The sequence below is a fragment of the Crotalus tigris genome, unplaced genomic scaffold (genome assembly GCF_016545835.1).
Source record: "Crotalus tigris isolate CLP2741 ecotype Arizona unplaced genomic scaffold, ASM1654583v1 scf7180000024448.655566, whole genome shotgun sequence".
NCBI lineage: Eukaryota > Metazoa > Chordata > Lepidosauria > Squamata > Viperidae > Crotalus > Crotalus tigris.
The window spans coordinates 32,845-609,560 of NW_024100617.1; the positions used below are offsets into that span (position 1 = coordinate 32,845).

General features: G+C 41.8%; 3 protein-coding genes across 19 annotated transcripts; all 3 read right to left on the minus strand.

Moving 5' to 3' along the window:
- Nucleotides 1-700: 700 nt before the first annotated feature.
- On the minus strand, nucleotides 701-111,924 carry SUN3 (Sad1 and UNC84 domain containing 3). Of its 8 annotated transcripts, none has more exons than XM_039332118.1 (13): nucleotides 110,960-111,919; nucleotides 74,949-75,080; nucleotides 65,210-65,277; nucleotides 48,386-48,476; nucleotides 46,131-46,186; nucleotides 21,362-21,444; nucleotides 20,228-20,256; nucleotides 19,449-19,620; nucleotides 13,175-13,259; nucleotides 10,168-10,283; nucleotides 4,564-4,731; nucleotides 2,942-3,034; nucleotides 701-1,015 (listed from the first exon to the last, which is right to left on the minus strand). In XM_039332118.1, the coding sequence occupies exons 2-13, from the start codon at nucleotides 75,053-75,055 to the stop codon at nucleotides 866-868; spliced, it is 1,218 nt and encodes a 405-aa protein (XP_039188052.1). In that variant the 5' UTR covers nucleotides 75,056-75,080; nucleotides 110,960-111,919; the 3' UTR covers nucleotides 701-865. The 8 variants fall into 8 exon arrangements, with proteins under 8 accessions (XP_039188052.1, XP_039188051.1, XP_039188055.1 ...); XM_039332117.1 differs by having other exon boundaries at nucleotides 65,210-65,307; nucleotides 110,960-111,918; XM_039332123.1 differs by having other exon boundaries at nucleotides 936-1,015; nucleotides 2,995-3,034; nucleotides 65,210-65,307; nucleotides 110,960-111,918.
- Nucleotides 111,925-156,244: 44,320 nt separating this feature from the next.
- UPP1 (uridine phosphorylase 1) lies at nucleotides 156,245-172,680 on the minus strand. 4 transcript variants are annotated; one of them, XM_039332125.1, is made up of 8 exons: nucleotides 172,536-172,680; nucleotides 171,871-171,939; nucleotides 171,380-171,497; nucleotides 166,335-166,493; nucleotides 158,410-158,524; nucleotides 158,121-158,330; nucleotides 157,056-157,202; nucleotides 156,245-156,633 (listed from the first exon to the last, which is right to left on the minus strand). In XM_039332125.1, the coding sequence occupies exons 2-8, from the start codon at nucleotides 171,921-171,923 to the stop codon at nucleotides 156,494-156,496; spliced, it is 942 nt and encodes a 313-aa protein (XP_039188059.1). In that variant the 5' UTR covers nucleotides 171,924-171,939; nucleotides 172,536-172,680; the 3' UTR covers nucleotides 156,245-156,493. The 4 variants fall into 4 exon arrangements, with proteins under 4 accessions (XP_039188059.1, XP_039188060.1, XP_039188061.1 ...); XM_039332126.1 differs by lacking the exon at nucleotides 171,871-171,939 and having other exon boundaries at nucleotides 172,536-172,678; XM_039332127.1 differs by lacking the exons at nucleotides 171,871-171,939; nucleotides 172,536-172,680 and adding an exon at nucleotides 171,763-171,860.
- Nucleotides 172,681-213,835: 41,155 nt separating this feature from the next.
- CUNH7orf57 (chromosome unknown C7orf57 homolog) lies at nucleotides 213,836-479,094 on the minus strand. Of its 7 annotated transcripts, none has more exons than XM_039332109.1 (10): nucleotides 478,826-479,094; nucleotides 477,867-477,923; nucleotides 403,565-403,762; nucleotides 401,175-401,283; nucleotides 400,846-401,002; nucleotides 322,455-322,502; nucleotides 270,337-270,437; nucleotides 222,074-222,189; nucleotides 220,107-220,124; nucleotides 213,836-214,426 (listed from the first exon to the last, which is right to left on the minus strand). In XM_039332109.1, exons 1-10 carry the CDS (start codon nucleotides 479,004-479,006, stop codon nucleotides 214,380-214,382), a joined length of 1,032 nt encoding a protein of 343 aa, XP_039188043.1. In that variant the 5' UTR covers nucleotides 479,007-479,094; the 3' UTR covers nucleotides 213,836-214,379. The 7 variants fall into 7 exon arrangements, with proteins under 7 accessions (XP_039188043.1, XP_039188040.1, XP_039188042.1 ...); XM_039332106.1 differs by having other exon boundaries at nucleotides 219,974-220,124; XM_039332108.1 differs by lacking the exon at nucleotides 477,867-477,923 and having other exon boundaries at nucleotides 219,974-220,124.
- Nucleotides 479,095-576,716: the final 97,622 nt, after the last annotated feature.

The following is a 576,716-nucleotide window of genomic DNA, read 5'->3' on the forward strand; positions in this document are numbered from 1 at the left end:
CAATGGTAGACATCCTCCAGAGCGTCTTTTCGACCCTCTAAGGGTCTACCGGCAGGGGAAACTCGATCAGCTCGACCGCACTGCCGCAAACCGGAACCAGAAGCCCCAAGTTCTGTTTTCTTACGATAAGGTTTTGGCCCTGACAATAAGTCTCGGGCCACAGAGAAATTTAATTTATTTTCTTCCTATCTGGTAATGTTTTCATATATTTTTCTCCCTGAAGCCATCAATAGTCACAAATATTTAAAATTGTTTATTATATCTATGCTACAGGTAGTTCTCAACTTACTATCGTGTTCATTTAAAATGACAATAAAGCTATTCTATTCTGTTCTATTCTATTCTACATCTATTCATGTAGTAGCTATCTGAACGTACAATTTTCAATTATGTTGAAAAAAGCAACATAACCATTTTTCACATGATCATTGCAGCATCTCCATGGTCACATAATTCAGATTTGGACACTTGGCAATTGGCTCATATTTATGATGGCAATTGGCTCATATTTATGATGTGATTACCTTTTGCGAGCTTCTGACAATCAAAGTCAACGGGGAAACTAGATGTACTTAACAACCGTGTTACTAACTTAACAATTGCAGCAATTCACTTAATAGCTGTGGCAAGAAAGGTCATAACATAGTGCAAAATTCACTTAACAAATGCCTTTCTTAGGAATAGGAAATTTAGGCTCAATTGTGATCATAAGTCGAGAGCTACCTATATTTCATAATAGAAATAGAAATACTATTATGAAATAATATAAGAATAGATCAGCTTCCTAGAATGCATTTTTCCATTTTAGTTATAGAATGAGAAGCTTGGGAAAATTACAATAACTTGTCATTGGACTGCTATCATTTCATCTTTTATTAGCATGATCATCTACAGAATTCTTAGATGAACTTGGATCGCCATGCACTCTAAGCCGATAAATGCAAGTATACTTAGGATGACCCCAGTTGTTTATCACTTTCAGCTTTATGTATCTCATTAATTCAGAAGATTCATTCTGAAAAAGAGAGAAATTTTTAATTCTGCCATTGCTTAATTAATGTGATTAAAAGTTATTACAGATAATATATTTTTCTTGCAATATGTCTGGTCTGCATAGAATGCTAACATAAAAATAGCATATGTAGGAATATTCACAACTTGCCTCAAGCACATTCTGTGGCCACATAATTGGAAGGAATAACAGTCATGACTTTATTTTAAAAGATTCTTGGTTTAATGCAGCTGATTTAACCAACTATAAAAAATCACTAGAATAAACAAAATGCATTTAGCATATAAAAGCCAGGATTCTTTCTGAAGTTATTTACTTTGCAGATTCTTATTTTAAATTAACAATTCCTGATTCGCATTAAAACAATATTTATTTATTTCAATTATTTTTATATCATTGTCCCTTCCCAACTCCATCATCATCATCATCATCATCATCACATTATTATTATTATGGATCATCGCACAGTCAGCCAGATGTTCAGACTGGATTTGGCATTTTGTCTACCTATCGAGTCCTTATTATTATTTGCTAAATTGATCATTTTGCAACTATTCAAAATGAAAATGGACCCTCAAAATGTACTTATGACCCAGTCCTGGAGTTCCGACAGCTGACCCACCCCATGGTCAGATGGCAGCATTTTGGGAACTCAGAAACTTGCCTACATCTATAGCTATTGCTACTTCCTGCTGTCACATGATCACAATTCACATTTTTACAGAAAACTGGCATTTACATCTGGTTTCTGGCAAAAATCACCTATAGCAAACAATGGGTTCATCTAACTATGGTGTTTAATAACCATGGTGTTTGTTTAATGACTGCTACAAAACAGGTTGTAAAAATTGGGTCAGTCATGTGTGATGACCTGTTTTATGATTACTCGACAGTGTAGTAAAATAAAACATTAGAACCAAAACAATACACAGAATGTGCACTCGTCCCCTGAATTTTTTCAGGAAAATCATTGTTTAGATTAAAGACCATGAGTGTGGCTACTGTTCTGACCTTAGGATAGAGCAGTGGTTCTCAACCTTTCTAATGCGGTGACTCCATAATACAGTTCCCCATGTTGTGGTGACCCCCAACCACTTACACATCACCGGGTGCCAGGGGCGTGGCCAAAGAAAAGGGGGAAAAAATGGCGGACAGCCTTGTTTGGAGACCCCGTGAAATGGTCGTTCGACCCCAAATGGGGTCCCGACCCACAGGTTGAGAACCACTGGGATAGAGCTATTCCATAATTCAGGAACTGCAACAAAATAATGTGTCTACAAATCCTTGCCCCCAATCTCTCCAAATGGAGGACTTTTAACAAATGGAGGTACTAATGATGGCATGCATTAAATGATTTGTTTCCATAAGGAAGATGATCCCAAAGCTTCCTAAGAACCAAAATCATATAGGCCAGGCATGTCAAACTCACGGGCCATGGACCACATCCGGCCTGCACAGGCCATGCCTATCCCGGCACTGCAAAGGTGAAAACCACCTGATATGTCACCATATGGCCCGCATTGTGATTGGGCTTTCCACCCAATATAGGCATTTATGGGTAATAAATCAATCAAATCACTTAGTGCAAGCCATCATTAGTACCCCCAAATGTTATGTGGTTATAGTGATTCTCATCTGCCAATAAATAAGAACCTGCCAAAGTAAAGTTCTAATAATTCCTTCTTCTGCCAGGCAAAAAAGAGGGATATGCTCAAGTGTGGCATTTCATGTAGGCATCTCACTATTCATTCCTTTAGCACTAGATCAGGATTTAATGTCAAGAGGAATTAACCTAGAGATTCTTTTTTTTAATTTTATGGAAAATCATGATGATTATATAGTTATGCTAACTGTATGGATTATTATAACTGTCCCCTTGATCAATAGCAATGTTTATTAAAATTGTGTGGAAATTTCTCTTCTACATACTTTCAACTGGAATGTTTGAATTAAGAATCCTTCCATGTCATATGTAAACTGACCCAAGAAAGTTCCTTGTTTCTCCTCTTCTGCTTTTAGTCCCTTTTGGAAGAAAGGATTTATTACCAACAATCATGACCTCATAGAATATTCCATAAAAGTAGAAGAAAGACAAAGATTTTAACCATTTTGGAATCCAATCTGACATATGTAGCTAGTCAAATTGTGGAGAAGCATTTTTAAGTCATTAATATGAGACTGTTCATGGCTTACTGGATATTTATTAAAGATCCACTGATATCCTAATTAAAGAATCAATTATTTACCTGTAGAGTTATCATAAACTTAATACTCAGAAATACAAAGCAAAAAATTATTATTTTTAGTTCACATATTTCAGCAATATACATAGTTCTGGTTAATCATTTTTATCCTGAAAAATGCCAATATAGGATGAACATTTATACAGTGCCTTTGAAAGACTAATTTAGTCTGAAATACATTGGAATACAGTATGTGTGTTTATGTATCTATATGTACAGAGGTGTGCACACATACAAAGTTTCTCTTCAATGACCTTGGACGTTTCCATTATATTTTGTGCCATCCACACATTAGCTTTGATAATTACATTTGACTGTAATTAAATAATATAAAGTGATAGCTTTGTTTTGTCAATTTTTATTTCAGAAAGCACTGTAAGACTTACTCTAATTAATGAATTAAGGCAATTTAAAATAGAAAGTTAAATCTAATTTGTTCTCCTTCATCTCCCATTATTAACTTTGTGCAATGCTCAAGAAACCTTTCTTTTTTATAGTTAGGTGGCAAGAAGCAGTAGAACTAAATCATTACTGTAATATGCTACATGCACTCCATGCCAAAGCTGTAAGTTACTTCCTGAGTGATTTCATATAAAGTTAAACAGGATGAAGGAACTCAAGCTTTCAAAGGACTATATTTCAGCAAGAGGGGATAAATTAATATTCCATAGTACTTGAGGGCAGGATGAGAAGTAATGGGTAGAAACTCGTTAGAAAGAAATCCAACCTGGGATCTTTCAACTCTTATGATTCTATGATTGTGTCTATGATTGTCAAAATCTTTGAATATAAAAGACTTCATGCAAAATGTGCTTTTGTATTAGTTGTTTGGGTTTGCCACTGCCATTTGTAAAACATGAGCTATAGTTTAGTATGTTGTATGAAGCTAATCAGTTGTATCTAACCAACAATCACAGTGAAGAAACTATAATTATAACAAAATATTCAGAAATTGTTTCAACTAATCAGTTACAGTATTGGTAAAATCGAGATTGTTAATGTGAAAATTGTTTTTTCATTAGTCTAATGACATAATAAATGAATGTAAAATAAAATATGTATACCATATTGGGATATAAAATTGGGGCATTGGGTTATAAAATATATTGGGACATTGGGATATAAAAGCATATTGTGATGTAAAAAATATTCAGTGAAATGATCTTAATACAATCATCCTCTTGGTAGTTGACCCAATCTGACCTAGAGAGGAATCTTTCAATCCTAAAACAATAACAATCATAGAAATGCAAGTTGCAAGTTAATTTTTACTTAAATTTAGTAAATAAATTAGACCATGATGCTTACATAAATAGCAAAATCTTTGGGAGCACTAGAGATCTTGTCTGTGGGGGAGACTTTCTTAGATATATGTTGTATTGTAACAGCCCTTGGAATAATTTCTTTAGCTAATCTGATAACAGTTTCAGCTTGACTTCCAGGAAAAGACCAGCAATTTCCAAGGTGATAACTGGGCTTAAAGAGAATAAAGAGAAAATTCTGAATAATTTAAGTATTCTACTGTATAAATCCTATAACTCAGTCAATTAAAGAGGATTTAATGAGTAGAGTAGAGTAGAGTAGAGTAGAATAGAATAGAACAGAACAGAACAGAACAGAACAGAATAGAATAGAATCTGGAAGTCCAGTTCCCTGCTCAAGCAGGAGAACCTATACCATCTCAGACAAGTGACTGTCCAATCTCTTCTTAAAAACCTCCAGTGATGGAGCACCCATGATTTCTGAAGGCAAGCTGTTCCACTGGTTAATTGTCCTCACTGTTAGGAACTTTCTCCTTAATTCCAGGTTGCTTCTCTCTTTCATCAGTTTCCAATCATTGTTTCTTGTCCTGCCCTCTGGTGCTTTGGAGATTAATTTGACCCCCCCCCCTCTTCTTTGTGGCCGCCTCTCAAATATTGGAATACTGCTATTATGTCACCCCTATTTCTTCTTTTCTTTAGACTAGCCCATGGGTCGGCAATCTGTGGCTCTTTGAGCCTTGTCCTGCAACTCCCAGCCTGCCATTTGTAGAGAGAAAGACAGAGACAGAGAGGCACTTGTGCTTCCCTGCTTCTCCCTCTCTCTCTCTGCGTGTGTAAAAAAGAGAGTGGCCTCACGCTGTTTCGATGAGCTGACAAGCTTATTGGGCAGGGCTCCTCCCTTTGCTGTGTCTCTGCAGGAAGCAGGAAGGGCAGGAGAAAGCCAGCCCAATAACGTGTGTCAGCTTGTTGGAGAAGAGCCTGAAGCCAGCTTGCCAGGTGAGCAGAAGATCGGAGAGAGGGAGAGAGAGGGGGGAGAGAGAGGGAGAGAGGAAAGAAAGAGGGGGAGAAAGAAAGAAAGAGAGGGAGAGCAAGGGAGAAAGTGAGGGAGAGACAGGGGGAGAAAAAAGAGAGAGGGAGAGAAAAGAGAGAGAGAGAGAAAGACTGAGGGAGGGAGAGGAAAGAGAGAAAGAGGGAGACTAAAGAGAGCGGGAGAGAAAGAGAGGGAGAGAGACAGGGAGAGAAAAGAGAAAAAGAGAGAGGAAAGAGAGAAAGAGAAAGAGAGGGAGAGGAAAGAGAGAGAGAGGAAAGAGAAAGAGAGAGGGAGAGTAATGAGAGAGAAAGAGAGAGCGAAGGAGACTAAAGAGAAAGGAAGAGAAAGAGAGGGAGAGAGAGAGAGGAGAGAGAGAGAGAACTCATGCACAGCAGCCTCTATTTCTTTTTAATTGAACTTTTCAATCAATGTCCCCATCCTTTGTGTGCGCGCGCATGCGTGCACAAGTTTTGCAACTCCCAGTGTTTTGTTTTCTCTGGGAAATGGGTCCAAGTGGCTCTTTGAGTGTTTAAGGTTGCAGACCCCTGGACTAGCCAGATCCAAGTCCAGCAGTTGTTCTTCATATTTTTTTGATCATCTTAGTTCCTCTTCTCTGAACTTTTTCAAAGGTTTCAACATCTTTTTTGTAATATGGTGACCAAAATTGGTTACTAATATTTCGTGTATCTTGATTCTATGCCTCTGTTTATACAACCCCAGATTGTATTAACTTTTTTGGCTGTAGCTGCACATTGCTGGCTCATAGTCAAGTGATCGTCCACTAAGACTCCAAGGTCCCTCTCACAGTTACTGTTTTTGAGCCAGATCTCACCTAATCTGAGCTTATATCTTTGATTTTTCCTGCCTAAATGTAAAACTTTGCTTTTCTCCACATTAAAACTCATTTTGTTGGATAGGGTCCATTGTTCCAGTTTGTCAAGATCTTTTTGAATCCTGAGCTTGTCTTCTGGGGTGTTGGTTATTCCTGCCAGTTTAGTATCATCTGCAAATATGATGGGTTACCCTTCTATTCCTTCATCTAAGACATTGATGAAGATATTGAAGAGTACTGGGCCTAACATGGAACCTTGTGGTACTCCACTGCTTACGTCTCTCCATGTGGATGTAGTACCATTGAGGACTATTCGTTGAGTACGGTTTGTCAGCCAGCTACAAATCCATCAGTTGGCTATTCCACCTTTTCCTAGCTTACCAAGCAGTAGATAGTCATCTACTTTGTCGAATGACTTACTGAAATCTAAGTATACTATGTCCACAGCGTTTTCTGATCTACTAATTTAGTCAATTTATCAATGAATGAAATAAGATTGGTTTGGCATGGTCTGTTTTTAACAAACCTGTTTATTTGTTTCTAGATGTTCACAGATCTGTTTTTTGATTATTTTTTCCAGTATCTTCCCAGGTATTGAGGTTAGGCTGATTGGTCTGTAGTTTCCTGGATCTGTTTTTTTCCCCTTTCTTGAAGATGGGAACCACATCAGCCTTTTTCCAATCCTCAGGTACTTCCCCAGTGCTCCACAATTTTTGAAAAACATGGTGCGATGGTTCTGGGATAATATCTGCCAGTTCCTTCAGAACTCTGGAATGTAATCTGTCAGGTCCTGGTGATTTCTATTTGTCAAGGTCAGATAGGTGTTCTCTTACCATTTTCTTGCTTATTTTATTTTAATTTTTGTTTCCAGTTTGTCTTTCGCAGTATTTTTTTTTTTTTTGGTATGTCGTACTGTAATTTCTTTTTGTGTGGAGACTAATGCAAAGAATGAGTTAAGCAGCTCTGCTTTCTCCCTATTGCTTCTTACCATTTTCTCTCTGTGGTGAACTTAGATTCCTTGACTTTTTTCTTGTTATTAATCTGTTGAAAGAAACTTTTTTTATTATCCTTGATTTCTGTTGCAAGTCTTTGTTCATTCTGGACCTTTGCTTTCCTGACTTCGTCTTTGCATATTCTGGCTGTCTGCTGATAATCAGCCTTAGTTATGTGTCCCTCTTTTCATTTTCTGCATTTGTCCATTTTATCTTTCAGTTTGTCTAAGAAATCTTTGTGCAGCCATGCTGGTTTCTTCTTGTTTTTCTTTTTCAGTGGTTTTCTGATGGACTGGGCTTTTATTATAGCATTTTTCAGAGTTTCCCATGCTTCTTGAATTATTTTCCTTTTAGGATTTTTATCCATGGAATCTTTTCTAGGTTCTTTCAGAGTTTGTTAAAATCAGCTCTTCTGAAGTTTAAGACATTGGTTGAATTATTTTCTATTGCTTGCATTATATTGTTTGCATTATACTGAATTCCAGTATGATGTGGTCACTTTCACCCAAGGTTCTGGTAACTTCAACTCCCTGTATCACTTCTTGTCTATTAGTAAGAATTGGGTCCAGTATAGCTTTACTTCTAGTTCCCTCCTCTACCTTTTGAATGACAAAATTGTCAGTGCGCTTAGTTAGGAATCTGTTTGATCTCCCGCTTGCTGCAGAGTTTGTCTCCCATCTGAAATCTCCCATTACTACCGTGGTATGCTTCCAACATACATTTGTTAACTGGTTGACAAAGAGTCCATTTCTTCTGATTGGTTGGGTGGCCTGTAGTATACCCCTATGGCAATGTCACTTATTTTTCTTTTTATATTGACCCATAAGTATTCTGGAGGGCTTTTATCTTTGATCATGTGCATTTCTGTAAATATGTAGTGTTTTCTTACATATAGTGCAAGTCCCTCTTCTCTTTTTGTAGTTCTGTTTCTTTTGAACAATTTGTATCCATCCATCAGTCCATTCCAGTCATGGGTTTCATCCCACCAGCTTTCTGTAATGCCAATTATGTCATATCTACCCTCATGTACTATTGTTTCTAGTTCATCCTGTTTGTTCTCCAACTTTGAACATTAATATATAAATATTTAAGACTTTTATGTTTGTCCATGGGTATGTTTCCTGGATCTTCTGATTGTTGTTTGGTTTTTTTCTTTTTTCTCATCACTCCCTACCTCTTTGTTTGATTTGTTTTTTGGGGATTTATGATTGGTTTTGTTTTCTAATGGTTGGTCACCCTTCCCTCTCAATTTTAGTTTAAAGGTCTTCTTTTTTTATTTTTTATTTTTCAGTTTTTTATTAAGTACAAAGAAAAAAGGATTAAAAACATTGAACATGTTAAATCGTCTTTGACTGACATCTCAGTCCATATTGTACATTAATTACATATAATATATCTATATACAACTATACATTTCTGGCTCTATCTCAACTTATCTCTTTACTGTGACCTCCATTTTTTTCCCCTCCATCTATAAAATTTATTCCATATTCGATAAAATTCTGTTTCTTCCTGATTTTTTAATCTTTTAGTTATCCTATCTAGTTCTGCGCAATACATAATTTTCTTTATTAGTTCTTTCCCACTCGGTACTTCCATTGCTTTCCACTTTTGAGCAAATAGTCTCCTTGCTGCTGTAACCACGTGATAATTAAATATGTGTCCTCTTTATTTACATTTTTCTCTAGTATTCCTAATAGTAATGTCTCAGGTTTGTATTGAATGTTTTGCCTAGTCATTTCTATTGCCCATTCCCAGACCATATGCCAGTACACCTGTGCTTCTCTACATGTCCACCATACATGAAAAAAGGTGCCCTTTTATTTTTTACATTTCCAACACATAGATGGATATCCGTTATACATTTTGGCTAATCTGGCTGGAGGGAGATGGCATCTGTAAACCATCTTATACAGGTTTTCTTTATATGATGTTGCCACTGTAATTTTGTTATTTCGCTCCCATACTTGCTGCCATTGATCCATATTTATATTATATCCTAGATCTATTGCCCATGTCACCATTGTTTCTTTAACCTGTTCCTCATATAGTTTATATTCCAACAGGTATTTATAAATATTTTGTTTTTTCTCTGGGCCTAGCAGTATTTTATCTAACCCCGTATCTTGTCTGTTAATTCCCCATTCTTGCTTATCCTTCATGTATCTTGCTTGTATCTGGAGATAAGACCACCACTCCATGTCTACTGTCATTCACACCACCCGGTCTATTGCTGTTCGCAGCACCCAGTCTATGGCCATTCGCAGTTCCTGATCTACTGTCGTTTGCAGCACCTGATCTACTGTCTTCATTTTGGTTTCTATAGTTTAAGCTTCTGTTTAATTAATGTTTATTATATGAGGGGGTTTTTTTGAACATCAGTTGGAACACTTTAGTGTTAGCTTTAGTTCAGGCAAATCAGAAACTTCCAAGAACCCAATCAAGACTCATTTCTTTAAACTAATCAACTAGAATCCATGCCATATGCTAAATAAATAAACTAGAATCAAGCACAAACTAAGAATCAAGAACTTGCACTCCAAAAATGGCAATCGGGATGGGCCAGAAAGAACCAATCAGAAAGCAGCTTGCCTAAAAGCCAATCTGAATTCAAGACATGTAGCTATAAAGATTGGAGCCCAAGCAGTTGCCTTTGGTTTGAATAGCATATCACTTTGCCTCTGAAGATTCTAGCCACAGTTGCCAGTAAAATCTCAAGGAATCTGTTCTCTAACTTACAGTCACTGAAGTCTGAAGCCCAGCACTATCTTCCAAATACTTTATCTTTACTTATACCTGAAGAATTACATCTGGTGGTTTCACGAAAGGGAATATAATGAGTGACATCCAGGAATAGTTTCCATCAGGATAGTGGTAGCTTCTAGTGGTTCTGGACTGAACAATAGTGGCACCTAGAATTACATTGTATTACAATAAAATATCTCATCATTTATCTATTTTAATGGATACAAAAAATGCAATTTTTTAATACAAAAAAATCCAGGCATATAAGACTAATGCAATTTATTAGCAGAGAGTGCAGATAATATAATTTCTTTTACAGTTTATGTACAACAAACAATTAGTAAACTCCTCCAATACAAAATATTGGGGATGGGAGATTTCTGTCATCAATGAAGAATAACAGAGAATGTACACTAGTGAATAAGTCATTTGCAATGTATATTTATATTTATCCAGATCTTTAAAAGCCACATTTGGGGTGATTTTGTTATTATTGTTGCTTAGTTTATTATTGCAGAGATAAGTCTACCATGCATTTTAAATGCGACCAGATGACATAAAATTATTAGCTGCATCTAAAATACATCTACCTTGGAATTTAATCTGAGTGAAATGTTATGGCTGCGTAAAATAGAAAAAAGAGAAATGTTTAATGGGCTACAGTTCTCTTATGTCTGTCATGTTTGAAGCTCTAGGCCACGGGTCGCCAACCCACAACTCCAGAGCCGCATGTGGCTCTTTGAGCCTTCTCCTGCGGTTCCCAGCCTCCTCTGCCATTTGCAGAGAGAGAGAGACAGAGACACAGAGAGAGAGATGTTCCCTTCTCTCTCTCTCTCTCTCTCTCTCTCTCTCTCTCTCTCTCTCTCTCTCTCTCCTCCCTCCCTCCCTCCCTCACTCACTCCTCTGTGTATAAAAAAGAGAGTGGCCTCACCCTGTTCTCCAATGAGCTGACAAGCTTATTGGGCAGGGCTCCTGCCTTGGCTGTGTCTCTGCAGGAAGTAGGAAGCAGGAAGCAAGAAGGGCAGGAAAAAACCAGCCCAATAAGAATGTGTGTCAGCTTGTTGGAGAACAGCTTGAAGCCAGCTTGCCAGGTGAGCAGAAGATCAGAGAGAGAAATAGAGGGGGGAGAAAGAAAGAAAGAGAAGAGGGAGAGAGAGAGAAAGAGAGAAAAAGAGAGAGAAAAGAAAGAAAGAGGGGGGAGAGGAAAGAGAGAGAAAGAGAGGGAGAGGAAGAGGAAAGAGAGTGAGCGAGAGAGAGAGGGAGAGAGGGAGAGAAAAGAGAAAAAGAGAGGAAAGAGAGAAAGAGAGAGAGAGAGAGAGAAAAGAGAGAAAGAGGGGGGAGAGGAGAGAGAGAGAGAACTCATGCACAGCAGCCTCTATTTCTTTTTAATTAAACTTTTCAATGAAGTTTTTCCCCCTCCCCTTTGTGCGCACATGCATGGACATACAAGTTTTGCAGCTCCCAGTGTTTTCTTTTCCCTGGGAAACGAGTCCAACTGGGTCTTTGAGTATTTAAGGTTGCAGACCTCTGCTCTAGGGTATTCCTAAAGCTCATTCTTTTAGGAATAAATCTAAAAAGACAGTGGCTGTGAATATTTTCTGATAAGCATTTAGTAAGAAAGCTGGAAACTTTTCTATCAATTTTCAACTATGCTTGCACAATTTCATAGTGAACCTCTTAGAACTTGCATATTAAAATATGTGCAAAATGCTTTTGAAGACTTTTCAGATATTGTACTTGATATTGATACTAATAAACTATATTATTAAAAGTAATAGCATAATGATTACATGAAATACTTTGACATTTTTTTAACAGCTGAAATACACATTATAGTTTATACTAATTAAAGCTGTATGATAAATGAATAGTAGGGATTTCCAAAATCTAATTATGTAATACATTATTAAAATAGTATAATGATTACATGAAATACTTGACATTTGTTTTAATTTAACAACTGAAATACACATAATATTTTATATAATTAAAACTGTACTATATATGAATAGTAGGGATTTCCAAAATCTAATTATGTAGTTTGGAGAGGGCTGTGTCCTGAGTCCATTATTGTTCACCTTGATGACCCACAAAGCTGTGCCAAATCTGCTAGGAATCATATTGTGAAGTATGCAGATGACACGGCAGTGGTGGGACTTATCCAAGATGACAATGAAGATGCTTATAGGGAGGAGGTGAAGGCTCTGGTGGATTGGTATAATAAAAGTAACCTGGTTCTAAATGTTAATAAAACAAAGGAGATCATTGTAGATTTTAGAAAGAGCCAGCATAGTCATATTCCACTCAGTATCAAGTATGCAGCTGTAGAGGTGGTCAACAGTATTAAGTATCTGGGGGAGCAGATAACTAACAATCTTACTTGGTCTCTCCACACGTCATCCATAGTGAAGCATACAATGCATTTGCATTTCCTGTGTTGGATGAGGAGTTCACATCTTTCTCCTTCTATCTTGGCCACTTTTTACAGAGGCACGATTTAAAGCATTTTAACAAACTGCATCACTGTCTGGATTGGTGGCACCAGTGCCTCAGACAGAAAGTCCATACAGAGAATGGTAAGGACAGCCGAGATCATAGGAAGCTCACTTCCTGATATTCAGGATGCTGCTTATAAACCCTATGTGCTTAGAGCTCAAAGCATTGTTAGAGACCCCACACACCCACTTTACAATCTGTTTCTCCTTCCTCTCGGAGGAGGTTTTGAAGTATTTCCAGCAGGACTACCAGATTCTGCAATAGCTTCGTTCCCTATCCCACCCATCTGGTAAACTTGCAAGATTCGTTTTTCTTGCCATGCACATGTATACATAACCTGAACTAGGCTGTTGTTTCTCTGTGTCATATAATATATGTAAGTATATGTATAATTCTGTATTTATTTTTTGTCCTATTTATGTAGTGTATATTGTAGGGTGATCCTTTGAGAGTTGTATGCAATGAAGTGTCAGTTTAATGTATGCCGATTAGTGTACATTCAAAGTGACAATAAAGTTATTATTCTATTATTCTATTCTATTCTAATAGCTGCTGCAAATACCTGCAGATTGGAGTGCATAATCTGTCATCTGAACAACATCTTCATCCAACTTTTGTTCTAATTTTTTAAGAATTATTTCAATATTCTGTCATGGATAAAAGGTAAAATTACAATTCATACATTTAATACATCTATAAGTTTGGGAAAATTTAGAAAAGGAGCCAGAAATGATTTAAAAAATTAAACCCGAACATTACTGCAACTTTCCAGAAATATTGAATCACATACATCACTTATGATATGAATTGCCACTCCACAAGTGGCACAAGTAATAAAAAGTGATACACAAATACAGAATAGAAAAGTCTATAAATCATGCCTTCAGTCTACTTGACTTCACTGTGCTGTTGCCAGTAAAGTTGCCAGTTTGAGCTGGAAGACTAACTAAAAGAACATGAACAAAATTACTAGCATGCCAGGATTTGATTTGGTGAATTTAGTCATATTGATTTGGCATAAATATGATTTCTATCTGTGCTGGTCAGAGTATATAGCCATCTGGTCAAAGTGTATAGCTAACTTAGGAATTAAGAACTGTGTGTAGAGCAAGTAGCATTTTAAGGGTTAAAATGCTGTCCCCTTAAGGGATGGTCTTCTGGGAAATGTAGTCTTAGTTGTTACCTGATTATATCTGTGTTAGGATTGACCACTGGGAGGGTTTTGTGTTTTTATTATGGGATATCTTGTTTACTTGTGTCAGTCTATTATCTCTCCATGAATCCTAGCCATGAGGGTTGGGAGCTCTGTTACAATGGAGAAATCTATTATCCTTTTACCTATGTGATGGGTCCAGATTACAATCTGCATTTCAGAAGAACCTCTGCAATAACTGTGAGTTAATGTTTTGAAGATACCTGATAATAAAATAATTGCATGATTCATCTGTCGAGTTATCTGCCTGTTTCAACTGAAATCCAGCAATCTTTTTGCTTGAGCCAGGACAGTAAAAAGATATTATGTGTTTCTCTCTTTGCTTAAAGTAAAAAAGAATCTATCTTTTTCTATCTGCCTAAAGGAAAAAGGATTGAAACCTTCTCTTGCATTTATCTACCTTTGATCTCCGCCTGCATGCCTTGCTCTGCCTGCAAGAGATTAAAAAGAGAAACAAATCTTCATCTAAAGTGAAAGTCTCCTCCTGCATACCTTTCCTTGCTTGCATGTGTAAAGAGATGTATGTGTGTTGAAATTGCTCTGCCTAGCTAGGTTGAAAAGATCACTTCCCCATCTAAAAAAACTCAGCATTTCAAACTGAAAAAGAACTGTGTCTGTGTATAGCTAACAGCCCAACCCCCTTTGCTGGGATCACTTCTCAGCCTGCTTGTAAACCAAAGCAATCAGTTGCTAAGAGACAGGTAAATTTGCATGAGATCGCTATCTACCAAATGTGTAAGCTGAACACCTCCTGCAAATCTCTTCCCTTGGAATGCAGGCACAGGGAACAATAAAGGCCAGCCTATTTGATTAAGTGAAGCCGGCCACTCAGATGTTCCTTTGACTATTGCTTGAAGGAAAATAGCAAACTGAGCTCCTTTTTTAGTGCAAACTTCTACGTTCTCACTTGAAATCTTGAGTCAGGAATGCAAGCCTTAGAGTTCTATAAACAGACACCCAGAACTTTGTAGCTCATTAAAAGGGATCAGATTGCAACCAGTCTTTTCTAAGTGTAGTCTAGGTGGCCAATCGGCAAACAAAGGCCTGAATTTAAGCTGTCTGTAAACAACACATCCTAGTGGCCTAGACGCAGCACCCTTTGGTGGCTAACCTGCAAATAACAGGCTTGTATTTATGCTACCTGCAGACAGTGCGCCCTGATGGTCAAAGAGTGAATTTTACTGAAGTCTTTACCCACGCAAACAGCGCATCCTGGTGGTCAAAGAGCAAAATTCACTGAACCCATTCAAAACATCTAGGAAAACTTCTGAGTCTTCCCTAGTCATGGCAGAATCTTCTAATGGGCCAGAAAACCCAGTCCAACCAACTAACCTTGACTTGTATGCAGAACTTGATATCCAAAATTTGGAAAAGGCAGAAATGTCTTAGAAACCTTATGACTTGAGACATCAAAGAAAGCCCACCGAAGCCAAATGGTCAAGCCTGCTGGAGAAGTGGAGTGGCCTCTATGATCATCATGAGGAATACTGGGAGAAGCTGCAGGGATTCTGTGATGTGTCCAAAGATAAGCTTTCCCCCAGGCACATTCATTCTTTGGAAGAGGATATGGACAGGTTTTCCTACATTGTACAGACTATGTACAGACTATGAATGCCGCCTCATAGACATCCAAATTCAACATCCAAAAGGGAAATGCAACACCTCAAGCTGATAAACAGAGAGTGTGAAAAGCTGCTACAAAGCAGTAAGGAGTCTCTCCAAACTGGACTTCAAGAGAAAGACACACTGAGTAAGAGGGCTGAGTCTGAAGTATCCCATCGTTTGCATGCACCATCCCAGCGATCACATGGGGCTCCCTCTCATGCCTCTAAGAAAGCCGCATCCTTTCATCATAACTCACAACGGTCCAAGGTGTGTTCCAGCGTGTCACAACAACCTTCCATCTCAGGCGCCTCCTGTCACTCCAAAGCATCTTCTCGTCATAGCCATTTCTCCCGAATCTACAGGGCAGAGAGCCTGGCTGCTCAAGCTGCACAAGCATGAATCGATGCCGTGGCGGCAACAGCAGTTTTACGTGTGGCAAAGGCAGAGCAACTGCAAAAGGAAGAAATGGCTAAACAAAAAGAAGAAATGGCTAAACAAAAGGAAGAAATGGCTATAGCTCAGGCCAGGCTTGAGTTTCTACAACAAAAAAGGAAGGCAGCAAGAAAAACAGCAAGGGCTGCAGTTTTACAGGCAGAGGCCAAAGGTGTTGCCTTCATGCCCAACCTTGAAGGTCCAGAAAGTAGAAGCTCGCACAGCCATATCAAGACCTATATGGACAACCAGAATGCGCTACTCTGAAGAAAATCACCAGCCATCTCTGGCATATGCTCCTGCTCTTGGGAGCAATGCATATGAGGATCAACGAATCGTGCTCCTAATGACTCAACACCATACTACCTCTGACTGACTACACCCCCTATACCAGGGGTAGGCAACCTTGGCTCTTTTAGGACTCGTGGATTTCAATTCCCAGAATTCCTGAGCCAGCATGGCTCAGCTTGGAAACCTTTCCCTTTCCCCCCAGCATGGCTGGCTCAGGAATTCTGGGAGTTGAAGTCCACAAGTCATAAAAGAGCCAAGGTTGCCTACCCCTGCCCTATACAGCACCAATGTATCCTCCAACATCCTGGAGAAGAAAGTTGGATTTGGGAGAGTACGAGGTCTGCTTCAAATGCTGTGAGCCTACAGAACACGTGGCCAAAGCTTTTGCAACTAAGGTGAAGTGTCATGTAGGCAAGATTGACAAACACCCGGGAGCCCTGCATCCAGACTCTGAGCAGCTACAACAAGCAACTTCTATTCCTCCTCTGACCAAGGATCCTCAGCATGGCTCCAAAGTCCACCCAGAGGCGATCGCGAGTGTCAACTGCATGTCAGTATGTAGCGACTCGCCATTTCCAAGTGAACTCCCAAGTGAAGAAACGCCTTTCACAATATCAACGTGCACTGTTCCCCAGAGCACGGTGGGGAGGAAAGTCACCAGACTCTACATAGAATTGTTAGATGGGAGTTCACAGTTCCTACTGCCGCCATTGCTAGAATGGGATGCCTTACCAGATGATTGCAGTCAAATTCCAACACCAGAGGTAGCACACACCATACCTCACCTGGCACTCATGGTGGATCACTTCCCTGCCCTAGATCCTGAAGCCGAAATCCTGCTTCTGTGGGGAGTAGATGCCCCTGACACCTTTGCCTAACATGAAATGGTCAGCAGCCCAACAGGCCCCCCAATTGCCTTTAAGATGGAACTTGGATGGGTCATCTCAGGAATGGTCTATGTTAACTGGCTACAAACTCCAACCCAGGGGAATATCTCAACGACCTCCATTCTTAGTAATGGGAGAGCATCCCACCTGAAACCATGCCAAGAACACTTAACGCTTTCGACAACCAAACCTGTTTTGGGAGCAACAGTGTTTCAGACCAGCAAAAATCACAATGACTTAGCCTTGTCGATAGAGGACAAAGAATTTCTGCAGCTATGCATGCTCTCCCAGAGCACTACAAACTAGGACAAGCCGCTTATGCTAGAAAAGAAGCAAGACTGGGAGACATGGTGTCCATCCCTAAGTTTTCTCCAAAGCATCCGCGTGCAACACATGTATGTCTCCATCTCACCAGTTGCCGTTCAAAAGAAAGAATTGCATGTCTTCTCAGATGCATCAGTGAAGGTGATAGCAGCTGTAGGATACATCAGAGTCTATGGCGGGGAGAGCCATATTTATGTCAGTTTCGCTATGGGAAAGGCGAAACTAGCACAACAAGGTCAAACTGTACCGAAGTTGGAACTTTGTGGTCTGTATTGGCTGTAGAACTTGCAGACCTGATAACGAAAATGATAGACCTTAAGCTACGATCCACCACCTTCTACACGAACAGCAAGGTGGTGTTGGGCTACATCCACAACCAAAGCAGATGCTTCTATGTCTATGTAAGCAACAGAGTAGAAAGGATTAGAAGATCTTCAAGTCCTGAGCAATGGCAGTATGTGCCAACAGATCAGAACCCTGCGGACCAAGCTACATGGTCCATTCTTGCATCACAGTTGGCAGAACTGATCTGGCTAAAGGGTCCTGAGTTCTTGTCTCATCCAGACAGCCTGATGTCACAGAGACCAGAACACTATGCGCTTCTATACCCAGATCAAGATGACCACGTTCGACCTCAGGTACCCAGCAAATTGCTAAGAAAGGACAAGAAAACAACCGTCCAGACCATCTGCTTCTAGACAATGGTCAAGGAGACAGAGAAACCGCCCTCTAACCATTTCCTAGAACCAGCCCGCTTTGAATGCTCCTCCAAGCGGAGACCCCTCATATTGGGCATAGCAGTGATTGTCCTATTCACATGTCTTAGCATCCAAGGAACTAACTTCGTAGGAGCCTGCAAAGAACTACAGATTAATGAAGTGCCATGACCCAGTAACTGACAAATACCTAAAAGCCCAAAATTGTGTATGGACATTCAATCCTCCCCATGCATCCTACATGGGAGGAGAATGGGAACACATGATTGGCATAGCCCGCAAAATCCTGGACTCTATGTTCAATGCTTGGCCTTTGGTTCCAGTTTCCTCGGATCCTGAAAATCCAACTATCCTCAGCCCAGCCACCTTGCTAATCCAGAAGACAGGCAACTGGTCAGCACCATTAGGAAACTTTGTTCCCAAAGATATGTATAAACAGCAATGGAGACAAGTTCAACAGCTCGCCAACAACTTCTGGAAGTGCTGGAAGCAAGAATACTTGTCTACTCTACAGGATCGCTGCAAATGGAAGACCAAAGAGCCTAACCTAGAAGAAGGAGACCTTGTCTTGCTGAGAGACAAGGACGCACATTGGAACTCGTGGCCTATAGGACTTATGCATCAAGTTCTACCCAGCTCTGATAGACTAGTTCGCCAAGTTGAAGTCCAAACCATGAAGCCATTTGAGTCATGTTGTGATTCAAAAACTCTTGTTAAGAGGCTTTACACCAGACCGGTCACCGACTTGGTACTGCTGATGAGGAAGACTGAACTTGAAGATTGAATCACGAGTTTTGTATTTACCTCATAATTGCATTGTTTTGATGCTATGTTTTTGCTTATTCTAGTTAATAGTTAATTAATAGTGGAAATTGTATAATTCCAGGTGGGGAGTGTGCTGGTCAGAGTATATAGCTAGCTTAGGAATTAAGAACTGTGTGTAGAGCAAGTAGCATTTTAAGGTTAAAATGCTGTCCCCTTAAGGGATGGCCTTCTGGGAAATGTAATTTTAGTTGTTACCTTATTATATCTGTGTTAGGATTGGCCACTGGGAGGGTCTTTTATTACAGGATATCCTGTTTACATGCCAGTCTATTAGCTTTCTATGAATTTTAGCCACAAGGGTTGGGAGCTCCGTAAAATGGAGAAATCTATTATCCTATTACCTATGCAATGGGTCCCAATTACAATCTGCATTCCAGAGGAATTTCTACAGTAATTGTAAGTTATTGACTTGAGGATGCCTGGAATAAAGTAATTTTGTATGATTCATCTGTGGAGTTAATTCTGCCTGTTTCAAGTGAAATCCAGCAATCTCCTTTGCTTGAGTCAGGAAACTATCAATAAAATCTTACGAAGATCTCTTACCCATCTTCTAATGCCTTTGCTTGCATATCCTTCTAATATTTGACTAACTGTATTATAGACAATATTGTTTATAGTCAGTTTTAGATCTTGAAGTTGCATTTGCAACTTTTGTTTCTGCTCCTTCGGAAATTGGATTTCAAGTGCCTTTGATTGTAAAATGTGATTAGCTTTCCTAGAAAAAATAACAAAGGGAAATGATAACACAGTATTGTTCTCCATATCTTTCACTAAGTCCATTTCAAAAACTACAAAATACAGTAATGACAATCCTGAAAATTTAGAAAACACATTTCATCCATATATTGCATTGATATGACTGCATTATGAGAAGAATGACTAATCTTGATCCATGCCTTAACATAGTATTCATTAAACATTGTTCATTGACTAACTTGAATTGAGCTAAAGAGGAACAAATAAGTTGTGCTTTATTTCATGTTTTGTTATACAATTATAATCCCAGAAACACAAAGCTGTTATACAATTAAACAGGCAGGTTAGAGCAGGCAGGTTCAGTCAGTGGAAACATGCCAATGATACATGAAGCCATCCATTAAGCAGTACCACAATAGCATTGTCATACTGAAGGATAAGGCAGAAAGGGAGGAAATGATTTAACCAAAGACACTTACTTAACCATTGTTACAATGATTTTCTAATAATCATTGCATTGGTAGGGGGCTAACTATGACCAATTGTCATTCTTGGTTAGTATGTAAAAGTGTTTTTTGTTTGTACTTGCAAACTATCAGCATAAAATAATTCAGATGTTTTCTTACTTCAAGGATTTCAGGTTTTTGGTTCCACCCTATACATCAAGGAAAAAATAATTCCAAATTAAAATGTGCATATTGTTCATTTTAAACTGCAGGTAGGACATATAATTTGAGATGAGTTTCTCATACTTCTTGTTACATCAAAGCAAAATCCTATGAACAGGGCTACTTAAATAGCTTGGGAGCAACTCCACTACATAATTGTTTAGGTTTATTATAGAGAGAGGTGGACCAACTTTAATAGAATATAAACATTTTAATTATGTTGGAGAGCATAAGTACTAATTGCATTCAAAGTGGTAGCAAATACATTCAGTCCTTTACCAAGACATAAAGTTTTCAAGCTGAGTTCAGCTCCTCATCAAACTTTGGTCACATGGAACTGGTTTGCCATTGCCTTCTTGTGGGACACTTTATGACTTTACAGTTCAGCATACAGGCCAGAGATTCCCTAGAAGCAATCCTTCCAAGTACTTAGATGCCTTGACCTTCCTAATTACCAGGATCAGCTAATAGATCTTTTTTCTGATACTCAACATTTTAATCAAGGGTTCAGACATTCTTACAATGCAAAATTATGATTCATGCCAATGTAGACCAGATGTAACCTCCACCCAACACGCTGAATGTTTTCAAAGTTGCTCTAAAAAAGAAAATCCCAAATGTTAGTTGATATAGAAATAAGCAGTTAATTTAATCTTTTAAATAGGATCGATTATCCCTATATGATTTTAGCATTTGTAGTACCCAGAGTTGGTAATATGATTGGTAGGTCTCTGAGGGCTGAAAAAAATCAGCTGTTGAAGTTCACCCTATGTGAGCCAATCTAATAGTGAAGGTACCAGATTAGGAGCAGGAAAATCTAGGTATGAAAGCCAAATGGGTGACTCTGGGACAATCATTCTCTCTCAGCTCTAGGAACACAGCAAGATCAAACCACTTTTGGGAACTACTGCTAAGAATCTTCTTCAGGTAGCTACTAGGAATCAATCTTATTCAAAAGAAAAAGAAAAATACACTATGAGAATTGCAATTAATTCTTGTTATAGATAACTATAATGCATACAATACTGTACACATTTTGGATCTGCTGGTAACAAAGATTGCTGAATAATCAATTCAATAATAGGAAATCACCTGGATGAGATCACAAATAGAACAATCTTTCCACTCATCTCCAGACAGCCAGTTTCCATCAAGCAGTCCCAGGTAAGTAGCACCTATTTAAAAAAATTAAGCTTTTTATTTTAAAAAAGTTGATTTCAATTTTCCTCTGCAACAAATTAACTTTGGCATCATGTATACCTATTTCAGCTGAAATCTAAAATGGATAGGTTATCTAATTTGTCATATTGTTTGATCAATATTTTTAACATTTTTTTCCAGATATAACCACTCATAATAAAGATCCCAATCAAAAGCCAAAGACTTGGTACAGATTCAACTGGCTATGGTAAAAGAATTAAAGTTATCTAAGGGCATATGCTTCTTCACTGAAGTCTTGCCTTCAGAGAATAAAATGTCTCTATTCTGCATGAACTGCAGCTGAAATGATCAGTTAATATATTTTAGTTCTACAGATCATCAGGAGACAGTACACAAACACTTTAACTCTTATTGGGATTTAGCAAATGTACAAAATCAGATTTCCCCCCCATTCGAACCCTCTATCTCTGACATGTCAAACATGGTTCTGTCTGGCCCATGGACCTACTTTGGAAACAGCAAAGGACTGGCCCACGGCACCTCGGCCTGGCCCAGGCTGACTGAGCACTGATCTACAACTTGGTGCCAGCTATCAAAGCTAGAACATGCTCAGCATCCCTGGAACCAGCAACAAGTGCCCCCACCCTTTCCCCTGGGCGAGCAGGTGGAGTCTGGCATCTTTGCTGGCTGTCTTGCCCCACAGGCTTACTTCAGCCCAGATGCTGGTGCTGGTCATTTCCTGTGTGCACACCCAAGGGATGGGGCAGAGGCAGCAGGGCAGTTCCTCGCTGGTTCCAGAGTTGCTCCATGGATCTAAGGCTGAGCACATTCTGGCTTTGATGGACTCAACCAGGTTGTAGATCAGTGTCACCTCCCCACCAGCACCTCCATGGGCCACTCGCTGACTTAGCCTGACAGCCATGAGGCTTCCCTTTAACTGGGACCAGTCCTGCCTGCCCACATGGGATAGCGATGGCCAGTGGCAGCATGGACACTGGCAGCACTGACAATCTCTCCCTCTTCCTTTTTTCCCCAAGTTTTTTTTTATTAATTTTCCAATATTACATTTACATATTTGAAAAGTAGCATGGTGGTTGAGCGCAGTAATTCCATTACATTTAAATATCATCAGTACAAATCTCAAAATATTACAACAACTAATTCCCTCTCTTTCCCCCATAAAATCCACTGTCATATTCAGATCAATACAGTTCTTATTCTATCAATCAAACAAAAAATTCCTTTCTAGTATTCAACAATAATCTTCAGTCTATACATATCTTAATTAATTTGACATTCCATCTTTTAGACAATAACCTAATAAATTTTTCTTAACTTTAATTTCCCATTGATATTTAAATTTAACATTTAATCTTTATCATTTCCAGATTTTAAATGATCCCAATTTCTCAGTCTCCTATATCTCATATTTATGGCTAATAATTTTTTTCTTTTCTTCCTTCTACTTCTTTCCTTTATTCCTTTCCAGAAAAAGAGAAAAAAAATTAAAAAAAATTAAACCATCAGCATTTGTACCACAAACCAATATACAAATTTAATTATTAGTATTTATACTTCTAAGTTTTACTTAACCTGTGTCTCAACTCATAACAATATCTTAAACTCAAATCTTAGTTATCTGTAAACATTCAAACTTTTAGCAAATCATGACCTGGTGGTTAATTTTCTCTTAATATTTTAATTTAACGTTTAATATTTATTTATTCTTTTCAAATTTTAATTAAGCACAATTCCTTTATCACAATTCCTTATACAATCTAATATTTAAAATATAGATCTTATATATAAATTCTACCATATATCTTAACCAACTAATAAAACAATATAATATTCTTATTTCAATATTTATATTTCTAGATTTTATAAAACCAATTTTTTTTATCTCAAATCATTACAATATCTTATATTCAGAATACATATTCTATCCATTTAGATATATTCTATTTTGGATCTCATCTATAAATCAAAACCCTAATCCCTTTCAGTCTTATTCTAGCTTTTTTCCTCTGCCAAATCATCTTTCGTATCTTCACTTTTAAATCATCAAAAAGATCTCCTTGTATTGTTGTGGCTATTGTTTGATATTGATAAGGGCATTCAGCTGCTGTTTTTTTAAGAAGGCTAGCTGATTTAGCAAGTCATCTCTTTGTTTTTCCAATTTGATGCAGTTGTCCCAAAGTATTTATCTTCTATTTCATCTGTTTTTCTTTTTTTATGTTCAAATTCCTTCTGGTTTATAAGAAAAGTCCTTTCTTTGTTCTCTATTATCAGTTTCTTTTTTGTGTTTTCCACTGTCTGTATTTGTTGAGTATCTAAGTATTCTGTCATAGCATGTGTTTGTTGTTTCACTTTCTCTATAGAATTCTGTATAGAAGATTCTTTGGTTGAAGTCATAGTTTGAGTTTGAAGAGTTTGGATAATTGCTTTTAACATATAAAGAATTTGTTCCTGTACTTCCTCTGTAGAAAAAATCCATTCCTGTTCTTCTTCCATTGTAGTGTATTAAACTTAAAAAAAACTTACAATCAGAAAGTCCACCACATAAGGAGCTGAGTTGAGTTTGTTGCAGATGGAGCTTCAAGGTTGCTTTATAGCTTATCTATTTTCAAGGCTGTCAATAAGTCTCTCTTAAAGAACAGCAGGTTACAGTCTCAAATTTAGCCAGCAAGTGTCATCTCAGAGTTAGTTAGATCTTTTCAGTTTTCTTTCCCACCTCTATTTTAAGGGGCAGAATAAGAAACCAAATCTTCAATAGTAGTTAGAGTAAAAATTAGGGAAGAAAAAGAAAAATAGAAAGTAGAAAGTTATAAGTCTTATAATCCACCAGTTTTAGAAAATAGAATTCCAATTAGGATCCCAGTATTTTTCCAATGTCTTAAACTCCCGAGTGATTGATAGCTGCTGTTTCTGGAGGGAGGGCTAAAATCCCCCTTCCCTCACCACAGGGGGGAAAGTACTTCAATAGCTTATGCAGGTAATTAATTAATTAGAATGTCAGAGAGGCAGGTCTCACCCAATGCTTTCCACACTGCTTTGAAGTTGCCAGATGTTAATGTGACTTCGACTGTTAGCAGCCTAGGGACGAGCCATATTTCTATGGCCGGTCCTTTTGTCTGCCGGTTTAGAGGAATTGTCAGATCTAAGAGGAGAGTTGCTGCTCTCCTGCAATCCAGCAAAAGCCCCTCCTTGCTGATCGCTTCTTCGGGGCGATTTTCAGCCCTTTTCAGGGGCCCCCAGCGATGCAAAACTGAACAGGGGAGAGAGAGCAAATCTCCCAGCCGTCCATGGCAGCTGCGTAATGAAACCAGAAGTCCAATCTCTCCCCCTTCCATCACCCTTTCCTGAGTATGGAGAAAGGAAAGAGATGAGAAAAGGAAGGAAGGAAGGAAGATGCCTCAGTTCACATAGTGCTTCAATCCTGAATCCATTGAGACTTGGGCTCAAAAGCAATTTTGTGTTCTCTTTTGTTACAGACAGGACTTTATTGGCAATCCAAGTTAACATTGGTATTCTTGAATTGTGAACTCTTAGGAAAGTATTCCCTCCTTGTGTGTTGCAAACAGCTTATTTCCAGTGGGGAAAACAGGACAAAGCAGAGTGGGGGATAATATTTTCCTTTGTTATATTTCCAGTCTGAATTAGAACATGGCAAGGTCCCTGTAGGAGAGCTCTTTTAAGGATTATGTATTAATAGAAAAGCAACTAACGTACCTCTGTTCCTAAACGCTAAAGCTGTTGCACAAAAAAGCAGGAGTTCTGATCAACTATCACAGTCACCATTTTGACAGTTTTGCTGTACTCCCCACTAAATGCAAGCATGGGATAAACTGAGTCTTGCTTGTTCTCAGTCTTTTAAGTGGCCACAGACTACTAGCAAAAGTGGCATTTGATCACAAGGCAAAAAGGCATTGAGAAATGTTTCCCCAGGGCTTCCGATTTGCGATTGTGGCATTGGCAGATGTGTGGGGCAATTGCTCTCTCCACCATCCAGTTTTCTCCTGCCGGGGGGCCCTGAAAAGAGTCGGAAGTTGCTCTGTAGGGGCGATGAGCAAGAAGAGGACCTCTGAGTGATCATGGAAGAGTGGCAACCCTCCCGTTTGATCCAGGGCTGCTCTTCAAACTGACGGGGAAAAGATCAGCCATCAACATGGCCCATCACCAAGCTGCTAACAGCCGAGGCCAAATCTACTAACAAGCACCTTTAAAGCAATGCGGAAGAATTGGGTGAGATCTTACCTTCTCTGTACCCTAAGTAATTTCCTGTAAAACACTTCTTGAAATTTCTTCCCCCTGTGAGGAGAGAGGGAAGGGAACTTCTTCCTCCCACCCTCTACAATGGTGGCAGCTGATCACCCAGGGAAAACAAAGCCTTGAAAAGTACAACTTAATATAATTGGATTTACATCTTTTTGCAATTGGAGGACCCAAAAAGTTCCTATTCTTACTAGGACATGCTATTTTATTCTATCTACAAAAAAGAAGTTAAATCAGACAAGAAACTAGCTTGCGATCAGAAAAGGACTTTATATGCTATTGGAGACATCTTGTGGCGAAATTTGGTACAGCAATCTATTATCTTTCACAAAGAGACTTGCTTACAGCCCAGATCTGACCTTGTTATTATCAATGAGAGATTCAAAGCTGAGAGAGCAGCTGGGCAGTGAAATTGGTCTCTAGGAACTGTGCAGGTGAACACTTACTGACTCTTGTTTAATAAATAGCCTTCACTAGAAAGACCATCTACAACTATGCCAGAAATGTAAGAGGGTCAGCAAAAAATCTTGGCTATTCTAAAATCCATACTTGAAACTATTCTTACAGCCAATGAGACAATGAGATCCAATCTGAAAGACCAAGGTACCAGCCCAGATGTACAAAGCAAAACCTTGATTGCAACTAAAGAACTAACAATCCAAAAAACAACAGAAGTGGAGGAAGTGAATAACAAGATAAAGGGCTTTAAAGATCAACAAGTACAGTTCACCCAAAATATAGACAATGAAACAACTTCAAAAATGGAAATGACTTTCTGCACAAACCAGAAGAAATCTGAGAAAGAAGAAGACCAGATCAAATTGAAGACAACTATACCAAAGCAAACATGGGAATTTGGGCCATCAGGGCGACAACTTAATGATTATAAATGGGCCAGTTCTTTCAGAAAATTGGCAACTAGATGGCCTCCTTCAATTCAAGTAACATACACAAGAATGAAGGGAGATCCATTTGATGATTTAAAAGCATTGGTATGGAAGCCTGGTCGGCAAAAGAAAAAAGCTAGAATTAGGTTGAAAAACTGGGTTTTTTTGATTTATTAGAGAGGATCCTGAATTGTCAACCGGTAGGCTAAAGGGAGATCTTGAGACAAGGGGAAATTTGACTATTGGATTTAAAATAGGTGGAAAATATTAAAAAATTAGGGATTAATTTGTTTAATATTGAGGACTTAGACTCACAAGGGAAATGAAAATTAAGTATTAAGAAATAGGTTTGAACTATTGACTAGCTCAGACAATATAGATGATCGACTTGAGCCAACAAAGGATACTCTATTATCAAGGTGGTGATGTACTAGGGTGAGAAATAGAAAATGTTTATGAAATAGAATAAGAATATATTTAAATAAGTAATATGTGTATTTTGGATAATATAATTTTTGTGAAGTGAGATAAAGAAAATTTGGGCTACCCGAAAACCAAATACTATGGAGACTAAAGGTCAAATTGGAGTATTGCAATTAAAAATTAGGTAAAACTTAAGAAGGGGCGTTGTCTTACCTGAATGTCTTTTCTCAGTGCGGAGATGGAGAATCCACCAATGGGTTTTCACTGTCTGCCTGCTCTTGAGTAGCCAAACTTGACACGCCCCTTCTTGCTAGGAGATCCAGTCTTGATGAGGACGAAAGTGGCTGAAGGTGGATGAGGTATTGGCTCTCAAACCCTTAAATTTGGCCTAGCTGACCTAAAGGGTGGGTGTGGATTCTCCATCTCTGTACTGAGAAAAGGCGTTCAGGTAAGACAACACCCCTTCTCTAGTACAGGAGATGGAGAATCCACCAATGGGACATACCAAAGCCTCACTGTCCCGATGGGTGGGAAACAGATGAGGCCGGAATAGTGTCCCCAGAGACCATCTGCTGAAGGACCCTCCGACCAATGGAGGCGTTCATCGCAGCAAAGTGGTCGATCCTGTAATGGCGGACAAACAGGGAGGGCAAGGACCATGTCACAGCCCTGCAAATCTCCTCAATGTATGCCTGAGTGGCCCATGCCACCGAGGTCGCAGCAATGTGAGTGGAATGAGTAGTAAGATGAATTGGAGTCGGCAGGGAAGAGTACTGGTACGCCTCCGCCCTGATCCATCTGCCAATAGTACCAGTGGAAATCTTCTGTCCCTGAGAAACCGGACGGAAGGAAACAAATAGGGCCTCGGGCCTACGAAAAGGCTCTGTGTGCTTCATGTAATGCCATAGTGCCCTGCGGACATCCAGTGTGTACCACTGCCGCTCCAAGTCATGGGAAGGAATGGGGCAAAAATTTTGGCAAGATGACTTCCTGTGCTCTATGGAAGACCGAGTTTACCTTGGACACCAAGGTGGGGTCCAGGCGAAGCGCCATCCCATCACCGTGAAAGATACAAAGGTCATTTCTGACTGAGACAGCAGCCAGCTCAGAGATACATCTGGCTGATTGACGGCGATCAAGAACGCAAGCGTAAGAGACAGGTTCCGCAATGGAACAGTAGCTATGGACTCAAAAGGTGTCTTTGTTAGCGCGCGAAGGACAAGAGGCAATTCCCAAGAGGGGTACCTGTGTACCACGGGAGGCCTGGTGTTGCACGCACCCTTGATGAAGGCTCGTATTCTGGCGTGGTGAGCTAAGGGGACTGAATCAGCACAAGTGAGTAATGTTGACAGGGTCGCCACCTGCCTGCGACTAGTCGCAGGGGCCAGGCCGCTGTCCAGACCGTCCAGAAGATAATCTACGATCTGAGGAATGGTCAAGTTATAGATATCTAGTTGTCGCCTTTTACATCAATGGCAAAAATTCTTCCAAGTAGAATCATGTGATTGGTCGCTGGGCGATGAGAGGCTTGAATCACAGTCATTGCCCGCAATGAGAATAGCTTTGTGTCCTGATGTTGCGCTCAGGCGCAAACATTCAATTGCAGCCACTGAGGGTCCGGGTGTTGGAGGACCCCTTAGTGCAAGGACACCTGATGTAGAGGAATCTCCCTCGAGGGAGACCAGGAGGGATTCATCAGATCGACAATCCAGGGTCTCTGTGATCCGTATGAGGCCACGAGGCTCACTCCCACCTGTTCCTGGAGCAGTTTGCGGAAGGTCGCCGGAATGAGCAGGAAGGGAGGGAAGGTATACAAGAAAACCTGCAGCCACGGAATCCACAGGGCAAGAATTCCCTCCGCTCCGTACAAGGCCATGCGGCTCGCTTCTGCCTGCTCCTGGAGCAGTTTACGAAAGGTTGCCGGAGTGAGCAGGAAGGGAGGGAAGGCCTACAGGAAAACCAGCAGCCATGGACTTGGACTTGGTGTCCCCCTGCCGGTTCACATGGGCCTTGGACGCCACTTTGACCGTGAGGACCCGTATCTGCCAGTCCCTGATCCAGAGCTAGAATAGGCAAAGATCTGAATTGATGGTCCTGAGCTCCAGCCAATTGCTGTTGTGTCTCAAGTCTGCGCAGAACCAATGGCCCTGTGCAGGTTGAGACCGTAAAAGGGCACCCCAACCGAATGGATGTGCGACCGTCGTGATGGTGGTGTGGTCCGGCTCCTTAAAAGGTGACCCCTTGGACACCACTTGTGAGAACCACCCTCGTAGATGCCTGAGGGTGAGGATTGGGAGCCTGACCTGGTGGTCAGATGCACTGGCATTTGCTCGTTGGAATGACCGGAGGAACCATTAAAGCTCCTGCAAGTTGAGTCTGGCCCAAGGAACTATGGCTATGTCAGAGCTAATCCTCCTAGAAACTGGAAGATTCAGACCGGTGAAACTGTGCGGCCCTTGTACACCTGACAAGCCAGAACCCTGCTGCTGACCAATCCTGCTGCAGTTTGTGTGTCTATGATGGCTTTTCTGGAAATTGACCGAGAACCCGCACTGTTGTAGGACCTTAATAGTTAGTAGCAGGTCCGACTGAGCTGCCCGGAAGGACGACGCTTGGTCAAGATTCCGTCCAATCAACACTGGACGCGTACCAGTACCTTCAGTATGTGGGAAGCCAGTACAGCTGGGATCTTGATGAATATCCTGGGAGCCAAAGAGAGGCCAAACCGATGGGCCTTGTACCTGATGTGCCTGCTCCTGTAAAAGAACCTGAGGAACTGCCAGTGAGCTGGAAGGATGGGAATGTGGAGATATGCCTCCATGAGGTCTATTGACGCCAGAGAGTCTCCTTGACTGATGCCGTCCAGGATGGATTGAAGTGATTGCATCATGCATGTGATGTAATGAACCAGACCCTTGAGGTCCAGAATTGCTCTCCATCCTCCTAAGGATGGGAAATCACAGAAAAGATGGAGTAGAATCCCCTTCCCATGTGATTCGGACATACCGGCTTTATGGCCTGACCCTCTAGAAGATGTTGAACGGCTTCCTGCATGAGTCTCTGTGTGAGTGGATTCCAGGAAATGGGATAAGAGATGAAGCGGTCCGGGGTGCTGGTTAGGAACCCCAGGGACAGACCAAACCAGATGGTTTGTAGGGCTCAGGCATCCCTGGATGTGAGTTCCCACTGATGGAAGAAGTGGATCAGCCTTCCCCCGATGGGAAGTGCAGTGAAAGAGTCTCTTGGACCCCTTATAGGGGAGATCTGCCCCTCAAAATGACCCCTTAGATTGGTTCTGTTACCGATGCCAAAAAAAAACGGTCTGTCATACGGACGGACATATGGCCTGTCCTGCTTGGGTGTGTATGAACTGGAGGGCTGAGTGGCAGTTGAACTTGCTGCCAGCCGAGGAGAATGCCTGTGGACGTATGGAGCGGGACGTTTGTCAGACTGTCTATTCAAGTGAGCCATGGCCTTCTGCTTGTCCTTGTTTTTCACCAGGTATGGGACCAGGGACTCCTCAAAAAGACTATAGCCCAGATATGAAGCAGTCACCAGATGCCATTTTGCTTTGGCATTAGCCTGCCAGTGTTGCAGCCACAGCGTCCTTCTGGCTGTGATGTTGTCTGCAAGGGACCTAGGTGCAAAGGTGGCTGACTGAAACGTCGTGTCTGCAGCATTAGTTCCTGGTGAGTTCGAATGTCCTCAGCAGGGATTCTGGCCTGAAGTTAACAAAGCCAACATAAGGCGGTCTGCACAAAAAAAGGGCCGCGCAAGTGGCTGTTTTAATTGCCCATGCTGCTGATTGATGGGTCTTCCAAAAGGTGAGGTCCCGTTTTCTGTCATCCACTTTAAGTGCCTCCACCATGTCCCTAGTGGCCGCCTTCTGGGATACCAGAGGGATCCAGGTTTCGTCTACCTTGGGAACCTCACGGGTCTCGATGAGATCTGTGGAAGTGCTAAAAAACCGTTTATCAGTCTCACTTACTGAAAGAAGGGAGGAAGGGGAGGCCCACTGTTTTTTGATTTAAGAAAAATAGGGGGACATGGAACGTGATGTTGTGCTGCCACCGTTGCAACAAATATCGGATTTGGACTGGAATTCGATGTTGCCTGTGGCAGAGGGAACTGATCAGGCCCTATGTTTGCTGTTGATGTGGCATGCGAAGAAGAGGAAGAGACAGAGTTGGAATGAAGGGGGGAGTTCAGGGGAAGGTTCCTCCTCCTCTGATAGGTTAATTTTCGGCTGCTCCTCACTCTGCGGTGGTGAGAATCTGCTCATGGAGGAGTGTGCAGGAGAGGTGGGTTCCTGAAGTATAGGGAACTGCATAGGAGGGACATAAGGTGGCATGCCCAACACAGAAGACCCCTGCCCGGATAGATGGAAAGACCGTTCTATTAGCGTGCGGTCCACAACTTTAGATGGCAGGGCCTCAAGGCGGCCGTCAGAGAAAATGTCTCCAATGTTTGCTCCCCTGAGGCCTGCAGCCGTTGTCTTGAAGGTGGCCCCTTGAGCTGAACCCGAGATGGTAGTTGTGTGTTGTGTAATTTCAGGTGGGGAACTAAGTGCCATGGATGTCCCTGTGAGGGACCATACGCCCTGGAACGAGGTTGAAAAACCTAAAGGAAGGTCAAATTCTGAGGCCACCAATCGATCCTTCTTCCAATCCGGTCTGTCTCTGCGCTCTGGAGAACTCCTTCTCCAGAGCCTGGTGCCTACGGCTGACTTGCTTTTCCACCAACTTGGAAGGCTTCTTGAATGCCATCTTGGCCTTAGTTTTGGACTTGCCTGCCGCCTCCTGTTCAGAGGATTTATGGCAGCCATAACTGGACGGACAGACAGTGCCCCTTGGTGAGGCAACATGGAGTCCTCCATCCAAGTTGAGCAGTCTCAGGGAATCTGAGATGACGCTCTTGCAGACAAGCCGTTGGCAGGAGCGAAATTGGAACAAGTAACAAGACTGTTCCCCTGACCACCCGACCAGCAAAAAAATTCTCTCTGGGCTTCGGTCACGGCAATTGGGTCAGATGCAGACAGCACATTTGAGGCCACTTTCTGGGCTCCGCCTGGAGGCTTTAGGTGGCCAGGCAAGGTGCACCAGCAAAAAAAGGTCTCAATGAGGGGCACAGAGGGCCTGAGATGAGGCCTGGCAGAGGCAATGTGAATTCAAAATGGCAATTCCAAAACAAGGTGGTGGCCTGAGAATTGGGCCTAGGCAGTTAATTATTGGCTGTAAATAACGTTCCAGTTGATAAAACCTAATGTAGTCACTGTGTAGGGCTAGAATGGTTTCTCAGCTATGCTGAAATTAATAGCCTGAAGGTCTGTTGGACATGCCATGTAATGTGCTGAGGCCTTGGTTAATTATTTGGCTGATGGCAATGCACGGCCGACCGCGCAGCATGCCCAAAATGGCGGCCATGGCATATTCTCTTAAGGCTTCCTGAGATTGATTAGGGGACTGCTGTGAAAGCCCTGTCTCGAAAAGCAGGACCCTGATACAGTAGTTTTGCTTCAGAAACTGATTGCAACAGCAAGGAAACCTCCGTTTGAATTCTGGGCTCGTTGGCCATCCAAAATGGTGGCCGCAACTTTTGGGCTGTTTGAAATGGCCTCCGGAGGCTTGGCAAAGTAATATTACTCTGTGGGGGAAAGCTGGCTGCAATGAAAAGCACTGTGCAGAGAACACAGGGCTCCAATAAAACCTTTGCAGAAGCTGATAGCCAAAGTGAAGGAAAAACCTCCGATTTCTGAGTTCATGGGCCATCCAAAATGGCGGCCGCGACTTTCAGTCGTTGAAAACGGCCTCCGAAGGTATCGAGGACTCGGGGGAAAGCTCTGGGGCTGATAGTGGCTGCAGAGGGGAATTGGAAAAAATTGTCCTCTCCCTCCCCAGAGTTCTTGGAAAAAACCAGAGAAGTGCATTCCCCCCCCCCCATGTCCAGAAGCCTCAAATCAGCCAATTAGAGGCTGCGCTGAGTCCAGTGTCTTGGGGAAAATTTTGGAGAAATTAACCTTCTTTGAGAGAGAATTACTAATTAGGAAATATAAATTTTAAAAGTAAGAAGAATCCAACAATGGTATCTGACCTGCTAATTGAATTGAAGATCTTTAAACCTGAGAACCAACTTTGATACATCTTCAAGAGCTTAAGATCAAATCAAGACTGGATCTCCTAGCAACAGGGGGCATGTCAAGTTTGGCTACTTGGTCTCAAGAGCAGGCAGACAGTGAAAACCCATTGGTGGATTCTCCATCTCCTGTACTGGAGAACAGGATATGGTTTGTTTATGAAGATCTATTAAGATACGTATAAGCAAAAATGTATTGATAAATGTGAGAATGAAGTTTTCACTGACTTTGATATAATTAGAAATATACTAGCTTAAACACAATATAGTAAATGTTAAGGGAAACAGAGAAGAAATATTTGATCATGTAACCTGAGATATGTACTAAAGATGTTGTTATTGAACTACTGATTTACCCAATCACCATGTTGCTTTTTAAATACTCAAATGTAAAACTGGAAAACCAATAAAATAGTATAAAAAAGAGAGAGAAATATTTCCCCTTTGCATTTGAGCATCCAATAAGGGACAGGAAAGGAAAAAAGGAAAGAGGAAAGATAAACAAAAAGAAGGAAAGAGGGGAAGGAAGAAGAAAGAAAGGAGAATGAAGAGGGAAGGAAAAAAAGAAAAGGAAGGAAGGAAGGAGGGAGGGAGGGAGGGAAGGAAGGAAGGAAGGAAGGAAGGAAGGGAGGAAGGAAGGAAGGAAGGAATGAATTCTGGAACAAAGGGAAATTGTTTAGTCTAACTGTTGCTTTCTTGCTTTTTGAAATTGGCTTTTGCACCAGAGAAATTTCATGCAAATGTGGGAAACATGTACATGGATGGGATATACTGAAGGAGGGAATAAGGGAGTGTACATGAATGATTGATGTCTTCTTTATTGGCTAACAAAGTTTATAAAGCAATGCTACCAACTTTCTAAGGTGTGGCACTTCTGGATGTAACTCCACCGCATTCTAGATTGTTGGTCACCCAGCTGCTTAATTTGATCAAATAAGGTGCTGCTTGATCAAGAAGTCTCTGCTTGGGTTATTTGATTAGATTAATATAGAAGGGAATCGGAGGAAATAAGACCTACAAGGTTGAGGGGGACTGGGCTCAAGAACCAGCCGGCAGACAGCCCAACTGGCTGTAGGCAGATGGAGCAGAGGGATGGGACACGGGTATGCGCACGCACACCCAGGTGTGGAAGGAAACTGGAGGAAAGGGGATTAACAGGGACAGACAGTGGAAGGCGAGAATTCCTGGCAGACAAACAGGATAGAAAGGAGGAGAGCGATAATGGAAAGACTTTTGGAGCACTGGATCTGAACATGCAGCCTGGAACAAGTATGAGGGAGCGGTTAGAAAGTATACCTATGGCAACAGCACTGGGAGGGAGGAGATTGACAAGGATGGGAGGGGGAAAGAGTGTAGAACTGAAGTGTAAAAAAGAGGCGGGACAATTAAGGCAATTACAGTCAGCCAGGAGGGATGGCCCTATCACACGAGCAATGAGTAAGCAGTTAGGCTAGCAAGGTCTACAAAAAGAAATCCCCACTTCCTAAGTTTCATTCTGAGGACGCTGGCAGTGGACCAGCTAAAACTAAGTTGTTTTTTTAATATTGTAAATAGTTGCTTTTATTGTTTTTAAAATCCTTTTAACAATAAACAGTTGATTTATACCTCTCCTGCAGATTAAGGATTGTGTTATTGAGCATATATATATAATCTTTATATATCTATATATATCTATATCTATTTAACTATATCTATCTATCTATCTATCTATCTATCTCTATCTCTATCTATCTATCTATCTATCTATCTATCTATCTATCTATCTATTTTCAGCACATTAACTCAGAATACCTCATTAATATTTTTTTCTTTTGTGAAACTACACTGAAAAATAAGTTTTTTTATATTTTTATGAATGTTGATTCTGGAATAGCAAAAGGACTGAGCTAAGGGGGAAAATCAGCTGATTTGAAACCTGCCCAGCTCTTAAGAGCACTAAATTAATCTGATTAGGACATGAAGTGATAGAATTGCAGATAAAGTGTTGGAATATTCATGAACAGGAAGAATCATGTGGTAACTCAGTCAGCCAATGGGAAGAAAGTGCTACTGAGTCTGTGAAAAATATTATTGAGTTAGGAGCTGGATTTCCAGTCTCAAGTTTTCTCTCTGGTCTGTCTCTGTAAGAAGTCTTCATTAAGCTATGTTGCTGTAAAGAAGAATGGTATTGTAAATATTTTTATATAAATATAAAGTTATTTGAATCAGCTAAATGCAGTCAACTGTGAGAGCTTCTGATTTATTTTTCACCAATAGAGAAATTAAAATTCTCTAACAGGTTATGGGCCCAGAGCTTACTGCATTGTAATTTAAAGCTGGAAGAAATTGCCTGTGTTTAGAAAGTATAAGAACAAGGCAGAATTAGCAGAATGGCTGCAATGGAATTTAAGGAAAGCTGTGTGCCTTGTTTGGGCCAGAAGAATTACATTGTGTGGGCTGCAAAAATGAAATGTTTGCTGAAAGCTAAAGAGCTGTGGTATATTGTAGAAAATCCACCACAAGTGTTTGCAGCAGTTGATCAGAGCATGATAGAGCAATGGCTTATCTTATCTTGAATTTAGATGATGAACAATTTCTAAATGTTGCAAATTTAAAGATTGCAAAGGAAATTTGGTTGAAGTTGACAGCTGTGCACGTGAATGTTTCTGCATGCAATATAGTGCAATTGTCAAGAAAACTTTACAGGGCCTGTTTGCAACCAGGTGAATCTGTGGAACAGCATTTAAATAAAATGCAAAGTTTATTTTTGGACTTAGAACAACGTGGGATTAAATTCCCTGAGTCCCAGAAGGTTTTATTGGTGTTGAACAGTTTAGATAAAACCTGGGACACAGTTTCTGCAATATTTGAGTGCAAAGAAGAGCAAGACTTAAAGTTTGAGGCTTTAAAGGCATGTTTGCTTAATGAAGAAGAAAAACGCCATTTTAGAAGCAGCCACGAGGAAGAGAAATTCCTGAGGAGGGGGTCCAGACTGCAAGTCTCCAGAGAAGAAACAAGCAGATCAGACCAGGAGCGACTTACAACAAAGGAGAGATTTTGCAAGCAGAGAGCTGCTCGGTGGGAAAAGACTTGCTACATTTGTGGAGCAAACAACCATCTGCAAAGGAACTATTTGCAGAGGAACAATTTGCAGAAAAAGACATTTGTGCAAGGAAAAAGGACTGTTTTGCAAAAGGAACATTTTGGTGTTGCAAAAGTTTGCTATAGCAACAACAGAGACAAGTGGCTAATAGACAGTGGGGCAAGTCAAAGGCATTCCCAGTTAGTAAATGTAGCACAAGACAAACAAAAAAAGTTCTAGAGCTGGTCCATGCAGATCTGTTGGGACCTATGCAAGCCAGTTTGGGAGGAGCAAAATATGCACTGGTAATTGTTGATGATTATAGCAGGTATTCATTTTGCTATTTGCTTAGAGCAAAGACAGAGGTGCTACAACAATTCAAACAGTGGGTAAGTTTTGTAGAGAGAAGGTACAGACAACAAGTGTGTCAGTTGCAAACTGACAGAGGTACTGAATTTATGTCAGCTAAATTCCAACAATGGTTGGGGCAGTTGGGGATAAGACACAGACGTACAAATCCTTACACAGCAGCAGAGAATGGTGTAGCTGAAAGAAAGAAAGATTCATTATTAGAAGATTCTGGTATGAGCAGGTCATATTGGGTAGAAGCCATATTGACTGCTAATTATATAGTTAACAGGCTGTGGAGTTCCTCCATTAATAACACTCCATATGCCATTCTATAAGGGAGAAAGCCATCACTGGCACATTTGAGAATTTTTGGAAGTACTGCATGGGTACATATTCCAAAAGCAATCAAAAGAAAGGGACAGCAAAAGGCAAGAAAGCTCAGGTTTGTGGGCTATGAGCCAGGGTCAAAAGGATATCGCTTTAGCGATGGAAGTAAAAGAATTATAATTTCAAGGTCTGCTAATTTTGCAGAACAAAACTGGGACAGAATTAATGCAAATTCTGGGTATGTCTCACTTAATGATGGTGATCTATTTAATGACAATTACTCATCTAATGATAAAAAATGATGATTGAAGATGTCAATGTTCAGGGAGGAAAAGTTGAACAAGACATGAAACCAGAAAGACTTGAGACACAGGAGCAGTTAATACCACATAGGTCAGAGTGATGTAACAAAGGAATTCCACCTGATAGATATTCTGCTAGCAAGGTAAAGGTTTGCAATGTGTGGTATGAGCCAAGAAGTTATAAAGAGGTGTTGGCATTACCAAAAGCTGAACAAGAAAAATGGAAGGAGGCCATGGATAAAGAGATGAAATCCATAGGAGATCATGAAGTATTTAAATCAGTGACTTTGCCACAGGGAACCAAAGCTGTGGGTTGTAAATGGGTATATAAGAAAAAGGTATTGCCAAATAATGATATACAGTATAAGGCCAGGTTAGTGGCACAAGGTTTTTCACAATTAAAGAATATGCACTATGATGAAGTATTTGCGCCAACTGTGAAAAGTGAGAGTATAAGATTAGCACTGGCGTTGGCAGCGGCATATAAGCATAAAATCTGGCACTTTGATATCACAACTGCATTCCTCAATGCTAAGTTAGAGGAAGAAATTTATATGATCCAAGCACCAGGATATGAAATTGCAAAACCTAACATGGTATATAAATTAAACAAGGCTATTTATGGGCTGAAGCAGTCAGCCAGAAACTGGAATATCTTTCAGATACTGCTTTAAAGGATCTTGGATTTAAAAGTTGCAAAGCTGATAATTGTATATATACTGGACAGTTACAAGGAGGGAATTGTCTACTGTTATCATTTGTGGATGATCTTTGCTTCATCGCAAAGGATGCATCACAAGTCAAAGAATTTGCTGATAAATTAGGAAAGAAATTTGAATTAAAGAATTCGGGAGAAATAAAAAATTATCTTCGTGTAGAGATACAGAAAAATGAAAAAGGTGGTTATATTCTCAGTCAAAGGAGAAAAATTGAGCAGTTATTGGAGAAATATAATATGAAGGATTGCAATACTGCTCCCATACCCATGAGTGTGGATTTTTATAATAGTTTAAGTGCGGACAAAGGTGAAACCTGTGATCAAGAGATATATCACTCAGCAATAGGGAGTTTGTTATAGCTATCTCAGTGGTCCAGACCAGACATAGCTTGCGCAGTAAGCATTTTGAGTCATTTTACTGCTGCACCTACAAAGTTACATTGGATGGGTGTAAAAAGGATTCTCAGATATTTAAAGGGAATATAAATTTGGGTCTTCAAATACAGATTATTGAGGAATTGAAATTAAAGTGTTATGTCGATAGTGACTATGCAAATGACATAAACACAAGGAAATCAAATTCTGGGATTATAATATTGTTTGGAGGGACTCTGATTGGATGGAAGTCCAGAAAACAAACAACTGTTGTTATTTCAACAGTGGAAGCAGAGTTTATTGCTTTATCTGAATTGTGTTCTGAAGTAACATGGTATGTACAGTTGTTGCAAGATTTAAATATTAATGTAAAAGAATCTGTAAAGGTATTTGAAGACAATGCTGCCTGTATAAAAATGGCAACTGGTGACAGGGTGAAGAACAGAAGTAAACATGTGGACATTAAGTATTGTAATGTCAGGGAAGCTGTAAAAGGAAAATTGATTAGTTTACATCATTGTTCTTCTGAGGATAATTTGGCAGACATGATGACTAAACCATTGGGTAATGTTCACTATGGAAAATGTGTTAAGTCAGTAGGTCTGATGTCTCTTCCTGTCATGAAGGGAGGAGTGTTGGAATATTCATGAACAGGAAGAGTCATGTGGTAACTCAGTCAGCCAATGGAAAGAAAGTGCTACTGAGTCTGTGAAAAAGATTATTGAGTTAGGAGCTGGATTTCCAGTCTCAAGTTTTGTCTAGGGTTTGTCTCTGTAAGGAGTCTTCATTAAGCTATGTTGCTGTAAAGAAGAATGGTATTATAAATATTTTTATATAAATATAAAGTTATTTGAATCAGCTAAATGCAGTCAACTGTGAGAGCTTCTGATTTATTTTTCACCAATAGAGAAATTAAAATTCTCTAACATAAAGGTTCAGCCTGATTGTTTATGGATGGACATAGCAAAGTTGATAAGAAAGAGATGTAGTGGATGTTGGATGGGGAGAAGAGAATGTTAGTGGAAGCTGGGGGAGGGATTCCCTCCCTGTAGTTAACTGAATTTGTTAATAAGGAGAGACTTATGGATAGTTTTGGAAGTTGGAAAGAAAGATTAATAGCAAAAGGGAAAAGGTTATTCACGTAAAGTTGAGAGAAGAGAACACACATGGGAGGCTTAAATGGGGCAGGCAGGTACAAAGGAAATGAATGTTGAAAGGGAAAGGAGTTATGTGTTTTGTTTTTGGCTGATCTTGTGGAATAGTACACAATGGCTGGACAGGTTATAACATCTAGTGGTGGGGCCATTTCAATACAGGCCTCAACTCTGGAAAAATTTGCCTTGTCCTGTTTGAAATGATGTATGGCAGTGTTTCCCAAACTTGACAATTTAAGGCATGTGGACTTCAACTCCCAGAATTCCACAGCCAGCGTTGCTGGCTGTGGAATTCTGGAAGTTGAAGTCCTCATGCCTTAAAATTGTCAAGTTTGGGAAACCCTGATGTATGGGAGGCTTTTGTTACACGAAGATTCAAGAATGTCAATGAAGAAGAGAAGAATGTTACTCAGTATTTGCATAATCTGGTGCAGGTTTTGTTTTCTATTACAGTACAGGCCCAGGCTGCCCTACCACCTGTCTCTGACCATTGTTCCTGGAGAGTGTGTTCAGGTGAAAGAACTGTCACCTATAAGTACCAATCCTGAGCGGTCCCAACCATGCCAAGTCTTCTTGATTTCAACTGCATTGAGAGTGAATCAAGGCATGAGCCCATGGAAAGTCCCATCATTCCCTCTCCAGTGACAAGCTCTGCAGCTGGACTGAAAAGTAAAATTTTGAACTGCTTCGCCTGTTGAACTGTTTCCATCTAACTAGGAGAAAAACTTCAATGGACTGGACTACCCTGGAACTTGGGTTTGTAATATCTAGACTGTGTATTGCTACATTTTTGTTGCTGCTGTTTCCCTCACACCTTTCTTCAGACCATAGGCCAAATATTTAAAGGAACAAAAGGGAGTTGTGTTTATAATAAGATTATGTATTCACTTGCAAAGTGGGGGATAAGGTCATTTGTTATGCTTCTGTCAATACAGTAAAGCCCTACCAACAACTTCAAATCTAGACATATGGAAGGATGCACAGACTATAGCATGAGACTTATGGCACTTATGGATAGTGCCAGAGTCTCCTTTGATGCATGTTAAACCTATTGACTATAATCAAGCTAAATGGACTAAATATGGAGACAGGCTTACTCATTTAACACAAACTACATCCTACCCAACCTAGCACAATCAAAGGAAAATTCAATATAATTAAAGGAGTCAGCACTTCTCAGTGCAACGTTGATTCCTGCAACTCGGTGTGCTTTGAGATAACCAGACCAGCAGACTTCTCAGCATCATTTGGACCAGCTATTGATTGAATTGGACACAAATATGGGTTCAGTTTGACACTATTATACCACCATCCCAGAACATTTCCGAGTTTTTTATTCTTTTTATGATGAACTGGAAACCACAATTGAAATGCCCCAGTATCAAAGAATTTTTTTATTGATCTGGCCCAAAAGGATTGCTTCATCTCTAAATATGATTGTTATATATGTGTAGGTACTAACATGGGTGAATAATGGCTTGGGAAGCACGTGAAATAAATTTTACTGCCCTGACTAGTCAAAATCTCACTGGAAAAGCCACAAATAGACCCAACATGTGGACTCTGACCACTTCCATAGTGGGAAGCCTCTGTTTTAAAAACAGAAGGTTCTGGTAAAAACCTTGGGGAGACTTAGGTGTGAACATCTCTTGTAGGTGAGCACCTCAGTATCCTTTTGGTGGATTACCACTGATTCCGCCTAACCCCAAACTCCCATGGCAAACATTCCCCAACTGTCTATGGACCAATCTAACAGATGCCACCTTCAACTGAACTGCCCCAGGTGGACCTACTACTTGGCAAGAAGATGGAATTTATAAATTATAGGACTCTTGTTTATATGTTTAACAGAATTGTTAAGCTGCAGGTTGTATTATAAATAATTACAAATCAGGGGCATTTAGAATAATATAATGCTGTTTTGCTTCTCTATAGCAAGGCTTTTCAACCTTTTCAGATTGTACCACTTTTAGGATATGACAATATTTGAGTACCACCAGTGTTTAGCAAGATGTGAAAAACTTGATGACTAAAAAAGGGGGGGGGGGATTTTAGGTTTTACTGATTAGATTCATTTGTTGTTATAGAAATGGCTAGTTTATAATATTACAGAAAAGTAAAAAATTGAGGTTCAATGTTAATGCTTCCTTCTACTGCAACAGAGGAAGTCTGTTCTTTTTCCCTTCTCCTCCTCACTTTCCCCCCTTTTCCCTTCCCACTGTGCCCTACTATTTGTTTTTGTATTTTTGTATTTTATTCTATAATCTAATAAAATATTACAAACTAGAAAAAAAGAAAAAAACTACCAGTTTTAACTTCTTCAGTGGCTATTCTTTTGCTGAATCACTTTCCCTTTGTATTGACAAATGTATGATGAATTTATCCATGTTTATTAATATGCACCACTACCAGCTAGTTCAGGGGTCTTCAAACCTGGCACTTATAAGACTTGTGGACTTCAACTCCCAGAATTCCTTAGCCTTCATGGCTAGTTGAGGAATTCTGGGAGTTGAAGTCCACAGGTCTTAAAGTTGCTAAGTTTGTACTCTCCCTTCTGAGCTCTTCTACAGTAAGAATGCACCCTCCAATCCCTTCCCTGTACCCTTAAAGACAAAGGAATCAAGTGCAAAGCAAGAAAGGCTCACAAAATAAGACTCCGTTCCCCCCTCCCCTTTAAGCTGCCTGAGGCGCTGTCAGGTGTCATAATGTTGTAATCCTAGATTGAAAGGCTCCTGCAATTGTGAACAGCTTTAGCTTTAAATTAAGCCTATTTACCTTCAAAGAAAACTTTCTAAAAGTCATAGACAGACTCAATTAAAGGGGGTAAAACTAATTTCATTTTTTTAAAGGGATTAAACCTTTCCTGTTATCTTTTTTCCCTTCCCCCACCCAAACCACCTCCTTTTATAGCCTCTCCTCTCCTCCCCCCCTTTTCTTTAGTTCACCTCCAGCTCTGAGCTGCTTCGGAAACACCAATCAGCTGGAGCCCTGCTGGCTCCTGTAGCTTTTGCTCAGTCCAGACAGTCATGCATAATTGGTTAAAATAACACTACAAAATTAAAGGAGGGTATGGCTTTCCTTTTACATGCTGCTGCCTGTGTGTGTGGAGGAAATACACCCAGCTTCTTCAGAAACCTGGACAGCTGCCATGGACACAAGCTGGTTTGGAGAGATCTTTGGTGATTGGCGAAGGGAAAATTTTCTGGTTATGTTAGCATTTATAGAGGGTTTTTTTTTTGGTTTTGCCATCTTTGATTCCTGTTATCCAAACAACAGTTACTTTTACCATCTTGGGGATGAAGATCATAGCATCCTCTGTAAGTAGTGATAAATCCCGTAAGCCAGCAAAGGTCCTGATTATCACCGCAATAACAAAGGAATATACAGTACGTCATTGGTCACCAAGTAACAGAAAGCATTCTGTTACAAAAATTAAAAGGGGGTAATATTTGGGAGTATATATTACAGCTTCTAATATTAAATTGTATAAAAATAATTATGAGACATTATGGGTAAAAGTGCAAAAGGATTTAAATGATTGGAAAAAATTACAGTTATCTTTGCTGGAGAGAATCTCAGTGGTTAAAATGAATGTTCTTCCAAAGTTTCTTTTTTTGTTTCAAATGATACCTATCTTGAAAAAAGATGCCAACTTGGAGGAATGGCAGAAGGGTATTAACAAGTTTATTTGGGCAGGGAAAAAACCAAGAGTTAAGTTTAAGATTATACAAGATGCTCAGGAAAGAAGAGGACTTAAGGCGCCTAATTTAAAATTGTATTATGATGCAGTGGCTTTAACATTGATTAGAGATTGGCTTAACTTAACAAATAAAAATATACCCCTTCTTGAAGGATAGGATTTATTATATGGATGGCATGCATATTTAATTTATAATAAAAAGTAGATCAGGTTTTTAAATCTCATATTTTAAGAAACTCTTCATTACGTGTCTGGAAGAAGTATTATTATAAGTTAAACAATAAAATTCCAATATGGGGGATTCCTGGACATGTGATAGAGAGGGTATTTAGGGATGTGAATATGGATAGGATTTCTTCTAAGGAAATACTTAGTTTGGTAGGGAAGGATTGGCAATTAAAATCTTTAGCTGAGTTGAAGCAAGAAAATATTGTACACTTTTGGTTTCAGTATAATCAATTGTCAGTCAGGTGGAGTTTAGATCAAAAGGTTGGTATTACTTTAGATGACGTGAATCTGGTAAAACTGATTAAAGATCAAAATCGAGCCCATATAAAGAGAATTTATAATGTTTTAATAGAATTGGATTCTGAAACGGAGTTAAAGATTGTATGGTAAAATGGGCACAAAATATTCAAGAGCCAGTTCTATTGGACACATGGGAGACAATTTGGGTTAGAAATGTAAAATTTAAGAGAAAATTTTTATAAAATGTTTTATAGGTGGCATTTGGATCCTCAAAAGTTATCCTGTATGTATCCTAATTTACAGCCCAAATGTTGGAGATGTGGAAGCTTAGATGCAACTTATTTTCATATTTGGTGGACGTGTAGAAATATAAAAGCTTTTTGGATTAAGATTTGGTGGAACATTCAAAAGATTTTTAAGAGAAAGATAAAGTTTACGTCACAATTATTTTTGTTAGGTGTTATTGCAGATTTTGATGTTAAAGAGATTAATTTGATGTTGAATCTTATAACAGCAGCAAGATTATTGGTGGGGCAATATTGGAAGAAAGATTCTTTGCCTACTATGGAAGAATGGATACTCAAGGTGTCTAATTTAGCAGAAATGGCAAAGATTTCCACTTATTTGAAGGACTATTCACAAGAAAGATATATTTAGGTTTGGAGACGATGGATAGATTATATTCAGAATAAATATGAGACTAAAAAGTATTATCTAGCTTATGAGTAAATCTTAGATTATTACTAACAGTTTAATATGGTAGAATTTATATTACTCTTAGTTTTATGGTTTAATTACATTATTATTTTTGTATTTAATTTGTTAATATTTACTTTGAAAAGGAGTTAAAGCATGTTATGGATTTGACTGTTTGTATAGTTAGGCAATGTTCGTTAGATTATGATTGTTTATTTGTAACCCTGTAATCAGCTCTGGGAAGTGGGGGAGGGGGAGGGAGGAGGGATTTGGGATATATATTGTATAAAAATTTTAAAACTTTTAATAAAAAAAATTAAAGGGGGGAATGAAGGGTTCTGGAACAAAGGGAAATTGTTTAGTCTAACTGTTGCTTTCTTGCTTTTTGTAATTGGCTTTTGCACCAGAGAAATTTCATGTAAGTATGGGAAACATGTACATGGATGAGATATACTGAAGGAGGGAATAAGGGAGTGTACATGAATGATTGATGTCTTCTTTATGATGTAACGGCTCTGTTGTCTGATTTTCATTGGCTAACAAAGTTTATAAAGCAATGCTACCAAATTTCTAAGATGTTGCACTTCTGGATGTAACTCTGCCAGCATTCTAGATTGATTGTTGGCCACCCAGCTGCTTAATTTGATCAAACAAAGTGCTCCTTGATCAAGAAGTCTCTGCTTGGGTTATCTGATTAGATTGATATGATATCTCAAGTTTAAGTAAGGGACTGGGACAGGAAGGAAGGAAGGAAGGAAGGAAGGAAGGAAGGAAGGAAGGAAGGAAGGAAGGAAGGAAGGAAGGAAGGAAGGAAGGAAGGAAGGAAGATTATAATGAGAGGGAGGAAGGGTCTAAGGGAAGTCCTGCCTTAGCACTTGGCCACGAGCAGGCTTACTGCCCTTTCACCATCCCCTTGTCTTCTCCTCTTCTCTCCTGGTGGTCTCCAATCCTATTGCTGAGGATGCTTTGGTTACAAAGCCAGGTCTCCTCGCAGGGAGAGGGAGTGGGCCTTCCTCTGACCCACACATTTTGCCCTCCCACACACAGCATGAGCAAATATACATAAATTTCATATATATGTGGGAAAGGTAATGGAAAAGAAGGAACTTTTTATCATTTTTGGTGGACTTGTGACAAAGCAAATAAATATTGAGGTTAGATTCACTTTTTAATTTAAAAGATTCCTAACATGAATATAAAATCAAAACCAGAGATTTTTCTTTTAGGATTATTACAACAAATGTGGAACTTTGTTATATGCTGACTGCAGGGAGAATTCTTTATGCAGAAACAATGGAAAGATACAACAATCCCAACAATAGAAGAACAGATGCAAAAATTGATGGAGTTAGCAGAGATGGCTAACTGCTGTAATTAAAAAGAATATATCCAGTTTTGTTTCTATTTGGAAACTGCTTCTAGACTTTGTGCTCAATACAGAAAAAAAATAAAATTCTGATTTTGGGATTTATTGATCAGATAAATTTGTTGTTGTAGAAATAAATAATATATATTAAGTATGTAAAAGTAAAAAGTTGAGTCTGTATTTCATTATTTTTATTCTACTGCATTGAAAAATGTTGGAAGTTAAGGCTTTTCTTGCTTCTCTTTTCTCTTTTTCAACATTTCTCTTTTCACCTCTTTTCCCTCCCCCATTTTGCCATTATCTTTGTGTCATTTATATTGTGATAATGATATGATGATATGGTATCTTGTAATATAATAAATATGAAATAACATATGATATTATATATTATTTGATTTATGATATTATATATTAAATATAATACAATATAAATCTGAATATAAGACAACATAATTATATGTTTACCAAAAAGCAACAGGAATAGGGTCACCCAAGCAATAATTTTCTGAGTACAGCTCCCACTAAAAACAACAGAAAACAACAACAAAAATCAAGAATTAATCTCACAATATTTTAGTCTCAAATCCTTAAAATCCCATTCTGATATTCTACATTAATCTTCTGTTTGCTTAATTGTTTCTCTAGGATAGAGTTTCCAAAATAAAAAGATTCAAGAGATTATTAAAAGTAGTCCTCAACCTACGATCACAATTGACCCCCAAATTTGCATTGCTAAGTTAGACATTTAAGTGAATTTTGCCCCATTTTACAATCTTTCTTGCCACAGTTGTTAAATAAATCACTACAGTTGTCAAGTTAGTAATACGGTTGTTCAGTGAATCTTGTTTCCCTATTGATTTTGCTTGTCAGAAGCTTGCAAAAGGTGATCACATGACCACAGATTTCTGCAGCCGATATAAATATAAGCCGGTTGTCAAGCATCCAAAATTTAATCTTGTGACCAAGGGGATGCTGCAATGGTCATATGAAAATTGGTCATCAATTTTTTTCAGTGTCATTGTAACTTTGAATGGTCACTAAACAAATTGTTTTAAGTCGAGGACTACCTGTACATAAACAGGTGGCTGCAAGGATCACTGATATCTATGTATAGATCTGCTGCTCTGCCTTTCTGCATCGCTGGAAAACTGCTAAAAAGAAAATCAAAAATTCTCATTCTATTGTATGTGGCTTTATATTAATTTTAAATGAGAAACAGTTCAGTTACTGAAATTTTATAACTCATGTCCATCCTCTGAATAAATCTTGGTAAAGAGACTCTGATAATTATAGTACATTTGGAAAGAATCACTGCTAACTTGCAGTGATTCTGGGTACAAAAATATATTTGCTGTTTTCTAGTGATTATCTAGATTTTTTTCTGACCTGCATCTGCTTTATTTTAAAAATCTGGCTGTATATGTTCATGAAGATGTGTGCCACCATCTTTGTGCCAAGTGCTAACTAAGAAAAAGGGAATCCTGAATTTTTTAGAGCACTATTTCCCAATTGTGGCAATTTCCTGAATTTCAGCTCCTGAAATTCCTCAATCCAAAGGTTTGTCCAAGAGCAAATTTCTTGTGCAAAGCAATAGATACTGGGCAACTAGGCTTCATTGGGCTTTCTTTGTAATGGACAACTATGTAACTATATTAATATTTTAAATGGCTCAATTGACTAACACAATATTACTAATACTAGGATCTCCAATTGGGTACCTTTTTGGTTGTAGGTATCATCTTCTTACTTCACTTTTTACATTCCAAAATATAATTTCAAAACAGTATAAAAAAGTAAATTGTTATGCTAAAAGCAAAGCTCAGTCTCCATAATCTTTTTCCCTTGGATTCCATACAGAAGTTTACAGGTATTCTTACTTTTTTAAGTGACTTGCAGTGGCCCAATGCTTTCTTTGTATATATGTATTTCCTTACTTTCTTATACATATGTATTTCAGGAAGATCTGAAGAACATTAACTTCAAATGGAAGAATGCAGAGAGTGTAGCTGCACACTGAAAACTGTGAAGCACACTTGTAGCTCAATGTGCTTAGCATAGGATGTGATATAACATGTACTTCCTGCCACAGCAGTCATTTTCTTTGAATATTCATGACTCACAAATTGTTCAGTGCAGCCAGTTGGACCAGAAATGTTCAGCACCTATGTATTAGAGTAGCTATCCAGCATAAGATTTGGCTTGCTTGAAAGCATCTGTTAACACAAGGATAATGGTGGACACCAATGGAAACTTTCCTCTAATACAAAAAGCAAATCCCAATTCCTGTCCATACAAAAGGCCTTTCCTTACTAACAGGTGATAGCCATCCATTATCTTTAACTGAGAAAAAAATTGTGACTATTCACTTATAGTGATAACGGTAAATGTTTAGTCTTATTTGCTTAGAAAATGATACTATATGTTTCAAAGAAACAAGCAGTTATTTCCTTCCAAGCACCAAATGGCAACAGAATACAAATAAATATTATCCTTAAATTACATTCAGATTTATTCTAGATAGTGTTTTTTATTAATATTAAAAGAAAAATGCAAATTAGTTCTGAAATTATTACTGATATGATTTTTGGATTTCAAGTAGTAGAGGGTGAAAACAGGACTTGAAAAATAGCATGATTGCTAACAAATACAAATTAAAAAAATTTAAAACCATTGGAGAGTCATAATTCATTCTTCAAAACAAAATTCTTGATCTACTTTACCTTGATATAACGCAGAAGAGTTTTTTCATTAAGCAGAATGGAGTTATTAGACTTAGAACTATCAAATTATAGATCAGTCTGAGCATACTTTCTGGAAAAATACATAGAAGGATACAATCAAAATACAATATATGATTAGAATGACCTCAAAATAGATAAAAGTTTCATGCACTCTATGGGTATAATTATTAAACAAGTTGTATTTTGTATTTTCTAATTGAACAACTACAGTACTCTCAGTCAATCCAAAATGCTAATAAACCTCAAACCTGAATATTTAATAAAGTATAAGTGAAGTTTTGGTTTAGGAGAATATCTATGTATGCACAATTATTGGGCAATTATTAGTGTGCAGAATTATCATGCAACTAAATGAAAAATGAAAATTTGTCTATCTCACTCATTTATTTGCATCTATTAAAGTGAGAATAATAAATAAACAATTCAAAATATACAAATAATTTCTGACATTTCAAAAAAAAATCAATGACCAGTATAGCCACCCTTCTTTTCAATAACAATCATAAGCCTTCCATTCATGGAGTCAAAGGGCCTGGAGCAAATCATCTAACAAAGAGAACCAGTGGCTATGAGAAATTGGTGGTAGCAGAATCTGTGAAGGGGAGAAACACAGCAGCAGAATCAATGGAGGGGCAATCGTACCAGCAGCAGAGATGGGCAGCACAGTAGCAGCAGAGGCACATCGAGTTAGAGAGCTCTGCTCTCTAAAGCTGAGTGGCTGGCTGAGCAGAGCAGACCAGACAGCAGAGCTGAGCCAACTGGAAAGGCCTGACCAGAGCAGAGACAAGGCCAAAAAGACCCAAGAACCAAAAGACAGAACGGAATTGCAGAGAAAACGACTGCAGGCCACGGCCTGCAATGGAAGTGGAGGCAACAATTAAGTTTGAGGAAGGGAGGAAAGACCCCAGTAGAAAATTAAAAATAAATACAAGACAGAAAAATAAAAGATAAATAAATAGTCAACTAATAAGGACAAGAGTGGAACATTAGAAATCGATGAAAATACGATTAATAAAGAGGCAAATTTTAACAAAACAAATCTTAAATAATAAGGTAGGGAAAAATTGGAGCTCAAAAACTTTTTAAAAATAAAGGGAAGAAAAGGATAAATAAAACTAATATAATAGTAAGAAAGTTAAATAAATAACAAGGTAGAAAAAGAAGCACATTTCTTTCTCTTGGAAGTTTTGGCTGGTGACTATTTATTTCAACTAGACAACAAATCCCACATATGCAATATATGTTCCATGTAGGTGCTTATGCCCAAAGAACACCCAAATTATACATGTATTAAATGTAAACTATGCAAACTACTATCATGTTTCCCCAAAAATAAAACCTAGTCTCATTTTTTTTGCCTCCAAAAGAGGCACCAGGTCTTATTTTCAGGGGGGTCTTTTCCACTCACCTTGTGGTGGTAGCACTGGCAACCCCACCCAGCCAGCCCACTTCTGCAGCCAAAGGAACAGTTTCATTCTGCAGCTGAGAATGGAGTTAAGGCCTGCATTTCACTATCAAAGGCCTTTCCAGAAGGCCTGTACAGCCAAGAACTGAGCTATGGATTGAATCCATAGCTCAGTTATCGGTTGCACAGGCCTTTTGGAAAGGCCTCTGATTGTGAAATGCAGGCCCAAGTTCCATTCTCAGCTGCACAATGAAGCAGCTACTTCTGTTGCAGAAGAAATGGGCCGGCAAGGCAAGTATTGATCCATTGGAGGCCTGGCTGCAATGGTAAGTTCTATCCCAGCCCTAGCTGGGTTTTTAGGTATGCGCCTCACTCCAAAACTAGGAATTATTTTGGGGGAAGGGCTTATATTACACCCACCCCCCAAAATCAAGCTAGGTCTTACTTTCAGGGAAACATGATAGAAGAAAAAGTAGGGATCTAGAGGCAACTCTAGCTAAACTCCAACCTACGAAAAAAAGCTATACCCAAACCAAAACAAACAATGGACAAATAACTCCCAGAGGATTTGATCCTACTGATAAACCCTTGAAGGAAGACAAAAAGAGGTATGTCACACATAGAAGGAAACACAATCATCAAAGGAAGAAGCAGCATACATCTAACAAATCCCTACTGCCCAATCTAACCCAACCAGAAGCAGCCCCATTAAAACTGAGCAATTGATTTTTCCCCCAGATGGAAATACACAGACCCACAACCTTCCCCTCAAAGAAAACAGGCAGACACCTAGCAAAGAAACAACATCAAATATCCCTAAAAAAGATCAACAAACACCTGAGACAAACAAAAAAGCACCTCAGACTGCACCCCCCCCCAAAAAAAGTGAATTCTGGTGATAGGAGGTTCTATTCTCAAAAGAACAGAATCAGCCATCTGCGGACCGGACATACAATCCAGGCAGGTATGTTGTCTCCCTGGAACAAAAATCAAATACGTGACTGAGAACCTCACCAAAATAATTAGGCCCACATATTACTACCCTCTCCTACTCCTTCACATTGGGATGAATCACACAACAAAGAACCTAAGCACAATACTGAGAGACTATAAGCAACTAGGCAATAAAATTAAGGAGATAAGAGCACAAGTAATGTTCTCATCAGTACTCCCAACGAAAGGCCAACACTCATTGAGGCGAAAAAGGAATTCTAGAAATAAACCAGTGGCCAAAAGATTGGTGTCACCAAGAAAACTTGGAATAAGACTGGCCCAACTCATTAGAAGGGCTTTAAACTCAAATTGAGAGGTAAGGGTGACCAATCATTAGAATCTCACACAAAACCAATCATAAATCCTAAGAAAACAAATCAAACAAAGAAGTAGGGAGTGATGCGAAAAAAGAAAAAAATCAAACAACAATCAGGAGATCCAGGAAACATACCTGTAGACAGACATAAAACTCTTAAATCTTTATATGCTAATGCTCAAAGCTTGGGGGAAAAATAGGGTGAACTAGAAGCAATAGTACATGAGGGTGGGTATGATATAATTGGCATTACTGGTGGGATGAAGCCCATGACTGGAATGGACTGATGGATGGATACAAATTGTTCAAAAGAAACAACTACAAAAAGAGAAGGAATTGCACTATATATAAGAGAATACTACAGAAATGCACATGTTCAAAGATAAAAGCCCTCCAGAATCCTTATCGGTCAATATAAAAAGAAAAAAAGTGACATTGCAATAGAGGTATACTATAGGCCAGGGCTTTTCAAGTGGTACTTTGCCACTTGGCAGGAGGTACGCGACTGCTAGAAAGTGTAGCAGGGGAGAGGAATGAGCCTAAGCAGCCTGAGGGAGAGGCAGCTGCAGCTGCATGACTGTCTGGACTGGGCAAAAGCTCCAGGAGCCAGCAGGGCTCCAGCTGTTTCCAGAAGCAGCTCAGAACTGGAGGTGAACTAAAGAAAAGGGGGGGAGGAAAGGAGAGGCTATAAAAGGAGGTGGTTTGGGTGGGGGAAGGGAAAAAAAGACAACAGGAAAGGTTTAATCCCTTTAAAAAAATGAAATTAATTTTACCCCCTTTAATTGAGTCTGTCTATGGCTTTTAGAAAGTTTTCTTTGAAGGTAAATAGGCTTAATTTAAAGCTAAAGCTGTTCACAACTGCCAGAGCCTTTCAATCTAGGATTGCAACATTGTGACACCTGACACCGCCTGAAGCAGTTTAAAGGGGGGAAATGGAGACTTATTTTGTGAGCCTTTCTTGCTTTGCACTTGATACCTGTGTCTTTAAGGGTACAGGGAAGGGATTGGGGGGGGGGTGCATTCTTACTATAGAAGAACTCAGAAGGGAGAGAGAAAGAAGGGCTGACCAGCTACCTAAGGAGTCTACAAACTTAGCAACTTTAAGACCTGTGGACTTCAACTCCCAGAATTCCTCAACCAACCATGAAGGCTGAGAAATTCTGGGAGTTGAAGTCCACAAGTCTTATAAATGCCAGGTTTGAAGACCCCTGAACTAGCTGGTAATGGTGCATATTAATAAACATGGATAAATTCATCATACATTTGTCACTGCAAAGAGAAAGTGATTCAGCAAAGGAACAGCCCCCGAAGAAATTAAAACTGGTACTTTTTTTCTTTTTTTCCTAGTTTGTAATATTTTATTAGATTATAAAATAAAATAGAAAAATACAAAAGCAAATAGTAGGACATAGTGGGAGCTGCAAGGCTGTCAGGGCTCAGCAGAAGTGCCAGGATCAGCACTTCTTTGGGGCTGTCAGGGCTCAGTGGAAGCACCAGGATCAGCGCCAGGCTCCAGCTGGAGCTCGGCGCTGATCCTGGTGCTTCTGAGCCCAGAAGAAGCGCCGATCAGCTGGAATGTTGCAGCATCTCCAGGGTCTTGTGATTTACATTCAGATGCTTGGCAACTGATTCATATTTGTGACGGTCACAATGTCCCAGGATCATATGAAGTGACCAAAACCTGCTGCAACCACCCAGCAGATGGGGGAGAATAAAAACCAAACATCCCCCCTACCCCACCCCCACTGCCAATCCTCAACAGAAATGCTCACAACAATGAAAACCTTGGATAGAAGGAAGACCACGGCCAGGTGGGCAGGCAGGTGTCTTGCTCGGCTGTGGCTTGGGGAGCGCTTTTTTCAGTATCATTGTAACTTCAAACAGTCACTAAGCGAACTGTTGTAAGTCATCAAGTTTTTGACAGCTTGCTAGGCGACTGGTGGTACTCGGATATTGCCATATCCTAAAAGTGGTACAATGGGTGAAAAGGTTGAAAAGCCCTGCCATAGGCCACCCTACCAATTAGAAAAAATAAATGAACTTTTTGCCAACCAGTTAACAAATGTACGTAGGAAGCATACACAGTAGTAATGGGAGACTTCAACTATCCAGATATCAACTGAGGGACAAACTCTGCAGTAAGTGGGAGATCAAACAGATTCCTAACCAACCTAGTTGACAACTTTGTCACACAAAATGTGGAGGAGGGGACTAGAAGTAAAGCTATACTGGACCTAATTCTTACTAATAGAGAAGAAGTGATAGAGGCAGTTGAAATTGCCAGAACCTTGGGTGAAAGTGACCACATCATACTGGAATTCAATATAATGCAAACAACAAACAATAGAAAATAATCCAACCTGTATCTTAAACTTAATACTTAAACAATACTTAAACAACAAATGAACTCTGAAGATAGAAGACGAACAAGTGAAAGAAACAATGATAATATGGGCAAAAAAAATTGAATATAATATAGAATTAGAGACATCTCTGGGCAAGAAACTATAAACTGACAATGGCTATTTCGTATAAAGAAAATTGATATAAAATGTTCTATAGATGGCATCTTCAACCTGTTATATAGCAGAAGACAAGCTCAGGATTCAAAAAGATCTTGACAAACTGGAACAATGGGCCCTATCCAACAAAATGAGTTTTAATATGGAGAAAAGCAAAGTTTTACATTTAGGTAGGAAAAGTACAGATTAGGTGAGACCTGGCTCAAAAACAATGTGAGAAGGACCTTGGAGTACTAGTGGACGAACACTTGACTATGAGCCAAGCAATCTGCAGCAGCAGCCAAAAAAGCTAATACAATTATGGGTTGCATAAACAAACACATATGTTAGGGACTGTCTCTTGGTTTGTTAGGGTGTTTCCTATAGAACCTTTTGATGAGTCTGTCTGCTTTCACGTCGTTAGCTTTCACCCAAGTGGCTTCAGACAGCGAGTATCCCTTCCATTGTATTAGGTACTGCAATTTCCCTTTAAAAATTCTACAATCAAGAATACGCTTTACTTCATAGTAAATCTGACCCGCTACCATGAGGGGTCCGGGTGCCTTCTTAGAGAAAAGTCTTAAAGTAGAGCCCCGAAAAGATTTCAATAAGCTCCAATGGAAGACAAGGTGAACTCTCCCTAAAAGCCTAGGGAGTTTTAATTCTACTGTGACTGGGTTAATAATCTTTATGATGGGGAAAAGCCCCAAGAATTTCGGTCCTAATTTCTTGCTGGGTAATTTGAGGTGTAAATATTTAGTCAACAGATAAACCTTTTCCCCAACTTGGAATGTTCTTTGAGGAGCCCTCTTTTTATCTGCTTGCTTTTTATAGGTCTCGGAAGTCTTTTTTAAAGCAGTTTTCATGGCTCTCCAAACTTTTTCCCATCCCCTCACCCATTGATCAAGTGTTTGAGAAGCGAAGAGTGCTTGAGGGTATTCAGGTATTGGGCTGAACTCTTTTCCTATGGCTATTCTGAAAGGCATGAAGCCGATGTTGCTGTGAACAGAGTTATTGTAAGCCACCTCTGCAAAAGAGAGGAGGTCGGTCCAATTGGTTTGTCGGTAGGAAACATGGCATCTGAGATATTGCTCCACCATCTTGTTAGCGGATTCTATGGCCCCATTAGTAGATGGGTGAAAAGAAGATGATAGACCAGTGATGGTGAACCTTTTAGAGACTGAGTGCCCAAAACCTGGCTCCACTCTGTCCTGCCCCCACCACGCCTGCCGGCAGGGCCACTCACCATCTCCAGGGTCCCCCACAGATCACCCAGGCAGCCAGCAGCACCATTGCGGCCACACCCTCTGTCCGCATCCCGCAGCATCAACTGTGTGCGATGGGGTGTGAGGGCAGAGTCTTATCTACGCTGTCTTTGGGGACTGCCATTCAATTACAGCTTTCACTTTAGCTGGGTCCATTGTAATGCCTTCATTGGAAATTCTATAGCCAAGATAATCTAATCGGGTCTGGTGAAATTCACATTTTGACAGTTTGACATAAAGCTTGGCATTCAATAGTTTCTTTAATACTTCTCTCACCAGCTTTATATGATCAGTAATATTCATGCTGTATATCAGAATGTCATCAAGATACACTAGAACCCTTTCATATAAATGATCGTGTAGGACCTCATTAAACAACTGCATGAGTACGGCTGTGGCCTCCTGTAGCCCAAATGAATTTGAACTGATTGCTTCCCCTGGGCAGTTGAAGGCAGTCTTCCACTCATTTCCCTCCTTTATCCTCACCTGGTAATATGCCTCTCTCAGGTCTAACTTAGTGAAGACACTCCCCTTAGCCAGGTGGATTAGTAAGTCCTTTAGGAGGGGGAGGGGGTATTTATTTTCCACACTCACTGCCTTCAGAGATTTATAACCAATGCAGGGACGAAGAGACCCATCTTTTTTTTCTTTAAACAATACAGGGATTCCCACAGCAGACTTGGCCCATTCAATGAATCCCCTCAATGGGTTTTTATCCACGTATCACTGCATCTCCTCCATTTCGAGGGGGGACATAGCGTACATTCTCGGGCATGGGAGTTTGGTTCCCAGCAACAATTCGATGGAGCAATCATTGGGTTGGTGAGGGGGTAGAGCATTGCATTACTGGGGATGAGTGCCTCGCCTGGTAGCGGTGAGGCAGCCACATGTGCTTGCTCGTTGGGTGGGCTAAAGTTTCCTATACTGTCCATTGAATCAATGAGTGGTTTGGGCCCTATAGGTAGCCTCACAGTTCTCATTCCTTTCTCCCACCAGATAAATGGCTTCCATTTGTCCAACCAGGCTAATCCTAGGATCACAGCCTCAGTCATTTTTGGAACCACCAGGAAGCAAATAAACTCCCAGTGCTCACCTATTTCTAAGCGTAGGGGCTCAGTTAATTGCGTGACTAAAGTCCCTCCCATCAGGGAGCCATCAGCTTGCTCAAACCTCATGGGTTTGGAGAGCAGTTTTGCTTGTATGCCCATGTTCATTGCAAATGGCAAGCTAATGATGCACCTAGAGCATCCAGAATCAACTAGCACTTCTAAATCTACCTGTGCCCCTGTGCCCCTGACTTAGGGATTATGAGTTTGGCAGGTAGTGAGAAAGGTGGGATGTGTTGACTCACCATTGGGTTGTTCTCTCCTCCGTTGTCGCTGTCAAAAGAGGGTAGGGCGGGGTGGATCCAGCCTAGGTGCCGACATCCTCCTGTGTGGGGGATGTGATGTGAGCAACAGGTTCCTATGTGATCCAGTTGGATTTCTCTCTCATTGGCTGCTGGGCAGGTTTCTTTCTCACTGCTGGTCCCGGTCTAATCTGCTGCTGGGGGTAGGGGACTGGGCAATTTGCTGCTCAATGTCCCTGCTGTCCACATCAGAAGCACTTGATTGGCAGGACTGCAGGTAGTCTGGGACTTTCAGCAGCTGCAGCAGTTGGAGGTTTTCGGAGTGGTGGTTGCCATTTGGATTGCTCTGGCCTTGACTCGGCTTCTGGTGGGGCTTCTTATAGCAGGCAAGCTGAACATCTAGTCTTACCGCTGTCTGGTACCACTCTTGCAGTTGATCAGGTACTGCTCGATAGATACATGCCTGAGAGAGGTGATTGTCTAATCCTTCTTTGAAGTGATGGATTAGGGACTGCTCAGGCCACCTCTCTCTCCAACTGGCTATCTTGCAAAACTCTCGTATGTACTCCAGAGTAGGCCTGCCAGCTTGCTTTATCTTATGGATTTGTTCTTCTGCTTTGAGGGCAATGGATGGGTACTCAAATCTTGTTCTCAGTCCTAGGAAAAAAAGAGATGGTGGTCTTCCAATTTGGGGGCTTGCTCGTTATATAAATTATTCAGCCATTCCCTCTAAGCTGGATGCAATCATGTTGACCACAGTGGCTGGGTCCAGGTAGAGATAGGAACAGCAGTTCAAATGAGAGTGCACTTGGTTGAGAAAAAAAAATGAGCTTCTCTGGGTCCCCATCGAAGGTTGCTCTGAAAGGTGGACAATCAATGGCTGCTGGGCCCCCCACTGTGGCTGTTGCACCTCTGGTTGCTGCTGGCCCTACCATGGCAGCTGCCACATTCCCAGTGTTTGTATGTTTGGGGCCTGTTGCCACCCCTTTGCTATTGCTGCAGTACTGGCAGCTGTGGCATCCCGAGTTTCCATAAGTCTCCCAATGGTTGCTGCCTGGGTGGGGGCTACTGCTGTTCTCCCTGCTGCTGGTCAGCAGGGAGCTGTGGCATCCTCAGTTGCTCTAGGCCCCGCAATGGTTGCTGCCTGGGTGGGGGCTGTTGCCATCCCCCCTGCTGTTGGTCTACAGGAAGCTGTGGCATCCTCAATTGCTGTAGGCCCCCCTGTGGCCTTGGAGGGGATTACTGGATCCCCATCATTTGCTGGCCCCTCAGTGGTTGCTGTACGTTCAGGGGCGGTGACCAACCCCCTTGCTGTGGCCTTCCTCCCACTGGTTGCTGGTCTCCTGGCATCTGCATCACCCCAAGTTGTTGCAAGGCCTCTATTAGCTGCTGCAAGCTCAGGGGCTGTGACCATCCCAACTGCTGTTGCCTTTGCAGAGACTGCTGACCTCCCACCTGTGGGGGCTGCCATATTCCCCATTGCTGCAGGGGGCCCAGGCTGGGTGATCGATATGCATGCCAGTCTGGGGATTGGCTGTCCCAGCGACTGCTCGCGTCCTCATCTCATCGGTGGTGGTTGGAGCTTTAGGAGAGGCGGCGACTGGAGCTATCTCTCTCTGTGGGGCTGGAGGTCCTGGTAGGGGGCTTCAGGGGCAGGAAGACTGCCTGATCTGTGAAGGAGGGGCTGCCTCATTGATCATCCTGATCGCAGGCATGTGGGGAACAGGAAGGTTGTTCTCTGCTTCTCATCTCTAGCTCCTCGAACTTTTCCACCAACTTCTCCACTGACTGACTACAAGGTGTGGACAGATATTTCCACTCACCCGAGTCCTCAGTGGCAAATGATTTGGTAGTTCTCCACTGATCTGGGGAATGCAATATGCAGGAATCCCTTTGTGGTAGCTCAATCTTGTCTGCCTTTGAAGCCCTTGAGGGTGGCAAGGCCGTCTTGAGTGGTCTGGAGTCTCCACTGGACTGGGTCCATTCTGATGACCAGATGAGCTGTCCTTGCAGCTTGGGTTTTGCGCCCACCTGGGAGGCTTGAAAAAACTCCTTCTCCACCAGCATGCTGGCTGTCGCTTTCCCCACTGGGGTAGCAGCTGCTGCCAGGGTGCTGGCTTCAGGCGTTTTCTCTTTCTCCATGCTGAAATCTTCCCCGAATCTTTGTCAGCTTGTCCCTCGATTCTAGGGACAGTGACTGGGGCTCGGGACCCCTAGATAGTTAGGAAAGTTGGAGATTTTGGTTTAATGTCATGGTTCCAACAGATGAAACTCTTCAAAGAACTTTGAGCCATTGTTTACCTTACATTTGCTCATACATAGGCAAAGCCAAAATCTGAATTTCCATCCCCTGAGCCCATAGTATCAAAGCACAATTCCCTTCTCTAATTAACAGTCATAAATCACATTCTCCAATTAGTTTGAAGTGCAGGCTTTCCCTCCAGTTCGTCAACCCGCCATTTCTTATCATCTCTTATTTCAAAAAACCTTGGTTCTCACACTAGTTACAATATTGTTATGTCTAACTAAACTCCCATGCACATTCGTCCTTCTCCCCCCTGTACCATCTAATTTTAACTTTAATTCTAAGAGTAAAACATAAGAAGGAAAATGGCTGCATCTCCATATGTTGTCAAAGCAAGAACATCCAATGTTAGCAGCGTTGACACATATATCTAAGGCTGATTATCAGCAGACAGCCGTAACATGCAAAGATGAAGTCAGGAAAGCAAAAGCTCAGAATGAACAAAGACTTGCAACAAAACTCAAAGATAATACAGAAGTTTCTTTCAACATATTAATAACAAGAAAAAAGTCAAGGAAACTAGGTCCACTAAAGAGAGAAGATGACAAGGAAGTAACAAACCATAGGGAAAAAGCAGAGCTGCTTAACTCATTGTTTGCATCAGTCTTCACACAAAAAGAAATTTTAGCCCAACATACCAAAAAAAAAACTACTGTAAAAGACAAACTAGAAAGAAAAATTAAAATAAGCAAGAAAATGGTAAGAGAAGACCTATCTGACTTGACGAATATAAATCACTGGGACCTGACAGATTATATCCCAGAGTTCTGAAGGAGCTGGCAAAGATAATCAAAAAGAGATCTGCCAACAACTAGAATCAAACAAAGTTATGACTTGTAGCCAGCATGGGTTTGTTAATAACAAATCATGCCAAACCAATCTTATTTCATTCTTTAATAAAGTGACTAAATTAGTAGACCAGCGAAATGATGTGGAAATCATGGGCACACCTTGACTGAAGGTTTTTAAGAAGAGACTGGGCAGTTACTTATCTGAAATGGTATAGGTTCTCCTGTTTGAGCAGGGGGCTGGACTAGAAGACCTCCAAGATTCTATTCTATTCTATTCTATTCTATTCTATTCTATTCTATTCTATTCTATTCTATTCTATTCTATTCTATTCTATTCTAAATTATTTTCAAGTTTACTCAGGTAACGAGGTTTAAACCAGAAATGTCAGTTTTTTGATCTGTTGACAATTAATGTTTTGTGCAGCAGCAACCACAGCCTCCCAGACACTGTACACAGAGATGCACTGTTTTCCTTCAATATAAATCTCCCATTTAAGAAGGGCCCACAAGTTCTCAATAGGATTTAGGTCAGGTGAGGAAGGAGGCCATGTCATTATTCTTTCATCTTTAAGGCCTTTACTGGCTAGCCATGCAATGGAGTAGTTTGATGCATGCAATGGAGCATTGTCCTGCATAAAAATCATGGTCTTCTTGAAAGATGCAGATTTTTTTCCTGTACCACTACTTAAAGAAAGTGTCTTCTAAAAACTGGCAGTAGGTTTGGGAGTTGATTTTGAGTCCACCTTCAATCCAAAAGGGTCCAACTAGCTCATGTTTAATAATACCATCCCATACCAGTATCCCACTTCCACCTTGCTGGTGTCTGAGTTGAAGTGAAGCTCTATGCCCATTACTGATCCAGCCATCCGGCCCATCAAGAGTTACTCTCATCTCATCAGTCCATAAAACCTTTGAAAAATCTGTCTTCAGATAGTTCTTGGCCCAGTCTTGCTGTTTCAACTTATGTGTCTTGTTCAGTGATGGTCAGGTTTCAGCCTTCCTTACCTTGGCCATTTCTCTAAGCACTGAACACCTTGTACCTCTGGACACTCCAGGTAGTTTGCAATTCTGGAATATAACAGCCCTGGAGGATAATGGGCTCCTGGTAGCTTCATGTTTGATTCTTCTCAAATTTTTGGCAATTAATGTGTGCTTTTTTTCTTGCGACCTGTTGACTATTTTCAACAAAACATTTGATGGTTGTATGTTCATGCCCCAATATCTTAGCAATTTCAAGAGTGCTGCATCCTTCTGAAAGACTTTTTACAATTTTTGACTTTTCAGAGTTAGTTAAATCTCTTTTTTGACCCAAAGATATTTTTTTTAATACAAGTTTTATTAATTTTTCAAATGTTTACATCCAAGTACTTAGGAAGCAGTGTGGTGATAGAGTAGTCAATAGTCCAATTACAAAATCATTCATATATATCTCAGGTTACATCAATAAAGGTTCCTCTATTTCCCACAAATATTATATTCATATTAATAGATTTCTAGCTAAAGCTCAATCAATCAATCAATATATTTGTGAATAACATTTTGGTTATACATATCCAAATCCTGTTTTTAGATTTCATTTAATTCCAATTAGCTTATTCCAATTTAGCCTTTTATAACCAATGTTTAAGCTTCGGATAATCTTAATTTCCCTCATTTCATTATAAGATAATTAACGTAACTTAAATACACATATTATTCCAGAATCTATCTTCTTACTTTATTGACAGATATATTCTGTTTCTCATCCTAGTAACTCCTCATTTAGTAACAAAATATCATTCATTGTCACAAATCTATTTCCATATAACAATTAAAGTTAAAATCTAACCGATAGTTTTAATTCCCATTATAAATCTAAATCCTAAATATTAAAGCAATCACTGTCTCTAAAAAGCTGCTTAACCCATTAGGTGGATTTCTAAATCCCATTTTTAAATCTAACTCTGGCTTTCTTTCTGTGCCAGGCAGGTTTCCATGCCAGTGCCTTTAATACATCAGATGTGTCTCCCTTCATTCCCACACCTGTTGTTTGAATCAAGGGAGAACATCCAGTTATCAGTCTTTCAAAAGAACTATCCCCTTTGTAGTTATTAGAGTGTTGACCTAATAGCTCAAATTTCAATGTTTGGTTTGAAATGTTTATCATCAGTTCAGTCTGGTCCTCTTCTTTTTCTTGCAGTTTCGTCTGAGTAAAATAAAAGGTCATATCCAGTGTTGTAATTGTTGTTTGGTTATCTAAATTGTCTAAGTTCTCAATGTAGCATATTTGTTGATCAATTCCTGTTGCTTTTGGAGTTACAGGTACTATAATTAAAATCAGTGTTTGAATATCAAAGTTCTCAGTAGATTGTACGTGTTGTTGTATAAAATCCTCTTTGATGTTATATTGTTCCTCTTCTGTTATTTTTTGGCTTGTAGGTTGATTGGTTTAAGTCTGGGGTTCAATTTGTAGTTTTGTGAAAATGTCCTTGGCTTTCACTCCTAAGTTCATTAGCTCAGTAGCTTCAAGGATTTTTTCAAGGATAAGTTTATAATTAAGTTGTCGATAGGGTTCCTCGATTTCCATGGTGATTAGAAATGGTCCTTTAGTGAAGGCTATGTTTAGTGAGAGTCAGCCATTGTCCATCTCCACACTTTGTAAAAATAATTGTCACCACCCAGCTGTTTCCACTTCTTAACTTTTTTGATAATATGAGGGGCAAATCAAGGGAGTCAACAGGAACAATTGAAAAAAATTTCAGTTGCTATGCCAGGTTTCATCACAAGATGTCCCCAGCAGATCACAAAATCTTTTCCCAGATGCCAAATAGCTTTTTATTCAGTTAAAAACCAGAAAAAACAAATATTTTCCAAAGTTAATAGTTAAAGAAGATGTTAAGTCTTTATAATAGGAAGTTTTGGGACCCCAAGGTATCCACAAAGCAAAAATCCAGTTATTTAGTTGTTAAGGTTAGTTGTTCTTTTCTTTTCTTTTGTTTCCAAAATTTAAATTCCCAAGTATGCAAACGCTGCTGTATTGAGAGCGGGGAAGAAAGTTTCAAAGAGCTTTCACAGGAAGGAGGTTAGGGAAATAGAAAGGTAAAGAAGAGTCTCACCCAAATCCTCAATGGTGCTTCATTGTGCTTAGTTGTTATTTTGGCTTTTGGCTGGTGTAACTTGATGATCGGCTATGTTAATGGCTGATCTTTTCTTTGTCTGTCCTGAGGAACTGCCTCAGATCGAAAGGAAGGGCTGCTGCCCTTCCGCAATCTAGTGAGGGTCATTCCCAATGGAAGTCGCCCCTCCAAGGTGACTTTCGACCCTTTCCAGAATCTTCCGACGAAGGGAAACCAAATGGCGGAGAGAGGACTCTCCCGGCCTGTCCAAAGGCGTTGCGATCCAGAACCGGAAGCCCAAAGATACTTTTTCATGAGGCAACTGGACTTTCTTGTTTTTCTTTGAAGACATTTTTAATAACAACAACAACAACAACAACAACAACAATAATAATCATAATAATAAAGTTGGAAGGGACCTTGGAGGTCACCGAGTCCAATCCCCTGCTCAGGCAGGAAACCCTACACCATTTTGGACAAATGGTTGTCCAGTCTCTTCTTAAAAACTTCCAGTGTTGGAGCATTCATTGCTTCTGGAAGCTGGTTGTTCCACGGTTAATTGTTTTAATTGTCAGGAAGTTTCTCCTTATTCTAGGTTGCTTCTCACCTTGATTAGTTTCCATCCGTTGCTTCTTGTCCTGAAGCTTCTTCAGCTCTGAGAGCTGAGAAAGCTGAAGAAACTTCTTGGATGAGAAACGAAACATCTTCAAAGAAAAACAAGAAAGTCCAGTTGCCTCATGAAAAAACATCCTTGAGATAACTATGACCTGGATGACTGAGAATCTCCATAGACTCTTTTTTGGCTCCTTTTGCCTGAGGAAAAGAAGCTGCCTAATAATTATGCACACCTTGATATAGGCTGTTGATCTCCTTAGGTCATACCCTCCCTCATTACACAAATACACATTACCTGATTTCTTATATCCATTAAGCATTCAAGTTTATACAGCTTGGAGGTGAAAAATATGCATGAAAATGATGATATGGTCAAAATATTAATTTGCCTAATAATTGTGCACACAGTGTAGTTATTTTTTTCTTTAATTATTTCGTCAGATTTATTTGATGTACAAAGTTTCTTTGCTAAAGCACAATAACTGGCAAGTTTTGAAGAAAAAGTATTTTATTTATTTGTTTAGAAAAAAAATTGGATGCCCATCTTAAACAGCTCTGGATAGCTTACAAGCAATACACAATAGAAAACAATATGATAAAATTCCTATAAACCAAATAAAAGATATAACTAAAATAATTGTAATACAATAGCTAAGGCACCACATAACTAGCTCATAACATTAGAACACACATTCAGCTTGTCTACATCTTTAGTTCTGGATGAGATTGTGCTACCCCAGAGAGATCTGGTATGAAATCTGCACTCTATAACTCACCTGTCTGTCATCTTACGTATAGACTACTGCAATTCATTCTAAATGGGTCTACCCTTTAAAAGAATCCAGAACTTCAGCTGGCTGGTAGTTTGCTTCCAAATCCAGTTCAACATGTTGGTCATCACCTTTAAAGCCATCATGGTATAAGTCCAGCCTATTGGAGAAATCAGCTCAAACCAATGGGATTACCCCCTCCTTCCCCATGTGTCGGCAGAAGGGGCATGCTACAAAATTCCTTGACAGCCAAGGAATTTCAGCTGAAGAATAACCTTAACTGCCATGGCTCCCACCCTTTGGAACATCTTCCCCCGAGATCAGATTCAATCCTATTCTTTTGACCTTCCAAAAGGTCTTGATGACATGGTTATACCAACTAGCCTGGGATCCTAATGGGTGTGTGACACTTTGGAGATGGCTAATGGAATAGAGAACACCACACTTCCTGTGTTCACTTTGCTCCCTCTATCGCCATCCTTCTTAGTTTTATTTTAATTGAATCTTTAAATTAAAGATCTTTATTTATTGGGTTTTTTTATTCTACATTGATTCAGTGCTTATGAACCACCTAGAGTCACTTTGGGCGAGATTAGTGGCATACTAGTTTGATAAACAAACTAACTAAATCCATTGCTTTAACTTTATAACAAAGTACTTCTTTAACATATATTAATTAAAACTCAACAATGTTTTTTCACTAGATTGTTTACAGAATTAAAAAAATAAGGCAATCTATTCTAGAAGCAGTCACAAGCCGTTTCCTGTCAATGATTCAACAGAATAATCTATTGAACAGAACTTGCTATTTGAAAACATTCTGTGAAAGACATGTGGCCCACATGGTAGTCATAGGCCACATGCTGCCACTGCTGATACTAGGAGTCGGTCATATCTCTCATAAGCTTTAAAGATGTCTGTACTCTGGCCTTTAAAGAGTACAGAGTATAGTACTATAAAGTGTATAGTACTCATATAATACAACAACAACAATAAAATCAGCCAAATGTGGAAGAAAAATAACCAACAAAAGACAATCAAAGATATAGGATCTGCCACTACCATTTTCACAATATATGTCAATGCTTATGGATAAGACTTGGAGCATGGTAATGTGGCCCAGTTTTTTGGAAGGCCAAACATAATTCTTGATCATTCCTACAGAATATTTCAAATTATAGCATAAATGCAGATGTTATTTAAATTGGCTTAGCAATTTTGTTATTGTTCTTTTGTCTTTTTTAACTGATAAATAAAACATTTTTGTCAAAGTTAATTCAACCCTTGTTTATGTTCATAAATCTACTTGAAGTGGATTAATGAATTTCAACAAATTAGTTCCATTAGTTTGAGTGAATCCAATCTTAGGTAAAAAGGCTGGATCCAAATTATAACTTACTTTTAGCTGGGCATGGAAATTGTGCATTTTTTCGATTATGACTGAAGAGAGGATGGCTGTCCGTACAGCTGCAAGATAATTTTTGTTTTTGACGTAGACTATGGAATGAAGAAAGCTTTATATTGCAAAAGAATATAAAAGCATAAGATTTTCCAGATTAATCAGACTGAAAAAAAAATCTACTCAACATTTGGGGCCTGACCACGTACAATAGCTCATGAAGCATCTAAAATTACATAAAGATTATTATCAGTTATTGCTTGTCTTTAGTTTCTATCTTTCAAAAATACTGCTTTTATACATGGGAGATGTAACAAACCCAGAATTACATCCAAGAAAATATCACTGAATGAATACACAGATACCTCCTGTTGAAAGTCTATATTACCAGATATTTAAGTTCATTCCTGCATATGGTTCAGTCTCATGCCTAAATTCTAGTGTAGACTGAAATCAGAACATATATGATTAAACTACCCAATTAACAGATTTTTCAGTTTGATTTTTTCCTTTAACAATTATCTTACCTCCTTAGCAATATATTATTTAAATGAAATCTTTACTTCTTTTCTTTTTTGTAATATCTGATAAAAGTTAAGGGCTTTGCTGTACTATGAAGATTCAAGATTTAAAGAAATTACTTTCCCAAAGTATACTTAGATATTCAGATTCCTCTGCTTAAAGTACATCGCAAATTGTTTTAGAGATTATTACTAATGTTTCTCTACAATAACTAGGTATCAAGTAGAATCACTAGATATCTTAGTAACTTTCAGTAGCATCACCAACAGTACATTTTTGGATTATCTGAAATACTATAGAATAGGTTCTGATTCTTAGTCAATCTCTCAAATAGCCATGCCTGCAGACTACATTCCAACACTGAGTATCTACATCTGGAGTCCTCAAACTGATCATCACATCAACCCCTTCATGAAGTTTCAGATTGTTCATCTTCCCCAAACACTGTAGTCAAATACTTTAATAAATATGACTTTAATAGTACAGTGAATAACAACAAAACAACAATAAGGGGCGTTTTCTTACCTGAACGCCCTTTCTCAGCATGATGATGTAGAATCCACCAGATGGGTTATTTCAGCCTTCCTGCTCAGATAGACTAGGTCCGAACTTTGGCCACGCCTCCCTCAGGGTGTGTCTTCCCAGTTTTGACGAGGCGAAGCATTTCTGACGAAGTCCGGCGCAATGGCTCCAATTATCAGGATAACTGCCTAGATTGCCTTACGGGAGGGTGTAGATTCTACATCATCATGCTGAGAAAAGGCGTTCAGGTAAGACAACGCCCCTTCTCCAGCATGATGAGTGTAGAATCCACCGGATGGGACATACCAAAGCCGCTCATGTCCCTACTGGAGGGGAAGTCTAGGCTTGTGTCCCCTGCGAAGAAACAACCTGTTGTAGGACCCGTCTGCCAAATGCGGTGTCCGCCGCTGCAAACCTATCTATCCTATAATGCCTGACAAATACTGAAGGGGAGGACCACGTCGCTTCCCTACAAATCTCCTCGACCGAAGCCTGTGTGGACCAAGCAGCAGATGCAGCAGCGCTGCGTGTGGAGTGAGATGTAATGTGTGCAGGAACTGGAAGATACTGAGAAAGATAGGCCCGAGCAATGCATGCCCTTATCCACCTATTAATGGTTGAAGAGGAAAACTCCTGACCCATGGCAGAGAGTTGAAAGGACACGAACAAGGCCTCTGACCTGCGAAAGGCTGAGGTTCGCTTGACATAGTGACACAGAGCCCTGCGTATGTCCAATTTATGCCACTGTCGTTCTAGACTATGAGAAGGATTCGGACAAAAATTTGGAAGAACTAGGTCTTGGGACCTGTGAAACAAGGTATTAACCTTTGGAATGAAGGCAGGGTCCAATCTGAGGACCACCCTATCCTTGAAGAAGGTACACAAATCACTCCTAACTGAAAGTGCAGCCAATTCCGATATTCTCCTAGCCGAAGTTATGGCTACCAGGAATGCCACCTTCAAAGACAGAAAATGAAGAGAACAAGAACTGAGGGGTTCAAACGGAGGAGAGATCAGAGCCTGCAACACCTTAGGTAGGTCCCAAGATGGATAGCGATGTACCATGGGTGGTCTAGTGCTAGCCGCCCCTTTAAGGAAAGCACTAACTGCCGGATGTTGCAACAAAGGAACCAAGTTGTCACAGGTAAGGACTGTTGACAGGGCCGCTACCTGCCTGCGGATGGTACTGGGTAATAAACCCTTGTTCATACCTTCCAGCAGATAATCCAAAATATTGGGAATTGTGACCGAGAGTGGCCTGAGATTTTGTTCATTGCACCACGTGCAGAAGTTTCTCCATGTGGCATCATAAATCCTATTAGTCGAGGGGCACCTGGAGGCTTGAATCACCAAGATCACCCCGGATGAATAGGTTTGCCTAGCTAAACTTTCCTGCTCAAGTGCCAAGCGGCTAACTGGAGCCACTGTGGGTCTGGATGTTGAAGGTTCTCTTGGCTGAGAGCCACTTGATCTGGGGGAATCCTCCACGGTGGTGAGAGCGATAGATCCATAAGGTCAGCAAACCACGGACACCTTGGTCAAAGTCGAGCAATCAAGATTACCTCCTCCCTTTCCTGAATCAGTTTGCAGATGGTTGCCTGTAACAATGGAAGGGGGGAAATGCATACAGTAGGTCCCCCGGCCACTGGCACCAGAGGGCATCTGTTCCCTCCACTCCCTGTGTCGGGAACCTGGAGAAGAACCTGGGAAGTTGAGTGTTTGACGGGGAGGCAAAGAGATCCAGATGTGGACGACCAAACCTAATCAAGATGTCCCTGAACAGTACCGGGTCCAGTCGCCACTCCGAGTGGTCCACTGTGACCCTGCTCAGGGAATCTGCTTGTCAATTCGCCTCCCCTGAAATGTGTTCCGCCCTGATGGACTCCAGGTTAGACTCTGCCCACAGACCTAGATCCAATGCCTCCTGCATGAGCAACCAGGACCGGGTCCCTCCCTGCTTGTTGACGTGAGCTTTGGCTGCCACGTTGTCCGTCAGGACTAGGACGTGCTGTCATGTCACTAGGGAGGAAAACTGTTGGAGTGTATGGCCCTGAGTTCAAGCCAATTTATATTGTGAGATAGGTCCGACCAGGACCATTGTCCCTGGGCCAAATAAGTTTGAATATGGGCACCCCAACCAAACAGACTGGCGTCTGTGGTCAAGGTGAGCTTGAGGAGCTCCTTGAAGATGGTCCCCTTGTTCATTGCGGATGAAGCCCACCATAGGAGGGATAACAAAGTGTGATGGGGAACCCTGACCCTTCTGTTGGAGGAACTGAGGTTCTGTTTCTGAAAAGGAAGGAGGAACCATTGAAGGCATCTTGAGTGAAGCCTGGCCCACGGAACGATCCCCATGCAAGAAACCATCTTTCCCAAGAGTTGGGACAGCTGTACCAGGGGCACTACTTTGCCCCTCTGAATCTGATATACCAGTTTTCGTATGCTGACCCGACGTTCTTGTGAAAGATAGACCTTGCAAAGGTCTGAATCTATGATCGCCCCAAGATGTAGGAGGCGCTTTGTGGGGATCGTGTGACTCTTCTTGAAGTTCACTGAGAACCCGTGAGCCTGAAGTGTATGTATTGTGACTTCCAGGTTTGACTGGGCCGACTGGAAGGAGCTGGACTGAACTAAAATGTTGTCTAGATAGCATTGCACACACACCGGCCTCAGCCTGAGGTTAGCCACCAAAACTGCCAAAATTTTGGTTGAAACCCTTGGAGCTGAAGATAGACCAAAGGAGTCTATCTTCTGTATTGGTAATGCCAGTCTGCGTAATAAAACCGCAGAGGAACCTGCGATGTTCTGGGAGTATCGGAATGTGTAAGTTAGATCTATGGAGGAGAGGAAATCCCCTTTCCTGATACTGGCGAGAATGGACTTTAGGGTCTGCATCTTGAACCTCCTGTAGGTTAAGAAGTAATTCAGACCCTTTAAGTCCAGTATCCCCCTCCATCCTCCTGAGGCTTTGGGGACCACAAACAGAATGGAATAAAACCCCTTTCCTTCCTGATCCCGTGGTACTGGTTCTATGGCCTTGATGTCTAATAGATGGGAGATGGCCGTGGCTACCAATTTTGCTTTGGTTGTGTTTCTTGACACCGGACACTGAATGAAGCGGTCTGGAGGAGGAGAGTAGAACTGCAGGGTGAGACCGTAGACGGTTTCCCTTACCCAAGAGTCTGTGGTGGTCGTCTCCCAAATGTCGCTGAACAGCGCCAAACGACCCCCGATGGGAGAGTCCAACTTGGCGTCACTTGGACCGCCTATACGGGTGACCACCTGATCACCGGAAGGGGCTTTTAGATTGGAATCGGCCCTTGGCTCCCACGTTCTGGCGGTCCTGCGGATGATCCTGTCTGGGGGGAAAAGGATCGTGAGCCTCTTGACCAATCCCAGGACTGCCCTGCCTGAAAGAACTGTCTCCACTCCCAGGAACTGCTGGGACAGAAGGCCTGCCTAAGGAACTCCTGTTGGGGCCACTTATCAGGCCGTTTGGAGGGATGTGCCAGAATCTTACGTTTATCCTTGCTCTCAATAATGTGCAGTTCAAGGATTGGCCCGGACAGCTGTGTACCACTATATTTGGACGTGGAAAAGTGCCACTTTGACTTCAAATCCGTTCTCCACTGTTTCAGCCACAGTAGCCTACGAGTGGCAACCATAGCTACAATGGATCTGGCAGAGTACCTGGTCGAATGGAGAGAAGCGTCTGCCACATACTAGTTTTCCTAGTGTCTGATGTGTCCGAACCTGATCCGGTGGAACAAGTGTCTGAAGTTCGTGAAGCCACATGATCGATGCCCTGGCGAAGAAAGAGGATGAAGTCGCGGCCTTTATCACCTATGCCGAAGCCTGGTGCGCTCGGCAGAGAGAGAGTTCAAACTTCTTTTCCTCCGCTTTCAGGGCCTCAGCCATATCCCCTGGAATAGCAGATGTGGAAAACAAAGAAGTCAGAGGAGTATCAACTGAAGGTACCTCCAAGAGGGATGCAAAGGAAGAAGACACATTGAATAGTTTCTTCTCTGTATTATTAGGAGAAGGCAGAGCGGCCAGGGATGACCACTGTTTCTCCACTGTAGTACGGAAAACCTGTGGACAGGGAATCTGTTTGTCCTCCACCACCTGTTCCGCAAACAAAGGGTTAGATTCGTGACTGGCGGAGGTAGAAGGTTTCTCCTCCTGTACCGAAGTGAGGTTAACGGTGGTAACGGCCTTCAGCAGTAGAGACCTGAAAAGAGAAGGGTCAAAAAGCCCTGAAGTTGGCACCTGTTCTGGCGCTGCCTCATCCTCTGACATGGGCATGTCAGCTATCTCCAGGTCATCAGACCCCTCTTCCTCTAGTTGGAAAGAAGTCTTGGAAACACCTGAACCAGGGACTGTGGTACATTCCTCTCGAGAAGGAGGTATAGAAGGAGGTGATGGTGGTTGAAAAGTCCGTTGTCCCCTAGAAGACATGAATTGCATAAATGCATTGTGCATGAAGGACTGAAACTCAGCTGACCACCTATCCCCTTGTTCCACATGACTAGCACCAGACTCAGCTGGAATAAACATGGCCTCAGGGCCATGATGAGAAGATGACAATGAGGAGCAAGGGGGACCAGCCTGCACAATTTTCCCCTGAGGAGACCAAGTCCTTGGAACATCATGAGAAGGTGCAGATGGAGGCTCAGATGCAGGAGTATCCAATGGAGTGGGGGGGAACCACTTCAGCTTCACTGGACCTGAGCCTTTGGGTTTTGGAAAATTCCCTTTCCAGTGCCAAATATCTCCTCGAGGCCTCTCGCTCAGCTGACTTTGAGGGCTCTTTGGTAGAGATGTGTTTTGTTTTGGCCTTTTTCTTTCCCCCCATGTCCAAATCAGTAGATCCACACTTTGCTTGTGTGGGGAGAATACCAGAGCCCTGGGATGCCTGGGGCGAGGAACTGACTGCCATTGCAGTCTAGATAATCCGAGTAGGAGATATCCAGGAGTGGGGGGAACCCAAACACGCAGATCTAGTTGACAGAAATGGAAAACTGATCCTCGCTCTGCACAACAGCAACAGCAAGGACAGCCAGACAGCTCCCTAGAACTGCCTGCCTAGGCCTGTGACAAATGCCACACACTAATTGTAACAGGTGGAGTAAATAAATTCCCCTTCACACAACTCACCCCAGAAGATGAGGATATGTGCTAGAGCACAATGAGTAGTTAGAATAATAACACACAATACTGATCAGGAATCAGCTCTGTGTCTGATGAACACTGAAAACTGCCCCCCGGTGAAAGGATTGACAAGGCAGACCTGTGGCAATAACAAAGCAGGCTTCAATTCTCTTGTGAGGAACACGAAATCCCTCAAAATGGCTTCCGTGCTCAAAGACACACTCAAAATGGCCGTTGATGACCCCCTTCAATATGGCGACCGCCTGCAGAACACGCGGTTAAAATGGCGGCTGTGCCTGTCTAGTTCCTCCCAAGGAAAACGAGCACACCAAAGAGGGGAATAGAAGGGAATTGAAACCCCCTGCCAGAAACAGACTTTAAGCCAGTCAATCTAAGCAAAGCAATTTCCCCTTGAAAACACTTGCTGTTAGGCACTCTGCCTCCGCTGCAATGCAAATCCTGAAGCCCAGAAAAGCCCTGTGCCGACGAAGCTGAGAAAGAAGCCTCTGAATTTTCTGAGTCTCTGAGGACTCCAATTGCCAAAAGCCAGCTGGTCGGCTGGTCCGCTGCTCCGCTGATTGCCGATTAGGAGCTGAAAAGCCCCTGTTTGATAAATGGCCTGCAGCTTTCTCCACAGGAGCCTGTTGGGCTCGAGGCCAGAAGGCCTGATTCGAATTTCGACCTCAGTTTTGTGAAGATAGTTCCAAATGAAAAAACCAACACAATCTAAATATATACTAATGATTTTAAAGCCAATTAGATTCAATTAGATTCAATTAGAAAGCAAATTAACCTAGCCTAGCTAAGGAGCTGAAAAAACTGCGCCCTGTCTGAGCCTGAGACTAAGTCAAAACTGGGAAGACACACGCTGAGGGAGGCGTGGCCAAAATTCTGACCTAGTCTATCTCATCAGGAAGGCTGAAATAACCCATCCGGTGTATTCTATAATCATGCTGGAGAATGGATAGGTGCATTGAATCTTAGAGGTCAATACTGACCACTTCAAGGAAGTCTGATCTTCATAGAGGTGCTGGAGGAGCGTATCTGTAAACCTTGCATTAGAATGCAATTAATACATTAACAATATTGAAATCTATTTTTCTGTACTATTCATCATGAAATGGCTATGCTTTTTTAATGGCTATCTACATACAATAATGGATTGATTGATAAGTAATACATTGACGCTAAATATAAACAAGACAGGGATGTTTGTGATTAGCTGTTCAAATCCTGGAAATGTGATCTAGCTACAAATACAGTAAGTGGTTCAGCGGTTAAAATGCTGGGCTTGTTGGCTGGAAAATCGGCAGTTCAGGTTCAAGATCTGAGTACCATGTGATGGGGTAAGCTCTCATCTTTGCCCCAGCTCCAACTATAATGTGAGTAGAAGAATAAGTAACACCTTGGTGATAAAGTAACAGTGCTCCATAATGTCATGCTGACCACATGACCATTGAAATGTCTTCAGATAGCATTGGCTCAATGGCCTTGAAACGGAGATGAGCACTGCTCCCTATATTCAACTAGCAGAATAAAATCTGCAGGGACTCTATAGGTACAGTATGGACTTAAAGTCCTCTAAACGTAACAGATACTTATGTAATCATTTTCTATTTTAATTTCTATTTGTTGCATATCACAATGGCTGGTTTCACACATATTACTAAGACATTAAATCAAAACAATTCATACTATTTATTGTTTGTTAAGAAGTGTTTATGGATTTAATTCTCTTTTCATTGGTTGTCAGAGATGAAGTGTCAGGGAGAGGTAGTTTGCATTCTAGCCTATTGAAAACTTCACAAGGTACATTGGTATCACTCTTCATCTCAAAGTTTCATTTCAAAATCTTAAGAGACCTTCCTATCTCTTCTGTACATTTTTCATATAAAATTATTATATTATACCATGGATATCTTTATATAAGATGTTCCATTTAATTTGTTTAAAACAACCAGCATCTATACATACCCACTGAATAATTATATTGATGTAGATTCTTGAATGAGTCCATGTTTCAGCACATTGAATTGAACAAAGCAGCTATTGCAATATTCTTTTCAAAACTGATTTAGAAAACTGAATATATAATAATGGAGTTGGAAGGTACATTGAAGGTCTTCTAGTCCAAACCTCTACTCAAGCAAGAGGCCAAATATCATTCTGGACAGATGGCTGTCCAACCTCTTATTAAAAACCTCTAGCAACTTTTGGAGACAAGCCATTCCGCTGATTAATTTTTCTTTCAGGAAATTTTTCCTTAGTTCTAGATTGGATCTCTCCTTGATAGGTTTCCATCTGTTACTTCTTTTTTTTTAATTACTTTAGAGAATAGGTTGAGACCCTCTTCTGTTATAGTCCCTCAGATGTATAAATAGTTTTAGTTGGTGTATATTTAAATTGCTGTTTGCACTAGGATGGATAACTATAGTGGGTAAGGAGAAAAACATTACTCAGAAAATTAAATTACCAAATTGAGATTTCGGTAGTGCACCTATTTGACAAACTATGGTGAATGCAGATTGTTAAACTCATTTTGTGCTATCCTAAGAGTTTAGAAAAATAAAACTCTCACTTAAGATGCTTTTTAGTTGTCATTCCAAAAAGCTTTCTTTAGAAAAGCAATGATAATAAGACCAATCTGGTAGACTTGTGGTGAAATAATACATTTTTGTTTAAAAGGAAAGAAGGAGACAAAAGGGTGTGTTCACCTTTGTACAATTAAAAGAAAAATTTAATTTATATAAGAAAAGCCATGGTTTTGAATTTGCTTCAAGTGAATTTGAAATTGCACTGTGTGCTAATAATGAAACAAGAAGAGATTGTCTGAAAATCAAAACAGTTAATCAATGGAATAGCTTGCCTCCTGGAGTAATTAGTAATAATAAAATTACTATCAGAAAATGTATCATTGGTATTCATGCCCCCCAAATTGTTAAAGATGTATAATGGAATTTCAAATATATTCTGGTAATGCAACTGTAAAGACTACTTTTAATCATCTATAATGGACTGCATCAAAACAAAGAAATATTGGGATAAGATTTTTATCTTAATTCAGAAATATCTTAAAATAAATGTAAAACAAAAACAAGAAGTTTTCCTTTTAGTTTGATGAAAAGCTTGAAAGAAAATTCAGAACATTATTACTATATAAGTTGACAGTGGTGAGAATCTTACAGTATATGCAACTAAGATAGAAGGCTACATTAATTGTCACACTAGAGAAGGGATGGCAAAGGGTGCCGAGTTGTAGCTGTAACATTTTTTATACTGCACTGTAAAAAGTAAAAAGTCCTTTCTTTATCTTTCTCAATTTTTATTTTTATTTTATCTTATAAATGTTAATAAAAATGCAATAAAAATTCTTACTGTGTTGTCAGAATCATTATTTACTAAATTGTGATGAAAATGCAACTTCACTGAACATTCTCAGTCTTTTTTAATGAAATCATATAGCATATTTAAGACAGGAAAGAATATTTCATCCTATATATTAAACAGCACATCAGTTTTAAAATAAAATGGAAATAAAGCATACCTCTCTAAAACTTGTGTGTCAGTATCCAGGCTGACATTGCTACAGCTTGCTTCATTAGAATCTTGTATTGAATAAACACCTGTTGAAAGTTTTTTGTTTCCATCCATAGTTTGATTTAATTAATACTTGACTCTGAAATAAATTAGCATTTAAAAGAAACATAAACATGAATTGCAGCATTAAAACATAATAAACTAAATACAACATGTTTTTTATACGGGGAAACATCCCAAATCCATAGGATATAAAAGTCAATCATGTGCATTATTAAAAACAAAGCTGTTCATTAAAGTAAGTCAAATATGAGTTACCTAGAATTTAAATTTTGCAATATCTTCTTTTCTACAATAGACTATATCATACTTAATCTGCTTAGAAATTCATTTGTTCTAATGTAGGAGTTTTTCTGGATTTTGTACTAAGATTTCAGTTAATGCAACGTGTATACATATTTAACAGAATCATAAAGTATTTAAAAATGGGCTGTTATGCAGTCAATCTCTAACCTTTATAATAGTACATGAATATTTTCATCCAATTTTCACTATTTTTAAATAAATTCTTGTAAATGAATTGTTGAGTCAAAAAATATTACACTAAAAAGATTGTTATAATTTTAGTCATCCTGTTTCCTTCTCTCAAGTGGCAGGAAGTCCCATGGAGCAACCTTATACAAAGTTTGTTTCTTTGCAAAGTAAAAATAATGCAGGCTTAAGGAAATTTGATGTTTACTACCCAACATACAATTACATTTGTGGAAAGAGTCACAAATTTTCTATGACAGAAATACTTTTCTCAAATGCAAATATAATCCATTGAGACCTCAATTTTAACAAGCATCTTCATGAAAAATCTTACACAAAATACATATTTATAATACATAAAGTAAACAAGGATATGCTTAGCAATATGCAAGGGTCCTTTTGTAGATTTCAGTTCGTCATTCAATACCATCATTCCAGATATTCTTCTCACTAAACTAAATCAGCTAGCCGTGCCTGACCACACCTATAAGTGGATCATAAGCTTTCTAAAAGACAGGAAGCAGCAAGTGAAGCTAGGCAAAAATCACATCAGATACTTGTACAATTAGCAGACCCCCCCCCCCAGGGCTGTATGCTCTCTCCACTTCTCTTATCTCTATATATCAATGACTGCATCTCAAATGATCCCTCTTGTTAAGTTTGGTGCTCGGTGAAGCATCAATGAGGCAGCAGGTGAACAAACAACTCTTTATTTCAGGTTTAAGCAGAAGCCTGAATAACTGCCACTCCACCCCTATTTATACACTCAGCAACTAAGCGGCAGCCAATAGGATTCAAGTATTAGTTCCCGCTTTTAACACAAGTAATTAGCATGTAGACAGAAAGTCTGGCTCTTAACTGACAGTCTTATGACTGGTTTTTTCAACATTTCCAAGTAATTCACCAGAATACATTACACCCCTTCCCCCTAGATAGTTCATAAGGACATTTGTTGAACATATTCCAAATACATTGGTGGCCTTTTCGCCCGTTCCGAATGCCTCGGAACTGCTGGAGGCCCCCAATCTTGGCTTGGAAGACTGGGGACCCATCCGTCATGGGTAGACTTGAGTCTGTGTGGCTGGGCTGTACTGGTTGGCCCAAGCCAGTGTCCACAGGTGGAACAGAGTCTACCAGTCCTGAAAATGGAGCCGTCTGCTGGCATTGCCCATTGGTTGCAGTATCAATGGTTGGGACTGACTCACCAGACGCTTGAGTCTCGTCCCTTTGTCAGAGAGCTCCACCGTCGTTGGCAGCATCTGATGCACTACTTCACTCGTGCTGCTCCTGAGTTTGACTGTACTAGAGTCATGAGTTATTGGCTGGGTTGCTATCCTCCAATGTGCCGGCGTAGCATGTGACCGTTTTTCAGGACCACTTCATAGGAAAGTGGCTCAGTCACCTTACAAACCATAGCTACCACCCACAATGCCCCTTGTCTATAGTTCCTCACCCAGACTGGGTCACCAATTTGCAAGTGCTGTGGTGCCTTTGGCTGTGTTGCCTGTGAGGCAACTCTATCTGGATGTAAGTGATCCAGCTTTGTGATCAAATGCCTGCCCCATCTTAATTCTGCTTTTGCCCATGGAAGTGCATGGGGTTGTGCGTTGGCAGAGTAGGAAATCTGCCAGTCTGTGTTGCCAATTACCAGTTACTATCCTCTTCAAGGATTCTTTAGTTGTGCAAACTATGCGCTCTGCTTGGCCGTTTGAAGCCGGGTGAAAAGGGGCTGATGTGGCATGTCTGATCATATTAGCCCTTAAAAAGGAATGAAATCTGAAGCAGTAAATTGAGCCCTATTGTCTGAGATAATCATGTCAGGTAAGCCAGGTATGGCAAAGATTCTGTGCAGCTCTTGGATGGTCCTGGCAGTAGTGATAGTGAGGACAGGTGCGACCTCTAACCACTTGGAGTGACTGTCCACCACAATAAGGGAGAGTTGTCCCTGGAAAGGCTCTGCATAATCGATGTGGATCCTGGACCAAGGGGTGTGTGTGGTTTCCCATTGGTGGACTGAGGCATGGGCATCTCTGGCCTAGATTTCTGGCAAATGTGGCAGCTGTGTACCTGAGCCTCAATATCTTTGTCCAGCCCAGGCCACTAAAGGTAGCTTCACATGAGTGCCTTCATCCGAACAATTCCCGGATGTCCCTCCTGCAGAGACTCCAAGACTCTAGTCATCAGTGAGTTTGGGACTACAACCCAACTCTCCATAAGATGCACCCCCTGTGAGCTGACAACTCGTCCTTCCTCCTACTGAAAGTCTGGAAGTTAGGCCCCGGACTAGTTTCTGGCCACTCTGTGAGCACCCAGTTTAACATGTGGCTTGGCATCTTGTCTGAAGCTGTCTTGCAGCCACATCCCCTGCATTAAGGGGAGACTCAAGCAGATCCTGGATAGCCAGGATGCGTGTGGCTGCAGCGGGGTCGGGCTCTAAATGCAGCAATGGTAGTCTGCTAAATCCGTCTGCATGACCCATTTCCCTACCTGGTTTATGAATCAAACTGAAATTATATGCTGACAGGAATATTGACCACCTCAACATCCTAGGAGATATGTTCTGGGGTGTTTGCTTGTTCGTTGTGAACAACCGCCGGAGTGGCTTGTGATCTGTGAAGACCATGAAGGGCCTACCATATAGATAGTCATGAAACTTCTTGATCCCTGCCACTATGGCCAAGGCCTCTTTATCTATTTGAGCGTAATTACGCTCTGCAGAGGACAAGGTCCTCAAGTAATAGGCTATTGGAACTTGCCTTCCATCAGCAATTAAATGATTCAACACAGCCTCAACCCCATACGGTGACGCATCACAAGCGATGCAGACAGGCAGCTTTTCGTTAAAATGCATCAAAATGGAGTTTGAAAACAGCAGTGATTTGACTGCTGAGAAGCTCCTGTCATGGACACTGGTCCACTTCCACTGTGCATGTTTGTCCAAGACCCGGTATAACAGCTCTGTCACTGCGGCTTTGTGAGGTAGGAAGGCGTGATAAAAATTGAGCACTCCTAGAAATGCTTGGAGGTCCCCCTTTGATTTTGGACTGGGAGCCTGCTGAATTGCTTTGAGCTTGGGTTTAGAAGAATGAATGCCTTGGGCATCTATATGGAACCTGAGGAACTCAGCTGAAGCTACCCCAATCTTACATTTCTCCCACTTCAACTTCAGCCCTGCTTCGCGGAAGTGCTGAAGGACGGCCTTGAGCCATTTTGCCAATTTTTTGACTGATTCCCAAGCTATGAGGACATCATCGAAATATGGGCACACATCTGGAATACCCTTGAGTGTGTGCTCCATCACTCCCTGGAAGAGGCCTGGGGCAACACTGACTCCGAATTGTAGGTGCTTAACCTTCAAAGCTCCCCTGTAAGTAACTATGGTTTGAGCTTCCGCCATGGCATCATCCACTGGCAGTTGCTGATAGGCTTGAGCCAAATGTAACTTGGCAAAGATGCGACCTCCCTGTAATGGTGCCAAAATGTGGCTGACTACAGGCACCGGATATGCGTGTTGTTGGAGTGCTCTATTGATAGTGCACTTGTAATCTGCGCATATTTGCACTTGGCCTTAAGTGGCATAACTATGGGGGTTTCCCATTGACTGCTATCAACTGGCTGCAGGATGTCTTGCTGCACCAGCTTGTTCAGCTCTGCATCGATCTTCTGCTTGAGGGCGAAGGGAACTCTATGCAGCTTGATCCTTATTGGAGTTATGGCAGAATCAAGCTGAAGAGCTATGGGAGGACCCTTATATTTCCCTAAGTGAGGGCTAAAAACATCAGCAAACTGCCACTAAGTCCACTGCTTGTGTGTTGTTTATTCCAGTTACATTGATTCCCAATTTATCAAACCAATCAAGCCCAATGAGGCTTGTGCGGTTGATTGCACCCTGAGTGTAGCTTCCCCTTGACTATTGCTCGGGAGTTTTGGAAATCCATTAAGATGAAGTTCGATAGCTTGTACTTACCTCTTTTGCCACTGCGACTACAAATGTGTTTGAAAGTCCCCTGGGAAATTATGAATAATGCAGACCCCATATCTAGTTCCATGTTCCATGAACAAACAACTCTTTATTTAAGGTTTAAACAGAAATCTGAATAACTGCTGCTCCACTCAGCAACTAAGTGGCGGCCAATAGGATTCAAGTATTAGTTCCTGCTTTTAACACAAGTAATTAGCATGAAGACAAAAAGTCTGGCTCTTAACTGACAGAGTCTTATGACCATTTTTTCAACATTTCCAAGTATTTTGCCTTAATACATTACTCCTCTGTTAAAGTACTCAAGTTTGCAGATGATACAACAGTGACTGGCCTCATTCGAGACAATAATGAATCGGCATACAGATGGGAGGTTGAACAACTAGCCTTATGGTGTGGCCAGAACAATCCTGAACTGAATACACTCAAAACTGTAGAAATGACAGCAGACTTTAGGAGAAACCCTACTATTCTACAACCTCTTACAATACTAGACAACATACAGTAGTAGTAAAAATTGTGGAAACCTTTTGGGAAAAGTGCATTTTTGAGGTTTGATGGCTAATAACAACACTTTTTTTGGAGTAGTACCATAAAATTATATATCAATGAAAAGATAATTTAATCAAGAATGTAATGCAACAAAGTTTCTTCAATTATCTGTACTGTATTCTATGAAACGTTATAGCCAAATAACCAGAAAAGGGAAGCACAACTTGCTTAGGTTGATATCAGGTAGCTTTCCTTCATCTGATTGTAGCCAATGAGCATGAGTATTTAGAGAACCAATCAGGTGTCATCTTATTTTGGCAATGAGCCAATCAGATCACAGTAGGATTCAGTTATTGATGTCATGTATTGAGTGGAGGACATTTGTCAGTGTGTTATGTGATCGCTATCAAGTTGGTTGGGGTTTTTTTTTCTTTCATTTAGTAAGCTTATAAAACGTAATAAAATTAAAGTAATGGTGCAAAGAGCTGACTAGTCACCCAGAAAGCAATGTAAAATAGCATTATTAAGTGAACAAGACTACAGTTATAAACAAATTAGAAGAAAAAATGGTGGAAACTTAACCAAAGGTGCATTTCTACTGTACACTTTTCCCAAAAGTTTCCACAGTTTTGGCCACTACTATAGTATCAACAGTAGAGACCTTCAAGTTTCTGGGTTCTATAATATCTCAAGATTTAAAATGGACACCTAACATCAAAAATGTAATCAAAAAAGCACAACAAAGAATGTTCTTCCCGTGCCAACTCAGAAAGCTCAGACTGCTCAAGGAGCTGCTGATACAGTTCTACAAAGGAATTATTGAGTCTGTCATTTGCACCTGTCTGGTTTAGAACTGCAAACAAACAACACAGACACAGACTTCAACAAATAGTTAGAACTGCAGAAAAAACAATTGCAACCAGCCTGCCGTCCATTGAGGACCTGTATACTGCACGAGCAAAAAAGAGGGCGGTGAAAATATCTACAGACCCCTCACATCATAGACATAAACTATTTCAACTTCTTCCCTCAAGATGACGCTATAGGGCAGTGATGGCGAACCTTTTAGAGACTGAGTACCCAAACTGCAACCCAAAATCCACTTATGTATCACTGGATGCCAGGTGGGTGTGGTCCACTGGGTGGATGTGACACACTGGATGGGTGTGGCTATGGTGAGCATGGCCAGGGTGGGCGTGGATGACAGGCAATTAATATATGTCGCAAAAATTGAGCTATGCATAAAAAAAAGAATGATACTTAATGCAGAAACTGGTAATCAGATCACAAAACCACATCTACTTCTTTGAGAGATACCACATGATTTTCCCATTTGCCCACTGGATGCAAAATAGACATGGAGGACTAATGGCCTTTTGGACAATAAATCTGATGAGTAGCTCACTATAGAAGAAACTCACTACAATTAGTCTTCGACTTACAATAGTTCATATAGTGACCCTTGAAACTTACAACTGCACTAAAAATAAAAACAACTTACCATTTTTCACACTTACAACCATTGCAGCATCCCAGGGTTACATGATCAAAATTCAGACACTCATCATATTTATTACAGTTGCAGTGTCCCGGGGTCATGGGATCCCCTTTTGTGATCTACTGACAAGCAAAGTAAATGGGGAAGCCAGATTCACTTAACAACCAGGTTACTAACTTAACAACTGCAGTGATTTACTTAACAGCTGTGGCAAGAAAGGACATAAAATGGGGCAAAATTCACTTAATAGCTGTCTCGCTTACCAACAGAGATTTTGGGCTCAACTGTGGTGATAAATAGAGGATTATCTGTACAATTTTTTTTTACAAAAACTAGTTGCTCACTGATAACCAGAAGGCCTGATGAACCAGCCATACAAATGGCAGGTCTTCCTCCACCAAGTCCAATTGCTATCCAGTTTTTCCCAACTTGGATTCTTCCTTCCAGATTTGCTGGGTAGAGAATTCTAGGACTCATCATCCAAGCTCATTTCTTATACTCTTATATCCTTCAAGTAATTATAAACTTTTGTGCTCAGTTTCTAGTGATATATGTGGTTTTATATATATATATATATATATATATATATATATATATATATATATATATATATATATATATAATTTGCGCCCGGCTCCTAGATCCTGTCACGGGTCCCAGCCAGCCAATCTGCGCTTTAGTCGTGGCTTGTATGTCATTACCTGCATTTTCCTTACTTTTCCTGCTTGTATGTGTGTTACTGCCCATTCCCCCCTCCCCGTATGACTGTAACCCAGAGGGATTCTTTCCTTCTTTTTTTGATCACTCGTAAACTCTACCTCCCTAAGCTGTTCTCTCTTCCCACACTCCTCCCTGGGATGCTTCCCCTCAATACACTTCCCTCCACCTTCTCCCCCTCTTTGTCTGTCATTTGCATTCCCGTTGTCATCCTTCTTACCGCGGAGCTTTGCTCTAAGTATCTCACCTTGGTTCCTACTCTCCAGTCCCTCTCCCTCATCGGAACACTTATCAACCCCACGGCTGCTATCCCCTCCAACGTTTACTTTCCCCCTTTCACCACTCATATTGGCAATCCTTCCTAAGGTGTTAAGGGGGTCAGTCCTTAATCTCCACTGCTTCAACCAGGTTGCTGGCACGGGATGTACAGTCGGGTACGTCTGCTCCGTCATCTTCTCAAGCTGGTTCCTCTCCTCTTCCCCACGTGGGGGGTTCGGCTGAGCTCTCGGTCCATTAGTTGTCTCTTCATTACTGTCCATCAATTTCCTAATTCCTCTGGAGCGCGTGCACACCCCCAAGGTGTGTGGGGGTCATCCAGTCCTTGATTCCCTCCCCTTTGCATATGCCTGGGGACTGTTGTTCCTCACGGGGGATGTTTGTCGCTCCACAGTCTCCCTGTTCTCCAGGGGTATCCACATGCTTCCGAGGCAAAGACAGAGGTGGGGTGGTGGTAGGGGTTGCAGTGGGGATGGCGGTGGTGGAGGGGTCCCTGAGATGTTGATTGGATTGCGTCTGGGTGCGTGTATGAGGCATCGTCCCTTCTAAGTGCCTCGTGTGGGATAGGGAAGCATCTGGTTCGTTGGAAGTTAGACCTTTACTGTTAATAGGTTTCCTTGTCCGTTGCGAGCGCGTGCCTATTCTCGTAGTCGGGAGGTTTTCCAGCTGTTGGGTATTCTTTTCCTGGACATTCCTGGGTTGTTGTAGCGGGGGGCTCATCTCACCCATAGTTTCTCTCTTTAGGGAGCATGGTACGACACTAGATTGTTTCCATCGGGATGGTCCACCATGCATATCCCATGCCCTCAGTGTTACATGTGCTGGGCATAGGTCTACATGTTGATTAATGGACTCTCCATCCAAAAGCCAGGCTTCCTTGAGTAACCGGCCCCCTTTTGTATTATCACTGGCAATCACCCGCACATTGTCAAAATCAAATTTGTGTCTGGATTCTGCCATGTGCGTCCAGATTTGGGAATACTGTTCCCTTCTTTTTACGGCCAGCCTGTGCTCATGGATCCTAGTCTTAACTTTTTGAAGTCTCTCCCACGTAATTGCTAGGGCAATCCCTGCAATTGATCTTATATATGATCCCTGATTTGTCTGAAGTGGGAAGTGGATCCTTAGGTCTCATAATCTTAGACCGTAATGTTTGGTTAGGTTTGTGTGCCACCCTCACATTGTAGGGCATCAACAACCTAGCTGTGGCCTCCGAAACATTACTGATATAAGGGAGGGTGACACGGGCCATCTGTGGTGGTAGTTCTTCCATCTGTGAACTATTTGGTGATCTGGATAGCATACAATGGTGCTTGATAAATTTCGTTGGGTAGCAGAGGCCATGGAGCAGCTGAAGAAAGATGATGCCATCCTCATATTGCCGGCAGATAAAGGGAGGGCCATGGTGGTCATGGATAGGGTGCAATATACCAGCAAAGTGTTGGAATTACTTAAGGATACAACAGCCTATAAGATCATGGATGGGGACCCTATGATTGCCCTTAAGAACCGCATCAATAAAACACTTAACATCCTCAAACGTAACAAGAGATTAAGCGATGACATCCTCAGGAAACTACGCCCTAGTGATTCAGCGATAGCCAGATTTTATGGGTTACCCAAGATTCACAAGGAGGGTGTCCCCCTGCATCCCACTGTGTCGTTTAGGGACATCCCAATCTCAAGCTTGGCCAAATGGCTGAGTGATCGCATCAGCCATTTGGTCGATGACAGTGTCATCACAGTAAGGTCGGCAGAGCAGTTCCTGGACAGAATTAGAACCCTAGGAATAAAGGAGGATGAGGTGATGGTGTCTTTTGACGTCATCTCCCTCTTCGCCTCTATCCCACAGGGTTTAGCTGTCACAGTAATAAGAGATCTCCTTGAACAAAAGGGTCCAGGACAGCAACAGGACTCCCTTCAACTGGCAGACCTTGTGAATCTGTTGGAGATATGCCTAAAAACATATTTTACATTTCAGGGCACTACTTTTGAGCAGGTCAAGGGCACCCCCATGGATCCCTGATCTCGAGCGTCATAGTGGAGGCTGTGTTGCAACAGTTGGAGCACATAGCGATGACCCGGTATTGTCCTAAATTCTGGGCCTGCTACGTGGATGACACATTCGTGGTCATCAAAAAGAGCCGAAAAGCTGACTTTGTGAGCATACTCAATTCAGTGTATGTGGATATATAGTTTACAGAGGAGAAAGAACAACAGGGCAGATTGGCTTTTTTGGACGTTTTGGTCCATCGCCAACCGAATGGAACCCTGAAGACTAAGGTTCACCATAAACCCACACATACTGATAGGATTTTACATCATGACAGCAACTATCCTGTAGCTCACAAAGCCAGCTGTATTAGAACACTGTTTAAGAGAACAGACTCCCACTGCAATACAGCTAGAGCTAAAACAGGAAAGGAAACACCTTTTCCAGGTTTCCAGACGCAATGGCTACCCAACGAAATTTATCAAGCGCCATAGTATGTTATCCAGACCCCCAAATAGTTCACAGACGGAAGAACTACCACCACAGACAGCCCATGTCACCCTTCCTTATATCAGTAATGTTTTGGAGGCCACAGCTAGGTTGTTGGCACCCTACAATGTGAGGGTGGCACACAAACCTAACCAAACATTACAGTTTAAGATTATGAGACCTAACGATCTACTCCCCACTGCAGAAAAATCAGGGATCATATATAAGATCGATTGCAGGGATTGCCCTAGCAATTACGTGGGAGAGACTTCAAAAAGTTAAGACTAGAATCCATGAGCACAGGCTGGCCGTAAAAAGAGGGGAACAGTATTCCCAAATCTGGACGCACATGGCAGAATTCGGACACAAATTTGATTTTGACAATGTGCGGGTGATTGCCAGTGATAATACAAAAGGGGGCTGGTTACTCAAGGAAACCTGGCTTTCGGATGGAGAGCCCATTAATTGACATGTAGACCTATGCCCGGCACATGTAACACTGAGGGCATGGGATACGCATGGTGGACCATCCCGATGGAAACAATCTAGTGTCGTACCATGCTCCCTAAAGAGAGAAACTATGGGTGAGATGAGCCCCCCGCTATAACAACCCAGGAATGTCCAGGAAAAGAATACCCAACAGCTAGAAAACTTCCCGACTATGAGAGTAGGCATGCGCTTGCAACGGACAAGGAAACCTATTAACATTAAAGGTCTAACTTCTAACGAACCAGATGCTTCCCTATCCCACATGAGGCACTTAGAAGGGATGACACCTCATAACGCAATCCAATCAACATCTGAGGGACCCTCCACCACCCCCACCCCTACCGCCACCCCTACCACCACCCACACCTCTGTCTTTGCCTCAGAAGCATATGGATACCTCCGGAGAACAGGGAGACGGCAAAGCGACAAACATCCCCCGTGAGGAACAACAGCCCCCAAGCGTATGCAAAGAGAAGGGAATCAAGGACTGGATGACCCCCCACACACACCTTGGGGGTGTGCACGCGCTCCAGAGGAATTAGGAAATTGGCTGACAGTAATGAAGATACGACTAATGGACCGAGAGCTCAGCCGAACCCCCCACGTGGGGAAGAGGAGAGGAACCAGCTTGAGAAGATGACGGAGCAGACGTACCCGAATGTACATGCCGTGCAGGCGACCTGGTCATGGCAGCGGAGATTAAGGGCTGATCCCCTTAACACCTTAGGAAGTGTTGCCAATATGAGTGGTGAAAGGGGGAAAGTAAACATTGGAGGGGATAGCAGCCGTGAGGTTGATAAGTGTTCCGATGAGGGAGAGGGACTGGAGAATAGGAACCAAGGCGAGATACTTAGAGCAAAGCTCCACGGTAGGAAGGATCACAACGGGAATGCAAATGACAGACAAAGAGGGGGAGAAGGTGGAGGGAAGTGTATTAAGGGGAAGCGTCCCAGGGAGGAGTGTGGGAAGAGAGAACAGCTTAGGGAGGTAGAGTTTACGAGTGATCAAAAAAGAAAGGCAAAGAATACCTCTTGGTTATGGTCATACGAGGAGGGGGGAATAGGCAGTAACACACACACAGGCTGGAAACCTAAGGAAAATGCAGGTAATGACATACAAGCCATGACTAAAGCGCAGATTGGCCGGCTGGGACCCGTGACAGGATCTAGGAGCCGGGCGCAAACGGCATCTCACCTATAAAAGAGCTTCCCCATCGACTAGAATGTACCCTGACGATGTTGGCAGTTGCCAAAGAAAGCTTGGTGTTTTATTGAATTAAAACTTTTGTAGTTTTGTAAAATTTCCTGGTGCTCATGCTTTTTAACTGTTTAATAAATATATATTTAAATATATAATACTGGTAAAAATGTGACTCCCGGGCATAATTATTAGTAAAATAAATAAAACACGGTCACTGGGAGGGTTTGAAGTAAGAATACTTTACTAAAAATATACTTTACTTATGCTAAAAAGTTGCCAAGCTTTCGTTGGGGGAAACTCCCCAACATCGTCAGGGCTAAAAAGGCCGTTTCAACAAAGGTGGTTTAAGTAGGTTCAAGTAACGTCTGCCCACGGCTTTTAGACCACGTCACTGGTCCTAATTGACCAGCTGATGATCGAGATGTGTCTGTAACGTTTTGTTCTTTTCTCCGAATTCCCTTCCCTATCCTTCCGCTGTTGGTTTCCGGAGGCGTTAGTAACCTTGCATCTCCTCCTCTTCCGATGATGCTGATACCTGTCATATCGGAGGGAGGGTTCAATCTAATGTTTTCCTGTGTCTTACTATGGGGATGGGGCTCCACCAACTGTAGGTTAATGCCCCTTTCTTGTTGCATACTTCTCTCCTCTTTTGCCATATCAACAGTTCTTATCTGGGTATAATGTATTTCAACGTCCATGTCTTTATCTCCCCCCCCAGTCTTCTTTGTGTCTGTGCTCTTTCGTTGTTTAATATTCAAACCGGATCCCTCCCATTCCTGTCAGTGCGGGGTCGTTAATGTTTAGGCATGTTCTCCGCTCCTGTTGCTTTTTCTTTTACTAATCGAGCGGGTTGTCATTCCATGTTTTCTCTCCCCTCTCCCTGTGGGACGTTCCTCCTCATCGTTATGGGTGATCACAAGCTCCTTTAGATGTTCCGGCTCCACTGTTGCCACTTCTTCCCTTGTTGGGAGATGCGAGCTTCACATAATATTGTTGGGAGGTACATAGATTCTCCACATCGGGAGCCCTCTCCCTTCCTCCGTACGTGGGGGGTTCGCAGTCCATGTTCCCGCATCCACTTGCTGCGGTGGGGGGTTCGTGCGTGGGGGGTTCGCAGTCCGTGTTCCCGCATCCGCTTGCTGCAGTGGGAAATTCTCTCGCCGCACGAACTGGCGCTGGTCACATGGTAGAGGAGTGTTGGTGGTGTGGTTGTTCCCACCCACATGTAAACGCTCCTGACAGCGGGGGTGGGGGTACAGTTCCTTGTCCGTAGCACCGTGGGTGTTGACTCAATCGTTTACGGTGTAGTGAATGATGATTTGAATCCCATTTCTGCAGTGCTTGTTGCGCTGGATGCAAGTCGATATGGCGATTGATTGAGCTATCATTTGAGAACCAGGCCTCTTTCAGTAGCCGGCCTCCCTTCGTGGCATCACTACCTACGATACGAGTGTTAATAAAGTCAAATTGATGGCCCTCCTGCACCATGTGCATCCAAAATTGTGAATGCTGCTCACCTCGTTTTATGGCCAGTTGATGTTCATGAAGATGAGTCTTCAGGAGTTTGGCTCTTTCCCCTACATAGTTGCCTTGGCAGTTCCTACAGTTGATTTTATAGACAACAGATGATTTCTCCATAGGAGGTAGGGGGTCTTTTGGGCGCATGACTTTAGACCATAGGGTTTGATTCAGTTTGTGAGCCACCTCTATTCCATGGGAGGCCAGTAATCTGGCCGTGGCCTCTGAAATATTGTTAATATATGGGAGGGAGATGCGTGTTTTTTGCAAGGGGGGGTTCTTCTCCACGTTGATTGGCTTGGGAATGAATTGCTGCGCTATGCCATTTGATGAATCTTAATGGATAACCATTATAACGGCATATGCGAAAGAGATGTCTCCTCTCTTCATTCTTATACTCATCCGTACTGCAGTGGGATGAACGAGCCAAAAAACAACAACAGACCTCCAACGCAAGATGGACGCTATACATAAGTTTCAATATAACAGTTTTACTAATGGGTTAGTATGTAATCTCTCTTCAAAATCTTTAACCAACTCACAACTCACCCTACTGCAGCGTGATATTAATCATAACCTTATGGACGCCCACCCTTTAGACTTTGTAGCTGCACTAGAGCCTATCATGTTTCACATGGCGACAGATGAAGACACCAGGAGTTCCATAAGACAACAGATCACAGGGCTACTCGCTAGCCATAGGTACCAACATACCCTGTCTAGGGAAGAAACTGAAGCTCTTATACTACTTAAAAGAGACGATACCATCGTCATACTTCCCGCAGATAAAGGCAGAGTGACTGTTATTATGGATAGAGAGCTATATACAACCAAAGCACTAGAACTCCTGAGCGATAGGTCAGCCTATAGAGTAATTAAGAAAGACCCCACGGTAACACTCAAAAACAAAATTAATAAATTATTATACAGCTTTAAGCGCAGTAAGAAGATTGGGGACGATACCTTGAGGAGGATACGCCCTTGTGACATGGCTCTTGCCTGTTTCTACAGACTACCGAAAATTCACAAGGGAGGTATCCCCCTTCGCCCCATTGTAATCATTTAGGGGCACCCCCATCTCGGGACTAGCCAAATGGCTTAGTACCCGTATTAATCATCTTGTAGATGGGAGTAGCACGATGGTCAGATCTGCGGAAGAGTTTCTAACCAGAATCAAGACTCTCAGAGTGGATGATGATGAGACGATGGTGTCATTTGACGTCACCTCTCTCTTCACCTCCATTCCCCAGGACTTAGCCATCTCAGTCCTGAGAGAACGATTGGTGTGTATGGGAGGAAGACACCATCAGGACTCCCTGCAGACAGAGGACCTCGTGGTTCTTATAGAAATATGCCTCCAAACTTATTTTACATTTCAGGGTTCCATCTATGAACAGGTAAAGGGAACTCCAATGGGCTCCCCCATCTCTAGTATTGTGGCTGAGGTGGTCCTTCAACAACTCGAACATAAGGCTATGGCTTTATACCAACCCAAGTTTTGGGTGAGGTACGTGGATGACACGTTCGCTGTTGTCAAAAAACAACATGTGGCTGCTTTTATGGGAATATTGAATTCCATCTACTCTGATATAAAATTTACCATGGAAGAGGAAAAACATAATACCCTCGCTTTTTTGGATGTATCTATCCACCGCCAACTGGATGGATCCCTACATACAAAAGTATTCCATAAATCGACCCACACGGACAGGATCCTCCATTATCAGAGTAACCACCCAGTTTCACATAAAATCAGCTGCATTAAAACGTTATTTAAGCACGTTGACTCCCACTGCAGTATGGATGAGTATAAGAATGAAGAGAGGAGACATCTCTTTCGCATATGCCATTATAATGGTTATCCATTAAGATTCATCAAATGGCATAGCGCAGCAATTCATTCCCGAGCCAATCAACGTGGAGAAGAACCCCCCTTGCAAAAAACACGCATCTCCCTCCCATATCTTAACAATATTTCAGAGGCCACGGCCAGATTACTGGCCCCCCATGGAATAGAGGTGGCTCACAAACTGAATCAAACTCTACGGTCTAAAGTCATGCACCCAAAAGACCCCCTACCTCCTATGGAGAAATCATCTGTTGTCTATAAAATCAACTGTAGGAACTGCCAAGGCAACTATGTAGGGGAAAGAGCCAAACTCCTGAAGACTCGTCTTCATGAACATCAACTGGCCATAAAACGAGGCGAGCAGCATTCACAACTTTGGATGCACATGGCGCAGGAGGGCCATCAATTTGACTTTATTAACACTCGTATCGTAGGTAGTGATGCCACGAAGGGAGGCTGGCTATTGAAAGAGACCTGGTTCTCAAATGATAGCTCAATCAATCGCCATATCGACTTGCATCCAGCGCAACAAGCACTGCAGAAATGGGATTCAAATCATCATTCACTACACCGTAAACGATTGAGTCAACACCCACGGCGCTACAGACAAGGAACTGTACCCCCACCCCCGCTGTCAGGAGCGTTTGCATGAGGGTGGGAACAACCACACCACCAACACTCCTCTACCATGTGACCAGCGCCAGTTCGTGCGGTGAGAGAATTTCCCACCGCAGCAAGTGGATGCGGGAACACGGACTGAGAACCCCCCATGCACGAACCCCCCACTGCAGCAAGCGGACGCGGGAACACGGACTGCAAACCCCCCATGTACGGAGGAAGGAAGGGAGAGGGCTCCCGATGTAGATGATCTACGTACTTCCCAACAATATCACGTGAAGCTCGCATCTCCCCACGACGGAAGAAGTGGCAACAGTGGAGCCGGAACATCTAAAGGATCCAACGATAAAATTCCAGAGCTTCTGATCGCCCATAACGATGAGGAGGAACGTCCCACAGGGAGAGGGGAGAGAAAACATGGAATGACAACCCGCTCGATTAGTAAAAGAAAAAGCAACAGGAGCAGAGAACATGCCCAAACATTAACGACCCCCCACCGACAGGAATGGGAAGAATCCGGTTTGAATATTAAACAACGAAAGGACATGGACACAAAGAAGACTGGGGTGGGAGATAAAGACACGGTCGTTGAAATACACTATACCCAGATAAGAACTGTTGATATGGCAAAAGAGAAGTATGCAACAAGAAAGAGGCATTAACCTACAGTTGGTGGAGCCCCATCCCCATAGTAAGACACAGGAAAACATTAGATTGAACCCTCCCTCCGATATGACAGGTATCAGCACCATCGGAAGAGGAGGAGATGCAAGGTTACTAACGCCTCCGGAAACCAACAGCGGAAGGATAGGGAAGGGAATTCGGAAAAAAGAACAAAACGTTACAGACACATCTTGATCATCAGCTGGTCAATTAGGACCAGTGACGCGGTCTAAAAGCCGTGGGCAGACGTTACTTGAACCTACTTAAACCACCTTTGTTGAAACGGCCTTTTTAGCCCTGACGATGTTGGGGAGTTTCCCCCAATGAAAGCTTGGCAACTTTTTAGCATAAGTAAAGTATATTTTTAGTAAAGTATTCTTACTTCAAACCCTCCCGGTGACGGTGTTTTATTTGTTTTACTAATAATTATGCCCAGGAGTCGCATTTTTACCAGTATCCTGAAGATGACGAATGGGACTTCGTCGAAACGTCGCCAAGACACTTCCAATTTTACGTGGGAGAAAACCCAAATAACCAAAGACCTACATATATATATATATAATATAATATAATATATTAAACAGTTAACAAGCATGAGCACCAGGAAATTTTACAAAACTTGTAAAACTCGTGTTTTATTTGTTTTACTAATATATATATATATATATATATATATATATATATATATATATATATATATATATATATATACATACACATATACACATATACACATATACACACACACGTATATATACATACACACACACGCACACACATATGTATACCTATACATAGATATACATGCATACATACTGTGTGTGTGTCACATATGTATACCTATACGTACACCTATATACACCTATACATATACATGAATACATACTGTGTATGTGTGTGTGTGTATGTACATATCTGTCTGTCTCTATATGTGTCTGTCTGTGTCTCTCTGTGTGTGTGTGTGTGTGTGTGTGCGCGCACACATATCAGTGTGTCTTGACTAGGGTTCAGTTAGTCTAGGAAGGAAGGAAGGTTGTTTGTGTAGCATTTGTGAAATGTATTACTTTGGCCTGAGGTGAAACTATCTGAATCCATATAAAATGTACAATGCATTGCACTGTGCTTCATATTCCAATGACATGGTATGTATACAAGTTATCAAAAATGTTATTGTCTTTAGAAAATGGGAAGAAATAGGTGAAAATTACAAAAGCTACAGCAGTATCTGATGAAAAACACACATAAACATGCAGGCATTTTTTTGTTGTTGTTGTTGTTGACAATACATGGTTTTTATATGTTGAAAAAATATGTGCAGTAAGGGCAGTTACCCATCAATCCTTGTAAATGGTTCTATGTGTCTTCCTGAATCTCCGATAGAACGACAAATGTTTCCATGCATGATAAAAATAAAGCATATGTGTGCTTGCTTATGCATGCACACACTTTGTGACAATAAGGTCTGAGCCTGCATAAATGGTTGACAACCTATTGTCATTTGTGTACAAATAGAGGTATGAAAAGGGAACTGATGAGGAATGAAATAGGATGAAAAGAACAGAAGTGCAGAAAGGAAATTTGATGATAAATGAAAAGAAGGGAGGTTGAGGAAAGAGGGATACATTTAAGGTAATGTGGCATTCACAAAAGAGGAAATGTTATGGAGATAATTTTGCGAACGCTATGGAGATACAGCATGTTAAAAAAATGGAAGAAGGCTATGTTGGGATAGAAAGAGTAAAAAAAAGGATATACATACTCAGTGCTTTTTATGTAAGAAAAAAGATGCCGGATCTCAGTCAGCCTCCCCCCACCTCGGCCAGGCCATTCCTTCCACTTCTGAGCCGGACTGATATGCTATGGCGGATGGGTTGGGCAGGGTAGGCTCAGTCCCCCTCCGCTGTTTCAGAGCCGGGGGGGCAGTGAATGGCTCCGCTGCTACTGTGCACTGCTGGAGGGACTTTCTTTAAGCTTCGTCCCTCAGATCACCTGCCTGGCCGCAGCCACCACCTCTTTGTCCTCCACCAACTCTCCCGTGGCTTGTGCCATAACTGACACAACCCTCCCCCACCACCTCCCGCTGCCAGTCCTTTGTCACCTGTCTCATGGAGAACAGAGAACAGAGCAGCTGTGCGCAGGGATGCAGAGCAGAGAACAGCACTTGCTTACTGCCCTGCATTGCCCCACGTTTCCCTTCTCCCTTCTGGAAACCTCAGCCCCATTTCCTGCTGCTTCTCCTCCTGGCATAACTCCTGCCTCTTCCCAAAACCATTTCTTTGCTAACCTGCTTTCCAGCTCTGGTGTGTTTCTCTTCTGCTGCAAGGAAACAGAGTTTTTGGGACTAAAAAAAGTTCAGTCAGACCTTTCAACTCCTTGTGAGGCCTTTTTTTTTCTTCACAAGAAGTTGGAAAGTCTGACTGAACATTTTAGTTCCACAAACTCCATTGAAAACTCTGCTGGAATGCCACCTCTTTTTCAGCAAACGGTACGGCCACTGTTTGGAAGCCCAGTGCAACCAAGATGAGTGTTTTCCACACCGATAGGCAAAAAAAGGTCCAATAGACCTCTGTTGTTTTCTTGCTGAAACAACGGCTCGCAATGGTATCCAGCAGTACCAGGTCTAGTTCAACTTTACAGACAGGGCAACCTGAAGCAATTTTGCACTAAAATAATTGGAAGGCTGACTTGCTGGCGAGGTGGACATCAGGTTACAGCATTGCTTTCCACCTTCATTCACACACCCTCATGGAGATCCCCCGGCCTTCCGCCCACCTGAACTTCGGTCATGCTGGTGCGATTGTTACAGCCCAGCCCTTAGCACCAGCTGCCCTTTGATCAGCAGGGGAAGCCCCGAAGAAGTGCCCTGCCAGGAGCATTAAATCAACCCAGCATCAGGAGGAGACAGGGCTGTGTGCCTCACTGCGTCAACTCCCTTTGAATCGCCCACAGAGACCTGGCTTCCATGGCTCCCCTTCCCGGATCCTCCCAGCCCCGGCAGTTCTACCTTCCCCAGTTTCACTCTCTCCAGTGACCGTGCTACTTCTCCACCATCCAGCCAGGATCTGCCCAGCTCTTGCAGCTGCTCTGACTCCCAATGCAGCGAGAGAAAGAGAGCAAGAACGCTGGCGCACGTAGAGAGGGGGAAAGGAGCAGCCCGGCCCCACCTCCCTTGGGATGATGGTGCGTGTCCCCACAGGGATGGCTGTGTGCTGCCTGTGGCACGTGTGCCATAGGTTTGCCACCATGGCTATAAGGCATTGCACATCAGAATGACTAGACCACAGGTCGGCAACCTACGGCTCCAGAGCCACATGCGGCTCTTTGAGCCTTCCCCTGTGGCTCCAAGCCTCCTCTGCCATTTGCAGAGAAAGACAAAGACAGAGACAGGCAATTGCGCTTCCCTGCTTCTCTCTCTCTCTCTCTCTCTCTCTCTCTCTCTCTCTCTCTGTGTGTGTGTGTGTGTGTGTGTAAAAGAGAGTGCACTCACAGTGTTCTCCGAGGAGCTGAAAAACCTATTGGGCAGAGCTCCTCCCTTTGCTGTGTCTCTGCAGGAAGCAGGAAGGGCAGGAGAGACCTAGCTAGCCCAGCTCTGCTGACTCAGGAATTCTGGGAGTTGAAGTCCATGAGTCATAAAAGAGCCGAGGTTGCCTTCCCCTGAGCTTGTTGGAGAACAGTTTGAAGCCAGCTTGCCAGGTGAGCAGCAGATAGGAGAGAGGGAGAGAGTGGGAGAGAAAGAGAGAGAGAAAGAGAGAGGGGGGAAGAAGAGAGAGAAAGAGAGAAAGAAAGAGAGTGGGGGAAGAGGACTGGGCAGATAGAGAGAGAGGGAGGGAGAGAGAGAGAGATAGAGAGATAGAGACCCTTTTGACATCTAAAATGAAGATAACACTGCATATATCCTTTTTTACCTGCATATATCCTTTTTTACACACACACACATACATACACACACACACACACACACACACACACACCTATAATAAAGGTAAAAAAGGATGTATGCAGTGTTATCTTCATTTTAGATATCAAAAGGGTTTTGCGGCTCCCGGTGTTTTGTTTTCCGTGGGAAACAGGTCCAAGTGGCTCATTGAGTGTTTTAGGTTCCCTACCCCTGGACTAGACATAAGGAGTTTATTTCCCCATGCTGTCACTGCTTAACAACTAATTCCTACAACACTGTTGAAATACTAATAAAGCTGTATTACTATGATACTCCTCATCTTTCCTATTACCTATCCTTATCTTATGACTATAAGTATTGCTTTTACCTTACAATTTATATTGTTTTTTGTACCCTAGTATGATTTATGTTGTTTGCTTAGCTAGTACTCTATGACTATCACTAAATGTTGCATCTTATGATTTATGATGAAGTGTTGTATTTCACAATTTATGATGAATGTATTTTATGTTGTACATGATCATGATTACCACTATTACTTCTATGTACACTGAGAACTTATGCACCAGAAACAAATTCCTTGTGTGTCCAACCACACTTGGCCAATAAAGAATTCTATTCTATTCCATTCCATTCCATTCTATTTTTAAAGTAGCTGGGTCACTTTTAAAATAAATACTTTATAAAACTTAAATTTCCAACTTTATATTGACCCAATTTAGTTTTCTAATTCTTAATTTTAATTCTCAGCTCCTACTGGCTATGTAGATATAGATATTCAATCAAAGAGAATATTAATAGCTTAGAGTTGAACTGTGCAGTCCTTGGTGCCCTCTGAGCATGGTTGTTTTCTTGCAAATGTTTCATTACCCACCCTAGGTAGTATCATCAGTGCTAATGAAGAGTGGGTTCATTCTCATGTTAATTCTATTGGCTAGCCCTCTTAGTATTGGTGAGAGTAGTCTTGTTGAGTTTCCAGCTCCTGCTGTTGTTTCTGAGTTTCCAGTAGTTCCAGATTCTTCAGTTCCTAAGCATCTTGTGAATCCAGTTTCCTTTATTCCTGAGAGATTTTGGGTTCCAGTTTTTCTGTTCCAGATTTGATTCCAGTTTCTTTTACAGGGAGAAGACCTTGTCTCGCTGAGAGACAAGAACGCATACCAGAACTATTGGCCCATGGGACTTGCGCACCGGGCCCACCCAGTTGATGAACTACTTTGCCAAGCTGACGTCCAGTTTGTGAAGCCACGTGAGTCAGGTTGTGACTCAAACACTCTTATACCAGGCTGACCACCAATTTGGTCCCGTTGCTGACGAAGACTGAACTAGAAGATCAAACCTCAAACAATATATTGTGTTTATGCATTGTTTGATGTAACACTTGTGTAAGGACCCACCTCACTTTGCATCTTAAGAAGACAGAACTCTTGGAATAATTCTTCCAATAGGCATCCTTCATTAAGAGAAAATGGTTGCAGGCGTTCTAGACAGAACTTGGGGTCCAAGCTCTCCCATTCAAGGTTTTAAGAGGTACCCCAGTAGCCCCACCCAATCACCCCCTTCTTCCAGCGACAGTCTCAGGCATTATACTCCCACCCCCTTTTCCTTACTGTCGGCTGGATGGAGACTTCAGAGAAAACTACATGAAAAGTAATAGCCCCATTGTTATGGTTAATCCTTTTGGTGATACACACATCCAGTTCCTTTCTTCAGAGAAAACTACATGAAAGGTAATAGCCCCATTGTTATGGTTAGTCCTTTTGGTAATACACACATCCAGTTCCTTTCTTCAGAGAAAACTACATGAAAGGTAATAGCCCCCTTTGTTATGGTTAGTCCTTTTGGTGATACACACATCCACTTCCTTTGAAGTGTACCGAAGAAAGTGAGGGCCATAAAACCCCTTTGTTCATCCCCTTCCCTTCATCGTATGACAGAATCCATAGAAGGCAGAAATGGGGTTTTCTATAATTGATATCTAGAGATGAAATATAATTGGATTCTGACATCCTGTCCCCTCAAAAATAAGACAGATCCACCTGAAAGAAAACAAAACAGGTATAAAAGTTAGTCAAGCTTGTTAGGATATTCTGTGTGAAACTTCTTTAATAGCTTCGGGGCTCTGACATGACGTTTATGGACCCACTCATTTTGTGAGGGAGGGAGGTGTTTCCAGGCAACCAGGTACTGAGTCGCTCTATGATATCTCTTAGAGTCAAGGATTTTCTTTATTTCGAAGTGTTGTTCGCCCTCCACCATGATTGGAGGTGGGGTGAGGGATTTTTGGCCATAGAGGTGACTGACGCTCTCTTTTCAGCAAGCTGCAATGAAAAATTGGGTGTATTTGCCTGAGATTTTGGGTAATTCTAATTCTACTGTTACTGAGTTTATGATTCTTTTAATTGGAAAAGGCCCTATATATTTTGGTCCAAGTTTTTTACAGGGCTGTAGGGACTTTAGGTATTTTGTAGATAAGTACACCATTTCTCCTATAATGAATGGTGTAGGCTCAACCCTTTTTTTATCGGCTTGTGCTTTGTATGCCTGCCTAGCTTCATCTAGTGCTTTTCTAACTATTGGCCAAGTGTCTTGTAATTGTTCCATCCATTCTTTCAGTGATGGGATCGTTGGTTTGTTTGGGGTTAATTCTGGCATGCGGTTGAACCTTTGACCGTTGGCTATTTGAAAAGGAGTGTAGCCTGTGCTGGAGTGGACTGCATTATTGTAGGCAACTTCTGCAAAAGGCGGTAAGTCCGTCCAATCATTTTGCTGGAAATTCAAAAAACATCTCAAATATTGCTCAAGTACTGAATGACAACCTTCTGTTTGTCCATCCCCTTGTGGATGATGGCTAGATATCAGTCCCTGAGTGATATCTAGCCATTTATTCCTTAAGAGGAATAAAAATTCCTTCCAAAATGCAGACATAAATTGCACTACCCTATCAGAAATGATGCGTTGGGGTGCCCCGTGCAATCTGTAAATGTGCTGGACGAAAGGTTTTGCTAAGGCTTTTGGAGTGGGAATCTTTTGGCAAGGGATAAAATGCACCTGTTTGGAAAACAAGTCCGTGACCGTCCAGACAACAGTATTCCCTTTGCTTTCTGGCAATTCCACTATAAAATCCATGGCTATTTCCCTCCAGGGGGCTGAGGAATTTGCCACTGTTTGTAATAGTCCTGGTGATTTCCCTTGCAACCTCTTTGCAGTAGCACATATTGGGCAGCTGGCTACATAACTTCCTATGTCCTTTTTTATTGATGGCCACCAAAATTGACATTTAATTAAGTGTAAAGTTTTTACAAATCCAAAATGCCCTGCTGATTTTGGGTCATGGCAAAGCTGCATGAATGTGACTCTTTGGGTTGTTGGTATATATAATTTTTCCCCTACCCATGGCAACCCATCTCTCATTGTGCACACATTTTTGTTTTTCTGGAACCATTCATCTGTTTCCATACTTTTTCGGAATTCAATTCCAGTTTGGCTGTCCAGTTGTGGTTTTAATTTAGCTTGGGTTCTTGTGGTTACTGGTGCTGCCAGTTGTGACTCTGCCATCATTGGTTTAGAGTCTGTGGTTCATGCGCTGTTATATTGGGGCATGCGAGATAGAGCATCTGCCAGGAAGTTCTTTCTCCCTGGTAAATGTTTGAGCTTAAATTGGAACTGGTGAAAATGCTGGGACCAGCGGGCTTGTTTGGGATTGAGTTTCCTGGGTGCTTTCAGGCTTCCAAATTTTTGTGATCAGTCCACACCTGGAAGGGGATTTTGTTGCTTTTCAGAACTGTCGCCACGTGAGTAATGCCCAACGTATCCCGTATGCCTCCTTCTCCCATACGGGCCAGCGCTGTTCTGTTTCTGTGAGTTTCTTGGATATATATGCACAGGGTTGCAATACTCCATCATCATTTTCTTGTAATAGAACAGCCCCCACTGCCAGATCACTTGCATCTGCCTGTATTATGAAGGGCTCGTCCATGTCTGGGTGCCTTAGTACTAGTTCAGCAGAAAAAAGTCTCTTTAGTCTCTCAAACGCTGCTTGGCACTCCATTGTCCATGTTAGTGACTGGCTAGGTTTTACTGAGGATGCTCCCTTCGTTTTTAGTAAGTTAGTGAGGGGCAAGACTATCTGGGCAAATGAGGGGATGAATTGGCGGTAAAAGTTTGCAAAGCCCAGGAAACTTTGTAGTTGCTTTCTTGTGCGGGGTGGTGCCCAATCTAATACTGCTCTGGCCTTTTCTGGGTCCATTTCAATGCCCTGGGGGGATATGCGATAACCTAGGTAGTTTATCGTTTCCTGGTGGAATTTGCATTTTTAGAGTTTGGCATATAGGTGGGCGGCTCGCGGTTTTTTTAAAACCACTCTGACAAGGTTGACATGTTCCTCTTTTGTTTCAGTAAAGATAAGAATGTCGTCCAAGTAAACAAGGACCCCCTTAAACAGGTGCTCCCTTAGAACGTCATTGATTAATTGCATAAAGACTGCAGGGCCCCCTTGTAATCCAAATGGCAAGACTTTGAATTGATAGCACCCTGTGGGGCAGTTAAATGCGGTCTTCCATTTGTCCCCTTTCTTAATTCTCACAAGATATTAAGCTTCCCTTAGGTCTAGTTTAGAAATTTTTTTCCCTTTTGAGAGGTGTGACAGCATGTCTTTCATGAGAGGCAGAGGGTATAGGTTGCTTTCACTGATTGTATTCAGGGCCCTATAATCCACACATAAGTGTAAAGAGCCATCCTTCTTCTCTCTAAAGAGGACCAGGGCAGCCACTTTCGGCTTCGCTGGCTCAATGAAACCTGTCTCTAGGTTTTTTTTAATGAATCTTTCCATTTCCTCCTTCTCCTTTGGGCTCATGGAGTATAATCTGGGCTTCGGGAGTTTTGCCCCAGGCTCGAATTCAATGGTACAGTCTGTGAGTCGATGGGGGAGGAGTTCATCCGCCCTGTCCTCACTGAAAACTTCAGCAAGGTCTCTGTATTTTTCTGGTATTTCTGTTAGTCCCTTTTCCTCTCCCATGGATGCTTTTTCTATTCTTGATTCTGGTAGCCCCCCTTGGGATTTTAAGTCCATAGGGTCCCCCTTCGGGAATTTGATTTCTGTCGTCCTCCAATTTACCCAGGGGTTCTATTTTTTTAACCATTCCATCCCTAGGATCATTGGGCATTCCATGCCTGGGGTCACCACAAACGTTATGTCCTCCTCATGTTTGCCCAGGGAGAGGGGTATTGGTAGAGTGGCTAGGGTAGCTGGCACTCCCCCCCCCCTGCTATGAATCCATCTAACTGGCCAAATGAGATTGGTTGTTCCAGTCTCCTCGACGGAATGCCCAGATTACCCACTAGTGTCGGGCTAATGAGGCAGCGGGTGCAGCCAGAGTCTATTAAGGCTTTCACCTTCACGGCTTCGGGTATGGGGGGAATTAATATAATCACTGTCTTGAGGATTGGTGCGATGCGTCCACTTACCAGGGGTTCACCCTCCAAGCTGTCATCTGAGGCATCCACCGGCTCAGCAGTGTAGGCTGGAGTTCTTTCTCCCTGATGAGCAGAGGTGGGGAGTTCCACAATTTCCATCATTCTCATGGCAGTTTCTTTTGGCTTAGTTGAAGACTTTCCGGATTTGCTGATTGGGGATCTCTCTTGGTTGTGCTGGGGGGCTTTGGAGCGGCATTCTACAGCTTGATGCCCTTCTCTTCCGCACTTGAAACACCCCATTTGCTTCTTGGCTGTAGCCAATAGTTTCACTGGTTCGTGTGTCAACTCAGGCGGGGAGCGGCTCCATTGTTTTCCTCAGTGGTGTCTCTTCAATATGTCGATCTCTCCTTCCTCTGCCAAGATGTACCATTCCTCAAGTTGGTGTGGGTCCCGTCGGGGCAGGCAAACATCATAGAGGTCATAATTTAGTCCGTCTTTGAAATGGCTAAGGAGGATGTCTTCTGGCCAGTTCAGTTTGCTGGTAATGGCCCGGAATTCTTCTGTATATTCAGCCACTGGGCGTTTGCCTTGCCTCATCGTTTTTATCTTTTTGCGGGCTTTGCGATCAGCCAGGGCATCTTCAAATCGTCTTCTCAGAGAGGATATGAAACGGTTGAAGTCGCTGAGTTCTGGGGCATTGGAGTTGTGCAAGTTCACCCCCCAGTCTGCAGCCGGTCCATTCAGGGCAGATTGCACGATCTGGATGCGGGCTTTGTCGCTGGGGATGTCCCGCCCATATTCCTCCATGTAGCTGAGGACTTGGGTTAGGAAAAACCACAAGTATGTTGGCTCCCCTTTGAATTTCACCTCCAACGGTGGACATCTTGGAATGGATCACTGCCTCCGTTATTGGTGGTAGTGTCTTCTGTCCAGATCGCCATTTGTGATTCCGTAGGGGGTGGGGACTACTGGATCAGCAGATGTCCCCGGGGTTGCAGGTTCCACTTCCCCCTCGGTGTCTCTCCCTTTGCGGCTCCAGGAGCTGGGGCGGCCATAGGGCTCAGGATTCTCCTCTCCTAGGGAGCTGAGAGTTCTCTTCATCAGGTCAATAGCTTTCTCTAGGATCCAGTTTGAGTACGGTGCCCAGCTTTCTCCCTCTTCATTTGCGTGCAGGGATTTCTCCATCTCCTGCTTCCATTCTGGTTGCTTGGTCCCCCGTCTCAGAGTCACCTTTCTTGATTCCTTTCCCCACTCACTTTTCTTTCCAACGCCCATTGACCAGCGGGGCTTGTGGTCCCGTGTCTCCACTACTTCTTCTCCTGAGGAATCTCTCGGATCCCAATATCCGGCAAGGTTCCAGTTGGGTCAGCGGCTCTCTTTCCAGGGATTTTCCCCCTTTCTTGCTCCATTGTCTGACATGGTAAATTTTTGCAAAATCCCCCGGCAAGGGTTTCCCTTCCAGGTGGATTAATTTTGCAAGTCCTGTCTAATGTAAGGACCCACCCAGTTTGCATCTTAAGAAGACAGAACTCTTGGAATAATTCTTCCAACAGGCATCCTTCATTAAGAGAAAATGGTTGCAGACGTTCTAGACAGGACTTGGGGTCCAAGCTCTCCCATTCAAGTTTTTAAGGGGTTCCCCAGTAGCCCCACCCAATCACCCCCTTCTTCCAACAACAGTCTCAAGCATTATCCTCCCACCCCCTTTTCCTTACTGCCAGCTGGATGGAGACTTCAGAGAAAACTACATGAAAGTAATAGCCCCATTGTTATGGCTAGTCCTTTTGGTGATACACACATCCAGTTCCTTTCGTCAGAGAAAACTACATGAAAGGTAATAGCCCCATTGTTATGGTTAGTCCTTTTGGTGATACACACATCCAGTTCCTTTGAAGTGTACCGAAGGAAGTGAGGGCCATAAAGCCCCTTTGTTCACCCCCTTCCTTTCATCGTATGACAGAATCCATAGAAGGCAGAAATGGGGTTTTCTATAATTGATAACTAGAGATGAAATATAATTGGATTCTGACAACTTGCTTATTTTTGTTATAATTGTGCATGTTTTATATTTACCCTAGCCGGAACTCGGATGGGCCATAGGAGGGACGGTTTGTGTTGATCAACCACAAACCCCAACCCAGGTGAGCATCTCAAAAATCTCCATTCCCAGTAATGGAACAGCACCTCACCTAAAACCACACCTAGAACACTGCATGCTTGTGACAACCAAACCTGTTTTGGAAGCAACAGTGTCCCAGACAAGCAAGAATTACAACAATTTAGCTTTGTCCATAGAAAACAAACAAGACAAACAATATCTGCAGCTACGCGCGTTCTCCTTGAACACCTAACACTGTGATAAGCCGTGTCTGCCAGAACACAAACAAGACTGGGAGTCATGGAGTGTACTCCCAAGATGTCTCCAGAGTATGCAAGTGCAGTGCACGTATGCCTCCAGCTCATCCGCCATCGTACAAAAGAAAGAATTGTACGCTTCTTCAGATGTGTCAATGAAGACAAATGCAGCCTTAAGATGCGTCACAATCTACAGCGGGGAGAGCCACACTTATGTCGTCTTATTTGCAACCATAAGATACATCAGAGTCTACAGCAGGGAGAACTGCAGTCTCGATGTCTTCTTTGGAAAAGCGAGACTAACAATACAAGAAGGCCACACCATACCAAGGTTAGAGCTATGTGGTATCACTTTGGCTGTAAAGCTTACCAACTTGACAGTGAAGACGTTGTGCCTTGAACTACAGTCTACCACCCTCTATGCAGACAGCAAGGTGATGTCAAGCTACATCTGCAAGCAAAGCAGACATTTCTACGTCTATGTAGGCAACAGAGTGAAAAGGATTGAAACATCTTTAAGCCTTGAACAATGGCAACATGTGCCAACAGATAAGAACTTTGTGAACCAAGTGAAGTGGCCCAACCTTGCCACACAGTTAACAGAATTGATCTGGCTAGAAAGTCCTGAGTTCTTGACCTGTCCAAACAGACAGATGCCACAGAGACCAAAACGCTACGTACTTCCAGCTCCAGATCAATGTGCCAACCTTCAACCTCAGGCACCCAGTAAATTTCAACCAAACCACTTCAAACCTGCTGCTAAGAGGAGACATCTGAGATTAGGCATAGTTTTGATCATCTTGATCACTTGTCTTAGCATGCCAAGAATTAGCCTTGTAGGAACCTGCAAGGACTTACTGACCATTAAAGATATTCATCATGATCCAGTGACTGACAAATGTCTGAAGGCCAAAAATTGTTTTCCCCATGCATCTCACATGGGCGAAGCGTGCATAGGCGAAGCGTGGGAGCACGTGATTGGTGCACCCCATAAAATTAAAGACTCTATGTCGTTAAAGACACCTACACTCACACATGAAGTCCTCACTACCCTGATGACAACAGTAGCAGCCCTCTTCAGTACTCCATCAGTGGTTCCAGACCCTTCGGTTCTTGAGTATCCTGAGTCTTCTGCAGCTGCTGTTGTTCCTGATTCTTCAGTTCCAGCTGTTGTTCCTGATTCTTCAGTTCCAGCTGTTGATCCTGATTCTTCAGTTCCTGCTGATGCTGCTGATTCTTCAGCTCCAGCTGTTCCTGTTTTTCCAGGTTCTTCATTTCCTTAGTATCCTGTGAATCCAATTTACTTTGTTCCTGAGAAATTTTGGGTTCCAGTTTTTCTGTTCCAGATTTGGTTCCAGTTTCCTTTACAGGAAGAAGACTTTATCTCGCTGAGAAACAAGAACGCATGCCAGAACTATTGACTCATGGGACTTGCGCACCGGGTCCCACCCAGTGATGAACTAGTTTGCCAAGCTGAGGTCCAGTTCGTGAAGCCACGTGAGTCAGGTCGTGACTCAAAGACTCTTGTGCCGGGCGGATCACCGATTTGGTCCCATTGCTGACGAAGACTGAACCAGAAGTTCAAACCTCAAACTATGTTTTGTGTTTAGGCATTGTTTGATGTAACACTTGCTTATTTTTGTTATAATTGTGTATGTTTTTATTTTTACTTTATAGTTATGCATGTTTCATACCATGTTTTACCTAGTTAGTCACAATTAGTTAACAATGAGTATTGCATGCCTTAATGCTATGTTTTTTGCTATTTCAGTTAGTTAGTAGTGGAAATGAAAATTTCCAAGCGGGGAGTGTTCTGGATCGTATAACTCTATATAACCTTAACTAGAAGCATGTATCTGTATGTTAGAATATCTGGCATATATTGGGTTAAGTGCTGTCTCCTTAAGAGATGGATTATGGGAAATGTAGTTTAGCTAGTCAGTCATTCCATGTTAATGGGTCAGTGGGAGGAGTTTCTAAAGGGCATTGGGAGACTTCTTTATCTAAAGAAGAGCATGGGCCATCAGATGTCACCCGATGACCCTGTTCTGCTATAAAGATGGTATGGAAAGAGCATCATTCTTTCACCTATAGGAATGGACAGAGATGTATTATCGGAGGCCACCATCATGAATGCAAGTAATCTTTCTAATTAAATATGTTTTTGTTATGAAACCATTTCTATTGAGTTTATCTATCTAATCTGATTTATGAAGCGTTTTAACTCAGTAACAGAATAAGGCTGTTGTTTAGTGTTAGCTGTTTAGCAGTTTCTTGATTGGAGTATTGTTTGCTTCTTGATTGTAGACCTAATGTTAATCTTGGTGTTAATCTCTGTTTATCTGGATGTTGCTTACTGGTGAAGAAGTGTTTTGATATTTTTGTTTTCTTTTTGGCTTTTTGATTGTCTCTTTTGAATGGTATGTAGATGTTGCTTATCTCTTTGTGCCAGCTGATTTGTCAGAGTGGCAGGCTTCCAGGAATTCTCTGGCATTTTTGGTGTTGGCTTTGTCTAGAATGGTCAGAGTTTCCCAGTTAAAATTATGGTTAAGTCTATGTGTTCTGAAATTTAAAAGTTTTCATCATGTTTTCCGACTGATAGTTGATGTTCATGGATGGGCTCTCCTAGTCTTCTGCCTGCTTATCCTACACCACAGGTCGGCAACCTGCGGCTCCGGAGCCGCATGCGGCTCTTTGAGCCTTCCCCTGTGGCTCCCAGCCTCCTCTGCCTTTGCAGAGAGAGACAGAGACAGAGAGAGGCAATTGCACTTCCCTGCTCTCTGTGTGTGTGTGTGTGTGTGTGTGTGTGTGTGTGTGTGTGTGTGTGTGTGTGTGTGTGTGTGTATGTGTAAAAGAGAGTGCACTCACAGTGTTCTCCGAGGAGCTGAAAAGCTTTCTGGGCGGAGCTCCTCCCTTTGCTGCGTCTCTGAAGGAAGCAGGAAGGGCAGGAGAGAGCTAGCTAGCCCAGCTAGGCTGACTCAGGAATTCTGGGAGTTGAAGTCCATGAGTCATAAAAGAGACGAGGTTGCCTACCCGGAGGTTGTTGGACAACAGCTTGAAGCTTGCCAGGTGAGCAGCAGATAGGAGGGGGGGGGAGAAAGAGAGAGAGAGAAAGAGAGAGAGAGGGAGAGAGAGAGTGGGGGAAGAGGAGTGGCAGACCAAGGGCAGATAGAGAGGGAGGGAGAGAGAGAGACCCTTTTGACATCTAAAATGAAGATAACACTGCATATATCCTTTTTTTACCTGTGTGTGTATGTAATTTTATTCTCTTAAAGCATTCTCTTGGTGATCATTGTTTTAATAGTATGGATATTCCCAAGAGTCATATTTTTACTTTTATTTTTAATGTGTATATGTGTGTGTGTGTGTGTGTGTGTGTGTGTGTATATATATATACATATACACATACACACACACACATACACACACCTATAATAAAGGTTAGAAAGGATATATGCAGTGTTATCTTCATTTTAGATATCAAAAGGGTTTTGCGGCTCCCAGTGTTTTGTTTTTGGTGGGAAACGGGTCCAAGTGGCTCTTTGAGTGTTTTGGGTTGCCTACCCCTGTCCTACACAGTAGTTGCTACAGTCCTTACACTGTATATTATAGATGACTCCTGTTTTTTCTTCTAAGTTTTCTGAATCTTTTTATTTACTTAGAGTGCTTTGGAGGGCTTTAATTGGTTTGTGTGCTATGATGGTGCTATGTGGTTGTAATAGTCTGTTGATGATTTTTGCAATGTCTTTGATGTGTGACAATGATATTCTTTTCAGAGCTTGTGTTTATTATGCTCTATTGGGTTGAGTGGCCAAGCATCTTTTGTTGAAGTTGCATGGATATCCATTTTGTTGGAAGATGCTGTATAGACAATCTGTTTCCTTTTTCTGATATTGCTGCAGTGTGTTTCTGCTCATCTAAACAGTATTTTTGCACAGCTTTTTTTGTAGGACATTGGGTTGTTACTTTGGTAATGGAGCACTTGGCTGGAGGGGTGGTTTTACATTAGACCTGTGTTTTTAACTTGCCTTCATTGCCTTGGCTGATAAAGATATCCAGGAAAGATAGTGTCTTATGGTTTCCTTCTTCCCTTGTGAATTTTATTCCTTTGAAAATGTTGTTGATGGTTTCATGTGTGTTCTTTATTTGGTCCTTTGTATTATGAGAAAGATGTCATCTACATACACGATCCATACTTTGGGCTGTATGTATGGGAGTGCTTTGGATTCTAGGCACTGCAGTACAGTCTCTGCTATTAGTCCTCAATGCAGTGATTCCATGGGTGGTCATTTGATTTTTTGATATATTTGTACATTGAACTAAAAGTAGGTGGTTAGGCAAATGTTGATAAGATCTATGATTCTGAGTATTTCAAACTTAGTATACTTGATTAGGTCGCATGTGCTGTGATGTAGTGCTGTCATGGATTCTTTGGCTAATTCTGGGTTTAGGGATATAAAATGTGACATTAAATGAAATCATCATTTCTTTGATTCTTTGGAGGCACTGTAGTGTTGATGAAGTATTTGTTTCCACTGTGAGGTATCCAAGTTTTTTGTCAATTCTGGGAGGATGAATCTACTATATTTCATTCACCATTGGTCTTCTTTAATGATTTGATCTTTCTTGGTAAGATCACTGAGAGCTCTCTTGATCTTGTTTATTTTTTGTATTGGATTGTTGTTCACTGGGATTTAATTTCTTTCTCTTCTAATAATTCTTTTGCACTTTGTATATATTGTGATCTGTCCATGATAACAGTGGTTCAGTAAGATAATATTTAGTCTTTATTTTGATTTTTGAAGGCTGCTCTGCCCCCTGCTTTGAGTTGGAATAAGTCTTATAGGAAGATATGTCTCCCACAGGTACAAGGTGAGAAATGGGGGAATAATCACTTTATATAAAGTTCAACCATATTAGGTTTGGAATGTGTTCTCTCATTGTCTAGCATAATTTGAGTCATAAAGCATCTAAAAGCATGCCTAGCAACAGTACAATTTCTATGTAACAATACATAACATTCCATAATATTCTTAGCATGATCTTATTAATGACTAATTGAATATTCAAGGGTTAGGTTTTCAGCATAAGGAGTTTTCAGATTATTAAAGTTTTCAGTAAATTTCTGGGTAATTTCTATCTTTGGCTGCTTTCAACTTGTTCTTATCAAAGTTTCATATAACTTCCAACCAGTTCTTATTAGAATTTAATATTCTTTCAAAGAAACTAGACATATTAATCAAAGGCACTCCTTATTACTACAATTACTCATTGAGGACCCACCTCTTGTTCCCATCAATACAATACCCTACATGACAATCATCAGATTTTTCCTCCAGTCAAGATGGCTTTTAAAAATGTCAGTGAGAATGACACATGAATTAAGAAGCAATTTGTCCAAGAGGCTGTTAGCATTAGTTCCATCTCTACAGCAAAGAAATTCATTTTCATCACTTCGGTGGGATTTTCTAATTTACAATCAAATTAAGTGAAATATTTCACAATGGGAGGAAGAATAAAGTAAGATGAAAGGTTTAACCACTCTCCATAATCAAAAGATGGGAAATGAAATTGTATAGTACGCTCACTGGTCCAAATATTGGTATGCTCCACCTATTAAAGAAGCATTTAAAAGTTATCTTAGATAATTTTGGAAATAATTTATTTAAATCCATTCTTTGAACTTCTATCATTGCAACATTTGTAATAGTATCACTCCAGAAGCTAGGTACAAGATTGACTCAGCCTTTCATCCTTCTGAGGTCAGTAAAATAATATCTGGGAGACAATAATGTGTACATTAACACATTTTTTTTATTATTTTACACACACAAACACACATCTCTGCCAGTCTCTCTTGCTGTAAAGGCAAGGATTAGGGCCATCTGTTTAGTTTGGCAGCAACCCTAAGATAAGGCTGCAAAAGCGGTCAAAGAATCCAGCAACTGTTATAAGTGATATCATACTTAATCTAGAGTTCCAGCCATTCCTCCCTTGCCTCCAAATGCTAAAAACTTTTAAGCCAGACATGTCAAACGCAAGGCCCACGGGCCGCATCTGGCCTGCAAAGTGGTTTCATGTGGCTTGTGAAACCATCCTGGAAACAGTGAGGGAACGGCCCCCACTGCTTTGGCCCCAGCCCAGGCTGTCCGGGAGCCAATGTACAATTTTGTGGTGAAATGCATTCAGTCTTAGCTCTACAAGGCCGTCTGGAAACAGTGAGGGACTGGCCTGGGTGTGTGCTGGGGAGGTGTCACCCTTCATGAAGAATGAAGATATGCACCATCGCCTGGAAGTGACCAGCAAATATTTCACATATCTGGTTTGAGGGGTACTGGGGGAAGGGTTCCGGCAGGCAGGGGGGGCGCTCTCCTCACAGCAATGAGAGGCTAAGCTGGGCGATGTGAATCCAAAAAGTATGATGCCACCCAGCCTGCCCAGTTTTGGCAGGCAGCAGGGCGGTCTCCTCACACGCCAAGAATTGAGTCAGGTGGCACGAATCTGATGATAAGTGCAATGCTGCCTAGCTCCCAGCCTGCCTGGTTTCAGCAGGCAGCAAGATGCAAAGCTGGCGAGCTTTGCACTGCCCGGCTCAACTTCTCAGTGCTGTGAGGAGAGCACCCCACTGCCTGCTGAAACCGGGCAGGCTGGGGGCTGGGCGGCATCACACTTCTCTTCAGATTCATGCCGCCCAGCTCAGCTTCTCGGCACTATGAGGAGAGCACCCCGCTGCCTGCCAAAACTGGGCAGGCTATGGGCTGGGTGGTGTCGTTCTTCTCTTCGGATTCATGCCGCCTAGCTCAGCCTCTTAATGCTGTGAGGAGAGCACCCCGCTGCCTGCTGAAACTGGGCAGGCAGGGGGCTGGGTGGCGTCGTGCTTCTTTTTGGATTTGTGAACTGAAAGCCTCTTGGAGCTGTGAGGAGAGCACCCCGCTGCCTGCCGAAACCGGACAGGCTGGGGGCTGGGTGGCATCGCACTTCTCTTTGGATTCGCGCCTCCTGGCTCAGCCTCTTGACACTGTGAGGAGAGCACCTCGCTGTTTGCCAAAACCGGGCAGACTGGGGGCTGGGTGGCATTGCGCAGGTAACATTGATTTTCACACTGCTCATGGCGTCCCATTCTTCCAGAGCCCACCAAGTCAGATATGTGAAGTAGATGAGGACCATGTGCTGGCCGCTTCCAGGTGATGGTGTATTTCTTCATTACTAACGAAGGGTGACACCTCTCCAGCTCAAATATTTTCCCACCACTTTGTTCTTAGGAAGAAAGGGAGGGAGGAAAGAAGGAGGGAGGGAAGGAAGGAAAGGGAGGGTCTGAGGGACATGCTGCCTTAGTCCTGCCCTGCTGTCCTTTCACCCCTCCTTCTGACCTATCCTGGGGGTCTGCCATCCTATTACTAAGGAAGCTTTGGACACAAAGCTGGGTCTCCTCCCATGGAGAGGGAATGGGCCTCCCTAATACCCATCATGAGCAACCTGGCTAAGTAGAGCAAGCACAGCAGTAGCAGCCTTCAGGAGGAGGTAAGTGCAGTGGGACGCCCCCTTAGGGAAGTGGGGCTGGGCTTGGTGTCATGGGTGCTCAAGGGCTGGGCTGGGCATTTCACCTCTGCTGCCCAGGGCTCTGAGCAGCCCGCAGCACCATCCAGCCCTCCCCATGGTCTGATAGGAACAGTGAGGGTCCTCCAATGGACCATGCCTTGGCATTTGCCCCAGTCCCACTCCCTTCTGCCAGAAATCCTCAGATCTGTTCCATTCCCGCCCAGGCCCCCAGAGGCACCCTTGACACAAACAATGTAGAGGTAGGTGACCAGCCCAGCCAGTAGGCCTTGCCTATCCTGGCCACACCCAGCAGCCCCCTGCAGGGCAACCAATGCTGATGCAGCCCTCAATGAAATTGAGTTTGACACCCCTGCTTTAAGCGCTTAGGAAAAAAAAGATTGTAAAATTAGAGTTATGCTAAAGAGCCAAGAGAGGGCAACTCAATGAACCTTGACCTCCATACAGTGGTCTGAGGGGAGGGAGGAAGGACAACATGCCTCACCTCGCGGGGCTGATAAGCACCCACCACCGCTTCTTTGGTCAAGCAGCCAGCAATCACCGGCGTTGGTCTCCCTTTCGATTGGCTGAAGGGAGGCAATTAGGGCCGCCTCTCTCTAATCTCCGCATTTTTCTCTCCGCGCGCTCCAGAGCAACAGCCAGCGAGAAGCTAGTGAACAGTGGCGGCAGCGTGCGGCGGAATGTTTTCTGTTGCTATAGGAGCAGGGATTGTTGTTAGGCTTGTTGAAGACCGCCGCCCCCTCCTCTTCGCTGATGCGACTCGTTTCACTTCGAACTTTCCAGCCAGCGAGAAGGCACCGAGCGCGGGAGGTTCTGTCACCTCTTCCCCGACCTCAGGCGCGACCAAGGACACGGACGACGGTAATGGCGGTGGATGGCGGTGTTGGGCGTGTCAGCGAATGCGTTTGCCTCCAGTAATCCTTGGTACACTTTTTGCTGGTCAGATGATAATCATAATTCACAATAAAGCTTACATATACAGTACAGCTTTCTCATTATTTTGTCACATGTGGGAGCCCGCCCTTTCGGGGTCAGGAAAAGCGTTCATTTTTTCCTCACATGCTTGCGAGGTAGGCAACCTGGCCTTCTGAGAATGCCTAACGCTAAAAACATTGGGTCGGAAGTGATTCTGATGTTAAATAATACGAGGAGAGGATTTTCTTTTACAGAAATAATACTGGTGAGAGTTGATGAGATAAAAACGGAGAACTTTAGAGATGGTGGGGTTTTTTGTGTCTTTTTTCTCTCCGCACCCCTACTTCTTTTACTTTTTATCTGGGAAAATATTAGTGCGTAAGATTTTATTGATATATGAAATCAGTGGGTGAGATGTTGAATATCTGCTTTATCATCTACTACAAGCAAAACTCCATTTCTGTTTCCTGCCTTCCATCTGTAGGAGACTGTTGTGGTGTGCGAATAACGATCCCAAGGATGAAAGTGAGATGATTGTGCCGTGCTGCCCATTCTAGTATTTGGGCATTAAAGTTCCATCCAAATACTGGATTCTGGCTGATTATTACCCACTTAGAAAGAAGTCTAACTAGAATCACCAATAAGTCTTTAGTTCAGTATTGAAAAGAAAATTGGAGTAAATTGCTGAGGTACATACCAGAAGAGAATCTAATGGCTTTAAAGGAAAAAAAACTGTATTTATCCCCATAGGACAGACAACATATGATGTTTGATGAAATGCAAAATGTTTAATTTAAACTTTTTGCACTGCACAGATACGAGGAATACAAATAAAGAGTCCTGTTCACTCACAAATGGAAACACACCATGTGGCAATTACACTGTTTATACTCCTGTGATTTTTTTTTTTAAAGGAAAGACTGAATTGTAACCCTTTATCCTAGGATAGCTTATATTTAAAATTAATGTTAATATTGTTACGGTAAGATATACAGTATTGAGTAAAATATACTCAATAAACTGAACATTTCAGATCCCAGTTTACACTTTTGTTAATCCAAAGGGAATAGTAATGTACAGAAAATGATAGTTCTAGTAATAGATTTCTATGAAGGTTCCGTGTGGAAAGACTTAAAGAGATATAAAATCTTTACAAAATTTGAAGCCTTTATTTTTTTTTCTTTTGCTTTTACTAGGGAGTTAGGAATGAAAAGTTAATATTGTTATCATAAGATACGTGCAATACTTATCAGGTTAAGTATATTTCCTGTTATTGTTTTACTTGTATTTAAATTTTTATTATTTTATTTATGACATAATAAACATTCCATTATAGGTTTTCTCAGCAATAAAGCATACCCTGTAATACAGCTCTGAAGTGGATTTACATAAAAATGCTTTTGTTTTGAATAAAAGAGAAAGAAAGCTTATGAAGAATGGCTTAAAAGTTGTAGTGTTAATATTAGGAAGAATTCTGTTGAGTACTGGTGCTCATGAAAGAGGTAATATCTGGTAAGTTACAACATATCCCAAAGCTGTAGAAATATGTATATATTTATTTGAAAGCCATGTGAAATGAGAAAAAAAATGGAATATTTTAAAAGACAATTTCTCCTTCAATGTAAACGACCTTTGGATAAAACCCCTTTTTCGTTGAAGGGAAAAATTACTATTTATAATGTAGATGTCAGAATCCAATTATATTTCCAAGAGTTCTGTCTTCTTAAGATGCAAAGTGGAGTGGGTCCTTACAGTAATAGGGTATAGATTAATTATATGTTTGTTCAAATACAAATATTCTTACATTATCAAGTCTTGTTTTCTCTGGGTGTCCTCTGATATTGGTGACAATAACTCTTAAAGAAATGAAAAATGGACAAAATTGGAATAACAGTGAAGATTTTGATACAGAAATTGGATTGTGGCTGTGTGAAAACAATACATAGAGCTACTAATTGCTCTTCCTTATGTTAGAGTTTCCCACATTCCCAGATGAAATACTTTCCAAAGTACAGCAGAAAATGAAAAGCAACAAATCCAAAACAAAATTGCTTAAAATTCTCTGTCGAATAAGACAGTAATCTCTGCAAGAAAAAATGTACCTCAAATTTAAATGTCACAAATATATTGTTTTAAAGTCTATTCTCTTATTTTATATATTTCCATAAATACAAAAAATCATACCATACCTTTGAAGTATAGTTTAACCATCTTGCCTTAAAATTAATCCACAAGGAGAAAAATTCATGAAAATTTTTCATGAAATAATTTTTTTTTGTTCCTTTCCCCCAACCTTAATTCATCATAGCGTAATATATCTATCTAATTCTAGCATAGAAGTATCTTGGTACTCAGTTTTTTTGAAACTCATTGAATTTGGTATTCAATACAAAAGCTAGAACTTGTCGATGTTGGCTGCCATGACTCAATACATTATTCCTTATGGAAAAAAATTGTTTGATACATAGTTTTTGGTACTTATTGTGCTTCCCAGAACCAATTAACAATGAGTATCAAGATACCACTGTATTTCTTTTTCTGACAGAATTACTGATATCTGTATGCCAACCTTTAAAATACACATTATCAAGGCAGCTTATAAGTAGAACATAGATTAACCACTAGAGCAGGAGTGTCAAACTCACGTCACGTGACATGTGACATATCATGACTTTTTTGCCATTGCCGGCAATGGGGTGGACACAGTTTCACTATGACACATGCGGCCCGCAGGCCGATAGTTTGACACCCCTGCACTAGAGCAAACCAGCTCTTTTATAAAATATATTATCACTTTTATTCACTGCAGTCAACCAAGACTTTCCTCATACATGATGCTGATGCCCTGCCTTAAAAGGCTGAATCAACCTTGAATTGATGAGAATTGAACTGCTGAACTACTGGCACCCGGCAGTCAGCAGAAATAGCCTGCAGTATTACATTCTACTAATTTTTATAGTGTGGTGACCAAAACTGGTTGCAGTATTCTAGGTGTGGTCTTACTAAGGCTTTATAAAGTGGTATTAGTATCTCACGTGATCTTGATTTAATCCTTGAATTAATGCAATTTAGGATTGCATTGGCTTTTTTGGCTGCTGCCACACACTGTTGGCTCATATTTAATTGTCCACTAAGACTCTCTCTCATAGTAACTGTTATTAAGCCTGGTTTCATCCAATCTGTATGTGTACTTTGGTTTTTCTTGAATAACTATAAGACTTTACTTTTCTCTACGCTGAATTTCATTTTGTTAGATAGGGCCCAGTGTTGAAGTCTGTCAAGATCCATCTGGATCTTGAGCCCATCATCTAGGGTGTTGGCTATTCCTGCCATTTAGTATCATCTGCAAATTTGATAATACCCTCATCTAAGTTAATGACACTCATAGAAGATGGTAGAGGACAGGAAGGCCTGGAGGAACGTTGTCCATGGGGTCATGATGGATCGGACACGACTTTGCAACTAACAACAACGAGAGGAGAGGAGTAGAGTTGAGTAGAATAGAATCTGGAAGGGATCTTGGAGGTCTTCTAGTCCAGCTCCCTGCTCAAGCAGAAGTGATGACTGATGCAGAAAATGAGTTAAGCAGCTCTGCTTTCCCCCTACTGCCTGTTACTTCCTTGCCATCTTCTCTCTTTAATGGACCTTCAATTTCCTTGACTTTTTTTGTTATTAATATGTTGAAAAAAACTTTTTTTATTGTACCGTTTGTCAGCCATTACAAATCCATCTGATAGTGATGCTATCTATCTCACTTTTTTCTAGCTTACCAGGAAGTAGGTTGTGATCTACTTTGTCAAATACCTTGCTGAAGTCTAAGTATACTATCGCAACAACTCAGCAAGGCTGTTGATACAGTAATCGAATGAATTGATTTTCCTCCAATGCCTGCTACTTGCCAACACCTGCTCCACTTTGTCATAGTCTTTAACTTTGAACTAAGGATGTTTATTTTCTTATTCCTGTAAAAACCTCTTCCAGCATTCTACTTCTATGAATTCTATGGCTACAATGATTTAGCTGGGCTTTTGACAGCACTAGTCCAATCAATGAGATTTATGTGTCACTTCTGAAACCTTCTAGACCAGCTTATTTAACTCAATGAACCAGAGCATGGTCTCCAATTCTGACTGGAGACTAATAGATTGTGTTCCTGTGTCATGGTTCCGGTAGATGAGACCATTTAAAAGAACTTCAAGTATTTCTTCCTTAAAGAACATTTTTATTTGGCTACAACATAACGGCACATACAAGGCTGAATCCAAGACTAAATTCCCCTCCCCGGGGTTACAAAGTTGCAAGTTTCATTTCCCACCATAAACTGCTGTCATAAATCACATTCACCAATTGTTTGAAAATGTGGGCGCTCCTCCCAGTTGCTCCAGCCCGCCAAAATGTTATCATCAATTACTCTGGTTCCCATACATGTGACATACATGTGAAACTACACAAGCCCCCTCCTTCTAACTAAATATGTGGCAATGAAGACAAAATGAAAATGGCTTCAGTTTGATTTGTCATGGCATTAACATTCAACTCCCCTTAACAGAAAGGGGAAGCCCTGCAAATCAAACAAAAATAACAGTTAAGAATCCCCTCTCGGTTTACTTGGATGTTTATCACAGAATTTGCATATCAGTCTGTCAGCTTTCACATCCATACTTTTCACCCAGATGGATTCTGACAATGGATATCCCTTCCACTGCACTAAATATTTTCCCTTGTATAATCTAGCATCAAGAATATACTTTACTTTGTAATGAGTCTCTCCAGCCAAAAGGGAGCCAGGTGTTTTCTTGGGAGGGGATTTCAGAGTCGACTCCTAAAAGGCTTTAACAGACTGCAGCGAAATACTGGATAGATCTTTCCTAAAAGATAATAATAATAATAATAATAATAGTAAAGTTGGAAGGGACCTTGGAGGTCATCTAGTCCAACCCCCTGCTCGAGCAGGAAACCCTACACCATTTCGGACAAATGGTTGTCCAGTCTCTTCTTAAAAACCTCCAGTGTTGGAGCATTTACTGCTTCTGGAGGCAAGCTGTTCCACTGATTAATTGTTCTCACTGTCAGGAAGTTTCTCCTTAGTTCTAGGTTGCTTCTCTCCTTGATTAGTTTCCACCCGTTGCTTCTTGTCCTGCCTTCAGGTGCTTTGGAAAATAGCTTAATTCCCTCTTCTTTATGGCAGCCCCTGAGATATTGGAATACTGCTATCATGTCCCCCCTTGTCCTTCTCTTCGTTAAACTAGACATACCCAATTCTCGCAACCGTTCCTTATATGTTTTAGCCTCCAGTCCCCTAATCATCTTTGTTGCTCTTCTCTGTACTCTTTCTAGAGTCTCAACATCTTTTTTACATCGTGGTGACCAAAACTGGATGCAGTATTCCAAGTGTGGCCTTACCAAGGCATTGAAGAGTGGTATTAATATTTCGCGTGATCTTGATTCTATCCCTCTGTTAATGCAGCCTAGTACTGTGTTGGCCTTTTTGGCAGCTGCCGCACACTGCTGGCTCATATTTAAGTGATTGTCTACTAGGACTCCGAGGTCCCTCTCACAGTTACTACTATTGAGCATGGTGCCACCTATGCTGTACTTGTGCATTTGGTTTTTCTTGCCTAAATGTAGAACCTTGCTTTTTTCACCATTGAATTTCATTTTGTTAGTTAGTGCCCAGTGTTCAAGTCTGTCCAGATCCTTCTGTATCTGAAGCCTGTCTTCTGGAGTGTTGGCTATTCCTGCCAGCTTGGTGTCATCTGCAAATTTGATGAGTTCCCCATCTATCCCTTCATCCAAATCGTTGATGAAGATGTTGAAGAGTACTGGGCCCAGAACAGAGCCCTGGGGCACCCCACTACACACTTCCCTCCATATAGATGCAGTTCCATTGAGGACCACTCGCTGAGTACGGCCGGTCAGCCAGCTACGGATCCATCTGGTGGTGGTTCTGTCTACCCCACATTTTTCTATCTTGTCAAGTAGTAGGTTGTGATCTACTTTATCAAATGCCTTACTGAAGTCCAAGTAAATTATGTCCACAGCATTCCTCTGATCCACTAATTTTGTCACTTGGTCAAAGAATGCAATAAGATTTGTCTGGCATGATCTATTTTTGACAAACCCATGTTGGCTTTTAGTAATGACTTTGTTTGCCTCTAGGTGTTCGTTGATTCGTTGTTTGATTATATTTTCCAGGATCTTCCCAGGTATTGAGGTCAGGCTGATAGGTCTGTAATTTCCTGGATCCATTTTTTTTCCTTTTTTGAGGATGGGAACTACATCAGCTCTTTTCCAGTCCTCTGGTAGTTCCCCTGTGTTCCAGGATCTTTGAAAAATATAGTTCAGTGGCTCCGATATCACATCTGCCAGTTCCTTGAGAACTCTGGGGTGTAATCCATCTGGTCCTGGCGATTTGAACTCATCTAGGCTGGACAGGTGCTCCCTAACCATTTTCTTGCCTATCTTAACTTGTGTTTCTGTTTTGTTTTTTATGGCACTATTTTTGATAGGTTGGTCTGTTTTTTCCCTTTGTGTAAAGACAGATGCAAAAAATGAGTTAAATAGTTCTGCTTTCTCCAGGTTGCTTGTCACCTTCTTGCCACTTCCACCCACTAGTGGACCAATCATTTCTCTCACTTTTTTCTTGTTTTTTACATGTTGAAAGAAGCTTTTTTTGTTATTTTTGACTTTGGTCGCAAGCCTTAGTTCATTTTGAGCCTTGGCTTTCTTGAGGGAGTTTTAATTCTACAGTAACTGGGTTTAAAATCCGCACTATGGAAAATGGTCCCAGGTATTTCAGACCCAATTTGTTGCTAGGTAACTTAAGTCTGAGATACTTTGTAGAAAGATAACCCCCCCCTCCATGAGGAATGACTTCTGGGGCACTCTTTTCTTATCAGCTTGCTTTTTGTAAACCTCTGAGGCTTTTGTCAAAGCTTTCTTTGTATTGTCCCAAGCACCCCTCCAAGCAGACAACCATTGATCTAACGTTTGAGAAGTAGAGGGTTCTTAGGGGTATTCAGACATCAGAATAAAATCCTTTCCAGTAGCTATCTTAAATGGTGTAAGTCCGGTGCTGCTGTGTGCAGTATTGTTATACGCCACTTCAGCGAAAGGGAGGAAATTTGTCTGCTGGTAATTCACATAGCATTTAAGATATTGCTCCACCATTGCTTTCGCTTTTTCAGCCACCCCATTCGTAGAAGGATGAAAAGGCGATGGCAGTCCTTGTGTAGAACCAATCAGTTTGAGGAAATCTCTCCAGATTCTGGGCGTAAATTGAACTCCCCTGTCAGAAATTATCCATTTTGGTGCACTGTGTAACTGATAAACATGCCCGAGAAACAATTTGGCTAGTTTCTGGGCAGGGGGGAAGCCTGACCATGTTATGAAGTAAGCTTGCTTTGAAAAAAGATCAGTCACAGTTCATATTACCGTATTTCCTCTGCTCTCAGGTAATTTAACAATAAAATCCATAGTGATCTCTTCCCCTGGCTGAGAAGAATCTGCAACAGGCTGTAACAGCCCAGGAGGCTTTCCTGTGATCCTCTTCATGGTAGCACAGATTGCACAACTTTTTACATAGTTCTCCACATCTTTCTTTAAGCCTGGCCACCAAAATTGCTTCCAAATTAAGTGTAATGTCTTTAAATAATCAAAGTGATCAACTTGCTTAACATCATGGCTATGTTGGTGCACTTGGAGCCTGAGCGGTTTCAGGCAAATATAATTTCCCCCCTTTCCAAGCCAATCCATCCCTATGAGTCAGAATGGCTTGATTTGTCTTGAACCATTGATCATTTTGTAGTTCTTGTTTTAATTTCTCTATTAATGGGTCACTTGGATTAGGTGACCTCAGGTGTTGTTGTTTTCCAGGGTTGATTTGAGAAATAACTTGTGATGATGGCATAATAAGGTTTATGATTTATTCGTGTTGGCTTTTATATTGGGGTAACCTAGAGAGAACGTCAGCCAAAATTCCTCCCCCCCCTCCCCGGTATATATTTCAGGGTAGAGTTAAAGTGGTTAAAATATTATGCCTAGCAAACATGTTTAGGAGAAAGTGCTTCCGGGTTCTTGCAATCAGTCCAAACCTCAAAAGGCACCTTGTTCCCCTCTAGAAAATGACACCAAGTCAATAAAGCCCATCAGATTACAAAAGCTTCTTTCTCCCAAACAGCCCATCTCCATTCTGTGTCAGTGAGGTTTTGTTTGAAGTGTAAGCGCAGGATTGTAATTCTCCTTTCAGGTTTCTTTCTAATAGGATTGCCCCTACAGCCATCGCTGGCATCAGCTTGAATGATAAACTGCTCTTCAGGATGAGGGTGTTTGAGAACTGGTTTGGTGGCAAACAATCTGTTATGGTTCCGGCTAATGAAACACTTCAAAAAACTTCCAGGCATTGATTTTCCTAAAAGTCATTTAATGTTACAAAATGTCGGCACAGGCATAACGAAGGTATGCCAAGATCTAAATTCTGTTCCCCTGAGCAATTAAATTATCAGCATGTTCCCTCCCTAAATTAGCTGTCATATATCACATTATCCAATTAGTGTGAAGGTCAAAGGTTTCCTTCCTCTCTCTTTCCCGGGCTTTTCCCTCCACCCTCTTCTGCTCTGCATTAACTCTAAAAATACCAGACAGTTCTACATATTGTCAAAGCAAGAATATACAGTATTTGCAGCGTTGACACAATCTTTTTAAGTTCTCAAAAGCAGACTGGCATTCTAACGACCAGCATAGGGGTTCGCCTGGTCATAGTTTACCCCCATCTTTGCCAGTTTTTAATAGTTCAATGATGGACAAAGCAATCTCAGCAAATGAGGGGATAAATTGGCAGTAGAAATTAGCAAATTCTTGAAACCTCTGAAGTTGTTTTCGAGTTTGTGGGGGCTGCCATTCGATTACAGCTTTCACTTTAGTTGGGTCCATCTCTATTTCTTCGCTGGAGATTTTGTAACCTAGATAATCCAAACGTGCCTGATGGAATTCACATTTTGAGAATTTTGCATAGAGTTTTGGGTTCAGCAGTTTTTTGAGCACTTCTCGTACTAAAATCGTATGTTCTTCTATAGTCTCTGTATAGATTAAGATGTCATCAAGATAAACCAAAACCCTTTTATATAAATGATCATGCAGCACCTGGTTGACCAGCTGCATGAATACAGCAGGAGCTCCCTGTAATCCAAAACGCATGACTTTAAACTGATTGCTTCCCAGGGGACTGTTAAAAGCATTCATCTCCTTTTCTTATTCTCATGCGATAATACCGTGTTTTCCCGAAAGTAAGAAACTGCCTTACTTTCTTTTGGGCTGTGAAGTAAGCACAGTGTTTTACTTTCAGGGAGAGCTTACTTTTTGCTGATAGCACCAGTAGGCCATGAGCACACGGGAGTGGGGCAGGGCCTGTGCATGGGGTGGAAAAGCAACGCAGTGGCACTAGCATGGTGGCAGACCAGTTGCTTCCCTTCCCATGCCAGACACCTGCCGAAGTTGCGCAGGGTAACATTGCCGCACCCGTGCTCGCACCTGCCTAGGTGCCCTCGCCTCCCCCAAGTGTTTTTTTTACTAACCTGCCTTTTAGCTGCATTCTGTTTCTCTATTCACTTCTCAGCCTTCGCCGCATATTTGTGGGACTATCGGAAAAAAAAAGTTCCATCAGACTTTCTAACTTCTCGCGAGATCTCAAGAAGTTAAAAAGTCTGGTGGAATTTTTTTTATGATAGTCCCACAAACACGCGGCGAAGGCTGAGAAGCAAATGGAGAAACACAGGTTAGTAAAAAAAAACACTTGGGGGAGGAGAGGAGAGGGCATCTGGGCGGGGCGGGCGCAGCAACGGTCTAATTTGGTAAATACTTTCGCCAGGTGGGCTAACATGTCCTTCATTGAAGAGAGAGCATACATATTTTCCATGCTGACTGTGCTCAGATCTTTAAAATCAACGCAGAGTCTAAGGCAGTGGTGGTGAACCTTTTAGAGACCGAGTGCCCAAACTGCAACCCAAAACCCACTTATGTATTGCCAAGTCCTGGATGGGCATGGCCCACTGGGTGGGCATGGCTACCGTGGTCATGACAGACTGGGTGGGCATGGCCAGGGTGGGCATGGCAGCTTGATGTAGGGGAGGGATGCCTGTGAGTGCCGGGCAGGGTTGGGGGAGATCCAAGGGGTCTCTGGCAGGTGTGGCAGTGGGTAGGAAAGCATCTTGCTTAGCTGATAGCTTGGGGGGGAAGGGGGCAGCTACAACCCGTCCCAAACACTGCGGTCTCACGAAAGCAGGATGAAAACTCCAAAAAGTGACAAGGAAAAAAAAGTTAAAACAGAAGAATGTCTCACAATGGTTTTCTTTCCTGGGGGAGGTGGGGGGACATGGGAGACTCCTGAGCCCTGTAGCTCTTCTGAGGAGGGGAGGAGGAGAGTGGGGAGGGGCTGTGCTAGGATTGAGGCTCCTTGTGCCTTTTGCTGCCTGCCTGTGCTCTTCTGCCACAGATGCTGTGGCTCTGCTTGCCTGGCAGGGGATGCACATGGGGCTGCTGTCTCACTTGCTGTGCTGGGGCTAGGCTGAACTGGGCTGGGCGTGGAGCCTTCTCACCACTTCTTCCCCCGTGGACATTGGGAACGCCCACCTGGCCTATCCCTGGTCCCGGGGCAGCTGCTGCTGTCTGGCACTTTCCAACCTCTCACCTTTGGGCTCCCTTGGCCTCTCCCCCAGGCTGGGGCTGGTCAGATCCCCCCTGTGGGCACTGTTGCACCTGTCCCTGGCCAGCCCTGCTCCTCCATCCTCCTCCTTCTGAAGGCAGACTGCGGCTTACCAAGCCGGGCGACACCTCTCATTGCATATCATCCTCAGGTGGAGGAGTCGAGCAGCCACAGCTCTCGCTCCCCTCCGGCCTCCATCTGCCTGAGGCCTGAACTTGGCATGCCCAACTGGCCAGCAACAGGCTGGATAGCGCAGGATGGCAGCAGCTGCCCCAGGATGAGGGGTAGGTGGGGTGAGCTCTCCCAATATCTGCAGGGGAAGAAGCAGCATGGAGACTCCCTGCCCAGTCCAGCTCAGCTCTGGCATGGCACGGAAAGTCAGACCCAACATGCCACCAGCTTTAACTTTGAGTCCAGTATATACATGCATCGGACCCAACCCTCGCAAAGCGCCCTTCTCCCACTGCCCTGACCTAGTTTCTTACTTCTGCCCGGCTTGTTCCATGGCCTCATAGCAGCAGCATTGGGCAGCAGACGGCAAACGGGGCTTACTGAGAATCAAGCCACGTTTGTCACTGCCGCCGCCCTTGGAACTGGCGATCAGCAGGGCCCCAGCACAGGAGGACTCGGGGGCACCATTGTCTAGCCCTATGAAGCCCACCTTCTTCTCGCCCAAGCTGCCCGGATACATGCCCCTGTTGCACGACTTCTGCAGTGGCAGTGAGCAGAGGCTAATTGTGGGCTCAGAGTGGGTGCGAGTGGAGCAGCTATGCAGGGCAGAGGCATTGCCCAGGACCAGAACAGAGCTGGGTGGCAACTGCGGCACGGAGGCCGATCTTAGGCGCAAGTGGTACAGTTGCACAGGGCAGAGGCTCTGCCTGGGGCCGGAGCAGTGCAGTGGCATGGCAGCAGCAAAGTCAGGCAGGGTGGCGGTGGCAGCAGCGACAGCTGAGTCATTTTGGCCAAAGTGGCGGTGGTGGCAGCACGGAGGAGTCGAGGAGTGGCACCCGCAATATGCCCGGCCTCCCCTCTGCCTGCTTTGTGCAGCTCCTTCTGGGCCCCCCGCGCCTGCCATTAACCCTCCCGCCACCATGCAGGGTAAGGTTGCCACCCCCATCCCCGCCCAGATGCCCTCACCTCCCCCAAGCATTATTTTTACTAACCTGCCTTTCAGCTGCATTCCGTTTCTCCATTCGCTTATCAGCCTTTGCCACGTGTTTGTGGGACTATCGGTAAAAGAAAAAGTTCCATCAGACTTTCTAACTTCTTGCGAGATCTTGCGAGAAGTTAGAAAGTCTCATGGAACTTTTTTTTGTCCCACAAACACATAGCAAAGGCTGAAAAGCAAATGGAGAAATGGAATGCAGTTGAAAGGCAGGTTAGTAAAAAAAAAACCCTTGGGGGAGGCGAGGACATATGGGTGGGGGTGGCAAGCTTACCCTGCTTGGCTTCGGCAGGTGTCTGGTGGGAGGGAAGCTACAAGCCTTGCCCGAACCCCTCACATGAGCACTCTGTTTCCACCGCTCACCCCACCCCCTACGGAATGTTTTTCTCAGTTCCAATACGTCACTTCCTCCACCACTGTGTGGGACTGAAAATAAAGTTCAATCAATCAATTCCAACTTTGCGAGAACTTTTTTTCCCCGCGAGAAGATAAAATTCATTGATTGAACCTTTTTTTTTGCACATGGCGACAGGCCTAGGACTGGGGCGATGGCATGCGTGCCCACAGAGAGGGCTCTGTGTGCCACCTGTGGCATACGTGCCCTAGGTTCACCACCATGGTTCTAAGGGATCCAGCTTTTTTTCCTTAAATAATGCGGGTGAGGCCACTTTGGATTTTGCAGATACAATGAAGCCTCTTGCCAAATTTTTATCTATGTACTCTCGCAGTTCATTTACCTCTAGAGGGGTCATTGTATACATCTTTGGTTTTGGCAATTTGGTTCCTGGCAGGATCTCAATAGACAATCAGTGGTTCTATGGGGCGGTAGGACGTCCCATCTCACTGAATATTTCAGCTAAGTCTTGGTATTCGCTGGGAATGAGAGGCACTCCTGGCAGAGGGTCTACTGCTGTCCTTAGAGTTTTGGATGGCTGCATTGAGATTCTCCTGGTGGCACCAGAGGGGTTGGGGGGTGACGATCCTATGGGTAATCTCAGGGTTCTCATCCCCTTCTCCCACCATATTAGAGGTGTCTAGCCAAGCTAATCCCCAAATCATTGTCTCAGTAATTTTTGGGGCCATCATGAATCAAATAAACTCCCAATGTTCCCCCACGTCTAATCATACAGGCTCCATTAGGTGGGTGGCTAAAACTCCACCCATTAAGGATCCACCTGCCTGTTTGAATCTCATGGGGGATGAAAGCTTTGCACTGTTGCCTAATTTGAAGAAAGTAGTGAGATTGATCGGGCATCGTGAGCACCCAGAGTCTACTAATACATGTAAGTCCATTCGGGTGCCTGTCTTAGGGACTATGATCTTAGCGGAGAGGGAAAAAGGTGGAAGAGGTTGACTCACCATCGTGTCATTTTCTCCCTCTTCATCGCTGTCATATGGAGCAGGTGAAGTGGCAGCTTCAGTCAGGGCCTCGGCCTTCTCTCGAGTAGGGGAGGTGACTTGAGTGCCTTGCTCCTGGTTAATCCAGTCGATTTTTCTCTGGTAGGCTGCGAGCTTCCTTTTTGTTTCTCTGGTGTAATTGAAACACTTTTTTGCTCAGGAAAGGAACTGAACAAACAGCAGCTCAGTGGCCCGACTGGCCACATTGAAAACACTTATTGATGGTCCAGTTGATGTCCTTCGAGTCCCAATTGTTCCAGATGGTGGGGTTAATTGGGGGAGTTGATGTCTTATCGGGTCAGATCTTGGCCCAGGTCCAGGAATTGGTGGCTTTTTGTAGCAGTTCAGCTCAATGTCTAAATTCAGAGTTAAGCGATATCACTCTTGGAGTTGGTCAGGGATCCCCCTGTAAATGCATGCCTGGAATAGGTCTGGGTCCAGACCGTTCTTGAAATGACGAATCAGTGATCGTTCAGGCCACTGCACAATTCTGCCAGCTACTCTTTGGAATTCACGCACATATTCCTTCGGTGGCTGACTCCTCTGCTTCACTTCATGAATGTCCTTCTCAGCTTGCAGTGCTATGGAACCATCTCTGAATCTGGCTCTTAACCCCTAGATATATTGTAGTCTCATAGCTCAGGTGCTTGTTCATTGTACAAGCTGTTCAACCATTCCACTGCCTCCCCCTCTAGGTTTGCTGCTATCACGTTGACCATAACGGCATGGTCTGGATAGACATTGGCATTCCTGCTCATATGGGAGTGTACTTGATTAAAAAAGAAAGTTAATTTCTCAGGGTCGCCATCGAATGTAGGCTTGAAAGGAAGGGCTGCTACAGGTCATTGCCAATCTAAAAGAACCTGTAGCAATCCATACTGTTGCAATTGATCCTGTGGGAGTCCCACTGCTCAATCAGCTCTTGGCAGGGGTCCTGGACTGGTGTAGCACCAGTGACGTCTGGGACTGAGTCATCGGGGTTGGTGTTCAGGACTAAGTCTGTAACGACAATGGTCCGGGCTAGCCTGGTACTGATATCTATCTGGACTAGCCCAATGTGGATATCAGGGCTATCTGGGTATCGGTGGTGATTAGGGCTTGTTCTGTGTTGATAGCATTCAGGGCTGGTCTGGCATGGGTATTGTCAAGGCTCGCATAGCGTCGGTACCAATCAGGACTGACATACTACTGTCGATGATCAGGAATAGCATAGCATTGACGGCAATCAGGGCTGGCCAGCCACTGCTGATGGTCGGGCTATCATGCCGCTGATGGCAATTGGGCTTCGCCTCTGCACTGGACTCGAAGTTAAAGCTGGTGGCTTTGGTCATGGGGAGGCAGCTTGGGCCGAATCTATGGGACTGGGACTTCGCCTGGATTCAGGATGGTCTAGGGGGCGTCTGTCATCCCATTCACTGGAAAGTAACTGATGGGTGACCTGCTCCTTTCCTCCCAACTCCAGTCCTTCACACTTCCCTTTTAACCACTCAGTGGACTGGCTGTGGATTGCAGTCAGATATTTCCACTCACTGATTCATCCCAAGGTGCCAGTTGCTTGGCCCCTCTTCGATCTGGAGAGCGCGGTTCGTAGGAAGCAGTTAGTGGAAATTCAGCTTCCATGTTCTTTGCTAAACTCCTCTTCGCTTCAGCCACCTCTGTATGCCAAGTGTCACCAATAGATAGGACTCCCTCCAATAGTAATAATGGCTCCAACTGGATCTCATGCTCCTTTGGTCTCATGACGATTGCCGGAGTCACCGAAGTCACACTCTCTATCAGAGCAATGGTCAGTACCCTAACCATTGATGTGGTTGCTGTAGCTTTAAGGCTAGTAATAGGCTCTTCTTTTTTCTCCATCACAGAATCTTCCCTGAGTCTTTGTTATTCCCCCAAGGCTTCAGATAGGCAGCCGGAGTTCAGGACCTCGAGATATTAGAATAGTTTGGAGTCTTGGATTAATGTCATGGTTCCGATAGATGAGACCTTTTAAAAGAACTTCAAGGCAAGCATTTCTTCCTTAAAGAACATTTTTATTTGGCTACAATATAATGGCACATACAAGGGTGAACCCAAGACTAAATTCCCCTCCCCTTGGTTACAAAGTTGCAAGTTTCTTTTCCCACCCCAATTGCTGCCATAAATCACATTCACCAATTGTTTGAAAATGCGGGCATTCGTCCCAGCTACTCCAGCCTGCCAAAATGTTATCAGCAATGACCTCGATTCCCATACATGTGAAATGTTTTGGCTAATTGAAAACTACACAAGCCCCCTCCTTCTTCTAACTAAATATGTGGCAACGAAGACAAAATGAAAATGGCTTTAATTTGGTTTGTCACAGCGTTGACATCCTGAGCCAAGATCCTGAGCATTTCCTTCAAATGACAGCCGCCCTTCTACCAGAAGGAACTTTGTGTATAAAGACCATTTAAAGCAATAAACAATGTTGAGACCCCAGTAAAACCTGCAGTCATCTACCAATCATCCCATGCCAGTGTCAGGTCCCAGTAACTAAAAAAAGCTATGTCTTCACTATTTTTGTAGCTGATTGTATCATTTACACTGGAAAAGCTTCTACAGGATTAGTTTATCAGGATAAAAAGTTTCCTGTGATTGAATGAAAAACTAAGTCTGACTTTATTTGGCATGGGTTGCAATCCGCTCACATCTGTCCAGACTTTGCTTTCTCTATTGAAAGAAAGGGCAAAGTAGATGCTTCAGATATGAAAGGTCAAGGATTTGTAATGGAGGAGGGACGGCACTGATCTCTATAGACTATCTTGCTTTCCCATCAAGGGGCTGGTACGTATAACATCCATTATTTCAGAAGTTCACTGCATTATTTTGGATGAGTCCCTCTCTCTCAGCCCCATCTATCTCAAAATGTTGTTGTGGAAAGGGCATATTGATTGCATCTGCTGTCATGGCAAGTCACAATATGAAGGTCAGACCAATGTTGTTGAGTACTACACCAAAGTTGTTGAAACTACAGTAAAGTTGTTGAGCACTATTTTAGGCATCACGGGTATTTCTGACTTAGAAGTAAGATGTTCTGTGGAAAAAGAAAAACTGACAAAATATTTTTTCCATTTATGAAAGCATCCACATGTTTCACCTCATAATAAATAGGATGTTTTAACTAGGGCAGTAGTGGCAAACCTATGGCATGCGTGCTGCTGATGGCACACAGAGCCCTAGAGGGATGCAGGGCAGGGTTGTTACCCTCCCCTTCCCCTCTCCATGCACGCCTGACTAGTCGGAGCTGGACCGGGCAAGGAAACCAAATCCAGCAGCGCTCTCGGTCTCTTTCTCTGCATCGGGAGTCTGGGAGCAGCTGTGAGAGCTGGGCAGGGAGAGGGGAACCTATAAAAGGAGCAGGTTTTGCTAGGGGAGAGAGAGAGAGAGAGAGAGAGAGAGAGAGAGAGAGAGAGAGAGAGAGCGTGTGGTCTTTGGAAGCAACGGTGCAGTCGGGATAGTGAGCAAGCGGCGTGAGTTTGGAGAAAGGGCAAGCGAGCTAGCAAAGCAACATGAGTTTGGACTTTGGAGAAAGGGCGAGCGAGGAAAGTAGTACACGTGTGTTTGGACTTTGGGAAGGCGAGCAAGGGAAGCAACGGGAGTTTGGACTTTGGGAAGGTGACCAGGATGAGTGAGGGAAGTATCACAAGTGAGTTTGGACTTTGGGAAGGTGACCAGGGCAAGCAAGGGAAGCAGCGGGAGTTTGGACTTTGGAGAAATGGTGAAAGAAGTGTGAATGAGCGAAGCAGAAAACGCTTGGAGGAAATGCTAGAGAAGGCTGAATGAGCAAAGCAGAAAGTGCTTGGAGGAAATGTGAGAGAAGGTTGAATTAGCGAAGCAGAAAGCGCTTGGAGAAAATGCAAAAGAAGGCTGAATGAACGAAGCAGAAAGCATTTGGAAAAAGGAGATCTGCAAATGGCTCATCTCACACCTGTGGGGGATGCCACGAATGGCATGGGAGTCCACGTTACCTGCGCTATGCTGCCCAGACCCCAGCCTGGTTTCGGCAGAAGCAGCACGTTCTCACTGCACGGAGTGGCTGGGCTGGGCAAGGTGAACCAGCAACATGCCGAACCTGCCTGGTTGTGCGCAGAGGCAGCAGCGAGCCCATGCGCCTGGCATCTGGTGTCCCAGATGATTGTTTTGCAACACAGGCTGACCACATTCTGAGTGCTTCCCTTTCACCAAGGATGCCAGGCTCATGTGCTCACCACCTCTGTGCACGCCCAGACAGGGTTAGCATGTCGCCGATTTACCTCGCCTAGCCCAGCCACCCCGTGTGGTGAGGAAACCGTGCCGCTGGCTGCTGAAACCAGGCTGGGGTCTATGGACTCTCATGCTGCTCGCGGCATCCCCTCCATCGAAGTCCACGGGTGTGTGAAGTGGACGAGAGCTGATTTCCATCAGGGGATGCCTGTTTTTCTCCCTTCCTCATTACAAATCTTCCCGCCACTCTGCTCTCATGGCTGTGCGGCTCTTGTCCAGCAATTTACAGTGGCCTTTCAAGCCAGGGTCATCGGCAGCACAGTCATCAGCCACGCTGGCAGTCTGTCTCCCTCCCCTTGTCCCTTTCTGGGCACAGAGGGAAGGAGGGAGGAAGGAAGGAGCAGACAATGGGAGGGAGGGAGAGAACGAAGGGACAATGAGAGGGAGGGAAGGAAGGGAATGGAATGGACAATGGGAGGGAGGGAGAGAAGGGACAATGAGAGGAAAGGAAGAAAGTGACAATGAGAGGAAAGGAAGGAAAAGAAAGAAGGGACAATGAGAGGGAGGGAAGGTGCTCACCACAGTCCCACCCACTCCACCAGAGACCCACGGATCCCCCCCAAAGCCCCACCCGCACCCCCAAAGGCGCCCCGCAACCTGAGTGATGTTGAGCTGGCTATGTCCCCCAGCCATTGACTTCACTTGTCAAAAAGTTGCAAAAGGTGATCACATGACCCTGGAACACTGACCATCATAAGTATGAATCAGTTGCCAAGCATCCAAATGTAAATCACATGACCCTGGGAATGCTGCAACAGTCAAGTGTGAAAAATGATCATAAATCACTTTTTTCAGTGCAGTTGTAACTTCGAATAGTCACTGTGAATTGTTGTAAGTCGAGGACTACCTATACTTTATCACTTTTTTCCTTTTTTTGTCAAGTTTGTGACATCTTGCTAGATGACTGGTGGTACTCAAATACTGCAGCCATGCCCACTCAACAGGCCATGCCCACCCAGCAAATCACACCCACTCTGTGGGCCATGCCCACCTGGCACCCGGCAATAAATAAGTGAGTTTTGCATTGCAGTTTGGGCACTCGGTGTCTAAAAGGTTCTCCATCATTGAACTAGGGTGTATGTAAGGACCCACCTCAGCTAACCACCCAAGAAAGCAGAATTCTTGAAACAGGCATTGTCTCAAAAGGAAACTTTTATTACCAGTTAGTGACAGTAGGGAAGTCAAGACAAGATCTGGGGAAAATCCCGCTTAAACAATATAGTTAAACTAGCAATATTTCTCCTCCCACCAGAGTCATGATGTCCATTTGAAGTCCAGCCAATCCACAGGTGGCATGATGTGTGGGTAATTGGCACAGTTGGCGCATCTCAAGGCCTTCTCCAATTTTGTTTCTCCAGAACCGTCTCCCTGATAAGGGAGATACATTCCTTTCTCCAGCAGGATGGCTGTAGAGTCCAATGGTTGGGTTCTATGACAGCCTTCCTGCCCAGCAGACTGGGTAAAAACTTTGGCCACACCCTTCCCTTGGGCGTGACCTCAGTTTTGACTCAGTCTCGAAGCCCGTTAGCAGCTAAAAATTCAGCTCCTGACAAAAGCATTTCTATTACCTAAAGCCCCCTCTCTCTCTTTACAAATTTGATTAGCAAGCTTACAGGGAGGCAGGTTTCCCTTCTTCCTTCAGCCTTGGCTCGGGGCTCCGAGCAGCTGACGGATCGCTGTTCAGTGGAAGCGTCGTCTCAGAGGTGGTGAGAGTATCTATATATATATATATCCGAGGGAAGCTGCGAGAGGCAGCGGAGAAGCGCCGCTGACCTATATTTACTAGGATCAGCTGGGGCGCGCGAAACCGGAGCCGCCAGACAGCGGGAGCTGCGTCGCCGGCATCAGGGAGATTCTCAGCCAAAGGCAACGAGGCTATTGTGCGAGCACTAGATTCCCTGGGGAAGAGCGGTCTACGCCCGGGGGGCTCGTTAAAACAACTATAAAACTACCCTCTGCCGTCCCAAAGCCTCCCCTGCCGGTGGAGCGTCCGTTGGGCCCAAAACCGCCATTTTGAGCGGCGGAGCAGCCGTTGGAGCTAGATCTGCCATCTTGAGCCTCGTGGTTCTCCTTGGCAGTGAGGGGAAGGCGTGGCTTCCACCAAGTCTCCATCTTGGGGTTTTTCCCTTGTTCACATAGCCTCCATTTTAGGTGGCCATATTCTGGAAGGTCTCCACAGAAGACAGAGTGAGAGAGAAGGAGAGGAGAGAGTTTATTAGCACACCCAGTGGACTGTCTTTACAGCCACATAGTGGGGAACTTATATTTACAACTCCATCAAACCATTGCCCTCTAATCCGGGCCATTACATTTGCCATCGGTGAAGGAGAGGGAGGAAATAAATTTGTTCCACTGTTCCTCAGAGTGACCTTTAGTCACTGCCCACAGGACCCTCCTGACAAGGGACCTGTCTGTCCAGCCATTGTTTTTCTTCTGTGCAGAATAAGCCTTGCAGGCTTGATTCATCTGCAACCGATCTGCGTACAATTTATTCCCCACCCCAGGTATTGCCTACTCGGGATACCTGGTCACAATGGCAAACAATGTCTCACATTCAGCTATGCAGGGCCCCCAATTGCCCCCCCCCACAACAACAACAAAAACGCAGATCCTCAGAACCTGAGGGGGGGGAGAAGAAGGCTAAAACAAAGCACCTGATCCAAAGGGGTCCATCCAAAACAGCTGAGCGAGAGGCATCGAGGAGACATTTGGCTCTAAAAAGACAATTTGCCAGGGCCCAGAAAACCAATGCCAATGGGACAAGCGTGGTTTCCGCTGTCCCATTGGTGGCCTCTAATACAGAACCTACTTCCCAGGAAGTTCTCAGGACTTGGTCTCCTCCGGGGGAAACTGAACAGTTGGACTCCTCCCGATCCTCTTCACCTGCATCTTCACCAGACCATACTCCCACTGTGGCTGCGTCCACGGACAGACCTCAGGAGAACATATGGTCTGCCCAATTTCAGGCATTCATGCAGGATGCCTTTTCCCAGTTTATGGCTTCTAAGGGCCAAGTAGCCTTTCAACCATCCCTTAAGGGACGAAGCAAGGCTCCGGCTACAAACATTTCTGAAACTTCCTCTCAAATAGGAAAGGGAGAATTACTAGACCTAGACATGTCTGATATGCCTCTCTCGGAGGACGAGGGGACCGCTCCTGAGCAGGCAACAAGCTCTGGCCTCTTTGACCCAGCTCTTCTAAAATCACTTCTGATAAAGGCAGTCTCTATGGTCAATTTGACCTCAGTTCAGGAGGAAAATCCTTCTACTTGCCAAGAAGGTGCCACAGGACAAGTACATTCCTTGTCCTGAGGTTTTCCGCACCACGGTAGAGGAGCAATGGGTTTCCCTAGCAACACCACCAGCACCTAACAGCGTGGAAAGGAAACTATTCAATGTTTCTCCTTCCTTTTCGGGCATGTTAGATGTCCCTGCAATAGATAGTCCCTTGATCTCATTATTCTCTACTTCTGCGATTCCAGGGAACATGGCGGAGGCCTTGAAACCAGAGGAAAAGAAATTTGAGCACTCCCTCCATCGTTCCCACATGGCCGCAGCCTGGGCGGCCAAGGCGGCAACTTCATCATCATTCTTCGCCAGAGCATGTATCATGTGGCTGCGCGAGCTACAAACCACTGTACCTCCAGATCAGGTCAGAGCTCACCAAACTTTGGCCAAGATACTGGCGGCATCACAATTCATGGCGGACGCCTCACTTCACACAACCATGTATGTGGCAAGATTGATTGCGGCCACAGTAGCCTCTCATAGATTACTGTGGCTCAAAAATTGGAAGACAGATCTGAAGGCCAAGTGGCGTCTTTCGACGTCCAAGTACAGTGGGTCACATTTGTTTGGATCCATTCTGGATTCACATGTAAGCGAGAGTAGGGACAAAAGGAAAATTCTAGTTCATCCATCAAAGAAATTAGACAGGAGAAGCAGTCAGGAATTCTGGAGGCAAAGTTTCCGCCCAGGCAACTCCTGGGACTGGGCACAGCCCTTTCGATCAGGGCAATCCTGGGATTGATCTAGAGGCTCACGATCCGGCTATTCAAGACAGGATCGTTCCCAGGATCGCCCAAACAGGGGAGCCAGAGGCCAGTTTCAGTCCAGGCGTCCCTTTAGAGGATCGGGAGGCCGACCCTTTAAACGCGCCAAGTGACGCCAGACAGGACACACCCATAGGAGGTCGGTTAGGGAATTTCATCGAAGTCTGGGAACAGACCACTACCGATGCCTGGGTCTTGGAGACAATCAGGCATGGCCTGACCTTAGACTTTTGTTCTCCCCCACCAAAACGATTCATCAGATGTCCCATCTCCAGAAAGGCACACAAGGCAAGGTTGGTAACCTCGGCCATAGCACACCTCCTGTCAATTCAGGCCATAGAGGAGACACCAAAAGGAGAGGAAGGAAGAGGATTTTATTCCATCCTCTTTGTAATCCCAAAGACATCAGGAGGGTGGAGAGCAATATTGGACCTAAAGGGCCTGAATTATTACGTAACTTACAGGAGGTTCAAAATGCAGTCCCTGAAATCCATCCTAGCCAGTGTCAGGAAGGGCGACCTCCTGTCCTCAATAGACCTCACGGAGGCGTACCTGCATATCCCCATCCACCCCAAATACCACAAATTCCTCAGATTTACCTACGCACACCGGCATTACCAATACAGGGCTCTGCCCTTCGGTCTATCCTCAGCCCCAAGGGTATTTACCAAAATTCTAGCAGTAATAGCGGCCCATCTCAGGTTGATGCCGGTGCGTGTACAGTTTTATCTAGACGACATCTTGATTCAGTCCAGCTCGCATGAGCAAGCAAAATTAGACCTCCAGACCATAATCCGCGTTCTACAAGAACACGGATTCTCAGTCAATGTAGAAAAGAGCCATCTCACTCCCTCAAGGAAGCTACAGCACCTGGGAGCGGTGATAGACTCGTCCCAGTGCAGGGTATATCTTTCCCAGGAGCGTCGAAGCAGCATCTCCAAGCTGGCTCATCAAATTCGGAAAGACAAGAGAGTACCTTTGATACAGCTCTCGAAGCTCCCAGGAAAGATGATATCTTGCATGGGCATAGTCCCATGGGCAAGACTCCACTCAAGGGAGTTGCAGTGGTTCCTCCTCCCCTATCAGAGGAGGAGCCTCGGTACCTCCAGCAGGAGGGTCTTGGTACCAAGATATGTGCTGAAATCACTGAATTGTTGGATATCCCCCATGATGCTCAAGGGGAGTATATTCAGGGAGCCAAACCAGATCACGCTCACGACAGACGTGAGCCTATTCGGATGGGGAGCCCATCTCGGAACTCAGATAGCGCAGGGCCAGTGGAATCAGGAGGACGTCTCTCACAACATCAATTGGCTGGAGCTTCGGGCCATTCACCTGGCTCTACCTCAATTCTCCCACATAGTAACGAGGAGACACGTTCTTGTTCTAATAGACAACGTAGGAGCCAAGGCCCATGTCAACAAGGAGGGAGGAACACGATCCTCGGAACTAATGCAGGAGGCATCAGCTCTGGCTCGGTGGGCAGAAGCAAATGTGAGTTCCATCAGAGCGGAACACATCTCAGGGGAGACAAATATCCAGGCAGACTCCCTGAGCAGAGCCAAGGTGGATCATTCGGAATGGCGGCTGGATCTGGCTCTGTTCGAGGAGATCTCCCGGAGGTTAGGACAACCACATCTGGACCTATTTGCCACTCCAAAGAACATTCAACTCCCCAGGTTCTTCTCCAGATTCCCGACTCCAGGATCGGAGGGAACGGACGCTCTCAGGTGTCGGTGGCCGGCGCAACTCCTGTATGCCTTTCCACCACTGCCATTAATACCGGCAACCATACGCAAGTTGATCCTGGAAGGTGCAGAAGTAATCTTGATTGCTCCAAATTGGCCAAGGCGCCCGTGGTTTGCCGACCTCGTGGATCTTTCAATATCACCCCCATGGAGGATTCCCCCGGACCGAGTAATACTCAATCAGGGCAAACTTTTACATCCAGATCCTCAGTGGCTACAACTAGCCGCTTGGCATTTGAGCAGCAAAGTTTAGCCAAACAATCCTATTCCTCAGGGGTGATATCGATCATACAAGCATCAAGACGACCTTCGACAAACAGGATCTACGATGCTACGTGGAAAGGTTTTTGCAGGTGGTGCGTCCTACTTCACCTAGATCCAACCTCAGTATCTATTCCCAATATTCTAGATTACCTATTGGAAGGACTTAATAAGGGCCTATCAGTCAACACTATTCGTAGACAGGTATCGGCCCTCTCAACTGTACTTTCCTATGACAACTTAACCTCTCTAGCGCAACATCCAATGATTAGCGCCTTTTGGAAAGGTGCGGCCAATACTAAACCTCCTGTTATACACAGGTACCCATCTTGGAACTTGCCCAAAGTTCTTCAAGCCTTGACATCAGCACCCTTTGAGCCTCTTGATTCATGTTCTCTTTATCACCTATCGTTAAAGGTAGCTTTTCTAGTGGTATTACTTCAGCAAGAAGAATTTCAGAACTAGCAGCACTGTCAGTGAGGAAGGATCTCTGCACCTTCTTCAAGGACAAGGTCGTTCTTAGACCAGACCCTGCATTCATTCCAAAGGTGAACAGCATCTTCCACAGATCTCAGGAACTGATTCTTCCTGATTTCTGCCCAAAACCCAGACATAGACTAGAACATAGATGGCACAAGCTGGATGTACATAGAGTGTTGTGTTTCTACGTAAAGCGCACTTCGTCTTTCCGTAAGACGGAAGCATTATTTGTTTCCTTCCAACCATCAACTATGGGAAAGAAGGTGTCATCTTCTACCATAGGTAGGTGGATCAGAGCCTGTATAGCCCAAGCCTACGTCTCACAGGCACTACCGGTGCCCCCACACGTGACTGCCCATTCAACACGCAGCACAGCCACATCGGCTGCGTGGTCCACACAAGCATCGGTGGAAGAGATTTGCAAGGCCGCAACTTGGTCTTCTCCCTCCGTATTCATTAGGCATTACCGTTTAGACTCCTTTGCTGCAGCGGATGCTGCCTTTGGTTGAAGAGTGCTACAGCAAGTTGTATCTGCTCAGGATTCAGTGGCCTAGACACTCCCTCCCAGGGGGACATGAGGGCTTTGGTATGTCCCAACCATTGGACTCTACAGCCATCCTGCTGGAGAAGGGGGCGTTGTCTTACCTGAACGCCTTTTCTCAGCAGGATGATGTAGAGTCCAAGCCCCCCCCCCCAGGTATTAGGTCTAGGCAGGTATTGGACAAGGAGCTACCGTATCGAATCCAACAAACAGTTCTCGCCTAAGTCAAAACTGAGGTCACGCCCAAGGGAAGGGTGTGGCCAAAGTTTTTACCCAGTCTGCCGGGCAGGAAGGCTGTCATAGAATCCAACCATTGGACTCTACATCATCCTGCTGAGAAAAGGCGTTCAGGTAAGACAACGCCCCTTCTCAAGTGGGTAGAGGCGGGAGAGGAAAAATAGAAAGGCAAAGTTATCCCAAGCGAAAGCAAATTCCCCCTTCCCCCCAGTAGAATGGCAGGCCCCAAAACAAAAGCACTGTCAGAATCCAATCATATTTCATCTTTAATTATCAAATATAGAAACTCCCAATTCTGCCTCCTTTGGATTCTGCCATAAGAGGGAGAGAAGGGGGAGAACAAAGGGGCTTTATGGCCCTCACTTCCTTCAGTACACTTCAAAGAGCTGAATGCTGAATGTGTGTTTATTGTAACATCAAAGCGTTAGCACTAGAGAACCTTATCATAACAAAGCAGGGTACTTGCCTTTCATGTAGTTACCTGAAGTCTCCATTCAGACGGAAGAAAGAAGAAAGGGGGTGGAATTGTGATACTTGAAACTATCACTGGAAGGGGGGTTGATTGGGTGGGACTACTGGGGAACCCCTTAAAACCTTGAATGGAAGAGCTTGAACCCCAAGTCCTGTCTAGCATGCCTGCAACCATTTTCTCTTAATAAAGGATTCCTGTTGGAAGAATTATTCCAAGAGTTCTGTCTTCTTAAGATGCAAAGTGGGGTGGGTCCTTACATTAGACAGGACTTGCAAAATTAATCCACCTGGAAGGAAGACCCTTGCCGGGGGATTTTGCAAAAATTTACCATGTCAGACAATGGAGCAAGAGAGGGGGAAAACTCCCTGGAAAGAGAGCCGCTGACCCAGTTGGAACCTTGCCAGATGTTGGGATCCGAGAGGCCAGATTCCTCAGGAGAAGAAGTGGTGGAGACACAGGACCACAAGCCTCGCTGGTCGATGGGCGTTGGAAAGAAAAGTGAGTGGGGAAAGGAATCAAGAAAGGTGACCCTGAGACGGGGGACCAAGCAACCAGAATGGAAGCAGGAGATGGAGAAATCCCTGCACGCAAGTGAAGAGGGAGGAAGCTGGGCACCGTACTCAGACTGGATCCTAGAGAAAGCTATTGACCTGATGAAGAGAACTCTCAGCTCCCTAGGAGAGGAGAATACTGAACCCTACGGCCGCCCCAGTTCCTGGAGCCGCAAAGGGAGAGACACCGAGGGGGACATGGAACCTGCAACCCCAGGGACATCTACTGATCCAGGAGCTCCCACCCCCTACCGGACCACAGATGGCAATCTGGACGGAAGGCACTACCACCCACAACAGAGGCACCGATCCATTCCAAGACGTCCACCGTTGGAAGTGAAATTCAAAGGGGAGCCAACACGCTTGGGGTTTTTCCTAACCCAAGTCCTCAGCTACATGGAGGAATATGGGCAGGATATTCCCAGCGACAAAGCCCGCATCCGGATCGTGCAATCTGCCCTGGATGGACCAGCTGTGGATTGGGTAGTGAACTTGCATGACTCCAATGCCCCAGAACTCAGTAACTTCAACCGTTTCATGTCCTCTTTGAGAAGACGATTTGAAGACCCCCTGGCTGATCGCAAAGCCCGTGAAAGAATAACAACGATGAGGCAGGGCAAACGCCCAGTGGCTGAGTATACACAAGAATTCCGGGCCATTGCCAGCAAACTGAATTGGCCAGAAGACATCCTCCTTGGCCATTTCAAAGACGGACTAAACTATGATCTATATGATGCTTGCCTGCCCCGAGGGGACCCACATCGACTTGAGGAATGGTACGTCTTGGCAGAGGAAGCAGAGATCGACATATTGAAGAGGCACCGCCGAGGAAAACAATGGAGCCGCCCCCCGCCTGAGCTGACACACCAACCGGTGAAATCATCGGATACAGCCAAGAAGCAAATGGGATGTTTCAAGTGCGGAAGAGAAGGGCATCGAGCTGTAGAATGCCGCTCAAAGGCCCCCCAGCACAACCCAGACAGATCCCCAATCAACAAACCCGGAAAGTATTCAGCTAAGCCAAAAGAAACGGCCATGAGAATGATGGAAATTGCAGAAACCCCCACCTCTGCTCACCAAGGGGAAAGGACTCCAGCCTACACCACAGGGCCGGTGGATGCCTCAGATGACAGCTCGGAGGGCGAACCCCTGGTAAGTGGATGCATCACACCCATCTTCAAAACAGTGACTATATTAATCCCCCCCATGCCCGAAGCTGTGAAGGTGAAAGCCTTAATAGACTCTGGCTGTACCCGCTGCCTCATTAGCCCAACACTAGTGGGGAATCTGGGCATCCCTATCCAGGAGACTGGAACAACCAATCTCATTTGGCCAGCTAGATGGATCCATAGCAGGGGGGGTGCCAGCTACCCTAGCCACTTTGCCAATACATCTCTCCCTGGGCAACCATGAAGAGGACTTAACGTTTGTGGTGACCCCAGGTATGGAATGCCCAATGATTCTAGGGATGGAATGGTTGAAAAAATGGAACCCCTGGGTAAATTGGAGGACGACAGAAATCAAATTCCCGAAGGGGGACCCTATGGACTTAAAACCCCAAGGGAGGCTACCAGAATCAAGAATAGAAAAAGCATCCATAGGAGAGGAAAAAAGATTAACAGAAATACCAGAGGAATATAGGGACCTTGCTGAAGTCTTCAGTGAGGAGAGGGCGAATGAGCTTCCCCCCCACCGACCCACAGACTGTACCATTGAATTCAAGCCTGGGGCAAAACTCCCGAAGCCCAGATTATACTCCATGAGCCCAAAGGAGAAGGAGGAAATGGAAAGATTTATAAAAAAAAACCTGGAGAGAGGTTTCATTGAGCCAGCCAAGCCTAAAGTGGCTGCCCCGGTCCTTTTTAGAGAGAAGAAGGATGGCTCTTTACGTTTATGCGTGGATTATAGGGCCCTGAATACAATCAGTGAAAGCAACCTATACCCGCTGCCCCTCATGAAAGACATGCTGTCACACCTATCGAAAGGGAAAATTTTTCTAAACTAGACTTAAGGGAAGCTTACTATCGAGTGAGAATCAAGGAAGGGGACGAATGGAAGACTGCATTTAACTGCCCCATGGGGTGCTATCAATTCAAAGTCTTGCCATTTGGATTACAAGGGGGCCCTGCAGTCTTTATGCAATTAATCAATGACGTTCTAAGGGAGCACCTGTTTAAGGGGGTCCTTGTTTACTTGGACGACATTCTTATCTTTACTGAAACAAAAGAAGAACACGTCAAACTTGTCAGAGCGGTTTTAAAGAAGCTGCGAGCCGCTCACCTATATGCCAAACTCTCAAAATGCGAATTCCACCAGGAAAGGATAGACTACCTAGGCTATCGCATATCCCCACAGGGCATTGAAATGGACCCAGAGAAGGTCAAAGCAGTACTAAATTGGGCACCACCCCGCACAAGAAAGCAACTACAAAGTTTCCTGGGCTTTGCAAACTTTTACCGCCAATTCATCCCCTCATTTGCCCAGATAGCCTTGCCCCTCACTAACTTACTAAAAACGAAGGGAGCATCCTCAGTAAAACCTAGCCAGCCACTAACATGGACAATGGAGTGCCAAGCAGCGTTTGAGAGACTAAAGAGACTTTTTTCTGCCGAACCAATACTAAGGCACCCAGACATGGACAAGCCCTTCGTAATACAGGCAGATGCAAGTGATGTGGCAGTGGGGGCTGTGCTATTACAAGAAAATGATGATGCAGTATTGCAACCCTGTGCATATACATCCAAGAAACTCACGGAAACAGAACAGCGCTGGCCCGTATGGGAGAAGGAGGCTTATGGGATACGTTGGGCATTACTCACATGGCGACAGTTCCTGGAAGGCAACAAAATCCCCTTCCAGGTGTGGACTGATCACAAAAATTTAGAAGCCCTGAAAACTTCCAGGAAACTCAATCCCAAACAAGCCCGCTGGTCCCAGCATTTTCACCAATTCCAATTTAAGCTCAAACATTTACCAGGAAGAAAGAACTTCCTGGCAGATGCTCTATCTCGCATGCCCCAATATAACAGCGCACGAACCACAGACTCTAGACCAATAATGGCAGAGTCACAACTGGCAGCACCAGTAACCACAAGAACCCAAGCCAAAATAAAACCACAACTGGACAGCCAAACTGGGATTGAATTCAGAAAAAGCTTGGAAACAGATGAATGGTTCCAGAAAAACAAAAATGTGTGCACAATGAGAGACGGGTTGCCTTGGGTAGGGGAAAAGTTATATATACCAACAACTCAAAGAGTAACTTTCATGCACCTTTGCCATGACACAAAATCAGCAGGGCATTTTGGATTTGTAAAAACTTTACATTTAATTAAACGGCAATTTTGGTGGCCATCCATGAAAAAGGACATTGAAAGTTATATAGCCAGTTGTCCAAAATGTGCCACGGCAAAGAGGTTGCAAGGGAAAGTGCCAGGACTATTGCAAACAGTGGCAAGTCCCTCAGCCCCCTGGAGAGAAATAGCCATGGATTTTATAGTGGAATTGCCAGAAAGCAATGGGAATACTGTGGTCTGGACGGTCACGGACTTGTTTTCCAAACAGGTGCACTTTATCCCTTGCCAAAAGATTCCCACTGCAAAAGCCTTAGCAAAACTTTTCATCCAACACATTTACAGATTGCATGGGGCACCCCAACGCATCATCTCTGACAGGGGGGTGCAATTTACGTCTGCATTTTGGAAGGAATTTTTATCCCTCTTAGGAACCACTCAGGGACTGACATCTAGCCACCACCCTCAAGGAAATGGGGGGGCTGAAAAAATGAACTCCGTACTTAAGCAATATTTAAGATGTTTTCTTAGTTTCCAGCAGACCGAGTGGGCGGACTTACTCCCTTTTGCAGAAGTTGCCTACAATAATGCAGTCCACTCCAGCACAGGTTACACTCCTTTTCAAATAGCCACCGGTCAAAGTTTCAACCCCATGCCAGAATTAACCCCAAACGAACCAACGATCCCCTCGCTGAAAGAATGGATGGAGAAATTACAAAACACCTGGCCAATAGTCAGAAAAGCACTAGATGAAGCTAGGCAGGCATATAAAACACAAGCCGATAAAAAAAGGGTTGAGCCTACACCATTCATTATAGGAGAAATGGTGTACTTATCTACAAAATACCTAAAGTCCCTACAGCCCTGTAAAAAACTTGGACCAAAATATATAGGACCTTTTCCAATTAAAAGAATCATAAATCCAGTAACAGTAGAATTAGAATTACCCAAAAATCTCAGGCAAATACACCCAATTTTTCATTGCAGCTTGCTGAAAAGAGAGCATCAGTCACCTCTACGGCCAAAAATCCCCCCCCACCACCTCCAATCATGGTGGAGGGTGAACAACACTTCGAAATAAAGGAAGTCCTTGACTCTAGGAGATATCATGGAGCAACTCAGTACCTAGTTGCCTGGAAACACCTCCCTCCCTCACAAAATGAGTGGGTCCATAAACGTCATGTCAGAGCCCCGAAGCTATTGAAGAAGTTTCACACAGAGTATCCTAACAAGCCTAACTAAATTTTATACTTGTGTTTTCTTTCAGGTGGATCTCTCTTATTTTTAAGAGGGGCCGGATGTCAGAATCCAATCATATTTCATCTTTAATTATCAAATATAGAAACTCCCAATTCTGCCTTCTTTGGATTCTGCCATAAGAGGGAGAGAAGGGGGAGAACAAAGGGGCTTTATGGCCCTCACTTCCTTCAGTACACTTCAAAGAGCTGAATGCTGAATGTGTGTTTATTGTAACATCAAAGCGTTAGCACTAGAGAACCTTATCATAACAAAGCAGGATACTTGCCTTTCATGTAGTTACCTGAAGTCTCCATTCAGACGGAAGAAAGAAGAAAGGGGGTGGAATTGTGATACTTGAAACTATCACTGGAAGGGGGGTTGATTGGGTGGGACTACTGGGGAACCCCTTAAAACCTTGAATGGAAGAGCTTGAACCCCAAGTCCTGTCTAGCATGCCTGCAACCATTTTCTCTTAATAAAGGATTCCTGTTGGAAGAATTATTCCAAGAGTTCTGTCTTCTTAAGATGCAAAGTGGGGTGGGTCCTTACAAGCACATATGCAGGGAAAAGAATAAGGATTTGGGGACATGACAGTGTAATAATATGGAAATGGTTTTTCTTAAGAGTTTAAAACTGAAAGTTCTAGTGGAAAGATAGGTAAGAACTTCAAAATCTCACAGTGCATTTAATCAATTTGCAGAATGTATTATCCCAGTATATTGCACTAAATTTTCTAAACTGTTGGGAAGTTCCCATTAACATTTTATTTGATTGATAAAGAAAGAAATATAAACCTAAGCTTAAAATCTTTACCTGGATGTTAAACCTGTCCAGAAAAAAATCTTGTTTGAGTTAGAAAATAAATGTAGTCAATACATACAACTTTTTAAAACATCTATTTATTTAAAACATGTATTTGTTACTTTCAGCCACAGTTCTTAGACCTGCCTAAATCATAACATAAAAATAAAGTTCAAGTAATAGAACAACAGGAAATTAAAATGCCACTGTAAAATGATCATTACAGTAAAAGTTATAAAAACATAAATCAAGTTTTCTCTGCTATTTAAATGTAAAATCAAGTCTATACCAGACCAATCTCTTGAAAACTTTTATAGAGTTGGATTTTGCAAGAAAATAAATTGGGCCAATTTGCATACAAAGTATACAGCAAAGGATGAACATTTGCATTAGATAAAATCATGTACTTTAGTCTCCAATAAAGAGACTATAACCTGGATCCAATAACCTCAGCAAGTTTCCTCTTCCTCTTCTTTTGTTCACTTTCCCTTCAGAAGAAAGGGAAAGTGAAAAGTAAAATGGCGATTGTCTTTCTTGCCTGATTTGCATTACAAAGTAAAACCTGGATACAGATTAACTCTTTAAACACAGAAGTAAGAATTTGGTTTTTATTCTTTCCTCTCTTTTTTTCTCTGTTTTCTTTTTCTCTAAGAATATTTAAAAGAACTGCCCTTTTTTTTTTCTTCAATAAGAATCTTTCTTCTTGGAACTTAAGAAAATGGCTTCAAAACATCTGTCTCCCGCCCCTATGGTTCCTATTTCTTCTCCAATGCCTCAGCCTGCATCTCAGAAACCAAAATCACCTCCACCTTCTCCTCCTCCTCCTGCAATTTCTCTTAATGATTTACAGGATGCTTTAAAACAGCATGCCTTGGATATTAAGGAGGAGGTAAAAGATCTTATAATTGCAGAGAGGGCTAATACAGAAGAATTATTGGAGAAAAAGAACAAACAAGTAAGAGACCATATACTTCTGGCCTTTCAGGGCTTAGCCCTGCACATAGAGAGGATTGATGACCAGATGGAAAAGATTACTGATAATGCAGAAAGGATGGAATCTAGAATGCAGGAGGTAGAGAACAAGATAGAAATTACACAGGATGAACAAATCATTTCATAATACAGAGAGATGGAACACGCATTGCGTATCAGAGGCCTGAGAGAGAACCCTCAGGTGGACTTAAAGATGCTTATTGTGAAAGATATTGCTCCTAATATTGACTGGCGGCCTGAAATAATTGAGAATGAGTTAGAAAAATTTTTTAGAGTTAATTCATGGGTTGCTAGACAGAGAAATTTACCAAGAGATGTGGTCATTTATTTTTCCAGAAGATCTATTCGTAATGAAATTATACAGGCTTTTTATAAACAAAAGTTTCAAATTGCTGATCAAGATGTGATAATTTTAAAAGAGATACCTCCAAAAATTTTAAGAGCCAGAAAAGATTTTACTTTCTTGTCTGATGAGTTAAAACGTCGTCAAATTCAGTTCAGATGGGAGATTCCAAGAGGAATAATAGTAAATTATGAAGGGATACGTCATAGATTAACTACTGTTTCCAAAGCAAGAGATTTTTATCAGTCTATCTTAAAAGTAAGATTGTCACCACCCCCACAAATAAGGATAAAGGAAGAGCCTCTTAGGGCAGGAGCCTCATCAATGATGGTTATGGAACAAGCTGCACAGAATTTTGACATAAAAGAGCAAAGGATGACACGAGCTGCCCATAAACGTAAAGAAAAAGAGCAGTTGCAGAAGAGTGGTGAAAGTTTGGTTGTTACAGAGCCTGTGGGAGGGGCAAGACCCAGATCTTCGACAGCAGATCTGCAGGCCATGCTTCAGAGGCTCCAGGCCAGTGGAGATGGTCAGGTTTCTGACCTGGAATGTTAATGGCTTAAATGTGCCACAGAAACGAAGAAAGATTTTTCATTATTTGAAACAACATAATAATGATTTGATATGTTTGCAGGAGACTCATATAACTTTAAAGGATGCTAAATTCTTGATGAATTCCCGTCTGGGCTCACATTTTATTGCTCCAGCCCCTGGGAAAAAGGGGAGTGGTAATTTATGTGAAGAAAACTTTTTCAGCTAAACTAATTGAGGCTGACTCTGAAGAAAGATATCTTTTTGTGGAATTATTATTACAAGGCTGAAAAGTTCTTATTGTTGGACTATATGCTCCCAATCAACAACAGAAACAATTTTATAAATTACTGCATGGCAAGATATCTCAGTTGGATTATAAATCGGTAATTTTGATGGGTGACTGGACTGGGGTTTTAGACCCAACTATAGACAAACGAAGTTCCTGTAAAACTTTTATTCAAACTAAACTACCTATGACTTTCTTTGATTTGAAGGAAGAATTGGAGCTTATTGATATTTGGGGAGAAAGAAACACAAGTGATAGAGATTTTACATTTTATTCTGATAGACACCAGTCATTTTCAAGGATTGATTTTTTTTTTGATTACTAGTGACTTCCTCCCTAGAGTGAGGAAGGTGAAAATTTTTCCCAGAACATTGTCAGACCATAGTCCGGTGTGGATGGAGTTATATTCGGAAGATGGGAATAGAAGATCTTGGAGACTGAATGAGAACTTATTTAACCGGGAGGAGTTTGTACAAAAGTGTAAAGAACATTTAAAGGACTTTTTTGCTATAAATATGAATAAGGGGACATCGATGTCTATGGTGTGGGATGCTAGTAAAGTATATATGAGGGGAATTTTGATTCAATTGAATAAAGTCTTTAGGGAAAAAGGGTTACAAAGATGTAGAGAAATAGAAGAAGAGATTAAATCAAAAGAACAAGAGTTGGTTCTTAACCCTACTGATAATAATTTAAAGGTATCCATAAAGATGCTTAAGGAACAATTTAATATGTTGATGGCAGATCAGGTGGCTACCAATCTGTCGTATATGAGACATAATACTTTTTGCAACACGAATAAGCCTGGGAGGTGGTTGGCTTATCAGTTACAAAAGAAACAGAAAGCTAGAATCATAGAGAAAGTAAAATATAAAGGTACTGAGGTCTTTCAGCAAGATCTGATTAGAAAAAGCTTTTTGGACTTTTACACAAAATTATATTCAAGTGATAATATAAGGGGTTTGCATATAGATAAATATTTACAATCAGTACATTTTCCTAGACTTTCAGAGGAACAACAAAATGGGATGAATAGTTTAATTACTGTGGAGGAAATTGGTTTAGCTATTAAGCAGTTAAAGGTTGGAAAGTCTCCTGGAACAGATGGATTGACTTCTAGGTATTATAAGATCTTACTTGAGCCATTAAAGGAACTCTTTAATAGTATTTTGTTGGGTACACAAGTTCCTCCTTCTTGGAAAAGAGCTTTTATATCATTGATTCCGAAGGAAGATCAGGATCTTACAGAGCCTAAGAATTATAGGCCAATTTCATTATTGAATGTTGATTATAAGATCTTTACAAAAATTTTGGCAAATAGATTAATGCAGGTTATGAAAGACTTGATTCATAGTGATCAAGCAGGATTTATAACAGGGAGATACATGAAATATAATGTTAGACAAATTATTAATTTAATTGAGTACTTGGATAAGAATAATCAGATTCCTGTGGCTTTTATCTTTTTGGAAGCTGATCAATTGGACTGGCAATTTTTACTTTCTTTGGTAGAGGAAATGAATTTTGGGGATAATTTCTTACATGCACTTAAAGCTATATATCAGCAGCAATCTGCACAAATTGTTGTAAATGGGGGATTGACTGAGAATTTTAATATTCAAAAAGGGACAAGACAAGGATGTCCATTATCCCCATTGTTATTTGTTTTAACATTGGAGATTTTATTGATTCAGATTCGGGAATCAAAGTTAAAGATAAGGATAAGGAAGAATGAGTATAAATTGCGGGCATTTGCGGATGATTTGGTTTTAATTTTGAAACAACCGAATCAGGCGATTGATGGTTTGTTAGAATTTATAACACAGTATGGGAATGTTTTAAAGTTAATAATTATAAGACTAAGATATTATCTAAGAATATGCCAGTTAAAGATAGGGAAAGTTTGATTAAAGCCACAGGTTTCCAGATGGTAAAAAAGGTTAAATATTTGGGAGTATATTTAACTGCTTCAAATGGAAAATTGTATAAGAACAATTATGAACCACTATGGGCAAAAGTCCAAAAGGATTTAAGAGATTGGAAAAAATTGCAATTGTCATTGTTGGGGAGAATTTCAGCTGTAAAAATGAATGTTCTACCAAAGTTTCTTTTTTTGTTTCAGATGATACCTATTCTTAAAAAAGAGGCAAATTTGGAGGAATGGCAAAAGGGTATCAATAATTTTATATGGGCCGGGAAGAAACCAAGGGTTAAATTTAAGATATTACAGGATGCTCGAGAAAGAGGGGGACTTAAGGCACCTAATTTGAAATTATATTATGATGCAGCCGCCCTAACTTGGTTAAGTGATTGGCTTAATTTAACAAATATGGATATTCTTTTTTTGGAAGGTTGGGATTTAATATATGGTTGGCATGCATATTTAATTTTTAATAAGAAAGTTGATCGGACTTTTAAATCACATATTTTGAGGAATGCCTTACTTCGTGTTTGGAAGAAGTATTATTATAGATTAAATTATAAAATACCTATCTGGGGGATTCCCAGACATGCAATTGAGGGAACTTCTAAAGGGACAAATTTTGACAAAATCTAGTACAAAGAATTGTTAATTCGTTCTGGTTCGAATTGGCATTTGAAATCCCTAGATGTATTAAGGCAGGAAAATATCCTACAATCATGGTTTCAATATTTACAAATAATGGATAGATGGACTGTAGACAAGAAAGAGGGAATAACACTAGAAGATAGACAATTGGTTATTCAGATTAAAAACCAAAGTCCGGCTCATATAAAAAGAATATACAATGTTTTATTAGAGTTAGATTCGGAAACAGAATTGGTTAAAGACTGTATGATTAAATGGGCTCAGAATATACAGGAGCCGATCTCATTGGATTTATGGGAGACAATTTGGATAAGAAATGTTAAATTTACACAAGCTCAAAATTTGAGAGAAAATTTTTATAAAATGTTCTATAGATGGCACTTAGATCCTAAAAAATTATCTTGTATGTATTCCAATATACAGCCCAAATGTTGGAGATGTGGCAATAATGATGCGACATACTTTCATATTTGGTGGAATTGTAAAAAAGTAAAGGCTTTTTGGATTATGATTTGGTGGAACATTCAAAAGATTTTTAGAAAAAAGATAAAGTTTACTCCTCAACTATTTTTACTTGGTATTTTTGTTGACTTAAATGAAAAAGAAACTACTTTGATGTTGAATTTATTAACTGCAGCAAGGTTACTAGTAGGTTTATATTGGAAGAAAGATTCCTTGCCTACTTTAGAAGAATGGATATTTAAAGTATCTAGTTTTGCAGAAATGGCAAAAATTTCTGCTTATTTAAAGGATCATACACAAGAAAGATATATTACTGTATGGGGAAGGTGGATAGATTATATTCAGAAAAAGTATGGAATTAAAAAGTTTCATTTATTTTATGAATGAATTTTAAATATTATAGAGAATTGTTTTATAGGTTATGGAGTTAAAGGTTAATTATGATTTTTTTTCCTTTTTTTCTTTTCTTTTTTTTTCTTTTTTCTTAATTATAATTTTTTTTATTATTATTAACCCTGTATTCTGCTCTGGGAAGTGAAAGGAGGGGGGTTGGGGGTGGGAGCGAGGGTAGGGGTTTTTTTGTTTGTTTCTTTTTTTGTTTTTTTTTCTTCTACTTTAAAATGTTATTGTATTTTTATAAATGATTGTATGTTTAAAAAATAATTTTTTTTAATAATAATAAAAAAAACATCTTAGAAATCACCTATAAACTACTAAAACCACATGGAATCAAAGTAGAACACAAGCCAGCTAAAGCCCTTCAAAACATCCTAAGACCCAGAAGAAAAAAAAACAAAAACAGGTGTCATCTACAACAGGGCTTTTTAGCCTTAGTAATAGTAATAGTAGTAAAGTTGGAAGGGACCTTGGAGGTCATCTAGTCCAACCCCCTGCTCAGGCAGGAAACCCTACCCCATTTCGGACAAATGGCTGTCCAGTCTCTTCTTAAAAACTTCCAGTGTTGGAGCATTTACTGCTTCTGGAGGCAGGCTGTTCCACTGATTAATTGTTCTCACTGTCAGGAAGTTTCTCCTTAGTTCTAGGTTGCTTCTCTCCTTGATTAGTTTCCACCCGTTGCTTCTTGTCCTGCCTTCAGGTGCTTTGGAAAATAGCTTAATTCCCTCTTCTTTATGGCAGCCCCTGAGATATTGGAATACTGCTATCATGTCCCCCCTTGTCCTTCTCTTCGTTAAACTAGACATACCCAATTCTAGCAACCGTTCCTTATATGTTTTAGCCTCCAGTCCCCTAATCATCTTTGTTGCTCTTCTCTGTACTCTTTCTAGAGTCTCAACATCTTTTTTACATCGTGGTGACCAAAACTGGATGCAGTATTCCAAGTGTGGCCTTACCAAGGCATTGAAGAGTGGTATTAATACTTCACGTGATCTTGATTCTATCCCTCTGTTAATGCAGCCTAGCACTGTGTTGGCCTTTTTGGCAGCTGCAGCACACTGCTGGCTCATATTTAAGTGATTGTCTACTAGGACTCCGAGGTCCCTCTCACAGTTACTACTATTGAGCATGGTGCCACCTATGCTGTACTTGTGCATTTGGTTTTTCTTGCCTAAATGTAGAACCTTGCTTTTTCACCATTGAATTTCATTTTGTTAGTTAGTGCCCAGTGTTCAAGTCTGTCCAGATCCTTCTGTATCTGAAGCCTGTCTTCTGGAGTGTTGGCTATTCCTGCCAGCTTGGTGTCGTCTGCAAATTTGATGAGTTCCCCATCTATCCCTTTATCCAAATCGTTGATGAAGATGTTGAAGAGTACTGGGCCCAGAACAGAGCCCTGGGGCACCCCACTACACACTTCCAACCACTTTTAGGACATGACAATGTTTGAGTACCACCAGTGCTTAGCAAGGTGTCAAAAACTTGATGACTAAAAAGGGGGGGGTTGGGTTTTACTGATTAGATTCATTTGTTGTTATAGAAAGGGCTAGTTAATAATATTATGGAAAAGTAAAAAGTTGAGGTTCAATGTTAATGCTTTCTTCTACTGCAACAGATGAAGTCTGTTCTTTTTCCCTTCTCCCCCTTACTTTTTCCTCCCCACTGTATCCTACTACTTGCTTTTGTATTTTTGTGTTTTATTTTATAATCTAATAAAATGTTACAAACTGTAGAAAAAAATAAAAAGTACCAATTTTAATTTCTTCAGTGGCTGTTCGTTTGCTGAATCACTTTCTCTTTGTACTAACAAATGTATGATGAATTTATCCATGTTTATTAATATGCACCACTACCAGCTACCGGTAGCTCAGGGATCTTCAAACTTGGCACTTTAAGACTTGAGGATTTCCAGCTCCCAGAATTCCTTAACCATCATGGCTGGTAGAGGAATTCTGGGAGTTGAAGTCCACAGGTCTTAAAGTTGCTAAGTTTGTAGACCCCTGAGCTAGCTGGTTGGCCCTTCTTACTCTCTCCCTCTCTTCTTCCTCCCTGCCTTCTAAGCTCTCTTTCCACAATATAGTAAGAATGCACCCCCCAATCCCTCCACTGTACCCTTAAAGATACAGGAATTAAGCATAAAGCAAGAAAGGCTCACAAAAGCCACCCAGAATAGAAATACTAAACTCGGGTTTTTTCTTTAAACTGCCTCAGGCATGTCTTAGTTTAAACAATGTAGCAAAGAGGCTCCAGTGATAACCTTAAATTAAGCCTGTTTACCTAAAAAGAAAACTTGCTAAAAACCATAGACAGACTCAAGATAAGGGGGTAAAACTAATTACATTTCTTTAAAGGGATTAAACCTATGGAAGCCAATACTTTGGACTCATTGCTAGCTTTTGTGAAACAGACTAAAATATTTCAAATAACCAAAGCACACAAACCGAGCCTCTGAATTACAAAATGCTGTAAAAACTGTATAAAAATCCTTATGGTAATCCATTCAAGCTGCCAGTTGACCAGGAACCCACTGGCTTCTGAAATAAACTCACCTTCTTTCTGACATGCTTGTCTCCCGGCTTTTCATTTCATCAGTGCTGATTGCATTCTCCTGGCTGGAGAAAACGAACCAGGGGACCTTTTCTTCCAGCAACAGCTGCTGCTTCTTCCCTGTCTCTTTTTCCTCCCTGCCTGCTGAGCTTTCCCTCCACAGCTTCTTATCCACCCCCTTCTCTTTCCTGTTGTCTTTTTTCCTCTTTCCCACCAAAACCACCTCCTTTTATATCCTCTCCTCCCCCTTTTTCTCTTCAGTTCACTTCCAGCTCCGCGTTGCTTCCAGAAGCGCCAATCAGCTAGAGCCAATCAGCTGGAGCCCTGCCAGAGCTCCTGGGGCTTCTGCCGAGCACCTACAGTCCCGCAGCTCCAGCTGCCTTTCCCTCAGGCTTGGGTCGCTTTGGCTCATTCCCCTCCCCTGCTACACTTTTCTAGGATGGTTGCGTACCACCTGCCATGTGCCAAAGCACCATAGGTGATACGCATACCACTGGTTGAAAAGCCCTGATCTACAACAGGCTGAGGAATTCTGGGAACTGAAGTCCACAAGTCATAAAACGGCCATGTTTGAAGATCCCTGATCTACAACATACAGTGTAATAACCACTACTTAGGAAAACAGGCAGAAGACTGGCAAAATGCATCCATGAATACCAACTAGCAGTCAGAAAACATAATGAAAACTCTTTAATTTCACAACATATGAACAGACTTGACCATAGTTTCAACTGGAAAACTGACCATCCTAGACCAAGCCAAGTCCAAAAATTCTAGGGAATTTCTAGAAGCCTGGCACTGACAAATTAGCTATCAAGACACATAGACACAAGCAAGATCTATATACTATGCAAGAGATAATCATCACACCAAAAATGAAACAAAACACCAAAGTACCTCCCCCCAGCAATCAGCACCTAGATGAGCACAGATTAACTCCAAGATTAAACTCAGACCAACAATCAAATAAACATTACCCCAATCAAGGAACTGCCAAACCAGCCCAACCAAAGAACAAGTACCCCCAGCAATACTGACAGGGCAAACCATTAGAATATAAATTGAGAGCAAACCCCACTCCTTACTAGCACTGATGATGTTATCTTCTGGTAGTTTGGGTAATGAAACATCTGCAAGAAAACAACTAAGCTCTGAACACCAAGAACCAAACTGAAGACAAGCAGCAATTTCAAATGCAAATGGAACTTTTTAATTTTGTAACACATTTATTTAAAAATAATTATTTTTAAATTAAATAATTGTAAACTGACTTATAAATGGAATGTTTGAATCAGATTCATACCAGTCAATGCTTGCTAGGAGCATTCTGTGTGTTACGTGTATGTTCTGTTACTCATCACTTTTCTGTATGACTAGCAAAAACAGAAGGGGTAGAGCTTCATTATTCAAATTTATAAAAGACCCAACTTTTCAGACATTTCCTTTTTGTCATATATTTTATATATTGGAGATTTTTATATATTTTATATACAGAGTAAGTATAAGTATATTCTTCATGATTATCCAGTCAGACAGTTATTTTGATGCATATTTTAGTGCAGTGGTTCTCAACCTGTGGGTCGGGACCCCATTTGGAGTCGAACGACCATTTCATGGGGGTCGCCAAACAACACAGTCCGCCATTTTTTTCCCCTTTTCCTTAGCTGTGCTACTCCCTTTTATTCTATTGGCTTTTGAAAGCCAATAGAATAGACTCTCTTGAATAGAATCTAACTCTATTGGCTTTCAAAAGCCAATAGGAATTGTCCAGGCTGTCTCTGCCCTGCTGAGCCTGTCAAAAGTCCCATTCTGCAAACCGTGCTGCACCAGTTGAGTAATCCTCGACTTACGACTGGTTGAGTAGTCCTCGACTTACGACCGGTTGGGGGGTCGCGGCATTAAAAAGGTTAAGAACCACTGTTTTTTTTATTGAAAAAATTTTTAAATTTTACAAAACAAATCCCCTCCCCAGACCCCCCACCCTCCCTTACCCTCCCCCACTTCACCAAACCTCCCAAACCCTCCCCCAACCTTCCCAGAGTTGAGTACAGGCTTAATTAAAATTTTCCAGAAAAAGAAAAGAAAAACTTGAAACATATAAATCCTAAACAAATCTGGATACCTTAAATTAAATACTCTAAACATTTTCTAATACAATTATAATGTTATCCATCATTCTATATAAACTCCCTCCAAAACACAAATTTAAACATTACTTTGTTTAAACATCTATACCTACAATATAAAATCTAATATAAATCATAGGCAAATCTGAATACATTTAATTAAACAAATTATACTCCCTCCAAAGCACAAATTTAAACATTACTTAAAACTTAAAACATTAAAATCCCCTTATACGCATTAAAATCTTACCAATAACAAATTCCATCTTAAAAATAATAATAATAATAATAATTTTAAAAAAGGGTAAAATTGCTGTCTGAAGAAATGGAAAATGGGAAATCTCAGTCTGAGGGGTTCAACAAGCTGAGAGGAAGGGGCGGAGGACAACTTGTGCAACATATAATAGTAAAGAAAAAGACCAACAGAAGAAGGAGTTTAAGGAATCTTCACATGTATTGGCTTCTGAGCCGGCGGGAGAGTCAGGATTTATAATTTCGGAGCAACCTTTAAGGGCAGATCTCAAAGCATTTCTTTTGAGCCTTATGGATAAGAGAGACTGATAAGGATGGAGATCGAATGAAAATTTTATATGGACAATCGAGACTGATAAGGACTGTGTTTTTTGTGGATGGTATTGGTAAAGATTTAAATGTTTAATGTGTCTATTGTGGATGGAATTTATTATTGGTAAAGATTTAAATGTGTATAAGGGAATTTTAATGTTTTAAGTTTTAAGTAATGTTTAAAGTTGTGTTTTGGAGGGAGTTTATAAAGAATGATGGATAATAATATACGTATGATAAGGTTTGGAGTATATTATAATGTGTTCAATGTTTGGGTTTTTTTTTTAAGAACCACTGTTTTAATGTAACATTTATGTTCAATGTTTTCTTGAAGAATTGATTGCAAAGTATATGACATTTCCTTTCCTTTTAGTCTCAAAACAATGTGGTAAAGCTGATTGGGTAGAAAGAAGATGACACCTAGTCCTAAAGCATTCACTGAGGTCCAAGGTGAAAGTACAACATTTCAAAACTGCAATGTATGGTCTATCCTAGAATGGGTTAAAGTTGAGCATGCATTTGAATATCAGTCTTGTAATCACTTATCATATTTTAACTACATAACAATCAATTTCTTATTTTTTGGAATTGAAAAATAAAAAAGGACCTATAAAGCACAATCTTATGCAATCCAGTGTCCAAATAAGTATGAAACTGTTTACAGTCTTAAGACTGTAAGCCATTAAAAATATAATGGACTAATGACTGCCATGGATTTAATAAATTTTGTCAGCTTCCAAGCTTAATTTACCTAATGCTTTGGGCAGAAATTTTAAGTAGCACTAGAACTTCGCTTTAATAATAAATTTTTATCTTGGAAAATAATACTGAGTTAATTAAAAACATTTTCTAATGTGTGTGTGTGTGTGTGTGTATACAAACACATATATATACATATGCACATACATAGAGTGCAAAAAAGAGAGGGTGGAACAGTTAAGGCAGTCACAGGCAATCAGGAAGAGTGGCCCTGTCACGAGGGCAATGAGTAGGCAATTGGATCAGCAAGGGGATAAAAAGAACTTCCCACCCCCTAAGCCCCACTCTGAGGACGCTGGCAGACGACCAGCAAAAGCTAAGTTGTTTTAATCTTGTATATAACTGTTTTTTATTGTTTTAAATGTTGTTTTAACAATAAATAACTGGAGTATACTCTTCCCGGAGATCGAAGATTGCATCATTGAACAAATATGCCCGGGATTCGTATTTTTATAACCATTAAGGACATGCACATACATATATAAGTGCTGTTAATTGGGATATGTGCATGTACGTGCATGCATACATACATACATACATACATACATATATATTGTCCCTAACTACCTTAAAAATACAAATCTCGTGTATGTTCGTATTAACAGTAGAAAGACAATGACCTCCAGGATAATGTAAAAAACAACTGTTTATTAGCTAAGCATTTGTTGGTTCCTTGCCGACGTCATTAGAGTAAAACCCAGAGATTTGAAAGTCTGCTTATAAAGCTGGCTGTTTCAGCGCTCTGCTCATCGAGCGCGTCACCGCCCGGTCTACCTGCCCCGGTCGGTCGTATTCTCTCTAGTCGCATCGCATCTGCTTGTGTCCTTCTAGATTCCAGTGCCTCCTCTCCTCCCATTGTTGCCTCCCCTTCCTGCTCCGTTCGTAGCTGGGTGTTTATTGTTGTTAAAGCACACTCCGGTTTATCTTGTATTGTGGCTCTCATCTGGTATTGTATATTTGCATATGGTAATGTTCCTCCCATTGTATGTGTCACCCTATTATCACTTGGCTCTTGAGTGAACTGTATTGATATTTTCTTCTTTGCACTTGTTGTAATTCCTTGCTGTCGCATGAGCAGGCAACTTTGATCTTGTCTATCTCCCTCCCTCCTATGCTTGGGTGGCACTCTTTGTACTCATTGTGAGTTCTTGCGTTGCTGCTCATATTTTTTAAGTGCCTGGTAAGCCAACAGTAAGTCTATATGGCGGTTAATTGAATATTTGTTTGATAGCCAAACCTCTAAGTAATCGGCCATCATTGGAAGTGTCCTGGGCAATGGCCTCTGCTCCTGCAAGATCAAATGAGTGGTTGTTGCTGGCCATATGGGTCCACACCTGTGAATGTTGCTTGTGTCATCTAGTGGCCAATTTATGCTCATGGAACCTGGTCTTGAGCCGTTTGGTCGTCTCCCCGATGTAATTGCAGTGGCAAATGTTACATTTAACTCTATAAAGCACTGATGATCTTTCTTCATTGGGTAATGGCTCAAACCCTATGTGTGAAGATAATGCACCCCATTACCATATGCAAATATACAATACCAGATGAGAGCCACAAGATAAGATAAAACAGAGGGTGATTTGACAACAACAATAAACACCCAGATATGAGCAGAGCAGGAAGGGGAGGCAATAACGGGAGGAGAGGAGGCACTGGAATCTAGAAGGCCGCAGGCAGATGTGACGCAACTAGAGAGAATACGACTGACCGGGCTGGGTAGACCAGTGACGCGCTTGATGAGCAGAGCGCTGAAACAGCCAGCTTTATAAGCAGACTTTCAAATTTCTGGTTTTTTACTCTGATGACGTCGGCAGGAGACTGACGAAAGCTTAGCTAATAAACAATAGTTTTTTACATTTATCCTGGAGGTCGTTGTCTTTCTATTGTTAATACATACATACATACATACATGCATGCATATGCATATCATATACATACATTCATATATATATATATATATATATATATATATATATATATATATATATATATATATCTGTGTGTGTGTGTGTGTGTGTGTGTGTGTGTGTGTGTGTGTGTGTGTGTGTGTGTAGGGTTTTTTTTGTCATAGAACACCCAGAACGGAGTTCCGGCACTTTTTTTTTTTTTAATTACAAAAAAAGCACTGTGTGTGTTTATATATATGCATGCATGCATACATACATACATACATACATACACATGTATATTCAAAAATAGTTCAATTCTTCTTAAAGGAGAAATAGGATTGTAAGGTATGATACTGAGTAAACATTTTTAACAGGAATTCAAATAAAAGGAAAGGTTCCAGGAAATATATAGTACAGAAAGTCACTTTTTCACCAGATGGTTTTTAATCAGATGTCCCACCAGCTTCTGTGGTCTTGTCTGATACTCCTTCAAAACATCATGAGGTGTAGAGATCTGATCTCCTTCAAGTCGGTTCAGTAATGTTACACATACTACAGCACCTAACATTTACAAAACAATATCAATGATATTTTCTCCCCAAATTATTGAAAAATAATAATTTAATAATTTATAAAAATAATAACAATAATTTCACAAATACTGTGAAAAATATGTTACTTTCTTAGTTTTATAACTTGGAGACGAAGTAAACCATTTAAGGGAGATGTAATTCAGATGACAATAGTAGAGATTAGAATAAAACACAGTCTCTAGTACCCTTGTTAGTAGGCCTTGTGACAGAAGATGAGGAGCTGGAAAGCAACATCAATACTAAATCAGATTGCCTTCTTTGATACTGGTCCTCCCCTACCTCAAGATACCGGTATTACAATTAGTCTATTACTCCTACATAAATTAAAAACCCTTCAGTATGTTAGAATTAAAGCTAGTGGATTAAATAACATTATATACATGCAGTTACCTTTGAGGCCACTAAGACTGCACATAGCTGCAAAAACAGAAGATTCCATCTCAATATTTCTCACTCCAGTCTTGTGAGCTTCCTTCAAATATTGCAATTTCTCTTCTTCAGTATATGTGCAGATGGCACCATCAAGGCGAGCTTGACCTACAAATGCATGACATGTCATTAAAGATGTAAAAATACACATTTTTGCAATAAGATCCTGATCAGATGACTAAAGGTCCACTAAAGATTCCCTGGGGAGAAGGAGGGCATTAATTGCAGGGGAAAACAAGGCCAGATCAAGATAATAAATGTATCTGAAATTATTCAGCCAGGAAGATTAAAATTGTACAGATGATTTGTATGTGTATTATGAATAGATATCTATTCTAGTGACTTTTAAGCTATAGTAAATCCTAAACAAAGCATATTTGGCAGTTCTGGACTGCTATTTTTTTTTATTCACACATTTGTCACAATTTCTACCCTTTTCCTGAAGAATTTACACTTAGTTTCCTCTCAGGATTTATTTTTTGACCCAGGATTTATTCTTTGATTCAACTTTCTGTGCTACTTTTAGACTAATGAGCACAACAAAGAGCTCCATGCTGACTTCTGCATTCACAAAACTAACTAACTTCCTCCCTCCCTCCCTCCCTCCCTTCCTTCTTTCTGTCCAAATGTTGAACTTGTGGCATCCATGCAATTAAGAGAAGACATTTTAAATTCAAGCAATGCACTGTTGCCTGTCATCAAAATAGAAAATTAAAAATAACAAATCAGCTTAAATAGATTTAAAAAGGATCACTTGATCAGAACCAAGTAAATATTACTGTGAGGTAAACCATCTTGGATTTTAAAATATATTTGGATGAAATTCTAAAAAAATAGCTAAATTCCATTCTTTTCCCATTTTTCATGCAAAAGCAGTCAATTACATCTGGAGTTTACATATGCATTTTTCTTCATGCTTGTTTATTTTGTATGTAAAGTTAAGAAAAGTATGTTTTACTTCATCATCTGCTTATTCAGACTGAAATTTTGTTTGCTATATACAAGATAGTATTCAACTACTCTTACCTTCGTAGAAATCCAGAGTGCACAATGTGTTTCCAATAACTGTGTTGAACTGATCAAGTTCCTTGGCACACTCCATAAGGTCTTCAGTTAGTTTTTCATCTAAGTATGTACTACGAATGACAGACTTCCCCAAAATAATCTGTTCAAACTGTGGCTTAAAGGTAGCATCTACAGCTTGCTTTGTGATCACCACGGAGCCTGGTGTCAAACCTACATTATAAATATAATTTGTATTTGATGATAATATAAATCAATCATGTTTACTTTAATGAAATAACCATAGAAATACCTATTCCACCAGATGTGCCAATACGAATAATGGTTACATTGCAGCATTTGGCATGATACAGTAGCTTGATGAGTTCATGCAACATGATGGCAATTGAAGGGATTCCCATTCCATGCTGAAATTTAAAAATGGGAGGGGGAGGAATACTATGAATATTTATATCACTTCACATGTTCTATTTATGTATGAATGAATATGAATATTAACAGAGAAGTAAAACAGCATGACAGATTATTCTTCATTACTTATAGAACCTGAACATTTTTGCTGAATAAAGAATAATATATTTATCCTGAACCTCTTAACAAAGCACTCTGAATAGCAGGGCTCCCAGCCTTCTTGTCTGGCATTGACTGAAGGGCTTGCAAGGTAGGTGGATTTGTGTGCTAAAGCAGGCCAGACTTGAACCTTTTGACAAGTAATTTTTTAAATAATATTTTATTATTTTTCTAATTTTACAATTAAACATTTAAAAAGCAACATGGTGACTGGGTAATCAATAATTTGACAAGTAATTTGATGGACATAGTCATTCACCTCCTTGGGTCTCCTTGCTGTTTTCTCTTCTTATGATATGGGGCAGTGGCCCCCTACCTTTTGGGCACCAGGAACCGGTTTCATGGAGAGAGGATTTTCTGTGGACCGGAGGGAGTGTGGTTTTGTGTGCTGCCTGCATACTGCAGATGAGGCTTCACTTGTTTGTGTGGTCCAGTTTTTGACATGCCGTAGGCCGGTGTCAGTCCATGGACCAGGGGTTGGGGATTCCGATATAGGGTGTCTTGCTTGACCAGGAGATTGGACTAAAAGACCCCTTCCAAATCTATTATCTATGCTCTTCTGAAACCAACATTGAATAAAACACTGCTTGCTTCTCCCAGACATCAACCAACTCTTTTATATCTGTTCCTTCTTTTATTTATTTCTTGGAACATAATTCATCTCCAAACCATATCAGCATTTCAACTGATTGGTTCAAAATATGTCTGGAATCCAAAATTTCTCCTTTTTTTTTTTTTGTAACTGTATTGTGTCCAGAAATATCTACACCTGTTGCATGTCCTATCCATTCATTTATTTTCAACAGCATTTTCTAATCTCATAAAAAAAGCAGATATTCTCAATTTCTCCAGCACTGGAGATGGAGAATCCACCAATGGGTTTAGACTGTATTCCTGCCCAATCAGATCAAGTCAGCCAAAGTTGCCACGCCCGTCCTGGACCATAGAGATTCCAGTCTTGACTTGATCTCGCCCAGAACAGACATGCAATGTATGGCTCTTAGGCAGGTACAGTTTTATTGGTGGATTTTCCATTCCCAGTTTGCTAAATGGTGCTGTGTTCAGCACAGAATTTGGATTTTTCACAGCATTTTAAGCTCCATTCAGGAGCAGTCTAAATTCACAATTCCTGTCTGGGGATGGGGGGGGGACAGAAATTGAGTTTCCAAGGAAGGGGATCCTTCCTTACCCCCTCCTTCTCCCCACCTTGAGAAAAAGATTTTCTCAGTTCCTAATTTTGCTGTGTTCATCTGGGGACTAATGGCTGTTAGTCCTCAACTAATTCCAAATTGGCCTTATTTCTACCGGAGCTTGCGGCTGCAGCTCCGTTGACTGCATACGAACTAGTGAGGGAAGTTTTTGTGGCGATGCAACCAGGATTGTTCTAGAGAATCCCACCGGCTAATCTTTCTTTCGAGCTGCGGCTGCTCCTCCGGTGTATATTTGAGTTTGTTGTCTTTTGCCTCAATTGATTCGGGGCTTGCGATTGTTCCTCTTGCGGGCGGCAGCGCACCGCGCGCCAAACGGCTACCACCAATCAGCTGTTAGGCGGCTGATCGGAGGGCCGGGAATACTCTGTTTACTGTTTTCCTCTCGTTTTTCTCTTGCTTAATTGCTGGTCTGAGACGAGGATTTTCCCAGAGCAAGGGAGCACTTCATTCTGTGCCAGTCTTTCTCTGCCCCCCAAAACAGGAGCTTCTCAATCAAGGGAGGTATATCCCCCTTCTCCAGCACGACCGCCATCTTGGACCATGTGGTCCTCAACCCGAATTCGCTCTATTGTTCAAGCAAATGCTGGAGGAAGGGGCTCCTTCCTCCTCAAAATAGGTCTTTTTTTTAAAAGGGGGGGTTTGCTTGAAGGAGGTGAACTGAGTTAGGCAGTCTGGGGAGAGTAGATTCAAGGCCCACCATCAAAAAGCAGGCCGCCATTTTGGGGACAGCCGCCATATTGTTAGCCAGTGGGCCCACCTCTTACCTTGAGGCCTGATACTTCCAGGTGCTTAACTCCTTCAAAACACAGTTTGCAATCTGATTCTTGGTTCACTTGAGCATTATTTAATTCAGGAACTCTCATGCAATCATTATATGCCTCAATAAAATTGCAGGCATACTACCTTTACACACTAAAGTTATGGTCCCTTTCAGGCCTGATGTCTCTGCCCTCGCCCTGCTCATACCAGACTCAGCGTGATTTGCGCTTCCAGACTTATCTGGATTCCAGGCGTTATTTATCATGCGCCTGTTCTTATCCACAACGTCCCTGGCTGGATTCCAGGCATCCCCTATCGTGTGCCTGTTCTTATCCACAACAACCCTAGCTGGATTCCAGGCATCCCCTGTCGTGCGTCTGTTCTTATCCATGCAACAGTTATAGCTGGGTTCCAGGTGTCCCCAATAGTGCACCTGTTCTTATCCACGCTACTGAGTTACCTGGGTTCCAGGCACTCCCAATAGTGTGTCTGTCCTTACCCAGTGTGTAATACTCTCTGGTACCAGGGATACCCCATCATGTTTCTGTACTATCAGAGAATGGAGGATTCTATCCCTTTCTCAAAGGGCATTTTGCCGACTTCATCAGCTCTAACGAATCCTAATTCATCTGGTCTGGAGGGCGCTGAGAGGACTGCGGTCAAGACCAAGGTCAGATCTACCACCAAGATCTCCAAGAGAGCTGAAAAGCAGGCCAGCCGGAGACACCAAGCCCTAGAAAAGGAATTTTCAAGGGCACAGGAAATAGCCAGATTAGAAACCTCTCAGGCTGAGGGGTCAACCTTTGACCTATCCCTGGGATCCCCATCTTCTGCCCTGGGAATATGGACAATGGGGGAACCTTTACATTTCCCTGCACAGTGTGGGACAGGCAGAATTCTCCCTACTCCCCAACCCACGACTACACAGGGTCATCATGGGACCCCCGAGGCTCCCTTCACTCCTACTGCGGCCGGGGTCTGGCCTGATATGCCTCTTCTTCTCCCTACGGAGGGCCGTCTGGCCTTGTTGATTGCGCAAGCGGTAGACCGCGCTCTTGAGGCCAGAGCACAAGCTCCTAGACCAGTGGCCGTCGCTCCCTACCCATCAACCGGTTTCTGAAACCGGTTACGCTTCTTCTTTCCCGTCCGGGTCCACATGTTCTGAGAGCTCATCCCTTCGCGAATACGACATTGAACAGGGGTTCCCAAGGTCGGAGGAGGAGGAACCTCTTCCAGAAGCTACCTCATTCAGCGGCCTCTTAAATCCTTTCTTGTCACTCTGCTCCGCAAGGCTACCTCCAGGGCCCACCTTGGGCCTGAGTTTTCCTCAACAGCAACCACTGTTTCCCCAGATTAGGAGATGGACCAAAGTTTCACCAAACTGGTGGCAGCAACACTGCATCCCATGTCCCCCCATGTTCCTGGATGCGGTACGAAAACAGTGGACATCTCCGGCCTCCCTTCCTCTCCCAGGTGGTACTGATAAAAGATTATACAACATGGCCAAGGCCTGGAAGAGGCCCTAGAAGTGCCCACGGTGGACGAGCTATTCAGTCCCTAGCATCTCCCACTCCCGGACAGGTATCTGAGGTCCTCAAAGATGAGGACCGTAAGTACAAACATGCCTATCGCAGAATGCATCAAGCGGCTGCATGGGCTATTAAGGGGCCACTTGTGCATTTTTCTTTAGTAGATCTGCCCTTTGCTGGTTCAGGCAGCTCCAGGTCCGTATTCCAGCGGAGGATACCCGCAACTACCAGGATCTTAGCAAGATGGTGGCAGTCCCCGAGTATGCATCATAGGCCACCCCTCCAAACCACCAGATTTCCTCCAGATCTATGGTGTCCAGCATTAATGGTCGCCGTATGCTATGGTTGAAGCACTAGCAAGCCAATGCCAAGTCTAAGAGGAGTCTATCAGCAGCCCCATATAAGGAAGGGAAATTGTTTAGGGACATGTTGAACTCTTGTCTCACAAAGAATGATAAGCGCAAAGCCCTTAATCACCTCCATAGGAAATCAGACAAATGGCCGAATTATTACCCGCAAAGGCAGTTCTGTCGTGCAGGGGCTAGGTATAACTATACTCATCCCATCCGTTCCTCTCCAGCCAGGTAAGACAGACAGGAGAGACAGCCTGACAGACAGGCAGCCAGGCCTAGACAGCAGTTTCAGGGCATGCAGCCCTTTCGCGGAACGGCCGACTACCCAGCCGTTTCAGATAACTCTCCAGCGGTCTCCCCCCATGGGGGCAGACTCTCTCTCTCTTTGTCCACCAGTGGGAGGCCTTCACCACAGTTGTGTGGGTACTAAACACCATACGTCATGGCCTGTTATAGAGTTCATTTCCATCCCCCCACCCAAATTATACGGACCGCAGAACCGGTGCTGGCGGACCAGAGAGGTCAGAGATTTTCTTCCATCCTCTTTGGGGTGCCAAAGATGTCAAAGGGATGGAGAGCCTCTTTTAGATATCAAAGGCTTGAATTTTCATCTTACATAACGCAATTCAAGATGCAAACGCTCCGCTCCATCTTGAGAACTGTAAACAAAGGGGACTTCCTGACGTCTATCGTTCTCACAGAGGTGTACCTACATGTCCCCTTCTCTCTGTCTTATCGCCGTTCTTCTACGGTTCGTGTACAGAGGGTGCCACTGTCCATACAGGGCACTCCCATTTGGCCTACAATCGGCTCCCAGGGTATTCACCAAGACCCTGGCGGTTCTGGCAGCTCATTTAAGGAGGGTACTGATCAGAGTCCAGTGTTACCTGGACGACATATTAATCCAGTCGTCGTCAACCCAGTCCACATTACGGATCTCGTACTGGTAGTGAGATTGCTCCAGGATCACGGGTTCTCGGTAAACTTTCCCAAGATTCATATGGTTCCCACAACAAGACTGTTACACCTCAGGACCACCATAGGCATGATGGAGTGCTGGGTGTATTTATCCCAGGAGCGACGAGACAGCATAGGGGAGTGCAGGGGATGGACGGTAATGTTGGTCAGTCTCTCCCAATTGTTAGGGAGGAGGCTCTCGGCCATAGTGATCGTCCCGTGGTCCAGGCTCCACTCTAGAGAACTGCAATGGTTCAGGCTCCCTTTCCACTGGCGGAATCTCAGTGCCTCCCAACGAAGGACGAGACTTCCACCCCAGGTTGGTGCTCCTTCACATGGTGGCTATCTCTCACCATGCCCAGAGGGTCAGGCTTCAAGGAGCCAGATAGCATAGTTCTATCGACTGATGCCAGCCTGTTCGGCTGGGGAGCACATCTTCGATCACAGTGGACACAGAGTAGTTGGTCCTGCTCAGACTTTGGATACAACATAAATTATGGGTCATACATCTAGCCCTCCACCATCTTCTCAGCCTGGTTACAAGGTGTCACATACTGGTTCTCACGGACAACGCGGCTGCCAAGGCCAATGTAAACTGACAAGGGGGCACCCGATCTCGAATCCTTTTGACCGAGTCCATCTTACTGGGATCCTGGGCAGAACACAATCTGACCTCTACCAGGGCCGATCATATTTTGGGGCAGGCGTACACTCTGGCCAATTTCTGAGCAGGACAACGGTAGATCACTCGGAATGACACCTCCACTCGAGGGTCTTCAGAGATATCTCTCACCGTTTCAGCCTTCCATTTTTGGACCTCTTTATGTCCCGGCCAACACTCAGTTGCCCCTGTTCTCCTCCCGATTCCTATCTCCAGGGGCGGATCAGACAGATGCTCTCGGGAGCCATGACTGCAGGGTCTATTTTAAGCCTTCCCCCCTCTCCCTCTCCTCCCAGCGGCCATACCCAAGCTTCTTCGGAAGCAAGCGGAGGCTCTTCTGGTGGCTCCTTGTTGGTCAAGGAGGCCTTAGTACGCTGATCTGGAAGCCTTACAGATCCTTGGTGGATTACTCCGGAACAGGTCTCTCTCAGCAAGGGGCTATTCTCCATCCGGACCCCAATGGCTCCAGTTAGCCATCTGGCGCTTGAGCGCTCGATCCTGACATGGGAGTTTTGCTCACCAGGGATCATTACTGCAATCCAGGCCTCTTGTCGCCTTTCCACAAACCGCATTTATGAGGCCACATGGAAGAGCTTTTAATCATGGTGCTAAGGTCAACATTTGTCACTTGCAGAACTCATGGTTCCCCATATCCTGGACTACCTGTTAATCTAGAGAAGGGTTTGGCCCCAAACATTTTGCGCAAACAGATAACTGCTCTTTCCACAGTCCTCACCTGTGTCTCCGGGAGGGTCATTGGAACATCACACATTACTCCGCTCATTCCTTATAGGGACTGCTAACATCAATCCCTGTACTGCACTCAGGTACCCATCATGGGAATTACCGGGTCCCTCGGTCTCTTACAAAGTCACCCTTGAGCCCCTAAGACATGTGACATTCGTTTTCTGTCCCACACGTGGCATTCCAGGGGGCAATCATGTCGGCACAATGTATTTTTTTGACTTGGCAACACTCTTAACCCCGGATGACCCGTGCAGTTTCCACTGGGATCAGGTGGTCCTTCGACTCAGCCCTACTTTCATCCCGAAGGTCAGTTCTCTTTTCCATAGATCCCCGGTAATGGTGCTGCCGGACTTTTGCCCTATCCCATCGCATGCTCTAGAACAGCAATGACATAGTTTGGGAGTCCACAGGGCACTGCGGTACTACATTTCGCGGACAGCAGCGTTCCGCAAATCAGTGGTCCTCTCTGCATCCTTATATTCTTACTTTAGGGGTCGGAAGGTGTCCTCTTCCACAATTGGCAGATGAATTAGGGCGTGTATTGCCGGGGCGTATACAGCTGGATCATTGCTGGTTCTGCGACGGGTTACAGCCCACTCCACAAGGAGTGTAGCTACTTCTGCGACCTGGGTCACCCAGGCGTCCATTGAGGACATTTGCAGGGTAGCCACATGGATTTCACCCTCTCCTTTCATAAGGCACTATAAAATTGATAGGTTTGCCTCGGCAGAGGCTTCCTTCGGTAGGAGGGTTCTACAACAGGTCATATTTCAAAGTGCCACACCGGACCAGTCTATTTCCCACCCTCAGGGACAGTAGGCTTTGGTATGTCCCATTGGTGGATTCTCCATCTCCAGTGCTGGAGAAGGAGCGTTGTCTTACCTGAACGCCTTTTCTCAGCACGGAGATGGAGAATCCACTCCCACCCTTGTAGGTCATCTAGGCCTAGGGTTAGTTTTAGTTTAGTGAGCCACAATGTCTTGCTGTCAGGCCATGGCTATGCTCGTGTCAAGACTGGGATCTCTATGGTCCAGGACGGGCATGGCAACTTTGGCTGACTTGATTTGATTGGGCAGGAATACAGTCTAAACCCATTGGTGGATTCTCCATCTCCGTGCTGAGAAAAGGCGTTCAGGTAAGACAGTGCCCCTTTCAGGCCTTCCTTTGGGGCATATAGTCATTAAATATATATTCAGACATATTTATAACTGATTATTAAGTTACAAATATTAAACTCATTAAAAATTAACTTTTCTCAAAAAGAAAATTAATGCTCTTACTAAAGGAGGAATGTTGGAGAATGTAAAAGCTTGCATACTTATATAAAACATTCTAATTAGTCAAAATAAAAGCAAATGTTTAAGATCTATGTATCTTTTTAATATATTTTTGCATATATATTTTGTTTTTAAAATGTATATTATACTTACACTGACTGACAGTACAGGTCCTGCTTTGTACATTGCATACCGATCTGTTCCAGCACATATATTGGGATAGTCATAACCAGGGTGACCAATTTCAAGCAGTTCAGCAATATAGGTAGTAAACGTTTTCATCCGTGAAGGACTTCCTCCAACACATACAAACTAAGCAGAATTAAATAAAACACATTCTTAGAAAAATATACACTTTTAATTGCACTAATATTAAAAATGATGGTTTCAAAATCTACCTGAACTAAAATGATTTCTAGATGTTACCCCACTATGCAGAATTATTAATGTCCTAGTGTTTACTATAGGAAAATATTATCTATGATTAGAATAAACACTTGGTCAATAAATTTTTACAAAGCTAATTGCAAAAGGCATAAATTTTAGATGGTTAATCCCAGAAGAGATTTTAATTAACTGGAATATTACAAGATATCAATTGGATTCAATCTGGAAAGCAGAAGACTTTGATGAAAGAAACCGAGCATTCTCAGATGAAGGAGTGCAACATTGGCAAGAGGAGAGAAAGGAACAGAAACAAATGGAAGAAACAACTGAAGAAGTAATATACAAACAGGAGAACAGAAAGAGAAATCTGAGCAAGAGAGTGAAGGAACTGCCACAGATCAGAGGATCACAAGATCGACTCTAGACCTAAATATAAATAACTGAAATGGAGAAAGAAAATGGATTTTTTTCAGTGAATATAAATGGACTAAAATCCCCATCAAAAAGGAACAAAACTTTTAGAAAACTACAGAAATTAAATATAATTTGTTTGCAAGAGACACATATAAAAAACAATATTATAAGCTATTGGAATACCCAAAAATTGGGAAACTTTATCATGCATCAGCAGAAAAAAAGAGGTGTTGCTGTATATATTAAAGAGACCATAGATTCTAAAATGATTTACTCAGATGAAGGAGGAAGAATTATGATGGTAGAAATATATTTAAACCAAAAACAAACATTGTTAGTAATAATCTACGCACCAAATAATAACCAGAGAGAATTCTACTGAAATCTCAATAGAAAAATAATAGAAATGGAGTACCAAAATATTTGTTTAGTAGGAGACTTCAATGCGATAGTAGATGGGACAATAGACTATAAAAGCAGTAAAACAGGAAAAACTGGAAGAAGAAGACTACCTAAGACTTTTTTAATATGATAAAAGAAATTGGAGTACAAGATGTTTGGAGGGAAATTAATCCAGGAAAACTTCAATATACTTTTTATTCAAACAGTCAAAAATCCTGGTCCAGAATTGATATGATTTGGATGACATCTGAATTGAGGACAAATATGCAGGAAATTGAGATAGAATCAGGTACATGGGCAGACCGTAACCCTTTAAAAGTGATGTGGAAAGGAATACAAAAAAAATTAAGATGGACTTTGAACCAATCTATATTAAAAGTAAGAGAATTTGTAGAACTAGCAAAAAAGAAATGGAGTTTTTCTTTAAAGAAAATAAAAGAAGATACAACATTACAAAATGTATGGGACACAGCTAAAGCACATTCTAGAGGTATAGCTATAACATACACGGCAAAGAAAAACAACAGAAAAGACAGGATTATGTACTATTAAAAGAAAAAATTGGAAAACTAGAATCAGAACTGCAAATGAACCTGCAGAAGAAGACTTTGAAAAGAGAAATAGAAACAACTAAATCTGTTGAATTCAGAAAAAATGGCACAACAGATAAAAAGAGCAAAACATATTTTTTTTTGAAAATAGGAAACACAAAGTTGTCTGATGAAGCTATCCCAAGTGATTTATTATTGGGCATGATTATTTTCATTCTGTAAGACAGTGATGGCGAACCATTTAGAGACCGAGTGCCCAAAAACTGGCCCTGCCTCCGCTCCACCCCCCTGCCCGCCCCCGCTCTGCCTCCCCATTCCCTGCCCCGCCTGCCCACAGGACCATGCACCGCCTCCAGGGTCTGCCGCAGATCGCCCAGGCAGCCTAGCAGTGCTATGGTGGCCACACTGCTGCGCCCTGCAACATCAACTGCATGATGGAATGTAAGGGCAGAATCTTGTCTACGCTGCCTGGCTGCCATGTCCTTCGTTGCGCTGCTCTGGGCCATGCTTGAGGGCGAGTCTCCTTCAGGGGGACTGCTGGAGAGGAAGCGGCCGTGGGGGGAGGTAGGGCTGGGGCAACGGCACATGTGCCCAGAGAGGGTTCCGAATGCCGCCTCTGGCACCCGTGCCATAGGTTCGCCACCACTGCTCTAACAACACTACATAGCAAAATTCAACAGTATATATGTAGCTGATTTGATTTTCCATTGAGCATATTCATAAATAATTTTGAAGATTATTACTATATCTCCCCATTAATACCTTGAAAGCAGGCTAGAAAGATATAATAATGTGACAGAGGCATTTGGAAATAATAACTGATAGATGCAGAAGTTTACTGTATAGTAGTTCTCCACTTACAAACTTAAAGAAGCCTGTCAATTGCAGTTGCAAGTCATAATAGTTATTAAGAGAGGCACCTATGTGATCTCACTTAAAAATCTCGATCCCTGCTTTCCCCAGTGCAGCTATTAAGCTGCAGATTATTAAGCAGAGCACAAGTTGCCTCGGGATGAGGGAGGCCTAGCACAGGCCCATGCTCACACAGAGGCAGCACTCCAGCTCACACATAGCTTGCCCCAGGTCTCCCAAGCCCTTGTGCACCCACTGAGGCACCCTTTGCTCTACTTTTGACTCTTTATGGTTGCTGCAGGCTTTGGGTGACTGATCAGTCAACTTTTCTTCCACAAGCAGCATTATGCTGCATGGCCTTCCTACATAATTGAAGTCGTGTGGCTCCATCCTGGAAGCAGGCACCACATTTAGGAGCTTAATTTATTGCAAATGAATTCATATTCACTGCGAAGGAACGCTGTAAGGAACGCTGTAAGGAGCAGCAGCTGCTTCCAGAAGATCTATAATGAAAGGTAAGTCACTGGTAAGAGGAGAAAGAAGGAGGATATAGGACACAATAAAGTGGGAATCAGCTGTGAGGAGCTAGTGGAGTATGATGTGAGGGAGATAAATGGCGAGCTGCTGTAGCATCCCTGTGATCAGTCATAAGGGTGGGTGGATTGCCAAGGGATTGCTGTAACAGCGGGAATTTTAAATCCTTTTCAAGGATCCATCATAACTTCAAACTGTCTCCAAATGACCAGTAATAATTTGAGAACTGCATATAATGAGGGATCCATTTTAATTGGCTGCACATCATTTAGAACAGGGCTTTTCAACCTTTTCACCAATTGTACCACTTTTAGAATATGGCAACATTTGAGTACCACCAGTCATCTAGCAAGGTGTCAAAAACTTGACCTCGACTTACAACAGTTCACTTAGTGACTGCAGTTACAATGGCACTGAAAAAAGCGAGTTATGACCATTGCAGCATCCCAAGGGTCATAAAATGGGGCAAAGCTCATTTAACAAATTTCTCTTCCCCCCTTTTATATCCAAGTTCCCTCCCTCCCTCCTTCCCTAACTCCTTCCTTCGTTCCTCCCTCCCTCCTGCCCTTCCTCCCTCCCTCCCCTTTTTTTAAACTGCCAGAGGCTCCGGGAAGAGGTGGCAACAGGCAGGCAGTGGTGGGCAAAGGATCCCCCTCCCCCGTCATTGCCTCTGCGTGGCTTGGCTCAGCTTACCTCTCCCAGACCTGCACACTTACGTCTCCCAGATCTGCATCCAGGTGACCGGCCTTCTTCTGGGCTCAGCAGACGCACCGGGATCAGTGCCATTTTCCAGCTGATCGGCGTTTCTTCTGGGCTCCGAAGACGTGCCAGGATCAGTGCTGCTTTCCAGCTGATCGGCGTTTCTTCTGGGCTCAGCAGATGCACCAGGATCAGTACCACTTTTCAGCTGATCGGCACTTCTGGGCTCAGAAGCGCCAGGATCAGTGTTGCTTTCCAGCTGATTGGTGCTACCTCTGGGCTCAGCAGACGCACCGGGATCGGCAGCAAACTCCAGCTGGAGCCTGACACTGATCCTAGCACTTCCACTGAGCCCTGACAACCCCAAAGATCAATTGGAAAGCAGCACTGATCCCAGTGCGTCTGCTGAGCCCAGAAGTGCCGATCACCTGGAAAGCAGCACTGATCCTAGTGCTTCCGCTGAGCCCTGACAGCCCTGAAGTGCCGATCAGCTGGAAAGTGGCGCTGATCCTGGCGCTTCTGCTGAGCCGACAGCCCTGAAGAAGCAACGATCTGCTGAAACGGCGCTGATCCTGGTGCTTCCGCTGAGCCCTGACAGCCCTGCAGCTCCAGCCGTCTCTCGGTCAGGCTTGTGTGGTGCTGTATTGGTTCAGCTCATTCCCTTCCCCCGCTACCACTTTTCTAGGATGGTTGCGTACCACCTGCCAAGTGCCAATGTACCACAAGTGGTACGCATACCACCGGTTGAAAAGCCCTGATTTAGAACATCTTTCAAAGCATTTTGAAATGAGGCTACTGGCCTCCAGGAAGAAAGGGAACAACCTCATTAAAAAATTAAGTAATGTCTACTTTTCCAAGATAATTTCTGCTAACTTAACATAGTCATCGGTGAGAGATAAGAGAGTTCCAGTTTACCAATAATTGATGACCATGCTATCTTCACCTTGCTCATCTGGTGGCATACTTATCACTTGGTGAACACAGAAATAGTATAGTTGGGACAAAGGGCCAAACTTTAATTAAGTCTTTAAAGTACCAAATACAGGAATATGGTATCTATAAATCTCTAAATTCTTGGAGAAAGTGTTTTTTTCTCTTTATCTCTTGGTGAGACTACTTCTTTGATAGACTGGTTGGTGGGATATAAAATATGAGTAGTTGAGAAAGACTAGCCTCCTCCCCTCGCTACTATTTTTCTGGCTCCAGGTTATTTGGCTTTTAAGTAGATTCTGCAAATTTTATCTCAACCCATGTCTAATATAGTAGCACAAGAAAAAAGACTCTCATAGGACTTAACTGCAGAATGAAAAAGGAAAACAATTACTTTCATTTACTGTCTAGAGCCATTTTCTTTCTTACCTTTATATCTCCAAATAAGGCAGGAAAATCATGAGTACTAGTCCCAAGGGCAAAATGATACAAGACGTCATCTTTCATTTTCTTAAGGTATGGATTAGGGACACAAACTCTGGCATCTCTATCAATAAACAATTAAATAGATTAGTAATCTCAAATCTTCAACCAAGGTAGTGTAATATCTAAATTAGTACATTTCTTCTTGAAAATTTTGATTTCATTATGATATCATAAATACAGTGCATTTTTGTATGATCAACTTCCTTATGGACTATGCTGAGACACTGAACAGATTTACTCAGTGTTAAATGGAATTGCCGATTCAAAATCAATAAATAAGAATATTGCTGTAATAAACACAGTGGTAATTGTTATACATTACACACCTATTTTAGAACATCCGTTTCTATGATGGATGATAGATAGATAGACAGAGATATTTGTTCCCTCCCATCCCTTATTTTTGAGGTATTGTTTCTAAGAGTAATTCTTACTCTGCACATTGCTTGTCTTCTGTCTTTTGCTTCAGAGCATTGTTAGTAGCCATTCTATTTCCTCAGACTCTGAGTGGGAAAGAATGGAAACGGAAAGTTGCATCAAACATTGCACAAATTATGCAAATAAGGAACCGGTTTCTGGAAATACACGTTCTCAGTATACATTTTGTTGCGATGCACATTTACCCAGCATTTTCCCAGAAACCACATAAAATCACGGTCTCAGTTAATGCAACAGAATTGAGCAACACAGCGCTTCCTGTACGTCGACACCTCATGTTGGTTTCCCAGTCTAGTTTTTATCCCCTCTCACTTCGTCCTAAGCGGATTGGCTTATTTTGGGTAGGGTGCAGACCAAACGGGGAGAGAGAAACAGTCCTACAAGTCGGACAGATCCGCGGCTTCACAATAGCAGCCCAATTGGGGGGCCGGGCGGCCGGCGGGGCGACATCATAACGGGCATCCGTGGTGGGCACGGGATCTCGCTCTGTTCTCTCTCGCCGCCGACATGGCAAAAGCAGAAGGCTCGGGAAAAAGTGCGACGACTAGAAAGGAGAGTCTTTTACTTTCCTACAAAATGTCTCCAGAGACCCTCGACGAAGCAGCCCGCCCGCCCGGCCATCCCACCCTTCTTTCGCTGGCCCTCCTCTCAGCATCCTTACCTGAGAAAGCCTAAAAAGAAGTGAAAGAGGCAGGCCGCTGGCCAGCAGAAAGCAACGAGGCAGGTGCGCGTGCGCACGCCTTTCTAAGCTGTGGAAAAGCGAGGAAAGTTACAGGCGGCTGAAGGTTAGTTACAGAGCGGCTGTGATTGTGTCCTGTTGAGCAAGCTGGAAAGTTCCTGCTCTATTCAATGTCGTCGTTGATGCAACGAATCTTACAAAACAAAGCCATAGAAAGCGTTTTCTTCCCTGCCGGATTTCCTTCTTAGTCATCCTAGACAGGTTCAGTTGAGGAGACCTGCAACTAGTATTAATGACCTTGTCGCTTTGTTTTAGGAGGCTTCTGATCTTTTAACAGTGGGGAAAAAAAACAAAGCTGTGTGAATTTGGACCTGCTTCACCTTTTTGAGAAAAAAAAAACATTTTTTCACCATGCTATTGATCATTTTGGTGATAGCTTTTTGTGGCTGGCCTGCTACATCATGCTCTAACTTGTTATTTCTTTCATCATACTTGTGGAACAAGCCACATTGAATGGAATCATATGCAGCAGTACAAAAACATCAGCTAAACTGCATCAACCTCCATATAGCAAAATCTTCTATTATTTAGTTTAAGTACATACCTATATATTTTAATGATATTACATGAAATAACATCAGAGAATCAACCACAATACCCAAACAGAAATAGGTCAGTCTTATCAAAATACAAGAGACTTTGGGCCAATTCAAAGAAGTGTTTGAATCAAATCAGCAACCAGCCACTAAAAAAAGTCCCCAATGCAGTGGTGGGATTCAGCCAGTTCACATCACTTCTGCAGACCCGGTAGCTAATTTTTTGTTGCCCAGGCATAGAATGGAAATCCGGAAGTGTCATCCACACAAAGAACTGGTTGTTCGTATATTTGAATCCCACCACTGCCCCAATGAAGTATCCACAAGTTCTGAAGGCAAGCTGTTCCACTAGTTAATTGTTCTCATATCAGAAAAGTTTTCCTTAGTGCTAGATTGCTTTTCTTCTTGATTAATTTCTATCCATTGTTTCTTGTCTTGCTCTCTGGTGATTTGGAAAATAAATTAATTCCTGTTCTTTGTGGCAGCCCCTCAAATATTGGCACACTGCTATCATATCACCCCTAGTCCTTTTTTTCACTAGATTAGACATAACCAATTCTTGAAACTATTCTTCATATGTTTTAGCCCAGTGACGGCAAACCTTTTAGAGACTGAGTGCCCAAACTGCAACCCCAAACCCACTTATGCATCATCGAGTGCCGGGTGGGTTTGGCCCATTGGCTGGGTGTGGCCCATTCGCTAGGTATGGCCCATTGGCTGGGCGTGGCTGCGGTGGTAACGGCAGACTGGATTGGACTAAAACAGTCGTTCTCAACCTGTGGGTCGGGATCCCATTTGGGGTTGAACGACCATTTCATGGGGGTCGCCAAACAACGCTGTCCACCATTTTCCCCCCTTTTCCTTAGCTGTGCTACTCCCTTTTATTCTATTGGCTTTTGAAAGCCAATAGAATAGACTCTCTTGAATAGAGTCTAATTCTATTGGCCTTCAAAAGCCACTAGGAATTGTCCAGGCTGTCTCTGCCCTGCTGAGCCCGCCAAAAGTCCCATTCTGCAAACGGTGCTGCACCAGTTGAGTAGTCCTCGACTTACGACCGGTTGAGTAGTCCTTGACTTACGACCGGTTGGGGGGTCGTGGCATTACAAAGGTTGAGAACCACTGGACTGAAAAGTTCAATCAATGAATCCCAACTTTCCAAGATCTTTTTTTTTTCCCTCGAGAAGTTGAAATTGACTGATTGAGCCTTTTTTTTTTTTTTTTTTTTGCACACGGCGGTGGAGGCCTAAAGTAAAAAGGTTTTATAAAACCCAGCTGAAGGCCTAGGATTGGGGCAACGGCACGCGTGCCCACAGAGAGGGCTCTGAGTGCCACCTCTGGCATCCGTGCCATAGGTTCGCCACCACTGTTTTAGCCTCTAGCCCAGTGTTTCTCAACCTTGACAATTTTAAGGCATGTGGACTTCAACTCCCAGAATTCCACAGCCAGCATTGCTGGCTGTGGAATTCTGGGAGTTGAAGTCCACATGCCTTAAAATTGTCAAGGTTGAGAAACACTGCTCTAGCCCCCAACCAATCATGCTCCAGTTCCATGACAAAAAGAAGTATCTTTGGAAGCACCACAAAATGTTTTAAAGCTTGTGTATCACTTGTTCAGAAAGATGGGGAAAATGTTACAAGATAATAGATAATCTATAAAAGAATATCTCTTGCATGTACATTAGAGATCTCTGGACTATGCTAAATTGTGAGTGTACTTATAAAAGTATTTGTTTGTTTGTTTGTTTAATTTGTTTGCCACCCATCTTATCACAAGATTATATACTTATAAACTATTTCTAATATCAAATATGTGATATGGTTTAATGGTACATTTGCAGAACAGGAACTCCCTTAATAAATTATTCTGTTTTTGCAACTTAAATGTGTAGAATAGTTAGTATGGATGAACAAAAGACATGATGTGTAAAGTTGTATATTTCTGTGAATTATGCTTAAGAAATTCAGATATTCACTTCAGATATTTCAGAAAATTCACTTAAAAAGAGGTCATATCAGAAAATCTGAAATTACACATACCACACAAAATACATTAGAGATCAACTAACCAAGAAAAATAATTTGATACTGAATCTCCTGTAATTCAAAGGATAAGGAAAAATTCTATTACATAAATAGTATGCAAATTACAATCAAATGAAAATCAATAGTATTATTAAAATGATTATGGGACTTCTTTATACAACTTACATAGTATAAGATTAACTTAGAGGAAGGATGTGTTGTTGTAATGATTTTAGCATTTAATTTTCTAGCTAGCAAGTTAGGGAAGTCAGTAACTTCATCCTCATCATATGATTTAGGCATTTAGAGCATATGTGAAGAGTGCAAGAGTTCATGTGCAAGAGAGGGAATTCATAGAATCATAGCCTGGAAAGAGATCTTGGAAGTCTTCTAGTGACTAGTCCAAAGCAGGAGACCTTATTCCATCCTGGTCAAATGGTTGTCCAATCTATTTCTGAAAACCTCCATTGATGGAGCATTGACAACTTCAGGAACAAGCTATTCCACTGATTAATAATTCTCACTACCAGAATATTTCTCTTCTAGGTTGGGTCCCTCTTTAACAAGCTTCCACCAATTACGTCTTGTTCTTGCCTCCTCAACTATTCATCATAATATTTAGTCTCCATACCCTTTATCATCTTTGTTGCTCTTCTCTGCACACTTTCTAGGGTCTCAGCATCATTTTTCATGATGACCAGAACTGGAGGTATGTGGCCTCACTAGTGTATAAAGCAGTATTATTGTTACATATATGTTATATGATAGGAATATATTACAAATATGATACACAATGTATAATATATATCAGAATAAGTCATGAATATAGTGGGCCTACAATATAACCATATTTAGCCTTTTCATGAACCCACTGGAAAACTTATGTTGCTGGAATGTGTGTATCACTGATAACACAAGATCTTGGATATGTGTACAAGTGAATTATTGCTGATGATACCAATTGGAACATTAGTGGGTGCAAGGAATGCAATGGATTGCATTTTTTCATGGAATCATGGAATAGGGAGTAAGAATATGAAATTCCTGATGTGACCAGGGTATGATGTACCACACACATGAATTCACAGTAAACAACTGGTTATAAAGAATAGACTGGAATGAAGCCAGACCCTGACATGCAAGATGATTTTTGTTGGAGCAGGGGATGCCATGAGTCTGTAATTAGGAACCTAGATCTATCTCACAATTATTATTGTTGAACCAAGTACTACCTGAGTTCAAACCCAATAATCTTCCTTTAAATTCTACATATGTACACAAAACATGTACCCAAAGGGACATTTCGGCTAATTGAGACAATTTCATCAAAAAAATGTATTAATGTAAATAAGTGATGGTGTTCAAATTTACCTATCTCTGTTCTTCATTGTGGCATTTTTCAAATATTTTTATTGCTGGACTAATTTCTTCTGCTAGTGCAATTTCCCATTCTAGAATACTATTGATCTAGTGACAATTATGCATTCATTTTCTAGTGTTTTGTAAGAACAATTCTGGCTACTAATTTCAACCTTTCAAGGTATGCCATACTTGGACACCAAAGACATGAATACTAAAACTATTTTTAGGGTTGTAACAAAATCTGACAGCTATGAATGTGCCTCCCCTCTCCCTTCCTTACTTGTAAACATAACAAGGGAGGATCAAGTCTGAATGGCTTTCTCAAATTGCATTTTTGTTTTCAGCTCAGATTTCTCTTGTCTGATAGTTGCTTTGCCTGTGGCTCCTTCAATTCACTACATCTGAAAAGAGAAATGGAACATTTTATGCAATATGATTTATTTGTTGTAGGAAATAAATAATTCTGTTCTACAGGTAATCCCCAAGTTACCAGTGTTTACTTAACATTCGTTCAAAATTATGCAATAAGTGCCCCCTAGTTTTCATGAGCAAGTCCCAAAATTATGAATGTTGCAGCACCAGGGCAGTTGTTCACCCTTAGGAATGAACAACTGCAGAGACTCTGCAACATTCACCCTATTCCCCCGCTCCCTACAACTGCCATGCCGGATACAGTCACCTTGCAAAAAGTGTCTCCTCTCTGCTGCTATTTCTTTTCGTTTGAGGGAGAGGAGCGTCAGCTTGGAAATGCTTTTCGCACCGACAATGGAAGCTCCTAGGTGCTGTAATATAGCGTGCATTCAAAAGAGATCATGGCCCACAGAAGCTTCCATTCTCGGGGGGGGGGGGGTGTTGTTTGCTTCATTTGCATGCCTATGGGGCAACATAAAGTTGGAGTCAGCTGGGTACAGGAACCAAAGCTGTTTCTGGCCTGGGTGTGCTGAGGGCATAAACAAAGCATTCAACTGAGCAGGGAGGCATTGTGGAGCATGACCCCTTGCACCTGCATCCAAGCCGCCGGTGGCAGCCACCTGAGTAGCCATGATACCTCCTCCCCAGCCAGCCACTTACCCCACCCAATCTACTCCTTGCATGACCAGCTGGCTGGCACAAATCCTGACCACTCTTCTTCAAATAGTGCCCAAGTCATTGATGATGAAGTTTCCCCCCTGAAAAGAAAGAGGCCCCAAAACTGGTGCCATGTGAGCACAGCCCATGCCGCTGATCTGCTGGCTGCTTCAGGTTCAGGAAGGAGGGGCACCAAGCTTCTGACTGCTGAACTACACTCCCAGCCCAGAAGACAACTCAGGGTCCTGCACAAAAACCAGAAAAATCACATCAGTGAGTCCATGAAATTGCCTGAAAGAAGTCATAGAGTCCACCTCATCCCCAAAGAGGGTGGGGGAACTCTGACTGACCCTGGGGTCAGCCCATTGAAAAACAAGTTGGACTATGACAATAATCCCTTAGTAAGTCACCTGGGTCAACCCAGTGACCATCCCTATAGAACTGGTGATTCAATCCTCAGGGCAAAAGTGGAGCCTAGTAGCCCTACTGGACTTGGGGTGCACCAGATGCTCTGATCAAGAAACTGGGCATGAGACTCAAACAGCTTAAAGTTCCCATAGCTTTTTGCCAGCTGCATGGCTCAGTGGCAGGGGGCAGCAACGTTTGTTACCGAACTAATAGAGATGAGGATGGGGGCATACACAGAGATCTTGAGCTTCATCATAGTCCCTGGAATGGAAAGACCCTTTGTATTAGGACAATCTTGGCTTCAGAAATGGAACCTTTGTGAACTGGAGGAAGGGCTGCTAAAAATCCGGCTTTCTGGCCGTGAAGGGGAAGGGGAAAAGAGCCATCAAAAATCTGCTCTAAAGCTGCAGCAGGTGAAACCAAAAAGGGAGGTGGGAGTAGCCATCAAAGATTGACTGAGTGATCCTCGGATCCCCAAAGAGTACTGGGACTTATGGGACATCTTCAGTGAGAATGGGTCAGATGTGGTCCCACCCCACCAGCCAGCTAACTGGGCCATAGAAATGCTACCTGGGGCCTAACTATCCAAACCTAAACTGTATTCTATGACCCCTAGGGAATTGGAGGAATTGCAGACTTTTATAGACAAAAACCTGAAGCATGGATTCATCCAGACTGCCAGACTGAGGGTGGCTGCCCTGGTATTGTATAAGGAGAAGAAGCACAAATCCCTTCATCTATGCATTGACTATCATGGACTTAAGCTATGTGGGTGGAAAATGTTTATCTATTTCCCCTCATGAAGAACATGCTGGTCCAGTTGGCCAAAGGAAAGGTCTTCACCAAGTTGGATTTGCAGAGCTGTACTACTGAGTGAGAATCAAAGCAGAGAATGAGTGAAAAACAGCTTTCAATTGCCCCTTGGGATGCTTCCAGTTCTGGGCCCTCCCTTTTGGAATGCAAGGAGCCCCTGCTGTGTTTATGCAGCTAATAAACGAAGTACTGCATGAACACCTGTATAAGGGAATGTTAGTTTACCTGGTAACATTTTAATCTATACTGAGACCATGGCAGCACACATAAAACTAATCAGCTGTGCTTAAAAAATTTTGACTGGCCAAACTATACGCCAAGCTGTCCAAATGTGAATTTCACCAGGGTAAAATCGACTATCTGGGCTACCACACCTCCCATGAGGGGATAGAGATGGACCCTGAAAATGTGCAGGCAGTACTACAGTAGGCTCCTCCCTGCACTCATAAGCAATACAAAGCTTCCTGGGATTTGCGAGCAGCACTTTGAAGTCAAAGATGTTTGGAACTCTTGCATATGTCAGGGAATAATTCAGTATTTGATAGCCTGGAAAAACTTTCCCCCCTCAGAAATTGAATGGGTCAACTCCCAACATATTAAGGCCCTCAAACCAGTGGTGGGATTAGCATCAGTTCGGCACCTCTTTAGCATAAATCAAAGCTTTTACAACAGAGCTGGAGGCAAACTCAAACTACTCTGGCAACAGAGTCCATGGAATGCAGTGGTGGGATTCAGCCGGTTCACATCACTTCAGCAGAACCGACAACTAATTTTTTGTTGCCCAGGCCCAGAACAGACTTCCGGAAGTGGCATCCACACAGAGAACCAGTTGTTCACACATTTGAATCCCACCACTTTGTTAGCGGGCCTTGGGATCACAAATGGAGATAGAATCAATCAAGTGGTTGATTTGATTTTATCGCTGCTGCCATGTGGGAAGTGGGCAAGGGTTTTATGTGGTTTTCTATTTTATGTGAATTTTTTTAATATTATGAGCCATTTGGAGTCACCTGTATGTGAGTTGGATGGCCAGATAAATTGTTTTAATACGTAAATAAAATACCAAATCAGTATAAAATATGGATTATATTTTCTAAAATCAAAATAGAAGTCATTACATTTAATTATCTATTTATTGGGAGATAAACTCTGTCAAGTAGAGTGTCTCCAAGAAATCCCTTATTTGCCTTGTTAATAGTTTTTTTTAATGAAAAACTGAAAAAAAAACAAAATTAGTTACTTTCACAATTTTAATTTAAGTTAATGTACTAGCAAAGACTTAATGAGTAACAAGCAACAAGATTTAAAAGAAAAGTGATTATATCAACCTGGAATTCTTAATATTAAGGAAATCTAAAATTGAGAATATTCAAATACATGACTTGCACTTCAGGAAACAAGATTTCAGTATATCTATTATTAGTGGTAGTATATGACAGGAAGACATAATGGGAAAAGTAATTAATGAGTGGAGATTTCTAAAAGAACAACAACAACAAAAACAGAATTAAAGACACAACCACAAACAATTCCAGCGAGGAAAAAAATGAACAGCAAAACAAACTTGTTTCTTAAATCCAGTTTTCCCCATCATTGTTTCTGAGCAAATCTGAATGAACCTTATCTTTATTTCAATTTTAATATTTCTCTGAATGTTATACATTAAATACAGCTACTGATAAAATAGCAAAGGGTACAATATTATATCTTATAATATTTTTATTTTATATATATACTGCTTTTAAGATTACTCATAATTAATAAAAATAAAGCTAATAAAAATAAAAAGTTAAAACGTTTAATTAAATCACTATTAATTAGCTTAAAGTAGAAGCATCTTCAGCATTAACTGTGCATAAAAAGGGCCTTTTGTGGAGTTATCTTGACATTTTTAAAAAACAAACCCTCTCTCCTCCCTGAAACTGGTGACTCAACCGATGAAGAGAATGAAGAGAAAATTGGTACTAAGATGTGATGTGCAGTAATTCTTCAGCCTACAATTGTTTTCATTTGTGTGTCTTGTTGTAAGTCAGAAAGCTTTGAAATAGCTCCATCATTAAAACTGGATAAGAGTTAAAAACTGAAACATGCCAGACAAACCTTAATGTCTTTTTTGACAGAGATTAAATTAGTGGATAAGGGAAACGCTATGGACATAATTTGCTTAGATTTTAGTAAGGCATTTGATAAAGTAGAGCACAGCCTACTTCTTGGCAATATAGAACAATGTGGGATAGACAGCTCAAACACCAGATGGATTTGCAACTGGCTGACCAACTGCACTCAGTAGATAGTCCTCAGAGGCATAGGATCTCCTGCAAAGGGCAGGTGGTTGACTAGTCACTAGAAGATCTCCAAGGTCCCTTCCAATCTTATTATTCTATGTTCTGTGTTACTAAAAGATCTCTATTCTATGTTGATAAGAGGTTGTTTGTCCAGATGAATACCATTCTACTTATTTTTGATCAGGTTGCACTTCCTCTAAAGCAGGGCTTTTCTACCAGTGGTACGGGTACCACCTGTGGTACATTGGCATCTAGCAGGTGGTATGCGACCATCCTAGAAAAGTGGTAGCGGGGGAGGGGAATGAGCTGAACCGGTGGCAGCACCGCACAAGCCTGAGCGAGAGATAGCTGGAGCTGCAGGGCTATCAGGGCTCAGCAGAAGCACCAGGATCAGCGCTTCTTCGGGTCTGTCAGGGCTCAGCAGAAGCGCCAGGATCAGTACTTCTTTGGGACTGTCAGGGCTCAGCTGGAGCTTGGCGCTGATCCTGGTGCTTCCACTGAGCCCAGAAGAAGCGCCGATCAGCTGGAATGTTGCAGCATCTCCAGAGTCTTGTGATTTACATTCAGATGCTTGGCAACTGATTCATATTTATGACGGTCACAGTGTCCCAGGGTCATGTGAAGTGACCAAAACCTGCTGCAACCACCTAGGGGGGAATAAAAACCAAACACTCCCCCACCCCACCCCCGCTGCCAATCCTCAACAGAAATGCTCACAACAATGAAAACCTCGGACAGGAGGAAGAGCGCCGCCGGGCTGGCAGGCAGGCATCTTGCTCAGCTGTGCCTTGGGGGGCACTTTTTTTCAGTGCCATTGTAACTTCAAATAGTCAGTAAGCGAACTGTTGTAAGTCGAGGACTACCTGTACTTTATCACTTTTTTCCTTTTTTGGGGGGGTCATCAAGTTTTTGACACCTTGCTAGATGACTGATGGTACTTGGATATTGCCATATCCTAAAAGTGGTACAATGGGTGAAAAGGTTGAAAAGCCCTGCTCTAAAAGACCAAGTTTACACCTTGCAAACTCTTCTACAATCTCAATTTATCAAGATCCATGGAGAAAGTTATAAATTTAAGATCAACAGAAGGTTACTGCTATCTGGCTTGTTCATTATCACCTGAACTGAGATTCATCAAATGTAATAATGATATAATCAATTGTGTTTGTGCCCATTCTCCAATAAGTGCATTTAGTTTAAAATGATTCTCCATTTAGAATATGCATTTCAGTATTATATCAACTGAGATATATAGACAATACAATTAGAAATAGTTTTGATATGCTAGTAAGGTATTCCTTAACAAATAGATCCTGTCCTTAGATCCCAGTTCAATTTTAGAGGCGCTTATAATTAAAATGTTATATGGAAAATTCTATAAATAGAATACATTATTCTAATTTTGACAGTAGTAGTAGGCAATCAATCAATCAATTTTTATTATGATCAAAGACGAGCATAAGAAAGGTAAATAAAAAACACAAAATACACAAAAAGATAAAAAAAAAATTATATAAAAATCTAAAAAGTAAAAAAATCTTTAAAAATCTAAAAAAAATAAAAACAATAAATAGGTATTAAAAAGAAAGATGATCAATTTATATTACAAAACATTCTATAATAGTCTTGATAGGCAGACATTAATTATGGGAAATAAGGAGCTGCATTCTGCGTAAACAAACAAGCAGATAAATATGTTGAGAATCACAGAGTATACTGCTATCGCATAATATCTATCCAAATTTGAAGCAAGCCACTGAACATCACCATAGTACAAATCTACACACCAACTATAGACTCAAATGATGATGACTTTGAACTTTTTTACAATGAGCTTCAATGTGCTCTCAAGCAAATACCAAGAAAGGATCTTTTATATATTATGGGCGATTTCAATGCAAAGGTAGGCCAAGGAGACATTGCAAGCAGAATGGGGCAATAAGTTACAGCTACCTTGCCCTGGCTGCTTCACCCTGCACCCCACCAGCCAACCCACAGCAGGTGTCACTCCCTGGCACCCCTCCCTTGTCATCCTCCCTTACTGCCTCATTCCAGCCAATTCGCAGCCCAGGACAATTAGATGCATGGGCTAGTCCCAAAATACAGATGCTGGGGATCTGTGACAAGACCCATAGGGATTGCAACTACTGCCACTCTGCCAGGATGGAGGGGCATTGGCAGGCTCAGCTTGCAAAGTAGTGTACCTGTTCTCCCTGCCATGTCCCACTCTTGGTAGATCTTAGATTTAAACATCCCTCAGTTTTCCTCTTCCCCTTTTGCTTTATGTCTCTTTCCTCTTTCAATGCAATTGACTTTGGGGAATATGGATCTGGATCTAATTTGGGGCCTAGAAGGTCTTAACTCTAACCCATCCACAGGAGGGTAATTGGGGGGCAGTCTGTGTTGGCACATCAGCTGCATTCTCACAATCTTCACCCCATCTCAGCCACAAGGAGGGAAGAAGAGTCTCTCTCTGTCCTCCTGGTCAGAATGTGGGGAGGGGGGGGGAGGAGACCACACAGAAATTGAGGTTGCTATAGGCTTCCTCCCACCTCTCTTGTCCTCGACCCATTTCCCAAAATCATAGCTGGAGACTCAGTATCTTTCTTCCCACATCCCACCACAAGCATTGAGGTTTCCTCTCAGCCCCTCCTCCCACACCCAGCTCCCTCCTTACTGGGGGACTCCTTTACCCCTTCATGCCCAAGCCCAGCTGGGGGGCCAGGGAGGGGCAACCACAATGGATTGGCTGAGGTAAGGGGGCTGGGGTGAAGCATCCAGGGTGAGGTGACTGTGTCCAATTGTGCTAGACCCATTGAAAGGTTAGTAGGCAAATTTGGACTATCTGAATGGAATAAAGCTGGCAATTATGTAGTGCAATTTTGCCAGGAAAATCATCTCAGCATAATGAAATGTGGTTTATACAACACAAGCAATGTTGACACATGGACAACACCAAATGGATATTGAAATCAGATAGGCTTCACTTTATATCAACAACACTGAAACAGTTGCATCTGTTACTTCCTGCTGCTGACTGTATAGCTCAGATCATTAGATATTAGTGGCTAAACTGAATCTCAAACCATGCAGAGTGAAAAAAGGTAACATCCCCCCAAAATTAAATGTGAACATCTCATCTATGTATGCCACAGAAATTAAGAATATGTTTGAGCCACCGAATTTAGAAGGGGAAGACCCAAATGAACAGTGATGATCCAAGGTAACATCATGGAAATTGCTGGGAAGTATGTGTCATGCCCAAAACCAAAGAAAACAAACAAATGGCTATCTGATCAAAATAGCTGATCAATGAAGGGAGGCCAAAGCCAAAGGTAATAAGGATTAAATTAAAAAGCTGAATGCAATTTTCCAATGTGAAGCCAGGAAAAACAAAAATAGGCAGTGAGAGGAGCACACTATGTCAATGTCTGGAAGAAGCTAATAGGAAGGCACATACTAAGATCATGTTGCCATAGTGGAAATGTTGCAATCAAGCTTTTCAGCACCACAAGGAACTCTTAAAGACCACAACAGGAATGTACTAAGTGACCAGCACAAGTTCAAGAACAGATGGAAAGATTATACAGAAGGACTCTATAGCAGTTTCACTTACCATTAAGATGACAATAATGATAGCTCAATTAATAAAGAACCAATCTTTGAAAGAAGTAGAATGAGCCCCAGGTATTGATGGAATACCAGTGGAATTACTAAGACCAGTGCCAATTAACTTCATCACTTTCCTATGAGATATGGATTACATATCAATGGCATCAGGACTGGAAAAGATCTGTTTTTATCCTATAGGTAAAGAAAGACGATGCCAGATACTGCTCTAACTATTACACAATTGCATTCATTTTTCATGCAAGCAAGATTCTGACAAAAACCATTAAATAGAGGCTATAGAATTTCAACATCAAGAGTTATCCGATGTACAAGCTAGCTTTAAAAAGAAGCACAGCACTGGAGATTATATTGCCAGTATTAGATGGTTATGTAAAAGACATATGAATATCAAAAGGATCTTTATATATGCTTTATTGATTACAGAAAAGCTTTTGACTGTGTAGAACACAATAAGCTATGGGTGACTCTGCAGAATCTTGGTGTCCCAGCCCATTTAATCAGACTCATCAGATCACTGTAGACTGATGAGGCCATAATAAGAACACTTTATGGCAGGGGTGTCAAACTTGCAACATCATGTGACCTGTCTTCATGTATCGCAACTTTTTTTCCATTGCCAGCAATGAGGTGGTGTTCTATCCCAGCCTATAACCGTCCTTGTTAAAGGCACCAAACCCCTGTTGATAAAATAGGCTAGAGACTTTAAAACAAAACAAACCCCTTTTAATATGGGTAACAAACCTGCCAAATAGTCCAAAACACAAACAGCAAAACTCAATCCAAATGAAGGAAATAGTCCACAGGAAACACAATGCAAACAGAAGAGTAGTCACAAGCAAGACGAACAGACCAGGATACAAAGAAGTACTTTGCAAACGGTTGCCTTCAGCAACCAGCACCGCCCACACCTCTTTTTATACAGCAGTCCCAAGGCGTTGCCTCTCAGTGCCTTTTCCTTTTACCCTGGAGTGCCGTATTGACTGCTGCTGATTTACTCTCACTAATTAACAATGTGTGTGTGCATCAATTAGCATGTCCATCAGGTGTGAGTCCTCCGAGTCTGACTCATTCTCCTCACACAGCTGAGCTTCATCAGGAACACAACTGGAGGGCCCAGGCTCTGCATCAAACCGTGATTCCTGTAATTCATCAGAGCCTCCCTCTGCCTCTGATGGCCCTTCAAATGCCTCCTCCACCTCCTCCTCAGAGTCCTCAGACTCAGCTGTTGGGAGCACAGGCTGGCATAGAATCACAACACTATCCCGCACCACAGGGGCCTTCCCCCGGGTCTGCCAATCCAGATGTGGTCGGGATGGGAATTGTTCATGAAAGGCGGTCACCAAGGCAGGAGCATGAATGGTGGTCGCATCCTCCCAGGTGAACTCCTCCGGTCCATAGCCTTTCCATTCAATCAGGTACTGGAACCGACCTTTCACCCAACGGGAGTCCCAAATGCTGGCAACCTCGTACTCGGGGGCACTGTCTCCATCACATTGTTTCAGTGGGGGAGGTTCAGCTTGGCGGAGTGGACACCCGGTTGCTCAGGGACCAACACAGAATGGTGGAAGACCGAATGTACCTGCATGGAACATGGCAGAGTTAAGCGATAGGCAACCAGATTGATGACAGCCTCGATTGGGAATGGTCCTAATATCGGTGGTCTAATTTCTTGGCTGGCCGGGTTAACGGTAGGTTCCTGGTGGACAGCCATATCAGATCTCCCACCGTTAGTGGAGGCGTATCCCGTCTCGACCGATCAGCAAACCTTTTGTAGTCAGCCTTGGCCTTCTCCAACTGTCACTGCACCAATCGATGGATCGCCTGTAACTCTGCCAGGTAGTCATTCGCTGGTGGTTCCAGTGCATCTAGTGGGGAAAGATGGAAAAACTGAGGGTGATAGCCCACATTGGATAAGAATGGTGTCATCTGCATGGAAGTGTGCTGTGAGTTATTGAATGCAAACTCAGCCACTGCCAGATAGTCCACCCAATTGTTCTGCTGCTGATTGACATAGCAGTGCAGATATTGTTCCAGGATTTTAATGACCTTCTCAGTCCCTCCGTCAGTTTGGGGATGATGTGCGGACGAGAGGCAGATCTTGACATTCAACACCTGCATCAACCCCTGCCAGAAATGGGCTGTGAACTGGGCCCCTCTATCGTACACGACCCTATCAGGAAGACCATGCAGCCGGAACACTTGCTGGATGAACATGCGACCGGTGGTGTGGGCAGACGGCATGCCACGGCATGGAATGAAATGTGCCATCTTGGTCAGCATGTCCACCACCACAAACACCATCGTGAATCCAGAAGACGGGGGTAAGTCCGTCAGAAAGTCCATGGACACAGCTCCTCAGGGTCTTTTGGGTGTCCGCAAGGGCTGCAGTAGTCCAGGTGGGGCCCCTGTTGCTGACTTGGCCTGCCTACATAAGATTCAAGATGAGACGTAGATCTGAACGTCAGGTCGGATTCGGGGCCACCAGAAGTTCAGGGTCTTGAACAGGCCAAAATGCCCCACCGCCGGATTGTCGTGACATTGGCTGAGGATGAGTCTCCTGAGCGGGCCTCCAAGAACATAGAGCCAATCACGATAGTGGAGGAGTCCATCCGTGACTGTCCATGGGGAAATAGGCCCCACCTCCTCCTTTCGCTGAGCCACCCACCCATCCTGCTGCTGGGCCTCCCGAATCCGAGCCCGTACATCTATGGGCTCCTGCACTGCAGCAGAAGACTCAGTAGGCACTGGCCTGGGGAGAAGCTTGTCTTCTGTTCTGGAATATTCGGGCTTTCTGGACAGAGCATCCGCTCTTTGATTGTGACCACTGGGTATGTACGTCACCTGGAAACTGAACCTCGCAAAGAAGAGAGACCTCTGGATCTGGCGTTGGTTCAATTTCCGAGCAGTCTGCAGGCTTTCTAAATTCTTATGGTCCGTCCAGACCTCGATTTGTTGATGCGACCCTTCCAGATGATGCCTCCAGGCCTCAAACGCCATTTTAATGGCCAATAGCTCCTTCTCCCAGATGGTATAGTTGCGCTCCACCGGATTCAATTTCCGTGAATAGTACGTGCAAGGGAAGAGGGCACCACCGGGCATTGTCGCCTGGAGTAACACCGCCCCGATGGCAATGTTGGAGGCATCCGCCTCCACAACAAATGGCCGTTGAGGGTCAGGATGCTTCAGGTTGGGCTCGTTCATGAAGGCTTCCTTCAAAGCCTGGAAAGCCCGTTGTTCTGGAGCGTCCCACTGGAACTGAGTCTTTTTCTGCAGGAGCCGAGTAAGGGGGGCTGTCATGGTAGCAAACCCGGGAATGAAAGTCTGATAATAGTTGGCGAACCCAAGAAGTCACTGGACATCCTTCACACAACGTGGGGGTTGCCAACTCTGCAGAGACTCAACCTTACTCGGCTCCATGGCGATGCCCTCAGGAGAAATGTGGTGACCCAGGAACTCAATAATTGTCTGGTAGAACTGGCACTTCTCTAGTTTAGTATATAGCCAATGCTCTCGGAACCGCTGCAGGACTTGACGGAGATGCTGATGGTGCACCTCTTGCGATGGGGAATAGATCAGGATGTCATCCAGTAGATAACAACAAACTGATCTAACAAGTCCTGGAAAATGTCATTCATAAAGTGCTGGAACACAGCAGGGGCATTGGTCAAGCCAAATAGCATCGCTGTGTATGCAAAGTGCCCGTAACGAGTACCAAACACCGTCTTCCACTCATCACCCGACCAAACTCTGACAAGGTTATAAGCTCCACGCAAGTCCAGTTTTGTGAAGATCTTTGCCTCACAGAGTCAGTCCAAGAGTTCGGGGATGAGGGGCAGTGGATATCAGTTATGCACTGTGATGGCATTTAATTTCCTATAATCACAGCAAAGCCGCAATTCACCGGACTTCTTCTTGACAAAGAGTACAGGTGCAGATACTGGCGAGGACGAGGGCCGAATAAAACCCCAAGCCAAATTCTTGTCCAAAAAGTCCCACAATGCGGCCAACTCAGGGTCCGACATGGAATACAAATGCCCCACTGGGAGAGGCGCATCAGGGATTATGTTAATGGGGCAGCCTCAATCTCGGTGAACACATCAGCATAATCTGCCAATTCCGAGGGTAAGGAAACCCCCTTGGGCCCCTCTACCTGACCTGCACAGATGTGGGTGTGGTCCATGTGCTGCAAGCTTGGAAAGGTGACCAAGTTCTGTGACCAAAAAATCTGTGGGTCATGTGCCTGGAGCCATGTCATTCCCAACACCATGGGGAAATGCAGGTCTGATGTGATATAAAACTGAATGGCCTCCTCATGTGTACTGATGGCCATACATAGTGGTTGTGTGGCGGCCTTCATTGGTCCAGACAGAAGCACTCGACCATCAATGGTCTCCACTAACATCGGCTGATCCACTGGGCATTGGGGAAATTGCCCATTTAGCCACAAATACTGCATCCATAAAGTTCATAGTGACTCCAGAGTCAATCAACACATGGACGGGAATCCCCTTGGGCAACCTAAGAAGAATCAGGCCTGCCTCCAAGATCGAATGCTTTGGGGGTCCGTGGGTAGCATCTGAAGGGGGTGGCTCGGAGTTATGAGATGCCCGACCCAAAAGGCCTTTCAGGTCGGGCGTGGGCCATTTCCCAACAGAGGAACCAATGGCAGTCTCGGAACCAGCTCCGTCACAAACACCCCTCATCACTTCTTGGGGCAGAAAGCGACCAAATGCCCAGGGTCCCCACAGTAAAAACACAACCTCCCTGAACATCGCCTGTTCATCTCTGCCACCGATAGATGAGGTCTAGCAGCACCTAACTCCATTGGCTCCTCCCTCTGCACCGGGGTCGCACTCACAATGGGGGCCATATGGGTCTCTGGGGTGGCACGACGACTCCTTTGCTGCTGCAGCCGGGCATCGATCCACAGACAGAGATGAATGAGCCCATTAAGGTCCGGGGGAACATCAACACGGGCCAGCTCATCCAACATCTCCTCCGACAAGCCATCTTGGAAAGCGTTCACGAGCGCAGCGTCATTCCAGGCTGAATCCTGGCTAAGCAGCTGAAATTTGCTGATATAGCCCTGAAGGGGGCGTCGGCCTTTTCTCAGAGCTTTCAAATGCCGGGTAGCTGTCTGGGTCTTGATGGGGTCCTCATACATCAACTGCATGTAATCACAAAACCCCACAAAGTTGTCCATCAATGGACTAGATTGGGCTAGCAAGGGTGTGCCCCAACGAGCTGCAGAATCAGAGAGCAGGCTTATCATAAACCCCACTATATCCCGGTCAGTGGGGAAATCATCTGCTTTCACACTGATATACAGGTGGCATTGTCCCATGAAAACAGGAAACATGTCCGGGTTGCCATCAAATTTGTCTGGCCTCACCACTTGGCATTTTCTCCTGGGTGGTAGTGGAACAGCAGGAACCTGGGCAGATAGCTAAGCAACTTGGGGAGATAACAAAGCTAGCTGCTGGGCAAGCTGGGCGTTCTCAGCACGTATCTACTTCATGATAGTAGAGGGTGAGGCTGAAGACAAACTGTTCTATCCCATCCTATAGCTGTCCTTGTTAAACACACAAGAACCAAACCCATTGATAAAATAGGCTGGAGACTTTAAAACAAAACAAACCCCTTTTAATATGGGTAACAAACCTGCCAAATAGTCCAAAACACAAACAGCAAAACTCAATCCAAATGAAGGAAATAGTCCACAGGAAACACAATGCAAACAGAAGAGTAGTTACAAGCAAGACGAACAGACCAGGATCCAAAGAAGTACTTTGAAAATGGTTGCCTTCAGCAACCAGCACCACCCACACCTCCTCTTTTTATATAGCAGTCCCAAGGCAGTGCCTCTCAGTGCCTTCTCCTTTTACCCTGGATTTTTCGTATTGACTGCTGCTGATTTACTCTCGCTAATTAACAATGTATGCATGCATCAGTTAGCATGTCCATCAGGTGTGAGTGCTCAGAGTCTGACTCATTCTCCTCACACAGCTGAGCTTCATCAGGAACATGACTGGAGGGCCAGGCTCTGCATCAAACTGTGAGTCCTGTAATTCATCAGAGCCTCCCTCTGCCCCTGATGACCCTTCAAATGCCTCCTCCACCTCCTCCTCAGATTCCTCAGACTCAGCTGTTGGGAGCACAGGCTGGCACGGAATCACAACAGGTGGGTACAGTTTTAGCATGATGCATCTGGCCCATGAGCCAGCAGTTTGACACCCCTGCTTTATGGCAACATACATTGGTTCAGAATCAGTAAGGGAGTTAAACAGGAATTTATTTTATCACATTTTTATTCAATCTGTATGCTGAAGTGATCGCGTGGAAATTAGATCTGGAACTGCCTGATGTTGGAGAATGAAGGAAAACAATAAATAATTTGAGATACACAGATACAACACTATTGGCTGAAAATAAAGAAGACTGGAAAAATGATCTGGAAAATCAAAGATAAAGTGAAAAAAGTAGAATTGAATTTTAACATCAAGAAAACAAAGATAATGACAAGAGCCACGGATAGACATGAGATGTTTAAAATCAACAAGGAGGAAATTGAATTAGTTTGAGAACTTATATTCCTTGGATCCAAAATTGTTTATGATGGCAATTCTACTCTGAAATCAAATGAAGGTCACCCTGCAATGGCTAACATGAATAAGATCTGGAAAATCAGAGATATTGATATAAATACAAAAAGCAGGCTGGTTAGAACAAAAGTCCTCCCTATAATGATATATGGATGTGAGAGCTGGATGCTAAGAATGGTTGATCAGAGAAAAATTGACACCTTTGAACTGTGCTACAGGTGTAAATTATGGACAGCCAGAGTAACTGACAGAGAGGTGTTAAATCATATAAAACCAGATACATCACAGGAAGTTAGAATCATAAAAATATGTCTGATTTATTTTGGCCATGTCATGCCTTCAAGTTCATTGGAGAAGTCAATGATATTAGGAAGGATTAGTGGAATAAGACGAAGTGGCAAGAAAAGAACATGCTGGCATAGTAACATCAAATCTGATACAAAGTTGAATATCTAACAATTGAAAGAAGCTGTGCTTGACAGAGTAGCATGGACAGCACTCGTTAAAAAATCTCTAAGAGTCAGACATAACTAAAAGGTTAAAACAACAACAATAATTGTGGGAATACTGGCAGGAAGAAAATTAATGTAATAGGCCTGTTCCAATTGGTCACATGCTGGAAAGGAATGAACAGCATGTATATAAATATCATGCCCAGCCTCCCAGTGGGCTTCTCTTTTGACTGATTTGTGTTGTACCTATGAAAAGTATGTCTTCTGCCATTTAAGTTTCCTGTGTTAACTTTACATTGTATTTGAACAAGAAATATGCAAATGTCATATTCTTTAATTGCTTTTGAAAACAAAGACCCCAAAACACTTTGTCATAAACAAGGTCTACAAAGCCCAAGGAGGGGGAAAAGTGTCATTCTAAATAAGCAATAGCAATAGCAGCTAAGACATATATCATTTCATAATGCTCTACAGCACTATCTAAGTGGTTTACAAAGTCAGCATATTGCTCGCAACAATCTGAGTCCTCATTTTACCAACCTCAGAAAAATGAAAGGCTGAGTCAACCTTAAGCCAGTGTCAGAATCCAATTATATTTCATCTCTAGTTATTGACTATGGAAAACCCCATTTCTGCCCTCTCTGGATTCTGTCATATGATGAAGGGGAAGGGGGGTGAACAAAGGGGTTTTATATCCCTCACTTCCTTCAGTACAACTTCAAAGGGATTGAATGTGGATACCACAAAAAGGACTAAATCATAACAATGGGGCCATCAAATTTCATCTACTCCTCTCTGAAGTCTCCCTTCCACCAGCAGTGAGGAAAAAGGGGGTGGAAATGTAACACCTGGGATTGTCGCTAGAAAGATGGTGGGGTGGGGCTGCTAGGGACCTCTTAAAACCTTGAACCATAGGGCTTGGGCCCCAGGTCCTGTCTAGAATGCCTACAACCATTTTCTCTTAATAAAGGATGCCTGTTGGAAGAAATATTCCAAGAGTTCTGTCTTCTTAAGATGCAAAGTGGGGTGGGTCCTTACATTAGACAGGATCTGCAGAATTAGTCCACCTGGAAGGGAGAACCTTGCCGGGGGACTTTGCAAAAATTACCATGGCAGATCGCGGAGCAAGGAAGGGAGAAAACTCCCCGGAAAAGGAGCCGCTACCCCAACTGAAATCCTGCCAGATGTCGGGATCTGACCGGTCAGATTCCACAGGAGAAGAGGTGGTGGATACATGGGACCACAAACCTCAGTGGTCAATGGGCATTGGAAAGAAAGGCGAGTGGGAAAAGAAATCAAGAAAGGTGACCCTGAAACAGGGAGCCAATCAACCAGAATGGAAGCAGGAGATGGAGAAATCCCTGCAAGCAAGTGAAGAGGAAGGGAACTGGGCACCGGGCTGGATCCTAGAGAAAGCTATTGACCTGATGAAGAGAACTCTCAGCTCCCTAGGAGAGGAGAATTCTGAGCCCTACGGCCACCCCAGCTCCTGGAGCCGCAACTGGAGAGACACCGAGGGGGAAATGGAACCTGCAGCCCCAGGGACATCTGCTGATCCAGTAGTCCCCATTCCCTGCTGACCCACATATGGCGATCTGGATGGAAGACACTACCACTGACAATGAAGGCACTGGTCCATTCAAAAACTCCCGCCACTGGACGTGAAATTCAAGGAGGAGCCAACATGCTTGGGGTTTTTCCTAATCCAAGTGCTCAGCTACATGGAGGAATATGGGCAGAACATCCCCGGTGAAAAAGCCTGTATCCAGATTGTGCAATCTGCCCTGGACAGGCCGGCTGCAGATTGGATGGTGAACTTGCACAACTCCAATGCCCCAGAGCTCAATGACTTCAACTGTTTCATGTCCTCTCTGAGAAGGTGATTTGAGGACCCCCTGGCTGATCGCAAAGCCCGCGAAAGGATAAAAACGATGAGGCAAGGCAAACGCCTGGTAGCCGAATATACGCAAGAATTCCGGGCCATTGCCAGCAAACTGAACTGGTCAGAAAACATCCTCCTTAGCCATTTCAAAGATGGACTAAATTATGACCTATATGACGCTTGCCTGCCCCGAAAGGACCCACACCAACTTGAGGAACGGTACATCTTGGCAGAGATCGACATATTGAAGAGGCAGCGCCGAGGAAAACAATGGAGCCGCTCCCCGCCTGAGTTGACACGCGAACCAGTGAAACCATCGGCTATGGCCAAGAAGCAAATGGGGTGTTTCAAGTGCAGGAGAGAAGGGTATTGGGCTGTAGAATGCTGCTCAAAAGCCCCCCAGCACAACCCAGACAGATGACCGGCCAGCAAATCTGGAAAGTCTCCAGCTAAGCCAAAAGAACCTGCCATGAGAATGATGGAGACTGTGGAATCCCCCACCTCTGCTCATCAGGGGGAAAGAACTCCAGTCTACACTGCAGGGCTGGTGGACACCTCAGATGACAGCTCGAAGGGCAAACCCCTGGTAAGTGGATGCATTGCACCCATCCTCAAGACAGCGACTATATTAATTCCCTCCATGTCTGAAGCCATGAAGGTGAATGCCTTAATAGACTCTGGCTGCACCCACTGTCTCATTAGCCCGGCGCTAGTGGGGAATCTGGGCATTCCGTCGAGGAGACTGGAACAACCAATCTCATTTGGCCAGTTAGATGGATCCATAGCAGGGGGGGAGTGCCAGCTACCCTAGCCACTTTACCAGTACACCTCTCCCTGGGCAAATATGAGGAAGATATAACGTTTGTGGTGACCCCAGGCATGGAATGCCCAATGATCCTAGGGATGGAATGATTAAAAAAATAGAATCCCTGGGTGAATTGGGAGATGGCAGAAATCAAATTCCCGAAGGGGGACCCTATGGACTTAAAATCCCAAGGGGGGCTACCAGAATCAAGAACAGAAAAAGCATCCATGGGAGAGGAAAATGGACTACCAGAAATACCAGGGGAATACAGAGACCTTGCTGAAGTTTTCAGTGAGGAGAGGGCAAATGAGCTCCCCCTCACTGACCCACAGACTGTGCCATTGAATTCAAGCCTGGGGCAAAACTCCTGAAGCCCAGATTAAACTCCATGAGCCCAAAGGAGAAGGAGGAAATGGAAAGATTCATAAAGAAAAACCTAGAAATGGGGTTCATTGAGCCAGCCAAGCCTAAAGTGGCTGCCCCGGTCCTCTTTAGAGAGAAGAAGGACGGCTCTTTACGCTTATTCATGGATTATACGGCCCTGAATAAAATCAGTGAAAGCAACCTATACCCTCTGCCCCTCATGAAGGACATGTTGTCACACCTCTCGAAAGGGAATATTTTTTCTAAACTAGACCTAAGGGAAGCTTACTATTGCATGAGAATTAAGGAAGGGGATAAATGGAAGACCATATTTAACCGCCCTATGCTACCAATTCAAAGTCTTGCCATTTGGATTACAAGGGAGCCCCACAGTATTTATGCAATTAATCAATGATGTTCTAAGAGAGCACCTATTTAAGGGGGTCCTTGTTTACTTGGACAACATTCTTATCTTCACCAAATCAAAAGAGGAACTTATCAACCTAGTCAAAGCGGTTTTAAAGAAATTGTGAGCCGCCCACCTATATGCCAATCTCTCGAAATGTGAATTCCACCAGGAAAGGATAGACTACCTAGGTTATCGCATATCCCCCCAGTTGCAAGGGAAATCGCCCAGACTGTTACAAACAGTGGCAAATCCCTCAGCCCCTTGGAGGGAAATAGCCATGGATTTTATAGTGGAATTACCAGAAAGCAATGGGAATACTGTTATCTTGACGGTCACAGACTTGTTTTCCAAACAGGTGCACTTTATCCCTTGCCAAAGATTCCCACCGCAAAAGCCTTAGCAAAACTTTTCATACAGCATATTTACAGATTGCATGGGGCACTCCAACGCATCATCTCTGATAGGGGAGTGCAATTTACCTCTGCATTTTGGAAGGAATTTTTATCCCTCTTAGCGACCACTCAGGCACTGACATCTAGCCATCATCCACAAGGGGATGGAAAAACAGAACGGTGTCACTCAGTACTTGAGCAATATTTAAGATGCTTTCTTAATTTCCAACAGTCCAACTGGACGGACCTACTCCCTTTCCCAGATGTTGCCTACAATAATGCAGTCCACTCCAGCAAAGGTTACACTCCTTTTCATATAGCCACCGGTCAAAGTTTCAGCCCCATGCCAGAATTAATCCCAAATGAACCTGAGATCCGATCACTGAAAGAATGGATGGAACAATAAAAAAACACCTGACCAATAGTTAGAAAAGCACTAGATAAAGCTAGGCCGGCATACAAAGCACAAGCCAATAAAAAAGAGTTGAGCCTACACCATTCATTATAGGAGAAATGGTGTACTTATCTACAAAATACCTAAAGTCCCTACAACCCTGTAAAAAACTTGAACCAAAATATATAGGGCCTTTTCCAATTAAAAGAATCATAAACCCAGTAACAGTAGAATTAGAATTACCCAAAAATCTCAGGCAAATAACCCCAATTTTTCACTGCAGCCAAAAATCCCCCCACCAACACCTCCAATCATGGTGGAGGACAAACAACACTTTGAAATAAAGGAAATCCTAGACTTTAGGAGATATCATGGAGTGACTCAGTACATAGTTGCATGGAAACACCTCCCTGCCTCACAAAATGAGTGGGTCCATAAGCGTCATGTCAGAGCCCCGAAGCTATTAAAGAAGTTTCACACAGAGTATCCTAACAAGCCTGACTAACTTTTATACCTGTTTGTTTTCTTTCAGGTGGATCTATCTTATTTTTAAGGGGGTAGGATGTCAGAATCCAATTATATTTCATCTCTAGTTATCGACTATGGAAAACCCCATTTCTGCCCTCTCTGGATTCTGTCATATGAGGAAGGGGAAGGTTGGTGAACAAAGGGGTTTTATGGCCCTCACTTCCTTCGGTACAACTTCAAAGGGATTGAATGTGGATACCACCAAATGGACTAATTCATAACAACGGGGCCATCAGCTTTTATCTATTCCTCTCTGAAGTCTCCCTTCCCCCTGCAGTGAGGAAAAAGGGGGTGGAAATGTAATACCTGGGATTGTCGCTGGAAAGATGGTGGGGTGGGGTGGGGCTGCTGGGGACCCCTTAAAACCTTGAACCATAGGGCTTGGGCCCCAGGTCCTGTCTAGAACGCCTGCAACCATTTTCTCTTAATAAAGGATGCCTGTTGGAAGAAATATTCCAAGAGTCCTGTCTTCTTAAGATGCAAAGTGGGGTAGGTCCTTACAGCCATTCTGGATCGAACTCCTAGCAGTCAGCAGAATTAGGCTGCAATACTGCATTCTAAGTATCATGGCTTTTAGTAGACTTCTCCCTGGTTTGATCCTCCTTTTAGCATGAGATTCAATCTAGATCTAAGGAGAAATTTCTTGACAGTGAGAACAATTAGGGAGAGGTTTGCTCCAAAAGATGTGGCTGCTACATCACTGGAGATTTTTAAGAAGAGACTGGAATGTCATCTGTCTAGAATGGTGTAGGATCTCCTGCCATGGGCATGGGATTGGAATAGAAGACCTCCAAGGTCCCTTCCAATCCTATTATTCTGTATTCTAGTTTCTGTGCAGAAGAGATCTCTTAAGCATACAATGCAGCAGAGGATTTTATAGGTGGTGAATTCCATACTTCAAATAGTATGTTACAGGAACTACTGCCAGGCTTGCACTTTAGGCAACAAAAATACTCATTAATAATGACTATGAACATTTTGAATCAAATTATAGTCTCAATTATTTATTTAATGATTATTAGGTTAATGGTTATAATTAAGAAATTTAGGACTTCCGGTGGTGACGGCCGAACCAATGGCGGCTTTTTTTAGCCATCCGCCCTGGGATATGTCAAAGCCTGCTGAGACAGCGAGCAATAACTGTCTCGTGGCTTGGAATCTCTCTCCCCGGGAGAAGAGGAGGAGGTGAACTTTCCTCAGATAGTGATAGAGCTCCCCGAGACCCCAAAGCTTTTTTTTTGGTGGCCGGGGGGTGAGAGCTCCTATGGAGTCTGAGGTGTTCTCCACATTCCAGGATGCCTTTGCCCTGATTTTTTTTTCAGGACAAAGCTAGACGCTGCTTCCACATCTGCACTTAAAATGAATCTGTGAGTAAAATTTAAAGCTGACCAGGAGAGATTAAAATGGTGATTATTTTGAGACTTTAACTCTGGAAAAGAATTTATCTTCTCCTTTTTTCAATTAAGAGTGGTGAAATATGGTGCTGAGATGTTGATTCTTTGAGTGAAAGGACCGGAACTTCTATTTGGTACAATGTAACAGATTTTGTATTTATATAAAATGCAAGAATCTTCTTTTTTCTGTTAAGGGGGCTTTTGTCTTTTTTCCTTCCCTCTTTTTTTCTTTTTCTTTTGGTATTTGTTGATTTTATAAGATCTTAGCAGACTTTTTAACGTGGTTTTAAAAATAAAATGGCTTCAAAGCATCTTGGAGCTTCTGTTGTTTCTAAAGCCTCAATCTTCCCAGTAATGCAGACAGCTCAGCAAGCTAAGTTTAAGGTACCATCACCTTCTCCATCGTCATCAGCATGTACATTTAAAGATCTACAGGATGCCTTGGGAAATATGGCACGACAAATTAAAGAAGAGATGGAGGAATTCTTTGAAAATAAAATCAGGGAAATGAGAGAGGACATAGTGTTTGCGTTTCAAAAGTTCATTGGTCACATAGAGTGTCTGGATGATTGTATTGATGATGCTGTGGAAAATTTTGAAAAACTGGAAGATTGAATTGACAAAGTAGAAAATAAGGTGGAAATAATACAAGATGAAATTACTATGTTACAATATAGCGACATGGAATTTGCTTTAAGAATAAGGGGAATGAAGGAAAACATTCAAGAGGATTTGAGACAAGTGGTGGTGAAAGATATAGCTTTCATTTTGGGGGCTGAGCCTGAATAAATACTGAGACAGACGGAAAAAGTTTTTAGGGTTAATTCAAGGGTTGCGAGGCAGAGGAATTTGCCATGAGATGTGTTTATTTATTTTTCTAGGAGATCACTTTGTAATGAAATTTTACAGGCTTTTTATAAGCAGAGATTTCAAATTGCAGCTCAAGTTGTTATAATTTTAAAAGAAATACCTTCAAAAATTCTTAGAAAAAGAAAGGATTTTGCTTTTTTGGCTGATGACCTCAAAAAACAACATGTCCGGTTCAGATGGGAGATACCGGCTGGAATAGTGGTAAATTATGCAGGGATATATTATAGACTTAATACAATTTCAAAGGCGAAAGATTTTTACACTTCTGTTTTGAAGGCGGGCTCTCCATCATCTTCACGACCTGAGATAACAGAAGAAAAGTTAGAAGAACAGCCGGTTGAAGGTGCTATGTTATTGGATGTAGGAGACATACAGGCTGAACCTCTGCAGCAGTCTCTTGTGAGAGAAGATTTTTTAAAGAAACCAAGAATGACTCATGCAGCCTATAGACGTAAAGAAAAAGAACAGCAGAAGGCGGATGTTGGAATAAAGAAAAGGAAATGATGAACTTTTTTAGTAGTTTTTTGAGATAGATGATGTTTAATATGTAGATTCGTGTAATATGTAGATGTAGAGAAAAAGAACAATAAATGTTAGTTTAGCTGGTAGTTTGATTTAGTATGTTTTAAAGGAATAGTGAATGACTTGTGTAGTATGTAGATGTAAAGAAAAAGAATAATAGAAGGTGTTGATTTAGTGGAAAAGTTTAAATATTTGGGAGTATATATTATAATTTTTTTAATTTAAAGTGTATAAAAATAATTATGAGATATTATGGGTAAAGGGGTAAAATAATTTAAATTCTAATGTTGGTGAGAATTTTAGTGATTAAGATGAATGGTTTCCTAAAACTTTTTAAGTAGGAGAGTATTAATAGATTTACTTAAGGGTGGGGGAAAAAAAGCAAAGAGCCAAGTTTATCGAATGTAAGTTTGTTGATTGGGTTATATTGGAGGAAAAATCTTGTGTTTATTATGGTTTTATTTTTAAATTTGCTTAAATTTGTTTTGTATTTGAGTTAAAGCACATTATTGATTTTGTTATTTGTATAGTTGGATAAGTTTATTTAGAATTTACTTGTTTATTTGTAACCCTGTAACCAGCTCTGGGAAGTGAGGGGGGGAGGGAGGGAAGGGGTTATTCTAGGGGGGAATATTGTTAAAAACTTGTATAAAACTTTTCAATTAAAAAAAAAGAAATTTAGTTTAAGGACTTATTTTGCACAACAACTGTTGAAGGAAAATCTTCATCAGGATTCAGTCCAAACCGGGAATAAGCAACATGGCCACTGCTTTAGAAAGAAGGTTGTAGTTTATTGAAGAGGAGAGCCAGACAGAAAGATAGCTCTGGAAGAAAAGAGAGACCACATGTAGTACTGAGTGGGTTTTATACCCTCTTGGGCTTTTGTTTGGAGTTGTTTCCTGTTCCTGTTTGAGGCTTTGTATTTCCTGTGTCATGTACTTTGACCTGAGTCTGAGTGTGCCTTTTTGACATCTGTGGGTTAATCCTATTATGCCGTCCTAAATTTGGGTGGGGTATGTAGATTTTAGGTGTCTTTGTCTTCCTAAGCTTCTAGCTGGAGGGCTCCAACCTTACATCTGCATTTCTATAGAGCTGGTTTCTGCTTGGGGGAGGGAGAGTTGGGGCTATTAAGAAAAACTGGCATGCTTTTCTGCCTTTAAGATCCTTTGAGGAAATATAATATTCTGCCCTTTTAATATTTCCTTCTTGCGGGGGGCTGACTTCCCACAAATCCCCCCTTTGTGCCATAAGAGTGTGGATAACACACTTTTACTGGCACAAAATTAAAATTGTTCTGGTCAAGGAGACTTGATAGACAAGCTTTTAAAGCAGTGGTTCTCAACCTTTTTAATGCTGCAACCCCAACCAGTCGTAAGTCAACGACTACCCAACCAGTCGTAAGTCGAGGACTACCCAACCGGTCATAAGTCGAGGACTTTCCCTGCCTGGGAGCACCGCACATGCGTGGTGCCGCCCCCTGCGCCGGCCGAGGCGTAGCTGGCAAGCGGCAGAGACGACGCAGGCCAACCACCGGCTGAGCTACCAGCTGGCCCAACTCAAGGAGGTAAGGCACTCACCGGGCCCCATGCGCACCAGCAACCCTCCTTGTGCCCGCCGGCCTCCCACCTCCCACCCCTGGCCCTCTTTTACTTACATTTTTAGTAGTTGCTCAGCGGGGGGTGGGGGGGTGGAAGCTTCCAGACAGCTCACCTTCGCTGCAGACAACTTGCAGCACTGTTTGCAGAATGGGACTTTTGGCAGGCTCAGCAGGGCAGAGACAGCCTGGACAATTCCTATTGGCTTTTGAAAGCCAATAGAATTAGACTCTATTCAAGAGAGTCTATTCTATTGGCTTTCAAAAGCCAATAAAATAAAAGGGAGTAGCACAGCTAAGGAAAAGAGGGGGAAATGGCGGACTGCGTTGTTTGGTGACCCCCGTGAAATGGTCGTTTGACCCCAAATGGGGTCCCGACCCACAGGTTGAGAACCACTGTTTTAAACTGTTAATGCAAAGAGTAGAGGCAGCAGAAACAGATCCTTGCAGTGGCTCCCAAAAGGGGAGTTTCCAAAGGTCTAAAAGTCAGGGCAATAGTTTTGTTAAATGGAAAAGAAATTTATAGTTTCCAATATTTTCTGCCAATTATTTTCAAATGTTGGATGTCACTTTGAGCTTCCAGTTAGGTTTGCACATTCCCCAAAACTCCTTACAGCCATGTTTTGCCTCAATACATAACCACTGGCTGCCCATTTTCAAGGTTTGTTTCCTGCCTTAGCTCTTAGTTCAGTGCATCCAGGTTTGTGGTGTCCAATTGAGGTTAGCCAGTGTGCAAGCTAGTCTATTATTGTTTTTTTAAATTGCACATAGTGAACCCTAGGATTGACACTCTGATTCCACCAGTGCAACATATTAAGGGCTTAGGTTTGGAGATCTCTTTCCTGCTACCTCCTCAGTGAAGGCATATGAATTGCAAATTGCCTGAGGGGGCCAAATTCCCTCCCCCTTGGAATTTGCAGCAAGTTGTGCATGCAAAGCTTTGGTGCCACAAAGCAAAAATCAGTCTGGGGAGCTTTACTAAAGGTAGGTGAAAGGGATAGACTCAGTGTGGTTATGAATAGTTTGTGTGCGTGTGTGTGTATGCAGCTACTAATACAAAACAGGCAATACAAATATTCGGCACAAATTTTCCTCCCACCAGACAGAAATCCAAGGTGTTCAGGACTTGTTGTGCCAACTATTCCCAAATGCCATCCCTCGATAAATACATTCAACTGCTTAATTACAACACAAATGGGGCAAGAAAGAAAACCTTACAATGAGTTTCTGCCCTCCCCCCCCCCATAGTCTTCCCAGTTGTCTTCTGAGACTTCACGTGAGGGTCAATGGCTCCAGGACTCCTTCCTTCCTTTGCAGCTTTCACAGGCATCTGGGGGAATGGCAGGACTTGGGAAGCCTGATCCACTCTGGTTGCATGGTGGCTTTTAGTGGATGGCTGAATCAAACCCAATTCCATGGCTCAAATGAATGAAGGTTCTCCTCTGGGTCAATGTGGTCTGCTTCCAAAAGGTTGTGGGGGTCATCTATGCAGGGCTGAAAGTTATGAGAACAAGATCTCCTCCCTCCTTTCTGGTGGACTCTCCCAGGAGAGGCAGACAAAGGTATGGAAAAGAGAGGATAAGAAAAGGACAAGTAGAATTGGGCGGGGGATGAGGACAAAAGAGAGGCTGGATTCTGGTAAGAAAACAACAAAATGAAAGGTCTCACTTCTGAACTGAACATTTGCAACATATTAGAGAGGACTTAAGGACTTGCAACTTGAAAATGCTGGGCAGCTTGAAAACACTGAAAGCTCCACATAATTTTAAAAGCCTAATATTTTAAGGTGTTCAATTTAGAAGGGGCAGGAGTATCACTTTTAACATTTATTCTAAAATAGACCATATTAGTTTAGAGATTTAAAAATGTTTTTATGTTCTAGGATTAATTTCATAGTAGTTTCACTGATTAGTGATAGGATAAGGAAAGTACCTTAAGAAGAAGATAATTTCCCTACACAAGCAAACTTGAGCTCATGAATTGTTGTAGCTAGACATACCTCATATTTCAGGAAAAGGATAGACAGATAAAAATCATTTACAACACATACAGTAAATGCAAGAGTGAAACTTTTCCAGCAGATAAATTTAAAACATTCCCTCCTGGTAACTTTGAGCTGTTCTTAAGAGTACAGAGAAAGGGAAAACATGCCCAACGCATTTATTTTCACCCTGTTTGCTGTCCAAATGAAAAAGGTGAGAATATATAATTTGGTGGCTTATTTTAAGCAGAATTTCTAGCAGAATTTTAAAATTATTTTCTCTTTGGATTAGAAACAATTAACAGTTAACCTTTATCCCCCACACAAAGACTTTGACACACATATACACACACTATTTCTATATTTTAATTTCCTTTTAAGTACCTTTATTTAACCAAATTGGTTTCCCAGCAAAGCCCTGAGCAAAACCCATTCTTCACAAATTTATCTTGCTTGCTTCCTTTTCATACAGGTTAGGACAGGTACTCACCTCTCATCCCACGCCTTGAGCAAATCTCTAACGGGTAATCTAGACTTGACCCTCGAACTACAGCTTCCCATGTTCCCTTTATGATATGGGATTCAAATTGGCTTAATCAGTTTCTAGTGGCACTTGCCAGCCACACTTAGAGACATTATCCCTGTTGCCCCACCATCAGTTTGCGGGCACACACACACACAAAAAAGATGCCCAGGAGGACTCTGGTTCCCTTACAGAGTACGGGATCCTCCTAAAAGGGAACTTCCCACCATCACTTTTCAGACCAAAAAGGGGCCTGGGGAAGACCTGCCACCCTCGGCTCAGACAGGTATGGGAGCCTCCTTCTTCTTCATCCGCTGTCAGTTTTCAGACTCAGGAGGAGTCTAGGAAAACCTCTGCTTTGTGCAGTAGTATGGGCCCTCCTGCAGATGGGCTTTGTTTACAAGGCCTTACCAGATGGTTGCCCAAATCCAATTCTCTCATTCACTCATTCCATTCCATTTTCACACAGCCTCTCCCTTTTCCCTAACAAAAGGTCTTGCATTCTGGCCAAACCCCCATGCTTTCCAGGGTCTGCCACGTGAACAGATCCTTTCTGTGGTTAGGAAAGGCCAGAGGGAACAATATTCAACTGTGATTGGGGAAAGGGTCTTCTCACTCACACAGAGAGACATACACACATTTCTCTCACTCCCCTGGGCTTTAAAATTAAAATTTAGAGGTATCCACCTTCTTTCCAAAGCAGCCCTTAAGCTCAAACCCAAAACACCCTTTACTACCCTGGCTCCACATGGGCAGGGCCTGGGAAACCAATTCACCGACACAAGGGGTCTGCTGCCGGCAAGATGGGGCTTACCAGTCTCAGTGTCAGAATCCAATTATATTTCATCTTTAGTTATCAAATATAGAAAACCCCAATTCTGCCTTCTCTGGATTCTGCCATAAGAGGGAGAGAAGGGGGAGAACAAAGGGGCTTTATGGCCCTCACTTCCTTCAGTATATTTCTAAGGAACTGAATGTGTGTATTGCAACTTCAAAAAGTTTGAATGGGGTTAGCACCAAAAGGTCTTATCATAACAAAGGAGGCTATTTACTTTTCATGTAGTTTATCTGAAGTCTCCATCCAGACAGAAGAAAGGAAAAAGGGGTGGGATTGTGATGCCTGAAACTGTCACTGGAAGAGGGGGGGTGATTGGGTGGGACTACTGGGAAACCCCTTAAAACCTCGAATGGGAGAGCTTGAACCCCAAGTCCTGTCTAGAACGCCTGCAACCATTTTCTCTTAATAAAGGATCCCTGTTGGAAGAATTATTCCAAGAGTTCTGTCTTCTTAAGATGCAAAGAGGGGTGGGTCCTTACATTAGGCAGGACTTGCAAAATTAATCCACCTGGATTTTGCCAGGGGATTTTGCAAAAATTTACCATGTCAGACAATGGAGCAAGAGAGGGGGAAAACTCCCTGGAAAGAGAGCCGCTGACCAAATTGGAACATTGTCAGATGTTGGGATCCAAGAGGTCGGATTCCTCAGGAGAAGAAGTGGTGGAGACACGGGACCACAAGCCTCGCTGGTCAATGGGCGTTGGAAAGAAAAGTGAGTGGGGAAAGGAATCAAGAAAGGTGACCTTGAGACGGGGGACCACGCAACCAGAATGGAAGCAGGAGATGGAGAAGTCCCTGCATGTGAAGAGGGAGAAAGCTGGGCACCGTACTCAGACTGGATCCTAGAGAAAGCTATTGACCTGATGAAGAGAACTCTCAGCTCCCTAAGAGAGGAGAATCCTGAGCCCTACGGCCGCCCCAGCTCCTGAAGCTGCAAAGGGAGAGACACCGAGGGGGACCTGGAACCTGCAACCCCGGGGACATCTAGTGATCCAGTAGTCCCCACCCCCTACCGGACCACAGATGGCAATCTGGACGGAAGACACTACCACCAACAACAGAGGTACCAATCCATTCGAAGACGTCCACCGTTGGAGGTGAAATTCAAAGGGGAGCCAACACGCTTGGGGTTTTTTCTAACCCAAGTCCTCAGCTACATGGAGGAATACGGGCAGGACATTCCCAGCGACAAAGCCCGCATCTGGATCGTGCAATCTGCTTGGATGGACCGGCTGCAGATTGGGTGGTGAACTTGCATGACTCCAATGCCCCAGAACTCAGTAACTTCAACCGTTTCATGTCCTCTTTGAGAAGACGATTTGAAGCCCCCTGGCTGATCGCAAAGCCCATGAAAGGATAAAAATGATGAGGCAAAGCAAATGCCCGGTGGCTGAATATACACAAGAATTCTGGGACATTGCCAGCAAACTGAATTGGCCAGGAGACATGCTCCTTAGCCATTTCAAAGACGGACTAAATTATGATCTATATGACGCTTGCCTGCCCCGAGGGGACCCACACCAACTTGAGGAATGGTACATCTTGGCAGAGGAAGCAGAGATCGACATATTGAAGAGGCACCGCCGAGGAAAACAATGGAGCCACCCCCCGCCTGATCTAACACACGAACCGGTGAAATCATGGGCTACAGCCAATAAGCAAATGGGGTGTTTCAAGTGTGGAAAAGAAGGGCATCGAGCTGTAGAATGCCGCTCCAAAGCCCCCCAGCACAACCCAGACAGATCCCCAATCAACAAATCCGGAAAGTCTTCAGCTAAGCCAAAAGAAACGGCCATGAGAATGATGGAAATTGCAGAACCCCCCACTTCTGCTCACCAAGGGGAAAGAACTCCAGCCTACACCACAGGGCCGGTGGATACCTCAGATGACAGCTCGGAGGGCGAACCCCTGGTAAGTGGACACATCACACCCATCCTCAAGACAGTGACTATATTAATCCCCCCCATGCCCGAAGCTGTGAAGGTGAAAGCCTTAATAGACTCTGGCTGCACCCGCTGCCTCATTAGCCCAACACTAGTGGGGAATCTGGGCATCCCATCCAGGAGACTGGAACAACCAATCTCATTTGGCCAGTTAGATGGATCCATAGCAGGGGGGGTGCCAGCTACCCTAGCCACTCTACCAATACACCTCTCCCTGGGCAAACATGAAGAGGACATAACGTTTGTGGTGACCCCAGGTATGGAATGCCCAATGATTCTAGGGATGGAATGGTTGAAAAAATGGAACCCCTGGGTAAATTGGAGGATGACAGAAATCAAATTCCCGAAGGGGGACCCTATGGACTTAAAATCCCAAGGGGGGCTACCAGAATCAAGAATAGAAAAAGCATCCATAGGAGAGGAAAAAAGATTAACAGAAATACCAGAGGAATATAGAGACCTTGCTGAAGTTTTCAGTGAGGAGAGGGCAAATGAGCTCCCCCCCCCACCGACCCACAGACTGTACCATTGAATTCAAGCCTGGGGCAAAACTCCCAAAGCCCAGATTATACTCCATGAGCCCAAATGAGAAGGAGGAAATGGAAAGATTCATTTAAAAAAACCTAGAGCCAGCCAACCCTAAAGTGGCTGCCCCGATCCTTTTTAGAGAGAAGAAGGACGGCTCTTTACGCTTATGCATGGATTATAGGGCCCTGAATACAATCAGTGAAAGCAACCTATACCCTCTGCCCCTCATGAAAGACATGCTGTCACACCTATCGAAAGGGAAATTTTTTTCTAAACTAGACCTAAGAGAAGCTTACTATTGCATGAGAATCAAGGAAGGGGACGAATGGAAGACTGCATTTAACTGCCCCATGGGGTGCTATCAATTCAAAGTCTTGCCATTTGGATTACAAGGGGGCCTCGCAGTCTTTATGCAATTAATCACTGACGTTCTAAGGGAGCACCTGTTTAAGGGGATCCTGGTTTACTTGGACGACATTCTTATCTTCACCGAAACAAAAGAGGAACATGTCAACCTTGTCAGAGCGGTTTTAAAGAAGCTGCGAGCCGCCCACCTATATGCCAAACTCTCAAAATGCGAATTCCACCAGAAAAGGATAGACTACCTAGGTTATCGCATATCCCCCCAGGGCATTGAAATGGACCCAGAGAAGGTCAAAGCAGTATTAGATTGGGCACCACCCCGCACAAGAAAGCAACTACAAAGTTTCCTGGGCTTTGCAAACTTTTACCGCCAATTCATCCCCTCATTTGCCCAGATAGCCTTGCCCCTCACTAACTTACTAAAAACGAAGGGAGCATCCTCAGTAAAACCTAGCCAGCCACTAACATGGACAATGGAGTGCCAAGCAGCATTTGAGAGACTAAAGAGACTTTTTTCTGCCGAATCAGTACTAAGGCACCCAGACATGGACAAGCCCTTCGTAATACAGGTAGATGCAAGTGATGTGGCAGTGGGGGCTGTTCTATTACAAGAAAACAATGAAGGGGTATTGCAACCCTGTGCATATACATCCAAGAAACTCACGGAAACAGAACAGCGCTGGCCCGTATGGGAGAAGGAGGCTTATGGGATACGTTGGGCATTACTCACGTGGCAACAGTTCCTGGAAGGCAACAAAATTCCCTTCCAGGTGTGGACTGATCACAAAAATTTGGAAGCCCTGAAAACGTCCAGAAAACTCAATCCCAAACAAGCCTGCTGGTCCCAGCATTTTCACCAGTTCCAATTTAAGCTCAAACATTTACCAGGGAGAAAGAACTTCCTTGTATCTCGCATGCCTCAATATAACAGCGCACAAACCACAGACTCTAAACCAATAATGGCAGAGTCACAACTGGCAGCACCAGTAACCACAAGAACCCAAGCCAAATTAAAACCACAACTGGACAGCCAAACTGGAATTGAATTCAGAAAAAATTGGAAACAGATGGATGGTTCCAGAAAAACAAAAATGTGTGCACAATGAGAGACGGGTTGCCTTGTGTAGGGGAAAAATTGTATATACCAACAACTCAAAGAGTCACTTTCATGCAGCTTTGCCATGACACAAAATCAGCAGGGCATTTTGGATTTGTAAAAACTTTACATTTAATTAAACGGCAATTTTGGTGGCCATCCATAAAAAAGGACATCGAAAGTTATATAGCCAGTTTTCCAAAATGTGCCACGGCAAAGAGGTTGCAAGGGAAATTGCCAGGACTATTGCAAACAGTGGCAAGTCCCTCAGTCCCCTGGAGAGAAATAGCCATGGATTTTATAGTGGAATTGCCAGAAAGCAATGGGAATACTGTGGTCTGGACGGTCACAGACTTGTTTTCCAAACAGGTGCATTTTATCCCTTGCCAAAAGATTCCCACTGCAAAAGCCTTAGCAAAACTTTTCATCCAACACATTTACAGATTGCATGGGGCACCCCAATGCATCATCTCTGACAGGGGGGTGCAATTTACGTCTGCATTTTGGAAGGAATTTTTATCCCTCTTAGGAACCACTCAGGGACTGACATCTAGCCACCACCCTCAAGGAAATGGGGGGGCTGAAAAAATGAACTCCGTACTTAAGCAATATTTAAGATGTTTTCTTAGTTTCCAGCAGACCGAGTGGGCGGACTTACTCCCCTTTGCAGAAGTTGCCTACAATAATGCAGTCCACTCCAGCACAGGTTACACTCCTTTTCAGATAGCCACCGGTCAAAGTTTCAACCCCATGCCAGAGTTAACCCTAAACGAACCAACGATCCCTTCACTAAAAGAATGGATGGAAAAGCTACAAAACACCTGGCCAATAGTTAGAAAAGCACTAGATGAAGCTAGGCAGGCATAGAAAGCACAAGCCGATAAAAAAAGGGTTGAGCCTACACCATTCATTATAGGAGAAATGGTGTACTTATCTACAAAATACCTAAAGTATTTTGTAGATAAGTGGGGTGGGTCCTTACACTCAGTCCATTGGAGAAGCTAGCTTGGGGTCCCTTTGTGGTTGCCAAATTGTTTTTATTATTATTATTATTAACCAACAAGACAAAACAGAACAAAGCAAAACATAACACACATACACACAATATATATATACTCCTCCCTTTTTTTACAGCAATTACGTAATGGTAATCTAATATTTACATTTCCCCTTATTCTTCTTTAAATATTTGTCCTTATAGCCCCATTATTTCTTATTCACATTTTTCTTCCTTCATGTTCTACTTCTTACTAAGAATAATTCATATTATTATTATTATACATTATTGTACACATATTTTCACTTTTGACCTTTCCATATTTATTCTCCTCTATTATTTCTAGTCTCCAACCAGACATACACCTTGTTCCATACTATATAATACTTTGTGTCTTCCTTTTCTTTTATCTCTTTTGTTAATTTGTCCATTTCAGCACAGTCCAGGATTTTTCTTATTACTTCTTCCTCTGATGGTATATTCTCATTTTTCCAGCACTGTGCATATGCTATTCTTGCCGCCGTTATTATATGTAAAATTAAGTACCATATTTCTTTACTATATTTTCTATTTAAAATACCCAACAAAAAGATCTCTGGTTTCCAGTCTACAGGTTGGTCTATTATTTCTTGGATCCATTTTCTTATAGTATTTTTTTTGTAACTGGGCATGTCCACCATAGATGATAATATGTTCCATGTACTTTTTTACATTTCCAACATGTTGGCGAATTATTCTGGAACATCTTAGCAAGCTTTGCAGGTGGAAGATGCCATCTGTAAAACATTTTCAACTGGTTTTCTTTGAATGCCGCCGACATAGTCAATTTTATATTTATTTCCCATATTTTTCCCATTTCTCTAACTCTATATTAGATCCGAAATTTTTTGCCCATCTAATCATTGTGTCTTTGACAACCTCTTCTTCCATTTTATATCTCAATAGGTATTTGTATAAATTGCTAATTAATTTTATTTCTGTTCCATGTATAATTTTATCCAATTCTTGTGGCTCTTTTTGGATTTCATATAATTTTTTGTCCTCTGTATATTTAGATTGAATTTGTGTAAATGTCCATCAATCAATCTCTCTGCCAATGTCTTGTTCCAATTCTTGTTTTGTTTTCAAATTTCCCTGTTCATTTACTAATTCCTTGTATCTAATTATCTTATTTATATCCAATAGGTTTGGGTATTTCAGAGCTTCTGTTGGGGATAACCACATTGGAATTTTTGTATAATGTTTTTGTTTTATTTTTTCCCAAGTCTGTAGCAATGCATTCCTTACTATGTGTCTTTAAAAATATCTGTGTATTTTATTTTTTTGATCCCATTGGAATGCATGCCACCCTGCTTGCAAATCATGTCCTTCTATTGTTAAGACTCTAGTATTTTTCAAATCCATCCAATCTTTTAGCCAAGTTAAGCTTGATGCTTGGTAGTATATTTCCCACTCTGGTAACGCCAATCCCCCTTTATCTTTCGTGTCTTGCAAGAGTTTTAATTTAATCCTGGGTTTTTTCCTTTGCCATATAAATTTAGTGATCAATTTATTTAATTCTTGAAAGAATGTTTTCCCTAATTTTATTGGAATAGCCTGGAACAGAAATAATATTTTTGGCAATACATTCATTTTGACCATAGCAGTCCTCCTTAAAAATGAAATTTGCAAATTTTCCCAATTTTCTAAATCTTTTGTTATCTGGTGTAGTATTTTATCATAATTGTCCTCCTTAATCGAGGAGCATTTCGCTGTAAGCCAGATCCCTAAGTATTTTATTTTCTTGGTTATACTAACCTTTGTTTTATCTTCCAATTCCCTTTCTTGTGCCTTTGTTATTAATTTGGATTTATTCCTATTAATCTTAAGTCCGGCTACCTCACCAAATTCTTCTATTTTTTGAATCAATTTAAAGCCGGTTTCTAATGGATCTTCCAAAATAAATACCAAGTCATCAGCAGAGGCCTGGACCTTATATTCTTCTTTTTTAATTTTTAAACCCTTTATTTCTTGGTCCTCTCTGATTTTTGTAAGAAGTATTTCTAGTGATAAAATAAATAGAAGAGGAGAAAGTGGGCATCCTTGTCTTACTCCTTTGGTTACATCAATTTTTTCTGTCAGTTCCTCATTTATAATTACCCTGATTGTTTAGTATATATTTTCTCAACCATCTTTCCAAATTTTGTCCCAAAATGCATATAGTACAATTGTGTTATAATAAAATTCCAATTCAAATTATCAAATGCCTTCTGGGCATCAAGAAAAACCAGCGTAGATTGTCTTTCAGGATGAACTTCGTAAAATTCTAACGTATTCAGTATTATCCTCGTGTTATTTTTTATTTGTCGTCCTGGTAAAAATCCATTTTGATCTGGGTGAATATAATTATTCAAAATTTTCTTTATCCTTTCTGCTATTATTGTTGTAAATGTCTTATAATCTGTATTCAGTAAAGAAATCGGTCTATAATTTTGAATTTGTTGTAGGTCTGAGTCTTCGTTAGGAATGAGGGTGATGATTGCTTCAGTCCAAGTTGTCGGTATCTTCGCCTCTTCCAACACCTCATTGTAAATCTCCAACATTATCCATTATAGTGACTCTTGTGTATTTTTATAAAACTCGACCGGAATTCCATCTGGGCCTGGTGATTTGTTGTTGTTTTTTTTCAATGGTATTTCCAATTCTATTGCAGTTATTGGTCTATTCAACATTTCCTTTTGTTCTTCAGTAATTTTACGAATAGAACGTATATTGTTTGTCTGATCTGTGTGTCTCTCTCCATATATCCTGAAGATTGAGTTCTGTTACCATGTCAAAGAATGATTTTGGTAATATATTTTTCTTCTTTTTATTCTTTTTACTACTCTTATTTGGTAGTTGCCAAATTGTTGAAGGAAAAGTCTTCATCAGTGTTCAGTCCAAGCCAAGAATAAGCAACATGGCTACTGCTTTAGAAAGAAGTTTGTAGTTTATTGAAGAGGAGAGATAGTCCAAAAGATGGCTCTGGAAGAAAAGAGAGACCACATGTAGTAGGGAGTGGGTTTTATACCCTCTTGGGCTTTTGTTTGGAGTTGTTTCCTATTCCTGTTTGAGGCTTTGTATTTCCTGTGTCATGTACTTTGACCTGAGTCTGAGTGTGCCCCTTTGGCATCTGTGGGTTAATCCTATTATATCCTGTCCTAGAGTTTGGGTGGGGTATGTAGATTTTAGGTGTCTTTGTCTTCCTAAGCTTCTAGCTGGAGGGCTCCAACCTTACTGAATGGATTATTTACTTCTGCATTTCTACAGAACTGGTTTCTGCTTGGGGGAGGAAGACTTGGGGCTATTACGAAAAACTGGGCATGTTTTTCTGCCTCTTTAAGATCCTTTGAGGAATCATATTTCATCTTTAATTATCTAATATAGAAACTCCCAATTCTGCCTTCTTTGGATTCTGCCATAAGAGGGAGAGAAGGGGGAGAACAAAGGGGCTTTATGGCCCTCACTTCCTTCAGTACACTTCAAAGAGCTGAATGCTGAATGTGTGTTTATTGTAACATCAAAGCGTTAGCACTAGAGGACCTTATCATAACAAAGCAGGGTATTTGCCTTTCATGTAGTTACCTGAAGTCTCCATCCAGACGGAAGAAAGAAGAAAGGGGGTGGAATTGTGATACTTGAAACTATCACTGGAAGGGGGGTTGATTGGGTGGGACTACTGGGGAACCCCTTAAAACCTTGAATGGGAGAGCTTGAACCCCAAGTCCTGTCTAGCATGCCTGCAACCATTTTCTCTTAATAAAGGATTCCTGTTGGAAGAATTATTCCAAGAGTTCTGTCTTCTTAAGATGCAAAGTGGGGTGGGTCCTTACAATTCTGCCCTTTTAATATTTCTTTCTTGGGGGGGGGCTGACTTCCCACACAACAATAAGGCTTTTCTTTTTAACTAATCCAGTACTTTGCTCTTATCTCTTTCCAAATGTCTATGAATTTCCCAAATCACTCCATATGCATTTGGAACCATCTAAATAGTCCTGATCCTGTTGAGTTTCTAAGACCAGATAAGTCCAGCAGATGCTGCCAGAAGTGGTTTACAAAACCTGATATGCTTTAGCATATCATATAATTTTTTTTGAATAAAATACAGCTGAAAGGGACTTTGGAGTCTTGAGTCCAGCCCCCCACTTAAGCAGGAGAATGTATACCATCTCAGACAAGAAGACAGTCTCTTCTTAAAAACCTCCATTGATGAAGCACCCACGATTTCTAAGACAAGCTGTTCCACTGGTTAATAGTCCTCACTGTTAGGAAGTTTCTCCTTAATTCCAGGTTGCTTCTCTCTTTGATCAGTTTCCAACCATTGTTTCTTGTCCTACCTTCTGGTGCTTTGGAGAATAATTTGACCCCCTTTTCTTTTGGCAGCCTCTCAAATACTGGAATACTGCTGTCATGTCACTCATTTCTTCTTTTCTTTAGACTAGCCAAACCCAAGTCCTGCAGACGTTTTATATCCATCTTCTTTAAAATTAAATGGAAACTGTCATTAGATCTTGTATTTCTTAACACATTTGTTTGAAGGCCCAAATTTTTTTAAATAACATTGTATTATTACTCAAAAGAGCCATAAATAAAGGACAGTTATTTCCAATTTCTAATGATGTTTATTCAAATAGAATCCAAGTATTTGTATAAGTTTATATGTAAAGAATAAAGCAGAACAAAATACAAATGGTGTTTAAAACTATCAATACAATCCAATATTCTGAAAAATAATTTCAGTGTCAGTATCTACCAACATTCAATTTATTACATAGAAAATGAAAATAACTAGCTTTTACTTGGAAAAAGATACAAAAATAAAAAGTCAGCAGTGTAAAGTTCAAGCTGGTCTCATTCTTGTATTCCCCTATACTATTTTCAGTAGTTCAATTCAAAGTATAGCTTATATTAACAGTGTCTTATGACTGTAGGGATACTCATCAGCTCTCAAGCAACAGGTGTGGCTTTAGAAGAGACTAGGTGAGTCTTAGTAATAGTTGGTTTATGAGATAACCATAGAAGCCTATTATAGTTGGTTAGTAGATTACTATTGGAGCCTGCTTCCTAAGCTGTATAATAGTTTCCTGCATACAGTGCTGTTTGGAAGTAGCAACAGAATTGTGACAATTCTGTGAAGTACCAGCTTTTACTCAATTTCTGTTTGTGTCAATTCTGGCTGGGATGTTTCTGAATCTGCAAATGAAAATGAGAAGAAAGTTAGGAATCTCAGCAAGACACAGTATTTCTGATTTACAAAAGAAAAAAAGTATATAGGGGAGGGAGGGGAAACAGAAGGGCTTCACTATTTTATAATGAATAATAAAAACTAGGATATCACTTCTTTAAACAAGACAATGACTGCCAATTTTTGTTTTACTTGGCAATATTGAAAATTATAAATAATATTAAATTTAACTTGCCAGGAGTTCTTGAAATATTATATAAAATATTGCACATGAAAAGATTTTGAATAACTATGATTCAATACAAATTAAACATATTAATTTCATTCCCAAAATATTCAAAGTGCTTTTACAAAATATGTAGGATTTTAGAACAGATTAAACTTGGAATGTCATGGACATATGAAATGTAAAAGTACTTACTACAATTCATTTACTATTTACTACTGGAAAACATATAAACTAATATCAGCTGAAAGACTGAGCTTTTTAAAAAGTAGATGCAGATATATTTTTCTGCATATTAAATCTATCAATAACTACCTGACATAACTGACCCTTCTGGCAACTACTGCTGTTAGTAGTATAGTCAATGGCACCTAGCATTAAAATATCCTCAGATCCATCCATTAATAAAAGATGGATTATGAATATATTTGAAGTTTAGATTATGTGGGAGACAAAAATCAAGAAACCAAGCAATCCCAGTTTTGAAATATTGATTACACTATATGACATATGGGAAAACTTTTATTTAAAGTTATTACAGAACATGGGGGCTTTCTAGACAAAATTTTGATTTCAGATATTTATTTTAAATTAAACTTTAAGCAACTGCAGATATGGCCCTGTAATCTCAAGAGATTATCTTTTTCCATTTTTAGTGCATCATTTAATATTAACCATGAGTGTTTTATAGCTCATGCCACAACCACACCAAATTTTAAGAGGGCCACTAATAGGTACAATACTTCTCTAAACTGGTTTACAACTCTGAAATGCTTTTCCTTGACAGAATAATCAACATTGCTTTTAAGTATTTTTTGCTTGTAAAATATGATGGTTTGGGCTACTTTAAATGCCTGTGAAAATGGAAATTATTTTTGGAAATGTTCAGCTATATTTTTCAGAAAGAAGATATTGTTAGGTTATTTTCTTTTTATCATGTTTTGATGTATTATTGTGCCTGTCAAGACATCTAACAATAGAATATAAATTAATTATTTACATAAATAAATGTCTTAATGAGAAAAACATTTAAAGCATCTAGGTGAATTTTCTAATTAACTTTCTAATATTATGAACATATGACATTTCTCGGACTTAGTTTTCTTTCTTTTTTTAAAAAAGTTTTTATTTTTCATTTATCAATTACATAAACAAAAAAGAAAAAATTTCACATTTGACAAAATAAAATAAATACACCTAGATGTTGCTTGCCCACTCCCCCAAACTGCATCCGCCCTAACACTCTCCCTTACTTCCCTCCTCTTTCTCACCTCCCCTCACCTCTCTCTCCCCTCCCCCTCTCCTCTCACCGTCCTACTTCCTCCCTAACCTTTCTCCTCCACTCTCATCCCTCTTCGGATACAGTGCTGGGGAAATGCCCAAGCAACATCTCTCTCATAAGTTGTCCCATCTATTATCTTACTTTAATCCTATTGTCTAACCTACTTTCCCACCCACCCCCAACCCCCCCTCCCCCCACTTCCCAGAGCTTGGCACAGGGTTTTCAAACATATTGAACAAAATCTACTTAACTTTAACTAATACAAACTGAATCTAACTAAACCTATCCAACTATACAAATAACAAAATCAATAACTTACTTTAATTCAGATACGAAACAAATTTAAACAACAAATTCAAACAAATTAAAAAATTTAAACCAAAAATTATTCATAATCAACTATAAAAATCAAATACAAAGCAAATTAAACAATTCCAAATTTAAACCAAAAATTATTCATAATCAAAACAATACTTTTAATCATATCTACTCTAATCATAATTTATCCATTAAATCCCATATTTATTCTTCATATAATTTATCCACTTTCTCCACCCCGAGATGTATATTTCTTTTAAACAATATAAACTCCCAAATATTAAATCATTAAATTAAAACCTATCAAGTCTTCTCCCAAACAGAGATCATAATTTTAAATTTTTAAACTTTTTCCCCCTAAATAACAAAGATTTAACAAAACTCTTTATAATTCCCCCCCCCAAAAGCTAGCTAGCCGGCTGATGTCCAACTTTTCCTTCTATTGTCTAGTGCGTAGAAAATGGCGGAGAACCCTCCTTTATTTTACTTCTGAAAGCTGCACGAGTCATACTCAATTTCTTTAATGAATCTTCTGTTAAGGAGGACTGCTGCAAAAGTTCAGCCTGCATATCTTCTTCAATCGGCTGCTCTTCCAACTTTTCTTCTGATGTCTCAGCTGTGGGTAATGAAGAGCCCGCCTTTATTTTGCTTCTGAAAGCTACATGAGTCATACTCAATTTCTTTAATGAATCTTCTGTCAAGAAAGATTGTTGCAGAGGTTTAACCTGTATATCTTCTTCAATCTGTTGCTCTTCCAACTTTTCTTCTAATATCTCAGCTGTGGGTAATGAAGAGCCCGCCTTCAAAACAAAAGTGTAAAAATCTTTCACTTTTGAAATTGTATCAAGTCTATAATGTATCCCTGCATAATTCACTGCTATTCCAACCGGTATTTCCCATCTGAACCGGACCTGTCGCCTCTTAAGCTCATCAGCCAGAAAAACAAAATGTTTTCTTACTTTAAGAATTCTTGAAGGTAATTCTTTCAAAAGTATAACATCCTGAGCTGCAATTTGAAATCTCTGCTTATAAAAGGCTTGTAAAATTTTGTTACGAAGTGATCTACTAGAAAAATAAATAACCACATCTTGTGGCAGATTCCTCTGCCTCGCAACCCTTGAATTAACCCTAAAAACTTTTTCCGTCTCGCTCAATATTTCTTCAGGCTCAGATTTCAAAATAAAAGCTATGTCCTTTATGACCACTTGTCTCAAATCCTCTTGAATGTTTTCCTGCATTCCCCTTATTCTTAAAGCAAACTCCATACTTCTGTATTGTAACATAGTAATTTCATCCTGAATTATTTCCACCTTATTTTCTCTTTTATCCACTTGATCTTCCAATTTTTCAGAACTTTCTACAGCAACATCAATACGCTGATCCAGACGTTCTATATGATCAACAAACTTCTGAAACACAGACACTATATTTTCTCTCAGTTTCCTAAATTTATTTTCAATAATTTCACCTATCTCTTTTTCAATCCGTCGTACACTATCTTCCAAAGCGTCCTGTAAGTCTTTAGATAAAACTGCTGGTAAAGCTGAAAAAAGTGGTGGAAATTTAGATTCGACTTGCTGGGCTATCTGCATTACCGAAGAGGAAATCGAGGCTTTAGAAACAAAAGCTCCGAGATGCTTTGAAGCCATCTTGTCACTTATATAAAAAAGAAAAAACTCTTTAAAATCTTATAAAACCTTCAACAGTTAGCAGAGAGAGAGAGAAAAAAAAGAGAGACAAAAGGAGGGGAAAAAAGACAAAAGCCCCCTATATTAAAAAAAAAAAAAAGAAAATTCTTATATCTTGTAAAAGCTGTTACACTGTTTCAAATTGAAGTTCCGGTCCTTTCACATCTCAGCACCATTTTTCACCCCTCTCAAATAAGAAGAAAGAGAAGATGAAATCTTTTCCAGAGTTAAAGTCTCAGAATAATCACCAATATAATCTCCCTGGTCAGCTCTGTCTGCTTTAAATTTTACTCACAAGTTCATTTTGAAAGCAGATGTGAAAGCAGCATCTAGCTTTGCTCTAAAAAAAAAATTAGAGCAAAGGCATCCTGGAATGTGGAGAACGCCTCAGACTCCGTGGGAGCTCTCACCCTCTGACCTCCAAAGAAAAAAAACTTTGGGGTCTCTCAGGGAGCTCTACCACTATCCGAGGGAAGCTCACCTCCTCCCCTTCGCCCGGGGATAGAGATTTCAAGCCGCGAGAAGGCTGTTGCTCGCTGTCTCAGCTGGCTTTGACACATTCCAGGGCGGACGGCTGAAAAAAGCCGCCATCAGCACCGCCGTCACCACCCTTCCTCCGGACTTAGTTTTCTTAAAATAATGTAAATACAGCCTTCACATACTTACTATTAAGTATTAAAGACCTATTTAGCCAGAAATTATTTCTTTTTTTTTTTTGTCCATCCATCTTTGCTAAAACAATCATACTGAATTCAGTGGGAAGTGTGCAGTCTTGCAATTTGAGGAGGCAGATATGAAAAAAGAGTTATTTTTAGGCACTTAGTTTAATTCTCCAAGGAAGAAGCTGGAACGTACAGGCAGTTCTTGACTTATGACCATAACTGAGCCCAACATTTCTGCTGTTAAGCAAGACAGTTAAGTGGTTTTGCCCCATTTTACAACCCTTCTTGCCACAGTTGTTTAGTGAATCATTAATTAGTAACACGGTTGTAAAATGAATCTGGCTTTACCATTGAATTTGCTTGTCAAAAGGTTGAGAAAGCTGATCTTATGTCCCTGGGACACAGCAACCTTCATAAATATGAACCAGTTGCCAAGCATCCAAATTTTGATCACCTGACCATGGGAATGCTGCAGTTGTAAGTATGAAAAACGGTCGTAAGTCACTTTTTTCACTGCTGTTGTAACTTCAAACAATCACTAAACAAACGATTATAAGCCAAAGACTACCCGTAGTTAAAAGAACAAGAGTTGTTCTGACATATAAGAGTTTAATATTTAAGTCTAATTTCCTTTCAAAAACATTCCGTTTTATTTCCAGTATATCATTAATTCATTGGATGCAGGGTTTTTAAATAATCATTTTAATCAGTAATTTCTTTTTCTTTTACAACAGAATACAAATACAGCCCATGGAGTTATTGTATAGGTCTATGTCTGTGCCATTCTTTACAGATACCTCATTAAAAAAAAAAGAATGAACTTCCCTATCATAAGAATTAAATTCTATTTTGAATGTGATGAATGTTACCTGAATTCAGATAGTTGGTTTAGAACCAATATAAGTTGTAGAAATTTCATTTTGCATGCTGCATAACTAACAGCTATTTTGCATTAAATTCATGCATTTTAAAAATTAGTCTGCAAAATCATTCAGGAAAAGTAAACAAGAGCCTTCATATATACTAACCTCCAATTTATTCTGTTTTGAACTGAAGCTATTATGTATAAAGTACATGCAAAATTACTATTTATTTATTTTTTGTCAATTCAAGGCCTAATTTTGTCAACAAGGCCCAATTATTTCCCATTATAAGAAGAAACTTTACTGAATATTCTTGTACTTTCAGAAATGCATTGAGGAGGAATGCATCATTCAATATTTGATTAACATTAAAAATATCTGTATTAACCATATGTCTAAAGGTACTTTTCCCAATTATTAAATTCTCTTCTAATAGAAAAAAAAACAGCAAAATAGAATTCTTATATTTGGCTAGATCAGAAATGCGCTGTTGGGATATGATCTTGGGTGGCATACATTCTGAGCTTGAAGAGTGACTTCTTAGGCTGGGCACCCATTTCAAGTCCAGATTGAGATTTAGATTTTCTTTTGTATGACAATGTATGTTTCCTAGCTTTCTGCCTCTTTTCTATTTTCTTCTGATACTCACTTGGAGGAAGGAGAGAATCTGCAAGAAATAATGGAAAAGGAATTCTTTACTTAAAATGCATTCTGAATATAAAGAGATGGGAAATCTATCATCCTCCAAAAGCTGTTGAATTGCAATCTTGTCCCATGGATAATAGAAATTCATCTGGAGGGCTATAGGTTCTGTTTCTAAGTTAGAATTCAGCCAATATGTTTTAACAATTGTCCAAAGTGCTTGCTTAAAACAAAGTGACTACAAAAGATGTTCAGATCTATATTAAACATTTAAATGGATATAAATTTGGTTCTATAAAAACAATTAAGATTACGCATTCAAAACTGTACTTTGCAAAACTTACAAAGGACTACTTAAGCATCTGTGCCTGAATTCACAAAACAATTATCTGTGTGTAGTAAATGTGTGTGCACATATAATAGACTTTATCCATAGTCACTCATTCCCTAGTCACTTTGATTATGCTATTATAATGCGTTCTACATGGGGCTGATTTTGAAGTGCATTTGGAAAGTACATCTGATTCAGAATACAATGGCTCAAGTAGTTATGGGCACTCCTTGTTGCACCATTGTAATACATTATTTTTGGAACTGTACTGATTATTGATTGTACATTAAATGTAATTCTAGATAGTGGTTACCACTGTCAAAGCCCTATATCAGGGGTGTCAAACTTGCAATGTCATGTAACGTGTCACGACATATCGTGACTTTTTTTTCCATTGCCAGCAATGGGGTGGGTGCAGTTTCACCATGATGCATCCGGCCCGCAGGCCGGCAGTTTGACACTCCTGGCCTATATGGTTCATGGCTTGGATATTTACAGAATTATCTTCTTCCAAAACATCTGTTCACCCAATATTGTCAAACAAGACAAACTCTCTCCATGCCCTTTGCTCAGATAATGCCATCTACAAATGCTACCATAGTATGCCTTCTCTATTGTTCATCCACTTGTTTGGAACAGCAGTCTTTCAGACCTTCAAATGGCCCATTCCCTGTTGGTGTTTAAAAAGGATCTTATTTGTCCCTAAAAAAAATGGACATAATTTCAGTGGTGAGGGTATATAAAGTATGGTCTACAATTATCCGTAGGGTCTTATACTGTGATTTTATGGCTTTAATTTGTTAACTATATCATATTTTGTTTTAATCTGAGATATGGAAAGGGAGCCAAATACTACTTCTTCTATGCAGTTGGAGTGGACTATAAACTGCATAAAATAAACCAACAAACAATTATGTGCAGACAACTGCAAGAGCTTTTCACAGAGTGTGACAGTTTTATTGCTTGTACAAAAGGTATTGGGCATGCACCAATATGCCTTATAAAATATCATCTTTAATGCTTTGCAAAATCTTAAAAGCTGCTACTTTTCTGAACATTTCTTCAGATATATTTAAATATTAATTATATTATAAAATGAATGTTCCACCAGAATATAATCTACAGATATATTATGCCATAATTTTAAATATTTTAAAGTAGAATAACTTTGATAATGGCAGTTGCCGCAAAATAATGCTAATGATTTCTTCTTTACAATGAAGATGTTCTGTTGTTTTTATAATCAGGATAGAACTGAATGCTTTACTCTTTGAAAGCATATTTCATTGAAAAGAATTGGACTTCCTTAAAAAACAGTTAATGGAATCACACTAAGTTTTAACTATAGATTGCTGAATAAGCGATAATTGACAGAATTTACACAAGGTAAACTGTAAACCATAATTCATATAAATAATGGCTGAGTTTATAAAATATTAATTTTTGAAAAAAGAAAATACAGCTGCCATATTGTGATGTGTGAATTCAAGTCTGATTAGTTACAGAATGTGAATAAATATACTTTATTTACTTATGACCCACAAATATTTAAAACAGGCTTGTAAATTAGAGCAGGGATTATTAAGCAAACTTTTAAGCATTAAAAATGATGTAGTATTTTAAAAATTTTTTTAACACATTACCATTAGGTTCGGTATTTTTTTTCTCCCACTGATCACGTTGCTGAAGCCATTCATCACCATAACCACTGCTAATCAGTTTGCTGAAGTTTATAGGTTCATTTTTTTTATGAGCAGGCCTTCATAGAAAATAAATAATTAAATGTTAAATTAAAACTAGGTCTAATAAATTTTTCATAGTAATAATTATGAGCAAACATTAATTGTATAAAAAGAAAAGAAAAATTGAATACCTATTTCCCTATTATGGATAACAATAAAAGTAAATAATTTGAGAAAACATTCCATTATTGAAGGCCCAATAATTAGCGGAACTGAAAAATAAAATGTCAAATTATTTCACAGAAGTTTTCCCAAGTAGGTAAATTCAGCAACAGAGGTATCATTATGTGTAAACATCTATTTTGTGGTTTGTATGTACATTTTCTTTGTAACATGCAGATTATTACACCTCATGTTTTACTTCTTTCCTTTAGTTGTTTAATTATCAGTTATTCTGTGAAATTTATTTCTAAAATTGTATCAAAAATTCTTCTAATCCAAAGATATGTAATTAGCAGTACAGTTCTTTGGACAAATGACAAAAAACAATACTTGTACACATCCTATTATTGTATATATTGTTGATTACACCATCCCTTTCAGTAGTGAAGGGGAAAAAAAACTGTTAGAAGTTCAAAGAACCCAGCTACAATTAACGTAAGTAAGGATAGTTCTTGACTTATCACCATGATGGAGCCTGCCCATTACGATCATAAGTTGTGACAGTTATAAAAGGATCATCATGTAACTGACCCAATTTTACAGACTTTTTTGTGGCAGTCATTAAGCAAATTACTATAGTTGTTAAGTGAACCCACGGTTGTTAAGCGAACTCACTTTGCTATGGGGCATTTTTGCTGAAAACCAAAAATAAATGCTGGCTTTCACCAAAAAGCCAGAAATTGCAGTCATGTAACTGCAGGACACTGCAAACAGCCATAAATGCAGATGGGTTGCCAAGTGCCTGCAATGTAAAAATGTGATCACACCTCTCCCAGCCATCATAAATTTGGAACTAGGCTGCAAGTGCCTTTTGGGGTGGGGCGTCCACTACAATGTCAGAGCTAAGTGACCAGTTGTAATCATGTGCACAGTCAAACTCCTCAAAATAGCAACAATCAGATTTTTATGTATATTGATTTTGTCATTTTTGTTTAACATAATTAATATCCACAAGTATCAAAAATAAACTAATGTACTCATGAAATGGATGTTTTAAATATTGTTTTAAAATATGCAATAGTGAAAAATTAGGGAAGCAAATTAAAGCATAGCAGGCATTAACATTTCATATCTGATCAATTATATATGCCCAGGGAATCCTCAGTTAATATTCTCTCATTCAGCAGCAAGTTAGTAGTAACAGAATCATACAGTTATAAATCTGAATCAGGAAGGCTGCAAGGGAATATTTATTTGCATCAACTCTGTGAAATTATTGTGAGGGCAAACTTACATCTGTAGTTTGAAAGCAGCAATAATTCATCTTTGATATTACCAATGTTACCAAGATTATTCTATCCTTGATAAGTGCTTGTGTGATTGCAGTTTTATTTTAGAATGTCTGGCTTTGCTCAGTGCAACACTTGTTTTGCAGTTGTCTTTTGTTTTACTCTTTTTAAATTTGGATACTATCCTATTTTAAGCTGACTAATAGTTTACATGGACAGATTACTTATCTAAAGTTTTTAGTCTGTACTCTTTAGGCTGAAATTAAGTGTCTGACTCAACCTGTGTGTTCTTTTGAGTTGCCTCACTATCAGCCCTCTCTATCACAAAGACCCTGCAGGAGAAGAGCAGTATGGACAACTATTGGATCTGGCAAAGTGAAACCTGTGGAACATAAACACAAAGCTTTTGATGTGTCTCTGCCTAATAGATACAGGACTCTTACTGAACTTAATGCCACTAAAGTGGCAGGTTCAGCTATTTGTGATGAAGATGATGACTCAACTGAGCATGGCACTGTGGTCTGTGAGGAAGATGTTTTGCATCATGGAAGGTATGAATCAGGTATTGCAAAGTCATGTGAGGTGAACAAGGAATCTAGAAAGAAGAAGCCACTTTCTGGTTGGTGACTCAGTAGTAAGAGGTGTCAATTTAGGAAAGGATGTAGAGGTTTTGAACAATGTGAGATGTTTGCCTGATCCTACTGACAGCAGAGAAAAGAGACACATTGTCAAAAATTCTAGTAAGGATTGTGATGTTGAAGTTGTTGTGCATCTTAGCACTAATAATTTATCCAAAAGATTTCCAAAACCTGTGGCGGGAACTTAGCAGGATAGGTTGTAGTCTTACTTTTTCAGAGGTATTGTCAAAATCCAGTTATATTTCATTTCTATCTATTTTCTCTGATATAAAACCAATTCTTACTCTCTCCTAGATTCTGTCATACTACTAAGGGGGAGGGGGTATGCATGGGGTTTTTATTATTTTCATTTCCTCTATTCACTACAAAGTAACCTTTTGTTGATTTGCTTCGGATCTGCTAACCATAACAATGTAGCCATTTGCCTTTCATCCTATGTTCCTCTGAATTTCTCCTCCTTTACTGGCCAGCCAGAGAAAGGGGGGGAGATGCAGCATCTGGCATCTGTTGAATGATTGAGCCAACAGAGCTGGATTGATATTATCTCTCCTGGAGTTGACACCTAGAAATCTGCCCACCTGGAAGAACTACGGGGTGGGGGGGCTGCTTAAGGATATTTTAAAACATCGAATTGTAAGGGAATCCCTCAGCTACTGTCTATCATGCCCGCTATCAGTTTCTTTTAATAAAAGTTCCTGTTGGAAGAGACTGTTTCCAAGAGTTCTGCTTTCTTAAGATGTGGATTGAAGTGGGTCCTTACATTAGACAGGATCTGCAGTAATAATCAACCTGGAAGGGAGAACCTTGCTGGGGGACTTTGCAAAAAATACAATGTCAGATGAAGAGACAGGGAAGGGAGAAACTCCCATGGAGAGGGAGCCTTCCCCCTGACCGAAAACTTGCCAGCTATCGGGATCTGAAATGTCATACTCCTCAGGAGAAGAGGTGGTGGAGACGCATAACCACAAACCTTGGTGGTCAATGGGCGTTGGAAAGAAAGGCAAGTGGGAAAAGAGATCAAGAAATTTGACCCTGAGATGGAGAAATCCCTGCACATGAGCGAAGAGGAAGGAAGTTGGGCATAGCATTCAAATTGGATCCTAGAGAAAGCTATCGACCTATGAAAAGAACCCTCAGCTCCCTAGGGGAGAATTCTGAGCCCCGCGGCCGCACCAGCACCTGGAGCTGCAGCTGGAGGGACACTGAGGGGGAATTGAAACCTGCAGTCCCAGGGACATCCAGTGACCCAGTAGTGACCACTTCAGCAGCCCCCACCCTCCGCTGACTCGCAGATGGTAATCCGGATGGAAGACAATACCACTGAGGACAAAGGCACCGATCCATTCAAAGACTCCCACCGCTGGACACAGAATTCAAAGGGGAGCCGACACGTTTGGGTTTTTCATAACCCAAGTCCTCAGCTACATGGAGGAATACGGGCGGCACATCCCTAGCGACGAAGCCCATATACATATCGTGCAATCTGCCATGGATGCGCCGGCCGCAGATTGGGTGGTGAATTTGCACGATTCAGATGCCCCAGAGTTCAACGACGTCAACCGGTTCATGTCCTCCCTGAGAAGGCGATTTGAGGACCCCCTGGCTGATTGCAAAACCCATGAAAGAATCAAAACAGTGAGGCAACGCAGACGAATATACGCAAGAATTCCGAATATATGCAAGAATTCCGGGCCATTGCTAGCAAACTGAACTGGCCAGAAGACATCCTCCTTAGCCATTTCAAAGACGGCCTAAATTACAACCTGTATGATGCTAACCTGCTCCAAGGGGATCCATACCAACTCAACGAGTGATACATCCTGGCAGAGGAAGCAGAGATCGACCTATTGAAGAGGCACTGCCGAGGAAAACCATGGGGCCGCTTGCTGCCTGAGCCAACGCCCGAGCCAGCGAAGCCACCGGCTACAGCCAAGAAGCCAACAGGCTGTTTCAAATGCGGGAGAGAGGGGCATCAGGCTGTAGAATGCTGCTCGAAAGCCCCCCCAGCACAACCCAGACAGATCACCGGCCAGTAAATCCGGGAAGTCCCCAGCTAAGCCAAAAGAACTGCCGTGAGAGTCATAGAGGCTTTAAAACCCCCAACCTCTGCCCAACCTGGGAAAGGGACTCCAACCTGCACCACAGGGCCGGTGGATGCCTCAGATGACAGCTCGGAAGATGAACCCCTGGTAAGTGGACCCATTGCACCCATCCTCAAGACAGTGAATATATTAGCTCCCTCCATGCCTGAAGCTGTCAAAGTGAAAGCCTTAATAGACTCTGGCTGCACCCGCTGCCTCATTTGCCCGATGCTAGTGGGGAATCTGGGCATTCCAGTGAGGAGGCTAGAACAATCAATCTAATTTGGCCAGTCAGATGGGTCCATAGCAGGGGGGTGCCAGCTACCCTAGCCACTTATCCCTGGGAAACCATGAGGAAGATATAACATTCATAGTGACCCCAGGCATGGAATGCCCAATGATCCTAGGGCTGGAATGGTTAAAAAAATGGAATCCCTGGGTAAATTGGGGGACGGCAGAAATCAATTTCCCAAAGGGGGACCCTATGGACCTAAAACCCCAAGGAGTCTTAGCAAAATTAAAAATGGAAAAAGCATCCATGGGAGAAGAAAAGAGGCTGCCCAAAATACCCAAGGAATACAGAGATCTTATTGAAGTTTTCAGTGAGGAGAGGGTGGATGAGCTCCCCCCACCACCAGCCCATGGAATATGCCATAGAATTTAAGTCCGGGGCAAAATTCACAAAGCCCAGACTATATTCCATGAGCCCGAAGGAGAAGGAGGAAATGGAAAGATTCATAAAGAAAAACTAGAAAGGGGGTTCATTGAAACTGCCAAGCCTAAAGTGGCCGTCCCGGTCTTCTTTAGAGAGAAGAAGGACGGCTCTTTACGCTTAAGTGTGAATTACCGCCTATTGAATACAATCAGTGAAAGCAACCTATACCCCCCACCCATCATGAAGAACATGTTATCACACCTATTGAAAAGAAGAATTTTTACTAAACTAGATCTAAGGGAAGCATATTACCATGTTAGAATTAGGAAAGGGGATGAATGGAAAACCGCATTTAATTGCCCAATGGGGTGCTACCAATTCAAAGTTTTGCCATTTGGATTACAAGGGAGTCCCGCAGTATTTATACAATTAATCAACAAGGTACCAAGGGAACACCTATTTAAGGGGGTCCTGGTTTATTTAGACATCATCCTTATCTTCACTGAATCAAAAAAGGAACATGTCAACCTAGTCAGAGCGGTTTTAAAGAAACTAACTGAAACGGAACAGCGCTGGCCTGTGTGGGAGAAAGAGGCATACGGTATACGTTGGTCATTACTTACATGGCGCCTTGAAGGGAATAAAATCCCTTTTCTGGTGCAGACAGACCACAAAAACATGGAAGCCTTGAAAACGTCCAGGAAGCTCAACCCCAAGCAAGCCTGCTGGTCCCAGCATTTTCACCAATTCCACTTTACGCTCAAACATTTGCTGGGGGGAAAGAACTTCTCGCATGCCCCAATAAAACAGGATGCGAGCTACCGACTCTAAACCAATGATAGTAGAATCAAAACTGGCAGCGCCAGTAACCACCAGAGCCCAAGCTAAATTAAAACCGCAGCTGGGTAGTGAAATCGGAATTGAATTCCGAAAAAGATTGGAAACAGATGAATGGTTTCAGAAAAATAAACACGTGTGCACAATGAAAGACGGACTGCCTTGGGTGGGGGAAAAGTTATATATACCAACCACCCAAAGAGTCACATTCATGCAACTTTGCCATGGCACAAAATCAGTGGGGCATTTTGGATTTGTAAAAACAGTACACTTAATTAAATGGCAATTTTGGTGGCCATCCATGAAAAAGGACATAGAAAGTTACATGGCCAGCTGCCCAATGTGCGCAACTGCAAAGAAGTTGCAAGGGCAATTGCCCGGACTGTTACACACAGTGGCAAATCCCTCAGCCCTCTGGAGAGAAATAGCCATAGATTTTATAGTGGAATTACCAGAAAGCAATGGAAATACTGTCATCTGGACAGTCACAGACTTGTTTTGCAAACAGGTGCACTTTATCCCTTGCCAAAAGATTCCCACCGCAAAAGCCTTAGTGAAACTTTTCATGCAGCATATTTACAGATTGCACGGGGCACCCCAATGCATCATATCTGATAGGGGATTGCAATTTAGATCTGCATTTTGGAAGGAATTTTTATCCCTTTTAGGGACCACTCAGGGACTGACATCTAGTCATCAACATCAGGGTTATGGTCAATCAGAGAAATCTAACTCAGTACTTGAGCAATATTTAAGATACTTTATTAATTTCCAGCAGTCGTATTGGATGGACCTACTCTTTTTTGCAGAAGTTGCCTACAATAATGCAGTCCACTTCAGCACAGGTTACACTTCTTTTCAAATAGCTACCGGTAAAAGTTTCAACCCCATGCCAGAACTAATCCCAAACAAACCGGCAATCCCATCACTGAAAGAATGGATAGAAAAATTACAAAACACCTGGACAATAGTTAGAAAAGCACTAGACAAAGCTAGGCAAGCATAGAAAGCACAAGCAGATAAAAAAAGAGTTGAACCCACACCATTCATTATAGGAGAAATGGTATAATTGTCTACAAAATCCCTACAACCCTGTAAAAAACTTGGACCAAAATATATAGAACTTTTTCCAATTAAAAGAATCATAAACCCAGTAACAGTAGAATTAGAATTACCCAAAAATCTCAGCAAATACACTCAATTTTTCACTGCAGTTTGCTGAAAAGAGAACAACAGTCATCCTTACAGCCAAGTTGTCTCATCTAGGCTGTTGATTGAACCCCTTCATCTAAATCAGTGGGACACTCTGCCATGGTTAGGACAGGTTCAGTACTCTTCCCAGGTATTTTGAAGCAAATTTGATGAACTTCTCTCTTTGACCACTAGGGGTCGCTACTTGCAGATCAGCTACTGGGGTGCTGTCTGTGAGCAGAGGCGCCACTCGGTGCGTTCTCCTGCATTTGTGAGTATTTCAGCACAATTCACCCTTTCACCATTGGGGGTCACTTCCTGCGGGTCAGTTACCAGGGTGCCCTTCCTTCGAGGTTCACCCTTTGTCCACTAGAGGGTTTCTCTGTGCATGATTAAAGGCTTGCATGTAATTCCTCCTTTAACCACTACGTGGCATCTGAAGAGAGGCCAGCCAAAATTCTTCTTATTACCACGTTACCTCTAGTGACCACTGACAGAATGCTGAGCTTCCACTAGCTCGCACAAACTCCCACCTGGTTGTTAGGTCACAAGCTGGAACTTCTGGGTCATCAGCTTTGTGATAATAAGCAAGGTTAATTGCTGCCTCTTCTTCTCCTTAATTTGCCCTCAGGCTGGAACTTCTGGGTCGTCAGCTTGAGTGAGTGATTACTTTAGGTGAAGTTCACTCTGTGCCCTCTAGGGGGTGTTGGAAGCGTGGGATGAATTTAAGTAACTTGCTTTTTTACTATCAGATTCACTCTGCATAGTTAGTAATGCGTGAAGTACCTTCTTTCCCTTCTAGGGGGTGCTCTTAACTTGGCTTGGTATAAGCTATGTGCTGAATTAATTATCAAGTTGTTGTAATCCAGCATGGAAATTGCGGAAAGATGTCATGTGTGTATTGGCCACCAGGGGATGCTACTGCATTGCTATTGGAGCCTCTGAACACTTTCTTTCCATTGACATAGTTGAAATTCCTAGCATTCCAAAGGGAGGGGGAGTTTAGCTTCTTTCACCAGTGCTGTGGCTGTGTGAAGAGGTTAATTACTTAATTGCTCTTCTTAGTAACACCCTTTGGCTTGGTTGCTAAGGGAAAGCAGCATTTGGTTGAGAGTTAATTGCCTGCCTCTGGCTTCTGGGGATAGAAAGATTTCTCGCAACTGAATAACACTTTCTCTAGTGTTAAACAAAAGCATCAGAGGTTTGCTAAACTTTGAGTCTCACATGCTAATGACAAAGTTCTTCTTCAAGGCTTACTGAAACAGTTATAATACGCACAGCTCTTTTGCATTTTAGTAACCCAGATGCTAAACTTTGTCTTTGCTTTCCAAGCAAACGGAAATAGGTTCACAGACAATCTTTTGAAACAATCCTCTCATTGCCCTAAGCTGTTTGAAGAAAGGAGGAGGGGGGTGACTCAGCTTTTACATGCAGGGAATCCTTACAATGAGGTGCGATCGGCAGGAACGTTTGAAGAAGCTCAATTGCATCCAACAATTTCTCTGATTCATAAGATAATCTTTACATGCAACAGCCTAGCGAACTAATTTGATAGCATTTCAGAACAAGTGTATTTTGTATTTCTCTACTTTGGCTGCTAGCAAGCTTCAAGGCAGTCACTTATAACATCAGTTATAGGCAGCTAACAGGCATAGGAAACTTCTTGCAGATTTAAAGGAGATCAGCAACACAATGCATCCGTCAGAAATGCTTAGGGGAGAAAGATACCACCCAAATCACTCCTTTGAAACACTGGTTGACAAAGGCTGCATTAATGCAGATGGATGCTTTAAGGAACAACACTGAGGTTGAAGCCAATCTGAGGATGATTCAAATCACTGGTGCAGATGATTGAAGGAATTAGTCTCATCAAATTACTTTTGCGTTTATAAAGCTGATAGAAAGAAGAGCATATCTTCTCACTATTCTGACCCAGCCAGTCAAGGAGAAATGCTGGAAACAGCCAACTTTGACCTGTACACAGAGGTTGAAGCTCAAGCCTCAGTGAAGCCAAAGAGTCTCAGGGTCCCTATGACATGAGGCAACAAAGAAAGCTTACAGAAGCAATGCACTCACATCTTATGGAAAGATGGGATTCGAACTACAAGCGCCATGAAAGATTCTGGGAGAGCGTACACAAACTCTACCAAGGGCCTAAGGAGGAACTCTCCCCTGAACATGCACGCATAGTGGAAGGAGATAAGGAAAACGCTCTTGGGCAATGGATGGACTCCGAACAGTTCCTCAACTATATTCAGGAACAATTAGGAGACCTAACTATTGATAGAAAGATGCAAAGCCTCAAGCTAAAAAACATGGAATGTAAGAAGTTTCTAGAGAGCCCATAATGCCTCCCAGAGCCCAAGCCTTGCCCGAGAGACAGACCAGCCAAGAGGGCTGAGTTTGAAATCTCCCGCCATTCGCAAACACCATCCCAACGATTACATGTGGCTCCATCTCACATCTCTGGAAAGGCCTCATCCTTTCGCCATATATCCAAGGCGCATTCCAGCGTGTCACAACAATCTCACATCACAGGCGCTTCCCACCATTCAAAGGCATCCTCTTGCCAGAGCCAAGCATGTCGAGCCTCAGGGGCAAAGAGCATTGCTGCCTGTCTCAAGGAAGCATGAATCAATACCACAAGGGCTGAAGCTGCTGCACAAACAGCAGTAGAGACAAGCAGCAAAGAGAAGAATTGGCAAAAGTGGAGACTGCAGCAGCCCAAACTATAGCAGAAGCTCAAGCCAACTTTAAGATTTCCCAGCGCCAACAAGAAGCAAAAGAGGCAGCTGCAATACAAGCGGCTTTCTAGAGAAAGCTGGAAGAAGCTACATCTGTGCCCAGGTTGGAAGGGTCAGGAAAGAAAAGCCCTCATAACCGTATGCAAGCCTACGTTGATGACCAGAGCGCGTTTCAACATGAGCAGGCAGAAGCACTGCGGCTACCCAAAAGTCCCCCAAGAACAAGTAGACAGGAAGGTTCCTCATCTGTGCCACTGGGAGTTAACCCCAGCAAGAACTTTTCTGAAGAAAAATGCCAGCCCTCTGTGCCACATTTCCCTGCTCTTGGAAACAATGTCTATGAGGTTCAACAAGAAGGCATCAATCATGCTCCACACAACCTCAATATTGAACCAGCCCAGCCTGACGGCAAACCCTGCACTGCACCATTGGATTCCCCAATACCCCAGGGAAGAAAGTTAGACTTAGGAGAGTACGAGGCTGGTTTCAAATGCAATGAGTCTCAGGAAGACACAGCCCAAGCTGATGAAGCTGAGGGGAAGTATCAATCAAGCAAGAGTGACAAACACTCAGAAGTCCTGCATCCAGACCCTGGACAGCTACAACGAGCAGCTTCTACTCCTCCTTCAACCAAGGAGCCACATGGCTCTGAAGAGTGCCCAGAGGCACCCGTCAAGATCAACTGCACTTTAATGGTGCAATGAACCACCATTCCTCAGCGAACCCCCAAGCAAAGAAATATGCTCTGTGTCACAGAGCACAGCGGAGAGGAAAGCCACGTTCTGTGTCAACCAGCTCCCCCCAATTGCCTTATGGTTCCTAACTCCCAAAGCAGAAAATTTGGCTCCGTTGAGAATAGACGCCCCTGACACCTTTGCCTACCACGGAATGGTCAGAGGCCCAACAAGCTTCTCAACTGCCTTTAAGATGGAATCTGAATGGGTCATCCCAGGAACGGTTTGTGTTGATTAACCACAAACCCCAACCCAGGTGAGCATCCCAAAAATCTCCATTCCCAGTAATGGAACAGTACCTCACCTAAAACCATACCTAGAACACTGTATGCTTGTGTTTTGGAAGCAACAGTGTTCTAGACCGGTAAGAATTACAACAACTTAGCCTTGTCCATAAAGGACAAACAACGTCTGCAGCTATGCGTGTTCTCCCTGAACTCCACACACTGGGACAAGCCGCGTCTGCCAGAACAGAAACAAAACTGGGAGTCATGGAGTGTACTCCCAAGATGTCTCCAAAGTATGCAAGTGCAGCGCACATATGTCTCCAGCTCACCCGCCACCGTACAAAAGAAAGAATTATACGCTTCCTCAGATGTGTCAAATAAGACAAATGCAGCCTTAAGATGCGTCACAGTCTACAGCGGGGAGAGCCACACTTACATCATCTTGATTGCAACCATAAGATACATCAGAGTCTACAGCGGGGAGACTTCTTTGGAAAAGCAAGACTAACAATACAACAAGGCCACACCATACCAAGGTTAGAACTATGTGGTACCACTTTGGCTGTAAAGCTCACCAACTTGACAGCGAAGATGTTGTGCCTTGAACTACAGTCTACCACCTTCTTCGCAGACAGCAAAGTGATGTCAAGCTACATCTACAAACAAAGCAGACACTTCTACATCTATGTAGGCAACAGAGTAGAAAAGATCGAAACATCTTTAAATCCTGAACAATAGCAACATGTGCCAAAAGATAAGAACCCTGTGAACCAAATTGAGTGGCCCAACCTAGCCCACAGAATTGATCTGGCTAAAAAATCCTGAGTTCTTGACTTATCCAAACCGACAGATGCCACAGAGAACAAAATGCTATATACTTCCAGCTCCAAATCAATGAGCCAGACTTCAATCTCAGGCACCCAGTGAATTTCAACCAATCAGCTTCTAACCCGCAGCTAAGCGGAGACACCTGAGATTGGGCATAGTTTTGATCATCTTGATCACTTAGCATCCCAAGAATTAGCCTTGTAGGAGCCTGGAAGGACTTACAGACTATTGAAGATATTTGTCATGATCCAGTGCATCTCACATGGGCGAAGCGTGGGAGCACATGATTGGTGCACCCCACAAAATCAAAGACTCTTATGTCGATAAAGACACCCACACCCACACATGAAGTCTTCACTACCCTGATGACAACAGCAGCAGCCATCTTTAATACTCCATCGGTGGTTCCAGATCCTTCGGTTCTTGAGTATCCTGAGTCTCCAGCTCCTGCTGTTCCTGACTCTCCAGCTTCTGCTGATGTTCCTGAGTCTTCTGTCCCTGATTTTCCAGCTGATGCTCCTGATTCTTCAGTTCCTGCTGTTGTTCCTGATTTTTCAGTTCCAGCTGATGTTACTGATTCTTCAGTTCCAGCTGAAGTTCCTGAATTTCCAGCGCCTGCTGTTGTTCCTGAGTTTCCAGATGTTCCTGATTCTCCAGCTCCAGCTGTTCCTGTTTTTCCAGGTTCTTCAGCTCCTGAGTTCCCTGTTCCAGGTTCTTCGGTTCCTAAGTATCCTGAGTCTTCTGTTCCTGATTCTCCAGATCCAGCCGTTCCTGTGTTTCCAGGTTCTTTGGTTCCTGAGTTTCCTGTGAATCCAGTCTCTTTTGTTCCTGAGAAGTTTTGGTTCCAGTCTTTCTGTTTCAGATTTAGTTCCAGTTTCTTTTACAGGAAGAAGACCTTGTCTCGCTGAGAGACAAGAACGCATACCAGAACTATTGGCCAATGGGACTTGCGCACCAGGCCCACCCAGTTGATGAACTAGTTTGCCAAGCTGAGGTCCAGATCGTGAAGCCACGTGAATCAGGTCATGACTCAAAGATTCTTATACCAGGCTGAACTCCAATTTGGTCCCGTTGCTGCCAAAGACTGAACCAGAAGACCGAACCTCAAACTATGTATTTGTGTTCACGCATTGTTTGATGTAACATTTGCTTATTTCTGTTACAATTGTGCATGTTTTTATATTTATCTTATAGTTATGCATGTTTTGTTAACTGTAAGGACCCACCCCACTTTGCATCTTAAGAAGACAGAACTCTTGGAATAATTCTTCCAACAGGAATCCTTTATTAAGAAGAAGTGGTTGCAGGCGTGCTAGACAGGACTTGGGGTCCAAGCTTTCCCATTCAAGGTTTTAAGGGGTTCCCCAGCAGTCCCACCCAATCACCCCCCCTTCCAGTGATAGTTTCAGGCATCATAAACCCACCCCTTTGCTCCTTTCTTCCGTCTGTATGGAGACTTCAGATAAACTACATGAAAGGTAATTAGTTCTCTTTGTCATGGTAAGGTTCTTTGATGCTAGTTACATTCAAAGTCTCTCTTTGATGTTGCAATAAACACATTCAATTCCTTAGAAGTATACTGAAGGAAGTGAGGGCCATAAAGCCCCTTTGTTCTCCCCCTTCTCTCCCTCTTATGGCAGAATCCAGAGAAGGCAGAATTGGGGTTTTCTATATTTGATAACTAAAGATGAAATATAATTGGATTCTGACATCCGGCCCCTCTAAAAATAAGAGAGATCCACCTGAAGGAAAACAAAACAGGTATAAAACTTAGTCAAGCTTGTTAGGATACTCTGTGTGAAACTTCTTCAATAGCTTCGGGGCTCTGACATGACGTTTATGGACCCACTCGTTTTGTGAGGGAGGGAGGTGTTTCCAGGCAACTAGGTACTGAGTTGCTCCATGATATCTTCTAGAATCAAGGATTTCTTTTATTTCAAAGTGTTGTTCATCCTCTACCATGATTGGAGGTGGTGGGGGGGGGATTTTTGGCCGTAGAGGTGACTGATGCTCTCTTTTCAGCAAGCTGCAATGAAAAATTGGGTGTATTTGCCTGAGATTTTTGGGTAATTCTAATTCTACTGTTACTGGATTTATGATTCTTTTAATTGGAAAAGGTCCTATATAATTTGGTCCAAGTTTTTTACAGGGCTGTAGGGACTTTAGGTATTTTGTAGATAAGTACACCATTTCTCCTATAATGAATGGTGTAGGCTCAACCCTTTTTTTATCGGCTTGTGTTTTGTATGCCTGCCTAGCTTCATCTAGTGCTGTTCTGACTATTGGCCAGGTGTTTTGTAGTTTCTCCATCCATTCTTTCAGCGAAGGGATCGTTGGTTCGTTTGGGGTTAATTCTGGCATGGGGTTGAAACTTTGACCGGTGGCTATTTGAAAAGGAGTGTAACCTGTGCTGGAGTGGACTGCATTATTGTAGGCAACTTCTGCCAAAGGGAGTAAGTCCGCCCACTCGGTCTGCTGGAAACTAAGAAAACATCTTAAATATTGCTTAAGTACGGAGTTCATTTTTTCAGCCCCCCCATTTCCTTGAGGGTGGTGGCTAGATGTCAGTCCCTGAGTGGTTCCTAAGAGGGATAAAAATTCCTTCCACAATGCAGACGTAAATTGCACCCCCCTGTCAGAGATGATGCGTTGGGGTGCCCCATGCAATCTGTAAATGTGTTGGATGAAAAGTTTTGCTAAGGCTTTTGCAGTGGGAATCTTTTGGCAAGGGATAAAATGCACCTGTTTGGAAAACAATTCCGTGACCGTCCAGACCACAGTATTCCCATTGCTTTCTGGCAATTCCACTATAAACTCCATGGCTATTTCTCTCCAGGGGGCTGAGGGACTTGCCACTGTTTGCAATAGTCCTGGCAATTTCCCTTGCAACCTCTTTGCCGTGGCACATTTTGGACAACTGGCTATATAACTTTCAATGTCCTTTTTCATGGATGGCCACCAAAATTGCCATTTAATTAAATGTAAAGTTTTTACAAATCCAAAATGCCCTGATGATTTTGTGTCATGGCAAAGGTGCATGAAAGTTACTCTTTGAGTTGTTGGTATATATAACTTTTCCCCTACCCAAGGCAACCCGTCTCTCATTGTGCACATATTTTTGTTTTTCTGGAACCATTCATCTGTTTCCAAACTTTTTCTGAATTCAATTCCAGTTTGGCTGTCCAGTTGTGGTTTTATTTTGGCTTGGGGTCTTGTGGTTACTGGTGCTGCCAGTTGTGACTCTGCCATTATTGGCCTAGAGTCTGTGGTTCGTGCGCTGTTGTATTGGGGCATGCGAGATAGTGCATCTGCCAGGAAGTTCTTTCTTCCTGGTAAATGTTTGAGCTTAAATTGGAACTGGTGAAAATGCTGGGACCAGCGGACTTGTTTGGGATTGAGTTTCCTGGAAGTTTTCAGGGCTTCTAAGTTTTTGTGATCAGTCCACACCTGGAAGGGGATTTTGTTGCCTTCCAGGAACTGTCGCCACGTGAGTAAGGCCCAACGTATCCCATAAGCCTCCTTCTCCCATACGGGCCAGCGCTGTTCTGTTTCCGTGAGTTTCTTGGATGTATATGCACAGGGTTGCACTACTGCATCATCATTTTCTTGTAATAGCACAGCCCCCACTGCCACATCACTTGCATCTGCCTGTATTATGAAGGGCTTGTCCATGTCTGGGTGCCTTAGTATTGGTTCGGCAGAAAAAAGTCTCTTTAGTCTCTCAAACGCTGCTTGGCACTCCAGTGTCCATGTTAGTGGCTGGCTAGGTTTTACTGAGGATGCTCCCTTCATTTTTAGTAAGTTAGTGAGGGGCAAGGCTATCTGGGCAAATGAGGGGATGAATTGGCGGTAAAAGTTTGCAAAGCCAGGAAACTTTGTAGTTGCTTTCTTGTGCGGGGTGGCGCCCAATCTAATACTGCTTTGACCTTCTCTGGGTCCATTTCAATGCCCTGTGGGGATATGCAATAGCCTAGGTAGTCTATCCTTTTCTGGTGGAATTTGCATTTTGAGAGTTTGGCATATAGGTGAGCGGCTCGCAGCTTCTTTAAAACCGCTCTGACAAGGTTGACGTGTTCCTCTTTTGTTTCAGTAAAGATAAGAATGTCGTCCAAGTAAACAAGGACCCCCTTAAACAGGTGCTCCCTTAGAACGTCATTGATTAATTGCATAAAGACTGCAGGGACCCCTTGTAATCCAAATGGCAAGACTTTGAATTGATAGCACCCCATGGGGCAGTTAAATGCAGTCTTCCATTTGTCCCCTTCCTTAATTCTCACGCGATAGTAAGCTTCACTTAGGTCTAGTTTAGAAAAAATTTTCTCTTTCGATAGGTGTGACAGCATGTCTTTCATGAGGGGCAGAGGGTATAGGTTGCTTTCACTGATTGTATTCAGGGCTCTATAATCCACGCATAAACGTAAGGAGCCATCCTTCTTCTCTCTAAAAAGGACTGGGGCAGCCACTTTAGGCTTGGCTGGCTCAATGAAACCTCTCTCTAGGTTTTTTAAATAAATCTTTCCATTTCCTCCTTCTCCTTTGGGCTCATGGAGTATAATCTGGGCTTCGGGAGTTTTGCCCCAGGCTTGAATTCAATGGTACAGTCTGTGGGTCGGTGGGAGGGAGCTCATTTGCCCTCTCCTCACTGAAAACTTCAGCAAGGTCTCTATATTCCTCTGGTATTTCTGTTAATCTTTTTTCCTCTCCTATGGATGCTTTTTCTATTTTTGATTCTGGTAGCCTCCCTTGGGGTTTTAAGTCCATAGGGTCCCCCTTCGGGAATTTGATTTCTGTCGTCCTCCAATTTACCCAGGGGTTCCATTTTTTTCAACCATTCCATCCCTAGAATCATTGGGCATTCCATGCCTGGGGTCACCACAAACGTTATGTCCTCTTCATGTTTGCCCAGGGAGAGGTGTATTGGTAGAGTGGCTAGGGTAGCTGGCACCCCCCCTGCTATGGATCCATCTAAATGGCCAAATGAGATTGGTTGTTCCAGTCTCCTGGATGGGATGCCCAGATTCCCCACTAGTGTTGGGCTAATGAGGCAGCGGGTGCAGCCAGAGTCTATTAAGGCTTTCATCTTCACATCTTCGGGCATGGGGGGGATTAATATAGTCACTGTTTTGAAGATGGGTGTGATGCATCCACTTACCAGGGGTTTGCCCTCCGAGCTGTCATCTGAGGCATCCACCGGCCCTGTGGTGTAGGCTGGAGTTCTTTCCCCTTGGTGAGCAGGAGTGGGGGGTTCTGCAATTTCCATCATTCTCATGGCCGTTTCTTTTGGCTTAACTGAAGACTTTCCGGATTTGTTGATTGGGGATCTGTCTGGGTTGGGCTGGGGGGCCTTTGAGCGGCATTCTACAGCTCGATGCCCTTCTCTTCCGCACTTGAAACACCCCATTTGCTTCTTGGCTGTAGCCGATGATTTCACCGGTTCGTGTGTCAGCTCAGGTGGGGGGCGGCTCCATTGTTTTCCTCGGCGGTGCCTCTTCAATATGTCGATCTCTGCTTCCTCTGCCAAGACGTACCATTCCTCAAGTTGGTGTGGGTCCCCTCGGGGCAGGCAAGCATCATATAGATCATAGTTTAGTCCGTCTTTGAAATGGCTAAGGAGGATGTCTTCTGGCCAATTCAGTTTGCTGGCAATGGCCCGGAATTCTTGTGTATATTCAGCCACCGGGCGTTTGCCTTGCCTCATCGTTTTTATCCTTTCATGGGCTTTGTGATCAGCCAGGGGGTCTTCAAATCGTCTTCTCAAAGAGGACATGAAACGGTTGAAGTTACTGAGCTCTGGGGCATTGGAGTCATGCAAGTTCACCACCCAATCTGCAGCCGGACCATCCAGGGCAGATTGCACGATCCGGATGCGGGCTTTGTCGCTGGGAATGTCCTGCCCGTATTCCTCCATATAGCTGAGGACTTGGGTTAGGAAAAACCCCAAGTGTGTTGGCTCCCCTTTGAATTTCACCTCCAATGGTGGACGTCTTGGAATGGATCAGTGCCTCCGTTGTTGGTGGTAATGTCTTCCGTCCAGGTTGCCATCTGTGGTCCGGTAGGGGGTGGGGGCTACTGGATCAGTAGATGTCCCCGGGATTGCAGGTTCCACGTCCCCCTCGGTGTCTCTCCCTTTGCGGCTCCAGGAGCTGGGGCGGCCGTAGGGCTCAGGATTCTCCCCTCCTAGGGAGCTGAGAGTTCTCTTCATCAGGTCAATAGCTTTCTCTAGGATCCAGTCTGAGTACGGTGCCCAGCTTCCTCCCTCTTCACTTGCGTGCAGGGATTTCTCCATCTCCTGCTTCCATTCTGGTTGCTTGGTCCCCCATCTCAGGGTCACCTTTCTTGATTCCTTTCCCCACTCACTTTTCTTTCCAACGCCCATTGACCAGCGAGGCTTGTGGTCCCATGTCTCCACCACTTTTCTCCTGAGGAATCTGACCTCTCGGATCCCAACATCTGGCAAGGTTCCAATTGGGTCAGCAGCTCTCTTTCCAGGGAGTTTTCCCCCTTTCTTGCTCCATTGTCTGACATGGTAATTTTTTGCAAAATCCCCCGGCAAGGGTATCCCTTCCAGGTGGATTAATTTTGCAAGTCCTGTCTAATGTAAGGACCCACCCCACTTTGCATCTTAAGAAGACAGAACTCTTGGAATAATTCTTCCAACAGGAATCCTTTATTAAGAAGTGGTTGCAGGCGTGCTAGACAGGACTTGGGGTCCAAGCTTTCCCATTCAAGGTTTTAAGGGGTTCCCCAGCAGTCCCACCCAATCACCCCCCTTCCAGTGATAGTTTCAGGCATCATAATCCCACCCCTTTGCTCCTTTCTTCCGTCTGTATGGAGACTTCAGATAAACTACGTGAAAGGTAATTAGTTCTCTTTGTCATGGTAAGGTTCTTTGATGCTAGTTACATTCAAAGTCTCTCTTTGATGTTGCACTACACATTCAATTCCTTAGAAGTATACTGAAGGAAGTGAGGGCCATAAAGCCCCTTTGTTCTCCCCCTTCTCTCCCTCTTATGGCAGAATCCAGAGAAGGCAGAATTGGGGTTTTCTATATTTGATGATTAAAGATGAAATATAATTGGATTCTGACAGTTACCATATTTGCCTATTTAGTCACTAGTTAACCAACAATAAGTATTGCATGCCTTAATGCTATGTTTTTTGCTATTTTAGTTAGTCAGTAGTGGAAATGTAAATTTCCAAGCAGGGAGTGTTCTGGATCGTATAACTCTATGTAACTCTGACTAGAGCATGTATCTATATGTTAGAATATCTGGCATTTATTGGGTTAAGTGCTGTTTCCTTAAGAGATGGTTTATGGGAAATGTAGTTTTAGCTAGTCAGTCATCCCATGTTAATGGGTCAGTGGGAGGAGTTTCTAAGGGCATTGGGAGACTTCCTGGATACAAGCTAGATTGGAATGTCTTTGTCTAAAGAGAAGCATGGGCCATAGGATGTCACACGATGACCCTGTTCCGCTATAAAGATGGTATGGAAAGAGCATTATCTTCTCACCTATGGGAATGAACAGAGATGTATTGTCCAGGAGAAGCAACCAGCATAAATGCAAGTAATCTCTCTGAATAAATATATTTTTGTTATGAAATTATTCCTATTGAGTTTAACTATCTGACCTGGGTTTACAACGCAATTTAATTCTGGATCAGAATAGACATTTTAAAACATTAAATTGTAAGGGAATCCCTCAGATCCTGTCTATCATGCCTGCTATCAGTTTCTTTTAATAAAAGTTCCTGTTGGAAGAGACCATTTCCAAGAGTTCTGCTTTCTTAAGATGTGGATTGAAGTGGGTCCTTACAGGTATTATCTATATATAAGGAGCAAAATGGAAAAGACGTTCAATATGTGGCTAAAAGAGTGGTGTCAGGTCCCCAAATCCTTATTATTTTTCCTATATATGTGCTCTTGTTTGGAGCCTGCCCTTCTGTTGGGAGGAGTAGGATTTGCTTTTGTTTGGAATAACTTTCGCTTTCTACTTTTCCTCTCCCGCCCCTATCCACTTGAGAAAAGAACGTGTCTCCCTTATCAGGGAGACAGCTATGGAGAAATGAAACTGGAGAAGACCTTGAGATGCGCACCAACTGTGCAAGTTACCCAAATATCATGCCACCTGTGGATTGGCTGGATTTCAAATGGACACTATGACTTTGGTGGAAGGAGGCTAGTTATCTATATCGTTTAAGCGGGATTTTACCCAGATCTCGCCTTGACTTGCCTACTGTCACTAACCTGTAATAAAAATTCCTTTTGAGACAATACCTGTTTCAAGAGTTCTGCTTTCTTAGGTGGTTAGCTGAGGTGGGTCCTTACATAAGGCAAGATCTGCATAGTACTCAACCTGGAGAGGCTGTTGCTCTGCAGGGGGAGTCCCAACTGAATTCCACATGGAGGAGTTCCAGGCAGAGAAATGGCCCGAAGATCTCCTTTGTCTGAAACCCAAAGAAAGCCTCTCCAGGGATCTGGAAGAAGCTGAGCCTTCTGGTGAAGAAGATCGAATCAAATGGTCACTCAGGGTCGGGAAAAAAGAAGGATGAAAAGAAAAAGCCCCAAAGGTCACCCTTACTCAAGGTGGAGGGAAGAAAAAGGTGAAGAAGAAAAATCCAGATCCTGCTTCTCCTGATAAAGATAGAGAAAAGGGAGAATCGAAATTGGAAACGATGGAAGTAGTGATGGAGTATGTGAAAAAAACCCTTGACGAATTCAAGGTGCAGCTGAAAGAATGCCCTGAATCAGAGGGTGAGTCAGAGGAAGAGGAATTAGAAATCCAAGAACTGGCAATGGCTGGAGCCCAGGAGGCAGCACCATGACAAGGCCATCCATCTCAAGGAATCAAAGGCAGGTGAAACCGATTCCAATTGGAGTGAAGTTTGATAATCTGAAGCAATTGGGGTATTTCCTGGCATCACCTACATGCAAATCTATGGGAGAACACTGCCTACCAATGTAGAAAATGTCCAGGTAATTACCCTACCTTTGGGAGGTGGAGTAGCTGACTGGATGGTAACCCTATTGTATAATGCCTGTGTGGTTCGGGGAGCCCTGGGACTGCTATACGATTGGCGCCTGCTAGCTGAGGAAGTAGAGATAAATCAATGCAAGAACCTACACTGCCCAGTGAACCAAGCTTCAGATTGCAGTCAGAGAAGCGAGGGGAGACCGCTTGAGTTTCACCTGCCCTGCCTCGCACCACTGCCTGCTTCAAATGTGGTAAAGAAGAACATCGTGCCATGGATTGCCACAGCAAGACACCTGCCAAGAAAAAAGTTTGTCAACCGGCTAGAAGACCTCCAAGAGCCTCACTGCACCCCAGGGAGACTGCAATGAGATCCAATGAAGTTGTAGAGCTCCTCCATGGCTGCAATCAGAGGATTGAGCTCCGACTCCATGCTACAATGACCCAGAAGGGACAGAAAGTGGCTATGAAAATGACCCATTGGTGAGTGGGCCAGTTGACCCCATAATAGTGCCTCTAGAACTTTCCATACCCAGCACTGGGAGAACAGTAAAATTAGGTGCCTTGCAGGACTCAGAGTGCACCCGATGCATGATGAGCCCAGAATTAGTGGGGAAAATGGGAATACCACACAGGTGGCTAAAAACTCCAATTATCTTTTGCCAATTGCTCGGTTGCAGGGAAATGCCTACCAGTTTTGCCACCAGACCTTTACAGATTGACCTGGGGGACCATGCAGAGACTCTAGCATTTGTGGCCCCAAGAATGGAGTGGCCACTATTTTTGGGACTGGCTTGGCTAAAGAAGTGGAACCCCATGATCAACTGGAGGGAAGGATGGCTAAAATTCCCACAGGGGAAGCCCTGCCCATCTCTAAAGAAAACGGCGAGAGATGTGGATTACACCATGATTTTGCCTTCACCCTTAATGAGTCAGACTTGCAAAGCCTCCCAATGGAATACCGAGATTTGGCCGAGGCATTCAGCAAACAGAGAGCAGATGAACTCCCTCCTCATTGGCCCACTGACTGTGCTATTGAAATCATTCCAGAGGCAAAACTGCCAAAGCTAAAAGTGTACTCTATGACTTCCAGGGAGTTAGACGAACTGGGAAAGTTTATCAAAAGGATTTTATAGAGCCAGCTAAACCTCAGATAGCAGTCCCTGTATTATTCAGAAACAAGAAAGATAGCTCTCTTTGTCTGTGTGTAGATTATAGAAATCTGAATGCTGTATGCATGGAAAACATGTACCCACTACCTTTAATGAAAGACATGTTAGCGTACTTGTCAAAAGGGAAAAAAAATTCCAAGCTAGACTGGAGAGAAGCTTATTACTGCATATGAATAAAGAAAGGGGATGAATGGAAAACTGCCTTCAACTGCCCATTGGGTTGCTTCCAATTTAAAGTTCTCCCTTTTGGACTCCCTGCAGTATTCATGCAATTGATCAGCAAAGTTCTGCATGAGCACCTGTATAAAAGGGTTTTGGTTTACCTGGATGATATCCTTATTTACAGCGAAACCAAAGATGAATATGTTAAGCTAGTCAGAGCAGTATAAAAAAAGCTACGCTCTGCCAAACTGTACACCAAACTGTCAAAGTGTGAATTCCACAAGGATTGTATTGATTACTTGGGCTATCGTATATCAAACAAAGGGGTAGAGATGGACCCAGTAAAAATGAGAGTAGTCTTAGACTTTGCTTCCCCCAAAACCAAGAAACAACTCCAAAGTTTCTTAGGATTTGAAAACTTTTACAGACAATTTATCCCATCTTTTGCACAGATTACCCACCCAATCACAAACTTTTAAAAACCAGAGGGGGGATAAGCCAAAGCCCAGTCAACCATTAAAATAGACAGGAGAATATCAAGCAGCTTTTGAGAAACTTAAAGAAACTTTTTTCGTGGAGCCAGTTTTGAAACATCCAGATCCAGAATAGCCATTTATAATTCAAGCTGATGCCAGTGATGTGGCTACAGGAGTGGTTTTACTACAGAGAAATAAAGAAGGACAGTTGCAACCTTGTGCTGACATCTCTAGGAAATTATCAGAGACTGAGCAGAGGTGGCCACCTTGGGAGAAGGAGGCCTATGCTGTACTATGGGCTCTCCTCACTTGGAGGCATTTCCTGGAAGGGAGTAAAATACCGTTTCAATTATGGACTGATCATAAGAACCTTGAAGCAATGAAAACTCCCAGGAAACTCTCGCCCAAACAGGCAAGATAACCACACAGGTTATGTAGAAAGGAAACACAGGGCCACCCACAAAGGACTCAAATGTTTATACACCAATGCACAAAGTATGAACAGCAAACAGGGTGAACTAGAAATTCAGGTTAATGAGGGCAGATACGATATTGTTGCCATTACGGAAACATGGTGGGATGAAACTCACACATGGAACACACAGCTAGAGGGATTTAAATTATTTAAAAGAAACAGACCAAATAAAAGAGGAGGTGGAGTTGCTCTCTATATAAGAAATAACTACATCTTCACAGAAATAGAGTACAACAATGATAAAAACTGTCTTGAATGCATTTGGGTCAATATAAAAGGGGGGGGGAATGACATTGCCATAGGTGTATACTACAGACCACCCAACCAAACAGAGGAAATAGATGAACTTTTTGCTAGTCAGCTAACTAAGGTATGTAGGAAGCACATCACAATAGTAATGGGGGACTTTAACTACCCTGACATCAACTGGGAGACAAACTCCGCACCAAGTGGAAGATCAAACAGGTTCCTGGCAAACCTAGCAGACAACTTTGTCTCCCAAAAAGTAGAGAATGGAACTAGGGGATTAGCCATTTTGGATCTAATTCTCACTAACAGAGATGAAATGATAGACGGTGTTGGAGCCATAGGAACCCTGGGAGGAAGTGATCATGCAATATTAGAATTCAACATTATAGAAGCACAACCAATAGAACACAGTCAAACTAGAGTCTTGGACTTCAAGAGAGCTAATTTCAATAAACTTAGAGAGGGCTTGGGAAGGATTCCATGGATGAGAATCCTCAAGGGGAAAACAACTCAAGAAGCTTGGGAAATTTTGAAAAATGAGATAATAAAAGCACAGTCTAGCACAATACCAACAAAGAGGAAAAATAACAGCTCTCAAAAGAAACCAGCATGGCTGCATAAAGAACTCTCTGACAAATTGAAAGATAAAAAGGACAAGTATAGAAAGTGGAAAGAGGGGAACATAACTAAGTCAGAATATCAGCAAATAGCCCGAGCCTGCAAAGATGAAGTGAAGAAAGCCAAGGCTCAAAATGAACTGAGGCTTGCGACCAAAGTCAAAAATAACAAAAAAAGCTTCTTTCAACATGTAAAAAACAAGAAAAAAGTGAAGGAAATGATTGGTCCATTAGTGGGTGGAAGTGGCAAGAAGGTGACAAGCAACAGGGAGAAAGCAGAACTATTTAACTCATTTTTTGCATCTGTCTTTACACAAAGGGAAAAAACAGACCAACCTATCAAAAATAGTGCCACAAAAAACAAAACAGAAACACAAGTTAAGATAGGCAAGAAAATCGTTAGTGAGCACCTGTCCAGCCTAGATGAGTTCAAATCGCCAGGACCAGACGGATTACACCCCAGAGTTCTCAAGGAACTGGCAGATGTGATATCGGAGCCACTGAACTATATTTTTCAAAGATCCTGGAACACAGGGGAACTACCAGAGGACTGGAAAAGAGCTGATGTAGTTCCCATCCTCAAAAAAGGAAAAAAAATGGATCCAGGAAATTACAGACCTATCAGCCTGACCTCAATACCTGGGAAGATCCTGGAAAAGATAATCAAACAACGAATCAACGAACACCTAGAGGCAAACAAAGTCATTACTAAAAGCCAACATGGGTTTGTCAAAAATAGATCATGCCAGACAAATCTTATTGCATTCTTTGACCAAGTGACAAAATTAGTGGATCAGAGGAATGCTGTGGACATAATTTACTTGGACTTCAGTAAGGCATTTGATAAAGTAGATCACAACCTACTACTTGACAAGATAGAAAAATGTGGGGTAGACAGAACCACCACCAGATGGATCCGTAGCTGGCTGACCGGCCGTACTCAGCGAGTGGTCCTCAATGGAACTGCATCTATATGGAGGGAAGTGTGTAGTGGGGTGCCCCAGGGCTCTGTTCTGGGCCCAGTACTCTTCAACATCTTCATCAACGATTTGGATGAAGGGATAGATGGGGAACTCATCAAATTTGCAGATGACACCAAGCTGGCAGGAATAGCCAACACTCCAGAAGACAGGCTTCAGATACAGAAGGATCTGGACAGACTTGAACACTGGGCACTAACTAACAAAATGAAATTCAATGGTGAAAAAAGCAAGGTTCTACATTTAGGCAAGAAAAACCAAATGCACAAGTACAGCATAGGTGGCACCATGCTCAATAGTAGTAACTGTGAGAGGGACCTCGGAGTCCTAGTAGACAATCACTTAAATATGAGCCAGCAGTGTGCTGCAGCTGCCAAAAAGGCCAACACAGTGCTAGGCTGCATTAACAGAGGGATAGAATCAAGATCACGTGAAGTATTAATACCACTCGTCAATGCCTTGGTAAGGCCACACTTGGAATACTGCATCCAGTTTGGTCACCACGATGTAAAAAAGATGTTGAGACTCTAGAAAGAGTACAGAGAAGAGCAACAAAGATGATTAGGGGACTGGAGGCTAAAACATATAAGGAACGGTTGCTAGAATTGGGTATGTCTAGTTTAACGAAGAGAAGGACAAGGGGGGACATGATAGCAGTATTCCAATATCTCAGGGGCTGCCATAAAGAAGAGGGAATTAAGCTATTTTCCAAAGCACCTGAAGGCAGGACAAGAAGCAACGGGTGGAAACTAATCAAGGAGAGAAGCAACCTAGAACTAAGGAGAAACTTCCTGACAGTGAGAACAATTAATCAGTGGAACAGCCTGCCTCCAGAAGCAGTAAATGCTCCAACACTGGAAGTTTTTAAGAAGAGACTGGACAGCCATTTGTCCGAAATGGTGTAGGGTTTCCTGCCCGAGCAGGGGGTTGGACTAGATGACCTCCAAGGTCCCTTCCAACTTTACTACTATTACTATTACTAAGATGGTCCCAACATTTTCATTGTTTTGATTTCACTATCCATTTCCTCCCTGGGGGAAAGAAATTTTTGGCAGATGCATTGTCCAGACTACCACAATATAACAGCAAGAAAGCAGAAGTGACTAAATTAGTAACCCCTGTAACCAATAGGCCCCAATCAAAATCTGTGGTTCCTGTCAGAAAGACTTTGTTGCAGGATTTTAAAATTGTGTTAGAAATTGATGAGTGGTTTTGAAACCATAATAACCTGTGTGTGTGAAAAGGTGGATTAGCCTGGATTGGAGAAAAACTTTATGTCCCAGCAGCCTTATGACTTAAAGTAATGCAAGCAGGGCATGACTCGAAAACTGCTGGACATTTTGGATTTGTACAAACCTTACATCTCCTTAAGAGGCAATTTTGGTGGCCTGCATTGAAAAAAGACATAGAAAGCTATGTAGTCAGCTGCCCCACATACACAGCAGCTAAACAGCAGCAAGGGAAAACTTCAGGACTGCTTCAACCGGTAGCAAGTCTGTCAGCACGCTGGAGAGAGCTCTCTATGGATTTTATTGTGGAACTGCCTGAAAATGCTGGAAACACTGTAATTTGGGTCATAATGGATTTGTTCTCTAGACAAGATCATTTCATTCCATGCCCTAAGATCCCAACTGCAAAGACTTTAGCTAAACTCTTTGTGCAAAATGTATATCGATTTCATGGGATCCCACAACACATAATTTCAGTTGGAGGGGTTCAATTCACCTCAAAGTTCTGGAAAGCTTTTCTGGACTTAATGGGTTTTAGTCAAGGGTTGTCATCTTCCAATCATCCTCAATTGAATGGGGGGATAGAGAGACTGAACTCAGTTCTAGAACAATACCTGAGATGTTTTATTAATTATCAGGACAATTGGTCCGACCTGTTACTATATGCTGAAGTTGCTTATAATAATGCTGTACACTCCAGTACAGGTTTCACTCCATTTCAAGTAGTTAATGGTCAAACGTTCGTGGTCATGCCTGAACTCCCTATCAAAGAACCTGAAATCCCCTCCTTGCAGGAATGGATTATACAGTTATAGAATACCTGGCCAGCAGTCAGGAAAGCTCTGGATGAAGCCAGGGAAGCCTATAAGACTCAAGCCGATAAACAGAGGGTGGAACAAAAATCATATAAAGTTGGAGACAGGGTATATCTCTCCACTAAGTATTTGCAATCTTTACAATCTTCAAAGAAATTAGGCCCTAAATTTGTAGGACCTTTCCCTGTCAAATGCATCATCAACCTTGGGACAGTTGAATTGTACTTGCCAAAGAACCTATGGAAAATCCACCCTCCACTGCAGCTTACTCAGATAGGAAGTTACTTCTAACCTTAGGCCTCTGCAACTTTCACTTTCTACTTTTCTTCTCCCGCCCCTATCCACTTGAGAAAAGAACGTGTCTCCCTTATCAGGGAGACAGCTATGGAGAAACAAAACTGGAGAAGACCTTGAGATGTGCACCAACTGTGCCAGTTACCCAAACATCATGCCACCTGTGGATTAGCTGGATTTCAAATGGACACTATGACTTTGATGGGAGGAGGAAGATTGCTAGTTTAAATATACCATTTAAGCGGGATTTTCCCCAGATCTCGCCTTGACTTCCCTACTGTCACTAACCCCTAATAAAAATTCCTTTTGAGACAATGCCTGTTGCAAGAGTTCTGCTTTCTTGGGTGGTTAGCTGAATTGGGGTCCTTACAAGTGGGGTAAAGTAGAAAGTTTTGGTTATGTTAATCATGATCTTTGAAGTTGGTCTGATGAAAACCTATCCAAAAGAAATGGTTTTCATCCATCACAGAAAGAGACTGAGTTACTTTGTACTAAATTCAGGAGTTTTCTGGAGAAACATTTAAACTGAACAATGGGAACAGAGAATTAATTGGTACAGCACATATCAGTCCCCAGTAATCTAAAATTAATAGGATTGTCAGTGTTTCTATCATAAATGTTTGTGTGGTTCAAGAATATTATGGTTGATGTTAAGAAAAACCAAACTTTTCACAGTGTGTGCCGTATCATGGGCACTATTTAAACAGGAAGAAGGGGAATTCAGATACAAAACAGGTTGTGTAGAAAATAAACACAAGGTCAGTCAAAAAGGATTCAAATGCCTATACATCAATGCATAAAGTATGAGGAATAAACAGGATGAATTGGAAATCCATTGGGGGCAGATATGATATTGTCGCCATTATGGAAACTTGGTGGATGAATGAAACCTATGAATGAAATATACACCTAAAAGGGTTTAAGTTGTTTAAAAGAAACAGACATAATACAAGAAAAGGTGGAATTGTGCTATACATAAGAAATAACTATATCTCTACAGAAATGCAGCAAAATAATGATGAAAACCATTTTGAATGCATTTGGGTCAATATAAAAAGAAAAAAGAATGAGATTGCCATAGCTGTATACTATAGATCACAGCTTTTCAACCGGTGGTACGCATTCCACCTGTGGTACATTGGCACCTGGCAAGTGATACGCAGCCCTGCCCAGCTCAGCCCAAGGTAGCAGGAGAGGGAATGAGCCAAAGCAGTGCTGCGCAGGACTTGCCCTGAGACATTCTTCAGGAGCTGCAGGGCTGCTTGGGGTGAGGCAAAGGCCCCAGGATCAGCACTTCCGGCACACCCGGAAAAGAAAGGAGGAGGAGGGGGGCGGAGAAAGGAAGGGATATAAAAGGAGGCAGTTTGGGTGGGAGAGGGGGAGAAAAAAGAAACACAGCCTTGGGAGGAGGAGGAAGAGTCAGCTGGAGCTGCATTGAAGAGAAAAGGAGGAGGAGGAGGAGGGAGAGAGAGAAGAGAGGACAAAAACCAGGCTGGGTGCGCACACAGGTGGCAGCGACATACAGGTAAGAAACGAAGCTCATGGCTGTGTTGTTTGGATGATCTATAGCAGCGCTTTTCAACCTTTTCATCCACTGTACCACTTTTAGGATATGGCAATATCCGAGTACCACCAGTTGCCTAGCAAGGTGTCAAAAACTTGATGACTGAAAGAAAAAAAAGAAAAAAGTATAAAGTACTGGTAGTCCTTAAGTTACAACAATTCACTTAGTGACTGTTTGAAGTTACAATATCACTGAAAAAAGTGACATGATCATTTTTCACACTTATGACTTTTGTAGCATCCCCAGGGTTATGTGATTTACATTCGGAAACTTGGCAACTGATTCATACTTATGATGGTCATGCTGTCCGAGGATCATGTGATCACCTTTTGCAACATTTTGACAAGCAAAGTCAATGGCTGGGGGGGGGCATGGCCATCTCAACATCACTCAGGTTGCGGGGCACCTGTGGTGGTGCGGGCAGGACTGTGGGGGGATCCATGGGTCTCTGGTAGAGGGGGGTAGGACTGGGTTGGGTGCCTTCCCTCCCTCCCATTGTCCCTTCCTTCCTTCCTTCCTTCCCTCCCTCTTTGTTCCTCCCTCCCTCCCTTCCTTCCCTCCCTCCCTCCCTCTCAGCAGAAATAGAGATGTAGGAAGCACTTCACAATAGTAATGGGGGACTTTAAATATCCTGACATCATCTGGGAGTCAAACTCTGCATCCAGTGGAAGATCAGATTCCTGACAAACCTAGCAGTAAACTCTGTCTCCCAAAGAGCAGAGAAGGGAATTAGGGCAGCCATACTGGACTTAATTCTCAGATATGAAATGATAGATGGTGTTGAAGATATAGGAACCTTGGTGGGGGGATGACCGTGCAATACTGGAATTTAATATTATGGAAGCACAAGCAATAGAAGAAAGTCAAATTAGAACCTTGGACTTTAAGAATGCTAATTTCAATAATTTTAAGAGAGCTTGGGAAGGATTCCATGGACAAGAAATCTCAAGGGGAAAATAACCCAAGAAGCTTGGGAAATTTTGAAAACTTTAAAAAGTGAGATTATAAAAGCCAGTCTAGCACAATTCCAATGAACGAGAAAAAATAAATAAAAAGATCTCAAAATAAGCTGGCTGCACAAAGAACTCTCTGATAAACTGAAAGACAAAAAAGGTAAGTATAAAAAAGGGGAAAGGGGCACTGTAAGAATCCAATTATATTTCATCTCTAGTTATCAACTATAGAAAACCCCATTTCTGCCTTCTCTGGATTCTGTCATATGATGAAAGGAAGGGGGTGAAAAAAGGGGCTTTATGGCCCTCATTTCCTTCAGTACACTTCAAAGGGACTGGATGTGGATATCACTAAAAGGACTAACCATAACAATGGGGCTATTACATTTCATGTACTCCTCTCTGAAGTCTCCCTCCAGCCGGCAGTAAGGAAAAGGGGGTGGGAATGTAATGCCTGAGACTGTCTCTGGAAGAAGGGGGTGATTGGGTGGGGCTACTGGGGAACCCCTTAAAACCTTGAATGGGAGAGCTTGGACCCCAAGTCCTGTCTAGAACGCCTGCAACCATTTTCTCTTAATAAAGGATGCCAGTTGGAAGAATTATTCCAAGAGTTCTGTCTTCTTAAGATGCAAAGTGGGGTGGGTCCTTACATTAGACAGGACTTGCAAAATTAATTCACCTGGAAGGGAGATCCTTGCCGGGGGATTTTTGCAAAAAATTACCATGTGAGACAATGGAGCAAGAAAGGGGGAAATTTCCCCGGAAAGGGAGCCGCTGCCCCGACTGAAACCATGCCGGATATCGGGATCTGAGAGGTCACATTCCTCAGGAGAAGTAGTGGTGGAGACATGTGACCACAAGCCTTGCTGGTCAATGGGCGTTGGAAAGAAAGGTGAGTGGGAAAAGAAATCAAGAAAGGTGACCCTGAGATGGGGGGGCCAAGCAATCAAAATGGAAGCAGGAGATGGAGAAATCCCTCCACGCAAGTGAAGAGGGAGAGAGCTGGGCTCTGTACTCGGACTGGATCCTAGAGAAAGCTATTAACCTGATGAGGAGAACTCTCAGCTCTCTAGGAGAGGAGAATCCTGAGCCCTACGGCCGCCCCAGCTCCTGGAGCCGCAAAGGGAGAGACACCGAGGGGGAAGTGGAACCTGCAGCCCCAGGGACATTTGCTGATCCAGTAGTCCCCTCTCCCTGCCGAACCACAGATGGCGATCTGGACGGAAGACACTACCATCAACAACGGAGGCACCAATCTATTCCAAGACATCCACCACTGGAGATGAAATTCACAGGGGAGCCAACACGCTTGGGGTTTTTCCTAACCCAAGTCCTCAGCTACATGGAGGAATACGGGCGGGACATCCCCAGCGACAAAGCCCTCATCCGGATCGTGCAATCTGCCCTGAACGGACCGGCTGCAGATTGGTTGGTGAACTTGCACGACTCCAATGCCCCAGACCTCAACGACTTCAACCGTTTCATGTCCTCTCTGAGAAGACGATTTGAAGACCCCCTGGCTGATCGCAAAGCCTGCAAAAGGATAAAAACGATGAGGCAAGGCAAACGCCCAGTGGCTGAATATACACAAGAATTCCGGGCCATTGCCAGCAAACTGAATTGGCCAGAAGACATCCTCCTTAGCCATTTCAAAGATGGATTAAATTATGACCTATATGACGCTTGCCTGCCCCGAGGGGACCCACACCAACTTGAGGAATGGTACGTCTTGGCAGAGGAGGCAGAGATCGACATATTGAAGAGACACCGCCAAGGAAAACAATGGAGCCGCTCCCCGCCTGAATTGACACACAAACCAGTGAAACCATTCACCGAAACAAAAGAGGAACATGACTACCTAGTAAGCGGTTTCAAAGAAACTGCGAGCCGCCCATCTATATGCCAAACTCTCGAAATGCGAATTCCACCAGGAAAGGATAGTCTACCTAGGTTATCGCATATCCCCACAGGGCATTGAAATGGACCCAGAGAAGGTCAGAGCAGTATTAGAATGGGCATCACCTTGCACGAACTGACTAAAAACAAAGGGAGCATCCTTAGTAAAACCTAGCCAGCCACTAACATGGACAATGGAGTACGAAGCAGCATTTGAGAGATCAAAGAGACTTTTCTCTGCCGAACCAGTACTGAGGCACCCAGACATGGATAAGCCTTTCGTAATACAGGTGGATGCAAGTGATGTGGCAGTGGGGGTTGTACTATTACAAGAAAATGATAAAGGGGTATTGCAACCCTGTGCATACACATCCAAGAAACTCACAGAAATGGAACAGCGCTGGCCCGTATTGGAGAAAGAGGCATACGAGATATGTTGGTCATTACTCACATGGCACCAGTTCCTTGAAGGCAACAAAATCCCCTTCCAGGTGTGGACTGACCACAAAAATATAGAAGCCCTGAAAACACCCAGGAAGCTCAAACCCAAGCAAGCCCGCTGGTCCCAGCATTTTCACCAGTTCCAATTTATGCTCAAGCATTTGCTGGGGGGGGGAGAGAACTGCCCCAATATAACAGCACGCGAGCCACAGACTCTAAACCAATGATGGCAGAGTCACAACTGGCAGCACCAGTAACCACCAGAACCCAAGCTAAATTAAAACCACAATTGGATAGCCAAACTGGAATTGAATTCCGGAAAAGTTTGGAAACAGATGAATGGTTCCAGAAAAACAAAAATGTGTGCACAATGAGAGACGGGTTGCCTTGGGTAGGGGGAAAGTTATATATATCAACAACCCAAAGAGTCACATTCATGCAGCTTTGCCATGACACAAAATCAGCAGGGCATTTTGGATTTGTAAAAACATTACACTTAATTAAACGGCAATTTTGGTGGCCATCAATAAAAAAAGACATAGAAAGCTATGTGGTCAGCTGCCCAAAATGTGCAACTGCAAATAGGTTGCAAGGGAAATCGCCAGGACTATTACAAACAGTGGCAAATCCCTCAGCCCCCTGGAGGGAAATAGCCATGGATTTTATAGTGGAATTGCCAGAAAGCAATAGGAATACTGTTGTCTGGACGGTCATGGACTTGTTTTTCAAACAGGTGCACTTTATCCCTTGCCAAAAGATTCCCACCGCAAATGCCTTAGTGAAACTTTTCGTCCAGCACATTAACAGATTGCATGGGGCACCCCAACGCATCATCTCTGATAGGGGAGTGCAATTTACATCTGCATTTTGGAAGGAAGTTTTATCCCTTTTAGGAACCACTCAGGGACTGACATCTAGCCATCACCCACAAGGGGATGGACAAACAGAACGTTGTCACTCAGTACTTGAGCAATATTTGAGATGTTTTCTTAATTTCCAACAGACCGATTGGACGGACTTACTCCCTTTTGCAAAGGGACTGGATGTGGATATCACCAAAAGGACTAACCATAACAATGGGGCTATTACATTTCATGTACTTCTCTCTGAAGTCTCCCCCCAGCCGGCAGTACAGAAAAGGGGGTGGGAATGTAATGCCTGAGACTGTCGCTGGAAGAAGGGGGTGATTGGGTGGGGCTACTGGGGAACCCCTTAAAACCTTGAATGGGAGAGCTTGGACCCCAAGTCCTGTCTAGAATGCCTGCAACCATTTTCTCTTAATAAAGGATGCCTGTTGGAAGAATTATCCCAAGATAATTGAATCCCCCCTCAAAAATATCTTACCTAAATGGTTTTCCCTATTTCAAATAGTACCTATAAAAACAGAAAAATGTTTTGACAACTTAAATACACTGATCTGGAAAAATTTATCTGGCAAGGAAGAAAGCTAGAGTTAGATTAAAGAAAATGGAGGACTTGACCTATTGGAGGGAGACCTATACTACCAAACTCCCAAGAGTTCTGTCTTCTTAAGATGCAAAGTGGGGTGGGTCCTTACAGGCACATAACATAAGGCAGCATATATAAGCAAATAGTCCAAACCTGCAAAGATGAAGTCAGGAAAGCTAAGATGCAAAGTGAACTAAGGCTTGCAATAAAAGTTAAAAATAATAAAAAAAACTTGATTCAACACATAAAACAAAGTTAAGAAAATGATTGGTCCATCAATGGGAGAAAATGGCATGGTGATGAATAGCAGAATAAAAGCAGAAGTGCTTAACTTATTTTTTTTGTATCTGTCTTTACACACACACAAAAAAAATAGTCCAACCTATCAAAAAAAGGACAAATCCTGTAAAATGCAGGACAGAAATGAAAGAAAATGATAAGAGAACGCCTATTCATTCTAAATGAGCAGAACCTGATAAATTATGCCCCAAGATTCTGAAAGAACTAGTAGATGTTATCTGAGAACCACTGAACCATATCTTTCAGAGATCCGGGAGCACCAGGGAGCTATCAGATGACTGGAAAAATTCACAACTAGAAAACCTTCAGAAAACAACTATAAAGGAATTCAGAAAATAGAAGACAAATCAGAGGAAACTGATCCAAAGATGAAAGATATAAGGAAGAAAATCATAGGCTGGTGCAGACAAAGAGAAACCTGGAAGACTCAGCAATAATACTGAAAATGGAAAAGGCATCCCATCCCTCAAGGTTTCAAAACATATCTGAAGATAAGGAAGAAGACTTTATAGAATGGATTATAGAGCTTTTAGGAGAAATTTTAGAAATTGAGAAACAAGAAATGAAAAGAGAAGCTGAGGGAGAAGGAAAGTTGTAGTTTTTCAATAAATATAAATGGGTTGAATCCCCCCTCAAAAATATCTTACCTAAATGGTTTTCCCTATTTCAAATAGTACCTATAAAAACAGAAAAATGTTTTGACGACTTAAATACACTGATCTGGAAAAATTTATCTGGCAAGGAAGAAAGCTAGAGTTAGATTAAAGAAAATGGAGGACTTGACCTATTGGAGGGAGACCTATACTACCAAACAGATGCTTGAACACGGCTAAAAGAAATAGATAACCCTTAGACACAAAAAGATCATTATACTTAGAACATGTGATTTACAATTAGGATGGTATACTTTTTTATGGTATGGGAAATATGAAAATATCGGGATGGCTTTTAACAAGATAAGCTTTTGCCTACTTAATCAATGTTGAGAAAATTGTAAATACAATTGAGATATGAGTTGGCTAGAAAAGATGTCATAAATTGGAAATATTTTTATTAGGTATAATATTAGAAAAATATGATGATTAAATATATACTTAATATTGCATGGATGGATAGTAGTAAGAGTTGTATTTGTTTAGTGCTGGAAAAATGAAAAATGAAGAAACACCTGAAGAAGAGATAATCAAGAAAACATTGGACTGTGTAAAAATGGACAGATCGATATTGAAGGATAAAGAAAAAGAAGACATAGAATAATTTCAAATATGAGATGTAGTTTATCACTGGCTGGAAAAAAGGGGTAGAGATTAGGAATTTAATATGTATTATTAAGTAAAAAATGGACTCAGACAACATGCTGTTTATTAAGCATTTAGGATATGTAAAAATAGAAAATTAATAAAAGATTAACACATCATGCCAAACAAATCTTATTTTATTCTTTGAGAAAGTGACTAAATTAGTAGATCAATGAAATGCTGTGGACATAGTATACTTAAATTTCAGTAAAGCATTTGATAAAGTAGACCACAACCTACTTCTTGGCAAGCTAGCAGAATGTGGGATAGACAGCACCACCACCAAGTGGATTTATAACTGGCTGACAAATCATACTCAATGTGTAGTCCTCAACAGAACTACATTGACGTGGAGGAAAGTAAGCAGTGGGGTACCCCAAAGTTCTGTTTTAGGTCCGGTACTCTTCAATATCTTCATAAATGATCTAGATGAGGGAACTCATCATATCTGCAGATGACACTAAGCTGGCAGGAATAGCCAACTCCCAAGAAGACAAGCTCAAGATCCAAAAATATCTTGACAGACTTGAATGCTGGCCTCTATCTAACAAAATGAAATCCAACATAGATAAAAAAGTAAGATTTTACATTTAAGCAAGAAAAACCAACTGTATAGGTATAGACTAACTGAAACATGGCTTAATGCCAGTAACTGTGAGAGTGATCTTGGAATCTAGTGGACAATCACTTAGATATGAGCCAACAGTATGTGTCAGCAGCCAAAAAAGCCAATGCAAACCTAGGCTGAATTAATAGAGGGGCAGAATCAAGATCATGTAAAGTTATAGTACTGCTTTACAAAGCCTTAGTCAGATCACATTTGGACTACTGCATCCAGTTCTGGTCACCACAATATAAAAAAAGACACTCTGGAAAGAGTGCAGAGAAAAGTAACCAAAATAATTAGGGGGAATTAAGGCTAAAATATATGAAGAATGATTACAGGAATGAGGTATGTCTACTCTAATGAAAAGAAGGACTGTATTCTGGAATGTATAGCTCCATGGACCGTATAGCTCTATGTAACCCTAACTAGAGAGCAGGTATCACAGCATGTTAGAATATCTGGCAGTTATTGGGTTAAATGCTAGGTATGTTGATGGGTCAGTGGGAGGAGTCTCAAAAGGTCATTGGGAGACTTCCTGGACACAAGCCAGGGGGGATGTCTTTGTCTACAAGAAGCATGGGCCATCGAAAGTCACACAACTTATTTATTTATTTATTTATTTATTTATTTATTTATTTATTTATTTATTTATTTATGAGATTTATACACCGCTTTAAGTGCAAGCACTCTCTAAGCGGTGTACACCAGTAAGCAATGTATATGTATATTTACATTGCTCCCAACAATCTGGGTCCTCATTTTACCTACCCCGGAAGGATGGAAGGCTGAGTCAACCTTGAGCCGGTGAGATTTGAACCGCTGACCTGCTGAACACAGTCAGCTAAAGTCGCCTGCAGTACTGCACTCTAACTGCTGCACTACCTTGGCTCTTAATGAGCTTGAGTTGTTATAAAGATGATATGAAAGAGAGCACCATACTTTTACCTAAAGAAATGGTCTGAAGAAATGGACAAAGATGTATTTTCCAGGAGTATCAACCACAGCATGAATGCAAGTAATCTTTTTGATTAAAATATATTTTTGTTTATTATGAGATTGTTTCTTTTGAGTTATCTATCTGACTTGATTTAGAGAAGGCGTTTTTATATCAGAGTCAGAATAGTAAAAGTATGTTCAGAATTCATATCAACTTTGTGAAAGCAAATAGTAAATTGATAAAGATTAATTCTCCTCTCAAAGCTGCAACAGTTTGAAGAAAGAGAGTAAATTTGTTAGCCTTTTCTCTACATTAACCCTTCAGGAAGTAAAGCAGATATTTTCTTGCAAGTAGTAATTCGATGTGGCTAATCTCCTTCAATTGCCTGCAAAAGTAATCTCTGGGATCAGTCTCCCACTAAAGCCTACAAGCAAAGCCAGTGTGTTTGTGTAAAGGACAGCGTTTCAAGGTGTGATTCAGATGCATTGTTTTGTTATTCGCTGTTAACTCTGCAAGCAGCCACTGCATGACCAAGTTTATCTGCATACTGACAAGCCTCTGCTGGATACTTTTGCTAAATTACCTTTGGATCTGTTCACAAGCTAACATTTATAGCGAAGAGAGTAGAAAAGGAAAAATCTACACTCTTGTTTCTTGCATGTAAAGTTTGGATTCTAACACCAAAAGGAGCTTGGGCTTTATCCCCCTCCTTTCTTTGCCAGTGAATTACACAGCCTGAAACAAAGAACTGTTTAATGACTGCCTCTAAAGTTCAGATAAAAGGCTTGGAAAGGTGATACCCCTTCCCCTCGTTATATTCTATGTTTGCAAGGCAGCCAAAGGCAGGCAATTAACTCTTCGCTGCCTTCAAAGGGGAAGCCTCTCTCTCTCAGCCTGCCTAATGCAAATCAAGGATTTGAAATTTAAGCGTTTAGAAATATGTTGAGTTTTATGCTTGAAGAGTAACAAAGCAACAACAAATTTGTTTCTTCTTCATGAGTTTGCTAGCCGAGAAAGGCTGATTGCCCTTTGCAAAGCCGTTCTCCCCTTCAGGCCCATTTGTTGCTATAGAGATACAGCACTGGTGGAAAAGCTAAGCTCCCCCCTCCTTAGGAATGCTTGGAATTTCAGCCAATGTTATGGGATAAGGAGGAATCTGGTTACAGAGGCAGAACCAACCCCAATAGCATTGCAAAAGCACCCCCTGGTGGTCAACTTATTCATGACACCCTTATGCAATTTTTTTTTGCCCTTTGGAATCTAAAGCTGAGTTACAACATCTATCAATTAATTCAGCACACAACAGAGGGAAAGAAGGTACTTCACTGCACGCATCACTAACTACGCAGAGTAAATCTGTTAGTTAAAGTGCAAGTTACTTAAATTTATCCCAAGCTACCAACACCCCGTAGGGGGCACAGAGGGAACTTACCAAAAGTACTCACTCACCAAAGCGAAGCCAAGTTGTTCCAACCTTGCTTATTATCACAAGCTGATGACCCAGAGTTCCAGCCTGCAACTTAACGGTCGCCAGGTGGGAGTTTGTATCTCTACATTCTCTCAGTGGTCACTAGCAGTAACGTGGTAATAGGAAGAATTTGGCTGGCCTTTCTTCAGATGCCCCCTAGTGATTAAAGGAGGAACTACACGCAAGCCTTTAACCACACCAGAGAAGGCCCTCTAGTGGACAAAGGGTGAACCTCGAAAAAAAAGCACCCTGGTAACTGACCCGCAGCAAGTGACCCCTAGTGGTGAAGGGATGAACTGCACTGAAGTACCCACAAATGCAGGAGAATGCACCCAGTGGCATCTCCACCCACAGACAGCACCTCTGAAGCTGATCTACAAGTAGCGACCCCTAGTGGTCAAAGAGAGAAGTTCTTCAAATTCGCTTCAAAATAGCTAAGAAGAACACTGAACCTACCCTAGCCATGGCAGAGTGTCCCACTGGTCTAGCAGAAGGGGTTCAACCAACCAGCCTAGTTGAGATACACCAACCAGCCGGCCAAGGAAAAATGCTGCCAACAGCCAACCTTGACCTGCACACAGAGGCTGAAGCTCAAGCCTCAACAAAGCCAAAAATGTCTCAGGGTCAATACAATCTAAGACAACAAAGAAAGCTCATGGCAGCAATGCACTCACATCTGACGGAGAAATGGGACACGTCTACAAACAACATGAAAGACACTGGAAGAAACTACTCCAACTCTACCAAGAGCCTCAGGAGGAGATTTCCCCTGAAAAGGCGAGTGAATTGGAAGAAGATAAAGAAGATGCCCTTGAGCAATGGAGGAGCTCTGAACGGCAACTCAAGGACATTCAAGAACAATTAAGAGACTCAGCTATCGATAGGGAGATGCAAAGCCTCAAGCTACTAAACAAGGAATGTAAGAAGTTTCTAGAGAGCTCACAGGGTTCCCCACAGCCAGAGCCTTGCCAGAGAGGCCGGTTGACAGGGCCAAGTCCGAAGTTTCCCGCTCCTCACACGCGCCATCCCAACGATCGCATGCAGCTCCATCCCATGTGTCTGGAAAGGCCTCATCTTTTCGCCACATGTCCAAGGCACATTCCAGCGTGTCCCAACAATTGCATGTCACAGGACCCTCCTGCCATTCAAAGGCATCTTCTCGCCAAAGCCATGCATCTCGAGCCTCAGGGGCAGAGAGCATTGCCGCCCATCTCAGGGAAGCACAGATCAATACCACAATGGCTGACATTGCTGCACAAGCAGCAGTAGATGACAAGCTACATAGAGAAGACTTGGCCAAAGCTCAGGCCAACTTTAAGATTTTCCAGTGATAACAGAGAGCAAAAGAGGCAGCCGCAATAGAAGCGATCCTGCAGAGAGAATTGGAAGATGCCATATCAACGCCCAAGTTGGAAAGACTAGGGAGGGAAAGTTCTCACAGCCTTGTACAGGCCTACGTGGACAACCAAAGCGCATTCCAGAATGCACAGGTGAGAGTGCCACAGCCAGCCACAAGCCTCCCAAGACCGAGTAGATGAACAGAGGAATCTCAACGACCACATGCACCGGTCAGCCACAGAGTTGATGTCGCGACACCTAAGTCACGAGATCTTCCCACCGTTGCTGTCCCATTGAACCCATTGAACCACACCCTTGATGACAACCAGATGGGACCACCAGCAATGGCAACGACTATACAGCAGGGAGTGCCACAAGATCTTTCCACCATTGTTACCCCACAGAACCCGCCGAACCATACCACTAATGGCAACCGGATGGATCCACCTGCAGCGCCAACAGCCCTACAGCAGAACCAGCCATCGCTCAGGGAAGAGGTTGAAAGAGTTCGAGCCACACTAGAGTCCCTGCTGCACCAACAGGAGGCAGCGTCCCAAGGAAATACTACCAGTCCCGACTACAGAGGACAGCTTCGAGCATCAGCTGTGCCAGCCTACCAGGGAGCTAGCTACACTCTTACCAGAAATAAAGACCCTCCAACATGTAAGCAAGCAGGAGCCTGGGCTCCCTCAGCTCAATGCCAGAGCAGAGGAGTTCAGACCAAGCCAACAAGGTCCCTTGCACGTGACATGGCAAAATACCCTCAGCCAACAATACACCAAAGGAACTTACCAGCCAGCCATGGTGCACGCCCCCACTCCCGGAAGGGATGCAACACCTCCACCAAACTACAGCCCACACATGGGATCAATGTATCCCCAATGTACATTGGAAGAAGGTTAGACTTGGCAGCCAGAGGTGTACAAAGATTCTCCGACAAACCTGGAAGAGACTACTTGTTGTGGAAACACATCTTCAAGCGCGCCATTAACGAAGAAAGGGCTGGGCCAGACGAGGAACTTGTCCAGCTGACAGCATGGCTAAGCCCAGAATCTGTAAACACTGTGAACGACATCTTCACATCCCATTTGGGCAACCCCGGCATCGGCCTTGCAGAGACTTGGGTTGCACTTGACGAGGACTATGGTGATCCCTCAGTGACGGAGTCCTCGCTTCTGGATCGCATTCTCAATTTCCCCAACATAAGAATCAACGACCATCAACAGCTGAAGACTTTCTCATCACTCATTACTCGACTACGGTCAGCACAACAGGATTCTACCTTGCTGGGATTAGCTTGCCTCAACCTGCTTAGAATACAAACTCCTATCATCCAAAAACTACCACAGTTGATATGTGAACAATGGATCGAGTTTTCTCAAACTTACGGGGAAGACAACCAAAACAAAATCCCCCCCCCTTTGCGGTTCTTGCTAAATTTATCAGCAAGAAGGCTAAACTCCACAATGACCCCCGGTACCTTCCCATCAGAGAAGCACACTATCCGACGACCGGGCGAAGCAGTCACAGCCCTGATGTAACCAAGTGATCTGTCCAAGCTACGGATAGAACCACCCCTTCAGTGTATAAAACAGACATCACGCCTCCCCCAAAGAAGTCTCCAGATGAACGAATACCGAGAAGCGTTCTTTTGAATCCTCATCCAACTACAAAAGGCCTGATTTGCCCAATGCACAAGTCTTCTCACTCTCTAAACGATTGCAGAGAATTTAGGAAAAAATCCCTAGATGACCGAAAGACTCAAAGACTCAAAGAGAATAGGATATGTTTCAAATGCTGTGACTCTATGGATCACACGGCCAAAGACTGCACAGTTAAGGTGAAATGCCACCTGTGTGACAGTGACAAGCACCCAGCAGCCTTACGCCTAGAACCTAAGACACTGTCCAAGGAGTCATGACAAGCAACTAGCTCTACACCAGACCAATCACCGATCTAGTCCTGTTGCTAAAGAAGACTGGCTTGGAAAATTGAACCTCTTCAGTTACAGCTGTTGTTTGTGATTCTTCAGTTCTGGCTGTTCCCGAGTTTCCAGATGTTCCTGTTCCTGATTCTTCAGCCCCAGTGTTCCTGTGTTTCCAGATCCAGCTGTTCATGTTTTTCCAGGTTCTTCAGTTCCTGAGTATCCTGTGAATCCAGTTCCCTTCATTCCTGAGAAACTTTCAGTTCCAGTTTTTCTGTTCCAGATTTGGTTCCAGTTTCCTTCACAGGAAGAAGACCTTGTCTCGCTGGGAGACAAGACTGCATACCAGAACTATTGGCCCATGGGACTTGCGCACTGGGCCCACCCACTTGATGAACTAGTTTGCCCAGCTGAGGTCCAGATCGTTAAGCCACGTGAGTCAAGTCGTGACTCAAAGACACTTGTACCAGGCTGATCATCGATTTGTTCCCGTTGCTGATAAAGACTGAACCAGAAGATCAAACCTCAAATTATGTATTGTCTTATGCATTGTTTGATGTAACACTTGCTTTTTTGCATAATTATGCATGTTTTATATTTACCAATAGTTACGCATGTTTGATACCAAGTTTTTACCTATTTAGTCACAAGTTAGTTAACAATGAGTATTGCATGCCTTGATGCTATGTTTTTGCTATTTCAGTTAGTTAGTAGTGGAAATATAAATTTCCAAGCGGGGAGTATTCTGGAACATATAGCTCCATGGACCATATAGCTCTATGTAACCCTAACTAGAGAGTAGGTATCAGCATGTTAGAATATCTGGCAGTTATTGGGTTAAATGCTAGGTATGTTGATGGGTCAGTGGGAGGAGTCTCAAAAGGTAATTGGGAGACTTCCTGGACACAAGCCAGGGGGAATATCTTTGTCTACAAGAAGCATGGGCCATCGAAAGTCACACAATGAGCTTGAGTTGTTATAAGATGGTATGGAAGAGAGCATAATACTTTTACCTAAAGAAATGGTCTGGACAAAGATGTATTTTCCAGGAGTATCAACCACAGCATGAATGCAAATAATCTTTTTGATTAAAATATATTTTTGTTTATTATGAGATTGTTTCTCTTGAGTTATCTATCTGACTTGATTTAGAGAAGGCGTTTTTATATCAGAGTAAGAATAGACAGGGAGTGACATGAGAGCACTGTTCTTACCATTGGAAGGGCTTCTACAAAGATAAGGGGGTCAAATTATTTTCTAAAGGACTGAAAGTCAAGACAAGAAGCAATAGTTGGAAACCAATCAAGGAGAGAAGCAATCTAGGCTTAAAGAAAATTTTATAAAGGTGACAGCAATCAACTACAGGTAGTCTTCAAGTTACAAATGTAATGGAGCCTGCCCATTCTATTTGTAATTTGAGAATTCTTGGGAGTGAATCTCGTACTTCAGACAAGATCACTCCCTGCTCATTAACACACACACGGCTTGTTAAATGCACATGAGGTATCCCATGGGGAAAGCCATGGAGGGCCTAGTGATAGAACAGGCCCCCAAGGCCTCCCCGATCCACAAAGATACCTCATGCTTCCCCCTCCCTTCCTGCTGCACTGGACTCACTTATCTTGAAAAGATCCGTCTTCTCTCTGTTGCGGTTTCGGCCTTTGAGGAAGAGGAGAGTTGATGGAAGCTCCTGGGTGACTGTAATATCACGCGGGTTCAGGCACTCATCCTCTTTTGCAGAGAATGGGAGCCTGAACTCTCATGGTGTTTGTTCCCACCCACAACTCCTTTCCACCACTGCCAGAACAATTTTTTCCAGGACGGAGACCTTGGGGAAACTGGAAGCTCCATCTGCATGCAAATGGATGCTTAGAAACAGAGAGAAACACTCCATTGCTCAAACACCTCACTGGCAGCCACGCGGAGCTTCCAGTCTGTCAGGTTTCTGTTTGGATAAAAAGTGTTTCAGCACCAGAGAGCACTTCAAAATGCAGCCAATTCCTGTGTTTTGAAGCACTTCATAAGCTCTGAAACATTTTTTATCTGAAAAGAGACCTAACGGAGACTGGAAGCTCTGTAGGGCTGCCAATGCGTGCTTAGAAATGGAGAAGAAAGCTCCGTTTCCCAAAAGTCCCATTCCAGGCATACGGAGCTTGCAGTCTCTGTCAGGTTTCCGTTTGGATAAAAAGTGTTTCAGAGTCTATAGAGTGCTTCAAAACGCAGCCAATCCCTGCATTTTGGAGCGCTTCATAGGTGTTGAAACACTTTTTATCCAAATAGAGACTTAACAGACTGCAAGCTCGATATACCTGGAATGGGGCATGTGGGAAATGGAGCCTTCTGCTCTGCTCTGTTTCTAAGTGTACATTGGTAGCCACGCAGAGCTTCCAGTCTCCCCAAGGTCTCCATTCAGATAAAAAGTGTTTCAGTGCCTATGGGGTGCTTCAAAACTCAAGCCACTGGTGCCAACAGCCACCTGAGCAGCCATGATCCTCTCTCTCCAGCCATCCAGCCACCTCACATCAGTTGGCAAGCCAACTGGCCCAAATCCTGACCGCTCTTCTCCTTGTCGACCTTCTCACTCAAGCGGTAGTAGCAACTTGAGTTTCTCAGTGCGTCTGAGTGGAAGAAAGCAGAGACGCAGCAGCAGGATTTCTCTCAAGAAGACCCGGGTGCGCTGCTTGCTCGCATGCACTGGACTTACTGAGAGCAATCCTGCTGCTGTGTCTCTACTTTTTTCCACTCGGACAGAGCCAAGAAACCCAAGTTCTGGCAGTGTTTGCGGCAGCGATCTGAGTAGCCATGATCCCTTCTCCCCAGCCATCCAGCCACCCTGCCCAGCTTATTCATTACCTGCCAGGCCTCTCTACTTAAGCAGTGGCAGCAGCTTGACTTTTTCAGCTCCATCCGAGTGGAAATTAGAGGCACAGCAGCAGGATTGCTCCCAATATGGCTGGCACACACGAATGCACATGGGTCTTCTTGAGAGCAATCCTTCTGCTGCATTTCTGCTTTTTATCGTTTGGACAGAGCTGAGAAACTCAAGCCGCTGCTGCCACTTGAGTGGGGAGGACAATATGGAGAAGAGTGGTCAGGATTTGTACCAGCAGGCCAATCAGACAAGAAGTAGGTCAGGTGGGATGATTGGCTGGCTGGGGAGGGGGGAACCATGGCTGCTTAGGGGGTACTCCCATTGCTAGAAGTTGCTTGGATGCAGGTACAAGGGGCCTGGTTCCGCAATGCCTGCCTGCTCAACTGAAGGCTTCATTTTTGCCCTCAAACTAAGTCCAGTGCATGTGAATGAGCAGCACCCCCAGCAATGGATGGCATTGGTTCCTGTGCCCAGCCAACTTCGATTACACACCATGCCTCATCGGCATGCAAAGGAAACAAACAATCCCCCCCCCCTAGAATGGAAACTTATGGAGGCTATGATGTCTTTTGCAGAGAATTTGTGTTTGGAGTGATATTACGGCACCCAGGAGGTTCCATTGTCGGCGCGAAAAGCATTTTCAAGTCGACTCTCCTCTCTCTCAAAGGAAAAATAACCGTGGCAGAGAGGAGATAGATTTTGCAAGTTAAGTATATCCGGCATGGCAGGAAAAGAGAGGGAAGCAATTGTGGGGAGTGGAGGGGGAAATAGGGTGAATGTTGCAGAGCCTCTGAGGTTGTTCGTAAGGGCGAACAACTGCTATGGTGCTGCAGCATTCATGATTTTGGGACTTGCTCATAAATACTAGGGGTCACTTGTTGCATAACTTCAAATGAGTATTAAGTGAATGCTTATAACTTAGGGATTACCTGTAATAGAATAGTTTGCATTCAGAAGTTGTGGGTGCTCCATCACTTAAGGCTTTCAAACCATTGTCTGAAATGGTATAGGGTCTCCTACTCAGGCAGAAGTTTGACCTAGAAGACCTCCAAGGTCCGATCCACTCTATTATTCTATGTTGTATGTTCTATTCTCCAAAGCATCTGAAAGCAGTATAAGGAGCAATGGATAGAAACTAATCAAGCAGCTAACCAAGTTAGTACTGAGGAGAAATTTCCTGACAGAACAATTAATCAGTAGTCCAGCACTGGAGGTTTTTAATAAGAGATTGGAAAACCCTTTGCCTGGAATGCTATAAGACCATGGTGGCGAACCTATGGCACATGCGCCATAGGCAGTATGCAGAGCTGTCCCTGTTGGCATGTGCGCCATTGCCACAGAGGGACACAGGGCTGGGCTGTTCCCCTCCCCCTCTCCGCACATGCAGAGTCTGGGAACAGCTGCAAGAGTGGGCAGGGAGAGGCTATAAAAGGAGCAAGTTTTGGCAGGAGCAGCATTTGGTGCAGACAGTACAGTGAGTGAGCATCAGCAACCAGTGGTGAGTTTCAGAGGTGGTGGTGGCGGCAGCAGCGGCAATGTTTGGGAGATGGCTCATTCAGGGACCGGGGAGAAGTTGGCTGCTCAGCCCCATACGCAGCAATGGCAGTGACAGTGGCCCGGGCAGGCTCCAATAAGCCAGTCAGGGCCAAGGAGTCAGCCAGCCAGTGAGAGCAGGGTTGGGTGGGTGGGGGATCAGGATCTGGCCCCTTTTACCTCATCCAGGGGCCGGGGAGAAGTTGGCTGCCAGCCTCATGCATGGCAATGGCAGAAGCAGCAGCGGAGGCCTAGGCAAGTTCTGGTAAGCCAGGCAGGGCTGAGGAGCCAGCCAGCCAGCCAGCCAGCCAGCGAGAGCAGGGTTGGGTGGGTGGATTGGGATCTGGCCCCTTTTACCTCGTCCAGGGGCTGGGGAGAAGTTAGCTGCCCAGCCTCATGCACGGCAATGGTGGCGGCGGTGGCAGCAGCAGCGGCAGCCTGGGCAGGCTCTGGTAAGCCAGGCAAGAGGAGCCAGCTAGCCAGCATACGAGAGCAGGGTTATGGGGGGGGGGAAATTGGGATCTGACCCCTTTTACCTCGTCCAGGTGCTGAGGAGAATGGTGGCAGCAGCAGGCTCTGGGAAGCCAGGTAGGGCTGAGGAGCTAGTCAGCCAGCAAGTGAGAGCAGGGCTGGGTGGAGGGGATTGGGCTCTGGCCCCTTTTACCTCATCCAGGGACCGGGGAGAAGTTAGCTGCCCAGTCTCATGCACGGCAATGATAGTGGTGGCCCAGGCGGGCGCTGATTAAGCCAGGCAGAGCTGAGCAGGGCCAAGCACTTCCCTACCTGCATCTGGGATGCCATCTTGCAAGTGCTGAAGGGCTATGACTGGAGCCTGGTGCCCATGCCAGTGTGGGGCCACGGGGCGCTGAAGGCCAAGCCACATGTCAAGCGGCCCATGAACGCCTTCATGGTCTGGGTGCAGGCAGCGTGCAGGCTGACCAGTACCCGCACCTGCACAATGCCGAGCTCAGCAAGATGCTGGGGAAGCTCTGAAGGTGAGTGGGCCGGTGCAGAGCCCACGCGAGACATGGCAGTGGCAGACATGGGGGGGGGTGTCGGTCGGTCTGTCTCCCATGCGGTCAACCCCCTTCCCAGGCTCGTGCATGATGCAAACGATGGCTTCTCTGACTCGGGGGATCAACCAGTCAGTTGCGTTTGGATGCCGGAGCCCCCAAGGGCTTGCGGTTGGTGCGGCTGGGTGCTGGTCCTTCCGCCACTGCGTGGGGACTTTCTCCATCCAAAGCTATGAGGTTTGAGAATCAGAGCTAACCGACCGGCTGCCTTTGGACTGATTTTCCAGTGTCATTGCCAGTGAGCAGGCTGGGGGTATGGTTGGCTGTGGATGATGGGAGCTCTTTCCTCCAGTTGTTGGGAAAACCGTGTGTCAGGCTAGACCGGGAGATTTTTAAGCCCGGGGGGGGGAGGGCTCCTGGGCTCAGTAAGCGGAAGTGGCATACCAGCCGCTCAGATGCGGCGTTTGGTTTAAGTTGTTGAGATGATCGACTGACCTGGGCGTGTTTGGACCTTTTTCCCGACTAAGCTGCCTTGAAAATTGACTCGACTTTCATCGGTTTCTGTCTGCAGGCAATTCCTGTCTTGTTGTGTTTTCAGTTTGATGAAGGAGGGAAGCTGCGTTGGAAGGGTTGAAAAATCAGGAGCACCCTAATTTTAAGTGGACATCCATGTTCAGGAGGGATCAGACTGGAATGGGGTTATGTAGTCCCAAACATATGGGTATATGCAAAACCTAGCTCTTATGGAGGTGTTTCCAAACATTAGCTTATAACAGGGATCTTCAAACTTGGCCCTTTTATGACTTGTGGACTTCAACTCCCAGAATTCCTCAGCCAGCATTCCTTCCTTCCTTTGAAACAAATACCCCCCCCCAATTCTCCTGTTCCTGCCTTCTAAATTAAAACAAGAGAAAGCCAAGTTTTTTCTTTTGTGGTCTTTACATATTTAAACTGCAGCTAAAAGGAAGTGTGGAAGAAAACCATCGCGAGACACTCTTCTGTTTTAACTTTTTTTCCTTGTCACTTTTTGGAGTTTTCATCCTGCTTTCATGATAGGGCAGCATTTGGGAGGGGGTGTAGCTGCCCCCTCCCCCAAGCCATCAGCTGAACAAGATGCTGTCTGCCCACACTCTTCCCCCCATCCAAGTCTTTCGTTGTCATAAGCATTTCTGTTCAGAATTGGCAGAGGGGGCTGTTTGGTTTTTATTCCCCTCCCATCTATTGGGTGGTTGAAGCAGGTTTTGGTGTCTTCTGTTGTACACACGAAGCACGTTTGTTTTTGCTTAAACCCTCTTCCTCCACCTCCTCTTCACTGGAGCAGCCCTTTGTCTGCAATGAGCCCCTGCCTCCGGCCCCTCGCCTTGCCCCTTGGCAATGGCACCCCCGCCCTGCCCCCTCCCTCACCTCGACTCACCCTGCAGGATGAGTCTGCTGCCCACTGCCCCACCCACCAGAGACACCCTGGATCTCCTACCATCCTGTGACCCTCACAGGCATCCCTCGCCACGAGCAACATTGAGGTGACCACGCTCACCCACTCTGCCATGACTACCATAGCCATGCCCATCCAGTGGGCCACACCCACACAGTGGGCCACACTCACCCAGCAGGTCATGTCCATCCAGCGGGCCACGCCCACTCGTGATAGATAAGTAGGTTTGGGGTTGCAGTTTGGGCACTCAAAAAGGTTTGCCATCACTGCTATAGGATTTCCTGCCTTAGCAGGGGGTTGGACTTCCAAGATTCCTTCCAACTCTATTATTTTTTTATTCTTTTTATAGGAATTGGCATTGCAAATTACTTACATTGGAGGAAAATAAAGTCGGTTTCCTCCATGGAATTCTTTAGAGATGACAGCTTGCTGAGTTCTGTGTGGGTATCTTGGTGTAATAGCAGGAAGTTTTATCTGTGTAAAAAGAAAATGATTTCAGTAGTTCACATATTATTATTATATCCAACTTAAGAAACAGCTAAAAAAAAAAAGTAGTTACAAGAGTTAAGCAGTAGATTTCATCATAGAAAATAAGGTGTCAACGCTGCTAACATTGGATGTTTTTGCTTTGACAATAGTTAGAGATGCAACCATTTTCTGTTTTACTTTTAAAGTTAGATGACACTGGGGGGGGATGTGCATGAGAGTTTAGATAGACATAATAATACTGGACTAGTGTGTGAAATAAGAGCCGAGGTGCACAGCAGTTAGAGTGCAGTACTGCAGGCCATTTTAGTTGACTGTGTTCAGCAGGTCAGCGGTTCAAATCTCACCGGCTCAAGGTTGACTCAGCCTTCCATCCTTCCAGGGTAGGTAAAATGAGGATCCAGATTGTTGGGGGCAATGTAAATATATATGTATATATATATATATATATATATATATATATATATATATATATATATATATATATATATATATAAACATTGCTTACTGGTGTACACCACTTAGAGACTGTTTGCACTTAAAGCGGTATATAAGTCTCATAAATAAATAAATAAATGATAAGACTGGAGGGAGAGCCTGCATTTCAAATTAATTGGAGAATGTGATTTATGACTGTTAAATTGGAGGAGGGAATTGTGTTTTGATACTATGTGCTCAGGGAAGGAGAATCCAGTTTTTGCCTTCGACCGTGTTAGCGCCAATGCTATGCTTCTCAAATAAAGATTCTTTAAAGGTAAACAATGCCTCGAAGTTCTTTAAAGAGTTTCATCTGTCGGAACCATGACATTAAGCCCAAAACTCCAACTATCTAGGGGTCCCAAGCCCCAGTCACTGTCCCTAGAATCGAAGAATAAGCTGACAAAGATTCAGGGAAGTTCTCAGCATGGAGAAAGAGAAAACACCTGAAACCAGCATCGCAGCAGCAGCTGCTATCCCAGATGGGGGAGCGACAGCCAGTGCACCGGAGAAGGAGCTTTTTCAGGCCTCCCGGCTAGGGGCAAAGCACAAGCTGCAAGGACAGCTGATTAATTGTCGGAATTGACACAATCCAGTGGAGGCTCCAGATGCCTCAAGACAGCCCTGCCACCCTCAAGTGCTTCAAATGCAGACCAGGTTGAGGCACCACAAAGTGATTCCCACATGTCGCATTCTCCAGACCGGTGGAGAACTACAAAATTGTCTGCCGCTGAGGACTCATGTGAGTGGAAGTAGCTGTCTGCAGCTCGTAGTCAATCAGTGGAGAGGTTTGTGGAAAGATTCAAGGAACTAGAGATGAGAAGCGGACAGCGACCTTCCCGTTCCCCGTGGATGATCGACGAGACAGCTACCAACTCCTGCCAAGGGGATCCCCCAACCGCCCCTTCACAGATTAGGTACCCTTTCTGTCCTCAAAGCCCCCTACCAGGGCCTCTAGTCCCACAGGGAAGGACAGCTCCAGCCATCGTCCCTCCCAAAGCCCAGATCGCAGTTGACGAGATAACAGCCTGGGCCACCACCAGGACAACCAATCCCTGGACCAACGTGCTTATCTACTACCCAGCCCAGGCCCCATACAGCAATGGGGAAATCCATAGCCCCCACAGATGAGAGGCCAGCATTAATTAAATTAATTAATTAAATTAAGGGGATCCAGCAACAACCCCTTCCTGGACCGCAGAGGGGTCAACAGCAACTAAGGATGCCACAGTTCCCTGCAGACTAACAGCAGGGGAGAGGGCAATAGGCCCCACCCAGGCAGCAACCATTGGGGGGCCTACAGCAACTGAGGATGCCACAGTTCCCTGCAGACCAGTAACAGGGGGATGGCAACAGCCCGCACCCAGGCAGCAAAGACTGGGAGACCTACGGCAACTCGGGATGCCACAGCTGCCGGCAATGCAGCAACAGCCAGGGGGGTGGCAACAGCCCCCAAAAGTGCAGCCACTGGGGATGCGGCAGCTGCTGGGGGCACAACAGCCACAGTGGGGAGGCCAGCAATAATTGATTTCACCACCTTTAAGAGAAACCTTCAATGGGGACCCAGAGAAGCTGATTTTTTTCCTCAACCAAGTGTGCTCTTATTTGAACTGCTGTGCCTATCTCTATCCGGACCTAGCCACTATGGTCGACATGACTGCATCCAGCTTAGATGGAGAGGCATCTGAATGGCTGAACATTTATATAATGATCAAGGCCCTGAATTGGAGGACCACCATCTCTTCCTCCTAGGAATGAGAGCAAGGTTCGAGGACCCATCCATTGCCCTCAAAACAGAAGAACAAATCCATAAGGTAAAGCAAGCCAGCAGGCCTGCACTGGAATACGTACAAGAGTTTTGCAAGATAGCCAGTCAGATAGAGAGGTGGCCTGAGCAATCTCTAGTCCATCATTTCAAAGAGGGATTAGCCAAACCTCCAAAAACCTCCAACTGCTGCAGCTACTGAAAGTCCCAGGCCACCTGCAGGCCTAATGATCAAGTGTTTCCGAAGCAGACAGCAGGGACATCATGCCATTTGCCATGAAAATGGGTATACAAGCAAAGCTGCTCTCCAAACCCATGAGGCTTAAGCAAGCCGAAGTTTCCCTGATGGGAGGGACTTTAGTTACACAATTAACTAAGCTCCTATGCTTAAAAATAGGTGAGTACTGGGAGATTATTCGCTTCTTGGTGGCTCCAAAAACAACTGAGGCTGTGATCCTAGGATTAGTCTAGTTGGACAAATGGAAGCTGTTTATCTGATGGGAGAAAGGAATGGAAACTGTGAGGCTATCTATAAAGCCCAAGCCTCCCCCATTGATTCAATGGATGTTACAGGAAACTTTATCCCACCCAACGAGCGAGCGCACATGGCTACCTCACCGCCACCAGGTGAGCCACTCATCCCCAGCGAGTACCAGGACTTAGCGGAAGCATTTAATGAGAAAGAATGCGATCCCCACACCAACCCAATGATTGCTCTGTCAGACTGTTGCTGGGAGCCAAACTCTCACGACCAAGAATGTATGCTATGCCCCCCCTCGAAATGGAGGAGATGCAGTGATAGGTGGACAAAAACCTAGTGAGGGGATTCATTGAACAGGCCAAATCTGCTGTGGGAGCCCCTGTGTTGTTTAAAGAAAAAAAGGATGGGTCTCTTTGTCTTTACATTGATTATAAAGATCTCAACATGGTAAGTGTGGAAAATAAATACCCCCTCCCCCTCCTGAAGGACTTACTAACCCATCTGGCTAAGGAGAGTCTCTTCACTAAATTAGACCTGAGAGAGGCATATTACCGGGTGAGGATAAAGGAGGGAGATGAGTGGAAGGCTGCTTTCAACTCTCCCATGTGGAGCTATCAATTGAAAATCATGGCATTTGGTCTATAGGGGGCCCCAGCCGCATTCATGCAGCTGATTAATGAGGTCCTACATGATCATTTATACAAAGGGGTTCTGGTGTATCTTGATGACATCCTGATATACAGCACGAATATGAATGATCATGTAAAACTACTGAGAGAAGTGTTAAAGAAACAATTGAATGCCAAGCTCTACGTCAAATTGTCAAACTGCGAGTTTCACCAGACCCAATTAGATTATCTTGGTTATAGAAATGGACCTGACCAAAGTGAAAGCCGTAATTGAATGGCAGCCACCCAAAGACTCGCAAATAGCTCCAGCGCTTCCTAGGTTTCGCCAACTTCTACCGTCAATTCAGCCCCTCCTTTGCCGAGATTGCCCTACCCCTTACAGAATTACTCAAAACAGGCAAAGGAGGAGGGAAGTCACAACCGGGCCAACCACTAGCATGGACTATGAGCTGTCAAACCTCTTTAAAAAGTCTATTTGCTGTTGAACCGGTTCTAAAGCACTCCTGCCTAGGGGAGCTCCTTATAATTCAAGCCAATGCCAGAAACGTGGCCGTCAGAGCTGTATTACTGCAAAAGAACCAAAGTGGGACCTTACAGCCCTGCACCTACACCTCGAAAAAATTCACTGAGAGCGAGAGGAGGTGGGCAATATAAGAAAAGGAGGCTTTCACAATCCCCTGGGCTCTATTAAACTGGAGGCACTACCTTGAAGTATGAGCTGGTCACAAAACTCTAGAAGCACTGAAAACTCCCTGCAAATTGTCCCTGAAACAAGTGTCATGGGCACAGTATAACCATATTAACTTCATTCTAAAATACATACTGGGAGGGAAAAACCTCCTAGCTGATGTTCTATCCAGATTGCCCCAGTACAAAAGCCAGCAGGAAGAGGTTAATGAGGCAATTATCTCCAATCCACAAACTGCTGCTCAACTCACATCTTGCAGAGCCCCCTAATACTGATGACCCTGTGGCAAAATAAAATAAAATAAAATAAAACAAGAGCTCCTCACCAATCAATGGTTCAAAGACAATCAAACCTCCCTAACTTGCAGGGATGGCTTGGCTTACAAGGGAGGAAAGTTATACTTGCCAGAAACCCTCCATCTTAATGCTCTCCAACATGGCCATGATGTAAAACAGGTGGGACACTTTGGATATTTAAAAACTCAACATCTTATCCACCAGCAATTCTAGTGGCCAGGATTAAAACGGGACGTGGAAAATTATGTTCGGAATTGTGTGCCACCATGAAAAGAATTCCAGGGAAACCCCATGGGTTATTGCAGCCAGTGGCAGACCCTTCTCAACCATGGGAAGAAATCGCTATGGATTTCATAGTAGACCTAACTGAAAGTAGAGGAAATACTGTCATCTGGACTGTGGTAGATCTATTTTCAAAGCAGGCTCACTTCATCGCCTGCAAAGGACTCCCATCTGGCCAACTGACTAAATTGTTCTTGAAGCATATATACCGGCTGCATGGTGCCCCTCAAAGAATAATTTTGGACAGGGGGGTGCATTTCACAGCTAAGCTTTGGAGGAGCTTTCTTAAATTAATCGGATCATCTCAAAGTCTATCATCTGCTTTTCATCCATCTACTAATGGAGCCACTGAAGTTGCTAACAAGATGGTGGAGCAATATCTCAGATGCCATGTTTCCCACCAGCAAACCAACTGGACCGACCTCCTCCCTTTCGCAGAGGTGGCTTACAATAACTCTGTTCACAGCAGGACCGGCTTTACGCCTTTTAGAGTAGCCACAGGAAAAGAGTTCAGCCTAATATCTGAATACCCCCAGGCACTCTCTGCTTCTCAGACACTTGATCAATGGGTGAGGAGGTGGGCAGAAGTCTGGAAAGCCATGAAGACTGCTTTGAAAAAAACTTCTGAGACCTACAAAAAGCAGGCAAATAAAAAAAGGGCTCCTCAAAGAACATTCCAAGTTGAGGAAAAGGTTTAACTGTCGACTAAATATTTATGCCTCAAATTACCCAGTAAGAAATTAGGACCAAAATTCTTGGGGCCTTTCCCCATTGTAAAGATCATTACCTCAGTCACTATAAAATTAAAACTCCCTAGACGTTTAGGGAGAGTTCACCCTGTCTTCCATTGCAGCTTGCTGAAACCTTTTCAATGTTCCATTTTAAGACCTCCCCCTAAGAAGGCACTTCGGAACCCTCATGGTGGCAGGTCAGTAAAGCATATTCTTGATTCTAGAATTTTTAAAGGGAAAGTGCAGTATTTAATACAATGGAAGGGATATTCACTGTCTGAAGCCACTTGGGTGAAGTCTAGCGATGTGAAAACTAACAGACTCATTAAAAGGTTCTATAGGAAACACCCTAATAAACCAAGAGGCAATCTCTAACATGTGCTTTTGTTTATATTACAGGATCTGTCCTTTTTTTATTATTAAAAGTTTTAAAGATTTTATACAATATATGTCTCAAATCCCTCCCACCCACCCCCTTCCCCACTTCCCAGAGCTGATTACAGGGTTACAAATAAACAATCATAATCTAACTAACATTACCCAACTATACAAACAATCAAATCCATAACATACTTTAACTCCTTTTCAAAATAAATATTAACAAATTAAAAATGAAAATAATAGTATAATTAAATCATAATACTAAAACTAATATAAACTCAACCATATCAAACTATTAATAATAATCTAAAATTTACTCATAAGCTAGATAATACTTTTTAGTCTCATATTTATTCTGAATATAATCTATCCATCTTCTCCAAACTGAGATATATCTTTCTTGTGAATAGTCCTTGAAATGTGGAAATTTTTGCCATTTCTGCTAAATTAGACACCTTGAGTATCCATTCTTCCATAGTAGGCAAAGAATCTTTCTTCCAATATTGCCCCACCAATAATCTTGCAGCTGTTATAAGATTCAACATCAAATTAATTTCTTTAACATCAAAAGGATCTGTCCTTTTTGTAAGGGGGCCCCAGATGTCAACACTGCTAACATGGGATGTTTTGCTTTGACAACAGTTAGAGATGCAACCATTTTCTTCTTATGTTTTACTTTTAGAGTTAGATGATACTGCAGGGGTGGGGGGAGGAATGTGCATGAGAATTTAGATAGACATAATACTGGACTAAAGTGTGAACCAAGGTTAATGAAATAAGAGATGATAAGAATTGGCAGGCTGGAGAACCGGAGGTAGAGCCTGCATTTCAAATTAATTGGAGAATGTGGTTTATGACGGTTAACTGGAGGAGGGAATTGTGCTTATACTATGTGCTCAGGGAAGGGGAATCCAGTTTTTGGCTTCGATGCTATGCTTCTCAAATAAAGATTCTTTAAGATAAACAATGCCTCAAAGTTCTTAAAAGAGTTTCATCTGTTGGAACCATGACATAAGGAGCTTCTTTGGGAGCCAATTTCCCTGGAAGATATTTCTTATATATATATATAACCCGATAGTAGTCTTCTTCTTACTAATACATATTTGGTGTTACATAGTACATATTATGTTCCTTTCTTTCTAATTCGTTTTTCTAGTCAGTGATAAAAAATGTCCCGTGTTCTAAAGTATACTGAATCTTCTTTCTCTTTTATCTTCAGTGTCAATCTATCCATTTCTGCACAATCTAAAATTTTCTTAATTAATTCTTCCTTCTTGGTAGATTTTCATTTTTCCAATATTGAGCAAATACTATTCTTGCTGCAGTTAATACATGTAAAATTAAATATATACATTCTTTCTCATGGTTTCCTATTATGCCTAACAAAAACAATTCTGACTTAAAGTCTATGTGTTTTTTAGTCATTTTCTCTAACCATATGTATATTTTTGACCAAAATCTTTTAGCTTTAGGGCATGTCCATCACATATGATAGTAAGTACCTGGTTTTTGTTTACATTTCCACCACTTATTACACATATTTTAAAAACATTTTTGCTAATCTCACTGGTGTTAAATGCCATCTATAAAACATTCTGTATAGGTTTTCTTTACAGGTCACCGCTTTCATCATTTTAGAGTTTCTTTCCTATAAGCTTTGCCAATTTTCTAATTCTATATTATAGCCAAAGTTCTTTGCCCATATTATCATCGTTTCTTTTACTTGTTCCTCTTCCATCTTTAAGCTTAACAAATGTTTGTAAAGTTTTTAAATCAATTTTTCATCTGTTTTCAGCAATATCTGGTCAATTTCTGTCTGTTCTTTGTAAAATCCCGTTCTTTTAACATCTTTTTCATATCTCATTTGAATTTGCAAATATGGCCACCATGATAAATCAATACCCTGTTCTTCTAAATCTTGCCTATATTTCAGTTTCCCTTCATTGTCTAGAATATCTTTTGTAGATCACAACTTTTTCATAATTAATCAAGTTTGGGTAGGCAAACGCCTCCATTGTTGAAAGCCATCTAGGTATTTTAATATAATTTTTCGCTTTTATTTTTTCCCCATTCTAAAATAAGTGCATTTCTTATATAATGATTTTGAAAATATCTATGTATGCACGCCATCCAAGTTGTAGGTCAATGGTAGCGAACCTATGGTGCTAGAGGCAGCACTCAGAGCCCTCTCTGTGGGAACACGCACTGTCACCCCAGTCCTAGGCCTTCAGCTGGGTTTTATAAAACCTTTTCGCTTTAAGCCTCCGCCACCGGGTGCAGAAAAAAAAAGGTTCAATCACTCAATTTCAACTTCTCGTGGGGAAAAAAAAATCTTGCAATGTTGGAATTGATTGTTTGAACCTTTTAGTCCCGCCCAGTCTGCTGTTACCACCACAGCCATGCCCACCCAATGGGCCATGCCCACCCAATTGGCCACACCCAGCCAATGAGCCACACCCACCCAGCACTCGATGATGCATAAGTGGGGTTTGGGTTGCAGTCTCTAAAAGGTTCGCCATCACTGATTGTAGGTCATGCCCCTCTAGGTATAATAGTCTGTTGTCTCTAAGCATTATCCACTCTTTTATTGATGTTAATACAGTTGCTTGGTAATATAGCTTCCAGTCTGCAGTCCAAATCCTCCATTTTCTTTCGCTTCTTGCACCATTTTCAGTCTGGCTTTTTTTCCTTGCCAAATAAATTTCAGTATTATTGTACTAAGTTCATCAAAAAAAGTTTTTCCCAATCTTATAGGTATTGTTTGAAATAAAAAGAATATTTTTGGTAAGATATTCATTTTCACTGTTGCTATTCTCCCCAGTATCAAAAGTGGGAGGTTTTTCCATTTTTCCAGGTCTAATTTTATTTGTTTTCTTTTATTGTTGCACATCTTGCTGTTAAATAAATTCCCCAATATTTAACTTTTTTAACTATTTGAAGGTTTGTTTTTTTTGCTAGTTGATTTTTTTGTTTTCTGTAAGATTTTTAGTTAACATTTTAGTCTTTTCTCTATTTATTTTCAACCCTGCCATTTCTCCAAATTCTTCTATTTTCTTCATAAGCTTGACACTTGTTTCAAGCGGTTCTTCTAATATAAAAACCAAGTCATCTGCAAATGCTTGTAATTTATATTTTTCAGCTTTTATCTGTAGTCATTTAATTTCTATATCTTACCTGATGTTTTTATTCAATACTTCCAGCGTTAATATAAATAATAATGGGGGTAAAGAACATCCCTGTCTTGTGCCTTTTTTAATGTTAAATATTTCTGTAAAATCTCCCATTTACAATTACTTTAGCTATTTGTTTATAATAAATTGTTTTGATTACATTTATAAAGTTTTCTCCAAAGTCCATTTCCTCTAGTTGCTTGAAAAAAATTTGCCAATTTACATTGTCAAACCCTTCTATGCATCTAGAAATATTAATGCCATCTGTTTCCCTCGGTGAATTTCATAGTACTCCAAAACATCTAGAATCATTCTTAAGTTATTTTTTATTTGTCTTTTAGGTAAAAAACCATTTTGGTCTGTATGTATAAATTCAGTCAGAAATTTCTTTAGTCTTTCTGCTATTACTGAGACACTAATTTTATAATCTACATTTAATAACAATATTGGTCTATAATTTTTTACTTGCGACAAGTCAGAATCTTCTTTAGGTATTTAAGTAATGTTAGCTTCTGTCCATGTATTTGGTATTTTAGCCTCCAATAGTATTTCATTACACAGTTTTTCATTATTGGGCTTAATATATCTTGCAAGGATTTATAAAGCTCTGCAGCTAGTCCATCTGGGCCCGGGATCTTGTCATATTTTTGCCTTATTATGGCCTCTGTTATCCCCATCATTGATATTTTTCCATTTAATATATTTTGAATATTCTCTGGAATTTTTGGTAGATCTCCTTTTTTTAAGTACTGCTGTATTTTTTCTTTTGAAGTTTCCTCTGTATCATAAAGTGTCTCATAAAAATCTTTAATGATTTTTTTTAATTGTGTCATTTTGAAACTGTAATTTACCTTTTGAATCTTGCAACTTGTTTATCAATTTTTTCTCTTTTTCTTTTTTCAACTTATATGCTAACCATCTCCTCAGTTTACCGGCATTTTCAAAGAAGTTCTGTTTAGCCCTTTTGATTCATTGAGCCATTATTTCCGCATCTACTAGGTGTCAGAATCCAATTATATTTCATTTCTAGCTACCTACTCTGGAAAAAAACCATTTCTTACTCTCTGTGGATTCTGTCATACCACGAAAGGGGAGGAGGATAAGCAAGGGGATTTTATGGCTCTCACTTCCTTCATTAAACTACAAAGGACTGGATGTTGATTCTCATCAAGAGGACTGATCATAACAATATGGCCATTGCCTTTCATCTAATCTCTCTGAAGTCTCTCTTTTGCTGGCAGTGAGTGAAAAGGGGGGGGGGAGAATAATGCAATGCCTGGGATCTGGGAAAAGATGAGGATGAGTGATCGTCGCCCAGATGAACTGTGGGATAGGGCTGCTTGGGAAAATTTTAAAACATTGAAGGATGGGAGAGAATTCCACAGATCCTGTCTAGAATGCCTGCAATCATTTTCTCTTAATAAAGATGCCTGTTGGAAGAGATATTCCAAGAGTTCTGTCTTTTTTTTTTTTTTTAATTGAAAATTTTTAAATTTTTACAAAAACAAATCCCCTTCCCATACCCCCCCCAACCCTACCTCACCCCCCTCCTCCCCAACCTCCCAAACCCTCCCCTGAACTTCCCAGAGCTAAGTACAGGCTTAATTAAGAAAAAAAACTTAAAACACTTTTAAAACCTAAACAAATTTAAATACAATCATCATTCTATATAAACTCCCTCCAAAAACGCAAATTTAAACATTACTTGCTTTGAATATCTATGCCTATAATATAAAATCTAATTTCTCCCTCTTTCTTTATCCTAATACAAAAAAATAAACATATAAACCTTTGTTATACCATTAAAACTAAATACTCTTAGAAAACTTAAAATAAATACATATTTCCTTCAATCTTCATAATCTTCTCACCTATCCAAAAAAAAAAAACTTAAAAATCCTAAACAAATCTAAACAAATTATTTTCTCTTAAAAATATTAATAATAATATTTAAAAACTTGAAACACTTTTAAATCCTAAACAAGTCTAAATACAATCATCATTCTATATAGACTTCCTCCAAAAACACAGATTTAAACATTACTTTCTTTCCTAAACAAATCTAGACATTTAATTAAACAAATTATTTTCTCTTAGAAATATTAATAATAATATTTAAAAACCAAATTTAAGCATTACTTGAAACTTAAACAAGTTATACTCCCTTCGAAACACAAATTTATTAGAATCCCCTCACTGAAATAAACAAATTGTAATCCCTTCAAAACACAAGTTTAAACAATATTATCATTAAAGGTTTAAAACTTAAAGCTGAAATATATTATTATCCCAAAACACATGTTTAGACATTACATAAGACATTTTCCAAAAACGATATAAGTTTTACTTCTCCCACAATCTCAATAGTAAACTTCTTGTCTAAAGTTCTCATTCAATGTCCATAATTTTCTGTCCAATAACCAGTTACATCCACTATAAACACAAACTTCTTATCTAAAATTTTCATTCAATATCCATAATCTTCTGTCTAATAGCCAGTTGCATCTACTATAAGCACAATCCATATCAGTCTCTCTTGCCCGCAAGCATCGAAAAGAATGCGTGGAATTCTGCCCTTGAAGATCGCTCCAAAGAGTTTGTAAGTCCTGGTTGACCCCCAAGCTCAGGAATCAGTACCTGTGAAACTTCCTCAACCTCCTTCTTCTGTTGGTCTTTCTCTTTACATTTATATGTTTTCCCAATTTCCATTTCTGAAGATTGCTCCAAAGACTTTGTAGGTCTAACTTCCGAAGCCAATACAGGTAAGGATTCCTTAAATTCCTCCTTGTGTTGATCTTTACAATTGTAAGTTATACAAGTTATCCTCTGCCCGTTCCTCTCTTGTTGATGCCCCTCAAACTGAGATTTCCCAATTTCCATTTCAGGCAGCAATTCCACCCTTGAAGATTGCTCCAAAGACTTTGTAGGTCCAACATCTCCCAGAGATTCAGAGACCACTGAATATGAAACTTCCTTAACCTTCTTCTGTTGCTGCTTTTCTTTGGAATTATGTGCTACACAAGTTGTCTTCTGCTCCTCGATCTGGACTTGTTGAGACCTAATAGATGGCGATGCACATACCCCCAGGACCGAAGTATAAAAATCTTTTGCTTGAGAAACAGTATTAAGTCTATAACATGTCCCCAGGTAGTTCACCACCATTCCAGTCGGAACATCCCATCTAAATAGAATTTTTCTCTTTTTAAGTTCATTTGCTAGAAAAGCAAACTCCTTTCTTCTTCTTAAAATTTTAGATGGGATCTCCTTAAAAATTATAACATCTTGTGAAGCAATTTGAAATCTCTTCTTATAATAGGCTTGCACAATTTCATTGCGTAAAGATCTTTTACCAAAGTAAATTACCACATCTCTTGGCAGATTCTTCTGTGCTGCCACCACAGAGTTAACCCTAAATAATTTTTCAATTTCACTAAGTATTCCCTCTTTTTCTTTATTCAAAATCAATGCAAAGTCCTTTGCAACCATCTCTTTCAAATCTCCTTGCAAAGACTCTTCCAGGCCTCTGATTCTTAAGGCATATTCCATTTGTCCATATTGAAGCATAAGAATCTCATTTTCCATTTCTTTTTCCATACTTTCAATTTTCCCCTCCATTATGTCCACTTTTTCATCTACCTCTTCCACATGGGAGTTCACCTTTTCAAGAACAGAAGCAACTCCTTCTAAAGCCAAAACAAAATCTTGTCTCAAGATCTTATTATTTTCCTCTAAAATCTTTTTCATTTCTGCCCTAATTTGAATTATAACATCTCCCATCATGTTTTGCAAATCCTTCATAGTTATTAGCTGACCCCCAGAAGAGGGTGAAACTGTTGATTTAGAAGCTGTAGAAATCCCTGGACGCTTTGGAGCCATCTTAAAGAAAAACCTTTAGCCCTTCTTAAAAAATTATAAAAAGTCCTTCAAAAATCATAACTCCCTCCAAAGAAGGTCATTATAATAAAAAGAAAAAAGGGAAAAAGAAAAAAAGGAAGAGAAAAAGAATTAAAAAAAAGCTTTACTCCTTCTTAAAAATTGCAAAAAATTAAACAGAAAAAAGTCCTTCAAAAAAGGGTCATTACAATAAAAAGAAGGGAGAAAAAAAAATAATAATTAAATAGAAAAAGTCCGTTCCAAAAAAAATACTTAGAGATACCAAAAACAACCATTCCAATCATAAGAAAATAAAAAGGGAAAGAGAAAGGAAAGAAAGAGAAACACCAAAAAGCCTGCCGGTCAGCATTCTAACTTCAGAAAAAAAAACACCGAGAGATTTGCCGATCGCCATTTTACTTTCCCTTTCAACAAAGAAAAAAAAATAAAAAGAGAGAATAAAAATAGAAGCAAGTCTTAAAACTTAAAATCCAAATAAATCAAAGAAAGGAAAAACTAAATCCTCTACTCAGCTCTGTCCGTTTATAAAAAAAAACTCACCAGTTCTCTTTAAGCACGGAGGTGTTTGCAGCGGCTCGTTTTGTCCCTGAGGACAAAAACAGCTGGGAAGCGGAGACAAGTCTGAACTCCGTGGGAGCACTCCTTTCACCCCCCCCAAAAAAAATTTGGGGGGTGCAAAAGAGGCTCTACCACTATTCAGACACTCTCTACCCCCCCTTTGCCCGGGAGGGGGATTTTGAACCGCTGAACAGCTGATGTCTGCTGTTCATAGAGGTTCTTACACTTACCCAGGAGAGACGGCTACAAAGTAGCCGCCATCGCGCGCGCAAAATCCACCGGAAGTTAGAGTTCTGTCTTCTTAAGATGTAAAGTGAGGTGGGTCCTTATATTAGACAGGATCTGCAAAATTAGTCCACGTGGAAGGGAGAACCTTGCCGGGGGACTTTGCAAAAATTACCATGTCAGACAACGGAGCAGGAAAGGGAGGAAGCCCCCCAGAGAGGGAGCCACTGCCCGACTGAAAACCTGCCAGATGTCGGGATCTGAGAGGTCAGATTTATCAAGAGAAGAGATGGTGGAGACACGTAACCACAAACCTCGGTGGTCAATGGGCGTTGGAAAGAAAGGTGAGTGGGAAAAGAAATCAAGAAAGGTGACCCTGAGATGGGGGGCCAACCAACCAGAATGGAAACAGGAGATGGGGAAATCCCTGTACACAAGCAAAGAGGAAGGAAGCTGCTGGGCACCGCACTTGAGCTGGATCCTACAGAAAGCTATCGACCTGATGAAGAGAACCCTCAGCTCCATAGGAGAGGAGAATTCTGAGCCCTACAGCCACACCAGCTCCTGGAGCCGCAACTGGAGAGACACCGAGGGGGAAGTGGAACCTGCAGCCATGGAGACATCCGCTAATCCAGTAGTCCCCACTCCCTGCCGACCTGCAGATGGCGATCTGGATGGAAGACAATACTACCGACAACGAAGGCACCGATCCATTCAAAGACTCCCGCTGCTGGATGTGAGATTCAAGGGGGAGCTGATATGCTTGGGGTTTTTCCTAATCCAAGTCCTCAGCTACATGGAGGAATATGGGAGGCACATCCTCAGCAACAAAGCCCATATCCAGATCATGCAATCTGCTCTGGACGGGCCGGCCGCAGATTGGATGGTGAAATTGGATGACTTGAATGCCCTAGAGCTCAACAACTTCAACCGTTTCATGTCCTCTCTGAGAAGGTGATTTGAGGACCCCCTGGTTGATCGCAAAGCCCGTGAAAGGATAAAAATGATGAGGCAAAGCAAACGCCCGATAGCCAAATATACGCAAGAATTCCAGGCCATTGCTAGCAAACTGAACTAGCCGGAAGACATCCTCCTTAGCCATTTCAAAGACCTATATGACGCTTGCCTGCCCCGAGGGGACCCACACCAACTCGATGAATGGTACGTCCTGGCAGAGGAAGCAGAGATCGATATATTGAAGAGGCACCGCCGAGGAAAACAATGGAGCCGCTCCTCACCTGAGTTGACACGTGAACCATCGGCTATGGCCAAGAAGCAAATGGGATGTTTCAAGTGCAGGAGAGAGGGGCATCGAGCTGTAGAATGCCGCTCAAAAGCCTCCCACCGCAACCCAGACAGACCACTGGCCAGCAAATCCGGGAAGTTTCCAGCTAAGCCAAAAGAACCTGCCATGAGAGTGATGGAGACTGTGGAATCCCCTACCTCTGCTTATCAGGGGGAAAGAACTCCAGCCTACACCGCAGGGTTGGTGGATGCCTCAGACAACAGCTCGGAGGGTGAACCTCTGGTAAGTGGACCCATTGCATCCATCCTCAAGACAGTGACTATATTAATTCCTCCCATGCCCGAAGCTGTCAAGGTGAAAGCCTTAATAGACTCTGGCTGCACCTGCTGCCTCATTAGTCTGACATTAGTGGGAAATCTGGGCATTCCGTCGAGGAGACTGGAACAACCAATCTCATTTCTCCAGTTAGATGGGTCCATAGCAGAGGGGGTGCCAGTTACCATAGCCACTTTACCAATCCACCTCTCCCTGGGCAAACATGAGTAAGACATAAAGTTTGTAGTGACCCCAGGCGTGGAATGCCCAGTGATCCTAGATCTGGAATGGTTAAAGAAATGGAACCCCTGGGTGAATTGGAGGATGGCAGAAATCAATTTCCCGAAAGGGGAACCTGTGAATTTAAAACCACAAGGGGATCTACCAAAGTTAAGAATGGAAAAAGCATCCATGGGAGAGGAAAAGGGGCTACCAGAAATACCAGAGGAATACAGAGACCTTGCTGAGGTTTTCAGTGAGGAGAGGGCGGATGAACTTTCCCCCCACCAACCCAAAGACTATGCCATAGAATTCAAGCCCGGAGCAAAACTCCCAAAGCCCAGATTATACTCCATGAGCCCAAAGGAGAAGGAGGAAATGGAAAGATTCATAAAGAAAAACCTAGAAAGGGGGTTCATTGAACCTGCCCCACCTAAAGTGGCTGCCCCGGTCCTCTTTAGAGAGAAGAAGGACGGCTCTTTCCGCTTATGCGTGGATTATAGGCTCCTAAATATAATCAGTGAAAGCAACCTATACCCCCTACCCCTCATGAAGGATATGTTATCACACCTATTAAAAGGAATTTTTTTTACTAAACTAGATCTAAGGGAAGCGTACTATCACATGAGAATTAAGGAAGGGGATGAATGGAAGACCGCATTTAACTGCCCCATGGGGTGCTACCAATTCAAAGTCTTGCCATTTGGATTACAAAGGGGGCCCACAGTATTTATGCAACTAATCAATGACGTATTAATGGAGCGCCTATTTAAGGGGGTCCTGGTTTACTTAGACAACATTCTTATCTTCACCAAAACAAAAGAGGAACAAGTCAACCTAGTCAGAGCGGTTTTAAAGAAACTGCGAGCCGCCCACCTATATGCCAAACTATCGAAATGTGAATTCCACCAGGAAAGGATAGACTACCTAGGTTATCACATATCCCCACAGGGCATTGAAATGGACCCAGAAAAGGTCAGAGCAATATTAGAATGGGCACCACCTCACACAAGAAAGTGACTGCAAAGTTTCCAGGGTTTCGCCCTGCCCCTCATAAACTTACTAAAAATGAAGGGAGCATCCTCAGTAAAGCCTAGCCAGCCACTAAAATGGACAATGGAATGCCAAGCAGCATTTGAGAGATTAAAGAGACTCTTTTCTGGCAAACCAATACTGAGGCACCCAGACATGGATAAGCTCTTTGTAATACAGGCGGATGCAAGTGATGTGGCAGTGGGATCTGTACTATTACAACAAAACGATGAAGGGGTATTGCAACCCTGTGCATATACATCCAAGAAACTCACTGAAATGGAACAGCGCTGGCCTGTGTGGGAGAAAGAGGCATATGGGATATGTTGTCATTATTCACGTGGCGCCAGTTCCTTGAAGGCAATAAAATCCCTTTTCAGGTGTGGACTGATCACAAAAATTTGGAAGCCTTGAAAGCACCCAGGAAACTCAACCCCAAGCAAGCCTGCTGGTTCCAGCATTTTCACCAACTCCACTTTATGCTCAAGCATTTGCCGGGGGGGAAGAACTTCCTGGCAGATGCACTATCTCGCATGCCCCAATATAACAGCACGCAAGCCACTGACTCTAAACCGATGATGGTAGAATCACAACTGGCAGCGCCAGTAACCATCAGAGCCCAAGCTAAATTAAACCACAGCTGGGTAGCCAAACCAGAATTGAATTCCAGAAAAGATTGGAAACAGATGAATGGTTCTAGAAAAATAAACACATATGCACAATGAAAGACGGGTTGCCTTGGGTGGGGGAAAAGTTATATATACCAACCACCCAAAGAGTCACATTCATGCAGCTTTGCCACGACACAAAATCAGCAGGGCATTTTGGATTTGTAAAAACATTACACTTAATTAAATGGCAATTTTGGTGGCCATCCATGGAAAAGGACATAGAAAGTTACGTGGCCAGCTGCCCAAAGTGTGCAACTGCAAAGAGGTTGCAAGGGAAATCGCCCAGATTGTTACAAACAGTGGCAAATCCCTCAGCCCCCTGGAGGGAAATAGCCATGGATTTTATAGTGGAATTACCAGAAAGCAATGGGAATATTGTCGTCTGGACAGTCATGGACTTGTTTTGCAAACAGGTGCACTTTATCCCTTGCCAAAAGATTCCCATTGCAAAAGCCTTAGCGAAACTTTTCGTGCAGCATATTTAGAGATTGCAGGGGTACCCCAATGCTTCATATCTGATAGGGGAGTGTAATTTAGGTCTGCATTTTGGAAGGAATTTTTATCCCTTTTAGGGACTGACATCTAGCCATCATCCTCAGGGGAATGGACAAGCGGAAAATTCGAACTTAGTACTTGAGCAATATTTAAGAAGGTTTACTAATTTCCAACAGTCTGATTGGATGGACCTACTCCCCTTCGCAGAAGTGGCCTAAAATAATGCAGTCCACTCCTACACTCCTTTTCAAATAGCTACCAGTCAAAGTTTCAACCCCATGCCAGAACTAACCCCAAACGAACCGGCGATCCCATCACTGAAAGAATGGATGGAACAATTGCAAAACACCTGGCCAATAGTTAGAAAAGCACTAGATGAAGCTAGGCAGGCATACAAAGCACAAGCCGATAAAAAAAGGGTTGAGCCTGCACCATTCATTATAGGAGAAATGGTGTACTTATCTACAAAATACCTAAAATCCCTACAACCCTGTAAAAAACTTGGATCAAAATATATAGGGCCTTTTCCAATTAAAGGAATCACAAACCCAGTAACATCTTAGGCAAATACACCCAATTTTTTTACTGCAGTTTGCTGAAAAGAGAACATCAGTCACCTTTACGGCCAAAAATCCCCACCACCACCATCTCCAATCATGGTGGAAGGCAAACAACATTTCGAGATAAAGGAAATCCTAGATTCTAGAAGATATCAAGGGGGAACTCAATACCTAGTAGCATGGAAACACCTCCCTGCCTCACAAAACGAGTGGGTCCATAAACGTCATGTCAGAGCCCCGAAGCTATTAAAGAAGTTTCATACAGAGTATCCTAACAAGCCAGACTAACTTTTATACCTGTTTTATTTTCTTTACAGGTGGATCTCTCTTATTTTTAAGGGGGGCAGGATGTCAGAATCCAATTATATTTCATTTCTAGCTACCTATTCTGGAAAAAAACCATTTCTTACTCTCTCTGGATTCTGTCATACTATGAAAGGGGAGGAGGATAAGCAAGGGGGTTGCTTATGGCCGTAGCCTTTCATCTAATCTCTCTGAAGTTTCACTTTTGCTGGCAGTGAGGGAAAAGGAGGGAATAATGCAATGCCTGGGGTCTGGGAAAAGATGAGGATGAGTGATCGTCGCCTGGAAGAACTGTGGGGTGGGGCTGCTTGGGAACATTTTAAAACATTGAAGGATGGGACACAATTCCCCAGATCCTGTCTAGAATGCCTGCAATCATTTTCTCTTAATAAAGATGCCTGTTGGAAGAAATGTTCCAAGAGTTCTGTCTTCTTAAGATGTAAAGTTAGGTTGGTCCTTACATTAGGTTTAGTTTATATTTTATTATTTCCATTTGCTTTTTAAGTGTTTTCTTTTCTGGGTCTGTTTGTAGTTCTAATTCTAATTTCCTAAATTCTTCCTTCAACTTCAACTGTTGTTGTTTTCTTTCTTTTTAGCAGTATAAGCTATAGCCAGCCCTCTAAAATATGCTTTAGCTGTATCCCACATATTTTGAAGTGATGTCTCTTCTTTCTTTTTTTTTTAAAAAAAGTCCATTTCCTTTGTCGCTAGTTGTATAAATCTTTTTCTTTCAATATAGATTTATTCAGGGACCATCTTAGGTTTTTTTGGCTCTTCTCCAGGTCATCTTTATTGGATTATGATCCACCCAGATATTAGTTTCTATCTCTATTTCTTGATCATCGTGCTAAGTTCAGAGGATATCGATATCATATTGATTCTAGACCATGATTTGTGTCTATTTGAATAAAATGTATATTGCAATTTTGTTGGATTTTTCTCTCTCCAAATTTCTTGAATACAAATTTCATCTGTCATTTTAGAAAAAAAATTAGGTAATATTTTTCTTCCTTTCATCCCTGTTTTAGTGCTTTTATAGTCCAAAGTTCCATCTACTATTGCATTAAAGTCTCTCATTATACAAAAATTTTGATATTCAAATTCTAATATTTTTTATGTAATTTTTGATAAAATTCTTCTTGTTTATCATTTGGTGCATATATTGCTACCATTAGTATCTGTTTTTGGCCCATCATTATTTCCACCATTAATATTCTTCCCTCTTCATCCGCATAAATTTGTTTAGGGTTCATTGTTTCTTTAATATGTAGAGCAATTCCTTTTTTCTTTTGTTGTGCTAATGCAAAATGGGGTTTACCAATTTTCAGTTGTTCTAACAATTTATAGTGTTGTATCTTAAAACCAAAGGGCCTACCACAGTTATCTAAACCAAAATAACAAGGCAGAAAAGCAAGCACAGGCAAAAAAAAAAAAAAGGACAGAAAAATATGCATAATTACCCAGAACTGAGTAACCAGAAACAAAGCTAATAGCAAAACACATCCACCAACCAAAAGAAGGGCCTTCAAACAACACACTCATGAAAAAGATGACTGACACTATTGTGGTATGCAATACATGCTCCATGTATTCGCTCATGTCCAAAGAACTCCAAATTACACATGCATTAAATGCAAACTATGTGAACTGCTGCAGGAAAAAGTAAGGATCACAGATGCAACTCTAGCCAAACCTCAACCTACAAAAGAAAGCTCTACTCAAACAGAACCAATTAATGAATAAATAACTCCCAAAGGATCTGACTTTACTGATCCCCAGAGGAAGACAAATGTCACCAAAAAAAGGAAACACAATACTTAAAGAAAGAAGCAGCATACAACCAACAAATCCCTACTGCCTAATCCAACCCAACCAGAAGCAACCCCACTAAAACTGAGCAATTAATTTCTCCCCCTAGATGGAAACACGCAGACCTACAACCTTCCTCTAAAAAAAGATACAGACACCTAGCAAAGAAACAACTTCAAATATCCCTAAAAATATCACTTCAAACATCCCTAAAAAAGTCATGTTAACAAACACACCAGAGGTAAACAGTCAAGCATTCCAGACTGCAGCCCCCCCCCCAAAGAAGGCTACTGCTGGTAATAGGAGATTCTATCCTCAAACGCATGGAATCATTCATCTGAAGACTGGACATACAATCTAGGGAGGTATGTTGTTTCCTTGGATCAAAAATCAAAGATGTGGCTGAGAACCTAGCCAAATTAGGCCTACAGACTACTATCCCTTCCTCCTCCTCCATATTGGGATGAATGACACAACAAACAACCTGAGAACAATAATGAAAGACTACACATAGCTAGGCAATAAAGTTAAGAAGCTAGGACGACAAACAGTGTTCTCATCAGTACTCCCAACAAAAGGCCAACACCACTGAGGGAAAGAGGAATTCTAGAACTAAGCCATTGGCTAAAGGGTTGGTGTTGCCAAGAAAACTTTGGACTACATTTCCTTCATGAAGGACTCTTGGCAAGGGATGGGCTGCATCTCATGAAAACAAGGAAAAATGTACTCGGAAAAAGATTGGCCCAATTCATTAGGAGGGCTTTAAACTTAAACTGAGGGGAGAGGGTGACCAATCTACAGAATCTCTAGAACCCAAAACCAATAATAAATCACAAGAAAACAAATCAAACAACGAGGTGTGCAGAGATGAGAAAAAAGGAAAATGTAAGCAACATTCAGGAGATGCAGGAAACATACCCACGGACAGGCATAAAAGCTTTAAATGCTTATATACAAATGCTCAAAGTTTGGGGAACAAACAAGACAAACTAGAAGCAATAGTACACAAGGGAGGGTATGAACATAGTTGGCATTACAGAAACCTGGTAGGACGAAACCCATGAATGGAATGAACTGATAGATAGCTATAAATTGTTCAAAACAAACATGTCTACAGAAAGAGGAGGGGGACTTGCACTTTATGTAAGAGAACACTACATATCTACAGAAATGCACACAATCAAAGACAAAATCTCTCCAGAATGCATATAGGTCAATATAAAAGAGAAAAAAAGTAGCATTGCCATAGGTGTATATTACAGGTGAACCAACAAATCAGAAGAAATAGATGAACTCTATGCTAATCAGTTAATAAATGTATGTAGGAAGCATACTATATGTAAGGACCCACCCCACTTTGCATCTTAAGAAGACAGAACTCTTGGAATAATTCTTCCAACAGGCATCCTTTATTAAGAGAAAATGGTTGCAGGCATTCTAGACAGGACTTGGGGTCCAAGCTCTCCCATTCAAGGCTTTAAGGGGTTCCCCAGTAGCCCCACCCAATCACCCCCTTCTTCCAGCAACAGTCTCAGGCATTACACTCCCACCCCCTTTTCCTTACTGCCGGCTGGATGGAGACTTCAGAGAGAACTACATGAAGGTAATAGCCCCATTGTTATGGTTAGTCCTTTTGGTGATACACGCATCCAGTTCCTTTCTTCAGATAAAACTACATGAAAGGTAATAGCCTTATTGTTATGGTTAGTTCTTTTGGTGATACACACATCCAGTTCCTTTGAAGTGTACCAAAGGAAGTGAGGGCCATAAAGCCCCTTTGTTCACCCCCTTCCCTTCATTGTATGACAGAATCCATAGAAGGCAGAAATGGGGTTTTCTATAATTGATAACTAGAGATGAAATATAATTGGATTCTGACATCCTGCCCCCTCAAAAATACGACAGATCCACCTGAAAGAAAACAAAACAGGTATAAAAGTTAGTCAGGTTTGTTAGGTTATTCTGTGTGAAACTTCTTTAATAGCTTTGGGGCTCTGACATGACGTTTATGGACCCACTCGTTTTGGGAGGGAGGGAGGTGTTTCCAGGCAACTAGATACTGAGTCGCTCCATGATATCTCCTAGAGTCAAGGATTTCCTTTATTTCGAAGTGTTGTTCGCCCTCCACCATGATTGGAGGTGGGGGGGGATTTTTGGCCATAGAGGTGACTGACGCTCTCTTTTCAGCAAGCTGCAATGAAAAATTGGGTGTATTTGCCTGAGATTTTGGGGTAATTCTAATTCTACTGTTATTGGGTTTATGATTCTTTTAATTGGAAAAGGCCCTATATATTTTGGTCCAAGTTTTTTACAGGGCTGTAGGGACTTTAGGTATTTTGTAGATAAGTACACCATTTCTCCTATAATGAATGGTGTAGGCTCAACCCTTTTTTTATCGGCTTGTGCTTTGTATGCCTGCCTAGCTTCATCTAGTTCTTTTCTAACTATTGGCCAGGTGTCTTGTAATTGTTCCATCCATTCTTTCAGTGATGGGATCGTTGGTTTGTTTGGGGTTAATTCTGGCATGGGGTTGAAACTTTGACCGTTGGCTATTTGAAAAGGATTCTGACACTATAGTAGTAATGGGAGACTTCAACTATCCAGATATCAACCAGGAGACAAACTCTGCAACAAGCGGAAAATCAAACAGATTCCTAACCAATTTAGCCAACAACTTTGTCATCCAAAAGGTGAAGAAGGGAACTAAACATTAAGCTATACTGGACTTAATGATAGAGGGAGTTGAAGTTGCCAGAACCTTGGGTGAAATTGACCCTGTCATACTGGAATTTAATATAATGCAAACACTAGCAAAAGAAAACAATCCAACCAGTGTCTTAAACTTCAAAAGAGCTGACACAGAGAAAGATCCCATGGATGAAAATCCTAAAGGGGAAAACAACTCAAGAAACATGGGAAACTCTGAAAAATGTGATCATAAAAGTCCAAACTAGCACAATACCACTGGAAAAAAAACAAGAAATTCAAGAAGAAACCAATATGGTTGCACAAAGATCTGTCTAACAAATTAAAAGACCAAAAGGGCAAATACAAAAAATGGAAAGAAGCGCACATCACCAAATCTGATTATCAGCAGATAGCCAGAACATGAAAAAAAGAAGTCAAGACAACAAAGGCTCAGAACAAAGATTCACAACAGAAATCAAGGACAACAAAAATGTTTCTTCCAACATATTAACAGCAAGAAAAAAGTCAAAGAAACTGTAGGCCCACTAAAGAGAGAAGATGGCAAGGAAATTACAATCAACAGGGAGAAAGCAGAGCTGTTTAACTCATACTTTGCATCAGTCTTCACACAAAAAGAAACTATAGCCCAACACACACACACAAAAAACACTGCAAAAGACACACTAAGAGAAAAAAATTAAAATAACCAAGATAATGGTAAGAGAACTCCTACACGACCTTGACAAGCATAAATCACCTAGACCCGACATATTACATCCCAGAGTTCTGAAAGAGCTGGCAGATGCTATCTCAGAACCACTGCACCACATCTTTCATAAATCGTGGAGCAACGAGGAAATATCCGAGGATTGGAAGAGGGCTGATGTTGTCCCCATCTTCAAGAAAGGGGGAAAAAAACAGATTCGGGAAACTACAGATCAATGAGTTTAACATCAATACCTGGGAAGATCTTAGAAAAGATAATCAAAGAAAGGTCTGTGAACAACTAGAAGAAAACAAAGTCATAACTAGTAGCCACATGGGTTTGTTAAAAATAGATCATGTCAAACCAATCTCATATCATTCTTCGATAAAATGACTAAACTAGTAGGCCAGAGAAATGCAGTGGACATAGTATACTTAGATTTCAGTAAGGCATTTGACAAAGTAGACCACAACCTACTAATTGACAAGCTAGAAAAAGGTGGAGTAGACCACATCACCACCAGATAGATCTGTAGCTGGCTGGCAAACTGTACTCAACGAGTAGTCCTCAACAGCACTATATCCACATGGAGAGAAGTAAGCATGGGGTACCATAAAGTTCCGTCTTAGGCCCAGTACTCTTCAACATCTTCATAAATGATTTAGACAAGAGAATTGAAGGGGAACTCATCAAATTTGCAGATGACACCAAACTGTCAGGAATAGCCAACACCACAAAAGACAAACTCAGGATCCAAAAAGATCAATGGGCCCTATCCAACAAAATGAGTTTCAATGTGGAGAAAAGCAAAGTTTTATATTTAAGCAGGAAAAGCCAAAAGCACGAATACAGATTGGGCGAGATCCGGCTTAAAAGCAGAAACTGTGAAAGGGACCTTGGAGTCCTAGTGGACGATCACTTGACTATGAGCCAGCAGTGTGCAGCAGCAAGCAAAAAAGCTAATACAATCCTGGTTTGTATAAACAGAGGCATAGAATCAAGATCATGCAAAGTACTAGTACTGCTTTACAAAGCCCTAGTAAGACCATACCTGGAATACTGCAGCCGATTTGGGTCACCATACAACAAAAAAGATGTTGAGAGTTTAGAAAAAATGCAAAGAAGAGCAACTAAGATGATCAAAGGCCTGGAAGCTAAAACATAGGACGGTTGCGGGACTTGGGTTTGGCTAGTCTAAAGAAAAAAAGAAATAGGGGAGACATAATAGCAGTGTTTCAGTATTTGAGGGGCTGCCACAAGGCAGAAAGGGTCAGGCTGTTCATCAGAGCACCTGAGAGAAAAACAAGAAACAATGGTTGGAAACTGATCAAGGAGAGAAGCAACCTGGATTGAAGGAGGAACTTCCTGACAGTGAGGACAATCAACCAGTGGAACAATTTACCCCCAGAAATCGTGGGTGCCCCATCACTGGAGATCTTTAAGAAAAGACTTAGACAATCACCTGTCTGAGATGGCATAGGTTCTCCTGCTCAAGCAGGGGGCTGGACTAGAAGACCTCCAAGGTCCCTTCCAGCTCTATTCAATTATTATGTGTTTCCCGGAGGCAAATTATATCTATTTTTAATTTTTGTAGTCATGGGAAAAAAATTCCTTTCTGAGGGGAAGTTCAGTCCGTTTATATTCATTGAAAGGATCCCATTTTCCTTCTCCATCTCTTTCAATTATATTTAGGTCTTGATCTTCTAGTCGATCTTATCTGTCTCTGTTCTCTTGGTCTTGCCCCTTCTGTATTTGTATTTTTAGTTTCTTCTTCTCTTGGTTTGGCTGCTCCTTCTATTGTCATCTCTTCCTGTCTCTTTGTTTCTCTCACTGTATCAGATTCAAAGTCACCCCCTTCTATGAACATTTTATGGTTGTCATAGAATTCCATTGCTTTAAGTGGCATATCCAGTCTGTATCTTTTTGTATCCCAATAAATTAAAATTAAAAACCACCGCTTCTATTCAAGAGGGAGGAGTAAAAAAAATCCCCCTCCCTTTAGTTTTGGGGATTTCTTGCTTTTAGGGAATTTTTCCAAAACAGGTTTTACAATTGTAGAAAGATAAGGAAGATAATCTGATCCAGATCAGCTGTTTTGCTATCACTTAGTTGTAGTTGTTTCTCCCGGCGGATAGCAGCTGCTGGCTGGCAGCATGGGTGCGGTCAGCCTTTCTTCCTGCCAGTCCCAGGGACTTCCTTGGATCAAGCTAGTCGGCTAATGCCAATCCGCAATCTACAAGGATTCACCCTTTGGCCCGTCACCTCTACTGGGCGACTTTCGGTCCTTTCGGACCCCCCAGCAGGTAGAATTCAGGCATAGGAAACGGAGCCTTGTTTCTCTGCATCCGTGTTACTGCAACGTCACAACCAGAAGTCCCTGGAAGATATTTCTACCATACTGCATGCAAATAGTTAAATGGAGCTAACATTTATAACTGATAAGGTTTGGACTGTGACAATTTTTTTCAAGCAAATAGTATTATTTCAAGACTATGGGGGGAGGGGGAGACTTTTAGCACATACATTTTGGAGTATTTTCTATTCTGCCACTGCTTTTATCTATTTTGCCAATCCTTCCACTCCAGTTTGCTCTCTTTGGGGTCCTACCATGGAGTCCTATTAATGGACTAGCCAGGTTTTTTTCATAAAAGCTGATAATATTCTTTTGGATCCTTCTTCAATATCTTAAGTAATCCAAATATCCTTACTATAGTTCAACTGAGGAAGGAAAATGGTAGACTCATAATTCATAAAACAAAAATAGAACTACAAAGCTAAGCAAATACAGAATTTTTGACCAATTCTGGGAAAAAGAAAGGAAAAAGGAACCTTTTTTTAATGTCAGTTTGTTTAGGTCAGTTGCAAAATAACATGTGATTTTAGTACTTAATGCTAAAGTAATTAAGATTTTGCTTTGTATTTAACATAGATTTTTCCTAAATTAAAATTTGGACCACATAATAGGGATTGGATTTAAACTTATTCTTAGGGGAAATGTGTTATCTAATATGCTTGCATATTAGTCATACCAACTGACAAAAATAACTGGGTTACATATCATGCTACAACAGATATGTCAAACACAAAGCCCACAGGCCGGATCTGGCCCGAGAGGGGCCAGATTTGGCCCACCGGGGCTGTCCCAGAAATAGCAAGGGATCATTTCTGTGGCTCCCGCTGTCACAGCCCTGACCCACCCTGGGCGCCCTGGTGCACGCATAGGAAACAGCAAGCGCTCAGAAGCTGGTGGTGTGCAGCAGCAGTTGCAGCTCATTTACGTCAGCCTGTCCCACTCCTCCTAGCCTAACCCCGTCATGCCTGGCCATGCCCCACTTTTCTGGGCTTTTCATCGCCCAGCTCTGCTTTGCCACCCCGTGCCACGTCTTTCCTCGCTTGGGCCATGGTGTTCTGTAAGCCTAGCATGCCCAGCCTGTGGGATGAAAGGCACGGAGATGTGAGTGTGGGGTGGCACAAGCCAAGCATCGGCCGGCTCCCAGTTGCCCTCTCCGCCATGTGATAGGGCTGGAGAGGGGAACGCAGCAGTCATGCAGGGCTGTAGCCTGGAACTGCTGGTGGCCAGCAATGTGAAACTCTGTGGTGGCTGGAGAGAAAGGGTGAGAAGGAGGAGAAAGCAGGAAGGGTTTCTCTCTCTCTCTCTCTCTGTGTGTGTGTGTGTGTGTGTGAGAGAGAGAGAGAGAGAGAGAGGGAGGAAGGAAGGGAATAGGAGGAGGAGTAAGCCAAGGTGTTACAAAAAAGGGAAGCTTCCACCTTTCTCCCCCGTTCTCTTTTTTTAACCTCCTCCTGCTCCATTCAGGTGCAGTTGGAGGAAAAAGACAAGAAGGGGAAGAAAGCAGGGTGTGTGTGTGTGTGTGTGTGTGTGTGTGTGTATGTGTATGTGTGAGAGAGAGAGACAGAGAGAGATAGAGACAGAGACAGAGAGACAGAGACAGCACGGAAGCAAAAGTGTGGAGAATGGGGAGCATTGCAGAGTAAGCAAACTTAAAAAGGGGGGATCTCTCTCTCCCTGTCTCTCACACACATACACATGTACTGCGTCAGGAAGGTGATGTGCAGGCAGGCGAGAGAGCAAACTCGCAGATTGACTTTGTGGTCTATTCTTGCCTCCTCCCATCCCTAAAATCCAGCCAATAATAGAACTCTTTGAATTGAATGGGAAATTAAGAGGAATTGGTGTGAGTTGAAATTAAAAGATCGAGTCAACTCCCCCTCCAATTATTTTGTCAGAGACGTGGAAAGTGTTTCTTGCTCCTACTTCCCCACATCTGCTCTTTTATAATTTAATCCAGCCTTACCCAAACTAATATCTTTTGGGTGTCATGCACCACAGTTCCCATCATCCTGTGGCTATGTTGGCTAGAAATGCAATGTCTTATTTTCTCTGCAGTATGTGTCTAGGACAGTGGTGGTGAACCTATGGCATACGTGCCAGAGGCGACACTCAGAGCCCTCTCTGTGGGCACAAGCGCCATGCCCCGGAAATGGCAACCATCCCTCTTCAACCAGCCACCCACTAACTTGGCAAGGTTCCATATGGCCGGATGCATCCCAGCACGGCTGGTTTCCTTTCCCCCCGTCCCATCCCTCCTGGCCTCGCATGCTCTCCTTTTCCCAGGAACGATCCACTGCATCGCTTCGTCAACTGTCAGCAGGCCATTCAGCTCAGAGGCGGCTTCTCTGAATTGCTGGCAGTGGGCTACGGAGCCCCAGAGTGTGCCGGTCAGGGGCTGGCAGGCTATGGCTGCTGAAGGATACTGTTGGTGCTCACTAGCCTCTGGGTGCGGGGGCCGATGGTGTCAGGCAGCAGCCACACCGACCCCTGCCTCACCTTATGGCAATAGCACCCTTGCCCTGCCTCGCCTCACCCCGGAGGACGAGCCTCCTGCCCACTGCCCCACCTGCCAAAGACCCCCTGGATCTCCCCCAACCCTGCCCCCACAGGTGTCCCTCGCCACAAGTAACATTGAGATGACCACACCCACCTTGGCCACACCCACCCAGTCTGCCATGACCACAGTCACACCCACCCTGTGGGCCATGCCCACCTGGCACCCAGTGATAAATAAGTGGGTTTTGGGTTGCAGTTTGGGCACTTGGTCTCTAAAAGATTTGCCATCACTGGTCTAGGAGTTAGAAGGTCTGTGGGATTTAGATGTATTTAAACATTTGTTTCTTCTGTGTAATTTATTAAATCAACATCTAATTTGAAATTAAAAGTTTCTATCAGAATCCAGTTATATTTCCTTTCTATCAATCTCCTCTGATCTAAAATCAAATCTCACCTTTCCCTGGATTCTGCCACACTCCCAAGGGGGAGGCGGGGTATGCATGTGGGTTTATTGCTTTGACTTCCTTTATTCGCTACAATGTAATCTTTTGTTTACTGACTCCGTGTCTGCTATCCATTACAATGTAACAAATTGCCCCCTGTATTATGCATCTCTCTGAACCTACTTCTCCCTAACTGGGCAGCTAGGAAAAGTGGGGGGGGGGGGAAGAAGTACAAATCTCTGGGACCTGGCTTATCTCTCCGTTCTCAAAAGAGGTGTGAAGAGCTGTGGAACATCACACTACAAACAGAGCAGGATTGATGTTATCTCCCCTCTCCCACGATGGACCTAACACCTGGGGATTGGCTGGTCTGAATCATCCGGATGAACCATAGAGTGGGGTTTGCTTAGGAACACTTTAAGTAATCGATCTGTAAAGAAATCCCTCAGATCCTGTCTATTATGCCTGCTATCAACTACTCTTAATAAAAGTTCCTGTTGGAAGAAATTGTTTCCAAGAGTTCTGCTTTCTTAAGATGTGGGATTCAAGTCGGTCCTTACATTAGATAGGCTCTGCAGTAATAGTCAATCAGGAAGGAAGAAATTTACTGGGGGATTTTGCAAAAATTACAATGTGGGACGACGAGGCAGAAAAGGAAGAACACCCCATGGAAAAGGAGCCTTCCCCCATATTGGGATCCTGCCAGCTGTCAGGGTCTGAATTGTCATACTCCTCAGGAGAAGTGATGGAGGTGTGCGACCATAAACCTTGGTGGTCAATGGCGGTGGAAAGAAAGTCAAGTGGGAAAAGAGATCGAGGAAGGTGACCATGAGACAGGGCAGCCACCAACCCAAATGGAAGCAAGAGATGGAGAAATCCTTGCAGGTTAGCAAAGAGGAAGGAAGTTGGGCACAACACTCAAACTGGATCCTAGAGAAAGCTATTGGCCTGATGAAAAGAACACTCGGCTCTCTAGGGGAAGAAAAACCTGAGTCCCACCTGGAACTGCTGCTGGAGAGACGTGAAGGGGAATTGGAACCAGTAGTCCCAGGGACGTCCGCTGAACCAACAGCTACCACTTCAGCAGTCCACACTCCCCCCAACCCGCAGGTGGCGATCAGGATGGGAGACAATACCGCTGGCGATGAAGGCATCAATCCATTCAAAGATTCCTACCACTGGAAGAAATTCAGGGGGGAATCACCACGCTTGGGGTTCTTCCTGTCTATTCCTGTCTATTCTTCTTCCAAGTCCTCAGCTACATGGAAGAATACAGGCAGGACATCCCCAGCGACAAAGCCCATATCCATATTGTACAATCCACTCTGGACGGACTGGCCGCAGACTGAATGGTGAACCTGCATGATTCCAATGCCCCAAAGCTCAACGACTTCAACCATTTCATGTCCTCTCTGAGAAGGCGATTCGAGGACCCCCTGGCTGATCGCAAAGCCTGCAAGAGAATCAAAACAGTGCGGCAGGGCAGAAGCCTGGTAGCCAAATATACACAAGAATTACAGACCATTGTCAGCAAGCTGAACTGGCCGGAAGACATCCTCCTTAGCCATTTCAAAGACAGCCTAAATTACAACCTGTATAGATGCTTGCCTGCCTCGAGGGGACCCATGGCAACTCGATGAATGGTATAGCCTGGCAGAGGAAGCAGAGATCTACCTACTGAAGAGGCACTGCTGAGGAAAACCATGGGGCTGCTTGCCTCCTGAGCCGACGTGTGAGCCAGCGAAGCCACCGGCCAAGAAGTCAACGGGCTGTTTCAAATGCGGGAGGGGCATCGCACCATAGAATGCCGCTCGAAAGCCCCTCAGCACAACCCAGACTGATCACCTGCCAGGAAATCAGGGAAGTCCCAGCCAAGCCAAAAGAACTCGCCATGAGAGTGATAGAGGCTGTGGAGTCCCCAACACCTGCCAAACGTGGGGAGGGAACTCCAGCCTACACTGCAGGACCAGTGGACACCTCGGACCTCGGACGACAGCTCGGAGGGCGAACCCCTGGTAATTGGACCCATTGCACCCATCCTTAAGACAGTGACTATATTAGTACCCTCCATGCCCAAAGCTGTCAAAGTGAAATCCTTAATAGACTCTGGCTGCACCCGCTGCCTCAATAACCTGACGCTAGTGGGAAACATGCGCATTCTGGTGAGGAGGCAGAAACAACCAATCTCATTTGGCAGTTAGATGGGTCCATAGTGTGTGGGGGGTGCCAACTACCCTAGCCACTTTACCAGTCCACCTATCCCTGGAGAACCATGAGGAAGACATAACGTTTGTAGTGACCCAGGCATGGAATGCCCAGTGATCCTAGGTCTGGAATGGTTAAAGAAATGGAACCCCTGGGTAAATTGGAGGATGGCAGAAATCAATTTCCCGAAGAGGGATCCTACGGACTTAAAAACCCAAGGAGTCCTACCAAATTTAGGAATGGAGAAAGCATTAATGGGAGAAGAAAAGGGGCTACCCAAAATACCAGAGGAATACCAAGACCTTGCTGAAGTTTTCAGTGAGGAGTGGGCGGATGAGCTTCCTTCCTCACTGACCCACGGATTGTGCCATAGAATTCAAGCCCGGGGCAAAACTCACAAAGCCCAGACTATATTCTATGAGCCCTAAAGAGAAGGAGGAGATGGAAAGATTCATAAATAAAAACCTAGAAAGGGGATTTATCGAACCTGCCAAACCTAAGGTATCATTCCCAGTCCTCTTTAGAGAGAAGAAAGACGGTACTTTGCACTTATGTGTGGAATACTGCGCCCTGAAGGCAATCAGTGAAAGTAACCTATACCCCTGACTCCTCATGAAGGACATGTTGTCCCACCTATTAAAAGGAAGAATTTTCACTAAACTAGATTTAAGTGAAGCGTATTACCACATTAGAATTAAGGAAGGGGATGATTGGAAAACCGCATTTAATTGCCTAATAGGATGCTACCAATTCAAAGTTTTGCCATTTGGACTACAAGGGCCCCCCACAATTAATCAATGAGGCACTAAGGGAGCATCTATTTAAGGGGGTTATGGTTTACCTTCATCAAATCCAAAGAGGAACATGTCAGCCTAGTCAGAGCACTTTAAAGAAACTGCGATCTGCCCACCTATATGCCAAATTATCAAAATGCGAATTTTACCAGGAAAGAATAGACTACCTGGGTTATCGCATATCTCCACAGGGCATTGAAATGGACCCCGAGAAGGTCAGAGCAGTACTAGAATGGGCACCACCTCACACGAGGAAGCAATTGCAAAGTTTCCTGGGCTTCGCAAACTTTTACGGCAATTCATCTCTTCGTTCATCCAAATAGCCCTGCCCCTCACGAGCTTACTAAAAACAAAGGGAGAATCCTCAGTGAAACCTAGCCAGCCACTAAAATGGACAATGGAATGCCAAGCAGCATTCAAAAGATTAAAGAGACTGAGGCATCCAGACACGGATAAACCTTTTGTAATACAAGCGGACACAAGTGATGTGGCAGTGGGGGTGTACTATTACAAGAAAACGATGAATGGGTATTGCAACCCTGTGCGTATATGTCCAAGAAACTCACCGAAACAGAACAGTGCTGGGCTGTGTGGCAAAAAGGGGCATACAGGGTTCGTTGGTCATTACCTACATCGCACCAGTTCCTTGAAGGAAATAAAATCCCTTTTCAGGTTTGGACACCAAGGAAGTTCACTCCCAAGCAAGCCTGCTGGTCCCAGCATTTTCACCAATTCTGTTTCATGCTCAAGCACTGCCTGGGGGGGAGAACCTCTTGGCAGATGCACTGTCTCATATGCCCCAATATAACAGCATGCGAGCCACCAATTCTAAACTACTTATGCCAGAACCACAACTGGCAGCACCAGTAACCAACAGAGCCCAAGCTAAATTAAAGCTGCAGCTGGGTAGCCAAACTGGAATCGAATTCCGGAAAACTTTGGAAACAGATGAATGGTTCCAGAAAAATAGACATGTGTGCATAATCAAGGACGGACTGCCATGTGTGGGGGAAAAGTTATATATACCAACCACCCAGAAGGTCACTTTCATGCAGCTATGCCATGACACAAAATCAGCAGGGCATATTGGATTTGTAAAAACATTACATTTAATTAAAAGGCAATTTTGATGACCGTCCATGAAAAAGGACATAGAAAGTTACGTGGCCAGCTGCCCAACATGCACAACTGCTAAGAGGTTGCAAGGGAAATTGCCCGGACTGTTACAACCAGTGGCGAATCCCTCAGCCCCCTGGAAAGAAATAGCCATGGATTTTATAGTAAAAGTATCAGAAAGCAACTGAAACACTGGATGGTTACAGACTTGTTTTCCAAACAGGTGCACTTTATCCCTTGCCAAAATATTCCCACAGCAAAAACCTTAGCAAAATTATTCATGCAGCACATTTACAGACTGCATGGGGCACCCCAACATATCATATCTGATAGGGGAGTGCAATTTACCTCAGAACTTTGGAAGGAATTTTTATCCCTCTTAGGAACCCTCGATGACTATCATCGAGTCATCATCCTCAGTGTAACGGCCAATCAGAACGCTCAAACTCAGTACTTGAGCAATATTTAAGATGCTTTATTAATTTCCCAGCAAATCATCTGGAGATTATTCCTAAACTGTGGGGAAAGATAGAACAGTATGGAGAAATGGTGGGATTAAAAATAAATAGAGAAAAAACTAAGGTAATAGTTAAGAATCTTACAGATAAGCAAAAAAAAATGAATGTCAGAAACAACAGAGGTACAGATAGTGAAAAAGGTTAAATATTTGGGTATATACCAATCAGCCAAATGCTCAACAATAAAAGAAGATAACTATATAAAGCTCCTGAAACAAATAAAATTAGACTTGGAAAAGTGGAAGAATTTGCAACTGTCAATGCTAGGAAGAATTGCTACAGTCAAAATGAATATATTGCCAAAGATTTTATTTTTATTTCAAACAATTCTGATAAAACTTGAGAAAAAAATCTTTCAAGATTTAAATTAATTAATTTAGAAGTTTGTTTGTCAAGGAAAAAAGCTAGAATAAAGATGAAAACATTACAAGACGCTAAGGAAAATGGAGGTTTTGGGTTACCTGTGTGGGCTTTGTACTATCAAGCATCTGTATTAACATAGATAAAGGAATGGATAACTCTTAGAAACAAAAGGTTGTTATATCTGGAGGGACATGATTTACAATTAGGGTGGTATGCTTTTTTGTGGTATAGGAAAAATAAGATTCATAAGTATTTTCAAAACCACTATATAAGAAATGCTTTGTTAACAGTATGGGAAAAAATTAAAACTAAAATATGTAAAAATTCCAGAGTGGCTATCAACGATGGAAGCTTTTTTACATCCAAACTTGGCAGACTTTGAAAAAATTTGGACATATAGAGATATTCTAAATACTAATGGGACTTTAAGATCGAGACAAGAATTGGAAAATCAGGGTATCAACCTGTCGTGGTGGGCACATCTACAGATGCAAAATAGATATGAAAAAGACATGAAAATGTATGGGTTTTATAAAGAACAAACTGTATTTGATAAGATATTATTAACTTCTGATGAGAAATTAATTAAGAAAACGTATATGTTTTTGTTAATTTTGGAGATGGAAAGTGAACAAGTTAAAGAAACAATGACAAGGTGGGGGGAAAACTTTAGTTATAACATAGAACTAGAAAAATGGCAAAAATTATGGGAGAGAAACTATAAACTGACAATGTCAACCTCATATAAAGAAAATTTATATAAAATGTTTTATAGATGGCACTTGCCACCAGCAAGATTAGCAAAAATGTTTAAAAATATGTCAGATAGATGTTGGAAATGTAAACATAATTTAGGCACGTATTATCGTATTTGGTGGACATATGGTAAAGCAAAGGCTTATTGGAAAAAGATACATGTTTGGTTAGAACAGCAGTTCTCAACCTATGGGTCGCAACCCCATTTGGGGTCGATCGACCATTTTACAGGGGTCGCCAACAATGCGATCCGCCATTTCCCCCCCTCAGGGGGCGGCGCCGCTCATGCGCGCCATACATGGGGGCGCCGCCACGCATGCACACCGCACATGGGGCGGTGCCACGCATGCGTGCTGCGCATGGGGCGGTGGCGCGCATGTGCTCCACGCATGCGCAGCACGTTCGTGTGACGGGGGTCGCCGTCACACAAACGTTGAGAAACGCTGGGTTAGAAAAAATGTTGGTAGAACATGTGGAATTTAAACCTGAACTTTTTTTACTAGGTATAATGCCAGAAAAGACTAATAAACAAAGTTTATATTTGGCTTTACATGTCATAACAGCAGCAAGAATAGTCTTTGTGCAATATTGGAAAAATGAAGCAGTACCATCAGAGGAAGAGAAAAACTAATAAAATTCTTATAAAAAATAATAATTTCCAGCAAACAAATTGGATGGACCTACTCCCTTTCACAGAAGTTGCCTACAATAACGCAGTCCACTCCAGCACAGCCTACACTCTTTTTCAAATAGCCACCGGTCAAAGTTTCAACCCTATGCCAGAACTAATCCCAAATGAACCAGCAATCCCATCAATGAAAGAATGGATAGCACAATTACAAAACACCTGGCCAGTCATTAGGAAAACGTTAGACAAAGCTAGGCAAGCTCACAAAGTACAAGCAGATAAAAAGAGAGTCGAACCCATACCATCCATTTTAGGAGAAATGGTATATATGTCTACAAAATACCTAAAATCCCTACAGCCCTGTAAAAAAACTTGGCCCAAAATATATAGGACCTTTTCCATTTAAAAGAATCATAACAGTAGAATTAGAACTACCCAAAAGCCTCAGGCAAATACACCCAATTTTTCACTGCAACTTGCTGAAAAGAGAACAACAGTCACCCTTACGGCCAAAAATTCCCCCCACCACCCCCAATCACAGTTGAAGGAGAACAACACTTCAAGATAAAAGAAATCCTAGATTCTAGGAAGTATCATGGGGCAATACCTAGTAGCATGGAAATACCTTCCCTCCTCACAAAATGAGTGGGTCTATAATAGTCATGTCAGAGCATCGAAACTGCTAAAGAAGTTTCATACAGAATATCCCAACAAAGCAGACTAACCTCTATATCTGTTTTGTTTCTCTACAGGTGGATCTCTCTTATTTTTAAGAGGGGCAGGATGTCAGAATCCATTTATATTTCATCTCTATCTATCTGCTCTGATCTAAAACCAAATCTCACCTTTTCCTGAATTCTGCCATACTCCCAAGGGGGAGGGGAGATATGCCTGTGGGATTATGACTTTTACTTCCTCTATTCCCTACAATGTAACCTTTTCTTTATTCCCGCTGGGTCTGCTGGCCATTACAATGTAACAAATTGCCTCCTACACTATGCATCTCTCTGAAGTTTCTTCTCCCTAACCTGGCAGTTAGAAAAAAAAAGGGGGGGGGATACAAACATCCAGAACCTGGCTTATTTCTCCAGTCTCAAAGGGAGGTGGGAAGAACTGTGGAACATCGTACTACAAACGGAGCCAGACCGAAGTTGGCCGGTCTGAACTGTCCGGATGAACTGTGGGGTGGGGTTTGCTTAGGGTCCCTTTAAACTATCGATCTATAAAGAATCCTTCGAATCTTATCTATTATGCCTGCTATCAACTACTCTTAATAAAAGTTCCTGTTGGAAGAAATTGTTTCTAAGAGTTCTGCTTTCTTCAGATGTGGGACTGAAGTGGGTCCTTACAATTATACAGCAATACTAAAGTAATCAAATAGGTAAGCAATACATTTGTAACAATTTAAATTTATTTATTCTACCCAGAGTTTATTCTTTATTAGAATTTGAAACTAATGAGTTAACTTTTGTTTAAAGTAAATTATGATTATGCATAGATTCATGCTGGAAACAACAAAGATTGTGTTAACGAAGTTTAACAAAACTGTATTTTTTTAGAAGAATTTGTTCTAATTTTATTAGCCCTGTCTCAATAGCTGTTAAATGATTCTCTAAAATACTTCATTTGATTCATTTTTATTTTTATTTTAGCAAGTCTAAAGAGGATGGCTCTAAGGAGCAAGATAATCAGACCAAGGCTATAACTATTATCCCATGTCAGGATTTGGATGACTTGGAATATACCCTTGGCTGTCATGGTGGTCATGAATTCCCGAGCCATCTCAGATCCCATTCGCAGAGAAGGCAGATTAAAATCTCCCAGAATCATAAGCCTGGAGCACTGCCAATCCTGAGAATGAGTTGAGCAACTCAGGCAAGGATGTTGCTTCACACCAGGGACGCTAGTACAGAAGCAACAATCTCTGGTACTGATAAAAAGAATAGAGTCTCAAATTCAGCAACTGGCAGAAAAGTGACACTCCTGGAAGACACTCTCCACATAATCCAGAACCTGGCTGAACACATTTCCAAAAGGGGAACACATACTACCCCCCAGACCTAGCTGTTGTTGTTGTTAATTGCGAAGTTGTGTCCGACCCATCGCGACCCCATGGACAACAAGCCATCTCATTCTCTGTCGTCCCCTTCTTCTATTGCCCTCAATCTTTCCCAGCATTAGGCTCTTCTCCAGTGAATCCTTCCTTCTCATTAGGTGGCCAAAGTACTTGAGTTTCAACTTCAGGATCTGGCCTTCTAAAGAGCAGTCGGGGTTGATCTCTTCCAGGACTGACCGGTTTGAACGCCTTGCAGTCCAAGGGACTCGCAGGAGTCTTCTCCAGCACCATAGTTCAAAGGCCTCAATTCTTTTGCGCTCAGCCTTTCTTATGGTCCAACTTTCACAGCCATACATTGCAACTGGGAAAACCCTGGCCTGGACTATACGCACTTTTGTTGGCAGGGTGATGTCTCTGCTTTTTAGTATGCTGTCTAGATTTGCCATAGTTTTCCTCCCCAGGAGCAAGCGTCTTTTAATTTCTTGGCTGCAGTTCCCATCTGAGGTGGTCTTGGAGCCCAGAAAAATAAAATCGGTCACTACCTCCATTTCTTCCCCATCTATTTGCCAGGAATTGAGAGGGCCGGATGCCATGATTTTGGTTTTCTTAATGTTGAGTTTCAAGCCAACTTTTGCACTCTCCTTCTTCACCCGCATCAAGAGGCTCTTTAGTTCCTCTTCACTTTCTGCCATTAGAGTGGTATCATCTGCATATATTAGGTTGTTGATATTTCTCCCGGCAATCTTAATTCCAACTTTTGATTCATCTAGCCCTGCCTTTCTCATGATGTGCTCTGCATATAAGTTGAATAGGCAGGGCGACAGTATACAGCCTTGCCGGACTCCTTTTCCAATTTTGAACCAATCAGTGGTTCCGTGTTCGGTTCTCACTGTTGCTTCTTGACCCGCATATATGTTTCTCAAGAGACAAATGAGATGGTCTGGTACTCCCATCTCTTTAAGAACTTGCCACAATTTGTTGTGATCCACACAATCAAAGGCTTTAGCATAGTCAATGAAGCAGAAGTAGATGTTTTTCTGGAACTCCCTAGCTTTCTCCATGATCCAGCGTATGTTGGCAATTTGATCTCTAGTTCCTCTGCCTCTTCGAAATCCTGCCTGTACTTCTGTTAGTTCTCGATCCACATACTGCTGGAGTCTAGCTTGTAGGATTTTAAGCATAACTTTACTAGCATGTGAAATGAGTGCAATGGTGTGATAGTTTGAACATTCTTTGGCATTGCCTTTCTTTGGAATTGGAATGTAAACTGACCTTTTCCAATCCTGTGGCCACTGTTGAGTTTTCCAAATTTGCTGGCAAATTGAGTGTAGCACTTTTACTGCATCTTCTTTTAAGATTTTGAGTAGCTCAGCTGGAATACTGTCACTTCCACTAGCTTTGTTGTTGATCAGATTTTCTAAGGCCCATTCCACTTCACATTCTAGGATGTCTGGTTCGAGGTCAATGACCATCTCATTGTGGTTATCTGGGATGTTAAGCTCATTCTTGTATAGTTCTTCTGTGTAGTTTTGCCATCTCTTCTTAATCTCTTCTGCCTCTGTTAGGTCTCTGCCCTTTTGGTCCTTTATCATGCCCATCTTTGCATGAAACGTTCCCTTCATATCTCCAATTTTCTTGAAGAGATCTCTGGTCCTCCCTGTTCTGTTGTTTTCTTCTATTTCTTTGCACTGTTCATTTAAGAAGGCATTCTTATCTCTTCTAGCTACTCTCTGGAATTCTGCATTCAATTGGGTGTATCTTTCTCTTTCTCCTTTGCCTTTCGCTTCCCTTCTTTCCTCAGCTATTTGCAAAGCTTCCTGAGACAGCCATTTTGCTTTCTTGCATTTCTTTTTCTTTGGGATGGTTTTAGTTGCTACCTCTTGTACAATGTTGCGAACTTCCATCCATAGTTCTTCAGGCACTCTGTCTATCAGATCTAATTCCTTAAATCTATTTGTCACCTCTACTGTATATTCATCAGGAATATGATTTAGTTCATACCTGAGTGGCCTAGTGCTTTTCCCTACTTTTTTCAATTTAAGCCTAAATTTTGCAACGAGAAGCTCATGATCTGAGCCACAGTCAGCTCCTGGTCTTGTTTTTACTGACTGTATAGAGCTTCTCCATCTTTGGCTGCAGAGTACATAGTCAATCTGATTTCTATGTTGACCGTCTGGTGATGTCCATGTGTAGAGCCGTCTCTTGGGTTGTTGGAAAAGAGTGTTTGTTATGACCATCGTATTCTCTTGACAAAATTCTATTAGCCTGTGCCCTGCTTCATTTTGTTCTCCAAGGCCAAACTTGCCTGTTATTCCGGTTATCTTTTGGCTTCCTACCTTAGCATTCCAGTCCCCCATGATGATAAGGACATCATTTTTTGGTGTTAATTCTATAAGGTGCTGTAGGGCTTCATAGAACCGGTCAATTTCATCCTCTTCAGCACCAGTGGTTGGGGCATAGATTTGGACTACTGTGATATTGAATGGTTTGCCTTGGATTCGAATTGAGATCATTCTGTCATTTTGGGGATTGTATCCCAGTATTGCTTTTCCTATTCTTTTATTGACTATGAAGGCTACTCCATTTCTTCTGAGGGATTCTTGCCCACAGTAGTATACCTGATGGTCATCTGAGTTAAATTCACCCATTCCTGTCCATTTTAGTTCGCTGATTCCTAAGATGTCGATGTTCATTCTTGTCATCTCTTTTTTGACTACGTCTAGCTTGCCTTGATTCATGGATCTTACATTCCAGGTTCCTATGGAGAAAAAATCTTTACAGCATCGGACTTTCCTTTCACCACCAGATATATCCACAGCTGAGCGTCCTTTCAGCTTTGGCCCAGTCGCTTCATTCTTTCTGGCGCTACTAGTACTAGCCCTCTGCTCTTCCCCAGTACCATATTGGACACCTTCCGACCTGAGGGGCTCATCTTCCAGTGTCATATCTTTTTTCCTTTTAGTACTGTCCATGGGGTTTTCATGGCAAAGATACTGGAGTGGTTTGCCATTTCCTTCTCCAGTGGATCACATTTTGTCAAAACTCTCTGCTATAACCTGTCCGTCTTGGGTGGCCCTGCACGGCATAGCTTATAGCTTCATTGAGTTACGCAAGCCCCTTCGCCACGACAAGGCAGTAATCCATAAAGGGGCAGACCTAGCTAGATCTCAATAATTCACATCAGGTTGGCTTTCTCATCCATGATTAAATCATAAATAAAAAAGGCTTTATTACAGACTGCTTCTATAAGAAAAGAATCCATAGCAATCTGCAGGAAATAACCCTCCTCTACTGCTAGTCTTTCTCAATTCAACGTGTTGCCCCCCTCCAACATTCCCAAGGGGACAATCCAGAAGTCTTTCAAGTCCTAGGCTGAATTGCCTAGGATTTGGCAAACTACATGCTATATTGTCTTCTCTGGATAAACCATCACATCAAATTGCCACCATTTCTTTTTTTTTATTATTGAAAATTTTTTATTTTTTTAAACATACAATCATTTATAAAAATACAATAAAATTTTAAAGTAGAAACCCCCCCTTACCCTCCCTCCCACCCCAACCCCCTTCCCTTCACTTCCCAGAGCAGAATACAGGGTTAATAAATAAAAAATTATAATAATTAAGAAAAAAGAAAAAAAAGAAAAGAAAAAAGAGAAAAAAGTATCATAATTAACCTTTAACACCATGACCTATAAAACAATTCTCTATAATATTTAAAATTCATTCATAAAATAAATGAAACTTTTTAATTCCATACTTTTTCTGAATATAATCTATCCACCTTCCCCATACAATAATATATCTTTCTTGTGTATGATCCTTTAAATAAGCAGAAATTTTTGCCATTTCTGCAAAACTAGATACTTTAAATATCCATTCTTCTAAAGTAGGCAAGGAATCTTTCTTCCAATATAAACCTACTAGTAACCTTGCTGCAGTTAATAAATTCAACATCAAAGTAGTTTCTTTTTCATTTAAGTCAACAAAAATACCAAGTAAAAATAGTTGAGGAGTAAACTTTATCTTTTTTCTAAAAATCTTTTGAATGTTCCACCAAATCATAATCCAAAAAGCCTTTACTTTTTTACAATTCCACCAGATGTCAGAATCCAATTATATTTCATCTTTAATCATCAAATATAGGAAGCCCCAATTGTGCCTTCTCTGGATTCTGCCATAAGAGGGAGAGAAGGGGGAGAACAAAGGGGCTTTATGGCCCTCACTTCCTTCAGTATACTTCTAAGGATTTGAATGTGTTTATTGCAACCTCAAAGAGTTTGAATGTAAATAGCACCAAAGAACCTTACCATGACAAAGAAGCTATTTACCTTTCATGTAGTTTATCTGAAGTCTCCATTCAGACGGAAGAGAGGATCAAAGGGGTGGAATTGTGATGCCTGAAACTATCACTGGAAGGGGGGGGTGATTGGGTGAGACTGCTGGGGAACCCCTTAAAACCTTGAATGGGAGAGCTTGGACCCCAAGTCCTGTCTAGCATGCCTGCAACCACTTCTTCTTAATAAGGGATTCCTGTTGGAAGAATTATTCCAAGAGTTCTGTCTTCTTAAGATGCAAAGTGGGGTGGGTCCTTACACCAAATATGAAAGTATGTCACATCATTATTGCCACATCTCCAACATTTGGGCTGTATATTGGAATACATACAAGATAATTTTTTAGGATCTAAGTGCCATCTATAGAACATTTTATAAAAATTTTCTCTCAAATTTTGAGCTTGTGTGAATTTAACATTTCTTATCCAAATTGTCTCCCATAAATCCAATGAGATCGGCTCCTGTATATTCTGAGCCCATTTAATCATACAGTCTTTAACCAATTCTGTTTCCGAATCTAACTCTAATAAAACATTGTATATTCTTTTTATATGAGCCGGACTTTGGTTTTTAATCTGAATAACCAATTGTCTATCTTCTAGTGTTATTCCCTCTTTCTTGTCTACAGTCCATCTATCCATTATTTGTAAATATTGAAACCATGACTGTAGAATATTTTGCTGCCTTAGTACATCTAGGGATTTCAAATGCCAATTCAAATCAGAGCGAATTAACAATTCTTTATACGAGATTTTGTCAAAATTTGTCCCCTTAGAAGTTCCCTCAATTGCATGTCTGGGAATCCCCCAGATAGGTATTTTATAATTTAATCTATAATAATACAAACACGAAGTAAAGCATTCCTCAAAATATGTGATTTAAAAGTCCGATCAACTTTCTTATTAAAAATTAAATATGCATGCCAACCATATATTAAATCCCAACCTTCCAAAAAAAGAATATCCATATTTGTTAAATTAAGCCAATCACTTAACCAAGTTAGGGCGGCTGCATCATAATATAATTTCAAATTAGGTGCCTTAAGTCCCCCTCTTTCTCGAGCATCCTGTAATATCTTAAATTTAACCCTTGGTTTCTTCCCGGCCCATATAAAATTATTGATACTCTTTTGCCATTCCTCCAAATTTGCCTCTTTTTTTTTTAAGAATAGGTATCATCTGGACTTCCGGTGGATTTTGCGTGCGTGATGGCGGCTACTTTGTAGCCGTCCTCCTGGGTAAGTGTAAGAACCGCTATGAACAGCAGATATCAGCTGTTCAGCGGTTCAAAATCCCCCTCCCGGGCAAAGGGGGGGGGTAGAGAGTGTCTGAATAGTGGTAGAGCCTCTTTCGCACCCCCCAAGTTTTTTTTTTTGGGGGGGTGAAAGGAGTGCTCCCACGGAGTTCAGACTTGTCTCCGCTTCCCAGCTGTTTTTGTCCTCAGGGACAAAACGAGCCGCCGCAAACACCTCCGTGCTTAAAGAGAACTGGTGAGTTTTTTTTTTTTAAATGGACAGAGCTGAGTAGAGGATTTAGTTTTTGCTTTCTTTGACTTATTTGGATTTTAAGTTTTAAGATTTGTTTCTATTTTTATTCTCTCTTTTTATTTTTTTTCTTTGTTGAAAGGGAAAGTAAAATGGCGATCGGCAAACTCCTCGGTGTTTTTTTTTCTGGAAGTTAGAATGCTGACCGGCAGGCTTTTTGGTGTTTTTCTTTCTTTCCTTTCCCTTTCTCTTTTTATTTCCTTATGATTGGAATGGTTGTTTTTGGTATCTCTAAGTATTTTTTTTGGAACGGACTTTTTTTATTTAATTATTTTTTTTTTCCCCTTCTCCCTTTTTTTTCCTTTGAACTCCCCCTTTTTTTTTTATTGTAATGACCCTTTTTTGAAGGACTTTTTTTCTGTTTAATTTTTTGTAATTTTTAAGAAGGAGTAAAACTTTTTTTTAATTCTTTTTCTCTTCTTTTTTTTCCCTTTTTTCTTTTTATTATAATGACCTTCTTTGGAGGGAGTTATATTTTTGAAGGAATTTTTATAATTGCTTAAGAAGGACTAAAGGTTTTTCTTTAAGATGGCTCCAAAGCGTCCAGGGATTTCTACAGTTTCTAAATCAACAGTTTCACCCTCTTCTGGGGGTCAGCTAATAACTATGAAGGACTTGCAAGACATGATGGGAGATGTTATAATTCAAATTAGGGCAGAAATGAAAAAGATTTTAGAGGAAAACAATAAGATCTTGAGACAAGATTTTGTTTTGGCTTTAGAAGGTGTTGCTTCTGTTCTTGAAAAGGTGAACTCCCATGTGGAAGAGGTAGATGAAAAAGTGGACATAATGGAGGGGAAAATTGAAAGTATGGAAAAAGAAATGGAAAATGAGATTCTTATGCTTCAATATGGACAAATGGAATATGCCTTAAGAATTAGAGGCCTGGGAGAGTCTTTGCAAGGAGATCTGAAAGAGATGGTTGCAAAGGACTTTGCATTGATTTTGAATAAAGAAAAAGAGGGAATACTTAATGAAATTGAAAAATTATTTAGGGTTAACTCTGTGGTGGCAGCACAGAAGAATCTGCCAAGAGATGTGGTAATTTACTTTGGTAAAAGATCTTTACGCAATGAAATTGTGCAAGCCTATTATAAGAAGAGATTTCAAATTGCTTCACAAGATGTTATAATTTTTAAAGAGATCCCATCTAAAATTTTAAGAAGAAGAAAGGAGTTTGCTTTTTTAGCAAATGAACTTAAAAAGAGAAAAATTTCATTCAGATGGGATGTTCCGATTGGAATGGTGGTGAATTACCTGGGGACATGTTATAGACTTAATACTGTTTCTCAAGCAAAAGATTTTTATACTTCGGTCCTGGGGGTATGTGCATCGCCATCAATTAAGTTTAAAGCTTTGGAAGAAAAGAATGTAGAATCACAGTTTGAAGAGCCTATATTTATGAAAACTGGAGAATCTTTGTGTGAGAGGCCTCAACAAGTCCAGGTTGAGGAGCAGAAGACAACTTGTGTAGTATATAATCCCAAAGAAAAGCAGCAACAGAAGAAGGTTAAGGAAGTTTCATATTTAGTGGTTTCTGAATCTCTGGGAGATGTTAGACCTACAAAGTCTTTGGAGCAATCTTTAAGGGTGGAATTGTTGCCTGAAATGGAAACTGGGAAATCTCAGTCTGAGGGGCATCAACAAGAGAGGAACGGGCAGAGGATAACTTGTACAACTTACAATTGTAAAGATCAATACAAGGAGGAATTTAAGGAACCCTTATTGGCTTCGGAGTCGATGGGAGATTCAGGAATTTTGGAGCAGTCTCCTAAGGCAGAACTTGCAGCATTTCTTACGAGTTTGATACAAGAATGGAGAAGGGAAATGGAAGAATGGAAGAATGGAGAATGGAAAAAACTGGAATGTGAATAATTAATAATATTAATATAATTGAGATTGATAAGGATGTAGTTTTTTACGGATGGAATTAGTTATTGGTGAAGATTGAAATGTTTAATGTGTTTATTAACTTTGTTGTTTTAAGTTTTGAACCTTTAATGATAATATTGTTTAAATTTGTGTTTTGAAGGGATTATAATTTGCTTATTTTAGTGAGTGGATTCTAATATTTTAAATTTTAAAAATTTGTGGTTTTGGAGGGAGTTTATATAGAGTGATGATTGTATTTAGATTTGTTTAGGATTTAAAAGTGTTTTTAGTTTTTAAATATTATTATTAATATTTTTAAGACAAAATAATTTGTTTAATTAAATGTGCTTAGATTTGTTTAGGACTTATAGGTTTTTTAAGTTTTTGTTTTTTGTTTTTTTTTTTTTCTTTTTGGATAGGAGAGAAGATTATGAAGATTGAAGGAAATATGTACTTACTTTAAGTTCTTTAAGAGTATTTAGCTTTAATGGTATAACAAAGATTTGTATGTTTATTTTTTCGTTTTAGGATAAAGAAAGAGGGAGAAATTAGATTTTATATTATAGATATAGATATTCAAAGAAAGTAATGTTTAAATTTGTGTTTTTGGAGGGAGCTTATATAGAATGATGATTGTATTTAAATTTGTTTAGGTTTTAAAAGTGTTTTAAGTTTTTTTTTTTTTTTTAATTAAGCCTGTACTCAGCTCTGGGAAGTCCAGGGGAGGGTTTGGGAGGTTGGGAAGGGGGGGGGGGTGAGGTAGGGGGGGGTATGGGAAGGGGATTTGTTTTTGTAAAATGTAAAAATTTTCAATAAAAAAAAAAAAAAAGAATAGGTATCATCTGAAACAAAAAAAGAAACTTTGGTAGAACATTCATTTTTACGGCTGAAATTCTCCCCAACAATGACAATTGCAATTTTTTCCAATCTCTTAAATCCTTTTGGACTTTTGCCCATAGTGGTTCATAATTGTTCTTATACAATTTTCCATTTGAATCAGTTAGATATACTCCCAAATATTTAACCTTTTTTACTATCTAAAAACCTGTGGCTTTAATCAAAATTTCCCTATCTTTAACTGACATATTCTTAGATAATATCTTAGTCTTATAATTATTAACTTTAAAACCAGAAACATTCCCATACTGTGTTATAAATTCTAATAAACCATCAATCGCCTGATTCGGTTGTTCCAAAATTAAAACCAAATCATCCGCAAATGCCCGCAATTTATACTCATTCTTCCTTATCTTTACACCCTTAATTAACTTTGATTCCCGAATCTGAATCAATAAAATTTCCAATGTTAAAACAAATAACAATGGGGATAATGGACATTCTTGTCTTGTCCCTTTTTGAATATTAAAATTCTCAATCAATCCCCCATTTACAACAATTTGTGCAGATTGCTGCTGATATACACTTTTAAGTGCATGTAAGAAATTATCCCCAAAATTCATTTTCTCTACCAAAGAAAATAAAAATTGCCAGTCCAATTGATCAAAAGCTTTTTCAGCGTCCAAAAAGATAAAAGCCACAGGAATCTGATTATTCTTATCCAAGTACTCAATTAAATTAATAATTTGTCTAACATTATGTTTCATGTATCTCCCTGTTATAAATCCTGCTTGATCACTATGAATCAAGTCTTTCATAACCTGCATTAGTCTATTTGCCAAAATTTTTGTAAAGATCTTATAATCAACATTCAATAATGAAATTGGCCTATAATTCTTAGGCTCTGTAAGATCCTGATCTTCCTTCGGAATCAGTGATATAAAAGCTCTTTTCCAAGAAGGAGGAACTTGCATACCCAACAAAATACTATTAAAGAGTTCCTTTAATGGCTCTATCATTTCTTCAGATAAGATCTTATAATACCTAGAAGTCAGTCCATCTGTTCCAGGAGACTTTCCAACCTTTAACTGCTTAATAGCTAAACCAATTTCCTCCACAGTAATTAAAATATTCATCCCATTTTGTTGTTCCTCTGAAAGTATAGGAAAATGTACTGATTGTAAATATTTATCTATATCCAAACCCCTTATATTATCACTTGAATATAATTTTGTGTAAAAGTCCAAAAAGCTTTTTCTAATCAGATCTTGCTGAAAGACCTCAGTACCTTTATATTTTACTTTCTCTATGATTCTAGCTTTCTGTTTCTTTTGTAATTGATAAGCCAACCACCTCCCAGGCTTATTCGCATTGCAAAAAGTATTATGTCTCATATACAACAGATTGGTAGCCACCTGATCTGCCGTCAACATATTAAATTGTTCCTTAAGCATCTTTATGGATACCTTTAAATTATTATCAGTAGGGTTAAGAACCAACTGTTGTTCTTTTGATTTAATCTCTTCTTCTATTTCTCTACGTCTTTGTAGCCCTTTTTCCCTAAAAACTTTATTCAATTGAATCAGAATTCCCCTCATATATGCTTTGCTAGCATCCCACACCACAGACATCGATGTCCCCTTATTCATATTTATAGCAAAAAAGTCCTTTAAATGTTCTTTACACTTTTGTACAAACTCCTCCCGATTAAATAAGTTCTCATTCAGTCTCCAAGACCTTCTATTCCCATCTTCCGAATATAACTCCATCCACACAGGACTATGATCTGACAATGTTCTGGGAAAAATTTTCACCTTCCTCACTCTAGGGAGGAAGTCACTAGTAATCAAAAAAAAATCAATCCTTGAAAATGACTGCTGTCTATCAGAATAAAAAGTAAAGTCTCTATCACTTGTGTTCCTTTCTCGCCAAATATCAATAAGCTCCAGTTCTTCCTTCAAGTCAAAGAAAGTCACAGGTAGTTTAGTTTGAATGAAAGTTTTAGAGGAACTTCTTTTGTCTATAGTTGGGTCTAAAACCCCATTCCAGTCACCCATCAAAATTACCGATTTATAATCCAACTGAGATATCTTACCATGCAGCAATTTATAAAATTGTTTCTGTTGTTGATTGGGAGCATATAGTCCAACAATAAGAACTTTTCGGCCTTGTAATAATAATTCCACAAAAAGATATCTTCCTTCAGAGTCAGCCTCAATTAGTTTAGCTGAAAAAGTTTTCTTCACATAAATTACCACTCCCCCTTTTTTCCCAGGGGCTGGAGCAATAAAATGTGAGCCCAGACGGGAATTCATCAAGAATTTAGAATCCTTTAAGGTTATATGAGTCTCCTGTAAACATATCAAATCATTATTATGTTGTTTCAAATAATGGAAAATCTTTCTTCATTTCTGTGGCACATTTAAGCCATTAACATTCCAGGTCAGAAACCTGACCATCTCCATGCCTCTGGAGCATGGCCTGCAGATCTGCTGGCGAAGATCTTTTTGGTCTTGCCCCTCCCACAGGCTCTGTAGCAACCAAACTTTCATCACTCTTCTGCAACTGCTCTTTTTCTTTATGTTTATGGGCAGCTCGTGTCATCCTTTGCTCTTTTATGTCAGAATTCTGTGCAGCTTGTTCCATAACCATCATTGATGAGGCTCCTGCCATAAGAGGCTCTTCCGTTATCCTTATTTGTGGAGGTGGTGACAATCTTACTTTTAAGATAGACTGGTAAAAATCTCTTGCTTTGGAAACAGTAGTTAATCTGTGACGTATCCCTTCATAATTTACTATTATTCCTCTTGGAATCTCCCATCTGAACTGAATTTGACGATGTTTTAGCTCATCAGACAAGAAAGTAAAATCTTTTCTGGCTCTTAAAATTTTTGGAGGTATCTCTTTTAAAATTATCACATCTTGATCAGCAATTTGAAACTTTTGTTTGTAAAAAGCCTGTATAATTTCATTACGAAAATTGCCACCATTTCTAATGCCAGTGGCATTGTCAGGATTGTCTCAACATGATGCACATTGACCAAACAGTACCAATAGGAAAAATGGCATCTGGCATCACTGGTATCAACACCTGCACCCCCACTAGACACCTTCAGCACCTTAATGACCAATCACCCAAGCTACACCAGTCTGACAAGCTTTCTTCTCATTGCAAACAGCCTCAGCAAAACTCCCACTGCTTATATAGATTTACAAGAGCAAGAGGTGTGCATTAGCTCTGCACCTTCATACCAAACAGCCCAAGAAGAAATACTAGGTACATAGCCCAGCTCATTTAGCTTGGAGTCCAGTCCAATTTGTTAATTGCAAAATGAGTAAAAAAAAAAAGGCTAGGTAAATGCAGAATCTATCTAACTAACCAATTAACCACATAGTTCAATCTGCCCTTAACATACATACATCCTTTGAAACATACTAATGTGAACAGACCCTACAACACACATTCACCACTTACCACCACCCACTCCTTAGACTCATATTTCCCCTGGTGACTTAATGCTGTTTTGCAGGGATTCTGTGGAATTCTGTGGTTGGATCCTAGCAGTGATTAATTCTTCTTTGAAAGAAGGGGTTATTGTACAAGCATCCTTAAGGAGGCTTTGTTTGCCCCTCCTTAAGAAACTATCACTGTATTGAACCTCTGTTTTTTTAGGAATGATGTTGGAAATGGTGGTTGCATAGCAGCTTCAATGGTCCTTAAATGAGGCAGCTTATTTGGATCTCTTTCAATAACGATTCAGCCTGGACATGGAACAGAGATGGCACTGGTTACATTTTTAGAACATCTTTGATGGAAGTGGAAGCAGGACAGGGGTAGTGCATCCATCCTTGATCTTTTTGACCTCTCTGCAACCTTTGGATACCATCAACCATAGTATCTGGATTGGCTTCATGGGTTGGGAGTGAATCTAGTGGGAATATTGCACTGGTTCACTTCCTTTTTGCAGAGTTTTACCAATCAATGTTAACTGAGAGAAAGAAATCCTGTCCTCAGGGTTCCTTACGGTTTGATATCTTTCTACTCTTATTGAACAACTACCGGAAGCTACAGAGGGAGTTCATCCATTGACATGGAGTAGGATAAGTTGATGATACTCAGTTATGTAGCTCTGTCATTAGTGATGTAGTAGATGTCTTATCCTAGCGCCTGGAAACTGTAGGGGTTTGGATGGGGAACAACAGATTTCAGTGAAATCTAGCAAGATTCTTTAGTTCTGTAGTACTGGATGGGATGGCATTGCTCAAACAGACCATAGTGTGCAATCTGAGGTCCTTCTAGACATGACTCCTGTTCAAGGAGCAAGTGGCAGTTGTGGCTGGGGACAGGGGCTTTTCACAACTTCATGTTTTTGCCAATACATTGCTTCCTAGAACATAAGGTTCTGTTCATAATCACTCATGCCCTGGTCATCTTCAGAATGGATTACCGTAATGTGCTCTACATGGGATTGTCCAGTGATGGGATTCAAATATGTGAGCAACCGGTTCTCTGTGTGGATGCCGTTTCTGGAAGTCCATTCTGGGCCTGGGCAACAAAAAATTAACTTTTGGTTCTGCCGAAGTGGTGCGAACTGGCTGAATCCCACCACTGGGACTGTCCCTGAAGAACATCTCAAAGCTTCAACTGATGCAGAATGTGAGTCTGCAGTCAGTTGGGTGCTCCTAGGACAGAATACATTATACCTCTGTTCTGTCAGCTGCATTGGTTGCAGTTTGTTTCTTGGTACAAGTGAAAATGTTGGTTTTGATCTTTAAAGCCCTACATTTGAGGGACTGCCTCTTCCCTGTTATATCTAACCACCCACCTGGTCAGTAAGAGAGATATGCTCTGTGAGTCCCCAAAGGAGCTCTATCTGGTGGAACCAGGCAATATGTCTTTTCTGCTGTGAACCCAGCAAAACCCTTGAAACATCTTTCATCCTGAGGCGAGGTTAACACCATCTCTGTCAATCTTCCAGAAAGCCCCCTAAAACATGTTTTTTTTCACAAGCTTTGGGGATCCCAAGGACAGCTTGCAAGATGGTTGTATGAAATTGATGTTTGTTCTCCCACTTTCTTGGGTTTTGTTTATTTTATATGTTTACTTTATTTATTATTGTTTTTAGATAGTTATTGAGTTTTTCACTGTTGTGTTGCATACTACCCAGAGTCCGTTTGTGAACTTGGTGACTATATAACAATGCTTTTAAAAAGTCAAAATGTGATTTAGTAAACTCACCTCTTCTTTTTTTTTTTTTTTTTATTGAAAGTTTTATAAATTTTACAAAAAAGGAAAAATAATACAAAACAAGAGGCAACATATACAGAAAAATAAAACTAAACAATACATATATTAAATAAAAAAAAAAAACCCCATCCCCCAGCCCTCCCAAAAAAAAAAAAAAAACCCTCCCTTCCCCCCCCCCCTGAGCTTCCCAGAGCAGAATATAGGCTTAAAAAATAAAAATAAAAATTAAATTAAAAACTTTATATTTATATATATAAAAAAATTATCTATAATATATATGAAAATAAAACTTATGAAAAAACTATATAATATTTTTGTATACCCAATCTAAATTGTATAAATTTTATCCATTTATCCCAAACAGCAAAAAACTTCTCTTGCGTTTGTTGCTTTAAGAAAGCCGAAATCTTTGCCATTTCTGCCAGATAAGCTACTTTAAGAAACCATTCCTGCAATGTAGGCAAAGATTCCTTCTTCCAGTATTGTCCTACTAACAGCCTAGCGGCTGTGATCAAGTTTAACATCAATACAACCTCCTTTGTATCACAATCTGTAACAATACCTAACAAAAATAATTGCGGAGTAAATTTTACCCTCCTTCTAAAAATTCTCTGGATATTCCACCATATTTTAATCCAAAATGCTTTTATCTCTCTGCATGACCACCAAATATGATAATAGGAAGCCTCCTTATAACCACATCTCCAACATTTGGGTTGCACGTCAGGATACATATAAGACATTTGTTGTGGATCAAGGTGCCATCTATAAAACATTTTATAAAAATTCTCCCTTATTTTATAAAAATTCTCCCTTAACTCACCTCTTCTTTCACACTGCTTGGAGAGCCCTCAACCTGTACGCTATTTTCCTGAAGGGAAAATATTTGTACAGTTAAAATTAAGGTGGTCACATTATGTAATCTGTAATAAAAATATGCTAATATTTGTGTAACCATTGAATAAAGTCAAGGCAGTACTTACATATTCTCAAATAATAAATTATTAATACCTAAACAATATAATTCTTGAAACAAAATGTGTTAATATTATTGATAGCAAAAGTGCTTTATTAAAACATGTGAAAGAATAAATTTAATTATTATTCCAAAAGAATTAATTTAATTTAATTGACAAGAGTTTCTATTCAAACAATATATAACAAATCCTCATACTGTACACTGGGGTATGCAGTAGATCCAGAGTGGGAAAGATGCCTTATTTCTGGCAGAAGCACAGATAGACATGAACCTTTTAAAAAAGATTTTCAGACTCCAAAATAAACACAATTTTGATATACATTCACAATTTAGATATATATTTCAGCAACTGAAAAGAAAATTAATCCATAATGTATTAAATAACCTAATCTAGATTCCCCTAAGACCTACATGTTTTTAACTAATCTGGTTGGAACCTACTGGGATTACAGTGTTTTTACATTATGAAACTTCCTTGACGGTCTACATCACTGCTGGGATTTAAATATGTGAACAACCGGTTCTCTGGGTGGATGCTGCTTCCGGAATCCATTCTGGGCCTGGGCAAGCTGCCGGTTCTGCCGAAGTGGTGCAAACTGGCTGAATCCCACCACTGGTCTGCATCAAATTCATTTTCCACAACTAAACAACACAGTGTTTTAAACTACTTAAAAAAATACTGATAAGTCCCAAGTATGTAGATATATTCACAATACTTTAAATGGACAAAATGAAAAACAATTTCAAAATCCAGACAAAAGTGAAATTTAAGCTTTTGGAATATTATAGTAATTAATTCTCAAGATTAGCCATACCAGTTGGAAGAGTCAGTAATAATGTGTATGTGTAGAAAAACAACATATATTCTTTTTTTTTGTAATATATTTTATTGATTTTTTTAAAAAATCACTTAATAGTGTGTTGCCTGGGTTACATTTGTAAAACAATTATTAACAATTGATTTCTATAATCTATAATCCACATAATGGTTTTAGTTGATTTCCTCTTTTCCCAAAATATCCTCTTTTGCAAATATTGAGTTAATACAGTTCTTATTGTTTTGATAGATAACAATTAAATATATAATTTTTCCCAATATTCCTAAAAATAATAATCACATCTATATAATATTTCTTTTCTATCCAATCATTCTGGTTGCCGTATCATAGATCCTGTTACAGTCCTTATTTTAATTTGTTTCTCCCACCAAATTCTAGATATTCTTACTGGTTAAGATTTTCTCAAAAATTAATTACATTTAAAAATTTAACTCTATTTTTCCATATGAACCATCTCACACTTTTACATTTCTTAAGGAATAGATAAAATAATGAAAAAAAGAAAGGAGAGCAAGAGTAAAGAAACATAAAAAATAACATACTACATATCCCTCCTAAACTAATATACCTATATTTCCTAAATTTCTTATTCTTTTTAACTGTAATTAAAAATGTTTAATCTTTAAACATTCCATTTAATACATCTAGTCATCTAGTCCTTTAACTCTTATTCAAAACATTTTAATCCATTATAATTTTTTTAAATTCAATCACATTTAAGTATCTAAAACATTTCCTTTATCTAAATCATTTCAACTTTTTTTTACTTATATCAAGAAAGAGAACAAAAAAGGCAAAAAAGCATACTATATTATTTAGGGAATTCATCCCTCTTAGAATGACATATATATTCCAAAACTTTTCTATTTCTTTAACCATAATCAAACAAATGTTTCTTTTTTATGTATTTTCTCTTGTAAGTCCCAACATCTATTTTCTTGGTTTCCACTTTAGTCTTTTTCCTTTGCCCAATATCTTTCTTAATCAATGTATTTTGCTGAATCAAAGTGTTTCTGTATGTTCGAAAATGTTGCTATAGATATAAAAAGTAAATCAAGTGAAATGTCTTTGTACAGGGCTTCTGCCTTTCCATGTTTGTTGAAAATCTTTTTTTTCCTCCGATTCCCTTACCATTTCCTTTCTCTCCAATGTTCCTGACATCTGTACAGTCCATTTTATCTAATCTGTTTTCTTGTCCTCAGATTTATTTTGTGGTCTTAAGGAATAAGTTGTTTTTTCCAATTCTTGTGAATTTTTTTCTACTAGCATTAAATCATGTTTCTTTGTTTTGTTAAGCTCCATCTTTAAGTCTCCATTCTCAATTCTATATCCATTCTATATCTGGGACACTATACATCCTCTTCACAACCTGTTTTCCTTGTTATCTTCTGGGAGGAGACTTCGTGGTATCCATAGCAGAACATCCAGATTCAGCCATAGTTTCATCCCATACAGCATTAAACTTGTGAACTCTCAAGCTTCCTCCTTCTGTTATATATTCAAGATGGACAGTATTTAATATTTATTTGCTACGTATATGTAGGGATGTTGGAATATTCATGAGCAGGAAGAGTCATGTGGTAACTCAGTCAGCCAATGTGAAGAAAGTGCTACTGAGTCTGTGCAAAAAGAGTATTGAGTTAGGAGCTGGATTTCCAGTCTCAGGTTTGTCTCTATATCTCTCTGTAAGAAGTCTTCAATTGAGCTATGTTGCTGTAAAGAAGAATGTATGGTATTGTAAATATTTTGATATAAATATAAAGAAGTTATTTTGAATCAGCTAAATGCAGTCAACTGAGAGTTTTTGATTTATTTTTTCACCAACAGAGAAATTAAAATTCTCTAAAGATTATGGGCCCAGAGCTTACTAAGGACTGCATTGTAATTTAAAGCTGGAAGAAATTGCCTGTGTTTAGAAAGTATAAAAACAAGGCAGAATTAGCAGAATGGCTGCAATGGAATTTAGGGAAACCTCTGTGCCTTGTTTGGGCCAGAAGAATTACATTATATGGGCTGCAAAAATCGAATGTTTGCTCAAAGGAAAAGAGCTGTGGTATATTGTAGAAAATCCACCACAAGTATTTGCAGCTGCTGATCAGAAAAGTCATGATCAAGCAATGGCTTATCTCATCTTGAATTTAGATGATGAACAATTTCTAAATGTTGCAAATTTAAAGACTGCAAAGGAGATTTGGTTGAAGTTAAGAGCTGTGCACATGAATGTTTCTATGTGCAATATAGTGCAATTGTCAAGAAAACTTTACAGGGCCTGTTTGCAACCAGGTGAATCTGTGGAACAGCATTTAAATAAAATGCAAAGTTTATTTTTTGACTTAGAACAACGTGGGAATAAATTTCCTGAGTCCCAGAAGGTTTTATTGGTGTTGAACAGTTTAGATAAAACCTGGGACACAGTTTCTGCCATATCTGAATGTAAAGAAGAGCAAGTTTGAGGCTTTAAAGACATGTTTGCTTAATGAACAAGAAAAGCGCCATTTTAGAACAGCCACAAGGAGGTGAAATTCCTGAGGAGGGGGTCCAGACTGCAAGTCTCCGAAGAAGAAACATTTTGCAGGCAGAGAGCTAAGCAAGAAAAGAATTGCTACATTTGTGGAGCAAGCAACCATCTGAAAAGGAACTGTTTGCAAAGGAACAATTTGCAGCAAAGGACATTTGTGCAACCAAAAAGGACTAATTTGCAAAAGGAGCATTTTGGTGTTGCAAAAGTTTGCTATAGCAACAATAGAGACAAGTGGATAATAGATAGTGGGGCAAGTCAAACAATTGTTCATGACTCTGAATTATTTTGCAGGTTTGTTCCAGTAGCACAAGAAGCTGTGGCTTTGGCAAATGGTCAGAAAGCAAAAGTCATTGGAAAAGGCGATGTAAAAATTCCATATTTGGAATCAAAGTTTACCAATATGCTTTGTGTACTTGAGATGGAACATAATTTGTTAAGTGTGTCTAATTTAGACAAACAAGGTTTTGAGGTCATTTTTGTAAATGGGAAGTGTCTCATCAAAAGGAATGGGAATATTTGTGCAGAAGGCATAAAGGAAGATAATCTATTTGTATTGCAGGGACAAAAGGTTCAATGTTCCCATATATTTAAGAATGTTGCAGAGCATGATTCATGTGTTCACCTTCTACATAGAAGACTTGGCCATGCAAGCTTTAAAGTTTTGCAGCAAATGCAAGATTTTGCAGAAGGGCTAAATTTGAAGGGATGCAAAACATATTTGGACTGTGCAGTATGCAAAGCATCGAAGTCAAAGGTATTCCCAGTTAGTAAATGTAGCACAAGACAGACAAAAAGAGTTCTAGAGCTGGTCCATGCAGATCTGGTGGGACCTATGCAAGCCAGTTTGGGAGGAGCAAAATATGCACTGTTAATTGTTGATGATTATAGCAGGTATAGTTTTTGCTACTTGCTTAGAGCAAAGACAGAGGTGCTACAACAATTCAACAAGTGTGTCAGTTGCAAACTGACAGAGGTACTGAATTTATGTCAACTAAATTCCAACAATGGTTGGGGCAGTTGGGGATAAGACACAGACATACAAATCCTTACACAGCAGCAGAGAACGGTGTAGCTGAAAGAAGGAATGGTGTTTTGCAAACAATGAAAGATTCATTATTAGAAGATTCTGGTATGAGCAGGTCATATTGGGGAGAAGCCATATTGACTGCCAATTATATATAACAGGCTGTGGAGTTCCTCCATTAATAATACTCCATATGCCATTCTATATGGGAGAAAGCCATCACTGGCACATTTGAGAATTTTTGGAAGTACTGCATGGGTACATATTCTGAAAGCAATCAGAAGAAAGGGACAGCAAAAGGCAAGAAAGCTCAGGTTTGTGGGCTATGAGCCAGGGTCAAAAGGATATCGCTTTAGCAATGGAAGTAAAAGAATTGTAATTTCAAGGTCTGCTAATTTTGCAGAACAAAATTGGGACAGAATTAATGCAAATTCTGGGTATGTCTCACTTAATGATGGTGATCTATTTAATGACAATAACTCATCTAATGATAAAAAAAATGATTATTGAAGATGTCAATGTTCAGGGAGGAGAGGCTGAACAAGACATAAAGCCAGATAGACTTGAGACACAGGAGCAGTTAATACCACGTAGGTCAGAGCAATGTAATAAAGGAATTCCACCTGACAGGTATTCTGCCAGCAAGATAAAGGTTTGCAATGTGTGGTATGAGCCAAGAAGTTATAAAGAGGTGTTGGCATTACCAAAAGCTGAACAAGAAAGATGGAAGGAGGCCATGGATAAAAAGATGAAATCCATGGGAGACCATGAAGTATTTAAATCAGTGACTTTGCCACCGGGAACCAAAGCTGTGGGTTGTAAGTGGGTATATAAGAAAAAGATATTGCCAAATAGGTATGTACAGTTGTTGCAAGATTTAAATATTATTATTAAAAAAATTTTATTTTCCATTTATTCATACAAAATACAATTAACCATTGGTACCGCCTGCCCATTCCCCCCAGGCTGCATCCACCCTCTCTAAACCTTCCCTACTTCCCTCCTCTTTCTCTCCTCCTCTCCTACTCTCTTCCCGTCCCCTTCTCCTCTAACCATCCTACTTCCTCCCTACTCCTTCCTCCCCTCTCATCCCTCTCACACACATGAACACAGCATAGGGGAAATGCCCAAGCATTTACCATGACTATATTATCATTACCCACCCACTCACCCACCCACCCACCCTCAACTTTCCCCCCCATCGCTTCCCAGAGCAGAGTACAGGGTTATTAATAAGAAGATTAACAATAAAAGAAAAAAGAAAGAAAGAAAGAAAAAAAAACAAAAACACCATCATACTTAACCTTTACCTCCCCTTAAATTAAGACATATAAACAAATCTCTACAACAGTTACTATAAAATTTACCCATAAAATAAATGAAACTTTATAGTCCCATATTTTTTCTGAATATAATCTATCCATCTTCTCCATACAACAATGTATCTTTCTTGTGTATGATCCTTCAAATAAGCAGAAATTTTTGCCATTTCTGCAAAGTTAGAAACTTTAAATATCCATTCTTCTAAAGTAGGCAACGAGTCCTTCTTCTAATAGAGCCTACTAATACCCTTGCTGCAGTTAATAAATTCAACATTAAAGTAGTTTCTTTGTCATTTAAATCCACAAAGATACCCAATAGGAATAATTGAGGGGTGAACTTTATCTTCCTTCTAAAAATCTTTTGAATGTTCCACCAAATCATAATCCCAAAAGCCTTTACCTTTTTACAATTCCACCAAACATGAAAATATGTCGCATCCATATTACCACATCTCCAACATTTGGGTTATAAATTTGGATACATACAAGATAATTTTTTAGGATCTAAATGCCATCTGTAAAACATTTTATAAAAATTTTCCCTCAAACTTTGAGCTTGTGTAAATTTAACACTTCTAATCCAAATTGTCTCCCATAAGTCCAATGGGATCGGATCCTGGATATTCTGAGCCCATTTAATCATACAGTCTTTAACCAATTCTGTTTCAGTCTAATTTTATTAAAGCATTGTAAATTCTTTTTATATGGGCCTGACTCTGATCTTTAATCTGAATAACCAGATTTCCATCTTCTAGTGTTATTCCTTCTTTCTTATCTACAGTCCACCTGTCCACTATTTGTAAATATTGAAACCATGACTGTAGAATATTTTCTTGCCTTAATACATCTAGAGATTTTAAATGCCAATCTGAACCTGACCAAATTAATAATTCTTTATACGAAATTTTATCAAAGTTCATCCCCTTAGAAATCCCCTCAATCGCATGTCTAGGAATCCCCCAGATAGGTATTTTATAGTTTAACCTATAATAATACTTTTTACAAACTCGAAGTAAGGCACTCCTCAAAATATGTGATTTGAAAGCCCGGTCCACTTTCTTATTAAAAATTAAATATACATGCCAACCATACATTAAATCCCACCATTCAAGAACAAGAATATCCTTATTTGTTAAATTAAGCCAATCACTTATCCAAGTTAAGGCGGCTGTATCATAGTATAATTTCAAGTTAGATGCTTTAAGTCCTCCTCTTTCTCGGGCATCTTGCAAAATCTTAAACTTAACCCTTGGTTTTTTCCCAGCCCAAATGAATTTATTGATACCCTTCTGCCATTCCTCCAAATTTACATCTGTTTTTAAAATAGGTATCATCTGAAACAAGAAAAGAAACTTTGGTAGAACATTCATTTTTATAGCTGAAATTCTCCCCAACAGTGACAATTGCAATTTTTTTCAGTCATTTAAATCCTTTTGCACTTTTGCCCATAGTAATTCATAATTATTTTTATACAATTTTCCATTTGAGGCAGTTAAATATACTCCCAGATATTTAACCTTTTTTACCATCTGAAAACCTGTGGCTTTAACCAAACTTTCCTTGTCATTGGCTAACATATTCTTAGATAATATCTTAGTCTTATGGTTATTGACTTTAAAACCAGAAAATTTTCCATACTGTGTTATAAGTTCTAATAGACAATCAACCGCTCTAATTGGTTGTTCCAAAATCAAAACCAAATCATCCGCAAAAGCCCGTAATTTATACTCATTTTTTCTTATCTTTATGCCCTTGATTACCGTTGATTCTCGAATCTGGATCAACAAAATCTCCAATGTTAAAACAAATAACAATGGAGATAATGGACATCCTTGTCTTGTCCCTTTTTCAATATTAAAAGTCTCAGTCAATCCCCCATTAACAACAATTTGATCCGATTGTTGCTGATATACACCTTTAAGTGCATGTAAAAAATTATCCCCAAAATTCATTTTCTCTACCAGTGAGAATAAGAATTGCCAATCTAATTGATCAAAGGCTTTTTCAGCATCCAAAAATATAAAAGCCACAGGAATCTGGTTGTTCTTATCCAAATACTCAATTAAGTTAACAATTTGTCTAACATTATATTTCATGTATCGTCCTGTTATGAATCCTGATTGATCACTGTGAATCAAATCCTTCATAACCTGCATTAATCTATTTGCCAAAATTTTTGTAAAAATCTTGTAATCTACATTTAATAATGATATTGACCTATAATTCTTGATCCTCCTTCGGAATCAATGATATAAACGCTCTTTTCCAAGAAGGAGGAACTTGTGCTCCCAGCAAGATACTATTAAAAAGCTCCTTTAATGGCTCCAACATTTCTTCATATAAATTTTTATAATACGTCGATGTCAATCCATCTGTTCCTGAAGACTTTCCCACCTTTAACTGCTTGATAGTTAAACCAATTTCCTCCACAGTAATTAAACAATTAATCCCATTTTGCTGTTCCTCAGAAAGTTTAGGAAAATGTACTGATTGTAAATATTTATCTATATCCACTCCCTTTATATTATCACTTGAGTATAGTTTTGTGTAAAAATCTAAAAAACTCTTTTTAATCAAATTTTGCTGAAAAACCTCAGTACCTTTATATTTTACTTTCTCTATAATCCTAGCCTTCTGTTTCTTTCGTAACTGATAAGCCAACCACCTCCCAGGCTTATTCGCATTACAAAAAGTATTATGTCTCATATAACACAAATTGGTAGCCACCTGATCTGCCATCAACATATTAAATTGTTCCCTAAGCATCTTTATAGAAACCTTTAAGTTATTATCAGTTGGTTAAGAGCAAGCGCTTCTTCTTTTATTTTAATCTCATCTTCTATTTCTCTACATCTTTGTATCCTTTTATCCCTAGAAACTTTATTTAAATCAATTAAAATTCCCCTCATATACGCCTTACTGGCGTCCCAGACCATGGGCATCGATGTACCCTTATTCATATTTATAGCAAAAAACTCCTTTAAATACTCTTTACATTTTTGTACAAACTCTCCCCGGGTAAACAAATTCTCATTCAGTCTCCAAGGCCTTCTGTTCCCATCCTCCATCCACACAGGACTATGGTCTGAAAGGGTCCTGGGAAAGATTTTTACCTTTTTCACCCTAGAAAGAAAATTACTAGTAATCAAAAAGAAGTCAATCCTTGAAAATGACTGGTGTCTATCCGAATAGAAGGTAAAATCTCTATCACTTGTGTTCCTTTCTCGCCAAATGTCAATAAGTTCCAACTCTTCTTTCAAATCAAGAAAAGGTTTTGGGTAATTTAGTTTGAATGAAATTTTTTGAAGAGCTCTTTTTATCTATAGTTATATCTAAAACTCCATTCTAGTCACCCATCAAAATTACAGATTTATAATCCAACTGGGGTATCTTCCCATGCAAAAGCTTATAAAATTGCTTCTGTTGTTGATTAGGGGCATATAATCCAACAATAAGAACTTTCTTGCCTTGTAACAGTAGTTCCACAAAGACATATCTTCCTTCAAGATCAACCTCAATTAATTTAGCCAATAAATTTTTCTTCACATAAATTACAACACCCCCTTTTTTCCCTGGAGCTATAAAATGTGATCCCAAACGAGAATTTGTCAGATATTTTGACTCTTTTGAAGTTATATGAGTCTCTTGCAAACATATCAAGTCATTATTATGTTGTTTCAAATAATAGAAGACCTTTCTCCGTTTCTGAGGTGAGTTTAAGCCATATACATTCCAGGTCAGCCTTTGAAGCATAGCCTGAAGATCAACTGTCGAAGATCTTTTAGGTCTTGCCCCTCTCACAGGCTCTGTAGTAACCATTCCTTCTACTTTATCGCCACTCTTCTGCTGTTGCTCTTTTTCTTTGTGTTTATGGGCAGCTCGTGTCACCCCTTGATCTTTTATCTCAAGATTCTGTACAGGCAACACCGCTTGTTCCATGACCATCAATGAGGAAGCTCCTGCCATAACGGGCTCTTCAATTATCCTTGTTTGTGGAGGTTAAGATGGTCTTGCCTTTAGGATGGAGTGATAGAAATCTCTTGCCTTTAAAACTGTAGTTAATCTGTAACGTATTCCATCATAATTCACTACTATTCCTCTTGGAATCTCCCATCTGAACTGGATTTGACGACGTTTTAACTCATCAGACAGAAAAGTAAAATCTTTTCTACTTCTTAAAATTTTTGGAGGTATTTCTTTTAAAATTATCACATCCTGAGCTGCAATCTGAAACCTCTTTTTATAAAAAGCCTGTATAATTTCATTACGAATAGATCTTCTGGAAAAGTAGATAACCACATCTCTTGGTAAATTTCTCTGTCTGGCAACCCGTGAGTTGACTCTGAAGATTTTTTCTATCTCATTCCCAACCGCTTCTGGTCTCCATCTAAGATTAAAAGCAATATCTCTAACAATAAGCATCTTCAAATCTTCCTGGGAATTTTCTTTCAATCCTCGGATATGCAATGCGAACTCCCTTTCTCTGTATTGTGAAATAGTTTGTTCATCCTGTGTAACTTCTATCTTATTCTCCACTTCCTCCATTCTAAATTCCAGTTTTGCTGCATTTTCAGTAATCTCTTCCATTTTATCGTCAATCCTTTCAATATGCAGGGCAAAACCAGAAAATGCAAATAGTATGTCTTCTCTGACTTGCTTGTTCTTTTTCTCCAATAATTCTTCTGTAATAGCCCTCTCTGCAATTATAAGATCTTTTACCTCCTCTTTAATATCCAAAGCAATCATTTTTAAAGCCTTTTGTAAGTCTTTGAGAGAGATTTCAGGAGGAGGAGAGGGTGGGGGTGATTTTGGTTTAGACTGAGAAGCAGGCTGAGTCATTGGGGAGGAGATGGAAACTTTAGGGACAGAGACCAAACGTTTTGAAGCTATTCTGTTAAGTTCAACGGAGCAAAATTCTTGCCTCTATAATATCACAGTTCTTTAAATAATAATAAAAAAAGAAAGGGGAAAAAAAGAAAGAGGAACAAAATTCTTGCCTCTATATTTAAAACGTGAACTTTTAACTTTGTTACAAAGTCAAACAAGAAAGACAGTCGCCATTTTGCCTTTCACTTTCCCTTTCTTCAAAAGGGAAAGTAAACAAAAAAGGGGGGGAGATGCTTGCAGGAGTTAAAGTCACAATCAATCTTAAACCCGCTTTCTCCTGGTCTTCTCCGTCTGCATTTGAATACTCACAAGCCTCCCAAAAAAGCAGATGTGGAAGCGGCGCCTTGCTTCATCCCAGAACTTCAGGACAAAGATGTCCTGGAGTGCGGAGTTGGCTCAGGCTCCGAGGGAGCTCTACCCTCTGATCCCCGAAATTATGGGGATCCAGGGGAGCTCTTATCTCTGAGCAGCTCTTCTCTTCCTTTTCTCCCAGGGAAGAGATTCAAGCCGCGGGACAGCTGATTGTCAATGTCCCGCGGCTTTTACACAACCCAGGAACAGGCTGCTTTGTGAAAAGCAGCCATCGTAGCTGCTTGATCCACAGGAAGTCCCAAGATTTAAATATTAATGTAAAAGAATTTGTAAAGCTTTTTGAAGACAATGCTGCCTGTATAAAAATGGCAACTGGTGACAGGGTGAAGAACAAAAGTAAACATTTAGACATTAAGTATTGTAATGTCAGGGAAGCTGTAAAAGGAAAATTAATTAGTTTACATCATTGTTCTTCTGAGGATAATTTGGCAGACATGATGACTAAACCATTGGGTAGTGTTCACTATGGAGAATGTGTTAAGTCAATAGGTCTGATGTCTCTTCCTGTCATGAAGGGAGGAGTGTTGGAATATTCATGAATATTCATGTGGTAACTCAGTCAGCCAATGTGAAGAAAGTGCTACTGAGTCTGTGCAAAAAGAGTATTGAGTTAGGAGCTGGAATTCCAGTCTCAGGTTTGTCTCTGTATCTCTCTGTAAGAAGTCTTCAATTGAGCTATGTTGCTGTAAAGAAGAACCTATGGTATTGTAAATATTTTGATATAAATATAAAGAAGTTATTTTGAATCAGCTAAATGCAGTCAACTGTGAGAGCTTCTGATTTATTTTTTTCACCAATAGAGAAATTAAAATTCTCTAACAAGGGATGTGTGTCTGTACATATGTTGTTCATAGTATGTTTACGTGTGTGTCATGTATGTATTTCACTTTGAGAGTGGGCAACTAAATTTCATTTTTGATATGTGTCATTGTGTCCACAGTAAAAAAATGTCAATAAAGGTTATCTTATCTATCTGTTTTATTTGCTCCTTCTCTGTTGTTTTCTGGGAATTTTTTTGTTGTAGAGTTAACTTAGAAATAGATTGATTTATATTTTCAAAGTTATTTTGGATTTCTTTGTGATTTAAAATCATTGTTGTTTGAATTAGTTGCAGTTTACTATATATCTCCTCCTATGAAAAATTTATGTTTTCTTGATATGTTCTTTTTACATGTCTCTGATCCATGATGCCCAGAATTTGAATTTTTCTCTTCCTTTCTTTTCTCAGCAAATAGCTTTAGAATCCCAATTAAATATATATTTGTAATCCAAATAGTTCAAAAAAGGTTTTTTCCCATGAAATTTATCATTCTCTCTTTGTCTACAGCCCAGTTCTTTGTTGTTAAAACTTTGAAGGTCACAAACACAGATTAGCTTTTCCCAGATTTTGCCAAGTCTTATATTAAGGTATAGCTATCATAGTCTTAATCCACCACTAGGTGTCAGCAACTATTTATTTTTCAATTTCCAAAATAAACAGTTATCTTTAAAATGAGAGTCTTAACCATTCAAACAATTTTAGATTTATCCAGATTTAAGTTTTAAATTTCAGGTTTTATATTTATTTCAGTTCCATATATGTGGTTCCTCCATAAAAAGATTAATTCGCCACTTCCGTTAGTATAAGGGCGGGGTGGAAATCCCCCTCCTTCCATTTTGGAGGTGTTTTGCTTCTTGGGGATCTTTTCCAGGAAATTAAATATAGAATAATAGAAAAGAGAAAATCGAATTCCTCATCCAGTTTCAAGTACGCTGTTCACAGTTGTGCTGGTTAGTGCTTTTGGACTTCGGTGGCTAGTAGCTTGGGCTGGTCGATGCAATATGGCCAGCGTTTCTCCTGTCGGGTTAGAAGTCTTTCCCCAAATCGAACGGAACGGCCGCCACCATTCCAGAATTGCTAGAGCACTCTTCTTTCTTTGTTGCCTCTCTGGGGTGACTTAGACCTATTTAGGGTCCCCAGGCAGGGCAAAATTAGCCATGGGGGTGTGGAGAATCCGCAAGCCTGCAACTGGTCACTACCACACAAAACCAAAAGTCTCTTGAACAACATATATTCTAACCACATGTTAATTTAATTATGTTTAAATACAGAAATTGTAAACATAAATTATAGCATTTAGAGTTCTAGATATTATAGTTAGATTACACTAGATCAGGGTTTTTCAACCTTTTCACCCATTGTACCACTTTTAGGATATGGCAACATTCGAGTACCACCAGTTGCCTAACCAAGTGTCAAAAACTTGACCCCCCCCCCCCAAAAAAATGATAAAATACAGGTAGTCCTCAACTTACAACAGCTCACTTAGTGACTGTTTGAAGTTACAACGGCATTGAAAAAAGTGCCCCTCAAGCCATAGCCGAGCAAGACATCTGCCTGCCCACCTGGCAGCGCTCTTCCTCCTGTCCGAGGTTTTCATTGTTGTGATCATTTCTATTGAGGATTGGCAGCAGGGGGTGGGAGGGTGTTTGGTTTTTATTCCCCCCGTCTGCTGGGTGGTTGCAGCAGGTTGTAGTCACTTCACATGACCCTGGGACAGTGTGACTGTCAAAATATGAATCAGTTGCCAAGCATCTGAATGTAAATCACAAGAACCTGGAGATGCTGCAACATTCCAGCTGATCGGCGCTTCTTCTGGGCTCAACGGAAGCGTCAGGATCAGTGCCGAGCTCCAGCTGGAGCCTGGCACTGATCCTGGTGCTTCCACTGAGCCCTAACAGCCCTGAAGAAGTGCCGATCAGCTGGAAAGCAGCACTGATTCTGGTGTTTCCTCTGAGCCCTGATAGCCCTGCAGCTCCAGCCATCTCTCCCTCAGGCTTGTGTGGTGCTGCCACTGGTTCAGCTCATTCCCCTCCTCCGCTACCAATTTTCTAGGATGGTCGCGTACCACCTGCCAGGTGCCAATGTATCACAGGTGGTATCCGTACCACTGGTTGAAAAGCCCTGCGCTAGATTACTTCCACAATATGTAAATGGAACCTGTTAATGAGCTTATTCACATGATGTACTAAACCAAGTTGTGATTGGTTTATAGTTAGTTCTTGACTTACAAGTGTAATTGAGCCCAGAATTATGATCATAAATTGTTGGGCTTGTTAAGCAGGTCACTATATGACTCTATGCAATTTTATGATCTGTTTTGTATCAATTGTTAAGCAACTGCAGTGGTCATTAAGCAAATCCATTTTAGCCAATGGACATTTTGAAGGATTCTGTAACTGGAACAAAAAGATATTGTTTAGCTTAACTATTGCTATCTCGTTTTTGTAGTCAGAATTTGCGTCAGGGACAAATTTCATGCAAGCATGGGAAATATGTACATGGATGGGATGTACTGAAGAAGGGAATAAGGGAGTGTACAGGAATGATTGATGTCTTCTTTATGATGTAATGGCTCTGTTGTCTGATTTTCATTGGCTAACAAAGTTTATAAAGCAATGCTACTGGTCGTCGGGCATAACAGACCTACAGTTTACTGTGGAGGCTCCAGCGAGGCCGGCGGTGCAGAAGGTAGTTTGGCGGCGCCGCTGAAGGGCGGGAGGGAGCTACCAGGTCCCCCACTCAGCCATGAAGCAACCAGGTGAAGCCTGCCAGACAAGACACCGTGACCAAACAGGAGCGATACAGCGCGGTGATGCTGCGAGGCAAAGGTGGCAGCAGACCTGGAGCTGCAATCCAATACACCTCGCCAGCAAGAACAAGACAGCATCAAAGGTAACAGTGGCCTGAACGCCCCTGGGCCAATCTCCTTGGCTCGCTGCATTCTCCTTCCCCGTCTTGCACAGCATCTGCCTTCTCACACCGGCCTGCCTTTGCGCAGGCCGAACAGGAGGGCCTGCTGAACACTCACATATCAAAAACTAAAGGAGGGGGAGGGGCTGGGCTTAATCACTGACAGTTGGAAGGGTAGAAATGAGGAAATTTGTGGGGAAGGTGGATGGTGGGAGATTCTCACATATGGTCAGATTTGAAATTATAGTTTGTAATGGTCTTTAGTTTGGAGCGAGTGTGAACTGGCTGTACTCTCTGCCGTAAAAGAGTCATCTGCTTTCCTTCTATCCATCCTGAGTTACTCCTTGAGTCTCCCTGCCATAAAGGAGCCATCTGTTTTCCTTCTATCCATCCTGAATTACTCCTTGAGTCTCCCGCATTTTTTTGATCTTTAAACTTATTCAAAAATACCATCCTTGTTATATCCGGATTATGCCTAAGGAAAGTTTATAACTTTAGCTTTAAGTTTGGATCCTGGCAGTTTTGCATTGCAATACTGTTTATCAATTGCACAGTAAAATTATTTGAAACCAATATTTTGTGCTATTCTAATGCACAACTGCACAAATATGCATGTAATCTCTGAGTAGGCTATCACATCCGGGCTACAAAAAATTGGTTAAAGCATTCGTGTTTGCTGATATTTATTTCCTTTTAAAAACTGGTTTGATTCTTCCATTTATTGTTTAAACTGGTTTAATACTTCCATTTATTTCCTTTTATTCCCTTAAAACTGATTTAATTGTTGTTTATTTCTGATCCACGAAACCTATAACCTCCATGCCATTAGTTTGATTCTTCCATTTGTTGCCATTTATTCTCTTAAAACTGATTTAATTGTTGTTTATTTCTGATCCATGAAACCTATAACCTCCATGCCATTTCTCACTTTTTTTATTCCTTTCTGCTTTGCTTTTTATTCCCTCTCTTTCATGTATTTTCTTTCATCTTCACTGAAAGAAAATCCCTCCAGATCCCCACTATAATCTATGGTTCAAATGAAAGCAGTCTGTTCTTATTTATTATTTACTAACTTTCTGTAAATCTTGGCCTCACATTTAAAGGCAGGGTAAACATGCATTAAAATACATGCAGCGGCGGCACAGCATTAATGGCGGCTGGGGCTGTCTTTCTTGTCTCAGCGGGCTGCCCTGCCTCGTAGGCAGTAGCAATAGTGTCTGAAGCTGCCTCAGCTGGCCGCTGGTCTCAGCAAGCCCCAATGAGGCAGCTTTCACACTCACCGGCTGCCCAGCCTTGTGGCAGCAGTGAAGGGGGGGTGTGCATCGCCAGAGTGTGAAAAATGGTCTTAAGTCACTTTTTAAAGTGCCGTTGTCACTTCAAACCGTCACTAAGTGAACTGTTGTAAGGTGAGGACTACTGTACTTTATCACTTTTTTCCTTTTTTTGGGTCATCAAGTTTACATCAAGTTTTTGGCACCATGCTAGGTGACTGGAAAAGCTCTTTAACACTACCTGGATTGCCGCTGCTTTCTTGCAGGTATGTGGAATGGCGTGGGACCCACAGGATTTGCAAAGTTAGGTGAGGAAGTTGGTTACAGCTTTTTAGGAAAGATAAAATAGATAACCAAGAATGCTTTATTGACAACTTCCGGTGGCGACAGCTGCGCCGATGGCGGCTTTTTTCAGCCATCCGCCTTGGGATGTGTCAAAGCCAGCTGAGACAGCGAACAACAGCTGTCTTGTCTCTCCCCGGGCGAAGGGGAGGAGGTGAGCTTTCCTCAGATAGTGGTAGAACTCCCCGAGACCCCAAAGTTTTCTTTTTGTTGGTTGGAGGATGAGAGCTCCTACAGAGTCTGAGGTGTTCTCCACATTCCAGGATGCCTTTGCCCTGATTTTTATCCAGGGCAAAGCTAAATGCTGCTTCCACATCTGCGCTTAAAATGAATTTGTGAGTAAAATTTAAAGCAGACAGAGCTGACCAGGAGAGATTAAAATGGTGATTATTTCGAGACGTTAACTCTGGAAAAGAATTTATCTTTTCCTTTTTTTTTTCAATTAAGAGTGGTGAAAAATGGCACTGAGATGTTGATTCTTTGAGTGAAAGGACCGGAACTTCTATTTGAAACAATGCAACAGATTTTGTATTTATATAAAATGCAGGAATTTTTTTTTCTTTTAAGGGGGCTTTTGTCTTTTTTCCTCCCCCTTTTTGGGTATTTGTTGATTTTATAAGATTTTAGGTAGACTTTTTAACAAGCGATCTTAAAAATAAAATGGCTTCAAAGTGTCTCGGAGCTTCTATTGTTTCTAAAGCCTTGATCTTCCCGGTAATGCAGACAGTTCAGCAAGCTAAGTTTAAGTTACCACCAACTTCTCTATCGTTACCAGCATTAATACATTAATACATTAAACATTAATACATTTACAGGAGGCTTTGGGAAATAAGGCAAGACAGATTAAAGAAAAGATGGAGGAATTTCTTGAAAATACAATTAGGGAACTGAGAGAGGATATTGTGTCTGTGTTTCAAATGTTTGCTGGTAATATAGATCTAATGGATGATCGTATTGATGATGTTGTGGAAAATTTTGAAAAACTGGAAGATTGAATTGATAAAGTAGAAAATAAGGTGGAAATAATACTGGATGAAATTACTATGTTACAATATAGAGACATGGAATTTGCTTTAAGAATAAAGGGAATGAAGGAAAACACACAAGAGGATTTGAGATAATTGGTGGTAAAAGATATAGTTTTCACTTTGGGGGCTGAGCCTGAAGAAATACTGAGAGAGATGGAAAAAGTCTTTAGGGTTAATTCAAGGGTTGCGAGGCAGAGGAATTTGCCACGAGACATGGTTATTTATTTTTCTAGAAGATCACTTCGTAATGAAATTTTACAGGCATTTTATAAGCAGAGATTTCAAATTGCAACTCAAGATGTTATAATTTTAAAAGAAATACCTTCAAAAATTCTTAGAAAAAGAAAGGATTTTGCTTTTTTGGCTGATGAGCTCAAAAAATGACAGGTCCGGTTCAGATGAGAGATATTGGCTGGAATAGCGGTGAATTATGCGGGGATATATCATAGACTTAACACAATTTCAAAGGCGAAAGATTTTTACACTTCTGTTTTGAAGGTGGGCTCTCCATCATCTTTACGACCTGAGATTACAGAAGAAAAATCGGAAGGGCAGCCAGTTGAAGGTGCTATGTTATTGGATGTAGGAGACATACAGGCTGAACCTCTGCAGCAGTCCCTTGTGACAGAAGATATTTTAAAGAAACTGAGAATGACTCGTGCAGTCTATAGATGTAAAGTAAAAGAACAGCAGAAGGCAAATGTTGGAATAAAGAAAAGGAAATGATGAACTTTTGTAGTAGTTTTTTGAGATAGAAGATGTTTTACAAGAATACTGAATGATTTGTGTAATATGTAGAAGTAAAGAAAAAGAACAATAAATAGTATGTTTTAAAGGAATAGTGAATGATTTGTGTAGTATGTAGATGTAAAGAAAAATAATAATAGAAGGTGACGATTTAATGGAAAAGTTTAAATATTTGGGAGTATATATATTATAAAAAATTTTAATTTAAAGTGTATAAAAATAATTATGAGATATTATGGGTAAACGTGTAAAAGAAATTCTAATGATCTCTGTTGGTGAGAATTTTAGTGATTAAGATGGTTTGTTGAAATTTCTTAAGCAGGAGGGTATTAATAGATTTACTTAGGGGTGGGAAAAAAAGCAAATAGCCAAGTTTATTGAATGTAAGTTTGTTGGTTGGGTTATATTGGAAGGAAAAGTTTGTGTTTATTATGGATGAATGATTGTTTAAAAGAAATATACACCTCAGTGAGGAGAAGATGGATAAATTACATGAAGAGTAAATAGAGTTTGGTATGGGATTAAAAAGTATTATTTAGATTATGAATAATTTTTAGTTTTTTAATTTGGAATTGCTTATATTGATATTTTTGTTTTTTTGTTTTTATATACCGTAAATGCCAGCGTATAAGACAATTTTCGTCTTATACGCTGAGTCGTCTTATACGCCGGAAATACTGGTAGTTTCCGGCGTATAAGACGATGTTCTAGGAATGTGGCCCGGCTATAAAGACGGGGGTTGTCTTATATGCCGGGTCGCCTTGTACGCCGGCATTTACGGTATATATATATATTATTTGCTTAAATTTGTTTTGCATTTGAGTTAAAGTACATTATTGATTTTGTTATTTGTATAGTTGGATAACTTTATTTAGAATTTGTTTATTTATTTGTAACCCTGTAACCAGCTGTGGGAAGTGAGGGGGGAAAGGGAGGGAGGGGGTTATTTTAGGGGGGGATATTGTTAAAAACTTGTATAAAACTTTTCAATAAAAAAAGAATGCTTTATTGACCACTCTTTGTCCAGATTTTATATCAGTTGCATCTGCTAATACAGGCGTTCTGCTTCAGATTTCTCTGCTATTTTCAGTATCTGATAAAATGAATGAGTTCTTTTCCAACAACCTATAAAATCCAAGACACTGCTTTCATTGTTTAATTCCCCCCTCCTAGATTGTTGATTCAGGGAATATCCATTTCTTTAGTGTTAACTAATTGTGTTAGTTATTTAGAGATAGATTTGTATTGGTTGCATCATTTTTTAAAAAATGTTGTGTTTTTTAGACTCCAAGTGTTGTACACCTACCCAAAAATGGCTACAGCCCAAAAAACAAAAACAGGTAGCGGAAGATTATTCCAAGAGGTCTGGACACAGTCATTTGGAGTGATTGAACGCAGTGGGAAAGCATTATGTGTTATATGCAACGAAAGTGTTGTATGTCGCACATCAAGTGTCAGACGGCACTTTGAAACCAACAACAAAAATGTTGCTGAGCTTAGTGATAATGAAACAAAAGAGTTTATTGAAGGGAAATTGAAGAGCTATCATTCCCAGCATCTTAGGTTTTCCAACTATCTTTCCAGAACAAATAATCTGACAGCTGCCAGTTTTAAAATTTCACTGTGCCTAGCAAAACATGGTAAGCCCTTCTCTGATGGGGATATTTTCAAAATGGCTATGATGTCTGCAAATGATTCTATTTTTCAAGATTTCCAAGACAAGGATAAAATTATTCAACGCATCTCTGAGATACCAGTGAGCAGAAACACCATTAAAGATAGAGTACAGCGCATGGTACGTGATGTTAGTCAGCAGCTCACCACTGACTTACAAAAGGCAGCCTGTTACTCTATGTGCATGGATGAAAGCACAGATATCAATAACCATGCAAGGCTGGCAGTAATTTTGTGTTATGCTGTTGGTGACACCATGAGAGAGGAGCTGCTGAAACTGATGTCTTTGCCTGAAAGAACACAAGGTGTAGATATCTACAATGCTGTGAAGGAAGCTTTTTTGTCACAAAACATAAGACCAGAAAAGGTGGTTTCAATTACAAGTGATGGAGCACCTTCTATGGTGGGGGCAACATCTAGTTTCATACAGTTGTTTCTTCAAGAAACAAAACATAAAGTAATTCAATTCTACTGCATCATTCACCAGGAAGCTCTTTGTGCCAAGGAAAGCAACAAAAAATTTGACAATGACCTCAAAGACATCACAAAAATAGTGAATTACATCATGGCTTGTGCTCTTAATTGTCGGTAGTTTCAAGTACTACTTGAGGAGGTTCAGGCACAGTATGATTGTTTGTTTATGTATAACAATATCTGGTGGCTGAGCACAGGATGAGTCCTGGAGAGATTTGTGGCCTACTTGGATGAAATTCACTGTTTATGGATGAAAAAGGGCAAGAATATCCACAGCTCACTGATATGGCCTGGCTTACCAACCTCATGTTTTTTACAGACTTTACACGCCACTTTCAGTCTGCTCAACAAACAATTACAAGGTGCAGGGAAAACAGCAGAAAGGATGTTTTGTGACATCAAAACATTTGAGAGAAAACTGGAGATTTTTGAAAGAAATCTTGAAAGTGGGCGGCTGAAATATTTTCCTACTTTAAAAGTTCATTTAGAAAATTCTACATCATTTGCAGACAATCCTACAAGCCATCAGGAAATTTACATAGAATTTTCTGGCATTGTAGCAGCTGCAAAGGTAAATTTTAGTAACAGATTTTCACAGTTCCGTAAGATGGAGACAACCCTGTGTTTTCTTCTCCAGATAAAGCCAAATTTGAAGAACTTGATCTTTCCTACTTAGAGTGGTTAGATTTAGGAAATCTAGAAATGGAGCTACTGTAATTTCAGGAAAATACTATCTGGAAAAATAAATTCTGTGACTTGCGTGAAACACTAGAGAAGATGGAAAGGATGACAAAGAACAGCACAGTTAGTGCTGAGAACGAAATCCTCAAAGTGTGGAATTTTCTGCTAGATAATTTTAAATCCATGAAAGCACTTGACATTGCTTTCTTACTTTGTTTGGATCATCTTATGCCTGTGAGCAGCTGTTTTCAGCTTTGTATTAAATAAAATCTGACACTAGAAGCAGACTAAGAGATGACCTGAGTGCTGCATGTGTTGCTCTCAAAATTACAGACTATGAGCCAAGGGTAGATAAGTTATCAGCAGGCATACAACAGCAAAAATTACATTAATTCTTTAAAAGCATGCCACAGGGTGTAATAAGTTGGGGGCTTGTAGTCACTGAGTTTGGGGGGGCACGGAGGGAGGCTCAGCCAATCTCACTGTTTACATGTTATACTTTGATAATAAAGGTTCATTCAAATGCAAACGTTTCCTTTTCAATAAAAATTTGTTTGTATCATTGAAAGCTCGGTTTTTGGGAGATGGAGTGAGTGGGGGATTTTTACTTTTTGCCTCATTTTGCTCTTTTAAAAAGAATGCCCCCCAATGCCCCCCTGCATAGCCAGAAGCCTTGTGCCATCCCCATTCTCCTGCTGCATTCCCCCAGCCCTTCTTTCCCTTCCTTTGAAACAATCCCCCAATCCTCACATTCCTTCCTTCTGAATTAAAACGAGAGAAAACCAAGTTTTTTTCTTTTGTGGTCTTTACATTTTTAGCCTGCAGCTAGAAGGAAGTGGGAAAGAAAACCATCACGAGACATTCTTCTGTTTTAACTTTTTTTTTCCTTGTTGCTTTTTGAAGTTTTTAGCCTGCTTTCATGAGAGGGCAGCATTGGGGAGGGGGTGTAGTTACCCTTCACCAAGCCATCAGCTGAGCAAGACGCCTGCCTGCCTATGCTCTTCCCCTGTCCAAGGCTTTCATTGAGGATTGGCGGGGGGAAGCTGTTTGGTTTTTAATTCCCCTCCCGTCTGCTGGGTGGTTGCAGCAGCTTTTGGTCTCTTCTGTCATGCATTGAGGTTACCCACAAAGCACGTTTATTTTGGGGGGGGATCCCCACTCTGGTTGCTAAGCTTGCTTAAATCTTCCACTTCCTCCTCACCGGAGCCCTCCTTTGTCTGCAACCTGCCCTAGCCCCTGCCTCACCTGCCTTGCCCCGCGGCAATGACACCTCTTCCCTGCCCCCCTCCCTTGCCTTACTTCACCATGCAGGACGAGCCTCCTACCCACTGCCTCATCCGCCAGAGAATGCCTGGATCGCCCCCAATCCTGCCTGGCCCCCACAGGCATCTCTCCGTAGGAGCAACATTGAGGTGGCCACGCCCACTCGGTCATGCCCATCCAGTGACCACACCCACTTGGTCATGCCCACTTGGTGGCCACACCCACTTGGTGGCCACACCCACTTGGTCACACCTATTTGGTGGCCACGCCCCCGGCACCCAGTGAAATATAAGTGGGTTTCAGATTGCAGTTTGAACACTTGGTCTCTAAAAGATTTGCCACACTGATATAGGGTATCCAAATTACAATGTAGCACTCCTTTTTATCTGCAATCAGTAGCTATGTTTTTGTTAACTTATTTTAATTCAGTCTTCACACAGCTATTATCCCTGCAGGAAAATAGATGTTTCATGTGGAGTCAGTACATTCAATACTAGGCATCACTATGCAAAAGCCATTTTTCTGAGAGACAGGGAATACAACAGGAACAGAAAATGCATCATAGGAACAATAGAGATGAATCATAAAGTAGCAATATGACACAGGAAACAAATACAATGGAGATGAATGATAGAGCTGCATATAAGGCAAACATAATACCCATAACATCTTCCCCTTTTCATGTTAACCAAACAACATTATAAAATTTTGGATGAGAACCAGTAACAATACTTCCTGTAGGTTGTGGTATGTATTAAGCAATTCAAAGGATCTGTTATAAAGAAACGGTTAACTGATTGCTTTATTTGAATGATAGAATGTCTGTCTTTATAACTTTAAGCCTCTTGTTTTAGGCGGGAATGAGTACTTTAAACTGATTGGCTGCCGCCTAGTGGTGGTCTGTATAAATATAAGTCAGGCAGCTGCTAGAACTTGCTTCTGTGAGAACCTACTAAAGAGCTGTTAATTCTACACTGTGTCTTCAATGCCTCGCTGTTCCCACTACATAACAGTGGCAACGAAGGTGGGATTATGCTACTAAGAAGAAGAGAGCTAAGTCACTAAAGGGTAAGACCAGGCATCAGTGCCCTGGTTGGAACAGCGTTCCCACCTTCTACCTGCCAGTACGCAAACACTGGAGGTATCACCTTCCTAAGGGACCCATCCCTAGGAAACTCACAGAAGCCCTAGCAGCATAAGGCATTGGAAATGCCAAAACAGCCAAACCATGGCCAAAGTTGTCAAGCTTTCAGAGTTTGACATAACGCACCCCGAACGATGGAGTTCGTACATCTCAAGAGTAGAAAACTACTTCAGAGTGAACCAGGTCAGAGAAGATAACTTAAAAGCTGCAACCTTGTTGTGCGTGTGTGGCCAAGCCACCTTTGATATAGCAGAGAACTTAGTTGTTCCCTTGGAGTCAGTCACTTTAGTTGACTTAAAATGTAGACTCAAGGAGCACTTTGAACCATGTCTGTCCATTATCACATACAGACATGCATTCAAGACAAGAGAGCAGCAGCCAGGTGAAACCATTGCTGAATTCGTGGCCGCCCTATGCCAAGCGTCCCGGTTCTGCGAATTTCCCGATCTAGATGACAGGCTCTGGGACCGACTAGTGTGTGTCCTGAAAAGCAGGGACTTATAACAGAGACTGTTCACTAAAGAGACCCTGACATTCCAGGACGCACTGAAAGAAGTGATGGCAGAAGAGGATGCAGGTGGAGTTGTCAAGGCTTTACATCCCTCAAAAAATTTCCCCAGCCAGACTGCTGTGCATCATGAAGAGTCAGAGAGAACAAAAAACCCAGACGTTGACATTGAGATTGACCGGGTGCAAAAGATCCCAGAAAGAAGGCAGCGGCCACTTGACAAGGCAGTTCCCTTTCCTAGCTGTCTTGGCTGTGGTGGATGACACCAGCACTCAGAATGCCAGTTCCATACAGTTGTGTGCTGAGCATGTGGCAAAAAAGGCCACATCACTACCGTCTATAAAGGTCGCCAGAGGGAATCGCCACATGAAGAATTCCTCAGGAAGGTAATGGGGCCCTGGGGCAGAACAGAGTAGGATTTTGCTCCGGAAGAAGGAGCATCCTCAGAACTGGAGCCCCTCGCCCCCTAAAAGAAAATCTTAGACTAAAAGTCAAGCTGCAAGGAGTTCCATGCACCATGGAACTGGACACTGGATCAGCTGTGTCTATAATCTCTTATAAGACTTTTAACTTCATCTGCAGAAATGGCGGAAAACGAGTCAGACTCAAGCCACCAGACTTAGTCTTAGTCTTGACAGATTTTCAAAACTCCCGCTTAGTGGTTAAAGGAGAAGCTACAATAAAAGTGACATTCAAAGAGTTTGAGGGTTCCCTCAGTGTCGTGGTGGTAGAAGGCCAATGAATAAGTGTGATCGGCTTAGACTAGTTTGATGCCCTGGGCATACATGTGACTGGCATTAACAGTTGTCTGCCAGGAGTTTGTGGACGTATTCAGTCCCACCTCAGGGAAGTACAAAGGAGCACCAATTGCTCTCCAACTTGATCCAACCGTAGCCTCAATCAGAGTAAAGCCTCATAGAGTGCCTTTTGCCCTTAAGCCCAAGATTGATGCAGAGCTAGATAAGCTTGTTTAACAGGGAGTCTTGCAACCCATTGACAGGTGTGTGTGGAAAACCCCCATAGTTACACCTGTCAAGCCTAATGGAGAGGTGCGCATTTGCGCTGATTATAAGTGCACTATTAATAAGGCACTGCAGCAGCATGCGTATTCAGTACCTGTAGTTAGCCACATTCTGGCATCTTTACAAGGAGGTCGCTTATTTGCAAAGCTGCACCTGGCACAGGCTTATTAGCAACTACCTGTGGATGATGCCTCTGCTGAGGCTCAAACAATAGGTACCCCTAGAGAGGCATTCAAGGTTCAATGCCTGCAGTTTGGGGTCAGTGTAGCCCCAGGGCTCTTTCAGAGTGTGATGGAATGATGTTAAAAAACATTCCAGGGGTGTGCTCTTACTGCGATGATGTTTTAATCGCTGGGAAATCAGAGGAGATACTTGCAGAACATTTAAGGGCTGTACTTCAGTGCTTCCGCAAAGCAGAGCTGAAGCTAAAAAGGAAAAAATGTCAAATTGGAGTCAACTCCACAGAATTCTTAGATTTCCGGATCGATGCTGCCAGAATACACCCAGCTGATTCAAAGCTCAAAGCTATTTTATAGGCTCCCAGACCAAAGTCAAAGGGAGAATTGCAGGCATTCCTTGGGCTACTTAACTTTTATCATGCCTTTCTACCTCATAAACCTGCATTAGCAGAGCCTCTACACAGGCTCTTAGATAAAGGGGCACCATGGCAATGGACTAGCGCCCACAAAAACAGTTTCAAAGCAGTCAAATCACTGCTGTCATTAAACTCTGTGTTAACTCATTTTAACGAAAAGCTGCCTATCAGCATTGCATGTGATGCATCTCCGTACGGAATAGAAGCTGTGCTGAGCCATTTAATGGCCAACGGGAGGCAAGCTCCCATAGCTTATTATTCAAGGACACTGTCACTGGTAGAACGCAACTACGCCCAAATAGATAAAGAGGCACTGGCCATCATGACTGGCATCAAAATATTTCATGATTTCCTTCATAGTCACTTATTCACAGTCTTCACCAACCATAAGCCACTACTTGGTCTGTCCTTGACAGACAAACAAACTCCTCAGATCCTATCTCCAAGGATGCTGAGACAGTCCATATTTCTTGCCGCTTATAGTTACAGTCTAATTCACAAAACGGGCAGGGAAATGGGCCACGCTGATGCCCCTGCCAAACTCAGAGCCAGATGTAAGGAATCACTTCAATCCACATCTTAAGAAAGCAGAACTCTTGGAAGCAATCTCTTCCAACAGGAACTTTTATTAAGAGAAATTGATAGCAGGCATGATAGACAAGATCTGAGGGATTTCCTTACAAATTGATATTTTAAAGTGTCCCTAAGTAAGCCCCACCCTGAAGTTCTTCCGTGCAATTCAGACCGGTAGATTTCTAGGTGTTAAATCCAGGAAAGATAACATCAATCCGGCTCCGTTGTGTATGATCATTCAACAGCTCCTCACACCTTATTTTGATGATGGAGAAATAAACCAGATCCCAGAGGGCTGTATCTTTTCACCCCCCTTTTCCTAGCTGGCTGGTAAGAAGAAGTTCAGAGGGATAAAGGATAAGAGGCATCCCCCTTACCCCAGGAAAGGGTAAGAATTGGTTTTAGATCAGAGAAGACAGACAGAAAGGAAATATAACTGGATTCTGACACCAGACCCCGCACCTGCTGCATGCATGCTGTCAATTCAGGACTTGCCAGAATCTCCCCTTCATGCAGGGATGTGTCTGCTGAGACAGCCTCCGACAAAACTCTCAGCAGAGTTTTGAACTGGGTGCTGAGGGGGTGGCTAGGAATCAGTCCTGGAACAGAGTTTCAGAGCTTTATTACAAGACAGGATGAGCTGTCTGCACACAAGGGATGTATTCTATGAGGGAGCAGGGTTGTAGTCCCACACACGCTCAGGGAAAGAGAATCTCTGCATAAGGGTCATCCTGGAATAATCAGGATGAAGGCACTCGCGAGAAGCTACCTGTGGTGGCCAGGGTTGGATAAAGATATTGAGGCTCAAGTTAAAGGATGCCAGATTTGCCAACAGTCCAGACCTGAAATGCCTCAAGCCCCAGTACATCGCTGGGAAACTATGCAAACTCCTTGGTCTAGAATTCACATAGACTACGCAGGACCCTTCCAAGGATAGGTGTTCCTCATTGCAGTGGACAGACACTCAAAGTGGCTTGAGGTAGCACCTGTCCCTTCTATGACTATTGCCAGGACACTCCAGGAAGTGCACAGAATCTTCTCCACACATAGCTTACCCGATGTAATCATATGATTATAGAATGTGTCATGCTAAAACTGCACCCACCTGTTGTGATTCCATGCCAGCCTGTGCTCCCAACAGCTGAGTGAGGAATCTGAGGAGGAGGTGGAGGAGGCATTGGGAGGGCCATCAGGATCAGAGGGAGGCTCTGATGAATTACAAGACTCATGGTTTGATGAAGAGCCTGGGCCCTCCAGTCGTGTTCCGGATGAAGCTCAGCTGTGTGGGAGAATGAGTCAGACTTGGAGGATTCACACCTGATGGACATGATTGATGGTCATAGACACAGGCAATTAGCTAGGGCAGATCAGTAGCAATCAATATGACAACTCCAGGAGAGGAAGAGAAGGCACTGAGAAGCCACGCCTTGGGATTGCTTTATAAAAAGGGAAGGTGTGGGCGGTGCTGGTTGCTGAAGGAAACTGTTTGTAAAGAACTTCCAAGGATCATGGTCTGTTTTGTTTTGTGAATTTCTTGTTTAAACTTCTGCTCTGTTTGCTTTTGTAACCAATTATCTGTTAGGAAAGTATTCTGTAGTTTTGTTTTGGAGAAAAACTTATCAGGACTGTTTTGAAAATAAAAAGAGATTGGTTTTCCCAGCCTACTATTTAAGAGGGGTTTGTTCTTGTGTTGTAACAAGGACGGACATAGGCTGGGACAGAGCAGTTTGCCTTCAGCCTAACCCCCTACTATTATGGAGCAGCTATGTGCTGAGAATGCCCAGCTCTCCCAACAGCTGGCTTTGTTATCAGCCCAAGTGGCTCAGCTCCAAGCACATATCCCTGCTGCTCCACCACCCAGGAGAAAATGCCAAGTTGCGATGCCAGAAAAATTTGATGGCAATCCAGACATGTTTCCTGTTTTCATGGGACAATGCCAGCTATTTATCAGTGTAAGAGCAGCTGATTTCCCCACTGACCGGGATAAAGTGGGGTTTATGATAAGCCTGCTCTCTGGTGCTGCAACTTGTTAGGGCACACTCCTGCTAGCCCAACCTAATCCATTGGTGGACAGCTTTGTGGGGTTTTGTGATTACACGCGGATGATGTACAAGGACCCCATCAAGACCCAGACAGCTACCCGACACTTGAAAGCTCTGAGGCAGGGCCAACACCCCCTATAGGGCTATATCAGCGAATTTCGGCTGCTTAGCCAGGATTCAGCCTGGAATGAGGCTGCGTTTGTGGATGCTTTCCAGGATGGATTGTCAGAGGAGATGTTGGATGAGCTGGCCCGTGTTGATGTTCCCCCAGACTTCAATGGGCTCATTCATCTCTGTCTGCAGATTGACACTTGGCTGCAGCAGCAGCGAAGGAATCACCGTGTCACCCCAGAGACCTGTGCTTCCCCTGTTGTGTGGGAGACCCCAGTCCAGAGGGAGGAGCCAATGGAGTTAGCTGCTGCCAGACCTTGCCTATCAGTGGCAGAGATGAACAGGCGATGTTCGGGGGGATAGTATTTTTACTGTGGGGACCCTGGGCATTTGGCCGCTTTCTGCCCCAAGAAGCGACGAAGGGCATCTGTGACCGAGCCTGCCCCAAGACTGCCACCTGCTCCTCTGTCTGGAAACGGCCCAAGCCCGACCTGAAGGGCATTTTGGGTTGGGCATCCTGCAACACAGAGCGACACCCTTCAGATGCTGCCCACGGACCCCCACGGCATCTGATATTGGAGGCGCGCCTGATTCTCCCCAGGTTGCCCAAGGAGATTCCAGTCCATGCGTTGATTGACTCTGGTGCCACTACGAACTTTATGGACACAGCATTTGTGGCCAAATGGGCGATTCCCCAATGCCCAGTGGAACCGTCGATGTTAGTGGAGACCACTGAAGGTTGACTCCTCCTGTCTGGGCCAATTAAGGCTGCCACACAACCGTTATGTATGGCCATCAGTTCACATGAGGAGGCCATCCAGTTCTATATCACATCAGACCTGAATTTCCCCATGGTCTTGGGATTGGCGTGGCTCCGGGTGCATGACCCACAGATTTATTGGTCACAGAACTTGGTCATCTTCCCAAGCTTACAGTGCGTGGACCACACCTGCCAAATCTGTGCCAATCAGGTAGAGGGGCCCATGTGGGTCTCCTTACCCTCCAAACTGGCGGATTATACTGATGTTTTCAGCGAGACTGAGGTGGATCAATTGCCCCCGCACAGGCCCTATGACTGCCCCATTGACTTAGTCCCTGACATGCCTCTCCCAATCGGGCGTTTGTATTCCATGTCAGACACCAAGTTGGCCACGTTGCGGGACTTTTTCAACAAGAATTTGGCTTGGGGTTTTATTCAGCCCTCGTCCTCGCCAGTGTCTGCACCTGTGCTTTTTGTCAAGAAGAAGTCTGGTGAATTGCGGCTTTGCTGTGATTACAGGAAATTAAATGTCATCACGTTGTGCAACCGATACCCGCTGCCCCTCATCCCCAAACTCTTGGACCGGCTCCAGGAGGCAAAGATCTTCACGAAACTGGACTTATATGGAGCTTACAACATTGTCAGAGTTCGGTCGGGTGATGAGTGGAAGATGGAGTTTGGTATTCGGTACAGGCACTTTGAGTACACGGTGATGCCATTTGGCCTGACCAATGCCCCTGCTGTGTTTCAGCATTTTATGAACAACATTTTCCGGGACTTGTTAGATCAGTTTGTCGTGATTTACTTGGACAACATTCTGATCTACTCCCCGTCGTGAGAGGTTCACCATCAGCATCTCTGTCAGCGGCTTCGAGAACATCGGCTGTATGCCAAACTGGAGAAGTGCCAGTTCTACCAGATGACTATCGAGTTCCTGGATTACCGCATTTTTCCTGAGGGCATCGCCACGGAGCCGAGTAAGGCTGAGTCTCTGCAGAGCGGGCAACCCCCATGTCATGTAAAGGATGTCCAGCGACTTCTTGGGTTTGTCAACTATTATCGGACTTTCATCCCCGGGTTTGTTACCATGACAGCCCCCCTTACTCGGCTCCTGCAGAAAAAGACTCGGTTTCAGTGGGATGCTCCAGAACAACGGGCTTTCCGGGCTTTGAAGGAAGCCTTCATGAAGGAGCCCTTCCTGAAGCATCCTGACCCACAACGGCTATTTGTCGTGGAGGTGGATGCCTCCGACATTGCCATTGGGGTAGTATTACTCCAGGCGACGATGCTCGCCGGTGCCCTCTTCCCTTGCGCGTACTATTCACAGAAATTGAATCCAGCGGAGCGCAACTATACCATCTGGGAGAAGGAGCCATTAAAGTGGCGTTCGAGCCCTGGAGGCATTATCTGGAAGGGACGCGACATCAAATTGAGGTCCAGACGGACCATTTGGAAAGCCTGCAGACTGCTCAGAAATTGAACCAACGCCAGATCCGATGGTCTCTCTTTTTTGCGAAGATCAATTTCCGTGTAACATACATACCCAGTGATCACAACCAAAGAGTGGATGCTCTGTCCAGGAAGTCCGAATATTCCCGAGAAGACAAGCTTCTGCCCGGGACAGTGTTCACCATCAAGTCTTTTGCTGCAGTGCAGGAGCCAATAGATGTACAGGCTTGGATTCGGGAGGCCCAGCAGCAGGATGGGGGTGGCTCAGCAAAAGGAGGAGGTGGGACCCAATTCCCCATGGACAGTCACAGATGGACTCCTCCACTATCGTGACTGGCTCTATGTTCTGGGAGGGACGCTCAGGGGACTCATCCTCAATCAGTGTCATGACAATCTGGTGGTGGGGCATTTTGGCCTGTTCAAGACTCTGAATTTGGTCTCCCATACCTTCTGATGGCCCCGAGTCTGACACAACGTCCAGGCCTACATCACATCCTGTATCCCATGTAGACAGGCCAAGTCAGCGATGGGGGCCCCACCCGGACTACTGCAGCCCTTGCCAACAATTAAAAGACCCTGGGAGGCTGTGTCCATAGACTTTCTGATGGACTTACCCCCCCCTTCTGGATTCATGACAGTGTTTGTGGTGGTGGATATGCTGACCAAGATGGCACATTTCATCCCATGCTGTGGCTTGCCATCTGCCCGCGCCACCGGTCGTATGTTCATCCAGCAGGTGTTCCGGCTGCACGGCCTTCCTGATAGAGTCGTGTCTGATAGAGGGGCTCAGTTCACAGCTCATTTATGGCAGGGGTTGATGCAGGCATTGGATGTAAAGATCTGCTTCTCGTCCGCACATCATCTCCAAACTGACGGAGGGACCGAGAAGGTCATCGGGATCCTCAAGCAATATCTGTGCTGCTATGTGAATCAGCAGCAGAACAATTGGTCAGACTATCTGGTGGTAGCTGAGTTCGCGTTCAATAATTCGCAGCACACCTCCACGCAGATGACACCGTTCTTAGCCAATGTGGGATATCACCCCTGGTTTTTCCCTCTTTCCCTGCTAGACTCACCGGTACCAACAGCGAATGACTACATGGCAGAGTTACAGGCGATCCATCGATTGGTGCAGCGTTAGAGAAGGCCAAGACCGACTACAAAAGGTTTGCTGATCGGTTGAGGTGGGATACGACTCCACTAATGGTGGGAGATTGGGTATGGCTGTCCACCAGGAACCTACCGTCAACCCGGCCAGCCAAGAAATTAGACCACTGATATTTAGGACTGTTCACAATTGAGGCTGTCATCAATCCGGTCACCTATCGCTTAACTGTGCCACATTCCCTATGGGTACATCCGGTCTTTCACCAGTCTCTGTTGGTCCACTTCGCTAAGCCGAACCTCCTCCACCAGAACAACGTGATGGAGTCAGTGCTCCTGAGTATGAGGTTATCACCATTCAGGACTCCCATTGGGTGAAAGGTCACTTTCAGTACCTGATTGAATGGAAAGGTTACGGACTGGAGGAATTCACTTGGGAGGATGTGACCACCGTTCATGCTCCTGCCTTAGTGATCGCCTTTCATGACGCAGGCAATTAGCTAGAGCAGATCAGCAGCAGTCAATACGACAGCTCCAGGGGAGAAGGAGAAGGTATTGAGAAGCCATGCCTTGGGACTGCTTTATAAAAAGGGAAAGTGTGGGCGGTGCTGGTTGCTGAAGGTAACCGTTTGTAAAAAACTTCCAAGGATCCTGGTCTGTTTTGTTTTGTGAATTTCTTGTTTAAACTTCTGCTCTGTTTGCTTTTGTAACCAATTACCTGTTAGGAAAGTATTCTGTGTTTTTGTTTTGGAGAAAAACTTATCAGGACTGTTTTGAAAATAAAAAGAGGTTGGTTTTCCCAGCCTACTGTTTAAGAGGGGTTTGTTCTTGTGATGTAACAAGGATGGACATAGGCTGGGACAGAACAAGACCAATCAAAGGAGACCGGTCTACCCAGCCAGCAAAGACAAACAGGGACTGGTCTACCTGGCCAGCAAAGACAAACAAAGACTGGTCTACCTGGACAGGCAAAGCGAACAGAGACTGGTCTATCTGACCAAAGCGGTCAAAAAGACTCTGGTCTACCCAGCCAATCGAGGGTAGACCAGGAGCCTCAGGCAGAAATGAGGCGATGGAAACGATCACAGAAACCACCTACTTATCTAAATGAATATGTACCGTTTATGGATATGTATTAATTTAGGGGGAAGGGATGTTATGTATTAAGCAATTCAAAGGATCTGTTATAAAGAAATGGTTAACTGATTGCTTTGTTTGAATGATAGACTGTCTGTCTATATAACTTTTAAGTCTGTTGTTTTAGGTGGGAATGATACTTTAAACTGATTGGCCGCCACCAAGTGGCGGTCTGTATAAATATAAGTCAGGCACTTGCTAGAGCTTGCTTCTGTGAGAACCTAATAATGAGCTGTTAATTCTAGTCTGTGTCTTCAATGCCTTGCTGTTCCCACTAATAACAGGTTGAGTCTGTTGGGTGGTTGTGAACATCTGTCACTATGAGTGAAGACTGGCCCTCTTTGTACTAAGAGTTTTTCCGACCTTGCTGAGGTTGCTGAGCTCTTTTCACCATTTATTGGGATGTTCTGTGTTTGACTGCTGTCAGGTATATCGGCTCGCTCAGGACTATTATTAGCATTGGTCTGTAACATCAATACTGTCCATTTCCTATTGTCAGTGGATAAGTGCGGCCTGGTAATACCAGGTGAGGTGGGCCTATCCACTGGATAGGGAGAGTCAGGCTGTGAGTCAGGCTGCTCAGCCATATGCAGATCCACACAATTGCAATGATAGAGGGTTCCATCAATGTCCACTAGATACTATAGGAGCATAGTGCCACCTGCTGTAAACAGATACCCATTTTTCAGCAACCTGTTCGATCCTCAGGTAGCAGTTTCATTTGGACTCGTCCTGCAATATTCGATTCTGGCAAATCTCTGGCTGATTTGTCATATCTTGCTTTAAGCTGTAACTTTTCTGGGACACCTTGTATCACAGAAGGCTCAAGCAACTTATTTGTCACTAGTAAAGAAGTCTTTAGTCTCCTTGACATCAGTCTCTGTGCAGGACTACTGTTCATGCCCTCAGTTGGAGTATTTCTCCAATGTAGAATTGCCTTCCATGGGTCTTTACCATCACTTTGCGCTTTCTTGCATAAACTCTTAGCAATCTTCACAGCTGATTCAGCTTTGCCATTAGCATCTGGATGACATGGTGAGGAAGTCACATGCTCAAATTCCCACTCAGTGGCAAATTTCCTAAACTGTACACTTGCAAATTGAGGGCCATTATCAGAGATCACTTTATATGTTTGGCCATCATGTGCAAACTGAGCCTTGCATCTCTTAATGGTAGTTTTAGCAGAAAAATCAGGAAGAAGTTTAATTTCCCAAAAGTCTGATTAATGATCAACTAGTATCAGGTACTTTTTTCCTGCATAGTTGAACAAATATATATTGATGATCTGCCAATGATGTGAGGATATCTCATGTGACATCATGGTTTCTTTTTGTTACAAATTTGCATATTCATTGCAAGTGGGACAATTGCTAACAAAGTCTTTGATTTCACCTTGCATGTTAGGCCAGTAAAGAATATCACGATCTTGTCTGTAGCATGCCTCACCTCCAGTGTGGCTTGAGTGTATGCGCAATAACATCTCTGCTTCAGTGGTTTTGGCACTGACTTTTGGGCCCTTGTGCAAGATACATCTTGTATGCTGATCTCATCTCTGAAGGACCAATATTTTCCCCCAATTGCAGGAACTGCCTCTTTCTCATCTGGCCGCCAACTCAGAACAATAGCCTTCAGTGCCTGTAAAGCTGCATCAGCATCTGTGCACTGCTTGAGCTGGCACAGCTATTGATTTGTGACGTTAAGATAGTCTGCTTGACTTTAGCAAAAAAGGTTTGTTCCTGTTGCAACCAACAAACCGTATGGTGCTTGTGCTCTCCTCCAGGTATCACCTGATCTGATGTAGCCCTGTTCAGGGTATCACTGATATACATTTCACATCTGGCTTGTAGACAACACTGAAGTTGTAATGCTTCAATGTAAACATCATGCTCTGTAAATGCTTGGGAGCACACAAAGTGGCTTCTTGAATATGGCTATTAGTGACTTGTGATCAGTTTCACTATGATTATATCCCGGCCATAAAGATAATGATGGAAATGCTGGCAGACAAATACAATGCTTAAACATTCCTTTTCGATTTGAGCGTAATTTAGCTTAGCAGATGAAAGAGCCCTGGACGCATATGCAACTGGCTGACCTTCTTGCAATAGGCAACATTCTAGGCCATTTTTGCTTGAGTCACTTTGAATTGTAACAGGCTTTGTGACATCATAGTATTTCTTTCTCTCTTTTTTTGTAAAATTTTTATTGATTTTTTCCCATACAATTCAATAGTATTTATGTATGTATGTATGTATGTATGTATGTATGTATGTGTATGTGTATGTATTGTTTCCTCCTTGCTCCTTGCTTGCACGGTGCCGCCTTGAGGGCTCTTCCGTGTTGCCTGTTGATACGGGCAGATCGGCATTGCGAGGTGGGGTGGGCGGGTCGTATTCCCCAAACATGCTAATGAAGGCTGTTTCTCCCCTTTTTGAGTACGATCTGGTAGTTGTTGCTCCCAGGCGTCTCCTTTCTTTATCTCCGATCTTTATACATTCCATCCTAGTTTTAACCAACTCGCCCTGGATGTTCTCTGTACGGCAATCAGGAGCATCAGTCTTCACCACTCTCTCCCCTCCACTCTCGGTGTTCCTCCCATGTGCATCCTCATCGGGGTCACTCCACACCTCCCATTGGCGCATTTGGGTTGGTACTGCTGAACGGGGTGGTCGAGTTGTTACAGGAGCAAGGAGGAAACAAGGGGTGTGATAGCAATTAACTTGAATAACATCTGCGGAGACCATGATTGGGGAAAACACAAAGAAAATAAGAGACAGTGCGTTGCAACGGGGCAATCAGAACGGAGTGGGGAAAGGGGAGGATGGAGGGGTGTAACTAAACAAAATGGGTATGGCAATAAAGCAAAAAAAGAGAGGGGGGACGTTCCATCAAACCCCGAATTTGGCAAAGAGAAAACATCCGATGATAATTACACAAGCAAGAAATGCAAGAAAGCAATTATTGCTAATGAGAAACCGGCAACCAGGAAACAGCCTATTCCAGCAGGCCCAATGACAAGATCTAGGAGCCGGGTGCAGACTCTGGCCAATCTATAAAGAGGACTCTCCCACTGACCGGCATTTTGAGTCCTGATGATGTCAGCAGTTGCTGACGAAAGCTAGGCGTTTTATTGGTTTTATTGTAATTTTATTGACATTTTACTAAATTTATTAAATTTTTTAGCACTCCCTGGTGCTCACATTTATTTGTTTGGTTTTAAATATGGATATACCCAGGGATCATATTTTTAGTGTAACTGTTAATATATATATATATATATATATATATATATATATATGTATGTATGTATGTATGTATGTATGTATGTATGTATGCATGCATGCATGTATGTATTTATGTATGTATGTATGTATGTATGTATGTATGTATGTATGTATTATTAGTTAGGATTCGGAGTGAGGTAGGGTCGGGATTGCGGTTGGGATTTGGGTTAGGGCTGGGATTAGGATTTTTTCAAATAACATTCTCAATATTTAGCAAACAGCATAATGTCTGGATTCATGTGTTTAACAAAAAATAATAGGTAATAGTTAATTATCATAAACATTATGTTAATTAATCACTCAAGGTGAACTTAAAGATAAAATTAAATCTATGGATGGGAAATTTGAATCCTTCCACCACCAACTTATGAAAAATGAACAAAAACTAGTAGAAATGGAGGAAAGGATGGATAAAGAAGAGCAGAGAGTGGATGAAATGAATGAAAGGCTAGTTCAAGCCAATAAAGAATTAGAAACCACAGTTATTTCTTTGGAACTTGAGAAGGCTGCTCATTATCTACGGTTTCAAAATGTAGGAGAGATGAAAGGTGAAGACCTCCCAGTAATAATGTCAGATATTCTAGCAGGAGCGTTGGGGTCTACAAGAGAGGAGATGGCCAATGAGATAGATGAAACCTATAGAATACACACAAATTACGCAAGACGACACAATCTTCCCAGAGAAGTGCACATTAGGTTTATTAAGAAATCAGTTAGGGATGAAATTCTTTTCAGATTCAGAGATGATACACTGGAATATCGAGGTAAACAGCTGATTGTACTTAAACAAGTGCCCAAAAGAGTGAGAGACCTGCGAAGGCCTTACCAATACATAACTTCCAAACTGATAAGGAAAAATATTAATTTTAGATGGCTAACTCCGGAAGGAATTCTGGTAACATGGCAGGAGAAAAAGTTTCGCCTAGACTCAATAGAAAAAGCAGAGGAATTCTACAGGGAAAACTTTGGTAGTAAGGAAGATTTAGTCGAAAGAGAAACAAGAGAGGAAGGAGAGACACTGGTGCAAGCCATTGAAGCTAGAGGTAAAAGAGTTGAGCTTCGAGAGGACATTGATGAAGGGAAAAATGAAGAAAAGCAGGAGGTGAGTAGGTTTAAGGAAATTAAAGAGGCTAGACCGATAAGATCAACAGTGGAAAGAGGGAAGGATTTACAAACTCAAGTGTCTAGACCAGCAATAGTAACTAGATCTAAACATAGATAAGGAGGGGAAGAAATGTGTTGAATCTATATCTATCAACGTTAATGGCCTCAACTCTCCAACAAAAAGGAAGAAGTTTTTCAATAGGCTCAATAAGATGAATTTAGATATAATAATGTTACAAGAAGTCCACATTAAAAAACAACATCAATATTTATTAAATTGTCCTAAACTGGGGAATATGTTCGCAGCACTTTCGCAATATAAGAAAGGAGGTGTGGTAGTATATATTAAACAAGAAATTGTGGCTAAGCAAATTTATAAGGACGAAGATGGCAGAATTCTAATTGTGGAAGTAATTTTGAATAAAACCAAAATTCTTTTGGTTGGAATTTATGCCCCAAACGAGGGGCAAAAACATTTCTATAAAAAACTCTACAACATTATTAGCCAATTGGAACATGATAGCATTTGTATAATGGGTGACTATAATGCAATTGTGGATAATAATCTAGATTATAAATGTGGAAAGAATAGAAAAAGAATTAGAGGAACAATATCTGATATTTTCTTTAAAATGGTAGATGAGTTTAATATACAGGATATTTGGAGAGAAAGGAATCCTGGGAAAAAACAGTTTACTTTTTATTCTGGACGTCATCAATCTTGGTCCAGAATTGATATGGTGTGGATGTCAGCTGACTTAAATTTAGAAGTAGAGGAGATTATGATTGATACAAATACCTGGGCTGATCACAATCCGATTAGAATTAAATGGAAGGGGCAAAAAAACACGAGGAGATGGACTCTAAAAAGGGCAATCTTAAATCATAAAGAATTCAAATTAAAATTAGAAGAACAATTGGATCTGTTTTTTAAGTCAAACAAGAAGGAGGATACAAACTGCCAAAATTTATGGGATACAACCAAAGCCTACATGAGAGGCGTTGTAATTTCTTATATGGCTAGGCAACACAAAATCAAAACACAACGCCAAAGACAACTGGAAGAAGAACTACGTAAAGTTGAGGATAACCTGCAAAATGAACCACAAAGATGTGATTTGAAACAACAGATTGATTTAATTAAACATAAGATGGATATTATTACGAAGGAAGATCTAGGACAGCAGATAAAACGTACTAAACAAAATTTCTTTGAAAATGCCAATAAACCAGGGAGATGGTTGGCTTATAAAATCAAAAAACACAATAATAAGCAGAGAGTTACCAACCTTTATAACGCCAAAGGTGATATGGTGTGCCAGAACGAAGGAAAAAAGCTAGTGGCATATGAGTTTTACAAGAATTTATATAAGGACGACGAAAAGAGAAATAACCATGACATAGTACAGTATTTACAACAAGTCGATTTACCCAAGGTGCCAGAAGAATTTAAAACTCTCCTAAATAAAGAGATAACACATTTAGAACTCTCGGTCGCAATTAAGAAACAGAAGAATAATAAAACACCTGGGCCAGATGGTATACCTGCAGAAATGTATAAAATTGCACAAGAATCTTTAAGCCCAATGCTGTTGGACTTATTTAACGAGGTTTTAACCCAAGCTAAAATACCAGCTTCATGGGAAGAAGCCTTCCTCACATTGATTCCTAAAGAAAACACCAATCTGACACAAATTAAGAACTATAGACCCATTTCTCTTTTGAATTCAGATTACAAAATTTTCATGGCAATAATGGCACAAAGATTGGAAAGGTTCTTAGCGGATTTTATACATATTGATCAAAACGGCTTTCTATCTAAAAGATATATAAGAAACAATATTAGGACTGTTTTGGACATATTGGAATATTATAAAGTACATAATGAAAAGCAAATGTGTTTAATTTTTCTTGATGCCCAAAAAGCATTCGACAATGTAAAATGGGATTTTATGTTTAATCAATTATTGTATATGGACTTTGGGGAAAATTTCTTAAATATGTTTAAATCAGTTTACTCTAAGCAGGTGGCCAAAGTAATAATCAATGGAGAACTGACTGAGAGTTTCCAAATGCAAAAAGGCACAAGGCAAGGCTGCCCACTATCACCATTGTTATTTATATTATCTCTTGAAGTATTAACTAGAGCAATCCGGCAAGATGAACAGATCCAAGGTCTAGAAATCAAGAAAGAGACATTTAAAATACAAGCCTTTGCAGATGATTTAGTTTTTATTATTGAAGAACCACTACAATCAGGGATTAGACTGATGGAAACATTGAATAGATATGGGGAAATAGCAGGTTTAAAAATAAATAAAGAAAAAACTAAAATGCTTGTCAAAAATATGACTAAAATACAGAAAAATGAATTGGTTGACAGAATTGGTGTTCAAATTACAAATAAAATTAGATATTTAGGGATACAACTGACTGCCAAATGCGCTACTCTTAAAAGGGATAACTATGATAAGTTAATAGAACAGATTCAAAAAGACTTTGATATTTGGACTAACCTACAGCTCTCTTTTATGGGCAGAATTGCGGTGATTAAAATGAATGTGTTGCCAAAAATCTTATTTTTGTTCCAATGTATACCTATAAAATTAGACAAGAAATTTTTTCAAAATTTGAACAAAATGATGTGTAAATTCATCTGGCAAGGAAAAAGAGCAAGGATTAAATTAAAATTACTACAGGACTTAAAGGAAAGGGGGGGATTTGGTCTTCCAGACTTGGAGAAATATTACCAGGCCGCAGCATTAGTATGGGTAAGAGATTGGATATTACTAAAAAATAGGAGACTATTGTGTCTGGAGGGCCATGACCTACAAATAGGATGGCATGCCATATTATGGGATCATAAATATAAAGTACATAAATATTTTCGAAGTCACTATATTAGGCAAGCTCTTATTGATGTATGGACAAAAATTTGGCAACCAAATTATACCCAAGTACCTAGTTGGATCTCACCGTTAGAAATATATGTACACCCAAAATTTACTCAATTAGACAAGATCATAACATATAAAAATATCTTAGATGAAAGAGGGGAATTGAAATCCAGGAAAACCATCCACGATGAAGGGATAGAATTAGAATGGTGGGCATACCTGCAACTGCAGGCAAGATATCGGAAAGACAAAAAAGAGTTAGGCATTAAATTAGAACCAATAGAATTGGATAAAATAATTTTGGGGTCGGAGGATAAAATGATTAAAAAATTATACTACTATTTGCTAGATCAGGCAACGTACGAGGAACAAGTAAAAGTGACTATGTTGAATTGGAGTAAGGATTTTGGTCTTAATTTTGATCTGCATATATGGCAAGAACTATGGGCAAGAAACAAGAAGCTTACTTTGGCCACCTCTTACAAAGAGAACCTTTACAAAATGTTTTATAGATGGCATCTCCCACCCACAAGATTGTCTAAAATGTATACCAATGTCTCCCCTAAATGTTGGAAATGTAATTTGAAAAGTGGAACTTACTATCATATGTGGTGGGAATGCACGCGAGCTTGTGATTTTTGGAACAGGATTAAAACATGGTTGGAAGAAATATTAGAGCAAGCGGTAGAACCAAAACCAGAACTCTTTCTATTAGGTTTAACTACGCAAAAACATGACAAAGGCGTATTTTATTTAATGCTACACATTTTAACGGCCTCCAGGCTGGTTTTTGCTCAAAATTGGAGGAACAAGGAAACCCCAACGGAAGAAGAGATCCTGCATAAAATTCTAATATGTGCTGAGATGGACAGGCTTACAATGATTATGAAAGACAAAACGGAACACGAATACTTCGAAATCTGGGGCAAATTTTACCGCTGGTATGAATTAAGAACTGCTCGGACTTCAAACTAATGGTAGAATTAAAAGATATACATAACTGTACATATAATTGTATATATAATTGTATTGTATAAAAGATGAAGTTTATATAGAGGTTAAGAACAATGTATAAAATTTTTGTACTATGATAGGAACTGATAGAAAAATTCACTCTGGAATGTCATGTTTGTCCATTGTTGTTTTAATTGTATTATGAATAAAAATGGTAAAAAAAAAAAAAGAATCTTCCTCTTGCTAATATATATTCAAAGTTACATATCACATTCCTTTCTCTCTAACTCATTTTTCTAGCCATAGATAGAAATTATCCCATACTCTAAAATACACTGTCTTCTTTCTCTTTTATCTTTAAAGTCAATCTATCCATTTCTGCACACTCTAAAATTTTCTTAATTAATTCTTCTTCAGTTGGTACATTTTCATTTTTCCAATATTGGGCAAATACAATTCTTACTGCAGTTAGTACATATAAAATTAAATATATACAATTTTTCTCATAATTTGCTCCTATTATTCCTAACAAAAATAATTCTGGCTTAAAGTCTATTTATTTTTTAGTCATTTTCTCCAATAATAAATGTATTTTTAACCAAATTCTTTTTGCTTTAGGGCATATCCACCAGATATGGTAATAAGTACCTGGTCTTTATTTCCATTTCCAACACTTATTTGAAATATTTTTAAACATTTTTGCTAATCTCACTGGTGTCATGTGCTATCAGTAAAACATTTTATATAAGTTTTCTTTATATGCCACTGCTTTAGTTAATTTAACATTTCTTTCCCATAACTATATTATATCTAAAGTTCTTTGCCCATATTATCATTGTTTCTTTTACTTGTTCTTCCTCCATCTTTAAGTTTAACAGATATTTATAGAGTTTCTTAATCAACTTTTCATCTATTTTTAACAGTATCTGGTCAAATTCTGTCCTTTATAGAATCCCATTATTTTAGCATATTTTTCATATCGCATTTTGATTTGCAAATATGGCCAGCATGGTAGGTTTATACCTTGTTCTTGTAAATCTTGTCTGTCCTTCAATTTTCCTTCATTGTCCAAGATATCCTTATAGGTCACAACTTGTCATAATTGATTAAATTTGGGTAAGCAAAAGCTTCCATTGTTGAAAGCCATCCAGGTATCTTAATGTAAATTTTTGCTTTTCTTTTTTCCTATTCTGAAAGAAGTGCATTTCTTATAAAGTGGTTTTGAAAGTATCTATATATTATATTCTTCCCATATCACAGAAAGACATGCCAACCAACTTGTAGGTCATGCCTCTAGGTATAACAGTCTTTTGTCTCTAAGCATTATCCATTCTTTAAGCCATATTAAAATAGTTGTTTGGTAGCATAACAAACAGTGTAAGGACCAACCCCACTTTGCATCTTAAGAAGACAGAACTCTTGGAATAATTCTTCCAACAGGAATCCTTTATTAAGAGAAAATGGTTGCAGGCGTTCTAGACAGGACTTGGGGTACAAGCTCTCCAATTCAAGGTTTTAAGGGTTTCCCCAGTAGCCCCACCCAATCAACCCCCTCTTTCAGCGACAGTCTCAGGCATTACACTTCCACCCCCTTTTCATTACTGCCCGGCTGGATGGAGACTTCAAAGAAACTACATGAAAGGAAAACAGCCCCATTCTTATGGTTAGTTCTTTTGCAATACACACATTCAGTTCCTTAGAAGTATACTGAAGGAAGTGAGGGCCATAAAGCCCCTTTGTTCTCCCCCTTCTCTCCCTCTTATGGCAGAATTCAGAGAAGGCAGAATTGGGGTTTTCTATATTTAACAACTAAAGATGAAATATAATTGGATTCTGACATCCGGCCCCCTCAAAAATAAGAGAGATCCACCTGGAAGAAACAAAACAGGTATAAAAGTTAGTCAGGCTTGTTAGGGTACTCTGTGTGAAACTTCTTCAATAGCTTCGGGGCTCTGACATGACGTTTATGGACCCACTCGTTTTGTGAGGCAGGGAGCTGTTTCCAGGCAACTAGGTACTGAATTGCTCCATGATATCTCCTAGAGTCAAGGATTTCCTTTATTTCAAAGTGTTGTTTGCCCTCTACCATGATTGGAGGTGGTGGTGGTGGGGATTTTTGGCCGTAACGCTGACTGATGCTCTCTTTTTAGCAAGCTGCAATGAAAAATTGGGTGTATTTGCCTGAGATTTTTTTGGTAATTCTAATTCTACTGTTACTGGGTTTATGATTCTTTTAATTGGAAAAGGTCCTATATATTTTGGTCCAAGTTTTTTACAGGGTTGTAGAGACTTTAGATATTTTGTAGATAGGTACACCATTTCACCTATAATGAATGGTGTAGGCTCAATACTTTTTTTATTGGCTTGTGCTTTGTATGCCTGCCTAGCTTCATCTAGTGCTTTTCTAACTATTGGCCAGGTGTTTTGTAGTTTCTCCATCCATTCTTTCAGTGATGGGATCATTGGTTCGTTTGGGGTTAATTCTGGCATGGGGCTGAAACTTTGACCATTGGCTATTTGAAAAGGAGTGTAGCCTGTGCTGGAGTGGACTGCATTATTGTAGGCAACTTCTGCAAAAGGGAGTAAGTCCGTCCAATCACTCTGTTGGAAATTTAAAAAACATCTCAAATATTGCTCAAGTACTGAATGACAACGTTCCGTTTGTCCATCTGTCTGAGGGTGATGGCTAGATGTCAGTCCCTGAGTGGTCCCTAAGAGGGATAAAAATTCCTTCCAAAATGCAGACGTAAATTGCACTCCCCTATCAGAGATGATGCGTTGGGGTGCCCCGTGCAATCTGTAAATGTGCTGGATGAAAAGTTTTGCTAAGGCTTTTGCAGTGGGAATCTTTTGGCAAGGGATAAAGTGCACCTGTTTGGAAAACAAGTCCGTGACCGTCCAGATAACAGTATTCCCATTGCTTTCTGGCAATTCCACTATAAAATCCATGGCTATTTCTCTCCTCTCCAGGGGGCTGAGGGACTTGCCACTGTTTGCAATAGTCCTGGCAATTTCCCTTGCAACCTCTTTGCCGTGGCACATTTTGGACAACTGGCTATATAACTTTCTATGTCCTTTTTCATGGATGGCCACCAAAATTGCCGTTTAATTAAATGTAAAGTTTTTACAAATCCAAAATGCCCTGCTGATTTTGTGTCATGGCAAAGCTGCATGAAAGTGACTCTTTGAGTTGTTGGTATATATAACTTTTCCCCTACCCAAGGCAACCCGTCTCTCATTGTGCACACATTTTTGTTTTTCTGGAACCATTCATCTGTTTCCAAACTTTTTCTGAATTCAATTCCAGTTTGGCTGTCCAGTTGTGGTTTTAATTTGGCTTGGGTTCTTGTGGTTACTGGTGCTGCCAGTTGTGACTCTGCCATTATTGGTCTAGAGTCTGTGGTTCGTGCGCTGTTATATTGGGGCATGCGAGATGCAAGGAAGTTCTTTCTTCCTGGTAAATGTTTGAGCTTAAATTGGAACTGGTGAAAATGCTGGGACCAGCGGGCTTGTTTGGGATTGAGTTTCCTGGAAGTTTTCAGGGCTTCCAAATTTTTGTGATCAGTCCACACCTGGAAGGGGATTTTGTTGCCTTCCAGGAACTGTCGCCACGTGAGTAATCCCCAATGTATCCCATAAGCCTCCTTCTCCCTCTCCCAGCGCTGTTCTGTTTCCGTGAGTTTCTTGGATGTATATGCACAGGGTTGCAATACCCCTTCATTGTTTTCTTGTAATAGAACAGCCCCCACTGCCACATCACTTGCATCTGCCTGTATTACGAAGGGCTTGTCCATGTCTGGGTGCCTTAATACTGGTTCGGCAGAAAAAAATCTCTTTAGTCTCTCAAACGCTGCTTGGCACTCCATTGTCCATGTTAGTGGCTGGCTAGGTTTTACTCAGGATGCCCCCTTCGTTTCTGGTAAGTTAGTGAGGGGCAAGGCTATCTGGGCAAATGAGGGGATGAATTGGCGGTAAAAGTTTGCAAAGCCCAGGAAACTTTGTAGTTGCTTTCTTGTGCGGGGTGGTGCCCAATCTAATACGGCTTTGACCTTCTCTGGGTCCATTTCAATGCCCTGGGGGGATATGCGATAACCTAGGTAGTCTATCCTTTCCTGGTGGAATTCGCATTTTGAGAGTTTGGCATATAGGTGGGCGGCTCGCAGCTTCTTTAAAACCGCTCTGACAAGGTTGACATGTTCCTCTTTTGTTTCAGTGAAGATAAGAATGTTGTCCAAGTAAACAAAGACTCCCTTAAACAGGTGCTCCCTTAGAACGTCATTGATTAATTGCATAAAGACTGCAGGGCCCCCTTGTAATCCAAATGGCAAGACTTTGAATTGATAGCACCCCATACGGCAGTTAAATGCAGTCTTCCATTCGTCCCCTTCCTTAATTCTCACGCGATAGTAAGCTTCCCTTAGGTCTAGTTTAGAAAAAAAATTCCCTTTCGATAGGTGTGACAGCATGTCTTTCATGAGGGGCAGAGGGTATAGGTTGCTTTCACTGATTGTATTCAGGGCCCTATAATCCACGCATAAGCGTAAAGAGCCGTCCTTCTTCTCTCTAAAAAGGACCGGGGTAGCCACTTTAGGCTTGGCTGGCTCAATGAAATCTCTCTCTAGGTTTTTTTTAATGAATCTTTCCATTTCCTCCTTCTCCTTTGGGCTCATGGAGTATAATCTGGGCTTTGGGAGTTTTGCCCCAGGTTTGAATTCAATGGTACAGTCTGTGGGTCGGTGTGGGGGGGAGCTCATTCGCCCTCTCCTCACTGAAAACTTCAGCAAGGTCTCTATATTCTCTGGTATTTCTGTTAATCTTTTTTCCTCTCCTATGGATGCTTTTTCTATTCTTGATTCTGGTAGCCTTCCTTGGGGTTTTAAGTCCATAGGGTCCCCCTTCAGGAATTTGATTTCTGTCGTCCTCCAATTTACCCAGGGGTTCCATTTTTTCAACCACTCCATCCCTAGAATCATTGGGCATTCCATGCCTGGGGTCACCACAAATGTTATGTCTTCTTCATGTTTGCCCAGGGAGAGGTGTATTGGTAGAGTGGCTAGGGTAGCTGGCACCCCCCCTGCTATGGATCCATCTAACTGGCCAAATGAGATTGGTTGTTCCAGTCTCCTCGATGGGATGCCCAGATTACCCACTAGTGTTGGGCTAATGAGGCAGTGGGTGCATCCAGAGTCTATTAAGGCTTTCAACTTCACAGCTTCGGGCATGGGGGGGATTAATATAGTCACTGTCTTGAGGATGGGTGTGATGTGTCCACTTACCAGGGGTTCGCCCTCCGAGCTGTCATCTGAGGCATCCACCGGCCCTGTGGTGTAGGCTGGAGTTCTTTCCCCTTGGTGAGCAGAAGTGGGGTGTTCCGCAATTTCCATCATTCTCATGGCAGTTTCTTTTGGATTAGCTGAAGACTTTCCGGATTTGTTGATTGGGGATCTGTCTGGGTTGTGCTGGGGGGCCTTTGAGCGGCATTCTACAGCTCGATGCCCTTCTCTTCCGCACTTGAAACACCCCATTTACTTCTTGGCTGTAACCAATGATTTCACCGGTTCGTGTGTCAGCTCAGGCGGGGGGCGGCTCCATTGTTTTCCTCGGCGGTGTCTCTTCAATATGTCGATCTCTGCTTCCTCTGCCAAGACGTACCATTCCTCAAGTTGGTGTGGGTCCCCTCGGGGCAGGCAAGCGTCATATAGATCATAATTTAGTCCGTCTTTGAAATGGCTAAGGAGGATGTCTTTGGCCAATTCAGTTTGCTGGCAATGGCCCGGAATTCTTGAGTACATTCAGCCACCGGACGTTTGCCTTGCCTCATCATTTTTATCCTTTCACGGGCTTTGCGATCAGCCAGGGGGTCTTCAAATCGTCTTCTCAGAGAGGACATGAAACGGTTGAAGTTACTGAGTTCTGGGGCATTGGAGTCATGCAAGTTCACCACCCAATCTGCAGCAGGTCCATCCAGGGCAGATTGCACGATCCGGATGCGGGCTTTGTCGCTGGGAATGTCCTGCCCGTATTCCTCCAGGTAGCTGAGGACTTGGGTTAGGAAAAACCCCAAGCGTGTTGGCTCCCCTTTGAATTTCACCTCCAACGGTGGACGTCTTGGAATGGATCGGTGCCTCCGTTGTGGGTGGTAGTGTCTTCCGTCCAGATTGCCATCTTTGGTCCGGTAGGGGGTGGGGACTACTGGATCAGTAGATGTCCCCGGGGTTGCAGGTTCCACATCCCCCTCGGTGTCTCTCCCTTTGCGGCTCCAGGAGCTGGGGCGGCCGTAGGGCTCAGGATTCTCCTCTCCTAGGGAGCTGAGAGTTCTCTTCATCAGGTCAATAGCTTTCTCTAGGATCCAGTCTGAGTACGGTGCCCAGCTTTCTCCCTCTTCACTTGCATGCAGGGATTTCTCCATCTCCTGATTCCATTCTGGTTGCTTGGTCCCCCGTCTCAGGGTCACCTTTCTTGACTCCTTTCCCCACTCACTTTTCTTTCCAATGCCCATTGACCAGCGAGGTGTGGCCCTGTGTCTCCACCACTTCTTCTCCTGAGGAATCTGACCTCTCAGATCCCAACATCTGGCAAGGTTCCAATTTGGTCAGCGGCTCTCTTTCCAGGGAGTTTTCCCCCTCTCTTGCTCCATTGTCTGACATGGTAAATTTTTGCAAAATCCCCTGGCAAGGGTCTCCCTTCCAGGAGGATTAATTTTGCAAGTCCTGTCTAATGTTAAGGACCCACCCCACTTTGCATCTTAAGAAGACAGAACTCTTGGAATAATTCTTCCAACAGGAATCCTTTATTAAGAGAAAATGGTTGCAGGCGTCTAGACAGGACTTGGGGTCCAAGCTCTCCAATTCAAGGTTTTAAGGGTTTCCCCAGTAGCCCCACCCAATCAACCCCCTCTTTCAGCGACAGTCTCAGGCATTACACTTCCACCCCCTTTTCATTACTGCCCGGCTGGATGGAGACTTCAAAGAAACTACATGAAAGGAAAAGGCCCCATTCTTATGGTTAGTTCTTTTGCAATACACGCATTCAGTTCCTTAGAAGTATACTGAAGGAAGTGAGGGCCATAAAGCCCCTTTGTTCTCCCCCTTCTCTCCCTCTTATGGCAGAATCCAGAGAAGGCAGAATTGGGGTTTTCTATATTTGATAACTAAAGATGAAATATAATTGGATTCTGACATACAGTCTGGCAGTCCAAATCCTTCACTTTCTTTTGCTGCTTGTAGCATTTTCACCTTAATTCTAGCTTTTTTTCCTTGCCAGATAAATTTCAGTGTTGTTGTATTCAGTTCATCAAAAAAGACTTTTCCCAGCCTTACAGGAATCATTTGAAATAAAAAGCGTATTTTTGGTAAGATATTCATTTTCACTATTGCTATTCTCCCCAGCATTGAAAGTTGTAAGTTTTTCCACTTTTCCAGATCCAGTTTTATTTGTTTTAGCAGTCTTATATAGTTATCTGCTTTTATTGTTACACATCTTCCTGTTAGGTAAATTCCCAAATATTTAACTTTTTAACTATTTGAAGATTTGTTTTATTTTTTGCTAGTTGATTTTTTTGTTTTTCTGTTAGATTCTTTGTTAGCACTTTAGTCTTTTTTCTGTTTATTTTCAAGACTGCCACTTTTTCAATTTTTTCTATTTTCTTCATAGGTTTAGTGTTTGATTCCAGTGGATCTTCCAATATAAAAACCAAGTAATCTGCAAATGCTTGTAGTTTATATTTTTCATCTTTTATCTCAAGTTCTTTAATTTCTATATCTTGTCTGATGTTTCTATTCAATAATTCCAGTATTAGTATAAATAATAATGGTGGGAATTCCTATCTTGTGCCTTTTTTAATGTTAATGTTAAAGTTAAAGAGAAGGAACTCTTGCAGATCTCCCAGCTGGGAGCAAGACCAAAGCAATTAGGAGAGCTGATTTGGTCGTCAGACTGGGATAAGCCCAGCGGAAACTCTGGAGGCTTCGAAACAGCCTTGCCACCCTCAAAGACTTCAAAAGCTGATTACCTACAACAAAGGGATTCTTGCATATTGCATCCCGCACATTGGTGGAGAGCTCCCAGGCCATCTGCCACCGAAGACTCAGGTGAGTGGAAATATCTGTCTGCAGCTCGTAGTCAGTCAGTAGAATGTTTGGCAGAAAGATTTGAAGAGTTAAAAGTGAGAAGCGGAGATCAGCTCCTGCTGAGGGAAGCCTCCAGCCCCTCCCTTGCAGATCAAAAAGGCTTCCAGACCCTGGAGTCCCCTGCTAGAGCCTCCAGTTCCCCAAAGAGAGGGAACCCCAGCCTGGGGCCCCTGCAGCAATGCGGAATTTGGCAGTCCCTGAAGATGGAAGGTCAGGAACCTCTGAGCTTGCATCAGCTAATAGAGGCCTTGCAACAGCTTTGGGTGGTGCAGAAGCCAGGAGAGCAACAACTGGTGGGCCCGCAAATGAGGGAGGTCCAGCAACAACCCCCATTCATCCAGCAACCATTGAGGGGCCTGCAGCAGCAGAGGGCACCACAAGTCCCTGCATTCCAACAGCAGAGAAGACCACCACAACTCCGACTTACACAGCCACCATTGAGAGGCCTGCAGTAGCAGAAGGCACCACCAGCCCCTGCAGGCCAACAATAGAGAAGACAGCAGCAGCCCCTACCCAGGTAGCAACCTTTGGAAGATCTCCAACAACTTGAGAGGCCAATACTACCGGTATTGCAACCACAGCAGGGGGGGATGGCTGCCGCCCCTGAACGTGCAACTCCTGGGCATACGGCAATAGCCAGGGTGGGGCCAGCTACAACTGGGGGTGCAACACTGACAGTGGAAAGCTCAGCAGCCAGGATGGGGCCAGCAGCAACAGCCACAGTAGGGACCACAACAGCCTATAATTGCACCACCCTTAAGAGCAACCTTCGATGGGGACCCAGAGAAATTGATTTTTTTCTCAACCAAGTGCATTCTCATTTGAACCGCTGGGCGTATCTCTACCCGGACCCAGGCACCATGATCGATGTGATTGCATCCAGTCTAGAGGGAGAAGCATCCAAATGGCTGAACAATTTATATAATGAGCAAATCCCCGAATTGGAGAACCCCCACCTCTTCCTCCTAGGGTTGAGAGAAAAATTTGAGGATTCCATCCATTGGCCTCAAAGCAGGAGAACAAATCCACAAAATAAAGCAAGCCGGCAGGCCTGCCCTGCAATATGTGCAAGAGTTCCGCAAGATAGCAGGTTGAATAGAGGGGTGGCCTGAGCAATCCCTAATCCATCACTTCATTGAGGAGTTAGGCGACCACCTCTCTCAGGCCTGCATCTATAGATCAGTACCTGATCAGCTGCAAGAATGGTACCAGGCAGTGGTGAAGGTGGATGTTCAGCTCACCCATTATAAGAAGCCTCCCCCACTTGAAACCGAGGCAAAACAAGAGTGACCCAGACAACAACCACCACCCCCTGAAAAGCTCCAATGGCTACGACTGCTGAAAGGCCCAGGTCACCTGCACGCCCGCCAATCACATGCCTCCAAAACAGACAACAGGGACATAGAGCAGCGAATTGCCCAGTTCCATACCCCCAATATCAGAGCAGACTGGGACCTGCAGCGAGGAAGAAACCTGATCAGTAGCCAATGAGAGAGAAATCCAACAGGATCACACAGGAACCTGTTGCCCACGTCACATCCCCCGCACAGGAGATGCTGGGACTCCAGGTGGACCCACCCACACTCTATCCTCCTTTGACAGCAACAAAGGAGAAAATGACCTGATGGTAAGCCAACACATCCCACCTTTTTCACTGCCCGCCAAACTTATAATCCCTAAGTCAGGGGCACAAATAGACTTAAATGTGCTAATCAATTCTGGATGCACCCGATGCATCATTAGCCTTCCTTTTGCCATGAAAATGGTCATACGGGCAAAACAGCTCACCAAACATGTGACGTTTTAGCAAGCCGATGGCTCCCTGATGGGAGGGACTTTTGTCATGCAATTAACTGAGCCCCTATGCCTAGAAATAGGTCAGCACTGGGAATTTATTTGCTTCATGGTGGCCCCAAAATGACTGAGGCTGTGATCCTAGGATTAGCCTGGTTGGACAAATGGAAGCCGTTTATCTGGTGGGAGAAAGAAATGAGAACTATGAGACTACCTATAGGGCCTAAACATCCCACTGATTCAACCAACATTGTGGGACAACTTAGGCCACCCAATAAGCGAGCGCACATGGCTCCCTCACAGCCACCAGGTGAACCGCTCCTCCCCAGTGAATACCAGGACCTAACAGAGGCATTTAGTGAAAAAGAATGCAATACCCTGTCCCCTCATAGACCCAATGACTGTTCTATCGAACTGGTGCCAGGAGCTAAACTTCCACGACCGAGAATGTACACTATGTCCCCCCTCAAAATGGAGGAGATGCAGTGATATGTGAACAAAAACCTAGCAAGGGGGTTCATTGAACGGGCCAAATCTACTGTGGGAACCCGTGTTGTTCAAAGAAAAAAAAGATGGGTCTCTTTGTCTCTGCGTAGACTATAAGGGTCTCAACGCAGTGAGTGTGGAAAATAAATATCCCCTCCCCCTCCTAAAGAACTTATTAACTCATCTGGATAAGGGGAGTGTCTTCACTAAATTAGACCTGTGAGAGGCATATTACCAAGTGAGAATAAAGAAGGGAGATGACTGGAAAACTGCCTTCAACTGCCCCATGGGGAGCTATCAATTCAAAGTCATGCCATCTGGACTACAGGGGGCCCCAGCCATATTCATGCAATTGATTAATGGGGTTCTACATGATCACTTGTACAAAGGGGTTCTGATGTATCTTGATGATATCCTGATATACAGCATGAATGTGACTGATCACATAAACCTGGTGAGAGAAGTGTTAAAGAAACTATTGAATGCCAAACTTTATGCCAAATTGTCAAAATGTGAATTTCATCAGACCCAATTAGATTATCTTGGCTACAGACTTTCCAACAAGGGCATTGAAATGGATCCAGCCAAGGTGAAAGCTATAATCGAATGGAAGCCCCCAAAGACTCACAAACAGTTCCAGAGCTTTCTAGGTTTTGCCAACTTCTATTGTCAGTTCATCCCCTCTTTTGCCGAGATTGCCCTACCCTTTGCAGAACTACTCAAAACAGGCAGAAGAGGAGGGAAGCCGTGACCAGGCCAATCACTAGCATGGACGATGAGCTGTCAAATAGCTTTTAAAAATTTAAAGAGATTATTTGCTGCTGAATTGGTCCTAAAGTACCCCTTCCCAGGGAGCCCTTTGTAATTCAAGCTGATGAGGCAGTCGGACCTGTATTATTGCAAAAGAACAAAAGTGGATTTCTACAACCCTATGCCTACACCTCTAAAAAATTTACTGAAAGCGAGAGAAGATGGGCAATCTGGGAGAAGGAGGCCTTCGCAATTAAGTGTGGGTTGTTAAACTTGTGACACTATCTAGAAGGAAGCAAGGTGCCTTTTGAAGTATGGACAGATCACAAAAATCTAGAGGCAATGAAAACTCCCTGCAAATTGTCCCCAAAGCAAGTACGGTGGGCACAGTACTTTAACTATTTCAACTTCACTCTAAAACTTCCTAGCTGATGTGCTATCGAGATTGCCCTAGTACACAGGTCAGCAACCCACGGCTCCGGAGCCGCATGCAGCTCTTTCAGCCGTCTCCTGCGGCTCCCTGTCCTCAGCCACCATGTGCAATCTGAAAAAAAAGTGGGACTAAAAAAGTTCAACCAATCAATTCAAACTTCTCATGAAGTTTGAATTGATTGGTTGAACTTCTTTGGTTTGTGGGACTGCCCACAAACCTCTTTCCTTCTTCGTACTGCACATGGTGGCCGGGAGAATTGCTGGAAAGGTGTCCCTGGTAAGGAGCTGCGGGTGGCCAGTTTTGGGGTGCCTCTTCCCTGCCCGGGGGTCTCCCTCGCCCTCCTTTGCCTCTGTTAGTTAGGGCGGTTGCCGGGGGTCTTCTGGAGCTTCCCCTCTCTGTTTGCGCTTTTCAGCCATCTCATGGACAGCGGATTCCCCTGTGGTGCCTGCCTGGCCCTTTTCCTACCTGCTGCGCGGTCCATTTGGCCATCCTCCTGCTGCCGCTGCTGCCGGTTGCGCTGAGCGAGGCAGCAGCAAGTGGGAAGCCATGCCACTTCACCGTCCTCCCACTGCCACTGCCGCTGCCACTGCAGGAGTAGATCTTGGGCTGCGAGGGTGGCAGGGCTGGCGGCGGGCCGGGACGTCCCCGCGGCGGCATTCCCCATTGCCGGTGCAGCCGCCCATGGTGCACCCGGCCTTGGTGCCCTCCTCTTATGACGGCAAAGTGGCTGAGGACACGGCAGGGGTGGCAGCCAGGCTGCGCCACCACCACCGAAGCCGCTGCCTCCCGTACTGCTCCCAATCCCCACCCGTTCGGTTCAGAACGTGTCGGGCATGCCGCGCCACCACCACTGGAGCTGCTGCCTCCCGTGCTGCTCCCCCTCCCCGCCCGTTTGGCTGAGAACAGGGTGGCTGGGCTGCGCCACCACTACCGGAGCTGCTGCCTCCCGTCCTGCTCCCCCTCCCCACCCGTTCAGCTGAGAATGTGGTGGCTGGGCTGCGCCATCATCATCGAAGCCACTGCCTCTCGTCCTGCTCCCCCTCCCTGCCTGTTCAGCTGAGGACATGGTGGGGACAGCGGCCGGGCTGCGCTGCCACCACCGGAGCCGCTGCATCCCATCCTGCTCCCCCTCCCCACCCATACTTTGTATAAATTGGAGTTTTGTGCCACAGGCACTTTGCTAAACGTTTTCTCTAAACATCTTATATATCTGGGAAGGAATCTTTGATCCTACAAATAGGATTGAACTACAACTCCCAGAGTCCTATCAGCAGGTGTTATAGTTCAGCAACACCCAAGTCAGTTCCTCAGCTCATGTTTCAGTGCAGGATTATATTGCTTACAAACATCACACTGTCCTCTAAGATTACCAGAAGATACATCTAGTTTATGCCCCTTCTTTTCATGTTACTGTGTCAGCCATATAAGACAAAATCATATAGATCAGGATTACTTTTACAGAGAGAGAGAGAGAGAAAGAGAGAGGAAAGAGAAAGAGAGAGAAGAAGAGAGAGAGAGGAAAGAGAGAGGAAAGAAAGAAAGAGGAAAGAGAGAGAGATAGAGGAAAGAGAGGGAGAGAAAGTGGAAGAGGAAAGAGAGAGGAAAAAGAGGGGGAGAGGAAAGAGAGAAAGAGGGGGAGAGGAAAGAGGGAAAGAGAGAGGAAAGAGAGATAGGAAAGAGAGAAAGAAAGAGAGGGGGAGAAGAAAGAAAAAAGGGGAAAAAAGAGAGAGGAAAGAGAGGAGGAAAGAGAAAGAGGAGAGAAGAGAAAGAGGAGAGGAATGAGGGAAAGAGAAAGGAAAGAGAAAGAGGGAGAGGAAAGAGAAAGAAAGAGATAGGAAAAAGAGAGGGGGAGAGGAAAGAGAAAAAGAGGGAAAGGAAAGAGAGAAAGAGGGAGAGGAAAAGAGAGATAGAGAGGGGGAGGAAAGAGAGAAAAAGAGAAAAAGAGGAAAGAAAAAAGAGAGGGAGAGAGGAAAGATAAAGAAAAGAGGGATAAAGACCCTTTTGACATCTAAAATGAAGATAACACTGCATACATCCTTTTTTACCTTTATTTTATATATACACACACAAACACATACACACACACACACATATTAAAGGTAAAAAAGGATATATGTAGTGTTATCTTCATTTTAGATATCAAAAGGGTTTTGCAGCTCCCAGTGTTTTGTTTTCGGTGGGAAACGGGTCCAAGTGGCTGTTTGAGTGTTTTGGGTTGCCTACCCTGCCCTAGTAAAAAAGTGAATGCAAAGAGGTTAATGAGGCAATTATCTCCAGTCCACAACCTGCCGCTCAACTCATGCCTCACAGAGTCCCTAATTCTGATGACCCTGGGATAAAGAAAATAAAACAAGAGCTCTTCACTGATGAATGGTTCAAAGATAATCAAACCTCCCTAACATGGCTTACAAAGGGGGGAAACTATATTTGCCTGAAGCCCTCCATCTTAATGCTCTGAAACACAGCCATGATGTAAAACAGGCTGGACACTTTGGATATCTTAAAAACTCTACATCTCCCCTGCCGTCAGTTTTGGTGGCTGGGACTGAAATGGGATGTGGAAAACTATGTAAAGAGTTGTACTGAATGTGCCACAATGAAAAGAATCCCAGGGAAAACCCCTGGGTTACTGCAGCCAGTGGCAGACCCTTCTCAACCATGGGAAGAAATAGCTATGGACTTTATAGTAGACCTACCTGAAAGTAGAGGAAATACTGTCATAGGGACTGTGATAGACCTGTTCTTGAAACAGGCTCATTCCATTGCCTGCAAAGGACTCCCATCTGCCCAATGACTGATCAAATTGTTCCTGAAACATATCTACCAGCTGCATGGCACCCCTACGCGAATAATTTTGGACAGGGGAGTGCAGTTCACAGTATTTTGGAGGAGGTTTCTTAAATTAATTGGATCATCTCAAGGTTTATCATCTGCTTTTCATCCGGCCACCAATGGATCTGCAGAATCGGCTAACAAATTGGTGGAGCAATATCTCAGATGCTACATTTCCTACCAACAGACAAACTGGACTTCCCATCTCCCTTTTGCAGAGGTGGCGTATAATAATTCTGTGCACATCATCACCAGCTACACACCTTTCAGAGTAGCCACAGGAAAAGAGTTCGGTCCAATACCTGAATACCCTTAGGTGCCATCTGCTTCCCAGATGCTTGACCAATGGGTGAGGAGATGGGAAGAAGTTTGAAGAAACACGAAAACTGCTTTAAAAAAGACTTTTGAAACCTATAAAAAGCAGGCTGATAAAAAGAGGGCTCCCCAAAGAACATTTCAAGTTGGGGAACATGTTTATCTGTCGACCAAATATTTACACCTCAAATTACCCAGTAAGAAGTTAGGACCGAAATTCTTGGGGCCTTTTCCTATCGTAAAGATCATCGATCCGGTCACCATAGAACTAAAACTCCCTAGACTTTTATGTAGAATTCACCCTGTATTTCATTGCAGCTTGTTGAAACCTTATCGGGGCTCCACTTTAAGACCTCCCCCTAAGAAGGCACCGGGGCCCCTCGTAGTTGCGGGATAGACCCACTATGAAGTGAAACGTATTCTTGACTCTAGAATTTTTAAAGGGAAATTGCAATATCTAGTACAAAGGAAGGGATACCCATTGTCTGAAACCACCTGGGTGAAATCCAGTGAGGTGAAAGCTGACAGACTCATCACAAAGTTTCCTGCAAAACACCCCAACAAACTGAAAAATAGTCCTTAACATATGCTTTTGTTTATATTACAGCATCTGTCCTTTTTGCATTACTTTTAGAGTTAAAATTAGATGGTGCTGGAGGGGAGGGGGAAGAATGTGCTTGGGGACTAGTTAGCCTTAACAATATCGCAGTAGAGTATTCTTCAAGGTTGATTGTAATAAGAGGAGATAAGTAATGGCAGGTTATGGAATGGGAGAGAAAGTTTGCACTTCAAACTAATTGGAGAATGTGATTAAGGACTGTTAAATGAAGGAGTGAGTTATGCTTAGATACTGTGTGTTTAGGGGAGGAGAATTCAGATTTTGGCTTCTCTGTGTATGTGCCGAAGCTATGTTGCAATTAAAGATTCTTTAAGATAAACAATGCCTCAAAGTTCTTTGAAGAGCTTCTTCTTTCAGATCCATGACATCTGGCTTGAATCCATGTATTTGGTATTTTAGCCTCCAGGAGTATTTCATTACACAGTTCTTTCAAGATAGGACTTAGTATATCTTGTAATGATTTATAAAGCTCTGCAGGTAATCCATCTGGACCTGGAGTATTATCATTTTTTGCCTTTTTATAGCCTATATAATCTCCATCATTGATATTTTTCCATTTAATATATTTTGAATATTCTCTGAAATTTTTGGTAAGTCTGCTTTTTTAAATACTGCTGTATTTTTTCTTTTGGAATTTCCTCTGCCTTATAAAGTATCTCCTAATAATCTTTGATAATTTTTTTTAATTGTATCATTTTGAAACTGTAATTCACCTTTTGGATCTTGCAGCTTATTTATCAGTTTTTTTCTCTTTTTCTTTTTTCAGTCTATATGCTAACCATCTCCCCGGCTTGTTGGCATTTTCAAAAAAAGTTCTGTTTAGCACTTTTAACCTGTTGAGCCATTATTTCCATCTTGGCTAGATTTAATTTGTGTTTTATTATCTCCATTTGTTTCCTTTTTTAAAATAATATTTCACTGATTTTCCAGTTTTACATTTAACTATTTGGAATGCAATGTGGTGGTTGGGTGAATCAATAGTTCAATAACAACATCTTTAGTACATATCTCAGGTTACATCATCAAATATTTCTTATCTGTTTCCCTTAATATTTGCTATATCGTATTTAAGCTAATACATTTCTAATTATATCAAATTCAGTAAAAATTTCATTATCATATTTATCAATACATTTTTTGCTTATACATATCTTAATAAACCTTCATAAACAATACTTATACATATCTATGCCCTGTTTTTAAGTTTTACCTAATTTTTGGTTTTTAATTACAGTACTTCTGTTAATGCTGTCAATTTTAACCTTTAATATCCAAAGTATTTAAGTTTTGGGTAATCCAAATTTTCTTTGTCTCACTATATAAAAATTATAATATCTAAAATACACATATTACTTATTTGTTTCTTAAGAATCAATAAAAATGATGAACTCCGGGATGTAGAATAGTCTTTTATTACTGAGCTTTCATCAACTAGCTGTTGACATCGTCAGAGTAAGAGTTGAGAATAAAGGAGAACCTACATGTGTACTTGTGTGACCATTTTTAACGGTCAAGGTATAGAACATATATATAGCATGCTCACAAAATATTCGCTCACATTTAGTCCAATAGTTCTGGCTTTGCTGCAAAAGCCGGTCTCGGACTGAAATTCAAATATCCCTCCTCTCAGTTGTTCGGTACATAGGACCTGCTGCGCTACATGAAGTTGCACATCAGCTGCAAGTATCCTCGTGAGAGGGGTGCAATCGGCCTGGTCATTCTGCTCTCTCATGCTCAGCTGTGGTGGTGAGTCTGGCTCTGATGTGTGAGCCAGTAGATGTCCTCGTGGGATATGTAAGTAACTCATTGGCCCCCGCTTTCTCCTCCAGATGCCCTGAAGCCAGTTCTCTCGCTGCAGAAGCCAGTCTTCACTGAGGTCTCAATGTCTGTTCGCTCTCTAGCAATTGCGCGTGCCTGTCTCTCTTGCAAGAGCCCTGCTTTTATTACTGTCAGATGTCAGTCACTTCGTGGAAGGTGTAATTAAACCAGCTGTTTCTCGCTCTCTTTGTTCAGCTGTTGTGAAACTGGCTCTTTCATGAGAGTCAGATCTCGTTGTGGTCTCAATATCCTATCACTCTTAAGTTGTTGTGAATGTCTGTTTTGTTCCATGTGGCTGCTCTGTATTGCTGTCGGCTTAATGCTCTGGTTATTGTGGTCAAGCGTGGTGCTGTTTTGTTGTGCAAGAATGTCAGATGTTGGTGTGTTGGTCATGCAAAATATCTCAGTTATGTTGGCTCTCTGTCTCTCATTAGGATCTGTAGAATCCAATTGTGTTAAAATCATACCACTTGTTGTGCTCTTATGATATCTGGTGGGTGAGTAGGCCAGCCCTTTCACGTTTGTATTAATCCTGTTGACCCGTTTAGATGCTTTATGTCGTTGTTCATGTCTTTTTACCATTTGGTATGATAACAGTCATTCAATGTGTCTGCTAATTGAATGGTGATCAGATAACCAGACCTCTTTTAGTAGATGGCCACCTTTAGTGGAGTCTTGGGAGATGACCTTAGCTCCAGTAAAATAAAAAATGTGGTCATATTCAGACATGTGTGTCCATACCTGGGAATGTTGTTCTTGTCTTTTGACTGCCAATATGTGTTCATAGATTCTAGTTTTAAGACGTTTAGATGTTTCACCAACATAGTTGCAAAGGCATTTGCTACAATTGATTTTATAAATAATAGATGACATGTCACCTGTGGATAATGGCTCTTTAGGGTACATTAATCTGGCACGTAGAGTTTGATTGGGCCTGTGTGCAATGTTGGTGTTATAAGGTGCAAGTATTCTTGCAGTTGCATCAGACATCCCCTTGATATATGGGATCGTTACCCAAGTTGTGGTGGTTTGCACCCCATGGTCTAATGATGGTAGTTGATGCTTGCAGCAACGTCGGACGAAGCTTGTTGAATAACCATTTTGTTTACATATATGATGGAGATATGTTTTTTCTTTTATTTTTGCTGCCTCTGTGCTGCAGTGGGTACTAACTTTTTTAAATAATGTTCTTATGCAACTGGTCTTGTGTGACATAGGGTGGTTACTCAGATAGTGTGAGATCCGATCAGTATGAGTCACTTTGCTGTGGTGGAAAGGGTGCCATTAGGATGGTGGCAGACATGTCTCCTCAGCTGTGAACCGGATGTCAGGAAAAATTGAGATAAGCTTCTCCATGAATTTGTTAGTGTCACAATGTTTGATGACAGCAAAGGTGTCATCAACATACCTGACCCAAAAACTGGGTTGGTAGTCAGACATTGCTATGTGTTCAAGTTCTTGTAAAACAGCTTCAGCAATGACACTGAAATGGGTGACCCCATGGGCGTGTCCTTTGTTTGCTCATAAATGGTGTCTTGAAAAGTAAAATATGTTTGGAGACAAAAGCCTAATAGTTGGATGTAGTCATCAGTGCTAAGGGAATTAGAGAGTCGTGGCTCTTCCTTCTGTAATAAAGTCTTTTATCACAGAGATGGCTAGATTCTGTGGAATTGAGGTGAATAAAGACATAACGTCAAAGGAGATCATGACCTCATCATCATCTATCTGTATTGATTGTAATTTTGCCAGAAAATCCTCAGAGGATTTTATTGTAGTCATGGAGTTATCAATTAGATGTTGAAGTTTTACACTAAGCCATTTGGCTAGGCCAAAGGTTGGTGTACCCCTAAAGGACACAATGGGCTGTAGTGGGACTCCTACCTTATGGATTTTGGGGAGTCCATAAATGTGTGCCATGGCCGTGTCCCTGGGTCGAATTGCTCTGTGGTCCTCATCATGGATTTTGTTTTCTCTTCTGAGTCTATTTGTTGTTTTATTAACTCGATTGTTGAGAGATGTCATGGGATCCTTGTTGATGATGCGGTAGGAAGTCACATCATTGAGCAAATCATAGATTTTACGGTTGGATTCATGTTTGTCCAAAATCACAATGGATCTGCCCTTGTCAGCTGGAAGGGTGATGATGGAGTCATCCTTCTGTAGTTCTTCTAAAGCCATACTTTCAGATTTTGGTAGGATATGGTTAGGTCTGTGGTTGGTAAGCAGACCTGTGGCGTTCTTAACATCATCATTAACTTCAATGCGGTGAATGATAGGTTCTAAAGCCGCAGCAAAGTCAAAAGTTCAGCATTCTTTAGATTAATACCGGTGTTACGTTGTAGTAGTAGGGTTTGCGTGTTGGTAAGTGCCATTGATGAGAAGTTGTGTATAGGTTTATTGGCACTCTTTTGATTACTTGAAGTTATTAGATTTTCCGTCTTTCGTTGAAGTGTCTCGGTTTTGAGCTGGCATGCCTTTTGTGTTGCATAGTATATTTGGATGTTAAGGGTATTGAAGTGTTCGCGGGTGAGTATTTTTCAGCATTGCTCTCGATGGTTTTGGATTTTTGCCAGTTAAGCATAGATACATGTATGGTGGTGGCTGATCATGGCATGCATCATTCGGCATTGGAATTGCCAAACTGCCGCATATCCTTCTGGCAAGTTTACTGGTGATTTTCTGCACAGAGATTTTGGCGGAAGGTTGTTATGGATGCAATTATGTATAAAAGCCAGTTGTTCATAACGGGTAGTCTTGAGCTTGGAGAGGGTCTCCCAATGTCTGGCTTGTGTTAATGCTGCCCGTCTATATATATATATTTGATTGTTCTGAATATCTGAATCCCAGGTGTAGACATGTTTCTTAAGAATCAATAAAAATGATGAACTCCGGGATGTAGAATAGCCTTTTATTACTGAGCTTTCGTCAACTAGCTGTTGACATCATCAGAGTAAGGGCTGAGAATAAAGGAGAACCTACATGTGTGCTTGTGTGACCGTTTTTAATGGTCAAGGTATAGAACAGGGGTAGGCAACCCAAAACACTCAAAGAGCCACTTGGACCCGTTTCCCACCGAAAAGAAAACACTGGGAGCCGCAAACCCTTTTGATATCTAAAATGAAGATAACACTGCATATATCCTTTTTTACCTTTAATATATGTGTGTGTGTGTGTGTTTGTGTGTGTATATATAAAATAAAGGTAAAAAAGGATGCATGCAGTGTTATCTTCATTTTAGATGTCAAAAGGGTCTTTATCCCTCTTTCCTTTGTCTTTCCTCTCTCCCTCTTTTTTCTTTCCTCTTTTTCTCTCTTTCCTCTCCCTCTTTCTTTCCTCTTTCTGTCTTTCTTTTTCTCTTTCCTCTCCCCTTTCTTTCCTCTCCCACTTTCTCTTTTTCCTCTCCCTCTTTCTCTTTCCTCTTTCCCTCTTTTTCTTTCCTTTCCCCCTTTTTCTTTCTTTCTCTTTCCTCTCCCTTTCTTTCCTTTCTCTTTCCCTCTTTCCTCTCCTTTTTCTCTTCTCTCCTTTCTCTTTCCTCCTTTCTTTTTTCTTTCTTTTTTCTCTTTCCTCTCCCCCTTTCTCTCTTCCCTATCTCCTCTCTTTCACTCTTTCCTCTCCTTTCTCTCTTGCCTCTCCCCCTTTTTCTACTCTCATTCCTCTTCCACTTTCTCTCCCTCTTTCTTTCCTCTTTGTCTCTCTTTCCGCTTTCTCTTTCCTCTCTCTTTCTCTCTCTCTCTGTAAAAGTAATCCTGATCTATATGATGTTGTTTTATATGGCTGACACAGTAACATGAAAAGAAGGGGCATAAACTAGATGTATCTTCTGGTAATCTTAGAGGACAGTGTGATGTTTGTAAGCAATATAATCCTGCACTGAAACATGAGCCGGGGAACTGACTTGGGTGTTGTTGAACTATAACACCTGCTGATAGGACTCTGGGAGTTGTAGTTCAATCCTATTTGTAGGATCAAAGATTTCCTTCCCAGATATATAAGATGTTTAGAGAAAACATTTAGCAAAGTGCCTGTGGCACAAAACTCCAATTTATACAAAGTATGGGTGGGGAGGGGGAGCAGGATGGGAGGCAGCGGCTCCGGTAGTGGCGGCGCAGCCCGGCTGCCATCCCCATGTCCTTAGCCGAACAGGCGGGGAGGGGGAGCAGGACGGGAGGCAGTGGCTCCGATGATGATGGCGTGGCCTGGCCACCACATTCTCAGCTGAACGGGTGGGGAGGGGGAGCAGGACAGGAGGCAACAGCTCCAGTAGTGGTGGCATGGCCCAGCCGCCGCGTTCTCAGCCAAACGGGTGGGGAGGGGGAGCAGGACGGGAGGCAGCGGCTCTAGTGGTGGCGGCGTGGCGCGGCCACCGTGTTCTCAGCCAAATGGGTGGAGAGGGGGAGCAGGACGGGAGGCAGCGGCTTCGGTGGTGGTGGTGCAGCCCAGCTGCCAACCCCGCTGTGTCCTCAGCCACTTTGCCGTCATAAGAGGAGGGCACCAAGGCCGGGTGCACCATGGGCAGCTGCGCCAGCAACGAGGAATGTTGCCGTGGGGACATCCCGGCCCGCTGCCGGCCCTGCCACCCTCGTAGCCCAAGATCTCCTGCAGTGGCAGCGGCATTGGCAGGGGGAGGACTGCGAAGTGGCACGGCTTCCCACTCGCTGCCGCCTCGCTCAGCGCAACCGGCAGCAGCGGCAGCAGGAGGATGGCCAAGAGGACCATACAACAGGTAGGAAAAGAGCCAAGCAGGCACCATGGGGGAATCCGCTGTCCATGAGATGGCCGAAAGGCGCAAGCAGAGAGGGGAAGCTCCAGAAGACCCCGGGCAACCTCCCCCAACTGAGGTGGCGGTGGAGGAGGGCGAGGGGAGACCCCCCCCGCGCAGGGAAGAGGCACCCCAAGACTGGCCACCCGCGGCTCCTTACCAGGGACACTTTTCCAGCAATCCTCCTAGCCACCACGTGCAGTATGAAGAAGGAAAGGTTTGTGGGCAGTCCCACAAACCAAAGAAGTTCAACCAATCAATTCAAACTTCATGAGAAGTTTGAATTGATTGGTTGAACTTTTTTAGTCCCACTTTTTTTTCAGACTGCACATGGTGGCTGAGGACAGGGAGCCGCAGGAGACGGCTGAAAGAGCTGCATACGGCTCCGGAGCCATGGGTTGCCGACCTGTGGTATAGAATATATATATAGCATGCTCACAAAACACTCGCTCACATTTAGTCCAATAGTTCCAGCTTTGCTGCAAAAGCTGGTCTCAGACTGAAATTCAAATATCCCTCCTCTCAGTTGTTTGGCGCATAGGACCTGCTGTGCTACGCATAGTTGCTCATTGGCTGCAAGTGTTCTCGTGAGAGGGGTGCAGTCGACATGGTCGTTCTGCTCTCTCAGGCTCAGCTGTGGTGGTAAGTCTGGTTCTTATGTGTGAGCCAGTACATGTTCTTGTGGGATGTGTAACTTGTCAGCACCCGCTCTCTCCTCTGGATGCCATGAAGCCAGTTCTCTCGCCACATAAGCCAGTCCTCGCTGAGGTCTCAATGTCCTCAATAACCTGTCACATGTTACCTAACGGAGTTCTTAACATCATCATTAACTTCGATGCTTTTTTATGCAACTGGTCTTCTTGACACAGGATGTTACTCAGATAGTGTAGGATCCGATCAGTATGGGTCGCTTTGCGATGTACAGTGGTGGAAAGGGTGCCATTAGGATAGCGGCAGACAAGTACATCCAGGAAAGGTAGGGTGTTATTGCTTTCTTCTTCATATATTCTAATTTTATTTCATAAACATTTTCTATTTCTCACCCTAATACATCATCACCTTAATAGTGGAGTGTCCTTTGTTATCTAAACAGATTAATCCCTTATTTTTTACTATTTTCCAACTATTTTAATCTAATAATCAAATTTTCCACTATCTCAGAATCTCCCTTTAGCCGAATAATTAGCAATTTAGGATCCTCTCTAATAGACCAAAGGACCCCCTTTTTTTCAGTCTAACTCTACCTTTCTTTTTATGCCAATCAGATTTCCATACCAATGCTTCTCATTCAGGGATGTCAAACTCAATTTCATTGAGGGCCGCATCAGCATTGTGGTTGTCATCAGGGGGACGGGTGGGCATGGCTGGCATGGGTGTGGCCTACTGGGTAGGGCATGGCTGGTATGGGCATGACCTACTGACGTCACTCACATCAGGGGCACCTGTGCAAGCCTGGGCAGGACGGGGGCTGATCCAAAGGTCTCCGGCAGAAGGGTGGGTGAGACCGGGGTGAGTGCCAGGGCATGGTCCATTGCAGGAGCCTCACTGAGCCTCAAGCTGTGCATGGGGCCCCTGAACGGTGGCACGGACTGCCCGGAGCCCTGGGCAGCATAGGTCAAGCACCAAGCCCGTTCCTTGAGCTCCCATGGCATCAGGATCCCACAGCCCTGCCTAGCCTAGCTGCACTTCCCTGAGGGGGCACCCAGCTGCACTTACCTCCTCAACTATGCTGCTGCTCTGCTCCCTCTCCTTGACCTGGTTGCTCATGGTGTGTGCAGGAGGACAAAGTGCGTGGGTCAGAGGGAGGCCCACTCCCTCTCCATGCGAGGAGACCTGGCTTTGTAACCAAAGCATCCTCAGCTATAGGATGGGAGACCACCAGGGGATGGCAAAAGGGCAACAGGGCTGCTGGCGGCCAAGTGCTAAGGCAGGACTTCCTTCAGACCCTCCTTCCCTCCCTCTTATTCCAATCTCCTGCCTTCCTTCTTTCCTTCCCTCCTTTTCTTTCTTTCTATCCTTCCTTCCTTCCTCCCCTCCTTCCTCTTCTCTGTGCCCAGGAAGGGACGAGTGGAGGGGGAGAGGTTGGCAGCACTTCTCTCAAAGAATAAGAGTTGGAAGAAACCTTTGAGGTCTTTAGTCCAAGCCCCTGCTCAAGCAGGGGACCTATACCATTCCAGACAAAAGCCTCCAGTTATGGAGCATCCACAACTTCTGAAGGCAAGCCTTTTCACTAATTAGTTGTTTTCACAAGTCCTTAGTTCTAGGCTGGTTTTCTTCTTGATTAATTTCCATTACTGCCTTCTGATGATTTGGAAAATAGGTTCTTCTCTGTGGCAGCCATTTAGACCAGATGGTCCCCCTGGTTTGGTTTATAGAACAGTGGCCACAAGCAAAGCCTTCTCAGAGACAGCACCCCAATTATAGAACTTTCTCCCAAGGAAAATATGAACAGTGCATCCTTCACCCATTTAGAGGCAACTCCAAACACACTGTTCAGCTAGGCATATGTAGAACAACAACACATTTTATGGTCAAACAGCACTAAGTAAATTACTACTAATATTTTTCTTTCTTAAAATACACACTTTTAATATTGTTTTAAGCAGTGCTAGTGATGCTTTACAATAGCTGTCTTTGAGAGTTTTCTTGTAAACCACCCTGGATTTCTCAGAAACTTTTAATTTCAAATTAGATGTTGACTTAATAAATTAGGCAGAAGAAACAAATGTTTAAATATTTCTAAATCCCACATACCTACTAACTCTTAGACACATATTGCAGAGAAAATAAGACATTGCATTTCTAGCCAGCATAGCCACAGGATGATGGGAACTGTGGCTATGACACCCAAAAAATATTAATTTGGGTAAGGCTGGATTAAATTATAAAAGAGCAGATGAGGGGAAGTAGGAGCAAGAAACACTTTTCACATCTCTGACAAAATAATTGGGGGGGGGAGTTGACTTGGCCTTTTAATTTCAACTCACACCAATTCCTCTTAACTTCCCATTCAATCCAAAGAGTTCTATTATTGCCTGGATTTTAGGGACGGAAGGAGGCAAGAATAGTCCACAAAGTCAATCTGCGAGTTTGCTCTCTCACCTGCCTGCACACCACCTTCCCGATGTAGCACGTGTGTATGTGTGTGAGAGACAGAGAGATCCTCTTTTTGTAAGTTTGCTTACTCTGCAATGCTCCCCATTCTCCACACTTTTGCTTCCCTGCTGTCTGTCTGTTTCTCTCTCTCTCTCTCTCTCTCTCACACACACACACACACACACCACACACACACACACACCACACACACACACACACACAGAGAGAGAAACCCTTCCTGCTTTCTCCTCCTTTTCGTCCTTTTCCTCCAGCTGCACCTGAATGGAGTGGGAGGAAGTTAAAAAGAGAGAGAAGGGGTAGAAGAATGTGGGAAGCTCTTCTTTTTTGTAACATCTCAGCTTCCTCCTCCTTCTCTTCCACTCCTCTCTCTCTCTCTCTCTCTCTCTCTCTCTCTCTCTCTCTCTCTCTCTCTCTCTCTCACACACACACACACACACACACACACACACACACGCACACAGAAACCCTTCCTGTTTTCTCCTCCTTTTCACCCTTTCTCTCCAGCCACCATAGAATTTCACATTGCCGGCCGCCGGCAGTTCCAGGCTGCGGCCCTGCATGACTGCTGCGTCCCCCTCTCCAGCCCTATGACCTGGTGGAAAGGGCAACTGGGAGCCGGCCGATGCTCAGCTTGTGCCACCCTGCACTCACATCTCCATGCCTTTCAGCCCACAGGCGATGCATGCTAGGCTTACAGAACACTATGGCCCAAGCGAGGAAAGGTGTGGCATGGTGTGGCAAAGCAGAGCAGACGAGGAAAAGCCCCGCAAAGTGGGGCGTGGCCAGGCGTGACGGGGTTAGGCTGGGAGGGGTGGGACAGGCTGAGGTAAATGAGCTGCAGCTGCTGCTGCACACCACCAGTCCGAGCGCTTGCCATTTCCTGTGCGTGCGCCAGCTGGGTTGGGGTGGGCCAGGGCTAGGGCAGCGGGGGCCGGTTCCTTGCCATTTCTGCAACAGTCCCAGTGGGTGAAATCTGGGCCCTCCCCGGGCCAGATACGGCCCACAGGCCTTGTGTTTGACATGTCTGTTCTAACTCATCAAACTCATCTCCCTTCATTCCTGCACATATTACTTCAATCAAAGGAGACCATCTAGTTGTCAGTTTTCTAGAAAGATTGACCCATTTATAATCATTAAGTTGTCACCCTGGTGGTCCATCTCCCCATGTTTGCTCTAATCTAATTGTCTTCAATTCAATCTGGTCTTTTTCTTCCTCAGGTTTCTTCTGATTTGTGTAGAAGGTCATGTCCAGTTTTATAGTTGTTATTTGATTGTCTAAATTTTCAGTAAGTTATACTTGTTGATCTTTAAAGTCCTCCTCTTGGTATTAATTTCTTCCGCTTCTGTTGTTTTTTGGATTGTAGGTTCTTCAGTTGCAATCAGGGTTTTGCTTTGTGGATTTAAGCTGGTGCCTTTGTCTTTCATTCTAGATTTAATTATCTCAGTGGCTTCAAGATTTTTTTCAAGTATAAGTTTATACATAACCAAATTTTTTGCTGCTTCTCCATTTCTGACATGGTTGTAAGTGATCTTCTAGTGGAGGCCTTTTGTTAAAGAAAAGGCAGTAACTGTTCACCTCCACAGTTCTTGAAAACCAGTTTCACTGCCCAGCTTTTTAATCTCTTTTAGATAACACCAAGGACAGATCTGGGCTATGAGCAAGTCTCTTTGTCAAGAATATTCACTTGGTGTACCAAGCTTCGCCACAAGATGTCCCCAATAGCATTTAAAGTCTTTTTCAAATCCCGTGCTAGGTTTTTATCCAATTTAAGTTCTTTTTCATATTTTTTACGAGTAAATAAAATAGCAGTAAATAAAGTAACAGGTCCCCATGAGAGTAGGAACTTTTTGGGTCCCCAAATGTCAAGAAGATGCAAATCCAATTATTTGGTTGTTCTTTTCAAAGCTTTACTTCCCCTAAGTAGCCAGACGCTGCCATTTTAGAGGGTGGGAGAAAGAAATTCCCTTCCCTCTCTCCTCACAGGGGGAAGAAGTTTCAAGAAGCTTTTTACAGGAAAATACTTGGGGTACAGAGAAGGTAAGATCTCACCCAATTCCTCTGCGGTGCTTTCAAAATGCTTGTTAGTAATTTTGGCCTCAGCTGGTAGCAGCTTAGAGATGGGCCATGTTGATGGCCGATCTTTTCCCCGTCAATTCGAAGAGCTGTCCCAGATCAAATGGGAGGGCTGCCACCCTTCCGTGATCACTCGGGGGTCCTCTTCATGCTCGTTGCCCAGGGTGACTTCTAACCCTTTTCACGGTCCCCTGGCAGGAGAAAACCAGACGGCAGAGAGAGCAATCACTCCGCACGGTCGTCTGCGCCACAATCGCAAACCGGAAGCCTTTCTTAAGTATTTTCTTTTGTGGGTCTATTTGTAATTCTGATTCTAACTTTCTGAATTCTTTATTGGGTTATGATCATGGTTTCTCGTTGTAACTGCCATGGGAGCGGTGATTGCCTCTTGAATTGCTTGTAGTGTCGCTTGAGTTTCCTTTTGGAAGTTATTAGCCTTTTCTTGTTGGAGCATTGTATCAATTGTTCTCTGGTAGACTGGACTTGCAAAAGCAGAAGAGGTTCCTTTTTTTCTAACTTTGGATAGATTGGGGACACTCATTTCTATCGTTTAATCATACTTTATAATCCACCAAGTAGATCAAAATTTATAATCCAATAGACTCCTAATAAATAGGAGAGGTAAGTAATAAAAAATAGTATTTAAAAAAAGAAAAGAGAAAAAAGAAAAAAAATTCATATACCAAAATTTGTAATCCAAAGTGTGTGTTAGAAGAAATTTCTTGTTATTCACGCTTTCAAAACAGCTTGTAAAAATTCCAGGTCAAGCTGTATTTGTAATCCAGGGAAGTCAGATGACTTCAAAAACAATTTTTATTTATTTATTTATAAATTTATCCATCCTCTTGAGAAGAGCAATCCAAAAAGAGTCTTTTATTTTTCAGCCACAATCTTTAGGACTACAAATTCTGAGGACACCAAAATGTTTAAACTTTAAGCTGTGTCTGGGCATCCAGGCAAGTTTTAAAACTCCAATCAAAACAACTTAGTAAGATTTGACTTCCAGTTCCGGTATGCAGCGACGCCGGTCGCATCTGAGGACTCGTCTCCAGTCCGGCCGGGTTTTTTGCATCGGTAGACCCCCTAGTGGGTTGAAAGTCACCTTGGAGGGGTGACCACCGATAAAGAGGCTTGCTAGTGACTGCGGGAGAGCAGCAGCTTCTCCCACAGCCCCAGCTATTTCCTTAGGGCTGATGGAGCAATAATCGTCCTGCAAGATGGCCGATTATGCTGCTGCACCAGCCAAAGTCACAATTACAGCTAAGCGATCTTAGACCCACTGCGGAGGATCCAGGTGAGACCCTTTTTGCCCCTCTCTTTCCCCCACTTGGGTTTTTTTTTTTTGCCTGAAAAAACTTGATTGTAATTATTATCCTGTTTGAAAAAGGCAGCTTCTATGTGCGTGGGAAGAAAGGTGTTGAGAACAAAGAATTTTTAAAAGCTACACTCTATTTTTAGTCATTTTGGGATACAGGAAAAAATGCTGTTTCAAATTGTATAAGTAGCTAATATTGGAAGATTATTTTTTTCCCTATTCCTTCCTTTAAAACAGTGGTTCTTAACCTGGGCGATATTGCCCCCAGGGGGAGATTTCATTTTTCAGGGAGGCGATGGAACGAAAAGGGGCAATGTGACGGTGAAGGAACAAAAAGGGGGTGATATGGGGCGATGAAGCGAGATGTTTTGGGGACACTTTTGAGCCTTCCCCTGTGGCTCCGAGCCTCCTCCACCATTTGCAGAGAGAGACAGAGAGAGGCACTTGTGCCTCCCTCCCTCCCTCCCTCTCTCTCTCTTTCTCTCTCTCATGAGATTTGCCCCCTCGCAGGGCTCCTAATTGGCCCTGCACCCAAATGCCAACCCCCTGGGAGAAGCGCAGCCAGCAAGCCCCTTTCCCTGACTGGCCCCGTCTGAGGTGCACATGGCTGGGGAACCATGCAGGGAAGCCCCGGGATCCCTGTTGGGAACAGCCTGCCAGAGCCTCTGCTGCATGGGCCAGCCTTCCCACAAGCCGCGGCCCCAAGGGAGAGCAGCCCCTGCGATCCCCAGCCATGGGACCGTTGGCCCAGCTGGCCGGGAAGGCGTGCTGGAGTCCCAGCTGCTTTGTCAGTGAAGAATGTGAATTGAGCAGAAGATGGGGGGGAGAGAAAGGGAGGGGGAAGGCATTTTCCAACCAGCAGCAGAAGAGCCCCGGCTGGACCCGCAGGAGTGCCTCCTCCTGGGGCCCGGCATTGGCTTCCTTGCTCTCCTTCTCCTCCCCTGCTTCCTCATGCTGCCCCCTGGGCGGCAGTCCCGGCTGGGCCGGCAGGGGCATTGCTCCCTGGGTGATGCTGGTGGGTCATAGATCGCCAGGAGCACCATGTGGTGCGGAGCGGCCCCAGCTCCTCCAGCACGACGGACCTACCAGCAGCACGGGAGGCTCCACCGTTGGTCCTGGCGGAAGCAGATCGTTGCCGCGGTTCCGATCAAGGATGCTGGCGGTACGGGAGAAGATTTGGCAACATAGCTGATGGGGCATTCCGTGGATGCCCCGTGACTTAAGCCCAAGGACGCCGGCGGCGCAAGGGGAGGCTTGGCGATGCAGCCGACTGGGCAGGGCATTCTGCAGATGCCCCATGGCCCTGACTTGAGCCCGGGGACGCCTGCTAATGTGACCGTGAGCCAGGGCATTCCCACAGGCCCGGTGGGCAGCGGAGCTGGGTGTCTCCAGCGGCGATAGGGGGTCTTCTGCTGCCTCCTGCCCCCCCCTCCCCGCCCCTTCGGTGCCCTCTGCTTTTCGTTCTCTCTCTCTTGCCTCACCTGGAGAAAGAAGGGGGGAGGGAGGGAGAGGAAAGAGAGAGGGAGAGGGGAAAGAGAAAAAGAGAGGAAGAAAGAGAGAGGAAAGAGAGAGGAAAGAGAGAAGAAGCGCAAGTGCCTCTCTCTCCCTCTCTTACACACACGCACAAACACACACACACACACACACAACTGAGTGGGGGAAGAGGACTGGCAGACCAAAGGCAGAAAGAGGGAGGGAGAGAGAGAGGGACCCTTCTGACATCTAAAATGAAGATAACACCGAAGATATATATATAATAAAAGTAAAAAAGGATATATGCAGTGTTATCTTCATTTTAGATATCAAAAGAGTTTTGCGGCTCCCAGTGTTTTGTTTTCAGTGGTCATTACATTTAAGTGTCTCGAATAAGTAAGATAATAATGAAATACATGTATCATGAAGTTTGGGAGTAAAGTGATGGGTGGCACCAAATTTTTTCACACAGTTGAGATATGGGAAAAAGACTGGAAATAAATTATTTGCATCATATGTCCTGATGACAATTTTAAAGAAAACAAAAAAAGTGTTTGCATAAATTGAAGAATTATTTCTTATGTTGTGATTGAGAGGTTATGTTGGGGGAGGGGGAGCGATGACAACTTTCTCATTGCCTCAAGGGGGAGATTCCTTCAAAAAGATTAAGAATGGACTTCCTGTGGATCAAGCAGCTACGATGGCTGCTTTTCACAAAGCAGCCCGTTCCTGGGTTGTGTAAAAGCCGCAGGACTTTTACAATCAGCTGTCCTGCGGCTTGAATCTCTTCCCTGGGAGAAAGGGAAGAGAAGAGCGGCCCAGGTAGAGGTAAGAGCTCCCCTGGGATCCCCATAATTTCGGGGATCAGAGGGTAGAGCTCCCTCGGAGCCTGAGCCAACTGCGCACTCCAGGACGTCTTTGTCCCGAAGTTCTGGGATGAAGCAAGGTGGCCGCTCCCACATCTGCTTTTTTTGGAGGCTTGTGAGTATTCAAATGCAGACGGAGCAGACCAGGAGAAAGCGGATTTAAGACTGATTGTGACTTTAACTCCTGCAAGCATCTTCTCCCCCTTTTTTTGTTTACTTTCCCTTTTGAAGAAAGGGAAAGTGAAAGGCAAAATGGCGACTGTCTTTCTTGTTTGACTTTGTAACAAAGTTAAAAGTTCACGTTTTAAATATAGAGGCAAGAATTTTGTTCCCCCCCTTTTTTTTCTTCCTCCTTCTTTCTTTTTTTTTATTATTTAAAGAACTGTGATATTATAGAGGCAAGAATTTTGTTCCTTTGAACTTAATAGAATGGCTTCAAAACATTTGGTCTCTGTCCCTAAAGCTTCCATCTCTTCCCCAATGGCTCAGCCTGCTTCTCAGCCTAAACCCAAATCACCCCCACCCTCTCCTCCTCCTGCAATCTCTCTCAAAGACTTAAAAGAGGCTTTAAAAATGACTGCTTTGGATATTAAAGAGGAGGTAAAAGATCTTATAATTGCAGAGAGGGCTATTATAGAAGAATTATTGGAGAATAAGAACAAGCAAGTCAGAGAAGACATACTATTTGCGTTTTCTGGTCTTGCCATACATATTGAAAGGATTGACGATAAAATGGAAGAGATTACTGAAAATACAGCAAAACGGGAATTTAGAATGGAGCAAGTGGAGAACAAGATAGAAGTTACACAGGATGAACAAACTATTTCACAATACAGAGAAATGGAGTTCGCATTGCGTATCCGAGGATTGAAAGAAAATTCCCAGGAAGATTTGAAGATGCTTATTGTTAGAGATATTGCTTTAAATCTTGGATGGAAACCAGAAGAAGTTGGGAATGAGATAGAAAAAATCTTCAGAGTTAACTCACGGGTTGCTAGACAGAGAAATTTACCAAGAGATGTGGTTGTTTACTTTTCCAGAAGATCTATTCGTAATGAAATTATACAGGCTTTTTATAAAAAGAGGTTTCAAATTGCAGCTCAAGATGTGATAATTTTAAAAGAAATACCTCCAAAAATTTTAAGAGGTAGAAAAGATTTTACTTTTCTGTCTGATGAGTTAAAACGTCGTCAAATCCAGTTCAGATTGGAGATTCCAAGAGGAATAGTAGTGAATTATGATGGAATACGTTACAGATTAACTACAGTTTTAAAGGCAAGAGATTTCTATCACTCTATTCTAAAGGCAAGACTGTCTTCACCTCCACAAACAAGGATAATTGAAGAGCCCGTTATGGCAGAGCTTCTTCATTGATGTCATTTTCAAGGATTGACTTTGATTGATTACTAGTGATTTTCTTTCTAGGGTGAGAAAGGTAAAAATCATTCCCAGGACCCTTTCAGACTATAGTCCTGTGTGGATGGAGCTATACCTGGGAGATGGGAACAGAAGGCCTTGGAGATTGAATGAGAATTTGTTTACCCGGGGAGAGTTTGTACAAAAATGTAAAGAGTATTTAAAGGAGATTTTTGCTTTAAATATGAATAAGGGTACATCGATGCCCATGGTCTGGGACACCAGTAAGGCGTATATGAGGGGAATTTTAATTGATTTAAATAAAGTTTTTAGAGATAAAAGGATACAAAAATGTAGAGAAATAGAAGATGAGATTAAAATAAAAGAAGAAGCGCTTGGTCTTAACCCAACTGATAATAACTTAAAGGTTTCTATTAAGATGCTTAGGGAACAATTTAATATGTTGATGGCAGATCAGGTGGCTACCAATTTGCGTTATATAATACTTTTGTAATGCGAATAAGCCTGGGAGGTGGTTGGCTTATCAGTTATGAAAGAAACAGAAGGCTAGGATTATAGAGAAAGTAAAATATAAAGGTACTGAGGTTCTTCAGCAAAATTTGATTAAAAAGAGTTTTTTAGATTTTTACACAAAACTATACTCAAGTGATAATATAAAGGGAATGGATATAGATAAATATTTACAATCAGTACATTTTCCTAAACTTTCTGAGGAACAGCAAAATGGGATGAATTGTTTAATTACTGTAGAGGAAAATGGCTTAGCTATCAAGCAGTTAAAGGTGGGAAAGTCTCCAGGAACAGATGGATTGACGTCGACATATTATAAAAATTTATATGAAGAAATGTTGGAGCCATTAAAGGAGCTTTTTAATAGTATTTTGCTGGGAGCACAAGTTCCTCCTTCTTGGAAAAGATCGTTTATATCATTGATTCCGAAGGAGGATCAAGATCTTACAGAGCCTAAGAATTATAGGCCGATATCATTATTAAATGTAGATTACAAGATTTTTACAAAAATTTTGGCAAATAGATTAATGCAGGTTATGAAGGATTTGATTCACAGTGATCAATCAGGATTCATAACAGGACGATACATGAAATATAATGTTAGACAAATTGTTAACTTAATTGAGTATTTGGATAAGAACAACCAGATTTCTGTGGCTTTTATATTTTTGGATGCTGAAAAAGCCTTTGATCAATTAGATTGGCAATTTTTATTCTCATTGGTAGAGAAAATGAATTTTGGGGATAATTTTTTACATGCACCTAAAGCTATATATCAGCAACAATCAGCTCAAATTGTTGTTAATGGGGGATTGACTGAGACTTTTAATATTGAAAAAGGGACAAGATGTCCATTATCTCCATTATTATTTGTTTTAATATTGGAGATTTTGTTGATCCAGATTTGAGAATCAACGGTAATCAAGGGCATAAAGATAAGAAAAAATGAGTATAAATTACGCGCTTTTGCGGATGATTTGGTTTTGATTTTGGAACAACCGATTAGGGCGGTTGATTGTTTATTAGAACTTATAACACAGTATGGAAAAGTTTCTGGTTTTAAAGTTAATAACTATAAGACTAAGATATTATCTAAGAATATGTTAGCCAATGACAAGGAAAGTTTGGTTAAAGCTACAGGTTTTCAGATGGTGAAAAAGGTTAAATATCTGGGAGTATACTTAACTGCCTCAAATGGAAAATTGTATAAAAATAATTATGAATTACTATGGGCAAAAGTGCAAAAGGATTTAAATGACTGGAAAAAATTGCAATTGTCACTGTTGGGGAGAATTTCAGCTATAAAAATGAATGTTCTACCAAAGTTTCTTTTTTTGTTTCAGATGATACCTATTTTAAAAAAAGATGTAAATTTGGAGGAATGGCAGAAGGGTATCAATAAATTCATTTGGGCTGGGAAAAAACCAAGGGTTTTTAGTGGACAGGTGGACTGTAGATAAGAAAGAAGGAATAACACTAGAAGATGGAAATCTGGTTATTCAGATTAAAGATCAGAGTCAGGCCCATATAAAAAGAATTTACAATGCTTTAATAGAATTAGACTCTGAAACAGAATTGGTTAAAGACTGTATGATTAAATGGGCTCAGAATATCCAGGATCCGATCCCATTGGACTTATGGGAGACAATTTGGATTAGAAATGTTAAATTTACACAAGCTCAAAATTTGAGGGAAAATTTTTATAAAATGTTTTACAGATGGCATTTAGATCCTAAAAAATTATCTTGTATGTATCCAAATTTACAACCCAAATGTTGGAGATGTGGTAATATGGATGCGACATATTTTCATGTTTGGTGGAATTGTAAAAAGGTAAAGGCTTTTTGGATTATGATTTGGTGGAACATTCAAAAGGTTTTTAAAAGGAAGATAAAGTTCACCCCTCAGTTAATTTATTAACTGCAGCAAGGTTATTAGTAGGCTCGTATTGGAAGAAGAACTCGTTGCCTACTTTAGAAGAATGGATATTTAAAGTTTCTAACTTTGCAGAAATGGCAAAAATTTCTGCTTATTTGAAGGATCATACACAAGAAAGATATATTATTGTATGGAGAAGATGGATAGATTATATTCAGAAAAAATATGGTACTTTAAAGTTTCATTTATTTTATGATTAAATTTTATAGTAATTGTTGTAGAGATTTGTTTATATGTCTTAATTTAAGGGGAGTTAAAGGTTAAATATGTTTTTTTTCTTTTTTCTTTCTTTTTTTTCTTTTTTTTTCCTTTTTTAATTATTGTTAACCTTCTTATTAATAACCCTGTACTCTGCTCTGGGAAGCGAGGGGGAGAGGGTTGAGGGTGGGTGGGTGAGTGGGTGGGTAATGATAATATAGTCATGTTAAATGCTTGGGCATTTCCCCTATGCTACGTTCATGTGTGTGAGAGGGATGAGAGGGGAGGAAGGAATAGGGAGGAAGTAGGATGGTTAGAGGAGATGGGGAGGGGAAGAGAGTAGGAGGGGAGGAGAGAAAGAGGAGGGAAGTAGGGAAGGTTTAGAGAGGGTGGACGCAGCCTGGGGGGAATGGGCAGGCGGTACCAATGGTTAATTGTACTTTGTATGAATAAATGGAAAATAAAAACTTTTTAAATAATAATAATAAAAAAGGTTAAGAACCACTGCTTTAAAAGATAGAAAAAAGGACAAAAAAAATGGTATCTGGAAAAGATTTTCTATTTACTGAGGACATCTAGTGGTGAAAAGTTAATACTTGCAACTATTCTTTGGCGAGAAGGATTTGACCTTCAGATTATTTCTGAAAAGATAAGCTGGTGCAGCTGTGAGAACTGAGGGGGTGGACACTGTTTAATTACAACCCTCATTAAATAATAATAATAATAAAGAAAGGACTTCCTTTGATTACTTTTAAAATGGAGAAACCCTACTCTCACTTAAACTGTAAGCTTATACTGGAAAAGATCTATAAGGTTTCTGAAGAAATACGTGCTATAAGGAAAGGGCCGCAAGTGCTAAACTGGCATACATCAAATGTGTGGAGACAGATTCAGATGCTTCTGACACCATGTTTCATATGGAGTCAGTAAATACAATTCAAGGCCTCACTATGCAAAAGCCATCTTTCTTAGAGAGAAGTAATACAACAACAGGAAAAGGAAATGCATCACAGGAACAATAGAGATGAATCATAGAATAGCAATATGGCACAGGAAACATACAATAGAAATGAATGATAGAGCTACATATAAGGTAAACATAATACCCATAATCAGTGCTTTTTTTGTAAAAAAAAAAAAAAGTGCCAGAACTCACACGTCATACAACCCGCCTTGCCTACCCTACAAGGTTCTACCCAAAAAACGTGTTCTATGACAAAAAAAAGACCTGCCCATAACAATAGAACAAAGGAGCATTCACAAGCAGACTAATTCCTACAGCAGCATCTATATTACTCAGATTCCTTCATTTTTGCAAACATTGGAGCTGATTTTTCAAAACAAGGTCAGGAAAAGAATGTTCCTTCCCCAAACTCAGGGAAGTTGATATTACCTAAAACAGAAAAGAAGAAATAAGCTTCCAATTAATCAGGACTACAAAAGAATTAGGAAAAGAGACTTGTACTTGACTTGTTTCTATGGAAATTGGCAAGGGACCAGTAAGTCTCTTAAACATATTTAAAACTAAAATTGGATTAATATGCAATAGAATATTATTCCATAATGTACTTACCTGAGCTCAAGTAATTGGCTGAGAGCTACATGCTGCATAAAGCCAGAAGGTTTTCTGTTTGGTTTTGACTAAGCGTAATGTATAAATCTATTCTCTGCAGTTTGTAAATTTTGATTTATTAATTAGCACAAAATATGAACCCTGTGATTGAGATTTACTTGAATAAGCATAAATAATATACTTATATAAGTATGCATCGGAAAGCCCCCTAAATCTCTTTAAATATTAATCCCTAATATTTATGTTTTATGTTTCATACACACAATTTTCAGACTAAAATTCTTAAACACTAGTAGTAAAAAACAGTAGTTCTGTCAGAATCCAATTATATTTCATCTCTAGTTATCATATAGAGAACACCATTTCTGCCTTCTCTGGATTCTGTCATACGATGAAGGAAAGGGGGTGAACAAAGGGGCATTATGGCCCTCACTTCCTTCAGTACACTTCAAAGGAACTGGATGTGGATATCACCAAAAGGACTAACCATAATAATGGGGCTATTACCTTCATGTAGTTCTCTCTGAAGTCTCCATCCAGCCGGCAGTAAGGAAAAGGGGGTGAGAATGTAATGCCTGAGACTGTCGCTGGAAGAAGGTGGTGATTGGGTGGGGCTACTGGGGAACCCCTTAAAACCTTGAATGGGAGAGCTTGGACCCCAAGTCCTGTCTAGAACACCTGCAACCATTTTCTCTTAATAAAGGATGCCTGTTGGAAGAACTATTCCAAGAGTTCTGTCTTAAGATGCAAAGTGGGGTGGGTCCTTACAAGTTCCAGTGGAATGTGCTTCTCAGTATACATACTATATTAAGACTGTATTGCAAACATACTGCAATAAAAACTCGTCCACATGCATAACTAATCTTGTTCTAGATAGTCTAAAAACTTTAAATCTATTTTCATATTTGGTTTTTAAAAATCTGACATATTAGTATCATTTTTAAAAATAAGCATGTCTTTCCCAAAAATATAACAGTTAGGAATAACAGAACTTTACCTCTCTTTTCTCTTTGTTCTCTTTGTCTTCAGCATCCCTTTGCCAAACACTTTTCATATCAAAATCAAAAGGACCCATTTTAGGTTCATAGCTGGCTGGTTGATCAGCCTTAAATTCTTCATGAATCATGTAGTCTGGCATTGCTGGAACATGAGGTCTGGAGGCAAAAATATCACCATTATCCATACAGCTTACCTTATAGCATTTGCCATCAAAGTGCAAGACATAAACAAGTGATGGAACATTGTTTTTAATTTCAACATTCAAGAAACCCATTTCCTCATTGTAAAATTAAATCAACTCTTCCCATGAAGACACAGAATACTTACTTAGAATCATCAGTTGCAGCTTGTTTGCTATGATGTGAGTACCATTCAAGTGCACCATAAGGCCCCAGGGATACTTTTCGTGGAGTAGGAGTAAAATGTCTCAGTAAATCTTAAACCAAAGATATTTAAAAATATAAAATTTTACATTTAAACAACTGCAGATTTTTAAAAAATTAATCAAATAAGTTCTGTTTCCTGCACACAGGTAGAGCAAGGGATAAATATTAAAAATGCTTTTATATTAATCCACTAAAGAAAAACAATATCTAAATGATTTTGTTGCAATCTATTCTTTTTTTACATTTTACTTTTAAAATCTACAGTATTAGTGTGTATCTGAAAGAGGAATAACATGTGGGAGATGATGTTTTAATTGTTTCATATTATGCTACTGTAGATTCTTTATAAAAATTACTCTACCATGATATTTGAAATATATATATAATTTTATTCACCTTTCAGGAAAATAAAAGGAAGAGTGAAATCTTTAAAATTTAAAAGAAATCAAAAAGCCAACCATAGTTTTTTAATAGCTATTCTAGTTTAACCCAGCATTATATTTAGATATTTCAGTATTGTTTTCTAAACAGAAGCATATAAAAGGAACCAGCCATATCCATCTCCATAATAATCCATTTTACTCTCCCTTCATTTCTTGTTTCGTCTCAGCTATATGTACTTTAAGACATTGAGCACTGCAGACGGAGTCACAATCTTAATTCTCTTCTTTATTAAAAAAAACTATATTTCTGCAAACCTCAGGGTTCTTCCATACTTTCTGATCACTCCCTCTTGTACAAGCCTCTTGCCAATTTGATTAATAAGCTACCAGAGACTTCCCTGAATATTGAAAATAAATAATAAAATAAAATAATAAAATAAAATAATTTAGAAACTAGAAATTAGAGTATTCAGAAATAATGTCAAGAATGAAACTTTGGTAGCTATGTGACTTTTTATTTCAACTTGCCATTAGAGTAAGAGGGGGAAGGTGTTGCTTTAGAATGAGTTAGAAGGAGAAACAAAATCAACCTTTCCAAGGACATTGCAACAGGTATGGAGAGGAAGCAGACGGTTCCCATAACAAAGTGAAATTGTTTACATGGACTACATGAAAGGGTGGGGGTTAATAGTTTAATTAATTAAACTATTAAACTATTAATAGTTTAATTCTATGAACTGATGTCTGGGAACTTCAGAGTTAGTTTTGCTTCGACGTTACCATACTGTGTATTGAATACATAGTAAGATTTTCAAAATGGAAGGAACCTGGAGTTTTATTTGGATTCTCGAGCTGGATGTTGACAAATATGTTGATTTTAAAATGTAAAAGAAGTTACTTTATGGCTTTGAGTAAATTTAATATTTAAATTTGATATTTCAGAGACTCTGTTCCAAGATAACCAGATGTGAGGTGTTCTAGTTGAGATTCAGCATAAGGGAACATTTGGGATTGTGTGTTATCATTCTCCTTGCTAGCTGACTCTGTTGCTGGATTGGCAGGAGAGTCTCAAAAGCTGTTGATCTTTGGGGATTTCAATTTGCTTTTTGGTCACTGAGTTTGGGGTGGCTCAGACGATTGTGGCTTGTTTATTTGGATCTGTCCCAAATAACTGACAGCGAAACACATGTCAGTGTTCACATGCTGGGTCTAGATTTTGTCCTGAGGTGGGGATGGACATTAACATCATTTGTGGACAGATTAATCCATTTGTTGTCTTTTGATTCTCTTGTGATTCTCCCTTTCCTTCAGAGAGACAGAGCTTGTTTAGCTGGCCTCTTCCAGGCAACTTTGGACAAATGGGATTTCAAAGAGAGCTTTGGGTTTTCCCTGAAGGTCTAGTGGGCAATTTGGCTCAGGTCCTAACTGCTGCCTGGAGTGGATGGGTGACTAGCACCTTGGATTATATTGTTCTTATATGACCTCTCACAATGCACTACTCTTGGTGTCATCTGCAAATTTAATGAATTTGCCTTTTATCCCCTCATCTAAATCATTAATGAAGATATTGAAGAGTACTGGGCCTAAGACAAATCCTTGGGAGTACCCCACTGGAATTGAAGCAAAAAAACAAAAATAATATGATCTCATAGAGGTCTAAGAGGCAGTTTGAGATTCATTAATTATTAAGTCTTCAACTTTTTTTAACCACACATTTGGTTTCTTGTACATTTCATAACACTGTTCAATCTTAGAATCTGTAGGAAAAGCCCTTGAGAAAGTAAGACCCACAATGTCAGCTGGAAAAATAAAATGTTCATGCTTGTCTTCTATCATATTCTATCTTCAGTTTCCAACATTTCTAACATTAACTTCTTTCTTTGTCTCCACATAAAAATATTCACATCAATCTTCTGAATAGCTTAGATATTTGTTTAAATTAAATCACCTGGTTGACCTCCTTGCTTTGCCAGTTTTACATATTCTGAGTCAGTATCTTTGATCCACTTTCTTCGACCCCCAAAGGTAATGTCATTGTGAGGATCTCCAAAATCACCAAGACATGGGATCTCAGACATTGGTTGTTGTGCAACTTCTGAGCTAACTTGTTCCTCTGAGCATTTCAGGGGGATGTGATAATACCAATCTGCAATAATAATAATGGAGGATGAATATATTAAAAACTATATGATCAAATGGGCAACATTTATAACACAATGCTTAGTTACAAAATAATACTTGATCTATGGGAGAATATGTGGACAGGTTGAAAAAAATGGAACTTTGTTTTTATATAGATAACAGCAGCAAGACTTCTGCTATTGGACTCACATATATCCACAATGTAAAAAAATAGATGATAAAATTAATGGAGTTGAGAAATTGATTGCTTTGAATAAAGAAAATACTTATCTAGTTTTGTTTCTTCTTGGAAAGCACTCTTAGATTTTTGTTTGAAACTAAAAGAAATGAAATTTTAACCTTATATTTTGATTGTATTTATTTATCATGAAAGAAGTGCTTATGTTATAGCTTAGTCAAAGGATTACTGATTTTTAGGTTTTTATCTGTATTGAAATAAGTTGAAATTTATCTTTTTTCAATAATTTTTCCCATTTTGTTTGTACTTTCCAATTTATTTTCACCTTTTCTTTTCCCTTTTTTAAAAACTCTTTTTTCTTTGCTTTTTATGCTTCTTTGAAATTTAATGTTTTGAAAAATAATAAAATTTGGAATATATAATGACTAAGAGACCCAGTAAGCTTTTGAATAATATGCTAGGCAGTGGTGGGATTCAAATTTGTTGCTTCCAAAAGTCCATTCTCGGTCTGGGCAACAAAAAATTAGCTACCCGTTCTGCCAAACTGGTGCAAACTGGTGAATCTCACCATTGATTCTAATAAAGGGCAGGGCTAGAACAAAATCAAAATTGGATACAAATTCCTTCAATACTGTCTGGCCTAAAATCAAAAAATGACATAGGGTGATTTTTCCAAGCTGTGTTTTTTTAATTGTTTCACATCTATAAACAAAATCTTGCACTCAACTATCCTATCTATAATATACTCTATCATTTATTAAGGAAGGGCTATCTTTACCCTCTTTCTCTCTCTGATAACATCTGAATTAAGTTGCCTATTTCTTTGAAGCGCACCTTCTCAGTCTTGGAGTCCATAAAATTAGCAGTTTCCCTTAAGTCATTCATAGCTTAAGTATTTCTGGCATGCAGGGAAGTACAAAATAACAGTGATTATAAGAAGTTTAAACAGAACATTACACTATACTTGGTTTGAATACAGTTATTTGTCTCTGATTCAGTAGTACTTCTGAACTGGGCAGAATCTGTTTCCCAAATTTGTGTTTGGTTTCTTAAGAGAGCATATTGCAGCCAAGTGTCCTTAATCTCCATAATATAAATATAGTCCATCTTTCCACCATCTGAACTTTTCTGCTTCAATTCTGCAGCCCAATCTACATGAGTTCGTCTGTCAAAATCCTTTCATGTTTGGCTATTGACAACAGGCAGCAACTTGATAATAGGCTTGTATCCTCAATTTCTACCTTTTCTTTGTAACTGCCCATCTATTAATAGTGATATGCAGGTTCTGAGGTTTTGCTGGTTAAAGAAATACAGGAAACTAGAAGTTGCTTTCAAGTTTATGTGTTTATTCAGCTGAATAGAAACGGGCTTCTGTGCAAAAGACCCCAAAGCCCCAAATAGCAAAGAAAGCTTATTTTTATAGTCACTTTAGTTACATAAGCAATTCACCCAGCTAGGCTGGCACACATAGAATTAAGACTTCGCCCTTTAAGGTTGGCACACTGTAGACAAGAAAAGCAGAAGTAGCTAGTATGTTCTCTCAAGGGAATTTCCCCGAGACCATATGTTCAGTCTTGGGTATTGTGGGTGTTGTCCCAAGATGCCAGATGTTCTTGGGTGGCTTTAGGACATTAGCATGTTTCTTTGCTGTCCTTTCATGACCGTTCATGACAAGTGACCAGAGACAGAGGGGCCATCTGTATATTGATACTGTCCCCTGGGTCCTGGTCATCAATCCCCCCTCCTTTCATGCTGCGAGCATAGGAGCATGACAGCCCAAATGAAGAGACAGAGGATAAACTTCTGTAGTATGTTGCCCACAGCATTTAGAACAAACAGAGGTAAGTAGGGGCAAGCAGTGAAGGACACAACAGAAAACAAGAACAAGAAATACCACAAAGAGAAGACCAAGGAATAATTCCCTAAACCATCCCCATCCTGGGAACCAACTGATAAGCAATGAAAATATACTATGGAAAGTCTCCCATACAGTATCAGTAGAAATCTTCAGATCTTTAGGGTAATTCCTAATCCCTTCTTCCATGAGATGGATGGTATGACTAATGTTAACTTGATAGTCAGTTATAAAAGTGCAGCAATGTGAGTGCACTAAAACACATACCCCACCTTTCACAGCCAGTACCTTGTCCAATGCTTGACAATTCTGTACCACTACCTCCCGTATTTCCCCCTGTTCCTTATTGAGTTGTGTAAATGCCTGTATGGTGTGGTTAAACATTTCTTCTGTCCAGTCACCCAATTCTATAATTTAAACCAACTCCTACAGCTGGAATTAACACTTGTGCAATAGCATTGCCCAGGTTATGAGGTACAGGATGGTGTTCAATATGTTCTTCATGCTCAAGGTGGTCCTCGCCCCACTAGTTGCGGACGTGAAAGTTCCAATCATGATGTTGGATAATACGAACAGAGGGAAAGAAAATTCCTATGGTACATGTACCAGACCAATAAGCTGGTAAGGATTTATAGGCAAACTGACCACAAAGAAACCACCAGTCCAGGTGGTTAGCAAGATAAATGCCTGGCTTGCTTTCCAACCCCTCAGGCATATAGGCTGTAACACCAGACATATAAGCCATGAGTCCCATTGCTGCAAACAAACTACAGAGAGCAGAGGGTCCTTTTTATAGTCAAGACCAAAGGTCTGATGATATCTATACCAATCATCCCACATGCTCGCACTGACCTTCCATGTGACTGTGCAAGGTGTATAGATTCCCAACTTATATCTAGAAGAATTAAAATAACTAAGGCAAACTGCTGCAGGGTGCTGTATATATATTTAGCAATCTGCAGCTTTCCTGTGGGGGAATTTGCACGCGCAGCAAACTGCCATGCATTCCCCCCCCCCCACAAACCTCATAACCTTTTGATACCCTTTGTCCCAAGGAAGCAGCCAAAAGATCACCCCCTTTTGACTTAATATCTTACCTACCTAAATAAATAATATGCTTTAAGTTCCCCCTTATTTCTTCCTGTCTTTATCTCTTCTTGTTTTTATCAGTCCTTTCTCCTTTTCTAATTTACCTGTATTTGTTTTTACCTGCTCTCAACAGGTAATGTGTTACTAGAAAATAATTGCTTATATAAAGGAATTTTCCAATTACTTTATGTCAACAGCTAAAGGTTAAACTTCTAAATGTAAAATGTCAGCAGTTAATGGTAAAGCCTATGTATGTAAAAAGTATATAAGAAACAATAAACTGAGAGTTTGTCAAGCTGTGTTCTGCAGCTTCAAACCTCTGCTCAAGACATGCCCGAGTCTTTTTCTTAGCATCGTTACAACTGGCGCCCAACGTGGGGCTTCCCTCCCTGAGGGTAAGCAGGGACATCCCCTTCCGAGGGAAAGCAGCAACCAACATATTTACAGTCGTCTGGAAGAGACCTCTTGGTGCACCTTCTCGTCTTCTCGTCCTGCGAGATTTCTCAAACTGTAAGTATGGGCTGCGATATATCTCACCATCAGCAAAAGCATGTAAGAGAGTTAAAATTTCTCTTACACAAATCGGGCATGACCATGCCTGAAAGAGAGCTTAGGAAGCTGGTGAGTGAGTTAGGAAAAAACTGTCCTTAGTATCCTGAAAGGGGGACACTCCAACTTAAGGATTGGGAAACAATAGGTAACACCCTTCATCAGGAACCCCAAGCCTCAGTGGATGTTTTGCATTGTTGGCATCAATGTCGCCATGCAGTGGAAAAATATGGAGCTGATGCAGTACAATTAAGTTCTACTCCCTCTCCAGGTTTTAATCATGAAAAGGTTTCAGTTCCGTCAGCTCCTATATCTTCCATGATGGATGTGATACCTTCAGAGCAAAAGAATTCTAGATCTTATGTTTCCATTCGCCATGTATTAGAAAATCAAATGGCGAAAGGAGAGGGAGATATGCAGGAAATAGCAGATATGCTCTCAGTTTGTCCTGTATATTTGACTGGGCAGGTAGATGCAAATGGAGCCCCAGTGGTTGAATATCGACCACTTTCTTATGCAATCTTAACAGAATTGCATAAGGATATAAGAGATACTGGCTTAGGTAGTTCATATGTGCAAGGTATGTTAGAAGCAACAATGAGGAATCGTGTTTTGGTACCAGAAGATTGGAAAACAACAATTCGTATGTTATTAACACCAGCTCAGTATGTGGTATGGGATAGTGAGTTTAGACATCAATGTGCATTAAGAGCAGCAACTTCTGGAGGTGCTTACCTCCCAGAGCAGTTATATGGCTCTGGTGATTACATTCCAGTGGATGCACAAATTGTTTTGCCTATAGCTACTCTTCAAATATCCTCTGAATGTGCTTACAAAGCTTTTGGAAAAGTTCCTATAACTGGGAAGCCATCTCAAGCATTTTCAAATATTCGTCAAAAGGCAAATGAACCATATGCAGATTTTATTAACCGTCTGCAATATGCCTTGAGATGACAAATTGATAATTCTGATGCCCAAGCTGAATTGCTTATGCAATTAGCTAAAGAAAATGCCACCACTGAATGTAAACGGGCCATCATTGGATTGGGAGCTCAACCAGATTTAGCAGAAATGATCAAAGCATGTCAGGACATAGGGACTATTTCTTTTCAAACTAATCTCTTGGCTGCAGCTCTTACAAAACCTCAGGGGAAATGTTATAATTGTGGTAAAATTGGATACTTTAAACAGGATTCCAGAAATCCTGGGGGAGGAAAGTATGCCTCCCGACCATTTAAAAATAATGCTGGGAGACGTCCAAAAACAAAATGCCCTAAGTGTAATAAGGGATTTCATTGGGCTGATGAATGTCGGTCAGGAAACTTCAAAGCGGGCCGGTCTCTGGCCCCAGTCCAAACAGAGACTCTTCAGTAATTCCATCAACAATTAACAATAGCCCTGCTGCCACTAGAGGGAGTGCTGGGATAGATTTAACTATCCAACAGAAGTGTGCTTCAAATTTCCAGGAGAAATACAAGTAGTTCATTCACAATTTTCTGGACCTCTCCCTTCTGGATATGTTGGATTAATTTTGCCTCGATCTAGCTAGGGAAAAAAGGCAATTTTTGTAATACCTGGAGTAATTGATTCTAACTCTACAGGTGTCATCTTTATTCAATTATGGACTAACATGCCACAGACTTTGCCAAGCAATACTAGTCCTGCACAATTACTCCATTTGCCCTATTTTGTCCCTGCAGAGGATCGTGATAGGGATTGAGGGGATGGCAGGTTTGGTTCCACAGATCCTGTTATAATTGCATTAACCACCCCAATCACCACCCAGCGACCCCATCAGACAGTCTTTTTTCAGGGTAAGCCTTTTGAGGGCATAATTAATACAGGGGCTGATGTTTCAGTAATTTCAGCTAAAGATTGGCCTGCATCTTGGCCCACTGACCCATGCCCTAGTGTCTGGGGTGTAGGAGGGCAACAAGGTGCACGACAAAGTACACAATTTCTTTCTGCAAGTCTTCCTAATTCTACTGTAACTGTTCAACTTCGTCCTTTCTTTCTTGACATTCATGTCAACCTTTGAGGACGAGACTTGCTTAGTAAATGGGGGGCTACCATCACCTTTGATGAATAAAGTGTCTGCCTTACCCTTAACTTGGTTAACTACTACCTCTGTTTGGGTGGAACAGTGGCCTCTTCCTCTGTACAAATTACAGGCCTTAAAATTTTTTGTTCAAGAACAATTACAAGCCAAACACATTGCCCCTTCCACTAGTCCATGGAACACTCCAATTTCTGTTATCAAAAAGAAGTAGTGAGAAGTTTGTAACAAAAATTTTTCCTGTCTCTTTTGTTTTTCAACTGGCTGTGTTGCTTTAAGAGCAAGAGAGACCAAAAGAAAGGAAGGGGGGGGGAACTGTTCGTTTTAAACTTTTTTTTCCCTCTCTGCTTAGAATTCCAGTTTGCGAATGGAGATGAAATTTAATCCCCGCTCTTGCAGTTTCAGCTAGCAAAACTTAAGTTTTGTAAATGTTTAACCTACTTAATAGAAATTTGTTTCCATCTTTGATTAACTTGGAATTTAACTTATTGACCAAAGGAAAACAACCTGGAGATCTCATTTGTAGTTCCAGCATTTACCACAGTTGAGCAAATTAAGTACTTGAGTATTCAATTTGTGGACAGAATTCCATATAAAAATTGTCACTTAACACTTTTGATATTTCTTGCTAGTAAGCTACTTACGGGAGTATTAGCTGTGTTAGAAGCGCAAAAAGTATATTGTATTGAATGGCTTTACTTATCCCATCCCAAAATGTTTTATCTTTTATCCAGGCTGTTGCTGAAATAACCTTAGGACACAATCAAGCTTGTCCTTGAAATGGGACTGATTTAATTAATATTGTTATTCCTATTCCAAAATTTGATTTTCAATTTTATTTTCAGAATAACTTATCTCTTCAATGCTGACTATATAGGCTGTATTTCATATCATCTGCCTACACTTCAGTGCAATCCTCATCACAACGCTCAGAATTATCTGCTGCTATTTTAGCTTTCCACACCTTTTCTCAACAGACTTTTAACTTAATCTCTGATTCTCATTATGTGTGCCAACTTATTTTTAATCTTACAGGTGCTTACATCACGCCCAGGATCAACTCCAATCTTATGGCTTTGTTTTTAATTTTATAGCAGCTATCCTTTGTTTCTCACATATGTATCGGTCCTTTAAGGACTGCCTTCATAAACAATTAAAAAAGGAAGGATCAAGGGTAACTAATTTGCATCAAATCAATAAAGTCCTAATAACTTTAAACAAGCTAAATATTTCTTTTCAAAACACTACTGCCTACCAGCGTCACTTTCAGTAGAAAGCTGTGCTTCCTAATCCATTGGTATATTATCGGCAATTGCCTGATAAAACCTGGTTAGATCCAATTCCCTTACTAACTTGGGGGCGAGGCTATGCTCTGTGTTTGCTCCTACAGGCCCTCTCTGGATTCCAGCCCAGTGTGTGCAACCAGCCAAAGATGTCATGGCATCAAGTCCAGAACCCAATACTGGAAATGAAGCAGGTGACTCTTCAGACAGCACGTCCCTTTCGCTCTTGCCATCGCAGTCGGCCAATGACCTGGGGCGATGTGAAGAACCTAACATCCAAAGCGCAGGAGGTTCTGAGACAACAGGGAAAAGAACTTACACCAGAGAATTTATGCGCTGCCATATTTGTGGTTTTGACTGCAAATTCCTTAGTCATTCTTTGCCTCTCTTTCCTTCTTAACTGCTGCGTGGGGGCTGAAGCTCTCCCACCTCATCCTTTAGAACAGTGGTTCTCAACCTTTCTAATGCCGTGACCCCATAATACAGTTCCCCATGTTGTGGTGACCCCAAGTGGGTGTGGCCACCAATAAGAGGGAGTAGGACAGTTAGGGAAAAGGGAAAAAATGGCGGACAGCGTGGTTTGGTGACCCCCGTGAAATGGTTGTTCGACCCCAAATGGGGTCCCGACCCACAGGTTGAGAACTACTGTTTAGAATCACGGATGAAATATAATATTTGGGTGCAATTAGCTGATGTAACACAAGTGACAGACTTTTGTATTTCTGAATCATATGACATGGAAAATCTACTCCCTATCTGTCTTATATCTGTGTTTGTCCTAGCTTCAGTTTTATGTGTTGTTTCAATCTTTCTGATCAATCTGGCATTATTCAAAAGCAAATTAATGTTTTACATAATTTGGCTTCGGATTTAAAAATTGATACCTTAGGAAATTGGTGGAGTGCTCTATGGTCATGGCTTCCCATTGGCCTTCTTGGAAAGATTGTTCAATATCTCATCATAATAGTTGCTATCCTTATCAGCTTTTGTTGTTTATTTCAACGTCTTTTTTCTTTACTTAATAAGATGTCTTGCAATCTTCCATACTAAGCTAAGACCCACTAACTACTCCTGCTTGGAATGTTTTCATTAATAAAACAGAGAAAAGTGAGATGTGGGGAATTTGCACGCGCAGCAAACTGCCATGCATTCCCCCCCCCCAAACCTCATGACCTTTTGATACCCTTTGTCCCAAGGAAGCAGCCAAAAGATCACCCCCTTTTGACTTAATATCTTACCTACCTAAATAATATGCTTTAAGTTTCCCCTTATCTCTTCCTGTCTTTATCTCTTCTTGTCTTTATCAGTTCTTTCTCCTTTTCTAATTTACCTGTATTTGTTTTACCTGCTCTCAACAGGTAATGTGTTACTAGAAAATAATTGCTTATATGAAGGAATTTTTCAATTACTTTATGTCAACAGCTAAAGGTTAAACTTCTAAATGTAAAATGTCAGCAGTTAATGGTAAAGCCTATGTATGTAAAAGTATATAAGAAACAATAAACTGAGAGTTTGTCAAGCTGTGTGAAGCTGTATTCTGCAGCTTCAAACCTCTGCTCAAGACATGCCTGAGTCTTTTTCTTAGCATCGTTACACTTTCCTGTGCCAAACATAGGGAGTGTCCAGCCCCTAGTTACATTGTTCATACTGAACATAAAAGCTCCTAAGGGTGTAGCTTCCATAACCAATCCATGTCTGCTAGTGGGGGGTATGTATGTGCAAATCCAGAAATTTGTTACATTGAAAAGCTTAACCCATGCTTGCATATTCTGTATATGGGTGTTGGAGTCCCAAATTCCTAAAGAAGGACTGGGAAATTGGGGACCAACTTGGCTTTCTATTTTACTGGGAAGGACAGGGAATGATGTTTGTAATTCTCCAGACAGTTCAGGCACAGACTTAGAATCCCCAGAATCAAAAGGAGGTGGCTATTGTGCCAAGATGTAATCAACTGGAAATGGCAGAACCCCCTCCTGATGTCTGGTTACTCCTGGAGACAGTAAATCAGATGTTTTATCTTGGGCTTTATTGTGCAAAGTAACCCTTTTAGGCCCAACCACAGCATTATGGGGAACCTCTGGCTGAAGTCCTGGAACAGACTTGCAGGGTGAGATACACATGAAAGGGCCTTGTCCTGGCCAGTTTCTGGACTCTCCTGATTATGACACCTTCTCCTTCGAGACAGAGTGAGAAGCCTTGAGTGTGGTAAAGTATCAAGGGAGTCCATGCCTGAAGGTCTGTGCCTCTTGTCATGTCACACACCTCAACCATGGCCAGAACCAACCACCCTTGCCATAATCCCCCCCTGTAAGGGTAGATCAGGCTCCACAAAAAGAAAGGAAGAAAGGAAGAAAGGAAGGAAGGAAGGAAGGAAGGAAGGAAGGAAGGAAGGAAGGAAGGAAGGAAGGAAGGAAGGAAGGAGCAGGGCAAGGAAAACAAGATAGAAAAACAAAAAAGAAAATATGAATAACCCAAACACAAAACCAGATGTAGCCAAGGGAGATAAAAGTGATGTCTGCGGCATGAATAAGCAGGAAGCCAGTAAGAGGAAACTGCTCATATAGAATCCCGGCAGGCACAGGTATCACAACGACCAAAACATCCTGGCATATAAATCAGTGCTGGCCCTCAAACAGAAGCTTCAGCCCAAGGTCTTCCTCAGCACCAGGGGCCACGGTCCAAGTAACTTGGTCCTCAGCATCAGAAAGTAGTGAAGCAGAGCAGAGACGAGTATGATGAATCCAAGCACAAATCCCAGCAACCTTGACCGCTATGTGGGTAGCGAGAAAAACAACAAAGGTCCCTTCCAGCGTTCAGCCAAAGGGTCAGAATCGGTCCAGGACTTGACAAGCACCCAATCACCAGGAAGAATGGAGCGGATGATCCAATCCCGGATGATGGAGGGCCTGAACAGCTTGAGAAATGGAAGAAACATTATTAGCAAGAGAGCATATATATTCCCTGAGGGCTTGGTCTCCAAAAACATGGAGGGAAGTAGATAAGGAAGAATGATAAAGAGGGACAGGCCAAAGGGGACAGGCCAAGAGGCTGCTTGGGGCCAGTTCTCACACACAAGAGAGTGAGGGGAAACGCCTGGACCCAAGTAAGATGAGTCTCTTGAGCAAGCTTGGCAAGATGACATTTAAGAACACCATTAGCCTTCTCTACACACACCGAAGATTGGGGGCTGTAAGCAGAATGAAGCTGCCAATCAATTCCCAGTGCCCGTGACACCTGCTGGGTAATATCAGAAATAAAGTGGGCCCATTGTCAGAGCCAATGCCTTGGTAAGGAAAGGAAAAATGTGGGATGATTTCCTTAAGAAGAGCCTTAGCCACCTCACGTGCCTTGTTAGTATGACAAAGAAAAGCCTCAACCCATCCAGAGAGAGCATCCACAAAAACGAATAGGTACCGAAAACCTTGTTTCCTTGGCAACTCAGTAAAGTCAACTTCCCAAAAACTAGCAGGAGCATGGCCAGCCCTAAGCCTCCCCAAGGGAAACTTAACAGTTTTCACTGGATTATTACGTTGACAAATGATACATTGCTTGATGGTTGTGAGGGCCTTATTATACACTCCAGGACAAATATAATCCTTTTATCATATGTCTGACTAATGAAACACTTCAAAGAACTTTCAGATATTGTTTAACCTAAAAAGCCTTTATTAGTGTGACGGAGTGTCAGCACAGCATGGAGGATGCCAATATTTGAATTTCCCTTCCTTTGCACATAACATTCCGGGCATTTCCCCTCCCCTATTTTGGGGTCATGATTCACATCTTCCAATTAACCTGGAGAGCAAAGATTCACTTCCGTTCCCTTCTGCGCACTTTTCCCTCCTTCTCTCAGTCTCATCTGAATTAACTCTAAAAATACCAGACAGTTCTGCATATTTTGTCAAAGCAAGAATATTCAATATTAGCAGTGTTGACATCTGTCCCCCCTTACAAAAAGGATAGGTCCTGTATTTGAATAAAAGCATAGGTCAGGGATTATTTCTTGGTTTGTTGGGGTGTTTAGCATGAAACCTTTTGACGAGTCTGTCAGCTTTCACCTCCCTGGATTTCACCCAGGTGGCTTCAGACAACGGGTATCCCTTCCATTGTACTAGGTACTGCAATTTCCCTTTAAAAATTCTATAGTCAAGAATATGTTTCACTTCATAGTGGGTCTGTCCCGCAACTATGAGGGGCCCAGGTGCCTTCTTAGGGGGACGTCTTAAAGTGGAGCCCCGATGAGGTTTCAACAAGCTGCAATGGAAGACTGGGTGAATTCTCCCTAAAAGTCTAGGGAGTTTTAGTTCTACGGTGACCAGATTGATGATTCTTACTATGGGAAAGACCCAAAGAATTTTGGTCCCAATTTCTTGCTGGGCAATTTGAGGCGTAAATATTTAGTTGACAGATAAACCTTTTCCCCAACTTGGAATGTTCTTTGGGGAGAACTCTTTATCAGCCTGCTTTTTATAGATTTCAAAAGGGTTGACATCTTTATAAGAAATTCAGCCATGGCCTTATAGCCCCAGTGAGTGCTGGCATGCAATTCCTGTAAGAGAGCCCGTAATTCATGTTCTGGGAGAAGGCGTTTCCCATCCTTCTCCAACCATTGTCCTTGATAAACAGCATCCATTTTATAAGCTCTGTGCCTATCCTGTGATGTATATGTTGGAACTGGCACAGGCAAAAGTGAAGGTACAAGTGCACCCACATACCAACGGGACATGATGCGGCAGATTTTGCGGTGTGGTCAGCTAAGGTATTTGCCCTTCCATGTATCATCCTTACAATGGGCCCTCACATGCATGATAGTCACCTTGCGTGGGAGCAAAATAGCATCCAACAGCCTCAAAACATCCTGTCCATATTTTATAGGGGTACCTTGAGCAGTGAGCAACCACGTTCCTTCCACAAGGCTCCAAGTACATGTACTATAGAACATTAAAAGCAAATTTATTATCTGTAAAAATATTAACAACCGCACCTTTTGATAATTCCAAGGCCCTTGTCAAAACAATGAGTTCAGCCTTCTGAGCTGATGTACCTGCAGGGAGAGCTGCTGCTTCCACTATCTGATCCAATGTGACCACAGCATAGCCAGCCAGCCAGCCTTTCCCCCTGATTTATAAAACTGCTGCCATCTGTATACAGGTCCCTGTCTGCTTCCTCCATTGGCTGGTCAGTTAGATCCGACCGGCCAGAAAATACTTCTGCAATAGTTTGTACACAATCATGATCACTATCCTGTTCCAACTGGGGAAGAAAGGTCGCTGGATTTAACCTGCTACTACACTTAATATGAACCTGAGGGTTGTCAAGGAGTGCGATCTGATATCGCTCTAGTCGGGAGGCTGTAAGCCAATGGCCCCCCTTGGATGCTAACAAATCCTGGATGGAATGGGGTGATTCCACTGTGATAGAGGCCCCAAAGGTTAATTGTTCAGCAGCTTTTAAAAGAAGAACAGCAGCTGCAGCAGCCCGAAGGCATGCTGGTCATCCTTGAGCAACAGGATCCAGTTGTTTGGAAAAATAAGCTACAGGGTGAGACCAAGTACCAAGGGTTTGAGTAAGGACCCCAGCAGCCACCCCTTTACTTTCAGCCAAAAACAAGGTGAATGGTTTAGTAACATCAGGAATGCCAGGGGCTGGAGCATTCACTAAAGCAGTTTTAATGTTATCAAATGCCACTTGACAATCCTTGGTCAGTTCAAAGGGTTCTTTATCTGTGCCTGTAGTGGCCTGATACAAGGGCTTAGCCATCAACACAAAATTTGGAATCCAAATACGACAAAAATCTGCCATTCCCAAGAAACACCTAAGTTGACACTTAGTGCCAGGTGGTTTAAGGAGGCACACAGCTTGGATTCTCTCCTTGGATAATTTCCTAGTCCCTTGTGACAAAATATAACCTAAATATCGGACCTCCTGTTGAACAAGCTGGGCTTTAGGACGGGAAACTTTATAACCCCAGCAACAAAGAGAATTTAGCTAAGAAACTGAATGTAAAAGACAATCGCCCTCAGTTGGGGCAGCTACCAATAGGTCATTGACATACTGTAACACTACAGCAGTAGTGTTCTCCACAGGCCGCCATGTAGCTAAATCAGAGGCCAGGACAGTACCAAAGATAGTAGGGCTATTCTTAAATCCCTGAGGTAGAACAGTCCAACAAAGTTTCAATGTTGCCATTGAAAAGCAAAGAGGGGCTGGCTAACATGAGCTAAAGGGACACAAAAGAAAGCGTCTTTCAGATCAATAACAGTGCACCAAGTAAGATGTGGACCCAATTGTGAAAGCAGCATATAAGGGTTGGGCACCATTTGATGTAATGTCACAGTGAGTGCGTTCACGGCTCTTAAATCTTGGCAGAAAGGAACCGAGCCATCTGGCTTTTGAACAGGCTGTATTGGTGTATTGTAAGGACTAACAGTTTCCCTTAGAAGCCCATAAGCAAGAAAATTAATAATAATGGGCTCTAATCTGTGTAAAGCCTCCAGACTAATTGGATATTGATGAATGGAGACAGGCAATGCATCAAGATGCAAAGCTACTTCTACTGGAACTGCATTAATAGACCAGGCAGGAACCCCTGAATACCATACATTAGGGTCAACAAAGCAATCTAACAAGCCAGAACACTCATGTGTATCCTCAGATGAGGAAAGCTGAAGGGTCAGGACATGCCAGGTTTGTTCAGGGGGAACTGACAATTTTTTTTTTGGAAAATTTTTTATTTTTTAAACATACAATCATTTATAAAAATACAATAAAATTTTGAAGTAGAAACAAAAACCCCTTACCCTCCCTCCCACCCCCAACCCCCCTCCCTTCACTTCCCAGAGCAGAATACAGGGTTAATAAATAAAAAAAAAAATATAATAATTAAGAAAAAAGAAAAAAAAAGAAAAGAAAAAAGAGAAAAAAATATCATAATTAACCTTTAACACCATGACCTATAAAACAATTCTCTATAATATTTAAAATTCATTCATAAAATAAATGAAACTTTTTAATTCCATACTTTTTCTGAATATAATCTATCCACCTTCCCCATACAATAATATATCTTTCTTGTGTATGATCCTTTAAATAAGCAGAAATTTTTGCCATTTCTGCAAAACTAGATACTTTAAATATCCATTCTTCTAAAGTAGGCAAGGAATCTTTCTTCCAATATAAACCTACTAGTAACCTTGCTGCAGTTAATAAATTCAACATCAAAGTAGTTTCTTTTTCATTTAAGTCAACAAAAATACCAAGTAAAAATAGTTGAGGAGTAAACTTTATCTTTTTTCTAAAAATCTTTTGAATGTTCCACCAAATCATAATCCAAAAAGCCTTTACTTTTTTACAATTCCACCAAATATGAAAGTATGTCGCATCATTATTGCCACATCTCCAACATTTGGGCTGTATATTGGAATACATACAAGATAATTTTTTAGGATCTAAGTGCCATCTATAGAACATTTTATAAAAATTTTCTCTCAAATTTTGAGCTTGTGTGAATTTAACATTTCTTATCCAAATTGTCTCCCATAAATCCAATGAGATCGGCTCCTGTATATTCTGAGCCCATTTAATCATACAGTCTTTAACCAATTCTGTTTCCGAATCTAACTCTAATAAAACATTGTATATTCTTTTTATATGAGCCGGACTTTGGTTTTTAATCTGAATAACCAATTGTCTATCTTCTAGTGTTATTCCCTCTTTCTTGTCTACAGTCCATCTATCCATTATTTGTAAATATTGAAACCATGACTGTAGAATATTTTGCTGCCTTAGTACATCTAGGGATTTCAAATGCCAATTCGAACCAGAGCGAATTAACAATTCTTTATACGAGATTTTGTCAAAATTTGTCCCCTTAGAAGTTCCCTCAATTGCATGTCTGGGAATCCCCCAGATAGGTATTTTATAATTTAATCTATAATAATACTTCTTCCAAACACGAAGTAAGGCATTCCTCAAAATATGTGATTTAAAAGTCCGATCAACTTTCTTATTAAAAATTAAATATGCATGCCAACCATATATTAAATCCCAACCTTCCAAAAAAAGAATATCCATATTTGTTAAATTAAGCCAATCACTTAACCAAGTTAGGGCGGCTGCATCATAATATAATTTCAAATTAGGTGCCTTAAGTCCCCCTCTTTCTCGAGCATCCTGTAATATCTTAAATTTAACCCTTGGTTTCTTCCCGGCCCATATAAAATTATTGATACCCTTTTGCCATTCCTCCAAATTTGCCTCTTTTTTAAGAATAGGTATCATCTGAAACAAAAAAAGAAACTTTGGTAGAACATTCATTTTTACAGCTGAAATTCTCCCCAACAATGACAATTGCAATTTTTTCCAATCTCTTAAATCCTTTTGGACTTTTGCCCATAGTGGTTCATAATTGTTCTTATACAATTTTCCATTTGAATCAGTTAGATATACTCCCAAATATTTAACCTTTTTTACTATCTGAAAACCTGTGGCTTTAATCAAAATTTCCCTATCTTTAACTGACATATTCTTAGATAATATCTTAGTCTTATAATTATTAACTTTAAAACCAGAAACATTCCCATACTGTGTTATAAATTCTAATAAACCATCAATCGCCTGATTCGGTTGTTCCAAAATTAAAACCAAATCATCCGCAAATGCCCGCAATTTATACTCATTCTTCCTTATCTTTACACCCTTAATTAACTTTGATTCCCGAATCTGAATCAATAAAATTTCCAATGTTAAAACAAATAACAATGGGGATAATGGACATCCTTGTCTTGTCCCTTTTTGAATATTAAAATTCTCAGTCAATCCCCCATTTACAACAATTTGTGCAGATTGCTGCTGATATATAGCTTTAAGTGCATGTAAGAAATTATCCCCAAAATTCATTTTCTCTACCAAAGAGAATAAAAATTGCCAGTCCAATTGATCAAAAGCTTTTTCAGCGTCCAAAAAGATAAAAGCCACAGGAATCTGATTATTCGTATCCAAGTACTCAATTAAATTAATAATTTGTCTAACATTATGTTTCATGTATCTCCCTGTTATAAATCCTGCTTGATCACTATGAATCAAGTCTTTCATAATCTGCATTAGTCTATTTGCCAAAATTTTTGTAAAGATCTTATAATCAACATTCAATAATGAAATTGGCCTATAATTCTTAGGCTCTGTAAGATCCTGATCTTCCTTCGGAATCAGTGATATAAAAGCTCTTTTCCAAGAAGGAGGAACTTGCATACCCAACAAAATACTATTAAAGAGTTCCTTTAATGGCTCTATCATTTCTTCAGATAAGATCTTATAATACCTAGAAGTCAGTCCATCTGTTCCAGGAGACTTTCCAACCTTTAACTGCTTAATAGCTAAACCAATTTCCTCCACAGTAATTAAACTATTCATCCCATTTTGTTGTTCCTCTGAAAGTCTAGGAAAATGTACTGATTGTAAATATTTATCTATATCCAAACCCCTTATATTATCACTTGAATATAATTTTGTGTAAAAGTCCAAAAAGCTTTTTCTAATCAGATCTTGCTGAAAGACCTCAGTACCTTTATATTTTACTTTCTCTATGATTCTAGCTTTCTGTTTCTTTCGTAACTGATAAGCCAACCACCTCCCAGGCTTATTCGCATTGCAAAAAAGTATTATGTCTCATATACAACAGATTGGTAGCCACCTGATCTGCCATCAACATGTTAAATTGTTCCTTAAGCATCTTTATGGATACCTTTAAATTATTATCAGTAGGGTTAAGAACCAACTCTTGTTCTTTTGATTTAATCTCTTCTTCTATTTCTCTACGTCTTTGTAGCCCTTTTTCCCTAAAAACTTTATTGAATTGAATCAGAATTCCCCTCATATATGCTTTGCTAGCATCCCACACCATAGACATTGATGTCCCCTTATTCATATTTATAGCAAAAAAGTCCTTTAAATGTTCTTTACACTTTTGTACAAACTCCTCCCGATTAAATAAGTTCTCATTCAGTCTCCAAGATCTTCTATTCCCATCTTCCGAATATAACTCCATCCACACAGGACTATGATCTGACAATGTTCTGGGAAAAATTTTCACCTTCCTCACTCTAGGGAGGAAGTCACTAGTAATCAAAAAAAATTCAATCCTTGAAAATGACTGGTGTCTATCAGAATAAAAAGTAAAGTCTCTATCACTTGTGTTCCTTTCTCGCCAAATATCAATAAGCTCCAGTTCTTCCTTCAAGTCAAAGAAAGTCATAGGTAGTTTAGTTTGAATGAAAGTTTTAGAGGAACTTCTTTTGTCTATAGTTGGGTCTAAAACCCCATTCCAGTCACTCATCAAAATTACCGATTTATAATCCAGCTGAGATATCTTGCCATCCAGCAATTTATAAAATTGTTTCTGTTGTTGATTGGGAGCATATAGTCCAACAATAAGAACTTTTCGGCCTTGTAATAATAATTCCACAAAAAGATATCTTCCTTCAGAGTCAGCCTCAATTAGTTTAGCTGAAAAAGTTTTCTTCACATAAATTACCACTCCCCCTTTTTTCCCAGGGGCTGGAGCAATAAAATGTGAGCCCAGACGGGAATTCATCAAGAATTTAGAATCCTTTAAGGTTATATGAGTCTCCTGCAAACATATCAAATCATTATTATGTTGTTTCAAATAATGGAAAATCTTTCTTCGTTTCTGTGGCACATTTAAGCCATTAACATTCCAGGTCAGAAACCTGACCATCTCCACCGGCCTGGAGCCTCTGGAGCATGGCCTGCAGATCTGCTGGCGAAGATCTTTTTGGTCTTGCCCCTCCCACAGGCTCTGTAGCAACCAAACTTTCACCACTCTTCTGCAACTGCTCTTTTTCTTTACGTTTATGGGCAGCTCGTGTCATCCTTTGCTCTTTTATGTCAGAATTCTGTGCAGCTTGTTCCATAACCATCATTGATGAGGCTCCTGCCATAAGAGGCTCTTCCGTTATCCTTATTTGTGGAGGTGGTGACAATCTTACTTTTAAGATAGACTGGTAAAAATCTCTTGCTTTGGAAACAGTAGTTAATCTGTGACGTATCCCTTCATAATTTACTATTATTCCTCTTGGAATCTCCCATCTGAACTGAATTTGACGATGTTTTAGCTCATCAGACAAGAAAGTAAAATCTTTTCTGGCTCTTAAAATTTTTGGAGGTATCTCTTTTAAAATTATCACATCTTGATCAGCAATTTGAAACTTTTGTTTGTAAAAAGCCTGTATAATTTCATTACGGATAGATCTTCTGGAAAAATAAATAACCACATCTCTTGGTAGATTTCTCTGTCTAGCAACCCGTGAATTAACTCTAAAAAATTTTTCTATCTCATTCTCAATTATTTCAGGCCGCCAGCCAATATTAGGAGCAATATCTTTCACAATAAGCATCTTTAAGTCCTCCTGAGGGTTCTCTCTCAGGCCTCTGATACGCAATGCATGTTCCATCTCTCTGTATTGTGAAATGATTTGTTCATCCTGTGTAATTTCTATCTTGTTCTCTACCTCCTGCATTCTAAATTCCATCCTTGCTGCATTTTCAGTAATCTTTTCCATCTGGTCATCAATCCTCTCTATGTGCAGGGCTAAGCCCTGAAAGGCCAGAAGTATATGGTCTCTTACTTGTTTGTTCTTTTTCTACAATAATTCTTCTGTATTAGCCCTCTCTGCAATTATAAGATCTTTTACCTCCTCCTTAATATCCAAGACATGCTGTTTTAAAGCATCCTGTAAATCATTAAGAGAAATTGCAGGAGGAGGAGGAGAAGGTGGAGGTGATTTTGGTTTCTGAGATGCAGGCTGAGGCATTGGAGAAGAAATAGGAACCTTAGGGGCGGGAGGCAGACGTTTTGAAGCCATTTTCTTAAGTTCCAAGAAGAAAGATTCTTATTGAAAAAAAAAAGAAAGGAAAAAAAGGCACAGTTCTTTTAAATATTCTTAGAAAAAAAAACAGAGAAGAAAAGAAAGGAAAGAATAAAAGCCAAATTCTTACTTCTGTGTTTAAAGAGTTAATCTGTATCCAGGTTTTACTTTGTAATGCAAATCAGGCAAGAAAGACGATCGCCATTTTACTTTTCACTTTCCCTTTCTTCTAAAGGGAAAGTGAACAAAAGAAGAGGAAGAGGAAACTTGCTGAGGTTAAAGGCACCATCAAACTTGAGCACAGTCTCTCCTGGTCTGCTCCGTCTGCTTTCAAATACTCACAAGCAGCTGGAAAAAAAAGCAGATGTGGAAGCGGCAACTTGCTTCATCCCAAAAGCTTCGGAATGAAGTCTCCCTGGAACGCGGAGTTGCTCAGGCTCCGAGGGAGCTCTACCCTCCGATCCCCAAAATAACAGGGATCCAGGGGAGCTCTTACCTCTACCTGAGAGCTCTCCTCCTCCCTTTTTCCCAGGGAGGAGATTCAAGCCGCGGGACAGCTGATTGTCAAAGTCCCGCGGCTTTCACACGGACCAGGAACGGGCAGCTTTGTAAAACGCCGCCATTCGTCATCGCTGGAACCACCGGAACTGATAATTTAACCTGGTCCCCTTTGAAAGAAATAGTTGCCTGTAACTCAGCAAGTAAATCACACCCTAAAAGGGGCATAGGACAATCTGGAAGATAAAGAAATTGATGAGTAAGGCGAGTATCACCAAAAGAACATTCTAAAGGGTCCAGTATTGCTGCTGACATAGATTGACCACTGGCCCCAATAACCTGAAAGGTGTGTGAGGAAGAATTGCCAAGGGGCTTATTTAATACAGAACATGATGCCCCTGTGTCAATTAGAAAAGATATTATTTTCCCTCTGATTTTAAACTTTACCAGGGGTGCAGAGGGAGAATCATTTGAAAGGGCAGGGAGACAAAGGCTCCCCAGTCCCTGACTCCCCTAATACTTAAAGTGTGGTTGTGGAGTAACACACCCTATAGGATGGTTGGGAAGGGAACGTAAAGGACATTCCCTGCCCCAATGGCCAAATCTCTTACATGTACGACACTGGTCCTGCCTTAGGGCAAAAGACTGTATTGGACGCTCCGGGAGTGCTTGGAATCTTAGTGACATCATTTTACCTTTCGACCAAGGGGATCCTACTGCTCCTCGCCATCCGCGAGTTCCACTTCTTCCCCCATCCCCTAGGGGCGCCCATTGTAAAGCTTGAGCCAGCAAAACAACACTTCATTTTTCATCCCTCTTGACCCCTTTGGCTGCAACTTCCGGTCTTGATATCTAGGTCTTATAAGCTACTTCCAACAACTTTCCAATTGTGTCAGCTGAAACCCCCTCCAGTTTCTGTAACTTGTGCCTGATATCTAGAGCACTCTGCCCAATGAACAGAATGTTCACCAAGCAAAAGTTCTCTGGAGCCTCTGGATCCAAATCACTATATTTCCTAAAAGCTTAGTAAAGGCACTCAAGAAAGTCACTGGGGCTCTCTGATGGCAATTGATGAATACCATATATTTTTCCTAAATTTTTCTGTTTAGGAATAGCAGTCTGTAATGCAGTAACAAGAAGGTCTTGAAAGCCTTTTAAATATTCATAATCTCTGCTTTCTTAAGTATCAATGACCCATCTAGGATCAGTTTCAGGATAAAAGACCTTCCTTTCTTCAGCTAATCTTTTGGCAGCATTTCCCACCAGACGTCTTTCCTCTGATGTTAAAAAGATATCCAGCATGGCTTGGAGATCTGCCCAATTAGGATTATGTGTTCGAATGATAGACAGAACCAATTCAGAATATTTATGTGGGGCTGCAGTATAGGAACCTAATCTATCCTTCCATGCATAAAGATCAGATGTGGAGAAGGGGTATGAACCAGGACCTTATTAGTGTCCCCTCTTCCAATAGCTACCTGCTCTGTGAGGGGATAAATCCCCTTGTAAGGTGGCAGAGCAGAAGATAAAGGAGGAAGAGATGGTGCTGTGGGACGTTGCCACAACCCACTGTCTTTAAGGATTTACTTATCTCTTTGTAAAGTCCCCAAAAGTGCATAATAAGCTTGTTGATCATGATCCATGCCTCTTTGCACATAATCTCCCATAGCTTCAAAAACTCACAAATCTATAGACCCCCCCCTTGGGCCAAATAGTAGGCATATCTTGATGCCAGAGGACATTATACTTGATCAGAGTTTCAATTTTCATAGCCTGATGGGTTTTGAGCTTCATCAAAATAACACACTCAAGGGGGCTGAGAGCACATGCTTGGGTTTTATTCATGGCAACAGGTTTACCCTGGGCTGAACTCATGTGTCTAAATCTCTCACACCACTTGCACAGCCTGTTGGGCCACAAGAGATCCACCAATTCCCCTTGCTATGCAACTGTCCCCCGGTCAATGATTCACCCTCACAGGGGGGCTGCAGGCGGGGCGGGCTGCGGGTGGGGCGGGCTGTGGGCGGGGGGGCTGCGGGCGGCTGGAAATGGTATTACGCTTAGGCCTGGTCAACAATGGGAAATATATAAGGAACAACTACAACCACAAATCACACACCACTCGTAACCTGTTGGAGCACAAGAGTACAAAGTCAAGCCCCTTGCTTTCTAAGCACCCCAAAATCCTCAAACAGAGGGTAGAACCCCCAAATGAGGGGGGGCTTAGGTGCGGCTGGCAAGAACCCTTCCACCCAGCTCTGGTCAACAGTGGGAAATGACTCAAGGAAACAAACACTCATTTTCACATATACACACACACTCCCTTGTGCAGTAAAGCAATATATGCTTACCTTATCTTCAGCCCTCCTGAGTATGCAGGAACCGAGTGAAGGCAACAACCACACACACACAAAAAGTTCCTGTTTAAAAAAACCACAGTAAAGAGTCAACAAGGGGGGTGCCTCCAGAAATCCCAGAGCGTGCTTGGCACTGTCCCCTTCCTGAGCCTCCCCTTGGACCAAGCACCTCTCCTGCGTTAAAGCTCGCCAAAAATGATATACAGGTTCTGAGGTTTTGCTGGTTAAAGAAATACAGGAAACTAGAAGTCACTTTCAAGTTTATGCGTTTATTCAGCTGAATAGAAACGGACTTCTGTGCAAAAGACCCAAAAGCCCCAAATAGCAAAGAAAGCTTATTTTTATAGTCACTTTGGTTACATAAGCAATTCACCCACCTAGACTGGCACACATAAGTATGGGGAAAAAAAGCACACGCAGCAAATTGCCATGCTTCCCCCCCCCCACAAACCTCATAACGTTTTGATACCCTTTATCCCAAGGAAGCAGCCAAAAGATCACCCCCGTTTGACTTAATACCTTACCTACCTAAATAAATAATATGCTTTAAGTTCCCCCTTATCTCTTCCTGTCTTTATCTCTTCCTGTCTTTGTCAGTTCTTTCTCCTTTTTATTCTACCTGTATTTGTTTTTACCTGTTCTCTCAACAGGTAAAATGTTACTAGAAAATAATTGCTTATATGAAGGAATTTTTCAATTACTTTATGTCAACAGCTAAAGGTTAAACTTATGAACGTAAAATGTCAGCAGTTAATGGTAAAGCCTATGTATGTAAAAAGTATATAAGAAGCAATAAACTCAGAGTTTGTCAAGCTGTGTCCTGCAGCTTCAAACCTCTGCTCAAGACATGCCTGAGACTTTTTCTTAGCATCGTTACACATAAGATTAAGACTTCGCCCTTTAAGGTTGGCACACTGTAGATAAGAAAAGCAGAAGTAGCTAGTATGTTCTCTCAAGGGAGTTTCCCCAAGACTATATATTCAGTCTTAGGCGTCGTGGGTGTTGTCCCAAGATGCCAGATGTTCTTGGGTGGGTTTAGGACATTAGCATGTTTCTTTGCTATCCTTTTATGACCCTTCATGACAAGTGACCAGAGACAGAGAGGCCATCTGTATATTGATACTGTCCCCTGGGTCCTGGTCATCAATAGAGCTGTATTAGTTCTTGCAGAGTATCAGGCATTTAGTTCTTGCCAACTTATCTAGAATTTCATCAGCCAACCTTCCTGAAGTTGATCAATCAAGACTGCTTCATTCCATATTAGATCTTGACTGATAGATTTGAAATTACTTGTGTATTTAGACACAGAGTAATACCTTTGTTGTTCTTAAAGGTAATATTAGCTGTTCGTGCTTTCACTAGGAGAGAATACATAGTTTATACATGCTGGCTGAATTCATCATGTTATCCAATAAGGGTCTCTGCTGTGCTAACAATGGTATAGCCCACGGGTTGGCAACCCATGGCTCTGGAATTGCATGTGGCTCTTTCAGCCTTCTGCTACGGCTCCCAGTTGTCCTCCGCCAATTGCAGTCCCAAAAAAAAGAAAAAAAGTGGGAGTTCAATCAATTAATTCCAACTTCTCACACAAAAAAAGATCTCGCGAAGTTGGAATTGATTGATTGAACTTCTTTTGTTTGTGGGACTGCCCACATACTTCTTTTCTTTTTGGAACTGCACATGGTGGCGGTGGAGGAAGAGACGAGGTCTGCTGGAAGGAAGGTGCATGGGTCAGATGGGGTGTGCGGGAGGTGGTTTCCTGCCAAGCATCGTATGGAGCTGGCTGGAGAAATGGGCTGGGAGGGGGGAGCTGCCAATGCCACTACCAAGATTCCCCCTCTCCAGCCACCCAGCCACCATTGCCGATATTCTCACCTGGCCTCATGCTCTTCTTCTTGTCTTCCACACTCCCCCGCTGGACCACAGCTGAGAGCCAGAATGGCTTTCTGCGGCCGACGGTCCTAAGCGGCTTCGAGGCTGGAGAGGAAGGTGTAAAGCAGCCTTGGCTGATGCTCTTCCAGCTGCAGAGCTTCGGGCAGTTCCTGAGGAAATGCTCTTCTCATTCTCAATCAAAGCTGCTTTCTGTTGGCCTCTGCTTTCTTCAGCTTGGATAGAGCAGAGCCACCCAAGCCACTAGCAGCTGATTTGAGTGAGGAAGAGAAGAGCATTTCTTCAGGAACTGCCTGAAGCTCTGCAGCTGGAAGAGCTTCAGCCGAGGCTGCTTTACACCTTCCTCTCCAGCCTCAAAGCCACTTAGCACCATCGACTGCAGAAAGCCATTCCGGCTCTCAGCTGGTTTCAGCATGGGTCGCTTCAGCTGGCAGGAAAAATAACCTCGGGGTGCCGGGAAAAAGTCCAATTGCTCTGCTGGCCGGCAGATCGCGAGGCCTCCCGGGGCTTGGGGCTCAATGGGCTGACAGTCATCTCGGTCAAGGAGGCTTTGGCGTTTGCACAAGGCGCGCAACTCAGTGACAGAAAGCCTACCGGAGGGCTTTGCACAATCTGCTGGACGTAGAACATTCAGATGGAGGGGGTTCCCTCGACTCCCCCGTGGGAGAGCCCAGCTGCCCAGGGATCCTTGCCCCCCTTGTTGAAGTGGCCAGAGCCACAGGGCGTAAGCCTGAGCGAACTGTCCTCCACATTGCTTGAAAGCTCCCTTTCCACCTTCTCTTTGCTTTTGTCGCCGCCGCTGTCCTGGAAGGCGCCCTCTGACATGCTGCGGCTGAGGCTAGAAGGGGCGTTGTCTTACCTGAATGCCTTTTCTCAGCAGGATGATGTAGAATCCACTGGATGGGTAGTTACAGCCTTCCTGCTCAGCAGACTAGGTCAGAACTTTGGTCACGCCTGCCCTTTGGGTGTGTCTCCCCAGTTTTGACGAGGCGAAGCAGCTCTGACGAATCCAACATAATGGCTCCATGTTTCGTAACATCTGCCTAGACTACCTACATGGGAGGGTGTGGATTCTACATCATCCTGCTGAGAAAAGGCGTTCAGATAAGACAACACCCCTTTTCCAGCAGGATGATTGTAGAATCCACTGGATGGGACATACCAAAGCTGCTCATGTCCCCTTGAGAGGGAGAGTCTAGGCCTGCAAATCTTGAGAAGAAACTACCTGTTGAAGTACATGCCTGCCAAACACAGCATCAGCTGCCGCGAAGGCATCTACTCGGTAATGTTTGACGAACGCTGAAGGAGAAGACCATGTCGCAGCCCTACAAATCTCCTCAACCGAAGCCTGCGTGGACCATGCGGCTGACTCAGCAGCGTTGCGTGTCGAGTGAGCCGTAACGTGCGAAGGAACAGGAATCGACTGAGAAGAATAAGCTCGAGTAATACATGCCCTAATCCACCTACCTATGGTGGAAGAAGAAACCTTCTTTCCCATGGCTAAAGGTTGAAAGGACACAAATAAGGCCTCCGACTTGCGGAAGGATGATGTACGCTTCACGTAGTAATGCAGAGCCCTGCGTACGTCTAACTTATGCCACTGTCGTTACAACCTGTGCATAGTATTGGGACAGAAATTGGGAAGGATCAATTCCTGAGCCCTGTGAAAAAGAGTATTAACCTTTGGAACGAACGAGGGGTCCAATCTAAGGACCACCCTGTCTTCGAAAAAGGTGCATAAATCCTCCCTAATGGAAAGCGCGGCTAATTCCGAAATCCTTCTAGCTGAAATAATAGCTACCAAGAATGCCACCTTCAAAGACAAGAAGTGGAGAGAACAAGAACTGAAAGGTTCAAACTGAGGAGATATCAAAGCCTGAAACACCTTGGTTAAGTCCCAAGACGGATAGCGATGTACCATGGGTGGTCTGGTGTTAACCGCTCCCTTTAGAAAGGCATTGATCGCTGGATGTTGCGACAAGGGACTGGAATTGTCGCAGGAAAGGACCGTTGAAAGGGCCGCTAGTACTGGATGACAAGCCCTTGTTCAAACCTTCCAACAGATAATCTAGAATATTTGGAATAGTGACCGAAAGCGGGTTGAGATTTTGTATAGAACACCACTTGCAGAAGCCTCTCCATGTGGCATCATAAACCCTATTCGTCGAAGGGCGCCTCGATGCTTGGATCATCGAGATCACCCTGGACAAATATGACTGTCTAGCTAAACCTTCCTGTTCAAGCGCCAAGTGGCTAGCTGGAGCCACTGCGGGTTGGGATGTTGAAGGTTGCCCTGACTGAGGACCACTTGGTCTGGGAGAAGTCTCCACGGAGGCAAGATCGAGAGATCCACAAGGTCGGCAAACCACAGACACCTTGGCCAACGTGGAGCAATCAAAACTACTTCTGCTCCTTCTAGAATCAGTTTGCGTATGGTCGCTGGTAACAAAGGAAGTGGTGGGAAGGCGTAAAGAAGTTGCGCCGGCCACTGACATCGGAGGGCATCTGTTCCCTCTGCTCCCCGCGTCGGGAACCTGGAGAAGAACCTGGGAAGCTGAGCGTTTTTCGGGGAGGCAAATGGATCCAGGTGAGAACGCCCGAACCTCAGTGAGATCTCCTCGAACAGAGCCGGGTCCAGTCACCATTCCACATGATCTACCTTGGCTCTGCTCAGAGAGTCTGCTTGACGATTTGTTTTCCTGAAATATGCTCCGCCCTGATGGAGCCCAAATTAGACTCCGCCCAAAGACCCAGGGCCAATGCTTCTCACATTAGTTCCCAGGACCGGGTCCCTCCTTGTTTGTTGACGTGAGCCTTGGCTGCCACGTTGTCTGTCAGAACTAGGATATGCTTCCCCTTTACTAGAGGGGAGAATTGAAGGAGTGCTAGGTGTATGGCCCTGAGTTCGAGCCAATTTATATTGTGGGCAAGATTCAACCGTGACCACTGCCCCTGGGCCAGATGGGTTTTCAGGTGAGCCCCCCAACCGAACAGACTCACGTCTGTGGTAAGGGTGATCTGGAAGGGCTCCCTGAAGATAGTTCCCTTGGTCATCGCGGATAATGTCCACCAGAGTAGAGACAGTAATGTGTGATGTGGAACTGTGACCCTCCTGTTGGAGGAACTGAGATTCTGCCTCTGGTAAGGGAGTAGGAACCATTGTAAGAGCCTGGAGTGGATCCTGGCCCACGGAACGATACCCATGCAAGAAACCATCTTTCCCAGGAGCTTTGACAGCTGTGCCAGAGGCACCCTCCTGTCCTTTCAAACCTGATGTACCAGCTTCCTGATGCTGGTCCAATGCTCCTGGGAAAGGTATACCTTGCAAAGTGTCAAATCTATTATTGTCCCCAGGTATTGGAGTCTCCTTGTGGAGTCATATGACTCTTCTTGAAGTTCATTGAGAACCCGTGAATCTGAAGAATGTGTATTGTGGGCTGAATGTCTGAGCTGCCTGGAAGGAACTGGACTGAACAAGAATATTGTCCAAATAACATTGTACGTGCACCTGAGATGAGCCACTAGCACTGCTAATATCTTTGTGAAAACCCTTGGGGTTGAGGACAGATCGAAGGGAAGGGGCCTGTATTGGTAATGCCGGTGTGCGTAGCAAAACCTAAGGAACTTAAGATGCTGCGGGTGTATTGGAATATGTAGGTACGCCTCCGTGAGATCTATCCAAGAGAGGAAATCCCCCTGCCTGATGCTGGCCAGGATGGATTTTAGGCACTGCATCTTGAACCTTCTGTAGGTCAAGAAAGAATTTAGACCCTTTAAATCCAGTATCGCCCTCCATCCTCCTGAGACCTTGGGAACCACAAACAGAATGGAGTAAAACCCCTTTCCTTCCTGATCCCTTGGTACCGGTTCTATGGCTTTGATATCTACTAGATGAGAGATAGCCAAGGCCACCAAGTTTGCTTTGGTATTGTTTCTTGAGAGTGGACAGCTTATGAAACGGTCTGGTGGGGGAGAGTATAACTCTAAGGTAAGGCCGTACTTACGGTTTCTACTACCCAAGCGTCGGAGGTGGTCAGCTCCCAGACGTCGCTGAACCTCTTCAGATGCCCCCCGATGGGAGAGCCCTCCCTGGCATCACTTAGACCGTCTGTAAAGTCGGCTGCCAAATCCCCTGAAGGGACGCTTGGACTGGAATTCGCCTCTGGCTCCAGTATTCTGGCGATCCTGGGGACGATCCTGACTGGAAGAGAAGGATCACAAGCCTCTTGACGAGTCCCAGGATTGCCCTGATTGAAAGGGCTGTTTCCACTCCCAGGAGCTGCTGGGTTGGAAACTTTGCCTACAGAACTCCTATGGAGGCCTCCTGTCTAACTTCTTGGAAAGATGGACTAAAATCTTGCGCTTGTCCTTGCCCTCAATAACGTGTGGATCTACGATTGATCCAAACAACAGTGTCCGCTATATTTGGACATGGACAGGCGCCACTTAGCCTTCAAATCCATTTTCCAATGTTTCAGCCATAGAAATCATCGAGAGGCAACAATAGCTGCAATGGATCTTGCAGAATACTTAGTGGAACGTAGGGAAGCATCAGCCACATATTCTGACACGGCCACTAGCTTGCCCAGTGTTTGATGTGTTCTAACCTGATCTGGTGGGACACTGGATTGTAGTATCAGAATCCAATTATATTTCATCTTTAGTTATCAAATATAGAAAACCCCAATTCTGCCTTCTCTGGATTCTGCCATAAGAGGGAGAGAAGGGGGAGAACAAAGGGGCTTTATGGCACTCACTTCCTTCAGTATACTTCTAAGGAACTGAATGTGTCTATTGCAACTTCAAAGAGTTTGAATGGGGTTAGCACCAAAAGGTCTTATCATAACAAAGGAGGCTATTTACCTTTCATGTAGTTTATCTGAAGTCTTCATCCAGACGGAAGGAAAAAAGGGGTGGGATTGTGATGCCTGAAACTGTCACTGGAAGAGGGGGGGTGATTGGGTGGGACTACTGGGGAACCCCTTAAAACCTTGAATGGGAGAGCTTGAACCCCAAGTCCTGTCTAGAACGCCTGCAACCATTTTCTCTTAATAAAGGATTCCTGTTGGAAGAATTATTCCAAGAGTTCTGTCTTCTTAAGATGCAAAGTGGGGTGGGTCCTTACATTAGACAGGACTTGCAAAATTAATCCACCTGGAAGGGAGACCCTTGCCGGGGGATTTTGCAAAAATTTACCATGTCAGACAATGGAGCAAGAGAGGGGGAAAACTCCCTGGAAAGAGAGCCGCTGACCAAATTGGAACCTTGTCAGATGTTGGGATCCGAGAGGTCGGATTCCTCAGGAGAAGAAGTGGTGGAGACACGGGACCACAAGCCTCGCTGGTCAATGGGCGTTGGAAAGAAAAGTGAGTGGGGAAAGGAATCAAGAAAGGTGACCCTGAGACGGGGGACCAAGCAACCAGAATGGAAGCAGGAGATGGAGAAATCCCTGCACGCAAGTGAAGAGGGAGAAAGCTGGGCACCGTACTCAGACTGGATCCTAGAAAAAGCTATTGACCTGATGAAGAGAACTCTCAGCTCCCTAGGAGAGGAGAATCCTGAGCCCTATGGCCGCCCCAGCTCCTGGAGCCGCAAAGGGAGAGACACCGAGGGGGACGTGGAACTGGCAACCCTGGGGACATCTACTGATCCAGTAGTCCCCACCCCCTACCGGACCACAGATGGCAATCTGGACGGAAGACACTACCACCAACAATGGAGGTACCGATCCATTCCAAGACGTCCACCGTTAGAGGTGAAATTCAAAGGGGAGCCAACACGCTTGGGGTTTTTTCTAACCCAAGTCCTCAGCTACATGGAGGAATACGGGCAGGACATTCCCAGTGACAAAGCCTGCATCCGGATTGTGCAATCTGCCCTGGATGGACCGGCTGCAGATTGGGTGGTGAACTTGCATGACTCCAATGCCCCAGAACTCAGTAATTTCAACCGTTTCATGTCCTCTTTGAGAAGACGATTTGAAGACCCCCTGGCTGATCGCAAAGCCCGTGAAAGGATAAAAATGATGAAGCAAGGCAAACGCCCGGTGGCTGAATGTACACAAGAATTCCGGGCCATTGCCAGCAAACTGAATTGGCCAGAAGACATCTTCCTTAGCCATTTCAAAGACGGACTAAATTATGTTCTATATGATGCTTGCCTGCCCCGAGGGGACCCACACCAACTTGAAGAATGGTACATCTTGGCAGAGGAAGCAGAATACTTAGTGGAAGAGACACCGCCGAGGAAAACAATGGAGCCGCCCCCCGCCTGAGCAAACACATGAACCGGTGAAATCATCGTCTACAGCCAAGAAGCAACTGGGGTGTTTCAAGTGCGGAAAAGAAGGGCATCGAGCTGTAGAATGCCGCTCCAAAGCCCCCCAGCACAACCCAGACAGATCCCCAATCAACAAATCCGGAAAGTCTTCAGCTAAGCCAAAAGAAACGGCCATGAGAATGATGGAAATTGCAGAACCCCCCACTTCTGCTCACCAAGGGGAAAGAACTCCAGCCTACACCACAGGGCCGGTGGATACCTCAGATGACAGCTCAGAGGGTGAACCCCTGGTAAGTGGACACATCACACCCATCCTCAAGACAGTGACTATATTAATCCCCTCCATGCCCGAAGCTGTGAAGGTGAAAGCCTTAATAGACTCTGGCTGCACCCGCTGCCTCATTAGCCCAACACTCGTGGGGAATCTGGGCATCCCATCAAGGAGACTGGAACAACCAATCTCATTTGGCCAGTTAGATGGATCCATAGCAGGGGGAGTGCCAGCTACCCTAGCCACTCTACCAATACACCTCTCCCTGGGCAAACATGAGGAGGACATAACGTTTGTGGTGACCCCAGGCATGGAATGCCCAATGATCCTAGGGATGGAATGGTTAAAAAAATGGAACCCCTGGGTAAATTGGAGGACGACAGAAATCAAATTCCCGAAGGCAGGCCCTGTGGACTTAAAATCCCGGGGGGGGGGGGCTACCGTAATCAAGAATAGAAAAAGCATCCATGGGAGAGGAAAAGGGACTAACAGAAATACCAGAGACCTTGCTGAAGTTTTCAGTGAGGAGAGGGCGAATGAGCTTCCCCCCCACCGACCCACAGACTGTGCCATTGAATTCAAGCCTGGAGCAAAACTCCCGAAGCCCAGATTATACTCCATGAGCCCAAAGGAGAAGGAGGAAATGGAAAGATTCATTAAAAAAAACCTAGAGAGAGGGTTCATTGAGCCAGCCAAACCTAAAGTGGCTGGCCCGGTCCTCTTTAGAGAGAAGAAGGACGGCTCTTTACGCTTATGCATGGATTATAGAGCCCTAAATACAATCAGTGAAAGCAACCTATACCCTCTACCCCTCATGAAAGACATGCTGTCACACCTATTGAAAGGGAAAATTTTTTCTAAACTAGACCTAAGGGAAACTTACTATCGTGTGAGAATTAAGGAAGGGGACGAATGGAAGACCGCATTTAACTGCCCCATGGGGTGCTATCAATTCAAAGTCTTGCCATTTGGATTACAAGGGGGCCCTGCAGTCTTTATGCAATTAATAATGACGTTCTAAGGGAGCACCTGTTTAAGGGGGTCTTGGTTTACTTGGATGACATTCTCATCTTCACCGAAACAAAAGAGGAACATGTCCACCTTCTCAGAGCGGTTTTAAAGAAGCTGTGAGCCGCCCACCTATATGCCAAACTCTCAAAATGCGAATTCCACCAGGAAAGGATAGACTACCTAGGTTATCGCATATCCCCCCCGGGCATTGAAATGGACCCAGAGAAGGTCAAAGCAGTATTAGATTGGGCACCACCACGCACAGGAAAGCAACTACAAAGTTTCCTGGGCTTTGCAAACTTTTACCGCCAATTCATCCCCTCATTTGCCCAGATAGCCTTGCCCCTCCCTAACTTACTAAAAACGAAGGGAGCATCCTCAGTAAAACCTAGCCAGCCACTAACATGGACAATGGAGTGCCAAGCAGCGTTTGAGAGACTAAAGAGACTTTTTTCTGCTGAACCAGTACTAAGGCACCCAGACATGGACAAGCCCTTCGTAATACAGGCAGATGCGAGTGATGTGGCAGTGGGGGCTGTTCTATTACAAGAAAACAATGACGGAGTATTGCAACCCTGTGCATATACATCCAAGAAACTCACGGAAACAGAACAGCGCTGGCCCGTATGGGAGAAGGAGGCTTATGGGATACGTTGGGCATTACTCACGTGGCGACAGTTCCTGGAAGGCAACAAAATCCCCGTCCAGGTGTGGACTGATCACAAAAATTTGGAAGCCCTGAAAACGTCCAGGAAACTCAATCCCAAACAAGCCCGCTGGTCCCAGCATTTTCACCAGTTCCAATTTAAGCTCAAACATTTACCAGGAAGAAAGAACTTCCTGGCAGATGCACTATCTCGCATGCCCCAATATAACAGCGCACGAACCACAGACTCTAGACCAATAATGGCAGAGTCACAACTGGCAGCACCAGTAACCACAAGAACCCAAGCCAAATTAAAACCACAACTGGACAGCCAAACTGGAATTGAATTCAGAAAAAGTTTGGAAACAGATGAATGGTTCCAGAAAAACAAAAATGTGTGCACAATGAGAGACGGGTTGCCTTGGGTAGGGAAAAAGTTATATATACCAACAACTCAAAGAGTCACTTTCATGCAGCTTTGCCATGACACAAAATCAGCAGGGCATTTTGGATTTGTAAAAACTTTACATTTAATTAAACGGCAATTTTGGTGGCCATCCATGAAAAAGGACATTGAAAGTTATATAGCCAGTTGTCCAAAATGTGCCACGGCAAAGAGGTTGCAAGGGAAATTGCCAGGACTATTGCAAACAGTGGCAAGTCCCTCAGCCCCCTGGAGAGAAATAGCCATGGATTTTATAGTGGAACTGCCAGAAAGCAATGGGAATACTGTGGTCTGGACGGTCACGGACTTGTTTTCCAAACAGGTGCACTTTATCCCTTGCCAAAAGATTCCCACTGCAAAAACCTTAGCAAAACTTTTCATCTAGCACATTTACAGATTGCATGGGGCACCCCAATGCATCATCTCTGACAGGGGGGTGCAATTTACGTCTGCATTTTGGAAGGAATTTTTATCCCTCTTAGGAACCACTCAGGGACTGACATCTAGCCACCACCCACAAGGAAATGGGGGGGCTGAAAAAATGAACTCCGTACTTAAGCAATATTTAAGATGTTTTCTTAGTTTCCAGCAGACCGAGTGGGCGGACTTACTCCCTTTTGCAGAAGTTGCCTACAATAATGCAGTCCACTCCAGCACAGGTTACACTCCTTTTCAAATAGCCACCGTCAAAGTTTCAACCCCATGCCAGAGTTAACCCCAAACGAACCAACGATCCCTTCACTGAAAGAATGGATGGAAAAACTACAAAACACCTGGCCAATAGTTAGAAAAGCACTAGATGAAGCTAGGCAGGCATACAAAGCACAAGCCGATAAAAAAGGGTTGATCCTACACCATTCTTTATAGGAGAAATGGTGTACTTATCTACAAAATACCGAAAGTCCCTACAGCCGTGTAAAAAACTGGGACCAAAATATATAGGACCTTTTCCAATTAAAAGAATCATAAATCCAGTAACAGTAGAATTAGAATTACCCAAAAATCTCAGGCAAATACACCCAATTTTTCATTGCAGCTTGCTGAAAAGAGAGCATCAGTCACCTCTACGGCCAAAAATCCCCCCCCCCACCACCTCCAATCATGGTGGAGGGCGAACAACACTTTGAAATAAAGGAAATCCTTGACTCTAGGAGATATCATGGAGCAACTCAGTACCTAGTTGCCTGGAAACACCTCCCTCCCTCACAAAACGAGTGGGTCCATAAACGTCATGTCAGAGCCCCGAAGCTATTGAAGAAGTTTCACACAGAGTATCCTAACAAGCCTGACTAACTTTTATACCTGTTTTGTTTCTTCCAGGTGGATCTCTCTTATTTTTGAGGGGGCCGGATGTCAGAATCCAATTATATTTCATCTTTAGTTATCAAATATAGAAAACCCCAATTCTGCCTTCTCTGGATTCTGCCATAAGAGGGAGAGAAGGGGGAGAACAAAGGGGCTTTATGGCCCTCACTCCCTTCAGTATACTCCTAAGGAACTGAATGTGTGTATTGCAACTTCAAAGAGTTTGAATGGGGTTAGCACCAAAAGGTCTTATCATAACAAAGGAGGCTATTTACCTTTCATGTAGTTTATCTGAAGTCTCCATCCAGACGAAGGAAAAAAGGGGTGGGATTGTGATGCCTGAAACTGTCACTGGAAGAGGGGGGGTGATTGGGTGGGACTACTGGGGAACCCCTTAAAACCTCGAATGGGAGAGCTTGAACCCCAAGTCCTGTCTAGAACGCCTGCAACCATTTTCTCTTAATAAAGGATCCCTGTTGGAAGAATTATTCCAAGAGTTCTGTCTTCTTAAGATGCCAAGTGGGGTGGGTCCTTACATGTAGCTTGCGAAGCCACATGATCGATGCCCTGGCGATAAAGGAGGAAGAAGTTGTGGCCTTGATCGCCCAGGCCGAAGCCAGGTATGCCCGATGGAGAGAGAGTTCATATTTCTTGTCCTCCGCCTTCAGGGCCTCTGCCATTTCCCCTGGAATAGCAGATGTGGAAAACAAGGAGATCAAAGGATTATCAATGGTTGGCACCTCCAAGAGTGAGGCAAATGAAGGAGATAGGTTAAACAGTTTCTTTTCTACACTGTTAGGAGCAGGCGGAGCTGCAAGCGAAATCCATTGTTTTTCCACAGAGGTACGGAAAACCTGCAGACAAGGAATTTACTTGTCTTCCACTACCTTCTCAGCAAACAGAGGGTTAGCCTCCTGACTGGTAGAAGGCTTCTCCTCTTGCACTGAAGTAAGATTAACAGTAGTAATTGTCTTGATCAAGAGATACCTGAAGAGAGAAGGGTCAAAAAGATCTGAAGTTGAAGCCTGCTCAGGAGCCGCCTCCTCATCCTCCGACACGGGTGTGTCAGTTATCTCTAGATCAACCGACTCTGCCTCTCCCAGCTGGGAAGAGTCTCGGAAATACCTGTGGTGGGAACCGTGGCCATCCCTGGTTGGGGTGGAGGTTGAAGAGTCAGTTGTCCTTGGAGACCATGAACTGTGTGAATGCATTTTGCATGAAAGACTGGAAATGAGCAGGCCATATATCCTCCTGAGATCTGCCACTAGAGCCAGCCATAGCTGGATTGAAAGTTACCTCAGGGACCTGATCTGGTGATGAGGAGGAGGAGGAGCGAGGGGAACCAATCTGTTCAGTTTCCCCCTGGGGAGACCAAGATCTTAGAATTTCCTGAGAAGGAACGAATGTAGGCTCAGGAATAGGGACATCCAATGGAGCGGGGGAAACCACTTCAGCTTCATTGGACCTGAGTCTTTGGACCTTAGAGAATTGTTTTTCCAATGCCAAATGTCTCCTCGAGGCCTCTCGCTCAGCTGTTTTAGAGAGCTCCTTCTGAGAAATATGCTTTGTTTTGGCTTTTTTCTCCCCCCCGCCCCCCGTCTCTGATTCAGTGGATCTGCATTTTCGTTGTGGGGGGGGCATGCTGGAGCTCTGTGAAGCTGAAGGCGAGGCGCTGTCTGCCATTGCGAACCAGATATACCGAGTAGGAAATACCTGGAGGTGGGGGGGGAGACCCAGTACGCAGATCAATTGACAGAGATGGAAAGAACTCAATCCTCGCTCTGTGCAACTGCAATGGCCGGATGGTCAGGCGATTTACTGAAACTCCTGTCAGGCCGGTGACAAATGCCACGCTCTACTAGAACAGTTGGAAAAAGAGTTTCCTTTCGCTCCTTCACCAGAAGAATCAGTTGTGATAGTGCACTGAAGCACACAGATAATGATAACAGCAGTGAGCAAGCTCAGGATATGCTGATAGACTGAGCTTCCCCCCCCCAATTAGGGGCTGACGAGTCAGACCCCAGGGGTGTGTCAGGTATCCATCCTGCAAGGAAGATCAATACCCCCTCACTTAATGGAAGAATCGGGAATCTTCATGCAGTTAGACCCACCCAAAATGGTGGCCGTCTACAAATCCACACCCAAAATGGTGCCCGTTGTTTGTCACGCCCTCAAAATGGCGACTGCCAGTGAAACATGCTTCCAAAATGATGGCTGTGTCTCCCTTTAGAGTCTCCCCCAGGAGCAATAGCTCTGGGAAGGAGAATGGAGTGAAAACGGTAATCGAGTGAAGCCTGAATAGGCAGAAACAAAGGGGACCCCATAAATCACTTGCTGTTTCCGCATCGCTCCTCCGAAGCTGGAATGATGCCGCCTGCACGGAATCCTCCGAGGAGGTCCGGCCGCCGAGAAAACTCTCTGCACCTCAGCTGTGCAGCCACCGGCCGCTGTTGTTGTCGGTCGCGATCCAAAGATCGCCCGACAAAGGAAACGGTCTGAATCTGCAAATGAGCAGAAGCTTGAAGCCAGGGACTGAGCAATTCGAAGAAAAACCCTTGCAAGGCAAGCGGTTTGAGCCAGCAAGGAGACCCGAGGCTTGAAGCCAGAGGGCCAGGCACCGGCTACCTTTCCAATTTGCTAATGTAAGCAAAATTTTGTCGATCAATTTGTAAAGTTACCAATTGAAGTAAATACAAATAATTCCTAATTGAAGACCAAATTACAGTAAAACTCTCTATGTAACCTAATCTATCTACGGAGCCTAAACAAATTATGTGTTGCTGAGCTCAAGACTAAGTCAAAACTGGGGAGACACGCCCAAAGAGCAGACGTGGCCAAAGTTCTGACCTAGTCTGCTGAGCAGGAAGGCTGTAACTACCCATCCAGTGGATTCTACAGTCATCCTGCTGGAGAAAAGGCAGAAAGCCACAGGGAGCAATCTGGCACCCTGGCTGGGTCGAGCCCAGGCGAACAGATGAAAGCCAAGAAGAAGGGCCCGCTGGCCAAGAAGGGTGTGCCAGGTCAGTGAGAGTTGTCCAGGGCAGCGGGCCACCCAGAGGTGCATCTGGGCCCAGGGCAAGCGGCGCTGGCAGGCAGTGGGGGAGGGAGAGAGGGAAAGAGAGAGAGAACATGTGAACTGCAGCAGAGACTGGTGGGAGGGGGACAGAGGAAGGGGAGGGAGAGAGGGAAGGAGGGAGAGGGAGGGAGAGCAGTTCATTGATTTCATAAATGTAACACACTATAGTTTTTATATACATAGCATTAAGGTAAAAAGCGATATATGCAGTGTTATCTTCATTTTAGATGTCAAAAGGGTTTTGTGGCTCCCAGTGTTTTCTTTTCTGTAAGAAACAGGTCCAAGTAGCTCTTTGAGTGTTTAAGGTTGCTGACCCCTGGTATAGCCCATTTAGCAGCTGTTCCATTCCATTCATGACAAATCCAACTTTAAGTCCACCTGATGGGTAGTCTTCAGAGTCATATAAATTACACTGAGCCCAGAAGATAGGGAAGTGAGAAAATTGAAGAAGCTTCTTGGATGAAAAGCGAAATGTCTTCAAAGAAAACAAAGTCCAGTTGCCTTTTGAAAAAGCATGTTTAGGACAACCACGACCTACCTATCTGACTGAGAATCTCCACTGAATTGAGATAAAGTTCCACCAAACTTTTCAGCAAACAATAGGGCATTTATGATGGAGGCAAATGGCCACTCCTGCTACTGCCTAAGTCTACACTGATTCAATTGAGAAAAGCAACTTGCTGAGTTAATTGAGCATTTTTAGTCACCAGTTGTTCCAGACTGGGTTATTGCAATGTTTCTTTTCAAGATAGTCATTTAAGAGTTAAGGTGAATTGGAAACAAACTATTCTGTTTTTCAAGGTTGATAATGCACACAAACATAGTACTTTAGAAGCAGGAATAGTTATGGCAATTCAGGCAGATAATAATAGGCATGAATGTAATTCAAATGCCCAGTAAAAAGCACTTACCTAAGGTCTAAAGAGCATAGTATAAATACATTTCATTAACATGGTGGTCTTCTTTAATCAGGATTGTTACAGATTTTTCCACTTAAACTACATAATGTTCTTGAGGGTTTTCTTTTATATCTTTTACTAAACTCCTGATTATTACTTACACCTTTATCTGACTTCTCTATTCAAATTTATGCAATCTTCAATGGGGTCGGGTTTTTTCTATTGAAAATTCAGCTAAATAAATATAAAAATCAGATATAGTTTTATGTTGAACATTTCAATTTTAGTTTCTTTGTTTAATATAATTATCCTAGCTTATTGGAGAAAGTTTTTTAAAAATCCTAGAAATTCTCATTCTGCCACAAGTTTATTTTCTGGCAGCCTGCATTCAGTTAAATCCATGATCTTGATACTTACTTCTTTTTCTGCAAATGCTTGTAGTTTATATTTTTTCATCTTTTATCTCCAGTCCTTTAATTTCTATATCTTGTCTAATGTTTCTATTCAGTACTTTCAGTGTTAGTATAAATAGTAATGGAGATAGTGGGCATCCCTGTCTTGTTGCATAAATTTGACTTTAATGTTAAAGTTTTCTGTAAAATTTCCATTTACAATTATTTTGGCTGTTTGTTTACAATACATTGTTTTGATCACATTTATAAAGTTTTTTCTTTACTAATACATGGCCCATTTTAGGAGTATCTAACAATATCGTCTTCTCTTATTAGTATACGTAGTCCTCCATTTACAACCATAACTGAATTATGATTGTAAGTCGTGGTGGTTAAGTGAAGTGCCCATGTAATGGCCTTACATAATGTCCACAATTTCCCTGTTGTAGTCAATAACTGATTACAGTGGTCATTAAATGGAGCACAGGGTGCCTCAGAGAGTAGAGAAAAGTCCTGAAAGATGTGGAGTAGGCATAGATCCACATAGCAGCACCTCTCCAGATCATATATGGCCTGTCCTGGAACTTCCCCACCACTAGGCAGCAACTATTGCATAGCTTCCCATCCCACTGAATTCTACATTTTGGGCCTCCTCTCTTGGTCATACCTTGCTCAACTTATCTTTTCCAAAGATCATCTTTAGGAAAGAAAACCAGAAGATCCACCTTGTGGCCTTTCTGTACAGAAGCTACCTTGTGCTGTCCTGGAAGCAGGCAACATTTTGTGAGCAGAAGCAATTCTTGAATCACAGCTGCAGTGTCTCTGTAGTCTCTGAAAATCCTAAAGGGGAAAACAACCCAGGAAGCATAGGAAACCCTGAAAAATGTGATCACAAAAGCCCATATCAGCGCAATACCACTGAGAAAGAAAAACAAGAAATCCAGGAAGAAACCAGCATGGCTGTACAAAGATTTCTCTAACAAACTACAAGACAAAAAGAACAAATACAAAAAATAGAAAGAGGGGCACATAACTAAAGCCAATTATCAGCAGACAGCCAGAACATGCAAAAATGAAGTCAGGAAAGCAAAGGCTCAGAATGAACAAAGACCTGCAACAAAAATCAAGGACAATAAAAAATGTTTCTTCCAACATATTAACAACAAGAAAAAAATCAAGGAAACTGTAAACCCACTAAAGAGAGAAAATGGCAAGGAAATAACAGGCAACAGGAAGAAAGCAGAGCTGCTTAACTCATACTTTGTATCAGTCTTCCCACAAAAAGAAACTATAGCCCAACACATAAAAAAAAAATCACTGCAAAAGACATACTAAAAATAAAAATTAATATAAGCAAGAAAATGGTGAGGAAACACCTATCCAACCTTGACGAATACAAATCACCGGGACCCGACAGGCTATATCCCAGACTTCTGAAGGAAGTGGCAGATGTTAGAACCTCTGTACTGTAGCCAGCATGGGTTTGTTAAAAACAAATCATGCCAAACCAATCTTATCTCATTCTTCGATAAAGTGACTAAACTAGTAGACCAGCGAAACCCAGTGGATGTAGTATACTTAGATTTCAGTAAGGCATTTGCCAAGGTAGACCGCAACCTACTCCTTGGTAAGCTAGGAAAAGGTGGAATAGACAATATCACCACTAGATGGATCTGTAGCTGGCTAACAACCCGTACTCAACGAGTAGTCTTCAATGGCACTACATCCACATGGAGAGAAGTAAGCAGTGGGGTACCACAAGGTTCTGTCTTAGACTGAGTACTCTTCAATATCTTCATCAATGACTTAGATGAGGGAATTGAAGGGGAACTCATTAAATTTGCAGATGACATCAAACTGACAGAGGTATCCAATACCCCAGAAGACAAACTCAAGATCCAAAAAGATCTTGACAAACTTGAACAATTGGCCCTATTCAACAAAGTGAGTTTCAATATGGAGAAAAGCAAAGTTTTACATTTAGGCAGGAAAAAACAAACGTACAAATACAGATTGGGCGAGTCCTCGCTTAAAAACAGTAACTGTGAGAGGGATCTTGGAATCCTAATGGATGATCACTTGACTATAAGGCGGCAGTGTGCAGCAGCAACCAAAAAACCTAATACAATCCTGGGTTGCATAAACAGAGGCATAGAATCAAGATCATGCGAAGTATTATTACTGCTTTATAAAATCCCAGTAAGACCACATCTGGAATGCTGCAGCCAATTTTGGTCACCATATCACAAAAAAGATGTTGAGAGTTTGGAAAAGATTCAGAGAAAAGCAACTAAGATGATCAAAGGCTGGAGACTAAAACATACGAAGAACAGTTATAGGACTTGGATTTGGCTAGCCCAGGGGTAGGCAACCTTGGCTCTTTTATGACTCGTGGACTTCAACTCCCAGAATTCCTGAGCTACCATGGCTCAGCTTGGAAACCTCTCCCTTTCCCCTCAGCATGGCTGGCTCAGGAATTCTGGGAGTTGAAGTCCACAAGTCATAATAGAGCCAAGGTTGTCTACCCCTGGCTTCCTTCCTCCCCCCCCCTCCGTGCCCAGGAATGGACAAGGGGAGGGGGACAGGCTGCCAGCGTGGCTGGTGGCTGTGCTGCCGGTGGCCATGGTGACATGCCAAACCTGCCTGTGCACAGGCAGAGGCAGAGGAGAGCTCTGCCCAGCTTACTTGCTCATGCTTCGCCGGAAAACATGCCGCTTGCTAAGTTAGCAGACGTGTCAGGATCAGCGCCGGGCTACAGCTGATTCGCGCTTCTGCTAAATTAGCAAGCAGCATGTTTTCCAGCAAAGCGCGAGCAAGTGAGCTGGGCAGAAGCCCAGGAGAGCAGCTACAGATGATCTGCACTTCTGGGCTGCTCTGCAGAAGCGCAGATCAGCTGTAGCTGCGCACCCCGATCCTGGGCTCCTGTCCAGCTCACTTGCTCATGCTTCTCCTATCAGGCTAGCTTGTTGTGAAGTAAGAAGAGAGAGGGGAAGGACGATACAGATCCCGCTGACCTGCGTGCACGAGAAGAAGTCAATCCAGTTGCTGCACAATGAGTCCCTGGGGAGGGCGGGGCCTTGCGCTGCACTTGTGCTCTTCACACACCTCCTGCAGGGCACATTCAGTAGCGTTTATGCAAGCTGCCGCCAAGCAGCATGTTTTCCACAAACAAGTGAGCTGGGAAGGAGTGGAGCGGGGGGAGGAAGGCGACACCACGTACCAACAGACTGGTGGTCGTGTACCACCAGTGGTATGTGTACCACCGGTTGGAAAGCCCTGGACTAGAAGACCTCCAAGGTCCCTTTTAGCTCTATTCTATTCTATTCTATTCTAATTCTATTCTATTCTTCTCTTCTCTGAAATCTCTCTTCCTATCTTAATGTGAAAAGTTGTAAATTTTTCTGTTTGTTTTCTAAATTTGTAGTTTTATTATTTTAAATCTCTTATTCATTTCCACTACTGACCATCTTTATGCCAGAGATTGTCCACTACTACCCTCCACCCCAATTCTTATTTGCTTTTTGTATGGCTTTATATTGTAAACTAGAGAGGATATTTATCAATGTCTTTTTTATCCACATTCCTAGGCAAACCAGAACAAAGATCACGTCCTTAAAACTCAGCCTCCCATTAGTTCAACATATTGCTATCAATTTAACATCAAAATAATTTCAAAGTAGCTCAGAATTAACATCTTAAATATTGAATATAAAACCTGCAGAACTGTATTTATTTACCAATATAATAAAAATTGTTTACAACATTTATAGCTTCCAACTGTTAGGTTATTTCTTTATCTCTGACTATAGTCTCTCTCCATGTAAGTTTTATTGAGCGAGATGGAGGTATCAATCCTGTTAATTACTTTATAATTGTTGGTCTCCTTATTTAGGTAAATTAACACTGTCTTGTTTTCTAAATCAAGAAGTTAATACAAATCTTTATTCATTACTGCATTAAATATTCTTAAATTTATTTATTTATTTAAATAGATCACCAAGTTAACCTTTATTAGGTCTTCCAATTCAAGGTAGCTTTATATTTTCTCTGTTACCACACCGCTTATTTAAAAATCTTGCAAACCTTTCTCCTTCCATTCTTACTTATGCAACATTATTACTTCTCATTGTCTACTCAGAAATAATATATATGTACATATACTGTACATGTAAATATTTTTTGGGGAAAAAATGTGATCCAACTTTGGAAGCAGGGCTTTAATAAAATAATAATACTCCCAGTGAGGCACTACCTTGATGTGGTTGTGGGGCTTGTGTACTCTAAGGAAGATGAGAGCTATGCCAGAGGTTCAACCATACAGGACAGGTCTCATCAAAAGAGTCAGACAAAGAGTGCCTCTCCCATAAAAAATATAGTGAGATGTAAATTTCAGAATGCCATACTGGCTTGGGTGTCACTCAGGTTAATAAGGTCTGCGCTAGATGGGGCGTTGTCTTACCTGAACGCCTTTTCTTAGCATGACGATGGAGAATCCACAGATGGATTGATCTTGCCTTTCTGCCCTAGAGACTAAGTCAATCAACCTTTGCCATTCCTCTCTTCCTCAGGCTAGGAATCCCCAGTCACAATGAAGGCGCAGCAGTTGATGATTTTTTGAGGTGATGGTTCAAATTCCCCTGACACAGGACTGGATGGACCTTAGGGGGGGAGTGGATTCTCCAGCATCATGCTGAGAAAAGGCATTCAGGTAAGACAACGCCCCTTCTCCAGCATGATGAATGGAGAATCCACAGATGGGACATACCAAAGCCTCACTGTCCCTATGGGCGGGAAGAAGTCTGGGCCTGTGTCCCACTATCTGTTACTACCCTTTGAAGAACTCTCCTGCTAAATGAAGCATCTGCTGAGGTGAACTTATCTAAGTTATAATGCCTCACAAATGGGGAAGGAGATGACCAAGTCACTGCCTTGCATATCTCTTTGATTGATGCCTGTGTCACTCACACCATTGAAGTTGCTGTATTGTGAGTGGAGTGTGCAGTGATTCATCTTGGAACTGGCAAGGAGTGCGTCTATACGCCTGTGCTATGCAAGCCCTAATCCATCTGCTGATAGTAGAGGCAGCCACCTTCTGACCCATTGAAGAAGGGTGGAATGAAATGAATGGAGCTTCAAATTTGCAAAAAGAGGTAGTTCACTTAATATAGCAACGCAAGGCTCTACGAACATCCAAGGTGTGCCATTTACGTTCCAAATTGTGGGACGGCTCAGGACAAAAATCTGGCAGCACAAGCTCCTGCGCCCTGTGAAACAATGAGTTGATTTTGGGAACGAAGGAAGGGTCTAAGTGTAGGACCACCCTGTCGTTATGAAAAATATACAAGTCATCTCTAATTGAGAGTGCTGCCAATTCCGAGATGTGCCTAGCCGATATGACAGCTACTAGGAAGGTGACCTTGAATGTCAAGAACCGTAGAGTGGAGGTTCTTATGGGCTCAAATGGAGATGAACTGAGAGCCTGTAAGACCTTGGACAGGTCCCAAGAGGGATATCTGTGAACCATGGGTGGTTTGCTGTTGATTGCTCCCCTGACAAAGGAACGTACCATGGGGTGTTGAGCCAAGGGCTCTGAGTTGCCATATGTGGGCACTGTGGACAGGGCAGCAACTTGTCTGTGGATTGTGTTGGGTGCTAAACCCTTCTTAAGTCCCTCCAGTAAATAATCCAAAATTCTTGGAATATAAATTATAGCTGGATCTAATTGTTGTCTCCCACACCAGTTACAGAAATTCATCCATGTGGAATCATAGATTCTATTAGTTGTAGGCCTTCTTGAAGCCTGAATCATGGTAATCACATCTGATGAGTAGGTCTCTTTTGTTAGGAGTCTCTTTTCATATGCCAGGCGATTAACTGGAGCCACTGAAGCTCTGGGTGATGTAGAACTCCCTGGCTGAGGGAGATTCGATCTTGGGGTATCCGCCATGGAGAAGAGGTCGAGAGACCAACAAGGTCGGCATAACACGGCTGTCTTGGCCAATGGGGAGCAACAAGTATCACCTCTGTCCTTTCCTGCAGTATCTTCCGGATAACTGCCTGTATCAGAAGGAGAGGAGGGAACGCATACAGGAGCTCTCTGGGCCATGGGCCTCTACCCTTTCCACCCCTGGAGATGGGAACTGGGAGAAGAATCTCAGGAGCTGGGAATTCGCCAGGGTAGCAAACAAGTGTAGAGATAGGGACCAGGTAGAGGTCGTGAGCAGCAAACTGCCCCTCCAAAGCCTGTATGCCTCTTCTCTCTACATGATCTCATCCGTTCACATCACCATGGCAATGTGGGAAATACCCCAGGCTGGTACATGATATCACCTGGTTCACATGATATCAGCTAGGTTACGTCAACAGGATGTGGGGAAAAACTGCTCCCTGGCTGGGGCCTCCTAGCTGCTATATTCTTAAGGATTGGCAAGGGGTTTCATCAATAGAACTGTTGTTGCTATGCTGATGCCATCTTACTTTATGCTATTTGGAAAACTGTATAAAAGGCAATAAACACTGCAAAGGCAGTCAGCCATATTTGCACCCTGAAATGACTGGTCACTGATTCCAACAGCTGGCACCTGAACAGGGACAGATGGGACATTTGGGACCCCCCGGGGAAGAGAGACAGCCAACATACTTACCATCGTCTGGAACAGACCCCTAAAGGGCACTTTCGTCCTCCGGAATCCCTCAGTGGTGAGTATGGGTCGCAAGTTATCTCAGCACCAGCAGAAACATGCACAGGAACTCAGATTCCTGCTACATAAATCAGGTGTAACAGAGCCTGAGGCAGACATAAGGAAGCTGGTAGGGGAAGTAGGGAAACATTGACCTTGAAATCCTGAGTGCTGGGCGCTTAGGCTACGAGATTGGGAAAAGATAGGGCATACATCTTGAACCTTGGGCTCCAGTACAGATATTACATCAAAGGTATCAGTGTCATCAAGCAGTGGAAAAATATGGCTCAGATGCTTCAGAAAGGCAGCAATTAACTACCATCCGCCTTCCTGATTACAACCAAGTAAAACATATCCCTCCTGAAGCATCTTTAATTGGATCTCCAGCTCCTTCTGAAAGGCTAATTCTTTTGCTTCTTCCCAGCCATCATACACCCCCATAAGAAAAATATTAGAAGAACAATCTTGAAGTAGAAAAATAATAATATGGGGGTTGTCAGAGTAATTTAAAGAAACAAATTAAATTAAAATGTACCCCTTTGCAATGTGATTTGAACAATTGGAATGTTTTGAAACTTCAAGTGGCTGTTAAGTTTAATCCTGTCAGACGATATCTGGTGGTGCTTTGTGTTTATGTGTAGTGTGTTTTGTTTGTGTGTATGTGGGGGGGCACCCAGCACATTATGCTTGGGCTTGGAATGGTGAGAAAAATAGGAGATGGTTAAAGGTCCCTATAAAAACCACGTTTGGTTTTTCTCGCTTTTTGCAGGACAAGCCATATGTCTAAATAAATGTTGTTTTAATAGTATTTGTGTATATATGTTTGTCTATGTTCTGTGTTATTTCCAAGACTTGGAAGAGGGTCAAAACCCTCTCTGTTAACAACACACAAAAAGGCCTTATTTAAAAATAAATGGTTTGCCTGGAGAAAGTATGAAATGAAATATTTGTATGTGGAATTGTTTGTGCAAGTAGTTAGAATGGAAGTGAATGAGTTAATTTGTTGATACCTAAATGTGTGTGTTAGCCCTCAAACCCCACCCCCCCACCCATTCCCTCCCAGGCTGTGAAAGAAATAGTAAACTGCAGATTTCATTGTTGTAAAAGTAAATTGAAAAGCAATAGTAAGTGTTTGCATGAGAAGAGTCCCATGGAGGATGTGTGAGAGAATTTATGGAAAATGCATACAAAGGAGAGAAAACTAATTTTTAGTGGTGAGATTTTTGTAAACTTTCTTTTTTTTCTACTCTTTCGTTTCTCTGCTGGCTGTGTTGCTTTAAGAGCGAAAAAGATAGAAAGAAAGAAGAGGGGAGGCTGTTAGTTTTATTTTTTTTTTCTCTGCTTAGAATTCTGATTTGAGAAGGGTGGAGTGGATGTGAAATTTGATGCCCACTCTTGCAGTTTCAGCTTGCAATTTTTTACTTGACAAAGGAGACAGTAATTGTTGGACAATATTTTTTTTGGGGGGGGGGGAATTGTTGAGTTTAAATTATTTAGTTAGAACTATATATCCATCAATCAAAAGAACTGACTCTGAATTGTTTTGCTTAGATTTGTAAATGTTTCACCTATTTACTGGAAATTTGTTTCCATCTGAATGGTTTTTGATTAAATTGGAACAGCCCTGTTTTTGTCATAAAAAAGTGGTAGATGGCGCTTCCTTCACGATCTTAGAGCTGTTAATGCCTGTATTCAACCTATGGGCCCTTTGCATTGTGGAACGCCTAACCCTAATTTGATTCCTCAAGATCATGAAGTAATGGTAATTGACTTAAAAGGATTGTTTTTTCTCCATTCTTCTATGCCCTCCTGATCAGGAAAAGTTTGCATTTACTGTGCCTGCAGTGAATCATTCAGAACCTAATAAACGTTATTGTCAGAATCCAATTATATTTCATCTTTAATTATCAAATATAGAAACTCCCAATTCTGCCTTCTCTGGATTCTGCCATCAGAGGGAGAGAAGGGGAGAACAAAGGGGCTTTATGGCCCTCACTTCCTTCAGTACACTTCAAAGAGCTGAATGCTGAATGTGTGTTTATTGTAACAAAGAAGGGTATTTGCCTTTCATGTAGTTATCTGAAGTCTCCATCCAGACGGAAGAAAGAAGAAAGGGGGTGGAATTGTGATACTTGAAACTATCACTGGAAGGGGGGTTGATTGGGTGGGACTACTGAGGAACCCCTTAAAACCTTGAATGGGAGAGCTTGAACCCCAAGTCCTGTCTAGCATGCCTGCAACCATTTTCTCTTAATAAAGGATTCCTGTTGGAAGAATTATTCCAAGAGTTCTGTCTTCTTAAGATGCAAAGTGGGGTGGGTCCTTACATTAGACAGGACTTGCAAAATTAATCCACCTGGAAGGGAGACCCTTGCCGGGGGATTTTGCAAAAAATTTACCATGTCAGACAATGGAGAAAGAGAGGGGGGAAACTCCCTGGAAAGAGAGCCGCTGACCCAGTTGGAACATTGCCAGATGTTGGGATCTGAGAGGTCAGATTCCTCGGGAGAAGAAGTGGTGGAGACACAGGACCACAAGCCTCGCTGGTCGATGAACGTTGGAAAGAAAAGTGAGTGGAGAAAGGAATCAAGAAAGGTGACCCTGAGACGGGGGACCAAGCAACCAGAATGGAAGCAGGAGATGGAGAAATCCCTGCACGCAAGTGAAGAGGGAGGAAGCTGGGTACCGTACTCAGACTGGATCCTAGAGAAAGCTATTGACCTGATGAAGAGAACTCTCAGCTCCCTAGGAGAGGAGAATACTGAGCCCTACGGCCGCCCCAGTTCCTGGAGCCACAAAGGGAGAGACACCGAGGGGGACGTGGAACCTGCAACCCCAGGGACATCTACTGATCCAGGAGCCCCCACCCCCTACCGGACCACAGATGGCAATCTGGACGGAAGACACTACCACCCACAACGGAGGCACCGATCCATTCCAAGACGTCCACCGTTGGAGGTGAAATTCAAAGGGGAGCCAACACGCTTGGGGTTTTTCCTAACCCAAGTACTCAGCTACATGGAGGAATATGGGCAGGACATTCCCAGCGACAAAGCCCGCATCCGGATCGTGCAATCTGCCCTGGATGGACCAGCTACGGATTGGGTAGTGAACTTGCATGACTCCAATGCCCCAGAACTCAGTAACTTCAACCGTTTCATGTCCTCTTTGAGAAGACGATTTGAAGACCCCCTGGCTGATCGCAAAGCCCGTGAAAGAATAACAACGATGAGGCAAGGCAAACGCCCAGTGGCCGAGTATACACAAGAATTCCGGGCCATTGCCAGCAAACTGAATTGGCCAGAAGACATCCTCCTTGGCCATTTCAAAGACGGACTAAACTATGATCTATATGATGCTTGCCTGCCCCGAGGGGACCCACATCGACTTGAGGAATGGTACGTCTTGGCAGAGGAAGCAGAGATCGACATATTGAAGAGGCACCGCCGAAGAAAACAATGGAGCCGCCCCCCGCCTGAGCTGACACACCAACCGGTGAAATCATCGGATACAGCCAAGAAGCAAATGGGGTGTTTCAAGTGCGGAAGAGAAGGGCATCGAGCTGTAGAATGCCGCTCAAAGGCCCCCCAGCACAACCCAGACAGATCCCCAATCAACAAACCCAGAGAGTATTCAACTAAGCCAAAAGAAACAGCCATGAGAATGATGGAAATTGCAGAAACCCCCACCTCTACTCACCAAGGGGAAAGAACTCCAGCCTACACCACAGGGACGGTGGATGCCTCAGATGACAGCTCGGAGGGAGAACCCCTGGTAAGTGGATGCATCACACCCATCTTCAAAACAGTGACTATATTAATCCCCCCCATGCCCGAAGCTGTGAAGGTGAAAGCCTTAATAGACTCTGGCTGCACCCGCTGCCTCATTAGCCCAACACTAGTGGGGAATCTGGGCATCCCATCCAGGAGACTGGAACAACCAATCTCATTTGGCCAGCTAGATGGATCCATAGCAGGGGGGGTGCCAGCTACCCTAGCCACTCTGCCAATACACCTCTCCCTGGGCAACCATGAAGAGGACTTAACGTTTGTGGTGACCCCAGGTATGGAATGCCCAATGATTCTAGGGATGGAATGGTTGAAAAAATGGAACCCCTGGGTAAATTGGAGGACGACAGAAATCAAATTCCCGAAGGGGGACCCTATGGACTTAAAACCCCAAGGGAGGCTACCAGAATCAAGAATAGAAAAAGCATCCATAGGAGAGGAAAAAAGATTAACAGAAATACCAGAGGAATATAGGGACCTTGCTGAAGTCTTCAGTGAGGAGAGGGCGAATGAGCTTCCCCCCCACCGACCCACAGACTGTACCATTGAATTCAAGCCTGGGGCAAAACTCCCGAAGCCCAGATTATACTCCATGAGCCCAAAGGAGAAGGAGGAAATGGAAAGATTTATAAAAAAAAACCTGGAGAGAGGTTTCATTGAGCCAGCCAAGCCTAAAGTGGCTGCCCCGGTCCTTTTTAGAGAGAAGAAGGATGGCTCTTTACGTTTATGCGTGGATTATAGGGCCCTGAATACAATCAGTGAAAGCAACCTATACCCGCTGCCCCTCATGAAAGACATGCTGTCACACCTATCGAAAGGGAAAATTTTTTCTAAACTAGACCTAAGGGAAGCTTACTATCGCGTGAGAATCAAGGAAGGGGACGAATGGAAGACTGCATTTAACTGCCCCATGGGGTGCTATCAATTCAAAGTCTTGCCATTTGGATTACAAGGGGGCCCTGCAGTCTTTATGCAATTAATCAATGACGTTCTAAGGGAGCACCTATTTAAGGGGGTCCTTGTTTACTTGGACGACATTCTTATCTTTACTGAAACAAAAGAAGAACACGTCAAACTTGTCAGAGCGGTTTTAAAGAAGCTGCGAGCCGCTCACCTATATGCCAAACTCTCAAAATGCGAATTCCACCAGGAAAGGATAGACTACCTAGGCTATCGCATATCCCCACAGGGCATTGAAATGGACCCAGAGAAGGTCAAAGCAGTACTAATTGGGCACCACCCCGCACAAGAAAGCAACTACAAAGTTTCCTGGGCTTTGCAAATTTTTACCGCCAATTCATCCCCTCATTTGCACAGATAGCCTTGCCCCTCACTAACTTACTAAAAACGAAGGGAACATCCTCAGTAAAACCTAGCCAGCCACTAACATGGACAATGGAGTGCCAAGCAGCGTTTGAGAGACTAAAGAGACTTTTTTCTGCCGAACCAGTACTAAGGCACCCAGACATGGACAAGCCCTTCGTAATACAGGCAGATGCAAGTGATGTGGCAGTGGGGGCTGTGCTATTACAAGAAAATGATGATGCAGTATTGCAACCCTGTGCATATACATCCAAGAAACTCACGGAAACAGAACAGCGCTGGCCCGTATGGGAGAAGGAGGCTTATGGGATACGTTGGGCATTACTCACGTGGCGACAGTTCCTGGAAGGCAACAAAATCCCCTTCCAGGTGTGGACTGATCACAAAAATTTAGAAGCCCTGAAAACTTCCAGGAAACTCAATCCCAAACAAGCCCGCTGGTCCCAGCATTTTCACCAATTCCAATTTAAGCTCAAACATTTACCAGGAAGAAAGAACTTCCTGGCAGATGCACTATCTCGCATGCCCCAATATAACAGCGCACGAACCACAGACTCTAGACCAATAATGGCAGAGTCACAACTGGCAGCGCCAGTAACCACAAGAACCCAAGCCAAAATAAAACCACAACTGGACAGCCAAACTGGGATTGAATTCAGAAAAAGTTTGGAAACAGATGATTGGTTCCAGAAAAACAAACATGTGTGCACAATGAGAGACGGATTGCCTTGGGTAGGGGAAAAGTTATATATACCAACAACTCAAAGACTAACTTTCATGCACCTTTGCCATGACACAAAATCAGCAGGGCATTTTGGATTTGTAAAAACTTTACACTTAATTAAACGGCAATTTTGGTGGCCATCAATAAAAAAGGACATAGAAAGTTATGTTGCCAGCTGCCCAACCTGTGCATCAGCAAAGAGGTTGCAAGGGAAATCGCCAGGGCTATTACAACCAGTGGCAAGTCCCTCAGCCCCCTGGAGGGAAATAGCCATGGATTTTATAGTGGAATTGCCAGAAAGCAATGGGAATACTGTTATCTGGACAGTCACGGACCTATTTTCCAAACAGGTGCACTTTATCCCTTGCCAAAAAATTCCCACTGCAAAGGCCTTAGCAAAACTTTTCATCCAGCACATTTACAGATTGCACGGGGCACCCCAACGCATCATCTCTGATAGGGGAGTGCAATTTACGTCTGCATTTTGGAAGGAATTTTTATCCCTCTTAGGGACCACTCAGGGATTGACATCTAGCCACCACCCTCAAGGGGATGGACAAGCGGAACGGTGCCAGTCGGTACTTGAGCAATATTTGAGATGTTTTTTAAATTTCCAACAGAGTGATTGGACGGACTTACTTCCTTTTGCAGAAGTTGCCTACAATAATGCAGTCCACTCCAGCACAGGCTACACTCCTTTTCAAATAGCCAACGGTCAAAGTTTCAACCCTATGCCAGAGTTAACCCCAAAAGAACCAACGATCCCTTCACTGAAAGAATGGATGGAAAACCTACAAAACACCTGGCCAATAGTCAGAAAATCACTAGATGAAGCTAGGCGGGCATACAAAGCACAAGCCGATAAAAAAAGGGTTGAGCCTACACCATTCATTATAGGAGAAATGGTGTACTTATCTACAAAATACCTAAAGTCCCTACAGCCCTGTAAAAAACTTGGACCAAAATATATAGGACCTTTTCCAATTAAAAGAATCATAAATCCAGTAACAGTAGAATTAGAATTACCCAAAAACCTCAGGCAAATACACCCAATTTTTCATTGCAGCTTGCTGAAAAGAGAGCATCAGTCACCTCTACGGCCAAAAATCCCCCCACCACCACCTCCAATCATGGTGGAGGGTGAACAACACTTCGAAATAAAGGAAGTCCTTGACTCTAGGAGATATCATGGAGCAACTCAGTACCTAGTTGCCTGGAAACACCTCCCTGCCTCACAAAACGAGTGGGTCCATAAACGTCATGTCAGAGCCCCGAAACTATTGAAGAAGTTTCACACAGAGTATCCCAACAAGCCTAACTAACTTTTATACCTGTTTTGTTTTCTTGCAGGTGGATCTCTCTTATTGTTAAGAGGGGCCGGATGTCAGAATCCAATTATATTTCATCTTTAATTATCAAATATAGAAACTCCCAATTCTGCCTTCTCTGGATTCTGCCATCAGAGGGAGAGAAGGGGGAGAACAAAGGGGCTTTATGGCCCTCACTTCCTTCAGTACACTTCAAAGAGCTGAATGCTGAATGTGTGTTTATTGTAACAAAGAAGGGTATTTGCCTTTCATGTAGTTATCTGAAGTCTCCATCCAGACGGAAGAAAGAAGAAAGGGGGTGGAATTGTGATACTTGAAACTATCACTGGAAGGGGGGTTGATTGGGTGGGACTACTGGGGAACCCCTTAAAACCTTGAATGGGAGAGCTTGAACCCCAAGTCCTGTCTAGCATGCCTGCAACCATTTTTTCTTAATAAAGGATTCCTGTTGGAAGAATTATTCCAAGAGTTCTGTCTTCTTAAGATGCAAAGTGGGGTGGGTCCTTACAGTTATCACTGGACAGTTTTGCCAAAAGGAATGCTAACCAGTCCCACATTATGTCAGCTTTATGTCTCTGCAGCATTGGCTCCTTTTCGCAAACGTCATCCATTGGCTTTGGTATATCATTATATGGATGATATTTTAATTGGAGCACCAAAGATAGAATCTAACTGGCTTTCAGAAATACAAAATACAGGTCTTTATGGATTGCAAATTGCCCCAGAAAAAATATAGTTGCGTTCTCCCTATTTTTATTTAGGGCAAAAAATGTTGCAATCTTATTCTGCCCCAGCTTTTCCTTGTTTGAGCCTACCCAAAATTATTTCATTGGTCAATTTACAGCAATTGTTAGGCACCCTTAATTGGGTTCGCCCATATTTTTCTTTGCCTACAAATTTGCTCAGTCCATTATTTGATTTATTGACCAAAGGAAAACAACCTGGAGATCTCATTGTAGTTCCACCTGCAGCACTTGCTGCAGTTGAACAAATTAATGACATCTTATGTACTCAATTTGTGGACAAATTCCACATAAAAATTGTCAGTTAACACTTTTGTTATTTCCTACTAGTAAGCTACTTACAGAAGCACAAAAAATATTGTATTGAATGGCTTTACTTACCCCACACCCCATCCCAAAATGTTTTATTTTTTAACCAGGTGGTTGCTGAACTAATAACCTTAGGATGCACATGAGTTTACCGTCGAAATGGAACTGATTTAGTTACTATTGTTCTTCCTATCCCAAAATCTGATTTTCAATTTTATTTTCAGAATAACGTATCTCTTCAGTGTGCTTTAACTGACTATATAGGCTCTATTTCATATCATTTGCCTAAAGATCCTTGACTTGCTTGTTTAATGACTTTTTCCTTTCCTGTCCGCCCATTGCTTTCTCCTTCTCCATTGCCACAATCTCCTACCGTTTTTCCTAATGGTGGGCAAATGAGAGGAGCAATTGCTTACAAGGATTCTCATGATGATACTTGGAAAGTGTTCTACACTGCAATGCAATCCTCGCCTCAATGCTCAGAATTATCTGCTGCTATTTTAGCTTTCCACACCTTTTCTCAACAGCCTTTTAACCTAATCTCTGACTCTCATTATGTGTGCCAACTTATTTTTAATCTTCCAGGTGCTTATATCACGCCCAGGATCGACCCCACTCTTATGGCTTTGTTTTTAACTTTACAGCAGCTGCTACAAAACTGAAAGCACTTATATTTTATTTCTCATATACGCAGTCACTCCTCCCTTCCTGGGCCTATTTCTTTTTTTATGTCTTCCTAATCCCCGTGGTTTTGTCTCTAATCAACTATGGCAAATGGATGTTATCCATGTTCCCTCTTCGGCTCCCTGGAAATATATTCATTTATCTATTGATACCTATTCAGGAATCATTTGGACCAAGCCTCAATGAGGAGAAATAGACCCACATGTTATTTTTCATCTTTTTTTGGCCATTACAGCCTTGGGTAAGCCCTCTTCCTTACAAACTGATAATGGGCCAGCCTATTCTTCAGTGGCCTTTTTGCAATTTTGTACAACCTGGAATATTGTTCTTACTCATGGTCTTCCCTATAATTCCATGGGTCAAGCCATCATGGAACGTGCTAATCGGTCCTTTAAGGACTGCTTCCACACAAACAAAGAAGGACAGCTCTAGGGTACCCAATTTGTTGTGGGTAACACAACAAGTTTAAAAAAATATTATTTACATTACACCAATTGAATGTTTCCATTCAAAATTCCACCACTTATCAGAGACACTTTCAACAGAAAACAAGCTTGCCTACGCCTCTGGTATATTATCGGGCATTACCAGACAAAGCATGGTTGGGACTGTCCCTCTGATCACTTGGGGGCAAGGCTATGCTATTGCGCTTACTCCTACAGGACCTTTGTGGGTTCCAGCACATTACGTTCACCCAGCCAGGGATGTCGTGACACCAGTCCCTGGATCCGGTCCCAGAAATGGCAAGGGTGACTACAGATGACACAGCGAGCAATTCGATCCCGGCATGCCAGTCGGCCAGTGACGTGGGGAGATGTGAAGAACTTGACCGCCAAAGCGCAGGCAGTGCTGCAGCAGCAGCAAGTAGAGCAAACCTCCGAGAACCTATGCACTGCCATTTTTGCGGTTTTAACTGCACCTTCCTTAGCCATCATTTGTTTGTGTCTGATCGTTAACATCTGCCTTTTGGCAACAGCAGCTGTCATCCCACCCAAACAATCATTTGAGCAATGAATGAAGCAAAATCTATGGGTGCAACTGGCTAACATCATACAAAATGATGTCTTTTGCTTATCTGAAGCGTATGACATGGAAAATTTGCTTTCTACATGTTTAGTCCCTGTTCGCACCTCTTCTGCAGTAATTCAAAACTTCACTGGCTTGAGCAGAATTTTATTAAATGGGAACTTTAACTATAAGGCTATATCTAGAGGGGGGGTCATTGCTTATTATCTACCCCAACACTATTGCTTTGCACACCCCGGTGGTAGCAATCCCTGCAAATATAACATGTGCAAAAATAGTTAATTGTATTTCTTCAAGTAAAAAATCTCACTGTCATCGCATTAGCTCACCTGTTTTAAACTGCACAGCATTTGAAGAGACTTCCTTTCATTTTGGATATGTTTGGCTACCGCAAGGATGGTTTTTTACATGTGGTCAAGAAACTTTTAATTATATTCCTGCTAATATTAGTGAAGCACAGTGTTGCCTTAGCCGGCTGATTCCTGTCTTGCTTTCCAAACAACAAGTTCACTCGAACCGTTCTTGATGTGGGGTTACGCTAGACAGCACTTGTGACTCTGAGACAGCCTTACTTAAGCAGAATATATAGCATTGGCTATGACTCTAGTGGGTGTGCCAGGACTTGCAGTTCGTGCTCATCTCAACATTAATGCTATTGCATGTAATTTAGCAAAAACAATTAATGCTACTTCTTCAGCTATTTCAGCAATCAACCATGAGCTGCAAGATTTGAGAAAAGCTATTTTGCAAAATCGTGCCACGATTGATTATTTGCTTCTGCGCCAGCATTTGGATTATGAAAGTTTTGAGGGAATGTGTTGTTTCAATATTTCTGATAATTCACGAACCATCCATTACCAGATCAATATTTTACACAATTTGGCCTCTGATTTGAAAATTGATACTTTAGGATCTTGATGGGAAAGCTTTTGGCCTTGGTTGCCCACAAGATTACTGGGAAATATCCTATGTTATTCGGTCATAACTTGTGCTATTTTGGTTGGTGGATGATGTTTTGTTCAGTGTATTCCTTCTTTTTGCAATATATGTCTCAGAGCTTTCAGCCCCCAATCCTCTCCCACATTGCCTCAGGGTCAAGTTTTTGCCCTGTATAAACAACTGCAAGGATGCTCCTCTCCTGATTATGATCCTTTTATTAACCCCTCTTCCGACGATATTTCGTCTAACAAAACAAAAAAGAGTGAGATGTAGAGATAGGGGCCAGGTAGAGGTCGTGAGCAGCAAACTGCCCCTCCAAAGCCTGCATGCCTCTTCTCTCTACCTCAGTGGTTCTCAACCTTTCTAATGCCACGACCCCATAATACAGTTCCCCATGTTGTGGTGATCCCCAACCACTTATGCATCACCGGGTGCCAGGGGCGTGGCCAAAGAAAAGGGGAAAAAAATGGCGGACAGCCTTGTTTGGCGACCCCCGTGAAATGGTCGTTCGACCCCAAATGGGGTTCCGACCCACAGGTTGAGAACCACTGCTCTACCTGATCTCATCTGTTCACATCACCATGGCAATGTGGGAAATACCCCAGGCTGGTACATGATATCACCTGGTTCACATGATATCAGCTAGGTTACATCAACAGGATGTGGGAAAAAACTGCTCCCTGGCTGGGGCCTCCTAGCTGCTATATTCTTAAGGATTGGCAAGGGGTTTCACCAATAGAACTGTTGTTGCTATGCTGATGCCATCTTACTTTATGCTATTTGGAAAACTGTATAAAAGGCAATAAACGCTGCGAAGGCAGTCAGCTATATTTGTACCCTGTAATGACTGGTCACTGATTCCAACAAACAAGTCCGGCACTGGATGACTGAACCTCTCCGATATCTCCCTGAAAAGATCTGGGTGCAGGCGCCACTCAGAGTGGTCCACTGTGGCCCTGCTCAAGAAATCTGCTTGCCAGTTCATCTCTCCTGAGATGTGCTCCGCCTTGAGGGACGAGAGGTTGGTCTCTGCCCAGGTTCCTAATAATTGAGCCTCGGCCATGAAGGACCTGGAGTGGGTACCCCCTTGCCTGTTGATATGGGCTTTCACCGCCATGTTGTCTGTGAGGATTAGAATGTGCTGCCTTGCCACTGTGTTGCAAAAGTGTCATAGAGCCAGATGTATAGCTCTGAGCTCCAACCAGTTTATGTTGTACTTCAGATCTGACTGGGACCACCGACCCTGGGCCAACTGGAACTGCAAGTGCACTCCCCAGCCAAACAAGCTGGCATCCGATGTTAGGATGAGTCAGTTGGGCTCTTTGAATACAGTTCCCCTGGCCATCGCCGGGGAGACCCACCACTGGAGGGATTATAGGGTCTGTGTCGGGGAGGAACTAATGCCTAGTCTCTGGAATGGGAGCAAGAACCATTGGATGGTTCTGGAGTGGAGCTGAGCCCAAGGAAATACTGCTATGCAGAAAACCATCTTTCCTAGCAGTTGAAAAAGGATTGCTGGGGTGACTACTCACTCCCTATGAATCTGGGTGACTAGGGATCAGATACTGCCCCGACGTTCCTGAGACAGGTAAACCTCGCACTTCCTTGCATCTATCACCGTATCCAGGTGAAGGAGGCAGGTGGAGGAAACTATCTGGCTTTTCTGAAAATTTATTGAAAACCCGTGGACCTGGAGGGGCTTGATGTACACTGCCAGTTCTGACTGAGCCAATTGGACTGAGGAGAATTGAATGAGGATGTCGTCCAGATAACACTGGACATGCACCGGAATGGTCCTGAGATGCATGGCCTGCGCTGCCAGGACCTTTGTGAATGCTCTGGGGGCCGATGACAGGCCGAATGGTAGAGCTCTGTACCAAAAATGGTGGCCTGCGTAGCAGAAACTGAGGAATTTCTGGTGTCTGGGAAGGATGGGAATGTGTAGATAGGCCTCCATCAGGTTGATGGACGTCAGGAAGTTCCCCCCTTCTGATTTCTGCTAACCCCTGTCCCTTCTGCCCTGCTGGTACTGGTTCTACGGCCTGGCACTCCAGGAGATGTCAAATGGCCTCTTTCATGAGGCTTCTTTTGACCAGATATTTGGATGATGGGCAAAAGATAAAATGCCTTGGGGGGTGGAGCTGAACTCTAGAGTCAAGCCGAATCAGATGATGTTGAGGACCCAGAGATCTGCAGTGGTGTTCTCCCATTTGTGTGCAAAGAGAGCCAACCTATCCCCTATGGGAGAGGTACTTTTGGTATCACTTGGACTTTCTAAAAGGACAGCCTCGAAAGGGCAATTTGGCCTGTAATTGCTGTCTGAGTCTGTCTCTGTTACCAGATCTGTCAAACTGACGTTTTGGTCTTGGAGGATAAGGACGGGAGTAATGGGTGAATTCCGACCCTGTGTCGGTTGAGCAAAAGGACTGCTTGTGAGCGTTAAGGGTAGCTATCCTGTCTGCTCTCCTAATAAGATGGGACGTGACCTTACGCCTATCCTTGTTCTCAATCAGATAAGGGTTTAATGCCTCTCCAAATAACTGGCCTCCCATGTAAGGGGCTGAGGTCAACTGCCACTTGGACCTAGCATCCACTCGCCATTGTCTGAGCCATAGAAGTCTGCGAGAGGTAACATTAGATGCTAATGCCTGGAAGGAAAATCTGGCCATGTGCAATGATCAGTCAGCCATGTATTCTGATGCAGCCACTATTTTGTTTAAATCTTGGTGCATCCGTACCTCTTCTGGTGGTATCTTAGCCAGAGGAGTGAAATTCTGGTGAAAAAGGAAGTTGATGTAGCTGCCTTTACGGCCCATGCTGAGGCTTGGTGGGTCCTGTGGAAATTAAGCTCCGCTTTCTTATCCTCTGACTTCAGAACCTCCGCTATATCTCCAGACACAGTGAAAGAGGGCTTCCTCAGATCAAATGGAAAGGCCGCCGCCCTCGTACAATCAACGAGGGTCCCCTCTGTCGCCTCTCCAGGGTGACTTTTGACCATTTTAGGATCCCCATCTTTCGGCCCTTTTTAGGGTCCCCAAGCAAAATCAAATGCAGAAGATGGGGCCCCGTCTTCCTGTGTCCATCACACTGCAACGTCAAACCAGAAGTCTTGTGCTCCCTTTTAAAATAAGAACTCCTGGGTTTAATTAAGTCAGATAGTAGATAGAATTTTATTTAAGCTGACTTCCAGCAGAGAAATATAAGAAAACTTTCAGCAGCATGACCAAGTTTCCTACTATTGTTTGTATTATACAATTAGAGTGCTGAGGAATTAACTGTTTTTCCTAATTTATCTTGACTGAAGTAAATATTGTTGAATGTTTTGGCATACATATTTACATATGTATGTACATAATGTATTACTGTTGCTAAAATAATTGTAGTAAACCTGATATAAATCTCAGTATGTAGATGATATGATATCAGGTAAACAGTTGATTTCAAAAGTTGATTATTATTTGATCTTAAAAAATATAGCTGGGCAGCTTTCAAATTGACACAAACCAACAGGAATTTAAGGAATATCAACATCAATTTAAGGGGATGAATCAACAAGAAGCAAGATCGTCTAATCATCCAAATGAAAAGAGCTGAAATGAGCAAGATATTTGAAAATGAGCATAATGCAAATAAAACTCAAGAACTGAGGATTTAAGATATGACTGGGCAAGGCCATATTTGTTCTTAAATCCCTCAAAAGCAGTCTGAAACCAGCTTACAATTATCTTCCTTTCTACCAATCGGAAAACGGGAGAACATGCAAATCAATAATTAGTACATCAAAGTATCCTATTCTATGTAACAGAAAAATACATAAGAAAAGTGAGGTTCCCAAGTTTCTGAGCTACCTTTCAGATTCCCTGAAACCTCATTCTTGGGGCTTTGCCATTCTGTGGGCCCTGGGATGTATTTCCTTTACTTCGTTCTTTTCATCTTTGAGGTATCTCTCTGGGTGTGAAAAGTGGGGAGGAAAGTGCCTCAAGCCATCTGTCTTATCTCTACTCCACTGGAAGAGACCAGGAAGAAATTGAAATGCCTGAGAACTGTGCCTTATCATTCCAGTTCCCATAACAAATTCACACCTGTGGATTGGCTGAAGTCAAACTGGACAGTTGGGCACCAGGGAGGGGTTTGAAAGGGCAGCTTTAATGTAATGTTTCATGCAGGAATTATTCAAATCTTGCCTTGCCTTTCTGCTTTCACTGTCTCTCAATAAAAGTTCCTTTTGAAACAATATCAATTTCAAGAGTTCTACTTTCTTGGGAGTACTAGCTGAAGCAGGACCTTTCTTCGGGAAACAAATCAAAACAAAACAAAATTGATAGCCCCAACTATACATAGTAGGGTAAAAAATAATATAAAATAATAGTGCCTTCTTTCTTTCCAGTACTGTTGAAAAAAAAGCCAATATGATTAGTTACTACTGATACTATAGCTTCAGGAAGCCATTGCATTGGTCTTGGATTGTAATAAATATTTGATTTGATTTGAACTGCAGGAAGCTTACTTATTATGGAGAAAATAGCATAAAATAATTAGAAAAGAGCAACCACCAAATAGCAATAATAAAAATAGAACAGGGGTGTCAAACTGCCGGCCCGCAGGCCAGATGTGTCATCCAGAAGCTGCGCCCACCCCATTGCCGGCAATGGTAAAACCATCCCAATACGTTGCGCGACGTCACATGAGGTCGCAAGTTTGACATGTCTGAAATAGAACTTTGCAAGTGGGAAATCAGTCATAATCAAAGAACAAAATATCATATAGAACAGGCCCACGGACCTGATGCGTCACACCGAAACCACGCCCATCCCATTGCCGGCAATGGGGGCAAAGTTGCAATATGTCGCGCGATGTCACGTGACATCGTGAGTTTGACATGCCTGCTATAGAGGGAACAGATCAACTAATCCTACCCTAAAACCTCTTAAAGATGCCAGATTTTTTAAAACAGATTCTATAAAAACACAGCACAGTTGGGACTATATCAGCTTCAGTGGATGCTATTCCATAGGGTGGGCAGGCATCCACTACAGCTCGAATCTGTGATGTATTGTTTTGGAGGGAAATACCTTCTATATCTGAAGCAGAAAATTTATGTTATACCACAATCTACTTCACCTGGTATGTACTCTGCCCTGCAAAGAACCATGATCACTGAGTGCCCATGAAGTTGATACCATAAGAGGGAAGGTACTGTTTGTTTTTTAAATATTTCAGGTGATTTTATGAATTATTGTTCATAAAATAAGTTGCCTTAATAGCATAAGTATTTTAAAAATACAAGAATCAATAATTTTGACAGAAAAATAATGTACTAGAATTAGATAGGCATACTAGGATATGATGAATTAAAGTTTAGAAGGAACAAAAAGAAAATAAAACTGTCCAAAACTGTACATCTGAGAACAGGAATTAAAAGTACATTTTATTCATTCATTCATTCATTCATTCATTCATTCATTCATTCATTGTTTACTTTATTTATTTATCAACTGCAAATCATAAGTGATTCAGCAATATGCAAAAGATTAAAAATAAGTTGATAAAAACAAAAAAGATGTATAACAAAAAGATTACTGAGCCGAGGTGGCGCAGCAGTTAGAGGGCAGTACTGCAGGCCACTTTAGCTGACTGTGTTCAGCAAGTCAGCGGTTCAAATCTCACCGGCTCAAGGTTGACTCAGCCTTCCATCCTTCCGGGGTAGGTAAAATGAGGACCCAGATTGTTGGGGGCAATGTAAATATATATATATATATATATATATATATATATATATATATACACACATACATTGCTTACTGGTATACACCGCTTAGAGAGTGCTTGCACTTAAAGCGGTATATAAGTCTCATAAATAAATAAATAAATTACACTGGGACAATACAAAGAATTAAAATATCACATTGTTTATAATTCATGCTGGTTCAGAAATCATCCTCAAGGTCTGCTGAAATAACAAGTTTGTTAAAAAACCTTTCTAAAAGGCAGCAATGTTCAGACTGCAGGTAGTGAGTAACAGAGATATTTGGCAACTGACAGAAAATGAGAAAAAATGGGAAAAATAAAACATTTTATTTCATGAAACGTTTTCTTCTTGAAAATAACACATTAATTTTAAAGTGAAATAGTTAAACTGTACTTTAAATGTATTGTATGAAATTTTTATATACTGAAATATATAAAATAAGACTTCTGGTCTTGCGCCATAGTGCATGGTCGCTGGATCATGGACCTCTGCACCCCACGGCTAGTTTCACCCTGCTAGGGGACCCTAAATGGGTCTAAGTTGCCCCAGAGAGGCGGCAAAGAAAGAAGGGTGCCCCGATGACTCTGGAACGATAGTGGTCATTTGGTTCGGTTCAAGGAAAGCCTTCTAACCTGACAGGAGAAAGGCTGGCCACACCCCACTGACCAGCCCAAGCTACTTGCAGCCGAAGTCCAAAGGCACTAACCAACACAACAGTGAATAGCGTGCTTGAAACTGGGTGAGGAATTTGATCTTCTCTCTCCTATTTTATACCTAATTTTCTGGAAAAGATTCCCAAGAAGCAAAAAGCCTCCCAAAGTGAGAAGGTGGGGAATTCCCTCACCCTTCTATAGATGGAAGCAGCAAATTAAACCCTTAAGGGGAATAAACATTACCACTGTTTGGATAAATTTGAAAGCTAAGAATACTGTTAAAACTCTATACCTGAAAAAGCATTGATGAAATTATATATAAACAGAAGAACAAAAATAGAAGAACAAAAAATAACTCTGTTTTAAAAAGTTGAAAAATGACAGTGACATCTAGTGGAAGATTAGAGAAAACTATAGCAGCACTGACCCAGAATTTGGCAAGATGCCTAGAAACAGCAAAAAACAGCTGGGAACAAAGCACTGAGTTATCTACTACTGAGGGAAACTACATATGTTTAGAAACTGCTGGCCTTCTGGGATTATAAACACACAGAACTGCATTCTTAAATTTTAACTTAAGAACTGTTTGCAAAGAAAAAAAAATTTTGGCCTTTGGCTAATCTTTTAAAGGAGAAATTACTGGAAAACTTTTAGATGGTCAATACTTTGAACTGAATCCTGACTGGCTGATAATTATAAGACCCCTGAAAAGAAAACTGCCACAAAATATTATTTTCAGTGGTGCCTTAACAATTGGAAATGTACTGAATTATAAAGCCATTATATAAAGACAAGAACTACGTAAGATTTGGCTGTTTGGATTTTAAGATGGACTGGCTTGATAAAACTAATTAAAAAGATTATGACACCAATGGAAAACTACTTAGAGGGGAGAGATAAAATGTATATTATATACCTATCTAAAAGTAATATAAAACCATACCTAATATCTCTTCCTGAAGAACCCAGTTTGGAGCTTCAATGACTCAAGACAATACAAATACATTCCAGGAGAAAATATACACAATGCTGTGACAGATTCAAATGATAATTGTTTCAAACCATGATAAGATTAGAAATCAGTTTGACAATATAAACGAACATATCTCAAATTTAAACCTACAACTAAATGACACTCAAAAAATGACAGCAAAGAATGAACAAATAAATCAGACAACAGAATATAAATTAAAGTGACTTCAATAGAAAAGCTACAAATGAAGAAAACTACAATTTAATACAAAAAAAATCTGCAAAACCTTACTATAATAAAGAAGACACAAAGATGCCGTATCCTGCAGGACTTCAAAATAAATTTGAGGATAAAAAAGAACAAATAAAATGAATTAAAGCACTGTCAGAAGAATCATCAAAACATGGGAGACAAAAACCTGATACCGTACTTGCTTATCTTTTTTGCCCCCAATAACACTTACAAAAATACAACCTGGCAAGCCAAACTTACTGATCTGGAAAGCGACAGGTTTGGATATAAAGAGGCCCTAGAGAAAGATTATTAGATGGCATATTATAGGATTAAATACTGTTGGAATATAGCCAAAAGAATAAATAAAGCTTGTAAAGGGGGCCCTATAGTAAGAGGAATAAGATATATAAGTAGTAAAACATTAAGAGGGTCTATTTAAATAAAAGTTTGGATACTTAAAGGTAATGAATTTTGAGAAAACTATGACTGGTAAGAGTGGTTTGAATACTGAGGGGAAACTAAGCTTCAGTAAGAATCTTGAAAACAGGACATATAATGATTTAATAAGATGATTTTTATAAATATAATGGAAATAAGCTGATTAAAACATGTTATATGTTGATGTTATTATTATATGTATAAATACTAAAAACATTTATATTCAACTTGGTTTGTACTGAAAATATTAAGAATTATATTTGATTAATATAGACAAAAGGTGAATATTACAGGAAGAAGAGAGGATCAAGAAATATATTACCAACATATTAATTGTAGAAATTAATTATCATTAATTGTTTTAAATATATGAACCCAGACATCACACTATTCACAAAGCACTAAAGATTTTTACTGTAAAAAAAATAATAAAATATATTTTTAAAAAAAGAAATACATAAAATAAGAGAATTTTTTTTAAAATATCTTTGTATATATGCAGTATTTAAATCTGAAGTACATTTTTCCTTGTAGAGATTGCTGCTCATACTTCTCAGACAGCATATGGCAATTTTGTTTCAGAATTATTACTTTTCATTTTCTGCTATGGTTTGGAAACTATTTGCATCTTTTTTTAAACATTTCCTTAAAACTGGGATACTCTTCCTTAGGGAAGAGCAGTTAGCAACTCTGTGTATTGCTTTCACACTGCCACAATCCAACCTCTGTATTAAAATCTTCGTTGTAATTCCAATTTTGCCCATTTTTCATCTCCTTAAAAGTTGTCTACACCAATATCAGAGAAGGACAACCAGAGAAAATAAGACTCAGTAACTAAAATGTAAATGTATTGATATTTCAACAAACATACAATTAATATAACTTATTACACTATAACAAACAGTAAATTTTCCTTTCTGCAAAAAAAATTCATAAAGGTTTTTATCCAAAGATCTTTTAAAATATTCCAAATAATTTTTCTCATTTGACATGGCTTTCAAATATATGCATATTTCCAAAACTATGAGATAAGTTGTAGCTTACCAAGATACTATTTCTTTCATGAACACCAGTATTCAGTAGAATTCTTTCTAATATTAAGACTATCACTTTTAAGCGCTTCCGGTTTTGTGCAGTAACACAGCAGCTAAGGGATCGCAGGGCTCCACACCCTACAGCCAATTTCTGCCTGCTAGAGGACCCTAAATGGGCCTGAAGTTGCCCTGTAGAGGCAACAAAGAAGGAAGGAAGTCCCGCTGATTGCAGAGAGATGGTGGTCGATCCGAATGGTTTGGGAGAAGCCTTTCAGAAACCAGCAGGAGAAAGGCTAGCTTAACTTCAGAGTCTAGCCCAAGCTAAAAGCGGAGAGGCTCTTTGCCCCACCCTTCTATATATGGAAGCGGCAAATTAAACTTTTCAGGAGGAACAGAAATATACTGAAATGAAATGAATATAAGATTTAATTTGGATAAATTTGAAATCAGTGGAATCTGATAAGATTTTCCTTTTAAACCATGAAAATAGAAGAAAACAATTGTCTATTACTGAAAAATGAACTCGTGCTGACATCTAGTGGTGGATGAAAATATACAACAGTAGTTGCTCTATTACTGGAACTGGCAAAGCCCAGGAAAAGATAACTTGTTTTTGGTGGCCTTCAATGTGTTAATAACAGAGAACAGCTGTGACAAAAAGAAAAAAAGAAAACATTTTGCGCTATCTACAAAGTGAGAATTATAACCTTTAGAGAAAAAAATGACTTTTTTGGATTACAAATACCAACTCGATTGTGACTCTAAAGCTGTCTGCAGAGAAAGGAAAACCCTGCTTTTTGGATATCATGGAATACCAGAGATCTGCAGAAAGAATATACCAAGAAAAAACAAATAATTTCCAGAAGGAGATCTATGCTACGTTGCAATTAATTCAAACAATAATGATCTCAAACCATGAGGAAATTAAAAATAACTTTGAAAATATAAATGCACGTATCTCCAATTTAACTTTACAACACAAAAATTCTCAGAAAATAAAAACAGAGAGTGAGCAGAAAAAACAGACAACTGAATACGAGACAGAGGAGAGAGATTTCAAAATGGAACTTAACAATAGAAGGAATTATGACTTAACCCACATGGAAATAAACTTACAGGAAATACTGGACATGGAAAAGACAACCTATACTCTAAGATCACAAAATAAGTTTGAGGACAAGAAAAAAGATCAGACAAAATGGATTCTACCAGGAGAACTACAAGAACATGAGAGACAAAAAATGATAAATAAAATCAAGAAAGAAAGGAAGGAAAAGATTTTCAATGAATATGAAGGGGTGAAACCTTCCTATAAAAACATCTTACCTGTTTTTCCTTTTGTACCTACAATAATATTTACAAGATTATGGAAAGACTCTTTGATTCAGCAAAGCATATTGATCAGGAAAGATGTTTAGCAAAAAAAAAAGGCTAAAGTAAGAATTAAGAAATTAGATGATGGGATTTACCAGAGGGAATATTTAAAAATTAAACATCTGTTTGAATATGGTTAAAGAAATAGAAAGATTTTTGATATAAATGAAGATTAATTTAAGAGGGATGAAACCCTCAAGTAACATAGTATTTTTTCCTTCTTTTTTCCTTTGGATTTTTTTTTTTACATGAGAAATATAAAACTGTTGGGATGGTTTATATAAAAGAAATGTTTTTTTCTTTGTTTAAATATGAGAAATATAAAAGTATTGGATGGTATGTATGAGAAAAAAGATTTAAATACTTAAGTGTAACTAATTTTGAGAAAATCTTAACCAGTAAGGATGTTTTGAATATTGTGGAAGACATTATTGTTCAAAACACACACCCCCAGGGAAGGAAATATTTTGGGGAATATTAAAAAGGCAGAATATTATATTTCCCCAAATGATCTTAAAGGCAGAAAAGCAGGCCCAATTTTTCTTAACAGCCCCAAGCAGAAACTAATCAGGCCAGCTCTATAGAAATGCAGATTTGATAATCCCATTCAGAAACACTGTGGTCTCATTCATAAGCAAATACTAGCAAGCAGAAGTCAATTCAAAATATTTTGAAATCCCTTGAGGTAAAACTGATAGCTAACAATAGCAGAGTGATAGAATTAGAACTAGCAACACCTCACCCAAAAATCCAACACAGGACATAACCATCAGCCACAGCCCCAGGGAAGCAGGACATGGCCTTTAGGATATAATAGGATTAATCCACCATCATTAGTGGACTGTAAGATCCATGAATCAAGGCAAGCTAGACGTAGTCAAAAAAGAGATGACAAGACTGAACATCGACATCTTAGGAATCAGCGAACTAAAAGGGACAGGAATGGGTGAATTTAACTCAGATGACCATCAGGTATACTACTGTGGGCAAGAATCCCTCAGAAGAAATGGAGTAGCCTTCATAGTCAATAAAAGAATAGGAAAAGCAATACTGGGATACAATCCCCAAAATGACAGAATGATCTCAATTCGAATCCAAGACAAACCATTCAATATTACAATAATCCAAATCTATGCCCCAACCACTGGTGCTGAGAGGATGAAATTGACCGGTTCTATGAAGCCCTACAGCACCTTATAGAATTAACACCAAAAAGGACTTCCGGTGGATTTGAGCTGGCGATGGCGGCTACTTTGTAGCCGTCCTCCTGAGAAAGTGTTCTAAATTACCTAAGGCTTTTTTTGATTTGAAAGAGGACTGGGAGTTGCGAGACTATTGGCGAGAACACAATCTGGAAGAGAGAGAATTCACTTTTTTTTCGGATAGACATCAATCTTTTTCAAGAATTGACTTTTGTTTATTACAACGGATTTATACTTTAGAGTAAAGAATGTAAAGATATTTCCAAGGACATTGACAGATCACAGTCCAGTATGGATGGAACTGGTTACTGAAAAAGAGGAGAGAAGATCTTGGAGATTGAATGAAAATTTGTTTAGGCAAGAAATGAATGTTCAAAAACTTAAAGAGCATTTAAAGGAATATTTGTTTTAAATATGCATAAGGGTACTTCAATGTCAATGGTATGGGATGCAGGTAAAGCTTATATGCATGGGGTTTTGATGCAAATGAATAAGATTCATAGACAGAAACAGGTGCAGAAACGTAAGGAGTTGGAAGATGAGATTAAATTAAAAGAAAAAGTTTTAATCTCGAATCCTACAGATGAGAAGATTAAGGAATCTATAAAACTGCTTAAATCGCAATTTAATATGTTAATGGCAGATCAGACCGCAACTAACTTACTGTACATGAAACATAACACATTTTGTAATGCTAATAAGCCAGGGAGATGGCTGGCTTATCAATTGCGAAAGAAACAGAAGTTGAAAATTATAGACAAAATAAATTATAAAGGTAAATTGGTATTTCAGAAGGACTTGATTAAGAAATCTTTTTAGATTATTATAAAAAATTATATATGGGTAGGAAAGTACAGGCTTTAGATATAGATAAATATTTACAAGATGCTCATTTTCCTAAACTAACAGAAGATCAGAAACAAGAAATCAATGGATTAATTACCACGGAGGAAATTGTGACAGCAATTAAAGAATTAAAGTTAGGTAAAGCACCTGGTACTGATGGATTGACATCAATTTATTACAAGACTTTGATAGATGAGTTGATAGAATCTCTAAGGGAACTTTTTAATAATATATTACAGGGTTTAGAGACTCCCTTGTCTTGGGGCAGAGCTTTTATATCTTTGATTCCAAAAGAAGATCAAGATCTTATGTTACCAAAGAATTATAGACCTATATCTCTCTTGAATGTAGATTATAAGATCTTTTCGAAAATTTTAGCTAATAGATTTATGGTTGTGTTGAACCAATTAATACATATGGACCAAACTGGTTTTATAATTGGAAGGTATATGAAAAATAATGTCAGACAAATTATTAATTTAATAGAATATCTGGATAACAACAATCAAATTTCTGCAGGATTGATATTTTTAGATGCTGAAAAAGCTTTTGATCAATTAAATTGGCAATTTATGCTAAGACTGGTTGAGGAAATGAATTTTGGAGATAAAATTTTACAGGCCCTTCGAGCTATTTATCAAAAACAAACGGCACAACTTATAGTTAATGGAGGTTTATCAGAGGTATTCCCAATTGAAAAGGGGACTAGACAGGGTTGTCCATTGTCTCCACTGCTGTTTGTGTTAACCTTGGAAATTTTATTGATTAAAATTCGGGAATCATCGAAGATAAAAGGAATAGAAATTAATAAAAAAGAATATAAATTAAGGGCTTTTGCAGATGATCTAGTTGTTACATTATCTCAACCAACTTATTCCGTAATGGAGTTGTTACAATTGATAAATCAATACGGACAAGTTTCAGGTTTTAAAATTAATAATAATAAGACTAAAATATTGCCTAAGAACATGACCAACTTGGATAAGGAGACCTTGGTTAGATTGACAGGCTTTGAGGTCGTTAATAAGGTAAAATATTTGGGTGTTATTCTATCTGCTTCCAATGCAAAACTGTATAAAAATAATTATGAAACGCTGTGGGTTAGAATACAAAAGGATTTGGACAATTGGAAAAAGCTGCAATTGTCCCTTTTGGGGAGAATAGCAGCGATTAAAATGAATGTTCTGCCAAAATTTCTCTTTTTATTTCAAATGATACCTATTTTAAAGAAAGAAGCAAATTTAGATGAGTGGCAGAAAGGTATCAATAAATTTATCTGGGCAGGGAAAAAACCAAGAGTAAAACTTAAAATTTTACAAGATATACGAGAGAGAGGTGGACTTAAGGTACCGAATTTGAAATTGTATTATGATGCTGTGGTCTTAACATCAATTAGTGATTGGGTTAATCTAACAAATGTAGATATATTCCTTTTGGAGGGATGGGATTTACTTTTTGGATGGCATGCCTATTTAATTTATAATAAAAAGTTTGATTGGGTTTTTAGATCTCATATCTTAAGAATTTCTTTACTCCGGGTTTGGAAGAAATATTATAGAAGTGATTCAAGAATTCCATTATGGGCTATTCCATGGCATGCAATAGAAGGAATAAGGAGAGGAGTTAAGATGGATATTATTTCTTATACACAATTATTTAAGTGGGATGGTAAAAATTGGCAATTAAAATCTATGGATGAATTAGCACAAGAAAATATTATTTATTCATGGTTTCAATATAGACAATTATTGGAAAGGTGGAAGATAGATTATAAAGTGGGCTTGCTTAGAGAGGATGAGAATTTGTTAAAACAAATTAGAGATCAAAGTCGAACCCATATTAAAAGAATTTATGGTGTCTTGGTGGAATTGGATTCAGAAGCAGAGCTAGTTAAAGACTGTATGGTTAAGTGGGCACAAAATTTTGATGAACCGATTTTATTAGATACATGGGAGATTATTTGGGTGAGGAATGTTAAATTTACGCAAGCCCAAAACTTACAGGAAAATTTTTATAAAATGTTTTATAGATGGCACCTTGATCCACAAAAAATGTCTCGTATGTATCCAAACCTGCAGCCTAAATGTTGGAGATGTGGTTGCTCGGATGCTACTTACTATCATATCTGGTGGTCATGTAAAAGTATAAAAGCTTTTTGGATTAAGATATGGTGGAATATTCAAAGAATTTTTAAAAGAAGGATAAAATTTACTCCACAATTGCTTTTGTTGGGTATTGTTTCAGATTGTGATGATAAAGAGATTATTTTAATGTTAAATTTAATTACTGCAGCTAGGTTGTTAATAGGGCAATATTGGAAGAAGGAATCTTTGCCTACTTTGCAAGAATGGTTTTTTAAAGTTTCTTACTTAGCGGAAATGGCAAAAATTTCGGCTTTCTTGAAAGATCAATCGCAAGAGAAGTATCTTTTGGTGTGGAAAAGATGGATAAATTTTATACAATATAAGTATGATATAAGAAAATATTATCTAGCTTTTGAATAATTTAAATTTAAAGTTTAAGATATTATCTAGAAGTGTAATTCTTATTATTCTTTAATTTTTTATTTTTTTATCTTCTCTTTTTTTTTCCTCTTTTTGTTTTTTATATATAATGGAGTTAAAGTACTTTACAATTTGTTTATTGAGCGTAATTATATTTGCTTAAGGTTTATTTGGGCTTAAAACTTTTTTTCTTTCAAGTTCTAGTTAAGCCTGTATTCAGCTCTGGGAAGAATGGAGGAGGGTTTTGGGGTGGGTTGGGAGGGATTGGGGAAGGGGCTTTTATTGTAAAATTTTAAAATTTTTTAATAATAATAATAAAAAAGAATTAACACCCAAAAATGATGTCCTTATCATCATGGGGGATTGGAATGCTAAGGTAGGAAGCCAAAAGATAACCGGAATAACAGGCAAGTTTGGCCTTGGAGTACAAAATGAAGCAGGGCACAGGCTAATAGAATTTTGTCAAGAGAATACGATGGTCATAACAAACACTCTTTTCCAACAACCCAAGAGACGGCTCTACACATGGACATCACCAGACGGTCAACATAGAAATCAGATTGACTATGTGCTCTGCAGCCAAAGATGGAGAAGCTCTATACAGTCAGTAAAAACAAGACCAGGAGCTGACTGTGGCTCAGATCATGAGCTTCTCATTGCAAAATTTAGGCTTAAATTGAAAAAAGTAGGGAAAAGCACTAGGCCACTCAGGTATGAACTAAATCATATTCCTAAATATACAGTAGAGGTAACAAATAGATTTAAGGAATTAGATCTGATAGACAGAGTGCCTGAAGAACTATGGATGGAAGTTCGCAACATTGTACAAGAGGGAGCAACTAAAACCATCCCAAAGAAAAAGAAATGCAAGAAAGCAAAATGGCTGTCTGAGGAAGCTTTGCAAATAGCTGAGGAAAGAAGGGAAGTGAAAGGCAAAGGAGAAAGAGAAAGATACACCCAATTGAATGCAGAATTCCAGAGAGTAGCTAGAAGAGATAAGAATGCCTTCTTAAATGAACAGTGCAAAGAAATAGAAGAAAACAACAGAATAGGGAGGACCAGAGATCTCTTCAAGAAAATTGGAGATATGAAGGGAACGTTTCATGCAAAGATGGGCATGATAAAGGACCAAAATGGCAGAGACCTAACAGAGGCAGAAGAGATTAAGAAGAGATGGCAAAACTACACAGAAGAACTATACAAGAATGAGCTTAACATCCCAGATAACCACAATGAGATGGTCACTGACCTCGAACCAGACATCCTAGAATGTGAAGTGAAATGGGCCTTAGAAAATCTGAGCAACAACAAAGCTAGTGGAGGTGACAGTATTCCAGCTGAGCTATTCAAAATCTTAAAAGACGATGCAGTAAAAGTGCTACACTCAATTTGCCAGCAAATTTGGAAAACTCAACAGTGGCCACAGGATTGGAAAAGGTCAGTTTACATTCCAATTCCAAAGAAAGGCAATGCCAAAGAATGTTCAAACTATCGCACCATTGCACTCATTTCACATGCTAGTAAAGTTATGCTTAAAATCCTACAAGCTAGACTCCAGCAGTATGTGGATCGAGAACTACCAGAAGTACAGGCAGGATTTCGAAGAGGCAGAGGAACTAGAGATCAAATTGCCAACATACGCTGGATCATGGAGAAAGCTAGGGAGTTCCAGAAAAACATCTACTTCTGCTTCATTGACTATGCTAAAGCCTTTGATTGTGTGGATCACAACAAATTGTGGCAAGTTCTTAAAGAGATGGGAATACCAGACCATCTCATTTGTCTCTTGAGAAACCTATATGCGGGTCAAGAAGCAACAGTGAGAACTGGACACGGAACTACTGATTGGTTCAAAATTGGAAAAGGAGTCCGGCAAGGCTGTATACTGTCGCCCTGCCTATTTAACTTATATGCAGAGCACATCATGAGAAAGGCAGGGCTAGATGAAACAAAAGTTGGAATTAAGATTGCCGGGAGAAATATCAACAACCTAAGATATGCAGATGATACCACTCTAATGGCAGAAAGTGAAGAGGAACTAAAGAGCCTCTTGATGCGGGTGAAGAAGGAGAGTGCAAAAGTTGGCTTGAAACTCAACATTAAGAAAACCAAAATCATGGCATCCGGCCCTCTCAATTCCTGGCAAATAGATGGGGAAGAAATGGAGGTAGTGACAGATTTTATTTTTCTGGGCTCCAAGATCACCTCAGGTGGGGACTGCAGCCAAGAAATTAAAAGACGCTTGCTCCTGGGGAGGAAAGCTATGGCAAATCTAGACAGTATACTAAAAAGCAGAGACATCACCCTGCCAACAAAAGTGCGTAGAGTTCAGGCCATGGTTTTCCCAGTTGCAATGTATGGCTGTGAAAGTTGGACCATAAGAAAGGCTGAGCACCAAAGAATTGAGGCCTTTGAACTTTGGTGCTGGAGAAGACTCTTGCGAGTCCCTTGGACTGCAAGGTGTTCAAACCGGTCAGTCCTAGAAGAGATCAACCCCGACTGCTCTTTAGAAGGCCAGATCCTGAAGTTGAAACTCAAATACTTTGGCCACCTAATGAGAAGGAAGGACTCACTGGAGAAGGGCCTAATGCTGGGAAAGATTGAGGGCAATAGAAGAAGGGGACGACAGAGAATGAGATGGCTGGATGGAGTCACTGAAGCAGTAGGTGTGAACTTAAATGGACTCCAGAAGATGGTAGAGGACAGGAAGACCTGGAGGAACATTGTCCATGGGGTCACGATGGGTCGGACACGACTTCGCAGTTAACAACAACAACCATCATTAGAATACCAAAAGAGCAAACTGAACCTCAGGTCAAAGTTCATGCCACAGGAACAGGAATAATTCCAAACACAAAAGCCCAAGAAGGTTAAAAAAAAAAACCCACCACTCCCAGCTCCATGTGCTCAGCTGCTCCAGAGCCATATTTCCGTCTGGTTCTGCAACTCAATAAACAAAAACCTTCTTTCCTGAAGCAGTCTCCATTTTGTTTATTCCTGGTTTGGACTATACCCTGATGAAGATTTTTCTTTCAATAACACAATGCCATTTATTCAAAACAAAAGCATCTATATAAAACTACTTGAGAGTTAGCAGCATTAAGCATGGTATGCTTTATTTCTGATAAAATATATAATGGAATGTTTATTATATCATAAATGCAAACTAATAAAATTTTAAATATAAGTAAATCAATAACAGGAAAAATACATAGCCTGTTAAGTATTGCACATATTTAACTTTCTCCCAACTTTTCATTATTAGCTCCCTAGTAAAAGCAAAAGAAAAAAAATAAAGAGTTTAAATTTTGTAAAGATTTTATATCTCTTTAGCGCTTTCCACATGGAATCTCCATAGGAATTTGTTGCTATAACTGTCATTTTCTGTATATTCCTATTCCCTTTGGATTAACAAAGGTGTAAATTGGGATCTGAAATGTTCAGTTTATTGAGTATATTTTACTCAATACTGTATATCTTATGATAACAATATTAAAATTAATTTAAATATAAGCCATCCTAGGATAATGGGCTACAATTCAGATAGTCTTCCCATTTAAAAAAAATCACGTGAATATAAACAATGTACTTGCCACATGGTGCATATCGATTTGTGGGTCCACAGGACTCTTTATTTGTATTCCTCATACCTGTGCAGTGCAAAAAGTTTAAATTAAACATTTTGCATTTCATCAAACATCATATGTTCTCTGCCCTATGGGAATAAATACAGTTTTTTTTTCCTTTAAAGCCATTAGATTCTCTTCTGGTATGTATCTCAGCAATTTACTCCAATCTTCTTTTCAATACTGAACTAAAGACCTATTGGTGATTTTAGTTTGACTTCTTTCTAAGTGGATAATAATCAGCCAGAATCCAGTATTTGGAAGGAACTTTAATACCCAAATGGTTTACTAGACAATGGGCAGCAGAGCACAATCCTCACACTTTCATCCTTGCTGTCGTTATTTGCACACAACACACTCTCCTATTATTCGTAATACAGATGGAAGGCAAGAAACAGAAATGGAGTTTTGCTTGTAGTATATGATAAAGCAGATATTCAATAGCTCACCACTGATTTAATATATCAATAAAATCTTACACACTAATATTTTCCCAGATAAAAAGTAAAAGAAGTAGGGGTGCGGAGAGAAAAAAAGACACAAAAAACCCCACAATCTCTAAAATTCCCCGTTTTTATTCCATCAACTCTCACCAGTATTATTTCTGTAAAAGAAAATCCTCTACTCGCATTATTTGACATCAGAATCAAGGGCATACCGTTGGGTCACTTCCGACCCAATGATTTTAGCGTTAGACATTCTCAGAAGGCCAGGTTTGCCTACCTCGCAAGCATGTTGTGAGGAAAAAATGAAGGCTTTTCCTGACCCCGAAAGGGCGGGCTCCCACATGTGACAAAATAATGAGTATATTATACTGTACTTTATTGTGAATTAGATTATCATCTGATCAGCAAAAAGTGTATCAAGGATTACTGGAGGCAAACGCATTCGCTGACACGCCCAACACCGCCATCCACCGCCATTACCGTCGTCCGTGTCCTTGGTCGCGCCTGAGGTCGGGGAAGAGGTGACAGAACCTCCCGCGCTCGGTGCCTTCTCGCTGGCTGGAAAGTTCGAAGTGAAACGAGTCGCACCAGCGAAGAGGAGGGGGCGGCGGTCTTCAACAAGCCTAACAACAATCCCTGCTCCTATAGCAACAGAAAACATTCCGCCTCACGCCGCCGCCGCTCACTAGCTTGTCGCTGGCTGTTGCTCTGGCAGTCCCTGGAGCGCGCGGAGAGAAAAATGAGATTAGAGAGAGGCGGTCCTAATTGCCTCCCTTCAGCCAATCGAAAGGGAGACCGACGCCGGTGATTGCTGGCTGCTTGACCAAAGAAGCGGTGGTGGGTGCTTATCAGCCCCGCAAGGTGAGGCATGTTGTCCTTCCTCCCTCCCCTCAGACCACTGTATGGAGGTCAAGATTCGTTGAATTGCGCTCTTTTGGCTCTTTAGCGTAACTTTAATTTTACAATCTTTTTTTTTCTAAGCGCTTAAAGGGTTTTAGCATTTGCAGGCAAGGGAGGAATGGCTGGAATTTAGGATTAATTATGATTATAACAGTTGCTGAATTCCTTGCCCGCTTTCGCAGCCTTATCTTAGAGTTGCTGCCAAGCTAAAGGGACGGCCCTAATCCTTGCCTTTACGTCTAGGCCATGGGTAGGCAACCTTGGCTCTTTTATGACTCGTGGACTACAACCTTCAGAATTCCTGAGCCAGCCATGCTGAGGGGAAATGGAGAGTTTCCAAGCTGAGCCATGCTGGCTCAGAAATTCTGGGAGTTGAAGTCCACAAGTCATAAAAGAGCCAAGGTTGCCTATCCCTGGTCTAGGCTGAGACTGGCAGGGATGTGTGCCTGTGTTTATGTATGTAAAATAAAAAAATGTGTTAATGTACACATCACCATCAGATCTTATTTGCAGTTGGAAGGTTTGTTACTTTAAGGCTTCATCCATTCCCAAGCTTTGCAAGTACTGATTTCAGTTCAACTGCAATTTTTCAAAGAAGATAATTAAAAGGGAAAATAATTGATGCAGAAGTATAATAATATAATATCAGGAAGTGACAAACCAGTAACTAAAATTGAACAGTGAGGGAAGTTAGCCCAGAGAAGGAAATATTAAAAAGGGCAGAAAAATATAGTTTTCCTCAAAAGGATTTTTTAAAAAACCAAACCTGGCCCCAAATCTATCTCTGCCCCAAGCAAGAGCTAGCCCCATACAAATGCAGATGTAAAACCATCACAGTTGAAGCCAGAGCAATCAAGAAGACAAAGAGAAAATCTGCATGCCCCACCCAAACTCTAGGAGTCATAAGACCTATCACCTGGAAAGCAGGATATGATAATAGGATTAAACCACAGATATCAAGGCCTAGAACAGTGTTTCTCAACCTTGACAATTTTAAGGCATGTGGACTTCAACTTCCGGAATTCCAATGCTGGCTGTGGAATTCTGGGAGTTGAAGTCCACATGCCTTGAAATTGTCAAGGTTGAGAAACACTGGCCTAGAAAGACACTCAGAAATAGCCTCAAGGTTCATGCCCCAGGAACAGGAAACCATTCCAAACAAGGCTAGAGGGGGTATAAAACCTACTGCCCATGTGCTCAATCTCTCTGTTTCCTCTCTGCTCCATGCAAGGACCATCCTTCTCCTTCTTCAATAAACTATAATCTTCTTCCCAAAGCAGTCGCCATTTTGCTTATTTATTCCCGGCTTGGATGAACCGGGATGAAGACTTACTTCTGACAACAGCTAATACTTAATATATGGAGGACAAGAGACTAACCATAAAAACAAAGTAAATTGAATCATTTTAATAAAATAAGATGTCAACTCTACAACAAATAGAACAGAACAGAACACAATAGAATAGAATAGAACCAGAAGGGACCTTGAAGGTCTTCTAGTCCAGCCCCCTGCTCAAGCAGGAGAACCTGTACCTTCTCAGACAAGGGACTGTCTAGCCTCTTCTTGAAAATCTCCAGTGATGGAGTGACCATGATTTCTGAAGGCAAGCTGTTCCCCTAGTTAATTGTCCTCACTGTTGGGAAGTTTCTCCTTAATTCCAGGTTGCTTCTCTCTTTCATCAGTTTCCAACCATTGTTTCTTGTCCTGCCCTCTGGTACTTTGATGAATAATGTGACCCCCCTCTTCTTTCTGGCAGCCCCTCAAATACTGGAATACTGCTATCATGTCTCCCCTATTTCTTCTTTTCTTTAGACTAGCCAAACCCAAGTCCTGCAGCCATTCTTCGTATGTTTTAGTCTCCAGGCCTTTGATCATCTTAGTTGCTCCTTGAATTTTTTCCAAACTTGTTAGAGTTTTACAGCTTTCCAGAACAAAAATAAGCTCAAAAAATAAGCATGCATTCCAAATGAGCAGGAGGCATAGTTTAGAAAAACTTTATCTATAAAATATATAAAAACATGATACATATAGTTTCATTCAGCTCTGGGAAACATCAACAACTCTTAATTTGAAGATCAGAAAAAACAACATAGAGAAGATTAAGATATGCCCAGACGTAGGCTGGATCACATGTCTCACACAGCCAATACTGTATCTTAATCAATACAGTTCTCATTGGCTGGTTTGTTGCAATGGCTATTCCAGTTCATAAAATTTCTTACACAGTGACACTCTATGACTGGAATAGACATAAAACCAAATAATTTAATATTCTTCCCATTGTGTATTCCACCCAATGGCTTGGTCATTACATCTGCCAGATTGTCATCTGAAGAACAATGAAGCAAGATAATTAGTTTACTTTTGATGGCTTCTCTGACATTACAATACTTAATGTCCACATGCTTGCTTCTACTTTTCACTCTGTCACTGTTGCCATTTTAATGCAAGCAGCATTATCTTCAAATACTGTTACAGCTTCTTTAACTTCTATACTTAAATCTTTTAACAGCTGTACATACCAGGTTACCTCTGAACAAAGTTCAGACAGAGCAATAAATTCCGCTTCCGCAGTAGAAATAACTACAGTTGTTTGTTTTCTGGACTTCCATTCAATCAAAGTCCCTCCAAATAATATCACAAGCCCAATCTAATATCACAAACCCAGAATTGGGCTTTCTGGTTTGCACATCATTGGCATAATCACTGTCAACATAACATTTTTACTTTAACTATTCAGAGATCTGTATTTGAAGACCCAAATTCACAGTTCCCTTCAAATACGTGAGAATTCTCTTCATACCCATCCAATGCAACTATGTTGGTACACTGTAAAGCGACTTAAGATGCTTACTGCACAAGCTATGTCTCGTCTGGACCACTGTGACAGATATAACAGGCTTCCTATTGCTGACTGATATATCTCCTGATCACAGGCTTCACTTTTGTCCTCACCCAAATGTGAAAATCTATGCTCATAGGTGTTGGAGCAGAATTACAATCCTTCATGTGGTATCTCTCCAACAGCTGTTCAATTTTCCTTCTTTGACTGAGAATGTAGCCACCTTTATCAGTATTTTGTATCTTTACATCAAGATAGTTTTGTATTTCACCCAGACTTTTCAATTCAAACTTTTTCTCCAATTGATTAGCAAATTCCTTCACCTGTGCCAGATCCTTTGCATTGAAGCAAAGATCATCCACAAATGTTAATAATTGGCAATTCCACCATGGAACCTTGCAGTATATATGCAACCATCAGCCTTACAACTTTTGAACCCAAGACCCTTCAATGCCACATCTAAACAGATGTTCCAGTTTCTGGCTGATTGCTTCAGCCCATAAATGGTCTTGTTCAGTTTATATACAATGCCAGGCTTTTTATTTTCATACACTGTGTCAGAATCCAATTATATTTCATTTCTATCTACCTACTCTGATATAAAACTAATTCTTACTCTCTTCTGGATTCTGTCATACTAAGGGGGAGGAGGGTAAGCATGGGGGTTTTATGACTCTCCCTTCATTAACTACAAAGTGACCAGTTGTTTATTCTCTTCGGGAGGACTAACCATAACAATGCGGCCATCATCTTTCATCCTACACCCTCTGAAGTTTTCCCCTTTGCTGGCAGTGAGGGAAAAGGGGGGAAATGCAACGTCTGGGATCTGGAAAAAGAGAAAATGAGTGATCGTGCTGAGCAGGCTGACGGATTGAATCGCCCGGAAAACTGTGGAGTGGGGGCTGCTTGGGAATACTTTAAAACATTGAATGGTGGGAGAGGATTCCCCAGATCCTGTCTAGCATGCCTGCAATCAGTTTCTCTTAAGAAATATTCCTGTTGGAAAAGACATTCCAAGAGTTTTGTCTTCTTAAGATGTAAAATTGAGGTGGGTCCTTACACCCTGGTGCTTAAACCATGTAAATTTCTTCCTCCAACTCTGCATTGAGGAATGCTATATTTATATCAAAATGCCAGATTTTAGGACCATGTGCCATTGCCAATGCTAGTGCCAACCTTATAGTTTTATTTTTTACCATTGGTGCAAATACCTCATCATAGTGCACATTTCTGCAAAAACCCCTGTGCTACTAATCTTGCCTTATATTGGACTTCATTGTTGGGTAACACTTCCTTTTTATATACCCATTTACATCCTACAGTTTTGTAACCTCGTGGCAAAGTCATAGAGGTGAACACTTTATGTTCATCCATGGATTTCATTTCTTTGTCCATGGCCTCTTTCCATTTCACTTGCTCCACTTTGGGTAGTCCAATACTTCCTTATAGTTTCTTGGTTCATACCACACATTACACACCTTTACTTTCCCAGCAGAATACCTGTCAGGTGGAATCCCCTTGTTCCATCGCTTTGACCTGTGTGGCATTGACTGCTCTTGACTGTCAACCCTTTCCTGCTTCTTCTGACTCCTTTTCTTGTCCTTTTTCAGTTTCTCCTCCCTGAATGCTGACACCATCACTAAGTCATTGTCACTAAGTGGATCACTCCCAGAATTGGCATCAATTCTGTCCAAATTCTGCTCTGCAAAGCTAGCAGATCTGGAAATTACTATACTTCTGCTCCCATCACTAAAACAATAGCTCTTTGAGCCAGGCTCATAGCCCATAAACCTGAGCTTTCTAGCCTTTTGTTGCCCTTTTCTCCTGATTGCCTTTGGAATATGCACTCATGCATTGCTTCCAGACAGCCTTAAATGTGCTAGAGATGGCTTTCTTCCATATAGCACAGCATATGGAGTATCATTTATAGAGGAACTCCACAGCCTATTGACCAAATAATTAGCCGTCAACATGGCTTCACCCCAATACGGCCTGCTCAGACCAGAATCCTCCAGCAGTGAGTCTTTCATGGTCTGCAAGACTCTATTTCATCTTTCAGCGATGCCATTCTCAGCTGCTGTGTACGGATTTGTGCGTCTATTCCTAGCTGTCCAACCACTGTTGAAAACCCGCTGACATGAATTCTGAACCCCCGTCAGTTTGCAGCTGGCATACCTGTTGCCCATATCTTCTTTCTGCAAAGCTCACCCATTGCCTTAATTTCTGCAATATCTCTGTTTTGCTTTTCAGCAAATAGCAGAACCCAAATCTGCTATGGTCATCTACAATGACCAGCACATACCTGGTTTGCATTTGTCCTACCAAATCTGCATGTACCAGCTCTACAACCCTTGTTGTCTGCCTTGTGCTCTTCTTGCTCACTGGGAATACCTTAGATTTCAATGATTTACATACTGCACAGTCTAGGTATACCTTACACCCTTTTAAGGTTAATCCCTCTGCAAACTCTGGCATCCTAGGCAACACTCTGAAGCTGGCATGGCCAAGCTTTCTGTGCAAGAGATGAATGCATGAATCATGCTGTGCCCCATTACCAAATGTTTGGGCACATTCAACCTTTTGTGCCTGCAGCACACAAAGATTATCCTGTTTTATGCCCTGTGCACATACTTCCCCATTTCTTTTTATAAGACATTTCCCATCTGCAAATGTGGTCTCAAACCCTTGTTTTCAAGACTGGAGACATTCAATAAATTATGCTCCATTTCAGGCACACATAATACATTATTAAACCTTTCCTCCAGACATGGAATCAGCACACTGCCTTTCCCCGTGATTTTTGCCTTCTGGCCATTTGCTAAGGCCACTGCATCTCCTCCAGTTGAATTCAATTTGGAAAACAACTTAGAATTATTAACAATTGTTTGACTAGCCCCACTGTCTATTAACCATTTATCTCTGCTATTACAATAGCTAACTTTTGCAACAGCAGCTTGTCCATTTTCTGTTGTTCTTCCTTGTAAACAGTTTTTCTTTAAATGAGTTTTAGCTCCACAAATGAAGCATGTCTTTTTCTCCTGTTCTTTCCTGTTGGTAATTCTCTGCTGAGATGTAATCCAATCTCTGGAGACAGGCAGCCTGCTGCTTTGCTCTCTCTGCTCCTTGGACCCCCACCTCAGGAATTTTTCCTCATGGCTTCTTCTAAAATGGCATTTCTGTTCTTCTGAAATCAAACAGGCCTTAAGTGCTTCCATACTTCCTGTTCTGGTCTACATTCAAAAACAGCTAAAATGATGGCCCACATTTTATCAAGACAATTTAATACCAACAATACCTTCTGAGATTCAGGAATCTGCATTCCTTGCTGTTCTAATTCTACAAATAGTTTCTGCATGTGAAACAAATGCTCTTCTACACTCTCATGTGGCAGCAGCTGGGCTCTGTACAATTGCCTCAATAATTGCACTATATTACATGCTGACACACTCACATGTACACTTCTCAGCTTCAGCCAAACCTCTTGTACAGTTTTTAAGTCAGCTATATTTAAGAATCTTTCATCTTCCACATTTAAGATGATGTAAGCCAGTGCCTTATGATGCCTCCATTGATCTGCAGCTGCTAATTGCCCCAGGGGTGGATTAATCACAACATCCCAGAGTTCCTTAGCCTTCAGAAAGCATTCCATTTTTGCAGACAAATAAGATAATTATTTTGTCCCAATTGAGGCAGAGAGTGCTCCTTTAAATCAGCTATCCTGCAAGCCTTCAGCTGAGCAGACTTTTCTTTCTTAAATCAGGCAGTCCCTCAGCTTAATTACAGTTCCATGTTGAGCTTCAATCTTTTTCTTCAGTCTGAACTGTGTGCAAGAGCTGGCTGGGATCTGGGCCCATAACCTGTTAGAGTTTTACAGCTTTCCAGCACAAAAATAAGCCCAAAAAATAAGCACACATTCAAAATGAGCAGGAGGCATAGTTTAGAAAAACTTTATCTATAAAATATATATAAACACGATACATACAGTTTCATTCCATTCTGTGGAACATTAACAACTCTTAACTTGGAGATCAGAAAAAACAACATAGAGAAGACTAAGACACTCCCAGACCAAGCCTGGATCACATGCCTCACACAGCCAATACTGTGTCTTAATCAAAAACAATTTTCATTGGCTGGTTTGTTGCTATGGCTATTCCAGTTCATAAAATTTCTTACATAGTGCCAAAACTCTTGACATCTTTTTTGTGATATGGTGACCAAAATTGGCTGCAGTATTCCAGGTGTGGTCTTATTAGGGTTTTATAAAGCAGTATTAATATTTTGCGTGATCTTCATTCTATGCCTCTGTTTATACAACCCAGGATTGTATTAGTTTTTTTGGCTGCTGCTGCATACTTCTGGCTCATAGTTAACTGATCATCCACTAGGACTCCAAGGTCCCTCTCACAGTTACAGTTTTTAAGCCAGGTCTCACCTAATCTGTACTTGTACCTTTGATTTTTTTCTGCTTAAATATAAAACTTTGCTTTTCTCCACATTGAAATTTATTTTGTTGGATAGGGCCCATTGTTCAAGTTTGTCAAGATCTTTTTGGATCCTGAGTTTGTCTTCTGGGATGTTGGCTACCCCTGCCAGTTTGGTATCATCTGCAAATTTGATGAGTTCCCCTTCAACGAACATGGCTGCAGCCATTTTTTCTTCTCAATCTAGGTTGCCACATAGATTGGAGTGAGGGGAGTTGCCCAGATATTTTGTTAGTCAAGATAATCTTCTGTCTGGGAATTAAGCTATTTTCCAAAGCACCTGAAGGCAGGACAAGAAGCAACGGGTGGAAACTAATCAAGGAGAGAAGCAACCTAGAACTAAGGAGAAACTTCCTGACAGTGAGAACAATTAATCAGTGGAACAGCTTGCCTCCAGAAGCAGTAAATGCTCCAACACTGGAAGTTTTTAAGAAGAGACTGGACAGCCATTTGTCCGAAATGGTGTAGGGTTTCCTGCCCGAGCAGGGGGTTGGACTAGATGACCTCCAAGGTCCCTTCCAACTTTACTACTAGTATTATTATTAAGGTCATCAACTGCTCCCGCAACTAGGGACTGGGCGTTGCATAAAAAGCTCACCAAATGAGTATATTAGGGAACGTAATTACTTGCATAGTTTTGTAATTGGGCAATTTAACTTTGTAATTGGGCAATTGTTACTTGTGTATTCAGACTTGGTTTCACTTTTGACCATGCCAATACTTTCTAACTAATAAACATGTTCTTTGAGGGATTTTCAATCCTCAAAGTTCTGCTTTATTCGTCTCTATCTGTTAGAACCTTGACATTAAACCAAGTCTCCTAAAACTTTAGTTTTCTTTCAGGGTACTGGGCCCCGACCACCTACCCATCCTTTGGGAGAACTGTAAAGATGTGGTGAAGATTTGAGAATGGGGGAAAAAAGTGGAGCCACTGCTGGCCATAACGGAACTTTGGCTGTCAGAGTGTAAGCAGCCACTCCAGCCTTCAAGGAGGCATCATGGCAGGGGTTCAGCCAAAGTCCTGGTTGATCCAACCTGGGAAACTGGTACTGCAGGGGGGAACTACAATCCTAGCGGACCTCTATGAAACCTAAGCTGACCCTCAGTGCAGGAGCACTCCTGTTGCCACTGAAGAGAACTCCTGTTGCTGCTGTCACAGGGGTTTTCATCCGCAGCATACTAGAAGGGAAACAGATCAATTGGAGGGGACTACTCCAGAGACTGGAAGTTCCATTCTGCAGTCCACAGCCCCTCGCTTGAGCAGCTGAAAGAGAAGTTCGGCAGATTGGAGGTAAAAAACATGGTTCCTGTTGTCCAGGATGTGTGCTCTGGCGGGAAAGCCAAGGGCTACCCATTTCTTCCCCCCCTCTCCAGAGTCCCAGCCTGACTGCGGAAGCCCATGCCACCTCACACATTCCCCAGTCAGCTATGATGTCAACACCTGTATCCCAAACCAGCCCGTTGCTGTAGCCTCAGAATTCCAGTCCAGAAGTCCAGCCCAAGGGAAGTCCAGAGGGTGGTTCGGCCACATCCACAGGACCAACAGGCAGCCAAGCAGCAGGTGCAGATGGTCCCACTACAACTTGAGCCATCTCCCATCAAGCCCATTTTGATGGGGATCGTGAGAAACTATCCTTCTTCCTGAACTATCTAGATTGCTATGCTTATGCCTACTTGAATGAGGCTCAGATGGTGAATGCTGTAGCAGCCAATTTGGAGGGGGAAGTGGCCAGCTGGCTGACCAACCTCCATGATGAAGTGGCTGTCATGGTTCTAATTGACACAGCAGAACTCTGAGGCTTGCAAATTCCTTAAAGAACATGTTTATCAATTACAAAGTATTCGGCACATCAAAAGTGAAACTAAGTGTGGAGACACACATAACAATTCCCCAATACAAAGTTTAAAAATCCCATCCCTAAAACTATGCAAGCAACTATGTTCCCCAATATACCTGCTTGGCGGGCTTTTTATGCAACACCCAGCCTGCAGTCTCAGGAGCAGACTGCAGGCTGGGTGTTGTCCCTTAGTTCCCATGGGATAAAAGATTATTTTGACTAGCAAAGCACCAGGACAACCCCTCCCTCCGTTCTATGTGGCAACTGAAAATGAGTAGGAAAAATGGCTGCAGCCAAGCTCATTTGTAGATTTGACAGTCTGCCCCTCTCAGAAAGAGTCTCCTGAAGGGGAAACAAAAAGCAGATTAAGTATTACCTCAAGGCTTGTGAGGATATTTATCATAAAACTTTTTTATTAATCTATCCACTTTCATATTTATACATTCCACCCATGTAGCTTCTAAAGAGGGGTAGCCTTTCCATTGAACAAGGTACTGTAACTTTCCCTTGTACAACCTAGAATCAAGAATTCCTTTTATTTCATAATGCGTCTACCTCTATCTCTACCTCTACTGGACCTGGCGGCTCCTTTGAGACAGGTCTTAAAGAGGATTTTGACACAGGTTTTAATAGACTGCAGTGAAACACAGGGTGAACTTTTCCCAACAATCGTGGGAGTCTGTAACGGAGCAGAAGAAACCACAATAAGACTTCTTGACATTACGAGATGTTCTGTGCTTATTCGTCATTAAGCTGAGGACTCAACACTGGCGACGAAGGTGGGATGCCTTACAATTAACTAAGAAGAGTTGTAAGCTTACCCAGGAGTCCTGAGAGCAGCTAGGAAGACGGCGTTAAATTCAGCACCTGCCTGCCAGTACAGCATCTCTGGAGGTAAGCTGGCTGATAGACCCGTTCCTTACAAAGGAGAAAATGGCAAAGATAGGGAGACTGTCTGAATTTGATGTCACGCACCCAGAAAGATGGGAGTCTTATGTGGCCAGAGTAGAAAACTACTTTAGAGTAAACCAAGTAAGAAGATGGCTTAAAGGCCGCACTTTGCTGTGTGTTTGTGGTCAAGATGCATTTGAAATTGCTGAAAATTTAGCAGCCCCTGCGCCTCTTGAATCTGTCACCTACACAGATTTAAAAAAATTACTAAAAGAACATTTTCAGCCCAAGTTGTCTGTTATTGCATGGAGACATACTTTTGAACAGAGGGATCAACGAGCTGGTGAATCAGCTAAAGAATACATTGCAGCTTTGAGAAGAGCAGCTAAGCCTTGTGAGTTTAAAGACTTAGAAGAAAGGTTGAGAGATAGATTTGTTTGTGAGCTTAGGAACAAAGACTTGCAGCAGAGACTTTTTGCAAAGGAAGACATATCATTCCAAGATGCCTTGAGAGAGGTTACTGCAGAAGAGGAAGCAGGTGGGGCGATCAAGAACATGAGGCCTATCAGAAGTACTCCAGAAGCTGTTTCCGTGCACCATGAGGGAGTCCAGGAGAGCTCGGAAGAGGATCCTGAAGACGAGGTGGATCATCTCTACCCAGTCAAAGAAGGAAGCAGAAGGAAGGCAAAGAAAAGTCTTCAGCTGTACCCAAGTGCTTTGGGTGTGGAGGTCGCCACAAGAGGACCGACTGCAGATTCCGTTCTGCAATCTGTAGAGCATGTGGAAAGCAAGGCCACATAGCAGCTGTGTGTCTGGGCCATCAGAAGGTACAACCCCAAGAAGAATTGCGCCTGAAAGGTACCAGGGTCCCCAGCCAAAACAGGGTGGGTTTCTGTGCATCACGAAGAAGCATTTATAGGACATGCACACACAAACCACTTAAAAAGAAACTGTCACTTAAGGTGAAGTTGCAAGGAGTTCCATTGGTTATGGAACTAGACCCTGGGTCTGCACTTTCAATTATTTCCATTCACACATTCAGAAAGATTTGCTCTAGCAGTGGGTTACAGGCCAAGCTTAGGCCATCCAATATAGTTCTAACAGACTTTCAAAACTCCAAGGTGTGTGTTAAGGGGGAGGCCACCCTTAATGTACAATACAAGGATTTTGAAGGTCCATTAGATGTATTGGTAGTTGGGGGTGAGCGCACGAGTCTCATAGGACTCGATTGGTTTGAGGCCTTGGGAATACAAGTTACAGGGCTTAACAGTTTGCAAACATTAGGTCTACAAGAAGTCTGCAAAGAATTTGCAGATGTCTTCAGCCCTCAGCTGGGTACATACATAGGGCCCCCAGTTTCCTGGACCCCACTGTTACTCCTATCAGAGTAAAAGCAAGGAGAGTACCTTTTGCTTTAAAAGGAAAAATTGATGCTGAATTGGACAAATTGATTCAGCAAGGTGTCTTAGAACCTGTTGACTCAAGTCCTTGGGAAACTCCCATAGTTATGCCTCTTAAGGCTAATGGGGACATTCGCATCTGTGCAGATTACAAATGCACTCTAAACAAGGCATTGCAACAGAATGCATATTCTGTACCTGTAGTCAGTCATATTCTGGCCTCCCTCAAGGGGAGGCGTGTTTTTGCAAAGCTAGATTTAGCACAGGCTTATCAACAGTTACCTGTTGATGAAGCTGCTGCTGTAGCACAAACCATTGTAACACACAGGGGGGGCATTCAAAGTCAAAAGACTACAATTTGGAGTAAATGCGTAATGGAAAATACCTTGAGGGGTATACCAGGGGTTTGCCCCTATTTTGATGATGTCTTAATAGCTGGAGACTCCACTCAAAATTTAGCTGAGAGATTGAGGGCTGTCCTGCTGCGGTTCCGGAAAACAGGCCTCAAGCTTAAAAAAGACAAGTGTAAAATTGGGGTGCCTTCTACAGATTTCCTGGGATTCAAAATGGATGCCAAGGGCATTCATCCTGCTGAGTCCAAATTAAAGGCTATCATGCAAGCTCCTAGGCCTAAGTCCAAAGCTGAACTACAAGCTTTTCTGGGCCTCTTGAATTTCTATAATGCATTCATTCCTAACAAAGCTAATGTAGCTGAACCACTTCATAGGCTTCTGGACAAACAGGCAGTGTGGCAGTGGTCACAAGCACATGAAGCAAGCTTCAATGAGGTTAAGGCCTTATTTACATCCAATAATGTGCTTGCACATTTTAATGAAACTCTCCCTGTGTGCATCGCTTGTGATGCTTCCCGTTATGGGGTGGGAGCAGTACTTAGCCATCTAAGACCTGATGGAGCTCAGGTTCCTGTTGCATATTACTCCAGAACCTTGTCTTTTGCTGAGCGAAACTACGCTCAGATAGACATGGAGGCCTTGGCTGTTGTTGCGGGGATTAAAAAATTCCATGATTTTTTATATGGCAGACATTTCACGGTCTACACTGACCATAAGCCTTTGTTGGGGTTGTTTACTACAAACAAACAAACCCCCCATATCATCTCTCCCAGAATGCTGAGATGGTCCATCTTTCTGTCAGCCTATGATTTTTCTTTAGTTCACAAACCTGGCAAAGAAATGGGCCATGCTGATGGCCTCAGTAGATTACCCTTACAAGTGGTAGAGACTGCCCCTGCCATCAACATCCTTTCCATTCAGGCGCTGCCTGAGTCACCTTTAAATGCCAGGGATGTGGCTGCTGAATCAGCCACAGACATCACACTCTCTCGTGTATTATCATGGGTTCTGTCTGGATGGCCAGAGAGTTGTCCAGGTACTGAGTTTCAGAGTTTCTGGCTTAAGAAACACGAGTTATCCACTTTTCGGGGTTGTCTGCTGTGGGGCAGCAGAGTTGTTATTCCTACCTCAATGAGATCTAGGGTCTTGGCTTCCCTTCATGAGGGCCATCCTAGCATTGTAAGAATGAAGGCACTTGCGCGCAGCCATTTGTGGTGACCTGAGTTAAACAAGGAAATTGAGGCTAAGGTGCATGCATGCCACCTGTGTCAGCGCTCATGCCCAGAAATGCCCCAGGCTCCTGTACATAGATGGGAGGAAACACAGTCACCTTGGTGTGCACATTGGGTGCACATTGATTACGCTGGGCCCTTTCAGGGTCAATTCTTCTTGGTCCTTGTTGATAGCTATTCAAAGTGGCTTGAGGTTGTACCTGTCTCGTCAACCACCGCTGCCAAGACCATTCAAGTACTGAGGGGGATTTTTGCTGCACATAGGCTTCTGGATGTTTTGGTGTCTGACAATGGCCCTCAATTCACCTCTTCCGAATTTCAAGCTTTCTTACAGGCCAACATGATTCGTCATGCCACCTCTGCACCATTCCACCCTTCCAACGGTATGGCTGAACGGATGGCCCACATCACCAAGGATGCTTTAAAGAAACTGACATATGGGGACTGGTATCACAGGTTGGCAGACTTTCTTCTTGCGTACCGCACCACACCTTCAACTTCTATTGGGAAAAGCCCAGCTGAACTTCGCTGGGGGCGCAAATTGATCACCAAATTTGACAGGTTGCACCCGGACAGACTGCCTCCTAAAGCAACACAATCCAGGGCACCAAGGTATCTGCAAGTGGGTGCCCTGATATGGACCCGTAATTACGGGCCAGGTCACTTGTGGGTTCCTGCTGTAGTATGCAAGGTTACTGGCCCTTTGTCATACGAGGTCTTCTTGGATGATGGTCGTGTCCTGCGGCGGCATATCGACCAGCTGGGTACAAGACTGGACTTACCCTCAGAAACTCCTGGGCCTTTTCCAGGGGGAGGGGGACCACTATGGGCAAAGGGATGGGTGTTGGCAGCAGCCGGGCCCCAACAGAGAGGTCACAAACAGCCTATTCCAAGATTCCGCAAGTGTTCCAAACAGGAATCCATGGGAACTAGAAAGTACACAGGCACCAGTGCCTACTCCAGCCAGGGAGTCACCCAGGGGGCATACTCATCATTCACCAATACCATTCAGCACTCCAGTCAGGAAGAATAACCAGGAGCATCCTAATAACTCAAACATTGCAAGAGAGCTGGCACACAAACAGTCTAGTTGGCCCAGTACTGCTACTGTTTCCAGAAGAAGGTATTCACACAGGGAGGTGGCCGGAGAGGCAAATCCCAATTCTGACACCTCCGGTACAGATGGGGGGGCAACTGAGTTTTGGGAAAATACTGAAACCCCAGACAGTCCCGTTACGGGACTGGGGAGTGAAGGAATGCAGCCCCTTGATAGGTCCAGTGTGGGCCTGAGTTGTCTAACAGTGGCAGTTTTATAGAGGGGCCAGAGAGCCTGCAACTAGGCAAGTCAACCAGGTTATTGGGAGAACAAAATCCTGGTCTGACGAGCCCGGTGGGCAAGCAAGCAGACCAGGCAACGGGGCATGGTCCATGGGGACCACCAGGGTCTGAAAGAGGGGGCAACTTTATGTCATCCTCTGTGCAAAAAGAAATTGGGGATTCTCAGGGTCTAAGGAGATCACAGAGAGTCAAGAGATCTCCTAAGTATCTTGAGGACTTTATAACTCTGCTGGCAAAGCAGAAACAGTGAGAGGGTGTCTGTTGTTAGAAATAATGGAAATACGGGCATTGGGTATTAATCCCCAGAACAATAGCCCGGTACCATTTGGAGCATGGGTTGGCACACCACGCTCGTGTTGAGGTCGCGTGTAACTATTCATATAGTTTATTAGTCTTAGCCGGGGGGGAAGGGGGTGTTGTGTCCGGAGCCTGCAAAGGCAGGCTCGGGACATTGCAATGGTCCCGGGCAGTTGCAAGCTGCCCGGGACCAGACTGGCTGGCACCGGCTTCACGCACATGCGCAAGGCACGGAGCACGCCAATTGTTGCCATTCGGCCCGGGGAAACGTTCTTAGGGGAAGCAGAGAGGCCTGCGAGCCTCAGAGCTGTAACGGAGCAGAAGAAACCACAATAAGACTTCTTGACACTACGAGATGTTCTGTGCTCATTCGCCATTAAGCCAAGGACTCAACAGAAAGATAAACTAATTGTCCAAAGTTTCTGAGGGGAGTGTCATTTATCTGCTTTCTCCTTGTAAACCTTGGTGGCCTTGGTCAATGCCTTCTTCACATTCACCCAAACCCCCTGGAAGTATGTCACCCATTGATCCAAAGTCTGGGAAGTAAGAGGCTTCTGTGGGTACTCAGGCACAGGCACAAAATCTCGACCCATGACTATTTTGAATGGGGTGAGACCAATGCTACTGTGCACAGTCTTGTTGTAGGCTACCTCTGTGAAAAGCAGGAGATCAGCCCAATTAGTCTGCTGGTAATTTACATAACATCTGAGGTACTGTTCCACCATTGTGTTAGTTTTCTCAACAGCTCCATTAGTATTTGATGAAAGCCCCTGGGAGGACCCAATCAATTTAACAAACTCCCTCCAGAATTTAGCAGTAAACTGGACCCCTCTGTCAGAAATAATCTGCTTTGGGGCACCATAGAGTCGGTATATGTGTTTCAAAAACAGTTTAGTTAGCTTCTGGGTAGAGGGAATGAATACAGCAATCTTTTATTTCTGAGGATTATCCATTCTTTTACCCATGTTAGCACTGATGCTGATAATATAAAACCCACTCTGGCAAACCAAAACCTCCATTCCCCTTATCTTCTTGTAACATTTTCAATTTAATTCTAGCTAGCTTTCCTTGCCAAATAAATTTTAAAATTAGGGAAATTAAGTCTTCAAAGAATTTTTTCTCTAGTTTTATAGGTATTGCTTGAAATAAAAAGAGTATTTTTGGTAATATATTCATTTTCACTGTGGTGATTCTTCCTAACATAGACAGTTACAGATTTTTCCATTTTTTCAAGTCAAGTTTTATTTAGCTTAATAGTTTTATATAATTATCTTCTTTTATCATTGAGCATCTTGGTGTCAGGTATGTTCCTCAGTATTTAACCTTTTTAACTGTTTGTAGTTCTGGGGGTTTTTTTGACATTTTTTTTTTTGTTCATCTGTAAGATTTTTAACTATCACTTGGTCTTTTCTCTATTTATCTTCAGTCCTGCTATTTCTCCAAATTGGTCTATCTTTTCCAATAATTTAGGAATCATCTCTAAAGGTTCCTCTAGGATAGGGGTGTCAAACTCGCAATATCACATGACGTGTTGTGACATATTGCAAGTTTTTTGCCATTGCTGGCAATGGGGTGGGCATGGTTTTGCTATGATGCATCCAGCCCGTGGATCGGCAGTTTGACACCCATGCTCTAGATAAATACTAAGTCATTTGCAAATGCTTGCAGTTTATAAGTTTCATGTTTTATTTCCAGTCCTTTAATTTCTGAGTCCTGTCTTATATTTCTATTTAATACTTCCAAAGTTAAAATAAATAACAATGAGGAAAGTCGACATCCTTGTCTTGTGCCTTTTCTTATATCAAAATTCTCTTTATAGTCTCCGTTTATAATCACTTTTACTGTTTGTTTATAGTATATTGTCTTAGTCATATTTATACAATTTTGTCCAAAGTCCATTGTTTTTAGTTGTTGAATCATAAATTGCCAAGAAACATTGTCAAATGCCTTTTGGGCATCTAGAAATACTAATGCCAGTTGTTTCCCTGAGTGCATTTCATAATATTCCAATATGTCCATTATAACTCTTAAGTTATTTTTTATTTGTCTCTTTGGTAGAAATCTGTTTGGGCCAGAATGTATAAATTCAGTCAAAAATCTTTTCAATCTCTCAGCTATTATTGAAGTAAAGATTTTATAATCCATGTTTAATGATAATATTGGTCTATAATTTTTTTTATCTTCGTCAGATCTGAGTCTTCTTTTGGTATCAGAGTGATATTTGCTTCTGTCCATGTATTTGGGAGTTTTGCCTCCAATAAGAGTTCAGTACAGAATATTTCAAGGGTAAACTTAGTGTGTCTTGTAGACATTTGTAAAACTCTATGGTAGCCCATATGGTCCAGGTGTTTTTTCATTATTATTATTTTTTGTCTTTTTATAACCTCTATCAATTCCATCATTGTTATTTTGTCTTTTAATGTAGTCTTAAAAATTTCTGGAATTTTTGATAAGTTATTTTTTTCCATATATTGAATCATTCACTCCTGTAGAATTTCTTCCATATCATACAGTTTCTCATAATAGTCTTTAATTATCTTTTTATTGCTTCATTTTTAAATTGTAGACAGCCTTTTTATCTACTAAATTGCTTATCAATTTTTTTCCTGTTTTTTAAGTTTATAAGCTAGCCATTTTCCTGGTTTATTTGCATTTTCAAAAAAAATTGTTTTGCTCTTTTAATTTGTTGTGCCAATTTTTCTGATTCTATTAAATATAGTTTATGTTTTATTATTTCCATTTGTCTTTTCAATATTTTCTTTTGTAGATTTATTTGTTGTTCTAATTCTATTTTTTTAAATTCTTAATAGCATACATTGTTGTCTTTTTTCTTTTTTTTTTTCACCATGTATGTTATAGCTACACTTTGAAAATATGCTTTGGCCTTGTCCCATATGTTTTGTAATGTTGTATCTTCTCGTGTTGCTAGTTCTGAAAACTCTTTCTTTTTTAATATTGATAGGTTCAAAGTCCATCTTAATTTTTTCTGTATTCCTTTCCATATCATTTTTAAGGGATTATGGTCTGCCCAAATGCTTAATTCTATCTCAGTTTCCTGCATATTAATTTTTTTAGTTCAGGCATCATTCAAATCATGTCATTTCTGGACCAAGATTTGTGACTGAATAAAATGTATATTGTAGTTTTTCTGGATTCATTTCTCTCCAAGTATCTTGTACACCAATTTCCTCTACAATGTTGAAAAAAGTCTTAGGTAGTCTCTTTCTTCCTTGTTTTCCTGTTTTGCTACTTTTATAATCTAGTGTCCCATCTACTATTGCATTAAAATCCCTAGTAGGTAAATATTTTGATATTCCATTTCTGCTATTTTTCTATGAAGATTTTTATAAAATACTTCTTGTTTGTTATTTATCTGTTTTTTGATTTAAAAATATTTCCACCATTACAGTTCTTCCTTCTTCATCTGAGTAAATCATTTTAGAGTCTATTGTCTCTTTAACATATACAGTTACTTTGCTTTTTTTGTGTGTGTGCTGATGCATGATAAAGTTTTCCAATTTTGGGATATTCCAAAAGTTTATAATTGTAAGGACCCACTTCAATTCTCATCTTAAGAAAGCAGAACTCTTGGAAATGGTTTCTTCCAACAGGGACTTTTATTAAGAGAAATTGATAGCAGGCATAATAGACTGGATCTGAGGGATTCCCCTCCAATTCGATGTTTTAAAGTGTTCCCAAGCAACCCCCATCCCGCAGTTCTTCCAGGCGATTCAAACCGGCAGATTTCTAAGTGTTAACTCCAGGAAAGATAACATCAATCCGGCTCTGTTGGCATGATCATTCAACATTTCCTCACACATATCCCGGATGCTGCATCTTCCCCCCCCCCCCCTTCTCTCGCTGGCTGGTAAGGAGGAGAAGTTCAGAGGTGCATAGATGAAAGGCAAATGGTTACATTGTTATGGTTAGCAGACCTGAAGCAAATCAACAAAAGGTTACTTTGTAGTGAATAGAGGAAATGAAAGTAATTAAAAAAAACCATGCATGCCCCCCCTCCCTTAGTAGTATGACAGGATCCAGGAGAGAGTAAGAATTGGTTTTATATCAGAGAAGATAGATAGAAATGAGATATAACTGGATTCTGACAATAATATTGTTTTTTCATATGTGTCTCTTGTAGACCAATTATATCAATATTTAATTTCTGCAATTTTTTGAAAATTCTTTTCCTTTTTGATGGAGAATTCAGTCCATTTATATTTACTGGAAAAAAATTCCATTTTCTTTCTCCATTTTGTTTACTTATTTTTAGGTCTTGTCAATCTCGTAGGCCTCTACTCTCTTGCCATTCCCTCCCCTTCTTGATCTGTCTTCTCTTTCTCTTCTTCTATTTGTGTAGTTGTTTCCTCTGCTGTTTGTTCCCTCTGTTTCTGACTTTTTCTATCCTCTTGTTGGTATTGTATTCTTTCTCCCAAGAATGCTCTATTTTTTTCATCAAAGTCTTCTGCCTTCCAAACTGAATCCCTCATTATTTTGTATTGTTCCAATTAATTAAGATCCCTTCTGGCATTAACCATCTAAAGTTTACACCTTTTTCAATTAGCTTTGTAGTCAGAAAGTGATATTGTTTTCATGTGTCCCTTATTTTCTTGGGGATCTGTTTCAACAACACAATTTCTCTGTTTTATATTGTAATGTGTCATCTCTAACTCTTCTCAGTATCTCATCCCTTGTTGTTTTCTTTACAAATCTTACATGGACTTCTCTAGGCAGTTTATGTTTCCTCGCATAGCTTGAATTCATTCTAAATATTTCATCAACGTCCAGTTGTATCTCAACTCTGTTTGTTTTCAAAGCCTCTGCCAGTAAATTAATAATCACTTCTGTATATCTTCCTCCTTGTCTTCAGATATATTCTGGAATCTTAAATAGTGTACAGCTTTCTCCATTTCCAAGGCTGCAACCACTCCTTCTAAAATTTGATTTGCTTGTTCTAGCCCACAGGTTGGCAACCCATGACTCCAAGGCTGCGTGCGGATCTTTGAGTCTTTTCCTGTGGCTCCCAGCCTCCTCTGCAATTTGCAGAGAGAGAGAGAGACAGAAACAGAGAGAGGCACTTGCGCTTCCCCCCTCTCTCTCTTGGACTTGCCCCCTCGTGGGGCTCCTGATTGGCCCTGTGCCCGGACACGCTGCCCCTGGGAGAAGCAGGGCCAGAAAGTCCCTTTCCTGGGCTGGCCCCATCCGAGGCGCACGTGGCTGGGGAGCCACACGGGCAGTCCCGGGATCCCCCCTGGGAGTGGCCTGCCAGAGCCTCCGCTGAGCAGGCCAGCCCTACCACAAGCTGCGGCCTCAAGGGAGAGCAGCTCCTGTGATCCCCAGCCAGCGCGACCATTGGCTCCACTGGCCGGGAAGGCATGCCAGAGTCTCAGCTGCTGGGAAGGAAGAGGGAGATGCAATAGAGGAGAGCCGATTTAAAGCCAGCCCAGTCAGCTTGTCATTGAAGAATGTGAGGTGAGCAGAAGATCAGGGGAGAGAGAGAGAGAGAGAGAGAGAGAGAGAGAGAGAGAGATATGGGAAGCGCAAGTCTCTCTCTCTCTCTCTCTCTCTCTCTCTCTCTCTCTCTCTCTCCCAGAGACCCCCTCCCCCCGTATCTAGCAAATATATCTTGTCTGAATGGGGCTGGAGCAAACAGGAAAGAAACTTTAAACTCATTCATCAGAATAGCTGGCACTTTTGATGGAGGAAAGGAATGGAAGGGACTATGGAGGAGAAATATATGGAATAAGTATGTATGATCAGACCTCCCAGTTTGTAGCAGCGCTGCTGAATTTCAAAAGAGAACCCAACACATGAGTTATTTGGGCCTGTTCAAAGCAAAACTTTACTGAAGAGCCCCAGCAGGACCTGCAGAGGGGGGCCCCTCCTTCTGGGGCCTGGCGGCAGCGGCTTCCTCCTCCTCCCCTTCTTTCTCCTGCTGCCCCCTGGGTGGCTTGGGTGGGCACCGAGGCAAGAGGGTCACCCAGGGGGTCCAGCCGGGCTAACGGAAGGGCTGGCAGGTGTCGGTCAGGCAGCAGAAGAAATAGCTGCAGAGCAGTAGGAACATCATGGCCAGGGCCAATGGGCCGCGTGGCACCCCCCCAGCGGCCCACCACGTCTACATCCCATGGGCGGAGGGTGAGCCCAGGCAGCGTGGAGCCCCGGCTGGGGTGGGGGCTGGTGGGGGCATCACTCCCAGTCCATCCCTCTGCCACTCCCTGGGCAGCTGAGCTGGCCACGTGTCTCCCCAGGCCATTCTGCAGTGCCCATGCCTTTCAGTGCCTTCTTCTGCCTCCTGCCACCCCTCCCCTCCCCACTCCTTCAGCACCACCTCCAGACGCCCACTTGCCCCCCGCCCGGCTCAAGGGTTGGGCCCCCGACTGGCTTCTGTACTGGCCAGCCTGGCATTCACACGACGTGAGGTAGGCGGGACGCAGAGGGGCTAGCAAGAGAGAGAGAGAGAGAGATGCACCTTCCTGGTGCTCAGAGTAATGGGGAAGGGAGGGAGGGAGGGAGGGGAGAGCTTAATAGGGGCATGGGGTGCTCAGCCACCCTTCTGGTTGCTGCGCTCTGGTGCTGGGGCTGCTATCCTCTTTGTGGTGGCATTGCCTTCCATGCCGGTCCCATTAAGCTAGGCATGCCCCTGCATCCTCATGGGAAGTATGGGAAAAGGGGTGGGCAGTGCCAATGTTGGGGTGGAGGAGGGAGTTGGGGGAGGAAGAAGGGATGCATAGGGGTGAGGTGTGTGTGAGGAAGAGTCAGAATCCAAGATGCTCAAATCTGGGTGGGCTTCCAGCAAACGTGCGCCGAAGAAGTGATGGGAGAAGGAAGAGAGGAAGAGAAACAATGGATGGGGGGAAGCGCCCCATTTCTTCTTCTTCTTCTGGTGCAAACTCTGTGCTCAAGCCAGAATGTGGGGGATGAGGAGGAGGAGGAAGAATGGCGATTCACAACCTCTGCCAGCCAATCTCTTAGGGGGAGGGGGAGCAGGATGAAGAGGAGGACAGCTTGCTTTGGAGAGGGAGGGAGTAGCCCACCCCATCTGCCTTTTGTTCTCTCTCTCCTTACCTAGCCAGCCAGCCAGCTTGTTCTCCAGCAAGCTGACACACCATGGACATTCTTATTCAGCTCGCTTTCCTCCATGGAGATGCAGCAAGAGCAGGAGAGAAGCACTGCTGGGAAGAGAAAGAGAGAGAGAGAGAGAGACAGACAGACAGACAGACAGACAGAGAGAGAAGGGAAGCTCAAGTGCCCAAAAGGATATATTCAGTGTTATCTTCATTTTAGATGTCAAAAGGATTTTGCAGCTCCCAATGTTTGGGAAATGGGTCCAAGTAGCTCTTTGAGTATTTAAGATTGCCTATCCCTGTTCTAGCCTTTCATTTTCTTTCATTATTGCCTCCATTTCTTATCAGTTTCTTCTGATTTATCTTCCATTTTCTGAATTCTTTGTTCATTTTTAACAATCATTTGTTGATGGGCATCAAATTGTGTCTTTATGTCAAGCATTTGCTCATTTAGCTTCTCTAGATTGTTTTTTTGTCTCTTCATGATTCTTCTGTATTGTTTCTTGAATTAGTTGTAATATAGTTTACATTTCTTTTTGAAATTGTTTTGCTTTTCTCGTAACATTGTTTCAATGGATCCCTGGCTTGCTGGGCTAGATGTTCCAGAAAAAGGTGCAGAAGAAGTTTTTTTCATAATTTTTGAAAGGTTTGGAGCATTCATTTTTTCAATTAAGTAAGTTTTGTAAATCCACAGGGGAAAAAGAAGAAGAAAAAAGGCCTATAATTCAATCGTGAAAAATGCCAACTGCTTAAGGCTAATCCAAATGTTCCAGACAGTTCAAAAATATTAAAAGCCCTCTATCTCCAAATAGTTTCTATAATAATTATATCCATGGTCAAAAGATATAATTGTAGAAGGCCTTTTCTAGTATAGTTTTGTTTACAACAGGTGTTAATCCAAGGTCAGCAATTTCTCTGATTCCTTTTGTATTATTGTAGTGCCTTCTCACCACTAGATGTCCTTGTTTAACTGTAATGTCTATATCCAGGTTTAAAATGATTTTTTAAAAATACTTTCTCACAAAAAATAAACAGAAGAATTTTCCCACATCATAAAAATTAGCAAAGTTTTCTTTAGATCAGTCCCAAATTCATTTTCTGTATATTCTTGTATATTCCTTAATTTTGTTCCCCCATTTAAGATTTTTTGCCACTTTTTACTCTCTTCTTCTCAAGTCTTCCTGGGGTCTTTGCTTTTGGAAATTGTCCAATCCAGGGATTTATATTTCTAAATCCATAGGGAAAAGGAAACCAGAAATAGTCTCATCCAGATCTCAACATGTTGCTGACAATCAGCTGTTCAGAGGTATGCCATGTATGCTGCATTCTTCGCTTTCTTTCCTGGTTGTCTATCATTTGGGTTGTCTGTACGTTTATTAGCAGCCTTTGTTTAAAGAGCTTCCTCAGTTCAATTGGGCCGACTGCCATTGGCTCCAAGTTCCCAAGACTTCCCTTCCTCCTTGTCACCTCCCCAGGGCAACTTTCCAACCCCTTAGGATCTCTGGACAGAGAAAAATTGGACTAGGAAATCAGAGCCCCAGTTTCTTCCAAATGTGCCATCCTGACCAGAAAAAAAAATGTTTTTGATGATTTGAATAGATTGATCTTGAAATTTATTTGGCAAGGAAGAAAAGCCAGAATTAAACTGAAAATGCTACAAGAAGCCGAAGAAAATGGAGGATTTGGATTACCCGATTGGGTTCTATATTATCAAGCATGTGCTTTAACATGGATAAAAGAATGGATACCCCTCAGAAAAAAAGGTTGTTATATTTAGAAGGACATGACTTATAACTAGGTTGGCACACATTTTTATGGTATGAAAAGAATGAAACCCATAGATACTTTCAAAACCATTACATAAGAAACACATTATTATCTGTATGGGAAAAGATAAAACCAAAAATTTATATGAAAATCCCTGATGGCTATCAATGATGGAAGCTTTTGCTCACCCAAACCTAGTTAAATTTGAAAATTTTTTAACATATAAGGATCTTCTGAATACAGATGGGAAATTAAAATCTAAACAAGAGCTAGAAGACTAGAGCATTGACTTATCATGATGGCCCCGATTGCAAATGCAATTGAGGTATGACAAAGATGTTAAAACATATTGTTTTTATAAAGATCAGAAAACGTTTGATTAGGTGCTGTTGATTTCTGATGAAAAAATGATTTAAAATGTATAATGTTTTATTGAATTTAAAAATGAAAGATGATCAAGTGAAAGAAACAATGATTATATGGGCAAAGGTTTTGGGACATAATATAGAATTAGAGAAATGGCAACATATTTGGGAAAGAAATTATAAGGTGCCAATGGCTACTTTGTATAAAGAAAACTTATATAAAATATTCTATAGATGGCATTTTCCAGCTGTTAGATTAGCAAAAATGTTGAAAAATATGTCTAGTAAATGTTGGAATGTAATCAAAATCCTGGTACATATTACCATGTTTCCCTGAAAGTAAACTTGCTCCCAAAAGTAAGCCCCAGCTAATTTTCGGGGGTGGGCCTAATATAAGCATTCCCCCGAAAGTAAGCCCTACTTAAGAGCCTGCACGGACGGCCTGCCTGTGAAAAGGCGAAGCTGATAGGGGAGGGGGGATCTGACCCACAGTACCGGTATACCGGTTCCCTACTGCAGCCTGGCTTGTTCCATGGCCTTATGGAAGCAGCGTTGGGCAAGAGGTGGCAAATGGCTGTTTTCGGTGCGATGTGGCCATTTGCTGCTGGCTATGATCATTTGCCGCCTCGCGCATTGCACCCAATGCCTCTGCCTTGAGGCCTAGTGGATCCTCTCCCATTCCAAACCACGTGCCATTATACTGGTTCCCTACCACCACCTGACTTGTTCCACGGCTTATGGCAAAAATACATACTTGGCTAGAAAAGATGTTAGGGAAATTTTAAACCTGAAATTATTTTATTAGGCATAATTCCAGAAAAAATAATAAACAAAATGTATATTTAACACTACATGTACTAATAACAGTGAGGATTGTATTTGCGCAGCACTGGAAAAATGAGATAATACCATCAGAGGAAGTAATAATTAAGAAAATACTGGACTATGCGGAAATGGATAGACTTACATTGAGAATTAAAGAAAAAGAAGATACAGAATACGTTCAAACATGGAACTTATTTTATCAATGGTTGGAAAAATGAGATAGAGAGTAAGAACTTAACTTTTATGACTAAGCAAAAATTAACCCAGACAACACATCATTCATTAAGCACAAATGAATTTTAATGATAGAAAACTAATAAAATATTTTTTAAAAAAGATTTGGTTTTGACAAACTTATTATTATAACTTTGCTTGCTCCTAGGTATTCACAGATCTGTTGTTTGATTATCTTTTCCAGGATCTTCCCAAATATTAACGTTAGGCTGATTAGTTTGTAGTCTCCTGGATTCATTTCTTTTCCTTTTTTGAAGATGGAAATCACATCAACTCTTTTCCACTCCACTGGTAGTTTCCTGGTGTACCAGGATCTTTGAAAGATATGATTCAATGATTTTGAGAACATGTCTGCCAGCTCCTTCAGTACTCTGGGATGTAATTCATCTAGTCCTGGTGATTTGGGACTTGTCTAGGATGGACAGGTGTTCTCTTATCATTTTCTTACATGTTTTGATTTGCTTTCATAGCCTGTCTTTTGTAGTTCTGTTTTTGATAGGTTGGCTACTTTTTCCTTTTGCATGAAGACAGGTGTAACAAATGAATGAAGCAGCTCTGTTTTCTCCTTGCTGCTAGTCACTTCCTTGCTATCTTCTCCCGTTAGTGTACTGCTTCCTTGACTATTTCCTTGTTTTTTACATATTAAAATAAACTTTTTGATGGTATCTCTATGGTTCTGGGAATTCGTATACTCACTATCCTGACTCTGATTAAACAACGTTTTCTAAGACTAGCTTTGAGAATTCATTAAAGTTTCTACACATTATTCAGACATAAATTCCATATCCTCAATTTTGAGTCAGTGTATACTGTACATATATGTGGGTATCTGTTTTGAGGACTGATCCCTAAGCTCAAATTGTGCACTTCCCCTCCCCCATCAAATATGGGAATGTAATTCAGCTTGTGACATTGACTATGGTAATGTAGAAAAGCATATGGGGCAATTGGCATTGTACATTAAATATTAAAAATACAATTTAACCTTACTTGTTTAGGGGATACCAATAAAATGGTTTTTAATATAAAGATTTTTTTTCTTTATGAATCTAATAAAATTTAGCATCCTGCCTATTAATTATTTCAGAAGAGACTTTAACGTTAGCATCATATACCAATAATGCCTGAGTCACCAAGCTGGCTGGTGACCTTGTGTTAATGCTTTCTCTCAGCCCTTGGAAAAAGACAATGGCAAACAATTTCTGAAAAACCTTGCCAAGAAAACTACAGGGACTTGTCCAGACTTTTCTCAAGAATTGGACATGATTAAATGGAAGTTTTTAAAAAAGCTTTGTCTAAAAAGTGACATCCCTAGAATGTAATTGGACTGTGCAAATCCTTTGTAAAAAGTGAACTGGAAATTGACTAAATTTGAAAATGGGGCTGTTGTCATTTAATCCTTCTGTAGCTTCCATTTCTTCATTTCATTTGCAGCACTTTTTGTTTTTGTCTATTTATATGAGCAACAATTACATTAAAATTCTGCAGTTTAATTTTTTCTGTCTGTACATTCATCGGAGATTCCATGAGCTATTGTTCATGATAAGACCATTTAAAAGAATTTCCTGACTTTTTTCATATAACCTTAATCAGGATGTATCTGACATGAACAGATTTCAAAAGCATTGTACAGAATTGTAAAAGAATGATACCATTAGCATCACTTAGTTGCCACCTTCCCCCAATAATTAACAGAACAAAAGCAGGATCGGTAATCTGTCTCATATGAAATCTGTATAATCAATTGGTCATTCCATCCCTTCAGACCACTTGTAGCTCACAAAAACTTCTGCCCTTCAGTGTTCATCAGAAAAGGCTCCTTCTGATTTTTTCCACTATAGACCAACATGGCTCTCTTCATAAAATACAAGAAAAATCAGTCAGTTGTGGCTTTAACCATTTTTATCAGAAAACAGACATCACTGATAACTGTCATTGATCAGACAATATAGTATTAATAATTTTCTTTTTTAAAATAAATATTTTATTAAATTTTATAAGGGTAAAGGGGAAGTGGGGTCAATAAGGGTATGACAAGGGGTATCAAACAAAAAAGGTTAGATCAGGGGAAGGGATAGATACAATAGTGGGATTGTCCCCCACAGTAAGTCAACACTTCAGCAAGTAAACCCATCCGGGTATACATATTCAATCATAGTAATTAATATAAAATAGCAATACTTAATATAATATTACTATATATTACTAATTTATAATAACTTTAACACATTAATATGTTACTTATTGGTTATAATTACTTATTGTTAAAATCACAAATAAAAAAGAAGAAAAATTCATAGGAATAAACATGAAATTTAAATACAAAATATAATTACCCCATTAAATTTCGTATCCTTTTTTCATTCTATCATATTGCTAACCATTGGTAAAATTTATCCCATGTTTTAAAATAGATTGAGTCTTCTTTTTTATTAAAAAGTTTTATAAAAATTACAATATTAACCCACCCCAAAACCCCCCAGCTCTCCCTCCCCCATTTCCCAGAGCTGAATATAGGGTTACAAATATAATAATCATAATCTAACTAACATTACCAACTATATAAATAACCAAATCCATAATGGACTTTAACTCCCCTTTAACATAAATATAAGCAAATTAAAAGTGAACATAATAATAATGAGAACATAAACAAATTAATATCCTAATTATTAAACAATACAGTCCCCAAATAGTTAAACAATACTAATACCTAAAAAAAATCATAATAATACTCTAAAATTCACTCATAGGCTAAATGAAACTTTTTAGTCCCATATTTATTCTGAATATAATTTATCCATCTTCTCCAGACCAAAATGTATCTTTCTTGTGAATGATCCTTCAAATAAGCAGAAATCTTAGCCATTTCTGCTAAATTTGACACTTTAATCATCCATTCTTCTATAGTAAGCAAGCAATCCTTCTTCCAATATTGCCCTACTAATAACCTTGCAGCTGTTATCAAATTCAACATCAAATTAATTTCTTTAACATCACAATCTGTAATAACACCCAATAAAAATAATTGTGGGGTAAACTTTATCTTTCTCTTAAAAATCTGTTGAATGTTCCACCAGATCTTAATCCAAAAGGCTTTTATATTTCTACAAGTCCACCATATATGAAAATAAGTGGCTTCCAAATTACCACATCTCCAACATTTGGGCTGTAAATTAGGATACATACAAGACAACTTTTTAGGATCTAGATGCCATCTATAAAACATTTTATAAAAATTTTCTCTTAAATTTTGTGCCTGGGTAAATTTTACATTTCTAACCCAAATTACCTCCCATGTATTCAATAGAATCAGTTCTTGAATATTTTGAGCCCACTTTACCATACAATCTTAAACTAATTCCGTTTCCGAATCCATTTCTATTAAAACATTATGAATTCTCTTTATATGCGCTCGATTTTGATCTTTAATCTATTTTACCAAATTCTCATCCATTAAAGTAATACCAACCTTTTGATCTAACTTCCACCTAACCAACAATTGATTATACTGAAACCAAGATTGTTGTCAGAATCCAATTATATTTCATCTTTAAATTATCAAATATAGAAACTCCCAATTCTGCCTTCTCTGGATTCTGCCATAAGAGGGAGAGAAGGGGGAGAACAAAGGGGCTTTATGGCCCTCACTTCCTTCTTTACACTTCAAAGAGCTGAATGCTGAATGTGTGTTTATTGTAACCTCGAAGCGTTAACATACCAAAGGAGGGAAGTTGCCTTTCATGTAGTTATCTGAAGTCTCCATCCAGACGGAAGAAAGAAGAAAGGGAGTGGAATTGTGATACTTGAAACTATCACTGGAAGGGGGGTTGATTGGGTGGGACTACTGGGGAACCCCTTAAAACCTTGAATGGGAGAGCTTGGACCCCAAGTCCTGTCTAGCATGCCTGCAACCATTTTCTCTTAATAAAGGATTCCTGTTGGAAGAATTATTCCAAGAGTTCTGTCTTCTTAAGATGCAAAGTGGGGTGGGTCCTTACATTAGACAGGACTTGCAAAATTAATCCACCTGGAAGGAAGACCCTTGCCGGGGGATTTTGCAAAAATTTACCATGTCAGACAATGGAGCAAGAGAGGGGGAAAACTCCCTGGAAAGAGAGCCGCTGACCCAGTTGGAACCTTGCCAGATGTTGGGATCCGAGAGGCCAGATTCCTCAGGAGAAGAAGTGGTGGAGACACAGGACCACAAGCCTCGCTGGTCGATGGGCGTTGGAAAGAAAAGTGAGTGGGGAAAGGAATCAAGAAAGGTGACCCTGAGACGGGGGACCAAGCAACCAGAATGGAAGCAGGAGATGGAGAAATCCCTGCACGCAAGTGAAGAGGGAGGAAGCTGGGCACCGTACTCAGACTGGATCCTAGAGAAAGCTATTGACCTGATGAAGAGAACTCTCAGCTCCCTAGGAGAGGAGAATACTGAACCCTACGGCCGCCCCAGTTCCTGGAGCCGCAAAGGGAGAGACACCGAGGGGGACATGGAACCTGCAACCCCAGGGACATCTACTGATCCAGGAGCTCCCACCCCCTACCGGACCACAGATGGCAATCTGGACGGAAGGCACTACCACCCACAACAGAGGCACCGATCCATTCCAAGACGTCCACCGTTGGAAGTGAAATTCAAAGGGGAGCCAACACGCTTGGGGTTTTTCCTAACCCAAGTCCTCAGCTACATGGAGGAATATGGGCAGGATATTCCCAGCGACAAAGCCCGCATCCGGATCGTGCAATCTGCCCTGGATGGACCAGCTGCGGATTGGGTAGTGAACTTGCATGACTCCAATGCCCCAGAACTCAGTAACTTCAACCGTTTCATGTCCTCTTTGAGAAGACGATTTGAAGACCCCCTGGCTGATCGCAAAGCCCGTGAAAGAATAACAACGATGAGGCAGGGCAAACGCCCAGTGGCTGAGTATACACAAGAATTCCGGGCCATTGCCAGCAAACTGAATTGGCCAGAAGACATCCTCCTTGGCCATTTCAAAGACGGACTAAACTATGATCTATATGATGCTTGCCTGCCCCGAGGGGACCCACATCGACTTGAGGAATGGTACGTCTTGGCAGAGGAAGCAGAGATCGACATATTGAAGAGGCACCGCCGAGGAAAACAATGGAGCCGCCCCCCGCCTGAGCTGACACACCAACCGGTGAAATCATCGGATACAGCCAAGAAGCAAATGGGATGTTTCAAGTGCGGAAGAGAAGGGCATCGAGCTGTAGAATGCCACTCAAAGGCCCCCCAGCACAACCCAGACAGATCCCCAATCAACAAACCCGGAAAGTATTCAGCTAAGCCAAAAGAAACGGCCATGAGAATGATGGAAATTGCAGAAACCCCCACCTCTGCTCACCAAGGGGAAAGGACTCCAGCCTACACCATAGGGCCGGTGGATGCCTCAGATGACAGCTCGGAGGGCGAACCCCTGGTAAGTGGATGCATCACACCCATCTTCAAAACAGTGACTATATTAATCCCCCCCATGCCCGAAGCTGTGAAGGTGAAAGCCTTAATAGACTCTGGCTGTACCCGCTGCCTCATTAGCCCAACACTAGTGGGGAATCTGGGCATCCCATCCAGGAGACTGGAACAACCAATCTCATTTGGCCAGCTAGATGGATCCATAGCAGGGGGGGTGCCAGCTACCCTAGCCACTTTGCCAATACATCTCTCCCTGGGCAACCATGAAGAGGACTTAACGTTTGTGGTGACCCCAGGTATGGAATGCCCAATGATTCTAGGGATGGAATGGTTGAAAAAATGGAACCCCTGGGTAAATTGGAGGACGACAGAAATCAAATTCCCGAAGGGGGACCCTATGGACTTAAAACCCCAAGGGAGGCTACCAGAATCAAGAATAGAAAAAGCATCCATAGGAGAGGAAAAAAGATTAACAGAAATACCAGAGGAATATAGGGACCTTGCTGAAGTCTTCAGTGAGGAGAGGGCGAATGAGCTTCCCCCCCACCGACCCACAGACTGTACCATTGAATTCAAGCCTGGGGCAAAACTCCCGAAGCCCAGATTATACTCCATGAGCCCAAAGGAGAAGGAGGAAATGGAAAGATTTATAAAAAAAAACCTGGAGAGAGGTTTCATTGAGCCAGCCAAGCCTAAAGTGGCTGCCCCGGTCCTTTTTAGAGAGAAGAAGGATGGCTCTTTACGTTTATGCGTGGATTATAGGGCCCTGAATACAATCAGTGAAAGCAACCTATACCCGCTGCCCCTCATGAAAGACATGCTGTCACACCTATCGAAAGGGAAAATTTTTTCTAAACTAGACTTAAGGGAAGCTTACTATCGAGTGAGAATCAAGGAAGGGGACGAATGGAAGACTGCATTTAACTGCCCCATGGGGTGCTATCAATTCAAAGTCTTGCCATTTGGATTACAAGGGGGCCCTGCAGTCTTTATGCAATTAATCAATGACGTTCTAAGGGAGCACCTGTTTAAGGGGGTCCTTGTTTACTTGGACGACATTCTTATCTTTACTGAAACAAAAGAAGAACACGTCAAACTTGTCAGAGCGGTTTTAAAGAAGCTGCGAGCCGCTCACCTATATGCCAAACTCTCAAAATGCGAATTCCACCAGGAAAGGATAGACTACCTAGGCTATCGCATATCCCCACAGGGCATTGAAATGGACCCAGAGAAGGTCAAAGCAGTACTAAATTGGGCACCACCCCGCACAAGAAAGCAACTACAAAGTTTCCTGGGCTTTGCAAACTTTTACCGCCAATTCATCCCCTCATTTGCCCAGATAGCCTTGCCCCTCACTAACTTACTAAAAACGAAGGGAGCATCCTCAGTAAAACCTAGCCAGCCACTAACATGGACAATGGAGTGCCAAGCAGCGTTTGAGAGACTAAAGAGACTTTTTTCTGCCGAACCAATACTAAGGCACCCAGAAATGGACAAGCCCTTCGTAATACAGGCAGATGCAAGTGATGTGGCAGTGGGGGCTGTGCTATTACAAGAAAATGATGATGCAGTATTGCAACCCTGTGCATATACATCCAAGAAACTCACGGAAACAGAACAGCGCTGGCCCGTATGGGAGAAGGAGGCTTATGGGATACGTTGGGCATTACTCACGTGGCGACAGTTCCTGGAAGGCAACAAAATCCCCTTCCAGGTGTGGACTGATCACAAAAATTTAGAAGCCCTGAAAACTTCCAGGAAACTCAATCCCAAACAAGCCCGCTGGTCCCAGCATTTTCACCAATTCCAATTTAAGCTCAAACATTTACCAGGAAGAAAGAACTTCCTGGCAGATGCTCTATCTCGCATGCCCCAATATAACAGCGCACGAACCACAGACTCTAGACCAATAATGGCAGAGTCACAACTGGCAGCACCAGTAACCACAAGAACCCAAGCCAAAATAAAACCACAACTGGACAGCCAAACTGGGATTGAATTCAGAAAAAGCTTGGAAACAGATGAATGGTTCCAGAAAAACAAAAATGTGTGCACAATGAGAGACGGGTTGCCTTGGGTAGGGGAAAAGTTATATATACCAACAACTCAAAGAGTAACTTTCATGCACCTTTGCCATGACACAAAATCAGCAGGGCATTTTGGATTTGTAAAAACTTTACATTTAATTAAACGGCAATTTTGGTGGCCATCCATGAAAAAGGACATTGAAAGTTATATAGCCAGTTGTCCAAAATGTGCCACGGCAAAGAGGTTGCAAGGGAAAGTGCCAGGACTATTGCAAACAGTGGCAAGTCCCTCAGCCCCCTGGAGAGAAATAGCCATGGATTTTATAGTGGAATTGCCAGAAAGCAATGGGAATACTGTGGTCTGGACGGTCACGGACTTGTTTTCCAAACAGGTGCACTTTATCCCTTGCCAAAAGATTCCCACTGCAAAAGCCTTAGCAAAACTTTTCATCCAACACATTTACAGATTGCATGGGGCACCCCAACGCATCATCTCTGACAGGGGGGTGCAATTTACGTCTGCATTTTGGAAGGAATTTTTATCCCTCTTAGGAACCACTCAGGGACTGACATCTAGCCACCACCCTCAAGGAAATGGGGGGGCTGAAAAAATGAACTCAGTACTTAAGCAATATTTAAGATGTTTTAGTTTCCAGCAGACCGAGTGGGCGGACTTACTCCCCTTTGCAGAAGTTGCCTACAATAATGCAGTCCACTCCAGCACAGGTTACACTCCTTTTCAAATAACCACCGGTCAAAGCTTCAACCCCATGCCAGAATTAACCCCAAACGAACCAACGATCCCCTCGCTGAAAGAATGGATGGAAAAATTACAAAACACCTGGCCAATAGTCAGAAAAGCACTATATGAAGCTAGGCAGGCTTACAAAACACAAGCCGATAAAAAAAGGGTTGAGCCTACACCATTCGTTATAGGAGAGATGGTGTACTTATCTACAAAATACCTAAAGTCCCTACAGCCCTGTAAAAAACTTGGACCAAAATACATAGGACCTTTTCCAATTAAAAGAATCATAAATCCAGTAACAGTAGAATTAGAATTACCCAAAAATCTCAGGCAAATACACCCAATTTTTCATTGCAGCTTGCTGAAAAGAGAGCATCAGTCACCTCTACGGCCAAAAATCCCCCCCACCACCACCTCCAATCATGGTGGAGGGTGAACAACACTTCGAAATAAAGGAAGTCCTTGACTCTAGGAGATATCATGGAGCAACTCAGTACCTAGTTGCCTGGAAACACCTCCCTCCCTCACAAAATGAGTGGGTCCATAAACGTCATGTCAGAGCCCCGAAGCTATTGAAGAAGTTTCACACAGAGTATCCTAACAAGCCTGACTAAATTTTATACTTGTGTTTTCTTTCAGGTGGATCTCTCTTATTGTTAAGAGGGGCCGGATGTCAGAATCCAATTATATTTCATCTTTAAATTATCAAATATAGAAACTCCCAATTCTGCCTTCTCTGGATTCTGCCATAAGAGGGAGAGAAGGGGGAGAACAAAGGGGCTTTATGGCCCTCACTTCCTTCTTTACACTTCAAAGAGCTGAATGCTGAATGTGTGTTTATTGTAACCTCGAAGCGTTAACATACCAAAGGAGGGAAGTTGCCTTTCATGTAGTTATCTGAAGTCTCCATCCAGACGGAAGAAAGAAGAAAGGGAGTGGAATTGTGATACTTGAAACTATCACTGGAAGGGGGGTTGATTGGGTGGGACTACTGGGGAACCCCTTAAAACCTTGAATGGGAGAGCTTGGACCCCAAGTCCTGTCTAGCATGCCTGCAACCATTTTCTCTTAATAAAGGATTCCTGTTGGAAGAATTATTCCAAGAGTTCTGTCTTCTTAAGATGCAAAGTGGGGTGGGTCCTTACATTTGTACCATATTTTCTTGCTTTAACTCAATGATTTTAATTGGCAATCACTCCCTACCAATCTAAGTAATTCCTTATAAGAAATCCTATTCAAATTAACACCCCTAGATACCCCCTCTATCATGTGTCCAGGAATCCCCCAGATTGGTATTTTATAATTTAACCTATAATAATACTTCTTCCAGACACGCAATAAAGAATTTCTTAAAATATGGGATTTAAAAACCTGATCTACTTTTTTATCATAAATTAAATATGCATGCCATCCATATAGTAAATTCCATCCCTCAAGAGAAAGTATATTTATATTTGTTAAATTAAGCCAATCACTAGCCGTCCTCCTGGGACGGCGTTAGATCTGCGGAGCACAGCGGACATCAGCTGGCCCGCGGCTCGAAATCCTCTTCCCGGGCGAAGGGAAGGGGTAGAGAACTACACGAATAGAGGTAGAACCTCTTAACCCCCCCTGGAGTTTTTTTTTGGGGGGGAGAAAGAGCGTTCCCTCGGAGTTCGTGTTCTCTCCGCCTCCCAGCTGTTTTTGTTTCCTCGGAAACAAAGTGAAACGCCGCTACCATCTCCGCGCTTAAAGTGTTCTGGTGAGTGACTTTTAAAGCGGACAGAGCTGTTTAAAGGATTTTACTTGTAGTGTCTCATTTCTCTTTTAGTTTAGGTTGATTTCTTTTTCTTTTATCTTTTGCTGGTGTGGAGAGTGAAAGTAAGATGGCAATTTGAAAGTGCCTTTGTTTTTTGTTTTTTTCCGGAAAGAAAGCATTGATTTAAACGGAACGTAAGGGACTATATAGTTCTTTTCTTTTAAGCTTTTCTTTTTTTTTTTGAAAGTGATCTGGTGGCTTTGAAGTTTTTTTTGCACTCTCCTTTGCTTTTTTTTTCTTTCAAACTTTGAGGATTTTAGTACTTTTTTTTTCTTTTTAAGAAGGAAGAAAGAGAGAATAAGATTTTTTTAAAAAATGGCTTCAAAGAGGCAACCAGCTTCTACAGTTTCTAAGGTGGCTTCTTCTCCTGCAATTCTACCAGTACAACAACCTAAAGCTACACCATCAGTACAGCAACCTAAAGCTACACCTCCACCTTCTCCTCCTTTGCCAGTATTATCTGTACAAGACATGAAAGATATAATGGGAAATGCTGTATCCCCAAATCAGAGAGGAAATGAAGGACCTTCTTGGACAGAATAAATCTGAAAGTAGAGAGGAAATGAAGGACCTTCTTGAACAGAATAAATCTGAAAGCAGAAAGGAAATGAAGGAGCTCTTAGAGGAGAATAATACTATTTTGAGGCAAGATATAGTAACAGCTTTATCAGGATTGGCTTCTGTGGTCAAGAAGCTTGATTCCAGAGTGGAAGAGGTTGCAGATAAAGTAGACCTCTTGGAAGATAAATTTGAAGATATGGAAAAAAAGATGGAAATTTCACAAGATGATATTCTTATGTCTCAGTACAGGGAAATGGAATATGCCCTGAGAATCAGGGGTCTGAAAGAAGATATGAATCAAGATTTGATAGAGATGGTGGTTAATGACCTTGCTGTTGTTTTGAATAGGGATAAAGATGGATTACGTAGAGAAGTGGAAAAAATTTACAGAGTTAACTCTTGGGTTGCGAAGCAAAAGAATTTACCAAGAGATGTGGTGATTTATTTTGCCAAGAGATCTCTGCATAATGAAATCATACAAGCTTTTTATAATAAGAGGTTCCAGATTGCTGCCCAAGATGTCATCATTCTAAAGGAAATCCCATCTAAAATTTTAAGAAATAGAAAAGACTTTGCTTTTTTAGCTAATGAACTTAAAACAAGATTGATGCCGTTCAGATGGGAGATTCCGATGGGTATTGTTTTGAGCCATGCGGGGACACGCTACAGACTTAACACTGTTACTAAAGCAAAAGAATTTTATAACTCGGTCCTGGGAGCAGGCTCATTTTCATTCATGATTCAGAAAGTTTTGGATGGCAAAGAGGTGGAACAGCAGTCTGAAGGATTAGGTCTGATGGTTGCTGGAAAGTCACAGGTTGAATGGTCTCGACAAACAGAGATCAAAGAGCAAAGAATGACTTGTGCTGCACATAGACGCAAGGAAAAGGAACAACAAAAGAAAGAAGTCAAAGAATCTTCTCAAGAAAGTGTCTTGTTGCCGGTGGGAGGAGCAAGACCCAAGAGTTCTGCAACACATTCTTCAATGGCAGACCTTCAGGTAGTCTTCTCCAGGCTTCTTGTTAAGGGAGATGGTAAAGTTCCTGACCTGGAATGTTAACGGCCTCAACTCCCCTCAGAAGAGAAAGAAAATCTTTCATTACTTAAAGCAACATAACAATGATATTATTTGTTTGCAGGAAACACATATTTTACCTAAAGATCAAAAATACTTAGTCAATGCTCGTTTGGGATCTCATTTTGTATCTTCTGCTCCTGTGAAAAAAGGGGGTGTAGTTATCTATGTTAAGCAAAACTTACCAGTCTGTTTGGTAGAATCAGATCCTCAAGGAAGATATGTTATGATTGAACTTGGTTTATATGGTAAGAAAATACTTATAGTGGGATTGTACGCACCAAACCAACAACAGGAACAATTTTATAGATTGCTACATCAGAAACTAAGTTCGTTGGACTATAGATCTGTGATATTAATGGGAGATTGGAATGGTGTTTTAGATACACAAAGGGATAAAAAAGGATTTTCTACTTTTTTCAAACAGGCTAAATTACCCAAAGCTTTTTTTGATTTGAAAGAGGACTGGGAGCTGAGAGATTATTGGCGTGAACGTAACCAAGAGGAGAGAGACTTCACCTTCTTTTCAGATAGACATCAATCCTTCTCAAGAATTGACTTTTTCCTGATTACAACTGACTTATATTTCAGGGTAAAGAATGTAAAAATTTTTCCTAGGTCGTTGACGGATCATAGTCCAGTTTGGATGGAGTTGGCTGATGAAAAAGAGGAGAGGAGATCGTGGAGGGTGAATGAGAACTTATTTAAACAAGAAAAGAATGTTCAAAAATTAAAGGAGCATTTAAAGGATTATTTTGCTTTAAATATGCATAAGGGAACTTCAATATCAATGGTATGGGATGCAGGTAAAGCTTTCATGCGTGGGATTTTGATAAAAATGAATAATGTCTATACACAAAAGCAGATTCAGAAACGTAAGGAACTGGAAGATGAGATTAAATTAAAAGAAAAGTCTTTGATTTTAAATCCTACAGATGAAAAGGTTAAAGAATCTATAAAGTTGTTAAAAACACAATTTAATATGTTGATGGCGGATCAAATCGCAACTAATTTATTGTTTATGAAACAAAATACATTTTGCAATGCTAATAAACCAAGGAGATGGTTGGCTTACCAATTAAGAAAGAAACAGAGACAGAGAATTATAGACAAAATAAATTATAATGGTAAATTAGTGTATCAGAAGGAGTTGATCAAGAAATCTTTTTTAGATTACTATCAAAAATTATATAAGAGTACTAATGTACAAACTTTAGATATAAATAATTATTTAACTGAGGCCAACTTCCCTAAATTAACAGAAGATCAGAAACAAGAAATTAATGGTTTAATCACCAATGAGGAAATTGCGACAGTTATTAAGCAATTAAAATTAGGTAAAGCACCGGGTACGGATGGTTTGACATCCATTTATTATAAAACCTTGGTAGAAGAGATGATTCAACCTTTATGTGAGCTTTTTAATAATATACTACAGGGCTCAGAGATTCCTCCATCATGGCGTAGAGCTTTTATATCTTTGATTCCAAAAGAGGATCAAGATCTCACTTTACCAAAGAATTATAGGCCCATATCTCTTTTAAATGTAGATTATAAGATTTTTGCAAAAATTTTAGCTAATAGGCTTATGAGGGTTTTGCATCAGCTTATACATAAGGACCAATCGGGTTTTATAACTGGTAGGTATATGAAGAATAATGTTAGACAAATTATTAATTTATTAGAATATTTAGATAAGAATAACCAAATCTCCGCAGGGCTGATATTTTTAGATGCTGAAAAAGCTTTTGATCAATTGAATTGGCAGTTTATGTTAAGATTAATTGAGGAAATGAATTTTGGAGAAAAAATATCACAAGCTTTTGGTGCTATATATCAAAAACAAACGGCACAACTTATTGTTAATGGGGGTTTGTCAGAGGTTTTTACAATAGAAAAAGGTACAAGACAGGGATGTCCATTGTCACCGTTACTGTTTGTTTTAACTTTGGAAATTTTGCTGATCAAAATTCGAGAGTCGCAGGAAATAAAAGGAATAGAAGTTAACAAAAAAGAATATAAATTAAGAGCTTTTGCAAATGACTTGGTGGTTATTTTGTCTCAACCTACCTATTCTGTAGTAAATTTATTACAACTGATTTACCAATATGGACGGGTTTCGGGTTTTAAAATTAATAACAATAAGACTAAAATATTATCTAAAAACATGACTAATTTGGATAAGCAGATTTTGGTTAATCTGACAGACTTTGAAGTTGTTGATAAGATAAAATATCTGGGGGTTACCCTATCTGTTTCTAATGTAAAATTGTATAAAAACAATTATGAAAGGCTGTGGGTCAGGGTACAAAAAGATTTGAAAAATTGGGAGAAGTTACAGTTATCTCTTATGGGAAGAATTGCAGTGATTAAAATGAATGTCTTGCCAAAATTTCTCTTTTTATTTCAAATGTTACCTATTTTAAAGAATGAGGTTAATTTAAATGAATGGCAGAAAGGTATTAACAAATTTATTTGGGCAGGGAAAAAACCAAGGGTAAAGCTTAAAATTATGCAAGACTTCCGTGAGAGAGGTGGACTCAAGGTACCGAATCTGAAATTATATTATGATGCTGTGGCTTTAACACTAATTAGTGATTGGGTTAATTTAACAAATGTAGAAATACTCCATTTGGAGGGTTGGGATTTACTTTTTGGATGGCATGCCTATCTAATTTTTAATAAAAAAGTGGATCGGGTTTTTAAATCTCATATTATAAGGATCTCTTTACTTTGGGTTTGGAGGAAATATTATAAAAGTGAGTTTAAAATACCATTATGGGCTATACCTTGGCATGCGATAGAGGGGATAAGAAGAGGAGTTAAGATGGATAGTGTTTCCTATGCGCAATTACTCAGGTGGGATGGTAAAAATTGGCAGTTAAAATCTTTGGAAGATTTAGCACATGAAAATATTATATATTCATGGTTTCAGTATAGACAAATAGCTGATAGATGGAAGATAGATCGTAATGTGGGTCTGCTCAGAGAAGATGAAAATCTCTTTAAACAAGTAAAAGATCAAAGGCGAACTCACATTAAGAGAATTTATGGGGTGCTAGTAGAACTGGACTCAGAACCAGAACTAATTAAAGAATGTATGATTAAATGGGCACAAAATTTTGGTGAACCAGTTCTACTAGATACCTGGGAAACCATCTGGGTGAGGAATGTTAAATTTACACAAGCCCAGAACTTAAGGGAGAATTTTTACAAAATGTTTTACAGATGGCACCTTGATCCACAAAAAATGTCTCGTATGTATCCTGACTTACAGCCTAAATGTTGGAGATGTGGTTGTTTGGATGCTACTTATTATCATATTTGGTGGTCATGTAAAAATATAAAAGCCTTTTGGATTAAGATATGGCGGAATATTCAAAGAATTTTTAAAAGGAGGGTAAAATTTACCCCACAATTGTTTTTGTTAGGTATCGTTATTGATTGTGATACTAAGGAAGTTATATTGATGTTAAATTTGATTACGGCCGCTAGGCTGTTAGTAGGGCAATATTGGAAGAAGGAATCTTTGCCTACCTTGCAAGAGTGGTTTTTAAAAGTTTCTTATTTGGCAGAAATGGCAAAGATTTCGGCTTTCTTAAAGGAGCAATCGCAAGAGAAATTTTTTGCGGTATGGGAAAAATGGATAAATTTTATACAATATAAATTGGATATAAAAAAATATCATTTAGCTTTCTAATAACTTGTATATAAACTTTAATATTTTATAGATTGTACTTTTTTATATCTCTTTTCTTTCTCTTTTCTTTTTTTATTATCTCTTTTTCTTTCAAGTACTTTTTCTTTTTAATACGTATGCTTTTTACATATATTTTATTGTTAATTATTTTATAAATTGTTTATGTAAGGTATTTAGATATATTTATGATTTATACTTTTTCAATTTTTTTAAGATTCTTAAAAATTTTAATTAAGCCTATATTCAGCTCTGGGAAGGTTGGGGGGGGATGGAGAGGGAGGGTTGGGGTGGGTGGGTTAGGGTTGGGTTTTTTTGTTTTTGTTTTGCTTTTTGTAAAAATATCTAAAAATTTTCAATTAAAAAAAAACCACTGCATCATAATATAATTTCAAATTAGGCACCTTAAGTCCGCCTCTTTCCCGTACATCTTGTATAATCTTGAACTTAACTCTTGGTTTCTTGCCCGCCCAGATAAATTTATTAATACCCTTCTGCCATTCATCCAAATTGGCATCTTTTTTTCAAAATAGGTATCATTTGAAACAAAAAAAGAAACTTTGGAAGAACATTCATTTTAACCACTGAGATTCTCCCCAGCAAAGATAATTGTAATTTTTTCCAATCATTTAAATCCTTTTGCACTTTTACCCATAATGTCTCATAATTATTTTTGTATAATTTAACATTAGAAGCTGTAATATATATTCCCAGATATTTAACCTTTTTCACTATTTCAAAACCTGTTAATTTAGCTAACATATCCTTTTCCTTCGTAGGAAGGAATATTTTAGTCTTATTGTTATTTACCTTAAAACCAGAAACTTTCCCATAGTGGGTTATGATTTCCACCAAATCCCTTACCGAATCTGTCAGTTGAGATAAAGTCACAACCAAATCATCCGCAAAAGCTCTCAACCTATAATCATTCTGTTTTATTTTTATTCCCTTTATTGTAGTTGATTCACAAATTTTAATTAATAAAATCTCCATTGTTAAAACGAATAACAATGGGGATAATGGACATCCCTGTCTTGTACCCTTTTCAATTTTAAATGCTTCTGTTAATCCCCCATTAATTATAATTTGTGCCGATTGTTGTTGATATATAGCCTTAAAAGCATATAAAAATTTATCCCCAAAATTCATTTTCTCTACAACTCTCAATAAAAATTGCCAATTTAACTGATCAAAAGCTTTTTCAGCATCCAAAAATATCAAAGCCGCAGGAATTTGATTATTCTTATCCAAGTACTCAATTAAATTAACAATTTGTCTTACATTATATTTCATATATCTCCCAGTTATAAATCCAGATTGATCACTATGGATTAATTGCTTCAAAACATGCATTAATCTATTTGCCAATATTTTTGAAAAAATCTTGTAATCTGTATTCAAAAGAGATTTAGGTCTATAATTCTTAGGCTGGGTAAAATCTTGATCCTCCTTCGAGATCAACGATATAAAAGCCCTTCTCCAAGATGGAGGTACCTATGCTCCCAACAAAATACTATTAAAGAGTTCCTTTAATGGTTCTATCATTTCTTCAGATAACATTTTATAATAGATTGCTGTTAATCCATCTGTACCAGGAGCCTTACCAACCTTTAATTGTTTAATTGCCCAAATGATTTCCTCAGAAGTAATTAAATAATTCATCTCATCTCGTTGATCATTTGAAAGTCTAGGAAAATGTGCTGCCTGTAGATACTTTTCTATATCTGAAGCTTGTATGCTTTCACTAGCATATAACTTTGAATAAAAATCTAAAAAACTCCTTTTAATCAAGTTTTGTTGATATACCTCTTTATCTTTATAATCTATTTTCTCTATAACCCTTGACTTCTGTTTCTTCTGTAATTGATAAGCCAACCACCTACCAGGCTTATTTGCATTACAAAATGTGTTATGTTTCATATACCACAAGTTAGTTGCAATCTGATCAGCCATTACATATTAAATTGCTCCCTAAGCATAGTTATAGAAACCTTTAAACTAATGTCCAATGGATTTAAAATAAGAGCCTTCTCTTTCAGTTTAAGTTCTTTCTAAAGTTAATCTGTCCATTTCTGCACATTCGAATATTTTTCTTATTATAATCTGGTCAGATGGTAGATTTTCATTTTTCCAGAATTGGGCAAATGCTATTCTTGCAGCTGTTAATACATGTAATATAAGTACTCATTCTCTTTTCCATAATTAGATCCAGTTTAAATTCCGGTTTAAATTCTATCTTTATTTTAATCATCTTTTCTAATGATAAGACTGGACACCCCTCCCCACCCCAATGAGGGAATGATCTGGAAAAAACCCCAATACGAACTAACCTGATTCAGCAGCACCCTGAGGCTGGATGGCACACACTTAACACACACTGAATGGAGAACTGGCTAGCAGCAATTAGGATTAACAAATACACAACAATAAAGTAATTAACACCTTTTAGGCAGGATTAGGAAGGAAATTTGACCAACAATAGTCACTGACCAGCAAATCAGGGAAGATAGAGTCGAACTCACCAATCAAAAATGACAAGTTTGGAAACCATGAAAGGGTATAAAAAATCATGTTTAAAGACCATTCTGTCTAGCTAGCCAGGGATTCTTGCTGAATTGTCACTTAACTTTGATCCCTGTGATTAAATCTCTCTTTCTGGTAGCTGGCTTCACAATCTATTTCTTCTGCACTATGCTTTTAAGGAGATTCCCAGCTGGAAGAGCCGAATGGGGAAATTCATCCCAACAATTATCTGGCGACCACGAAGGGACTTCCAGCTCACCCAGCCACTGGACCGGAAGAGCCATCACCCAGCTGGCAGCAGACACCTTGTTCCATGGGGAAGCCTCCATTGACCCCACCCGGTTAGCAATGAGTATTAAAGAGAGTTTTTGAGTCTTGCACTCAAACAGCTACCTGGAAAGAGGGTAAGTGCCACCAAATTTAAATTTATTAAGTTAAAGGGTCTGGGGAACGAAAGGAAGAGTGTAAGAATGTGTGTATGGGGCACCCTCCTCTGAGAGCCAGCTGGAGCGCACCCCCTCTGTATCCCTTCTAGCCGCACCCTAGTCTGCTGCTAGCTCCACAGGAGCCATGACCGGCAAGATTCAGGAAAGCAAGAGGGGGCATCGGAGCGTGAGACCTTCTGGTGAAAGAGGGGAGCTGAGCGGGCAGAGAAAGAGGGAGGGGATTCTATTTTGGGTAAGTCAGGACCCCTTCTGCCAGCAAATATTTGGGCAATAGCCCCAATTTAGAGTGGCCACTTACCTCTGAAAGCAAGCAGAGCTCCGCATGGACATCTGAGGTCCGCAAAACAGTGGCGGTGACGCCGGCCGGTAAGAGAGTAACCCGTATCTTCTGAGGGGAAGCCAGAAGTGTCTCTAGAGACCCCTTTTTGGTCTGAAAATGTGGCGGATCCCTCGAGGAGCCCACATACTCTGAGAGGGATCCAGAGTGCTCCGTGAGTGTAAGGACCCACCCCACTTTGCATCTTAAGAAGACAGAACTCTTGGAATAATTCTTCCAACAGGAATCCTTTATTAAGAGAAAATGGTTGCAGGCGTTCTAGACAGGACTTGGGGTCCAAGCTCTCCCATTCGAGGTTTTAAGGGGTTCCCCAGTAGTCCCACCCAATCACCCCCCTCTACCAGTGACAGTTTCAGGCATCACAATCCCACCCCTCTTTCCTTTCTACCGGCTGGATGGAGACTTCAAAGAAAACTACATGAAAGGTAAATAGCCTCCTTTGTTATGATAAGGCCTTTTGGTGCTATCCACATTCAAACCCTTTGAAGTTGTACCGAAGGAAGTGAGGGCCATAAAGCCCCTTTGTTCACCGCCTCTCTTTCTTTATGACAGAATCCAGAGAGGGAAGAAATGGGGTTTTCTATAATTGATAACTGGAGATGAAGTATAATTGGATTCTGACAGTGAGTCACCTTTTTGGACCCACAAAACCGTGGTGGAAAGAGGAAGTCTCACAAGGAGACTTCCGGTGTATAGTGCCCAATAGTGTTAGAGGAAATCCCTCATTATAGAAGTAAGAAGAAGCATGGGAGTTTCCAATTCAAGGGCTGAGATAGGTTCCCCAGTAGAGAGCTTGCTTGAAGCCTGGGACAGGAATCAGCTATCTGTCCAGGCCAGTATGAAAAAGAAACGGTTAAAGGAATTATGCAAAAGATGGGTTCTGCTTAAAGATGAGTGCGGAAGACAAATTTGGCCCGAAGGTGGCACTCTTGAACTCAAGACACTAAAAGCGCTTAGGTCAAGGATAGAACCGACCCAACTACCCTACTGGTACTGCTGGGCTGAACTGTCCAGACAGAAAAACCCAATTCAAGTTGACTTAAAACCCCAGCTCCCCCTAGGTAACCCTGAACCAACCTTCATGGCCCCCCTATTGAATAGGCTTGTACCTGGGTGACCAAGGGGCCAGACTGAACATGTTTTAACCCACACCCCCTTCTCCCCGTCTGACTTGGTTGTTTGGAAGAAGGACACTCCCACCTTCCGAGCGGACCTCCAGTCGGTCATAGAGACTATAAAATCTATTGTAAATACCCACAATCCATCTTGAGCAGACATGACCCAACTACTACATGTGTTTTTAACCAAAGACAAGCTGATGAAACTTTTTGAAAAAAACGGAAGAGATAGCCAGGTGTCCTATAATAAATGTGCCTGGGCAAGTAGCCCCCGCTAGGGTTGCCTGGCCTCTCGACCGCCCAGATTGGGATTATAACAATCAGAACCACTGGGATGACTATACAAGGGCAAAATTAATTTAATGGGAGCCCTCCAGGAAATAGGGAAAAAGTCCCTCAATTGGACTGAATTCCAAAGGACAATGCAGAGGGACAAGGAAACCCCAGATGCCTTCTGGGTCCATCTCCTGGAAGCCAGAACCACGTTTGCTCATTTAGACATAGGCTGCCAGAAAGACAAAAACATTTTTGCCGCCGCTTTCGTTAATCTATCCGCGAACGATATCCGGGGGCACTTCCATAAGATAGTCTCTTAGACATCTCGGAGTTGCGCAGGATCACAAACTTCGTATTTGACCAGAGGGAAAAATTAGCAGAAGAAGAGAAAGAAAGGAAGGAAGCAGAACGAGAGAGAGAGAAAGAAAAGAGGTGCAGAACGGAAAGGAGGGAGGACTTGCAAGCTTTTGCAATGATAAATAGGGATAATGGGAGAAGGCACCACAAACCCACCCCAGGAGAATAACATGCCAGCAATGCGAGTTCGAAGAAAAAACTTTCTGCTGGCATTGCTTCCATTGTGGAAAGGAGGGACATACTAGTAGACATTGCAGGGAGAGTCGGAACAGGGAGACCTGAAATCAACATCACCAACCAAGACTCCCCTTCCCAAGGGGAACCATCCATCATCAGAATGAGGATAGGGATCAAAATCTGCCCCGATGGGAGCAACCGGAGTGCGACCTATCTTGACTAGAAAGCGATTATAAGGCCACATTTCATGGGCTAGCTATTCCCTTAAAGGATGGTCCCGATGGAGAACCCCTTTTAACGATAACTATAGGGGGAAAGGCGTATGAATGTCTCATTGACACTGGAGCCACCTCCTCCCTTATCACTACGGCACCTTTTAAAGATTCAATAGTGCCTGGGGCCAAGGATAATGTAATGGGGGTGGGGGGAAAACTTATCCCAGTTGAATTTACAAACAACTTAAAGGTAGAGGTTGGCTCTTTTTCCTTGGAACACCCACTTACTATTTGCCCCCAATCCCCCCTGTCCCTCCTGGATAGGGATTTTCTTTGTAAACTACAGAAGGGCTCCATTTAGACATCCCAGTCAAACGGGCACATTTTACTATGGTATGTTAAACCAGAAAGGAGGTCCAGCTGCCTATAGATCTCAGAAGCTTACTGGTCTCTCTATGGGGGTGGGATCCTGCCGAAGTAGGACTGTTGAAAGCAGCTACCCCAGTTACAATCCAAGTGAAAGCAGGACCACCACCATGCATCCCCCAGTACAAAATATAGCCGGAAGCGATAAAGCCGATTCAAAAACTGATAACAGTGTACCTAAAGCAAGGGGTGCTGAGTAAATGCACCTCCCCTTGCAACACTCCAATCTTTCCCATTCAAAAACCCAAATTAGACAGTGAAGGGAACCCCATTTATTGCTTTGTACATGATATGAGAGCTGTGAACAGTCACGTGGTACCAAGAGCACCAAAAGTGCTGAACCCAGCTACCATAGTCACAGAAGTGCCGGCATTAGCCACCCATTTTACAGTAGTTGATCTCTGCGCAGCCTTCTTTAGTATTCCTGTGGACCCTGCATCACAATACCTCTTTGCCTTCATGTGGGACAAGCAACAATACGCCTGGACATGACTGCCACAGGGCTACACAGAGTCCCCACTCTATTTTCGCAAATATTAAAGGAAGACCTTGCTTCCATTCTCCTACGTGCAAATCCACACTAATCCAATATGTGGATGATCTACTATTAGCTTCTGAAACCGAGGAAAATTGTAGGGCAGATACCTACCACCTACTGAAATGTTTATGAGAAAAGGGGCATAAAGCATCACCTTTTAAGCTACAATACCTAAAAAATAAGGTGTCTTACTTAGGATATATTATTGCCCCTGGAATTAGGAAATTAGCACCCGGGAGAGTCGAGACCATCCTAAGAATGAAACATCTGCAAACGAAACGCCATGTCTGCGCCCTATTAGGGGTCTTAGGATTTTGCCACCCGTGGATTCCAGCTTTCGGGGAATTGGTGAAACCCTTAGTCCAATTAACCGCAAAGGAGCAACCAGATCCTATTGAATGGACGAAGGAATTGGCGAATACCCTAAAAAAAAATAAAACAAACCCTGGCCTCAGCCCCAGCTCTGGGTCTCCCTAATTACAGAAAGCTTTTTTCCCCTTTTTGTCCATGAATATAAAGATGTGGGTTCAGGGGTGTTGGCGCAGAGATTCAGTCCAACACTCAGACCGATAGCCTATTACTCTGTCCAATTAGATCCTGTAGCCAGAGGAGCCGTTCTGTGCCTAAGAGCCGTGGCTGCTACCGTAGAACTAGTTAAATGATCAAAGAACCTGGTTTTGGGACACCCCTTATTTTAAGAGTTCCCCATGATGCATTTGCAATACTCTTAAAGTCGCAGACTCAGACATTCACCCAACAACGCCTGGCCCAATATGAAGCAGAACTATTCACTTCAGAAAACATTACCTTTGAATGGTGCAACATGCTCAACCCAGCAACATTGTTGCCCATTAATCTAGCAGATGAAGTATTACATGACTGCTTACACCTAGTCCAAGATGCTGAACTACTGCATCCTGACTTAACAGATGATCCCCTTCTGAACACAGACCTAGAATTGTTTCCTGACGGCTCCTCCTACCTTCTTGATGGGACCCGTGTAACAGGAGCTGCAGTTGTCTCCCTGCATGAGTCAGTCTGGGCTTCCCCCTTGCCTCCACACTACAGCACTCAAGCGGCCGAGCTTATTGCATTAAAAAAGGCATGCGAAGTAGCCGAGAATCGGTTTCCCAATATTTATACGGATTCTAGATACACTTTTGGAGTCTGCCATGCGACCAGTGCTCTCTGGAAACAGAGGGGTTTTTTAATATCCAATGGCCAGCCAATTGCTCATGTGGACCTCATATCTGACCTATTGAAAGCTATCCGACTACCCTCATCCCTAGCAGTCATCCATTGTAGAGCACACCAAAGGATGATTCTAGGGTCACAAAAGGAAACCAATTTATTTATTTATGAGGCTTATATACTGCTTTAAGTGCAAGCACTCTCTAAGCGGTGTACACCAGTAAGCAATGTATATATATATTTGCATTGCCCCCAACAATCTGGGTCCTCATTTTACCTACCTCGGAATGATGGAAGGCTGAGTCAACCTTGAGCCGGTGAGATTTGAACCGCTGACTTGCTGAACACAGTCAGCTAAAGTGGCCTGCAGTACTGCACTCTAACTGCTGCGCCCCCTCGGCTCTTCCTTTGCTGACATCACGGCTAAGTGCGCTGCCACTCAACCCCTGAAGGCATTCACCACTCTCCCGACATTAGGACCAACAGTACAATACCAAGATCTGTTAGAACCTGGGGAAATAAAAACATGGGAAGAGAAATGCGAGGCAATATATAGAGAAGGATTTTGATGGGTCCCGGACAGGAGACCCATAGCCCCCAGACGTCTGCTACAGCTAATCTGTCAGCAGTTACATTCTAAAGGACACTGTGGGACACAGGCAATAGTAGATGCCATAAGGAGAGTGTGGTATGCCCCAGGGGCCTACAGTGAAGCCACTTGGATAGCCAAGACATGCCAAATATGCCAAGCAAACAATGCTTCCTCAGGAAAGGCAACACACTCAGGGGGGAGACCATGGGCCCAATGCCCCTTTGAAAAACTCTAGCTAGATTACATTCAGCTCCCTAGGAACAACAGTTACCAATACGTGTTAGTCTGCAGAGACCAGCTCACCCACTGGGTGGAGGCATACCCATGCTGCCATGCCACGGCCCTGGAGACCGCAAGACACCTATTAAAAGAACCTCTGCCCAGGTTTGGAGTCCCAAGTGTTTTAGGCATGGACAGGGGCACACACTTTGTGTCACAGGTAATCACACATGTCCTCCAAGCGTTGGGCATTAAACACGACCTACACACACAGGGACACCCAGGTTCCTTGGGGGGGGGGTAGAGAGACAGAATGGAGAATTAAAGACTCTCCTAGGCAAGCTCTATCAGGAGACCACCTGTCCTGGCCCCAAACACTACCCATAGCCTTGTTCCACCTTAGAACCCGGCCAAGGCAAGACATAGGCATCTCCCCCTTGTTTGGTCAACCACCTGCCACACTCAAAGGCCTAGACCCCCAGTCCCTCTGTTTAGAAAAAGGGGAGGTAGTCTTATCATCCTATCTTACAGCTCTACACCAGAGGCTCAGAGAACTGTGGAAGCAAAGTGCCCTGACACAGACCTTACCATTAGAAGAAAACCTACATCATTTTGAACTAGGGGACTGGATTTGGATAAAATCATACAGCCGCAAGTCACCACTGCAACCAAAGTGGAGTGGGACCTTTCAAGTTCTGCTAACTACCCAGACAACAATCAAAGTACCTGAAAGGAATGCCTGGATCCACTGGACGCACATCAAACCAGCAGTCGTAGATCACAGCATTATACCTGAGGCAACACCAAAGGTTCCACCCCTGAGGCTCAAGAAAAACCCAGAAACTGAAGAGTGGGCGCTAAGAACACTTTTTGAAACTGAAACAAATGGGGGGGGGAATTAAGTTCACCTTTGTTAAAATCATGTATACTATTTGTATTGTATTTTTGTATTTGAAATGTACCTCTGGGTTCATGGAACCAAAATTATTTCCAGAAAAGGGGAATGTATGGGAGTATTTAGCAAGAGAAGTGCTAAACACCACAGATTTTTGTCTTGCTGGAGTAGATCAGTAAAAGACATCTTAACCACATGCCTGATGGGAGTAGCAATAGCACCAAAAGCCATCACTAACAACACTAACACTGAACTGGCCTGCAACAACACCAGGGCCATCAACTTTTCATACGGCTATATGAAACTTCCTACAGGATGGTTTCTGCTGTGTGGCCCAAAAGCTTATTCCTACCTGCCAGCAAGAGGGGGGGCCTTACACATTAGAGCAACTAACCATGCTAATGCCCTCCCTGCAAAGGAAGCAAAGAAGAAGCTTCCACACGTTACCTCCTGACTGTGACTCAAAGGCCTCCCTCCTCACCAAAGCTAAATATATTGCATTAGCTGTCTCTCTAGTGGGAGTGCCAGGGCTTGCAGCACGGAAGTCAAGGAATATAAACAGCCTGGCGTGTACCCTAGCTAAAAGAATTAACACTACCTCCCATGCTCTAGATGCTTTGAACAAAGAATTAAGGCAAGTCAGAGAAGCAACCCTCGAGAATAGAGCAGCTATTGACTACTTATTTTAAGGCAAAATCATGGCTGTGAAGAATTCCGTGGGCTCTGCTGTTTCAACCTATCCAACCAAACTGGGCTAATTGAACAAGATATCAAACTTTTAAAAGAACTAGCACAGAACATTGGACACAACCAATCATCCTGGGACCTTTCCTGGCTCTTCTCATGGTTACCAGACTTCCATTGGTTGAAAATTCTCATTGTTAGCATAATCACACTCATAGTAGGTGGAGCCCTCCTTTGTTGCCTATGCCAATTAATTCATTTAGGGTTAAAGTGCCTAAAGATCTGCACAACTCCCATCAGAGGCAAAGAACAGAGCAAGAAAACCTCTCTCATGATGTGCCAAATTGATCACCACTACCATATATATGAACCAGTTGGGCTAACCACTGGTACACCAGTGATAGCCCAAAATGGAATTGATAAGAGCTGGACACCCCCTCCCCACCCCAACAAGGGAATGATCTGGAAAAAAACCCAATACGAACTAACCTGATTCAGCAGCACCCTGAGGCTGGATGGCAAACACTTAACACACACTGAATGGAGAACTGGCTAGCAGCAATTAGGATTAACAAATACACAACAATAAAGTAATTAACACCTTTTAGGCAGGATTAGGAAGGAAATTTGACCAACAATAGTCACTGACCAGCAAATCAAGGAAGACAGATTCGAACTCCCCAATCAAAAATGACAAGTTTGGAAACCATGAAAGGGTATAAAAACTCATGTTTAAAGACCATTCTGTCTAGCTAGCCAGGGATTCTTGCTGAATTGTCACTCAACTTTGATCCCTGTGATTAAATCTCTCTTTCTGGTAGCTGGCTTCATGATCTATTTCTTCTGCGCTATGCCGTTAAGGAGAATCCCAGCTGGAAGAGCTGAACGGGGGAATTCCTCCCAACACTAACCACATATGAATCTTAAACCAAAATTTCTTAGCATTAGGGCATATCCATCAGAGATGATAATAAATGCCTGGTTTTTGTTTACATTTCCAACAAATATTTGATACATTTTTAAAAATTTTCTCTAGTCTAACTGGTGTCACATGCCATCTATAAAATATTTTATATAAGTTTTCCTTATATGCAGCTGCTTTAGTAAATTTAATATTTCGATCCCAAACTTTTTGCCAATCTTCTAAATCTATAGAATAACCAAAGTTCCTTGCCCACGCTATCATTGTTCCTTTTATTTGTTCTTCTTCCATCTTGACAAAAATTTATAGTTTCTTGATCAGATTTTCATCTGTTTTTAAGAGTATTTTATCTAATGGAGTCTGTTCTTTGTAGAATCCCATTAATTTTGCATCTTTCTTGTTTGAATTTGCAGGTAAGACCACCATGTTAAATCGATCCCATGTTGTTGAAGAACTTGCCTGTTTTTAAGTTTTCCATCTTTATCTAAAATGTCTTTATACATAACAAGTTTGTCATAGTTAATTAAGTTTGGATAAGCAAATGCTTCCATTGTTGAAAGCCACTCAGATATTTTCATATAAATTTTATGTTTAATTCTCTCTTATTCTAAAAATAATACATTCCTTATGGCATGAGTTTGAAAATATTTATGTAGTTTGTTTTTCTCATACCATAAAAACACATGCCAACCCAGTTGCAAATCATGTCCCTCTAAATAAAGAAGTTGTTTGTTTCTCAGCGTAATCCATTCTTTAAGCCAAAGCAAAAGAGCTGTTTGATAATAAAGTCTCCAGTCTGGGAACCCAAAGCCCCTTGTGTCTTTAGATTCTTGTAGTAATTTAATTTTAATTCTTGCTTTTTTTCCTTGCCATATAAATCTCATTATTGTTGCATTTAAATCATCAAAAAATTTCTGGTTTAATTTGACTGGGACTGTCTGAAATAAAAAAAAGTATCTTAGGTAAAATGTTTATCTTAACAATTGCTATCCTTCCTAACAATGATAGTTGAAGGTTTTTCCACTTTTCCAGATCTAGTTTTATTTGTTTCAATAATTTTTCGTAGTTGTCCTCTTTTACTGTTATATATTTTGATGTTAAATAGATACCTAAATATTTTACTTTTTTGGCTATCTGGAGATTTGTTTTTTTAACAAGTTGAATCTGTTTCTCTGTTAGATTTTTTGTGAGTACTTTAGTCTTTTCCCTATTTATTACCCAGACATTTCTTCAAATTTCTCTATTTTCTACAAAAGTTTAGTGGCTGTTTCCAATGGCTCCTCTAAAATAAAAACCAAATCGTCTGCAAAAGCCTGTAATTTATATTTCTGATCTTTTATCTCCAGTCGTTTAATCTCCGAATCTTGTCTAATATTCCTAGCCAGCACTTCCAATGAATAAGAAAGAAGACAGAGGGTATTCCTGTCTTGTGCCTTTTTTAATATCAAAACTGTCTGTATAATCTCCATTTAAAAGTATCCTTACTGATTGTTTATTATAAATTGCTTCGATTGCGTTTATAAATTTTTCACCAAAGTCCATCTCCCTCAACTGTTGAAACATAAATTGCCAACTGAGATTATCAAAAGCTTTTTGTGCATCCAAGAATATAAGAGCCATCTGTTTCTTCAGATGCTTTTCATAATATTCCAACACATTTAAAATAAAGTTATTCTTTATCTGTCTTTTAGGCAAAAAGCCATTTTGGTCTGAGTGAATAAATTCATTCAAGAATTTCTTCATTCTTTCCTCTGTTATTGCTGTAAATATTTTATAGTCCACATTTAATAACAATATTGGTCTATAGTTTTTAATTTGTGTGAGGTCAGTATCGTCTTTAGGTATAAGAGAAATATTGGCTTCTGTCCAGGAATTTGGTATTTTTGTCACCAAGAAGGTTTCATTACAGAGATCTTTCAATATCGGGCTTACTATATCTTGTAAAGCTATATAAAATTCTGCTGGGAGACCATCAGGTCCTGGAGTTTTATCCTTCTTTTGCCTTTTTATAGCTTCTGTAATTTCTATCATTGTTATCTTCTCATTTAACATGTATTGCATATTCTCTGTATCTTTGGAAGATTCACTTTTTTAAAATACTCCTGTATTGCCTCTTTAGAAACCACCTCCGCCTTGTAAAGTGTCTCATAGTAAGCCTTGGCAATTTTTTTCAATGTGTCATTATGGCAATGTATTTCGCCTTTTAAATCTTGTAGTTTACTTATCAATCTTTTTTCTCTTTCTTTTTTCACTCTGTATGCAAGCCATCTTCCTGGTTTATTGGATCATTTAATCTGTTGTGCCCTGATCTCCAACTCCAATAAATTTAATTTATATTTTATTAATTCCATTTGTGTCTTCAACTTCTTTTGTGGATCATTTTTAGTTCAACTTCTAGATTACTAAATTGTTCTTTCAGCTTAAGCTCTGTTTGTCTCTTTTTTTAATTCTTTTTAGCAAGATAAGTTATAGCCAAACCTCTAAAATAAGTTTTCGCAGTGTCCCATACATTTTGAATAGAGGTTTCTTCTTTCTTATTTATTTAAAAAAATTCTTTTTCTTTCAATATAGATTTATTCAATGACCATCTTAGTTTTTTCCTAACTCCTTTCAGGGTCATTTTAAGTGGATTATGATCAGCCCAGATATTAGGTTCAATTTGAACCTCTTGTATCATCATCTTTAAGTCATGTGAAGTCCATATCATGTCAATTCTTGACCATGATTTATGCCTATTTGAATAAAATGTATATTGTGCTTTCTCTGGATTCATTTCTCTTCATATGTCTTGTATACAGAATTCACCTTTCATCTTTTAAATGGGCTTAGGTAAGATATTTCCTCCCTTTTTTCCTTGTTTGTGGCTTTTATAGTCCCATATTGCATCAGCTATTACATTAAAATCACCAAGTATGCAGAGATTTTGATAGTTTAACTCCACCAGTTTATCATATAATTGCTGAAAAAATTGGTCTTGCTTCTCATTAGGAGCATATATTGCAATCATCAAAATTTGTTTTTGGTTCCATGTAATTTCCACCATTAATATTCTCCCTTCTTCATCAAAGTAGATTTGTTTTGGATTCAACTTTTATTTTATGTACAAAGCTATCCCTCTTTTCTTTTGCAGTGCCAAAGAAGAAAAAAGTTTGCCTATCTTTGGTTGTTCTAAAATTCTAAAATGTTGTCTTTTAATATGTGTCTCTTGAAGGGAAATTATGTCCATTTTCAACTTTTGTAGTCTATTAAATATTTTACTCCTTTTTGATGGGGAGTTAAGACCATTTATATTTATTGAAAAAATTCCAATCTCCTCCATAGTTTCAATTGTATCTAGACCTCAATCTTCTAGGGGAGCTTATCTGCCTCTGTCTTTTGGTCTTACATCTTCCTCTGATTGAGTCTTTTTTGGTTCTCCCTCCTCCGTTTGTTTTGGTGCTCCTGCACCCATTATTTCCTCCGGTTTCTTGGATTCAAAGTCGCCTTTTTCTAAAAAGGCTCTGTGATTGTTATAGAATTCCTCTGCTTGTATTGGAGTATCCAATCTATATCTTTTTGAGTCCCAAAAAATTAATAAGCCTTCTGGGACCAACCATCTAAAATCACTCCCTAGTTAAACAGTTTCCTCGTTAAAAATTGATATTCTCTTTGAGCTTCTCTTATTATTCTGGGAATCTGTTTAAGAACTACAAGTTCTTTGTCTTTGTATTTTAGTGGTTGGTCTCTTATTGCTCTCAAGGTCTCGTCACATGTAAATCTTTTTACATGGACTTCCCTAGGAACTCTATTTCTTCTTGCATAGCTTGAATTGATTCTAAAAACCTGATCTATTTCTCGTTTCATTTGATCCATTTCTATTCCACCCAATTCCACTAATAGTTCGCTCATCAGCTCTAACAGGTTCTCACCTTCTCTTCTATAATATTTTGAAATCTTAAAAAGTGTAATGTAGTCTCCATCTCCATAATGGCCATGCTGTCTTCAAGTTCCACATTAGCTTGCACCAATCTCTGATTTTCCTCTTGCAAAGCTTCAATTTTCTGGTCAACCACCACTGACTTATCTTCTATTTTTTTCATTCTTTGTTGGCTATCTGCCATCGCCTGTTGAAAGGTTTCCATTTTTTGATCCATTTTAAGGAGATAATTTTTCAAATCTTCATAATTTTTTTCCAAATCTTTTTTCATTTCCATTTTAGAATCTGCAATTGCTTGGAGAATGGCTTGAGTGTCCTTTTGTTGAGTTTCCTGTTGTAAAAATGTAGTAATAGATTTTGGGACTCACTGAGGTTGAAGCGGGGACCGAGGAGACCTTCCTCACCCCTGTAGCTAAATTTGAAGCAGTCATCTTCTAATTGTTGTACTTAATTATAACCCACCAGGCAACCTGATGGCTAGTTATAATCCACCAAGTGGCCCGATGGCCAATTGTAATCCATGCTCTCCTATTACCAGGAGACAAGGCTGAGCAAAGTTTGAACAAAAAAATAAAACAATTCCTTTAGGGGAATAAAAAGAAGAACTCCCATAACCATCCAAAACAGGAGCCAGAATAAAAAGAATAATCTCCAAAAACAAAAAGTAGTGGTGATATACTTACTTCCAGAAAACAAAACAACAGAAAAGTCAGATTCTCGTGGAAAAAAGAAAAAAAAAGGGGGAGATCCCAAAAGGAGAGCCAAAAGAAAAAAGAAAAAAAAACCAGGATAAAAATTGCCAGGAAAGAAGAATTAATATCTGGGTTGTAGTCCAATTATATTTTATCCACATCCCAAAAAAAGGAACCCCAAAAAAGGAGTTCCCTTCTTCTTTTGTAGATTTCCTTGCTATAGGAAGTAAATAGCTAGCCAACAGGTCAGATAGAAAACTACGCAGTCTCTCTCTATAATTTTTACAGAGAGATAAGAATGTCTGGGCATGCAGCCAAGTGTCTGGGCATTGAGCCAAGTTTAACAGCTGAATACACAAAAGTAGTCGAGAACAAAGAAAAGAAAAAAAGTGCTAAAAAGTGCTAAAATGTAGCCACCAGGGGAACACTGTCTCTTTCAAAGTTTATTCAGAGTAAAAACACAGTTTTAAAGTTTTAAAAAGAAGAAAAAATCATTAGGATGGCTTTCCCAAATACAGTATCCTTTATTTTTTGAATTTCTCTAATAAAAAAGAAACTTTAAAATAGTCCCAATTAAATTTCTTTCTTAGTAATGGAGTCGCTTATACCGCTGCCTGTGGGGGGGGGAGAAGAAAAAACCCTCTTCCTTCCTCCCTTCAAGCTTCCAGCTTTAGTCAGAGACAGGTTATTTATCTCAAAAGAAAATCCACTTTCCACAAAGAGCAGAACTATAGTCTCACCTGGACCTGCTGCTTGCTTTCAAAATCAGCTGTTTTCTGTCTCTGAAGATCAGCTGCTAATGGCGACTCACATAAATGCGATCTGCCCTTCTTTTGCTGGTTCCAGGGGCTGCTTTGGGTTCGGAGAGCTGGCTACCGCCGGCTCCTGTTCCCCAAAGATTCGCCCTTCAGAAGCCACCCCTCCAGGATGGCTTTTCGCTCAAACGGGCTCACCAGCGAACGAATTTCAGACCCAGAGAATGGACGATCGTTCCCTACAATCAGCAAGGTCATCGGAAATCGTCTTTCTTATGGTTAGGATTACCTATATAGTACAGCTTTGAGGCCTGTTATTCCATGTTAAACTCATGTATCTTTATTTTAAAATAAATATTTCTGCATCCTTGCCCATGCAGCTACCAGACTTTATTTTAAGTAAATTGAAATAATGAGGTCACCCTCTTTTGCAGTTATGGAGTTCTAGTTTGGCGCATAGGCATGTGAAAGGTGCCTGTCATGCCTGAGCATATAATATTGTTGTTGCTCTCTCGCCCCATCTAGTGGCCGGGGGATGTGTGCAAATACCAATTTGTATTGTTTGGATCCAGCCCCCCCTTTTTTTATTGAGAATTTTTAACATTTTACAGAATACATCCCCTCCCCAAACCCCCCCACCCACCCATACCCTCCCCCAACTCCCCAAACCTCCCTAACCCTCCCCTGAACCTCCCAGAGCTGATTACAGGCTTGTCCAGAATGTTTCAAAAAAAAAAAAAGAGAAAAAAAACTTAAAGCACATATAAAACTTAACACCTATAAATCCTAAACAAATCTAAGTACCTTAAATTAAATAGATTATTTCTAAAAGATAATAATCATTAAGCACATTATAATATACTCTAAAATTCTTCTGATCATACTTATAATATTATCCATCATTCTATATAAATTCCTTCCAAAACACAATCTTAAGCTCTACTTTCTTTGAACATCTATAACTAATCTAAATACATTTAGTTAAACAAATTATAGTCCCTCCAGAACACAAATTTAAACAATACTTAAAACTTAAAACATTAAAACAAACAAGTTATACTCAATCAAAAACACAAATCTAAACATTACTTAAAACTTTAAACATTAGAATCCTCACCCAAACACTGGACACATTGTAATATACTCCAAACCTTCTAATGTCATAGATATTATTATCATTTTTATAAGCTCCCCATAAAACACAAATTTATACATTACCTAAAACTTAAAAAAAAAACACCTTTGTACTCATTTAAATCTTATCAGTAACAGATTCCATCCACAATAAGCAGTGAGCATTTAAATCTTAACAAATTCCACCCACAAAAAACACAATAACAAATTCCATCCACAATAAACCCAATCCTTGTCAGTCTCAATTGTCCATTTTCATTTTCCATCCATTATCATACTGATATTATTATTGTCAGTCTCGATTGTCCATTTTCGTTATAAATCTTGAAACAAATGCTTTAGGATCTGCCCTCAAAAGCTGCACCAAATTTCCTGAGTCTCCCAACGACTCAAAAGCCAGTACATGTGGGGATTCCTTGAAATCCTTATTCTGTTGGTCTTTTTCTTTGCAATTATATGTTGCACAAATTTTCCTCTGCCCCTTCCTCTCAACTTGTTGAAGCCCCTCAATCTGAAATTTTCCATTTTTCATCTCAGATAACCATTCCATCCTTAAAGATTGCTCCAAAGGATTTATAAGTCTTGCTTCTCCCACAGATTCAGAAACCACTAGATGTGAATTTTCTTTACTCTTGTTCTGTTGCTGCTTTTCTTTGCAATTTTGTGCTACACAAGTTGTCTCCTGCTCCTCAATCTGAACGTGTTGAAACCTCTTAGACAGGGGTTCCCCAATTTTAGAGTCTTGAAACTGTAATTCTACATTCATTTCTTCCAAAGTCTTGAACTTAATAGATGGAGATGAACATGCCCCCAGAACTGAAGTATAAAAATCTTTTGCCTGAGAAACAGTATTAAGTCTGTAAGATACCCCCAAGTAATTCACCACCATTCCAATCGGAACATCCCATCTGAACGAAATTCGTCTCATTTTAAGTTCATTTGCTAAGAAGGCAAACTCCTTTCTTCTTCTTAAAATTTTAGATGGGATCTCCTTTAAGATTATAACATCTTGTGAAGCAATTTGAAATCTCTTCTTATAAAAAGCTTGTATAATTTCATTGCGTAAAGATTTTTTCCCAAAGTAAATTACCACATCTCTTGGCAAATTCTTTTGCACTGCCACCGCTGAATTGACTCTAAATAATTTTTCAATCTCACTAAGTATTCCTTCTTTTTCTTTATTCAAAATTACAGCAAAGTCCTTTGCAACCATCTCTTTCAGATTCCTTGCAAGGACTCTCCCAAGCCTCTAATTCTTAAGGCATATTCCATTTGTCCATATTGAAGCATAAGAATCTCATTTTCCATTTCTTTTTCCATACTTTCAATTTTTCCCTCCATTAATTCAACTTTTTCAGCTACTTCTTCCACACGGGAATTCAACTTTTCAAGAACAGAGGCAACTCCTTTTAAAGCCAAGACTATGTCTTGCCTCAAAATCTTATTATTTTCCTCTAAAATCTTTTTCATTTCTGCCCTAATTTGAGTTGTAAGATTTCCCATCATTTCTTGCATATCCTTCACAATTGTTGGCTGAACCACAGTAGATTTAGGAACTGTGAAACTCCCTGGATGCTTTGGAGCCATCTTAAAAAAAAAACTTTACTCCTTCTTAAAAATTACAAAAATTCCTTCAAAAAAAAAAATCATAACTCCCTCAAAGGAAAATCTTTAAAATAATAAGAAAAATAAAAAGATAAAGAAAAAAGAGGGAGTTAGAAAAAAAAAGAAGTTAAAATATGCATTCCAATCATTAAAGTGAAAGAAAAGGGGGGGGAGAGAAAAGACCAAAATGCCTGCCTTTTAAAAATACAAAAGACAAAGCAAAAAGCTCAAACCAGAACAATAATGTTTAAAAAGTTAAACAACAAAGGTTAATAATACTTCTAAAATCCATCCAATCATTAAAAGGAAGAAAAAAAGGAGAAAGTAAAAAAAAAGCCGATCGCCATTCTAGCTTCCCGAAAAAAAAAAAACGCTAGAAAGTCTCCCAATCGCCATTTTACTTTCCCTTTCAACAGAAAGCAAAAAGTAAAAAGAGAGACTATAAACATAAAAATAAACCTTTAAATTTGAAATACATATAAAATCAAAGAAAGCAAAAAATAAATCCTCTAGTCAACTCTGTCCGCTTCTAAGAAAAACTCACCAGATCACTTTAAACGCGGAGGTGGTTGCGGAGGCTTGTTTTGTCCCAGGGACAAAAGCAGCTGGGAAGCGGAGACAGTCTGAACTCCGTGGGAGCACTCTGTCACCCCCCAAAAAGAAAATTGGGGGTACATAAGAGGCTCTACCACTATTCAGACAACCCTCTCCCCCTCCCTTTGCCCGGGAGGGGGATTTTGAGCCGCTGAACAGCTGATGTATGCTGTTCATAGCGGTTCATTACACTTACCCAGGAGGACGGCTACAAAGTAGCCGCCATCGCCAGCGCAGATCCACCGGAAGTGATCCAGCCCCTTTTAAGAGTCATCTACCCATGAACACTTACTCTCAGAAGCCAGACTCCATTTCCTTTAGCATTTGGAAGAAAGCAGAAGCACCAGGAAGAATCCAGCCTAATCTGTGGCACATGGTCATCTGAGGACAAAACTCACACTCCATATACACAGCATCACTAGTGAGATTTATCTTTATCTTTATTTGTTAATTGTTATGTTCACCAGCAACTCAATACTGCTTATTTTGTATTTGGGTTCTTATTGTATGTATTTATATTTTTCCCAGTTTCACCATCCTGGTCCTTTAATAAAGCATCCAGATCTACACACATGGTCTGTTTTATTGGAAGATATGTGAATTTAGCTGCATGTCAAGCTACCCATAGAGTAATGTATAGTGAGGACAGAACAGTGAAACAGCAGTTACCCAGCAAGTAGGATCCAGGGTAATAACTATACAGAGCCTGCTGCTCTGCCAAGACAGTTATCTGCATATGGCTATACAACAGTCTCTACACAGTTGTGATGGGCTGTCTACCAAAACAAAGCAAGATTATGGCATACACTTGAAAGGAGACCAGGAAGCCTGAAATTGGGGAGTTTGTCTGGCAAGAAAAAGACTGCTTATTCACAGGGAATATGCACATATAAAACTTATAACAATTCTGGGTGATAAAAAGCTGATAAAAGAAACAAAACACTTAGGCATCTTCAAGCTCAGCTAAAAGTTAGGAATAGAAATGGCCTGGAGCAAATAGGATGTGTATTAGATAATTCCTGAAGCATTCATTAACCAAGGCTTAGGAATAGGGATGGCTAGAGACCAATAGAATAATTGTTAAATTATTATTGAAATGTTTCTTAGATGGTGTTTCTTATATATCCCACCTTATCCCACCTTCCATTTTAGAGAAAATGTATAAAGCTTTATTAATTCTGTGGTTCGAGATTCCTTGGCATTTTGCCCAAGATTTTCTTGGACTGCTTCAATAAAAGAAAAGAAAACCTGCATCTTGTGTCTGGTGTTCCTCATAAGCTCAGACCTCAGTTGGGGACAACAGTCAAGCACCTCCAGAAGACACCATGTCACAGAGCCCGCCATTTTCATACAAGATAAAGTCTCAAGTCTCTAATACTTCCAAACAGTCATCAACAAGTAATGCATTGGCCATTGCCAGTGCAAAAGCTGAGGCAGCAAAAGCACAAGCAGCCTTTGCTGAACAAGAAATGGAAATGAAAAGAGAGAGAGCATGGTTAGACACTGAAAGAGTACAGAAAGAATCTAAAAGAATGCAGTAAGAAGCATCCTTAGAAATGCAGAAAGACCTGTTATAAGTGAACCTAGAATGGCTTACCATAGAGAAGGAAACAGTAGCTGCCACAGCTGAAGTTAAAGCCTTAGAAAGAGCTATATATTCTGACAATGAATGCAGTAAATGCAGCAATGTACTTGGGCTAGAAGCTGAACCCCAAGATTCTTTGCAATGCACTTCAGACTACATCTATCAGCACTCCATGCCAAGCAGTAATGCTCACTTCAATGACAGCCTTCAAGAAACAAACCAAAAATGCTACTCAGCACCACTATAGGCCAACGACAAGCCTCAAGCCTACAAAAAAAAGCTCCAAGCAAAGCTGCCCCTCTGACAGCAGACCCCCCTCACCCAAAGCACCCGAGCTTGCAAATTATCCTACAGGATCAGCCTTCATGCCAGAGCAGTGTAGAAAGGACCAGCTGAAATCAAAGATTCCTAAAAGGTATTACTACATAACACCCATTCACCACAGCAATGCACGGTCGGCTAATCAAGCCACCATAAACTTCACCAAGTTCCTTGCATGACGTGAGTTAGTCACACAAGGACTTGAAAAGTTTAATGATCATCCTGAAAGCTATAGAGCCTGGAGATCTTCTTTCTGTCATGACCCAGATAGGCAGGCCTCCAGAGCATTCTTCATTGCTCTTGGAAAGGATTAACAAATGACTCTCCACTGACCAGTCAGGCTGCACCCCCAGTCACCCAAACAACAGCCCTTAATTACTTGGCAAGTCCACAAAAGTCCAGACAGAAAGCCGGGGCAGTTCTCAAAGCCAGGCAAAGGAGCAGTTTTCCAAAAGGGGCACAGTGAAACAAAAAACAAATGTAGTTCACAAACAAGGGCACAGTTTAAATCAAAAGGAAAAGAGCACTTCTCAAAACAAAATCGGGTCCAAGGCAAGACAGGACTGAAGGGAGAATCTTCAGGGCTAAGGCAAGCCAAGAACAGTCCCCACAGCAAGGCAAAAACAGTCTTTGACTCACAAAGCAAAAAAGTTCTTGAAGTAAAGTAAAAAGCAGTCTTTGATGCAGACAAAAGTAGTTCTTAAAGAAGGTGAAAACAGGCAAAGCTGAGGGGTATAATCTGAAAACAAATACTTGTTCCTGGCAAAAGGCCCTCCTCACAGGTGAACCTGGTGAGGAGGGGCAGGGTGCCTTCCTGAGTAGTTGGGGTGCCCTGCACAGACTCTGCCTTCTTTCCATTATTCACTTTCAGGGACTGGGTGGGGGAGGCATCTGCTCTTCTCCAAGGCTCCACTGCCTGCCGCTCCACTATTTTTCCTTGAACAGCCTGAGCCTTCTCTTCCTCCCTGGCTATTCTTCCAAGACCTGATGTGCCCTGGACTGCCTCGTGTTCAATTTCAGGTCATTCCACCTGAGCCATAGAGACTGCACCATATCCCTGGGCCAGCCCCTGCTCCATCTCCTCCTTCTCCTCAGACTCAGGCTCCGAGGGGGCCATGACATTTTCAAAATGCCATCAGAGGCTTAGATTTGTCATGGAGTGAAGAGTTAAATGGCTTGGAATTGAATCTTCTGAGCATGCAAATGAATCAGGACAATAAATATAAACTACCCTGAAATAGACCTTAAATGATTTGATACTGAGGAGTATTATGGCTCAGAAGAAGCAGTGGAAAATGCATTGTTCAAAAGACTTGACAGCTCCCCCAAAATACCTAACAGAGCTGTGCTGGCCCAGTATGTAGCCATCTGGTCCAGTACATAGCTAGCTTAGGAAACTGTGTGTAGAGCAAGTAGCATTTTAAGGGTGAAAGTGCTGCCCCCTTAAGGGTGGCCTTCTGGGAAATGTAATTTAGTTGTTACATGGTTATATCTGTGTTCTAATTGGCCACTTGGAGGGTCTTGTGTCTTTATTACGGGACATCCTGTTATGTGCCAATTTATTATCTCTCTCCATGAATCCTAGCCACGAGGCTGGGAGCTTTGTAGAATGGGGAAATGTTCTTTGTCTGAGTTCAACAACAGCAGCATGTAAGCTTTGTGAAGATGGAGGAAAATTATTCTCTTTTTACCTGCGTGAATGGACAGAATATGAATCATGTGACAGATGTATCTACAATAACTGTGAGTTAATTTTAGGATTCCTCATCAATAAATATACTGCATGCTACCATTCTGTGGAGTTATTCTATCTGTGGCCAGAGGAACTGCCTACATTCGAGAATAGTAAAAAGAGACTAATTTTTTCTTCCAAGAAAAGAACCAGCATTCCTGCTGGTCAGTTTCAACTCCCTGCCTTAGTAAAAGGATATTATGTGGTTCTCTCTTTGTTTAAAGTAAAAAAGAATCAATCCTCTTCTGCCTGCCTAAAAGAAAAATAATTGAAATATTTTCTTGCATTTGTCTATCTCTGGTCTATGCCCGCATGCCTTTCTCTGCCTGCCAGAGAGTTAAAAAATAAAGGAAATGAAAAGACTTAACATATCTGCATGCCTCAGTAACAAAGTTTAAGGAATCAGCCATTCCTCCCTCCTGCTTCTGCTTGACTATTGTAAAGAGTCAGTTTAGAAAGGAATCTTCTCTGCCTCACAAACTGAAAAGTTTGCTTGCCACCTGAAAAGACTCAGTGTTTCAAAGAATTCTGTTCCTTTTATCTAAACATCATTCAGAACAGCCCAGCGAGCTGAGCACACCCCTCCCCCAGCTTGTAAAACAGCAATTAGTTGCCAAGACAACAGGGCAATTTAGAAGAATGTAAGGTGACACCTCCTACGAATCTCTCCCCTTGGAATGCAGACACAGATCCTGTTTCATAAGCCCAGCTAGCCAGCTTATTCAGCATAAGAAAAATATCAAAATTGAGAGATGTTCCTTTGAACTGCTGGAAAGAAAAATAGAAAAATTGAGCCCTTTTTACACAGCAATCTTCTAAATTCTAAGCTGAAAACCTAATTCAGGAAAGCAAACCTTTAGGGTTCCATATACAGATGCCCAGAAGATTTGCAGCTCATTAAAAGGATCAAAGAGCAAAAAATCTATTCTAAGCGTAGTCTAGATGAAGCAGTGCCCTCTGGTGGCCAACCTGCAAACAAAAGCCTGAATTCAAGCTGTCTGTATACAAGCACCATAGTGATTCAAGCTGTTTTTATACAACATACCCAAGTGGTCCAGATGCAGCAGTCTCTGGTGGCAAACCTGCAAACAGGCTTGTATTTATGCTACCTGCAGACAGTGCACCCTGATGGTTAAAGAGTGAATTTCACTGAAATCTTTACCCACGCAGACAGTGCACCATGATGGTCAAAGAATGAATTTCACTGAGGTCTTTACCCATGCAAACAGAGCACCCTTATGGTTAAAGAGCAAAATTCACTGAACTACTTCAAATTGTCTAGGAAAACTTCTGAGTCTTCCCTAGTCATGGCAGAGGGGCCCAATGTGCCAGCAGAGCAGGTCCAACCAACTAAACCTGACTTGTATGCAGAACTTGATGTCCAAAGTTTGGAAAATGCAGAAACATTTCAGAAACCTTTTGACTTGAGATAACAAAGAAAGCCCACCAAAGCCAAATGTCAAGCCTGCTGGAGGAGTGGGGTAGCCTCTATCGTTGTCATGAAAGAACCTGAGGGAAGCTGCAGAAACTCTGCAATGCATCCAAAGATAAGTTTCCCCCTGAGCTCATTCATTCTTTGGAAGAGGACATGGACGGGCTTTTTCTACAATTGACAGACTATGAAAGCTGCCTCATAGATATCCAGTTGCAGCTAGGAGATGCACCATCCAAAAAGGAAATGCAACACCTTAAGCTGATAAACAAGGAACATGAGAAACTACTTCAAAGCAGTAAGGAGTCTCTCCATGCCATACTTCAGGCAAAGGACATACCAGAGAAGGCCCATCATTTGCATGCACCATCCCAGCAGTCACATGTGCCTTCCTCTCACTCCTCAAAAAAGCCTCATCCATTCATCCCAAGTCACATCTCTGAGATGAACTTCAGGCGAAGGACACACCGAGCGAGAAGGCCGAATCTGAAGTGTCCCATTGTTCACATGCACCATCCCAGCCGTTACATGCGGCTTCGTCTCATGCCTCTAAGAAAGCCTCATCCTTTCATCATAACTCCCAACAGTCTTAGGCGCATTCCAGCATGTCATCACAACCTTCCATCTCAGGTGCCTCCGGCCCCCCTAAAGCATCTTCTTGGCACATCCATTCGTCCCGAGTCTCCAGACCTGAGAGTCTGGCTCCTCAAGCTGCACAAGCATGAATCGATGCTACAGTAACCGCAGCAGTTATACATGTGGCAAATTCAGAGCAGCTGCAAAAGGAAGAAATGGCCAAAGCAGCTCTACGTGCAGCAGAAGAAGAGGCCAAAACTCAGGCCAGACTTGAGTTTCTACAGCACAAACAGGAGGCAGCAGAGGCCAAAGCTCAGGGGAGGCTTGAGTTTCTATAGCACGAATGGGAGGCAGCAGAGGCTAAGATTCAGGCTAGGCTTAAATTTCTACAGCACAAATGGGAGGCATCAGAGATGAAGGCTCAGGCCAGGCTTAAGTTTGTACAGCATGAACAGGAGGCAGCAGAAATAACAGCAAGAGCTGCAGCTTTACAGGCTAAGGTTGAAGACACTACCTCCATGCTCAATTTGGAAGGGCTAGAAATAGGAAGCCCATATAGCCGCGTCAAGGCCTACGTGGATGACCAGAATGCGCTACAACATGAGCAGGCAGGAGTACCACGGTTGACCACAGATCTCTAAAACCAAGTGGACAAGAAGGAGAATCTCAACCACCAGATGTGCAAAGCAGCCAGCTTCGATCCATCTGCAATAACAATGACACCCCAGTGGGTGGGCACACAAGGAGTCGTGATTTCTAAGCTCAGCGCAAAGGCAAAGGAATTCCGGCTACAACTTTAGTCCCATAGCAGAAAACATAACAAATGGAGAGAAAAAGGAAACAAGGGATTAGTATACACAATCATTTAGGTTTATCAGGGTATTGGTTATGGAACCTTTTATACGTCTGGGAGCCCTTATGTGATAGTGATTTACCCACTCATTTTCAGTTTTTGGGAAATTCTCCCACATAACTAAGTACTGGAGTTCCCCCCTGTGGGAATCTAAGATCTCATGAATTTTAAAATGTTGCTCCCCCCTCTACCATTAATGGTGCAGGTGGGGGAGGAAGACTGGGTATAATAGAAGAAACAACTTCAAGTTTTAACAGATTACAATGGAATACTGGGTGGACCTTATATAGGGATTTTGGTAATTCTAGCTCAACAGTCACCAGGTTGATGACACATTTAATTGGGAAAGGCCCATGAACTTGGGTCCCAACTTCTTCAATGGCTCAAGGAGCTGTAAGTAGCATGTGGAGATGTAGACACAATCCCAAATTTTGAATGGGTTAGGTTCTGTACACTTCTTGTCAGCTTGCATTTTATAAGCTTCTCAGGCATCTGCCAGGACTTTTCTCACAGCTGGCCATGTATTTTGCAATTGGTCCTTCAGTGAAGCTACTGGAGGGTCATTCAGGGGCAGCTCAGACATAGGAGTGGAATCTTGACCAGTTATAACATGGAAAGGGTTAAATCGAGTGCTGGTTTGTACAGAATTGTAGGCTACTTTTGCAAAAGAAAATAGGTCAGTTCATTATCCTGTTGATAATGAATGAAGCATCTAAGATATTGTTCTAGTACTGAGTTCGTGCATTCACAGCCCTCATTCCTTTAGGGGTAATGACTGGAATTGAGCCCCTGATCAGCACCTAGTAAGTTTAAACATGCCTGCTAAAATTTAGAAGTGAATTGCACCCCTCTGTCTGAAATGATACACTGAGGTGCCTCATGTAAATATAATGGAAAATAATTTGTCCGCCTTCTGTGCTAATGGAATCTGTGGACATGGGACAAAATGTAATTGTTTAGAAAAAAATCAGTCATGACCTATATAACTGTATTTCCTGAGCTTTCAGGGAGCTCCACAATAAAATCCATAGAGATCTCTCTCCAGGATGCTGAAGGTTCTGCTACAATTTGTAGAAGCCCTGGGGTTTCCCTTGTCTTTGTTTAGCGGCAGCATACACAGATCAACTCTTCACATAGCTCTCAGTGTCCTTCTTTAGGGATGGCCACCAAAATTGTAATTTTATTAAATACAAAGTCTTCACAAAACCAATGTGTCTTACCACTTTAGAGTCATGGCCCTTTTCCAACACCATCAATCTCTGAGTTTTTGGCACATAGAGTTTGCTGCCTACCCAAGCTAGTCCATCCTGGATGGAGCAAACATTAGCATGACTTTGAAACCACATTTCTTCTTTCAATGCTGCTTTAAAAGTCATGGTTATTCCATTGTCAATTGTGGCCTTTCTCTTAACCTGTACTCGGGTAGTTATTTGGCCAGCTAGCTGGTGAGACAGAAGTACTGGTTTAATAATCTCTGCTTCTGGGCAATTGTATTTAGGCATATGTGACAGGGTATCAGTTTTTCTCTCCTGTGAGATAATGCAGCATGAAATTGAAACAAGTAAAATACTGCACTCATATCATCTGCTTTGGGGACACTTTCATAGGGGTTTTCACGCTTCCAGATTCTTATGGTCAGTCCAGACCTCAGAAGGTATTTGCTCCCTTCTAGGAAGTGCCTCCAAGACAGGAGTTCCCATCTCACCATGTATGCTTCCTTTTCCCAAACAGCCTACCTATGTTTGGTTTCAAATAATTTCCTAGAAGTGTAAGCACATGGCTGCAGCTGACCACTCATTTTGCTACAATAACACCGCTCCTACTGCTCCGTCACTAGCATCAGCTTGAATAATAAATGGCGCTATGAGATCAGGATGCTTTAGGACTGGTTCAGTTGCAAACAGTTGCTTGAGCTTCTTGAATGCTGCCTGGCATTCCATTGTCCATTTTAGAGGTTGACTGGGTTTAGGTTTGTCTCCACCTTTAATCTTTAGTAGATTTGTAATGGGGAAAGCAATTTGGGCAAATGATGGAATGAACTGCCAATAGAAGTTAGTAAAATCCAGGAAACGTTGCAGCTGCTTTCTAATGTGGAGCAGAGCCCATTCCAATACTGGTTTAACCTTCTTGGGTCCATTTCAATCCCCTCTTGTGAGATGCAGTATTCCAATTAGTCTATTTTGCTTTGGTGGGACTTGCATTTAGAGATTTTAGCATATAGCTTGACAGCCCTTAGTTTCGGGTGGACTGCTCTCACTAACTTCACATGTTCCACTTTTGTTTCAGTGTAAATTAAAATGTCATCCAAATATACTAGCACCCCCTTATACAAATGCTCATACAGAACTTTGTTGATTAACCCCATGAACACAGCAGGGGCTCCCAGTAGCCCAAAAGGGAGTACTTTGAACTAGAAACATTCAAGTGAGCAATTGAAAGTGGTTTTCTACTCATCCCCTTCCATGATTCTCATTCAGTAATATGCTTCCCGCAAGTCCAATTTTGTAATTATCTTGCCCTTAGCCAAGTGGGCCAGCATGTCTTCATTAGGGGCAAGGGGTAGATGTTCTCCATACACACTGCATTGAGCCCTCTATAGTCCATGCATAGATGGAGTGTCCCATCTTTCTTTTCTCAGAACAGAACCAAAGCTGCCACTTTGGGTCGTGCTAGCTGTATGAAATCTCGAGCCAGGTTCTTGTCAATAAACAGCTGCAGTTCTTCCAGTTCCTGTGGATTCATAGAATACAATTTCAGTTTGGATACCTTGGCCCCTGGTAGGATCTTTATAGCACAGTCTATAGGTCAGTGAGGAGGAAGCTCATCTAACCCCTTTTTACTAAACACATTCCTGGGGTCTCAATATTCCTTAGGTATGGTGGGGGGGATGTTCCCTATGTGACTGCTCCTGATTTTGCATCGGGACATTCACCTTCTGGGATGGGTAGTCTGTCCTGATCTTTAATAGTCCCCTTCTCCAGTTCCATTTCTTTAACCAGGCTAGCCCTAGCACTGGGGTCATTCCATCCCAGGTGCAACTATGAAGCTCAAAGTCTTTGAATAGGCCCCCATTTGCATCTCTATGGATTCAGCCCTCCATGATTGAGCCATCTAGCTGACAGAAAGCAATCAGGACCTTGAGTTGCTTTAGCCGGATCCCAGGTTTCTTGACTAATGCTGGGTTTACCTGAGTCTAGCAGGCCATTTAACTTAGCTTTTAGTCCCAGATTTTGAAACTTCAGTTCTATTGGGATTATAACAAGTGTAATTTGACCACTTACCATGGGATCATCATCAAAGTCTGTGCCAGTCAGCCCCTGGACCATTGTCTAGTGAGATTGGAGTTCCCTCCACCTGTTTTGATGATGAGGTTAATGACCTCCACTTCCTTCAGCGCAGTTTCTCTGGCCCATGGCAGTGCCTTCGTGGCCTTCACCACAGAACTGGGATTTGCTTCCCTAGTTGGCTGGTTGGCTTTGCACTTTGCCACACTATGCCCTTGTTGGCCACACTTAAAACATGCAGTAGAGTGAATCTAATGAGCTGGTGGTTTGACTGTTTCCCTCTTCTCTAGGAATGATTTCTTCCATGGCCAAGCTGCTCGGTACTTGTTGCGTGCTTGATCGATCTTCACTTTCTCTGTGAGGACATACTAGTCATGGAGGGTTGCAGGTGGCCCCCTGGAAACACAGGCATTGTACTTGTCATCATTCAATCTATCTCTGAAGCAGCTGATGAGGATGTTTTTGGGCCAGTCATTGAGCTGACTTGCCAGATCACAAAACTCCTTGGTGTTGATGCATTCTCTCACTTTTCAGTCAGCCAGGAGTCCTTGAATTAACTGCAGAGTGCTGTCATGAAGCAGTCAAAATTCCTCAGCTTGGGTGTGTATGCTCCTTATGTATAAAGAGAGGAATATAGCCTGTGTAAGATTACCCACAAGAAAATCAAATTTCAAGCTTATAAAGATTAAATAAAGTAAGCCTGCCCCCTAGCATTCACTCCATTTCTGTCAGATCTGTCTGAATTTGCCCTCTCAGGAAAGTAGGACTTGTGATTCCATTTAATTGAAACAAAGGAACTTTTCCTGAAAAAAAAAACTGGTTGCAACAAAGTCAATTCACATTGGGTGTTCCTGCACAAAAGTACAAAGCTATTCTTTCCAATTTCCAATCCTTCCCTCATGATCAGTCCCCTGGCCAGCCAATGTGAGGCCAGTAAGATGTTTTGAGAAACTCTGAGATGTGAAACTGGTAACATTCCATTCTCAGGTCAAACAGCCTTGAAGATCTTGGTACAAGCCAGTTTGGTGATCTGGACTTCTTCCATTGTCACTTCCCTCTTTCCATTTTTCCCACCACCATTTGATACACAAGCGTGGATTGCCCCAAATGCCTCCCCATCCCTTCCTCTTTGATGGCAGGAACAAGGTGCCAGGCTGACAGTGGAGATCCTGACATGCTGCCCCCTTTGATAAGGATGTTAGTCCTGCAAAAGAAAAGAGAGAGAGAAAGAGAAAGAGAGAGAAGAGAGAGGGGGGAGGAACCACAGTTTAAAATCCACCCACTCTGTTTTGGAAGGGGGAAAGTCTTTCCATGCCACCAGATATATTGTCCCATTCACTCACACATGCACTTAATTGTGGTTTAGTGAGTTTATTAATATTCCCTAGCAATTCCCTTCACCAAAACTAAAAACTGTCCCAATTAAGTCCAGCTATGAGGAGGCAAGATTAGTCCAGCAAAGGCCTACTAGTCCACAAAGCAATTGAAAGTTGCTCAAACAAAATAATATCACTAGTAAAACTTAAATCCAAGAGAGCTCATGTCGCAAATACAAGAGAGCTCATGTAGCAACAAAAGTTCAGAGGCTTGAAGGTACAATTCCAAACATGGTGTCAATCCAGAGTGAAGCAGGAGTCACAACAATCAAATAAAAATCTAGAAAACCAACACGTCCCCAGCAATGTCTCCATCTGTCTGGTGTAATTAATAGCCAGATTTCTGGTGCAGCCCAGCCAGATGAGTGGGGGGTTTTCTTCTTGAGTAGTATGGCTAGTCTTCACTGCTCCTGCCTTTTCTCTGCCCTGCATGTTTTCAGATCAGGTGCAGAAGGTAGTTCCTCCTCCTGTTCACTGGTCATCTGCTACTGTAAACCTTTCTCAGCTGAAGCCTCTAAATCTCAGATGGTCATTCAGAGCCATCAATCAACTAGTTCCTAATGTGCCAGGAATGGGCTCAACCTCCCCTGAGCTGCCCAAGAGAGACATCACACCAAGTACTGGATTTTCCCATGGTGCTTGCGGAAGAACAAAATGTCTTTGACTTTGAAGTGTTTCAATCGTGAGAGGCTCAGGTGGAGGTGGCGGCATTGGGCATGGGGGGGGGAAGAGCACCTGAGGCTTCAGCAGACTGCAGGAAAATCAGGTGGATGTGCCTTAGTGATTTGGGGAGTTTGAGTTCTACTGTGACTGGGTTAATCAACTGTTTAATGGAAAAAGACCCAACATACTTGGGCCCCAGTTTTTTTGAGGGTTGCCTGGATTGCAAGTTCTTGGTAGATAAATACACCTGATTCCCTACATTAAAGTCTTAGGCTTCATGCACTTTTTGTCTGCTTGCTTTTTATAGGCATCCCTCACTTCTTCTAGCAATTTTCTAGCCACTGTCCAGATGTTTTGTAATTGGGTCACCCAGTCTTTGAGGGAGGTGACAGAGGGGATAGCCAGTAATTCTGGTATTGAGGTAATTCTGATATTACCTGTTTCTTGGCCCATGGCCAGTTTGAATGCTGCTGCTGCTGTGCTGCTATGGATGGAATTATTGTACACTATTTTGACAAATGGGAGGAGCTCCATCCAGTTGTCTTGCTGGTCGTTTACATAACATCTGAAATACTGCACTAGAACCCATTGACTCTTTCATACACCCCATTAGTTTGGGGGTGAAGACTGGAGCTTAATACCTGGAGGTCCCCAAAAGTCCCAGAAACTCCTGCCAAAACTTTGAGGTGAATTCTACTTAGTGATCGGAGATTATTTGTTGCGGAGCCCCATGCAATCCTTAGATATTTTGAACAAAAAGTTTAGCTAAGGCACAGGAGAATGGGATGTTTTGGCAAATGTACTTGTTTGGAGAATATATCCATTACTACCCAGATCACTGTATTTCCTGAGCTCTCAGGGAATTCCACAATAAAGTCCATGGAGATTTCTTTCCATGGAGCACTAGGCTCCACTACTTTTTGAAAGAGCCCTGGTATTTTCCCTTACTGTCATTTGGCTGAGGCACATACTAGGCATCTTGCTATGTACCCTTCAATGTCCTTTTTCAGAGATAGCCACTAAAACTGTCATTTGACTAAATGGAACATTCAACCTTATATACCTTTAACCAATCATCTTCCTCCAGGGCTCCTTTCAATCCCTTCTGTTTTGGGGGCATTCACTTTTGTTTGTGCCTTGGTGGTTACTGGTGCTGCTGCTAGTTGGTGGGAAGGAATGACTGGTTTGATTATTTCTGGCTTTGAGCTATTATACTGAGGCATTCTAGATAGGCTATCAGCTGGACGTTTTTCCTTCCTGGGATGTATTTTAGGGTGAAGTTGAAGTGATTAAAGTATTGCTGTTAACCATCCGACTAGCAAACTCAAATCAAGGAATCTTCAAGGCTTTGAAGTGCCATAAAAGATAAACTTTATTGAATACATACCTGGAAACTGAAGAAGCAAAACCAGCTCTGATTTTTCCTATGCAAAAATCTGCCTAGTTAACAATAGCTTCCCTTAACCCCACCCACTGAGTGTTCATATTGCTTAATCATGTATCTTTGATTTGTTACTAGAATGGTCCACTTCTCCATCAGAAACCTACATTAGTGACTTTGGCATTGTTGTAGACTCTCATGGTCCACAGATAACTTCTTAGACTCCCATTTCCTCCCCATGTTTTCTATCCTTCCCCCCTATTTCTATAACAAATTGAGTAGTGATAGAAGTTAGCAGACATCTAAGCAATTCAACCTTGACATGCCAGCTCCCTGAAAGAAGGGATACATAGGAAAATTGTAAGCACAATTAAATAAACATTCAAACATTAACCTCTTGGATGTTGAGGGTATTTATCATGCAACTTTCTTATTAGTCTGTCAGTCTTAATGTTATGAACTCTTACCCATTCAGCATCAGCTAAGGGGTAACCTCTCCACTGGACTAAGTACCGTAACTTTCCCCTAAAAATATTTGAGTCCAGTATATTTTTAATCTCATAATGTTTCTCATCATCTACCAATATAGGAGGAGGTTTCTCTCCACCTGGTCTTAAGCTAGATCTTTTGAATGGTTTCAGCAAACAGCAATGGAACACTGGGTGGACTCACTTCAAATCTTTTGGCAACTGTGGTTCCACAGTTACTGGATTAATGACTTTCACAATTGAGAAAAGTCCTATGTATTTAGGACTCAGTTTTCTACAAGGCTGCCTCAGCTTGAGATACTGAGTAGATAGGTACACCCAATCCCCAATCCTATAAGTCTGTTTGAAAACCTGCTTCCATTCATCTTGCCTCTTATACAATTCCCTAGCCTTATTTGGTGCTTTCTGTATCTCTCCCCATGTAGTTTTCAGGTTATCCATCCAATTAGCTAAGCATAACAAGTGTCAGAACCCTATTTCCCTTATTCCCCTCTTCCTTTTTTCAGGTTCTGACATTCTATTGGGTAGGGGCATGGGGCTTACTGCAATGTCAGGTCCCAAACAGTTCCCTATTTTACTTACCTTCCTTCTGTCCTTCCATCTGTGGGACTTGCCATTCTGTTATGGGAAGGGGAGCCCAGCGTTATTTGCATGTTTGTATTTGCTCACCAGTTCTGTTTCCTTTTCCTGATTGCCATAGGGAGGGGTATGGTAGCTCTCTGAAGACGAATGTGACAAGCCAGAGGTCAGCAAAGCCAGGAAGTTGCATGCCAAAAGCAATGGCTGATCACCCTGAGATGCCAGCTGATTGGATACAATTCAAATCCACATGTGGCTTTGGTGGAAGAGGTTTTACGGCTTGAGTGAATAAATGGTGTTAATGAACGTTTACCTCAGATCTCCACTGTTACTGATCCCCAAATAAAAAAATCCTGTTTGAAGCAGTGATTGCCTCAAGAGTTTGAATTCTTGGGAGAACAGTTGAAGTGGGTTGTTACAGAAGGTGAGGTCTGCACGATGCTCAACCCGGAGATGCAACTGTGCTACTGGGGGAGCCGCAACTATTTCACAAATGGAGGAGTTCCCATCAGAGAAATGATCCAGAGAACTTCAATGATTGAAAGGCGAAGAAGGCCTGTCCAGGGAGATGGAAGAGGTTGGGCCGTCTGACGAAGAGGAGCGAGCCAGATGGTCCCTTGGAGTCGGTAAATCCAAAGGTTGGGAAGAGAGAGACTCCAATGTTACCCTGAACTGAGGGTAACATTGTATAATGCTTTATGAACCACTGGCCAGGTATTTTTTAACTGATTAATCCATTCCTTTAATAGGGGAACCACCACTGGAGTGTACAGTATTGTTATAGACCATCTCAGCAAATGGCAAGAGGTTAGCCCAATTGTCTTGTTGGTAGTTAATAAAGCATTCTAGGTATTGTTCTAGAATTGAATTTGTTTGCTCTGTCCCACCATTCATTTGTAGATGGTACTAGAACTCAGGCCTTGTTCTGTCCCCAAAAGGTCCAAAAATACCCTCAGAATTTTGAAGTGATTTGAATCCCTCTATCAGAAATTATGCGACTCGGAACTCCATGCAAGCAATATATAATGATGGAATAGTTTTGCCAGAGCTTTAGTGGTAGGGATTTTCCATCACAGGATAAAGTGCCAGAAAACAGTTAGTCACCACCCAAATGACTGTGTTTCTCGTGGTTTCTGGCAGTTCTACAATAAAATCCATAGAAATCTCTCTCCAAGGTGCTGAAGTCTCCACTACTGTTGTTAGCAGGCCAAGCATTTTCCCTTGTCTCCTTTTGGCTGCTGTGCAGATGAGACAGTTAGATACATAGCTTGCCATGTCTTTCTTGAGGGACGGCCACCAAAACTCTTTAAGAGATGTAGGGTTTTTATGAACCCAAAATGTCCAGCCAGTTTCCAGTCATGGCACATTTCAGGATGCTTCCATTTGGTCTACAAGGAGCCCCTGCTTGTTAATCATGCAATTGATTAACAAAGTCCTGCATGAACATCTGTACAAAGGGATGCTTGTTTATTTATATGACATTCTGATCTACACCAAAAACAAGGACTGAGCATGTGAAGCTCATGTGAGCAGTGTTAAAGAAATTGCAGGTAGCTGAGCTATACATTGTTCTCAAAATCCAAGTTCCATCAGGATAAAATCGAATATCTGGGGTATCAGATCTCCATTAGGGAGTAGAAATGAACCTGGAAAAGGTTAAATTGGTGCTGGAATGTCACACCCCCCCCCCCCGCACAAGGAAGTAACTTCAGAGCTTCCTGGGGTTTGCAAACTTTTACAATTTTCCCCCTCTTTTGCACAAATTGCCCTACCTTATTAAAAACAAAAGGGAAAAGTAAGCCCAGATCTAGCCAACCCATGAAGTGGACTATGAAATGCCAAGTAGCATTCAAAAACCTTAAATGGCTGTTTGTGGCTAACCCACGTTAAGACATCTCAACCCAGATGCCTCTTTTATGATCCAAGTAGATGCTAGCGATGTAGCTGTGTGGGCTATATTACTACAGAAAACCTCTCCCTGGGGGATCCTTCAATTCTGTGCCTATACCTCTAAGAAATTAATTGACACAGAACAGAGGTGGGCAGTGTGGGAGAAGGAGGCTTATGCAGTCTGATTGTCAGAACCCACATTTCTAAGGGGGCTCTTTCTAATTCACATTCTAACTCTACTCTTTCTATTCTTCTGGGTTCTGCTATGCTCCTGGAGGGGAGGGGGGAAATGTTATGGGCTGCCTCTTTGTTTCCTCTATTGCTACAGTGTACCTCTTTTGCTGTCTCCGCATACACACTCTTTGAATTGTCTTTCCCCTTGATGTCAACTCAAAGGAGGGGGAAGAAAGGAATGCATCTCCAGGCATCTGGCTTATCTCTTCTTTCAGAAGGGAAGGTGCAAAGACCCAATAAACATCGCTACAAGCCTGAGACAGTCTGGCATTATCAGCTTTTCCCCACTACAGACTTAACACGTTGGGATTGGCCCATTTGAACTGACTGGATGAATATTGGGGTGGAGTGACACTTTTAACTTATTGATCTGAGTGGTAACTCCTCAGATCCTGTCTATTATACCTGCTATCAGGTTCTCCTAATAAAAGTTCCTTTTGGAAAAAACTACTTCTACAAGTTCTGCTTTCTTAGGATGAGGTATTGAAGTGGGCCCTGACACTAATGGGCATTGCTAAACACCCACTTGAACTATGGACACATCATAAAAACCTGGAAGCTTTAAAGCACACCATGGAAATTATCTGTTATAAAAGCCCATTGGGCACAATACTTCAACTGCTTTAACTTTACTATGAGGTACATCCCAGGGGGAAAGAATTTCTTGGAAGATACCCTGTCCCAACTGCCACAATACAACAGTTCCAGACCCAAAATCATCTGACCACTCATCCTGTCAAAATTGGTAGCAGCAGTAACCATGAGCAGCCAGAGGAAAGCTGAACTAGGCATTCCCTGAGAAGTGCTAGACCAATGGTTCTCAACCTTTTTAATGCCGCGACCCCCAGTCGGTCGTACGTCGAGGACTACTCAACCAGTCATAAATCAAGGACTAAATCGATCATAAGTCGAGGACTACTCAACCGGTCATAAGTCGAGGACTTTCCCTCCCGGGAGCACCGCACATGCGTGGTGCTGCCCCCTGCGCTGGCCGAGGCATAGCTGGCAAGTGGCAGAGACAGAGCATGCCGACCACCGGCTGGGCCACCAGCTGACCCAGCCCAAGGGAGGTGAGGCACCCGCCAGGCCCCATGTGCACCAGCAACCCTACCTGCGCCCGCCGGCCTCCCACCTCCCACCCCTGGCCCTCTTTTACTTACATTTTTAGTAGTTGCTCAGCAGGGAGGGGTGGAAACTTCCAGACAGCTCGCCCTCGCTGCAGACAACTTGCAGCACCGTTTGCAGAATGGGACTTTTGGCAGGCTCAGCAGGGCAGAGACAGCCTGGACAATTCCTATTGGCTTTTGAAAGCCAATAGAATTAGACTCTATTCAAGAGAGTCTATTCGATTGGCTTTCAAAAGCCAATAGAATAAAAGGGAGTAGCACAGCTAAGGAAAAGGGGGAAAAAATGGCGGACTGCGTTGTTTGGCGACCCCCGTGAAATGGTCATTCGACCCCAAATGGGGTCGCGACCCACAGGTTGAGAACCGCTGTGCTAGACAAACTGAAAACTGTTTTAATAGATGATGAATAGCTAGCAACCCACAAAGAGGAGTGCACCATGAGGGATGGACTAGCCTGGGTGGAGGCAAAAACTATATGTACCAACCTCCCTGCGAGCTCTTATTCTACAGACTTGCCATGACTCAAAGGCAGCAGGGCATTTTGGCTTTGTAAAAACCTTATATTTTGTCAAATATGCAAAAGATTAAAAATAAGTTGATAAAAACAAAAAAGATGTATAACAAAAAGATTACTGAGCCGAGGTGGCGCAGCAGTTAGAGTGCAGTACTGCAGGCAACTTTAGCTGACTGTGTTCAGCAGGTCAGAGGTTCAAATCTCACCGGCTCAAGGTTGACTCAGCCTTCCATCCTTCCGGGGTAGGTAAAATGATGACCCAGATTGTTGGGGGCAATGTAAATATATATATATATATATATATATATATATATATATATATATATATATATATATATATAGGTCTTTTGTTCGGGTTTTCTCCCACGTAAAATTGGAAGTGTCTTGGCGACGTTTCGACGAAGTCCATTCGTCATCTTCAGGCTGGTGTTTTCAGCTTCTTGCTTTGAGCAGCAATGTGTGGTTTTAGCTGTTTCTTCCTTTTAACTGCCAGTGGGGGTATGAACTGATTGGGTGGGAGCTTGGCTGTGTTCTGATTGGGTGGAGGTGTGTTCTGAATGGTTAGGGGCTTGGCTGTGCTCTGATTGGCTGGGGGAGTGTTCTGTTTGGTTGTGCTCAGGTTAGTCTGAGTTGCAGAGGGGTTTAAGATTTTGGGGTTAGGGAGTCGTTTGTCAATAAGGGCAGGTTTCCAAATGGCTGGTAGGCGGGAGGTATCATCTCGCTTGTTCATGCTGTTCAGCATGAACAAGCGAGATGATACCTCCCGCCTACCAGCCATTTGGAAACCTGCCCTTATTGACAAACGACTCCCTAACCCCAAAATCTTAAACCCCTCTGCAACTCAGACTAACCTGAGCACAACCAAACAGAACACTCCCCCAGCCAATCAGAGCACAGCCAAGCCCCTAACCATTCAGAACACACCTCCACCCAATCAGAACACAGCCAAGCTCCCACCCAATCAGTTCATACCCCCACTGGCAGTTAAAAGGAAGAAACAGCTAAGACCACACATTGCTGCTCAAAGCACGAAGCTGAAAACACCAGCCTGAAGATGACGAATGGGACTTCGTCGAAACGTTGCCAAGACACTTCCAATTTTACGCGGGAGAAAACCCGAACAACCAAAGACCTACATACAAATACCCGCGAAAACCTCAGAAAATATATATATATATATATATATATATATATATATATATATATATATATATATACATACATACATACACACACATACATACATACATACATACATACATTGCTTACTGGTGTATACCACTTAGAGAGTGCTTGCACTTAAAGCGGTATATAAGTCTCATAAATAAATAAATAAATGGCAAAAAAACTTATATTTGGTCAAAACAGACATTAAGGGCTCTATGGCTTGCTGCCTTGTGTGTGCTTCCTCTAAGAGATGACCAGGGAAACCAGTAGGATAACTACTAGTGGCTAATTCCCATGCACCTTGCAAAGAAATTTCTATGGACTTTATAATGGAATTTCCTGAGAGTGCAGGAAATACTGTGATTTGGGTAGTCAAGGACTTGTTCTCAACACAAGTCCTTTACATCTCATGCCCTATGATCCCAGCTTAGGGAAGGGAAGAGTGCTGGAAGTGTGAAAGAATGCTGTGAGAATTTGGGGAGTAGGAACATTAACATGAACCAGAGGTGCCAAATCAAGCCATCTGCCTGTCCTCAAGGATGGCCAGCCCTGGGAAAGGAATTTACAGTGATGCCTAAGGCAACAGGTTTCCAAAACATCCGACCAGGACTGGGTTGGACTGCTCTGGCTAGGGGCAGGGCTTGGGACATTGGGAATTGCTTTCAATATATGATTTTCACACAGTTTTTCTTCAGAGCTTGCCTCGCTTGCACTAAACACAATATCTCTAGTAAATACTTTTTCTCTAACATCCATGGAATCAAGGATTGTTCTTTCCTAGGAAGTAAACTGTGACCAGTCTGACAGACTCTCCCCAACAGCTGCTGAATGGCAAGGGACTTTTTTTCCTCTTACCCATGATCTGCTATGTTTGCTGCCAGAATTGGTCCCCTGGATTTGAAAGAGGCACTTAGTAACGACCCAAAATAACTTTTTGATGGCTGTGGACCCTTACAGGAGGGGGAAATTCTGAAGGTTCAGCTCATTGTGGGGCAGCCAGAATGAGCTTTTTTACATTTCTTCCTACCAGCAGAACATTTTCATAAGCATGCTTGGGACTTGTAACTTTAATTTTGGCACTTTTTTTGTTCTTCATCTTTAAATGTTAATTGTCTGGCTATATGCTGATTTATTTTATTTCTCTTTTTTAATTCTTTTTTATTTATTTGACTGTTTTCATTAACTTCTGCTTTTCCATATGGAAAGATGGCACATGCTTCTGGATAGTGAGAGTGTTTACATTTGAATTATATGTTATTGAATATTCACTGCAGGGAATCTGTATTTTATTAACCTGCAAAATGGTTTTGGATCAAAATATCTTATCTGTTCTTTTTGTTTATCCCCTGCTTTATTTATTTACTCCATTGAGCAACAACATATCAGATTACAGAGAGATGGAGGAGACTGACACTGGGGGGAGGGATAAAACTGTTTAGCAACATACAATCTTTAGCTGAATTTTTTTCTAAAAGGTTTGATGTACCCATAAGACCATGGAAAACATTCATTTTTTCCCTCTGCTTTCCATGTCAATACTTTTTATTAGTTTATAATATAAAATACAAAAATTCAAAAGCAAATAATAGGAAAAATAGAGGAGGGAAAAAGGAAGAGAAAAGTGTAGAGAAAAAGGGAAAAAGAAAGAAAAGACTTCTCACTCCCTTTGGTGCAGTAGAATAAGAAGTAACATCAAAATTCAACTTTTTACTTTTACATAGTAGTATAAACTAATCATTTCTATAACAATAGACCTATCTAATCAGTAAAACCCAAACTCAAAGTTTCATTTTTCCCTATAAAGGAAGTAAATAAAGGTTATTCTTTTATAAATTGTACCAAATGTAATATCAAGGTGTAAAACTATCTGTTTGCTGTTTCCTGCCTATGCAAAGTGACCACAAATGGTAATCAGTAAAGACAATGAAATATGACTTGCTAAAAGCTCCCCAGGAGACAGAAACTTATGCCTTGGAAGAGAGGAACATTGACTCAAGGTGAAAATTACAAGGAAACAAGATAAGATAATAGCAGATGAACAGAAATTGTCAGGATGACCTTTTTAAAGTGTAAAACAACATGAAAGAATGACCTAAGAAAAGAAAGGGGAGTTGGGAGGGCTTCTTAGGCATGGCGTACATTGTAAAAGGGTATAAAATGTATAGCTTGAAAAGTGCTTTTTGCGCTCTTTGAACTCAATCCATTTGGGAAGGGTCTAAGAGGCCGTGCTTGCAATTGCTTTTCTTTTCTTTTTTTCATGTTTTTCTCCAATAAACTTTGTTTTTTGTTAACCAGACTTTCTGAGTATTGAATTTGGGGGTTTTAAATCTCACACCTACCTTAAGCATGAACTCCACAAGTGGTTTCCAAGTAGAAACAAAAGTACTTGTCCTTTTTTTCTATTATCAAAGCAGTCAATTTAGCCATTTCTGCTAACTCCATCAGCTTTTGAAACCATTCATCCATTGACGGGATTGAAGCATTCTTCCATTTTTGTGCATAAAGTAATCTTGCTGCTATCAATATATGTGTGTGTGTGTGTGTGTGTGTGTATTTGTTTTCTGAGGTTTTCGCAGGTGTTTGTGTGTCTTTGGTTGTTCAGGTTTTCTCCCGCGTAAAATTGGAAGTGGAATTGGAAGGATAATATATATATATATATATATTAATAATAGTAGTGAAAATAAAAACATGATTCCTGGGTGAATCCATAACCAATAAAAACATGAACACCAGGAATATAATAAACTAAAAAAGTTTAATACCATCACCGATCACCAAGCTTTTGTCAGATACTTCTGATATTGTCAGGGTTAAATGCTGGTCTATGGGAGAGTGCTTTTATAGGTGAGTCGTCATTTGTACACGGCTTCTAGCTCTTGTCATAGGTCCTAATTGATTTGACTGCGTTCTAATTGTGGCTTCCATACTGATGACTCCTCTTTTCTTGCTTCTACTGCTTGTGGGTATGTCATTATTCCCTTCTACCTTCCACAATCCTGGATTAGGAAGGCTCCTTCCCCCCCTTTTTTGGTTGGCTAGATCGTTCGTATCCCTAAGTTGTTTCCTCTTCTCACACTCACATCTCCCACCTTCCTCCTTCCTCTGCTCCTTACTTACTCCCCAATTGCCATCCCTTTTCCTATGGGGGCGCGCTCTCAACCTTTCTCCCCATCTCGTGCTTTCCATTTCCCACCCTTTGGCTGCATAATCTCCATTTCTGTCGTTGCCACTTTGTCTGACATCTACTTGCTCTTTCACCCCATTGTCAATATTCTCGGACTCCACGTCAGATCGGGCACCTTGGTACCTCCTTCCTCCTCATAAAATCTCCTGTGTGCTCTCCTTTTTTGTGTTTGTATGCCCGGTTCCTTTGTTTCCCCCCCCCTCCATCAATACAGTGATCCTTTCCACAGTTTCCATTGCGTTCAGCCCTTATTTGCTTTCCTCCCCCATTCACAGGATTCTCGATCTCCGTATTCTCCTGAGCATTCCAATTGATGCTCTGTTGTTTCCGTTGTTGGGTTGTTGTCACAGGGCAAGCCAGTCCTGTCTCCCTCCTTTCTCGATGTTGCTGGATCGTCACTATTCTGGGCCAGTTCTTCATGCCATCCTTGGTCTCCTCCTGTTTTTGCGCTCTATTGCCTCCAGTGTTCTCCGTCTGAGTACTAATGGGGGGTGTCTTTCTCCCTGGGAGTTCTGGGGGGTCAGGAATGATTTCCCATTTGCTGGCTGCCCTTTCCTCATCGTCTAACCGTTCCTTTACTGTTTGGGAGCATGTGCATGGTCTTGGAGCAGGGGGCCCCTCGATCGTCGATTACTCCTCTGAGTGTCCATAGGCCATTGTTATTGTGGGGGTAGGGGTTCACTCCCCCCATAATTTCTCCCCTAGGGAGAAAACAGGAGGAGACCAAGGATGGCATGAAGAACTGGCCCAGAATAGCGACGATCCGGCAACATCGAGAAAGGAGGGAAGTGGGACTGGCTTGCCCTGTGATGACAACCCAACAACGGAAACAATAGAGCGTCAATTGGAATGCTTGGGAGAATACGGAGATCGAGAGTCCTGTGAATAGGGGGGGGGAAGCAAATAAGGGCTGAATGCAATGGAAACTGTGGAAAGGATCACTGTATTCATGGAGGGGGGAAACAAAGGAACCGGGCATACAAACTCAGAAAAGGAGGAGATTTTATGAGGAGGAAGGAGGTATCGAGGTGCCCGATCTGACATGGAGTCCGAGAATATTGACAATGGAGTGAAAGAGCAAGTAGATGTCAGACAAAGTGGCAACGACAAATTATTAATCCAAAGGGTGGGAAATGGAAAGCACGCGATGGGACGAAAGGTTGAGAGCACACCCCCATAGGAAAAGGGATGGCAATTGGGGAGTAAGTAAGGAGCAGAGGAAGGAAGAAGGTGGGAGATGTGAGTGCGAGAAGAGGAAACAACTTAGAGATACGAACGATCTAGCCAACCAAAAAAGGGGGAGAAGGAGCCTTCCTAATCCAGGATTGTGGAAGGTAGAAGGGAATAATAACATATCCACAAGCAGTAGAAGCAAGAAAAGAGGAGTCATCAGTATGGAAGCCACAATTAGAATGCAGTCAAATCAATTAGGACCTATGACAAGAGCTAGGAGCCATGTGCAAATGACGACTCACCTATAAACGCACTCTCCCATAGACCAGCATTTAACCCTGACGATGTCAGAGGTATCTGATGAAAGCTTGGTGATCGGTGATGGTATTAAACTTTTTTAGCTTATTATATTCCTGGTGTTCACATTTTTATTGGCTATTATATATATATATATATATATATATATATATATATATATATATATATATATATATATATATATATATAAGTTCCAATTTGTTCTCGTCTTTTTCCATTAAACTCAAGAAAAGTTTCTTGAGTTTATATTCACTTTAAGAATCTTCTCTATTAGAATATGAATCCTACTCCAATATTTTTTTGCTTTATCACATGTCCAACATAAATGATAAAAAGTCCCTTCTTTACATTTGCATTTCCAGCATTCACTTGAAATACCTTTATACATTCTTGATAAATGGTGTTAACCAATGGTCCATCATCTTATAAAAAAATTCTTTTAAACTGTAATTTAATGTAAATTTTAAACCTTTCACCCATGTATTCTCCCTTTGTTCAAGCTTTAGATATGTCCAAAGATCCTTGGCCACTGAATCATACAATATTTTACATATTCATTTTCCAAATTCAAATTCAATAACGTTTTATAGACCTTAGCAATGATATGTTTATCAATACGACTAGTAGAATTTCTAATTTATTTTTAACAAAGTCAAACCCTTTTTGTCTAATTTAAATCTTTCTTTCAGTTGTAAATATGTAAACCAGTGGCAGACATGTCTTTCTAATTCTTCTTTAGACTTGAGGATAGGCTCACCAAAATTAAGAAGATATTATTTTAACATAAGTCCATCAGTCCAGCTTTGCCATCATTTCTTTTAAGAAAAAAGCTTCCTAGGGGAACACCCAAAGGGCCATCTTTGTAGAAAACATTGTTTTATATTTATTCCAAACTCGTAGAATGGCATGTCTAACAAAGTGATTGTTAAAATCAACATTTACTTTAACTTTGTCATAGCACAAATAACCATGCCATCCAAATCTTAATTCATGACCTTCTAAATCAAGTAGAATTTTATTCTGGAGGTTCACCCACTCTTTTAGCCAGACCAAAGACCAAGCATTCAAATACATTTCAAATCTAGTAAGACTAGTTGTTCTTCCTGCTAACTATTTTATTATTAATATAGATGACAGGCTAATAATTTGTAAATAGATTTAGTAGTTTTGTAATTTAAAATTTTTGTGACCTGTTTCACAAGGGGTGAGAAACTCACATGGTTGTATTATATTAATCAATATTCAGCTAGGAGGGATATTATGTATATATGTGTAATCTTTTTTATTTATTTTTAAGATACTTTTTCCTTTAATGTCTTGTGTTTTTCTTTTTTTGCCTCTTTTTAAAAAATATTTTATTAAATATTTTATTTTTTAAAAAAAGACAGAAGATTCTTGACAGACTTGAACATTGAGCCTTATCCAACAAAATGCAGTTCAGTGGTGAGAAAAGCCTTACACTTAGGCAAGAAAACCCAAATGCACAGGTATAGAACGATACCTGGCCCAATATTGTGAGAGGGCTCTCAGTGTCTTAATGGACAACCACTTAAATATGAAACAGCAGTATGCTGCAGTTGTTGAAAAGTTCTAGCTGAATTAACAGATGGTGTAAGGACCCACCCCACTTTGCATCTTAAGAAGACAGAACTCTTGGAATAATTCTTCCAACAGGAATCCTTTATTAAGAGAAAATGGTTGCAGGCATGCTAGACAGGACTTGGGGTCCAAGCTCTCCCATTCAAGGTTTTAAGGGGTTCCCCAGTAGTCCCACCCAATCAACCCCCCTTCCAGTGATAGTTTCAAGTATCACAATTCCACCCCCTTTCTTCTTTCTTCCGTCTGGATGGAGACTTCAGATAACTACATGAAAGGCAACTACCCTCCTTTGGTATGCTAAAGCTTCGAGGTTACAATAAACACACATTCAGCATTCCGCTCTTTGAAGTGTAAAGAAGGAAGTGAGGGCCATAAAGCCCCTTTGTTCTCCCCCTTCTCTCCCTCTTATGGCAGAATCCAGAGAAGGCAGAATTGGGAGTTTCTATATTTGATAATTAAAGATGAAATATAATTGGATTCTGACATCCGGCCCCTCTTAACAATAAGAGAGATCCACCTGAAAGAAAACACAAGTATAAAATTTAGTCAGGCTTGTTAGGATACTCTGTGTGAAACTTCTTCAATAGCTTCGGGGCTCTGACATGACGTTTATGGACCCACTCATTTTGTGAGGGAGGGAGGTGTTTCCAGGCAACTAGGTACTGAGTTGCTCCATGATATCTCCTAGAGTCAAGGACTTCCTTTATTTCGAAGTGTTGTTCACCCTCCACCATGATTGGAGGTGATGGGGGGGGGATTTTTGGCCGTAGAGGTGACTGATGCTCTCTTTTCAGCAAGCTGCAATGAAAAATTGGGTGTATTTGCCTGAGATTTTTGGGTAATTCTAATTCTACTGTTACTGGATTTATGATTCTTTTAATTGGAAAAGGTCCTATGTATTGTGGTCCAAGTTTTTTACAGGGCTGTAGGGACTTTAGGTATTTTGTAGATAAGTACACCATCTCTCCTATAATGAATGGTGTAGGCTCAACCCTTTTTTTATCGGCTTGTGTTTTGTAAGCCTGCCTAGCTTCATCTAGTGCTTTTCTGACTATTGGCAAGGTGTTTTGTAATTTTTCCATCCATTCTTTCAGCGAGGGGATCGTTGGTTCGTTTGGGGTTAATTCTGGCATGGGGTTGAAGCTTTGACCGGTGGCTATTTGAAAAGGAGTGTAACCTGTGCTGGAGTGGACTGCATTATTGTAGGCAACTTCTGCAAAGGGGAGTAAGTCCGCCCACTCGGTCTGCTGGAAACTAAGAAAACATCTTAAATATTGCTTAAGTACTGAGTTCATTTTTTCAGCCCCCCCATTTCCTTGAGGGTGGTGGCTAGATGTCAGTCCCTGAGTGGTTCCTAAGAGGGATAAAAATTCCTTCCAAAATGCAGACGTAAATTGCACCCCCGTCAGAGATGATGCGTTGGGGTGCCCCATGCAATCTGTAAATGTGTTGGATGAAAAGTTTTGCTAAGGCTTTTGCAGTGGGAATCTTTTGGCAAGGGATAAAGTGCACCTGTTTGGAAAACAAGTCCGTGACCGTCCAGACCACAGTATTCCCATTGCTTTCTGGCAATTCCACTATAAAATCCATGGCTATTTCTCTCCAGGGGGCTGAGGGACTTGCCACTGTTTGCAATAGTCCTGGCACTTTCCCTTGCAACCTCTTTGCCGTGGCACATTTTGGACAACTGGCTATATAACTTTCAATGTCCTTTTTCATGGATGGCCACCAAAATTGCCGTTTAATTAAATGTAAAGTTTTTACAAATCCAAAATGCCCTGCTGATTTTGTGTCATGGCAAAGGTGCATGAAAGTTACTCTTTGAGTTGTTGGTATATATAACTTTTCCCCTATCCAAGGCAACCCGTCTTTCATTGTGCAAACATTTTTGTTTTTCTGGAACCAATCATCTGTTTCCAAACTTTTTCTGAATTCAATTCCAGTTTGGCTGTCCAGTTGTGGTTTTAATTTGGCTTGGGTTCTTGTGGTTACTGGTGCTGCGGTTTGTGCGCTGTTATATTGGGGCATGCGAGATAGAGCATCTGCCAGGAAGTTCTTTCTTCCTGGTAAATGTTTGAGCTTAAATTGGAATTGGTGAAAATGCTGGGACCAGCGGGCTTGTTTGGGATTGAGTTTCCTGGAAGTTTTCAGGGCTTCCAAATTTTTGTGATCAGTCCACACCTGGAAGGGGATTTTGTTGCCTTCCAGGAACTGTCGCCATGTGAGTAATGCCCAACGTATCCCATAAGCCTCCTTCTCCCATACGGGCCAGCGCTGTTCTGTTTCCGTGAGTTTCTTGGATGTATATGCACAGGGTTGCAATACTGCATCATCATTTTCTTGTAATAGCACAGCCCCCACTGCCACATCACTTGCATCTGCCTGTATTATGAAGGGTTTGTCCATGTCTGGGTGCCTTAGTACTGGTTCGGCAGAAAAAAGTCTCTTTAGTCTCTCAAACGCTGCTTGGCACTCCATTGTCCATGTTAGTGGCTGGCTAGGTTTTACTGAGGATGTTCCCTTCGTTTTTAGTAAGTTAGTGAGGGGCAAGGCTATCTGGGCAAATGAGGGGATGAATTGGCGGTAAAAGTTTGCAAAACCCAGGAAACTTTGTAGTTGCTTTCTTGTGCGGGGTGGTGCCCAATCTAATACTGCTCTGACCTTCTCTGGGTCCATTTCAATGCCCTGTGGGGATATGCGATAACCTAGGTAGTCTATCCTTTCCTGGTGGAATTCGCATTTTGAGAGTTTGGCATATAGGTGAGCGGCTCGCAGCTTCTTTAAAACCGCTCTGACAAGTTTGACGTGTTCTTCTTTTGTTTCAGTAAAGATAAGAATGTCGTCCAAGTAAACAAGGACCCCCTTAAACAGGTGCTCCCTTAGAACGTCATTGATTAATTGCATAAAGACTGCAGGGCCCCCTTGTAATCCAAATGGCAAGACTTTGAATTGATAGCACCCCATGGGGCAGTTAAATGCAGTCTTCCATTCGTCCCCTTCCTTGATTCTCACTCGATAGTAAGCTTCCCTTAAGTCTAGTTTAGAAAAAATTTTCCCTTTCGATAGGTGTGACAGCATGTCTTTCATGAGGGGCAGCGGGTATAGGTTGCTTTCACTGATTGTATTCAGGGCCCTATAATCCACGCATAAACGTAAAGAGCCATCCTTCTTCTCTCTAAAAAGGACCGGGGCAGCCACTTTAGGCTTGGCTGGCTCAATGAAACCTCTCTCCAGGTTTTTTTTTATAAATCTTTCCATTTCCTCCTTCTCCTTTGGGCTCATGGAGTATAATCTGGGCTTCGGGAGTTTTGCCCCAGGCTTGAATTCAATGGTACAGTCTGTGGGTCGGTGGGGGGGAAGCTCATTCGCCCTCTCCTCACTGAAGACTTCAGCAAGGTCCCTATATTCCTCTGGTATTTCTGTTAATCTTTTTTCCTCTCCTATGGATGCTTTTTCTATTCTTGATTCTGGTAGCCTCCCTTGGGGTTTTAAGTCCATAGGGTCCCCCTTCGGGAATTTGATTTCTGTCGTCCTCCAATTTACCCAGGGGTTCCATTTTTTCAACCATTCCATCCCTAGAATCATTGGGCATTCCATACCTGGGGTCACCACAAACGTTAAGTCCTCTTCATGGTTGCCCAGGGAGAGGTGTATTGGCAGAGTGGCTAGGGTAGCTGGCACCCCCCCTGCTATGGATCCATCTAGCTGGCCAAATGAGATTGGTTGTTCCAGTCTCCTGGATGGGATGCCCAGATTCCCCACTAGTGTTGGGCTAATGAGGCAGCGGGTACAGCCAGAGTCTATTAAGGCTTTCACCTTCACAGCTTCGGGCATGGGGGGGATTAATATAGTCACTGTTTTGAAGATGGGTGTGATGCATCCACTTACCAGGGGTTCGCCCTCCGAGCTGTCATCTGAGGCATCCACCGGCCCTGTGGTGTAGGCTGGAGTCCTTTCCCCTTGGTGAGCAGAGGTGGGGGTTTCTGCAATTTCCATCATTCTCATGGCCGTTTCTTTTGGCTTAGCTGAATACTTTCCGGGTTTGTTGATTGGGGATCTGTCTGGGTTGTGCTGGGGGGCCTTTGAGCGGCATTCTACAGCTCGATGCCCTTCTCTTCCGCACTTGAAACACCCCATTTGCTTCTTGGCTGTATCCGATGATTTCACGGTTGGTGTGTCAGCTCAGGCGGGGGGCGGCTCCATTGTTTTCCTCGGCGGTTGCCCTTTCAATATGTCGATCTCTGCTTCCTCTGCCAAGACGTACCATTCCTCAAGTCGATGTGGGTCCCCTCGGGGCAGGCAAGCATCATATAGATCATAGTTTAGTCCGTCTTTGAAATGGCCAAGGAGGATGTCTTCTGGCCAATTCAGTTTGCTGGCAATGGCCCGGAATTCTTGTGTATACTCAGCCACTGGGCGTTTGCCCTGCCTCATCGTTGTTATTCTTTCACGGGCTTTGCGATCAGCCAGGGGTCTTCAAATCGTCTTCTCAAAGAGGACATGAAACGGTTGAAGTTACTGAGTTCTGGGGCATTGGAGTCATGCAAGTTCACTACCCAATCCGCAGCTGGTCCATCCAGGGCAGATTGCACGATCCGGATGCGGGCTTTGTCGCTGGGAATATCCTGCCCATATTCCTCCATGTAGCTGAGGACTTGGGTTAGGAAAAACCCCAAGCGTGTTGGCTCCCCTTTGAATTTCACTTCCAACGGTGGACGTCTTGGAATGGATCGGTGCCTCTGTTGTGGGTGGTAGTGCCTTCCGTCCAGATTGCCATCTGTGGTCCGGTAGGGGGTGGGAGCTCCTGGATCAGTAGATGTCCCTGGGGTTGCAGGTTCCATGTCCCCCTCGGTGTCTCTCCCTTTGCGGCTCCAGGAACTGGGGCGGCCGTAGGGTTCAGTATTCTCCTCTCCTAGGGAGCTGAGAGTTCTCTTCATCAGGTCAATAGCTTTCTCTAGGATCCAGTCTGAGTACGGTGCCCAGCTTCCTCCCTCTTCACTTGCGTGCAGGGATTTCTCCATCTCCTGCTTCCATTCTGGTTGCTTGGTCCCCCGTCTCAGGGTCACCTTTCTTGATTCCTTTCCCCACTCACTTTTCTTTCCAACGCCCATCGACCAGCGAGGCTTGTGGTCCTGTGTCTCCACCACTTCTTCTCCTGAGGAATCTGACCTCTCGGATCCCAACATCTGGCAAGGTTCCAACTGGGTCAGCGGCTCTCTTTCCAGGGAGTTTTCCCCCTCTCTTGCTCCATTGTCTGACATGGTAAATTTTTGCAAAATCCCCCGGCAAGGGTCTCCCTTCCAGGTGGATTAATTTTGCAAGTCCTGTCTAATGTAAGGACCCACCCCACTTTGCATCTTAAGAAGACAGAACTCTTGGAATAATTCTTCCAACAGGAATCCTTTATTAAGAGAAAATGGTTGTAGGCATGCTAGACAGGACTTGGGGTCCAAGCTCTCCCATTCAAGGTTTTAAGGGGTTCCCCAGTAGTCCCACCCAATCAACCCCCCTTCCAGTGATAGTTTCAAGTATCACAATTCCACTCCCTTTCTTCTTTCTTCTGTCTGGATGGAGACTTCAGATAACTACATGAAAGGCAACTTCCCTCCTTTGGTATGTTAACGCTTCGAGGTTACAATAAACACACATTCAGCATTCAGCTCTTTGAAGTGTAAAGAAGGAAGTGAGGGCCATAAAGCCCCTTTGTTCTCCCCCTTCTCTCCCTCTTATGGCAGAATCCAGAGAAGGCAGAATTGGGAGTTTCTATATTTGATAATTTAAAGATGAAATATAATTGGATTCTGACAGATGGACAGTATCAAGATCACATGAAGTGATAATATCGCTTTATTCTGGCACAAGTAGCAATAGCAATTAGATTTATATATTGCTTCATAGTGATTTACAGCTGTCTCTAAGTGATTTACAGAGTAAGCATATTGCCCCCAACAATCTGAGTCCTCAGTGTACTGACCTTGGAAGGATGGAATGCTGAGTCAACCTTGAACGAGTGAAAATCGAACTGCTGAACTGCCAGACTGGTAAGACCATAGTTGAAATACTGCATCCAGTTTTGGTCACGATATGAAAAAGAACATCTATTTTCTAGAGTCTTAACCTCTAGAAAAAGTACATAGAAAAGCAACAAAGATAATCAGGAGTCTGAAGGCTAAACTGTACGATGAAATGATAAGGGAATTAAATATGCCTAGTCTAATGAACCCCTTTATGGATTACTGCCTTGTCGTGGCAAAGGGGCTTGCGTAACTCAATGAAGCTATAAGCTATACCGTGCAGGGCCACCCAAGATGGACAGGTTATAGCAGAGAGTTCTGACAAAATGTGATCCACTGGAGAAGGAAATGGCAAACCACTCCAGTATCTTTGCCATGAAAACCCCATGGACAGTACTAAAAGGCAAAAAGATATGACACTGGAAGATGAGCCCCTCAGGTCGGAAGGTGTTCAATATGCTACTGGGGAAGAGCAGAGGGCTAGTACTAGTAGCGCCAGAAAGAATGAAGCGACTGGGCCAAAGCCGAAAGGACGCTCAGCTGTGGATATATCTGGTGATGAAATTGACCAGTTTTATGAAGCCCTACAGTACCTTATAGAATTAACACCAAAAAATGATGTCCTTATCATCATGAGGGATTGGAATGCTAAGGTAGGAAGCCAAAAGATAACCGGAATAACAGGCAAGTTTGGCCTTGGAGTACAAAATGAAGCAGGGCACAGGCTGATAGAATTTTGTCAAGAGAATACGATGGTCATAACAAACACTCTTTTCCAACAACCCAAGAGACGGGTCTACACATGGACATCACCAGACGGTCAACACAGAAATCAGATTGACTATGTGCTCTGCAGCCAAAGATGGAGAAGCTGTATACAGTCAGTAAAAACAAGACCAGGAGCTGACTGTGGCTCAGATCATGAGCTTCTCGTTGCAAAATTTAGGCTTAAATTGAAAAAAGTAGGAAAAGCACTAGGCCACTCAGGTATGAACTAAATCATATTCCTGATGAATATACAGTAGAGGTGACAAATAGATTTAAGGAATTAGATCTGATAGACAGAGTGCCTGAAGAACTATGGATGGAAGTTCGCAACATTGTACAAGAGGTAGCAACTAAAACCATCCCAAAGAAAAAGAAATGCAAGAAAGCAAAATGGCTGTCTGAGGAAGCTTTGCAAATAGCTGAGGAAAGAAGGGAAGCGAAAGGTAAGGGAGAAAGAGAAAGATACACCCAATTGAATGCAGAATTCCAGAGAGTAGCTAGAAGAGATAAGAATGCCTTCTTAAATGAACAGTGCAAAGAAATAGAAGAAAACAACAGAATAGGGAGGACCAGAGATCTCTTCAAGAAAATTGGAGATATGAAGGGAACGTTTCATGCAAAGATGGGCATGATAAAGGACCAAAATGGCAGAGACCTAACAGAGGCAGAAGAGATTAAGAAGAGATGGCAAAACTACACAGAAGAACTATACAAGAATGAGCTTAACATCCCAGATAACCACAATGAGATGGTCACTGACCTCGAACCAGACATCCTAGAATGTGAAGTGAAATGGGCCTTAGAAAATCTGAGCAACAACAAAGCTAGTGGAGGTGACAGAATTCCAGCTGAGCTATTCAAAATCTTAAAAGACGATGCAGTAAAAGTGCTACACTCAATTTGCCAGCAAATTTGGAAAACTCAACAGTGGCCACAGGATTGGAAAAGGTCAGTTTACATTCCAATTCCAAAGAAAGGCAATGCCAAAGAATGTTCAAACTATCGCACCATTGCACTCATTTCACATGCTAGTAAAGTTATGCTTAAAATCCTACAAGCTAGACTCCAGCAGTATGTAGATTGAGAACTACCAGAAGTACAGGCAGGATTTCGAAGAGGCAGAGGAACTAGAGATCAAATTGCCAACATACGCTGGATCATGGAGAAAGCTAGGGAGTTCCAGAAAAACATCTACTTCTGCTTCATTGACTATGCAAAAGCCTTTGATTGTGTGGATCACAACAAATTGTGGCAAGTTCTTAAAGAGATGGGAGTACCAGACCATCTCATTTGTCTCTTGAGAAACCTATATGTGGGTCAAGAAGCAACAGTGAGAACTGGACACGGAACCACTGATTGGTTCAAAATTGGAAAAGGAGTCTGGCAAGGCTGTATACTGTCGCCCTGCCTATTTAACTTATATGCAGAGCACATCATGAGAGAGGCAGAGCTAGATGAATCAAAAGTTGGAATTAAGATTGCCGGGAGAAATATCAACAACCTAAGATATGCAGATGATACCACTCTAATGGCAGAAAGTGAAGAGGAACTAAAGAGCCTCTTGATGCGGGTGAAGAAGGAGAGTGCAAAAGTTGGCTTGAAACTCAACATTAAGAAAACCAAAATCATGGCATCCGGCCCTCTCAATTCCTGGCAAATAGATGGGGAAGAAATGGAGGTAGTGACAGATTTTATTTTTCTGGGCTCCAAGATCACCTCAGATGGGGACTGCAGCCAAGAAATTAAAAGACGCTTGCTCCTGGGGAGGAAAGCTATGGCAAATCTAGACAGCATACTAAAAAGCAGAGACATCACCTTGCCAACAAAAGTGCATATAGTCTAGGCCATGGTTTTCCCAGTTGCAATGTATGGCTGTGAAAGTTGGACCATAAGAAAGGCTGAGTGCCAAAGAATTGAGGCCTTTGAACTATGGTGCTGGAGAAGACTCCTGCGAGTCCCTTGGACTGCAAGGCGTTCAACCTGGTCAGTCCTAGAAGAGATCAACCCTGACTGCTCTTTAGAAGGCCAGATCCTGAAGCTGAAACTCAAATACTTTGGCCACCTAATGAGAAGGAAGGACTCACTGGAAAGGGGCCTAATGCTGGGAAAGATTGAGGGCAATAGAAGAATGGGACGACAGAGAATGAGATGGCTGGATGGAGTCACTGAAGCAGTAGGTGTGAACTTAAATGGACTCCAAAAGATGGTAGAGGACAGGAAGACCTGGAGGAACGTTGTCCATGGGGTCGCGATCGGTCGGACACGACTTCGCAATTAACAACAGCAACAACAACAAGTCTAATGAAGACTAGAGTTAGGAGTTAGCACTAGGAATGACATGATAGCAGTCTTCTAATATTTGAAGGGCTACCACAGAGAAGAGGGAGTCAAACTATTCTCTAAAGCAACTGAGGTCAGTAAAAAACTAAAGGGTGGAAGATTATTAAAGAGGGATACAACCTAGAATTAAGGAGAAATTTTCTGACAGTGAGAACAATTAATTGGTGGAATAATTTGTCTCCAGAAATGGATGCTTTATCACTGGAGGTTTTAAGGTTTTAAAATTGGATAACCATTTGACTGAAATGATATTAAATCTCCTGCTCAACCAGATATCCATGGTCCCTTCTGTTGTGTCCTGAGCCTGCAAAGGCAGGCTCGGAACATTGCAATGGTCCCAGGCAGTTGAAAGCTGCCCGGGACCAGACTGAGTGGTGCCGGCTTTGCGCGCATGCGCGAGGTGCAGAAGCACACCAGAATGTTACCGTTTTGCCCGGGGATGCTATTAAAGGAGTCAGAGAGGCCTGCGAGCCTCAGAGCTGTGACGGAGAGAGAACTACTTTAAATAAAGGGCTGTTGGAATTACAGAATGTGCTGCATTCATTCGCCGTTGACTCAAGGACTCAACACTGGCGACGAAGGTGGGATTGCTTACAAAAACAAAAAAGAAGAATTGTAAGCTTACCCAAGAGTCCTGGAGAGAGGAAGACGGCGTTAAACTCAGCACCTGGCCTGCCAGTACAGCATCGCTGTAGGTAAGCTGGCTAATAGACCCCTTCCTAACAGAGAAGCAAGAATGGCGAAGATAGGGAGACTGTCTGAATTTGATGTCACGCACCCAGAAAGATGGGAGTCTTATGTTGCCAGAGTAGAAAATTACTTTAGAGTAAATCAAGTAAGAGAAGATGGCTTGAAGGCCGCTACTTTGCTGTGTGTCTGTGGTCAAGATGCATTTGAAATTGCTGAAAATTTGACAGCCCCTGCTCCTCTTGAATCTGTCACTTATACAGATTTAAAAAAATTATTGAAGGAACATTTTCAGCCCAAGTTGTCTGTTACTGCGTGGAGACACACTTTTGAACAGAGGGATCAAAGAGCTGGTGAATCAGCTAAAGAATACATTGCAGCCTTGAGAAGAGCAGCTAAGCCTTGTGATTTTAAAGACTTAGAGGAAAGGTTGAGAGACCGATTTGTATGTGGGCTTAGGAACAGAGATTTGCAACAGAGACTCTTTGCAAAGGAGGACATTTCATTCCAAGATGCCTTAAGAGAGGTCACTGCAGAATAGGCAGCAGGTGGGGCAGTCAAGAACATGAGGCCTATCAGGAACAACCCAGAAGCCGTCTCCGTGCACCATGAGGGAGTCCAGGAGAGCTCGGAGGAAGATCCTGAAGATGAGGTGGATCATCTCTACCCAGCCAAAGAAAGAAAGCAGAAGGAAGGCAAAGAAAAGTCTTCAACTGTACCCAAGTGCTTTCAGTGTGGAGGTTGCCACAAGAGGACCAACTGCAGGTTCCGTTCTGCAATCTGTAGAGCATGTGGAAAGCAAGGCCACATAGCAGCTGTGTGTCTGGGCTGTCAGAAGGTACAACTCCGAGAAGAATTGCGCCTGAAAGGTACCAGGGTCCCCAGCCAAAATAGGGTGGGTTTCTGTGCATCACGTAGAAGCATTTATAGGACAGGCACACACAGGCCACTTAAAAAGAAACTGTCACTTAAGGTGAAGTTGCAAGGAGTTCCATTGGTTATGGAACTGGACACTGGGTCTGCACTTTCAATTATTTCCATTCACACATTCAGAAAGATTTGCTCTAACAGTGGGTTATAGGCCAAGCTTAGGCCATCCAATATAGCCTTAACAGACTTCCAAAATTCCAAGGTGTGCGTTAAGGGGGAGGCCACCCTTAATGTACAATACAAGGATTTTGAAGGTCCATTAGATGTATTGGTAGTTGGGGGTGAACGCACGAGTCTCATTGGACTTGATTGGTTTGAGGCCTTGGGAATACAAGTTACAGGGCTTCACAATTTGCAAACATTAGGTCTACAGGAAGTCTGCAAAGAATTTGCAGATGTCTTCAGCCTCCAGCTGGGAGCATACAAAGGCCCCCCAGTTTCCTTGAAACTGGACCCCACTGTCACTCCTATTAAAGTAAAAGCAAGGAGAGTACCCTTTGCTTTGAAAGGGAAAATTGATGCTGAATTGGACAAATTGATTCAGCAAGGTGTCTTAGAACCTGTTGACTCAAGTCCATGGGAAACTCCCATAGTCACGCCTCTTAAGGCTAATGGGGACATTCGCATCTGTGCAGATTACAAATGCACTCTAAACAAGGCATTGCAACAGCATACATATCCTGTATCTGTAGTCAGCCACATTTTGGCCTCCCTCAAAGGGGGGGGGGTTTGCAAAGCTGGATTTAGCACAGGCTTATCAACAGTTACCTGTTGATGAAACTGCTGCTGAAGCACAGACTATTGTAACTCATAGGGGGGCATTCAAAGTCAAAAGACTACAATTTGGAGTAAATGTAGCTCCTGGAATTTTCCAAAGTGTAATGGAAAACACCCTGAGAGATATACCAGGGGTTTGCCCCTATTTTGATGATGTCCTAATAGCAGGAGAATCCACTCAAAATTTAGCTGAGAGATTGAGGGCTGTTCTGCTGCGTTTCAGGAAAACAGGCCTCAAACTTAAAAAAGACAAATGCAAAATTGGAGTGTCTTCTACAGATTTCCTGGGATTCAGAATAGATGCCAAGGGCATTCACCCTGCTGAGTCTAAATTAAAGGCTATACTGCAAGCTCCTAGGCCTAAATCTAAAGCTGAATTACAAGCTTTTCTGGGCCTCTTGAACTTTTACAATGCATTCATACCTAACAAAGCTAATGTAGCTGAGCCACTTCATAGACTCTTAGACAAACAGGCAGTGTGGCAGTGGTCACAAGCACATGAAGAAAGCTTCAATGAAGTCAAGGCCTTACTTACATCAAATGATGTGCTTGCACGTTTTAATGAAACTCTTCCTGTGTGCATCGCTTGTG

What these genes read in the sequence shown, in the direction of transcription:
- UPP1 (XM_039332125.1), bottom strand. Translation starts at nt 171,923, where the DNA reads ATGGCTACTAACAATGCTCTGAAGCAAAAGACAGAAGACAAGCAATGT. An exon ending in GACCTGTACTGTCAGTCAGT is followed by an intron (nt 158,525 to 166,334) that starts GTAAGTATAATA and finishes TTTAAATTTCAG; the next exon opens with CATGGAATGGGAATCCCTTC. An exon ending in CACTCTGGATTTCTACGAAG is followed by an intron (nt 157,203 to 158,120) that starts GTAAGAGTAGTT and finishes ATGCATTTGTAG; the next exon opens with GTCAAGCTCGCCTTGATGGT.
- CUNH7orf57 (XM_039332106.1), bottom strand. Translation starts at nt 479,006, where the DNA reads ATGTTTTCTGTTGCTATAGGAGCAGGGATTGTTGTTAGGCTTGTTGAA. An exon ending in AGAACAAAGAGAAAAGAGAG is followed by an intron (nt 322,503 to 400,845) that starts GTAAAGTTCTGT and finishes TTTTCCCTTCAG; the next exon opens with GAAAATAGCGTACAGGTTGA. An exon ending in CAAGCAGTGTGAAAGAAGAG is followed by an intron (nt 270,438 to 322,454) that starts GTGAGTTAAGGG and finishes CTTTTTACACAG; the next exon opens with ATAAAACTTCCTGCTATTAC.
- SUN3 (XM_039332117.1), bottom strand. Translation starts at nt 75,055, where the DNA reads ATGGATGGAAACAAAAAACTTTCAACAGGTGTTTATTCAATACAAGAT. An exon ending in CCTATTCCTGTTGCTTTTTG is followed by an intron (nt 21,445 to 46,130) that starts GTAAACATATAA and finishes TTTTTTAAATAG; the next exon opens with GTGCTACTTACCTGGGACTG. An exon ending in CACCAGATGTAATTCTTCAG is followed by an intron (nt 4,732 to 10,167) that starts GTATAAGTAAAG and finishes ATTCTCTTTAAG; the next exon opens with CCCAGTTATCACCTTGGAAA.